The 505,435-nt window shown below is 41.0% G+C and overlaps 1 protein-coding gene across 5 annotated transcripts; it reads right to left on the bottom strand.

Moving 5' to 3' along the window:
- Window positions 1–61,086: 61,086 nt before the first annotated feature.
- Window positions 61,087–434,304, bottom strand: LOC126253204 (inositol polyphosphate-5-phosphatase A). Of its 5 annotated transcripts, XM_049954380.1 has the most exons (16): window positions 433,774–434,304; window positions 361,264–361,305; window positions 354,130–354,230; window positions 344,464–344,551; window positions 344,324–344,387; window positions 324,825–324,928; window positions 305,809–305,925; window positions 287,805–287,860; window positions 287,628–287,712; window positions 238,451–238,540; window positions 221,824–221,901; window positions 200,470–200,646; window positions 190,208–190,273; window positions 150,265–150,302; window positions 131,210–131,246; window positions 65,368–65,450 (listed from the first exon to the last, which is right to left on the bottom strand). In XM_049954380.1, the coding sequence occupies exons 1-14, from the start codon at window positions 433,834–433,836 to the stop codon at window positions 150,273–150,275; spliced, it is 1,161 nt and encodes a 386-aa protein (XP_049810337.1). In that variant the 5' UTR covers window positions 433,837–434,304; the 3' UTR covers window positions 65,368–65,450; window positions 131,210–131,246; window positions 150,265–150,272. The 5 variants fall into 5 exon arrangements, with proteins under 5 accessions (XP_049810336.1, XP_049810337.1, XP_049810335.1 ...); XM_049954379.1 differs by lacking the exon at window positions 150,265–150,302 and having other exon boundaries at window positions 61,087–65,450; XM_049954378.1 differs by lacking the exons at window positions 65,368–65,450; window positions 150,265–150,302 and adding an exon at window positions 128,979–130,495 and having other exon boundaries at window positions 130,616–131,246.
- Window positions 434,305–505,435: the final 71,131 nt, after the last annotated feature.

The following is a 505,435-nucleotide window of genomic DNA, read 5'->3' as shown; positions in this document are numbered from 1 at the left end:
ACAATCTTTGGAAGGGTCCAGGCCAGAGGAGAGAGCGTTACAGTCTCAGGAATGTTTTCATGGAATTCCATGCTGATCTCGTCATTCTGGAAGGCACAGTGGATGAATAAAAGTTTGCATCTATCACTGAGGACCATCTCCACCCCTACATGCAATTTGTTGCATGTTGGCACGATGGCATCTACCGGCAGGACAGTGCAATGTGTCATCCAGCTTGCAGTGTATGTGCGCAGTTCGAAGAGCACCAAGTTGAGTTTACTATACTCCCAGGCCACAAGACTCAACAGATTTAAACCCAACAGAGTATCTGTAGCACCATGTCGGTTGGGCTTTATGCATCATGGATCCTCAAACCGAGAAACCTAGTGCAGCTGGTCATGGCACTGAAGTTGTCATGGCTCCACATCCCTGTTGGTACTTTCCAGAACCTCAATGGCTGTTGTCTTGCATATCTTACTGTGGTTCACGCTGCGAAAGGCGGTTATTCAGACTTTTGACAGGTGGTGTCTTTAATGTGACTGGACAATTTACTTGCAACTGATAGCAAGTAAGCCAGAGAATAGTTCCTCCTGGCTTTGTGATACATCTCTCAGGTTTGTATCAATTGTAATGTAATTTAAATATCTTGTGTCTGACATTTTAGCAAGGAAAGTGCTAGGGTGTGGCTGCCAGCTAATAATACTCCTTTCACAAGCACTCAAATGTTCGTTGTGTTTGTCACCTGTTTTGTAGGTACATGCATAGCCTTGTCAAGCAATTCTGGCTGCCTACGAACAGTACTGTTCCCCACAACTGCAGTCTGTCTATTACAAAGCACCTTTATTCCATAGGAACATTCATTAAATCCTTCAGTTTTATCCTTTGTGAATGATTTAAGAGTAAAAAAACTGGAAATGACAATCACCTCAGTTTGCATGAAGTACCAGAGTCCTGCATTTTCTGATGCCATTCCTGGCCCCAATGTCTTCCTTGAGTGTTAAATTTTTCCACAGAGTTTAACTGCACAGTTTTGGCCACAGAAAACCAAACAGTACTTTCAAGCACGTATGTCAGTTGCCAGCTCCTGACAGGACTGAACAGAGCTCCTAACATGTTGGCGCTTGAGGGAAATGTGAAGGCTGCAAACAGTTATTTGCTCAGGTTCTGAACATATCTGCAGCCCCAGTTATTTACCAGTTGTTTCAGATGTTACCATTGTTTTCCCGATTCATTGAACAGCCACACATCACTTAAGTTGTCTTGCAGTGAGGTTAACAGAATTGTTGAGAGTCTCATTGAGGTTCACTTGTGACTGACTGAACGAACAGTGATGACTGGTGAAGCATGAGAGGTTAACTTCATTTAAAAAAGTAAGCTTATCTGTAATTGTCAGTTTCAAAATTGCTTAAGGTGCTGGACATATTTAACTAAACATGTAGTGCTTTTAGTGAATTGATCAAGACCTGGAAGATGTTGTTAAAAAGTGGTGTTACTGCCAAAACTGGAAATTCCTGGAGCAAAACTGCCCTGGCCAAGTGTCTGTGCGTTTGTGTAGCTGTGTGAGTGAATGTGTGTACTACTGCATGAAACCGAGGGAGGCGGCGCAGTGGTTAAACACTGGACTCACATTCGGGAGGACGATGGTTCAATCCCGTGTCCGGCCATCGTGATTTAGGTTTTCCATGATTTCCCTAAATCTCTCCAGGCAAATGCCGGGATGGTTCCTTTCAAAGGGCATGGCCGACTTCCCTGTCCTTCCCTAATCCGATGAGACCGATGACCTCACTGTCTGGTCTCCTTCCCCAAAAACAACCAACCAACTACTGCATGAAAAAGAGCTAGTGCTCGAAAGCTAATGTGAATGCTGTTTTCTGTTGTATCATACTGGTTGCATTTCAACCTCTGCATTACATTCATAAGAAAAAAATTGTTGCCATCTCAATACTGCTGGGATGTTGAGAGCTTAATGTGTCATACAGGTGTATGGTAAAAATCTGCTGATTGAGCTTCTGTGATGACCACTGTTTGCTATAAATACTACTATTTCTGAGAAAAAGATTATGAGCCTTCTGTTAAAGGTGCTACCCACTATTTTACAATTCATGTGCTATCACTTGTGTTACGTATTTTTACTACACTGAAAACATGCTGTGCAAAGTAATTCACACCTGTACTAATTTAGAAGTTCTTTGTGAGAACTACACACAATAGAAAAATGTTAAAAAATTATCATCCATGCATTATCACTTGTTTTGAAGTGCTTGGGAAAACAGGACAAGCATACGATCAAAAAAAGAAAAGAAAAAAGCAGTTGGTCACTGTCAGAGTAACAAGATGCAAGGCAATTAAAGGAAGTATTTTTAAATACTAATAAGTGTACTTCTAACCTTAACACATTTTAACCCTTTGCTCCCAAGGTACCATCGACAAGTTTAAGCACGACCTCAGGGTTTTCCTTCACTGCAGTTGAAAAGTTATTAATATATTATTATATTAATAGAGGGAAACATTCCACGTAGGAAAAATATATCTAAAAACAAAGATGATGTGACTTACCAAATGAAAGTGCTGGCAGGTCGACAGACACACAAACAAAAACACACACACAAAATTCAAGCTTCCGCAACAAACCGCCGCCCCACCAGGAAAGAGGGAAGGAGAGGGAAAGACGAAAGGATGCGGGCCCCAAGGGAGAGGGCAAGGAGTCACTTCAATCCCGGGAGCGGAAAGACCCACTCTAGGGGGAAAAAAGGACGGGCACAAACACTCTCTCGCACGCACACACACACACACCTACACAGACACAAGCAGACATATTTAAAGACAAAGAGTTGGGCAGAGATGTCAGTCGAGGCAGAAGTGCAGAGGCAAAGATGTTGTTGAATGACAGGTGAGGTATGAGTGGCGGCAACTTGAAATTAGCGGAGATTGAGGCCTGGTGGATAACGGGAAGAGAGGATATGTTGAAGAGCAAGTTCCCATCTCCAGAGTTCGGATAGGTTGGTGTTAGTGGGAAGTATCCAGACAACCCGGACGGTGTAAACTGTGCCAAGATGTGCTGGCCGTGCACCAAGACATGTTTAGCCACAGGGTGATCCTCATTACCAACAAACACTGTCTGCCTGTGTCCATTCATGCAAATGGACAGTTTGTTGCTGGTCATTCCCACATAGAATGCGTCACAGTGTAGGCAGGTCAGTTGGTAGATCACGTGGGTGCTTGCACACGTGGCTCTGCCTTTGATCGTGTACACCTTCCGGGTTACAGGACTGGAGTAGGTGGTGGTGGGAGGGTGCATGGGACAGGTTTTACAGCGGGGGTGGTTACAAGGGTAGGAGCCAGAGGGTAGGGAATGTGGTTTGGGGATTTCATAGGGATGAACTAAGAGGTTACGAAGGTTAGGTGGACGGCAGAAAGACACTCTTGGTGGAGTGGGGAGGATTTCATGAAGGATGGATCTCATTTCAGGGCAGGATTTGAGGAAGTCGTATCCCTGCTTGAGAGCCACATTCAGAATCTGATCCAGTCCCGGAAAGTATCCTGTAACAAGTGGGGCACTTTCGTGGTTCTTCTGTGGGAGGTTCTGGGTTTGAGAGGATGAGGAAGTGGCTCTGGTTATTTGCTTCTGTACCAGGTCGGGAGGGTAGCTGCGGGATGCAAAAGCTGTTGTCAGGTTGTTGGTGTAATGCTTCAGGGATTCCGGACTGGAGCAGATTCGTTTGCCACGAAGACCTAGGCTGTAGGGAAGGGACCGTTTGATGTGGAATGGGTGGCAGCTGTCGTAATGGAGGTACTGTTGCTTGTTTGTGGGTTTGATGTGGACGGACGTGTGAAGCTGGCCATTGGACAGGTGGAGGTCAACATCAAGGAAAGTGGCATGGGATTTGGAGTAGGACCAGGTGAATCTGATGGAACCAAAGGAGTTGAGGTTGGAGAGGAAATTCTGGAGTTCTTCTTCACTGTGAGTCCAGATCATGAAGATGTCATCAATAAATCTGTACCAAACTTTGGGTTGGCAGGCCTGGGTAACCAAGAAGGCTTCCTCTAAGCGACCCATGAATAGGTTGGCGTACGAAGGGGCCATCCTGGTACCCATGGCTGTTCCCTTTAATTGTTGGTATGTCTGGTCTTCAAAAGTGAAGAAGTTGTGGGTCAGGATGAAGCTGGCTAAGGTAATGAGGAAAGAGGTTTTAGGTAGGGTGGCAGGTGATCAGCGTGAAAGGAAGTGCTCCATCGCAGCGAGGCCCTGGACGTGTGGGATATTTGTGTATAAGGAAGTGGCACCAATGGTTACAAGGATGGTTTCTGGGGGTAACGGATTGGGTAAGGATTCCAGGCGTTCGAGAAAGTGGTTGGTGTCTTTGATGAAGGATGGGAGACTGCATGTAATGGGTTGAAGGTGTTGATCTACGTAGGCAGAGATACGTTTGTTTGTGTGTCTGTCGACCTGCCAGCACTTTCATTTGGTAAGCATTCCACGTGGGAAAAATATATGCAAGTTTTTTTTATTTCTAATGACATATCACACACAGAGTTGCAATTTCGGGTGTAACAGTGAAAGCGTTAAAATGCATTGATTAGTTAGCTTTACATTTCATAAAAGGTATCATAAAAATCAATAGATATACATGAAAGAGTCAGAAGCAAAGGGGTATAAGTATACTTCTTATAATTTTGATAAGACTAAAGTCACTTGTACCTCTTTCCTTCTGACATCCTCAAATAAGATAGTTGTGTTCAATTTCATTTATTTTGCTAATTTAATATCATCTCCAAGTACATTAAATTTTGAAACAAGTTTAATGGGACAAATGCATCCTATCACAATTTTTTTGAAATCAGGAGTCACTGCTAGTTGGTACTCTCATCACAGCCTGCAAATTACTGTCTGTTAAACAGCTTCGGTATTTGCTCTTGATTTTCAAGCAAGACAAACTTTGTTCACAAATATACACTCCTGGAAATTGAAATAAGAACACCGTGAATTCATTGTCCCAGGAAGGGGAAACTTTATTGACACATTCCTGGGGTCAGATACATCACATGATCACACTGACAGAACCACAGGCACATAGACACAGGCAACAGAGCATGCACAATGTCGGCACTAGTACAGTGTATATCCACCTTTCGCAGCAATGCAGGCTGCTATTCTCCCATGGAGACGATCGTAGAGATGCTGGATGTAGTCCTGTGGAACGGCTTGCCATGCCATTTCCACCTGGCGCCTCAGTTGGACCAGCGTTCGTGCTGGACGTGCAGACCGCGTGAGACGACGCTTCATCCAGTCCCAAACATGCTCAATGGGGGACAGATCCGGAGATCTTTCTGGCCAGGGTAGTTGACTAACACCTTCTAGAGCACGTTGGGTGGCACGGGATACATGCGGACGTGCATTGTCCTGTTGGAACGGCAAGTTCCCTTGCCGGTCTAGGAATGGTAGAACGATGGGTTCGATGACGGTTTGGATGTACCGTGCACTATTCAGTGTCCCCTCGACGATCACCAGTGGTGTAAGGCCAGTGTAGGAGATCGCTCCCCACACCATGATGCCGGGTGTTGGCCCTGTGTGCCTCGGTCGTATGCAGTCCTGATTGTGGCGCTCACCTGCACGGCGCCAAACACGCATACGACCATCATTGGCACCAAGGCAGAAGCGACTCTCATCGCTGAAGACGACACGTCTCCATTCGTCCCTCCATTCACGCCTGTCGCGACACCACTGGAGGCGGGCTGCACGATGTTGGGGCGTGAGCGGAAGACGGCCTAACGGTGTGCGGGACCGTAGCCCAGCTTCATGGAGACGGTTGTGAATGGTCCTCGCCGATACCCCAGGAGCAACAGTGTCCCTAATTTGCTGGGAAGTGGCGGTGCGGTCCCCTACGGCACTGCGTAGGATCCTACGGTCTTGGCGTGCATCCGTGCGTCGCTGCGGTCCGGTCCCAGGTCGACGGGCACGTGCACCTTCCGCCGACCACTGGCGACAACATCGATGTACTGTGGAGACCTCACGCCCCACGTGTTGAGCAATTCGGCGGTACGTCCACCCGGCCTCCCGCATGCCCACTATACGCCCTCGCTCAAAGTCCGTCAACTGCACATACGGTTCACGTCCACGCTGTCGCGGCATGCTACCAGTGTTAAAGACTGCGATGGAGCTCCGTATGCCACGGCAAACTGGCTGACACTGACGGCGGCGGTGCACAAATGCTGCGCAGCTAGTGCCATTCGACGGCCAACACTGCGGTTCCTGGTGTGTCCGCTGTGCCGTGCGTGTGATCATTGCTTGTACAGCCCTCTCGCAGTGTCCGGAGCAAGTATGGTGGGTCTGACAGACCGGTGTCAATGTGTTCTTTTTTCCATTTCCAGGAGTGTACATCGATCCAAATATGGAGAACATTTTGCCTGCAAATTGCTTGATACATGGAAATTTTTCAGCTGACAAAGATTTATAAAAGTCAACTAAGGTTACAGCACTAAATATTTCTTTTACTGGGTGATCTGCCTGCATGTCAACCAGTTCAAGTTGCAGCTCCTGTGGTGCAGTGTCAGTATCAGCAGTGATGGGATACGATAAAACATTAATTTGAGGTTCAATTTTCTTAAAATACTGAAATCTTGTAGTAAACTCTGCAGATAATCCCTAATCTTAGCTGAAACACTTCCAGGTACTTTCTGTTTCCCTAGTAAAGGGAAATGACAAAATTTGCCTTCATTTGCTTGCCTTGCAAACAGACCTAGTTTTGTTTTAAATGCTTTGACACGTGTGCACATTTCAATTTGACACCCGTTATTGATTTTCCTACTCGGGTGGTAAAGGATAGCAGCTCACTGATAGATAACTTCTTTATAGACCAAGATAAGTTTAACCAGATAAATGAGCCTGTTGAGAAAGGTCTTTCTGATCATGGTGCACAGCTAGTTACAATATATGACATAGCTCCATTCAGCAGTACTAAACAGTCCTCCAAAGTAGTACGTTCAGTCAACGATTTAACAATTTCAAATTTCACGGAAAGCCTACAGCAGTTAGACTTGGATGAGGTGTACTGTGAACCTGATGCCAATTTAAAATATAATTTATTTCATGACACTTCTGTAAATGCATTTGAAAACTGCTTCACCAAGAAAATAGTTTAATATACTCGTAAGAAACCATGTAACAAACCATGGCTTACTAAGGGTATAAAAATATCTTGTAACCGGAAAAGGGAAATGTATCTGACAGCAAGAAAGAGTAGTGACCCAGAAACTATCAAACATTATAAAAACTACTGTGCTATATTAAGAAAAGTTATTAAAAAATCCTGAAGTATGTGTATCATGTCTGAAATCTGCAACTATGATAATAAAATTAAAACAATTTGGAATATTATTAAAAGAGAAAAGGTCAACCAAGAGCACAGGAAGACAGTATTACTATCAAATTGAATGAAAACTTTACGAACAAAAAGTCAGAAGTTGAAAGTATTTTTAATAATCATTTTCTAAATGTTGTGGATATAGTAGGATCCATGTGTTCATTAGAAGATGCTAGGCTGTTAATGGAAGAGGCCATACCTATGCAATTTGATACAATTGAAATCTCACCCACTTCCCCTCTGAAATTAGGAAAATAATAAACTTGCTTAAAAGCAAAAACTCACATGGAATTGATGGCATTTCCAGCAAAATACTAAAAGCTTGTTCTCAACAGATAAGTAAGATTCTCAGCCACCTGTGTAATAGCTCTCTGGAACAGGGCATTTTCCCTGATAGACTGAAATATGCTATTGTTATACCTTTGCATAAAAAGGGGGATAGATCTGATGTCAACAATTACCATCCAATCTCCCTTCTAACAGCTTTATCCAAAATTTTTGAGAAAGTAATGTATTCAAGAGTAGCTTCACATATCTGTAAAAATGAAGTACTAACAAAATGTCAGTTTGGTTTCCAGAAAGGTTTTTCAACAGAAAATGCCATATATGCTTTCACCAATCAAATTTTGAATGATCTGAATAACCGAACACCACCCATTGGGATTTTCTGTGATCTCTCAAAGGCTTTTGATTGTGTAAATCATGAAATTCTGCTAGACAATTCTTACATAACTGGAAGAGTGCAGAAAGTTGAAATAACCAGTTCCCATAATATGCATAGATCAGCACATTCCTCAAACTGGGGAACTATCAAGAATGGGGTTCCACAAGGGTCGGTCTTGGGTCCTTTGTTGTTCTTAATATGTATTAATGACTTGCCATTCTATATTCATGAAGAGGCAAAGTTAATTCTCTTTGCTGGTGATACAAGTATAGTAATCACACCTGACAAACAAGAATTAACTGATGAAATTGTCAATAATGTCTTTCAGAAAATTACTAAGTGGTTCCTTGTAAACGGACTCTCACTGAATTTTAATAAGACACAGTACATACAGTTCCGTACAGTAAATGGTATGACGCCATTAATAAATATAGACCTTAATCAGAAGCATATAGCTAAGGTAGAATATTCAAAATTTTTAGGTGCGTCCATTGATGAGAGATTAAATTGGAAGAAACACATTGATGATCTGCTGAAACGTTTGAGTTCAGCTACTTATGCAATATGGGTCATTGCAAATTTTGGTGATAAACATCTTAGTAAATTAGCTTACTACGCCTATTTTCACTCATTGCTTGCATATGGCATCATATTTTAGGGTAATTAATCACTGAGGAATAAAGTATTTATTGCACAAAAGCGTGTAATCAGAATAATAGCTGGAATCCACCCAAGATCTTCCGGCAGACATTTATTTAAGGATCTAGGGATATTCACAGTAGCTTCTCAGTATATACACACTCTTATGAAATTTGTTATTAACAACCAAACCCAATTCAAAAGTAATAGCAGTGAGCATAACTACAATACTAGGAGAAAGGATGATCTTCACTATTCAAGATTAAATCTAATTTTGGCACAGAAAGGGGTGAATTATACTGCCACTAAAGTCTTTGGTCACTTACAAAATAGTATCAAAAGTCTGACAGATAACCAACAAGTATTTAAGAAGAAATTAAAAGAATTTCTGAATGACAACTCCTCCTACTCTGTAGAGGAATTTTTAGATATAAATTAAGAAAAAAAAGAAAAAAAAAACAAAAAATTATAAAAATAAATAAATAAGTTGTTATATTAACTTAATTATGTTGTTAAATTAACTTAATTATGACATGTATTGGAAAATTTGACTCGTTCCACATCATTACGAAATATCGTATTCATGATCCATGGAACTAGTATTAATCTGATCTAATCTAAATAACCCCTTTTCCTGCAATGTCACATTCAGCTCATTCAGTTTTTCAAAAATATCAGCTGCAAATATCATCTCACGTCTCCACTCTTCACATCCTATTTTTGCAACAAAATCATGAGATATCTCCTTAGTGTCCATAAATAAAATAATTTCATCCTGTAATGCCCAGACTCTTTTAAATATTTTGCCCAAGCTCAACCGCCTCACACTGTTATGGTAAATTACATCTTCATGTTCTGCTCCCACCTCCTCAAGAAGAGATTTGAACTGTCTGTTATGGAGTGCCCTTGCTCTGATTGTGTTCACAACACCAACAACAGGATCTACCACATGCTTTAAGTCTAATGCAGCCTTGCAGAGGCTTTCCTGATGTAAAATACAATGAAAATCCAAAATATCACTGTCTGTGTCTTCGGCTTGTAACATGTTTTTTAAAAGTTTCACCATACCTATATTTTTCCCACAGAAAGCTCTGGCCCCATCTGTTGTAATGCTTACCATTTTGTTCCAGGATAAGCCACTTGTTTCCACACAGTTAACAACATATTGTAACAAGTCCTGACCAGTGGTTCTATCTTTCATGGATACCATACCATGTAATTCCTCAGTGATGACAAAATGTTCATTAATTCCATGGATAAACATGAGTACTTGTGCAGTGTCTTCAATATCTGTGCTTTCGTCCATTGCCAGTGAAAACCAAACAAAATCTTCGCTCACAGTCTTTAGCTGGTCTGCAAGTTCGTCACTAATTAAATCAATGCGCTGGGCTATAGTCCTCCTTGACAAGGAAATGCTCTCAAATTTCTTTTTAACCTCAGGACACAATACACTTGCACACTCTACCATGCAATGTTTAATAAACTCGCCATCCGAAAAAGGTTTGTTTTGTTTAGCAAGGTTATAGGCACCCATGAAACTTGCTTCTGTAGCACTATTTCGAAGCGGTGTTTGCTTCGTAAATAACGCTTGTTGCTTCTTCAAGCGTTTCACGAACTCCGCTGCTTTTATTTTTCGTTCTTCGTCTGAAAGTCACTGTGTTTTGTTTCATGATGTTGTTTCAGATTGTACTCCTTGAATACGGCAACTGTATCATGGCATAGTAAGCACGCGGCTTTATTTCCTGCATCAATAAAGAAATATTTGGTCGTCCAGTCTTCATTAAACAGACGGCTCTTATCACCGATTTTACGCTTCTTCTTAGGAGTCATGATTGCACTGAAGTAATATATATATATATATATATATATATATATATATATATATATATATATATATATATATATATATTACGTTGTACTGCTGCACAGACAAAAAACAAGTAAACCACCCAAAACAGAAGAAAATTGCTCTGAACGTCGTACTATTCACTCGGCGCGAGATTGACTCAAGACTTGCCCTCTCAGCTTTACTTCCACCACTACATCCTCTCCTATATCCCCAAGACCACTGAAGTTCTCCTGCATACCTTGTCAGACTAGCACACCTGGAAGGCTAGCCTGCAAGATATGCAGCAGAACTTATGTGAAGTTGGTAAGTATTGTATTGCCTGGGATCCATCCTTACACAATACAAATGTGTAATGTGGGCTGCCACCTCTCCAGGCCACTTGTGACACCACCACAGGAGATGAAGGATAAACATAACGACCACAACATAAGCACACTGTGTTTGTTGTCAACCACAGGTGCCAGTCGCTCAGGCCAAGCACCGGCCACAGTTGCAGGTCCCTCAAATGGAACTCCCTTCTCTCCAGTACAGCCATTCCCTCCGAGCCACTTCTGAATCTTTACTCCGCACCTTATTGATATTCTCCATACCAGTCACTGATGCCTCCACTCCAAGCTGTGTCCCGAGTCCTCACTCTGCATCTTGTCAAAGTCCTCCACACAGAGCCCAATGCCAGCTGCACCAGTGCCTATCAGTGCACGACAATGATTTGGGTCAAAATAAAGAAGAGCATTTAAGTCTTCTTGAAAAAACAGTTTATGGCAGATCTAAAAACTGAAATGAGACATTGACATACAAATAGAGAACAATATAGCCCTAAAATGAATGCGAAGATAGGTGTGAGAGGTGTTAGATTCGAAAAGGCTCTTGCTGAGACAAATTCTCGGACTGTTAATGAAGTAAATGCCAAATTAGATGTGACGAATGCTAAAATAGACCACAAATAAGGAAATCAGATACAATAAAGGCTACCATTGATCAACAAACCAGTGAATTAGATGAATACATTTGTGAAGAACATCAGGGGAACGTAAAAATTTATTAGAATGAGAATCCAAAATATTAACTGTAAAAGGGGAATTACATCCCGACAAACATGAACAGTATGATTTAGTAGAAAATAGCTGACCCAGTTGAAGTTTTCTTTTTATTTCGCTATAAATAAAAAGAAAAGTGCAACTAGTGCAGATATTTTCTTAAAAATCTTACCACAGCTGTGGAATCTTTGCCAAGATAAACAAGGTGGACAAAAAATTAGTCTGAATAAGTTATAAATGAACAAATTAAAAACACATCTGAAACCAGGTTTAGACAATAGTATCAGAATGATATTTCAAGATAACATACAGATTCAGATGAAGTAGAAACTTCATGTTCCATTTCAACAACATCGAGGAATGAGTTACTGATTTAACTGATCCAAATGTTCAGCAGAATATTGAGTCTTTTGTTAATACACCTCTTTCATCAGGCATTGTCTGTGAACGATCAGTTTGGAGGAAAATATTTATATGTAAAACACTGCTACAACTGAACACACACAAATGAAAAACACAAATGAATTTTGTTGACATTTCAGAACTACAGTACATGAAAATATTTGGGATGTTTAATTACAGTATGACTTTACACAAAACATTAGCAACAAGAGATAAAAACTATGAATGAAAAGAAAAGAATAACATTGCTGTCCATTTTAGTCTATATTTTTTTTTTTTAGTTAAATGATATGCCAAAGGGTTATTCCACTCAGAGAGAGAGAGGTATGTGAATTTGCTGGAGCAATGTTTCCTTTACCATCCAACAATTATTGTTCACACTCTGTACCACTAAAGATTCTTTTGCAACATTATATAGATAATTAATAATGTTTCATTGCAAACTATAGTGAATTATGTGTTATGAGGATGTCAGCAAGATGACTAGATGACTGTGATAAGGACTGGTATAGACAAGGTATGTGACTGCAAATCAAATTTATTACATTCTAGTATTAAAAATTGACAATACTTTCATGCCTCCATAACAGCAAAAATATTCTGGCAAAGTAATTGATTTTTTATTTGTAATAAGTAACTTAAGTAGTGGTAACTGAAAGCATATACATGTAAGGTAATTATAAGGATTGTTGGCTAAGGTGGTATAAAAGGATATGTAAGAGATGTAGCTAAGATAGAGCCATGCAACAAAAAGTGTTTTTATTTGTGAAATAGGAGCACATATCAATGTAATAAATATAGAGGGTGGTCAGAAACAGTCTGATGTTGAAGGGTAGGTTTTGCTAAGAAATAATTGTTAAGAAACAATTTCCTTATGTTGCACCAGTTCAGAGTTAATTAGCATTGAAAGCTGACCTGGCCATTGTGCACGCAAATTCAGGCAAGCCCACCAGATACAGTTAGTGTCATTTGTACTCATAGCATAGATGATAGTACCCGAGACTGTTCAACCATTGGCTTGGGTTCAGTCCTTATTACCATTCCATGTTTCCAAAAACAAAACGAGAGCGATACAAAAACTGGACATGGAACATAACGACAATAACAATGACAGTAGTTTCATGTCCGAGGGTCTATGGTGAACAAATAAATGAAAAAAATGGTATAAATCAGTAGTTAACACGTTCAACCTGGAAAATTTATGGTCATGGCACATAAAGGATAGCAAGATATATTGAAAAACACACCACCTAGTGGCCACAGCACTAAGAAAGCATCACATGACTTCACAATGATCACTCTGTCACTGTACTTGGAGTGTCACCTTCACTTAAACGAACTACCAAATTGGAGCTGGAATTGTTGGACATACATACTGCTCAGAGCTCATGAGCACTGTCAAGGATCTCCTCACTATTGTATCTCTAAGTTATTGTTGTTGTTGTTGTTGTTGTTCTTGCGTGCAGTTAATAATTTTTGTATAACAGTCACTTAAATCTAATCTCATTACTAGTCATTGTCATCACTTAGTTCAAATGTTGTATTCTGCTGACACATTTTAGTCACAAACGTTTCTCATATATCTGTTTGTTTGCACTTATTTGTAAGTTCATTTGCTTTTATCCAAACACTGTGATTTATATCTTATGCATTTGCGCCTGCCCACTTAAGACTATTGTTTACACTTGTCACACTCCACATACAATTCCCAGCCGGGTAGGGGATTTTCTGTGCTCAGGGACTGGGTGTTTGTGTTGTCCGCATCACTTCATCCTCATTCGTGAAAACGACGAATCTGGACTGTGTGCATCACTTCATCCTCATTCGTGAAAATGACGAGTCTGGACTGTGTAAAGATTGGGATTTCTAGGGCACTGGTAATCGCATAGTTGAGTGCCCCACAACCAAATACCCCCACTGCACACACAAACCATGGAACTCATCAATTTAATAATATTGTAGAGGACAAGGGGTTATTTTTAGAAAATATGGTGCGAAATGGTGATTTAGTGTGTTTCAGTGCGCGATGCACCAGCCTCACGGCAGACGGCGGACAGGGACTGGCCGGCGTGTTATGCAGGTGACAGTTTTGCAACGAGCGTCGGTATTTGTGTACGTGAGCGGCAGCCATCAATAGCCAGAACACAGCATTAACAGAATTGCGCAGGCATGGGCCGCATGTGGCGCGGTTGCGTCAGCCAACTCATCGAGAACATTCTAACATGGCGCCGCGTAACCGGCACATTCAGCAGCGCTCTGCACTATTTAAAGGCATCAGAGGTGGGCGTCGGCATCGGTTCAACCGATTGGGCGTTTGGTCGCTGTTATCTACATCTACATCCATACTCCGCAAGCCACCTGACGGTGTGTGGCGGAGGGTACCCTGAGTACCTCTATCGGTTCTCCCTTCTATTCCAGTCTCGTATTGTTCGTGGAAAGAAGGATTGTCAGTATGCTTCTGTGTGGGCTCTAATCTCTCTGATTTTATCCTCATGGTCTCTTTGCGAGATATACGTTGGAGGGAGCAATATACTGCTTGACTCTTCGGTGAAGGTATGTTCTCGAAACTTTAACAAAAGCCCATACCGAGCTACTGAGCGTCTCTCCTGCAGAGTCTTCCACTGGAGTTTACCTATCATCTCCATAATGCTTTTGTGATTACTAAATGATCCTGTAAAGAAGCGCGCTGCTCTTCGTTGGATCTTCTCTATCTCTTCTATCAACCCTATCTGGTACGGATCACACACTGCTGAGCAGTATTCAAGCAGTGGGCGAACAAGCGTACTGTAACCTACTTCCTTTGTTTTCGGATTGCATTTCCTTAGGCTTCTTCCAATGAATCTCAGTCTGGCATCTGCTTTACCGACGATCAACTTTATATGATCATTCCATTTTAAATCACTCCTAATGCGAACTCCCAGATTATTTATGGAATTAACTGCTTCCAGTTGCTGACCTGCTATTTTGTAGCTAAATGATAAGGGATCTATCTTTCTATGTATTCGCAGCACATTACACTTGTCTACATTGAGATTCAATTGCCATTCCCTGCACCATGCGTCAATTCGCCGCAGATCCTCCTGCATTTCAGTACAATTTTCCATTGTTACAACCTCTCGATACACCACAGCATAATCTGCAAAAAGCCTCAGTGAACTTCCGATGTCATCCACCTGGTCATTTATGTATATTGTGAATAGCAACGGTCCTATGGCACTCCTGCGGCACACCTGAAATCACTCTTACTTCGGAAGACTTCTCTCCATTGAGAATGACATGCTGCATTCTGTTATCAAGGAACTCCTCAATCCAATCACACAATTGGTCTGATAGTCCATATGCTCTTACTTTGTTCATTAAATGACTGTGGGGAACTGTATCGAACGCCTTGCAGAAGTCAAGAAACACAGCATCTACCTGTGAACCCGTGTCTATGGCCCTCTGAGTCTCGTGGATGAATAGCGCGAGCTGGGTTTCACACGACCATCTTTTTCGAAATCCATGCTGATTCCTACGGAGTAGATTTCTAGTCTCCAGAAAAGTCATTATACTCAAACATAATACGTGTTCCAAACTTCTACAACTGATAGACGTTAGAGATATAGGTCTATAGTTCTGCACATCAGTTCGACGTCCCTTCTTGAAAACGGGGATGACCTGTGCCCTTTTCCAATCCTTTGGAACGTTACACTCTTCTAGAGACCTACAGTACACTGCTGCAAGAAGGGGAGCAAGTTCCTTCGCGTATTCTGTGTAAAATCGAACTGGTATCCCATCGGGTCCAGCGGCCTTTCCTCTTTTGAGCAATTTTAATTGTTTCTCTATCCCTCTGTCGTCTATTTCGATATCTACCATTTTGTCATCTGTGCGACAATCTAGAGAAGGAACTACAGTGCAGTCTTCCTCTGTGAAACAGCTTTGGAAAAAGACATTTAGTATTTCGGCCTTTAGTCTGTCATCCTCTGTTTCAGTACCATTTTGGTCACAGAGTGTCTGGACGTTTTGTTTTGGTCCACCTACCGCTTTGACATAAGACCAAAATTTCTTAGGATTTTCTGCCAAGTCAGTACATAGAATTTTACTTTCGAATTCATTGAACGCCTCTCGCATAGCCCTCCTCACACTACATTTCGCTTCGCATAATTTTTGTTTCTCTGCAAGGCTTTGGCTATGTTTATGTTTGCTGTGAAGTTCCCTTTGCTTCCGCAGCAGTTTTCTAACTTGGTTGTTGTACCACGGTGGCTCTTTTCCATCTCTTACGATCTTGCTTGGCACATACTCATCTAATGCATATTGTACGATGGTTTTGAACTTTGTCCACTGATCCTCAACACTATCTGTACTTGAGACAAAACTTTTGTGTTGAGCCGTCAAGTACTCTGTAATCTGCTTTTTGTCACTTTTGCTAAACAGAAAAATCTTCCTACCTTTTTTAATATTTCTATTTACGGCTGAAATCATCGATGCTGTAACCGCTTTATGATCGCTGATTCCCTGTTCTGCGTTAACTGTTTCAAATAGTTCGGGTCTGTTTGTCACTAGAAGGTCTAATATGTTATCGCCACGAGTCAGTTCTCTGTTTAACTGCTCAAGGTAGTTTTCAGATAAAGCACTTGAAAAAATTTCACTGGATTCTTTGTCCCTGCCACCCGTTATGAACGTTTGAGTCTCCCAGTCTATATCCGGCAAATTAAAATCTCCACCCAGAACTATAACGTGGTGGGGAAATCTACTCGAAATATTTTCCAAATTATCCTTCAGGTGCTCAGCCACAACAGCTGCTGAGCCCGGGGGCCTATAGAGACATCCAATTACCATGTCTGAGCCTGCTTTAACCGTCACCTTCCCCCAAATCATTTCACATTTTGGATCTCCGTCAATTTCCTTCGATACTATTGCACTTCTTATCGCTATAAACACGCCTCCCCCTTCACTGTCCAGCCTGTCTCTGCGGTATACATTCCAATCTGAGTTTAGGATTTCATTACTGTTTACGTCTGGTTTCAGACAACTTTCTGTCCCTAGTACTATATGGGTGTTGTGACCGTTTATTAATGAGAGCAGTTCTGGGACCTTTCTATAGACGGTCCTGCAGTTTACTATTAGCACATTAATATTGTTATTCCCTGTTGCATTTTGCCTACTCCTACCTTGCCGCGTCTCAGGAGGCGTCTTGTCGGGCCTAGGGAGGAAATTCTCTAACCTAAAAAACCCCCATGTGCACTCCACACGTACTCCACTACCCTTGTAGCCACTTCCGGCGTGTAGTGCACGCCTGACCTATTCAGGGGGACCCTACATTTCTCCACCCGATAGCGGAGGTCTAGAAATTTGCACCCCAGATCTCCGCAGAATCGTCTGAGCCTCTGGTTTAAGCCTTCCACTCGGCTCCAAACCAGAGGACCGCGATCAGTTCTGGGAACGATACTACAAATAGTTAGCTCTGATTCCACCCCGCAAGCGAGGCTTTCCGCCTTCACAAATTCCGCCAACCACCTGTACGAACTGAGGATGACCTCTGAACCCAGACGGCAGGAGTCATTGGTGCCGACATGAGCAACAATTTGCAGTCGGGTGCACCCAGTGCTCTCTATCGCCGCCAGTAGGGCCTCCTCCACATCTCGGATGAGACCCCCTGGCAAGCAGACAGAGTGAACACTGGCCTTCTTCCCCGACCTTTCCACTGTTTCCCTAAGGGGCTCCATCACCCGCCTAACGTTGGAGCTCCCAGTAACTAATAAACCCCTCCCCCCATGTGCCTGCTCGGACCTTGCTGAAGGAGCAGCCACATGTCCACTCACAGGCAGAGCCGGCGATGCCACACGGCCAGCCTCCACATTTACGCTCCGCCTCGTGCACCGCAAATGCCGCTGAACCCGCCACTCCCCTTGGGGAGAGGGTGGCCCAACCGCGCCCATTACCCGCAAAGATGTCTCGACAGCAGGGACAGTGGGTGAAGCATGTAACACCTGGGGTGTACCTTGCGACGCACCAGACTCCCCACTGCCGCTACACTCCGAGGCAGCAGCCTGAAGACGGCTGACCGCGGCCATCAACACGTTCAACTGTTCGCGAACAGTGGCCAGCTCCACCTGCATCCGTACACAGCAGTCACACATCCTATCCATCCTAAGGAATCAATTTACTGAAGAGAGTTAATCAACTTTTAACTAGACTGCTAATTCACAAAAGGCAGCTGATTATTGACTAAACTGTGATTGCTAGCCACTTCTTGTAGAATACATTGAAAATAGCACTACCTGTCTCTGGACTGTATTGAAAACAAACACTAGCACTACTGGCACTATGGTTGACTAAAGGGACTCTCTCCGACTGTATTCAAAACAAACATGAAATCTATGGAACACTATTAATAGCACTCGACAATTAAAGCTTCCTAAAAGCAAAAACACACGGAAGAAGAAGTGACAAGTAAGAAAAATACAGTTAATACTTAAATTAAGGTAGTTCGCTGCACAGCAGACGTGAAGCAGACAGCGGTTAGGACGACACTGTTATTCGTGGTCATCTCTCCTACCGCCTGCGCAGCCTCTGACCGAGCACGGTGTCGCGTTCCTCGGGCTGTGCGCATCAGCACGTCTCCACCATGACACGAGTGGTGGAGATGAGCTACCGGAAAATGTATTGGAAGAACCAACAATAAAGAGGAAGGTTGCTAAAAACAGCCACCTCCTTCTACCCAGCCACGCCCTACAACCCCGACCACGTCACCCGCTCCGGTCATCCTATTACAAGTGGTGTCAGTAGGGCAACCTGCGCATCACACACTCCTGTTACAATTGGTGATAGTAGTGGTCTTCTCCCTGGATTTGGAGGAAATTTTGGGTAGTAATCGACGAGGATGTGTGGCACCTGAGAAGGGCAACAATGGATCAGCAACTCCTGCAACATGACGTTACACGGGTAGCAGAGGCTGTGTGGCGTGGACTGGGCGTTTTTTTTAGGTTAGAAGGCCTCGGGAAAGTAGGGGGTGGGCTGCAATCTCAAAGGGTGCATGGCAAATACAGGACGTGCTTGGATCAAGGAACAGTCGGAATTGTAGTTGTAAATTGTTGTAGTTGTGCTGGGAAAGTCCCTGAGCTTCAAGCACTAATAGAAAGCACAGAAGCTGAAATCGTTATAGGTACAGAAAGCTGGCTAAAGCCTGAAATAAGTTATGCGGTGTTCAGGAAAGATAAGATTAGGCAGAACTGGTGGTGGAGTGTTTGTGTTTGTCAGTAGTGGTTTATCTTGTAGTGAAGTCGAAGTAGATACTCCGTGCGAATTGGAATGGGTGGAGGTTATACTCAACAGCCAAACTAAGTTAATAATTGGCTCCTTCTACCGACCCCCAGACTCCGATGATATAGTTGCTGAACAGTTCAGAGAAAATTTGAGTCTCGTAACAAATAAATACTCCACTCATACGGTTATAGTTGGTGTGGACTTCAACCTTCCCTCGATATGTTGGCAAAAAAACTTGTTCAAAACCGGTGGTACGCAGAAAACATCTTCCGAGATTGTCCTAAATGCTTCCTCCGAAAATTATTTTGAGCAGTTAGTCCACGAACCCACGCAAATTCTAAATGGTTGCGAAAACACACTTGACCTCTTGCCACAAACAATCCAGAGCTAATAGAGAGCATCATGACTGATACAGGGATTAGTGATCACAAGGTCATTGTAGCTAGGCTCAATATCATTTGTTCCAAATCCACCAGAAACAAACACAAAATAATTTTATTTAAAAAAGCGGATAAAGTGTCACTAGAAGCCTTCCTAAGAGACAATCTCCATTCCTTCCGAACTGACTATGCAAATGTAGACGAGATGTGGCTTAAATTCAAAGATATAGTAGCAACAGCAATTGAGAGATTTTCATACCTCATAAATTGGTAAGAGATGGAACTGATCCCCCATGGTACATAAAACAGGTCCGAACACTGTTGCAGAGGCAACGGAAAAAGCATGCGAAGTTAAGAAGAACGCGAAATCCCGAAGATTGGCTAAAATTTACAGACGCGCGAAATTTGGCACAGACTTCAATGTGAGATGCCTTTAATAGGTTCCACAATGAAACATTGTCTCAAAATTTGGTAGAAAATCTGAACAAATTCTGGTCGTATGTAAAGTACACAAGCGGCAAGACGCAGTCAATACCTTCGCTGCGCAGTGCCGATTGTACTGTTACCGACGACTGTGCCGCTAAAGCGGAGTTATTGAACGCAGTTTTCCGAAATTCCTTCACCAGGGAAGACGAAAGGAATATTCCAGAATTTGAAACATGAACAGCTGCTAGCATGAGTTTCTTAGAAGTAGATACCTTAGGGGTTGCGAAGCAACTCAAATCACTTGATACGGGCAAGTCTTCAGGTCCAGATTGTATACCGATTAGGTTCCTTTCAGATTACGCTGATACAATAGCTCCCTACTTAGCAATTATATACAACTGCTCGCTCACCGATAGATCTGTACCTACAGATTGGCTATTCAGTAGCTAATTGTGTGAGTGTTGGAATTAGAGATAGAGCTTGCTGGGTCTAAAGAAGCGAGCAAGGAAAAGTTTCCTGTTAATGCAGTAATTCTTGACACTTGGTCACTACTTTCTCAGGAAAAGCTGGGGAGGATGTTATGATTTTTTGAGAACCTTAGCATGGCCACTAAATTGGGAAATTGGGGTGCAGAAACACTATTGCATATGGCTAAGTTGAAAGTAACTGGGGATGCCAGAGCGTACGTTACATGCCATGAAGAATTAAGGAATGCTCGGACATTTGAAGTATTCAAAAAAGGGTTGCTGGAAAGGTATCGGAGGAAAAATACGTCTAGATATTATTGGGAACAATTGAATAGAATGTATCAAAGGAATGGTGAATCAATAGAAGCTTTTGTAGATCGAATTCGAAAAATTAATGTTAATACCTATGAGCTAACGGATTCCGATAGGGTTAATGAAGTCATTCTGCAGGAACCTGAGCAGAGGGCACTAGACACATTTTTGCAGGGAATACAACCCGAAACCTCTCGCAAGATTAGGATGGAATTACCTAAGACTCTCAATGAGGCAGTCAGAATTGCTGTGGCGTTGGAGGAAGTTGAAGCAGTAACAAAGACGTGGGACAGGAAAGCAGTATTTAATGCAGAAATAAAAAGTTTCAGATGTGGTCGGATGGGACACAAATGGTTCAAATGGCTCTGAGCACTATGGGACTCAACTGCTGAGGTCATTAGTCCCCTAGAACTTAGAACTAGTTAAACCTAACTAACCTAAGGACATCACAAACATCCATGCCTGAGGCAGGATTCGAACCTGCGACCGTAGCGGTCTTAGATTAGATTAGATTAATACTAGTTCCATGGATCATGAATACGATATTTTGTAATGATGTGGAACGAGTCGAATTTTCCAATACATGACATAATTAGGTTAATTTAACAACATACTTAAGTTAATATAACAACTTTATTTTATTGTGTTTTTTTTGTTTTTCTTTATTTTTTATTTTAATTTTTTAATTTAATTTTATTTTTTTTAATATTTTTTTGTTTTTTTTTTTCTTAATTTATATCTAAAAATTCCTCTATGGAGTAGAAGGAGTTGTCATTCAGAAATTCTTTTAATTTCTTCTTAAATACTTGTTGGTTATCTGTCAGACTTTTGATACTATTTGGTAAGTGACCAAAGACTTTAGTGCCAGTATAATTCACCCCTTTCTGTGCCAAAGTTAGATTTAATCTTGAATAGTGAAGATCATCCTTTCTCCTAGTATTGTAGTTATGCACACTGCTATTACTTTTGAATTGGGTTTAGTTGTTAATAACAAATTTCATAAGAGAGTATATATACTGAGAAGCTACTGTGAATATCCCTAGATCCTTAAATAAATGTCTGCAGGATGATCATGGGTGGACTCCAGCTATTATTCTGATTTCACGCTTTTGTGCAATAAATACTTTATTCCTCAGTGATGAATTACCCCAAAATATGATGCCATATGAAAGCAATGAGTGAAAATAGGCGTAGTAAGCTAATTTACTAAGATGTTTATCACCAAAATTTGCAATGACCCTTATTGCATAAGTAGCTGAACTCAAACGTTTCAGCAGGTCATCAACGTGTTTCTTCCAATTTAATCTCTCATCAATGGACACACCTAAAAATTTGCAATATTCTACCTTAGCTATATGCTTCTGATTAAGGTCTATATTTATTAATGGCGTCATACCATTCACTGTACGGAACTGTATGTACTGTGTCTTATCAAAATTCAGTGAGAGTCCGTTTACAAGGAACCACTTAGTAATTTTCTGAAAGACAGTATTGACAATTTCATCAGTTAATTCTTGTTTGTCAGGTGTGATTACTATACTTGTATCATCAGCAAAGAGAACTAACTTTGCCTCCTCATGAATATAGAATGGCAAGTCATTAATATATAATAAGAACAACAAAGGACCCAAGACTGACCCTTGTGGAACCCCATTCTTGATAGTTATCCAGTTTGAGGAATGTGCTGATCTTTGCATGTTATGAGAACTACTTATTTCAACTTTCTGCACTCATCCCGTTAGGTACGAATTAAACCATTTGTGCACTGTCCCACTCATGCCACAATACTTGAGCTTGTCTAGCAGAATTTCATGATTTACACAATCAAAAGCCTTTGAGAGATCACAAAAAATCCCAATGGGTGGTGTTCGGTTATTCAGATCATTCAAAATTTGACTGGTGAAAGCATATATGGCATTTTCTGTTGAAAAACCTTTCTGGAAACCAAACTGACATTTTGTTAGTACTTCATTTTTACAGATATGTGAAGCTACTCTTGAATACATTACTTTCTCAAAAATTTTGGATAAAGCTGTTAGAAAGGAGATTGGACGGTAATTGTTGACATCAGATCTATCCCCCCTTTTTATGCAAAGGTATAACAATAGCATATTTCAGTCTATCAGGGAAAATGCCCTGTTCCAGAGAGTTATTACACAGGTGGCTGAGAATCTTACTTATCTGTTGAGAACAAGCTTTTAGTATTTTGCTGGAAATGCCATCAATTCCATGTGAGTTTTTGCTTTTAAGCAAGTTTATTATTTTCCTAATTTCAGAGGGAGAAGTGGGCGAGATTTCAATTGTATCAAATTGCATAGGTATGGCCTCTTCCATTAACAGCCTAGCATCTTCTAATGAACACCTGGATCCTACTATATCCACAACATTTAGAAAATGATTATTAAAAATATTTTCAACTTCTGACTTTTTGTTCGTAAAGTTTTCATTCAATTTGATGGTAATACTGTCTTCCTCTGCTCTTGGTTGACCTGTTTCTCTTTTAATAATATTCCAAATTGTTTTAATTTTATTATCAGAGTTGCTGATTTCAGACATGATACACATACTCCTGGATTTTTTAATAACTTTTCTTAATATAACACAGTAGTTTTTATAATTTTTGATAGTTTCTGGGTCACTACTCTTTCTTGCTGTCAGATACATTTCCCTTTTCCGGTTACAAGATATTTTTATACCCTTAGTAAGCCATGGTTTGTTACAAGGTTTCTTACGAGTATATTTAACTATTTTCTTGGGGAAGCAGTTTTCAAATGCATTTACAAAAATGTCATGAAATAAATTATATTTTAAATTGGCATCAGGTTCACGGTACACCTCATCCAAGTCTAACTGCTGTAGGCTTTCCCTGAAATTTGCAATTGTTAAATCGTTGACTGGACGTACTACTTTGGAGGACTGTTTAGTATTGCTGAATGGAGCTATGTCATATATTGTAACTAGCTGTGCACCATGATCAGAAAGACCATTCTCAACAGGCTGAGCATTTATCTGGTTAAACTTATCTTGGTCTATAAAGAAGTTATCTATCAGTGAGCTGCTATCCTTTACCACCCGAGTAGGAAAATCAATAACAGGTGTCAAATTGAAGGAACCGAGTAATACTTCAAGGTCACTTTTCCTATTACCCTCTTTCAGAGAATCTACGTTAAAGTCCCCACAAATAATTTGCTTCCCCCTGTCTGACAGATAGCACAACAAGGAGTCCAAATTTTTCAGAAATAGATGAAAATTTCCTGATGGGGACCTATATACAGTTACAATTATAAATGTGCCTTTATTTAATTTAAGCTCACAGGCACATGCTTCTATATGTTTCTCTACACAAAACTTTTTTGTTTCTATACTTTTTGCACAATGATAACTTTTGACATATATGGCAACTCCTCCTTTCTCCATATTTTCTCTCATTACATGTGCAGAGAGCTTATATCCACTTACATTTACCTTATCCATATCAGTAACAATGTGATGCTCAGACAGGCATAGTATATCTATTTCATTCTCAGCTTCTAAATCCTCTAAACAAACCAGAAGCTCATCTACTTTATTCTTTAAACTCCCAATATTTTGATGAAATATACTTACATTATTTTTAATTATACTTTTATGAGAACCTTTCCTTATTCTAACATTTGCAGTACTCTCCTGTCTGAGTTTCTCATTGTGCTTAGGCCTAGTTCCTATACCAGTGGTCACACTGTGTTCAGAGAGGCAGATTATGTCAACTGGGTTGGGTGACTTTAATTCATCAATGCAATTACCTAGGACTGAGATACAACTTGGTGGAGATAAAATTTCCGGTGATTGGTGAAAATTTATAATTGATAGCTGTGATTGGTGATCCAATGTGCTAGAATTGTGCTGTTTAATTTCTTTCCTAAACTGAAGATTTGTTTCAATCCTGACCTCTCGTAGAACTTGACATCTTTCTGTCTTACCTATCCTAAAAAAGGTGCTGCTCCAACACCTGTAACCACTGGTATTTTACCATTCATGGCAGTGCCTCCCCCCCTTAAATTTCCTGCTATTACCCCAGCCAGTTTCCCCTTCCCTTTCCTGTTGAGATGTAGACCGTGCCTGGTATAGTCCCACCTACTGAGATAATCAACAGGAACCACACCAATATGAGCCCCCGCACCCGACCCAAGCAGCCGTTCCAACTCCAAATTAACTCTCCCAACAGAAGAGTTCAAATGAGGCCGGTCATGGCGTCTCAGGACAGATACAAATTCAACATTGGTGTGTCTCGATTCCGACGCAATCTTTACCAGGTCACACTCTATACTGTACCCAGGATCTCTGTCGATGCTGTTCCCTGGCCCTCCCACAATAACCATGGTGTCTTCCCTGGTAAATCCTTTACAGAGTGAACCTAAATCATCTGTCACCTGATCCAGACTAGCACTTGGTTTGAAAAAATTTGTGACCTGGTATTCTGGTCCTAATTCCTCCTGCAGAAGTTGGCCTACACCTCTGGCATGAGAACTGCCTAACAACAAAACTTTCTTCCTTTTCGATGACTTTCCTACATTCTTTTTCAATTTCCTATTGAAAGTTTGTTGTGTCCTGTCTACACCTACCTCTGCTTGAGGCTCATCAGTTTCTAACTGAAGCAACAGGTCAAACTTATTTTTGACATTCACCACAAAACTGTCAGACTTAGTTCTAGGCCTGTTACTTCTGCAACCTGTTGCCACTTCCCACCTCTCTTTGCCCTTCTCCCTCCTTAACCTGTCCAGATCTTCCCTAGCCTGATCTAGCTCAGCCTGAAGGGCAGCAATTTTCCCCTCCTGTTCCACTATCTTCCTATCTCTGCTGCAAATCCTACATAACCACTGATGAGCCTGATCCACTTTCCCAACACCCACGCCACTGCAATCCCCCAGTGAAAAAAACTACTACATCCATCACACCAAACCCCGGAACTAACAATTCTACGGCAAGTCAGGCACTTCTCACTCATGGCAAAAATAATACTTTAGCTAGAATAAATCAATTAAATTACCGAAAATCAAAAAAGACGTTACAAGAATTAAGCCTATTCACAAATGTATATAAGCAAGTTTCTGATTTAAAATTCCGCTGTTTTTCTGAGATCTGTATTAAAACAATGAAGGTATACGCTATTTATTATATATTTCACTCGATTGAATGAAAAAAAGGACAATTAAACGAGGTACTTTAACTTTGATTCTCCAAATTAGGCCTATAAACAAATGTATATAGGCAAGTTTCTGATATAAAGTTACGATGTTTTTCTGAAATCTGTATTAAAACAATGAAGTTATACGCTATTTACGGTAGTTTACTTATTTGTTACCGAGAAACTAGTTAAATTACCGTGAAACAATAAACAAACACGTTTACAAAATTTAAGCCTAAGCGCGACTTCGCGAAGTTACGATCTTTTCGTGTTTTCTGAAAAAATACGCAAAGAAAAGTCAAACCTTTAATGGCAAGACTAAACGATACACTAATGCACGTATTTAATTTGTTGTCGGCGTTAAACTAAATTATATTCCTGTCTAAATCACTTAACTTTCTGGAAATGGTTTCTGGCGTCACTTACTCGGCGGCCATCTTGGAACTGGCTGTTCCAGACTTGCGGTTCCAGACTGCAGCGCCTTTAACCGCACGGCCACTTCGGCCGGCGACACATTAGACGCGATTTCAATGAAGTGCAGTGCAGGAAATGCAGACGTTGAGGTCATCTGGAGCGTAATTGCAATGGGTCCTGGCAGAAACATGATAGGAAACCGCAAGGTGGGCCTCACCCCCCTCAGTTAAACTCGGCAGGGGGTGGTGTGTCCACTGTGCAACACCCCCGGTAAGGATTAATGCTAGTGCAGAATCAGTGGCAGACTTTTTTCTGACCGACTTGGTGAGGGGCAGACCGTGCAAATTTGAATTGGATACCGGGTCTCAGGTATCCGTGGCGAGTAGAAATGTACTCGGTAAAGTATAATTAAAAACACCACTGGGCGTTAAGTGGCGTGGGTGGGAGACAGGTGAAGTCACTCGGATCAGCGGTGTTAAACTTCCGAGTGGAAATGAGGAACTTCCAGGTGAAGGTAGAAGTTCTTCCAATTGTTGGCAGCAGCTATAATGTCATACTAGGATTGGATTTCCTGGTTGCATATCACGCAAAAGTTAATCTGGAACGGTGTACCGTAGAACTGGATGGGAATACAATTTCACCTAGGTTCTGCAGCCGAAAAACCATTACTGTCATAAGGAACCGCCCAGATGTCGGGTGGGCCACCTAAACTGCGTACAAGGTCCGTAAGGGTTAACTCGCGCGATACTATACCGAAGGGTACAGGGAAAATAATCTGGACAGATGTTGGAGCTAGCATGCCGGTAAATTCGTTGTGTGTCGTTGAACTTTTGTCTGAGAATGAGCCACTGGATAAAATGAAGTGTTTTACACACCGTAGTGTGTCCTACGTGCAGGAGATAGAAGGAAAAAAGGTTGTGCCTGTCAGTATTTATAATTTTGGCCTTGAAGAGGTGCAGTTATCACAGGGTACCGTAATAGCAAATCTGGAGATAATAGGGGAACATGAACTGGATAAGGATTTCACAGCAGATTACACAATGCCGAGAGAGTCTGTCAGCTGGTCCACACTGAGGGGTAAAGTAGCACATTTAGAATAGCAAGGCAGAGAAGTCATGGAGAACCTTTTGACGGAATATAAAGACTTATTTAATTCTCATGGTCCACTGCCCGCCACACCGTTAGTTCAGTATTACATCCCCACTGGGAATGAAGCACCGGTGTATAAACATCTGTATCATGTTCCAAAAAATTTACAGCCTGTCATGGAAGAATTTATTAATCAACCGCTTAGGGATGGGATAATAGAAACCAGCAGTAGTTCCTGGTCCGCTCCTGTTGTAATAGTGAGTAAAAAATCACCTGATGGGGGCAAGGAATATCGTTTTTGTTGTGATTATCATTTCCTGAATCAAAAAACTGTATTGGATGCATACCCAATGCCTAATATCACAGAAACTCTGGATAATTTGGGTCAGTGTCGGTACTTCACGACCTTGGATCTTCGAAGCTGGTACAACCAGTTGGAGGTCGCCCCGGAAGACCGACCGAAGACAGCTTTCTCAACACCTACAGGTCATTTTCAGTATCGGCGAATGCCTTTCGGAATCAAAAATGCTCCGGCAACCTTTTAACGGTTAGTAGATAGCGTGTTACAAGGGGTTGAAACCTAATCAGTGTATGGTATATTTGGATGACATAATTGTTTTCTCAAAAGATGTCCAAGAACATGTGCGCCATTTGCACGAAGTTTTCGATCGTCTGAAAGCAGCTCAATTAACTCTTCATATGGAAAAATGTCATTTTTTGTTGCAAGAAGTCCGTTATTTAGGTCGTATTATAGGACAGGAGGGTGTCCGCACGGATCCAAAACTTGTAGAGGCGGTAATGAATTTTCCGACACCTACAAAAGTAAAAGAGCTGCAGTCTTATTTAGGTCTCACCAATTTTTACAGGAAGTAATTTCCAAAATTTGCAGAAATTGCAAGGCCCCTCATGCAGTTGTTGAAGAAGGGAGCAAAATTTCACTGGTCATCAGAATGCGAAGAGGCTTTTCAAAAGTTAAAAAATTTGTTAACATCTAGTCTGGTTTTGGCTTTTCCAGATTTTAGTAAACAGTTTATATTATCTTGCGACTCTAGCAATTTTGCTTTGGGTCTTGTATTATCTCAGGAAATAGATGGGTAGGAACACCCGATAGCATACGCTTCCAGACAGCTAAACGATGCAGAAAAAAATTACTCAGCAACCGAGAAGGAGTTATTGGCATTAATTTTCGGAATAACCTATTTCTGGTGTTATTTGTATGGATGACGTTTCAAGGTGATTACTGACCATGCAGCACATAAGTGGTTCTTAGGGCTTAAAGACCCAGTGAGTAAATTAACTAAGTGGGCTTTGCGTCTTAGTGAGCACGATTTTGAAGTGATTCATCGACGGGGTAAATAGCACGGAAACGCGGATGGTATGAGTCATAAAGTATGCGCCATGGAATGCACAGGAATAAATGAGAATGAATGGGAGGAGGCACAAAAGATGGGATATTGTACCGTAAAACTAGGAATGGTCCATGCATAGTTGAGCGAGAAAAATTGCGAAGCGAAATTTTAAGGCAAGCACATGATTCAATGTTTCCTGGTCATTTGGGTAAGATCAATGGAAAGGAGGGTAGACAGAGTTATTGGTGGTCAACGCTTAGGCATGATGTCAATCAGTATGTAAAGAATTGCATTCCGTGTGCTCAACGGGCGAAATTGAGTCATCAGAAAATTGTGTTGCAACGACTAATTACAGATCAAGGGACAAAATTTATGTCCGATTTGATGAAACAATTGTGTAAGTTGTTGCAAGTAAAGAAATTGAGAACAAGCCCGTTACACCCGCAGGCTAATGGTCAGACCGAGAGAGTTCATCGTACAATAGCTAAGATGTTAAGTTATTATGTAAATTCGCAACACAACAATTAGGATACCCTATTGGCATTTGTAACTGCGGCGTATAACTCAAAAGTGTATGAGAGTACAGGATTGTCTCCGTATGAAGTACTGTTCGGTTGGAAGATGCCATCTCCATTTGAATTGCTCAAGACCCCACCAGGAACCGATATTTCGGCTGTTAAGGATTTATCCAAAAAGTTGAAAACAATCTGGCAGCAGGTGAAAAAAATGGACATTAAAGCGTTAGAGAGACAGGACAAAGTTCACAATAGAAAGGCGGCTTTACCCAAATGTCATGTAGGTCAATGGGTGATGATGACTAATCGGTATGTGCCAAAAGGTAAAACGAAAAAATTTGTATCCCATTATCAAGGTCCTTTCCAGGTGATCGAGATGACATCGCCGGTGATTGTAAAATTGCAGCTTCCAGTCCGCCCTACTATTGTGCATGTGAGCCAAATTAGGCCTTTCAAGGGGCATTTTGAGGAACTTCCGTCATTGCCTGCTGTAACTTCTAGTGGAGAGAAAGATGAATCTAAGAAAAAGAATAAGAAAGGAGTAGATAAACAAGAGAACCAAGATAATTGTGGAAGCAATCAGACATGCTATTATGCTCTTAGGCCATGCGTAAAAAGGAAGAGCTAATGTGAGTTGTTTTTCTTTTGTTTCTCAGAAGGCGTGACGTTCTGGTAAGACCAGCAGTTCCAGCATCATGAGTTGCGCTGAAGAGGGAAGAGGAAAGGTGTGCACTATCTCTCAGCATAGTTATTCTGTTTTGCTGTTACAACTTAGCTGAAGCCTTGAAGGTACGGCCTGGACATCAATGGACCATAAGGGTGGACTGTAATATTTGGGTGGTTGAAGACGATATCTGTAAATTAGAGTATACATTTAACGAACTTCATTCCATGGTGGCTAATCAGTCAAGGTTTAATGACGCACAGGGGGAATATCAGCTACTACGATCAGCTTTTGCACGCTTACAAGCTCAGTTGCGGCAAACTGCAGAGTTAATCCCGCACGCCCGTAGGAAAAGAGGATGGTTAGAAGCAGATAGCCATATTCTAAAAACTGTTTTTGGGACCGCTGATGCGGAAGATATTAAAAGTATTAAGAAACGCTACAGCAGGTACAGGATAATGCGAATAGCAACCAGGGAATGCTAGATCTTCACAAAACCCAATTAGAGAGTTTGGAGAAAGATGTAGTTAATAATACGCGCCAATTGCGAGGTTTGACCACGACCTTGATGTCCCACATTAAGCCCACAGCCGACACAACCAAAAACGACTTGGGTATAATCAAGTACTGGTTGGATAACATCAATTCACAGCTGATAATCGCTAAGCTGCCCCGTTTTCTTGCTGATGGTATTACGGAAGCACACATAGAAGCCACGGAACTACAGGAGGCTTTGTTGCACGCAATGCGTGGGCACCTAACCCTGGTAATGCTACCTTCGGAACAATTTCGGGAAGGATTACGGAAAGTTCAATTGGAATTGCCCGCATCCCTGGAGCTACTGACGACATCAACAGTCGAACACTTATCTCTGTACTACAAAATGGCCACTGTTACCAGTATGCAGATGGGTACTCTGCTGAGAATTCATATCATAATACCATTAACATGTAAGGATTGTAAATTTGAATGTTATGCCTTGCATACGTATCCAATGAAGTGGGAAATTTTGCAGAAATTCGTACAGTTAACTGTACGGGAAATACTGTTAGTGGCATGTAACAGACAAGCTCATGCGTTCCTCACTGCACGAGACTTGCTGCGTTGTCGAACAGGTCCAGTTACCATCTGCACGCGAAATTATTACACACTGTTCCCAAATCTTGTGAGTATTCTCTATTCCGCTCTCAAGAAACAGTCGCAGAGTGCCCTAAGGAAATTATAGCAGGCACAGTGCAGTTCTTTCAGCAAGTGGATCCACATTGGGTATTTTCAGTAATGGAAGCCACAGTTGTTATTTGCATTTGTTACGAGCAGGGTAAGAAAGGGAGTACACAAAGAATAGAATTGCAGGGGCAGGGACTGCTAATTAACGGCACACAGTGTGACATTTCAGGGCCAACTTTCCATTTACCAGCCGTGATTACTGGAGCTACAATCATGAACATAACACGCACATTGATCTATGTACCCAACCAACCGGTGCAATTCGTCACGAAAGAAAATCTCACTCTTATGAATAGCACATTAGACCCGACTTTGCTCACCTCTTTGGACCGGATGCTAGCAGCCCAGGATGGACGTATAACTATGGAACATCTTTTTCAACGAGTGCATGAGTACCGTAGTGAGCATAAGCAACGCTTACTAATTATTGGATCGTCAACCACCTCCACCTGTATTTTTATCTTTGTTGTAGGATTAGTGTACTATCGGCTCAAGAAGAAGGTAGCCCAAATCCCGCCCCTTCCAACCTTTAACCGAAGGGTCCGGACAAAATCACTGAACAGTTGTGAGGCACTGCAGCAGGACACTGAGATTAGACTGAGGATAGAAGTGAATGAACACAGTGTAAATAGTGAATCAATCGAATTTTGTGGTGTTTGTGAAGTGAACTGTAGTTGTTTTGACTTTTTGGTTGAATTCAGGGACAAATTCTTTTCATACAAGGGAGGAATTGTAGAGGACAAAGGGTTATTTTTAGGAAATATGGTGTGAAATTGTGATTTAGTGTATTTCAGTGTGCGATGCGCCTGCCTCATGACAGACGGCAGACGGGGGCTGGCCGGCGCGTTATGCAGGTGACACAGTTTTGCAACGAGTGTCGATATGTGTGTATGTGCGCGGCAGCCATCAACAGCCAGAACACAGCATTAGCAGAATTGCGCAGACATGAGCCACGTGTGGCGTGGTTGTGTTAGCCAACTCATTGAGAACATTCTAACATGGCGCCACATAACCGGCGGATTCAGCAGCGTTCTGCACTATTTAAGGGCATCAGAGGTAGGCATCGGCATCGGTTCGACCGATTGGGTGTTCAGTCGCTGTTACATCATCGTCATCAGTGATGCTGTCCCCGAGGATTGGCCAGCGGAGGGCGTTGCCCACTGCTGCACCGGTGACGCCCAGCGTCGTCATGAGCCGCAGCGTCTGCAGGAGGCGGGCTAGGCCGGGCCTCGTGCTGCTAACCTCCTACTGCCTGCGCAGCCGCTGACCGAGCACGGCGTCGCGTTCCCTGGGCTGCGCGCATCAGCATGTCCTCACCACGACACGAGGGGTGGGCCTGAGCTACCAGAAAATGTGTTGGAAGAACCAACAATAAAGAGGAAGGTTGCTAAAAAGAGCCACCTTCTTCTGCCCAGCCACGCTCTACAACCCCGACCACATCACCCGCTCCGGTCATCGTATTGCAATATTGTGGAAAGAAAAGTTGCTACTCACCATATAATAGAGATGCTGAGATGCATATAGGCACAACAAGACTGTCACAAATATATCTTTTGGCCAGTAAGGCCTTCGTCAAAATTGGATGACAAACACACACATATACACTCATGCAAACGTATCTCACACACACGACTGCCATCTCAGGCTACTGAGGCCACACCCAGTTGCCTGAGACTGCAGGTGTGTGTGTGTGTGTGTGTGTGTGTGTGTGTGTGTGTGTGTGTGTGTGTGTGAGAGAGAGAGAGAGAGAGAGAGAGAGAGAGAGAGAGAGAGAGAGAGAGAGAGAGTTGTGGTTGCGTTTTGCGTGCGTGCGTGTGTGGGTGACAGTTTTTTGTTGTTCCTATCTGCGACTAACCGTCTCCGCTATATGGTGAGAAGCAACTTTCCTTTTCACAATATTGTTACATTCCATCCTGGATTTTCCACTGTTTGATTTTAACTCATAAATTTAGACAACATAGACTGTGGAAAACAGCGACCTGATGCTATATTTAAATTAAAATGAACAGTCAAGATTGCAATAATATTTGTTTATTTACCGGTTTTGGCTTATGTAAACGCCATCTTCAGATTTTTTGGCTCCCTATGGTTGTTTGTTGACATTTATTTGCTTGTTCATTTTTGGTCCACATGATTTACAATGTATACGAGGGGCGTTTGAAAAGTCCATTCAAAAATAAAAACTACTTACGTGTTTGGGGTAAACCTTTTTTATTTTTCGACATAGTCTCCTTTTAGATGTATACACTTTGTCCAACGCTTTTCTAATTTGTTGATCCCTTCTGAATAATAGGAATTGTACAAGTCTGTGAAATAGCTATTAGTTGCTGTACTCACCTCCTCATTTGAATAAAATCTTTGTCTCGCCAGCCATTTCTTCAAATTGGGGAACAAATAGTAGTCCAAGGGAGCCAAGTCTGGAGAATATGGGGGATGTGAAATGAGTTGGAATCCTTTTTCCATTAATTTTGCGACCACAACTGCTGAGGTGTGTGCTGGTGCATTGTCGTGATGGAAAAGGACTTTTTTGCGGTCCAATCGCCGGCATTTTTCTTGTAACTCGGTTTTCAAACAGTCCAATAACGATGAATAACAATCCCCTGTAATAGTTTTACCCTTTTCCAGATAGTCAATGAGGACTACCCCTTTCGAATCCCAAAAGTCAGTCGCCATAACCTTTCTGGCCGAAGGAATGGTCTTCGCCTTTTTTAGTGCAGATTCTCCCTTGGTAAGCCATTGTTTAGTGACGGAACAATGCTTAAACTCCTGCAGATTCTTCCTGAACAGCTGCAAACCATCCTTGCAACACTTCACACAATTCCGTTTTTTGTCAAGTGTGAGCAATCGCGGAACCCATCTTGTGGATAGCTTTCTCATATCCAAATGTTTAAGCAAAATATTATGTACCCACTCATTTGAGATGCCCAAAGCACTAACAATCTCATGCACCTTAATTCTTCTGTCATCCATCACCATATCATGGATTTTATCAATGATTTCTGGAGTTGTAACTTCCACAGGGCATCCAGAACATTCAGCATCACTTGCGCCCATATGGTCACTCCGAAAATTTTGAAACCACTTACAAACTGTTCTAATCAAAGGTGCAGAGTCACCGTAATGTTTATCAAGCTTCTCTTTAGTCTCCTGAGGCATTTTGCCTTCCATAAAGTAATGTTTAATCACTACACAAAATTCTTTTTCGTCCATTTTTTGACAATCATTCGATTTCCTTGATTCACACGAATGCCAAACACAAAGAAATAGACCAATATGGCTGAATCTTGGTGTGTGTTCTTTCCAAAGATGCTACTAACTAAACATCACCTCAATACGTGCCGGTGGTGCCATCTCTGGGACTTTGCATGGGCTTTTCAAACGCCCCTCATACTTGCACATTAGTCCACTTTGGTTTATTGTTATACAAGACACATTCCATTGGGCACATGCGTGTTTTATTGCATTTGTCTTGGGTGTATGAGTGTTGGTGAGAGCATGAGTGATGAATGTTTGGACCTTCAGTCAGTTTAAACTCTTCTGAACTACTTCTGTTTGAAATAAGGGAGACCAGATTTTATAGGGGGTAGAGAGGTACCTCAGTGTATTTTTCAGTAGTATTAGAAAATTTTTGCTCTGTCCCCAGTAAAGGAGTGAGGGTGTTAATGTGCTAGATACATTTCACATGTGTTCAAATGCATGTCTGAGGTGGTTGGAGAGACCATCCAATCCTATATATAAAAAATTGGATGGTGATTAATTATGTTTCATTTTTATGTTGGGGTTGGCTGTGTTGATCCCCTTTTTCCATTTTTTATTCAGACCAGTTAACATGACTGTAAATGAAAATTTCAAATTTTAAGTGACTTCCCAATGCAAAAATTTTATTGGAAGTGGAAGGTTGTGAAAAGTGGAGGTGGCAAGTCCTTCAGACTCACCTTTCTTTCACTTTAATTATTCAAACTATACAGACGTATGCGATTAGGATATGCAGTCCTAAAGCATTGACTGCACATTGACCAGTGCAACGCTGTGAAATGGTATCAAGGAGGCGCTGAACCTTGTGCCAGTGGAAAGAGTGGACAGTGTCACACCTCCAGGAAGACAGACTTCAGCAACCCCCGTCAACACTGGTTTAACCAACTGTGCATCACTGGTTGGCCTGAGATTGGTCGCAGACTTTGACAGCATCAGTACTGAGTAATAAGAAGTAGAGACTTAGCGTGCATTCTGCGAGTAGTAATAGTCTGTATAAGTAATTGCACATAGGAGGCACAAAAGCACATACAAGAAGTTAAGTAATGGTTCTCTTCATTGTAGAAATAATGTGTTCAATTAATCCACATCTGCTTTGTATAGATCATTTTGGATTCCTGCTGCCAGCCATCGCAACTTCTGTCCTTCCTTGTTTGTGTCAGTGCTGGCTCCCACTGTAGCCAACACAACATTGGGTACTAGTATCCACTTAGGAAGGTAGTTTGACAGATACAATGTTGATTAAAGAGTGTTGACAGTGGAGGGGTAGCGAGATCATTCGTATCACATTGCACTGAGTAATTTGAGCTGATGGTACTCAGTTTATGTTTGGCAGAATCTTTTGTTGGACAGCTGGACAGCTGTGAGCTGGATGAGGGGAAGCCTACTGGGTGTAGATGGCGAAACAGCTGTTTCATTGATGTCAGTTCAGATCAAAAGGTATATATGCAGGTGCAGGTATTTTGGTCCAGCCTCTTGGGGACTTGGCTGCTGCCTTGTGCCTTCACACAGAGGGAGGCACGCTGGTGGACATGGCGTGAACAGGAAGGGGCCCTCCAGCCGTGTGCAGTGACAGGCTCTTAGTGAGCCACAGTACATTGTCTCAGAGGCTTGCTGTAGAATCTTGTACAACTTCTTTAGCGAAGGTGTGACGGACCGACACCCTAATAATTGATCACTGTTGAGGAGAGTGCATTCTTCAGATTCTGCAGTTATGCACGTGATATTTTCCATGGACACTCTTGTGAGATCCATATCTGTAATGATCATTAAAACGTTTTGCCTTGGTGGCTGAAATGGGCCAGCACAGTAGGATGCCCAGCACACTGTCGCCGGATAGCTGTTGCATTTTCGAGGTGTCATGTAGGCACCTACACCAAATAGTTTCCTGCTTGAGCAGAGAAACAGCCTTGATGGGAAATCTGACGATGATGACAAAAAACATACCAGAGCGTATCTGTTCTGTCACAGAAAGTGGTAGGATTGGCAGAAAGGAATTTGCCCATATTCTGGAGGGAGGTTGTACTGAGAGGTGAGAATTATGTGATTGGCAAAAAAGAATCGCTGTCACAGTTTGATTGGCAGCTTAATTTTTTTCAAGAGCACTGCACATGTAATGTTTTTGGAAACGATAGTGAAGAGATGGAGAAATTTTTAATCAGGCTTTGGCTGTGAGGCAAGCGAGATTGAGAATCGGGTTTGGATCTGGAGACATGGTCGCATATCCTGGGGCAAGAGAAGAAGAGACAAGTCCAATGTTCAAATTGATGCAGAGGTGCACAGGTGGCAGCATTGCAGACTCCTGCAGGTGTATGGTGAGCATTTTGCAGCTGTGGCAGACTAGAAATCTTTAAGGTGTATTGTCACCATCTGCAGTAACTGTTCAATTGATGCATATCATAGTAGCTGGCAGCTTTGCAGTTCATGACCACTGTCAGCTGAAGTGGATTCAAACACATCGCATTATCCATATTTAAAGTGAGAGGTGTAGTTAATTTTCCACCCACTCCCCTAATTTTCAACTGTACACCAGTATGTACTTTATTTTTTTAGACAGGTTGCTTGAATGTAATCACTGTGATTTATTTTTGTTTATGTCAGATGTCATCTTGTTCTTTTGTAATAAATCTGTAGCTATCATCAGTATCATCTTTTCCTCTGGAAGGTGACATCCGTTGATCATTTATTAATTTTGTTCAATAATGTGGGAGATAATAGGTAATTAAATGCATCAGAAAATTTATAAGCAAATGAGTGATTTAAGGCCCTGAGCAGTGAATCTGAAGTTGATAAGATATACACTCTGTGATCAAAAGTATCCTGACGCCTGGGTGAAAATGACTTACAAGTTTGTGGCACCCTCCATTGGTAATGCTGGAATTCAGTATGGTGTTGGCCCACCCTTAGCCTTCATGACAGCTTCCTCTCTCGGAAGGCATACGTTCAATCAGGTGCTGGAAGGTTTCTTGGGGAATGGCAGCTCATTCTTCACGGATTGCTGCACTGAGGAGAGGTATTGATGTCAGTCAGTGAGGCCTGTCACGAAGTCGGCATTCCAAAACATCCCAAAGGTGTTCTGTAGGATTCAGGTCAGGACTCTGTGCAGGTCAGTCCATTACAGGGATGTTATTCTCGTGTAACCACTCCACCATAGGCCGTGCATTATGAACAGGTGCTTGATCGTGTTGAAAGGTGCAATCACCATCCCTGAATTGCTCTTCAACTGTGGGAAGCAAGAAGGTGCTTAAAACATCAATGTAGGCGTGCACTGTGATAGTGCCGCGCAAAACAACAAGGAGTGCAAGCCCCCCCTCCATGAAAAACACAACCACACCATAACACCACCGCCTCTGAATTTTACTTTCACTACTAGACGTGCTGGCAGATGACGTTCACCAGGCATTCGCCATACCCACACCCCGCCCTCAGATCACCACATTGTGTACCGTAATTCGTGACTCCACACGACACTTTTCCACTGTTAAATCGTCCAATGTTTACGCTCCTTACACCAAGCAAGGTGTCGTTTGGCATTTACTGGTGTGATGTGTGGCTCCTGAGGAGCTGCTCGACCATGAAATCCAAGTTTTCTCACCTCCTGCCTCACTGTCATAGTACTTGCAGTGGGCCCTGATGCAGTTTGGAATTCTTGTGTGATGGTCTGGATGGATGTCTGCCTAATACACATTACAACCCTCTTCAACTGTGGGCGGTCTCTGTCAGTCAACAGATGAGGTCGGCCTGTACGCTTTTGTGCTGTATGTGTCCCTTCACTTTTCCACTTCACTATCACATCAGAAACAATGGACATAGGGATGTTTAGGAGTGTAGAAATCTCATGTACAGATGACTGACAGAAATGACACCCAATCACTTGACCACATTAAAAGTCTGTGATTTCCGTGGAGCACCCCATTCTGCTCTCTCATGATGTCTAATGACTACTGAGGTCGCTGATATGGAGTACCTGGCAATAGGTGGCAGCACAATGCACCTAATATGAAAAATGTATGTTTTTTGGTGTGTCCGGATAATTTTGATCACATAGTCTGTGTTGTAACTTCTGTAACATAATCCACAGATAGAAATAAGTTTGTCCATGCCTCATTTTATCTGACACTGACCAATGCCCCACCACCACAACCACCTATTTCTAATTATAAAGTGTCACTTTTGATGGCTTGTAAAATTCCTCTTTTCTGCTCATTTTGGGAACAGTGTTTTCCTTCTGTTGTACAACTATGCTTCTGCTCAAGCTCAAATGGCACACCCAACCTGATTAATGTCAAAACAACACCAGTGAACATCCAAGTCTTTCTGTTCTTCTGTAATTAATTCATGTTAGTATTCTGCAACGGTGACTTATTAAACTGTTGGTCCAGTAATATTCACACCTTTCAAGACCTGCTGTCTTTGGAGTTGGAATTATTACATTGTTTTTGAAGTCTGAATCATGCATACTGGGTGGAACAATTTTGTCATGCCTGACTCTCCAAAGGATGTCAGTAAATCTGAGGGAATAGTGTCTACTCCAGGGGCCTTGTTTCAAGTTAGGTCTTTCAGTGCTCCATCAAATTCTTCTCACGTATTATACACTGAAGCGCCAAAGAATCTGGTATAGGCATGCATATTCAAATACTGAGATATTTAAACAGGCAGAATACGACACTGCGGTCAGCAATGCCTATGTATGACAAGTTTCTGGAGCAGTTGTTAGATCGGTTACTGCTGTTTCAGTGGAAAGTTATCAAGATATAAGTGAATTTGAATGTGGTGTTATAGTCTGTGTATGAGCGATGAGACACAGCATCTCCGAGATAGCGATGAAGTGGGAATTTTCCTGTACGACCATTTCACAAGTATACTGTGAATATCAGGATTCCAGTAAAATATCAAATCACCAACACTGCTGCGGCTGGAAAAAGAGCCTGCAAGAACAGGACCAGTGACAAATAAAGAGAATCGTTCAACATGAGAGAAGTGCAACCCTTCCACTGATTGCTACAGATTTCAATGCTGGGCCATCAACAAGTGTCAGCCTGCAAACCATTCACTGAAATGTCATTAATATGGAATTTTGAAGCCAAAGGCCCACTCGTGCACCCTTGATGACTGCATGTCACAAAGCTTTATGACTTGCTTGGGCCTGTCAACACAAAATTGGACTGTTGATGACTGGGAACATGTTGCGTGGTCGTACGAGTCTTGTTTCAAATTGTATAGAGTGGATAGACGTATACGGCTATGTAGACAACCTCATAAACCCATGGACCCTGCATGTTAGCAAGGGACTGTTCAAGCTGGTGCAGGCTCTGGAATGGTGTGGAGTGTGTGCAGTTGGAGTGATATGGGACCCCTGATACATATAGATACAACTCTGACAGGTGACACGTACTTAAGCGTCCTGTCTTATCTCCTGCAGCCATTCAAGTTCATTGTGCATTCCGATGGACTTGGGCAATTCCATCAGGACAGTGCGACACCCCACATGCCCAGGATTGCTACAGAGTGGCTCCAGGAACCCTCCTCTGAGTTTAAACATTTCCACTGGCCACCAAACTCCTCAGACAACACATCATCGCATGTATTCCTACCATCATTCCTGATAATGCTGAGACTGGTTTCTTCAGAACTGGACTACCAATTAGGTGTGTGCTGTGTGACAAAAGGCGCACACACAGAAACCTTATAAACATTGTAAAAAAACAAAAACACCTTCAATAATTTGTCTTTCACATACTGTATCTATTGTTACGTTATTCTTGGCCATTTATTTGCATCAGTTTTTTTTAAATGTTTCATAGACTTTATAATTTCACTGTTTATTCCTTTCAGCTTCTCTTCTTTTCTTAGTATTGACTTGCCATCTGAGCTCTTGATATTCATACAAATGCTTCTCTTTTCTCCAAATGCCTCTTTAATTTTTCTGTAAGCAACATCAATCTTTTCCATAGTCATTCTATAGCTTTGCATTTATCTTTGCAATTCTTGATTTGTCACTTTGTGCTTTCTTAATCTCATTTTTTAGATTATATATATCCGGAAACCCCAGATTTGTGCCCAAAAGATGATGGAATATCATTATTTTAGATGTCTGCTTTCTGTTTTCTCTGCTGATTTTGCTGCATTTTTATATTTTCTCCTTTCGTTGTTAAAATATGATATCTCCTGTGTTATTCAAGAATTTCTACTGGTCTTTGTTTTTTTTTTTTTTTGCCTATTTAATCTCCAGCCGTTTTTAGTATTTCATCTCTCAAAGCTGCCCATTGCTCTTCTATTGTATTCATGTTCCTATTTCTGTTACTTGCAGCTTAATGCTGTCCTTGAAACTGTGAACAATTAGTGGCGCTTTCAATTTATCTAGTCCTATCTCCTCAATTTTGTACACTTCTAAAATTTTTTTCAGTTTTAATCCTTAGTGCTTAACTAATAAATTTAGTCAGTCCACATCTGTACCAGGAAATGTTTTTTAGTTTAAAACCTGGTTTGTACATTTTCCTTATATGATATATATTTGCCATATTTTGTGTAATTGCATCATTAATTGTAAAGATACATCCTACCCTAAACTAAATTTTACTAGAGATACACAAAGCTCATAATATCCTGCTTGAGCTATAGTTACACACTCAATATTTATTGTAGATAGATTAGTAGATGATAAATAAAAACTATACACAGATCATTAGTATATACTAAGGACATCTCTTTACATTATCAGTATTTTTGATGCCATTTTTTACAACTTCATGATCTAAAATTATTTTTTATTTAGATTTTTATGTTGTTAAATCCAACAAAAAGATGAACAGTCTGTGAAATGAAGATATGAAAGATGTTTTTATTCGTGTATCAGGGTGTCAGATTCAAAATCTGAAAAAGAAAATCATAAGAGCAACTGCAAAATCTTGATGAACATGCAAAAGGAACTAGTCATAATGTGTCATTGGTTATCACTCATCAAAAGCTGAGAAGCAGGAAATAAATGTAAAAACTTTGATGCCATCTACTGCGTGTTTTGGAAACACTTTATTATAGACTTGGGGATGTATTCTTTATGCCAACATAAGAAAACCACTGTAGAGCTGTATAATGAGAAAGTTTAAGATCAGCCCACTCAAGATAAAAATAAAAAACTGTGTTTGGAATCAATAATTAGAACTGATTTTGTGATAATACTGTTGCAAGTAAGTTTACTAATGCATCCACTGCCAGGCACTCAATTGGGAATTGCAGAGTAGCATGGAAATGTACTCATATACTCATTGGCAATACGTTGCTATGGAGAGAAAGTTACCTTTGACACTGGAGTCAGTCTGCCTTGAACATTACCTGTGTATTAGGTCAGTCTGTTGTGAATATTTTATATGTATAATAATACCTGGTAAGTGTTCATTTAACCAAAATTATGTATTCGTTTTGTAAGCAGGCAAATGTGATTTCTAATAAATAAATAAATGGTTTATTTGTCCATAATAACTTAATGTGTTAATGGTAATGAGGGTGCAAGTCTATATTAAAATGCCCTTTAAGACAAGACAGCTGAATAATCCGTTCTTTGGCTGCTGTTTATCATAAAGTTGTTTTACATCCCCATGTTCCATACGAAATATTCACAGCAACTTTCTATGATGTGAAATGAATAAGTAGGTTTAGAAATAAGATATATTTCACTGTGAAAACATGGCTAAATGCTGACCATCTACATAACAGCACTTTTTATCTTAATCTACAACAAAACAACAGTTATCAATCTCTTATGTATTACTTTTTCAAAAATTCATGTATTAAGTAGGAGTAGTTGTCAAGCAGAAATAGTTTCCATTTGTTTTTCAAATTTTCAGTACCCACCAGCACTTTTAATTTAAAAGGAATGTGTTCAGATGTTTTCTGTGCAAGAACAAGGTTAAAATGTGGATACTGGAGTTATCATTGTGAATGCTGCTATTATTTCCAAATTGTGCTGGATTCTTCACAAAAAATTTCAGAAGAACATAAACATATTGTAAAGCTGTTGTTATTATGCTTAAATTATTAACCAATTGCCTACTTAAGGTTCAAGAATAGACACTAGACATTATCCTTAGAGCAAGTTTTTCTGCAACAAATACTTTGTGTCTGTATGGAATGGCTCCAGAAAAGTAATATGACATCAGTGAATGGCAGTATGCAAAGTAAGCTAATTTTCTAATACTTTCATTCCCAAAATCAACAATTACACATAGAGAAATTTCAACACAGCCAGAGATTTCATCAGCAGCATACTCTGGAAAAGTCTTCATTCACCTATAATCTGCGATTTCGAAATGAAGCTTGATTTTGAAATGAAGCTGAGCTCAATACACAACCAGGAATTTGCACAATCAGCTTTACTTATTTCCTTTTTCCTGTGATGTACTGTTACTTGTTGATGATCTATGTTGCCTTGTAAGGAATTAAAGGAACTTTTTTAAAAAACGGTAGACCACTTATCAAGAACCAGTCAACAAAAATAATAATAATAATAATAATAATAATGCCAATGGCGTATCTCCCGCATACACGAGCTTCGACCAATTTTTTGGGGTATAGTTTTAATGTTATTTTAAGTGCATTACATTACTATTATTAATAGCACACACATATATTAGTGTTCCACATAACTTTAGTTACTCTTGTGACATGTAGTTAATAGAATATTACTGTTATTGTCTACATAAATTTTGTCAAAATATTGTAAACAATTAAGTACGAGAACCCCACACAAGTATGAGATCTGTTTGAGCTGTCATAGGAAAGTTAGTTCTGGGGTTCTATGCAGCTGTTGTGACAAATGATTACATTGAGGGGAATGTAGTGGCATGGGAATTGGGAAATAAATGAGTATCTTCCATGGTATTGCAGAGTATATTCATGGGATAGGAAAAGAAGGGAAGATTAGGGCCCTTAAGGCTGAAATGGATAGTGCTAGGGAGGAACTGATAAGGTTAAGGAGGGAGAAGGGTGAAGATGGGTGGGAAGTGGTAGCAAGGAACAGGGGCCACAGAAAGAAAACAGTATCTGACAGTTTCATCATTGGCACATATAATAGATTTGGCTAGCTACCTCAGTTAATTAAGGAAGAGCCTCAGGTAGAGGTACGTGTAGTTAATACTCAACAGACTTTCACCAGGAAACCAAGTGTTTCAAAAAAAGTAGAAAGGAGGAAGAAAGTTCTGTTGTTAGCTATAGCCATGGAAGAAGTGTGGGCCAGATCTTGCAGGAGAAATTAGGTGGCAGGTACCAGGTCACAAGTTTCTTCTAGCCCAGTGCATGTCCTAGCTAAGTGATAAAAGATGTAGAATCTTTGTGCAAGGGTTTTACAAAGCAGGATCATGTTGTGATAATGGTGGGAAACGGTATTGAAGGGATCAGGGCTACAATATTGAGTGTGATGTGGTAAAAATAGAATCTGCAACAAACCACACAAATGTTGGCTTTATTCCTGCTTTCATGCGCTCTTATCAGCCCCAATTGAACCCTCTGTCCAGAGGGTCAATATGGAGCTACGCTGAAGTGCCAAAGAAACTGGTATAGGTATGCATACTCAAATACAGATATATGTAAATAGGCAGAACACAGCTCTGCGGTCGGCAATGCCTATATAAGACAACAAGTATCTGGCACAGTTATTAGCTTGGTTGCTGCTGCTACAATGGCAAGTTATCAAGATATAAGTGAGTTTGAATGTGATGTTGTAGTCAGTGCACAAGCAATGGGACACAGCAATTTCAAGAGTGATGAAGTGGGGATATTCCTGTATGACCTTTTCACAAGTATACTGTGAATATCAGGTATCTGGTAAAACATCAAATCACCGACATTGCTGCGGCTGGAAAAAGAGCCTGCAAGAATATGCCCAGTGACAAATAAAGAGAATCGTTCAACCTAACAGAAGTGCAACCCTTCCACTGATTGCTGCAGATTTCAATGCTGAGCCACCAACAAGTGTCAGCCTGTGAACCATTCACTGAAACGTCATTGATATGGAAGTTGTGTACCCTTGATGGCTGCATGACACAAAGCTTTATGCCTTGCTTGGGCCTGTCAACACCACCGTTGGACTGTTAATGACTGGGAACATGTTGCCTGGTCATACGAGTCTTGTTTCAAATTTTATTGAGTGGATTGACGTGTATGGGTATGGAGACAACCTTATAAACCCATGGACCCTGCATGTCAGGGGGGGGGGGGGGGGGGGACTGTTCAAGCTGGTGCAGGCACTGTAATGGTGGGCAGCGTGTGCAGTTGGAGTGATATGGGACCCCTGATATGTCTAACACAACTCTGACAGGTGACACGTACATAAGCATCCTTTCTTATCAGCTGCATCCATTCAAGTCCATTGTGCATTCTGATGGACTTGGGCAATTACAGCAGGGCAATGTGACACCCCACACACCCAGCATTGCTACATAGTGGCTCCAGAAACACTCTTTTGTGTTTAAACACTTCCACTTGAGCATATCTGGGATGCCTTGCAACTTTCTGTTCAGAAGAGAACTCCAGCCCCTCATACTCTTACAGACCTATGGACAGCCATGCAGGATTCACGGTGTCAATTCCCTCCAGCACTAATTCAGACAATAGTAAAGTCCATGCCATGTCATGTTGCGGCACTTCTGCATGCTCGCAGGGGCCTTACTTACACAATGGGGGGGGGGGGGGGGGGGAGGGCACTGAAACTCATGGGAGTACCTCTTTTTTAGGTGGAGATCAGTGTCCAATGATTAAACATTGAATGAAATTAAGCTTAATGAGAAGCTCAGACAGGCAGTTACAAGAGATGTTAAAATATGACAAGATTCTCATAAAAGTACAGTGAAAAATAATGTTATTATATCACAACATTCTCATAAAAGCACAATGAAGAATGATGTTAATATATTGTATCAGAATATTGGGGATTTGTAAAATAAGGTAGATGAGCTTCTTGTTTGTTTAGAAGATTTAGAAACTGAGGATGGAATAGATGTACTATGCCTGTCTGAACATCATATAGTCACAGATATGGAAAGGTAAATGTAGATGGATATAAGCTTTCAGCACATGTAAGTAGAGACATTGTGGAGAGAGGAGGAGTTGCCATGTTGAAATATATCATAGTCTGAAAAATTTAGAAACTAAAAAAATTTCTGTAGAGCAACATACAGAAGCATGTGTGTGTGAGCTTAAACTAAATAATGGTACTTTTATAACTGTAGCTGTGTGTAGGTCCCCATTGGGAAATTTTGGAGTTCTAGAGTTACCAATTACTGTATTTTATAAAAATATTTTTGTACTTGATTTTTTGTAGATATCTGATGAGAGATAAATTCTGAAATGTGTCATATGAGCAATAAAGTCATTCCTTGCTGATATGACTTTACCTTTGAGAACCAGTCAGCCCTAATGCAGATCTGCTGATTATTGTAATAATTGTCACCTGCCTCCTGCATGAATTTGTCACATTTATATGAAGTCAAGATCTATTTCATACAACCACTAGAACACATAGAATTTACATCCTTGAGTCTAAATATTCTGGTAAATTATAGGAGTAACTGATGAAGCATCCTTTTACTTTCTTTCTGATTTTGAATTTCTGGCCTGATGTGTACTGACAACTTGTTATAGTATTTTCCACCAAAGTGTAAATCACCATTCTGAACCGTAGACAGAGATGCATATGGAAGTTATTTTTACTTTGGAATTCTGGTTGTGAATCCTAATTCCACTCTTGTTATTAATTACAAAGACCATGACATATAAATGTAAGATTCTCTACTTCCCTTAAGGGGCACCTGTAAGGTGTTCATTTATCAACTTTACTCGATATTTTATTGCATACTTTTGCAGGCTTAGCTGCAGTTTCCCAAAATGTTTGTGCCACATGACAATAAATAGTGAAATTATGCAAGCAATAATCTGCAGGTCAACAAAATGAGAAACATTTTGAAGTGCAAAACAGACAGAACTGAGAATTTTTGTTGATATACCCACATGCTGAAGCCACCTCAGTTATCATCAATCTGGACTCCAAGGAAACAGATCACAGATGTCAGGCAGTTAGCTTGGACCTCGGTTAAAATAACCTCATTCAATTTGATTTGTGTCTGCATCATAAAGTTGTTCTTGATTGAAAATGTCAGTTTACTAGCATAATTCTCATCATTTGTGGGATGTGTTACTGTTTTGTTTCAATATGAAGAAAACAGCAGTTGAGTCTCATCAGATACTCTCAAGTATGTATGGTAAAGATACTATTAGTGAGAGAACATGTCGTGTGTGGTTTCAACACTTTCAGAATGGTGATTTTAATGTCATAGACCTGCATAGTGGTGGAAGAGAGAATGTTTTCGAAGATGCAGAATTGGACACATTGCTGAGTGAAGACTCACGTCAAACTTGAGAAGAATTGGCACAATTAGTGGGAGTGACACAGCAAGCCATTTCAAAATGTCTCAAGGCTATGGGTATGATTGAGAAAGAAGGAACTTGGGTCCCGTATGAGCTGAAACCAAGAGTTGTTGACTGGCGTTTGTGTGTTTGCGAACAGTTGCTTCAGAGACAAAAACAGAAGGGATTTCTGCATCACATTGTGACTGGGGACGAAAAATGGGTTCTTTACGACAACCCTAAATGCAAAAAATCATATCCCGGCATGCTTCCACGTCAACGGCCAAACCCAATATTCACAGCTCCAAGATCGTGCTCTGTATTTGGTGGGACCAGCTCGGCGTTGTGTACTATGAAGTGTTAAAACCAAGTGAAACAATCACAGGTACTCATTATCAAATGCAATTAATGTGTTTGAGCAGAGCATTTAAAGACAAATGGCCGCAATACAGCGAGAGGCATTGCTCCCTCTGACTATCACCTGTTTAGATCAATGGTGCATGGCTTGGCTAACCAACACTTCTGATCTCATGAAGAAGTCACAACTTGGATCGCTTCAAAAGATGGACAATTTTTTCAATGTGGGGAATTATGACAAGACCAAAGTGCTGTCGCTCACAAATAACTACTGGGGCTGCTTCTTCAAAGTGGCCATAGAAATTTGTGTAACAAAATTCCTCGTCAATGGGGACACTGATTACCAACTTAGTAAGGTCAGGGAACTGATAGTAAGCTCGATCAAGGAGTAACAGTGCAAGCAGACATCTACATCTACATCTACATGACTACTCTGCAATTCACATTTAAGTGCTTGGCAGAGGGTTCATCGAACCACAATCATACTATCTCTCTACCATTCCACTCCCGAACAGCGCGCGGGAAAAACAAACACCTAAACCTTTCTGTTCAAGCTCTGATTTCTCTTATTTTATTTTGATGATCATTCCTACCTATGTAGGTTGGGCTCAACAAAATATTTTCGCATTCAGAAGAGAAAGTTGGTGACTGAAATTTCGTAAATAGATCTCGCCGCAACGAAAAACGTCTTTGCTTTAATGACTTCCATCCCAACTTGCATATCATATCTGCCACACTCTCTCCCCTATTACGTGATGATACAAAACGAGCTGCCCTTTTTTGCGCCCTTTCGATGTCCTCCGTCAATCCCACCTGGTAAGGATCCCACACCGCACAACAATATTCTAACAGAGGACGAACGAGTGTAGTGTAAGCTGTCTCTTTAGTGGACTTGTTGCATCTTCTAAGTGTCCTGCCAATGAAACGCAACCTTTGGCTCGCCTTCCCCACAATATTATCTATGTGGTCTTTCCAACTGAAGTTGTTCGTAATTTTAACACCCAGGTACTTAGTTGAATTGACAGCCTTGAGAATTGTACTATTTATCGAGTAATTGAATTCCAATGGATTTCTTTTGGAACTCATGTGGATCACCTCACACTTTTCGTTATTTTGCGTCAACTGCCACCTGCCACACCATACAGCAATCTTTTCTAAATCGCTTTGCAACTGATACTGGTCTTCAGTTGACCTTACTAGACGGTAAATTACAGCATCATCTGCGAACAACCTAAGAGAACTGCTCAGATTGTCACCCAGGTCATTTAAACAGGGTGTTACAAAAAGGTACGGCCGAACTTTCAGGAAACATTCCTCACACACAAATAAAGAAAAGATGTTATGTGGACATGCATCCGGAAACGCTTAATTTCCATGTTAGAGCTCATTTTAGTTTCGTCAGTATGTACTGTACTTCCTCGATTCACTGCCAGGTGGCCCTATTGAAGGAAGGTAATGTTGACTTCGGTGCTTGTGTTGACGTGCGACTCATTGCTCTACAGTACTAGCATCAAGCACATCAGTACGTAGCATCAACAGGTTAGTGTTCATCACGAACGTGGTTTTGCAGTCAGTGCAATGTTTACAAATGCGGAGTTGGCAGATGCCCATTTGATGTATGGATTAGCACGGGGCAATAGCCGTGGTGCGGTACGTTTGTATCAAGACAGATTTCCAGAATGAAGGTGTCCCGACAGGAAGACGTTCGAACCAATTGATCGGCATCTTAGGGAGCACGGAAAATTCCAGCCTATGACTTGCGACTGGGGAAGACCTAGAATGACGAGGACACCTGCAATGGACGAGGCAATTCTTCGTACAGTTGGCGATATCCCTAATGCCAGCGTCAGAGAAGTTGCTGCTGCACAAGGTATCAGTGACCACGTCACTGTATGGAGAGTGCTACGGGAGAACCAGTTGTTTCCGTACCATGTACAGCGTGTGCAGGCACTATCAGCAGCTGATTGGCCTCCACGGGTACACTTCTGCCAATGGTTCATTCAACAATGTGTCAATCCTCATTTCAGTGCAAATGTACTCTTTACTGATGAGGCTTCATTCAGACGTAATCAGATTGTAAATTTTCACAATCAACATGTGTGGGCTGGTGAGAATCCGCACGCAATTGTGCAATCACGTCATCAACACAGATTTTCTGTGAACGTTTGGGCAGGCATTGTTCATGATGTCTTGATTGGGCCCCATGTTCTTCCACCTACGCTCAATGGAGCACGTTATCATGATTTCATACAGGGTACTCTACCTGTGCTGCTAGAACATGTGCCTTTACAAGTACGACACATGTGGTTCATGCACGATGGAGCTCCTGCACATTTCAGTCGAAGTGTTCGTACGCTTCTCAACTACAGATTCGGTGACCGATGGATTGGTAGAGGCGGACCAATTCCATGGCCGCCAAGCTCTCCTGACCTCAACCCTATTGACTTTCATTTATGGAGGCATTTGAAAGCTCTTGTCTGCGCAACCCCAGTACCAAATGTAGAGACTCTTCGTGCTCGTATTGTGGACGGCTGTGATACAATACGCCATTCTCCAGGGCTGCATCATCGCATCAGGAATTCGAAGTGACGGAGGGTGGATGCATGTATCCTCACTAACGGAGGACATTTTGAACATTTCCTGTAACAAAGTGTTTGAAGTCATGCTGGTACATTCTGTTGCTGTGTGTTTCCATTCCATGATTAATGTGATTTGAAGATAAGTAATAAAATGAGCTCTAACATGGAACATAATCGTTTCCGGACACATGTCCACATAACATATTTTATTTCTTTGTGTGTGAGGAATGTTTCCTGAAAGTTTGGCCGTACATTTTTGTAACACCCTGTATAGATCAGGAACAGCAGAGGTCCCAGGACGCTTCCCTGGGGAACACCTGATATCACTTCAGTTTTACTCGATGATTTGCCGTCTATTACTATGAACTGCGACCTTCCTAACAGGAAATCACGAATCCAGTCGCACAACTGAGACGATACTCCATAGGCCCGCAGCTTTATTAGAAGTCGCTTGTGAGGAATGGTGTCAAAAGTTTTCCGGAAATCTAGAAATACGGAATCAACCTGAGATCCCCTGTCGATAGCGGCCATTACTTCGTGCGAATAAAGAACTAGCTGCGTTGCACAAAAACAATGTTTTCTGAAACCGTGCTGATTATGTATCAGTAGATCATTCCCCTTGAGGTGACTCATAATGTTTGAATACAGTATATGCTCCAAAACCCTTCTGCAAACTGACGTCAATGATATAGGTCTGTAGTTCGATGGATTACTCCTACTACCCTTCTTAAACACTGGTGCGACCTGCGCAATTTTCCAATCTGTAGGTACAGATCTATCGGTGAGCGAGCGGTTGTATATAATTGCTAAGTAGGGAGCTATTATATCAGCGTAATCTGAAAGGAACCTAATCGGTATACAATCTGGACCTGAAGACTTGCCCGTATCAAGCGATTTGAGTTGCTTCGCAACCCCTAAGGTATCTACTTCTAAGAAACTCATGCTAGCAGCTGTTCGTGTTTCAAATTCTGGAATATTCCATTCATCTTCCCTGGTGAAGGAATTTCAGAAAACTGCATTCAATAACTCCGCTTTAGCTGCACAGTCGTCGGTAACAGTACCATCGGCACTGCGCAGCGAAGGTATTGACTGCGTCTTGCCGCTTGTGTACTTTACATATGACCAGAATTTGTTCAGATTTTCTACCAAATTTTGAGACAATGTTTCGTTGTGAAACCTATTAAAGGCATCTCGCATTGAAGTCCATGCCAAATTTCGCGCGTCTGTAAATTTTAGCCAATCTTCGGGATTTCGCGTTCTTCTTAACTTTGCATGCTTTTTCCGTTGCCTCTGCAACAGTGTTCGGACCTGTTTTATGTACCATGGGGGATCAGTTCCATCTCTTACCAATTTATGAGGTATGAATCTCTCAATTGCTGTTGCTACTATATCTTTGAATTTGAGCCACATCTCGTCTACATTTGCATAGTCAGTTCGGAAGGAATGGAGATTGTCTCTTAGGAAGCCTTCTAGTGACACTTTATATGCTTTTTTAAATAAAATTATTTTGCGTTTGTTTTTGGTGGATTTGGAAGAAACGGTATTGAGCCTAGCTACAACGATCCTGTGATCACTAATCCCTGTATCAATCATGATGCTCTCTATTAGCTCTGGATTGTTTGTGGCTAAGAGGTCAAGTGTGTTTTCACAACCATTTACAATGACATAAGTTCATTCCACCATGGCTGCCAAAGAGGTATTGCGGGCCCCTCTACCATCTACCACAGCCTCCGCTTCCCCCAACATCGTACTTGTTGGGACTGTTGGTGCACGAAGTCACACTTGGACGCATGTGGGATAAATATTAGTGGTAGAAAGTGGACAGAGTATTGCATCAGCACCACCTAATGATAGCAGAATGGTTATTCGCTGAAATATCATGGGCGTTCGATGATCATATCTGGCTGGTCACCCGAGAACCCTTCAAATTAAATCATTCATGTTGATCAAGAAAAGGAGACACCATATTTAACATTTGCCCACTGTAAATTTAATTTTATTCATGTTGTATCATTTGCTAATGTGACACTCTATTTGAAGATATGATTCCAACCATGTAGAAGTATGCCTTTTGTGTTAGCAGAATTTTATGATCTACACAACCAAACTCCTTGACAAGATCACAAATGCCAACAGAGTAATTTGTCTTTTTTTGTCCTACAAGAACTGAATTTGTGAGATCATATATTGTCCTCTCAGTAGAGAGGCGTGAAGCTTCCATGATCTTTGTATTTCAGCTGTAAGCTAATTTTTTTAATCCTACAGCTGTTTGTAAAACTTTTTAATGAGGTTATAGTGATTTTATACCACTTAACAGGATTAATTAATTACAAGTGTATGTACTTGTTTCTAGAGAGCTACAGTAGTACTGTAGAAACTATCTATTTTAGAGAAATATTTGGGTAATAATTGTATTAGAAAACAGAAAATATGAGTAGAATGTATATTTAATTCACAAGCATAGAGCACCACAAGCTAATTAGAAATCATGAATAGTAATTAAACACATTAAGTTCTTTACAGGCAGGTCTAGTGATGCCGAAAATACCACTTAAAAAAACAATCAGTTTCTTAGTGGGTGGCTGTGACATAAAAGTAATAGTGTCAGTTCTGTGCCCACTCGTAGAGTGTGAATGTAATCCTTAAATGGTGCTGTATAGCGCCTAATCAATGCTGCAAATGTTCCATTGTTGATCTGAGAACAGTCAGACTGCAGCTGTAGAAATTCCTAAATAAGACCTCACACTTACCTGTAAGAATTTTGAGCTGGTATTGAACTGCATCCAGCCACTTATTGTGTTGTGAAACTTGATGAGGTAAGCAAACTGAAGAATATGAAATTTAATCCTGATGATAGGAAGTATATCTTTGCTATTTCTCAAAGTATGGCTGTTAAATTACCTTGATACATTTGGTGGAAGTACGACTAAGTGAAATAACTGAATTTCATTTCTGAAGCTTCTGTTAAAGTCTAATATATTGACAGTTACTAATATTTATAGTTTGTTTTGAAATTATCTGAAGATTATTTTCAAATAAATTGTGACTGTACTAGATTTAAGCTGGGTGTTATGGTGTTTACAACTTCATAGTCTACAGATGTGTAATTTTTAGTGCACTTATTGCTATAGCAATATCAGTATTATGGCTTTAGCAATATTAGTGTTGTAGTGAGAAAATATGTTGCAGTATCATTGTTCATCATAGTGAAGTTTTAATATTTAGCTCTATAAAGTTCTTCAGTATTTCACAAAATAATTAGTTGAATACATACTACTTGGCAAATTATTATAATTTTGATGATTTTGTAGTGGCTCTGAACTGTTTATGTGGTAGCTTATCTTACAGTAGGTGCAAATCTAGTTAAAATCTTCACCAGTCAACACTTAAGATGAAATAAACTGCTCTTACAAATCATGTGACCATGACCTTTCATAAATGATTTTAAATATTTTTTGTAAATAAAATTATAAGTATTTTCATTTTCTGTTGTAAGTAAGTTTCATTATAAGTATCTGAGTATTTAAGCGTGGAAGGTACATTTAAAATAAGTAATGGAAATGTTGTGAAATAGTTCTCCATTTTATCAAAAATCATTAGGTGTTATATTTCTTTGAACAAAGCTTTTTAACAGATGACCTTGGCTGTCGTAATGCACAAGTGTGCAAACTGCCACAGAAGCATAGGAATGGGAAACAGTGTGAGGAATTTCAGTGTTATTTTCATGTGGGGTGTTGTAACAAACCTACAAGGGGAATGACACTGGTCACTTCTGGAGATATAATGACTGGCAGTGACCATCAATACTGGTAAAAGGGCAGCTTATCTTGAGACTTCAAGCCACAGTCTGCAGTAGTAATTTTAAGGCTAGACCAGCAAAAAGGATTACAGTCAAGCCTTCCAAAAAAAGATCCACACATTGAAACTCTAATTACTTCAGTCTGTCTTCAGTAGTTTTAATACTTTGGAGACTGAGACCAAAAACATTTAGGAAACCACAGAATTCATAATCAGACAATATAGGGCATAAGGTTCAGGCTAAGTGCAGGAAGAAAAGTTTTAAGAAGACCAAGGAGGTGGTGTTACTGCTGAAGGACTGCTAGAACTGGTACTGAACTCTGTTGGAAGTGATTGTGTGATAACTAGTATTTTTAATCAAAGTGAAGGGCTCAGTGACGTGCCCAGACATGTAGGGTCCTTGGGGAAGGAGTTTGTAAAAGAAGTAATAATAGCAGGGGTGCAAGGAACAGTTTGGACCTCAACCTTGATTATATAGTTGAGGATGACATCAGGCACTTAGTTGAGCCGCACACTAGCATTAAGATCGTGTCACTCACTGAGTGGTATGGCAGACCTGGATGAAGTGTTTTGTAGTACTAGTTAATGCAGAGCATTGATAATTGTGCAGGAGAGAGGGATGTTCAAAAATGGGTGTGAATGATGCATCAACACTAGCTCACTCACATCATACATGGCATCATTTGAAACTCAGTGATTCTAGTAAGGAACTACTTGACAGTTAATTGCCAGAAGTATCTAGTGTTACCAAAGCAGTGTCCATCCTATCCAAGTGATTTCCAATGTGTTCTGCAGGCCATTATTAGAGAAAACTTATTTGAAAGACCAAGCTACAGAGTAAATATACACACAGCAAAAGAAGTTTTGCATCACCCCGATTCCCAGAACTCCTGAAGACAGATGTTGACTGTGGACATTGTACCACAGACACAGTCCCTTTGACTATTCAAAGATATCACTAAACCCACCCAAAGGTGTAAACGACCATGCGTGAGCAGCGCCTATTAGACGGAGGGGGTCTGACAGCCGATCAGTTCCAATCATTCCACCAGGAAGGAGGTAAACGGTTCTCGTTGTCTGTAGTTCAACCATGCCTAGATGGTCAATATTGCAGTTTGATCATTTACACATTGCTACTTTGTGCAAGGAAGGGCTCTCAACAAGGGAAGTGTCCAGACGTCTCGGAGTGAACCGAAGCAATGTTGTTCGGACATGGATGAGATACAGAGAGACAGAAACTGTCGATGACATGCCTGGCTCAGGGCCCCCATGCCATATTACGACTCAAACTGTGCGCAATAGGCTGCACGATGCTCAACTTCACTCCCTACAGCCATGGTGAGGTCCATCTTTGCAACCACGACACCATGCAGTGCGGTAAAGATGGGCCCAACAACGTGCCAAATGGACCGCTCAGGATTGACATCATCTTCTCTACACCGATGAGTGTCGCATATGCCTTCATCCAAACAATTGTTGCCGGCATGTTTGGAGGCAACCAGTCAGGCTGAACACTATAGACACACTGTCTAGCAAAAAATCATATCCCGGCATGCTTCCACATCAATCGCCAAACCGAATATTCATGGCTCCGAGATCATGCTCTGCATTTGGTGGGACCAGCTCGGCGTCATGTACTATGAGGCGTTAAAATCAAGTGAAACAATCACAGGTGCTCAATATCGAATGCAATTAATGTGTTTGAGCAGAGCATTTAAAGACAAATGGCCGCAATACAGCGAGAGGCATTGCTCCCTCTGACTCTCACCTCTTTAGATCAATGGTGCATGGCCTGGCTGACCAACACTTCCGATCTCATGAAGAAGTAACAAATTGGATTGATTCATGGATTGCTTCAAAAGATGGACAATTTTTTCAATGTGGAGAATTATGACAAGACGAAAGTACTGTCCCTCACAAATAACTACTGGTCTTCTTCTTCAAAGAGGCCATAGAAATTTGTGTAACGAACTTCCTCATCAATGGGGACACTGATTACCAACTTAGTAAGGTCAGGGAACCAATAGTAAGCTCGATCAAGGAGCAATGGTGCAAGCAGACATGAGATCATTCCACCGCAGCTGCCAAAGAGGTATTGCGGCCCCCTCCACCATCTACCGCAACCTCTGCTTCCCCCAACATCGTACATGTTGCGACTGTCGGTGCATGAAGTCACACTTGGACCCTCGTGGGATAAATATTACTGGCAGAAAGTGGACAGAGTATTGCATCAGCACCACCTAATAATGGCGGAATGATTATTCGCTGAAATATCATGGGCGTTCGACGATCATATCTGGCTGGTCACCCGAGAACCCTTCAAATTAAATCATTCGTGTTGATCAAGAAATGGAACTGTCTAAGCACTGACCCTTGTGAGACACCGTGAGGTGGCATTACGTTGGGTTGATGTACATCGCTGGTGGTCATGGAAGGCGCCGTAACGGCTGTACGATATTTGAATGCCATCCTCCGACTGATAGTGCAACTATATTGGCAGCATATTGGCAAGGTATTCGTTTCCATGGTTGAAAATTCGCACACCCATCATGAGCATCTTGTGAATGACTTCCTTCAGGACAACAATATCACTCGACAAGAGTGGCCAGTATGTTTTTCCAGACATGAACCCTTTCGAACATGCCTGGGATAGATTGAAAAGGGCTGTTTATGGATGATGTGACCCACCAACCACTCTGAGGGATCTACGCCGATTCGCCATTGAGGAGTGGGACAATTAAGACCAACAGTTCCTTGATGAACTTGCGAGTAGTATGCCACGACGAATACAGGCATGCATCAATGCAAGACGACGTGCTACTGGGTATTAGAGGTACCAGTGTGTACAGCAATCTGGACCACCATCTCTGAAGGTCGCACTGTATGGTGGTACAACATGCAATGTGTGGTTTTAATGAGCAATAAAAAGGGTGGAAATGATGTTTACGTTGATCTCTATTCCAATTTTTTGTACAGGTTCTGGAACTCTTGGATCCGAGGTGATGCAAAACATGTTTGATAAGTGTAGTTGCAGTTGAGACAGCTACTAACACAACAAAGTAATGGAGCTTGGATAATGCTAAGGATATCAAGAAAATGCATTTAGTGTCTTCCATCAAAACACTAGAAGTTTCATATTCATGTAGGAAAATGAAAGGACTGATGTAATTTCAGCGGAATTGTTTTTCATATCAGAATTTCACATGGAAATAACTGAAATTGAAAAGATTCATCTTGATGGATACAAGATAGTATTGCATTACTGTAGAACCAGTAGGAAGAAAGGGGAAAGGACTACACAGGCCAAGCCCTTCAAGGTAACTGAAGGTTACACAGTTTTATGAATGCTGCTTCACAACAGTTGATCAGAAAAACACACAAGCTTGTAGTACTGAAAGCTCACAGACCATCAGCTCGAAATATTTTAAGCTTTATAAAGCAACTAGAAAAAATTTTAGTGAGGGCCTGCAGACTTAACTGGAGAATTGTTGTTTGTGGAGACTAATGTTGATTTTTTGTCAGATAGTATTGACAGAGGGTATGTAGAGTTACTGATAACCAGCTTTGTGTTATTTTCCAGAGTAAAATTCTCTACTAGAGGTGAAGGATAAAGCAAAACGGCTATTGACGGTTTGTTTTCAGACCCAACAACCTGTAGTGATTTAGCAGCAAAACCCATAATCAATGGTTTATCTGATCATGATGGTCAACTGTTAACAATAAAATGCACTGATCATGGTGATGATCAGAGGTGGTGATTGGTGATCAGTGATCAGAGAAGAAAAGTATTTTATCACTGAACTGTTAACAGTGATTCAGTCACAATGCTTACAGAGAAATTGTGGGAAGAATGCTGGAGAGATTGTTATAAAGAAGCCAGTATTGATGGAAAATTTAACTCTTTCTTAAAAATATTTCTGCGGTGCTTTGAGTCTTGTTTTCCTCAAAACAAATAAGTGCAAAATTTAACAGAAGCAATGATAAGTGTTTAAAAAGTGGTTCACAGCTAACAGTTAAAGTCTTAATCTCACACAGACTCGTGTTAGGTGATTTCAAACAAGCAATAATGGCTTGTTAGCACCAGAAGAGTATATTAATAATAATATACTACGTTACGTGTGGTGCAAAATTCCTTGGGGTCTAGTTGAATAGCAGTTTAAAATGAGCAAATCAAGAAGGTAGGTTCAAATTAAACAACGGAAAATCCAGGATGGAATGTAACTATATTAGATAAGGACAGTTGCTACTAACCATATAGTGGAGATGCTGAGTCACAATAGGCACAACAAAAATATTCACACAATTATAGCTTTCGCTCATTACCGCCTTTGTCAGCAAGAGACACACATACACACATGCGCGCACACACACACTCACACAAACACAACTTGCACACACATCTGCAGTCTCAGACAACTGAAACCACACTGTGAGCAGCAGCACCAGTGCATGATGGGAGTGGGGTAAGTAGCAGAAAGGAGAGAAACAAAAAGACTAGGTGTGGCGGTGAAATGACGGCTGTGTAGTGCTGGAATGGGAACAGGGAGGGGGCTGGATGGGTGAGGACAGTGACTAATGAAGGTTGAGGCCAGGAGGTTTACGGGAATGTAGGATGTATTGCAGGGAAAATTCCCAGCTGCACAATTCAGAAAAGCTGGTGTTTGTGGGAAGGATCCATATGGCACAGACTGTAAAGCAGTCATTGAGATGAGGGATATCATGTTTGGCAGCGTGTTCAGCAACAGGGTGGTCCACTTGATTTTTGGCCACAGTTTGTCGGTGGCCGTTCATGTGGATAGTCAGCTTGTTGGTTGTCATGCCTACATTGAATGCAGCACAGTGGTTGCAGCTTAGCTTGTAAATCACATGACTGATTTCACAGGTAGCCCTGCCTTTGATAGAATAGGTGATGTTAGTGACTGGACTGGAGTAGGTGATGGTAGGAGGATGTATGGGACAGGTCTTGCATCTAGGTCTATTACAGGGGTATGAACCAATGAAGTTAGGGATTGGGAGCAGGGATTGTGTAAGGATGGATGAGTATATTGTGTAGGTTTGATGGACGGCGGAATACCACTGTACAAGAGGTGGGAAGGATAGTGGGTGGGACATTTCTCATTTCAGGGCACTACGCGAGATAATCCAAACCCTGGTAGAGAATGTAATTCAGTTGCTCCAGTCCCAGATGGTACTGAGAAATGAGGGGAATGCTCCTCTGTGGCTGGACTGTGGGACTTTGGGAGGCAGTGGAAGACTGGAAAGATAAGGCACGGAAGATTTGTTTTTGTACAAGGTTGGGAGGATAATTATGGTCAATGAAGGCTTCAGTGAGACCCTCAGTATATTTTGAGAGGGACTGCTCATGACTGCAGATGCAATGACCACAGGTGGCTAGGCTGTACAAAAGGGACTTCTTGGTATGGAATGGGTGGCAGCTGTCGAAGTGGAGGTATTGCTGGTGGTTAGTAGGTTTGATATGGATGTAGGTACTGTTGTAGCCATCTCTGAGGTGGAGGTCAACAAATGGTTCAAATGGCTCTAAGCACTATGGGACTTAACATCTGAGGTCATCAGTCCCCTAAACATAGAACTACTTAAACCTGACTAACCTAAGGATATCACACACATCCATGCCCGAGGCAGGATTCGAACCTGCGACCTGTAATGTAACGGACTACTGAAACTAGCGATACCACCGGCTGGCGAGGTGTGCGGTGCCGTCAATCAACTTGAAGAAGTAAGTGAACTTTAACTACGTAAACATAAAGTGAAATATTATTATTTTGTTAATATGATGACAATAATGAGGTATATTGCCACAGAACTATATTATAAACACTTTTCATTTTTCATACTATGTTTTTCATATAGGTATATGTGCAATGTGTAAAATATCAATATACAACCAAGGTTGGCAGTACTGCACAGTTTGTAAGCTCTGTGAACAGGAGCCGGTTGTTGGTGGGTGTAGAGACAATGGGTAGTTGGTGTTGAGATGTCTTGTAATACGCATGCTCTGAGAAGGTCAAGGATAGAGGGAACGAAATAATGTATTGGAAATGCTGTTACATTGAAAATTATTGAATGTCGTCATGATCAGCATTTATAAAACAAAAGTTGGAAGTTTAACTATGTGTCAATTCTTACGCAGCAAAATACACACCCTGAACCTCAAATTGATTTAACAAACAGCGGATGGCAAGATTCACCACTGGACAATGAGCGTGCAACAATGACCAATAAAGGTAAGAAAGTTATATTACTCTAAATTCAAATTGTGATGATACCTATCTTTCTCCATGTCTTCAACCCTGTATGTACTCTGTTGTTAGAGTGAACAGCATGACAGGAACTGGTGGTCGACTAGGCACACCAGGGAGACCACACAGGTTTAAAATGATAATTTGTAGCTTAATATACTACTACTGATAATAATTAATATTTGTCCCCCCGAGAAAGTGGTGCATTACAGACTGTAGCAGCAGCGCAGTTCGGACTGAAGCACCTAGAACTGCTTGGCCACTGGAGGTCAACATTTAGGAAGGTGGCTTGTTGGCTTGAGTAGAACCAGATGAAGCAAATGAGGGAGAGGTTGTTGAGGTTCTGGAGGAATGTGAATAGGGTATCCCCAGCTTCAATCCAGATAACAAAGATGTCATCAATGAATCTGAACCAGGTGAGAGGTTTAGGATTCTGGGTTTTTAGGAAGTGTGGCTTTTTTTCTCTGTGCCAGAGCTTGATGGATATTAGAGCTAATAGCCGGCAAAGTTGACTACATTTTCTGTTAAATCTTCCAGTTGTAACCTGGTAATAAAATTTGTTTCTGCTTTCCTTCAGTTCTGTGGGTAAACATTGTTCCAGACCTCTGGAATCCTTATCTTTACTGTAATTTAGACATCTGGTGCAAGGCATCCCCAGTGCAGGGAAACTTTGCTCCACGTAAACATTAGAAAAGTGGAATAAATGTTGTTTTATGAGATGCAAATACAGATTACTTTGCAAAAGTCTGTATTAACTAATCAGATAATTCTGAAAAACAAAAGAATTAAAGAAATCCTGTATTGAATCTAATTTCTTTAAAAATCTGTAAGAAGTGGAGGAAAGTAACTGCAAATGGTGGTAATCCTTTTCTCCTAACTCCTAACTCTCTCTCTCCTCTCACTCCCCCCCCCCCCCCCCTTTGAAGGAACATTTGGTTTGGTTCTGAAAGCATTTGTGACACTATTTGTTAATCTTCTGTTGGCTGTTAACAAATAAGCAGGAGTCCTTTTTACTTTTATTTGACTATGTGTGTAATGTGTTATCTAGCACAAAGAAAACACAGCAATAAATGAGAAAAAATAACACTAAGTTTTCAAGACTCTGTAGCAAAATTCCATGTTACACGAGAGCTTATACACTTAAAATTTTCCAGGAAACATTGATTTTTGATTAACTAAGCTTGTGATGATTTATTTTATATATTGTTCAATCTTTATTTATTGCTTTGAGCATGTGTTTAATGACAGACAGTAGTAACCAAGAAATCATGTAAGACAATATTAGAAATAAAGAAATTTAAATTATGGTTTCAGACCAGAGTTGCATAAGAGAAAAGACACTAATATCTTGTACAGCTTTATATATATGAATATATGTTTGTTAATAAGAAAGAAAGATTTCTTAAGAAGCATGAATACTAAAATTTAAGATAACATGCACACTTAGCCATAAATGCATATGGAAATGATTTACTGCTAATAACAAAAACAGAAGTTTTCTTGTTTGTCTCCATCCTGAATGACTATTTTTCTGTATTATTGTTAATTTTCCAATGAAACTCATTCACATATAGAAACCACAAGCAAGTACACACTGGTTCACTGTGTACACTGAGATTGCTCACTAACTACACATACAAATGCAGTATAATACACAATGTTTCACTATATGAGTCTGCTATATAACAGTGGACAGCAAAATATTGGTTTGTAGCATATAAATTGAATGCACAGTAGCATTATTTGTATTATTTAGCTCTCAGTGACAAAATGGATTATGAAATGTTACAGTCCAGGGCAGCACATTAAAGATGAAGATTGGAAATAAATGCTTCAGTTAGTCACCACAAACTGTTGAAAAGGCTTTAAGGCAACAAAATATTCACATTTCTCCTTTAACAAAAGTTTTATGCACAAAATCACATGTTACCTATTAGGAATTTGTAAAGGGCCAGCAGACATCAATCCCGCCAGGAAAAAAGGTAGAAATGTGTTAACAAATGCAAGTTATAAGTTATAAATATGAATCATTACATCCTTTGTACCCCCCCCCCCCCCCTCTTTTGACCTCAGGAGGTATTTTACTACTTCTCTGCAGTGCTTGCTTCTGTATCCTCCAACCCTATCTCCTAGTGTGTGATTTCATTAGAGTTTACTATTGTATCCTATAAAATACCAATCAAATAAGTCAGTGACTGAATTTGTACCATGAAAAGAAAAATGGCCATGAAAGACCTTAATTTAACCGAAGTGATGATTATAAACAAATCTTCCTTTGGGATTTAGTTACTGTGTAAAACTACTAACTGCAGCCAGAGAATTTGTTTCTCTCTGTACTGTCTCATCAAAATTAAAATCTTATCTGATAGCTTTGCCATCAAATGATTTCTAAGACTCTATCATGAACACATACAAGCAGTGATTAAAAACTCTTGTGAAAGTTGTAGAACAAAGATAATTTTATAATCAATACAAAAAGTCTTATCACTTGCTTGAACTAGAAAATTAAACTGTTATGTTTTTAAAAAAATGCAGAAACAAAAGCAAAGAATTATTGTTCTGTAACTTAAGCAATATTAAATGCCCAGGCATCTTACAGAAATTTTGTACATAGTTTGAGAATGAAAATACAAAATTTGTCTTGGTATATAAGCCACATAGCTAAACCAAAGACACTAATAACAGGAGATTCTACTCTATTATAGACACTAATAAGATGGACAGTCCCACAACAAAAATGGTACAACAATTTTTTTCCCTGACACAAACATGTAAACATGCTGAAAAGCATTTTGACTATTTGTCTGACTAGATACATTTCCTTTAAGTTACACAAAAAAACTTATTCTACACATAACAAATTAGAAATGATTAACAGCCTATAACAATAATTGCTTACAATACTAGAGACTAGCCTGCTCTTTAATGTCTGAAACCTGAAATATTACGGTTCACGTCTTCAACAATTATATTTTTTTCTTAATCCTGATTTCTTACATATTTTAACTAGTGACATATATGCTAAACACTTTATTTATAACAGAACTAAGTTATTACTTCTGGGTGCAAGGAAGAAAATTATCCTCATACATTGTAAATGCATTGCAAAGAAACAACAAACAACAATTATTTTACAATAAATTTGCTATGGTAATATTACAAGCTTTAATTTTTGGATTTATTATTAAATAGAATGTTCTGATTATGTTTAGTGTTACATACCATTTCCATAATATCTCATTCACATTTCTCACCTGTTTACATCTTCAAAGTATTTTAAAGCTATAAAAAAGACAGTAATAATACAATTTCCATCCTACGGGGACATAGAGTAAGAACAAGTATAAGTAATAAGTACTGCCACAAAAAGCACTGTCTGCTACTATGACTATATTAAGCTTATCATAACCCGAGGAGTAATGTAAACAGATGTTTCATGAATAAATCATTGCAGGAACTAAGGATGTAACAAACTGCTATTGATGTTATAACTGTTATTTACAGATTGTAAGAACTATATATGTCCAAAATTGTTTCAGTGTGTTTAACAAAGAAGAGCAGCAAAATTAAAATAAATAAACAAACACAATAGTGTATAATAACACTTTTTTTAGGGCAAAAGAAGTCCATGGCAGTATCAGAGACGTTTCTCGAAGATATATTTTACATGAAGTGCCATATACGACATTCATGTTTTATAAATACTAGTATTAATGCTGAAGGAAAAACTGAGAAATGAATATGTGCATTGTATCTGAGAGACATCACTGAGGCATAAGGAAACAAAATAATGAGATAAAATAAACTATCATAGGCTAATGAATGAGTAGAAAGCATAACACATTTAGAATTTGGAAAAAATCAGGACACCAATCATCTCAACTAAGTAAATGAACAGATATGAATAAACCAAAGAATGCAAATGAAATAAATGAGGCACCGATAACAGATTCAAGTGTGGTTTACACTAAGGAAGATTTGCAGAAAAAATGTGGGAATAATCAGAAAATGGAACCCCTTGTAATCTCTGCAGGAATGTAAGATACAGAAAAACATCTTAAATTAATATAAAGTGAAATATTGAGAATTTATGAAGAAACAGGCTGTTGAAATCATACAATGCTGGCTCTCATGCTGTTTTTTTGCATCCCTTATGATACCTAAAAAAGAATGTTTATTGCAGATTTCTTAGTTAAAAGAACTGTATACAAAGTGGCACACTGTTGAATATGTTTTCAGTTTCCTGTCAACATATAAACCACTTTTTCCATTAAAAAGTGAATCTTACATTGTGTTAGAAGTGAAATGAATATTTTCAGCACTTCACTCTTCACAGAGCACTGAAGTGCAGGACTGTACAAGAAAGTGCTAGTGTAAAATTATATCTCCCATTTACAGTAATTTCTATATGTTAGTGGTTGGGCATAACGTGTTTGCTATGGATATTGAACATTTGTTTCTGATGTTATTCACAACCTGATTATTTGCATAGGATTTTGTTAAGGGAACACCTGCAACAGGGATGCACGGTGAGATTGAAAATACTTCAGTTGCAACTTTGTTTCAATTTAAACATGACTGATTTCAAGAAAATTATATTCCCATCTTCAGTTGCACAAATTTAGTGGTGGCTGTGAAGTGGTACCACACCACCACATCCACCTGTTCCACAGTTCAGCCTGTTGTCTACAGCACGTGACTACCTTGCAACTGACTACTAAATTTGTACACATGAAAATGTGAATATAATTTTCCCAAAATCAGTCATGTTTATAATAAAACAAAGTTACAACTGAAGCAGATATTTTCAATCACACACTGATTATTTGCAATTTTCCTAACATTTCGTCTTCATCCAGAATTGCACTGAACATCTTCAGAGATGCTTCTCATTCTGGCAAGACTTGCTGACTCAGTGGAATGAGTAGGAATCCTGAAGATGTTCAGCTCAACTCTGGTTGAAATATTAAGAAAAGAAAAGTTTCATGGGCCAGAGCCATATAACCTAGAAGATTTACCAATAGCTGAGACATCCAGTCATGAAAGACTTCATTGTATGATCATAAGTTTAATTACATCACAGAAAATCAAATACTATATGTGCTTTCCAAAAACACTGACACTTAAAGATGAATTCAGGTACTATCTTGTCTTTTCAGTTTTATGGTTTGCACATATGGCATTCATGTATCTAAGATTGCATTATGTCAAGGCAGGGCAGATCCATAATGTAGATCTGTGTTTTCACTTTTTAATTATTGTTGCTGGCATATGACTGACTGGAGCTTTACTTACACTTCAGACTTACCATCCTAATTTGACTAGAATATTTAGTATGTTTCAAATTAAGTATTAACTAACATAGTTGCTCTAAAAGAAAGAAGTATGCTAACATGGGTTTCTTTGGTTTACATCCAGAAGTGATAAGTCAGGAGAAGGATCTGTTGTAAAAGGAATGTAATAGTTGATATGTTCACACTGATGTTTCCTTGAATATTCGAACTGGTAAATCAGAATGCTTGATATAGATGTAACGTGTAACTGTGGTATTTTCTGTGACTTCATCCGACCGTTTGTGATTTGAAAGACTTCCACCATCATTGTCCCAGGACACAAAGCTTGATCCTAAACAAGAAAAAAATTTACAGTGTGGAGTGTAAAGAAGTAAGAACACATTAAATACAAAGGTGCGGTAGAAAAAGAAAAAAACATTGTCGTAAATAAATGTAATTTAAATCTGTGAAATGCACATTTGAAATTAAAAGCTTATTATATAACTAATTTGGAAAGAAACAGAAGTTCCAGATATACACATTTGATAATACCATTACTCACTTATGAATTCAAATTTGGAAGAAAAAAATTCTTAGAGGTCTAAGTGAAATATCAGTCAATTAATGTTCTATGGCATAAACCAGAATATACAACTTATTTCTTTAGTAAAAATTGCTTCTTGTATCATTGTTACTGAAATCAATTTGAAAAATATTTATTTTGTCCTCTACAATATTAAAAAATGAGGAATGCTTGATTTGTGATGGTATGCACTGTTACGCCATGCCAATATATATATATATATATATATATATATATATATATATATATATATATATATATATATATAAACAAAGATGATGTGACTTACCAAACGAAAGCGCTGGCACGTCGATAGACACACAAACAAACACAAACATACACACAAAATTCAAGCTTTCGCAACAAACTGTTGCCTCATCAGGAAAGAGGGAAAGAGAGGGAAAGACAAAAGGATGTGGGTTTTAAGGGAGAGGGTAAGGAGTCATTCCAATCCCGGGAGCGGAAAGACTTACCTTAGGGGGAAAAAAAGGATGGGTTTACACTCGCACACACACACATATCCATCCACACATATACAGACACAAGCAGACATATGGTCTCTGGCTGCAACCCCTCTTTCCATCAGTCCCTATACCAGTTCCAAAACGAACAATCCATTGCCCTCACCCACCTAATCCTTCACCTACACATCAACTCAGCCAATGAACACACCCGTCAACTCCTATCCTTAATAAAAGTCCTTAATCTTTCCTCTCCCACATCCACACCGGCTGTTCTGAGCATCCTCCTACAGGCCAACAGTAAATTAGAACAGCATGCCACCCTCCACCTCAAAAAACTATCCAATCTCCTGGTTTCCCACCTCCGGAAAGGCAACTCACTCACCCTTCACAACCTTTCCAGCAAACCTCAACCTCCTCTCATTGCACACAAACCCAGTCTCTCCCATCTACTCAATCTCCCACTTCCAGCTCCACTCCCTCCAAAACCTCAAAATTCCAATCAACACAATCTGGAACCACAACACCCCAATTCAGTAGTTAACCTTTCCTCCAAACCTCTCTCCCAATCCGAAACCTCTGTCCTATCCAAAGGCCCACTCCCAGATTCAACCAAACAGCCCTCGTCAAAGATTTACTGTCCTACACTCGTACTCTCTGCTGGAAATATCACTTTGCCACGAAGAAAAATGATCCTAATCCTACTCCTAATGATCCAACTCCCCAAGACACCATCCAAATTGAACCCTGCCTGGAACAGTTCCGTCCTCTGTCGCAGCGGGACCCACCTCCTCTTCCTCAAAATCACCCTCTCCAAACCTTCCAGGAATTTCTGACTTCCAGCCTTGCATCTCAATCCTTCTTAAAAAACCTTAATCCTACTCCCAACATCACCACTGCTGAAGCCCATGCTATCCGTGATCTGAAGGCTGACCGATCCATCGTCATTCTTCCGGCGGAAAAGGGTTCCACGACCGTGGTACTTGATCGTCGGGAGTATGTGGCTGAGGGACTGCGTCAGCTTTCAGACAACACCACATACAAAGTTTGCCAAGGTAACCCCATTCCCGATGTCCAGGCGGAGCTTCAAGGAATCCTCAGAACCTAAGGCCCCCTGCAAAACCTTTCACCTGACTCCATCAACCTCCTGACCCCACCGACACCCCGCACCCCTACCTTCTACCTTCTTCCTAAAATCCACAAACCCAATCATCCCGGCCGCCCCATTGTAGCTGGTTACCAAGCCCCCACAGAACGTATCTCTGCCTACGTAGATCAACACCTTCAACCCATTACATGCAGTCTCCCATCCTTCATCAAAGACACCAACCACTTTCTCGAACGCCTGGAATCCTTACCCAATTTGTTACCCCCGGAAACCATCCTTGTAACCATTGATGCCACTTCCTTATACACAAATATTCCGCACGTCCAGGGCCTTGCTGCGATGGAGCATTTCCTTTCACGCCGATCACCTGCCACACTACCTAAAACCTCTTTCCTCATCACCTTAGCCAGCTTCATCCTGACCCACAACTTTTTCACTTTTGAAGGTCAGACATACCAACAATTAAAGGGAACAGCCATGGGTACCAGGATGGCCCCCTCATACGCCAAACTATTCATGGGTCGCTTAGAGGAAGCCTTCTTGGTTACCCAGGCCTGCCAACCCAAAGTTTGGTACAGATTTATTGATGACATCTTCATGATTAGGACTCACAGTGAAGAAGAACTCCAGAATTTCCTCTCCAACCTCAACTCCTTTGGTTCCATCAGATTCACCTGGTCCTACTCCAAATCCCATGCCACTTTCCTTGATGTTGACCTCCACCTGTCCAATGGCCAGCTTCACACGTCCGTCCACATCAAACCCACCAACAAGCAACAGTACCTCCATTACGACAGCTGCCACCCATTCCACATCAAACGGTCCCTTCCCTACAGCCTAGGTCTTCGTGGCAAACGAATCTGCTCCAGTCCGGAATCCCTGAACCATTACACCAACAACCTGACAACAGCTTTCGCATCCCGCAACTACCCTCCCGACCTGGTACAGAAGCAAATAACCAGAGCCACTTCCTCATCCTCTCAAACCCAGAACCTCCCACAGAAGAACCACAAAAGTGCCCCACTTGTGACAGGATACTTTCCGGGACTGGATCAGATTCTGAATGTGACTCTCCAGCAGGGATACGACTTCCTCAAATCCTGCCCTGAAATGAGATCCATCCTTCATGAAATCCTCCCCACTCCACCAAGAGTGTCTTTCTGCCGTCCACCTAACCTTCGTAACCTCTTAGTTCATCCCTATGAAATCCCCAAACCACCTTCCCTACCCTCTGGCTCCTACCCTTGTAACCGCCCCAGGTGTAAAACCTGTCCCATGCACCCTCCCACCACCACCTACTCCAGTCCTGTAACCCGGAAGGTGTACACGATCAAAGGCAGAGCCACGTGTGAAAGCACCCACGTGATCTACCAACTGACCTGCCTACACTGTGATGCATTCTATGTGGGAATGACCAGCAACAAACTGTCCATTCGCATGAATGGACACAGGCAGACAGTGTTTGTTGGTAATGAGGATCACCCTGTGGCTAAACATGCCTTGCTGCACGGCCAGCACATCTTGGCACAGTGTTACACCGTCCGGGTTATCTGGATACTTCCCACTAACACCAACCTATCCGAACTCCGGAGATGGGAACTTGCTCTTCAATATATCCTCTCTTCCCGTTATCCACCAGGCCTCAATCTCCGCTAATTTCAAGTTGCCGCCACTCATACCTCACCTGTCATTCAACAACATCTTTGCCTCTGCACTTCTGCCTCGACTGACATCTCTGCCCAAACTCTTTGTCTTTAAATATGTCTGCTTGTGGCTGTATATGTGTGGATGGATATGTGTGTGTGTGTGCGCGAGTGTATACCCGTCCTTTTTTCCCCCTAAGGTAAGTCTTTCCGCTCCCGGGATTGGAATGACTCCTTACCCTCTCCCTTAAAACCCACATCCTTTCATTTGGTAAGTCACATCATATATATATATATATATATATATATATATATATATATATATATTTTAAAAAGAAACAAAGATGATGTGACTTACCGAACGAAAGCGCTGGCAGGTCGATAGACACACAAACTTTGTTTAAAGACTTTAAAGACTTTAAATATGTCTGCTTGTGTCTGTATATGTGTGGATGGATACGTGTGTGTGTGCGAGAATATACCCGTCCTTTTTTCCCCCTAAGGTAAGTCTTTCCGCTCCCGGGATTGGAATGACTCCTTACCCTCCCCCTTAAAACCCACATCCTTTCGTCTTTCCCTCTCCTTCCCTCTTTCCTGATGAGGCAACAGTTTGTTGCGAAAGCTTGAATTTTGTGTGTATGTTTGTGTTTGTTTGTGTGTCTGTTGACCTGCCAGCACTTTCATTCGGTAAGTCACATCATCTTTGTTTTTAGATATATTTTTCCTACGTGGAATGTTTCCCTCTATTATAACCATATATATATATATATATATATATATATATATATATATATATATATATATATATATATATGATGTGACTTACCAAACGAAAGCGCTAGCAGATATATATGAAACAAATGTTGTATTCACACTTTCTTACAAATCAACCACTGAAAATGAGTGTATGTACTGATGTATAAGTACAAATTCAGAGTTCTCTGACAGAAATCTGATTCCTAATTATGCATATTGTTATCTGTTATCAGTGCTAGGTTCTGAAGTAAAACATTTCTCTATGGTAGTGTCATACAAAAATGAAACTAAATACAACACAATTTTCTTACCTGCCACAAAGGTGAGAAGTAACTCAGATTGAGATAGTGGTCACCAAAGCATAAAGAATTGAGCATAAATACAGCATAATTTTACTCACTTGCCCCAAAGGTGAGAAATAACTCTGATTGAGATATGTTGATCTTCGCTTCCAGAGTATCTGATTATTAATTTTATTTAATCTCAATTAACTGAGTAGTCAAGTGTATTGGAATTTCACACACACACACACACACACACACACACACACACGCACACACACACACACACACCCGCGCGCGAGCGCACACAAACACAACTCGCACACATGACTGCAGTCTCAGGCAACTGAAACCAGTTGCCTGAGTCTGCACTGCAGTTGTGTGTGCATGTTGCATTTACTTTGGTAATCATGCAACTGCCTCGTGTTCACCGACACCAATTTCAATGTGAATTTCTTCAAAGAGCTCAGACTTATTAGACACCTTAAGATTTGATTTATTTCTGAGATAAGTAAGGTTCTGAACTGTCTATTCTAAGCAGGTTTCAGAAAAAGTATTGGGTTTTGCAAGATGTCTTATCATACCCACTACTTACAAAACTTTAATTATCCCACTCTGTTGTTGAATGAATAAGTTTCTTTACAATGATGACATTATGACTGGGGAACATAAATATTAGTGAGCTGAGGTTTTGTCTCAACATTTTGATTATATCCGGGGATGACCCTAGAGGCCAGTAGAAGGACCGAACACTAAGTTTATGCCCAATGGTGATACTGGGTTTTGCCCCAACAATCTCTATCTCAGTGGATTTGAGTTTCTCTTATACTGCTACAAATATACCATGTTCATTTCCCATCAACCTGTCTATCAGCATACACTTAAATTTACATCTGAAACCTCAGTACCATTAACTTCAGGTTTTATCCAGCTTTCTGTACTTAACAATATGTGAGCTTCACTGCTTTTAGACTTACTTCAAACCTGGGACTTTGGTGCTAACACCCTGGCAACTGATTACCAGGATTTTAATAGTCCCATCTGTGTTATGCTAATACTTTGTTGTCTTACACAGCTTCATTATTGGCTCTGAATGAAGAAATGCCTAATCTAAGCAACTCTTGTGTGGGCTGTACACAAAGTCAGTTACCAGGGTAGGGCTTCTGACCTCATCTATTGACATCTGCAACTATGCTCTGCAAACCATTGTGATGTGCTTGACAGAGGTTATATCCCACTGTACCAGTTATTAGAGTTTCTTCCTGTTCCATTTGTGGCGCCGATGAGGCCGACACCAGCATTGATATGTGTTTTCTCTAGACTCCGAGCATCGTCTTTGGATGCTAAGCTAAGATTATCTTTGCTCTCTTCTGCCAAGCTAGTTCTTTGTAAGCCTTGCTTGGTGTAAAGAGGTGAATCAATGAACTACTGTTAATAAGGTGTTGTTTGGTGTAACTGACCCAAGCATCCACATCACTGGTGACCCTGAGTTGTAACGTCTTCCGTTTTCGCCGTTTTACTGTGTCCGCAGCCTCCATGTCAGTTATTTTTGTATGTATTACATCAACACAACATTCGAACAATGACTTCGGCCTAATGCCGGATTTTGTGATCGACATGCATCATGTTGCGGGCGATGTACACATGCCAGGACTGTAACACGATGCTTCTCACTCGACGATTACACCGATTTCGCTGGACGTTTTCGAGCCTGCAACAATATGTGAGGTTAGGAGTGTGCATGACTTCGGCTATCAGATGCCTTTGTTCCCACCACATGTGCCCTTCCTCATCGATGGTGCGGTTACCTCTTGCAGATGCAGTGCGGGACCAATGCCAATTTCTGCAAATGCTTTGTTGAACAACCTACCACCGCCAGGACAACAATTTGCCACGCCATAATCCGTGCAGTACCACGCGGATTCCTGCCACGTGGCCGGAACTGCTTTTTTCACAGGTCAACCTCCTCAGCATCCGATCACGCCTGTGCCTGCCTCGGTTCAGCATCAGCACATGCCTTCCTGCTTCGATACCTCGGCCTGCAATAGGAACAATAGCTTGTTATCTGTGCCTGACCTCCATCTCCGTCCCACTGCTATGCCTCAGTGTTTTGTGCCACGACAGACACCTTATCTGCACACCGTTTTGACTGGAGTGACTATGAACAGTGAACATTCACACATTCTGTCCGACATCATTTTCCGCACTGCGCTTCTGGACAGCCTGCACCTCCGCAGCCACCCTGGAACACAGGTGGCTATGGCTCTGATCGTACATCGAGCTTACCACTGACTAGCACGCGTTTTCGAACTTTGAACTTTTTCTCCCTCATCGCCTGCGTCACCCTGGAACACAGGTGGCTATGGCTCTGATCATACATCGAGCTTTCCACTGACTAGCACGCGTTTTCGAACTTTGAACTTTTTCTCCCTCATCGCCTGCGTCACCCTGTCGATGTTTCTCACGCCCCCCCATCCTGAACGTGCCCTCGCTCGAGGTGTTTGTGCCTGTTCCTCCGGACATTATCCACGACATCTCTATAATACTATGCGATGATATACTGTTCGTCATGTGTTTCCCTTCATCCTATGCTCATGACACAACCTCCGCCATTCCCTGCCAGCTGGTGAAATGTGCTCCCCTCTCGCCCGATGTCGACCTGGACATACTTCGTGTGTTCGCCATGCCCACCAGAGACATCTTTGTCATCACTCCGTTGCACTCGCAAACCGCCGGCCCACCTGTCGCCGCACGACCAGCATGCCCAGTATGACAACCGGCGCACTTCAACGACTTCCAGGTTCGGTGGCCAAAACTTCCTTCACGTTATCTACCAACGCAGCTCCCCGAAGACGCTGTCGAGCTGACCATGGTCTGACTCCCAGGGACCACCCTTGCTGACGCCTTGGTCTCCCCCCCCCCCCCCCCCCCCTTGCATCGGCATCGATATACGTTTTTCTCTAGACTCCGAGCATCGTCTTTGGACGCTAAGCTAAGATTATCTTTGCTTTCTTTCGCCAAGCCAGTTCTTGCTTATGTAAAGAGGTGAATAAATGAACTACTGTTAATAAGGTGTTGTTTGGTGTAACTGACCCGAACATCCACCTCACATTCATGTATGGAGCGCAGGAAGAAAGATTGTTTGAATGCTTTTTTGTGTGCAGTAATTATTCTTATCCTCATGATGTCTATGTGAGTGAGGCATAGGGGGTTGTAGTATATTCCTAGAATAATATTTAAAGCTAGTTCTTGAAGCTTTGTTAGTAGACTTTCTCAGGATAGTTTATGACTATCTTCAAGAGTCTTCCAGTTCAGTTCCTTCAGTATCTCTGTGACACTCTCCCATGGATTAAATAAATCTGTGACCATTTGCGCTGGTCTTCTCTGTATGCTTGCAATATCCCTTGTTAGGCCTATTGGTATGGATCCCTTACACTTGAGCAATAATCTAGGAACTGTTCACACTAGAGATTTGTAAGCAATATCCTTCATAGACTGATTGCACTTTCTGAATAATCTACCAACAAACCAAAGTCTGCCACCTGCTTTACCCAAAACTGAACCTATGTGATCATTCCATTTCATATCCCTACAAAGTGTTACACCCAGGTATTTGCATGAGTTGGCTGATTCCAAAAGTGACTCACTTTATGTTTGACCTCTGCTTAAGACAGTATAACTAATCAGGGTACATATTGGTTGAAAGCACCGATGATGGCAGTTAATCACTTGAAATCGATTTGCAAAAGTTAATAAATAAAACATGATTTTGTGACTGTTTGCTGTATATTTGGTAATTTTAATAAGATACTATGTTTTTTTTTTTCATATTGTGGAGAGCAAAATTTTACATTTTTGAACATTTAGAGCAAGTCATGTGAGAAAAGTGCGAGTTGGGTTTCAAATTGTCAGTGTTTTCATAATCCATGCTGGTTGGCACGGAGGAGGTCATTCTGTTCAAGATACCTCATTATGTTTGAGCTCAGAAAATGTTCTAAGATTCTACAACAAATCAATGTCAAGGACATTGGATGGTAGTTTTGTGGATCACTTCTGCTACCGTTCTTGTAGACCCTGCGCTTTTCCAAGAACTGGGCATGGCTTTTTATTTGAGGGATCTACAATAGATTATAGTTAGAAGAGAGACTAATTCAGTTGCAAATTCATTATAGAATCTGACAGGGATTTCACCTGGGCCTGGAGCTTTGTTCTATTTTAACGATTCCAGTTATTTCTCAACATCACTGACACCTATACTTATTTTACTCATCTTTTCAGTGGTACAAGGATTAAAATTGGGGCAATTCTCCTGGGTTTTCCTTTGCAAGGGGAACATTTGAAAATGGAGTTAAGCATTTCAACTTTTTCTTTGCTACGTTCAGTTTCAGTTCCTGTCTCATTCGCTAGGGCTGGACACTAACTTTGGTGCCACTAACATCCTTTACATACAACCAGAATTTCTTTGTGTTCTGTGACAATATTCTGCTAGTAATTAAAGGCTTCAGACTTTGCTCTCTTGACAGCCAAATGCATTTCATTCAGCCAAATGCATTTCATTCAGCATCTGCCTGTCTACAGCCCTGTGCTTTGTTTTACACTTATTATGCAGTAATCTCTGTTTTGTTACAAGTTTCTTTACAGTGACTGTATACTATGGGGATTCCCTACCATTATGAATTGTTCTACTGGGTACATATCTATCCAATGCATGATCAACTATTCTTTTAAACTTGAGCCAGAGTTCCTCTAGATGCTGCTGCCCTATGCTGAAAGTTTCAACTTCCTCATTGAAATATGACACTACTGATTTTTTATCAAGTTTACTGAACAGACATATATCTCTTCTTGTTTTAGTTGTTCTTTTTTACTTTGGTAATCATTGTTGCCATAACCACATCATCGTCACTGATATCAGTTTCGATGTGGACATCCTCAGAGAGGTCAGGTCTATTTGTTGCCATTAGATTCAATGTATTTCCACCATGAGTGGAGTTCTTAAATATCTATTCTAAGTAAAACCCACTGTGGTTCAACAACAAAGTTAGGAAACTACCGTGAAAGCAAAGAGAGCTTCAATGCAGCCAAAACCTCTCAGACAAACAGAAGCTAAACAATGTCAAAGTTATCATAAGGAGGGCAATGTGTGAAGCATTCAGTGAATTCGAAAGTAAAATTCTATGTACCGACTTGACAGAAAATCCTAGGAAGTTCTGGTCTTCCATTAAATCAGTAAGTGGATCAAAACAGCATTTCCAGACACTCTGCGATGATAATGGCATTGAAACAGAGGATGACACGTGTAAAGCTGAATTCTACATCTACATTTATACTCCGCAAGCCACCCAACGGTGTGTGGCGGAGGGCACTTTACATGCCACTGTCATTACCTCCCTTTTCTGTTCCAGTCGCATATGGTTCGCAGGAAGAACGACTGTCTGAAAGCCTCCGTGCGCGCTCGAATATATCTAATTTTACATTCGTGATCTCCTCGGGAGGTATAAGTAGGGGGAAGCAATATATTCGATACCTCATCCAGAAACGCACCTTCTCGAAACCTGGACAGCAAGCTACACCACGATGCAGAGTGCCTCTCTTGCAGAGTCTGCCACTTGAGTTTGCTAAACATCTCCGTAACGCTATCACGCTTACCAAATAACCCTGTGACGAAACGCGCCGCTCTTCTTTGGATCTTCTCTCTCTCCTCTGTCAACCCGATCTGATACGGATCCCACACTGATGAGCAATACTCAAGTATAGGTCGAACGAGTGTTTTGTAAGCCACCTCCTTTGTTGACAGACTACATTTTCTAAGGACTCTCCCAATGAATCTCAACCTGGTACCTGCCTTACCAACAATTAATTTTATATGATCATTCCACTTCAAATCGTTCCGCACGCATACTCCCAGATATTTTACAGAAGTAACTGCTACCAGTGTTTGTTCTGCTATCATATAATCATACAATAAAGGATCCTTCTTTCTATGTATTCGCAATACATTACATTTGTATATGTTAAGGGTCAGCCCTGCACCAAGTGCCTATCCGCTGCAGATCTTCCAGCATTTCGCAGCAATTTTCTAATGTAGCAACTTCTCTGTATACTACAGCATCATCCACGAAAAGCCACATGGAACTTCCAACACTATCTACTAGGTCATTTATATATATTGTGAAAAGCAATGGTCCCATAACACTCCACTGTGGCACACCAGAGGTTACTTTAAAGTCTGTAGACGTCTCTCCATTGATAACAACATGCTGTGTTCTGTTTGCTATAAACTCTTCAATCCAGCCACACAGCTGGTCTGATATTCTGTAGGCTCTTAACTTTGTTTATCAGGCGACAGTGCGGAACTGTGTCGAACGCCTTCCGGAAGTCAAGGAGAATAGCATCTACCTGGGAGCCAGTATCTAATATTTTCTGGGTCTCATGAACAAATAAAGCGAGTTGGGTCTCACACGATTGCTGTTTCCGGAATCCATGTTGATTCCTAGAGTAGATTCTGGGTTTCCAAAAACGACATGATACTCGAGCAAAAAACATGTTCTAAAATTCTACAACAGATCGACGTCAGAGATATAGGTCTATAGTTTTGCGCATCTGCTCGATGACCCTTCTTGAAGACTGGGACTACCTGTGCTCTTTTCCAATCATTTGGAACCTTCCGTTCCTCTAGAGACTTGTGGTACATGGCTGTTAGAGGGGGGGCAAGTTCTTTCGCGTACTCTGTGTAGAATCGAATTGGTATCCCGTCAGGTCCAGTGGACTTTCCTCTGTTGAGTGATTCCAGTTGCTTTTCTATTCCTTGGACACTTATTTCGATGTCAGCCATTTTTTTGTTTGCGCGAGGATTTAGAGAAGGAACTGCAGTGCGGTCTCCCTCTGTGCAACAGCTTTGGAAAAAGGTGTTTAGTATTTCAGCTTTACGCGTGTCATCCTCTGTTTCAATGCCATCATCATCCTGGAGTGTCTGGATATGCTGTTTCGAGCCACTTACTGATTTAACGTAAGACCAGATCTTCCTATGATTTTCTGTCAAGTCGGTACATAGAATTTTACTTTCGAATTCACTGAACGCTTCACGCATAGCCCTCCATATGCTAACTTTGACATCGTTTAGCTTCTGTTTGTCTGAGAGGTTTTGGCAGCGTTTACACTTGGAGTGAAGCTCTCTTTGCTATCGCAGTAGTTTCCTAACTTTGTTGCTGAACCACGGTGGGTTTTTCCCATCCCTCACATTTTTTCTTGGCACGTACCTGTCTAAAACGCATTTTACAATTGCCTTGAACTTTTGCCATAAACACTCAACATTGTCAGTGTCGGAATAGAAATTTTCATTTTGATCTGTTAGGTAGTCTGAAATCTGCCTTCTATTACTCTTGCTAAACAGATAAACCTTCCTCCCCTTTTTTTTATATTCCTATTAACTTCCACATTCAGGGATGCTGCAATGGCCTTATGATCACTGATTCCCTGTTCTGCACTTACAGAGTCGAAAAGTTTGGGTCTGTTTGTTATCAGTAGGTCCAAGATGTTATCTCCATGAGTCGGTTCTAACACCTTTTTCCAAAGCTGTTTCACAGAGGAAGACTGCGCTGCAGTTCCTTCTCTAAATCCTCGCATGAACGAAAAAATGGCTGACATTGAAATAAGTGTCCAAGGAATAGAAAAGCAACTGAAATCACTCAACAGAGGAAAGTCCACTAGACCTGATGGGATACCAATTCGATTCTACACAGAGTACGCGAAAGAACTTGCCCCCCTTCTAACAGCCGTGTACCGCAAGTCTCTAGAGGAACGGAAGGTTCCAAATGATTGGAAAAGAGCACAGGTAGTTCCAGTTTTCAAGAAGGGTCATCGAGCAGATGCACAAAACTATAGGCCTATATCTTTGAAATCGATCTGTTGTAGAATTTTAGAACATGTTTTTTGCTTGCATATCATGTCATTTCTGGGAACCCAGAATCCACTCTTTAGGAATCAACATGGATTCCGGAAACAGCAATCGTGTGAGACCCAACTCACTTTATTTGTCCATGAGACCCAGAAAATATTAGATACAGGCTCCCAGGTAGATGCCATTTTTCCTTGACTTCTGGAAGGTGTTCGATACAGTTCTGCACTGTCACCTGATAAACAAAGTAAGAGCCTACGGAATATCAGACCAGCTGTGTGGCTGGATTGAAGAGTTTTTAGCAGACAGAACACAGCATGTTGTTATCAATGGAGAGATGTCTACAGACATTAAAGTAACCTCTGACGTGCCACAGGGGAGTGTTATGGGACCATTGCTTTTCACAATATATATAAATGACCTAGTAGATAGTGTCGGAAGTTCCATGCGGCTTTTCGTGGATGATGCTGTAGTATACAGAGAAGTTGCAGCATTAAAAAATTGCTGCGAAATGCTGGAAGATCTGCAGCGGATAGGCACTTGGTGCAGGGCTGACCCTTAACATATACAAATGTAATGTATTGCGAATACATAGAAAGAAGGATCCTTTATTGTATGATTATATGATAGTGGAACAAACACTGGTAGCAGTTACTTCTGTAAAATATCTGGGAGTATGCGTACGGAACAATTTGAAGTGGAATGATCATATAAAATTAATTGTTGGTAAGGGGGTGTCAGGTTGAGATTCACTGGGACAGTCCTTAGAAAATGTAGTCCATCAACAAAGGAGGTGGCTTACAAAACACTTATTCGATCTATACTTGAGTACTGCTCATCAGTGTGGGATCCGTACCAGGTCGGGTTGATAGAGGAGATAGAGAAGATCCAAAGAAGAGCGGCACGTTTCGTCACAGGGTTATTTGGTAAGCGTGATAGCGTTACGGAGATGTTTAGCAAACTCAAGTGGCAGACTCCGCAAGTGAGGCGCTCTGCATCGCGGTGTAGCTTGCTGTCCAGTATTCGAGAGGGTGCATTTCTGGATGAGGTGTCGAATATATTGCTTCCCCCTACTTATATATCCCGAGGAGATCACAAATGTAAAATTAGAGTGATTCGAGCGTGCATGGAGGCTTTCCGGTAGTCATTCTTCCCACGAACTATACTCAACTGGAACAGGAAAGGGAGGTAATGACAGTGGCATGTAAAGTGCCCTCCGCCACACACCATTGGGTGGTTTGCGGAGTATGAATGTAGATGTAGAATTTTCAGAGAAGGTATTTAGTACAGTTTCACACGATGTCTTATCATGCCCACCACTAACAAAACTGTTATTTTCTCAATTAATTGCTGGATGATTAAAGTCTCCATCGATGATTACTTTATGACAGAGTGAACTGAGGTTTTCTCTGAGGTTTTCGGTTACATCAGGAGATGAGTCTGGTGGGCAACAGAAGGGTCCAATAATCATTTTATGGCCATCTCTGATACTGAGTCTTGCCCAAACAATCTCACATGCAGCTTCAGTTTCTACCTTGGTGGATTTAGGGGGAATCTACAGTTCTTAACCCTGTGGCACATGTCAACAAAGTCACAGCCTAGCTTGACACAGAACCTTTGAAGTCATTAGATCAAGCCCTCCATTCGACTCAGAATCAAGGGGCCATGATCCGTTCTGCGGACAGTGCTGTAGATTGTGGGTTTTGTTGACATTTCATGAGCGTGGCTGCTCTTCTCAGCTTTCTCTGTCATTCAGTGTAATGATGCAGTTACGACCTCTGGGGCCACATGATATGCATTGTTTGTTCCAGTCTGCACCTGGTTCACCCTGCTCTCTCATTGTTACCAGAACAGCCTCTTCAAAATGTTGAATAAGGAACACAGGTACACATTCTGCATAAGGTGATTATTATTATGCCATGTGGCCATTTTCCTGAGGGGTTCCAGTCTCACCATATGTTTGAACTGCCAATGACTATGAATAATGTAATGTTAAAAATCATTTCAGTTAATGTTATGAAGAATTGAATGAAATTTAGTAGCCAGTGATTTCAACTGCCTTCTAATTATTATCACAGAATCAAAGAGCATTTGCCTTGCCAAGCTGTATTGGTTTCGTGCCTAATAATGATCCAAATTACATTTTGAATTTTTTGCGTATAGTGGGCAGATTTTAGTATTTTTATAACATGGTGAAGAATATTGTAGTATTTCTTATAGTATTGAGTAAAGCTATTCTGTTACATTAAATAAAGCCCTCTCTTCCCTGCAGTCTTATTAATAATGTCTCTAACAGCCTAATGAAGTTTAAAAGATTTCCTGTGTGTGTGTGTGTGTGTGTGTGTGAGGGGGGGGGGGGTTTGTAGGGGGGGGGGATGGGGTCTTGAATACTGTTAAATATGCTATCTTGTATAAAATTCTTCAGGGTATCAGACCGCATCGTCATAATTTAAAATGCGCCAACATTTCGGCCAGCGTTTTATTGAAGAAGACAACGGCCGCGGAAGCCTACGCTTACATGCTATCTTGTATATTATCAAAACTCTTACTAAATCACAGCACTCTAATAAGAGTTATTCAATGCAGTACTCATTTAGACCTATGGCCTAAAATTTATTCTACATTTTGTGTATATAATCCGTCTCTGTAGCCAGGAGGTCAGTATAGTTGGCTGTCATGTGGGCGATCCGGGTCAATTCCCAGTACTGCCAGGGATTTTTCCTGGGTGAGAGGACTGGGACAGGTTCCACTCAGCCTCATGATGATAATTAAGGAACTACTACCTGGAGCGGTAGTGGCTCCAGGTCTGCTAATCCAACAGTAGCTGGGAGAGTGGTGTTCTGATCACATACCCCTCCATATCACATCCAAATGATGCCAATGGCTGATGGATGACATGGTGGTCAGTTGACTCTGACTGGCCCATCCATGGCCGAAATGGGTGAGCTTTCCTATTTGTATATTGCTACTCAACTTTTCCTTAGATTACACCTATAGTAATGTGAATATACACTGCCTGACAAAAAAAAAACTGAAGCATCCAGAAGATATTTTTGTGTGTCAGGGTAACTTCATACTTGTACATGTTATCCGGTGGTATATAAATGATTAGAGTTGCAATTCTCTGTGACAGGTAGAACAGCTACCAGAGGGCATTAGTGTTGTTATGTATAGTATTGTGACCAGGCCCGATAGGGTATATAAGAGGGGTGAACAGAGTCAGATGTTGAGAGATCGATGTGAAGGACATGGAGGATGCCATGTACTCATGCGAGGAAGCCTCATCACCACCTGACAGAGTTTGAAATGGACATCACTGTGGGTCTTTATTTGGCTGACTTGTCAAATCTTGCAAACTCCAGATGTCTTAGGCATTCAGACATGAGAGTAGCCTCATGTTAAACATGATGGGAATGTGAGGGCAGGCATACTTGTTGTCAAGGTTCTGGTCGACAGTGTCTAACCACAACAAGGGAGATCATCATGTTATGCACCTGGCACATCATAAACCCTTCACATCTGTGCCATTGCCTGAGAACAAGTAATGGACTCCTTACAATATTATGTGTCATTTCGCACCATTAGTCAGAGACTAACAGCAACCGGACAAGGGAACTACTGTCCCACGCGTAAGCAACTGTTAACATTACAACACAAACAGCTGAAATGAAGTGGTGCCATGACCAGGAAGCATGGACTGCTGTAGAATGGTATCACATTATGTTCAACTATGAATCACAGTTCTGCAGTACTCTAGGTGAGCATAGTTGGCAAGTATGGTGATGATCTGGAGAGAGATCCCAATGTTTTGAAGACGCTCAATGGTGTTACTCCTGATATCATGGTGTGGGGAGCCATTGAGTATGGCTTCAGATAACAACTGGCAGTGATTGAGGCAATTCTGATGGCACAATGGTGTGTCACTGATATCCTACATCTTCCTGTATTATCCTGATGCAACAGTATTGTGGTGCCATTTTTCAGCAGCACAATGCTCCTCAAAACATCGCACATGTTGCTGTGAAGTGTCTGCTTGATGTTGACATACTTCTGTGGCCAGTGATATCCCCTACGCTGTTACCAATTGAACTTGTATGGAATCAACTATGACGTCAACTCTATCCAGGATATAAGGGACCAGCTACAACAGCTGTGAGCCAGATTGCACCAGGAGAGGTTACAGTCGCTTTATGACACCCTTTCCAACTGAATCAATGCATGCATCCAGGCCAGCAGGTGTGCAACATCATATTGATAAAATAATGGGCTCCAGCTTTGTAAATTTGACTTGATTTTGTTATCATTGAAATAAAATTGGATATACTCTAACCTGTGAAATTTAGTTTTGTCTTCTCCTCTTCTTCTAAGTGCTTCACATTTTTGGTATGTGGTTTAACTTGTAACCATCTAGTTGCATGTGTCCAATTCTGTGAATTCCAAATACTGTTCTGTTTTGCATAATACATTTGCAGAAATACTTTTTGATTTCTCAATTTTCAAATGTGATATGAGAAGCACACCTTTTTTTAATTACAGTCTTCTGACGTTTTGATGTAAGAGTCCAAATTTATCTTAATTTTTACCCTCAGTGCTAGTCATGATACCTTTTTTGTTTATCCATTAATTTTTTGCAGCTGTGTTTATAGTTACTTGGCAACTCTGTGGTTTGAAAACATTTAACCTGAAAAAACCTAATAAAAATATTGAAAATCATAGGGAATGGACAGACACAACTGTGCTTTGTGGTCTAACATGTCTATTCTATGAAATGGCGTGTTCCACTCCTAACCATTCAGGCCAACAAATGATGATCCTGGAAAGCAGAAACATTATTTAGGTAGTTGTAAGTGTGAAGCATCCCAAAGTGAGAGGTCTGGTTTGCCATATGTGCAGTTAGAGTGTAAAAGACATCAGCTCAGAACATCGACAAGGCACAATGGCAAGTGGGCCTCTCCACCTGTGGGGGAGGGCTGGTTACGCTTTGGCGCCACAGTTTGGCAGTGCCGTGGGAGTCATGGAGCAAAGATCATGGGCGATAACAGTGTCAGAACAATTGAAAAATACATGAAAACTATAATTCAGAACTGTCAAATCAATACATGTTGAGCTACCAGTTAAGAGAGATCTGTTTCTCCCTCAATTGTAAATGGAGCTGTACAGTGAAAACATTACACTAACAATACAGAAGAATTACCGTGAAAGTAACTATGTCATTTTAGTAGCTTGAATAGATTGGAGCTCCCTTTCAGCACCCACCCACTACGAAAGCTGAAGAAGTCTCACTTTATAGTCTAGTGACACTGCATAGCATTGCCATTACAGTGAATAACTTCAAGAATGGTGACTGCAAGACATTTGTAAGGTAAAAGTTGGCACACATAACAACTGGGTGAGAGATTTGAACAAGGAACAGAACATATCATACTAAAACCCCACATGGTCCATTACATTTGGCAACCATGATAGGATGCAAATTAATGGTGCTAAAAGAAGTAAAGCTGTGAGGACAGGGCGTGAGTCGTGCTTGGGTAGCTCAGTTGGTAGAGCACTTGCCCGCGAAAGGCAAAGGTCCCGAGTTCAAGTCTCGGTCCAGCACACAGTTTTAATGTGCCAGGAAGTTTCATATTGGCGCACACTCCGCTGCAGAGTGAAAATCTCATTCTACGAAAGAAACTGCTTTACATACCACAGAGTGCATCACAACAAACATGGTAAGAAAAGATTAGCTGCGAGCATTAACAATGTGCTTGAACAGATATCTCATGATAACGAAAACAAACCTATTACTGCAATGGAAGCTCCTTTACAGGGAAACTAATACGGCAGACCAATTCCTATGGAATTAGGTCCGAAAGAACTAACAAAGCGAGGGACCATAAATTAACAGTAAAGACACATAGGTGTAAACTTTGCCGACAGTTTAATAGATACTGTAAGTTCTTTAGTCAGTAAAAATAGCTTCATAATGCACTTAAACATAGGTGGTGTGTCGGGAGAAATGATGAACTAACTATATGACTTAGAAATACTCTTAGGGCAAATAAACTCTGTAAAAGTCATATGTTTGAATGAACATTGGCTTAAATGGGACCATTTCAAGCTACTAAATTCACTCTCAGGATACAAGTTAGCATTGAGTTTTTGCAGAAAAATGGGGTATGGTGGATCATGTATATTAGTTGAACAGACACAAAACTTCAAAGCCAAAATGACTTTCGATTGTTTAAATGAGGAACAGGTATTCAGAAGTTGTTGCATTGAGCTGTCTGAATATGGTTTACTAATCATAAGCATATATCATGTCCCGGAATATTGGGCTACTGGGGCATTTCTAGAGAAATTTGAAACTCTGCTAAGTACATTGCAGGTAGGGAAACCATATAAAAAGATTGTAATTTGTTATGATTTTAATATAGATATAAGAGACGAAAACAGATTTGTTACCACCCTGAAGGATTTGTTCGCTACAAATGGCTTAACACTAAATTTTACTGAGTGCACCAGGGTAACAGCCACTTCTCCCACAAGCACTGATAATACAGTGAGCAGCAAAAATTATGGGAATACAGAAAAACATGTATTAGAATTAGGAATATCTGATCACTCAGCACTTTTTATGTCATTGCTATACATAGACAAAACATATAGGCCCACAGTGAAATTGGTCAGAAATTTCAGCCAGCCAAATATAAACACATGTATCTTGAAATTAAAGGAAACCCACTGGACCTTCAGCAACCAGTGTTCAGTAAACAATAATTACAACACTTTCATATCTGAATTCAAGAACATTTTCAATGAATGCTTTCCCCTTGTATCAACACATGATAAATACAATAAAAGTAAGACTTGGATTACAGAAGGTATCAGGATCTCTAGTATTAGAAAGAGGGAAATGCATAAGGAAGCGAAAACCAACCATGATGCTGAATTTATTAGGTACAAAATCAAATACAAAAAAATATTTGATTGGGTAGTTAAACAAGCAAACCAAATGGCAAACAGTAAATATATAGCTAATGCCTCAAATAAATCAAAAGCAGTATGGTAGGTTGTCAAGAAAGAAACAGGTACTGAAGAAACAAAACATTTTAATTACAAACTAGAAACCGGTGGGAATATTGTTACTAACACTTGGCACATCTGTGAAGAATTTAATAAGTACTTCATAACCACAACAAAATTCATAACTTCTTGCTTCCACAAATAAGACCTGATGCAGTACTGCAGGAATCAAGAGAGTTTAAATTTACTGCAGTATCATGTCAGGAAGTAGCTAACATCATACAAACCCTAAAAAATCTTAAATCTATGGGCTGGGATGAAATTCCAAGAAATATCATAAAGGTAGGAAGTGACAGCATTGCACCTCAACTTTGTAAAATAATAAACCAATTATTTGATGAGGGCTGCTTTCCAGACAGACTAAAATATGCTGAAGTCTGTCCAATCTACAAAAAGGGAAAACAAGATGATTTAGTAAATTTCCGCCTAGTGTCTATACTCCCAGTTTTCTCTAAAATAGTTGAACGAATAGTATGTAATTAATTAAAAAAGTACAATAAAGAAGGTAATATTATTCACAATAACCAGTATGGGTTTAGGAAGGGATGAAACACTTTACAAGCTGTAAATGAACTAATCTCTAAAGTAAGTAAATGCTTCGACAACAAACAAAGTGTATCTCGTATTTTTTGAGACCTCTCAAAGGTGCTTGACACAGTAAACCATAAGCTACTGCTCCAAAAATTGGGCACCTATGGCTTCCATGGAAAATCTATAAGATGGTTTTCATCTTATCTCGAAAACAGACACCAAAGGGTGGTGATACATCAAAAGGGATAGAAAACTTGCTCTAGCTGGAAACAGATTCAAGCAGGCGTGCCCCAGGGGTTGATATTAGGACCCCTTTTGTTCTTATATTACATAAATGACATGCCTTGCAAAGTAAATACAGATACAATACTTTATGCAGATGACTCAACTGCTGTAGTCTGCTGCAAAAACACTGATGAATTAGTATGGACCATGAAACAAACTCTACAAGAACTTGAACAATGGATAAAAAATAATGCCATGAAATTAAATCTTGAAAAAACCCAAATCATACACTTCAGGACCAAACAAACTTCTGAATGTATATCACAAATAGAATATTCAGGTAAAGAACTGACCACAGTTGATTCTGTAAAATTTCTTGGGATAACTTTAAATAAAAACTTGCAATGGACCGGCCATGTGAACAGTTTACTGAAGAGAGTAAATAGTTTAGTTTATGCAATAAGGGTACTACACAAAGTAATGGATTTAACGGTGAAGAAAACTGTATACCACACGCATTTCATAACAGTTATAAGATATGGAATAATTTTGTGGGGTGCTGAAAAGACAAACCTCCTTCGAATCTTAAAAAAAAATCAGAGAAATGACAGGAATCACAATAGTAGACATCCATGCAGACCACTATTCGAAAGCCTGGACTTCATGACGATCCCTTCCATCTTCATATACGAAATACTTCTCTTTGAACAGAAAAACTTGCATCTGTTTGAAGGAAATACATTCACACAGGCCTATGAAACTAGACATAAATTGAAATACCTGCTACCTTCTCACCGACTCACATTATATGAAAATACTCCATATTACATGGCTCTGAAGATCAGAAATAAGATAAGGTCTATATTTGGGGAATCCACATTGGAGACCATTTACACATACTTAAAAAGCAAATGTTATTATAGTCTAGAAGAATTTCTAAATGAATAAAAAGCAAATGTTATAGTTTAGAAGAATGTATAAACAGGAATAGGGAGTAAGGATACAAGTACAAATGGTATACTTTCGAAGCCATATAGATACAAAGTATACACGTTAACTGTATATTCATGTTTATATATAGAATTATAGTTTGAATAGCAGTTTGTATTCCGTTCAGTACATCCATACTTCATATAGGTGTGTGAAGTCTATGGTAATGATTCGATGAGTTACGAAAAGATTTAAAATATAATGTTGTATTTTCATTATAATAAGCAATGTATGTATTGCGTATTTCCTGTAGTATATAAAATACTGTAACAACTTAGGTTGAAGACTGACGAGTCACCAGTGTTCTCAATCGAATGATTGTATAAAAACATGTTATGTGACAATAAAATATCTTATCTTATCTAGTAGTCACATGAAGTAGTGTTGCTTCAGTTAATTTGAACATCTAAGAATGAAATAAGTTTAATTTGGTTTATACCAAAGAAGTGTTAATTATTAAAAGGAGTTGGACAAAGGATGATAGTTGACTATAGCAATGAGGTCAACAGTGAAAGATATTCGTGTGCTTTAGTAACCTTTAGCATGTAAGTAGAGTACTTCACAGTGCAATGGCCAATGAGCTGGCTATGCAATGACTATGCAGCAGCTCATTGCTACGTAACTTAGCCAACATGTGACACATTGACAGTGCTGCGCAGTTATCTGTACACATGATTAGATGAGCTGTAAACAGCACATACACATTTCCCTGGCTTCAGGAAGTTAGGTCAAAATCTGGTGACATTGTTTAAATATGAACGAGGCTATACCTAATGCCGTTAAAATTACATCCCAGTTAGGACTAGGAAGATGGAGGAATTAGTAGCTCTTACTAAGGCTCAAAGGAAGGAATTAAAAAACTCAAACAAAAATTTCTCAAATATAGAAAGCCAAGGCGAGGAATGAAAAGGATAATGGGAGGAGGTAGCTACAAAAGTAGATAAAATTTCTAATATAGGAGTGACCTTATTAAAGTTACCTAAGGAGTTACAAATGGAGATAATTAAACAGTGTGACTTAGTCAGAGATGAGGTTCAAGAACAGTTCAAAGAGAGAAACAAAAAAGATGCAAGCTTTTAAGAGAGTATTTAGGTGTCTGAGTGTGCTTAATAAAATATATGATGATCATAACCAAGTATGGTAAATATTTAATATGTAATGAATACACGGATGAAGATTTGAAATGGGAGTTCACTGATGGGTACGGGAGTATGCTTGCCAGTAGCGATATTCATATGTGTATTGGATTTAAATTTTGTAATAATCAGAATATAAACAACAATGGGCATTTAAAAGAAGTTTTAAGCACTGGATGTGTATTTTTTAAGTTATTATGTAAACTGCTGTTGGTTAGGAGAATGAAGATGCTGTGTAAGTAAATAAATTCTAAGCTATGTAGGTGAGATGTACCTGTTGTAAGAAGTAAACAGTTTAGTGGAGAAGCAGGAGAAGACTGAGCATGTATCTATTCTCCTTATCCTGGAGGAAGTTATTGTATATTGTGTTGAGGGCACATAAAGATCATTGCAGATGCAATGTGCTTCAAGTTAATCAGTCATCGAACTGGAGAAAGCCATAAGGTTCATTTTAAAGCTACAGGTTGAATTTTTGTGATTTTATTTACTTTTATCACCTACATGAGGCTCTGTGGCCTTATTACCTATTTATTTAAAGGTAGGTTAAATCTAAAGGAGAGGTTTTGAACTAAGTGATGAACAAATTGAGCAGCACCTCCAGTTGTCAGGAATCGGCAGTTAGGTTAAGCATATTAAGGATGATTGCTGGACCTTTGGCCGTGGGACCTGAATGCTTTGTAATCTCTGGAGTGTGATGAATACTATGAAGGCAGTATTAATATGATGAGCTCTAAATGGTTAAAGACTATCATTATAATCCAAATATACAGAAACAGGATAGTAAATTTTTTTCTGAGTTGTTGTGGACCATGAAAAATAGTGGTCATTCTCGCCCAAAAGTGGTAGTCTTAGGAGACCTGGAGACTGTTCAAAAAAAGGGATTATATAATACTGAAATGTTAAAGAAATTCATATTCCCAAGAAAATCTGTGGTCTTTGCATGTTTGGCAGATTGACATCCTTCTGATGACCGTGGTAACTCTTTCAGTATTCCCCATTTCATTTTCCCTGGAGCTGTTTCTTTTGCTCTTTCTATCATGTTGCCTTTAGCCTAAGCCCATCTCCTGCTGCCCTATCCTAGAGGTAAATATGACAGATGAGGGTTCTATGTAGACTTATAACATGTATGGTAACAATAAAAGTATGTTGCCTAAGATCTAAGCATGAAATACATACATTAATCAATGATGATTAAAAGCAACATAGAGATTTAAGATTTCTTTTAAAGCTTGTAAACAGGGGGATGAGGAAGTGAAAGGAAACCATTCCCTAATTGGACTACATCCTACTATGCAAGTGAAAAAGCAACAGTTTTGTGAGTCAATTGTTTTGCCACTGTAGCTATAAAATAAGACTAAAACTATTGTTACCTCTGGTCAGAGGTCACTAATGAATGATTGCTTAACAGCTGATGCATGAAAATAACAAAAAGCAGTCAAGTTATCTCTGATGAGAGAGTCCTTGTGAATACATAACTTTTAAGTATATGAAATAAGAAAGCTATAGTTATTAGTACACTCCATTAAAAATTCTGTCAGAACAGGTCTCAGAAGACCCAATGGTGCCGCCTGACTGCCATGTCATCGTCAAAAGATAGGTGTTACTGGATGCGGATATGGGAGGGGGGGCGTAGCCAGCACACCGCTCTCCCAGTTTTCATGACCAGAGCCACTACTTCTATATCAAGTGGGTCCTCAATTGAGCTTACAAGGGCTGGGTTGACCCCACTTGTGAACAGTGCTCGGCAGACCCAGATGGTCACTCATCCAAGTGCTAGCTGAGCCCAACAGCACTTAAACTTCAGTAATCTGACAGGAACTGGTGTTACCTCTGCATTAAGGCCATAGTCCAGTATATTCTGTTAAGAGGTGCAAAATTGGAGGACTGATGAGTTGTTAAGTAGGTATGTCTTATTTTATAAAAACTGGAAATGTTAAACAGAGATTAAGCAAACTTAGAATTATTCTCAACAGAACTCAGTCACCAACTTTATGTGAAAATATTTTGTTGATGCTGACCTACATATGGAGAAATGATCATCACAATAAAATAAGGGAAATCAGAGCACACACTGAAAGATATAAGTGTTCGTTTTTTCCGTGTGCTGTTTGTGATTGGAATAATAGAGAATTATTGTGAAGGTGGTTCAATGAACCCCATGCCAAGCACTTAATTGTGATTTGCAGAGTATCCATGTAGATGTAGATCAGATCAAGAAGCTGCATTCATTTAAAGAAATGAAGAAAACGTGAGACTTTGAGAACTGCAATTTTGTAATTCTTTTTAATATGAGCAGTGAGTGACGGCTTCAGTAATAAAGAATAAAGATAAACATTGTAATCTTGTAGCAATGAACAGCTCCCTGGTGAACAGTCACTGACAACAAGCATTTATCGGAAGGTAAAGACTTCTTAGAGAAGCTTGTATGAATGCTATTAGTAACTCATGGTAAAAAGAATATAAGAGGAATAACATGAGAGAAGGTTCATTACTGAGTGGTTTCATAAAGCATATTTAACTTACGGTGTTAGAAGGAGTATAGGTAAAAAGGTACAAAAGAATGAGTCAGGAAACATATATTTGGAATAACCGGGAAGAGTGAATATGATATGGAGAAACTTCGTCTTTGGAATGCATACAGGTAAGGGACACAGGCCTGTTAAAGATTTTAAGAGGGTGCATGCCCAATTTTATTTATGTATTGGAGAGCATGACAGGTGAACCCAGAGAAAGAATGGTCCAGTTTTTAGTCAGGTGGCTCCATAGATGGCATGACTTGAATCGTTTTTTGTATGGGGGGATTAATAAAGTGACACAAATCAAAAAGATGAAAAGGTATTTACAAAGCATCTGCCCATAGAAGAGGGTGAAAGTGCAACTTTCACAGAGGCAGAGCTGTACAATAACTGTTAGTCACACTGTAGAAGTGCTCTCCAAAATAATTGAAGGTTAATAGTCTTACCAGTGCAGTGATGATTCTTTGAATTTATGTTTCCATACATGTTTGACTTGTGGAGAGTAGTGTAGAATAAAATGACAGCATCTAACTCATCATAAGGATGAGCTTAAAACATTTTCTGTCCTATTAAATTAAGAAAATTATCTTGTTGGAATCAATGAAATGAAAACAAAGTAAATGCAGTTACCTCTGAGTAATAGTACTATAATAATGAGACAGATTGATTAAACAGGGCAAATATCTCTCATGTTTTTATCTACAAAAATGACATGCTGTATGTGTAAACCAATTGGATGATAGCACAAGAAAAATCTAGTGCACATAGAGCTGTAAAATGCATAATGGAAAAGTCATTCACTAGATTTAAGCATGTAATGAAGAACTGTATGCAGAATGAGATTTTCACTCTGCAGCGGAGTGTGCAAGTACAAGTCTTGGTCCAGCATACAGTTTTAATCTGCCAGGAAGTTTCAAGAACTGTATGGTTGAAGAGGTATACATCAATATTTTGAAAAAAGTATAATGAATGTGAAATGAAGCTATTAAAGAGGCATTCTATCTTTCATCTAAGCAAGCTTAAATATGTAATAGATATTTTTCTAAAGTCAAAATGCAATTGGGGAAAGCTCTCATAAATTCTAAAAAAAGAAAGTTTATGTACGGGATTATGAGTCAAGAAATATACTCATACATGTTTTATTATTTGCAGAAATAAAAATGGATTTGGTATTAAGTGGCCTTATGTGCAAATAATAATAATAATAATAGAATGAAAGTTAAAACTGTGGTTATTTCATTGAGATTTTTCAATATTATGTGATGCTTGTAATTAGTCAAGTAAGTTGGATCACACATCTTTCGTCTCAGTGGGGGAATCTGTGATGTAACATGTCGATTCCATGGAATAACGCATTCTATTTCTAACCACTCAGACTAACAAAAGATGTTCATGGCAAATGGAAATGTTATTTATGTAGTTGTTAAGTATAAACATTGCATTGTGCATGCTCTGGTTTGCCATATGTGCAGATAAAGCATAAAAGGTGTCTGTCTACTCAGAATATCGACAAGGTGCGATGGTGAGTGAGCGTCTCCCCTGGCATTGGGGCTTGGTGCTGCTTTGGAAATTGCAGAGCAAAGGATGTGGGTGATAATGTCAAAACCAGAACAATAAAATAATATATGAAAACTGGTGTTCTGTAATATCAAATCATTACCTGAATACATGTCACAATTTATACTGAGCTACTAGTTAGGAGCAATCTGTTTCACCCTAAATTGTAAATGAAATTGTACAGTGGAAACATCATGCTAATAGTACAGAAGAGTTACTGCAAAAGTGATTACGTCATTTTAGTAGCTTGAATAGATTAGAGCTCTCTTTCAGCACCCACTAGCTGTCACGTAACAGTCCAGTGGCACTGCATAGCAGGTTCACTACAGCAAATAACTTTAGTAACAGCAACTGCAAGATATTTGTAAGGTAAAAGTTGGTGCACATATCAGCCAGGTGACAGATCATACATACTGTGGAACATATCAGACCAAAATCCACTTGTCACACTTAAGCTTTTGGGAATTAGTGATGCAAGCAACTCCTTACTGGAAACATTCAGATGTAGACCGTGTCAAGTGTCATGTCACTATATAAAATTTGACACACCAGTATCATCCATGAGTGAGTTCCCCATCAAGCTGATTGAATTCTGATGCTCTGTGTTTACACACATTTAGTAGAATGTTTCATCCAAGGCTTGTCATATCACTCAAAGTGTGAAGCAGTCTCACATTAATGTGAAGAGCATTCTCAGCTACATGCTTAACATCTTCCTCAACTGAGCTTACAGTTAGGACTGCAATTCTTAGGGTACATTTATGCTGCAGCCTCACTGTTCACATCTCGCTACTCGCTACTGGCACATTACACCTTGCTTCTCACCAGAAGCCATGTTACACTTACACTGAAGCCTCTCTGCTCACTGGGAGTAATTACCCTCCTGCTGTTCAGATAGTTATTAGAATGTTAGCAGAGTCGAACACAACACTGCTGAAGTGGCCTTGAATCAATCACTGCTCAAGTTTCAGGAAATGCAGCTATGGCCATGAATCGAAACACAAATCACTGTAATATCAATGCCTGGTAAGGATCGAAGCGAGCAGTGATCGTACATGTTAATGGGCCAGTAAGACTCAGTGGGCTTGTTTCAGCACCACCAGGTCATGCTGGTGAGTAGTGAGAAGGCACAATAAATATGCCCTTAGGCTGATGTAATCTCTGCAAATAACTGTCTTGGAGACACTGTTATAACTTACTATGCATTTAAAGTCCGGTATCAGTGTAGAAGAATGGCTCTTTTGGTCACCCTTCTACTGGCCTACATCTAACATTTCCTGTTTTTCAGAGCCTCAAACTGACGCTGTATGAGAAATTTATTATTTCTCAGACAGACAACATCATCTGCCCTTCTTCAAGGTGCAGGAGGATTCTATCAACTAAAACAGGATCGAAATGGAACCCCTGTGCTACCATAGTAAACTTCTCTGAGAGAATACTCTCTCCTGATAACAAACATGAAAATGCAGCTGAGACACAAAGATTTAGTGTTTTATTTATTGTTTCACTAAGTGCCTCTTTGAAGTAATCCTTTCCTCTACTGTTGTTGTTGTTGTCGTGGTCTTCAGTCCAAAGACTTGTTTGATGCAGTTCATCATTCTGCTCTATCCTGTACAAGCCTCTTCATTTCCAAATAACTACTGCAACCTGAATCCATTTTAATCTGCTTACTGTACTCATATCTTGGTCTTCTTCCGCAAATTAACCCCCTCCCCCTCCACCATGTAACCCCCTTCCCCCCCAACCATGCAGTTCCTGCCAACACTAAATTGAAGATTTCTTGATGTCTAAGAATGTGTCCTACTAACTGATCCCTTCCCTTAGTCTACTTATGCCTAAAATTTCTACCCCCCCCCCTCTACTCCCCCCCCCCCCTTCAGTTCAAACCAGTACCTCCTCATTAGGTATGTGATCTGCCCATTTTACCTTCAGCACTCCTCTGCAATGTTGCATTTCAAAAGCTCCTGTTCTCTTCTTCTCTGAATTGCTTATCATCCAAGTTTCATTTCTGTACAAGGCTGCTCTCCAGATAAATGCCTTAAAAAATGACTGCAATGTTAACAAATTTCTCTTCATCAGAAGTGCTTTCCTTGCCATTGACGGCCAACATTTTATATCCTCTCTACTTTGGCCATCATCAGTTATTTTACTACCCAAACAGCAAAACTCAACTGCTAGTTTTAGTATCTTATTTTTAACCCTTCTCCCTCATCATTGCCTGATTTAATTCAATTACAATCCAGTATCCTAGTTTTCAGTTTCTTAATGTTCATCTCATATCCTCCTCTCAAGACACTGTCCATTTGGTTGAAAACTCTTCTTTGCTGTCTCTGACACAATTACAATGTCATTGGCAAACCTCAAAGTTTTTATTTCTTCTCTCTGAACTTTAATTCCTTCTCCAAAGTTTTCTTTGGCTTCCTTTATTGCTTGCTCAATGTACAGGTTGAATAACATCAGGGATAGTCAACAGCCCCGTCACTCCCTTCTCAACCACTGCTTCCCTTTCAACTTTTATAATGACCATAGGCTTTCTGTACAACTTGTATACAACCTTCTGCTCCATGTATTTGGGCCTTGTTACCTTCAGAATTTCAAAGATTGTGTCCCAGTCAACATTGTCAAAACTTTTCTCCAAGACTGCAAAAGCTAGAAATGTAGGTTTGTCTTCATTTAATCTATCTTATAATTAATAGGGTCAGTATTGCCTCACATGTTCCAACATTTCTCCAGAACCCAAACTGATCTTCCCTGAGATCAGCTTCTACCAGTTTTTCCATTCTTCTGAAAATAATTTGTGTCAGTAGTTTGGAACTATTAACTTATTAAACTGATAGTTCAGTAGTATTCACACCTATCAGCAACTGCTTTCTTTGGAATTGGAATTCTTGTATTCTTTTTGAAGTCCAAGGTATTTCCCCTGATTCGTATAGCTTCCATATGAGGTGGAATAGTTTTGTCAGGGCTGGCTCTCCCAAGGATATCAGCAGTTTTGAGGGAATGTCATGCAGTCTAGGAGCCTTGTTTCAGCTTAGGTCTTTCAGTTCATTTAACTTGTATAGCTTCTCTTCATATTCCTTCCACCTTTTAGCTTTCTCTTCTTTGTTAGTATCAGTTTTCCAACTGAGCTTTGATATTGATATAGTGCTTCTCTTTTCTCCAAAGGCCTCTTTAATTTTCCTGCAGGTGGAATCTACATTTCCCCTAGTTATACATGCTTCTACAGAATTACATTTGTCCTCTAGCCATTCATGCTTATCCATTACGTAAATTCTGTTGGTTTTCTATTTTCTCTTTTCATCGATGAAATCCAATATTTCCCGTGCATCCAACGATTTTTCTACTAGACCTTGTCTTGTTACAAATTTGATTCTCTGCTGCCTTCGCTATTTCATCTCTCAAAGCCACCTGTTCATCATCAACTGAATTCCTTTCCCATTTCACTCAGTCATTGTCTAATGCTCCGTTTGAAGCTCGAATCAATCGCTGGTTCTTCCAACTTATCCCAGCACCATCTTCTTAATTTCCTACCATTTGTAAATTGGTCACTTTTAACACACTATTTGTAACCATTAAATTATGGTAAGAGTCCACATCTCCCCTGGAAATGTCTTACAGTTTAATACCTGGTTCCAAAATTTCTATCTTGCTATTACATAATCTATCTGAAACCTTCCAGTGTTTCTTGGCATATACAACTGTCTTTCATGATTCTTAAACCATGTGTTAGCAATGCTCTTTTCAAAATTCTACTAGACAGCTTCCTGTGTCATTCCTTTCTCCCACTCCATATTCTCCATTTTCCCTTCCTTTCCTGCTACTAAATTCCAATCACCCATCACAATTAAATGTTCCTCTCACTCAACTACTTGAATATTTTCTTTTATCTTGTTATACATTCCTTCATTCTCTTCATCATCTATGGAGCTGGTTGGCATATAAACTTGTACTACTGTTTTGTTTCATTTTACGTGCCCATGAAAGAACTGTGGAAAGCACAGATGAAAAAAGGAATTAAAAACGACTACACGTTAAGCTCAATCAGTGGATGGAAAGGCAGCTAAAAAGGCGTATTGGAGAAAAGTCCATAAAATACGCTGTAGAGACAACAAAGGTCCTTAACTTAACATTAAATGTCCTTCACCTTTGCCATATTGCTACAACGAATAAAGAGTAAAATCCAGTTGACAGCCCACATGTCGTTTGCTAAAACAGGTGATAACTCAGACAGCAAATACAAATGAGAACTTAAGTGGTTAAAAAAAGGGCATTCCATCAGGAAATGGCGAACCGTCAAAGGTTGAGGGCAATGGTGGGATCACCACTTAATAAATGATGATGGCTAAAAAGACAGTACCCAATATGCAACCTATATAAAATGATCTCCTTGTGGCAAGAAGAGGTCTTCCATGCCACTGGGAGAGGTTTAATTCCCCAGAGCTTGTTCCCATGAAGGGAAGACCAGCAGTTATGTCAAAGTGACACCACCTGCTGACAAACTGCAAAATGGAGATCACTGGAGGGAATCGAAGAACTAGCGGGCCGAGGTAAGAGGACTGAAGCCTTGGCAGCAGTGTCAGTGGCCTCATTTCCCATCAGAACGTCATGACCAGGGACCCACATAAACATCACAGTGGCTCCATCAAGAGTGAGCAAGTGAAAGCTTTCCTGAACCTGTTGCACTGAGGAATGGACAGTGTACAGCACACAGAGACACTGAAGGGCACTGAGAGTCAGAGCAGATGACACAATTAAAAATCCTGTGTCATTGGCTGTACTGCATGGCCTGATACAGGGCGAACAGCTCCGCTATATATACTGAGCAGTGTTCCGGTAGCTGATACCGAAAATCAACACTGCCCATGACGAAGGCTCACCCGACACCATGGTCAGTCTGAGAGCCATTAGTGTACACAAAGGTACTATCGTGAAGAAACTGGAATAGTTTGCCTAGGAAGTGAATGAAGTCCAAGGTGAACATGGGCTGCAGCACGAGGCCAAGATGGTGAAGGGTTCATACCCATTGGGAAAGTAGCGTGTAGCGTGAAGTTAAGCTGCCAAGCAACAGCCGAAAGTGAACTCCATGAGGTAACAGACAAGACGGGCGCACCCCATACTGGCAATCAAAGGAGTCATTGAAGAAGGAGGCACAGGACAGGTGGCCAGGCATGACAGACAAATGACATGCGTATCTGCTGATGAGAAAATTATGGCTTTATGACAGCGGTAGTTCAACAGCTGCTGCATACAGCCTCTCAACAGGGTTAGTGTAAACGACGCCAGTGGCCAAATGGATACCACAATGGTAGATTGTATTGAGATGATGTAAGATGGATATAGGTGCAGATGCATAAACAAAACACCCATAGTCTAGTTTCGAATGGACAAGGGACCAGTACAAAAGGAGGGTGGTCCAATTAGCTCCCCAGGAAGTACCGCTGAAGACAAGTGTGTCACCGAGAGACCACATACAGCGGGCAGCCAGGTAAGACATGGGAGGACCAAGAAAGTTTCCTATTGAGCATGAGGCCCAGGAATTTTGTAGTTTCAATGAATGGAAGAGCAACAGGTCCAAGATGCAAAGATGGTGGAAGAAACCAATTGCACCACTAGAAATCATATAAATGGTTTTGCCAGTGGAAAAGCGAAAGCCACTGTTGATGCTCCATGAGTTAAGATGATCAAGACAATGCTGAAGACGCCATACAAGGAGACAAGTCTGTGGAGAGTTGCAGTATGGCAAATTCATCAATGAAAAGGGAGCTGGAGGTGCCTGGTGGGAGACAGGCCATAATAGGGTTACTGGCAATAGCAAAGATGACAATGCTCAGCACTGAATCCTGAGGCAAACTGTTTTCCTGAATAGAGGTTTCTGACAAGGCAGAACCTACATGTACCTCGAAGGCAAAGATGAAAAAATGAATTTAAAATGACTATACGTTGAGCTCAATCAATGGATGAAAAGACAGCTAAAAAGGGGCCTTGGAGAAAATTGCATAAAATACGCCATAGAAGGAAAGGGGCATGTGGCCTCAGAAGCCCCACATGCAGAGAGTATGGAGGATACCAGCCCTCCGACAGGTGTCGTACATTTTCTCCAGATCGAAAATGTGGCCACAGTCTGATATTTCTGCAGAAAACTGTTCATGACATGGGTTGAAAAAGTGATGAGATGGTCAACTTCAGAATGCATCCTCGAAATCCACGCTGTACAGTGGTTAGTAAATTCAAGACTCGAGACACCATATGAGCTGGGCATGAATCACACATTCAATACCCTACAGACACAGCTAGTGAGAGAAATGGGGCAATAACTAGAAGAAAGGTGTTTGTCCTTACCAGGATTAGGTATGGGTATGACAGTGGCTTCATGACAGTGTTTGCGAAACGTACCCTCTGCCCAGATGTGATCATAGGTATGAAGGAGGAAGTACTTGCCTGCAGGAGAAAGTTTCTGCAACATCTGAATGTGAACATCATCTGGCCCTGGGGCAGAGGATCAGGATGAAGTGACCATGATATAGTTCCCTCATAGTAAATGCGACATTATAGCACTCATGATTCTGCGAAGAGAAGGATATCACCCAAGCCTCCTCCATTCATTTCCGATGGAGGAAAGCAGGATGATATTGGACGGAGCTCCAAATCTCCACAAAATAGTGGCCCAAGGCGTTGGAGATAGCAATAGTGTCCACTATGACATCATCTGGCACAATCAGGCTGGAAACTGGGGAATGGACGTTGGTCCCAGAGAGCCACCGGAGTTTGGTATACACGATGGAAGTGGGAGTGGAACTGTTAAAAAACTATTAAATGATATCCAGCTAGCTTTTTTGCTACCCCAAAGAACGTGACAACACTGTGCATGCAACTGTTTATAACAAATGCAGTTTGCCATAGTAGGATGATGTTAAAAACGCAGAGAGCATGTCTCCACATGCGAATTGCATCTTGGCATGCCTCAGTCCACCAAGAGACCAGGACTCGACATGGTAAAGAGGAAGTGTGAGGAATGGAACATTCTGTCATGATAAGGACAACACTTGTAAGATATTCCACCTGGTCATCACAACTGTTGAAATGTTTCCAGAAAGTTTTGTTGAAATGTTATTTGTCAGAGGTCACTAGTAGAGGGATGTAAACGATACAGAGGGAAAAGATGAAGCGAAGAAGGAAAATGCGGACTGCAACAGCTTCAATCTGAGTAGTCAGGGAGATAGTTTGACTATGAACATAATCCCGGATTATCAACATGACTACCTCACGAGTTGGAATGTCATCCTTGGGGGGAATGGCAAAGTCGACTGGAAAGAAATGTGAGAGGCAGAGAACAAGTGGACGCTGCAGTTCCAAGAGCAACCATAATTCCTCTTTGTTGGATCTTGGCCACGAATGTTCCACTAGAGGAGAGTCTTGACAAGAAAAGGGGAGTAGGGAAAAATGAAGGGGTGTCACATCGGCAGCTGCCGAGTACCAGACTTTGAAGACTCATTGCCACAGGGAAGAATCATTGCCACAGGGTGCAGACTCTGGAGGATCCTACTCCATGCAATCTACAGAGGCATCGGTGTTCTTTCTCCATCAGTCTGCGGAGTTCAGCGCAGAAAAATAGTTGGCGGTGCACACTAGCAACATGGAGGTCGACCAGATGAGGTACCCCGTGGCAACATCATTGCAGAGGATCTCCAAATTGGCAAAGGAGAAGACTGTTTGCCTTTGCTTGATTTCTTGGTGCCTTTGAAGGTGGCCGATGACAATGCAGATGTTTGTTGGCCGGAGGGATGTAAAAAGTCTTCACAGGAGTCTTTTCAGTCTGCCAGTTGTGTAGCAGGTTACTTTGCCCTGTGAGGCGAAAGTTTGGTGGCTTATTGCACAGCTGGAGAAGGAGATGGGGATGCTACCATGACACAGTGATTTTACAACTGCAGTACCGAATTTGAGGTCGCATGTCTGCATGGCCATGTCCTTTGTGGAGCGAGATGCAGCAAGATCAGTACTGTAAGTGCTGGATGATAGAATGCATGTTTTCTGATGAGCCAACAACTTGCGAGCGAGAGGATAAGGTACTTTTTCCTTCACCCGGATCTCCTAAATGGCCCGCTCACTGAGATACATGAGGAAATCTTGGGAAGAGGCTGCATGGTGCCATTAAAATTGATACAACAGGGTGAAGCAGGCAGACAATTGCCATCATGAGTATCTCTGCTACACATATGGCTGGGGTCAACAGGACATCGAAGTGTGGTTGTAATGATGACACTGGTAGCAGTGCATCAGGTTCAGAATGTACAGTCGGATTGTGATAACTTCAATGCCTGCTTTCATTTTGATGGAAGCACCACTCTATCAAAAGTGATAAAAAGAATTCGTGTGGGCACTATGGATGCATCTACCCTGTTCATCACCCAAAGGATTGCAGTGACAACCTGATGAGAGAGATACGTTTGGATTTCTGTCTCCGTCAGACCATCGAGCAGCCTGGTGCAAATAACACCACGGAAAAAATTCAGCAAAGCTGCAAGTAGCTGTTGTGCTTGAGAATCAGAAGTAGTCTCCAAAAGCAAAGTGCCATTACGTAAATGAGAGCAGGACTTCACAGGGCTGGCAAACTGCATTAGCACCTTTCTGAATATAAACGGATTTACTGTAGCAAAGGATTGACTGTCTTCAGTATGTGAAACCACAAGGAACTGTCGTGCAACTGGGAGATCATCATTCCGTTTATGTTTAGTGCATGCTGACTGAGAAGAAGATGATTGACGCACTCCGAGAAAATCCCCCATTATTGCCAGCATCTCCGGTGCCATGCTCCTTCCCAGTGAGGGGGGTCCCCTCAGATGGGAGCGCATACACCTTAGATGATTGTTCACACATTAGGTCATATCTCTAAAAGACCTGATAGAGGGACCAATTGGTAATTTGGGAAGGTAACAGCTCAGGGAATCATCCTTCCCTGGGCCTGGCCCGTACCAGGGGGTTCATGCGAACTCTACCTGTTGACCTGGGGCTGGGGATTATGCCTTACCCAGTCATCTGTTACATGTCACAGGTGTGGGATGTCCTTCAGGAGCACACAGGGAGGAAGAAGAAAAAGAGGAATCTCAAACATTGAAGTGGAGGAAGGTTAGGAGAACGGGAACAAAGAAAGAAAAAAGGGATGACAACAGTGGAGAGACTGTTCCTATGTCGGCTAATGAAAATGCAGAACACATTCCCAAAAACATCCCAGACATGTTCCCCAAGGGAGGGGAAAAAGAACAGTAAGAGGATAGATGTGCAGTACAGAAGGGAAAGGATGCGGCATAGGCTGGGGTCCCGGGGTAACCAAGCACGAACCTGCCAATGATTGTACTACTGTCATTGGGGGATTGGCTCTGCGTCTATCTAAAGCCAGTATTACACGATGAACCACCGCGAACGGTACTGGTCTATCGCGACACCCATCTAGCGGTAGAACAGGTGAAACTACGAAAATTAGCAGACACATTATCTGCACGCAGGAATAGAGAGCAGTTCTAAACTGTCGTCAATCTGCACATGCGCAGTAGGCAGCAATAATTCGCGCATGCGGAAAGGGGTGTACAAGTGTGCTTTCTGCTTGTTGTTTGGTTATTGTTAGGCATCTAGTGGCTAATTTCAGACGTTCATGTTGGGGATTTTTCGCGTTGGGGACCTTCTGCACTTTTTCAGTAAATAGGTTTCACAAATGCAGAAAAGAAACTTTTTTTTTACAGTAGACTCTTATATACTAGCTGTTTGTGAAAGGTTTTTTTCTATGGATAGCTTTGTATTCTAGAAATGAAATGGAGCAGAGACGAATTAAGTGTCTGAAATCAGGCATACAGCGAGGAAAGGTGTATGTATGACCCACTGCACCATAATAAGGTAGTCGGAAATCGTTTCTTTCTGAGGAATATGCATATAACGTTATACGGTGATTTTCGATTTGTGTCATAATGCCTTAGTTTACGAAAGTTCAGGTTTGATTTAATTGCACCTCTTGCTTGATTTCAACATGCCAGAAAAGAGAAACTGGCAGTGAAAGGGAGAAAGTCCTTGCAGTTTGCCCCAGTGCGACAGACGAGGACTGCAAAATTCTGAGTATAGTCCAAACTTGGAAAAATAACACAAGGTCACCTAAGTATTGGTCATTTAATGTGTTGCAAATTGCAGTGCATACATCCACAACAACTTTTGAGATGGTGGGCTGTGCTATTCTGTGGCTAAAAGCCAGTCTCTTAAAAGATTCCCCATTCACAAGGAAACATAATGTTACAACCAGCCAGCTACATAACAGGGCGTTCACCAGTATTTTATTGGTGATCTAGGCTGGTATGATCACAAAACATAACCATATAATTCTTACTCTCTAGAAGGTGAGATAGCCTCCCTCATGACTGTGTCACACTTTCTGTTTCCATCTTCTATCATAGACAGCAGCTTCTCAAAACAGGCTATGTCCATCCTAACAAAGTTCCAAAATTCTTGCGGAACTTTGGGCCTCAGTTCTTTCATTAATAGTGAATATATTTCCCTGCCTTCCACCCTTCTTGTCAGCCAGGGTCAAACCCAACATTTGACATTTTGTTTTCGTCGCCATTCTGCCCTAATCCGAAGATTTACTGTCACTGCCAGGGCAATAGCTCCAAAAACAAGTGGATCCTCCATGTGCAATATGCTGTATAAATGTAAATTTCGATATACATATACCTGTGTAATCAAGTGTCGTAATATCGAACTGTTGTGTCTGTAATTCAGAACAGTACTAACCTACATCAGAGAAAAACTGTTACTTAATACATACTGGTAGAAAACAATTTCTTTATAAATAGGAACCTTGAGTTCACAAATAATTTGAACGTATGATGCTTCAGTATATCATACAGTCGCCCTTGAGTTGTGCACGGTAGAACGAACGACTTTACAAGACATCGGGACATAAGACATCTATTTTCTTTTCGCGCGTACAGTCTGCTGCTGCGCATGCGCGCTAGGTACATCCCGCATGGATGGTGTAATAGGTCAGAAGTGAACCAGTCTTTAGTTTCAGGTATGCACGTTAGGGGCGTTGGTGCATAGGTGTACGGTTTAGGCACATCGTGTAATACGGGCTTTAGTTATTTTAATTCATTAATTATGCTGCTCGCAGTAGCTTACCTGCATTCCTACTTCATTATTTATTATTAGTTTTACCTCAGTGTGATTTTTTATTTATAAACCTGTGCCCACTGACCAGCTGTCCTATTCATCTCACAAACAAACTTCACTATCTCCACATTTAACTTCAACCTATCCATTTCTCTTTCTAAATTTTCTAACCTACCTGCTTGATTAAGGGATCTAACATTCCACACAAGTTCTCTTTCTGCTGGTGACGACATCCTCCTGTGTAGTCCCTGCTTATAGATTTGAATGGGTATTTTACCCAAGAGGATGCCATCATTTAATCACATAGTGGAGCTGCATGTAAGTAACAGTTGCAGTTTTCTCTTGCTTTCAGCCATTTGCAGTACCAGCACAGCAGGCTAAGTCGGCTGATGTTACAAGGCCAGATCAGTCAATCATCCAGACCATTGCCCCTGCAACTACTGAAAAGGCAGCTGCCCCTCTTCAGGAACATGTTTGTCTGACTTCTTCACAGAAGCTCCTCCACTGTGGTTGCACCAATGGTACAGCAGTATCTGTTGTTGAGATACTCAAAACCCCACACTTCGGCAATTTCCAGGTGCATGGGGCCAGCCCTTCATTCAGAGGCAGCTCAATTCCAATTTTCTGGATATATTTTTATGACTATTTAAAGAGACTGCTTACAGTTTTGGCCTCTTTTACTTGTTATTCATAAGTTTCAGACGCTGTTGTATGTTGAACCAGCATTTTATTTCAAATCTCGTAGAAGCTGAATTTCTCCAGTACCAGTGTCAGTGAATCAAAGCTTGTAGTTTGGCTAAACCGCAAGCATGAGGGCATTCCTACTGAAACACACGGATGATTACTTCCAGGTAGCTCTGTGGTCCAACTGAGAGTCAATTACAATTTTAATATATAATTGATATCATCAGTCCAGTAATTTTTAAACTATGATACAGAATTGCTCGTCTGTACTTTTTGTCATGAGGCAAAATACTTAGTGTTACCAATAGATAATGATAATGACCCACCCACAGAGCACTGTGCATGAGTGTATCACTTCCAGGATTTGAGTAAGTGCACCAGCCCTGGATCGAATCAGCCTGGCGGATTAACAGCAAGGGTCAGTGTGCCACATAGCCTGGAGGAATGGCAACCTACATGTGTGATAAATCTTGCATAGTTTTTGTGCTTTGTTTCTTATTTTTGGGTCTTGAGAGGCCTTGCAGACAAACTCTAGTGTTTGCGTGTTGTATTTTTGTCAACTATTACTGTGGTGGAGAAAGTTGAATTTTCTAAACATGTTTTATGTGGGACAGATCAGGATGTTCAAGAATGACTCAGTAATTCTTGGTTGAAGACTTTAATGACAGTGATAACATTCTTGATTTCATGATATTTAGTGATCACAACACTAATTTGGAGAAGGAAATTGAGGTGGTGAAGATGTGACAGCTGATGACAATGAAGAACCTTACTTCTTTGGTAAGAACAGATGTTTTTAATGAAAAGGTGCTGGAATCTGTATGTTTGAGAACCTCTGTATTTTTGGTACCTTCAGTTTTCTCATAAATACATTTATTACAAAGACGATGACATCTTGGGACATGCAGTTCATTGCAAGATGAACAGCACTGACGAAATACAGTAAAACTTCATTTATAAGTTTTTTGCCACTTTTACATTTTTTTTCCATGTCCCAGTAAAATTTCCAAAGTGTGCACAAGTTATGGTGCAGTGTTTCAGAGTGAGTTGCTGGGAAGTGGATTGGAAAGGCCGATATTAGACTATAATAAAATTTGATAGTTAATAAGGAACTTTGTCAAAGTTAGGCACTGGTCAAATTTTCTTTGATCAAATCTAGTGCCTTGCCTTAGATCTGATCAAAGGAAGCGCTTGTCTTACGTTTACTGCATGGAGAAATCAACCACTTGGAGTGCTAGCACTGCTTCAACTGTCTGGCACAAAATGTTTATCAATATGACACCCAAATTTACATGGTGTGTCACATACGAAATTGATGGAAATATTTGACGCAGAGGAAGCATTGTGTAGCTTACGACATCCAGAGTACAAAAACAGAATAAAAAGTGAGAGGTATAAAAAAAATTGCGGATGCTATTAGCCATGAACTATGGCCAGGATATACCCCCGAGAATATGAAGGAGAAAATCTACAACTTCTGTGAAAATAAAAATTTTTCATGACTGCAGTATGTATTAAATTTATTTGCCTTCACATATTCCTCGTTCAGTGTGTTATAAATAGCTTCAAATGTTTCTGGTATTATTTTTGTCAATGTGCACTGTAGCATTAGAATGCTATACCAGTACTGTAAACTAGAGTAGCTAGAAATTGCAGTATCACGGTAAGTCTGTCTTTTGTGGATGTAGCATTTCTGGGGAGAGTATTCAGCTTCATAATATGAAGAGTAACTTTCTTGAGTACATATTGAAATGGACTCTCTTACATTCCCAAAGGGATTTTCATGCGACTTTGATGAAAAGCTTGTCACTACAGAACCCATGACTATTGCTGAGATAGTTCAATGTGCATTGCGGGACCTCGATGAGGAAGAAACAACGATGAAGATGATACAGAAGAGCCTCAGCATTCATCCGTAATGTTCAACAATGCAGCAAATGCATTAGAAATAATTAAACAATTTGTGACATGCCACAAAGTTTCTGATGAAATAATGAGAGTTATCCTGTTTTGAGGGTACAGTGTATGCTATTGCTGCGTCAAAGAAAAAACAAGCAAAAATTATGGACTTTTTTACAAAATGATGTTCTATTCTGTGTAGAGGTTTACATTTTTCTTTATATGTTTGTTAAGTATGGTACCTAGCAAGCCTGTATAATGTTTTGTATGTTGTTGTTGTTGTGGTCTTCAGTCCTGAGACTGGTTTGATGCAGCTCTCCATGCTACTCTATCCTGTGCAAGCTTCTTCATCTCCCAGTACCTACTGCAACTTACATCCTGCTGAATCTGCTTAGTGTATTCATCTCTTGGTCTCCCTCTACGATTTTTACCCTCCAATACTAAACTGGTGATCCCTTGATGCCTCAGAACATGTCCTACCAACCGATCCCTTCTTCTAGTCAAGTTGTGCCACAAACTTCTCTTCTCCCCAATCCTATTCAACACTTCCTCATTAGTTATGTGATCTACCCATCTAATCTTCAGCATTCTTCTGTAGCACCACATTTCGAAAGATTCTATTCTCTTCTTGTCCAAACTATTTATCGTCCATATTTCACTTCCATACATGGCTACACTCCATACAAATACTTTCAGAAACGACTTCCTGACACTTAAATCTATACTCGATGTTAACAAATTTCTCTTCTTCAGAAATGCTTTCCTTGCCATTGCCAGTCTACATTTTATATCCTCTCTACTTCGACCATCATCAGTTATTTTGATTCCCAAATAGCAAAACTCCTTTACTACTTAGGGTGTCTCATTTCCTAATCTAATTCCTTCAGCATCACCAGACTTAATTAGAATACATTCCACGATCCTCGTTTTGCTTTTGTTGATGTTCATCTTATATCCTCCTTTCAAGACACTATCCATTCTGTTCAACTGCTCTTCCAAGTCCTTTGCTGTCTCTGACAGAATTACAATGTCATCGGCGAACCTCAAAGTTTTTATTTCTTCTCCATGGATTTTAATACCCACTCCGAATTTTTCTTTTGTTTCCTTCACTGCTTGCTCAATATACAGATTAAATAACATCGGGGAGAGGCTAAAACCCTGTCTCACTCCCTTCCCAACCACTGCTTCCCTTTGATGTCCCTCAACTCTTATAACTGCCATCTGGTTTCTGTACAAATTGTAAATAGCTTTTTGCTCCCTGTATTTTACCCCTGCCACCTTCAGAATTTGAAAGAGAGTATTCCAGTCAACATTGTCAAAAGATTTCTCTAAGTCTACAAATGCTAGAAATGTAGGTTTGCCTTTCCTTAATCTAGCTTCTAAGATAAGTTGTAGAGTCAGTATTGCCTCACGTGTTCTGATATTTCTACGGAATCCAAACTGATCTTCACCGAGGTCGGCTTCTACTAGTTTTTCCATTCGTCTGTAAAGAATTCGCGTTAGTATTTTGCAGTCGTGACTTATTAAACTGATAGTTCGGTAATTTTCACATCTGTCAACACCTGCTTTCTTTGGGATTGGAATTATTACATTTTTCTTGAAGTCTGAGGGTATTTTGCCTGTCTCATACATCTTGCTCACCAGATGGTAGAGTTTTGTCAGGACTGGCTCTCCCAAGGCTGTCAGTAGTTCTAATGGAATGTTGTCTACTCCCGGGGCTTTGTTTCGACTCAGGTCTTTCAGTACTCTGTCAAACTCTTCACGCAGTATCATATCTCCCATTTCATCTTAATCTACATCCTCTTCCATTCCCAAAATATTGTCCTCAAGTACATCACCCTTGTATAGACCCTCTATATACTCCTTCCACCTTTCTGCCTTCCCTTCTTTGCTTAGAACTGGGTTTCCATCTGAGCTCTTGATATTCATACAAGTGGTTCTCTTTTCTCCAAAGGTCTCTTTAATTTTCCTGTAGGCAGTATCTAACTGATCCCTAGTGAGATAAGCCTCTAAATCCTTACATTTGTCCTCTAGCCATCCCTGCTTAGCCATTTTGCACTTCCTGTCGATCTCATTTTTGAAACGTTTGTATTCCTTTTTGCCTGATTCATTTACAGCATTTTTATATTTTCTCCTTTCATCAATTAAATTCAATATTTCTTCTGTTACTCAAGGATTTCTACTAGCCCTCGTCTTTTTCCCTACTTGATCCTGTGCTGCCTTCACTACTTCATCCCTCAAAGCTACCCATTCTTCTTCTGCTGTATTTCTTCCCCCCATTCTTGTCAATTGTTCCCTTATGCTCTCCCTGAAACACTCTACAACCTCTGGTTCTTTCAGTTTATCCAGGTCCCATCTCCTTAAATTCCCACCTTTTTGCAGTTTCTTCAGTTTTAATCTACAGTTTATAACTAATAGATTGTGGTCAGAGTCCACATCTGCACCTGGAAATGTCTTACAATTTAAAACCTGGTTCCTAAATCTCTCTCTTACCATTATATAATCTATCTTAAACCTGTCAGTATCTCCAGGCTTCTTCCATGTATACAGTCTTCTTTATGACTCTTGAACCAAGTGTTAGCTATGATTATTAAGTCGTGCTCTGCGCAAAATTCTACCAGGCGGATTCCTCTTTCGTTTCTTACTCCCAATCCATATTCACCTACTACATTTCCTTCTCCCCTTTTCCTACTGACGAATTCCAGTCACCCATGACTATTAAATTTTCGTCTCCCTTCACTATCTGAATAATTTTTTTTATTTCATCATACATTTCTTCAATTTCTTCATCATCTGCAGAGCTAGTTGGCATATAAACTTGTACTACTGTGGTAGGCGTGGGCTTCATATCTATCTTGGCCACAATAATGCGTTCACTATGCTGTTTGTAGCAGCTTACCCACATTCCTATTTTTCTATTCATTTTTAAACCTACTCCTGCATTACCCCTATTTGATTTTGTGTTTATAACCCTTGTAGTCACCTGTCCAGAAGTATTGTTCCTCCTGCCATCGAACTTCACTAATTCCCACTATATCTAACTTTAACCTATCCGTTTCCGTTTTTAAATTTTCTAACCTACCTGCCCGATTAAGGGATCTGACATTCCACGCTCCTATCCGTAGAACGCCAGTTTTCTTTCTCCTGATAACGACATCATCTTGAGTAGACCCCGCCCGGAGATCTGAATGGGGGACTATTTTACCTACGGAATATTTTACCCAAGAGGTTGCCATCATCATTTAACCGTACAGTAAAGCTGCATACCCTCGGGAAAAATTACGGCTGTAGTTTCCCCTTGTTTTCAGCCGTTCACAGTACCAGCACAGCAAGGTCGTTTTGGTTAGTGTTACAAGGCCAGATCAGTCAATCATCCAGACTGTTGCCCCTGCAACTACTGAAAAGGCTGCTGCCCCTCTTCAGGAACCACACGTTTGTCTGGCCTCTCAACAGATATCCCTCCGTTGTGGTTGCACCTATGGTACGACTATCTGTATCGCTGAGGCACGCAAGCCTCCCCACCAACGGCAAGGTCCATGGTTCATGGGGGGGGGGGGGGGGGATGTTTTGTATAATGTAACTTTTTGTTTACTGGAATTTTCATTTTTGTTTACCAATTAATTTGATAGTGTGGTGCTTTATTTCATATATACATTTTTCACACTTATACTTTTTTTTTCCTGTAGTCTATTGAAAAACATATAAACAAAGTTTTACTGTAATATCTATGACTACATAATTACTATCACTCATCACAGGTGTTACGCATCATCAAAACTGTGGCACACAGGTCATGTAGTATTGCTGATAAGGCAATCCTGGAAGATGAACCTATATCAAGCTAGAAAGAGTTCTTGAAGCAAATTGTTACCCTTTACAACAGATTCTGAATGCATTAACGTTACAACCAAAAGTGAACTTATGGGATCAGGAAAATGAGGTATGGGTTTCCTACCAGATTTCTTTCCTCACTAAGCATCAGGTGAAAACAATTTTTCACCGTACACTGAATATGGAAGTTGTTCTTAGTTCTGTCAGCCACGAGTATATGCTCCACAAGATGTAGATTTACAAGATCCTCTGTACATTCTGTGGAATATCAGGCAGTGTGTTCACAAGAGACAAACTATAACAGTAATGGAAATTCCTGCATGAAGCAAAACATAAAATACAGGAAAACCAACCAACCACTCATCTATACTGTGTGTATATATATCTAAAAACAAAGATGATCTGACTTACCAAACGAAAGCACTGGCAGGTTGATAGACACACAAACATGAAATTCAAGCTTTCGCAACCAACGGTTGCTTCATCAGGAAAGAGGGAAGGAGAGGGAAAGACGAAAGGATGTGGATTTTAAGGGAGAGGGTAAGGAGTCATTCCAATCCTGGGAGCAGAAAGACTTACCTTAGGGGGAAAAAAGAACAGGTATACACTCGCACACACACACACACATATCCATCCGCACATACACAGACACAAGCAGACATTTGTAAAAACAAATGTCTGCTTGTGTCTGTGTATGTGCGGATGGATATGTGTGTGTGTGCGAGTGTATACCTGTCCTTTTTTCCCCCTAAGGTAAGTCTTTCCTGATGAAGCAACCATTTGTTGTGAAAGCTTGAATTTTGTGTGTATGTTTGTGTTTGTTTGTGTGTCTATCGACCTGCCAGCGCTTTTGTTTGGTAAGTCTCACTGTCTTTGTTTTTAGATATATATACACACACAGTATAGATGAGTGGTTGGTTGCTTTTCCTGTATTTTATTTTTCCCACGTGGAATGTTTCCCTCTATATATATGGACAGACGTGTGAAGCTGGCCACATCAAACACACCAACAAGCAACAGTACCTCCATTATGACAGCTGCCACCCATTCCACATCAAACGGTCCCTTCCCTACAGCCTAGGTCTTCGTGGCAAACGAATCTGCTCCAGTCCGGAATCCCTGAACCATTACACCAACAACCTGACAACAGCTTTCGCATCCCGCAACTACCCTCCCGACCTGGTACAGAAGCAAATAACCAGAGCCACTTCCTCATCCTCTCAAACCCAGAACCTCCCACAGAAAAACCACAAAAGTGCCCCACTTGTGACAGGATACTTTCCGGGACTGGACCAGACTCTGAATGTGGCTCTCCAGCAGGGATACGACTTCCTCAAATCCTGCCCTGAAAAGAGATCCATCCTTCATGAAATCCTCCCCACTCCACCAAGAGTGTCTTTCCACCGTCCACCTAACCTTCGTAACCTGTTAGTTCATCCCTATGAAATCCCCAAACCACCTTCCCTACCCTCTGGCTCCTACCCTTGTAACTGCCCCCGGTGTAAAACCTGTCCCATGCACCCTCCCACCACCACCTACTCCAGTCCTGTAACCCGGAAGGTGTACACAATCAAAGGCAGAGCCACGTGTGAAAGCACCCACGTGATTTACCAACTGACCTGCCTACACTGTGATACATTCTATGTGGGAATGACCAGCAACAAACTGTCCATTCACATGAATGGACACAGGCAGACAGTGTTTGTTGGTAATGAGGATCACCCTGTGGCTAAACATGCCTTGCTGCACGGCCAGCACATCTTGGCACAGTGTTACACCATCCGGGTTATCTGGATACTTCCCACCAACACCAACCTATCCGAACTCCGGAGATGGGAACTTGCTCTTCAATATATCCTCTCTTCCCGTTACCCACCAGGCCTCAATCTCCGCTAATTTCAAGTTGCCGCCGCTCATACCTCACCTGTCATTCAACAACATCTTTGCCTCTGCACTTCCGCCTCGACTGACATCTCTGCCCAAACTCTTTGTCTTTAAATATGTCTGCTTGTGTCTGTATATGTGTGGATGGATATGTGTGTGTGTGTGTGTGTGTGTGTGTGTGTGTGTGTGTGATTGTGTGCGAGTGTATACCCGTCCTTTTTTCCCCCCAAGGTAAGTCTTTCCGCTCCCAGGATTGGAATGACTCCTTACCCTCTCCCTTAAAATCCACATCCTTTCGTCTTTCCCTCTCCTTACCTCTTTCCTGATGAGGCAACAGTTTGTTGCGAAAGCTTGAATTTTGTGTGTATGTTTGTGTGTCTATCGGCGTGCCAGCACTTTCGTTTGGTAAGTCACATCATCTTTGTTTTTAGATATATTTTTTCCCACGTGGAATGTTTCTATATATATATATATATATATATATATATATATATATATATATATATATATATATATATATATATATAACAGAGGGAAACATTCCACGTGGAAAAAATATATCTAAAAAGAGAGATGATGAGACTTACCAAACAAAAGCGCTGGCAGGTCGATAGACACACAAACAAACACAAATATACACACAAAATTCAAGCTTTCGCAACAAACTGTTGCCTCATCAGGAAAGAGGGAAGGAGAGGGAAAGACGAAAGGATGTGGGTTTTAAGGGAGAGGGTAAGGAGTCATTCCAATCCCGGGAGCGGAAAGACTTACCTTAGGGGGAAAAAAGGACAGGTATACACTCGCACACACACACATATCCATCCACACATACAGACACAAGCAGACATATTTAAAGACCAAAACATGTCTGCTTGTTTCTGTATGTGTGGATGGATATGTGTGTGTGTGCGAGTGTATACCTGTCCTTTTTTCCCCCTAAGGTAAGTCTTTCCGCTCCCGGGATTGGAATGACTCCTTACCCTATCCCTTAAAACCCACATCCTTTCGTCTTTCCCTCTCCTTCCCTCTTTCCTGATGAGGCAACAGTTTGTTGCGAAAGCTTGAATTTTGTGTGTATATTTGTGTTTGTTTGTGTGTCTATCGACCTGCCAGCGCTTTTGTTTGGTAAGTCTCATCATCTTTCTTTTTATATATATATATATATATATATATATATATATATATATATATATATATATAGAGAGAGAGAGAGAGAGAGAGAGAGAGAGAGAGAGAGAGAGGGAAACATTCCACGTGGGAAAAATATACCTAAAAACAAAGATGATGTGACTTACTGAACGAAAGCGCTGGCAGGTCGATAGACACACAAACACACACACAAAATTCAAGCTTTCGCAACAAAAAGTTGCCTCATCAGGAAAGAGGGAAGGAGAGGGAAAGACGAAAGGATGTGGGTTTTAAGGGAGAGGGTAAGGAGTCATTCCAATCCCGGGAGCGGAAAGACTTACCTTAGGGGGAAAAAAGGACGGGTATACACTCGCACACACACACATATCCATCCACACATATACAGACACAAGCAGCGTCCTTTTTTCCCCCTAAGGTAAGTCTTTCCGCTCCCGGGATTGGAATGACTCCTTACCCTCTCCCCTAAAACCCACATCCTTTCGTCTTTCCCTCTTTTTTGATGAGGCAACAATTTGTTGCGAAAGCTTGAATTTTGTGTGTGTGTTTGTGTGTCTATTGACCTGCCAGCGCTTTCGTTCGGTAAGTCACATCATCTTTGTTTTTAGAGGGAAACATTCCACACACACACACACACACACACATATATATAATGTGTGTGTGTGTGTGTGTGTGTGTGTGTGTGTGTGTGTGTGTGTGTGTGTGGAACACAGTAATATGTAACACAAAACAGCATTCACACTAGCTCTTTTTCTGGCAGTAATACACATATTCACACACACAACCACACAGACTCCCAAACGCACACTCCCACGGCCATGGCAAACCTAATTATTGATACTCGATTATTGAAAGTAGTTGCCTCAGCTGATAAGAGGTGGGCAGGGGATACAGAAGGAGGCAAGGAGTGTGTAAAAGGGAAGATTCACGTCTTTGGACAGATGACTTCAAGGATGCACATCAAGATGAAAAGGGTACAGGGAGGGAAGGAAGGATTAGAGAAGGGTGAAGTATTGAACAGAGGGAGAGGAGAGGAAAGAGAGAATGTTCACATGAGGAGTGGGGAGGGGGGGGGGGGGGAGGGGAAGACTGGTGGGAAAAGGCAGTGTATGATCTGGACAGAGGAGGAGTTGTGCGGACAGAAGGGAAAAGGCAAGGTAAGGCAGTGGGAACAGGTTAGTAGAGGTTCAGGCCAGGGGGACTGCAAGCATGCAGGATGTGTTGGGGAGACAATTCCCATTTGCATCCAGCATTCTTGCAATCCCCCCCGTCTGAAACAGCTAACTTGTTTCCACTGACTCACCACGCCTTTTCCCTTCTCTCTTCTGTCCATACTACTACTACATCCAGATTATGTACTGCCTTTTGCCACCACTCTTCCTCTCCCTCCCCCCATGTGGACATTGTACTCCTCCCACTTGTAATGGATCTAGTCTCATCAGAACTTCTGCTCAAGTAATGAATTCTTCGATACCACTTAAAGTTTAGCCAAACTGAGTGGATTTATTCCCATAAATTACATAGTTCTTATCTGTGGATGTCCTTAGAGATTTCTCGCTGTTACATGCAATTTTCCATAAATATATCATACATGATTGATCATGACCTTGCGACTGGCCATGACATCTGACAGCTGACATCCCTTACAGCCTACGGTGACCCTTGGGTCCAACCTTTGGTGCCAGCTTAATGTGCACACCCAGATGCAGGTGCCCTGTACTCGCACTGCTGGGTGAGCAGGTCATCTCGCAAGGTTGGTTAAGTGGCAAAGGAGCTGTCTAGCACTTCCTCAGTTGGTGTCACCAGCATGACCTTGGAAATTTGTTTTTTGAATGTCTGGACCATGTAATAAACCTCTGAGTTAGAGGCCGGCTGGAAGGAAGTAGTGGTCAGATGTTCAATGCTATTTCGGCAACAGAAGGCCTCAAATTGTAACAATGTAAACTGCGGACTGTTTTCAGACATCAGTGTGCAGAGTGCTCCCTTAATTGCTAGTATCTTAGAGAGGCTATGGATGTTAGCATGGCTGAGTGATACTAAGACTACGCCTCCCGCTATCAATGGAAACTTGTCCCTGGTTTTTTGCAAGTGCTGCTCAAGTGCAAAACAAACTGTTTCCTGGCAGCCAAACTTGATACCAGGGCCTGTAGGAAGACAGGTCCTACAGGCCGGGCAATACAAATGCAAAGGAGATTATAGAGAATAATGGGTATAGTAATTACACAGAGATGTAAAGATTACCATAAAACAGAAAATGGTGGAGAACAGCACCAAACCAGTTGGCGGAAATATAATATTATGGGAAAAAGTCTGAGATTGTTACTTTTACTACCCGCAACATCATTTAATCTAAAAAAAAATGAACGCTAATGGCACTTAGTCATTTGCCTAGTACAAATTCAGAATTACTTGTAAGCCTGTGGATGATTCTCCATTAAAGGTAATGTACTGAATTCTGCATGTTATCAAGATATCGATCTAGTTTAAAACCTGGTTGGGTAAACTGTGGCATGCAAAATTTAAGAACAAAAGTAGCTTTGTGTGATCTGTCACTGCCAAGTAATGTAGTTTGATGAAACTCGGACCAGACAGGGAAAGAACTGCTACAGTATAGTACAGAAGGCAACGAAAGTAAATGTGTGACGAGACAAACAGAAACGACACTCCTATCCAAGGACAATAATTACATTGAAGTAACAGTGATTTATGATGGTCTCTGGACATTACAAAAGGTGGCACTTGGTCCTTAATCTAATGACATCATATTTAAATACCCTTCTGGTCGCTGTGAAACTAGATATAATGCATATTTGCTAATATGACTGTTTTCCATGTCACTTAATATGATTGTTGGGTATGGTAGACAGACTTATAAATGTAGAGGACCACATCAGTTTCCTCTATGACTACAACTTGTCATCCGATGTGATTGGGTTAATAGGGCGTGTGATCACCAATGACAGCAATGCATGCTTTGCAGTGTGCTTCCATGCTGGCCACAAGGCTGGTAAGAAGGTCTTGCGACAGGGCTTCCATTCTTCCACCAGCACGGTTGACAACTGCTGGATGGTCATTCGTGCATGTGTACATTTTGCAATATGTGTCCCCAATGCATCCCAGATGTGCTCAGTAGGATTAGAGATGGGCAATGATCAGTTCTGTCCATTCACAGAACATCCTCTCATCCCAAGAGTTCCTCCACCTGCACTGTTTGGCTAGTCACTTATTGTCATTCATAAAATAAAGTCAGGGCCAAATGTACTCCTGAAAAGACACACATCCGGAAGAAGTACAGTCAAAATAAAGCAGACCAGAGAGTATACCGAGCTGAAAAATTTGATGGTCAGTGCACCCTTGCAACATTATGCTTCCCCACAGCACAAAACCTGGTCCACCAAAACTATAAGGTTTGACACTGTTCCTGTGTGCACTAAGTGTTCCACACCACTCACCACATGAAGACACATGCAGGATCACTACTCAGAATGAAACTGTTCTTATCTGAAAAGAGGACATGCTCCCACTCCTTGCTGGTCTAGTCTCTTATGTTCTTAGCACCATTGCAAACAGTGTACTGATGTTTGGGAGTCAGCAGAACACAATGTACTGGTCATCAGGCAAAGAGACTGTCCCTGTGCAGTCACGGTGCCACTGTGGGCCTTGCAGTCCTGTTACATATGGTTGCAGTTGTGCCCGCTGTTTGATGTGAATCTCTTCTTGCCTGTTGCACAATGCAGACATCTGTTGCTGTCGTTGACCGCCTCCTCTCCTTCAGGCAGCTGTGCCAGTGGTTTGGAAACACCGGTGTGAGTAACACCAATTACTCAGCTTATTTGCCACACTTCATCCTTCTTCCAGTTTTACACTGATACTTCCCAGGGTGAAGTCATGCAAATGTCTCCAGGCCATGTTGCAATGAAGAACAGCACTCAGTGCACCATAACTGCTCACCGATTGACACACCCCATTCCTTCAACTGCGTTGTGAAGTTGGGCCAGCCACATTTGGGGCTTCAGTCACACTGTGTGACATCCAACTTTCTGTACACAACTGGGTAACATGCCCCCACACTTTCATTCATTTCCACCAAGAAGTTAACTTACTACTTTATCTATCTTGTCCTTTATTTTTTCAGAACAGCATATTTTCTTGAGCACACATCAGTGTGCGTAGTGCTAAATCAAAGGTTTTTCAAGAATATAAAATCCATGGCTAATAGGATTCACATATTGAGAGAATGAGTTGGGTTTCACATGTTCAGTGTGCTCAAAAATGATAACAGTCATGGAGATAAATTTGTTTCAAGTAAGTTACTATGTTTGAACAAAAATTATCTTGTAAAATACCATTACAAATAAAGGTGAGTGACATAGGACGATAGTTCAGTGGCTGAAATTCCACTTCATTCTTCAGCTGTCCAATAGTTTTCTGCTTAAGAGAATGGTAGGAACTTAACTGTGGAGATAATTCACTGAAAAATTCTGAATACAACCTGACAGGTAGTGGCATTGTGATCCTCAGTCCAATGAATGGTCTGATGCACCTCTCCACACTAGTCTATCCTCTACAAGCATAGTTACTGCAAACTACCTCCAGTTAGATCTGTTAATTATTTTCAAGACTTCATCTCTCTACACAGTTTTTACACCCTAAACTTCCATTACCAAACTGACAATTTCTTGATGCCCAGGATGTGTCCTATCAACAGATTCCTTTTTTTAGTCAAGTTGTGCCACAACTTTCTTTTTTCTTATCCGTACAAGGTGGGATTCCACACAAATACCTTCAGAAAAGACTTCCTTCACATACTGTTACATCTGATGTCAACAAATGTCTCTTTTTTCCAGAAACAGTTTTCTTGCTATTGCCAATCTACATTTTACATTTACATCAAACTCTCCAAGCTACTGTATGGTGCATGGCATAGGGTACCTTGTACACTCCTAGTCATTTCCTTACCTGTTACGCCAAGCAATAAAGTGAGGGAAAAGTGACCATCTATACACCTTTCATTTTACCCTAATTTCTCGTATCTTCTTGAACAGTATGTAAAATGTACATTGGCAGCAGTAGAATTATTTTGCAGTCAGCTTGAAATGTCGGTTCTTTAAATTTCCTCAATTGCATCTCACGAAAAAGAACACCATCTTCCATCCAGGGATTCCCATTTGAGTTCACAAAGCATCACCATAACACTCACATTTTGGTTGAACCTACCAGTAACAAATCTAACAGAACGCCTTTGAATTGTGTCGTCGTCATCCTTTAATATGAGCTGGTGGGCAGTACTCAAGAATGGAACGCCCTAGTGTTGTATACATGGTCTCCTTTACAGATGAACCACCCATTCCTAAAATTCTCCCAATGAGCCAAAGTTGATCATTTGCCTTCTCTACTACTTTCCGTATGTGCTCGCTCCACCTCATATCGCTTTGTGATATCACATCTAGATATTTAATCAATGTGACTATGTCAAGCAGTACACTACTATTGCTGTATTAGAACATTACAGGACATTTTCCTTCTGATCTGCATTAACTTACATTTATCTACCTTTAGAGCAAGCTTTCATTCATCACACCAACTAGAAATTGTGACTAAATCATCTTGTATCCTCCTAGAGCCACTCAATGATGACACCCTGTGTCTAGCATCATCAGCAAACAGTCCAGTTTGCTGCTTACCCTGTCCACCACATCATTTATGTATATAAAGAATAAGAGCAGTTCTATTGCACTTCCTGGGGGCAGTCCTGATGATACCCTTGTCTCTGATGAACACTTGCCACCGAGGACAATGTACTTACTTGCTGTTTCTTAGGAAGTCTTTAACACGTTCACTGCCATCGGCGCACCAGCGCGTCCGGCCGATACTAGTGCATATGCCGTCGACGCGCCTGCGCGGCGAGACACTCAGCTGTTTCTCAGCGCCACAGTTTAGTCGGGCACAGCCATTCGGTGTGGTTCATTGCGCAGGCACTCTAAGAACGTATTGTTTTCAATTTTTGCGGGTGCGGTTCGTGTGTTTTCCCTACAGTTTTTCTCTGTTGTGGGACTGAAAATGGAAGACAATCGTGACACGGCGGGCCCTTCAGAACCTAAGAAACGTAAAACACAGGACACAAGAAACGTACAAAAACTAACGGATGCGGAATTATTACGAATATTAGAAGAAAGCGATTCGGAAACGGAACTGGCCAGTGAGGAGGACGGCGTGGAATCCAGTGAAGAGTCTGACGGAGCCGAGTTTGTTTTAGATGAGACTGTAGAAATGGCTGTGAATCCTAGCGACAGGGAAATGGCAGAAGGAGTGGTAACAAGAGATAACGCAGCTGATACAACTGTTGCGTGGGAAAGAGAGCCAGTTGGAATGATAAATTGCCCATTTATAAAAAATGAGGGACTGCTTATTCAACCGACGGAAAACACTCCCTTAGATTATTTTCGTCTTTTGCTGACGGACGAATTTCTATTGACAGTTGTAGAAGAAACAAATCGAAACGCGATTGAATTATTCCTTTCTGCGGGAACCAAAGGACAATCACGAATAAACTGTTGGAAAGATGTGACTGTTGGCGAATTGTTAGTGTTCTTGGGAGTTTTCCTGCACATGGGAAATGTAAAGATGAGGAATTTGCAGGACTATTGGAAAAAGGACGCTTTATTCAACGTGAAAGGAATTGCCGATAGTATTTCACGAAATCGTTTTCTGCTAATACTACGTGCATTACACTTTTCTGAAAATCCAAAACAGGGCAAACCAACACCATCCGACAGGTTGTATAAAATACGTCCCGTTATCAATTTTTTCAATGAAAGGATGTGCCAAGTTTACTACCCTGGACGGGAACTGTCTCTGGACGAATCAATGATCCTTTGGCGTGGACGATTACTTTTCCGCCAATACATCAAAAACAAAAAGCACAAATATGGCATAAAGCTATATATTTTGACAACTCCCACTGGAATGGTCCTAAAATTCGCGGTATACACTGGCATGCTGGACGATTTAGGAGGAAGAGGCCATGCGCAAAAAATTGTTCTTCATTTACTAGATGAAAAGTTGAATGCTGGTCACCATGTGTACATGGACAATTACTATAACAGCTTCGCATTGGCAAAGCTGCTCCTGGATAAGAAGACCCACTGCACGGGAACTCTGAGGGCGAATAGGAAGGATACACCCAAGGAAATACAGGAAGCAAAACTACGAAAAGGTGAAGCCGTTGCCAGATTTGCGGAAGGAGTTATGATAGGTAAGTGGCGTGATAAGAGGGAGGTTTGCTACATTTCTAATGCATTTACAAATGAAATGGTTGAGGTTGAAACCAAAAGAAAGGAGAAGAAATCTAAGCCCTTGGCCATTGTAAACTACAATAAATTTATGGCGGGAGTTGATCGGCACGATCAGATGTTATCATATTACCTCTCGGAACGCAAAACCATACGCTGGTACAAGAAACTTTTTATCCACGTTGTGGAAATGATACTGACAAACGCACATGCCCTACACAATAAATATTGTGGCACAAAAATGCCCCTCCAAGAATTTAGACTCAGTATTATAAGAGCACTATTGCCACGAAAGCAGGTAGAACGGCCAGTCAGAAATCCCCAACATGTTGTGGTAAAACGAGAATCAAATGGAAAATCAAAAACACCGCGAAAAAAGTGCAGATCATGCGCCAGCCGTGGACAACGAACAGACACGATTTACGAGTGCCTAGATTGCCCAAATAAAGCAGGATATTGTTTGAATTGTTGTGTTATTCACCACCTCTAAAGGCAGATAGCACTTTCGTTGCTCATTTATTTTTCGACAGTTATGTGTCGGTACTATTCTTAAACTTTGTATTTATTTTATTTGTTTGAGAGTAATGGATAAAGCTCTAGATTGTATTTTTCTTAGATTTGACATACATTTTATTTCAGAAGTTTCTTCGAGATCTTGTGTTTGTATTTGAATGTTTCTACTATATTTTTTGTCCAATAAATATGTCGTTTGTCAGTAGGATGTTTCGTTTCATTTATGAATATAAAATGAAATTGTAGTAACCTAAACTGTCACACTAACCAGGAACAATACACTAGACGCATTGGCGCGTCCACGGCCACCCGCTACAGAATATGGCCTGATATGCCACTGACGCCTTAGTGCGCCCCAAAACAACTTTGATTCACGAGAGTAAATTTGATTGTGTACTTATAAAATAAATACATGTTATATTACTTTTAGCAATATATTTTCAGATTCTATTAAGAAAAATATTGGTTACGTGGCAAAGCAAGGCCAATTACAGTGGCAGTGAACGTGTTAAAGCACTCGCACATCTGGGAACCTATTCCCTACATTTTACAAAGGGGCACAGCATCAAATGTTTTCCAGAAATCTGGGGATATGGAATGCACCTGTTGCATGGTTCATAAGTTATCACACGAGAAAAGATCACAAGTGATGCTTCCTAAATCTGTGCTGATTTATGGACAGAAGCTCTTCTGTCTCAAGGAAATTTAGTATTTTTGAAATGAGTATGTCTTCAAGAATACTGCTGCAAATCGATGTTAAGTATTTTGGTCTGTAATTTTGCAGGTCAATTCTTTTACCCTTCTTATACCTATGTGTCACATGTGCTTTTTTCCAGTTGCTTGGGAAATTGCACTGGGCGACAGACTTGCAATAAATACAAGCTAAGTAAGGAGACAATGCCATGTAAAACTGAACTAGGATTCAATCTGGACCTGGTGACTTTTGTTTCTAACTTTTTCAGTTACTTCCCTATGCCAGGTATGCCTATTACTATATCCATCATACCGGAGTCTGTATGACAGTCAAATGGTGGGATGTTCATACGATTCACCTGCATGAATGATTTCTGAAACATGAGACTGAAAACTTTGGTTTTAATTTTGCTTGCAGAATTACTGCTGTATGTTGTGAAGCCACAGCTGACTGGTAACAGATGATAAGACATGGAAACCCCCAGGAGCTAGGTGAAGGCAACATCTAGCCTCTTACTGATGATGATACCATGTAATGGTTTTCTTTGAAAAGTGCTGGAAACTATGAGACTTCTTATGAAGCCTCAGTTAAAAAAAAAAAACAAAAAAAAAAAACCACCTGGCTTTATGGTACAATCCTGTTGAGCTATCTGTCTGGTGGAGACACTTTTGTGATAATTGCTACCCTGCCTAGCTCTCACTCGCATCCACATACAAATGAAACACAGAATTTATGCCTGCCACACTTACTCTGTTATTAACAGGATTTTTTATTAAATGGAAACAGCCATTTATGGAGACATTGAAGTCTCCTTACATGTTGACTGCCGTAAGATTGCTGGCAGACACAGTAGAGGTCCACAAGTAACACCGTGTGCCTGCCGGCAGCTACATGCACCACTCTCTTTAGTACATTTTATAGTGCAGTACTGTGAATTAATTTGTATTTCTTGACTGAGTTGATGTCTGTGAACAAAAAGTCAGGTTCACTGTTTTGAACTTCATTTTTTGCTACTTTATCCATCATTTACAGACATACTGTACTAACCAGAGTGGAGCATGTGGCTGCTGTGGAATAAGTTGTTAGGTGTGAACCTCTATTGTGTCTGGGGTGGCCTCGTGGCAGTTAGTATGTTAGTGCACTAACTTTCACTTCATGTATTATGTGGAATATTTTGCAGATAGAGAATGAAACAATGAATTTTAATAAAATTGGCAGTCAAGTGTACACTGCAAATTCATTCACTGAAATGTAGAAAGTAAGTCTCTCGCCCTTACTGAATAAACATCTCTGTAAGGGATGTTAATAAGAATCTGAGGCCAGGAAGGAGGCTGCACTGAGGCTAGATAAGAATCACTAAGTTCTTGCATGTAATAGACTTCCCCAGGTCCCCTGAGATCTGTAACTGCATGCTGAGAAGAGAACTGGTTTAAGTGAAGCATCTATGCAATAGCTGCTGAACTCCAGTTAGTTAGTGATTGTTGCAACATCTTAAAACTGTAATAACAGCTGCAAACTTTGAGAAGACACACATTATGTTATTCCAATTACAACAGTATGAAATAGCTGATGCCACATACATATCAAATGACTAAGTAAAACTATGTGGGGTAGTCCTGGTAGAATGTAAATGTTTTAGAAGTAAAAGAGACCACACACTGAATAGCAGAAGCATTGTGGCATCAACATGTAAATATTTCTAGAAGTAAGAGAGACTAATCACTGAATACCAGAAGCACTGAGGCATCGGGCACACGCAAATGTGAAGGAAAACTTGCTAGCTTTTTTACTGTTCGGTGAGTGGTCCTCCACTCCTAAATTATATACAAACCAAAACACACATCAAAAAAAGTTTTGCATCACCCCAGTTCCCAGAACTCCTGAAGACAGATGTTGACTGTGGATATTGTATCACAGACACAGTCCCTTTGACTGTTCAAAGATGTCACCAAACCCGCACAAATGTGTAAACGACCATACATGAGCAGTGCCTATTAGACGGAGGGGGTCAGACAGCCGATCAGTTTCAGTCATTCTACCAGGAAGGAGGTACACGACTGCTGTTGTCGTGTGTTCAACCATGCCTAGACGGTCAATACCGCGGTTTGATTGCATCTGCATTGTTACTTTGTGCCAGGATGGGTTCTCAACAAGGGAAGAGTCCAGGCATCTCGGAGTGAACCAAAGCGATGTTATTCGGACATGAAGGAGATACAGAGAGACAGGAACTGTTGATGACATGCCTCGCTCAGGCTGCCCAAGGACTACTAATGCAGTGGATGACCACTACCTGCGGATTATGGCTCGGAGGAACCCTGACAGCAACGCCACCATGTTGAAAAATGCTTTTCATGCAGTCACTGGACGTCGTGTTACGTCTCAAACTGTGCGCAAGAGGCTGCATAATGCTCAATTACACTCCAGACGTCCATGCCGAGGTCCAGCTTTGCAACCACATCATCATGCAGCACAGTACAGATGGGCCCAACAACATGCCAAATGGACCACTCAGGATTGGCATCACGTTCTCTTCACTGATGAGTGTTGCATATGCCTTCAATCAGACAATTGTTGGAGACATGTTTGGAGGCAACCCGGTCAGGCTGGATGCCTTAGACACACTGTCCAGCGAGTGCAGCAAGGTGGAGGTTCCCTGCTGTTTTGGGGTGGCATTATGTGAGGCCGACGTACGCTGCTGGTGATCATGGAGGGCGCCGTAATGGCTGTCTGATACGTGAATGCCATCCTCAGACCAGTAGTGCAACCATATCGGCAGCACATTGTCGAGGCATTTGTCTTCATGGAAGACAATTCGTGCCCCAATTGTGCACGTCTTGTGAATGACTTCCTTCAGGATAATGACACCACTCGACTAGAGTGGCCAGCATGTTTACCAGACATGATACCTATCGAGCATGCCTGGGATAGATAGACAAGGGCTGTTTATGGACGGTGTGGCCCACCAACTACTCTGAGGGATCTACGCTGAATTGCCGTTGAGGAGCAGGACAATCTGAACCAACAGTGCCTTGATGAACTTGTAGAGAGTATGGCACGATGAATACAGGCATGCATCAATGTAAGAGGACGTGCTACGGGGAATTAGAGGTACCGGTGTGTACAGCAATCTGGACCACCACCTCTGAAGATCTCACTGTATGGTGGTACAACATGCAACGTGTGGTTTTCATGAGCAATAAAAAGGGCAGAAATTATGTTTATGTTGATCTCTGTTCCAATTTTCTGTACAGGTTTCGGAACTCTCGGAACCGAGCTGATGCACAACTTTTTTCGATGTATGTATGTAAGGTATATTTTGTAGGGAGAATTAACTAAGAGAAATCTTTGGATAAGATGGGTGCACTACTTGTTAAATTCAGACCAAAATCAAAGAAAAAACTACAATTTTCTGCATGTTTGTCAGTGATTTGTAACTGTGAATTATACATGCCCACCATTTTATACCAGGAATGAAGGAGGAGTCCTGAAGTCGATGTTGTCACAACAAAAAAGACAAAGTTAATTTTATTTGAAACTTCCTTGTAGATTAAAAGTGAGTGCCCGACTAAGATTCAAATTCGGGACCTTTGCCTTTGGTAAGTAAGAGCTCCACTGACTCGAGCTATCCAAGCATGACTCACGAACTGTTCCCTTAGCTTTACTTCTGCCAGTACTTCACTTCCTAGCTTCCAAACTTAATTTTATTTGCCAAAAAGATTATGGCCATTTTTTGGGATAAAAAGTTATTCTTTTTACTCATTACTCTGCAAACATTTATTGTAAAATCACTTATGAATACATGTGTGTCTTCATGACAACTGGATGAAAGAAATACATGGGGAGAAGTCTGGAGAAAAGAACAATATCATCATTCATTGTGAAAATTATACCTGCCCTAATGCTTTGAAATTGAAAAAACTAAGGGACATTAATTTTGAACTTTCCATAAAGTCTCCCGATGTGCCAGTTTGGCACCCCCCAACTTCCACATGTAAGATTATAGCAGAAAAGGATGAACTTTCCATAAAGTCTCCCGATGTGCCAGTTTGGCACCCCAACTTCCACATGTAAGATTATAGCAGAAAAGGATGAACTTGAATGGTTTTGTTTCATTAATATTCTTCCTGAAACAAAACCATTCAAGTTTGTTTCATTAATATTCTTCCTTTAGATGGGTAGATCACATAACTAATCAGGAGGTATTGGATAGAATTAGGAATAAGAGAAATTTGTGGCACAACTTGACTAGGAGAAGGGATCACTTGGTAGGACATATTCTGAGGCATCAAGGGATCACCAATTTTGTACTGGAGGGCAGAGTAGAGGGTAAAAATCGTAGAGGGAGACCAAGAGATGAAGACACTAAACAGATTAAGAAGGATGTAGGTTGCAGTGGGTACTGGGAGATGAAGCAACTTGCACAGGATAGAGTAGCATGGAGAGCTGCATCAAACCAGTCTCTGGACTGAAGACCACAACAGCAACAACAACAACAACAATATTCTTCCTATTGCAATACTTCACAAAGGTGCTAGTTTGATAAAACTGCTCAAGACATGGAGATAAGTGAAGTACAGCCACTCGGTGACGGTCATGTCTTTTCAATTGTGACAAAAGAGTGCACTGCATTTGATATGACATACATATTGCTTCTAGACACAAACAGAAAAGTATGATCAGTTAGTTGAATATGAAGATCAATACTGACCAGATAGAGAGACAAAATTTCTCTTGGCACAAAATACAGCCAAATCTAATTCCCCTTCAGTCACCCAAAGAGAAGTAATAAGCTGTGGTGAAGGATGTGATTGAGGTTTTCAAGCCCTGTGTGATAAGGGTAATGTTGGCCTGTGGATGGTTTCCCAGTGACAACTAGTTTGACGGAAAAATGTTGTTGGGAGTTTGTATCTGGGGTAACTGGGCAGGATGTTGTCTGCCTGTAAAGGTTCTAGCACGGTTATCAGTGTATCTGGATAATTCCCATTTAACATTAGAGAAACAGACCTATGGGTACCAAAGACATATGGTAACAGATGACAATCATCACAATTGAGTTACTACTGGAGATTGGTGCATTACTTATGCACAGAGGAGTTTTTGGTGATATCAGAGAGATGGAGGCAGTATCCAGGAAGGTTGCCCATTACATTTTGAAGGTTCAGATGAAGCAGATTTAATTTTGATATTCTAGAGAAAAGAGCAGATGTTGGTTCGTGCCAATGTGTGAATCAGTCTCTAACAAATTTTGAGTTATTTTTTTTGTAACTATTCCCAAGTTTTTTTTCAGCTCTTCATCCTACTCTTTTTAACTGTCCCACTGCTCACATCTCTCAAGAGTAATGTTTTCTTCTTAACTTCCGGCTCCCAGAGCCCAAAGACTTTCACAAAACATTATGGCTGAGTCATTGATTATGGTTTTGTTTAACCCAGTGTTTCTTTTATGGTAGGAACCTTAGTGCTAAGCATTTGACCACCATAGTCACATAAGCCATTTACCATTCTCTTTCTCGCTCTTTTTATTTTATTCCATTATATGAGTCTTTGCGAGAGTAAGTCTGAAACTGTTAGCAGTGAACCAGTAGTATGTTTGTCCAGTCATTTTTGTCAAGTATTGTTGGATTGGGATTTGTATGTGTCCCTTGATTTAAAGATAATATGTTTTCTCTGTGAACGTAAAGCTAAGTGTTGGCCTTTTACATGTGTGATTCATATGTATGTTAAACATAACACACTAGAAGTCTTAATCAGTGTTAATAAGAATAAAACAATCATATTTTAATCAGCATATATTGAAAAAATTACTAATACTTATTATCCACAAAAAAATAAAACACTCCTTTAAGGATAAATAATCTCAAGCATTATTAAACTAAGAATGACAGTCAAATGAAATTTATTTCCCATTAAGGATGGACAATTTTAACATAACTATGAAAATAAAATTTACAGAATCATGCCTATTAACCAAATATGTTCCATACTGGACTCCCATAAATTTTTAACAGAGCAGTGTCACCACCAAGTCTTCCTACTCACCTTGTTTTAGGATAGCAATGAGAGCCACTCAGCTGTAATTACAATACTTTTCTTCTCACTGCTAAAATTTCGGCAAGTTTGCTTGTGTAAATGTATGTGTGGGGTTTTCTTTGCTCAAGAAGGCCTTGGTGTAAAGCTAATAACATGTTAATAGTCTGTCTCCAACTCAATGGGTCATCTTTACAGTGAGTAGCAATCTATCTAAACAATGTTGATATCTCAAACAGGAGTTTCCATTGTTTAATGAAGTTTCATCAGATATAAACCAAGAAAATTTGAAACCTACTATCCATAATAATATTTAGCAGTAAAAGTCATCTTTTGATACTCTTCTTAAATTACACGCTTGCAAAGGAAAACTGAGGAGAATTTCTGTCTATACGAGACACAATTAGTGTATTTTTCTTCCACCCATACAGGGTTCAGAATTTTATGTGCTCTCTTCTTCAGTGTTATCACCATCATTATGATGTCTCAAACCACCAGGAAGCTATGACAAGCATATAACATATATAATATCACTAGCACTAAATAAATGATATCATTATGTGATGCAGAATAATTCTTCTTCTTACCTACCTATCTATACTTATATAAACTGAAGACCTCCATTGCGATTTGGCCTAATCGCAGGGGCTACTGTAGGGATTCTGATACAGTTTCACTACCTGATTCATGAGGGACATTTGTCTAATAAACCTGGGCTCTAAAATGCAAAACTTGTTCAGTAGAAGAGATGTGTTTCACAAGCAATTGTTCATAGCTCTTACGGTGTACATTTTAGAGTCCATGTTTACTAGACTTCTTTGCTTCAAATGATTGTTCCTGTCATTCCTCTCAGGCATCCTCCGCCATGTTTTTCTGTTTGCATGTGAATGCTAATCTCAAGCTCTACTGTAGGGATTTTGATACAGTTGTCACTAATAGATAAGACTGATTCACGAGGAAGGTTTGTGGGCAGCCGTAAGGCTACCCAACTGCAGCACCAGGTCACCACAAGCTATCGCTTTTGTAAGGCTGGCACAAGCTACTGCTGACTTCTTAAACAATTTGTGTTGCAGGACATATCAGATATTGAGCTGCAGGACCTATCAGATATCAAGCTGATAAAAACACATTTTTTGGTATGGAGTTAATGTTTAAGGCTATGGGAAAAGATCACACAGAAAATTGCACAGGGCTGGCACTGGAGTCATATGGACCGCAAGTGGCTGTAGCTTGTGGCAACTCTGTTGCAAGTGAGCTGACTGCACCATGCTGGCACTGCAGTCACATCCCCACAAGTGACTTATGATATTCTTTGAATTTCAATCATAACTCTGTGCAGTGGTCCATAAACAAAATTACCACTAGTTATCCAGTTGTAGATACTCAGTGGTACTTGCTACGCATGTGAAGCCAAAGTGGGTCACTAGTTATAAAATAAAATAAACACCTGAAGATAATACATTAAGTGCTGAAATATGTATGAATGAAAGAAAAATAAATTAATTGTGTCTTGCATGATGTAGAAACTCTCTTCACTTTAATAGCAACTACTACTAAAAATTAGCGAGTTTTCTAGACTCTTGAATTAAAGAGTTCTGTAGCTGCATTATGAGTAATAATGCTGAGTGCAAATAGGTTTTTACTGTTACACAAGGAAATAACTGACATTATTTGAAAAATATGAATGTCATCATAACTATTAAATTAGCAATAGGAGATAAATTTAGTAACTTTCTGCTGATTTTACTAATTTAAATGTAGCTTCTATAACTTCAAACAGTACATAACAGTGTAGTGATAGTTTACTGTTAACATGTTTAGTTAATAACAACTACTTCTCTGTTGTTCATGTATATCTAAGCAAGTCTAGATCATTAAAATTCTCTATCATGATGGGATCTAGAGATTACACTGAATTGGTGACTGAATAAATGAGTTTCATATTATAATGAGCTACTGGAAGCTTGATTCATTGAATATACAAATAACTAACTGAAGACCTGAGACCACTTGGATTTCTCCATTATTGTAGTACTCACCCGAACACAAGTCAACTTCTTTACAAGCATAAACTTATGCTGATGTTTCAAGTTCATCCAATACTGAAGAAAAGCTAGGAAGGCAGGGAATATTTTAACAAATAATTACACACAGTGGTTTGTTTGGGCACTGATTCATGCATCAGCACAGCATGCACATAGGAGTGAGATATTTATAAAAGATCAAGCTTGTGACTGACTCTCATGGTGCATCACTAATGATTCACTACATTGCTGATTAATTCTTTCAATAATCATCATCGTGTCTTCACATCTCATTTATTTCCTGAATCTGTTTTGCACCCTGTTCAATAAGGATTATGTTTTATTTTTCTTTATTTTAGATGAATCACTAGTTATACATAATTCACAGTTTCAACGCAACAGACATTCTGTATTTGGTCACAAATACTGCAGTAAATATAATCAGTCTCAGAGAATATTAACACAGCTGTGCAGTGTCATGTCTTAATGAAAATATATACATATAATATAAAGTATAAAAAATAAATACACCATGGACAACAGCATGCACAAAGAGTTACATTTTGCATACTTTGCCAGTACATAACATATACAAGCAACAACTGGTTTTAACTACTGCTAGCTTTTACTTACAAGAAAATTCAACAAACTACTTTCAATCTGTTTCATTCCTTTTTGGCATAGTCAGAGATTCAGTTCATCCACAGTTAAGAAGAAAACCAGTTTAGAGTAAACAACAACATCCTTCCTGTTTTCTTTCCTCCCTTTCACTTTGACTTCTATCACTTTTGCTACCCCTAATACAACAGTTCATTGAAAAAAACTGAAATGGATTAGTGCTTGTTGTGCTTGCATCAGTTTCTATTAACTGAGGATCACCAACCAATGGCTGCCTACTAAAAGAAGGCACATCAAGAGATTCAAGAGGAGTACTAATACTCCTTCCACTCTCCTCAGAGTTATATTTATCAGGAAACCCTTTGTCTAATAATCTAAGTGTAGCTGAACTTGTCTGCGCCTCTACTGGCAAATCTGGTTCTTTCTGTAAACTGAGGACAGAACCACAAATCTCTGATTTTGGATTATTCACAGCAACTGCATCACAAGCAACAGAAGAAAGCAGGGTTGATGGAGTACTACTCATATGCAATGCAACAGGTACTGAGACTCTGGTGCCAACAAATGAACATTTATTTCCAGTTTCTGTCTGATCAGCATAATTTTGTTTCCTATTGACAGTTTCCTTGGGAAGGTTTACTGCTTCAGAAGAAAGAATGCAATCAACATTCATAATATGTTCATGAGAATAACTAGTTTCATCATCACTAGCAACTTCCTCAAACCAGTCTTCATCAGAGGAACTATGATGACTTTGAAGGCGTACAGAATGAGAACTTGAATCAGAGATCAATCGAACACGGATTTTTGGTTGAACACTGACTGGAGCACGAGGAGTTCCCTTTCTTGACCATGAATCACTGAAGCATCTGCATTTTCGCAGTCCGTGCTCTGAAATTTGTTGAGATGATGTAGCTATGTTAGTTTCTACAAAACTCTGTCCAACATTTTCCATACTGTTTGTTGAATAACTTCTTTTGACACTATTTTTAATGACTGAAAATAAGTCACCTGTTTGTGTCAATGGTGTATAATCCATTTGCCTTAATTCAGGATGTTTTGCAGTTGCAACATGTGACAAAGCACCCTCTGCTCCTTCTTGTATTATTCTGAAGTTATCTAACTGAGTACAATGATGAACTTCCTCAGGTACAATTGAATTTGTACTTTGTGTGCAATCTGCTACAGGTTCATATATATTAGTATCAGTTTGTGTAGCATCGAATACTTTATCACAGATAAAACTTTCATTTATTTTTTTAACCACATCTAGACACACAGAGGATTCTACATTATCCAGATGTCTTTTATCCAGAGGCTCAAAGGTTTGTTCCATATATGCAGGAACTGGTGATGATGAAGGGGTGTCAACACTTTCTGGTGTATATGGCTCGTGCAAAAGGGCGGATTGAGGTAGTGCAAGAAAATGAGTGTTAGGATTTGGTTCTATCACCACGTATGTATTTGCTCTTTGGACATTGAGGTTGTGCTTGGAAGGCCAGAAATTGGAATTGCTTGAATTGGTCTCAAAAGACAAAACTGGACGTCCGAAGCATGGTGGAGATTCACATTCAGCATCACGATACGTGCAACATGAGATCATACCTGCATTTGCAATTAGATCCAACTTCAGGAAGACAGGCTGAAACAGAAGAAAAATTGTATGATGCTAGAAAGTTTGAGAATTCCACAGAAATTTTCTTGTCTAAAGCAGTAACAAAAAGCTGGATTGTTACAATTTTTTTTTTTTAATAGACACATTGCTGTACATTTTCAAAGAGAACATAATACGTAACCTCCATCAATCTTAAACTTCAGACAGTGTTTACTTTAGTACCCATTCAACAAAATAAACAAGAAATAATACAGGAATAAACCACATCACTACAAAAATTTGCACAGAAATGGAGTTTCACTGAACAGATTATAGCGTCAACAACAGTATATGTAATTGCTTGGCTCACTTGATGTATAATACTTAACCGACTGTCATTAAATTGTAAGCTTCCTTCCAATAGAGGATTGCTGAAGTTTAATATTTAATGCAATATTTAAATAATTTGTGAACTATTCCATCAGTACATGGTGAAACAGACATACTAAAAACTGGAAGACACAGCATGTATTTCACAACAATATTTATTTTATAATTTTTTATAAACTAGCTTTCAGATTTCTAGGCCCTGCTCAACAATTAAAATTAAACAGATAGTCCACAAGTTACTGCAGGAGTTCATAGCTACACGAAGATTGCTTTTTGAAAGTTCTGTGACCTTTTATGGTGGTTGTTGTTGTGGTCTTCAGTTCAAAGACTGGTTTACTGCAGCTCTCCACGCTGCTTCTCTTGTGCAAGCCTCTTCATCTCCAAGTAACTACTGCAACCTACATCCTTCTGAATCTGCTTACTGTACTCATCTCTTTGTCTCCCTCTACAAATTTTACCACCAACACTTCCCTCCAGTACTAAATTGGTGATTCCTTGATGCCTAAGTATGTGCCCTACCAACTGGTCCCTTCTTCTAGTAAGGTTGTACCACAAATTTCTCTTCTCCCCAATTCTATTCAATACCTCCTCATTAGTTACATGATCTACCCATCTAATGTTCAGCATTCTTCTGTAGCACCACATTTCAAAAGTTTCAATTCTCTTCTTGCCTACACTGTTTATCATCCATGTTTCACTTCCATGCATGGCTACACTTCATACAAATACTTTCAGAAAGACTTCCTAACACTTAAATCTATACTTGATGTTAACAAATTTCTCTTCTGCAGAAGTGCTTTGCTTGCCACAGCCAGTCTACATTTTATGTACTCTCTAATTTGACCATTGTCAGTTATTTTGCTTCCCAAATAGCATCACTTGTTTACTACTTTAAGTGTCTCATTTCCTAATCTACGAGGGCCGTTCAGAAAGTAACCTCCGGTTGATTTAAAAAAATACACCAAGTTAAATAAAAATATTTTAATATATACATCTTTGCACTATTTTTCTACATAGTCTCCATAGCGATTGAGGCACTTATCGTATCTCTTCACAAGCTTTGAAATTCCTTCTGCATAAAAATCACCCGCTTGTGCCTGGAGTCAGCCTGTGACCACATCTTTGAGCTCTTCGTCGTCATCAAACCGCTGTGACCCGAGCCATTTCTTCAAATGCATGAAGAGGTGATAATCACTTGGCGCCAGGTCTGGGCTGTAAGGTGGATGGTTGATAACGTCCCACTTGAAGGACTCAAGAAGGGCCGTTGTTCTGCAAGCAGAGTGAGGACGGGCGTTATCGTGCAACGTTTTCTCGTCCACTTTTAAATAAACGTACCCATTCACGGACAACTCCTCCACTCATAACTCTTGGTCCGTACACGGCACAAAGCTCACGATGAATAGCTGCTGCAGAATATCCTTTGGCTGTAAAAAACCTTATGACAGCACGCACTTCACATTTGGCGGGGTTTTCTATTGCAGCACACATTTCAAACTGCCACAAAAACTAAACTAGCGCAGGTACGACGTTCACTCGACCACGGCTTGATGCCGACTGACCTGTTGAGTGCGTGAACGCACAAATGGCGTCGCTACTCCCCCCACAACCCGCACTGTGACCAATCGGAAGTTACTTTCTGAACCGCCCTCGTAATACTCTCAGCACCACCTGATTTAGTTAGACTACATTCCATTATCTTTGTTGTGCTTTTGTTGATGTTCATCTTATTTCCTTCTTTCAAGACACTGTCCATTCCGTTCAATTGCTCTTCCAGGTCCTTTGCTGCCTCTGACAGAATTACAATGTCTTCAGCAAACCTCAAAGTTTTTATTTCTTCTCCATGGACTTTAATTCCCACTCTAAATTTTTCTTTTGTTTCCTTTACTGCTTGCTCAATATACAGATTGAATAACATCAGGAATAAACTACAACACTGTCTCATTCCCTTCTCAACCACTGCTTCCCTTTCATGCTCCTCGACTCTTGTAACTGCCATCTGGTTTCTGTACAAATTGTAAATAACCTTTCGCTCCCTGTATTTTACACCTGCCACCTTCAGAATTTGGAAGGAGTATTCCAGTCAGCACTGTCAAAACCTTTCCTACGTCTACAAATGCTAAAAATGTAGGTTTGCCTTTCCTTAACTTGTCTTCCAAGATAAGTGGTAGGGTCAGTATTGCTTCGCATGTTCCTACATTTCTATGGAATCCAAACTGATCTTCCTCGAGGTCAGCTTCTACCAGTTTTTCCATTCTTCTGTAAAGGATTCATGGCAGTATTCTGCAACTGTGGCTTATTAAACTGATAGTTCAGTAATTTTCACATCTGCAGCACCTGCTTTCTTTGGAATTGGAATTATTATATTCTTCTTGAAATCTGAGGGTATTTCTGTCTCACACATCTTGCTCACCAGACGGTAGAGTTTTGTCATGGCTGGCTCTGTCAAGGCCATCAATAGCTCTAATGGAATGTTGTCTACTCCGCAGGCCTTTTTTTGACTTAAGTCATTCAGTGCTTTGTCAAATTACTCACACAGTATCATATATCCCTTCTCATCTTCATCTATGTCCTCTTTTATGTCCCTAATATTGCCCTCATCTCCCGTGTATAGACCCGCTTTATACTCCTTCCACCTTTCTGATCTCTCTTCTTTGCTTCTTTGCCATCTGATCTCTTGACTTTTTCCAGAAGTCTCTTTAATTTTCCTGTAGGCACCATCTGTCTTATCCCTAGTGATATATGCTCCTACATCCTTACATTTGTCCTCTAACCATTCCTGCTTAGCCATTTTGCAATTCCTGTCGATCTCATTTTTTTAAACGTTTGTATTCCTTTTTGCCTGCTTCATTTATTGCATTTTTACATTTTCTACTTTCATCGATTAAATTCAATATATCTTGTGTTACCCAAGGATTTCTACTAGCCCTCGTCTTTTTACCAACTTGATCCTCTGCTGCCTTCACTATTTCACCTCTCAAAGCTACCCATTTTTCTTCTACTGTATTCCTTTCCCCTGTTCTTGTCAATCGTTTCCTAATGCTCCCTCTGAAACTTCCTACGACCTCTGGTTCTTTCACTTTATCCAGGTCCTATCGCCTTAAATTCCTGCCTTTTTGCAGTTTCTGCAGTTCATAACCAATAAATTGTAGTCAGAGTCCACATCTGTTCCTAAAAATGTCTTACAATTTAAAACCTGGTTCCTAAATCTCTGTCCTAGCATTAACAATCAATCTGAAACCTTCTGGTGTCTCCAGGTCTATTCCACTACACAACCTTCTTTCATGATTCTTAAGACAAGTGTTAGCTATGATTACATTATGCTCTGTGTAAAATTCTACAAGGCAGCTTCCTCTTTCATTTCTTTCCCCCAGACCACACTTACCTACTACTTTTCCTTTTCCTACTACTGAATTCTAGTCCCCCATGACTATTAAATTTTTGTCTCCCTGAACTATCTGAATAATTTCCTTTACCTCATATATTTCCTCAAACTCCTCCTCATCTGCCGAGTTAGTTAGCATATAAACTTTTACTACTGTGGTGGGTGTGGGCTTCGTGTCTGTCCTGGCTACAATAATGTGTTCACTATGCTGTCCATGTTCCAATTTCTTTAGTCATTATTAAACCTATTCCTGCATTACCCCTATTTGATTTTGTATTTTTAACCCTTTATTCACCTGACCAGACATCCTCTTCCTCCTGCCACCGAACTTCACTAATTCCCACTATATCTAACTTTAACCTTTCTATTTCCCTTTTTAAATTTTCTAACCTGCCTACCCGATTATAGGATCTGACATTCCACGCTCTAATCTGTGGAACGCCAATTTTGGTTCTCTTGATAACGACGTCCTCCTGAGTAGTCCCCACCCGAAGATCAGAATGCAGAACTATTTTACTTCCGGAATATGCCCTTGGAAAAAATTTATGGCTGTAGTTTCCCCTTGTTTTCAGCTGTCCGCAATATCCAAGGCTGTTTTGATTGGTATTACACAGTCAGATCAGTTAATCATCCAGACTGTTGCCCCTGCAACTACTGAAAGTCTGTTGCTTATCTTCAAGAACCATGTGTTTGTCTGGCCTCTCAACAGATACCCCTCTATTGCAGTTGCACCTATGGTATGACTATATACCTATACGAAAAACACAAGAATATTAAAATATACAAATAAGCTATGAGAAAATAAGCCTTGCATTACATTATTCTTAAAGAATGAAAGTATAAAAATGCACAGGTCAAAGCAGTACGCATGTGAGCACTGGTATAGACTACCGTATTATATGGATAAAATAACTGGTGAATGTGATGAACAGATAAAACACCGACGAGGCAAGGAAGGAGGCACAGAGGAGGTAGCAGACAGTGGAAGGTGGGTAGGGAACAATTATACTATTTACAACAAGTGTATTATCTAATTGTGAGAAAAAACTGGCTACAGCTACTTTAACATGAGTGAGTAATGAAACTCTATTTGATCATTAAGAATTAAGGCAGGATTCTGTGTTTACTGATACCCAGAATTTCAATTAATGTTGGTTTACTACCTTTATTTGCTCTTTGAAGAAAAGGTCACACATCTTGCAAAACAATATTTGCACAACTATAAACTCTCACAGATGTTGTGTGGACTGTTAGTTTCCTTTAAGTTATTTGAAGATGGCACAGAAAGCCAAGAGCTGGTTCGCAACAAACTATACAATAATCATTATTGTGAAACATCAATACTGTGTGTTCCAGTTTTTAAATAAAAGAACTATCTGCATCATTATATCCTATTCATATGTGAATGTTATAGCAGTGGGATGGTTACTCTGTAACTTAGATTTCCAGTAAACTAATTCAAAAACTGCATAAATTTATAGCAGAAAGTTAACAATGAATACCTTCATTAATGATATTATTAGAAAGAAAGGGAAATTTTGTACTGTTAATTAAATGCTAAATGCCAGATATAAAAGTTCTCAGGGTTTCAAGAACTTAAAGATTCTGCTTCCAAAGTATGATGATGCTATACCAGGAATAACAAGCAGCACCTTCGCATTCATTCTAAAGATTTTCATCAAAATATGGAAAAGATTGTGTTTTGGAATATGGCACATTTGTGAGCAGGCAAATGTTGACTGATTTGTTATTGCTATGAATGAAGTTTGTCTCCAGAAGAATACGTAATTTGATAAACTCCTCCATGCGGTTTGTCCACTGTTCATGAAGTAAAATCTGAAATCTTTCCAAGTTCTAATTATGGCAGACTATTCAAGCAAGAGTAGTTGAGCAAGTGTATTGTAGATTTCCAGCATGTTATGTTTGCTAAGGCAAACAGTGTCCAAGCTGATAAGTGAAAACTAATGGTATATGAAATCAATCTCGTGATCGATGTCACTGAATAATAAAGACCAACAGTGTTGATACAATGCATGTGATTTCGGAATATAGCATTTGAAACAACCTGTTTTAGCACAGCTTCACAAATATAATTTTTGTAAGGAGAATTTCTGATTTTTCATCATGAGTACACACACACTTACATGTTACAAGTGTAATAATTAAACAGTGGCAGAAATTACACAATTTGAAAGTGAACATGGTTCTCCAGGGCTGCAGACTGTGTGAAAAGGAGATGGATATTTTTATATATAGATTTTTTACAAAAAGAGAATTAGTTATCAATTAACCCATCATGTTTAAATCCTTTAACTTCTTCCTTCACAGAATCTAATATTTGGACACACTTATTTCTATTGCTATGAGTAGTTATGATGATATGGCTTTTCTTCTCTGAGATGCTTTATCAGAGAGCCACATTCACCAAATGTCTCTTTCATCACACTGTTACTTTCCTCTGTGTCAGCGAGTGAGTTCCTTTTTACTCTGTAGCATACTCTACATAACCTTCACTATAGTGCAGCCATAACTCCCAATCACAAATACAGTGCCACTGCAGTAGATGTTGAATGGGCTATACACATAGCAATGCTTTATGTAGCTCATTTAAGAAACACAATGGAATCCTAGATGCAATTGAAACACACTTCGATTCTGTTGATGTCATATTTTTCTCATCTGCTATACTGGTATACAAATGCAAACAACTAATCTTCATTACTATTTATTGCTATAGTTCATTATATGCACAGCTTCTTACAGAACTGAAGCATATCTTAATACTCTAGGTTCACAGCGAATGGTTGAAATTCCACCATAAAATATATTTCTCTATTTTACTGACATGGTGAACTACATTCATAAAAGTAAATGACAGCTTAGACAAAATATGGATCTCTCTTTATAATCTTGGTGAGAGGTAAGCCACTTATTCTGCTGTGAGACATTCATTCCACCTGAAATGAGACACTAAAAGAGAAAGGGGTGGGGAGTTAATTTAGAAACAGGTATTTTACTTAATAAGACTGTGTGAGAGAACTATAGTTCTATACTGCTGTTCACAATTCAATACCTTAAATGTGACAAATAAATCTGAATTGCGTCTATTACTGTGTGCACATTTCAAAGACTGTCAGTAAGGTAACTGGTGGGAGTTACAGGATCAAGGGAAGTCTAATGAAATGGACTGCTTTCTGATCACTGCCAACTTTATCTGGCAGACGAAAAAGTGTTTATTGTGTTTACAGCTGCGATAGCTAAAGTGAGATGCGTAATTAAAGATTAATGAAATACTGTATATAACTGAGTCCAAAAAATCTTATTAAGTGACTTTCCTTCTCATCCCATCCATTAAGTCTATCCTGGCCTGCGGTTCTGGGTGACTTTTCCTAACTCTACCCCTCTTCCTAAACCCTTACAGTCCTTTTCCTTCAACTCTCTTCCTTCCCCTTCAATCTTCTGCCAGAAGGAGAAGCCACTGGCTATGAAAGCCTGCATATTTAAAATCTTTTTTTATTTGTGTGTTCACCTGCTGCCACTTGGCGAGTACATTTTTTTATCTATCCAATTATATTATTTAATGACTTACCGGATGTGTTAACAACATTGACTCATTAAGAAGAAATTGCAACATTCATTCAGTGAACACAAGATAGAAGAAATTGCAACATTCATTCAGTGAACACAAGATAGAAGAAAGGATGTGCACTTGCATGACAATTCTTTAAGCATTGTACATGTGTGCACTATTCAGCAGGTTTCATTTTCAATAAGCTTCCAGCAGAACCAGAAATAATAATAAACTAGTGCCTGTATGATAAACCCCACATAATCAAATCCAAATTGAAAGGTTTCCTTCGGCACACTACTTTTACTCTGTACAGGAGTTCCCCACAGTAGTTGAAAACTTTTCTATGTGATCATATATTCTGTTTTTGGTGTTTTCTTTAATTCTTTGTTTATAAACTTTCTAATCGGCATTCTGTAAACTACGTACTGACTCTTTCCATGACCAAGAAGCTGTGACTCCCACAGAGACTGATAAGTAAACAGATAATAAACAAATACAAAAATATAGTATTGTCTGACAGCTCAACTTGGTAATGGTTTGAAAGAAGTCTATTCTGATCAACATCATTCAATTTCTACCGATTCAGTTATTTCCTATGGCCATCTTTTTGAGTCTTCTTAAGGCATGTATACAGTAGATTGAACATATGTTGTTCATTAATTCATAATTAATTTTCATTATATCTCATTACAATTGTACACTGGACATTTCAACATAATTCTTGAAAATTAAAAAAACTACACTAGTTTATCACTACCAGATGCAGGTATATAAAATATGGATCTCTGTTCTGTTCTGATATGAGAATGACTGTTTTATTGTTTTATGTGGGGATTACACTATGAAATAATTTTTTGTTAAATGTGAAGTTCTATTAATATCTGAAGACAAAGAGACATTGCACAGAATAAAATACACATCTGTAGTCTTTTTATTAATACAGTAACTCAACAACACAAAAATAGGAACCTAGTGCATGACACTGTAATTGTGAATACCTGAAGATTCTCTATAGTCCACAAATGTTGGAAGTGCAGATAACAAACACTGGAATTTCCTGCACATAACAGCAACTTAGGGAATCTTTCATTTCAAGACAAATTGTATTTTTTACATAATATGATTTGCTAAACAACTCATTAGCTTCCAAAATGAAGTTAAATGATGTTTTACCACACACACACACACACACACACACACACACACACACACACACACACACACACACACACACCTCCTGGAGTTTTACACCTTCTCCACTTTTTATGATTCCTCCCATGTGTAAATGTGGGTGAAGTAAGACTTAACGAAAATAAAGGAATGGGGAAACACTTCTTGATTGAAAGACAGTCACTTCTAGGAAGCCAGAGGTCCACCGAGTGAACATTTTATTCAACAAATTATAGTGGAAGAAATGAGCATGACTGAACAGCATGATAGGCCTAATTCAGTTATCCCAATATTCCCATCAATCTATAACTTCCATCTACCCGGAAATGCAAATTTAATGTAAATATAGGCTGGTAATATAAGTACACTACACTCAGAACAGTGTCACATTGCAAAGTAATTACACAGGAGAGAGAGAGAGAGAGAGAGAGAGAGAGAGAGAGAGAATAATTACTGTTACTCTACTTTTATTAATAAACAGTCACACTAATAACTGTTAAGTTGTTCACTGTGAAAATGCAGAAACACATGTAAAAGTTGTGGTGTATTAGCAGCAAATCAAAAAGCAGCATGCATGCAGCTAACTGAAGTAGTCTGAGACAGCTACACAACAGGCTGATGCTTGAATAATAGTGTAGATGGCTTTTTTTTTGCACATTTACAGATGAACCAGTTACTGGTACTCTACAGAATGTGATTTTTCATTAAGTTAACACGATTTTCATAAGTTAAGCCACGCGGTGTAGCCATGCCATATGAGGCACCTTGCCACAGATGAAATCTTCTCAGGTTATCAGCCGAGTAGTGGCGTCGTCTTGTCGCAACGTTTCAATGAGTTTCGTACCCATCATCTTCTCTGGTGAAGTGTCGGGATGCTGTGTTCTGCATATTTATATAGCTGCTGTCTGTCGTCTGCTTCTGTAGGCCGGCCAATCAAGTTCCTCCGGAAGGGGGTACTGCGTCGGTGGTGGTGGTGGTGGTGGTGGTGGTGGTGGGGGAGGGGGGCGGGGGAGGGGGGCGGGGGAGGGCAGACCGGCGTCGAGACCCGTGGGCTATCCAATTTGTCAGCGGACGCCGCTGCCTTCAGATTGGAGCATTCCTGACATATTTTATCAATTGTGGGTTCCACGCTGCACTGAGCTGAAAACCGCTATGCCTGTTTACTAAATTGTAGCGGACAGCAGCTATACAGATATGCAGAACACAGCATCCCGACACTTAAGATGATGGGTACATTGCAACAAGATGACACCACAACTCTGCTGATAACCCGAGAAGAAGTCATCAGTGGAATACGCCAAGAAAGACTGCAATCGCATATGCCTTGCCACAGTTCGTGCGGCTCCTCTCATTGGAGGTTCCAGTCCTCCCTCGTGTGTGTGTGTGTGTGTGTGTGTGTGTGTGTGTGTGTGTGTGTGTGTCGTCATTAGTGTTGATTAGTTTAAGTTAGATTAAGCAATGTGTAAGCCTAGGGACCAATGACTTCAGCAGTTTGGTCCCATACAAACTTACCACAAATTTCCAAAAAATTAAGTTCATCTAGCCGACTCAATTAAGGTTTTAAGGTAATCATTTTATTAAGCCACGTACTCACTACTGCAAAACTGTGTTCCTATTGATCATTGTTGCTGCCAAACTTACTTTAATAAAGGCTACAATGTATTATAATATTTAACAGAACTGTACATTTTAACGATGTCAGATTACATTAATTCTCCTTTTATTTACTGTTTTCTCACAAAGAATCAAAGAGTGAGGGAATCCCCAACAATTCTACAAATAAAATTTGATTAATATTTATATTTTAGTGGAAGTTATAATTATGAAACACTGTTACCTTGTAACACATTCCATGTTCCCTGAAACTGATTTTTATAATGACAAACACACAGGAATGTAAGTGAACGAATGCAATGAGTGTGCTGAGAGCTTCTTTAACTTAAGAACTAAAAGATGCCTTAAAAAAATTAAAATAAAAAAAATAAATAAAAAATAAAAAAAACTGGCTGGGCAGATAACTTTATGCACATGTATAGTGCGAACTACTGTAATGTCATACTCATTACCACAAAGATGTTTTACTTTGATGGGGATAGAGTCAGAGTATGCAAGTCACAGGACTGGGGTATTGTTTAGTTGTTTTGGTAGTAGAAAGAAAGAAAACAGCATCAAAGATGACTATAATCGCAGGGTTATATAATAAAAATCAACTATTTGAGATAAAATGAAGCAACACTAATAATCATTTTTCATCTCACGTGGATTAAAATGAGGCATACAGTGTGAAACTAAAGTTCTATTCCATGAAGCTTACTTCTGTACTTAAGATTAGAGTTACAATGCATTACATTTGTCACAGAGCTGCAGACCTACTCCATTGTTAATTAGATCTCATTCAAGAATAGCAATGCTTATGGCAGTGCAGGTGGAACTACAGCAGACATACAATTGAAGGCAAGGTTGTGACAAAATGAGAGAAACAACACACGGAATAAAGAAATAACAGCAACAAAAACATGGCAAAAAAACCATCCAAGCAACTGTAACTTGAGGTACAAGACAAGAACAGTATGTATTACTGTGCAGCAGAAAAATGGGTGAGTGGAGAATATTTGAAAATGTTTGTGACGAAGATACAAGCCTATTAGGTAACAAGGGTGTCAACTATTAAAATGATACTGGAAAATGCAGGATGAAATACAAACAACAGAATGCAGAATGAAAAAAAAGAGAGGTTCTCCTGTGTAATGGAGGCATTAAACAGTGGAAACTTACAGAAACATGAACTTTAACTATGTTTTATTTGTGTGTGTGTGTGTGTGTGTGTGTGTGAGAGAGAGAGAGAGAGAGAGAGAGAGAGAGAGAGAGAAAGAGAGAGAGAGAGAGGGGGGGGGGGGGGAGGTAGGGCGATTTTTAGGTCGTGTGTATCTGATCAAATCCCTGGCAGAGCATGTGGCAGCACTGTTGTTGTTGTTGTTGTTGTTGTGGTCGTCTTCAGTCCTGAGACTGGTTTGATGCAGCTCTCCATGCTACTCTATCCTGTGAAAGCTGCTTCATCTCCCAGTACGTACTGCAGCCTACATCCTTCTGAATCTGCTTAGTGTATTCATCTCTTGGTCTCCCTCTACGATTTTTACCCTCCACGCGGCCCTCCAATACTAAATTGGTGATCCCTTGATGCCTCAGGACATGTCCTACCAACTGATCCCTTCTTCTAGTCAAGTTGTGCCACAAATGTCTCTTCTCCCCAATTCTATTCAATACCTTCTCATTAGTTATGTGATCTACCCATCTAATCTTCAGCATTCTTCTGTAGCACCACATTTCGAAAGTTTCTATTCTCTTCTTGTCCACACTAGTTACCGTCCATGTTTCACTTCCATACATGGCTACACTCCATACAAATACTTTCAGAAACGAATTCCTGACACTTAAATCTATACTCGATGTTAACAAATTTCTCTTCTTCAGAAACACTTTCCTTGCCATTGCCAGTCTACATTTTATATCTCCTCTACTCCGACCATCCTCAGTTATTTTTCTCCCCATATAGCAAAACTCCTTTATTACTTTAAGTGTCTCATTTCCTAATCTAATTCCCTCAGCATCACCCGAGTTAACTCGACTACATTCCATTATCCTTGTTTTGCTTTTGTTGATGTTCATCTTATATCCTCCTTTCAAGACACTGTCCATTCCGTTCAACTGCTCTTCCAAGTCCCTTGCTGCCTCTGCAGAATTACAATGTCATTGGCGAATCTCAAAGTTTTTATTTCTTCTCCATAGATTTTAATACCTACTCCGGATTTTTCTTTTGTTTCCATTACTGCTTGCTCAATATACGTATTGAATAACATTGGGGAGAGGCTACAACCCTGTCTCACTCCCTTTCCAACCACTGCTTCCCTTTCGTGCCCCTCGACTCATATAACTGCCAGCTGGTTTCTGTACAAATTGTAAATAGCCTTTCACTCCCTGTATTTTACCCCTGTCACCTTCAGAATTTGAAAGAGAGTATTCCAGTCAACATTGTCAAAAGCTTTCTCTAAGTCTACAAATGCTAAAAACGTAGGTTTGCCTTTCCTTAATCTTTCTTCTAAGATAAGTTGTAGGGTCAGTATTGCCTCAAGTGTTCCAACATTTCTACGGAATCCAAACTCATCTTCCCCGAGATCGGCTTCTACCAGTTTTTCCATTTGTCTGTAAAGAATTCGTGTTAGTATTTTGCAGCCGTGATTTATTAAACTGATAGTTCGGTAATTTTCACATCTGTCAACACCTGCTTTCTTTGGGATTGGAATTATTATATTCTTCTTGAAGTCTGAAGGTATTTCGCCTGTCTCATATTTTGCTCACCAGATGGTAGAGTTTTGTCAAGACTGGCTCTCCCAAAGCTGTCAGTAGTACTAATGGAATGTTGTCTACTCCTTGTTTCGACTTAGGTCTTTCAGTGCTCTGTCGTTCCTAAATCTCTGTCTTACCATTATATAATCTATCTGAAACCTGTCAGTATCCTCAGGCTTCTTCCAAGTGTACAACCTTCTTTTATGATTCTTGAACCAAGTGTTAGCTATGATTAAGTTATGCTCTGTGAAAAATTTCTACCAGGCTGCTTCCTCTTTCATTTCTTCCCCCCAATCCATATTCACCTACAACGTTTCCTTCTCTTCCTTTTCCTACTATCGAATTCCAGTCACCCATGACTATTAAATTTTCGTCTCCCTTCACTATCTGAATAATTTCTTTCGTCTCATCATACATTTCTTCAATTTATATGTCATCTGCAGAGCTAGTTGGCATATAAACATGTAGTACTGTAGTAGGCGTGGGCTTCGTGTCTATCTTGGCCACAATAAGTCATTCACTATGCTGTTTGTAGTAGCTTACCCGCACTCCTATTTTTTTATTCACTATGCTGTTTGTAGTAGCTTACCCACACTCCTATTTTTTTATTCATTATTAAACCTAGTCCTGCATTACCCCTATTTGATTTTGTATTTACAATCCTGTATTCGCCTGACCAAAAGTCTTGTTCCTCCTGCCACCGAACTTCGCTAATTCCCACTATATCTAACTTTAACCTACCCATTTCCCTTTTTAAATTTTCTAACCTACCTGCCCAATTAAGGGATCTGACATTCCACGCTCCGATTCCTAGAACACCAGTTTTCTTTCTCCTGATAACGACATCCTCTTGGGTAGTCCCTGCCCGGAGTTCTGAATGGGGGACTATTTTACCTCTGGAATATTTTACCCAAGAGGACACCATCATCATTTAACCATACAGTAAAGCTGCATGCCCCAGGGAAAAATTACAGCTGTAGTTTCCCCTTGCTTTCAGCCGTACGCAGTACCAGCACAGCAAGGCCGTTTTGGTTAGTGTTACAAGGCCAGATCAGTCAATCATCCAGACTGTTGCCCCCTGCAACTACTGAAAAGGCTACTGCCCCTCTTCAGGAATCACACGTTTTTCTGGCCTCTCAACAGATACCCCTCCTTTGTGGTTGCACCTACGGTACGGCTATCTGTATCGCTGCGGCATGCAAGCCTCCCCACCAACGGCAAGATCCATGGTTTATGGAAGGGGGGGCAGCACTGTTATGAGTCAAGTAATATTGGATGAGACGGTACTGTTATCTGGAACCTTCTGGAATAAATGTGAAATCGAATGAAAAGTTTGGAATAAAAAGAAGATAGAGTATTTGCCCACAGACCACGCTGTTAGATATTTATATCTATAATGCTCCTAATGAGAGATTAACAGCATCCAAGTCGGTAAAATAGTTAAGTGGAGAAGATTCCATTCACCGACAGTGTTTTATCTTTCCATATTGCTATGGAAACAAACATAAGTGATCATTGATAACAAGATATGAAATGTTTTGACTGTAGGAGGAGATGATAAAAACATTTTGGTGTAGTTTATTTATGAACTTACTGGTGAAAAAGGAAAGAATGGAATGAGCTAAGGACTACACCCTGTGACGTACATTGCATAATTGAATCAAATTGGAAATATAACATTTTGGGAGAAGATGATGCATTCTTCCACATGGAAACATTTAGACTAGCATGTGTGAATGTCATGAAGATAATTGTTCCAATTTTCATGATATATCATTGCTCTTGGCATGCCATTAGCATTTTCCTCTTTCTTCACTAGAAAAATATTCCATATGTCTTCTTTTACACCTTCAGTTCTTTTCTTTTTATTTCTTAAAATATTAAATCATATTTTCTCCAAAATTATTACTATATTTTACAGACTATAAGACACAATTTTCTCTTCGAAAAATTGCCTCAAAAATTCAGGAGCATCTTATACTCAAAATTAATATAAAAATATCCATTGTTTGATTTAAAATGGCCATATATTCGATGCCACGGGAAACCTATAGCTATCTGGCAGTAATGGATTCAACTGGCCGCAGCAGTCACCAGTGCAATGTGCACGAGTTGTCTGGATTCACAAGCTTGCTAACACTGTCTCCCTCCTGCCCTGCCATCACAAACCCAGAACACTGTTGAGCCTATGATGCCTCACTGCAGTCTACAGTGCCAGTGAACTTCAATTGAAAGTGATCAGTGTTATCGGCAACAGTTTGTATTTTTTTGTTAGTAGCTAGTTTCATAATGGAAAGAAAATAAAATGTAGCAGCTGAGCAGCATTTTGAACCTCCACCAACAATAAATAAATAAATTTGCAATAGACGAGCTAGTACAGAAGAACTGAAAAAATGAGGAAGGCTAAATGTGCAAATAGAGGACTGAAAACAAAATGGTCAAAATTAGAAGATGACATCCTGAAATAGATTCCATGACACCATCAAAATGGCGTTGGAATTAATACAAAAATGATTCAGATAAGCTAGCACTACAGTGGAACTTAACAGACTAAGGGTGGAGTTGGTTGGTGTTACAGTTTATGAAATCTCATCTACTTAGCGTGTGAACCAAAACAAAAATATTCAGAAAATGTCACAAGAGTAAGAAAATATTATCTTTCCATCACTTTATTATTCAACATCGAAAGTAAAACAGTGTGGAACTAAGCCAAATAGTGAATATGTACAAAACTCCTCTGACATTTGATGTGCTGAGTAACAGAACTGTTGCCATGAAAGGTGCTAAAACTGTAACTACAAAAACAAGTGGACATGAAAAAAATGCACTACACTGTTGTCCTTTCATGTTGTGCTGACTGTACTAAACTTAATCCAATGATCATTTTCAAGTGCATAACAGTGCCAAAACCTTCTGAAATACCGCCAAGTGGTGGTGTTCATGTACGTGACAAGGTTTGGATGGATGAGGTTGGTACAAAATTATGAACTAACAGAGTGCGGGTGAGAAGGTAAGGTGCTTTATTGAAGAAGAGTTCTCTTCTTGTGCTAGATAAGTTTAGTTGTCATTGAAAAATTTTGCAAAAGAGAAATTGAGACGGGGGAAATACAGAGCTTGCTGTTATTCTGGGAGGACTTACTTCACAATTGCAACCTCTAGCCGTGTCGATAAATAAACTATTTGAAGTGTGTATGAGAGAGGAATGGAGCAAATGGATGATGGATTTCGCACTGAAGGGAGCTTTACAATAACCTACAATGAAACAGGTGTGTCAGTGGATAAAAAAATCATTGTCTACAGTGAGAGAAGACATTATTATTAAATCTTTCAAGAAGTGCAAGCTCTCGGTGGCAGTGAAGACCATCATAGAGATGAAGAGGATAACAATGACAAATGAACAGGAGACGAAAAAAGAAGAGGAAAAGTTCAGATGACTATTTTCAGGGATTTTAAAGGTCACTTTGGTTTTATAAACCAAGATTTTTTTAGTCTGGCTTTGCAATCCAATAATATCAATGGTAAAAATGTTATTTTTTAAAAATGTTTAAAAATTACGGTGCATCTTATAGTCTGTAAAATACGATATCTCTCAATGCACATTATCTCCCCCATTTCTATTCTTTTCCCTTGTTTCTGTTCTACTTCTTATCACATACACTTTATTGCCACAAACTTTTCCCTAAATTGTCATAATTTCTACTACTGTAGATCACCACTTTAGGTAGTGCAGTAACATGTAAAAATGACTATATGTCTACCACACCACATGAGAAACAAAATAAATAAATTAGTTAAGTAAATGTTCAACTCTATCCATTGCATTCTTTGCATCACTTACATTTTCATCTGTGGATGGGGTTAGTATTTCTTAACATTGTGTAGCATTGATGATTTACAAGTTTTTGGGTTTTCAGCTAAGTTGTTATGTTTACACAATATTTCAATAACTTTGCTAGTTGTCTTGAACAGTGTGTTCATGATTTGTTCATTCTTTTCTTTCAAGTTGCACAGAATATATACAGCAGTAGTTAAATGGAAAAAAAAATCATTTGTATTACTAAAAAAAGTCAAAGTAAACACACATTAAAAATTTCTGCTATGGTGTTGATGTGCCACATGATACACTGCTAAATACAAGTATTATTAAATTATGCTGTGAAACTGTGATGTGATATTACTACATACATGCTCCACATCTGTTGCATGCATAATAAAATACAAAAAGCAAATAGGACAATGGTAATATGTTTGTGGCAGACATCATTCAAATTGATGATTTACAAGTTTTTGAGTTCTCAGCCCAGTAGTTATGTTATGTTTACACATATTTCAATAACTCTGCTAGCTGTCTTGATCAGGTGCCAAGAGGAGGTTTTGCTGCTCATCGTTCACACTCTGAACTATACACTCCCCTCTCATCACCTTAGTGGTTGCTGCCCAGTGGTGTTAGATGATACAGGTCGTCTTATGCTCAAAGCCAACAGAAATGTTGTGCCGAAACATAAAAAAGTTATAAGCAAAGATAGTGTGGTAAGATAATACTCTGAACCAAAAAAGAAAAAATGTCTTAACTGGCACTTGTCTATGAGCAGACAGATATGGTGTGACTTAAACAAACTGAGAGTTGGATCCCATTCTTTACGTAGGCTATAGCATCTGTCCCTGCTAATTAAATTAGCTACCTCTTTAATTTCAATCCTTTCATTGATTAAATCATGCCAGAAATTTGTCACCTGATACACAACACCGATATCTTTTTACTTCATTTCATACTAACAGGTGAGGCAGTGTTCAGCGACAGCTGATTTAGTTGGGTGCTTAACTCAGGTGCAATATTTATGTTCTTTACATGTTTGTCTCACAGTTCTTTCAGTTTAAAAACATCTGACATCTCACTTTCACAACGTATGTGTCAGACATGTTTTTTTGAGGGGGGGGGGGAGTAGTTCTAGCTTATTTTTCACACAACACCATAGACTTTTTAATTCTGTTGGAAGGATTGATATGCATAAGAATATACATCAGAATAAAAATAAAAGTGTGTCATCTGTTGGCATGAAATGAAATATGAAGATACCAGAATTGTAGCACAGGCAAAAAATTTCTATGGTAGAACCACAAGTGAGCCAACTGAAATTAGAGAGGCAGATAATTTAAACAGCTTTTGCTTAACTAAGTATCAGATGTGACATTCATTTTGCTTGAATCGCGTCAGAAAACAGTTCAATGCATTCACTATCTTTGTTCTTGTATAATGTATTTTGGTAAAGGATGTGGCCTTATAGCACTCTCCTTCTTTTAGCTTTTTATGTTTTAGCATAGCCTTTCTGTTGGTTTTGCCTGGCAACAATCACCAGAGCAGTGCACAGTGTGTACCATTCCAAGTTTGGCTAGAGACTGAACAGCGAGTAACAAAATGTGTTCAACACCTGACAAAGGCAGCTAGGGAAGTTGTTGAAATATCATTTGCTGATAAAATGATAACTTGGCTGCAAAACTACAACTTAGAAAACACCAATTTTGACAAGAAATCCTGATGGATCATGTAATTCAAATTACTCTTTTTTTCATGTTATGATACAGAGGGAATATGATGAGACTATTCAGATCTATGCACTACGTACTAATACACAATTGTCTGCAATTCTCGAAATTTCATCACTCTATTTCATAATTAATGTTCCTGTCAGCTACTTTTAGGGAAGTAGTCACACATTTTAGTAAGAGATAATTGTAAAAAATTTGTAGAATCACTGTTCCAAATTTTTTGCTTTTGTGCCACTCTCTGAGAAATGACTCCTTTCATAATCTAGAAAGAGTTTATCTCTCAATTCTCAGTGGTTCTCTGTATAGTTGACATATTCTGCAGGAATAGACAGTACCCAACTTGAGATGTGATGATGAGATTACATCTCAAAAATTAAACAAAAGATGTCAATACCTTACAGCAGAAATACTTCATTATTAAGATCATGGTAAGTAAAGCCAAAGACTTTCAAATAACTATCTGCAAAATGAATACAGCAGAAGCTCCTAAAAAGATGAAAATCAAGCGAGTAGTAGTAGTAATACTAATAAATAATACAACTTGGACAGGATCGTTGGGATTTCTAACTGTACCGTCTATATCACACACGCCATGCAGCTGTGTGGAGAAACCTAGATAAAAACTAAAAGCCAGTGCTAATGAAATCCAATTTATTTGATACCTGTTTCCTTATATTAAGACAAATGACAGGTATACTGGCTGCGTGTCACAATAAAAAAAATAAGAAAATGAGACAAATAATAATTAAAAAACACAATTTTATTAACAGTGCACACTGGTGTTGCTCTCAGGGATAATTTTATAAAATGGAACAATGATGACAGGTTTCTCTAGCAAAAAGGTAATTTTTTAGATTATATTTCTGCAGCAAGATCTAATTGCAAATCACCTGCAAGGCTATTCTCCAGCTCAGCTTCCAACATTATTGGCAAATTAAAAGAGTAAATAGTACAATATATAGATTACTTCAAATTACACAAATATATATACATATCAAACATTTTTCTGAAGCGTATTTTTATTCTTAATATCGTAAGTTCTAAAAACAAATCAAATGGCTGTTAAAAATCAAAGACTTCAATGATATCAATAGAAAAATGGTAACACTGCATCTTGGGCTCAGTACAAGACTTTTCTTCCTTGGGAAGTACGGAGAAACCACTAACATATGCCACAGACAAAGAATAATATTCTGAAATTTGGACTTTGAAGAAAACACAAGGAGTAGAATAGGATTTAAACCACGAAATTTAAATTATGCATATTGTGGATTCATCTTATCAACAATTACGTGCAGTGACATTCCGTTTTCCATTTTTATGTCTTTTTGAATCTTTTTTGTTAAGTTGGAACTCTAATGCAAAAGCTACAAACTCAGAATGACCTCGTATCACTCCGTGACCTGTCAAGATTCGTAATGTTTTCAAGCATAATTTCAGGAATTTTAAATGAAATTGTCAATTATTTTTGACTCAATTATCTTTTATAAATAAAAGCAAATTTGGTCAATGCATATAAATCCAGATCATGAGTTATGGACTGTGCGAAAGCCAATTGCGGTTTTTCCAAATAATTCCAGGCAAATACCAGAATGATTTGTACAAGCAAGAACAGATTCTGTCCACTACCAACAACTCCAGTATAATATTTTTATATCTAAAAGAAATTACTCAAAAAAAGTTTTGAAACAGCTTCACAATTTACACAGTTCTTCTTTCTCAATATTCTTCTGTCTACAGGGGACAGTTACATACAACCATTTGTGTAATGGGAGTAAAAGTAAACCTCTACTGTAAATAAAGTTTGGTAGAGTGGGTTGTGTTTCCAACTTTGATGGAAATTTGGCTTGTAAATACATTAGAAACCTGCAAGCACCTGGCCCATTCATGTGGCCTGCACACACAAGCATTGTGTTTATGAGAGCATGAATGCACTTTGCAAACATTGGTGGAAGTTGCCGAAGATGTCTGATGCTGGCTTGCCTATTAACGGAAATGAGTAAGCTCATGCTAATGGCTACGAGGATGTAACGTGCTTGTGCACACAGCCAAATTGACACACCACGTACTCACTTGTATAAAGGCTGTGAATATGCAATGTGCTTCCCTTACAATGAATAACAAAAATATTTTTTTAAATATTATTTGTTTACACAAATATAAAAAATTGTCATTTTGTGAATAAAAAGCAGTATGAATAATATATAAATATGAAATCCAATGACATTTACTGCTTCAGTTCTTTGTCATTTATTAAACAAAGTATGTTCTGTTGCTCTTAAATTAACTTTCACAACAAGTATTTTTTCAAACACCTCATCAGGAAGTTATTTAATTTTTGAAAATGTGCCACTGTGAAACATTAATAAAACATATTCCATATTTTTAAAGAGAAGATTGATGTATTATATCTCCTGAAATCATCTGTTTCACTATAACATTACAAGACTTTCAAATAACAATCTTCTTTGTCAAAAATTGAGGAATCATCAAGTCCACTGTAGTGCAAATAACTTTATTATGATTTCACTTTAACTTCAACTTCTAGATTACATTAAAAAAAAAAATTCTTTTTATAATTTCATTGACATTTCTTTGGGTATTGTATGTCTACATTCAAATTGTGTGTAAGATGTTGCTGCAATAATTGCATTATTGTAGAAAGGCGAGAAAGATCTTCCAATCATCTCAACACTTTCACGATAATAAAGTTGTCAGTGTGCTGCAATATAATGAACTTTTTTTTTTTGTGCTCAGTGGCTTTCCAAAACTTTTCAATTTCAAAACTCTATGTAATTGGATTGATGCACGTCTATAAGAAAAACTAATCCATCAGAACTAATGGAGAGCTTACTCAGAATTAGCCCTAAACATTTTCGGGTAACTTTGGACACCCAGCAGCCAAGAAATGTTTCACTAGACTTTAGATTTAAAGCGTGGTGATGTTAGTCATTAGAAACCACTGAGTTCTTACTTTGTTCACTCAAGTGCCGAGTCAGTTAAATTGGGTCATTTCAGAAATGTAATTGCTAAGGCTGTCCACCAGAGGAGTATTTATATGTTGCATTCATTGCACTGTAAGACGTGTACAACTGTGCTCAACCCATAGGTTGGTCTGAACACCGGATTTGCTTTAATAGGCACCATGGTGTGCCCTTGATTTCCTCCCACCTCTGAACCCACTAGTGCAGTCAGTTAAGAGCAGGGCATACAGTTCAACATGCACTTCAAAATGTGGTGCAACTTGACTTGGTACTTTACTTACTGTTACAGATGAGAGAACGAATAAGTTGCACAAAAAAAGACTAAAGGACCAACAGGGAATGGAACCATTTCAACTTCCTACTATGGAACTTAACCTACTGGGCCACTGAGGCACACTTGTGAACAAACCATTAACAAGTTATTTATAAGGTATACACACACACACACACACACACACACACACACACACACACACACACACACACATATCCATCCGCACATATACCATATGGGTGTGTGTGTGTGTGTGTGTGTGTGTGTGTGTGTGTGTGTGTGTGTGTGTGTGTGCGCGCGCGCGCGCGCGAGTTTATAACTGTCCTTTTTTCCCCCTACGGTAAGTCTTTCCGCTCCCGGGACTGAAATGACTCCTTACTCTCTCCCTTAAAACCCACATCCTTTCGTCTTTCCCTCTCCTTCCCTCTTTTCTGATGAAGCAACCGTGGGTTGCGAAAGCTTGAATTTTGTGTGTCTGTGTCTTTGTTTTTAGATATATTTTTCCCAAGTGGAATGTTTCCCTCTATACACACACACACACACACACACACACACACCATCTTCACAGGTACACTTGATAATGGTAAAACGCCGAAACGAGGTTGTTGTGTATCTTGCATCACTACAAGTACTAAATAAATAAACAGAGTAGCAAAAAAAAAAAAAAAAAAAAAAAAAAAAAAAAAAAAAAAAATGTTGTTCTTTGACCTCGTGCACACTGGGCACATCGGTGAGGAAAATGGGAGCGCTGAGTGCTTTGTTGACCCACATGGTATACAATGGTCTCCACATGATCAATCTGGCCTCTAGATAACCATTATGCATTACAGTACAAACCCCCTCCCCACAACTATAGTGTATGAAGATGGCAGGCAAGGGAACACCTGGAATGGAACTTAGATACATGTTGTCAGGTTCTCTGCACTGACGAATACACAATTTGTCTGATACCTGTGCACAGAATATGGAGGTGGTCAGGAGGCGATGCATGTCTCAGACCCATAGAAGCAGCAGGGATTATGTTTTGGCCTGTATCATGTATAGATGTCTGACACCTCTCACTGCTATCGAAGGTAATTTGAAGGCTAGTCAGTTGCGGGACAGGATCCTCTAATCTATTGTCCGACCCTAAAGTCAACATTTCAGTGATGGTTTCATCTTTTAAGGTGACAACGCACAACCACAGCATGCCCATCCGCTTAACATTTTATCCCAGGCTGCAGGAATTAACTGAAAGGAATTGCTTACATCTACAGCTGCACATATATGATTAATCTGCAATTCACACTTACATGTGTGGCACAGAGTTCACAGGCTCATTCTCACAATATTTCTCGACCATTCCACTCTCAAATAGCAAGTTGGAGAAATTAATATCTTTCCGTGCAGTCTCTGGTTTTTCTATTTTAAGTACAATGGTCATTTCTCCCATAGTAAATGGAAATCAACAAAATATTTTGGCATTCGAAAGAGAAAGTTGGTGACTGAAATTTCATGGAAATATCTCAACACAACAAAAAACGCTTTGTTTTAATGGCTGCCACCGTAACACAGTTACCACATCCATGACACTCAATGCTCTCTGTCACTCCAGTGAGGTTAAGGATCCAATAACGTATAAAAACACTCCAGAAGGGGCAGAACAAATGTAGTTTAGGCAGTCTCATTAGTAGATTTGTTGGATCTTCGAAGTGCTTCTGCTAGTAAAATGAAGCCTTTTGTCCAAAAGACCTACAATATTTTCTATGAGATGTTTTCAATTTAAGTTGTCCATAATTGTAATACCAAGGTATGTAGTTGAACCGACAACCATAAAACTTCGTGTGGTTTAATGTATAGCCGAAATTTAATGGATTTATTTAGTACTCTTATGGCAGACGTCACACTTTTTATTTTTAGTAGCAGTTTACTTTGATCTTCTGATGATGTAATTTGCAAACAATCTTGGAGGCCAGCTCAGACTCTTCTGAATCATTTATACAGGGTGTTACAAAAAGGTACGGCCAAACTTTCAGGAAACATTCCTCACACACAAAGAAAGAAAATATGTTATGTGGACATGTGTCCGGAAACGCTTACTTTCCACGTTAGAGCTGATTTTATTACTTCTCTTCAAATCACATTAATCACGGAATGGAAACACACAGCAACAGAACGTACCAGCGGGACTTCAAACACTTTGTTACAGGAAATGTTCAAAATGTCCTCCGTTAGCGAGGATACATGCATCCACCCTCCGTCGCACGGAATCCCTGATGCGATGATGCAGCCCTGGAGAATGGCATATTGTATCACAGCCATCCACAATATGAGCACGAGGAGTCTCTACATTTGGTACCGGGGTTGTGTAGACAAGAGCTTTCAAATGCCCCCATAAATGAAAGTCAACAGGGTTGAGGTCAGGAGACTGTGGAGACCATGGAATTTGTCCACCTCTACCAATCCATCGGTCACCGAATCTGATGTTGAGAAGCGTAAGAACACTTCAACTGAAATGTGCAGGAGCTCCATCGTGCATGAACCACATGTTGTGTCGTACTCGTAAAGGCACATGTTCTAGCAGCACAGGTAGAGTACCCTGTATGAAATCATGATAACGTGCTCCATTGAGTGTAGGTGGAAGAACATGGGGCCCAATCAAGACATCACCAACAATGCCTGCCCAAACGTTCACAGAAAATCTGTGTTGATCACGTGATTGCACAATTGCGTGCGGATTCTCGTCAGCCCACACATGTTGATTGTGAAAATTTACAATTTGATCACGTTGGAATGAAGCCTCATCCGTAAAGAGAACATTTGCACTGAAATGAGGATTGACACATTGTTGGATGAACCATTTGCAGAAGTGTACCCGTGGAGGCCAATCAGTTGCTGATAGTGCGTGCACACGCTGTACGTGGCACGGAAACAACTGGTTCTCCCGTAGCACTCTCCGTACAGTGACGTGGTCAACTTTACCTTGTACAGCAGCAACTTCACTGATGCTGACATTAGGGTTATCGTCAACTGCACGAAGAATTGCCTCGTCCATTGCAGGTGTCCTCGTCGTTCTAGGTCTTCCCCAGTCGCGAGTCATAGGCTGGAATGTTCCGTGCTCCCTAAGACGCCGATCAATTACTTCAAACGTCTTCCTGTCGGGACACCTTCGTTCTGGAAATCTGTCTCGATACAAACGTACCGCGCCACGGCTATTGCCCCATGCTAATCCAAACATCAAATGGGCATCTGCCAACTCCACATTTGTAAACATTGCACTGACTGCAAAACCACGTTCGTGATGAACACTAATCTGTTGATGCTACATACTGATGTGCTTGATGCTAGTACTGTAGAGCAATGAGTCGGATGTCAACACAAGCACCGAAGTCAACATTACCTTCCTTCAATTGGGCCAACTGGCGGTGAATCGAGGAAGTACAGTACATACTGACGAAACTAAAATGAGCTCTAACATGGAAATTAAGCATTTACGGACACATGTCCACATAACGTCTTTCCTTTATTTGTTTGTGAGGAATGTTTCCTGAAAGTTTGGCCGTACCTTTTTGTAACACCCTGTATAGATGAACAACAGCAGAGTGCCCACAACATTTCATTGTGGAACCCCAGGTATTACTTTGGTCTCACTAAATGACATCCTGTTAGTTACTATAAACAGTTACCTTTCTTATAGGAAGTTACAAAACCAGTTACACAATGAAGCCAATGTTTAACACACATGCAATCTGATCAGGAGCTGCTTGCAAGTAACAGTGTCAAAAGCTTTCAGTGAATGTACAAAGATGGAATCCCTATGAATACCACTCATTATTTCATGTGAATAAAGAGCCAGTTGTGTTTCACAGGAACTTTAACTGTGTTTTAATTTGTGTTAGCCATCTTGTGCAGATTTGCATTTGTTATACTCCACATTTCATGTCGTTTCTGTGAGATATACTCAAACTGCAGTGTCCAACTTCATCTTCGGGTAAGATAACATGCATCACATAAAATTATTTCAAAAACTTAGGTACAAATATCTGATGTAAAATTTAAATGTGTTTCCTGTGCTGATTTTATCAAAACTCATTTGAGTGTCATGATATGCTGTATAGTACTAAATTGCTGATTGTAAACATAACCTGTGGTTTTCATGAACAGAAAATAAGGGGCATTCAAAAAGAAACGAATCGCAGGCATAATTACAGAAACCAGTACCTGTAGGTTAGAAGTATTGACCCTGGCTGTTGAGACACTTGTCCCACTGTGGCACAAGGCGGTGAAGGCTGTCTCATAAAATTCCTGGGGCTGCGATATTAACCAGTTCCGCACATACAGCTGGACGTCGTCATCTAAGGTGAATCGGAAAGGTTATGCTGGTGTTCTTCTTTGACCAAGATGGCCCCCTTTTGATTCACTTCCTGCAGCACGGGATAACAGTGAATGCCAAGCGTTACTCGCAAACCTTGACCACCCTTCGTCAAGCGATCAAAGCAAAGCCTCATACAACCAACACAGTCATGGAACTCCTGCAGAAATTGAAATGGGAAGTTCTCAGACACCCTCATACAATCCGGACCTCTCTCCCTGGTCCCATTAAAAAGGCTCTGAGGGGCAAACTAATCACCTCGGACAACGACGTTCAGCTGTACAAGTGGAACTGGTTAACATCGCAGCCCCAGGAATTTTATGAGACAGCCATTCACTGCCTTGTGTCACAGTGGGACAAGTGTCTCAACAGCCAGGGTCAATACTTCTAACCTACAGGTACTGGTTCCTGTAATTATGCCTCCGGCTCATTTATTTTTGAATGTCCTTTATATATTACATGGCATTTCTTCAACTGTGAACTTAATCTGTGCTTCTCAGAAACTCAATCACGGTATTCTTGTTCACAACCAACAGTTCCACAATTTCACTATTTATTTACATTATTTACATGGGGGTGGGGGGGGCGGTGAGTGGGGGGGTGAGGGGGGGGGTGAGGGGGGGGGCAGCTGGACGAGGAGGAATATTTTCAGAAGTTTCAGATGCTTGCAAAGACTTTCATACATTACAAGTGTTTATCATAACATATTTTGTAGTAAATTGGTGTTTGTGATATAAAATTACTGTAAATAAATATCATATCACATTAGTTTTCTCTTTTAATAGGAGTGCCTATGTCTGCTTTTATCATAAATTAACACCACAGTAAGATTTTCTTACCGTAACCTACAAAATGTTTCACAGAAACAGCAAAATTTGTACTGGTACCAAATTTTCTGTTGTCGTAATAGATACCTTGTTTATGGCTGTAAATCACTTTAGTTCTAAAAGGCTACTGGTAATATTTGTAGCATACCAGATTCATAAACTAAAGAAGAATCAGCAAGCTTACTATAAAGCTTTTTGATTGCTATTTGTTTACTATTTTTAATGCATTGTACCAGACATAAATTATTTGTTTACTGTTCTGTAAAAGATTGGATCAGGAATAATGCAGTCACACTGTAATTGCTGTTCTTGGGCAGGGATGAGTTCATTGGTATTTTTAAGCAGCTGGAAATTGCCCTGACTACAAACGATTGTGTCCAGAGGGCTGCCAAGAGTTGTGTACCAGATATACCAAAGGTATCTTGAGTACTACCCTATACCACAGATTGTCTCTCTCCTGCAGGAAATACAGGACCCATATAACTACTTCATCACTTTACTGTGAGTGGCGTGTCAATGGTAAGTCAAGATGTCCTGTACAGGGGAGACAGGGATCAGGGAGGACTCAGGATACTACAGCCATCCACCTAACCAACAAGTGCTGTCTTTCACTTAACCTGAAAATGAACCAGTGAGACTGACTTCGCCTGTTGGGAAACCAGCTATGTCTCTTGTCAAGGGGAAGTGACTGCAAAGGGGTAGGGGGCTATTAATTGTCGCAGTTCAAACGTATGGTGAATAATGGTATCCCAAAAGGAGATGGCAGCAAGGGATGGGAAGGAACACCAGATGCCCTCAGTGTGTATGCCTGGATGCCTCACTCAGCCTATTGAGGAGACTCTCCATGGTATACAGTCTCTGTAAAGAAAATTCTAATGACAGAGACTACTGAATAATAGGTATAAAACAAAGCACAGAGCTACAGGTAGAAAGATGCTGAATGAAATACATATTGATGTCAAGATAGCAATACAAGAAGCCAGCAGTGACTACTGTAGCAGAATACTATCAATAGATCTTTCAAAAAATTCAAAGAAATTCTCACTGTATGAAAAGGCTGCTAGTGGCATCAAAGCTAATGACCAGTCACTCATGGACAAGACAGGACCTGAAACTGGGACTAGCAAAGCAAATGCAGAAATGCTCAACTCCATTTTGTAATGGTACTTTACAAAGGAAAACCAAGGAGTATTTCCTCAATTTAATCCTCATACCACTGAAGAGATGAGTGAAGTCAGTGCTATTGAGGAACAGCTGAAATCATTAAAACTGAACAAAACTCACCGACTGCTGAAACAACTATCAGATTCAAAATTGTTGAGGCTTTCGTGGCCACTTGTTGACAAACTGCCTATTGGCTTCTGTCTCGGGTTCTTCGGCCGACGTTCATCTAATGATTTTTCTGACGTTTCGCCAGCACAAGTGGCTGGCATTGTCAAAGCTTCACCCTCCATTGCCGGTGGTGAACTGGAGCCGAGCTCGCGGGCGCAGACTATATGTACCTGGCGCGCCAACGTCCGAGGGCTTCTCCGCGGTCATTTCCGGTGCGGTTCTCCTCTTGCTACCTGCGACGGTCGTTCGCTGCAGTACGGGAAGCCAGGATCCGTTGACCTTTAGGCTTTCCTCTTTCTTGTTCAAACTGTTCGCGTGTTTTTGTATTTCTACAGCTTCTCTGAACAAGCGCGTGTGATAGTGGTTCTCTACAGCCAGAACTTCCGTGTCGGCGAATTTTATTACGTGGTCGGTCTCATTCAGTGCGTGTTCTGCCACGGCCGATTTCTCCACCTGCCCCAACCTGCAATGTCGCTTATGCTCCTTGATCCTGGTGTTAATGGATCGTCCAGTCATCCCGACATAAACTTTTCCGCATGTGCATGGTATGCGGTATATTCCCGACATTGAAAGTGGGTCTCTTTTCTCCTTCGCCGATCTAAGACACTCTTTGATCTTCCTTGTCGGTTTGAAGATCGTCTTTACGCCATGTTTGCGCAATATACGGCCGATTCTGTCCGTCACTCTGGGAATGTATGGCAGAAAGGCCGTACCCGACATTTCTTTTTCTGGTTCCTTACTTCGCCGAGTGTTTGGCTCAGTTGCACTTCTAATATAATTTGTGGAGTACCCATTGCTACTCAGGACTGTTTCCAGGTGTTGCATTTCTCGTTTGAGGTGTTGCGGCTCACATATTCGTCCTGCAACTTCTTCATGGAACAATTCGAAACACAGGCACTGGACTCGGCCACTTGCAAACCTAAGGTGTGGTACAGGTACGTCGATGATACTTTCGTGGTGTGGAGCCATGGTGAAGAACAGCTCGGTGACTTCCTAAGACACTTGAACAGCCTCCATGCCAACATAACATTTACCATGGAAGTAGAAAAGGACAAGAAACTGCCATTTCTAGATGTGCTGGTCACAAGGGACGGCGAAAACCTGGGACACAGCGTGTATCGAAAACCGACTCACACGGACCGATACCTGCACAAACTGTCAAACCACCACCCGAGCCAGAAAAGGGGCATGATTAGTACGCTCGTAACGAGAGCAGGACGAATATGTGAGCCGCAACACCTCAAACGAGAAATGCAACACCTGGAAACAGTCCTGAGGAGCAATGGGTACTCCACAAATTATATTAGAAGTGTAACTGAGCCAAACACTCGGCGAAGTAAGGAACCAGAAAAAGAAATGTCGGGTACGGCCTTTCTGCCATACATTCCCAGAGTGACGGACAGAATCGGCCGTATATTGCGCAAACATGGTGTAAAGACGATCTTCAAACCGACAAGGAAGATCAAAGAGTGTCTTAGATCGGCGAAGGAGAAAAGAGACCCACTTTCAATGTCGGGAATATACCGCATACCATGCACATGTGGAAAAGTTTATGTCGGGATGACTGGACGATCCATTAACACCAGGATCAAGGAGCATAAGCGACATTGCAGGTTGGGGCAGGTGGAGAAATCGGCCGTGGCAGAACACGCACTGAATGAGACCGACCACGTAATAAAGTTCGCCGACACGGAAGTTCTGGCTGTAGAGAACCACTATCACACGCGCTTGTTCAGAGAAGCTGTAGAAATACAAAAACACGCGAACAGTTTGAACAAGAAAGAGGAAAGCCTTAAGGTCAACGGATCCTGGCTTCCCGTACTGCAGCGAACGACCGTCGCAGGTAGCAAGAGGAGAACCGCACCGGAAATGACCGCGGAGAAGCCCTCGGACGTTGGCGCGCCAGGTACATATAGTCTGCGCCCGCGAGCTCGGCTCCAGTTCACCACCGGCAATGGAGGGTGAAGCTTTGACAATGCCAGCCACTCGTGCTGGCGAAACGTCAGAAAAATCATTAGATGAACGTCGGCCGAAGAACCCGAGACAGAAGCCAATAGGCAGTTTGTCAACTATCAGATTCTATACACAATATGCAGGTGAGTTAGCCCCTCTGATAACTATAAGCTAGTGTATATCCTTCAACCAAAAAACTGTGCCCAGTGATTGAAAGAAAATCATTCATGCACATCACATCCCTCTACAAGAAGGGTAGCAGAACAAATCCACAAAACTACTGTCCAATATCCTCGACATCCATCTGTTGTAGAATCTTAAAACATTTTCTGAGCTCAAACATATGGAGGTATCTCTAACAGGATGACCTCCCACCATGCCAACCAGCATGGATTTCAAAAACAAAGATCATGTGGAGCCAAATTGGTCATGCATAGATGGCAGTAACCGCACCCACATAGTTCTGAGAACTGAGACTGGGTTCTGCCTGAAGCAACTAGAAATTGCTGACTCTGCAATTCCAGCACGAATGAGAATATTCCGGTAATTGTCATTGTGTTATATACATAGTGGGACAGCAAGTGGGCTCAAGAGTGTTGTGTTGACACCTGCATTGAGTTAGCAAGTGAATTCGTACTAGCTCTTTGTTACACTACTAAAAGAGTGTACTCCTGGATTTTACCTCGCAAAAGGTGTCCAGTGCCCAATTTACTGCTCTGGCTCAGGAATTCAAACAAGATTTCATAGACATTGATGGAACTGCAAGTCAATGTACTATATGCAATTCAGAAATTTTGTCAGATGAAAAACACCAGTGAGATTGCATCAAATAATGAATTTCCAACTCTAAGCAAAAATGAACAAGGTTGTTCAGGCAAACAAATTGCGGCAACCTCATTATGAAATGTGATGTTTCATCAAATTTCTTCAAAAAGCCAAAATTTTAAGACGTTAAACATCGACTCGGGTGCACCTCCCACACAAGCAGAAATTCTGCTCAATAAGGTGAACCATCCTGCCTTCAAGGGATTTCTTGAAAAATATACAAAGATGCCAATGCCTAATGAGAGAAACTACATGGAGCCTGTTTACCAAGAAACCATACAAAGAATCAAGGAGAAAGTGTCTGATTGCGATGTGGGAATCATTGTGGATGAAACCCCATAGATTCAATGGAACAATATGTTTTGAACATTTTAGTTTTTCCCTTAGAAGAGGAGAAAGTTAGGCCTATGTTGTTAAAAATGTATGAACTGCAGGAAGCCAATCAATTATGGAGTTTGCCAAAAACTCTGGGCTACTGGTGTCGAGTTTGAAAAACTTGATCCTGTGGTTACAGACCAGGCTCCCCCAATACACGGTTTCAGCTGGTAACTGAGTGAAACATTTATTTCCTCAGTTGAAGGATGCAACATGCTTGGGTCATGCCCTTCACAGGGTTTGTGAACCCATAATGAATGAATATGACATCACAAATCAATTCATCTCTGCCCTGAAGGAGATTCTACTGAAAGCTCTAAATTGTGTTGTTGCCTAGAGAGAAACCATTGGCCTGTCCCTTCCAGACTTCCCAGTCATTACTCATAGGGGATTTTGTATTGCGTGTGCAGCTATCTTGTGTGAAAATTTTGAAAAAATGAGAGAGTTTGTGCTTTCATTGATCCAACCAACACAGGTGCAATTTTCAAGGCACAGCAACTTCTGTTACCAGAGAAAATACATAATTTGCAGATAGAACTATATTGTGTTCATAGTTACAAGTAGCTGACTGCAGCTATTAAACGATTGGAACAACAAGGTCTGGAAAAGGAAAAACAATGGTGTATTTTTACTTCCATGAGGGAGCAGTTAGATGGCTTGCCAAAGACAAACTTGAGTCTGGTTTTCAGAAGAATCCAGACAGAAAGGAATTTGCCACATCTGCAGAATTATCATTCCAAGTGAATACAAGATTTGCCCTAGTGATTTCTGTAGATGTCAAAAGAAGCTTTAGCATCTACAAAGACATTCTATCTCCTAATAGAAACAGACCTACTTTTAAAAATGTGGAGATGCTTAATGTCTTGAAGTACAACATGTTTTTTCCTTCTTTTGATAAGTGATAATTTGATGTAACTGTTTGTAATTCAATAAACAACTCTAGAGGAAAGAGAAATCGTTAAGTTAGTTGACTAAACCAGCACTTTTTTAACCTTACTTGAGCACCTTTTCCGTTCTTTTTTTCATGTGAAATTTGCACCCAAGAATCCTGACCCTTGTTATTACCAAATGCTTCCAAGCAGTAGCAACTTATTGTTATTCTTTCCTTGGCTGCTCAACGATAAACACCCATAGACATCCAATGGAGAATGAAAAATGTGTATGGGGCAATGTGTCTCTCAAAACCCACTGGTGTGAAAGCTGCACTAAGTTCCAAAGTTAAAATTATAAATACCATTTCAAACACTTTTGAATTTTTTTATGCTTTTAACTGTTATCTTACTTTATGTATTGTGTCCTTTTATCATGTGTCAAGTGAGCTGATCTACAGCTTCTACATATATTAAATTTATTATCTGTTATTAAATAGACTAATTATTGCATATTTTAGAAATGTATAAATGGTATTCCACTTTACATCTTCACCAGTGCCATTAGCATCAACCATACCAAACTTCACTTAATCTACAACAATGCACTCCATGCTCTCATTCTTCCATGTACTGACCAAGAACCTACATGTCGTTGCTATAATTTTTAGGCAACTTTTTCAGTTTACTAGTATATTTACTCATTTTATATATCTACTGATACGTTTTTGCTTATATTTTCTCTGTTTTAGATCTGATGATGCCTGCAAAGCCAAAATCAGTTATCAATTTTAACAAAGCAGGCTGAAATAAGACATCATGTTGTTGTTATTATTGTTATTGTTATTATTATTATTATTATTATTATTATTACTACCAGGGCTATTATTGTTATTCACTAATGTTGTGACATGCTCCATGATTTTGTGACAATTTAATGGTGGAAAATGTATAAAGAATAAAATAATATAACGATAATACTAAAAAAAAATAAACAAATAAAACTATTGAACCAGCCCACGAAACCTTCAGCTGTTCACTATGACATTTGCTGTACAATTGTACCACAACTCAGCCAAAAATAACAATTTTCACTGTATGAACACTTATTCTTACAGCCGTATTCTTTATTGATGCATTAATTTTATACGGCTATCAATCTCATGGATTTATGAATCCGCCTTCAGATACCTGGTAGAGACGCTTGTTGTAATCGACTTTGAACAAAAAAAATATTTACCCTACATGCAAACATTCATTGGCTTCCACTCCATAAAGCTCTATCAACAAGTCTACTAAAACATCATTAGCCTGATCTGTTCCCTCAGCAGATAAAAGGACACAAACGCTATCTCATTTGGGTGGGCCCAGTGTGAATGAGCTTACTTATCTACAGTTTTTGTAGGCTTGTTAGTAAAGAACTGTCGGTTTGGAGCTCATGAATTTTTACCACAAATTTCTGGGAAGCTGAGTAAATATATTTGCAGAAGTTGATTTCACCAAGTTTTATGTAGCATATGCCTCAAAATGGAGTCTTTCTAAAAGTTTCCAACTGCTGCCACTAGGGAAATTTATTTTTATTTTGCCCTATGCAGTCTTCTCCTATAACTTGCATAAAACTACGCACTGTAAACAAGGTTTTTATTTTAGTATTCTACAGTGTAACAAGTACACACCATGAAGTCGGCTGCTGCTGGGGATTTCACTGCATAAACAGTTATCCTCACATATGTATCCTTATTGTTCTGTTCATTTCTCAGTGATATCAGTAATCATTTGTTTGTCTGTACACGTACATCACACCTATTAGTTTCCGACCCAATTGTTTGTTTTGTCTTGGGGTGTATGTACAGCTGGTGAACCAATTCACTTCCTGTATGTAGGAACAGATTATTAGTGACACCTGAACTGTGGCATCATATGGAATAAGACGACTCGACATCAAACAATGAATTCAAGAGTCTCTTTGAACAGCCATCATCAGAGGTTACATGCATGTCAATAATCATGCAACTGCAGTTCTTAGGAGGGCATTACAGTCAATTTCATACCCAGTTCTAAACATGCACCTGTCACAGATGGTATCAGCACAGTAGAACAAGTAGCTGTGTGACATCCACCTGAAGTAGTATGTAATGAAATCTGCTTTTCTCTTATGTGAAAGAAACCTATGAAACTAAATATTTGCAAGATAAAGGGAGCTGCCATCTGCGAACAAAGAGGATATCCAGATATCAAGGTCCTACTTTTCAACAAAGTCAATCCGATGCTGGCCCTATCCCAAAAGGATTACATTTCACCTAGATGACAGTATGTACTGGAAGATCAACTCAGATCCCTCCAAGAAACTGTAGAAGACTATGGCACTTTTTAAAGATTTTAGACACTTGCCTTAAAAAAAAAAAAATAAAAAAAAAAAATAAAAAAAGGTTGATAAGCTAAAACCAGAGTACTGATTTCACTGAGATTTTATGGGCTTCCCAAGGTTCTTTACGGGCTCCCCAACTTCATAACCCATTTTCAGCCCATTTTTAGAGACACTGGAGTGCCAACATAATTACTCATTAAGTATCTGAAGAACATGCTTAGTCCTTGCGTTTGAAAAATCATGTTCGCAGCTCCACAGATTTTGTGCACTGCATGAAGAACTTTAGGCTAAAGAATTCTGACATTACTGTTAGTTGCAGGGTCATCTATCTTCATACCAAAGTTGCTTTACAGGAATCTTTGGAACTTACTGTTCAAAAATTTGACTTGGAGGTCTCTAACCCCCACAGGTGTCTTGACTTACCTTCTTTTCGATGATATTTACTATGAGAAGCAAGAAAAAGTGGCCATAGGCAGTCAACTTTCACTAGTTGCCTTCAATATGTACAAGAAGCACTTTGCGGAAGAAGCCCTGGAATAATTTCAGTGGAAACAAACTCGGTTTTTCCACTTTGTTCATGACAGATTCATAATACAGTCACATGGACAACAAAGATTGATTAAATTCCTTATACAACCTAACTCCATACATATTATAAGCAATTACAGCATCGAAGTCTAAGTGGGTGAAGTGCTTTATTTTTTAGATGTCCTGGTAAAGAGGACAGACAGCATGTACCACAAGAAGATACACACTGACTTGTACTTGCACACATTCAGCTGTCATCAGCTGGTGGGTTGGAAGAAAAAAAAAATAACCTAACAACAACAACAACAGGTACATGTGGCTTATAACTCTAGTATATGGATAGTTTCACCCAAGAACTAAAACACTGAGGACGGTTTTTCTTAAGAATGGCTACATAAAGTGGCAGAATCAGAGAGCCTTCATCCAGTACTGACAATGCAACTGGCAAAAAGGGAAGAGGATCTTGAGAAAAATTACCTGCTGCATTTATTCCATACAGTGCTACATTATCTGGGAATCAAGGGCAAAATTCTCAGGAAAAAACTGGTAAAGACTGTCGTCTTTCCAGCAGCTAGAACCTGATAGTGTCGAGAATGACCTTGCACTACTGAACTCTGGCGCCTATCCAATACCCACTCAACATAGCCTGACATACATAGGGCAGATAGCATTTATTGTTTGGACTGCTGCTGTGAACATCTGCACACTCAATTACTGGTCTAACAAGGCAGCAATCACAGAGCACTATCTACAGGAAAATTCTGCTATGGGTGTCACAATACTCCGACTATGCAGTTAAATAATCCATAACAGCATTACAGCAAGTAAAAGACCAACTGATCAACCCTGACAGCAGCTAAAACCTTAATAAGGTATGGGAACCCACACTGTTTTATTAAGAGAAAGCAGACATTCTGAAACCACAATGAACTGATGTTGGGAGACCACTAGCAGACACCTCTCCAGTGTGCATTTCCAGATGGAAACTGGGGATGGAGCAGAGTATCATAGGGGTAGGGGGAGGAGTGACATACTATGTGGAAGGAGAAAAGAGAAATACTATTTGAAGGGTTATGGCAGTCAGTTCAGAACATGCTATATAGATTAATGTAGTCACATCCTGAAATAGTGCATTCACTGGACATAGAGATATGGCTCCACACCTATGAATTATTTTGTGATCAATTATGCTGGGCGAAACTGCACAGTCAAACTTCATCAACAGATTTCAAAGGACTATCTTAGGTATCTCTTTTGCTGATTGTTCTCAAAATAACTAAATACACCTCTTTTTGCCTAGTACTGTACTGGTCTGGAAGCAATAGTGAACCTCTTTGGCACTGCCATGATTTTAGGTTGGTTGGTTGGTTTGGGGGATGAAAGGGACCAGACTGCTACGGTCATCGGTCCCTTTTTCCAAAGACAAAGAGCACCCACAGAGAATAAAAACGAGGAACAGAATACATCACAGACGATACAGAACAAGAGAAACTGAGACAAAGACAAGACAAAACGAACTAAAACCACACAGAGTGTGACGGTGGTTGGCCGACCATAGAAATAAAAAAAGGAAAAGCCAACCACTGAGAAACACATTAAAAAATCAGTTTAAAAACATAGGCCGAAGGCCAGAATCAACACAAAACAATAAAATAAAACAGAAACACTTAGATTAAATGATAAAAACCCCCTGCCCGAATAAAACGTAAAACTAAGTCAGCCATAGTGGAGTCGTCTGTTAAGAGGGCAGGGAGCGTATCAGGCAGCGCAAATGTCTGCCTGATCACAGCTAAAAGGGGGCAGGCCATCAAAATGTGGGCCACTGTCAAAGCAGCCACACATCGACATAGAGGAGGGTCCTCCCAGCGCAGTAAATAACCGTGTGTCAGCCGGGAGTGGCCAATGCGGAGCCGGCAAAGAACTACTGAGTCCCTGCGAGTGGCTCGCAGGGAGGACCGCCACACAGCCGTCGTCTCCTTAATGGCACGGAGTTTATTGGGCGTGATCCGATCGCGCCATTCAGCGTCCCAAAGCGCAAAAACTTTTCGGCGGAGGACTGCACGCAAATCAGTCTCTGGGAGGCCAACATCCAGAGATGGTTTACTCGTGGCCTCTTTCGCCAGACGATCAACATTCTCATTCCCAGGGATCCCAACATGGCCTGGGGTCCAAACAAAGACCACAGAGCGGCCGCAACGGTCAAGAGTAGACAGGGACTCCTGGATAGCCACCACCAGACGGGAACGAGGAAAACACTGGTCGAGAGCTCGTAAACTGCTCAGGGAATCGCTACAGATAACGAAGGACTCACCTGAGCAGGAGCGGATATACTCTAGGGCACGAAAGATGGCGACCAGCTCAGCAGTGTAAACGCTGCAGCCATCCGGCAAGGAACGTTGTTCGGAATGGTCCCCTAGAGTTAGCGCATACCCGACACGACCAGCAACCATCGAACCGTCGGTGTAAACAATTCCAGAGCCCTGATACGTGGCCAGGATGGAAGAAAAGCGGCGGCGGAAGGCCTCTGGAGGGACCGAGTCCTTCGAGCCCTGTGCCAAGTCGAGCCGAAGGCAAGGGCGAGGACAACACCATGGGGGTGTACGCGAAGTGGCCCGGAAAGGAGGTGGAACAGGGAAAAATCCAAGCCCGGAGAGAAGCTCCTTAACGCGTACGGCGATCGGACAACCCGACCGGGGCCGACGCTCTGGCAGATGGACGACCGACTGTGGGAACAGCACACGGTAATTTGGATGCCCGGGCAAGCTAAAAACATGGGCAGCATAAGCAGCCAGTAATTGTTGGCGTCGGAACCGCAGTGGAGGGACACCTGCCTCCACTAGTAAGCTGTCCACAGGGCTGGTGCAGAAAGCACCAGTGGCAAGGCGTATCCCGCTGTGGAGAATTGGGTCCAGCACCCGCAACGCAGACGGGGATGCTGAGCCATAAGCCAGGCACCCATAATCCAGGCGGAACTGGATTAACGCCTGGTAGAGCCGTAACAGGGTAGAGCGGTCGGCGCCCCAGCGGGTGTGGCTCAAACATCGCAGTGCATTGAGATGCCGCCAACACGCCTGTTTGAGCTGCCGAATATGAGGCAGCCAAGTCAACCGGGCATCAAAAACGACCCCCAAAAAGCTGTGGGTCTCAACCACTGCAAGGAGTTCGTCGGCAAGATAAAGCTGCGGCTCAGGATGGACTGTCCGGCGCCGGCAGAAATGCATAACGCAGGTCTTGGCCGCCGAAAACTGAAACCCATGTGCTACAGCCCAAGACTGCGCCTTACGGATAGCGCCCTGTAGCTGACGTTCAACAGCTGCAATGCCTGTAGAGCTGTAGTAAAGGCAAAAGTCGTCAGCATACAGGGAAACGGAGACAGAAGTTCCCACGGCCGCAGCAAGCCCGTTAATGGCTATTAAAAACAGACAGACACTTAAAACAGAACCCTGTGGCACACCGTTCTCCTGGACGTGGGAGGAACTATACGAGGCCGCGACTTGCACGCAGAAGGTACGACACGACAGAAAATTGCGGATAAAAATCGGCAGAGGACCCCGAAGACCCCATCCATGAAGCGTAGAAAGGATGTGATGACGCCATGTCGTATCGTACGCCTTCCTCATGTCGAAAAGACAGCGACCAGGTGCTGACGGCGGGCAAAGGCAGTACGGATGGCCGAATCCAGGCTCACCAGATTGTCGGTGGCGGAGCGGCCTTGACGGAACCCACCCTGAGACGGGGCCAGAAGGCCCCGAGACTCCAGTACCCAATTCAAGCGCCGGCTCACCATCCGTTCAAGCAACTTGCATAGAACGTTGGTGAGGCTAATGGGACGGTAGCTGTCCACCTCCAGAGGGTTCTTTCCAGGTTTCAAAACGGGGATGACAATGCCTTCCCGCCATTGCGACGGAAACTCCCCCTCGACGCAAAGACGGATGTAAAGATCGAGAAGGCGCCGCTGGCAGTCCACTGAAAGGTGTTTCAGCATCTGACAGTGGATGCCATCTGGCCCAGGAGCGGTATCAGGGCAAGCAGCTAGGGCACTGCGAAATTCCCACTCACTAAATGGAGCATTGTAAGATTCTAGGTGGTTGGTGCGAAACGAAAGGCTCCGACGTTCCATCCGCTCTCTAATGGAGCGGAAGGCCTGGGGGTAATTCGCAGAAGCGGAACTCATAGCAAAATGCTCTGCTAGGCGATTTGCAATGACGTCGGAGTCAGTACAAACTGCTCCATTCAGTGAGAGCGCAGGGACGCTGACAGGTGGCCGATAGCCGTAGACGCGTCGAATCTTGGCCCAGACCTGCGATGGAGTGACATGGAGGCCAATGGAGGACACATACCGCTCCCAGCACTCCTTCTTGCCTTGGCAGATAAGGAGGCGGGCCCGCGCACGCAGCCGTTTGAAGGCGATAAGGTGGTCTATGGAGGGATGTCGCTTGTGACGCTGGAGCGCCCGCCGGCGATCTTTAATCGCTTCAGCGATCTCAGGCGACCACCAAGGCACAGCCTTCCGCCGAGGGGACCCAGAAGAACGGGGAATGGCAGATTCGGTGGCAGTAACGATGCCGGTGGTGACCGATTGAGCCACCACATCAATGTCATCAGTAGAGAGAGGCTCAAAAGCGGCAGTGGAGGAGAACAAGTCCCAATCAGCCTTATTCATAGCCCATCAGCTAGGGCGCCCAGAAGAGTGGTGCTGTGGTAGTGACAAAAAGATCGGAAAGTGGTCACTACCACACAGGTCGTCATGCACACTCCATTGGACAGACGGTAAGAGGCTATGGCTACAGATTGAAAGGTCAATGGCGGAGTAGGTGCCATGCGCTACACTGAAGTGTGTGAAGGCACCATCATTTAACAGTGAGAGATCGAGCTGCGACAATAAATTCTCAACGATGGCGCCTCGACCTGTTGCCACTGACCCACCCCACAGAGGGTTATGGGCGTTGAAGTCGCCCAATAGCAAGAAAGGTGGCGGCAATTGGGCGACCAGTGCAGCCAGCACATGCTGCGAGACATCACCATTCGGTGGAATGTAAAGACTGCAGACGGTAACAGCCTGTGGTGTCCACACGCGTACAGCGACAGCCTCCAAAGGCGTCTGGAGAGGGACAGACTCGCTGTGCAGAGTGTGAAGGACATATATGCAGACACCACCAGACACCCTTTCATAAGCTGCTCGGTTCTTATAATAACCCCGATAGCCACGGAGGGCGGGGGTTCGCATTGCTGGAAACCAAGTTTCCTGGAGAGCAATGCAGAAGAAAGGGTGAAGGCTGAGAAGTTGGCGCAGCTCAGCTAGATGGTGGAAGAAACCGCTGCAGTTCCACTGGAGGATGGTATTGGCCATGGCTGGGAAAGGCGTGACGGGACTGGGAAGGCAGATTACGCCGCCGGGTCACCTGCTGCCTCCGATTGAGCACCCGCACTAGTGCTATTCATGGCGTCTGAGGGACCGCCGAGATCGAGGTCCTCAGCGGACGCCAGAATCTCCACCTCGTCTTCAGACGCAGAGCTGGAAGGTGGCGGTGGGGTGGCTGCCACCGCGAGTGCCTTGGGCTTAGAGCTCTTCTTCTTTGGTTTCTCACGCTGCTCCTTGGGTTTAACTGGCTGGCAGGGCTTCACCGATTCAGTCTCTGGGACTGAGGAGGATCGTGAAGCCCTTCGACCAGCTGATTGTGGGCACTTACGCCACTGTCTGTCGTCAGCCTTCCCGCTGGTGGAAACCTGGGAAGGGAGGGACCCAAGGGACCCCTTGCGAGCGTGAGAAGCCGAAGAAGGGGGACACTTCTCCGGCTTAGAAGCAGGGACGGACGTCCCTGAAGGGGGGGGATGGTGTTGCCCCTGAGGTAGGTGGCGCAGGAGCAACCGGGTGGGTAGAGCCCCCCACTGGCAAGGGGGCAGGAGGAGTTGTACCACTCAGCGATCCGGCCGGAAATCGCGAAACTGATGGGGCGACCACAGGTGTTGTAGCAGCGGCATAGGAAGATGTCAGTCTCACTGGATGTAATCAGTTGTATTTCCTTTTGGCCTCAGTATAAGTCAGTCTGTCCAGGGTCTTATATTCCATGATTTTGCGCTCTTTCTGGTAAATTCTGCAGTCTGCAGTTGACGCAGATGGGAGGCGGGGCACATGGAGTATCGGGATGAGATGGGCGTCCGCAACCTCGACATGTGAGGCTGGAAGTGCAGCGGGAAGACATATGGCCGAACTTCCAGCACTTGAAGCACCGCATCGGGGGAGGGATATAGGGCTTGACGTCACATCGGTAGACCATCACCTTGACCTTTTCCGGTAACGTATCACCCTCGAAGGCCAAGATGAAGGCACCGGTAGCAACCTGATTGTCCCTCGGACCCCGATGAACGCGCCGGACGAAATGAACACCTCTACGTTCTAAGTTGGCGCGCAGCTCGTCATCAGACTGCAAAAGGAGGTCCCTATGGAAAATAACACCCTGGACCATATTCAAATTCTTATGTGGTGTAATAGTAACGTTAACATCCCCCAACTTGTCACAAGCGAGTAACCTGCGTGACTGGGCGGAGGATGCCGTTTGTATCAGTACTGACCCAGAGCGCATTTTAGACAAGCCCTCCACCTCCCCAAACTTGTCCTCTAAATGCTCGACGAAGAACTGAGGCTTCGTGGAGAGAAAAGACTCCCCATCAGCTCTCGTGCAAACTAAGAATCGGGGCGAATAACTGTTACCTCCAGCCTGAGACTTACGCTCTTCCCACGGCGTGGCCAGGGAGGGGAACGTTTTTGGGTCGTACTTCTGAGCATTAAATTGAGCCCGAGAACGCTTAGAGACTGCTGGCGGCTGGCCGCCAGCGAGAGATGATGTACCACGCTTCATTGCGGGTCATCCGCCCTGATGCCACCTACTCCGACCAAGGGCCCTCCCCACGGGCGCCACCGCCACCCAGCCGCAGCAATAGCCACCTGGCAGGACGGCCATTGCCGGGAGTCCTGATGCCCCAAGGAGATGGGCATCTACTCCTTGGCATACGTGGGGAGTTAACGGCGCAGGCATCAGTAGAGCGATCCCTGTGTTGTCAGGGGGCTACAACCAAGAGGGTACATGGCGGCCCCACCACAACGGACTGGCTACCGTGCTGGATCTTAGGTGCAAAACTGACCAAGGTCGTCGTCGCAGATAAAAGAAACACTGCAGAGTGCAGCGTGGTAATCGCTCAAGAGATCGAAAACGAGCGGGACACCATTGCAACGACGAGAAAGCCGGCTAAAGGTCTAATTGCATGACGGATACAGTGCACCATGTAAGGCGCCCTTCCCCAATTGGCTCGCTCTTCGGAATAATTTAGAAAGATGGAGGTCAAACCCGAGAGGGGACCATCACATAAGGCCGAAACATTTGAGACTCCTTTTAGTCGCCTCTTACGACAGGCAGGAATACCGCGGGCCTATTCTAACCCCCGAACCCGCAGGGGGGGCCATGATTTTATTGAATTGTGCTCTGAAAAGAGGCCCACTGTATCTAATATTGTCTCTCATTCCCTCCTTTTCAAATCTCTGCAACATCTGGTCACACTTTAAGGTCTTTCAAAATGAAGTTCCTAGCCTAGTGACTAACTGCACTGTAAAATTTGTCCTATGGCCCCATCTACCACTACCTACACCAGCCCCGTTACTCGCAAGACTTGCAACATCCCAGAGAACAGCTAGCATCTCACATCAGATTATGTGAAGCTACTGTTTAGCCTTCAATATTTTTATGACAATTAAGAAATTGTCAATAATCGTGAATGGACACAAATATAAAGAACACAGAGGCGAACACACAATAACTTGTTTCAAATTACCTGCTGAAACTGTGGTGCCCATATTACTACAGGTGCCAGTTGGGTTCTCTCCCTTAATGCTAGTTCCTCAGAGCTTTACAGATGGGAACTTATCCCAAACATACAAACCTACTCTGTTACAAACAGTTGCTTCCCTTCATCCCCATGACCTTATGTTCCTTTTTCTAGTCTTTCGTTAACATTTTGTGTATTATTATTATTATTATTATTATTATTCGTTACAGTCAACTTTGGACTACGCTAAGCATCAGTCATTTCTTGTGCTTTTTCTTGCGTTCTTCCCAGTACTACTTCATTTTTTCTGAGTGGGCTTCTTTACGTTCTTGCGACCAGGTTGTTCCCGTCTTCTTTGATTGCGTTCGGTCTTTGAATCCCTGTATTTTGTTGATGGCATTCCTATATTCCATTCTGTTGTAAACTGTCTCTGGTATAATGTTCATTTCTGCAATGTCTTCTTTTACTTCTTTCAGCTTTGTGTATATTATTATCCTCTTCCTCATTTTTCCTACGTTATTTACAAGCACTTCATGATGTATTTACACTCATCTCTGATTTGTCTACTACTGTCTCCATGTCCAGATCTTACGACTTGCAAACCTGTATGAAGACCGTAATCCAATTTTCCCTCTCATCCAGCCTACCAGTGTTCCTTGGGTTGGCACACACATTATTTCTTCCTCTGACTTCCCCCTATACTCAAGTTTTATTAGTTTATTTTCCCCCAGTTGTTCCCTCTATTCTCCTAGAAGGAAAGTTTGATTCTACAAGCTAGCAATTTTATGTCTTTGTACTTGCTTACTTCTGAACAGATTTTCACTACTTATATTACTATACAAATATTTTTAGTTTGAGTGACAATTTACACTAAAATATAGATATATTTAACTTGGTTATAAAATAACTTATAAAAATATTTTTAAAATCATGGCTCTGAATTGTGTTCAGATGATAAAGATTCCTAGGTGAAATTTCCAGTAAATTCAAGCACTTGTTATCCATTAAGATACTATGAATTGGCATCATTAAGGAGCAGTATGGTTGCTTATAGCTGAAGCCTGTAAGACATGGAGAAGTCTAGACATACATTCTTCCTGTGAAGCATTCACAATTGGATAATGAAGGGAGGGAGGGAAATGGTAGTGGTATTCAAAGTATCCTCTACTACACACCACGAGGCAGCTTGTCGCATATTAATGTACATATAGGAGAATGAAAATGTTTTCTACTCCTTTTGCTCCACTTTTACTGTTTGGTTAACTAGGTAGAGTTTTCAGAAACAAGCTACTGATGTGTCCAACATACAAAGTTAACAATCAATGTGTATTACAAGTTTCGATTCATGGCAATGAGACAAGCATTGGTGAAAACCATTCAAACTGTGGCTTTTTCAGTGAACAATCGAGAGATGTATGATGCGCATTACTAGAAGAGGCAGGAAAACAAATAAATGGGCCAGGATGCAAAATGGAGCTGAAGACATAATTATGATTGTAATGGAAATAAAATGGAAATGAATTGTGAACTGTGGTTTATTCATCTCATGACGTACATCTGCAAACCATTTGGTTAGAGTACAGGAAACATGTCAGAAGTTTACATTATAGTTAACAATAATTTTTACAGTAATAAAGAATGGCGGTTAAATAATTTTCTTTGAAACAACTATATACACTTATTAAAATGTGTAACATGTTTTACCCTGCTCAAATTACCAATTTGTCCTGTTGAAATCATCAACTGAATAATAACACTTCTGTATCACTGTCTTGTATAGTTTTCTTTTCAGGGGACACAACTTCACATGCATTAACCTGTTTTATTCTAATTTACTATAAATTTTCATTCCCAAATGTGAGGAGTATATGCATACAATTTGAGTCAGGAGGGTTGGAAACACACTGTTTTCTTTGTTTCTTGCATTATTTGTATGAACAAAATGTTTTTTGGTAAATAATTTCCATCAGGTGTATGAGAAGATCCAATAGTAGTCATATAGTCAGACAAATGCATAATCACTGGGCACAGGAAGTACTTTGCTGGATTCTAAGAGAAACAAAAAAATCGAGGTTGGCAGATTACGTTATAAAACATGCATGGAAGTGTATAGCTGAAGACCGGTGTCTGGAGAAGTCTGCAGGTGGTTTTTACTCACAAGGGACCTCCCCATCGCACCCACCTCAGATTTAGTTATAAGTTGGCACAGTGGATAGGCCTTTAAGAACAGAACACAGATCAATTGAGGAAACAGGAAGAAGTTGTGTGGAACTATGAAAAAATAAGCAAAATATACAAACTGAGTAGTCCATGCGCAAGATAGGCAAGATCAAGGACAGTGTGAGCTAAGGAGCGCCGTGGTCCCGTGGTTAGTGTGAGCGGCTGCGGAACGAGAGGTCCTTGGTTCAAGTCTTCCCTCGAGTGAAAAGTTTAATTTTTTATTTTCAGACAATTATTATCTGTCCGTCCGTTATGTTTTCATCACTTTTTAGGGAGTGATTATCACATCCACAAGAAAACCTAAATCGGGCAAAGTAGATGAATCTTTTTACCCATTCGCCAAGTATACAAGTTAGGTGGGTCAACAACATATTCCTGTCATGTGACGCACATGCCATCACCAGTGTCGTATAGAATATATCAGACGTGGAGAGATCGGTTGACCTATGACCTTGCGATCAAATGTTTTCATTTCCCATTGGAGAGGCACGTCCTTTCGTCTACTAATCACACGGTTTTGTGGTGCGGTCGCAAAACACAGACACTAAACTTATTACAGTGGATAGAGACGTCAATGAACGAACGGACAGACAGATCATAACTTTGCGAAGATAAAAAAAGTAAACTTTTCACTCAAGGGAGGACTTGAACCAAGGACCTCTCGTACCGCAGCCGCTCATGCTAACCACGGGACCACTGTCCTTGATCTTTCCTATCTTGCACATGAACTACTCAGTTTGTATATTTTGCTTTTTTTTTTTCATAGTTCCACACAACTTCCTCCTGTTTTCTCGATTGATCTGTGTTCCGTTTTTCAAGGCCTATCCACTATGCCAACTTATAACTAAATCTGAGGGGGGTGCGATGGGGAGGTTCCCTTGTCAGCAGTGGAAGTCGCCTTCTAGCAGTGGTGGTAATGGCCTGGATAGGACAAGTCATCAGTAAACCATCTGGTGCAAGCAGAGGAAAATAGACTCTCACCCTTACTACAGATGATCTCTCTCACCCTAGGGAGTGACCTATCATTCTCTCTTTCTCAAGGATGTAAATATTAGTTCTGAAGACTAGGATGTGTTACAGCTACTTGTGTGTGTGTGTGTGTGTGTGTGTGTGTGTGTGTGTGTGTTGGCAGTACTAAGAGAGTGCTGACCAGCAATGCTGACTCAGAGAGCAGTAGCACAGAAACAATATTGTCTCTGTACTGTTATGCATGTGTTTGTGCCATGCATCAATTTGTGATAAGTGATATACCAGGCATATCACTGGCATCAGCAACCACCAAAAATGTAATGGAACAAACCACTCACTTAACATGCAGATGTCATAAATTATCCCAACAGCACAATGTTCTATTTGTATAGCTGACCAGCTTCCATGTTGCCAGTGTCAAAGGTGGTGAGCCTAACACACACAGGTTTGAGAATTCAATAACGTCACTGCAGCACCTGTGTCGACCTGTAGGCAGAGCACTTGGTGAAAACAGTTAACTGAGTAAACAACTTGGGAGGGGTCGTGAGCATTGGAATCACAAAGTTTATGTCCATGTCCATATCCATATCCATATCCTGGGTAACCTTTGGCAAATGACACATGGGAGGTGATGTGGCCTTTCTTCTGGCAAGAATTACAAGTAGCCCAGCACTTAGGGCACATCAAATGTTCATGCTGGACAAAACAAAGGACGAGACAGAAACAGAGAACACAGACACTGGCACTGTGGCAGTCTTGGCTACTTGGGCTGGCCTCTGTCTGCTCAGTGCTAGGTCCACATATTTACTACTGCCACTGCAGCTTCCTTGTGCAAGCTATCTGTCATCCTAGTGGGTACATCTTGTGACACTACTCCCACATCGACTCTCACTTCAATTTGGTCATCTGCGGACCAAGAAACTTCTACCAATGGGCAGTTTTCACAGAGTAAAGGCTTCTGGCAAGCTTCCTTGTCCACAGCTAAACAGATAATTGCATCACACACCTTAGAGTCTGCATAGGAGTCGTTATGGGCATCAGTAATGAACTGACACTTATGGTGAAGGCTGTGAACTTTGGCTGCCCAGGCCCTGTATAACTGGTTTGGCCCCTTGTGACATTGGTAGAATTCAACAATTCAACTTGTGCTGCTATGACATGTGTTCATTTGTGATGGTAGTTGGACAATAAACTGCATATGTGATCAGATGTAAGAGCTGCTGTTTCTTGTAAAGGGTCAAGCTGACACAGTACCTGATACACCTTAGGTGGAGTCCACAAGAGGAATAAGGCTTTGCACAAATTCGAGTCTGTCACACTGAAAGCCAAAAAATGCTGTCAGAGTCTCTCTCATAAGCTTCCTGATCCCCAGTTGAATTATCATATGGAGGAAAAAGGGTGAATAGACCAGAGGAATGGTACCCAACCTGTTAATGGAAGCTAACACAGTTGCCACTGCCAAAGTAAGCTGTTCAATCAGGGCCGGTAGAGAGGTGTCCATAAATGGCTAAACTTGATGAAACCACACTTAAAGACTGCAAACCATTCCAAACTCGTTGTCAACATGTAGTAACCAAGTAGTATACGAAACCGATCCAAGTAACACAAATATGTCTTTATTCATAAAATTCTGAACAGCAACGGAAATAAGCCTCTTGTGGCTCCACATGTACAAAGACAAATGAATCATACAGAAGGTGCAACATAGGCAATTCACAGAACAACTCATGTGAGCAGTATAAACTGAAAGAACATAATGAGAGTGAGTCAGCACTGTTTTGTGCATATATAGGTGTGAGCTGTCTGTAGAAAGTGTGGCGGAGACTGTGCCGAGTGCATGCCTCCTACAGGTGGCTTCTAGTGGCTGGACCGCACTGATACAGTTGGCGATTGATTTAAGTACACAGGTGTAGTGACACTACACTTGGTGCACATGCAATCACGTGCGCTCCCCTCACCCCAGACACACACTCGAAGTAGTAGGATAGATCTCCTTGAAAGTATTATTTTCAATGAAAAACGATTAGGAATGCACCATGACCAGGTAAAATTGACTGAATGTGGGGAAGGTGTTGCAGCAGAACTGAGAATAAACAACAAATATTCTGCACAGACATGCAACTGCCTGCCCATTCTCCACTGTAGCGAGCAGTGCCAGGGCCAATTGTCAACACTGTACACTTGCTCGCCCCCCCCCCCCCCCAGCCTTCCCCCCCCCCCCCCCCCCCACTTATGGCACCACCGTGCACAGTATGTGACTCTGCACATTTCACATTTGGGGCAAGACTGCCCCACCAGCAGCCATGCCATCATGTTGACTGACATTTGTAGCAGCACTGACCTCTGTCCATTTGTGGCGAGTCAGGTGGCAATGTTGATCAATAAACATGATGCTACTGTAGCACAGACCATTAATGCAGATCTGTCTTGCCCCAATGAATAACGACACATGCCGTCATGTAAATAAACGAAAAGTGATTCTCCTGTGTATGTGAAAGTGAAACAGCGTTTTTCCCGATTTTTGTTTTGTTGATTTAATATTTCTTTTTAATTTTCAGCAGGCTATTAAAAATAACAATGTTAATAAACAGTACGTAAAAATAATAATGTAATGATGAATCAGATTCAGTATGATGCTTTTCTAAAGATATAGTAGTAGTACCTTCAGTATCATGAGTAAGATGTTCGTACAATTTATGTACTGACAAAGTAATATTCAAAAATCAATTTCTTTTGCTTTAATAATTAACCCTGGTGTTATTAGTTGCTAAAATTTCTTGATGAAGGGACCTTGTTTTTTGTGTATATTATGTTGATCTGTTTGATGCCTTTATACATATGTATATAACGTTCATGAGGCATTACATGATCAATGGGAATGTGTTTACTGTAGATAGATGTTATATGATAGTGCAATAGTGGCACAAGTTTGTAATGCAAGTCATTAATATCATGTTAATTTATAGAAATTATATTTTTTTGACCTAAGGGCTTTTCTTGTTCTTTTTGTTTTTCAAAATTTTGGAAAAAGATTTAGAGGGACAATGTAGGATTACAATAGCAAGACGAATGTGCTTTTACAGCTCTTTGGATTATGCTTAGGAAATGTAGTTGAGGCTAGCAAGCCAAATGGAGTAAAGGATGATTGTTGGAAGTTAGACTCACACCAGAGTGCTGAGTGAATGAGAAGAGGAAAAGCATGTGTGTGTATTTGACATTTGGCATTAAAAGTAAATGTTCAATGAAACAAAAGGATTTGTTTTAACTGTTGTTTTCTAAAAGTTTTACAGTTTGAATTTTCAAAGTAGCAGTGAGTGGCATGGCACAATGGTTCAGTTCTTGCTCAGTCACACTGATACCTTACTTACACACACACACACACACACACACACACACACACACACACACACACACACACTTACAGAGAGAGAGAGAGAGAGAGAGAGAGAGAGAGGACGCATTTGTGGTTGGGTGCAAAGACATGTGCTTGCACAGGCGGCACATGTGCAGATGGATAAGTGTGTGAGCGTGCATACACATGCTAATACTCTACTTATGAAGTTACTGCCCCATGTAACTCAGAAAATATTTATTTAACAGTGATATAATCCAGGAGGTTACACCCCTGCTTTCTTTGCTAGATTAAATCAAAACATAACTTAAGAATAATCAACAAAATGTAACAAAACCAGATACTTTTCAACAGGAAAATTCTGTGCATATAGTTCTGAGTAAATCATCATGTAAGGCTAACACAAAAAAACTGTCTGCACGTTTTGATAAGATTAGGTTGGATTAGATTAGATTAGGTAGTACTTGTTCCATAGATCATGAATACGACACTTCGTAATGATGTGGAATGTGTCAGGTTAATGAAAAGTGTCTATACCAGATATTACATTACACAAAATATTACACGACACTTAAAATTTTTAATTTTTTTGTGGGGTTGGGGAAATTACCCACTTACTATATCCAAAGATTCATCTAATGTATAGAAGGAGTTGCCATTCAGAAATTCTTTTTATTTCCTTTTAAATGCTGTGGGTATCTGTCAGACTTTGATGCTATTAGGTATGTGACCAAAGACTTTTGTGGCAGCATAATTTACCCATTCTGAGCCAAAGAGTTAGATTTAACCTTGAGTAGTGAAGATCATCCTTTCTCCTAGTGTTGTAGCCATGAACACTGCTATTACTTTTGAATTCGTTCGGATTGTTAATAACAAATTTCATAATTGAATATATAGGGAAACATTCCACGTAGGAAAAATATATCTAAAAACAAAGATGATGTGACTTACCAAATGAAAGTGCTGGCAGGTCGACAGACACACAAACGAACACAAACATACACACAAAATTCAAGCTTTCGCAACACACTGTTGCCTCATCAGGAAAGAGGGAAGGAGAGGGAAAGACGAAAGGATGTGGGTTTTAAGGGAGAGGGTAAGGAGTCATTCCAATCCCAGGAGCGGAAAGACTTACCTTAGGGGGAAAAAAGGACAGGTATACACTCGCACACACACACATATCCATCCACACATATACAGACACACTGGAATGCGAATGGACAGTTTGTTGCTGGTCTTTCCCACATAGAATGTGTCTGTATATGTGTGTGGATGGATATGTGTGTGTGTGCGAGTGTATACCTGTCCTTTTTTCCCTCTAAGGTAAGTCTTTCCGCTCCCGGGATTGGAATGACTCCTTACCCTCTCCCTTAAAACCCACATCCTTTCGTCTTTCCCTCTCCTTCCCTCTTTCCTGATGAGGCAACAGTGCGTTGCGAAAGCTTGAATTTTGTGTGTATGTTTGTGTTCGTTTGTGTGTCTGTCGACCTGCCAGCACTTTCATTTGGTAAGTCACATCATGGAAACATTCCACGTGGGAAAAATATATCTAAAAACAAAGATGATGCGACTCACCAAACGAAAGCGCTGGCAGGTCGACAGACGCACAAACAAACACAAACACACACACAAAACTCAAGCCCCCGCAACAAACCACTGCCCCACCAGGAAAGAGGGGAAGGAGAGGGAAAGACGAAAGGATGCGGGTTCTAAGGGAGAGGGCAAGTAGTCACCCCAATCCCGGGAGCGGAAAGACCCACCTTAGGGGGAAAAAAGGACAGGTATACACTCGCGCGCACACACACACACACACATATCCATCCACACATATACAGACACAAGCAGACATATTTAAAGACAAAGAGTTTGGGCAGAGATGTCAGTCGAGGCGGAAGTGAAGAGGCAAAGATGATGTTGAATGACAGGTGAGGTATGAGTGGCGGCAACTTGAAATTAGCGGAGATTGAGGCCTGGTGGGTAACGGGAAGAGAGGATATATTGAAGAGCAAGTTCCCATCTCCGGAGTTCGGATAGGTTGGTGTTGGTGGGAAGTATCCAGATAACCCGGACGGTGTAACACTGTGCCAAGATGTGCTGGCCGTGCACCAAGGCATGTTTAGCCACAGGGTGATCCTCATTACCAACAAACACTGTCTGCCTGTGTCCATTCATGCGAATGGACAGTTTGTTGCTGGTCTTTCCCACATAGAATGCATCACAGTGTAGGCAGGTCAGTTGGTAAATCACGTGGGTGCTTTCACATGTGGCTCTGCCTTTGATCGTGTACACCTTCCGGGTTACAGGACTGGAGGTGTACACGATCAAAGGCAGAGCCACATGTGAAAGCACCCACGTGATTTACCAACTGACCTGCCTACACTGTGATGCATTCTATTTGGGAATGACCAGCAACAAACAGTCCATTCGCATGAATGGACACAGGCAGACAGTGTTTGTTGGTAATGAGGATCACCCTGTGGCTAAACATGCCTTGGTGCATGGCCAGCACATCTTGGCACAGTGTTACACCGTCCGGGTTATCTGGATACTTCCCACCAACACCAACCTATCCGAACTCCGGAGATGGGAACTTGCTCTTCAATATATCCTCTCTTCCCGTTACCCACCAGGCCTCAATCTCCGCTAATTTCAAGTTGCCGCCGCTCATACCTCACCTGTCATTCAACAACATCTTTGCCTCTGCACTTCCGCCTCGACTGACATCTCTGCCCAAACTCTGTCTTTAAATATGTCTGCTTGTGTCTGTATATGTGTGGATGGATATGTGTGTGTGTGTGTGTGTGTGTGTGTGTGTGTGTGTGTGTGTGTGTGTGTGTGTGTGTGTGCGCGCGCGAGTGTATACCCGTGCTTTTTCCCCTCTAAGGTAAGTCTTTCCGCTCCCGGGATTGGAATGACTCCTTACCCTCTCCCTTAAAACTCACATCCTTTCGTCTTTCCCTCTCCTTCCCTCTTTCCTGATGAGGTAACAGTTTGTTGCGAAAGCTTGAATTTTGTGTGTGTGTTTGTGTGTCTGTTGACCTGCCAGCACTTTCGTTCGGTGGGTCACATCATCTTTGTTTTTAGATGTATTTTTCCCACGTGGAATGTTTCCCTCTATATATATAGCGCTTTCATTTGGTAAGTCACATCATATATAGTGAGGCTACAGTGAAGATCTCTAGTTCTTTAAATAAGTGTCTGCGGGATGATTTTGGATGTGCTCCAGCAATTATTCTGATTACATGCTTTTGTGCAATGAACACTCTTTTACTCAATGATGAGTTACCCCAGAATATACCATACGAAAGCAGAGAATAAAAATAGGTGTGATAAGCTAATTTACTGAGATGAATATCGCCAAAATTTGCAATGACCCTAATAGCATAAGTAGCTGAACTCAAACGTTTCAGCAAATCTTCAGTGTGTTTTTTCCAGTTCAACCCCCTCATCAATGCATACACCTGGAAATTTTGAATATTCTACCTTAGCTACCTATTTCTGATCGAAGTCTATATTTATTAACAATGTCATTCCATTTACTGTGTGGAACTGTATGTACTGCGTTTTGCCAAAGTTTAATGAGAGCCCATTTGCAGAGAACCACTTAATGAGTTTCTGAAAAACATCGTTTACAATTTCACCAGTTAATTCATGTCTGTTGGGTGTGATAGCTATACTTTTATCACAAGCAAAAAGTACCAGCTTTGCATCTTCCTGAATATAGAATGGCAAGTCGTTAATATGTATTAAGAACAGCAGACGACCCAAGACCAAACCTTACGGCACCCGATTCTTGACTGTTCCCCAGTTTGAGAAATCACCAGTTTTTTGCATATTATGTGAACAGCTTATTTCAACTTTCTGCACTCTTCCAGTTAGGTATGATTTAAACTATTTGAGCACTGTCCCGCTCATCCACAGTATTTGAGCGTATCTAGAAGTATTCCATGATTTACGCAATCAAAAGCCTTTGAGAAATCACAAAAAATCCCAATGGGTGACTTCCAGTTACTCAGAGCATTTAATATTTCATTAGTGAAAGTATATATTGCATTTTCCATTGAAAAACCTCTCTGGAAACCAAACTGACATTTTGTTAAAACTTTATTTTTACAAAGGTTTGAAGCTACTCTACAATACATTACTTTTTCAAGAATTTTGGATAAGGCAGTCAGAAGAGAGATTGGGCAGTAGTTGTTGACATCAGACGTATCCCCTTTTTTATGCAGTGGTTTAACAATGCCATACTTCAGTCCACCTGGGCTTGGGTACCTTCAGTCATGCACAGCCTACACTAGTGGTAACACAACACACATTGGCAAAGGTAGCAGCACGATATGTAACACACTTTCGGCTTTGTATTTTACTTGCAGACCTTTTTGATTTTTTGTCATTGTGTAAGTACCACATACTGTTTTATATATACATTGTAACATTTACTTTCAACCAAAATGCTTCTGCCTCAAATACATAAACAGGAGAAATGGCAAGTCATTAATATGTATTAAGAACAGCAGGCTACATGGTAGCCAGGTGGAAGTGTTTGATGGTCTGGAATTCCAACTGAAATAATTATGGTTTGTGTCCCAGTGATATCATTTTTTTTTCAATTACTGTTTGCTGATATGCTGCAAGCATAACATGAATATAACTGAGCTATGATGAACATAACACACTGCCCCACAGATGGTTATATGCCGAACAGTCATTTATTGCCAAAGTGTCTCAGCATATGCAGGTCAAGAGAGATGTCATACTGGCACTCATCCAGTACAATGGTTTCAGCATGTGTGAACTGGCAGCAATGTGCAGTGTTCAATCTCGGTGTGCCCAGAAGTGTATAAAGTGGTGGCATTAGACAGGAGTAATTGGCCAGCTTTGAAGGCCAGGCTAAGAAAGGTGTTGACATCTTGGCAAGACAAAGTGTTAATTGACAACCGTACAGAATGTCCAGTTTTAGATGCTGTGCAACTGATGAATGAGACCAGCTGACTGGATGTTTGGAAGCCATTTGCAACTATTTATGGGATGGTGGCGTTTGATCCCAAAGGGCTGCTAATAAAGAGGGCCCCTCTGCTGATCACAGAATTCACAGGCTTGCCTTCACTGAACTGAATGTAGACTGTGACTGGCAGCATGTCATATGAATGAGGGTCTGGTGATGGTCTACAGGCCACAGGGAGCACATTACAATCCACAATATGTGGCACAACATTCGGAGTTGGTTGCATCACAGTCTTAAGCTGCAGGTGGATGCCATCAAACGAGGTATGGATGCTTCATCAAATTTATGATCACTTCACCATGGATCAGTATGTGCACATCATGAAACATACCACGGTGCCAAGTGTAACGATACACTATCCCAAGGGAGTGATTCAGTTCCAGCAGGACCTCTCACTGGTTCACATAAGTAGAATGGTTCAGCAATGGTTTATGCAACAGGTTGACATTTACCTGATCAACAGGCCTGTTCATGCACCAGACTTGAATGCCACTGAAAATTTGTGGCACAAAATGAAGTGTCAGATGAACTTACACCAGCTGACACAATCTCCACACACAGCTGACTAAATGTGCGACCTAGTGCTGGATAAATGGGAGAGTCACACAGATGACAAGAGATATTTCCAGATGCTGACTGCCTCCATGTCTCTTCAGATGAAGTGGGTAATTGGTGTCAGTGGTGTGTGGACCTCTTACTAGCCTCATCCCTGATGTGAAACTTAACTCGTTTCACCCTTTACTCGACTTTGTATTAACATATTTGATTCAACCGTATGTTAACTGGAAATCTATGTGAAATCTTTGTACTACAGATTTTATTCATTGAATTCATGCTACCTAACACTTAATAATGTACATTTGAAAAAAACAAACAACTCAATTTGAACAGAAACAGAAACTGTCTCCTAACGTGAGACAGTCATAGGAATCACTTAATACTGAATAATATAAGAACAGGCAAACCCTAAAATAATAATCTTTTCTTCTTTACTGTCTCTCCAACATTTTCTGCATTTATTGTGCAAAAGTAGTGCAGTCATTGCATAGATAAGCTCTTTTTCAAGTTCACATTCTTCAAAATAAGAAGGATCGCATTCCATGCACTGTGCCCATTTCTCTACGTTAGTCTTCAGAGAAATGGCCAGTAGAGAATGTGCATTAAGAGTCTTGTTCTTCTTCTTCTTCTTCTTCTTCTTCTTCTTCTTCCACGAATTGCACATCTGAAGCACTGTCCCCAATTAAATTTGTATCAGACTTCGAATGACTGAAAGGTTTGTTTCCTGTGTTTTTGTATTTTTCCTTTTCAAGAATAAAAATTTTCACTTCTGTCTCCTTTGATTCTGCTGCAGCTTGCTTCTCTTTGAATTGCTTCAAATGTTCCCTGCATGGAGATGATGTTAACTACTTCACAGATTCATAACATGCTGATTTTACTAAAGCTGATGGCTCTTGACCTAACTTTGATTTTGGGAGCTGGCTGAAGACCATCTGGACTCTCGTTCATTCCGCTGTTTGCATCTTGTAAGTGAAACTCCTGGTAAACTTTAAAATAATTTTTTTCTAAATATAAGGTGTGCCCAACTGAAAAGGAGATATGTGCTGTAGAAGTGGTGTACATAATCCCAGTGGGTGAATGTGGTTACTGAGAGGCAGTGTGGAAGCATATGCGGTTGCACAAGGAGAGTTAAAGGTTCTGTAGCAAATTCCTCACTTCTGGAGAGTTGTTTCCCAATTCGTTGCATGATTGATTCCTCATTAACAGCACAAAAAGCAGTAATCCAATTTCTTTGCACAGAAGGGGAGCATGCGTCACAAATTTAATGCAAAATGAAAGAAACGTACAGAGAGCAGTGTCACACATGATGCACAATTTTCTAGGGTGTTACCATTGCAAGGTGGAATGTGTGACCAAGAAGACCCTCGAGCTCCTTCAAAAATTTTGATGAGAGGTCCTGAAATATGTTCCTCACAGCCCCAAATCTACCCATGTGATCTGCACATCTTTGGCCCCTTAAAACAACCCCTGAAATGCCAGAGGTTCACCTCTGTCAGCAACCGAGGAGTTTCTACACTGAAGCCACCTACTCCCTTCCTACATGATGGGATCGGTGAATGAATGTCAGTGATCATTATGTATAGTTGTACTGTTCCACATGAATAGTAATTAAAATACTGTTATTAAAATTTATTTACATATATCTGTAATAGCCTTTTGATTTGGGCACACATTTTTGGCTATTACATGGGAGAGTCCCATTTTACAGGGGCCATTTGCAGAATTTTCGATTGTTACTGCTCTCAATAACTTCACAATCAAACAAGAGGCTATTATGTAACCTGGGTTATTTGCCCATCAGGTTTCTATTTCTCAGAGATAATGCATTTTAAACAGCACCATGGATTTCACACAAGAGGTTGCTTTTTTTGCATGGAATAGTGTAAAAGCAGATGATGTGGGAAGAGTTTTCTCTTGCTTTGTCTGTTACACAACTGTGATACAATGACCATGAAGTATTAGCACAACAGGATCAACACCAAATGGCTTCACAAAGTTCACAAAATTGAGAAACCACATAGTAAAAATATGAGTCTGAATCCGGGTATTAGGGTAGCAAGCTGAAGTTATCCTAAATTGAGATAGTGTGTCCTACAGCATATTAGGATACCTATGGTGTTTCATATTAGAAAGAAGTCATCTTGATAAAAGTCTAGTCTCATAGTTATGGTGTTTAGTTTGGAGGAGAATTCATTATAGCAAATGAAATAATACTTTCCAAAGAATATAATTATATGAATATTGTTGCAACAGCTCCTCAAAGTTTTCTAAAATTAAATTCACATTACAATAAGGCAAAGCACGGTGCATTCCATCATCTGGTGTCTGCAGTTTCATACCCACAGACCAACAAAATTATTAAGTTCTATTTTTGTTGAAAATTAGTGAGAAATAAACAAATATTTCCATTAGAAAACCATATTCTACACTTGTCCTGTCAATAGGAAGGTTGTACAATTTCATACCTGCTTCTCTCTTTAGGATCATTAGACAAGTCCCACTGGATTTAATAAATATTGTCTGACAGTATTTGAAGGTCATTCAGACCCATTATGCTGAATGGCATATTTATAATTTTACTCCAAGACTAATTTACGCACTCATTGTTATCTTCTTTCCTGTTCTGTTTGCTACTTCTGTGGATAGTTTTATCTCCAACAACTTAATTTGAACCAGATTTTTTTCAAAAATGAGAGTGATAGTGAATTTTAATGTTCAAAACCAAAGGGAAAAATGATTTCTGTTGAACTAAGCGATTAAATTTCAGTGAGTAATTTGAGAAAAAAAAAAGGAGTATGTCATTACCCATTTCAGTTTTACCAAAGAATTTAATAATTATTCAATTAATTACTCTTTCCTACATTTCACGTAAACCTTAGTGAGAGAGAACATTTTCCTGTAAGTCTGAATGATTTAAAATCACTTACTCCTCAAAATAATAATCTCCTATAAATGAATGTCATCAAATTAACTTAGATGAATTTGGCAAATTTTGTGATACATATTTGTTAGTTTGTACTAAAATGATACTTTTAAAGATAATATGCACAAGTGTTGCACACATCGAGACAAGAGAAGCTAAAGGCCATTGGCACCTACCATGAAGTGGACATAAAAAATATTGGAGGGGGACATAAAAAATATTGGCTGGATGATGGAACCAACCTGCAATTCAGTGAGTAATGTTCAATCGGTATTAATTTTCAATGTTGTGTATAGTATGTCTTACTGGTGTGATAGTATGTTGTTGCTGTAAACCAACATTGACCTTAACAAGGTGAAGGTGTTGCCACTATTTGTAATGTAGCTGTACTTGCCAACAATGCTCAATGTAGGACTTTGCCAATTTTGTTTTGACAACAGTTCTTTCCTGCTGTAGCACAGAAAGAAGACAATCAAAACTTTGTTTTGACTCCCTGAAAATTTACCTTAAAATTACTAGCACAGAGCTGCTAGCTTATAACAATCATACACAATGAGTATCACAAGTGTAATGTCATGCAAGACAAAGAGAAAAATTCTTTCCTATTTACAATATTCAAATAAATATTGAGCATTACTTTAAAAAAAGTGGTGGATCACCAGTACTAAATGAAATTCTGCCAAAGATAATCACTTTATGAGTTTAAAGAAAAATGAAATTCGGTCAAAGACCATCACTTTATCAGTTTGTAGAAATATCGGAAATGTTCTCTTTTACATATAACTGCCCTGATTATTATACCCTTTTCTATTCCACACGTCAAACCACCATTCTTCTGATACAGAACTGGTTTTTCTTTTACATTTAATTATCATAAAGAGACATGAAAATGCAAAGATTGTGTTACATACTAAATTTCATATTGTACTAAGAATTTTCAGTCAATATAAATAAATGTGAGATTAGTGAACAAAGCTAAAAGGTAATATTGTACTGATTTACAGTAATGTAAGAGGAGCATCACAAGTATTTTGTGTGTGTGTGTGTGTGTATTTTATTTAATATTTATACCTTGTGGTCTCCCATACAGGTGTTTATGCCCATCAGTCCATATTCTACAGTATTGGGATTACATATCTGTAACAGAGAAATATGAAACTAATTCTTCAAACATTCAAGGAGGTATACAAATGTAACAAGAACTTATAAATGTACTTTGTTTATATCAACAATCTGCTGAAACAACAAATAAATCTGACATACATACTTATCATTCTTTTTTATTAAAATTTTTATAAGGTCCTAATTTCCATTAATTGCTCGTCTACTAGATGGCAATGGTTTGGCTGGACATGGATATGGAAAGCAAGAGATTCAGGTGGATCCCTTTCTATATGGAGTCTGAGTGACCTTCTCCCCCTTTCCGTTTTCTCCAACTCATCACACTTTTATTCCTATGCAAGATACTAACAGTACTATTCCAGTATAGCATAACAGCTCACAGCATTCACAGTCTTTCCATAGCTGAGGAAATCAACCAGCATGCCCTAAAATACTGTGTTCATAACTTTCTTCATGGACAATGCTTTTTAGAGCTTTTGGTGTGAGGGAGAAATGGGATGTATACATGATTTCTCTTCTCAGGTGTCACATGATGCACTCACACTTTGTTCCCTTTGATGATACAGTGCAGGAATAGAGCACCCTCCACCACATACCACATTAAGAGTTGGAGAGACAATCCTATCTGCTTGGATTTATTCTCATCCAAGTATTGCCATGGTACCCAATGGTAGTGCAGTGTGATGTGCATGATATCCACTGCACAGCCAATGCAAATTTTGAGTTTAGTGTCAATTTGCCTTGCATGAATGAATCAATTGGCTTGAATCAATAATTCAACGAAGCATTCTCGATCAGTTGAGGTGGATGTGTTTGATCATGCTGACCTTTGCACATCTTTTACATCTAATCTACCTTTCTCAAATTCCTTGCACCGAAACCACCTCTGTTTCTGTGACGTTGCAGTTACTCCATAACCTTTCACTAGCTGGTGATCATGTGCTGTTGGAGTGAGCAAGGGAGGAAGGGAGGAAGGAAGGAAGGAAGGAAGGAAGGAAGGAAGGAAGCGTATTACACTTTACATTTCCATTGCCACCATATATCCATCATGTCTCAATTTTTAAGCTGTATTTCAAAACAAAATAGCAGTTACCTCTGCTCACAGGCTATTCATGTACACATTACAGACATTGCTACCTTTCTTACTGAATCACCCTCATAATTGCTGAAAAAGGCTCTATGAAAGTGTAGGACATAGTTCTAATGGTTCTAATGCTACTCTACAAGAATAAGTTTTGAGAGTTAATTTTGTGAATTTTCTAGGCGAACAATCCACACTGACAGCTTTTTTCAGGTGTGGTTTGACAAACAAGTTGATGAACTTCAACTTTTAGCATGGCCAGACCATTGCCTAACATGGTTTTATGATAGAAAATAAGATTAAGATTCTTCACCCACCATATATTTTAAACAATTTTTAAAATGGCACAACTGAGTGACCAAAAAGTGTAAAATTCACAGTCCACATGTCATACAGCTCCAGGATGTAAAAGCTGTATGACATGCTGAAGGTGGTTTGGTGTTACTATTTTGATAGCAATGTGCAAGGGAGGATAATTCAGGCTTGTTTCACCTTTGATATGCAGTTAACACTCTTGTTTCTGCAACTACAACAAACATGTTAGTCACATTCCAAGAAGAAACCAATGACATAGTCGTGAGATCAGCTTGTTATTAAGAGACTTACAGAGTATATTATACATACGTACAGAGACTGCTACTTGAGCTTTTGAAAACATCTACTGATAAACTAATTGTAATATATTTCTGCTGTGGGAAACAAACTTTATTTCTGATCAATATAACATTCTTGTCAACAGGAAATAACTACACATTTCTTTTCATTTGAGACATTATCACGTGATATGATTACAATCATAAACGGTTTCTGAACTGCCACACTGCATGTCATGAGCGCTTTGTTTGCCTATGACATGAACACAAAATTTGCTGCCAAAATCAATTATGATTTTAATCACAGTCAGTAACTGTGCCTAAAATAAAAATACTTCACTCACTCTTCTGCACAGACAAAATGTCACTGTTTTCCAGGGCACAACTGTCTTTATGAAGCGAGGAGGAGATAACAGCTTAAATAAAATACATTATTGCTTTCTTCAGAAACCACACAGCACACATTTGCAGACAACTGGTTATTTAGTTATAATTTAAAATAAAGCTTCAGTAAATATTTTTGACTAAGTCATTATTATTATTATTATTATTATTATTATTATTATTATTATAAAAATATCAGAGGACTGCTTTCAACATGTGAATGCTGAAACTGGTAACAGGAATATTTAATAATAAGAACACTAAACAAAATATTAGCCAAACCCATTAGACACACAGAAACTGTGTAATACTGCCTCTAGCATTGATAATGGCCTCAATGCAGAAGGAAAGACAGTCACAACTTCCTTCAGGTACGTCGTACCTAGCTGAGCACTTTAAACATAATAAAGTGGATTTGATACACCTGCTACCAATTTACTCTTTTAAATATTTTTTTCTTTCAAGTAATTGATTGTATGCACATAATGTACAATGTGTGGTAGTTAGGCCGCGGTGGTCTAGCGGTTCTAGGCGCTCAGTCCGGAGCCGCGCGACTGCTACGGTCGCAGGTTCGAATCCTGCCTCGGGCATGGATGTGTGTGATGTCCTTAGGTTAGTTAGGTTTAAGTAGTTCTAAGTTCTAGGGGACTGATGACCATAGATGTTAAGTCCCATAGTGCTCAGAGCCATTTGAACCATTTTTGTGGTAGTTAAATAATAAGACGGTTCACCATCTATTGTATGCCATATGGGAGGAGGCTGGTTCTGAACTGCAGTTGGCCTTGAACCTTCAAGAGGAGCTACCATTCATTTTGCCTTTCTGTCTGCTTTAGTTTGCTTTTGGGCTTTCGTTGAAGAACACGTTGTTCTGCAGTAGTGCTGTGAGCATGGTGAACTTAAAAATCGAGCAGGGTGTTAAGTTAAAATTCCTCATGAAGTTAAAAAGCCACCAACAGAACCCTTTAATACGTTTGGCAGATGTTTGGTGATAATACTGTATCATGTGCACAAGTTACTGAATGACACAAATGATTTTCAGGAGGTCAGGAAGTGGTTGAAGATGAAGAACACCTCGGTCTATCTGCGAGTTCAAGATCCGAAGCAAACATTCACAATGTTAATGAGTTGTGCGATACGACCAACGTCTGAGCATTTGATTGATAGCAGACATGGGGAACATGAACAAAGAGACACTAAGGCTTCCAAAAAACCTCTCTCAGGATCAAATGGACTATCAGAAGAAAATTTTCTCTGATGTCTTGGAATGACTCAATGAAGAACGGATATGCTAACACGTGTTGTCACATATGATGAGACATGGATCTCCCATTACGGCCCAGAAACAAAGTGTCAGTCAATGGACTGGAAGACTCCCATATCACCAAAGATGAAAAAAAGCATGAATGAGCAAGTCTAAATCGAAGGCAATGCCGATCCCCCCTCCCCCGCCCACAGGTGTGTTGTCATGATTGAACGGGTGTCTTAGGGTCAAATTGCTATTCAGAAATACTACAAAGTAGTCCTAATGAAAAGCTGAGCGAAAGAGAAAGGAAGAAAAGACCATATCTGTGCAAGAATCATGCATGGATTCTGCATCAGGATAACTCATCAGTCCACACTTCTGTACCTGTGAAAAGGTTTTTGGTGGATGGGCATATTCCCGTGTCAAAAATCCCCACCATTCACCAGATCTGGCTACCTGTGACTTACCTCTTCCAAAAAGTGAAAAGTGCATTGAAAGGAACACATTTTCAATTTATCTGAAGAGTTAAAATCGAAAACAGCACAGTTGTTGAAGAGGGTGACAATGGCTGACCTACAGCCAATGGCTGACAGCATTGCTTTGAACAACAGAAGACATGTAAGCAACTGTGTATAGATAGGAGAGGGGAGAATGTTGAAGAGGATAAAAATTAGTTGTAAATTTGTTTGCAATAAATCACTTTCCTGATACCAGGCTCATTATTTACTTGCCGCACCTCATATGTAACATATGGATCTAAAAATGCTAAATTCTTATCATTACAGCACGGAAGTGTTGTAAAAAAGATGTCTGAAAAGGCCATGTGCAGATTTGTGGTTTGGGGATGGGCCTTTCTGCTCAGTTCCTATTTGAGCTAGGAACATAGGGTAAAAAGTTTTTGGTTTAGCCCAGACCAGTCTTACTATAGCTATGTTACAGTACATTAAGCAAGGTATGGATGACAAACCGGAGCTGGCATCCACGCAAATTGTGTGAACTGACTAATTCGTTTTGTATAAGATTTTAATAGGGCTGAAATTAATGCTCAGCTAATAGCATGATTTGTATGTGCACTTTTCAGATTTTACATGCAAAAAACATGTTCTCCTGGCAGATTTTTGAACTGCGTTGATTTTATATTTTAAACATGCATGAATAGGTTCAAACTTTTTCACCACGGTAGATAAATGGATATAGTCAAAACAATTTTTTTATCCAATAATCTTTGTCTGTTGTCAAGGTATGATGGTTTAAAGCTGAGCTAAATGTAGCATGTAAAATTTGTTCTTATGTCAATTGAATGTGCAGAAATAGATTAAAGTGAATCAAATAAAAGTGAAAACTTGCTTTCAAAAATCTAGCTTCTTTCGGATTTTACATGCAAAAACACTTTTCTTTTTATGCGTGCCACTTCTGTGTCAGATTGGTTCAAATTTTGCAAGAAGATAGACAAATACAAGTAATTAATGGTATGTTATTTTGTGAAAGCCGTGATATAATCAAAATGGTTTGAAAGCCAATAAAAGAAACCTTTACCGGATCAGACATTATCCAAGACACCAAAAATCTATATTGGTTGCAAAGCTATGGTGGTTTAAAGGCAAAATTATGGTAGAATAAAAGTTGGGAACCAGCATGAAATATGCTCCTATCATAGCACAAAAAATGTGAATATGTCCAGAGCAGACTTAGGGATGTAAAAGAAGGGAACTAGCTTTTTGACTTATCTGGCAGTTTCAAAGACGTTTAAATCAAAACATCTTGGCATATTTGCACTATTTTACAAGTTAACTCTACTTCCCCAGTGTAGTGAGGTCTCTTAGATGCAAGATATTAGCATACCTGCATCTTTCAATTTATAGGCTGAAGTCACTGATCCTGTGCCCAAAATCTGGTAGAGTCACCAGTCATAGTAAACAATATATAATATCATATGGCTGAAGAGCATGTATGTAATAGCTAAGGAAGTTTTTCTGGGGAGATAAAATTTCTGGGTGTGAATTTGTTCCTGGGGGATGCTAAAAAATTTTTTTAATTTCTGGGAGGGGTTGATTTTTCCCCGAGGGGATCATTTCTCCCCCAAACCCACCCCCTGTTCCACTTGTGGTGAGGGGTGTAAGAGCAAATACAATACAAATTTATGTTCTTCCTCAGAGTGGGATGCTTCTACAACAGAAAGTATCCAGGGGTGTGGGTGCATCTACAACAGAAAGTATCCCAGACACTTTGTGTCATATTGCACGACATGACATCTTGTATCCTGTTACTTTACTTGACACGATGCATTACGTTACAAGTAAAACAAGCATGAATGTCAAGATGTTTTGATTTAAATGTCTTTGAAGCTGCCAGGTAAGTTGAAAAGCTAGCTCCCTTCTTTTAAATTTGTAATTCTAATTAGAACATACTGACTTTCTTTTGTGCTACGATGGGAGCTTTTTCATTCTCGTTATAGTTAATAACTGAGGTGATCTTATTATGTACATCATAATTTACAAATACCAATTCCCCTGGCATAAAACTTGTTTACTTGAAATAAATAATTGAAGTTGTTATACAGCCATGTGACCGGAAAAAAATTCATGAGCTAATCAGCCGTAAATCTGAAGAACCTAACATAGCTTATCGGATACTCATAATTTCATTTTTTACGGCAATCACTTTAACTTTTCCAAAAACAGATTAACTAAAAAAATATCCGTTATTAAAATTATACTGCACCCTAAAATGCTTTTGTCATTGAAGCTCTTCAGTTTGTTTGTTCCAAAGTTCGAGGCTGTACTTCCTTTGTAATAATTTTACTGACACAGATAATGCATTCGTTTTTCCAGTTAACCCATTAATTATGAAATAACCCAGATTAGCAAAATTATAAACATGGAAATTTTACATGAAAGTAAGCAATCCACCATCGCATAGGTATGCGATGTATCATTCAAACGGTACACTGAGCTTTAATACTTTCCTCATCACACATCATACACTTAAACCGAATTATTATTGGAATCAAGAGATCGAAAACAATACTTAATACTCACTTTGCAGTATTATAAACAAAAAATTAATTATAGATACAACAGTCTTTGTATACCCCACGCTGACCACAAATCGGCAGCTGGTGGCTAGAATTCAACAAGTGAACATGTCTGTGTAATAATTCGCTCTTTTATATGCATGGCTAGCAGTCACCAAAGCAACACTTTCTAAGTCACAATATGTTGTAAAAGGTTTATGGCCAGTACCCACCTGAGTAAAATCATCATCATCTGTTATTATGTACACCTAGATTGTGAGTAATTGTACACCTATGTGCAAGAATTGGCATTAGCTCATGAACTGCTACATCTGAATATTTGTGCAGACTTTGTTCCTTGTGATGTCAATAAACATTTAATCACTGTTATGTGAAAGTATAAATTTGTCTCGAAGTTACCACTGAATTACTGTGCTACTGTCAGACATCAACGAGTAGGATCACTTGCTTGGATGACTCAATGATTTGCAACAAACTGGTAATTATATGAGAGGCTGTACACAGAACTGGTATCACACAACGGGTTCTAATCATAATAAATATGCCAATGAGTGAAAATAAAACCCATGGTATTGCGTCAGTTATTTCTCGACATAGTTAAGCAGTCCAAACAGTTTTCAGCAAGATACTATGAGTTTAAGGTGCCACTGCAAAAGAATATTCCTACAATTAAGTATGTAGCCTGACACACTCACTGATGATTAGACCACACAGAGCTACCAAACTGTGGGAATATTCAGTGCTACATTTCACCTGCTGTTCCAAATAGTCCCAAACATTTTTATGGGATTAAATGATTCAGTAGGTCAGTTGAAGTATGATTGGGCACCTGAGTGTTCATCAAACCAGGAATAAATGCCAACACTTAGGTCATTGAGAAAGTTTCAACAAACATTTCGGTCCATGTTGAGGGTAACTTGAATGTGTTGATCCAAGCCATTGAATAATCAAAAAACCAAAATTCTCATAAACTCTTAAATCCACAATCCCATAGATGTAACTGCTTTGTGCAAGGTGGTTGTGCATGTCCATTCACACCCTACATTGATGGCAAGAAGCACTCCAAATCTCCTTGTCTACATATTGACACTGCCTAGCCAGTACTGACTACACAAAGATAAATCATGATAAGTCGTCGTGGACATGGTTAAGGCCGGCCCTACAAAGGACCTTGCTTTCTTTTCTGTAGATATTCTCCTACACTCTTAACTTTATCTTTCTTCTTTATTCCACTTTCCCTGTAAAACAAAATTTTTCTTTATATCTCCAGATAAAATTTCTCAGTAACTATTCACAATTATTTACTCACTAATTAAATTTGAAATAGGAGTGTATAAAACAGACACTGTTGTTTGCTTTATTTCAGTCCTACTAGCAGCAATTCTTACAACACTCTTCAATAATCATGTTCAAAGATTCAAACTGTATGACACTAGACTCAAATCCGGAATCTTGTCATTCATTGGCAATGTTCCTAATCCGACAAACAAATTCTAAGATGTGGTAATGACATTTCTTCATAATATCCTTTCTTCCAGGTGGGCTAGTAAGAAAGATATGATGGAGGTATTCTGTAAAGTTTGGAAAGTGGTAGAGAGATGTGGACAGAATTGAAGCTATGAAGGTAAGTTGGGGGTCATATCTGACTAAATTAGTTGGTAAGGCCAGTGCATGCAAAAGGCGAGGTTCGGGTTAAAGTTCTCTTATTTTCAGTTTCTTTTGCAAATAGAAAAACAGTATGTACACAGATCTCCAAAGCTTGAATGTTTAACTTGCTGTAATAAGTTTACTCCAAGTGACTTCTTGTTTTCCAAGAGTATCAGCTAGAAAATTATGGAAAAGATACATAATTACCAACAGTTAATCTTAACCCTACTTTCACTCCTTCATAGCATCAACACCTTCTCTCCCATCCGCTGTCATCCTGGACGTTGACCACATCCTCTCTGGTGTCTCTCTCCACACCTCTGGCCATATTAAACCCACCAACCACCACACAGGCTGGCCACCTGGGGATGGCATCTGCAGTGACAAGAACTCCCTTGCCTAGTCTGAGTGTCTCATCAAGGCCTTCACAGACAGGCACTATCCCTCTGCCCTAGTCCACAAATGGACTTCCTGTGCCATTTCTCCACACACCTCCAATCCTTCTACCATCCCAAGAACCAGCTACAAAGGAGTAACCCCAACCGCCCAATACAACCCCACACTGGAACAACTGAACCACATCCCCATTCGTCAGGGAATCATTTCCCTGTGGAAGATAAGCCCAATCCATCCACCCAGCACTTCCTATTCCAGTCCTGGCACAGACTTATCCCACTCGGCCATCTGTGAAAGCAGCCATGTTGCAATCATTGCACAGTTTTTTATATTGGCACAACTACCAACCAGCTGTCCATCAGGATGAATGACCACTGCCAAACTGTGGCTGTGGCACAACATGCAGTTGAATGTAACATGCTTTATTTCAATGGCTGCTCCACTATCCGAGCCATGTGGATCCTTGTGCTCCATCTCTAATGACCTCATTGTTGATGGGACATTAAACACTAATCTTCTCCTCCCCCCAATAGTTTTCCCATACCATCTGTCATATCATCACCTGTGTGGTGCCCTCTGCCTTTGTGCCCACCTGTCTTTTTGTAGTGTCGGCAGACTTGCCAACACTACGCACACTAATTGAAGGAGGCGGCCAAGATGCACGCGCTAACTCACGAAGGATGGAGTGAGGTCTGAAACAGGAGACTTAATGAATGTGATAAAGAAAATACGTATCTTTGGAATATACTTAACTTTTAATACATCCTTGTATACATCGTTCTTGATGAGACATCTGGAGATTGTGGCGATACAAGTGACTCTTTATATACAAGCTATTTAAGGCTAATGGCGCCTTGCTAAGTCGTAGCCATTAACTTAGCTGAAGGCTATTCTAACTGTCTCTCGGCAAATGAGAGAAATGGCTTCGTCCGTATAGTCGCTAGCAACGTTGTCGTACAACTGGGCGAGTTCTCGTACGTCTCTCGAGACCTGCCGTGTGGTGGCGCTCGGTCTGCGATCACACAGTGGCGACACGCGGGTCCGACATGTACTAATGGACCGCGGCCGATTTAAGCTACCACCTAGCAAGTGTGGTGTCTGGCAGTAACACCACACTTTTCCCTTCCCCAGCCTTCTCCTTTTCCACTCCTCGTTTCCCAACCTCCCCACCTACATGCCCTACAGTCTCCTGATGCAGTATCTGTTGACAGTTCTAGTCCGTGCATGCTCCGCCAGATAGCACTCTTCTCTCCACCCCTTCGTACCCTGCTACCCTTTCCCCTTCCCTGCCCCCTCCAGTCTGCTGCTTCTGTCTCACTTGACAGTTGCATTCCAGTCCAAACAGCCACATATGGCAGTCATGTGTGAGATGTGCTTGCTTGTGTGAATGAATGTATGTGTATTTCCTCTTCTGATGAAGGCTCTGGCCAAAAGGTAATGTGTAAGTGTATTTTAACTGTGCATGTCTGCAATTCAATGTGTCATCTTTACAGTGAGTAATAAACCATCTTTCCCTTATACTGTTGATATGCCAACCTGGAATCCCATTGTTTAACTTTTAATCTGACACTGAAATGACCAGAAGTCACATAAAGACATGACAAAATAATCAGTCTTGTGGACAAGACAGCTCAACTACAGCTCTAGAAGTTTTAGTGGCTTCACTCACTAAGGTAACTTGTTTTCACTCAAGCAAACAATTAACTCTTGGAAAAATCAGAAGCTTTCTACCTTTTGGCAACAGGTCATTTCAGTTTCTAAATTATTACACAATTTCTATGCATGCAAGCTACAAATATTTCATGTCTACTTTGAATTAGCTAATTTACTTACTAGAGACTTTGCTGTGTAGCTGAGTACCACCCGATCACACCATGATGGACACCTTGTCTGCATATAGCGCTTTGCTCCTTTTTCATTTTCTTCAAATGGATAACTTGGTGGGAACTTTATGACAAATTCAAAAAGCTGGCCACTGAAAGGCTCTAATTCTTTATCAAACTCTCTCAGCTGAAAGAAGACAAAAATGTTTATAAAGAATTCAGCACCACACATTAAACATTCTGAGCTGTTCATTACACACATGTATTTGTACTATGCTATCGGTCAGATAAAAATAAACAGACAGGACTTCGACGATTTCAAGTATTCGGGTGTGAAAGGACAAATAAATTGTGACTGGTTCTTGTAATTTGGTTTAAATAATAAATTCTGAAAATCTTTACTGACCAATAATGGGTTGTACATAAATGTCAATGAAAGCAAACAAAAGTTTATGCTATAGAAAATGCACAGTCTGAATGAATAGGACACTAGTTTAAGATGATAATGAGAAAAATTTGCTGCAAGTGATGAAATACATTTAATCTTTGTGTTACCCTATCTGTTGTTCTTATAATTGAGCTGACAAGCATACTGTCACATTTCTGTTTCCAAACCTAAGCAGGTTTTTCAATAAAGGTCAATGCTTAGTACTGAAAGCATGTTTATTACTGATATCAAGGACATCCAAAACAGAACTGACTTCTTAGACTGTGTGTGCTGCTGTTTACACAATAACTGGATTTCCAAAATACTTATAAAAACATTACAAACATCAGGTGTTTCAAAAACATTACAGAAATGATAGGTACTAGAAAAAGTAATTGGTGGTGGTCGAGTATAAACTGGCAGCCTGCAGCACACCAGAGGTGATGCTCACCCCAACACCACATTGCACGCACCACAGTTTGTGGCATTTCTCTCTCTCTGGGAGAAACAGTGGTCTGTTTCAGAAGATCTCATTAGAGCTGATTACAGTAACCTGGATCTAAACCTCGTTAATGGTCATCAGTATGGCAGCATTGACGGATTCTAGCTTTCTCGTCTTAGTTTCACATCCTCTTCATTATTATAAGCACCAAAGGTATCCCAACCCTCTGAAGCTTCACAATTGTTGAGTGTATCTTCAGTTTCCTTGAACCTCTGAACTCAATCTGTGCCTCTGGACTGTAGTAGGCATTCATATGGAGGACATTAGTGATGTCTCTGCACTTTCGTCCTTTCGATGACTGGTCATAATCCACAACTTCATATGTGAAGTCCACTAAGTGACAGAAGATATGATACAGACTGAAGTAGCACTTTAGCAAATCCCTCTGTTCAGCAGCAATGCCATTTAATGCACCAATGACCGAGATTTCATCTATGCTGCTGTGTTCTGTCTAATAATTTCTTGAAAGCGAATCAGTGTCCTTGTATGTGTCCTTTGTATGCCATTCTGGTGTCTGGAGTGTAACAGGACATTTTATCAAATACCCTTGTCCACTATCAATATTCGTACCAGCTAAAGATGATTATGAAAGCAGCTATTTGTTCCACAGTGTATAAAGAGGAGCAGATACTGATACTGTGTGCGCCCTAGTCTGTGTTCGTACAGAGGGTGCATGCGCAGTAACAATAAGGGCAGTGGCGAGGAGTCGTACGATGCACAACGTTCACTTGCTGTATGAGGCTACGTGTATGCTTTGGCACTCTGAGTTGGCAGTGTCGTGGACAGCTTGGAGTAAGATGGCCGTGGACAATATCAGCAGGCACCCAAAAACAAATGTATCACTTGCATGTTAAAGAGAACTTCGGTGTACAACCTAAGGGTCAGATGTTTTAATGTTTGATGTTTGTTTTAACTACTTTGAGCTCTAATTATTGGGCTCTGTCATTGTGAGACTTGAAGACTCTAAAGAAAGAGAAATGCAAATGAGAGTTTGAAGTTAATTTATTAGCTTAAAGTAGTCGCATGGTCTAACATTTCAGTACTATCCATCAAGGATCAAAGGTCACAAGAAAAGCAAGTCTGAACACAGCAGTGGGACAGAGTAGCGAGACCACCAGAACAATTTCCATCAGCAAGATTTATAACAGGTAACTGGCAGATCCAAAACGGTGAAAATGTACTATGCGCAGACAGCAGCTAAGTACACCACTTAGTAAAAAAACATACTTCTTCGCCCTATGTTGTACTTTTAAAGCCCCTGTGCCCATCTTGCCAGTCTACCTACCAGATCCTTCGGGCTAGTCAGGTTGCACAGAGGATGGTGAACTGTCACAATGGTGTGTGGTTTGCCAAATAAATGTGACCAGAACTTGTTGATAGCTAAAACAGGTTCAAGGTACTCTTTCTTGGTTGTACAGTAGTTCATGTTGGACTTGGAGATTAGTATGGATGCATAAGCATCTGTGACTGCTCTTATTTTCTCTGGTTTGGGACAGACTCCACTGCCATTAACTAGGTGCCCAAGATTTTTATTTCATGGTTGGTGAAGAGGCAATGTCTACGATTCAGGTGGAGACCTGCAGTCTGAACACACTTCAACACAGATTTCAGGGAACTTGGATGTTCTTCAAATGTCTTCGAAAAAATGATTATGTCACCCAGATAGCAAACACACATTGTCCTTTTAAAGTGTCAAAGCAGGTTGTCCATCATATGTTCAAAGACGGCTGGAGCATTACATAGTAACAATGGTATAGCTCTGAATTGAAAGAGGCCTTCATGCAGAGTTTTCCTCCTCAGCATCGTCAACCTCAATTTGGCAGTAGCGCGCTTGCATGAACACAGCTGAGAGTTGAGACCTGTAGTTGACATGGCAATACCATATGCCATTCTTCTTCACAAGGACCACAGGACAAGACCAAAGAATCTCTGAAGGTTCCACGATGTCACCTTACAGCATCTTCTTCATTTCTTTCTGGATTATCAGTCATTCAGATGGAGACAATGAGTGCTGGCTTCTTGGCAGATGATCCCAGTGTTGATATGGTGTTTTACCATGGGCCATCTGGTCTGTCTTTTCTCCATTTCGGATTTGAAGGCATTCAACAATTGGGGTAAAATAGCCATATCTCACTGATGTTTCTCGGTCAGGCTAGGTCCTATTAGCAGTTAAATAGAAGTTTCCTCACTGCGTTTTCTGTAATGTGATGCTAATTTGCTCCTATGAACACAGCTTTAGGGATGAGTTATGGCTGTTTGTGACAATTAGTGATACAATGTCCTCCCTGACCATCTACACTGCTTATCAGCACTGCTGGCTGGGCTGTAGAATTCTTTTGTGAGCCCATGTGGCTTTTTTGCAATCGATAAAAGCTTCACAGTTTATTTGAGCATTTCAAATTGCATATGGAAAACATCTTGTTAATGATGGAGGGATAACGACGTTTTAATGGCAAACAACCACCCACGGCAATGTTGTTATTAGCTACATTAATCTGAAGCTATGATCTTCCACAGTCTATGACTACTTGTTATGCTAGCACAAAGTCCCACGCTAGAATAACATTCTGACTACAGTCTGACAAAACGACAAATTTGAGGGGCTGTGTTCTGTTATTGACACTTAAGTCTTGTGGCACATGTTCCTATTGGCTGGATGCATTTCTCATTTGTGACTTTCTGGACAGTTGTTTTCATACCATAGAACATAATAATCTTTAGCTGACCACTATAAGCATCCAAAATTAGAGAAAAGGAAGCTCCTGAGTTGACTAGCGCCCGCACAGGTTGGGCATTGATGATGGTATCAATGAGCTTTCCTGAGATCTTGGCAACTGCTGACCATGGAGTCTCCACTCCACATATGGTCATCTAGCTTGGTTTTCCTGAAATCAATGGCTAGGCAAATGGATTGTACATCATTGTGGGAAAGGGGATTGGCTGTGGCGTGTCGGGGAGCAACCTTGTCCAGGGTATTATGGTGGAATTTGTCCCACAGTTCTACCATAATCATCTGAAGCTGACTGATATGAATAGAACTGTTGTGAGGTTGAAGTCACCTCCTGTCTCTGCAGTAGTTTACAAAGTGTCCAGGGCATCTACATTGGAAACACTGACATCTTTCCTCTGTCCTCCAAATGCCTGTTCTTCTGTGGGACATTCTGCTTGGTGTAAGGGCTGGCTGTACCTGTATTAGTTGAGTCTTGGGTTGTCATCTGATGGCTGCAGCATAAGTCTGAGATGGGCTAGCTCATTCTTCCTGGTACATTCAGAGATTGATAATCTCTTCTTCAATATGTACTATTATCTCCTGACGAATCAGATCAACTTTCAAGGTTGATATCTCTTGTGTACTTGTCTGACATTGCTGGCTGCCTCACACTGCCATATCTCTTCTCTTACTATCTGGTGTATGAGAGAGGTGAGCACATAGTGGCATTCCACAATTAACATAGGGACCACAGTCGGCAGTCAGTCATACCTCTTTTATCCGAACCTCTTCTGTTACATTTCCTCAAATCACTGGCACCATTTGATGAATTCCTCCATCACTGTGATGTTCTTTACCAGACTAGCTTGGTATATGTCTTCTGTGACTCCTTTCAACAATTGTGAGATTTTATCGACTCCTCTAATGTTAGGATTAACGATGTGGCACAGGGCCAAAATACTCTGTACATACAGCGAGTCAATTATTGACCTATATGGAAAAAACAATAAAAAAATCTTAATTAGCTACAAACTATGTGGTGCACACACTTTATTCACTTATTCAACATATAAACATCACTACAGATATTCGGATTTAGGTTATGACATGTTTGATATGCTTGCCATCATTGGCGATGATGTGATTGAGACGAATAGCGAAATTCTGCAGGATGTGCGGAAGTGGCGGAAAATCAATGCTGTTGATGACGTCCTGAATGGCTGTTTGTAGCTAAGCAATGGTTTTCAGTTATTGCTGTACACTTTGTCTTTAATATAGCCATACCAAAAGGAGTCTTGTGTTCAGATCTGAAGAATATGGTGGCCAATCGAAGCCTATGCCAGTGGCCTCTGGTACCCCAGAGCCTGAGTGTGGTCCCCAAAGTGCTTTTCCAGGACAAGAAACACTCTCCTGCTTCGATGGGGTCGAGCTCCATCTTGCGTGAATCACATCTTGTTGAAATCAGGGTCACTTTGGATAATGGGGGTGAAATCATCTTCCAAAACCTTCATGTACCATTTGGTAGTCAAAGTGCCATCAAGGAATGTCGTACCGATTATTTCATGACTGGACATTGCGCATCACACAGTCACCAGTTGAGGGTGAAGAGATTTCTTGATCGCGAAATTCGGTTTCTCGGTCGCCGAAATGCACCAATTTTGCTTATTGACAAACCCATCCAAATAAAATTGGGCTTTGTCGCTAAACCAACATACTAATTCCCATCATGCTGTGCAGCCAACCATGCAGTTTGAAAGTCCTAATGCAAACTGTTCAAAAGTTATGACGAATTTATTTCATACAGTTCAATAATTGTTACCCTGTATGTGTCATTTCCTCTGACGTTGGGCCCTGTTCTTCCATTGTTGTTCCATAAGTGGACTTACTACTAATTGTAGCCAAACATTTTTCTTCGATTTGGCCTGGAATTTATCCCATCTATTGAGCTTCTCTTCATTGTTCTCGAACCATTGCTGGGCTGAGCTGTCCGAGTAAAGGTATACATTTGCCAAACACAACATGTCATCCCACCTGTTATATTTGGCGACTTGCTCAAACCACTTCAGCTATTTTGTTAGATTCTGACCATCATCTTCATAAAACATTGAGGGATTCCTGATGTGCAGCTGACTTTCTGCTGTTTTGGCATCCTTTTACCTAGGATATACAGATTTTAGGAACAATGTACTGTTTGTATACCATTTCCTGTCTGTATAGGTGACAGTTTTTATATTGCCTAATTAGGGCCATGGTGATGTAGATGTTTTGAAGTACCTGGCATCTCCACCAAACAATGTCACGTTTAATCCATAATCAATTCCAAATCTGGTGGCAGAATTGTCAATGAAGTTTAACACACAGACTGAAAACAAATCTAAAGCTAACACAGAACTGACCTCCTGGAAGAAGAGTGCAGCTATTTATACAAACATTGAATATTTCAGAATATACAAACATAAGGTATTTCAAGAACCTTTTACAAATGATAGACACTAAATAACAAATAACTGCTGGCGAGGAAGTGCAAAATGGCTAAGCAGGCATGGCTAGAGCACAAATGTAAGGATGTAGAGGCTTATCTCTCTAGGGGTAAGATAGATACTGCCTACAGGAAAATTAAAGAGACCTTTGGAGAAAAGAGAACGACTTGTATGAATATCAAGAGCTCAGATGGGAACCCAGTTCTAAGCAAAGAAGGGAAAGCAGAAAGGTGGAAGGAGTATATAGAGGGTCTATACAAGGGCGATGTACTTGAGGGCAATGTTATAGAAATGGAAGAGGATGTAGATGAAGATGAAATGGAAGATATGATACTGTGTGAAGAGTTTGATAGAGCACTGAAAGACCTAAGTCGAAACAAGGCCCCGGGAGTAGACAACATTCCATTGGAACTACTGGCAGCCTCGGGAGAGCCAGTCCTGACAAAACTCTACCATCTGGTGAGCAAAATGTATGAAACAGGCGAAATACCGTCAGACTTCAAGAAGAATATAATAATTCCAATCCCAAAGAAAGCAGGCGCTGACAGATGTGAAAATTACCGAACTATCAGTCTAATAAGTCACGGCTGCAAAATACTAACGTGAATTCTTTAGAGACGAATGGAAAAACTAGTAGAAGCCAACCTCAGTGAAGATCAGTTTGGATTCCGTAGAAATATCAGAACACGTGAGGCAATACTGACCTTATGACTTATTTTAGAAGCTAGATTCAGAAAAGGCAAACCTACGTTTCTAGCCTTTGTAGACTTGGAGAAAGCTTTTGACAACGTTGACTGGAATACTCTCTTTCAAATTCTGAAGGAGGCAGGGGTAAAATACAGGGAGCGAAAGGCTATTTACAATTTGTACAGAAAGCAGATGGCAGTTATAAGAGTCGAGGGGCATGAAAGGGAAGCAGTGGTTGGGAAGGGAGTGAGACAGGGTTGTAGCCTCTCCCTGATGTTGTTCAATCTGTATATTGAGCAAGCAGTAAAGGAAACAAAAGAAAAATTCGGAGTAGGTATTAAAATCCATGGAGATGAAATAAAAACTTTGAGGTTCGCCGATGACATTGTAATTCTGTCAGAGACAGCAAAGGACTTGGAAGAGCAGTTGAATGGAATGGACAGTGTCTTGAAAGGAGGATATAAGATGAACATCAACAAAAGCAAAATGAGGATAATGGAATGTAGTCGAATTAAGTCGGTTGATGCTGAGGGAATTAGGTTAGAAAATGAGACACTTAAAGAAGTAAAGGAGTTTTGCTATATGGGGAGAAAAATAACTGACGATGGTCAAAGTAGAGAGGATATAAAATGTAGGCTGGCAATGGCAAGGAAAGTGTTTCTGAAGAAGAGAAATTTGTAAACATTGAGTATAAATTTGAGTGTCAGGAAGTCTTTTCTGAAAGTATTTGTATGGAGTGTAGCCATGTATGGAAGTTAAACATGGACGATAACTAGTTTGGATAAGAAGAGAATAGAAGCTTTCGAAATGTAGAAGCTTTCGAAATGTGGTGCTACAGAAGAATGCTGAAGATTAGATGGGTAGATCACATAACTAATGAGGAGGTACTGAATAGGATTGGGGAGAAGAGGAGTTTGTGGCACAACTTGACTAGAAGAAGGGATCGGTTGGTAGGACATGTTCTGAGGCATCAAGGGATCACCAATTTAGTACTGGAGGGCAGCGTGGAGGGTAAAAATCGTAGAGGAAGACCAAGAGATGAATACACTAAGCAGATTCAGAGGGATGTAGGCTGCAGTACGTACTGGGAGATGAAGAAGCTTGCACAGGATAGAGAAGCATGGAGAGCTGCATCAAACCAGTCTCAGGACTGAAGACCACAACAACAACAACAACAAACTGCTGGTGGTTGGTTTGAACTGGTGACACGCTGCACAACAACCAGCAATGCTAAACCCTACTCCAGACTACATGCACCACAGCTTGCAGCAGTATCAGTGTAAGGCACACAGTCAAGACAAGAACACACCCTGTTACCAAAGAGAACAAAGTGAAATGTCTGCAGCACTTTAGTGATGAACAGCCATCGACAACATTACATACAAGATGACAATCTTTTGTATCATGAATTATATGGATACATCATACTGTTTGTGCTGCACACGCTCAAGGAAAAATACCATCATGTATTTGATTCACTTCTGAACGTACATTTTTAATAGCAGATACTATGTATCTAAAACAGAATCCTATTAAAACTTCAAATTTTACTTAATTTCTAATTCCAACATACCCAACGTGGGAGATTAATTAAATTTGAATTAAGATCAACAGCTACTGAAGTTGAGATATAATTAACATTGAAATGAATCTGAAATCTCGGCATAAGCTCAGCTGAAATTTAAACAAGAAACTATTCAGTTAGGTCCCAGATGCATTTCAAATTAGGAGAGCTTTCAAAGAAATTAGAGCACTCTTAGTTTAATATATGGCACCCCAAGTTGAATCCAAAGTTTGTTTAAAATCAAATAATCCCAGATATCCTTCATATTTTCTCTGACTTTTTCAAATGTGATTTTAAATGTCCTTTTCTAAACAGTTCCAGTCTGAAATCTACGACACTGGCTTGCATTGCACACTCAGTTTATTCAGAGGCAGAGCTTCATTCAGGATATAATGTAGGCATTCACACAAGATTCTTATTATGTGACCAAACTTATGAATATCAATGTCAATCTTCTATCATAACATCATAAATATTTTAACTACTATTTTTGAAGAAATCTCAATTTGGCATATGTAACAATTAATTTCCATTTCTTGTACGGTTACATTTAAGTATGTTTATCTGCTAATAATCTGTCTCCCATGTGGTACAAAGCTCGATGAACTTCCATCAATCCAGCTTGTAAGGGCTAAAGTTCCCTTTCTCAAATACAAATATTTTATCATTGGCAACTATATTTACCTAATTCAACAACAGAAAGAGGGAAACAGTTCTTACCTTGTCAACACAGTATTCCACTGTGGAATTTTTTCAGACTTATGCATCTACTGTTCCAATACCAGTGCCTCAAAATCTCACCCACTGTCTTTATGGGAATGGATGAAGGAATTGGAACAGCTGTTCATCCTTGCCTAGGATCTCTTGAGTCTATGTTGTGGCACTGGAATAGCAACCCACCTCCCCCAAGTAACTAGAGACTATATTCTGTTGAAAACTTAACATTGTTTCAACGTATGTGCTGTGCTGTTACTATTTGTGGTGCTTTTCACACCCTGAATGCACCATTCCACTCCTTAAAGTGGATAGAGCATCAATTGATGATTAATGGAACAGGTATTGCAGTTAACTTTGGGTTTCATAGACTGACATTTCACATTTTGTAGCAGATAGGGTAAACTTTGCACATAACAGTAATGCACCCAAACTTGCAATATTTGAAACATTTCACTGGATATGGCATGAGTGGGCAGACATTAAATGTATATTCAGCTTTCAAGTAGACAGGTAAAATCAACAAACACTACGATGTATATTAAGAAATAGTTTAAAACAGGAAGATGGTAAATATGACAGGTGGTACCTAAAAAAATTTGGTGCAACAGTTGTAATGTGAAATACTTCAGTCAGACTGCTAGATCATTAAAGCTGAGGTACAAGGAACTCTGGCATGCTTTTCAGCTTAATAATTTCCACAAGTTGGCCATAGCCAGGCATATACATGGAGCTGTCCACCCTTTGTTGGAAATTGAAGAAAGCCTCTCAGTTTTGCACATAAGAGGATAAGGGTAGGAACTGGATGTACTGGAAAAGTTTAAGATTATGACACAGTGGGAAAAATGAAAAATACAGTAGATGAACAGATTACAGGAGAGACAAAAATTCTGTCTTAATATCAGTCTTTTTAGCTGTTTTAATAATAGTAATACTGTCGACGTTCTGTGCATGGTGAGATTCAAACTCCTGAGCATCTCTCTAGGGCTGTGCATTATCTTTCATCATTGGTATCTCTTTGATATCTTGTGCTCAGTCACACTATTTACATGTCTGTATCTGTGTGTATCACCTTGGAGGCATATGGACCGTGCCTGCAAATAACAGATGCTGTGATACTGCCTACACTAATGGACTGCATATGCTGATCCATTTAAATTTATTCTACCAACTGACAAACTATGCTGAGCCACATTTCAGGAAAAGCAACCTAGAATTTTTAACATTTTCATCTTTATCAAATTTTTAAAATATTCTTGCAGAATCACCCTTGCACAGTCTGGTCACTTATGGACAGTATATCTGCAGTGACGAGAATACTATTGCCCAGTACATTTGAGGTTTCACTAATGCCTTCAAAGATGGGCAGCAATCTCCCCCCCCCCCCCCCCCAAAAAAAAAAAAACAAACTCAGGCCACAGATTTCCTGTGCCCTATCATCACACACCCCAACCCTCCAACCACCGCAATTTTCAGCTATAAAAGGAGCAGCCCCACCCTATTATCACCCAATAACATGTCAGACTGGAACAATGGAATGAACCCTTTGCCAGGGCTTTAACTATTTATCATTGTGCCTGCAAATGAGGAACATCCTTCCCCACAACTTCTCTCACCCCTACTGAAGTAATATTCTGCCATCCATGCAATTTATGTAATATTCTCGTCCACCCACAAGCCACACCCACTCTCAACCCCTTGCCCCATGGGGGCAATGTAACGGTGGAAGATCCAGGTGCTAGACCTGTCCAATACACCCACACAGCACATCCTTCTCACGTCCAGTCACAAGCTTATCCTATCCCATCACCGGCAGGGCCACCTGTGAAAGTAGTCATGTCATATATCAGATCTGTTGCAATTTCTGCACAGCATTTTATGTTGGAATGACCACCAACCAACTATCCACCCGAATGAAAAGCCACAGCCAAACTGCGGTCAAGAACAGAATTGACCTCAGCACAATGATTCATCACCACTTTTATTTGGTATATTATTACATTTCCCATAGTAATATCCATCATATACCAGCATGTTACGATACTCTAAGAAACAATAGAGTATTCCATCAATGTCTTTGCATCAAAAGATTTGTTAGTAGTTGTAATGTAGCAGTGTTTATCGAGTGTGGCATTATACTGACCCTCTATACTTTTCAGGGTACCTGTTAATAATCCTAATCCATTTTGGATATAAATGGGAGAAGATACCACCTTCTCTTTCAACAATGATGAAAGATGCTTTTAATAGTTTTCACAATGAAACACTGTTTCAAAATCTAGCAGAGAATCCAAAGAGTTTCTGGTTGTATGCAAAGTACAACAGTTGCAAGACACAATCGATATCTTCACAATACAAATAAAGCAGAGTTAGTAAACACGGTTTTCTGAAATTTCTTCACTAAAGATGATGAAGTATATATTCCAGAATTAGAATCAAGAATGGCTGCCAACAAGAGTAACTCACAAGTACATAGCCTCAGAGTAGCGAAGCAACTTAAATCACTTAATAAAGGCTAATTTCCAGTCCAGGCTGTATACCAGTTACATTCCTTTCGAAGTATGCTGATGTAACTGCTCCATAAGCAACATATCTACCACTTGCTTGACTAGAAAGTTTCACAGGTTATATCAATACACAAGAAATGAAATAAAAGTAATTGCTGCTGCTGAATTGAAGACCCATATCACTGATGTCAATTTGCAATAGGATGAAGGCTTTTGACACTGTTTTCACAGACAGCTTCTGATTGGCCTGTGGAGAACTGCCCAGTTATGTGACTGGATTTGTGATTTCCTGTCAAAAAAGGTCACAGTCCATAGTAACTGATGGAAAGTCCTCAAGTAGAACAGAAGTTATATCTGACACTCCCCAAGGAAGTTTATGGGTCCTCTGCTGTCCCTACTCTATGTAAATGATCTAAGAGATAATCTGAGCAGCTCTCTTAGATTGTCTGCAGATGATGCTGTTGTTTATAGTCTAGTAAAGTCATCAAAACATCAAAACGAATTGTAAAATGATTGAAACAAAATATCTGTATGGTGTAACAAGTGGCAATTGACTCTAAACAATGAAAAGTGTGAGGTCATCCACTTGAGTAGTGAAATACCCATAAATTTTTGGTTACATGATAAATCAAACAAATTTAATGACTGTCAATTCAACTAAATACCTAGGGGCTACATTTATGAACACTTTAAATTGGAATGATCACATAGAAAGTATTGTGGGTAGATGAACCAAAGATGGCATTTTATTGGCAGACCAGTTAGAAGATGCAATAAATCTACTAAAGAGATTGCCAACATTACACTTGTCCATCCTCTTCTGAAATATACTGTGCAGAACAGGATCCTTATGCGAGAGGACCGACAAATGACATGGAAAAAGTTCAAAGAAGGGTAGCTTGTTTTGTATTACTGCGAAAAAGAGATTAGTGTGTCATGGATACAATATGTGATTCGCGATCATTAAAACAAAGGCTTTTCTCAATTTGCTGAAATAGTTTCACAAAATATTTTAATCACCAGCTTTCTCATCCAAAGGAGAAAATATTTTGTTGACTCCCACTTACACTGGGAGAAATGACCTTCCCAATAAATTAAGCGAACTCAGAGCTCTCACAGAAAGACTGAAGTGTTTGTCTTTTCCATATGCTATTTAAGAGTGCAACAGCAGAGATAAAATCTGAAAGTGATTAAATGAACCCTCTGTCAAGCACTTAAGTGTGAATAGCAGATAAGGAATGTAGAAATCATGGTACAAACAAAATTACTCTTCAAGAGTTCTTCAGTTTAAACTCATTGCATATTCGTACTATACTAAGACAGTAGTACTCATAAAGCAACATATCCAGAAAAAATACACCATTTAGTATTTGAAGACCATGGAATATCAAGCTACTACAAACCCAAAGAGGTAATAATACATATCACTGAACATAAATACTTCAAACACTGTGTGCTGTTATCACTGCAATGCCCAATCACTACAATCTTTCTGAAAGTGTGAGCAGTGGGCACCCTCCCAGGCTCTGTTTATTGAATCGTTGTTGATGAACACTGGCAGTAAACCCAAGCAGCCAGGAATGTCGACTGAAAGGTCCTACAGGTTTGGTGGCTGGTTTAAAAGAGGGGGGAAGGGACCAAACTATGGAGTAATCGGTCCCTTGTTCCAAAGGAAATAATGCCACAAGGGTGAGAATAAGGCAATGAGACTTACAACACAAAACAGAATGAAAGGAAAAACGACAGCAACGACTGAAGGGCAACAAACACTTAAATGGACAAAAGAGGACAAGAAAACCACAAAGACGCAAGAAACAGGTAGAAGAGGTTAAAACAAGAAAGTAGGTTATCATGGCTGGCTGACCACAAGGATAAAAAGGAAAAGCCAGCCACTCTGCAACACATTAAAACCTCCACCCTGAAAGTACTAGGGTGTAGGACACACAGGGACAAAGGACATATGTTAAAACTTAGAGCAAATGATAAAACTCACCCCCACGAATAAAACTTAAAACTAAGGCTGCCAGTGAGGCGCTGTTGCCCAACACTTAAGGTAGGGTGCTGGGAAACTTAAAAGTCCACTGCACAGCGGCTAAAAGTGGGCAGTCCAGCAAGAGATGGACAACCGTTATTCGTGAGCCACAGCGACACCGAGGTGGGTCCTTGTGATGGAGGAGGTAACCATGCACCAGCCAAGTATGGCCAATGCGGAACCGACAGAGAACCACAAAGTCCCTGCAAGAGGCACACACGGAAGTCTTCACCACATTCGTAGTTTCCTTAATGGCATGCAGCATGTTGTGCATGCTGAGGTTATGCCATTCTGTCCCCCAAAGCCACAAAACCTTGTGGCGTAATACTGAATGCAGTTCAGTTTCAGAGAAGCCGATCTCCGTAAGCTGTTTCCATGTAGCCTGTCTGTCCAGCCTGTCGGCAAGTTCATTGCCTGGCAGTCCGAGGTGACCTGGGGTCCAGACAAACACCACTGAACGACTGGACCATTCTAGGGCATAGATGGATTCCTGGATGGTCACTACCAAAGGATGACAAGGGTAGCACTGGTCGATAGTTTGTAGGCTGCTCAAGGAGTCAGTACACAGGAGAAATGACTCGCCTGGGCACGAACAGATGTGCTCAAGAGCACGAGATATGGCTGCCAGCTCTGCTGTGAAAACACTGCAGCCATCTGGTAAGAAGTGCTGTTCTATATGTCCTCCATGAACATAGGCAAAGCCAACGTGAGTATCAGCCATCGAGCCATTGGTGTAAACCATTTCATGGTCCCAGTGCATGTCAAGAATCGAGAGGAAGTGACAGTGGAGAGTCTCAGGGTTAACTGAGTCCTTCGGGCCATGTGAAAGGTCCACGTGAAGCCACAGCCTAGATGTATACCATGGAAGTGTTCATGAATGAACCTTAAGTATAGGTGGCAAAGGCAAGGACTCCAGTTTGGAGAGAAGGGATCGCACAATAACTGGAATTGTAAGCCCTTACCTGGGCCGCCAATCAGAAAGACGAACTGCCGTGGGTGGGAAAAGGAGACGGTAATGCGGATGCGCAGGAGAACTACTAACATGTGCAACATAGCTGTAGAGCAATTGTGCACGCCTAACCTGCAATGGAGGGACCCCGGCCTCCACCAGGACCTTGATAACCGGACTCATCCTAAAAGCTCCTGTCGCTTGGGGAATGCCACAGTGGTGCACTGGGTCGAGTAAATCCAATGCTGAGATTGCCGCCGAACCATAAACCACACTCCCACAGTCAAGGTGGGATCAAACAAGGGCTCTGTAGAGCTGCAGCAGCGTAGAGAGATTGCACCCCAGTTGGTGTTGCTCAGGCAGCGGAGGGCATTGAGGTGCTGCCAACACTTCCGTTTAAGCTGACGGAGGTGAGGAAGCCAAGTCAACTCGGCATCGAAAACCAGTCCTAAGAATCGATATGTCTCTACTACGGTGAGTAGATCATCATTAAGGTAAAATTCTGGTTCCAGATTAACAGTATCACGCCAACAGAAGTGCATAACACACAACTTTGTGGCCGAAAACTGGAAACCATGGGATAGAGCCCATGACTACGTCTTGTGGATGGATCTGTGTAGGTTCCGCTCCACAACACCAGCACTGGTGGAGCAGTACGCAATGCAGAAGTCGTCTGCATACAGAGAAGGTGAGACGGAAGGCCTTACAGCTGCTGATAGACTATTAATGACCACTAAAAATAGAGATACACTCAATACGGAGCACTGCAGGACCCCATTCTTCTGGATATGGGGGGAACTTTGGAGACACCAATTTGCACACGGAAAGTACAAAGCGACAGGAAATTGTGGTTAAAAATCAGAAGCGGGCCTTGGAGACCCCACTCGTATAATATGGCAAGAATATGATGTCGCCAGGTCATGTCACACGCTTTTCGTAAATAATAAAAGATGGCAACCAGGTGTTGGCATCTGGAAAAGGATGTTCGGATGGCAGACTCGAAGAACACAAGATTATCAGTGGTACAGCGACCCTGGTTGAAGCCGCCCTGACATGGAGCCAGTAGGCCATGTGACTCCAAGACCCACACAACCACTGACACACTATACGTTCCAGCAGTTTACAAAGAATGTTGGTGAGGCTGATGGGCTAATCATCTGACTGTGGATCTGATCTGGCCCAGGAGCTGTGTTGGGGCAATGTGCAAGGGCACTGAGCAACTCCTACTCTGTAAATGGGGCGTTATATGGTTCACTGTGGTGTGTCGTGAACAAGAGGACTTTCCTTTCCATCCGCCATTTGAGGGTGCGAAAGGCTCGGGGGTAGTTCTCCGATGCAGAGGCTTGAGCATAGTGCTCAGCAACGTGCCCATCAATTGCGTTTGTGTAGGTAGATAACACGCCATTGATGTTAATGCCACGGACACCTGTTGGTGTTTGGTACCCAAAAAGACATGTGATCTTCGTCCAGACTTGGGAAAGTGACGTATGGCACCCAATGGTTGAGACATATCTGTCTCGACACTCCTGCTTCCATCTTTTGATAAGCTCGCGAACACGAGCACGAGCACAGAGCCGCTTAAAGGCTATGAGGTGCTCCAGGGAAGGGTGCCACTTATGCTGTTGTAGAGAGCTCACTGACGCTCCACCCCACAAGGGGTTACGGGTGTTAAAATCTCCCAAAAGTAGGAAAGGTTTAGGGAGTTCATCAATCAGTGCAGCTAATACATTCAAGGGTACTGCACCATCTGGAGGAAGATATACATTGCAGACAGTTATTTCCTGTGTCATCCTTATTCTTACAGCCACAGTCTCAAGAGGGGTTTGAAGGGTCACAGTTTCACTACTGACTGAGTTTAGGACATAAACGCAAACTCCACCTGACACTCGATTATAGGGCCTACAGTTCCTGTAATATCCTTATAGTGGCAGAGGGCAAGCGTCCGCATTTCCGGGAATCAGGTTTCCTGGAGGGCAATACAAAAAGCAGGTGTAAAGCTTAACAGTTGCTGTGGCTCAGTCAGGCAGTGGAAAAAACAGCCACAATTCCACTGGAGGATGATGTCATAGTGAGACTGGGAAGGTGTGGAACATTCAATGAGGCAGTTTACGCCTCAGGGTTACCTGCTGCCATCGACTTATTGCCTGAGCAGTCTATATCCATTGTGTCTGAGGATCCGGCGAGATCTAGGTCCTCAGCGGACACCAGAATCTCCACCTTATCCCCAGACACATAGCTTGTAGGCGGCGGTGTTGTGGATGCCACCGCAATTTCCTTGGTCTTAGGGGTCTTCTTTTTGGACTTTTCTCGCTGCTCCTTGGGTTTCTCTGGCTGGGAGGACTTCACTGACTCAGTCTCCGGGACTGAGGATGATCGTGAAGCCCTACGACCAGCTGCTTTTGGGCACTTCAGCCACTGGCGGGAGCCATCTCTCCCATTAGCAGAAACCTGGGAAGGGAGTGACCCAAGGGACCCCTTCCTGGTGAGAGGAACTGAAGAAGACTTACGCTTCTCCGGCTGAGAAGTGAGGACTGGACGGGTGGGGGAGGGGCTGGGGGTAGGGGTGGGGGCAGTGCTCCCGAGGTCAGAGGTGTGGCAGCAACAGGCGGGGGAAGTGCCCCCCACCATCAAGGGGGTAGGTGTAGCCTTCTGGCTCTGAGTGCCAACTGGAATTCGCGGAAATGATGGGACTACAACTGTTCTCATAGCGGTGGCGTATGAGGTGGTCATAGACAGAGGATGTAGGCACTCATATTTTCTCCTAGCCTCGGTGTACGTCAGTTGGTCCAGGGTCTTGTATTCCACGATTTTCCTCTCTTTCTGTAGAATCCTGCAGTCTGGCGAGCAAGGTGAATGATGCTTTCCGCAATTAACACCGATGGGAGGCGGGGCACATGGATTACTGGGATTTTATGGACGTCCACACACAATCTCAACATGTGACACTGGAAGTACAGCAGTAAGACATATGGCCAAACTTCCAGCACTTAAAGCACCACATCAGGGGAGGGATATAGGGCTTGACGTCACAGCGATAGACCATCACCTTGACCTTCTCGGGTAAGGTGTCACCCTCGAAGACCAAGATGAAGGCACCATTGACAACCCGATTATCCCTCGGACCCCGATGGACACGCCGTACGAAACGAACACCTCGCTGCTCTAAATTGGCGTGCAGCTTGTCATCAGAATGTAAAAGGTCCCTGTGGAATATAATGCCCTGGACCATATTTAAGCTCTTATGGGGTGTGATGGTAACAGAAACATCCCCCAACTGGTTACAAACGAGTAAAGTCCGTGACTGGGCAGAGGATGCTGTTTTTATTAAGACTGACCCAGATTGCATTTTGGACAAGCCCTCCACCTCTCCAAACTTGTCCTCTAAATGCTCTCCAAAAAACTGTGGCTTCATCGAAACAAAAGAGTCCCCATCAGTTCTCATACATATGAGGTACCGGGGTGAATAAGGTTCGCTGCCATCCTTAGCCTGGCATTCGTCCCATGGTGTGGCCAGGGAGGGTAATGATTTAGGGTCGTACTTTCTTGCATTGTACTGAGACCTGCAACGCTTAGAGGGTGCTGGTGTTTGATAACCAGCAAGTGATGACATGATACACTTCATCGCGTGTCATCCACCCTGATGCCACCCACTCTGACCAGGTGCGCTCCCCACAGGCACCACCCAGCCGCAGCAAAGGCAACCTGGCAGGATGGCCATTGCTGGGAGTCCCGATGCCCCAGGACGACAGGCATCTACCCATCGGCATACATGGGGAGTAAATGGTGCAGGCATCAGCAGAGCGGTCCCTGTATTGTCAGGGAGTTACAACCAACAGGGTACATGGCGGCCCCAACACAACGGACTGGCTACCGTGCTGGATAGGAGGTGCAAATAAGTCCATGGTCATTGTCAGCACAAAAAGCGACACTGCATAGTGCATGGTGGAAAATGCACCCAGGAAGGCATCCTTGCTCAAAAGATGGAGAATGAGCTGGACTGCAGTGCGACGATGAGAAAGTGGGCTAAAGATCTCAAGGCACAATGGACAAAATGCACCATGTAAGGCACCCTTCCCCAATTGGCTTGCTCTTTGGGAAAATGTTGAAAAATGGAGGTCAAACCCTACAGGGGACCTTCATATAAAGGCCGAAACATATGAGACTCCTTTTAGTCACCTCTTACGACAGGCAGGAATACCTCGGGCGTATTCTAATCCCCGGACCCACGAGGGGGGGGGGGGGGTGTCTAAAAGTCCCACAAAAAGTCAATTAAGATTGAGAACGTCATTCCTGAGTAAACTTGATACAAATGAGATGTTATGAGTGCCCCCATCCATTCCCTCTACTGACCATTTAATCTCAGTATCAATTTACTTACACAGTTTCCATCTTTTCCTATTGTTACAATTTTAGTTATTTAAATACATTTCCACCATCTTTGTAAATCAGGTGTTTAAGCAAAACCCCATATTCCCGGAGGAACAAATTATGTGCCTAATGGACACTGCTGAAACAGCTCATGGTAACTGATTGTTGGGGTCACTGACCATTCTCCAACGTCATAATTCTGGTTTGTTGAAACGAAAACACTGAACCTGCGAAACCATCAATCTGCTTTCATCCATGATGTCATCTGAATGATGTCCATAAACCACTTGCTGAAAACCATTACACACAAAATATCTGCACCAGAAGAATTACAGTTATTCTTACGACAGCACATGTTGGCTAAACTCAAGGTAACCAAGGCAACACTACAAATCAGATATTTGCCATGAGTAATATTTTGTACTCAAATACATCGACTTGCCAACTTAATTATTAACTATCACCTTCCAACCATCCTAAACCTCAGGCTACACTGTAGATCAATCTGTCACCACAGGCTCCATTTCGCACAGGAGTACAGAGGCAGATAATGTTACTGGTATTCTTTTCTCTTCCTTTTTGTGTAGAAAATATTTCACATAGCACAACATTATTACATCATGGGTCAAAGTCAATATATGGTATCAGTAAGTTCAACATCTGATGGAATTCACACTCACAGAACTGTTTACCATTTAGGAACACTTAGGGGTATTATGGGGTATATGTAACTAAGGAACACAGTGCATGCCAAGAACATTGCCTCTCATTTTAAATTATACATCAGTTTTTAAAGGTAAAGGTACGGCTCTCATTGGTTTGAACACTGCAGTGTTTTACTAGGGATGGTCCTATGGAAGTGGTATGCTTTTGCCTTTCTCTGACCTTTAAACTGTCTTACCAAGTCAGGGCCTACAATTAAACACGGACTTCAAACCACAGGGAAACTTGGTATTTTTTGCATTAACAAACATTGCCAGAGGTGAAAGAAGTGTTAAGTGGCAGACAAGAATCCTAGGACCAACTGAGAATTAAATCCCAGACTTTCAGATTCACTTAACCAGTGAGCAACATATCTTCATTGACTCTTATTTTTTATTTGCTAACATTTGCCCAACATGTCCTCTCTTAAAAATAAAGTAAAGCAGTCATCAATACAAAGATTAAGTGCATTAATAGGTATGGTCATGTTGGAGGTGGCATGCCATTGCCTTCCTCAGACCTCTGAACTGACTTACACAGCCAGTTATAAGGAGACATACAGTTTAAAATGGATTCTGAACCACGCTGTAACTCGTCTTCACCCCCCCCCCCCCCCCCCCTCCATCAACAAACATTGCCACAGATGGAAAAAGTTATAAGTGACAGATACGAATCCTAGGACTGACCTTTGTATTTGTAGTCTGGCACTTTCCCATCGATCCGTACCGTGTCTTCACTTACATTTTTTAAACTGTACACATAACGTATTGTCTAACAAAACTGGGAATTTAAAAATTGAAGGATTAAATGAAGAAAGTGAAGGACTCACAATTTTAACAGAAATAAAAGAAATATATACACAAATGCAGTACAATACACACACACAGAAAAACATTGACTGTCAATACTCATTTGTCTGTCAGTACTAATCTATAGTTGTGCAATTTGAACACGAATGTCACGTAATAACCCATTTATTTTTGAAAGTTTAAGTGATTGCAAATAATACTTACTGCAAAATTAAAAATGTAAAGTATAAAGTAATGATAGCAAAAGAATATGACAAAAGACCAAAATTAACTGATCACACAATGATATCTTAAACGTTAATGTGTTTTAACAGGTTTTGGACCCAGAAGAGATGTTTTTTCACTGCTGCACTGAGGTTTTGCAGATTACCAAGAAACATCATGTGAGATCAATCATCTCAGTATGTTTTGTTTCATTTACAGTGCACTACACTGACGATCACTCTTTCCACTCATTTCCCCCATTAAAATTTAATGTAACTTCACATTCTCTTTCCGCTACAATAATGGAGTACCTGGATTCTGACTTGTGTTGAGACAATTTTCAGTTACTTAAACATTTGAGGTGCTTATTCATTTATTATTCTCTGCTTTCTGACAACAACACTTCTACTGTGGCATAGGATTAGCCCATGAGCTCTCCTGAACAAACTTTGTCGGAAGAATTATTCAGAAATAAAAACATAGAATATTATTTTATGCAGACACATATGGTAGTTCAACATCAGAAGCAATACGTTAATAACAATGTAAAAATGACATCTGTCAGTGAGTAACAAATTAGGAAACACAACTGATGTCATAACTAGCTTCATAACAGTAACAGGAATATACAGAAAGACAACAGAACATGGTCATGCAAATGGGAAGGAACGTTCCTTTTTAAATTAAAAAAAGGAATATGTGCACTCACCCATTCGGCATTGTCATCAACAAAAACTTTCTGATGCTCCTGATGACTAAATTCTTTCTTGCCGAGTGACAAAATTACCTGAAAATGTGTTTCACGTAAGTGACTCATTATGCAGAGTAATAAAATTTACTGTGAATATTTCACAACACAAAAGAATTTGATTGTGTAGGTCAGAATTCAAAGCCACATATACTTAGAAACATTTATCTTACTTAGATTAACGTCGAACGTACAGCTCTACACAAAAAAACGAAAAACAAAGAATAAACATCAAACCAGAGAAACCAGCCACTTGTAGAAAGAAAAAAACAATGCAATTCACTGGTCGGTCTCTTGCCGCCCGCCCCCCCCCCCCTCCCCAAAAAAGCATGTTGGGGTACTTGAATTTGATTTGACTTGTCGTCTAGCTCTTTTCCAGATAACCGGATGATGTGTCAGTGTGAGCACAGGTGTGACTGGTTTTTCTACAGTCTTCTGGCATCTTGGCATTGTCTTTTCAGTTCCACTAGGTGTAGGCTCACCTGACCCTCCATCATCCTGAACTGGAGGAGCGCTTTTGTGCTTCGGCACTGGTAAGGTCCATGATGGTTTCACTCTTTCAATGGACACCTGGACAATTTTTCCATTTTGCGAGATGTCTATAGTATGGGAATTACATCGCAGTATTTGGTAGGGCCTAGTATAAGGAGGTTGTAGGGTCAGTCGAGCCTAGACCCAGTTGAACAGAAGAGACAATGCCAAGATGACAGAACTGACGCATCAACCGGTCGTCCGTAAAAGAGCTGGGAGGCTGTGTGGGAACAAGAAACCGACCAATTAGGTGCCTTGTTTGTTCTTTGGATGAGTAGCTGATTTCTCTGGTTTGATGTTCATTCTTTATTTTTTGGGGTTACCAATTATGTAGGTCAAAAATCAAACCCACATATACTTAGAGACATTATTTTACTTAGATTAATGTCAGAAGCACAGTTCTAAAAACAAAACAAAACAAAAAAAAAATAAAATAAATGAACAGAAAACCAGAGAAACCAGCTATTCGTCCAAAGAACAAACAATGCACTTCACTGGTTGGGTTCTTGTTCCCACAATTGTATGTTGTTATTTTTATCTATTGTGTTACTGCTTATCTGGCACAAACTCAAGACAAGACAACTGAGATAATGTTCTGCTTTGTTGTCCTGCACCACAGAATCCCGTGTGTGTGTGTGTGTGTGTGTGTGTGTGTGTGTGTGTGTGTGTGTGTGTGTGTGTGTGTGTGTGTGTGTGTGTGTGTGTGTGTGTGTGTCCATGGCGGTGCTTTCCTAGTACTTCAGAGTTTTATGCGGTAGAGCAGGAAAGAAATATCTGTGCCTTTTAGATGTAGCAAGAAGATGTCAGAAAATAAACAAACAACATTAAGAGGGAGGACGTGGATTACAATTGGCACCTGGAAAGAAATTTGGAACAAAGACAACACTTTTTGTGATGTTATTTCAGACACACTGATAGACATTCCTACATAAAACTTCATCCATGATCAAGGGGGATGACAAGATATGGAGAAATGTTAGGATAAAGAGAGAGCTGCTGCTAGGTAGCCTTTAGTATCTGCAAGTGACATGAAAAGAATACGAAGTTAATAGTATTTGCATAAATAGTGTACAGTTTAACCAAATGGCACAGGAACTGCAGAAGTTGGACAGTGCTTGTGACACAGGTGTTGGCCTGATGTGGCAGACTTCTTCACTCACATAATAAATGTGTGCTTTGATGGTCTGCATCTAGATGGCACAGTTTCCTTGAAATCTTATTGATAAACAAAAAGTAAATGTAACAGAAATGAATGGAATGACAGCTATAAAGAGATTTAATGAATTCGAAAGCGCAATCTTAATTGATGGATAGTCACGGTCCTATGTACAGTCAATAAAAAATCAAACTCATTCTGTCACTTGCTTATTGACCCTACTGCCCATGAAATGTATTGTTTCTTTTTAATCCTGTGACATAACATGTAAAGTTTGCTCATAAGCTGGATGCGTTACTCTTGTAACCAATACAATAAGATCTAAGGATGGTTCATGTTGAGCCAAAACTGGCCTTTTAAAATAATTAAAGCAATATAGATGGACAGTAAAAATATGTTTTATAAGTCACTGTGGATCTTCTCTGGGGACTTTATGTCAATTACTGACAAGAAATGTAGGAAGTAAAGAGACAGAGAGCAGAAATACTACATTTCTTCTCCAAAGAAAAAATAAATGAAGGATAACACAAATAAAAGAGAGAAATATTGAAATGTTGTCATAGAACTGAAACAACTAAAGTTGATCAACACAATTGAGTGTACTAAACGTGTCAGGTACCTGTTAGATTTTACACCTGTTATGCTAAAGAATGGAACCTATCCTAGAGAAGGTTTTCATAGAGCACTGGAATGTCCTACATATGCAAAAAGAAGGCCCAGCTGAATACAGTTTTCAAGAATCTTTGGAGAACTGCTGTGCAGTACTACAGATTTATATTACTGATGTAAATTACTTGTAGCTTTATGGAACGAGTGTCTGCTTGTAGCTTTATGGAACTTGTTATGTTTGCATACAAATACTTTCTTTTCCTTTCTTTCTTTTGAGGTCAGAAAAACTCCTCTTTAAGAACTGACATGGATTCCACGAGCACAGATTGCACGAAGTTCAGATTGATCTTTTGTTTATGACATCCATAAGACAACTGGTAGTAATGTCACTGTCAATTCAGTGTTTTTTAGCTTTCAGAATGCTAACTGTTACCTGGTAAATTAAATAAATGTGAACGATAAGACGGTAGATTTTGTTGTTGTGCGAGGGTCAGTCATACGGTAATTCTTCCCATTCTTTTTTATTTTTATTTTACAAGAAACGTAAATGCCATATATATAGGATAACAGCTACAACATTCATGATTAATATGTCACTTGTCAATATGATCATCTTTGTATACAGTTTTCACCCACCATGAAACAAAAGCATGTGTACCTGTGCAGTAAAAATCATGGTCCTGCTTCCTCAGTCACTGCCACACAGAATTTAAAAGGTCTCATCTTCAAATTATGCCCTCATGAGCTTCTCCATGTCAGCTGGACAGATGGAAGTCTGATAGTGTTGCAGATTGGATGCAATTGCTTCCCTTGCCACTTTACTCTAATCGGTCAACAATTTTGATACTCTGCTGTACAAATCTCTGAGTAACCCAGTTTTTCAATAAGGCCATCACACAGCTTTCACATGGTGACACATTTCATATGTTGTTACCAGGTGGTCAACATGGATGACTGGATGATCTGGTCGTCGCAATGGATGTTGTGTGAAGTTAGTGCAGCTGCTCACTTGCCACTCCACAATGCACCAGCCAACTGTGTTTCCCTTCAGCTTCTTTACAGCGAAGAACTCATCAGCTAATGGTGTTTAAATTCACAGTAGCACCTCCATACACCTGCTTCAGGCTGTCATGAATATAATTAGGCATTTCACCTTCTGCAGTAAGGAAGTCAATCACAGAATAATGTCTTATGCATATATTAATGTTGGCCATTTTCTAAATTTGTACAGAGCTGTCATCTGTTAATGTAGGATGCAGTTACTGGAGTAGGTTCTAGAAGAAGGTTTGTGGAAGTGTGCCAAATTCACACTTACTACATTATCAACTTAATGAAGGAGGAAGAAATAAGCGGCTCTACTTTCTGACTGTCCCTTGTAAGACGGTGGTTTGAAAAGTGCTCGGAATCACCATGAGAGGTCAGTGCTAGCGCAATGAGTTCTTCACGTGATATTCATTGACTGTTGCCTGTCAACACATGCTATGGCAGTGCTCTTGGAAGTAAGCTGTGGCAGTGACATGGCTCTGTTGTTGCTCCCACATAGTGATTTGCAAAGATGGGGGGGGGGGGGGGGGGGGGAATAATTTCGAGATTCGAGCAGTGATTAGGTACTTCATAAAGAAAGGTATGAAAGCAAAGGACATTCATGCCGATTTCCAGAATACACTGGGGGACTCTGCTCCTTCATATTCAACTGTTGCCAAGTGGACAAATGACTTTAAATTTCGTCAGGAGAGCTTAGATGATGATCCGCACAGTGGTCGGCCAAGATGTGTCACTACTCCAGAAATCATTGCAAAAGTGAACAAAATGGGCACGAAGGATCGCCAACTGAAAGTGTGTGAAATTGCTCATGCTTTCCAGACGTCATCTTAAATGGTATATCACATTTTAACTGAAGAAACAGAAATGAAAAAATTATCTGCAAGATGGGTGCCGCGACAAAACAAAGCACGTGCTGTCGTCATGTCAAAATTACATGAACTAAGGTAACAATTGTTGCCACATCCACCTTATTCACCTGATATGGCTGTCAGACTTCCATCTCTTCACAAAACTGAAAATTTTTCTTGGAGGATGAAGACTCATTTCAAATGAAGAATTGATAGCCGGAGTCACAACTATTTTGCAGGCCTGGAGGAAACTCATTTTCGAGAGGGGATCAAGGCACTGGAAAATCATTAGATCAAGTGCATTAATCTACAAGGAGACTACACAGAAAATAAAAAAAGTTTCAGTGATGTAAGTACTTTTTCTCTATTCTGTTCCGAGAACTTTTCAAACCACCCTCATACTATACATCAGTCTAAATGGGAAGACATCGGCAAAATCTAAAGAAACCTTACATCTACCGCTAAGAAGTGAGGCTGTTCTTGGACCACATCGTTTTACACATGTATGAGTAGTCAAATATACAAGGGCACGCTTTCAGAGAAATTTAGGGTAGAACAGTCAAAAATTTAGTTGTGTGGAAGGCAGATGCCAAATGGAGAGTCACTAGAAAAATTTTAATTTATCTATGAAGGAAGTGAATGCTGTTCCTCAGTCTTAGATCTTTATCAAGTTTGATTAACAAAAGATATAAAGAATATTCAAAGACAAGTCACACACACAATTCATCATATGTTTCTTTAACCAGTGTGAAAGTGTCAAACCTCAACCATTTTCAGTTCGCGATACTGCAGGAGGGACAAAATGAACCACATAGAGAACTATTCTGAAAAATATGAGAGCATACAAATGAAAGAACTTAAATCATGAGTATACTGATAAAATGAGAATAGTAGAAAGAAGATGATTTGGTTATGATCAAAAATGGGTTGCATAATAAAAGAAGTGAACAAGTGTGTTGCCTTGGTAGGAAAATGGCCAATGTGAGGAAAACATCACAAATGTGGAGGGGCAATCAAAAAGTTTCTGTTCGAAGACTGTACACTCCAGAATCGATATGCCAATCAGGCAAAATTACAGTGAGCACTAAGGTAATCATCCTACTAATGCACCGGGTTTAAAATACGCAATCAGTAAAACAATGTCCTGCTGCCTGAATAAGTCCGTAACTGCTTACTAAGCATCCTCATCCAACAGGAATTGTTAGCCCTTCGAGGCCTTTTTTAAGGGAGCAATGGCATAGTAATCACACGGGGAGACATCAGAACCATAGGCGGGTGCTTGGGTATCGCCCACGTGAGTCAGTATAACTTTTGCGTAACAACATTTGCAATATGAGGATGTACGTTATACTGAAGCAGCAGCGTTCCACAACTGGTTTTCAGCAGACATGCTGCCCCATGCGCAGTCTTCATTCTACAATGAATGTCTACTGGTGTTTCTCCTTTGGCAGGCAAGAAAAGAATAACACCTCGCTGGTTCTGTTTGGATACAAGATCACCATAGTTCACATTTCTGCATTTAGCACATGCATGTCAGGAAGACATGAAGGCCACACTGTTTTCATCAACCCTTAAATAAGGTATGGCCTAGACAGGATTACCAGTGTAGGAGCTCTAATGATGTGCAATACTATATGGACGGAGTAAGATGTTTCAAAGATAACATATGTGGAGTCCAACATTGCACTCTGCTGTAGGATATTGAAAAATAAGTGGATATTAAGTGGCCTGAGAAAAATAATAAATTAAGAAGTACTAAAAAAAGTAGATGAGAAAGAAATATAGGGCTATCCCTTCCCAATAGATGGAACTGGTTAGCAGAACAAGTTCTAAGACATCCTGGATTCATTATCTTGTATATTAAGGCTTTTCCTCATTTGTCCCTTGTGGAGTATGGAAAGAATGTTCACCAGTATGCTTTTGTGTAAGCTATCACTGGTCTGATTTTATCTCCACTGCCACTAAAAGAGGACTACATAGTAGATTGAATAATATTCATAAAATCCACTTACAGCTATCCAATACATTTAACTAATATAGAGGCTGAATAAGTATTTTGTAAGCAATACCTTCTGTAGACAAACTGCAATTTCCAGTATCTTATGAATGAATCAAAATGTGACATTAAATTTCCTTACAACTGATCCTATTTTATCATTCCACAAGTATCTTTGACACTGCAACTTCTCTGTATTTCTATGATATGACTGATTTGTAATGAATCACTAATGCTGGAAGTCAAAGACTATTTCATTTTCATAAGCATATTACTTTAAATATCTTTCAGGAACAGTTACTTGCTAGCCTCTGCATCAGTCAACTATTTCGTGGAATCATACCTGGATATTACTACAATGTTTACCAGGTAACACTTTCCCATAGGTTATCACACCATCTATGAAAGAGCTGAGATTACAACAGAGCAGGCTGCTACATCATTAATGTACAGCAAACAGTAATGGCTCTATTACACTACCCTAGTGTGTAGCAGACATTATTTCTGTACTAATCGCATATCTTAATTTTGATGGCCCTTGATTGGTAAAAGTCGACCAACTCCATGTCAGTCTGGAATGTTTACTATCTTTGCCAACCTTAGCTATGTAACAGTAATATGCATCATAAAAATAAGTAGCCATTAAGGATACAGTGAGAGTTCACATGCAATGTTGTGCATAGTGATTGTTCACATAATTTACAAAACTTCATTATTTCATAGCAATAAAATTTCATTTTTGATTACTTAAGTATTAAAGCAACACTTGCTTTCATGTCACTTCTACAATGAATTACTCCATTACATGTTCATTTCTTTTATAAATTTAAGATGGCCAGCCTAGTAGGAAAAGGCTGGGCTGGTCCCATGACCCAATCCATTACTAACCGATCACGAGCTTTCATTCCCAGCATATTCCCCAATGGGACCAAGTTATAAAGTGTAGGATTAGTATCTGCGCCTAAGTCTCACACAAGGGTAATGTGCTCCAATCTGAAAGTTTTCAGTCCTGCTGTAAATTTTATCATATACCTCACATTAACCTATTTTTTGCAGCAGCCTTTCAAACTGAAAACTTAATATGTAGCCAGAAGCCACTGAAAACTGTGTAAAGTCATATAAGGTGGCTTACCAAATGCAGCAATGGGAAGGGAGGGAAAGACAATAAATTATAAACTACTATGTGTACATTTGTTAATGTGATGTAAATGTAACTTTAGAAGCTGGATTTCAAATGAGCATATTTAATATAGTAAAATATGTTTCAGTATTTATAACTATGACATATGTGTCAAATGCTGGGTAAATGTGTTTTTTGTATCCCTGAATGCGCTTGCTGAGATGAGCACAACAATAGGAGGAAAAGCAGGAACTGTTTACGTTTGTTGCCTTACCTACTTCTGGCACTACTTCTTTTACAGAACAATCAAGTTTCAAAAAACAGTCTATATAAGGGGAATGTCACTGTCCACTCCTCCTTGCTTTTGGTTTAACTTCCTGCCAACACTGTAGTTATTATAGATGGAATATCAGCCACATTCTTGGCTAGAGGAAAAACTCGTGACACTCATGTGATAGGATTCCACTTTTTTACATCTAGGGCTACAAGGTTGATCAATGCAAATGGATAGTTTTACTGAAGTTCAACATGTAAACATGTGTAATTCTTATATATGGGCAAGTTGGTTGTAAACCTGTGTCTGTCATTGCTGGATACCAGTTGTATCATAAATTCAATATACCCCAAATATCAGTAAGCTGATACACTTTCTAAAATGCATATTTTTCATATTTAGTTTTTTGCATATGTCTGTTTCCTTCTCATCTAGCAGAACCTTCGTTTTTCTAATGGAGCCATGCAACTTATCTACAATACCCACATTGGTTGTCATTGATGTTAGAGGAGTAAAATGCCTTTCAGATATAAATTAAGCTGGGAGACATGAGAAGTTTTCCTTAAATGGGAGGAAAATGTAATATCATAACATGTGTCCTCACAGTTGCTTAGAAACTATGTGAATTAGTACAGCATCATGTCGTCTTTTGTTAATAGCTGATAATTATTAATTACTGCACTACAGGTAGGTATGTACAAGATTCATTTTCCGAGAAGTATAGGAAGACTTATGAACTAATATTTTCGAAACAGCTTTCAAATAATCTATAGAAGATTACTTCACTGATATAGCTGCAGCTATAAATGTGTAATACCCATCATGCGTAACGAATGGGTAAAATGGGAAGTTGTATCAACTAATATCAAACATCCCCTACAAGTTGCTTGCAAAAGGCGACTACTGAATACATAGTGCAGAGAGGATTAAGGGAACTAACCTGGGTCTATTACAATGTCCAATCTAGACATTCATACTATGACTTACAAAGAACAAATGTGGGTTGCTTGCTTACCAAGCTGCAACACAGACAGAGCCATGAATCAAAGTCGCTAACCTGTGGCTTGAATGTATTACTGGTTCAGAAAAACTGATCAACAAATGACAATACTGATGAGAGACCTGAAGTCCCTACCAGAATGTGATCAGGATGCAAACTTCAGACGCATTTAGATTTGAGCTGAGCCTGTTGTGTGCATAGTTCTGCTGAGGTCTAGCACTGTTTGCACGTTTCATCAAAATCTTTTGGGTCCTGGAAGACCAGGGTATCATGAGTATTGGTGTCCTGATCTGGGAGAAAGAATCTGTATGGACTGGAGAGAGGAATGGGGGAAGTTCCTTTCTACATTCCAAGAGCTAAAAGAAGAGTGTGATGATTACCTAATGGAAAATAGGTGGATGACATCAGAAAATATGCAGCAGCCACATGTGTGTGTACAGCTGAACACTAATGCTTGTAAAAGTCTTGAGGAGGCCTTTATCCAATAGCGGGTGTCAAATGTCTTTTGATGAGAATGATCTGTAAGGTGTTTTGCATTTTCATAATGCACAGAATGACTGTAACATTCCACGAAATTTAAAGTGATGATAGTTGTGAGAATTTTCTACTACGGAGATTCCTCCTAAGATAATGTGTCCCAGATAAGAAAACTGTGAGATCTGTCCAGCGCCAACCAAACTACTGTACACTATGTTACCACTGCATCACAACAGGAGTTTAATTAGCTACTAAAATAAATCAGGAAAAAGGAATGACAGTAATGTGAAATGAAAGCAAGTAGCCATACAATAAAATATGTATTCCATTATCCTTATGGCATAACACACAGCAGTCATTACATGCAGTTCAAGATATGTGGTTGTCATTGTTACAACAAAATACAGGAAATAAATGAGATCAGGCATTACAATCCAGTTGATGATGAGGTGTAAATTAAGCTCAAAACTGGACACAGAAGGAGGGAAAAAACCAGCTGTGTACACTTCTAAGGAACCATCTTCCCATTTGCCTCAAATTATTTAGGGAAACTACAGGAAACTTAATCTGGATTTGAACCTTGGCCCTTCTGAATACAAGTCCAGTGCCTAAACCACTGTGTCAACTTCTCACTAATGACAGAAAATAAAGCCATGACAGATGAGTAAAAATTCATGGACATGTTCTCAATGCATAACCCTACGTTATGAAGAGCTGATATAAATCCATTTTTGCTATACTAAGAAAGGAAAGATCGCTAAATGAACTATTCCACTGAAGTTCACAATGGAAAGAACTTTTATGGCAAAACAGAGCTGTTCAATGATAAGGATCAGAAATGAGATATCTGACACAATGGCAGAGCATGTAGCAATTTAATCTATTATTACTTCTTTTGAACTATTCCAGACTCATCAGATGTTTTCCAAAAACATATTCATACAAGATTGCAAATGACATGAGAAGAATGGCTTGGTAACTGGTTCCTGAACTGAAGCATATAGAGGAGGCACTGAATCATAGACAGGCACAATAAAAAAAAGACTTCTAAAATTTGGACAAAGGCTTCCTTCTGCAGCAGGAAACACATGGCCACTGACTCAGGACACAAGATCCTAACTGTGTCTGGTAGAGCAGCAATCAGGGGTGGGTAGTAGGGGTAAGGAAGAGACATGAAGCAGCAAGGGGGAGGGATGGAGGGATAGATGAGTATGGGTGGGGACTTGGTGGGAACAGGATAAGGTTGTTAGGTGTAGGTGGAGTGTTTGGAAGCTATGCTGTGTTGGGGTGGGGACTTCTCATGCCCACATAGAAAGCGACAGAGCAGCTGCAGCTTAATTGGTAGATCACATGGTTGCTTTCATGGGTGGCCCTGCCTTTGATGAGATATGGGATGTCTGTGACATGACTGGAGTATGTGGTATTGGGAGGATGTATGGGGGCAGGTCTTGCATCTAGGTCTATTGCAATGGATATGAAGCAAGGGGTTGGGAGCATGGGAAGAGTATAGAGAGACAAGCGAATCGCATGGGTTTGGTGGGCATAGGAGTACTGCTGTGGGAGGGGCGAGGAGGATATTCCTCATTTTAGGGAATGATGACAGGTAGTTGACACCCCACCTACCCCATCAAAGGCAGGGCCACCTGAGAAAGAGGCCATGTGCTCTTCCAACTAAGCAGCAACCACTGTACTACTTTCTATGTTGTCATGATATCTAACAGGCTGTCCATCCACATGAATGGCCACCATGAAACTGTGGCCAAGACAGCTGGACCACCCTGTTGCTGAAAATAATGCTCAACACAATGTGCTTCACTTTACCAATTGATTCATGGCGTGCACCATCTGGATGCTTCCTACTGACACCAGATTTTCTGAAATGTGCAAGTGGGAACTCACCTTGCAATATATCCTATGTTCCTGTAACCCTTCAATCTTCACTAGTTGCTGTCTTTTACCTACCTATCCCCTTCCCTGCTCTCACACCAATATTACATACTGTTATCCTGTCAATGACCCTACGAATCCTTTACCCCCCCCCCCCCCCCCAGCTTCTTGACACTGCAACAACATTATCCCATCTACACCAAGTCATTGCACACTCTCTCACGTAGCACTACATCTTCTGCCTCCCATTCCCTGCTATCCCTCCCCCTTCCTGTCTCATGTCGCCTTCTTAACCCTACCACCAGCCCGTCTGCGGCACTGTCAGCCACAGTCGGGCGCTAGTGCCCTGAAGCAGTAGTTATGACTGTGTGAGTTATGCTTGTTTGAATGTGTGTGTGTGTGTGTGTGTGTGTGTGTGTGTGTGTGTGTGTGTATTTCCTACTGCAGAAGGAGGTCTTTGAAAGTTTTAATATTTTAGAAGTATTTTTCAGTGTGTCTGTCTGCGACTCAGTGCCTCCTCTATATAAGAGTAGCTGTTTATCCTTTCTATGTTATTGTTATTCCATCTCAACTTTCCATTTGTTGGTTTCTGCATTGGATATTTTCTGAGAAAAGTATTTCTCAGTGAAATGGTTCTTCACAATAGAAATACACAATTATCATCCCATAAGTGAAACCCTGATATGAGGAAGTATTTAATCATAGAAGTATCTTAACACACTTCACAGCTAATCATACAGCTTCAATCTACAACTTATTGCTTTTTAGTCTTGTAAATGTCATAGAGGCTTTCTTCTGATAGTCATAGAGTTTTAGCATCAACACATCATAAGCCATTTGACATCCACTGTTGGACACAGGCCTCCTCTAGAGGTTTACAGGCATTACAGCATTAGAGTTTTCAGCCATTCATATGTATGTTGCTCCTGCATATTCTCTTAACAGGAAAAGGGGGAGGGGGTCATCAAACACAGCTTAACACTGGTGCATCTTTTGTTTTTATCAGTTTTCAGAAGATATAAAATAAACACCGAAGCAAAACATTCATTTTCTTTCTCTCCCAAGTGGCTGACATTTTTGTTCAAAAATGTTCAAAATTTCAGAATTTATTTTCTATTATTACACTTGCATTCACACAATGTTTTTTTCATCCATAGCATCCCAATTTCAGGAATTTATTCTCATTTTTAAGCGCTGTGGGAGTTTACATTAATACTGCATATAATAACTGCATGCCTGTTATTCTTTTTCTCTCAGCCTGCAGTCATCTTTTTATGATTTTACTACAATATGAAAATATATATCTTGAAATTTTTAGATGTTAATGTTAGGAAAATAGTTTTTTGTGACATATTATGCCTCCTTATTTTATGCAGAATTCAAACACATAAACCATTACTCATACTGTTTGCTTCATGTAAAATCATAATACAGTACAAAACTATCATGATAGTATTGCTTCCCAAAGAGTTTGGATACAGTCAGAGGTATTCCTATTTATGATGAATTAAATTTGTGTGTACTATGACTGTGTGTGATGAACTTCAGATCAGAGTTTAAGTACTGTGTAGCTGCGAAAAGTCAACAACAATATACTATCTCCACACAATGTCAGGATGGCCATGAATTCAGAAGCTTAGATTCCTTATATGGCCAGTAATAAATTTTTATCCTTTTATATGAGTCCATGCTTCAAATCTGAGGAGGAACTTCCAAAATATCTTTCAGCAATAATTTGGCTCTCAGCTTACAGTCAAACCTTGGGTAAGAGCTTTAAGGCAACACAGTAATGGTTTTAATACACATCACTCACATGCTTCTGGCTAAGCTATTACTTGCCTTATGTTAGGATTCTAGCTTTTTGGGCCATTATGGGTATTTGGATAGAATTAATGATCAAGTTCAAAAGTCACATGAGCACAGGGCAATGTATTTTTCTTAAAATTTCTTGAATAATTCTGTAATATATGTTTCAACATTTTTTGCAGCTATCCTCTTACCAGAAACTTCACAATCTACCCACATCTCTGGATATTAATATGTCTCATATACAGGCATTCGTACCAATGAATGCCTCCTTCCCAAGGCCTTGTCGAAGCCAAGCCAATACAAATCTGATCAGCTGACATTATTTCCCGTAATAAAAGAGTCTCTTGGGCATCAAGGAAGGTTGAAAGTGTTGAGAGACACTCTCAAACTTTGTTCCATCCAACACATGAATATTTTGATTTCTTATTTAGTCATACATGAGAACAAATACTTCTTTTGAACTATCTTTGCACAACTTACTCTTAGAACACAGCAATGAAGTATTTGAGAAGCAACTGTCTTTCACTAAAATCCTATGATGAACTGCAACATAAGAACATTCACCGGTAAACTTGGGAAGGCAGGGGAACCAGATCTGTCATTGACTATATAATAACATATCAGGAATTCAGGAAGGCTGTGAGGGACACACGTGTATTCAGGGGATTCTTTGACGACACTGATCATTATTTAATCTGCAGTGAAATTGGGATTGTGAGGCCGAAAGTGCAGGAGGTCAGGTCCATATGTAGGAGGATAAGAGTGGAGAAACTTCAGGATAAGGAAATCAGGCACAAGTACATAACAGCGATCTCAGAAAGGTACCAGTTAGTTGAATGTAGTCAATTACAGTCATTGGAAAAGGAATGGACAAGGTACAGGGACACAGTACTAGAAGTGGCTAAAAAATGCCTTGGAACAGTAGTGTGTAAAAGTAGGATGAAGCAAACAGCTTGGTGTAATGACACAGTCAAGGCAGCCTGTAAAAGGAAAAAGAAGGTGTATCAAAAATGGCTACATACTAGAACTCAGGTAGACAGAGAAGTTATGTTGAAGAAAGAAACAAAGCCAAACAGATAATTGCAGCATCCAAGAAGAAATCTTGGGAAGATTTTGGAAACAGGCTGGAGACTATGAGTCAAGCTGCTGGAAAACCATTCTGGAGTGTAAATAGTAGTCTTCGAAAGGGGGGTAAGAAGGAAATGACAAGTAATTTGGACAGGTCAGGAAAACTGCTGGTGAATCCTGTGGATGCCTTGGGCAGATGGAGGGAATATTTTCAAGAGTTGCTCAATGTAGGTGAAAATACGATCAGTAATGTTTCAGATTTCGAGGTAGAATGGATGATGATGGAAATAGGATCACATTTGAGGAAGTGGAGAAAATGGTCAATAAATTGCAGTGCAATAAAGCAGCTGGGGTTGATGAAATTAAGTCAGAACTCATCAAATACAGTGGAATGTCAGGTCTTAAATGGCTACACAGGATAATTGAAATGGCCTGGGAGTCGGGACAGGTTCCACCTCAGACTGGACAAAAGCAGTAATCACACCAATCTTTAAACATGGAAACAGAAAAGATAGTAACAACTACAGAGGTATCTCTTTAATCAGCGTTGTTGGTAAAATCTTCTCAGGTATTGTTGAAAGGAAAGTGCGAGTATTACTAGTGGACCAACTGGATGAAAATCAGTGTGGGTTTAGGCATCTTAGAGGTTGTCAGGACCAGATCTTTAGCTTACGGCAAATAATGGAGAAATGTTATGAGTGGAACAGGGAATTGTATCTATGCTTTATAGATCTAGAAAAGGCATATGACCGGGTTCCTAGGAGGAAGTTATTGTCTGTTCTACGAGATTATGGAATAGGAGGCAAACTTTTGCAAGCAATTAAAGGTCTTTACATGGATAGTCAGGCAGCAGTTAGAGTTGACGGTAAATTGAGTTCATGGTTCAGAGTAGTTTCAGGGGTAAGACAAGGCTGCAACCTGTCTCCACTGTTGTTCATATTATTTATGGATCATATGTTGAAAACAATAGACTGGCTGGGTGAGATTAAGATATGTGAACATAAAATAAGCAGTCTTGCATATGCGGATGACTTAGTTGTGATGGCAGATTTGATTGAAAGTTTGCAAAGTAATATTTCAGAGCTAGATCAGAAATGAAAGGACTATGGCATGAAGATTAGCATCTCCAGAACGAAAGTAATGTCAGTGGGAAAGAAATATAAACGGATTGAGTGCCAAATAGGAGGAACAAAGTTAGAACAGGTGGACGGTTTCAAGTACTTAGGATGCATATTCTCACAGGATGGCAACATAGTGAAAGAACTGGAAGCGAGGTGTAGCAAAGCTAATGCAGTGAGCGCTCAGCTACGATCTACTCTCTTCTGCAAGAAGTAAGTCAGTACCAAGACTAAGTTATCTGTGCACCGTTCCATCTTTCGACCAACTTTGTTGTATGGGAGCGAAAGCTGGGTGGATTCACGTTACCTTATCAACAAGGTTGAGGTTACGGATATGAAAGTAGCTAGGATGATTGCAGGTACTAGTAGATGGGAACAATGGCAGGAGGGTGTCCACAATGAGGAAATCAACGAAAAACTGGGAATGAACTCTATAGATGTAGCAGTCAGGGCGAACAGGCTTAGATGGTGGGGTCATGTTACACGCATGGGAGAAGCAAGGTAACCCAAGAGACTCATGGGTTCAGCAGTAGAGGGTAGGAGGAGTCGGGGCAGACCAAGGAGAAGGTACCTGGATTCGGTTAAGAATGATTTTGAAGTAATAGGTTTAACATCAGAAGAGGCACCAATGTTAGCACTGAATAGGGGATCATGGAGGAATTTTATAAGGGGGCTATGCTCCAGACTGAATGCAGAAAGGCATAATCAGTCTTAAATGATGATGATGATGAACTGCAACTGATTTATCAACTTATATGGTGTAACTACAACTCTTGCCTTCCAGTGAAAGCCTACCATTTGAAGCAGTTTCCGACACCTGCTTCTACACCTTGTCAATCTCTGTAATATACCTACTATGCTTTAAAACTGATTCCCTACTCTCAGTTCATAAATGTGTGTTTCAGTTGGATTTTATATTCAGTACTAATACTGACCTATCTGTTCACTTCCACTTGTCAAGCCTACAGGAGCAAGGTGACAGCCAAGACTGCAAACACTTTTTCTATAATATTTGTCAAATATCCTATGAGAATAGATGATCACAGACTAATAACCTTGTATGGTAATGATTAGTATCTTATGAATATCACTCTATATATAACAGCATTCTCTCCCACACAAACCTTCTTAAATCATTTGCTTTCACTTAATTTTGTCCTACTTTTTCGCTTGAGCAGCGATTTCGGTCAGCTTTTCCCTCCTGGTCTCATCTGAGTTTTTGTCTCTTAGTGTTTTCAAACTACCATTCTTCTCCTAATTAAGAGTTGTCTGTTGAGAAATCAGAAGATTTTATAAGTATTTCTCCAGTTGCTTCCATCTTGTAAATTGAAAAGGGCATAGACTTCTTCAATGCCATGTAGTGGATAGTCAAATGACTGATTATTTTAGTAAGAAAAAAATGTACAGAGTTTTGGGAAGAAGAGGAATTTTAGAAAAAGTGATCCATTTCAAACAACAGCCACATTTCAGTAAAATTGCTAAATGAACCAAACGAAACTTGTCCTCTTACCAGGAGCTACTTCCTGCAGTACTCCCCCTCCACCAAATCCTGGTGTCCTTCCGAAACACAGCGTGGGATAGGGAGGAAGGAAAGTCGTAAATGAGCAAAAACCTAAAAACCAGTAGCATACACTCATGTCTTCCAACTAACCTGACTTGCACCATCCCGGTACTGCAGTTTAGTGAGATCAGCATTCTTATTGCTTTGAAGACGAACTGGACTCAAACCCTCTGCTAGTTTCTGCAAACAACATAAAATAAGTTTTAGTCACACTAAAGATAATATGTCAAACATGTGACAGATTTCATTTGAAGCACATCAAAAGAAAAGAAATATTTTCAATTACATACTAAAAATTTGGTTAACTGTTTATTAAAAATAACTTAAGATTTAATTGGTAGAATTTATAAAGCAAAGCTGTGAAGGCACTGTGCACCATGAACATCCAAAAACAGCTGTGGCTTCTTTAGTCATTTACAATTTGTGAACACGGCTACTGTTTACGGCCTACTCCGTTTACATCTCATTCGTAGTTTACTGAATCATTTACAAAGTAATACAACTAATTTTTATGCACTGCTAATTACTATGTAAATGAAGCATAAATTTATTATTGCACATCACTATCTGAACAGTGTTTAAAAAGCAATGGAAGCACTGCAATTTACTACCACCAAAAAAGATAAAGACAATGTCCTCAATACAACACCCTGATATAGCAAATATCTGGATTTCATTTATGAAATATTTCATCCTCTCTACATTCTTGATAAAAACTATTACTCTGGAGTCTTTTTGTGTCAATTTTATCAAAAGGTTCTTGCAAATGTCTTGGTCCTTAAAAAGAGAGAAGGATCCTTTCAGACTATGGGAATATGCATGAATAGACAACCATTCTTTCCAGGATAATAATGTCAGACTCGAAAGAAAAGAAAGTGCTTACGACTTATTCCCTATTGATTTCCACATCTGGACACAAATGTTCTTCATACAAAACAGAGAAAAAAAGTTTCCAGCAACTGACTTCAGGTACAGGACAGAAACATTAATGCACCAGTCAACAAAATGGTTTGTGACCGTAGAATGGTTATCTACTTTAAAAGTTTGCTGAGAATAGTTGCATCAACATGACTTAAGTACGATGTAAGCATATTTTTGTCTACTGGTGAAATTCCAGCAAGCTGAGGTTTTTACTAACCCTGCCATGTTCCCCATGTTGTTATAGCTTTGCTTAGTCTTTTTTCTTGACCATTAAGAAAGACTACTGAAAGTCATCTGACAGTATGGTTTGGAATCAGACACCTGCTAGATAGCTGTCTTCCAATGCTGCCAAAAACAATCATTACGGAAATTCAGCAGCAGATATGAGAATGCCATTTTAAAATGCAATGTGTAGAAAGTACTTGCTAAGAGATTGTGTATTCTTTTACACCAAGATCGTGTTACACATCATTCAAAACAGAGTTAGAGCATGGACAAAGATAAGAGTATTTAATGACATTAATAGGTCACTACAGTGACTGGAGATGATATGATATTATTAAATACCTTAACCTAACAGTGACAATACACCTTCATGCAAAAACACCAGTTGATAAGGTAAGAACAAACTCATGAAAAGTAGCAATAAAACCAAAGTTTCAATTTTACAACAATTTTTGGATATATAGCAGACTTATGAGCCAATCACTAGCCACAGCAGATATGTGCAGGGATGAAAATTCATGTACCACCACCAGTATTTCAGCTTAGGTGTCTACGAAACGTAGTGACTGTTCAGTTGTGAACAACACAAATTTTGAAAATCTCACCAAAATGAGCTCTGCCGGATGAAAGTCAGTACTTCTCAACATGAATTGCTTGTAATCAACAACATGCATGCACCTGTAACATATGAAACTGTAGCTACATGTAATATTCACTCACAATTCGATTGTATCATAATGTCTTGCTCAGTACCATTTTTTGCATTACTTCTGATACCATGAAATCTTACCAGCTTTTATTTCAGTACTTAAAACAGGTGATTCAATCTCCAATATGAAAATACGTCCAAATAACAATAAAAAAGATTCTACTTACCTGGAGGCAGTGGATACACAAACCATTGTATACTAAATATGTAGGCCGTAGGAAATGAAGTATATAGGGATTACGTATGGAAGTCACAAAGCCTTAGAGTTGAGGTATAAGCAGTAGCTGTCAAAATCTGAATTCTTTGGTTTGACCAGGAAATAAAAATTTTAGAATTTTTGAAGGTGTAGCAGAAGCTCCCGAGACAAAACTATTGTCCTTTGAGAAGAAAAATCAATAATTAACTGCCAACAACAAAGGAGGTTTGAAAATCTGAGTCAGAAGGCGGTTTGGTTGGGTTGGGTTGGGTTTGGAGGGGGGGGGGGGAACACGACGACCATACAGCAAGGTCATCGGTCTCATCGGATTAGGGAAGGATGGGGAAGGAAGTTGGCCATGCCCTTTCAAAGGAACCATCCCAGCACTTGCCTGGAGCAATTTAGGGAAATCACAGAGAACCTAAATCAGGATGGCCGGATGTAGATTTAACCATCTCCTACCGAATGCGAGTCCAGTGTGCTAACCACTGCGCCACCTCGCTCAGTCAGGAGGCAGTTAACAGGCCACACTGAACTATTAAAATACTGCAGATGATACCAAGATAAGCAGCAACAGAGAAAAAAGTAAAACAAAGGCAAAAAATGTTTGTGTATGTGGGGGCAGAGGGAGGGAGGCGGACGGACGGAGGGAGGTAGGGGGTAGCGTGGCGGGGGGGTGGGAGGTAGGGAGGCGGGGAGGGGAGGTAGGGGGGCGAGGGGGGTAGGGGGGTCGGGGGGAGGTAGGGGGTCGGGGGAGGTAGGCGGGGGGCGGGAGGGAGGTAGGCGGGGGGAGGGAGGGAGGTAGGCGGGGGAGGGAGGGAGGTAGGCGGGGGGAGGGAGGGAGGTAGGCGGGGGGAGGGAGGGAGGTAGGCGGGGGGAGGGAGGGAGGTAGGCGGGGGGAGGGAGGGAGGTAGGCGGGGGGAGGGAGGGAGGTAGGCGGGGGGAGGGAGGGAGGTAGGCGGGGGGAGGGAGGGAGGTAGGCGGGGGCGCGGGGGGAGGTAGGGGGAGGGAGGGAGGGAGGCAGGCGGGGGGAGGGAGGGAGGCAGGCGGGGGGAGGGAGGGAGGGAGGCAGGCGGGGGGAGGGAGGGAGGGAGGCAGGCGGGGGGAGGGAGGGAGGGAGGCAGGCGGGGGGAGGGAGGGAGGGAGGCAGGCGGGGGGAGGGAGGGAGGGAGGCAGGCGGGGGGAGGGAGGGAGGGAGGCAGGCGGGGGGAGGGAGGGAGGGAGGCAGGCGGGGGGAGGGAGGGAGGGAGGGAGGCAGGCGGGGGGAGGGAGGGAGGGAGGGAGGCAGGCGGGGGGAGGGAGGGAGGGAGGCAGGCGGGGGGAGGTAGGGAGGCAGGCGGGGGGAGGTAGGGAGGCAGGCGGGGGGAGGTAGGGAGGCAGGCGGGGGGAGGGAGGGAGGCAGGCGGGGGGAGGGAGGGAGGCAGGCGGGGGGAGGGAGGGAGGGAGGGAGGCGGGGGGAGGGAGGGAGGCAGGCGGGGGGAGGGAGGGAGGGAGGGAGGCAGGCGGGGGGAGGGAGGGAGGCAGGCGGGGGGAGGGAGGGAGGCAGGCGGGGGGAGGGAGGGAGGCAGGCGGGGGGAGGGAGGGAGGCAGGTGGGGGGAGGCGGAGGGAGGGAGGCAGGCGGGGGGAGGGAGGCAGGCGGGGGGAGGCGGAGGGAGGGAGGCAGGCGGAGGGAGGCAGAGGGAGGGAGGGAGGCAGAGGGAGGCAGAGGGAGGGAGGGAGGCAGGCGGAGGGAGGCAGAGGGAGGGAGGGAGGCAGGCGGAGGGAGGCAGAGGGAGGGAGGGAGGCAGAGGGAGGGAGGGAGGCAGAGGGAGGGAGGGAGGCAGAGGGAGGGAGGGAGGCAGGCGGAGGGAGGCAGAGGGAGGGAGGGAGGCAGGCGGAGGGAGGCAGAGGGAGGGAGGGAGGCAGGCGGAGGGAGGCAGAGGGAGGGAGGGAGGCAGGCGGAGGGAGGCAGAGGGAGGGAGGGAGGCAGAGGGAGGGAGGGAGGCAGAGGGAGGGAGGGAGGCAGAGGGAGGGAGGGAGGCAGAGGGAGGGAGGGAGGCAGAGGGAGGGAGGGAGGCAGAGGGAGGGAGGGAGGCAGAGGGAGGGAGGGAGGCAGAGGGAGGGAGGGAGGCAGGCGGAGGGAGGCAGAGGGAGGGAGGGAGGCAGGCGGAGGGAGGCAGAGGGAGGGAGGGAGGCAGGCAGAGGGAGGCAGAGGGAGGGAGGGAGGCAGGCGGAGGGAGGCAGAGGGAGGGAGGGAGGCGGAGGGAGGGAGGGAGGGAGGCAGAGGGAGGGAGGGAGGCAGAGGGAGGGAGGCAGAGGGAGGGAGGGAGGCGGAGGGAGGGAGGGAGGCAGAGGGAGAGAGGGAGGCAGAGGGAGGGAGGGAGGCAGGCGGAGGGAGGGAGGCGGAGGGAGGGAGGGAGGCGGAGGGAGGCAGGCGGAGGGAGGCGGAGGGAGGCAGGCGGAGGGAGGCGGAGGGAGGCAGGCGGAGGGAGGCGGAGGGAGGCAGGCGGAGGGTGGCGGAGGGAGGGAGGCGGAGGGAGGGAGGGAGGCGGAGGGAGGGAGGGAGGGAGGCGGAGGGAGGGAGGGAGGGAGGCGGAGGGAGGGAGGGAGGCGGAGGGAGGGAGGGAGGCGGAGGGAGGGAGGGAGGCGGAGGGAGGGAGGCGGAGGGAGGGAGGCGGAGGGAGGGAGGGAGGCGGAGGGAGGGAGGGAGGGAGGCGGAGGGAGGGAGGGAGGGAGGCGGAGGGAGGGAGGGAGGCGGAGGGAGGGAGGGAGGCGGAGGGAGGGAGGGAGGCGGAGGGAGGCGGAGGGAGGGAGGGAGGGAGGCGGAGGGAGGCGGAGGGAGGGAGGGAGGGAGGCGGAGGGAGGGAGGGAGGGAGGCGGAGGGAGGGAGGCGGAGGGAGGGAGGCGGAGGGAGGGAGGGAGGGAGGCGGAGGGAGGGAGGGAGGGAGGGAGGGAGGGAGGGAGGGAGGGAGGGAGGCGGAGGGACGGAGGGAGGGAGGGAGGCGGAGGGACGGAGGGAGGGAGGGAGGCGGAGGGACGGAGGGAGGGAGGGAGGCGGAGGGACGGAGGGAGGGAGGGAGGCGGAGTGAGGGAGGGAGGCAGGCGGAGTGAGGGAGGGAGGCAGGCGGAGTGAGGGAGGGAGGCAGGCGGAGTGAGGGAGGGAGGCAGGCGGAGTGAGGGAGGGAGGCAGGCGGAGTGAGGGAGGGAGGCAGGCGGAGTGAGGGAGGGAGGCAGGCGGAGTGAGGGAGGGAGGCAGGCGGAGTGAGGGAGGGAGGCAGGCGGAGTGAGGGAGGGAGGCAGGCGGAGTGAGGGAGGGAGGCAGGCGGAGTGAGGGAGGGAGGCAGGCGGAGTGAGGGAGGGAGGCAGGCGGAGTGAGGGAGGGAGGCAGGCGGAGTGAGGGAGGGAGGCAGGCGGAGTGAGGGAGGGAGGCAGGCGGAGTGAGGGAGGGAGGCAGGCGGAGTGAGGGAGGGAGGCAGGCGGAGTGAGGGAGGGAGGCAGGCGGAGTGAGGGAGGGAGGCAGGCGGAGTGAGGGAGGGAGGCAGGCGGAGTGAGGGAGGGAGGCAGGCGGAGTGAGGGAGGGAGGCAGGCGGAGTGAGGGAGGGAGGCAGGCGGAGTGAGGGAGGGAGGCAGGCGGAGTGAGGGAGGGAGGCAGGCGGAGTGAGGGAGGGAGGCAGGCGGAGTGAGGGAGGGAGGCAGGCGGAGTGAGGGAGGGAGGCAGGCGGAGTGAGGGAGGGAGGCAGGCGGAGTGAGGGAGGGAGGCAGGCGGAGTGAGGGAGGGAGGCAGGCGGAGTGAGGGAGGGAGGCAGGCGGAGTGAGGGAGGGAGGCAGGCGGAGTGAGGGAGGGAGGCAGGCGGAGTGAGGGAGGGAGGCAGGCGGAGTGAGGGAGGGAGGCAGGCGGAGTGAGGGAGGGAGGCAGGCGGAGTGAGGGAGGGAGGCAGGCGGAGTGAGGGAGGGAGGCAGGCGGAGTGAGGGAGGGAGGCAGGCGGAGTGAGGGAGGGAGGCAGGCGGAGTGAGGGAGGGAGGCAGGCGGAGTGAGGGAGGGAGGCAGGCGGAGTGAGGGAGGGAGGCAGGCGGAGTGAGGGAGGGAGGCAGGCGGAGTGAGGGAGGGAGGCAGGCGGAGTGAGGGAGGGAGGCAGGCGGAGTGAGGGAGGGAGGCAGGCGGAGTGAGGGAGGGAGGCAGGCGGAGTGAGGGAGGGAGGCAGGCGGAGTGAGGGAGGGAGGCAGGCGGAGTGAGGGAGGGAGGCAGGCGGAGTGAGGGAGGCAGGCGGAGTGAGGGAGGCAGGCGGAGTGAGGGAGGTAGGCGGAGTGAGGGAGGTAGGCGGAGTGAGGGAGGTAGGCGGAGTGAGGGAGGTAGGTGGAGTGAGGGAGGTAGGTGGAGTGAGGGAGGTAGGTGGAGTGAGGGAGGTAGGTGGAGTGAGGGAGGTAGGTGGAGTGAGGGAGGTAGGTGGAGTGAGGGAGGTAGGTGGAGTGAGGGAGGTAGGTGGAGTGAGGGAGGTAGGTGGAGTGTGGGAGGTAGGTGGAGTGAGGGAGGTAGGTGGAGTGAGGGAGGTAGGTGGAGTTAGGGAGGGAGGTAGGTGGAGTGGAGGGAGGGAGGGAAGTGGCAGGAGGGAGGGAGAGAAGTGGCAGTAGGGAGGGAGGGAAGTGGCAGTAGGGAGGGAGGGTGGGAAGTGGCAGGAGGGAGGGAGGGAGAATACATCAAATTTAAGAGAGAGGGAAGAGGGTTTGTGAAGGATAGGGAAAAGACATGGAAATGAGTACTGCCAATCGAAAAAGGAAGATAAGGGTTTAACATCACTTTGATAACGAAGTCATTAGAGATGGCATAAAGGCTGGAATTGGAGAACCATGGGAAGGAATCCTGCTATGCCCTATCAAGGGAACCATCCTGGCAGTTGCCTTAAGTAATTTAGAGAAAATATGGAAAAAAGTCAATCTGGATGACTGTATGGAGTTAGGCTACCATCCACATGAATAAAAGTGCAGTTTATTAACACTGCAACATCTTGTTGCGTGTACTGGGGGTGGAAATAACGCAGACAACAAAAAAGAGTAGTCAGTGTAAAGTGAAGCAATGTGAGCACCAGGAACTATTCACATACTGTAGAGAAAGCTCAAACTTGTGGAGTTCTGACCCAATGGGTGTAGGTAGAAAGAACCTAAATCAAATATACAAGGAAGCAAGCAAAGTATGAGAGTTGATCCAGAAGTAAGGATCCATTTCTTTTTTACAAATAGACAACATTGCTTATTTCCACAGAAGTTTACAATGTTGGAAAGACAAAACTTAGCTCTGTTTTTCCACATAAGTGCCATCTTTTTCTATGCATTTTTGCAGATGGTGCTCCAGTTTCTGGATCCTCATGTTGCTGAACTCTGCTGCCAACCCGTTGAAGAAGCATTTCACGTCTTTTTTTTAATTCACCATTGGTACAGAAGCATTGGCCACCTAAGTGTTCCTTTAACTTGGGGAACAAGTGACAATCACTAGGAATGAGGTCCGGACTGTAAGGCAGGTGAGGCGCAACTGTCCAACCACAGTTTGTCAAAAGTTCATGGGTTTGGCAGGAAACGTGAGGTCAGTCGTTATCGTAAAGCAGCGTTATAAATTGTACTCTTCAGCAGTTCTGAATAGCTTGCCCGAGTTTTTGTAGTGTTTCACAATAACCGTCCGAGCTGATTATTGTCCCAGGTTCCATGAAATCTAGCACCAGTGTCCCCTTATAACCCCAAAACACAGTTGCCATGACTTTGCAGAAGGAGTTTGTTTGAACTTCTTTGCAACTGGTGACCTGAGTGATGCCATTGTTTGGATGTTTGTTTCATTCTGGGAGTGAAATGAAGCACCTACGTTTCAACTTCCATAACAATGGAGTACAGCAATCCTTCCTTACCTTCTTGACACTTTTGAAGAAATAGGCGAGCACAGTGAAGGCACGTCTCCTTGTGTTTTGCTGCCAACATACTTGGTACCCATTGAGCACAACACTTATGATTCCCAGTTTTTCCATCAAAGCTCTTTCAACTGTATGGTAAGTACTTCCAGGAATCTGAGCAATGGATGGTGATCCCTGTATTTTGAAGCACTTTGCGTTGGACCATCTCAATAACTGTGTCCGAAACTGAAAGTCTTCCACTCCGTTCTTCATCATGGAGGGGTAATGGGAAGGGCAGGCGATACGTATGAATGCACTGTGCAGTTGCTGCACATTATGCAAATATGGACTTCATTCCAACTGGCACTAATGTCCCTGCACCAATTTGGGACGTGTTGAACTGAAAGTCTTCCACTCCGTTCATCATCATGGAGGGGTAATGGGAAGGGCAGGCGATACGTATGAATGCACTGTGCAGTTGCTGCACATTATGCAAATATGGACTTCATTCCAACTGGCACTAATGTCCCTGCACCAATTTGGGACGTGTTGAACTGACATACACTTGTCGCTTTACACTTGTGTAACTCACGATGAATAACCATGGGTGGAGCCCCTTTCATGTGCAAAAACTGGATCACAGAATGAATCTCGCTCTTGACGGGATCAGCAATGGGCACCTCCATTGCAAATGGCTGCTAAGACAATACAGAATTGTGCAGCGAAGCGAGGCTGAGTGGAATCAAGAGTGGGGGAACCGAAGAGCACAGAAGTGTTGACAGATTTCACTTAGCACCTTCCCATGCAGCTGGAGCCCTTTGGGAACCTTACTGCTGGAGCACCCTCATATTATGTACTACCAGTAACCTGTATGCTCCAAGCTACCATATGAAGTTTAGCAGAGAGTATTTTTTGTTACCATTATCACTTCCCCTCCGCTTTTCTAGAACAATTTTCGAATGGCACACATAAGAATGACATTCGATAAAGGTCTATTATGAGCTCTGATTTATCTGATATTCCCTTTATGCCCATTTTGTGAGATGTATACAGAATGAAGTAATATACGAGACTGAATTCTTCTCAGAAAATAGACTCTGAATACAATAAGTAAATATCTCTGTAATGTACTGAGTCTCTCTTATGATCTACACCATGAGAGTTTCCTGAGCACCTCCATGATGCTCAATAACAGAATAAATCTTTGATGAAAGATCCCATTCTTCTTTGAATATTTTCAATTGCATCATTTCAATTTCTTCCAATTGATCACACATTGTAAACACCCCAGACTGATAAGCAACAATCGACAATTAGTCGAAGAAGTGTTTTGTGAACCACTGCTTTTCTGGATGAATTAGATTTTTCTAGGATTCTTCCAATAAATCTCAATCAGGTAGCTGCATTCCTGTAAGAAATATTATGTGCTTATTCCACATCAGTTCACTCTGGATGCATACTCCTAGATATTTATGGTTGTTACATTTCCCAGTGATTGATCACCAATTGTGCAATTGAACAATAACAAGTCTGTCTCTATCTTAATAATGCTCTTCCGAGTGTTATGTCGAGTTTCTGCCTCCATTATATGCAAAATATTCCAACAACCAATCCTGCCATCTTCTTTAGCTGCTGCGTGTTTTACTGTTATGTGTACTCTCTGTCTGGATTCCAGCCACTCCGAACTACTGTCTGTCTCACGCTGCCATTGTATTTTTAATCCCGAATCCACTGCACTCTTTGATGCTCTTGTTTTTCACAGCTTGCACTAATTTTTTGTGTAACATAATTCTCTCTCTGATGTATGGGATAATAATTAATAATCAATAAATTAAGGGCCGGACCACAAACATTTTGTAAACTGAAACCTCTGTATCTGTTTATTAGATTTTCTGACAACTTTATTTCGATCAACTCCTTAATTATGCCAATCCAGAACCTTCATATTTGCACCATGGTGCTGGTTTCATCATATTTCATTTCACAGTTATATTCAAAGCAGTGCCCGGCAACAGCTGATTGGCTTGGTTGCTTTAGTTGGGTTTGTTTCTGTTGTTCCTTGTGTCTCTCCTCAACTGTTCTGACAGTCTGCCCCCATGTGATATGTGCCACAATCACATGGACTGTCATACAAATCTAGATTGTCCTTAACCTCACAAAGCACACTCTGAAATGAAGGAACTAGAATCCACCAAGTTGAAACCAACATGTTTCTATCAGCACATGGACAATGTGTGTGGCGTGGTCACTTGGAGTGGAAAAGTGTGAAGAGTTCCTGGAACATTTAACCTCTACCCATCATAATACCAAATTCATGACAGAACTTGAGAAAGAGCGCCAGCTATCTTTCTTCACCGTGTTAGTTAAGAGAAGAAGGGAAAGATCCCGGGATCTCAGAGTATATAGAAAACATATGCACACTTATTTCTATGTCCATGTCTTGAGCCATCATCATTTATTACAAAGAAATTTGGTGCTGAAGACATTGGTCCATAGAGCTCCAACACTTTCAGACAAGGAGAGCCTCAATGAAGAACTGTGACACCTATGAATTCTGAAGGAATGGGTACTCAAACCATCAAATTGAAGAGGTGATGCAGTCACAATCGACAACAGCTAAGAAAGAGGAGTCAAAAATTGCTTATCTCCCTTATGACAGCTTAGTATCTAGAAAGAGCAGTAGACTCTACAGACTCTTGGCATCCAGTGTATTTTGCTCCCTTCAACTAAAATAAAATGTGTTCTTTGTAATGTTAAAGAGCATCTACGTCTCCGAAATTCAGGTGTGTATTGCATTCAAGCATGTGTAACATAGGGCAGACTATCAGAACAGCTATGGATAGATGCAAGGAACATGAGCAACACATGACTAAAACAACCAAGCAAATCAGCTGTAGCCAAGCTCTGCCTCGGAAAATATTGTGAAATGAATAGATGAGACGAGCATCGTGGTCCAAACACGATGTTTCTGGGAGAATATAGTTAAGGAGTCAATAGAAACAAAGACATAATTTGTAAGAAAATTTAATGAACAAGGACAGAGGGTTCAATTTAAACAATGCCTGTGGTCCAGCATTCAGTATATCAAAATCCTGCTGGCCATCACATCCGTTAGAGTTTGAAAATGTTGAGAGAATTATTTTACACAGAATACCAGTGAGAGCTCTGAAAAAGGTATCGAAGGGTATAATGGACACTGGGAATCAAACTTGGCTAAAGAAAGCAATGTAAGACCAACAACATTTCACATTCTGGATGGGGTGCAGGCAACGGGTACAAATAACAGAAAAATTTGCAGCAATTGAAGGTGATGGCTGAGCCAGTTGTCAAAATATTGTGCAGAAAATAAAAACAACTCACAACAACAACAACCAATAGCTTACTATTAATCAGTCATAATGAGAAAACCTGATAGATCACCGTCTCTATATCTAACTACAAATTACATTTATTTCTGCTGAGGGTCAACTGCAGGTATTTATGTCTAGTGTTGATCTCCCCCATGTATTCCTGCCTTTTTCTTTAATTATCTGGCATGCAGCTTTCCTTGCACACAACAGTTCCATCCATAAACTGCATCACAGGTCTTCAAACACTGTACACCATATCATTTATATGGGAATATTTTAGGCACCAGGGAGAAAAAGTAGCGAGGTGGTGAGGATGAAGGTTAGTGGATCCCACCACTTACGCAGCTTACTGTACCATTCCAATGGATTGTTAATCAAGTGAAAACGTGCTACCCAGTACAAACATATTTTCACAGTTTTGAAAGTCTGGTGAAAACACAATCTGTCTTTCAATGCCATTTTAACACAGTGTGAAACCAAACTGATCCATCAGATAATGTTTGTCAAATATGGAAAAGCAACCTTGACTGAACTGAACTGATTAAAAAATGATGTTGGGGTATTTGAACTGTTTGGAGCCCTGAAAATATTGCAGCTGTTCAATAGGTAATTGTTAGAATAATAAATAAACAAACACCATTTCAATGACAATTTTTTATTTACCAACAACCAATTTCAATCTGTGCTGCAGCTCATCTTCAGGCCTGGCTCTGAAACAGCACTTAGCAGTACCAGGAACTTCAATTTCTCTAGTTTTGTTAATACACAAAGGTTCAGGTACTGAATAGGTAAAAATCCTCATTTACTTCAGGAGGAGCCTCTACATGTTCAGAAAGCTATAGTGTGTTCCACAAACGATATAACGGACTGCCATTCCTCCCCCCCCACCCCTCCCCACCCACCCACCCTAACATACGCGCGCACACGCGCACACACACGCACACACACGCACACACACACACACACACACACACACACACACACACAAAAATGAGGATGGTAATACAGCATATACAGCATTTGTTAATGGTAAGCAATACCTTGAATTGATTCATAATTTTCTCACATCACAACCTGCCCTTTTTGCAATGAATTATCTCATATTTTCCAACAAGTTGGGGCTATAAGGAACAATACAAGATTCTCAATGAGAGCCTTTTTCTCACAACATGGTTATACCTTGGTCCCATGCTCATTTTTATGTAACTATCTACAACCTTTTTTAATGGGAGTGCCTAACGAAAAGTGTGTTCCCATCTGATGCACCAGCAACAATCCAAGCTCTCAAACAACATACTGTGAACAACCTGCAATATCACCTTGCTGCGAAAGGTCATGCTACATTTCCCGATCAGACTTAAACAATCCCTTAACATGGTGGCAGATATTTGGGTTAAGGAAAATAATTTTCTTTTATTGTGTGTATTTTTTTTTGTCGAATGTGTTGCACAACCTTTAAAAAATTGTAAAAATGACATCTTATACTACCAAAAGCTGCTGTTTGATTCATTCTTCATTGTGTGACTGGTTTTTGTCAAAGACCATTATCCATCACAATAAAGAATGAATTGAAGAGCAGCTTAAGGGGTTACAGGATGTAATTTCTACAATATCTCATAATTATTATTGTGCATTAAATTTGTATGTTATAACCTATTAAAATAATTTTTCAACAACTAATTACTTTTTGTAATCTTCCCATTTCTTTCGCAGATCTTATAATACAGCACACAAAAATATCTTATAACACTTCCTCTGAATATGGCTGATGATTTTTCCCCATCAAGAATAAAGTGTTAAGCTCTATCTGCTGGGGAAAAACTGTCTATGGCTATGCAGCTTTACTAACAATTTAGTTATCAACCTGATGTAGAGTAGTGGAAAGTACATCAGATGGTAACGAAGTTGGTCCTCTCAGTATTATCTTGTTCTCTGGTGAACATCTTACAAATAGTAGGAAATAAACAGAAGTTTACAGTGAGATCAGTGACATGGATATAAATCATATGGCAAAGAAATTGGTTGTAGTTGGAAAAAGCTTGTGACTACATTGTGCAGGCTGCCACACACACACACACACACACACACACACACACACACACACACACACACACACACACACCAAGGGACGACTTGAACCTCTGATGCAGAGACCCGCGCGAACAATGGCGAGGCGCCTCAGACAGCACGGCTACCCCAAGTGGCACAGAATTTGAAAAACCTGCTTTCTTTGATGTGATCGCGTGCATGTTTGATCAGTTAAAGAATAAGGAAAGGTTAGACCATCAACATAAGTACAAGTAAAATGACAATGGTGAGTGCATGTAAAAAGTTCATGCTACTTAATGGTTATTTTCCTGCCATCCTTGCATGGTGCACCTCTGTCACCCCCCCCCCCTCCCCCAACTCAGCAACCTAAGTGACTTTGCTACTTAATTATTAAACAGTCCCATGTTTTAATGCCAGTGCTTCACTTTCAGCAAATAATAAGAAACTACTAATTTAAAAAACTATGAGTTTTGGTCAATTTTTGCTGAGGTGTGGCTTGCTGTTACCTGGTAAACATAAAGAGTTTTCTGTCAATATTCAATTTTTGTTTTTTCACTTCACATTACATTAAAAATTAAATTAGCAAAGAGTGTATTAGCAACCTGCAGCTGCTACTTATCTTCTACATTACACCAGTATGATATTCACACATCTGCACCTTTTGATTAACTAGTGGCTGTGAGAGTTTTGAACACGAAGGAAAAATGCATTTCTGTATTTACAATGGCCAGTCAGAACATCATGAACAGCACTGTGTTAGTGTATGGATCCCTCCTGACACACAAAGCATGCTACATTCATTTTGTGCTGCCCAAGTCCTTAGTATATGGTACAACCTGCCAACACAGAGGTCAGACAATGATTGTAGATTACAAGAACAGAAAATGGCTTGTGAAGTCTGAGCTAGTACTTGGCAACATCTCACACCATACAACAGGCTTAATAGTTACCAAATGTGGATGCCAACAAGTCAATTGGAATTCATTAACATGCTCATCAAACTGCTGAAGCAATGTTCTTGCTATCTTGTATAGACAAGAGCCATACTGAATAGGAAAGACATCAGCCTTACACAGAAGTAAATTTTTAGTAATAATTTTGGCACAGTCAATGGGACTTTCTAAAACAACATTTCTCAGGAAACCTCACACAAAATTTCTCCTTACAATAATATTCTTATTAGTAGAATATGTGTGTCCTGTGGTACAGATGTCAAAAAGGCATTCTGTTGGTGGCTGGTATAGCAGCACGATTATCAATGTGCTGTAACATGAAGCATGATTCATTTAATAAAACAAGTCATTTCCACTGTTCCCAGTCAAGTTACGATGTTCCACACGCCCACTACAGCTTCGACTAATTAGGGTGCTGGGGTCAACAAGGGTACATGTGTCAGTTGCTAGGGATCCTCAAATTGTAGAATTATTTTGCCTTCCTCTGGCATCTTACTCCATTTTTAGAAGTGTTACAGACTGACAGTGACTACTCTGCTTTACAGAGCAGATAAGCCTCCGACTTCCACTATCTTGGAGGATGTTATGGATGCCTAATGTCTTGTGGTTCGACAATCATTCACCTATTTGTAACAAACACCATAAATGGCAGCAAGTGTATATTTGACAAGGCTCACGTACTCTGTAATTATTATCTGCAGATGGCATGCTTACACCATTTGGCACTGTTGCAAAGTCAAGAAAATTACACATTTTTTCCAATATCTCCACATGGAGATACATTTTGGTACGTCAAGTCTTTCCGCTCCCGGTATTGGAATGACTCCCTACCATCTCCCTTAAAACCCACATCCTTTCGTCTTTCCCTCTCCTTCCCTCTTTCCTGATGAAGCAACCGTTGGTTGCGAAAGCTTGAATTTTGTGTGTATGTTTGTGTGTCTATCTACATGCCAGCGCTCTCGTTTGGTAAGTCACATCATCTTTGTTTTTAGATATATTTTTCCCACATGGAATGTTTCCCTCTATTATAATCACATATCCTCTGTTAGACACACATAAACTGATTCACATGATAGAGGAACAATGATCTGAAATCATAGTTTTGCTTTTTGTAAGTTACCCCCGGGCACTGCACTACGAATTACGCTATGTGTACAGACCTCACAGACAGAGTCACAGTTTTAACTTCATGCTATATTCCTGGACTAGAACCTATGGGCAAAATAGAACAGCAAAGAATACCTGATAGCATACCGTGCACAAAAAGAAGGCTCCTGGATTTGGATACTGCTCTATCACAGAGATTTGCAAAAACATTATGTTAGCAACAATCTTGAGGCTGTGGTTAAGTCTCTCAGCAATTTCCTTTTTCCATGAGATGCTAGTCCAGCAGCTTAATGGAAGAGTATCTGTGCAGTGTTGAACCAACAAGAGAAACATGGGACAAGTCGAAACTGAATAGCTCTTGATGTGAGGAGAGACAGCGTAAGTGGTCATACTTTGCACCTGAAAATCAAGGCTTCTGGGTTAAAGTCCTAGCTCAGCACATTGTCTTGACTTGTCACAAAATGTAGAATGATCACACTGTTCTGGCTGTCCAATGTATGTGGAACATCATGAACCTGAGTGCATCAGAATTGAGGTATCATCATGGATTCAAACAATAGCATGCTTCAAAAGACCTAAAGTAAATTCAAAAGGCAATACAGGTTATGCAATTGTAATTAAGCTTAACCAGTTCCTCATTAGGGAGAAGTAAATGAGATGTGGCATAGGCTGCTCACTGCATACGAAAGGCATGGTTCACTAATACGCAAGGCATGGTTTCCAAGTTTGAGACCAAGTCCTGCACAAAGTTTCAACTTCTTACAAATATGAGGAATGATCACAGTTTTGATAATCAACGTACTTGCAGTGCCTTGATCCTGAGAGCACGAAGGCCTTGGTCGCAAGCTGAGTTCATAAAGTAGAAATTGTATGGGTATAACACCAATTACAATTAATGTTAAGTTACAAGTATTTAACATTTTACAATATGACATACAGGCAAAATAAAGATCTTGTAGTGATATGAAGCACAGCAAGCAAAGTAACTAGTGCACAGCCCTCCATGAATAACAGTATTTACTCCAAGATGAATGTTGGTGCCAATTTACTTCTGGAAGTTGACAAGAAAATTTATGACACTATTGCTAACAAAGTCAGTAAGACAAACAAAAACATTCTATTTACTGCAGAGCATGAAAGTGAAACAAGCATTAGACTGTTGAGCTTGAAGAGGACAAATAAATAAATAAATAAAATAAATATCAACAACTACATAAACAGCCATTTGCAACACCTCCTGACATTCATCACCACATGATTACATAAATAGCAACTGCTAATGATTACTGGGAGAAATACACAAGTCAGCTTCATAAGAAAACACTGTAATAATACTATAAAAAAACAACTGCCGTATCTTATGTAGGAAAACACCATCAGTAGACTGTAAATACATGCAACAACCATAACATAACAACCTCTCCACATTAAAAGGCTACACAAAGGAAGACACAAAGAGGACACAGAAACAGACATGTGCATCATACATTACTCTCAAAACCTGGTAAATAGGTTACACGGGGAGAACGTTTTCACACAATGTACACAGCATCTTCATGTGTATCAACTGAACAGCCATGCAGTCAGTAATTGCCACAAACATCAAACAAACATGCTATCCACTGACAAGCACAGATAGTGATATAAAGCTCCTACCTAAAATTAGCAAAAACCATAACATTAGTTTGATGATATGAAAACTCCAATTAATACTTCTATAAATAATGGTGGGATGCAAACTGAGAAACAGAGCATCATTCAAAAAATTCTGTAAGTCACAGATTCAGTGTTAAAATGCTGTGCAGTGCACCGAGTTTGAAAGACAATAAACACAGCATTAAACAGAAACATTTGTAGAATGCTTTTTACTTTTGCTTGTAGTTGTGTGTCCAGTATGTGTAAATAATAGATGTATTACTAAGTAAAGTTTGTTAACTTATGTACAGAATGCTACAATTATCATCCAGAATAAAAACATTATGCTCTCAAACAGTAACCAAAATTAACTGTAAATGAGCAACAGCGACAAGTTGAAACCATGCTCAGTCGGGACTTGAACTTGCATCTTCAGAGCATGTCTTTTAAATTTTCAGCTTGCCACTAGTGCTTCTCCGTACTTCCCATAATTGGTGGCAAGATGAAGCTTTGAAATGGTAAATGAGTCATACTTTGATACACAGAACATCTTACTGTGTACCACCTTCGTAATGGGGGAAGAATCCCAGTTCAAGTGCAGCTCACAACTTTAACTTGTGACATATGTTCATCACAGCATACACTCTGCTAAATATTAGAAATATGTACTTTTAATGACCTCTGATATTGTGATGTGGAAATGCCATCACAACGCAAAATAAGAATAGGACAAATGACAGTACACTGCCAAAATTTGTCATGTGAAGCAGTCAGTAAATAATAAATGCTAAAGCAAACTGTATCTATATATCACGAGCTACAAAAAAAAAAAAAAAGTACTGCAAATAATGTCCATTCTCACAATTAATAAAATAAAATAAACTTGGACATGCTGAAGTAACATTTACAGTTATATTCATCTGCACATATTCCTTCCATGATAATTATATTGTTTTCTGCACTTCTTACAGATAATGTACGACAACACTACCCTACCAAATGTATATTGTTTCATTTCTTTTATATCCTCAACTGGTGAAACACATTTATTCTGTTCATTCACCTATGCAACTTCTTTTGGTCCTCTTGTTATCATCATCAAATTTTCCAGTAAAACAAATGTGTTAATAAATGTCTGCTCACATACAAGTTCAAAAAATGGAAAGTCCAGGAAGGAATAACAATAATATGAAAAGGATAGACTGTTGTCAAGTGAAAAACAATGCTAGAAGAAGACCTACGCCTCAGTGTCCGGAAACAGTGGTGATGATGTGTGAGTTGCATGAATGTGTGAGAGGTTTTTACTTCTGAATAAAGACTGACTGAAATACTTCTACCATTCCTTTTTGCTGAACCTGTCTGCAACTCAACACCACCTGTGTGGTCAGTAGCAATCTATTATTTCCGCATTGTTGTGCACAATTTCATTCATTTATGTTTTGTCCATCCCATTATGAAAGAGAACCTTTAGGGATGTGGTACAAATCAAAGCATTCATTTATTGGGCCCACAACTGGTGACACAGACATGATATCAGACAGTCACTGACAACTACTATCGTGACACATCATGCTAAGTAAGCACCATCCACATCAATCACGTCATACATGTTTTGAGTCCTTATCACCACAACTCCATGATGTCAAACAATGCTACCAACTGCACATGTGCCTAAAGGCACAATACTCAATCGTGTGATGGTAAAACCGCTATTGTTTTGGCAACACAATCCTGTCCAGTGTTTTGCACAGCTAGAAAGCCAATTTGTGCTAGTGCACGAAACTGCAGGTTATACGAAGTATCATTACATTGTTGCAGTGCTCAACAATCATATGGCCACAGAAGTGCAAGACATTTTGGTGTCACCACCCAGCACTTTTCTCTACACAACTATCAAGAACACCCTGATTACTCGTCTCCTGCAATCCAGGACAAGGAAATCTGAGAAGCTACTCCGCACAAAAGAGCTAAGAAACTGCATGCCATTGAAGCTTCTACGCCGCCTGTGAATTTTAGCAAGCAACGCTGTTAATGAAGAAATCCTGTAGAGTAACTGATTACTGTGCCTGCCACTTTTAACACACAGAAATAATTAACAGCATGACCAGGTTATATTTACGTGCTTGTGCAAACTGTGGACCACACAGCGAAAATGTATCCATCTGCATGCGTTGACACAGTTTGCTCACAGCCTCAGGCAAATATCACCACCGCTTTGCAAGTGCAGATCACAGAGCTCACAGCTCAAGTTGCTGCCTTGTGAACTCAAGAGTACCAGTCAGTAATCCTGTAGCCACCACCCCTCCCCTGGGAAAATGGAGCCACTCACCCTCATCAGAAAGTCTTCTGGTACCACTGACAGTTTGGCTCCGAGATGCAAAACTCCAGTCCACCATGCAAGAAGGCAAACTCGACAGGGACTCAATTGATGCTGGCCACTGGCTCTTCAGATGGCAGTTGTTGACTGTTCACAAGACAGTATACAACGAAGCTACAGTTCCTGGCAGAAACGGGTGCTGATTTATCAGTTTATCATCTGCCCATATGGTGCACTGCAACTGTGATGACTGCCACGTTTTCTCTGCCAGTGGTTTCACAATCTTAACACATAGTTGATATGTGTTAACACTAAACTTAGGCCTGCAAAGTAAATTTGAGTGGCAGTTCATTGCAGTGGACACAACATGCCCCATACTCAGAGCTGATATCTTATCATCTGTGGACTCCTGCGTGGCATCTGCCATAGGTGCCTCCTTGATACCACTACCAACTCAGTAATTGAAGGGCAAGTACATCACATGGATGACATTGCAGTGCGGGTGACAACCAGTGACTCTCCATTCACAGAGCTCCTCATGCAAGACATGATACCACACAACAGAAGCCTGCACTAGCACGTGTGCAGCACTTGATAGTACACCACATCATATTTGACAATGCTGCCTGCTGCCTGACACCAGAGAAACTAAAAGCAGCAAAGCACTAATTCTCGTTGACACACACACAGGGAACCTACCACCCTTCGAGCAATAGTCTGTCATCTCCACTACATGTGCTCCCAAAGAAAGACGGATTGCGCCCATGAGGAGATTACAGACAGCTCAATGCCAGAACCATCCCTGACTGGTACCTGATACTGCGTATTGAATATTTTGTATTCAACATCCATGACAAGTGCATTTTTACTACATTGGATTATGTACATGTGTTTTACCAAACACCTGCAACACCAGACAATATTGCTAAGACCACCATCTGGACTCTATGAATTCACTAGAATGTCTTTTGTATTTTTTAATGGTGCCCAAACATCTCAATGGTTCATGGATGAGATTACACATGACCTACATTTTTATTATGTGTACATTGACGACATTTTGGTCATGTCAAGCTCTGAGGCAGAACACATGTTGCACTTGTGGCAGATTTTCAGTTGTCTTTATGCACACAACCCACCAAAGCGCATTTTCAGAGAAGCTGAAGTTCAATTCCTACACTACACTATCAATGCTCAAGATATATGGCCACCACCAGCCTATGACAGTTACAGAATTATGACAATTTCTTGGTGTCACCAATTTCTATCATCATTCCGTTCACAGCCGTGCCCTCCTGGCTCTATCACTGAATGAATTTGAGCATGGTGTACCGAGACCAAAGGGCAAACTGCTATGGAACACAGAAGCTATGTTATCACTTCCAGAATCACCCATCACCCTAATGGTCAATTTTATTTATTTATTTATTTATTTCGAATAACCCATTTGGAGGGCACGATGAATCAACTTTGGCTACTCTTCATTGTATTAGATTTCTTCAGTTTCCAAATTTCCTTTATCCTTTTAGAGTGTTGTTCCCTTTCTTCTTGAGTCCACTTTCGTCTAGTTATTTTCTTTCTCTCCTGAAATTCTGCCTTTTGAACTGCCTTTCTGAAATGTGTTCTGTTTTCTATTGTGTCTATTGTAACTCCAGCATTTTCAATGTCCTTTTCAGTCTCTATGAACCATGCTGGCTTGGATTTGTAGCTATTGAGTAATGTGAATATCCGCTTGGTTAGTCTGTTGTTATCCATTCTGAATATATGTCCAAAAAACTGTAGTCTCCTCTTCCTCATTACATCAGTTAGTTTCTCCATTTTCAGATATAGCTCTCTGTTTGGTCTTAACCTGTATTCAGCATTATCGTTTCTTTTAGCTCCCAGTATTTTCCTTAAAATTCTTCTTTCGACCTTCTCTAGTTTCTCAAGATCTCCATTTCTTGTTAGTTTAAGTGTTTCTGCCGCATAGAGCGCTTCAGGTCTGGCCACTGTTTGGTAGTGTCTTAATTTCGTGTTCCAGGACAAGGATTTTTTATTATAAACGTTTTTGGTCATATGAAACAATCTTTCCATTTTGTGCACTCTAGTTTCTATAGCTATCTTTTCTTTGGCATTGTATGTAATCCACTCTCCTAGGTATTTAAAGGAATCTGTTTTGTTTATTGTGTTGTTGTCAACTGCAATATTTTGAGGAGCATCACAGATGTTTGTCATAAACTTTGTTTTTTCATAGGATATTTGTAGTCCTACTTTGGCTGCTTGTTTTTGTAGTTCTCTTATTTGTTCTTGGGCATTGTCTAGTGAATCTGTAATCAATGCCATGTCATCTGCGAAGGCTAAACAGTCGACAGTGATCTTGTTTGGATTTCACCTATTTATTTATTATTTTTAATTTCATTTCATGTTCCATAGATCCTGGTAGCGAGTGAATCTCAAGGATATGGAATGTGTCAGATTCTACATAGTTCAAATATAACAAATATATAATAAATACAATAAAAAGATACAATGTAAATAAAAATCAACTTAATGACAGCACAATCAATTAACAGAAGATTGTGTTTCACATGTTAAGGATGAGTAATATATTTATGATATGGAATGTGTCAGATTGTACACAGTTGAAATATATCTTACATAAATGCAATAAAAGATACAATGTAAATATGATAGCAGCTAAACAACAGCACATTCAGTTAACAGAACATTTTTGTTTCACATATTAAGGATAAGCTTGTGTGTTGTGTGAAATGTTTTTGATGCTGGAGTCTTCTTTGACCTTAGTCAGTGGGCAGTGAACACTCAGTGTGTGACGGTGGAACAATGTACAGGCCCCGTTATAATAATTTGCAAGTGACCAGAAAAAAATGAATTATTCTACTACTTTTTTATATAAACATCAAGAAGGAATCACATTCGGAAAAATGGTATTTGAAGCACCAAAAATGAGGCAAACGCATTGAACCAGGACATTTCCGCAGCTGACGAAACAGCATTATGGAATCATACTTTCACTAGATGATTGAAGCCAACACAAAAAAGTCAAATATCATCTTATAAACATCCACAGAAAAGTGAGTACTGTCACGAAATATGCTAAAGTCAAGTATATAAAAATAGTGAGCATATTTCAAGGTACACCTTGAGAGTTTGTTTGAATGCTGGCAATCTTTTGTGAAGGCATTTGATGTGTGGTGGGAAAGCATTAAACAGGATAACGCTGGAGTAATAAGCTGCTTTTTGAACCACGGTGAGGCTTTTCAGTTCAATGTGCAGACTGTTATTGGTTCTTGTGTTATAGTCATGAAATTGGCTGTTATCTTTGTAAATAGGATTTTTACAGACAAAGGTCAACAAGGAAAAGATATATTGTGAGGAGGTGGTAAGGATCTCCATCTTTCGAAACAAGCACCTGCAGGAGCGCCTGTGGCGGACACCACTCATTATTCTAATTTTTTTTTTTTTTTTGTGCAGTGAAAATTTTCTTTGTGAGAAGTTGGTTCCCCCAGAATAAAATAGCATATGACATTAATGAATGAAAATAACTGAAGTACGAAGTCTTAATGGTGTCTGCTTCAGCCATTGAAGCAATAACCTGTAGTGCAAATATTGCTGAGCTAAGTGTTTTATAAGACGAAGACTGTGTGCTGACCAGTTACATTTGCTGTCTATACAAGCACCCAGGAATTTTGTAACCTCAGATTTTTGTATTTCTTGATCTCTACACTTAATGCTAATTTCTCCCAGATTTCTTTGTGGAGTATGGAATCTCATATAAAGGGTTTTATCTGTATTGAGTGAGAGACCATTTGAAGAAAACCGGTTTACTACGTCATTGAAACTTTATTCATAGTTTGTTCAAGATTGTTGTCTGTAAAATCATCAATTTGAATTGTAGTGTCATCTGCAAAAATAGTAAATTTACTGTTTGTATCAGAACAAAGTGGGAGATCATTAATGAAGATGAGAAATAGCAGTGGATCCAAAACAGAGCCTTGTGGCACACCACAACTTACTTAGCCCCAATCAGATGAAGCAGGTTCTCTGGATGAGCCATTCAGCATTACAATCTGCTTTCGGTCCTTTAGCTATGATTGGAGCCACAAACCAATGGTTCCACCCAAACCATAATATCTGCCTTTTTCAAAAGGATTAGGTGGTTTACACAATCAAAGGCTTTTGAGAGGTCACAAAAGTACCTACTGGAGACATTTTTATGTTCATGGCTTCCAGAACTTGGTTGGTGAAACACAATACTGCTTGTTCTGTAGAAAGACCAGGACGAAATCCAAACTGACTTTTGTTTAGGATATTGTGGAAGCTAAGATGGATGAGCTCCAGCAATTATTCTGATTACACACTTTCGTGCAATGAACACTCTTTTACTCAATGATGAGTTACCCCAGAATATGATGCCATATGAAAGAAGAGAATGAAAATAGGTATGGTAAGCTAATTTACTCAGATGTATATCGCCAAAATTTGCAACGACCCTAATAGCGTAAGTAGCTGAACTCAAATGTATCAGCAGATCCTCAGTGTGTTTTTTCCAGTTCAACCCCTCATCAATGCATACACCTAGAAATTTTGAATATTCTACCTTAGCTACCGATTTCTGATCGAAGTCTATATTTATTAATGGTGTCATTCCATTTACTGTGTGGAACTGTATATACTGTGTTTTGTCAAAGTTTAACGAGAGCCCATTTGCAGAGAACCACTTAATGATTTTCTGAAAAACATCATTTACAATTTCACCAGTTAATTCTTGTCTGTTGGGTGTGATAGCTATATTAGTATAATCAGAAATAGTACCAGCTTTGCATCTTCATGAATATAGAATGGCAAGTCATTAATATATATTGACAACAGCAGAGGACCCAAGACCGAACCTTGCGGCACCCCATTCTTGATTGTTCCCCAGTTTGAGAAATCACCAGTTTATGTGAACTGCTTATTTCAACTTTCTGCACTCTTCCAGTTAGGTATGATTTAAACCATTGGAGCACTGTCCCATTCATACCACAGTACTTGAGCTTATCAAGTCAGGTTGGTGACTATTCCTTTTTGCAGAGATGTACTGAATATGTTGCATAAGACAGGACTTATATATTTATATCAATAGTTTATCTAAAAACAAAGATGATGTGACTTACCAAATGAAAGTGCTGGCAGGTCGACAGACACACAAACAAACACAAACATACACACAAAATTCAAGCTTTCGCAACAAACAGTTGCCTCATCAGGAAAGAGGGAAGGAGAGGGAAAGACGAAAGGATGTGGGTTTTAAGGGAGAGGGTAAGGAGTCATTCCAATCCCGGGAGCGGAAAGACTTACCTTAGGGGGAAAAAAGGACGGGTATACACTCGCACACACACATATCCATCCACACATATACAGACACAAGCAGACATATTTAAAGACTTTAAATATGTCTGCTTGTGTCTGTATATGTGTGGATGGATATGTGTGTGTGTGCGCGCGAGTGTATACCCGTCCTTTTTTCCCCCTAAGGTAAGTCTTTCCGCTCCCGGGATTGGAATGACTCCTTACCCTCTCCCTTAAAACCCACATACTTTCGTCTTTCCCTCTCCTTCCCTCTTTCCTGATGAGGCAACTGTTTGTTGCGAAAGCTTGAATTTTGTGTGTATGTTTGTGTTTGTTTGTGTGTCTGTCGACCTGCCAGCACTTTCATTTGGTAAGTCACATCATCTTTGTTTTTAGATATATTTTTCCTACGTGGAATGTTTCCCTCTATTATAACTATATCAACAGTTTGCTATTTTACAGGAAATATTGTCCACACCAACAGACTTTTTATATTTTAATGAGGTAATAATTCTTTCAATCTCTTTTACTGTAACATGACGTAAGGATAATTGTGGGGGTCTATTACTAATAGCTTTCTGTAGAAAAGCCAATGACTTGTCCACAGAACCTTTGCAGCCTGTCTTCTTTGCTGCTGACAAAAAGTGCCTGTTGAAGATTTCTGCAATCATTTCAAGTTTCTTTACATTATTGGTACCTTGTTTAATTTCAATGGGTGTCCCGTTCCCCGTTTCTCCACCCAGTCACAGATCACAAACCACTGATGTCTGCTTTCTGCCAGTGTCCAGAGAAAGGATCAACACATCAGCTGTGCCATATAGACAGTTCACTACTTGCATAGTCCAAGTTGAGGGAGACCTGAACGTGCCAGCGGACACACTCTCTTGGATTGAAACAATCACTGACACTGTTGATTTCAAAGCTCTTGCTGTAGTGCAACAAGCAGACAGTCAGCTGCGAGACTTTGAAGCAACCATCAGACCTACATCTCCAGCATGTTACAATACTATCATTAAATGCACTGCTGTACTGTGATGTCACAACTACCAAACTGCAACCATTTGTGATCTGTTGCATCCTGTGACGACATTCTTCACCTTGATAAATGCCAACTCAGCTCACTACTCCATGGCAGCTTGTCCTTTAGCCTCAGTGCACCACGTAAGAAATTCAATGGTGCAACCAGGAGGGCATGGTTGTGAATGAAACGACAACAGTAATTGGTGAAGCCAAGAAATTGTCATGTGCTCAAAGACGAATCAAAATCTGCCATAAGAGTGACAGGTGGTGTCTCGTCTCAGATTGACATGACCAAAACAACATTGATGCACACATAACAAAAATCTCATCCATGAATCGTTGAAACATGAGTGCAGCATTACAAAGTTCAAAAGGCATTCTAGTGAATTCAAACAGCCCGAATAGTGTGTAGATGGCAGTCTTAACAATGTTGTCTGGTGCCGCAGGTATTTGGTAAAATACATGCACTAAATCCTATGTGGTAAAAATGCATTTATCATTGATGTTGAAAATGATGGTTCTTGGCTCAAGCTGTCTGTAACCTCCACAGGGGCACAATCCATTGTTCTCCTTTGGGACCACATACAGTGGAGACACCCAACTGCTAGTCAGTTGGAGGCACCTCCCCATTTGAGTATGAACTAGAATTCGTGCTTTGCCACTTTCAGTTTAACTAGTGCCAGGTGGCAGGTGGTGCAGCTGAGCATGAAGTGGTGTGGTTAATATACTGTGTACTGTTGGATGCTGCACAGGTGCTGATGGTGGGCGTCTAGCATGTGATCTCCAGTAAATGCTTCAGAAGCTCTATGAATGGCGAGTCACTGGTTATCATCTGCACTGCAGTGTCATCCACATAATTTACTTGACCTTGGTTACCAGGTTAATAGTGGTATCAAGTTGGTGCTGATGATGGAGATCAGGGAGGAGTCCAAAGAAAGATAAGAAGTGTGCTCCGAATACGGGGCACTTTATGTCTGCTACGATGAATTGCCATCCAAATTTGCATCGCAGGCTAAGTTTAGCGTTAAGGTGATTTGACCATATGTTGACATCGTGGAATCATTGGCAGTGAAAAGGTGGCCAATCTCACACTTGTGGTGTGGTAGACAGGCGGACGGACAGATAATCTGATATGTATCTACCAGTAACTGTAGTTCTGTCATGAACAGTCATCTGCAGTTCTGCACCTCATGGCCAAACTGTCAGTGGTACTAGCACACTCTTGCTGATGGAGGTGAGCAGCTGGTACTCTTGAGTTCATAAGGTAGCAACTTGTACGGCAAGCTCAGAGCTCTGTGCTTGTAATGGAGTGAGGGTATTACCTGCCCGAGGCTGTGGATAAACTGTGGTGATGCACCCAGATGGTTACATCCCTGCTATGCGATCTGCAGTTTGCGCAAGTTTGTAGATATCACCGGCACACACTTAATATCTTCTGTGTATCAAATGGCAGGTGTGATAACTAAATATTCTGCAGGATGTCTTCATTAACAACATTGCTTGCTAACATACACAGGTAGTGCAGTAGCTGCGACAGAGTATGAGCCCCTAGCATTTTGCTGCAGAGTAGCTTCTCCAGTTTCACCTTGGAATGCGAGAGGTGGGTAATCAGGGCATTCTTGATAGCTGAGTAGAGATAAGTGCATGATGGCAACGCCACAATATCTCGCACCTCAGAGACCATATCTTTGTTGAGCCCTTTGTGTCGTCTGCAGTTACAAATTGGCTTTATAACTTCATGAACCATAGGATAGGATTCTGTTGCCAAAATGGTGGCGGTTTGTGTGGTTGGTTACTGCCCCTGTAGGCACATGTGCAGTTGGTAGCGGGTCTGACATCACGGAGTTATGCGAACAAGGAAGCAAAAGACATGAGACACAGTTGATGCTCATTCGATGCATTTTTAAAAAGGGAATCAAACAACAGAATAATTACAAAGCACATAGCAAATGTAAATCAAAGAGAGACTGTGATAAAGATAATCATGCAAGGAGTACTCACTTGGGTGTGTAGCACTACACTTCCAAGTGATGATGCACTTCAGCATAGATCTCTAGAATGTTCTCCTGCTAAGAAACAGGTTTCCGGTGGCGCAAGAGCTGCAGTGCACAGCTTCCACTAATGTGTATACTATCACAGTTGCTTTTATGTGCAGGCTATCTAGGCTGTAGGCCAGGGGGCCACACCACAACAATTTAAAATGAAAACAGTCTAGGTTGTAATACTGTGTTTTGGGTCCTCTTATAATTACAAAAGATGCAGATGTGATTATTTTGTATGGGATTATTCAGTTAAATTTTTCAGCTGGGAGCTGATGTGAATTAAGTCAACATTCACCTCTCAAACTTCTGGTTTGTTTCTGACAAATTCCCAGTAGTAGTCAGGGGAAAAAAAAAAAAATCAGATTTATGCATGAAAATGGCGTTCAACTTATTTGTTGTTTTTTATAAAAATATAATTGTTCATAGCAATATTAGACTATTGTGTTCTCTCTCTTAATAATTTCAATTCTTTTAATTTTTTAAAAATTTTATCATATCCTTAAATCATAAGATTTGTAGTAAATTGTTATGAAACTAAATAATAAACCAGAAATTCTGCATTATAAGCTTTTAATTTGAAAATGGCTCTAAAAAAAAGTGTTTATGAGTTAATTACCCCAGGTAACCTGTTCCCCACATACTGAGTCTGTATGTCCTAAATATGGCACTGCATATTACATAGGAATGCTATGACAAAGTTGTGTTTATGGATGTTTATGGATTAATAGTGAATAGGAAAAGATGTAAGTACATGCCAAGCAGTGCAGACAGATATGCAATTTAGTCTTTGTAATGTTAAGATACTAAAAAACAATCACAATGTCATTTAGATTCACTACCAGTGTAGTATGCTGGCACAGTAATGAAACTCTCAAAAGAGTTACATTTATTTCCATTTCACATATGGATTTCACCTGAGATAATTGTGCCTGTACCTACTATGCTGTGCAAAAACTTTATTAGGGACGCCATCACATGTTTCCTCCATGTAGATACGTGGAATATATCCTGATACATGAATTACAGTTTTTTTTTACTGTAACATAACCTGATAATACCCAATGGGGTGAAATTAGATAATCGCTAAGTTATGAACTAAAGTGGTTATTTCGAAACAAAACAGCCTGCACTGGAAAATAACTTTCCTCAAGATATTAATAGAGCACTCACAAAAACAGTGATTCCATCTAATTAACAATGAGGAGTGGTCACAATGATTATTTTTTCCAAACACTTTTTCATAGCTGTCTACCATTTGCCTAGTGCCACATAACAAAGAAAAAATTCTTGACAATTTTCTTAGTGTTCTTCATACTTTATTAGTTTGTTTACTTCTTTCCAAACATAGAACAGTGCTCAGAACAACATGCAATTCTTGAAAAACTTAAAACTGTCCCAGATTATTGAATCATTTGTATTTTTTATGTAACATTTCCCTTCACACAATTGAGCAGAAAATAAAGAAGCCAGGCTACCCTACATAAGGCAGTCTGACAAACACTGATTTTCAGTCAAGTACTAGGGAAACAGTCCCAAGCATTCACGTAAGGGCACAATGTTGTTGAGTTAGCTTCCTGGTGGAATCTTTAAACCAAAGAATTGGTGCTATGACTAAAAACCAGACTTTGTTTTGTCATAAATGAATACATAAATTCTTTAAATCACTGGGTAAGTGAGGAACAATTTTTGTGGCTGAATCACGCACTCACTTCTGTGCCTCGATAAGGCCCAGTGATGGGCAGTGTACTGTAAATCATTTCTCCTCCTAGAATTACATTTATGAATGTAACTGTTGTTTCCAAATTGTGACTGACTGCTGATGAGAAACTTCATAATGGTTTAAATGTACTACGAGGCTGCTTGTTGACAGTATGCCTGACTGTTTAACAAGCTGTCCAGAAGTAGCTCTAAAATGGACACCACATATTATCCTCATTACTCACTTTGGTGCAATGCACACTTTTTTCCTCAACAATCAGTCCACACACCCCTAAATATGATACCATAAGACAAAAGTAAATGAAAATAGGAAAATGAAGTCAAACATCCTTCGGCTAACTGGCATCATCTGATCCATCATGAGACAAGAAGTGTAAACATGGGATACACAATTTTTGCACAGCTTAAAAAAATATTTTTCGTCAAGAAAGGAAAACAAAGATGGAATGCAAATTATTTCATCAGATCACAAACGGAGAAGTATTTGCAATTAATAGGGTATTAATACAATGACATAAATGAGTAATACGTTTCAAATACTTTAAAACATCAATACAATGTATATCATCAAATAGTAATACTCATATGAGGTAAAGATGTATCCTGGCGGTGACACAGTCACCAGTAAGAAAGTAATCTATTCAAAGGCTGTCAGGTGGTGCTCGGCGTACCATAACAGCACGCACCAACAGATGACACATAAGCACAAACATAAATAAAATGTCAATTAGATAACAAATATACTAACCACTTTTGGTAAAGCATTAAGAAAACATTAAAATGACAAATCCATATAGATTTATACTTGCACATATTTATAGTCTCATGAGCTTTTAACGAACTTGACGTAACATAAGAGATGTTGTACAACATAATACAGCTACAGTTAAATATTTCAGCGCCAAGTGCAAAGCTGCAGACTGAAATAAGAATAAATAAAGTGTGACCAAGACTGAAAAAAATCTGTTTGTTTGTGCTAATATTATCTGTGATGCAAAAGGTAGTTAGAAGAATGTTTCCAGAGAGCAAACACAGATCAGTCAGCCTGTAGAGTGATGTTTCTTCGTCCTTACCTCCACTGTTTCCACAGCAAACCAAGCAACAAAGTGGACACAATCCTCACTAAATTTTAAATAATTGTATTAAATTAATCACTGTTGTCAGCATCATGTATCAGATATTAGTTGGACTTGTGAATATGGCATTTATACAGCACAAAGAGCTATAGTAAACAGGACATCTTATCTGGGGAGAACACTGTGGTTCTAAATTTAATGAATGCCTAGAAATTAAAAACCACAGAGGAAGAGAGCAAATGCTATATATCAAAGATGAGCCATGAATTAAAGAGTGGTGTAAACAGAAGACATCTCCATCTTTGGTCTGAAAGTCTTTCGACTTTGCATCATGATTTTTCTCAAGTATTTAAACTTAAGTACTTTGTTAATATTCTGATCATTTATGGATACTTTATTTATACATAGAGGTTTCATGGGCACAATCTCAGTTTTCTTGACTAATTCTTGTAATCCTAATTTTTAGGCGATTTTTTGTGGACTCTTAATGTATGGATGAATGTTTCCACATTGAGGACTAGGAGAGCAGGGTCATCAGAAACACCCAGCAGTTTGTTCTTATTGGGAATTTTGCTCAAAATCTGGTTTCAGGTGGATTTTCACATCTTCATATAACATATGGCCACATTGAAAAATTGTGGGGATAATCAGCCACTTTGTCTGAGGCAGATCTTTAGTGTGAAAGCTTCTGACTCTTCTCCCCATAACTACTTTGGAATTTGTGGTGGTTATAGTTAGTTCAATAACTCTTATTAATGTGGGATGATAACTGTATGCTCTGTGGATGTTTAGAATTGTGGGTCAACAAATAATATTGCATGCTTTTATTGTAATCGATGAATGAGATATAGAGCTGTTCAGTTTCCGTACTTTTAATAGTCCATTATTGTAGTGATGTGCACATAAGAAAGCGCGTGTCCGATGCATCCTGCCAGACAAACACTTCACGACATCACTATTGTGGTTTCTGTATTGTCCAACACCACATACTTCAGCTACTGCCTACCCTGGTAACAGACAATGGTGGGGCATGCAGCATAGTGGGCCACTGTTTCTGCTTCTGACTCTCCCTATGAAACTCTGTGTGCTCAGACAATTATCACAGTTCCTTACTAGTGTTTTACTTGGTCTAGGAGTAGCATGTTTGATTCATAATCAAAATGCCTTCTGTCCCAGGTTTGAATCCTGTCACTACTTAAATTCTGATTAGTAATCAGCATTGGCAGCCAAAGACTTCTGCCATAAGAAGTCCCCCTCATTCTGCCAACAGCCTTCTCAAAGAGGGTGGAGGAGCGGACAGAGGTTCAGGGCACTCTCTTGTCCTAGGGGTGGGAAACTGCCCCTCAAGGTGGAAGAATCAGCAATGATCAAAAGCATGAGGATGCAGAAAGCAATGGAAACCATTGCATTGAAGACAGGTAACGTGTATCCACAGGACATGTGGTCTGTAACCGAAGAAGTGTCATGCCATTGGCAAAAGATTCTGGAATAGTCTCCCATTCGGATCTCTGGGAGGTGACTGCCAAGGGGGAGGTTACGATGAGAAAAAGATTGAATAATCAATGGAAGGATAACGTTCTACGAGTCGGGGCATGGAATGTCAGAAACTTGAACATTATAGGGAAACTAGAAAATCTGAAAAGGGAATTGCAAGGGCTCAATCTAAATATAGCAGGGGTCAGTGAAGTGAAGTGGAAGGAAGACTAGGATTTCTGGTCAGATGAGTATATGATAATATCAACAGCAGCAGAAAATGGTATAGCAGGTGTAGGATTCGTTATGAATAGGAAGGTAGGGCAGAGGGTGTCTTTCTGTGAACAGTTCAGTGACTGGGTTGTTCTAATCAGAATCGACAGCAGACCAACACCGACAACGATAGTTCAGGTATACATGCCAACGTCGCAAGCTGAAGATGAACAGATAGAGAAAGTGTATGAGGATATTGAAAGGGTAATGCAGTTGTAGGGGAAGGAGTAGAAGAAAAGGTTACAGGAGAATATGGGCTTGGGACAAGGAATGGAAGAGGAGAAAGACTAATTGAGTTCTGTAACAAGTTTCAGCTAGTAATAGCAAATACCCTGTTCGAAAATCACAAGAGGAGGAGGTATACTTGGAAAAGGCCGGATGATACAGGAAGATTTCAGCTAGATTACATCATGTTCAGACAGAGATTCTGAAATCAGATACAGGATTGTACGGTGTATCCAGGAGCAGGTATAGACTCAGATCACAATATAGTAGTGATGAAGAGTAGGCAGAAGTTTAAGACATTAGTTAGGAAGAATCAATATGCAAACAAGTGGGATATGGAAGTACTAAGGAATGACGAGATCAGCTTTAAGTTCTCTAAGGCTATAGGTATAGCAATAAGGAATAGCTCAGTAGGCAGTACAGCTGAAGAGGAATGGACATCTCTAAAAAGGGCCATCACAGAAGTTGGGAAGGAAAAGATAGGTACAAAGAAGGTAACTGCAAAGAAACCATGGGTAACAGAAGAAATACTTCAGTTGATTGATGAAAGGAGGAAGTACAAAAATGTTCCAGGAAACTCAGGAATACACTAATACAAGTCACTGTGGAATGAAATAAATAGGAAGTGCAGGGAAGCTAAGACAAAATGGACGCAGGAGAAATGTGAAGACATCGAAAAAGAAATGATTGTCGGAAGGACAGACTCAGCATACAAGAAAGTCAAAACAACTTTCGGTGACATTAAAAAGCAAGGGTGGTAACATTAAGAGTGCAATGGGAATTCCCCTGTTAAATGCAGAGGAGACAGCAGATATGTGGAAATAATACATTGAAAGCCTATATTAGGGGGAAGATTTGTCTGATGTGATAGAAGAAGAAACAGGAGTCGATTTAGAAGCGAGAGGGGATCCAGTATTAGAATCAGAATTTAAAAGAACTTTGAGGACTTAAGGTCAAATAAGGTACATTGGTGTGTAGAGTGAATGAGTCTAGTGACATACCACCTGACTTACGGAAAAGCAGCATCCATACAATTCTGAAGATGGCAAGAGCTGACAAGTGCGAGAATTATCGCACAATCAGCCTAACAGCTCATGCATCCAAGTTTCTTACAAGAATAATATACAGAAGAATGGATAATAAAACTGAGGATATGCTAGATGACGATCAGTTTGGCTTTAGGAAAGGTAAAGGCACGAGAGAGAGAATTCTGACGTTGCGGTTAATAATGGAAGCAAGACTAAAGCAAAATCAAGACACATTCATAGGATCTATCGACCTGGAAAAAGCATTCGACAATTTAAAATGGTGCAAGATGTTCAAAATGTTGAAAAAAGTAGGGGTAAGCTATAGGGAGAGACAGGTCATGTACAACATCCAAGAGGGAATAATAAAAGTGGATGACCAAGAACGAAGTGCTCATAGTAGAAAGAGTAAGACAAAGATGTAGCATTTCATCGCTACTGTTCAATCTGTATATCGAGGAAGCAATGATGGAAATAAAAGAAAGTGTCAGGAGTTGAATTAAAATTCAAAGCCAAAGGATATCAATGATACGAATCACTTATTACATTGATATCCAGAGTGAAAGTCAAGAAGAATTACATGACCTGCTGAACGGAATGAACAGTCTAATTAGTACACAGTATGGATTGAGAGTAAATCGAAGAAAGACGAAGTAATGAGGAGTAGTAGAAATGAGAACAGCGAGAAATTTAACATCAAGATTGATGGTCACAAAGTAGATGAAGTTAAGGAATTCTGCTACCTAGGCAGTAAAATAACCAATGACGGACGGAGCAAGGAGGACATCAAAAGCAGACTAGCTATGGTAAAGAATATGTTGAAAACACTGATAAGGAGAAGGGACAGGATGACAGGACATCTGTTAAAGACATGAGGGAATGACTTCCATGGTACTAGAGGGAGCTGTAGAGGGCAAAACCTGTAGAGGAAGACAAAGGCTGGAATACATCCAGCAAACAATTGAGGACATAGGTTGCAAGTGAGATGAAGAGGTTAGCACAAGAGAGGAATTTGTGGCAGGCCGCATCAAACCAGTCAGACTACTGATGACCAAAAAAATGCTTTATGCCACCCACAATAAACTCTACAGGGGTTAAGTATCTTTGCCATAGCCAAATTAACATTAAAATAAACGCTAACTATAACTCAATCACACTGAAGTGCATGCTACAGTTGCACACTGTCAACAGCTGGTATGTCACGTGGTACACTGCCCCTTGCCGCTACAAATTGCATCACCGCCTGCTTTATTTCATGTATGTCACTATAGTTTCACAGTGAGAATTTGCTCTGGCTAGTCTATGTGCGGGGAAAAATCATCTTTGGTATTCTTTTAGTTGTGGTTCTAGATTGTTTTTGATCCTGCTGTTGATAACACATAAGAAAATTCTGTATGAGCAGCCCAGAAAAAAGGGAAGAGCCTTTAATTAGGAAAATTTAATTCTGAGTCACAGATAGGCACAACAAAAAGAATGTCACAATATAAGCTTTTGGCCAACAAGGCCTCTGTCGAAAATAGATGACACGCACACAAATGCAACTCATATACACATGACTGCAGCCTCTGGCAGTTGAAGCCACACTCACTGGAGTAGCAACTTTCCTTTTCCTAGTATTTTTACATTCCATCTTGCATTTTCCATTGTTTGAAAATTTAATTCTGTTTTATGACAAACTAAATGAGAGAGAATAACACTATGGCCATTAAATTTCAAGTAACACAATTTTTTTAACTTATGTAATTTTCTAGATATGTTCAACTAAAACTTCCCATCTAAAATCCTGTTACAATAAAATGACTAGTAAATTATATTGGATCACTATAATTTTAAAAATCTTAGTTGTACACTGAACTAAATATTTCAAAGATACTCCCATTACTGAATATGGTAAGCATCGTTAACATCGTATCTAACAATGTTATAAGGTCTACAAAACAAATGTTAAACAGCAGGTCAATTTTCTGACTTAAAAATATAATAATGGTAGTGTGATCCATGTAATCCATTGTTAAATCTAAATTAGATGTTAAATGAAGTAGCTATGAGATTGTGCTGCAATTAAGCTGGAAGATGACACTACTGGATATCATAATTTAAAAAATCAGAGCACTTCACTTCAAGGATTTATTCAAAATTAATGCAGCAATGTCAGGTGTCATTGAGCAGATTACCAGAAAAAGGTAATACCTTTGGGTTGATTAAAACTTACAGAATTTCCACACACTGTATTAGGAAAAATTGCATTGCCATTAAAAAAAGTGCTATTTTCACAGGTTGGGAAGGGATAGTCACTAAAATTGTTAGATCAGTATTTAAAATAACTGGACACCCACTGTCTATTATGATTAATCAATTAATCAAGCTTTTAAACAAGGATACTTCCTAAATGTATTTAAACAAGCAACCCAAATGGAGAACAATAAAATAAGGCATTCCTCATTCTGCAGACCAAATGTTTTACCGTTCTTAAGCATTTGTTCATCAATCAATCTCCACTAGTTTTGTTTGTAGATGACACCTCCGGATTAAATGAAAATTATTAGCATAAAAGAAACCTTGACAATGGAAGAAAAAGAGAGGGGGGTGGGGGTTGAGAGTGGGTTAACCCATGTCAAGTTCAGGAGGGTAGCAAGGTGCAAGAATAAGTTGTGGGAGTATCCCAATGGCTTCAGCGGTCCAGAAGCCACTCAGATCCAGAGTCTTGTTTTTTGTTTACACTGACAGATATAATTTATAATTCCATCAAGAGAAAAATAAATTTCCTTGCTTATTAGAATAATTTTCTAAAAATCATAAAATCCACACCCAAATTACATAGCAGATTTTGTCTTTCAATGATGAGGCAGAATTCATTAGATCCAGGATGGAGAAGATATTAGTTTTACATGACAGTTTTATATCAACATATATGTTCCAAACAATAATACCATTTTTCATTACATCATCCCCAAACTTGATTCAGTCTAAAGTAACATATGAATTCATTCTTTTTTCAATTTCTCATTACTCTAGTCTTCAATTACACAATTTTACCACCATTTTACGTAAAAATTAATCCATTATGTATATGTATGAAATGAGGCACAGATTCACTGATAACATCAAGAAAAAATGATTAGTATGAGCAGAGAAAAATACAGCCTACATCAAGTTTCAACACCAAGAGCAAGAAAATGCAATGTGTATTTGAAAAGTTCAAAGAATGGTCTCAGAAAACAAGGGTTACAAACAAAACTCCTTTACTGGCCTTCACAGTAATCTTCATTGGCTACAACACGCTTCTGACACTGGTTGTAAAGTTGTTGGGAACTTTCAGCAAATGCTTCTTGAGAAACTGCTTTAAGCACCGTAATTATGTCTTGTATATACCCATGTCCATGAAGCATGAGGTTTCAAGGCTAATTTAAAGTGGGGAAACAAAAAGAAGCATGCTGGTACCAAAACTGGACAATAAGGAGTGTGTTCATGAACAACTACTTCGTGTTTAGTAAGAAAGCTGAGAATGCAGACTGCAGTGTGCTGACAGGCATTGTCATAGAGGACATTCTACTGTCCACTCCAGTACAGTTCTGGCCAAACCTGGTGGCTGCACTGCAACAGCCGTTTCAAAACTCCCTGTAAACTTCGGTGTCAGTTTGACCCTGGAGTAGAAATTCATGACAGATCAAGCCCTTACTGTCAAAAAAGGTGAGCATCATCATCTTAATCTTTGATTTTGTCAGCTGACCTTTTTTGGGAAATGGGGAAAACAATGAAAACCACACCACTGGCTGTTCCCTGGTCTCTGGTTCGCATTGGTAGACCGCATCTCACCTCCTGTAATGATGGTTTCCAAAACTGTAGATTCCAGTCACATCTCAATGAAATCTCCTGATGCTTCCATCCTAATTTGCTTCTGTTCATCTGTCAGTGTGTGCAGTAAAAACAGGTACAAACTGTCCATCTTTTCACATGTTTATGAACAATAGTGCTTACACTACCCTTGCTTATCTTCAACTCTTCTCCTATCATTCTCAAAAGACAGCCACCAATCACCTGCAAACATTCATTGCCCTTTTTCAACCTTGTCTGAGACTGTGCTTTTTGATGGTCACCTGAAGGCAGCTAATCCTCAACACCTCCCTTTCCACTTCTAAAACATCTAAACCATTCAAATACAAACTTTTAACGCACTGCTTCAACCCCATACACTTGTTCTAACACTCCGTGAGTCACCATTGCCATTTTCCATAGTTTGAAGAAAAACTTCTCATTAACACATTGCACCATTTTGCAATGACACGAGTTCTCACAAACACTCTTAATCTGGTCCGACTGAACACTATTGCCTCATTCCGGCAATTTGCATGGTTGGGGATACTTTGTGACAACTCTCAATGCATATGGGTGGGCCCTTATCCTAACCAGCAAATATTTTAACATAAGGGACTATTCACAGTTCTCAGTTGCACTTTATATGTTTAAAAAAGTCACATTACCAAAACTAGATTCAATTTAGAGCTTGTTAACTACAATGAGATTACATATAGATTCTCGCAAATGCCTTGGATGAATTTCTCTAGCTCATTAAATACAATGGTTTAGTTGGTGCTGCGAACGTAACTGATAAGAAACACACATGAGGACACAATTAGTACTATGGATGGGGGATGATCATAGCGATGTTTACACTGAAATTTGTTGATGCCATAAACTTGATGAACTGTTACTCATAATGCAACCAAAAAACTAATACAGGTAAAAATCTACATCCTGCAGCACAGAATGTGACCATCTTCCCACTATTTATTCAAAATTTCTGAACAGATTGCTCTTACACAAATTTACTCCAATTACCTGTTTTGGCATATGAACACCACTATATACAGAATGGAAACACACTTTAAAACATCTACATCTACATCCACACTCCGCAAGCCACCATACATTGCGTTGCTGAGGATACCTCTTAATACTATTAGTCATTTCCTTCCCTGTTCCACTCACAAATAAAACGAGGGAAACACGACTGTCTATGTGTTTTTGTATGAGTCCTAATTTCTCTTATCTTCGTGATCCTTAATTGAAATGTATGTCGGTGGCCTATGTCAGTTATCTATGTTTTCTCAACGGTGTTCCTCAAAAAGAATGTTGCCTTCCCTCCAAGGATTCCCATTTGGGTCCCTGAAGTATCTCCATAATACTTGTGTGTTGCTCGAACCTACTGATAACAAATCTAGCAGACTGCCTCTGAATTGATTTGGTGTCTTCCTTTAATCCAACCTGGTCCAGATGCAAAACACTCAAGCAGTACTCACCAAATGAGTTGCACTAGTGTCCTATATGCAGTCTCCTTTACAGATGAACCACACTTTCCTAAAAATTCTCCCAAAAAACCAAGATCAATCAATCATCTTCCCTACTACAATCCTTACTTGCTTGTTCCATTTCATGTTGCTTTGCAATGTTAGGCCCAGATATTTAAATAAACTGGCTGTATCAGGCAGGACATTAGTAATACTGTATCTAGACATTACAGGTTTGTTCTTCCTGATCACCTGCATTAACTTACATTTTTTCACATTTAGAGCTAGCTGCCATTCATCACAAAAGCTGGATTTTTGTCTAAGTCATCTTGCATCTTCCCACAGTCACTCAACGTTGACATCTTACTGTACACCACAGCATAATCAGCAAATAGCCACAGATTGCTGCTCAACTTGTCTACTAGATCAGTTATGTATTCAGAAAATAATAGTGGTCATATCATCCTTCCCTGAAACCCTCCTGACAATACCCTTGTCTCTGAAGAACACTCAGCATCAGGGACAATGTACTTGTTTCTGTTACTTAAGAAGTCTTTGAGCCATTTAATATATCTGGGAACCTCTTACGTATGCTTGTACCATCAGTGAGGCACCATGTCAGATGATTTTCGAAAATCTAGCAATACGGAATCCTGCTGTCGCCCCTCATCCACCATTGGCAGTATATCATGTGAGAAAGGGGCAAGCCGAGTTTCACATGAGAGATGCTTTCTAAATTCATACTGATTCAAGGACAGAAGCTTTTCTGTTTCAAGGAAATTTACTATATTCGAACTGAGAATTGTTCATGATTTCTGCAGCAAACTAATGTTAAATATATTGGTCTTATTTTGCAGGTCTATTGTTTTACCCTTTTTATTACAGGAGTCACCTGTGCTTTCTCCTGTCACTTAGGACTTAGCACTGGGTGAGAGTTTCGTGGTAAATGCAAGCTAAGTAATGGGCCAATGGCACAAAGTACTCCTCATAAAATCAAACTGGGATTCCACCAGGACCTGATAAACTTATTTGTTTTAAACTCTTCAATTGTTTCTCTCTGTCAAGGATGCCTATTATATGTTCTTCAAACAGGAGTCAGTGCTAAGATCCAATAACGGCATGTTTGTACGATTCTCTTGCATGAATGTTTTCTTAATGTGAAATTTAAAATATCAACTTTCATTTTACTATTTCTACTGCTGCACCAGACTGACCAACTTCTTACCACAGAGTTGTATTAGCTAACAGATGGATGTGAAACTATGTTTTGAGCTTTGATGATGGCCAACAGCTAAAAGTGTGACATGAATAAATTTTTGTGTAATTCAGGCAAAACTAGTGTGTCCTACACCACAATATTGAATATCCACTTAGACAGTAGCATAAATAATTTCACACATGAAAATACTAGGCATATGTAGTGAAATGCACAGGCAAATGCTAAGAATAGGACATCTTGGACTGGGTTGGGCAACCAAATATTGCTTAACTGCATTGTATATGTGAAGAGAGGGCTACAAGAAATTACCACTTAGGATACGAAAATAAAAGAGGCAAAATGCATATGGAAACTGAACAAAAAGCCTTGTATTTAGTCAAATAGTTGAAACTTCTATGCTAAGAAGATACTAACAATTAATTTCTCGACTAAAGAACAATGGAAAATAAATAAAATGATTAAGTTTTCTGCTTCAACTAATACGCTTAACAACCTGGTAGCAGCCTTTCTATAAGCTGCACAACATGTCGTGAGACTTTTCTCATGCAGACTAACAGTTTCATCTGCCACCATTATCTTGCAAGGTATCGGTAACATCAAGTAGGCCTCATACTGTATGGAGATGATAAACATACTTAATTTTTCTTGTGACTTTCCATTAATGGTAGCTATCTCTTGTCTACATAAATGTGAACCATATTGTAAGACCGAGCGAGGTGGCGCAGTGGTTCGACACTGGACTCTCATTCGGGAGGACATCCTGATTTAGGTTTTCCGTGATTTCCCTAAATCGCTCCAGGCAAATGCCGGGATGGTTCCTTTCAAAGGGCACGGCCAACTTCCTTCCACGTCCTTCCCTAATCCGATGAGACCTATGGCCTCGCTGTCTGGTCTCCTTCCCCAAACCAACCAACCATATTGTAAGACTGGGCTCTACAATTTATATGACCTAGTAACTTACTTACAGACACTCGTGGCCCCGGGTCACTGTAAGTCAAATTTAAGAATAACATTTTCAAAATGTACAGAAACCATGTTGATAAACAAGATGTATGATAAAAGATTCATGGTTGTTTCATCTAAGCACTGTTCTCTATTTTCTTTATAGTTCTTTGTAACTACATCCATGTAATGGTTAGCTCCCAGTAGATCAAGGAAACTGCATAATTTTAAGATGAAAGTTATGGTAGAATGTCGATACTTTAAGAATAAAGGTGACCACTCGTAGAAATGCTTTTCAGTGAGTGGTCTCCTTTACTCTTAAAGTATTTATATACAGCATTTTTATCCATAACTTTATCACATATTCCCTACATCTGTAGTTTCTTCCAGCTTTCTAGATACAGAACATTTGATTCAAATCCATTATAGTAGTACAATGATAAATTCCTTTAATTGGCAACAACTAAGTGTAAATTTACACTGAATAATTAGTTCTCTATCATACAGCAGATTTGGAAACTTTACAAGTTTGCTTTTCATAATATAGTCTGTTTGTAACCTCAAGAGCGAGCAGTGCTTTTGGTGGGGAAGTGGGCTTTGCCAGAAGAACCCTGCCACTGGCCTACAGAGGCACCCAAAATCAGTTGCCTGTTACCTGTCTAGCGGTGTAGATCGGTGTGCAGTGATATATGTTGTTCCTGTTCGTTGGATCTTAGTTGCCAGTGTCAGTCAGTTAACTTTGTATACTCACTGATACACTTTGGTATCCGGATGTAATGGATAATGGCCCTGCATTGCAAAATAAATGTGCAGAATACAAAGAAGAGGACGTATTTGCAGAGTAACGAGTGTTTGATCACCTCTAATGTTATTATAGCTTGTGTTGAAGAGGCGACACAAAAAGATCTGTTGGCTAATATTACCAGTCCCAATCAAAGGGCTGCAATTTATGCTAATAGCCTCGTCACAATAGGACGCATAAGGAAGGAATGCGAAAATAAGCCACATAGTTTACTGGAATCGCCACAAAGGAAAACTAATAATTTTGGGAGGAAACCCATCGATATAGACAGTTTCACAATCATGTAAAACCTTTGATGCTTATGGAACAGCAGCATTTGAATGTCTATCTCAATTACTATTCATCCGATTCTAAGACATATTGATCAAAATATGTGCACAACAGTTATCCTAAACACTGCTGAAACTTCCTTCGAAACATGTACACTGATTCTGGACTTCTAAGTTAAAAGCTTGACATATGAGGTGTGCTCACACATTAATTTTTATTTTTTGGTAAGAACTTCATTTGTTAATCTACAGCAATGTCATCCTCTTCGAAATATTCCCCATTACTTACTAACACTTATGCCAGTGCTTTTCCAGAAACACTTTAGGAACTGTTTCCTCGGGGTAGTTTATAGGTCTCTTAACTGTGCATTTTTAATCTCATCCATGCTTGTAAAACTGCTGTCCTTTAAGGTCTGCTTTAAAATGTTTATACCAGTTGTATGTCCTTGGCTTACGCATAACAGACTCACCAAAAGCAATATTTAACATTTATAAAAGTTTCATACACTTTATTTCATTCTTACAACAAAATTTAATACAGATTCTCTAATCTATTTTTATACAAAATAAATAATCATTGATGCTACCAAAACACATGTAACCTTTTTGACAGCTGACAACAGACTAAATACGCAATATGCATAACACGGTACACATACTTTTCAGATATGTTTACGGAGACAGCAACAAAAAAGTAGTGCAAATCAGACTAATACAACACAAAAAATTATAAATTTCTGGTTAGTTTTTAAACACTGTTCATGTTGCAAGAATTGTTAAGTTTCAATGCAGCGCTTCAAAGAAAACTTCTACCTTTTAGTAGAAACACAAAGTAAGAATAAGCTTTAAATTATACAGATCGACTGCATTATATGGGGTTCATTTGACAAATAGCAATAGAGAAACATATATATATTTACATGAACAGGCATTCAGTTCTATGTTTGCAGTAGGATCCTGACTTCCGTTCTTATGTTAATATTATTTACTCTATCAGGGTAAATACGCGGACAAGGAAAAAAATTTCCGGCTTTTTCACGGTTAAAAATACCTTTTTCCTGGGTAGAAATAAACTTTTTCCATGTGAAGTGACAGTATACTCTTCCTCGGAACTATATACACCAGCATAGAATTTCCCAGAACTTTAGAAAACGAAACTCAGGGGAAAAAACACGTTTTGGAAAGGTGTCTGATGTGCAGCAACATGTACACTGTAGATTTTCATATTATGAAAGTATAAATTCGAATTCCACCAAACACCGAATGTTACTTTCCGAAGCACTGAAATCGAGATTGCAATTCGCTTTTTTAAACCAGTCATAGCTCATGTCACGTGATCTTTCCAGCCAATGACAGCAGATACAGTGATGTAGTCAGCCAATAGCGACATCACTGTTAAGTAGCGCGAACACGCAAATAGGAAAAGTTGTTGGTTCAAATTAATATACATAGTGTTGTTACAAGAAACCAAAAGCTTTCACATATAATATTGGTATCAAAGATTAATAAGCTGCAAGAGAAGCTAAGCGCGTTCACATATAATGTTTATCTGTTTTGCGTTTGCTACACTTTAAGGAACATCAGACAAATGTGCCTGTAAAATTTTTAATGCAGACATAAATGTCTGATCTTCTTGGCTCGACATTATTCTAAATGGTCATCCTCAAACAGTTGATTTTTAAATGAGAGTCAAACGCTCTGTGGTTTAAGAAATTTGTCGTACATTCTCACACATAATTTGTCTTGTGTAAAAGGAAATTTACTTTGAAAGTAATGCTTTTCAAACAAGCATTCGCAATATCTTCCCATGACCTGTTAGAAATAGGATCGTTTCAGCAGTTGCCACCGAACGCCAGATAACAGGCATCACCGTGGCTGCGCAACTAAGATGACGCAGGAAGCCCATACATTCATACGTGTAAAACATTAAAAGTTCTTACATTATACCATAAAAGAAACAAGACATTACGAGGATACTCCAAGACCATCAGAATTTTGTGAACCATACTAAAATGCATAATTCGGATAAAAGTGCATATCTGTATGTAAATTTTCTTGGAGTACCAGTACTGTATTATCTCATGATGTGCTCTTTATTATGACATAATGTCATTCGTGCTAGAAGATGAAAACATGCACTTGAAATGTAGCAAATAGTTGACACAAACCAATAGTGTGGAATTGAACACTTTGTTTCAAATAAACTGACTGCCTTAGCAGAAAAGATTAATGAAAGCACACCGACAAAAATAACGTCATTGTTCAGCTAGGCGATTAATGCTTTACTGTCAGAAAGGTGGAAACAAAATAAAATCTGAAACTAGTAACATATTTTAGCCTTTCATAATTATGTGAATGTATTTTAATTCAGTTGGTAGCTCCAGGTCATAGAAATCCTTTTTGTTTTCGTTTGAAGAGGAAACAGCAAAATCGCTAAACATAACCATGGGTCACGTAGAGACTACCAACCTCCCAACTAAAACTCAGGCTGCACTGTGCATCAGCCCCGGATCTACGATATCTCCAAACCAGGGTAATACTAGGTAGCACCCCCCCCCCTCCCCCCCCCCCCCCCCCTCCATGAGCATTTCGAGCATTTGAGGTACGATGCCACAAATTTTTAAAAAAGACTTTTCAAAATATGTTCATTTTGTAGTGCACATCTTTCTGTAGAGTCTGATGCATAAAAGATGCATAAAAGGAAATGTAAGACACGTTATTTGGTCTCAAGTGCGCCAAAGTGCAGTGCCTGTAATTCACCCTGTGGAATTCAAACATGTAATATTTTGTAATAGGTGCCATCAAACTAAACCCAGGACAGTGGAAATTAATATGCCCCGTGGTGCCTCTCCTGCTCCCAGTTAGCCGATTTGACAACCTGCCCATTTAAAAAAAATAATAAATAAATAAAATAATTGCAATTAAATCTGGATGGGATTATTTGTAACCAGGAGAATAAGAACTCTTCAGAAAATTAGCAGTCTTTATTGCTTATTAGCTTATAACTTGCTGTTCTATGTGACGTAAAATTAAGTATAGGATATATAAAACCAGTAAAGACAAGAGACAAGCAATTCAATTTCTTCAATCCTTAAGTCTTAGCATTTTTTTCTCTCTAATTTTGATACAGCTTTACATGGTGTGCTTTCCATTCTGGGAAAGAATCTATTACCTCATCAAAGTTCATCAAACATTTTGCTACATGAAAAAACGAAATGTTGTTGTCTAATACTGAAAAAGCTTTTAATACAGATAATACCCAAGACTGTTGTGGTTTCTCAACCTTATAATACGTCTTTTGTAACTGTCTGCTAGGTAATACGAAACAGGCCTGCCTAATATTGCAGCAATTTCAACACACACCAAATAAACAAGGCAGTTTTGGCACAAATGGTCATTTTTATAACACGACAGGATATAATTCACGAAGTACCAATATTAAATGCCTATAAGGCCTACTACAGCAAAAAGTTTTAGGTTAGGAAATAGTTTCACATTTCATTCATACGCTCCAGCTTCTGAAGCACGAGATCGAAAAGTAGTAGTACCAAATTTTTATATAAATTTGGAACTGTCATAGTCTTCTATAATTTGTGTGATATCCCCCCTACTTCTCCTTCCTCATTCTAAGAAACAATCTTGTCACCACTAATTTTGTAACTATTTCTATCAGTGTCAAAAGTTATTCTCCGGTTATCTTCACTAACCCAGCCACAATCATCAGTTTAGTTATCTCGCGTTTATTCTCCGGTTGGGCGTTAATACGTGATCATACAACACGTTTTCCGTGCTACTTCCAGAACATAACTTTAGCAGCTGCTAGCTAAAGTTCTGTATACAGCTCTGTATGCAGAGCATTAGCTGCTAGCCGGGGACTGTACAACTGGCCCTTACAAGTGTAGTAGTCTGTCAAAAAATTTTTGATCAAAATTTAATTTTTTTCGATACACAGAGAAGATTATATATTATCTTTCTTACCTGTTATTCCTGTTAGTCGTTATTTCTACTCTGGTAGTCTGAATCTATGGATTTTGCTAGGAATTATAACAATGCCGGTCAACCACATAAACAGCGATTGGCATTAACCCATTTGGCTTTATTCCACTCCGCTCTTACAGCGCCGTCCCCTTTTTTCTGCAGGAACGTTTATTTCTAGATGCAATGGGGATTCCCCTAACAGAGGCATCATGTACACTATGCATGCATTCAAAAAAGTCATCTTATGATTCATTCAGAAATAAACTTAGAATTTGTTCAGAAACCAGCAGGTATGTGTTTAAAAATCATATGAATAATCGATAGACCATCGTGCGCTGGATGCTGGCACTTTGTTAAACAAGGTCTTTTTCCTCAAGAATATGAATTTGGCACCCCCCCCCCCCCCCGGAGTAGATACCCCAGTTTGCCCCCACCCCCACCCCTAGATCCGGGCCTGTTGCGCATGAGTGAATCTGGGAGCTTAGGCATCCCAGTAAAATTTTTCCAGGTAGCATTTGACTGCTTGCAGCTATTGCTTATGCAGCTAACTGCCACACTTCTGTAGCCAGAAGCGGGAGAAGGTACTGCTCATACACGACTCGACTGCGCATGCACATGAATTCACTCGCAACTGCTGAAACAAATCTAATGCGAGATGCTCATGAAAAAGACAGGCCATGGCGTATACGTCACGAGGGTTGGCCTGAGCTCGGTCGCTCACTTAGCTCAGCAGACAAAATGTCTTTCTAAACCTGTTAACTCACAGCTGGGCGTGTACGTGCCAACAAGAATTGATCTTCAACTGGAATCTGCTGTTATGAAGTCCTACTGATTTCTAATTGTACAACAAAATTTAAGATCCATTCTCAACATACATGGTATAACGGCTCGTTTGTAACATTAGTCTCTTCTGGTTAACAGTACACATTTCATTTCATACAAGACGTGGCACCTTATGCAAGTGATAATCATTTTGACATTATTCTAATTTTATTGTACCCCAGTAACAAATTATTATTAGGCATATGCATTTTCTATCATTGTATGACCAACAACAGTAAGATTCCATAATAATGGATTCCAGTAGAAGATCCAATTCTTGTTTGTACATAAACACCCAGTTACGAGTTAACAGGTGTAGAAATGCAGTTTTTCTGCTGAGCTGAGCGAGTGAGCAAGCCAGCGAGCAAGCTCGGCATACCATCGTGACGTATGTGCCATGGCCTATTTTTCTCGTAGGCCTCAATGTAAGCAGTTGTGATGTCACGCTCATCATAGGCAATTTGTTATTATGAAGCACTGCATAGTCTTCCTAAATCGTTTTACATATTTTGCTGTTGCCAGATGCTTGTATAAGCACTGTGTCTTCTTGTTGTATATGGTGCATTTCCTTTGCAAACTTAGTTTGATTTTCGTCTTTTTCCCCTCTCGTTCATATTTTATTGCTGCAGTATTATTCTGCAGTAGTGAGATACAATAATATCCTTTGTTAGAGTATTGCTTCTCACCAGTCAAGTTACAAAAATTTAACCAAAAACTGAAACAATGAAAAATTCCCGGGTTTTTCCCAGTTTTCTAATGGATGAAAAAATTCCCGGGTTTTTCCCAGTTTTCTCACGGATGAAAAAATTCCTGGGATTTACCCAGTTTTCTCACGGATGAAAAAATTCCCGGTTTTTTCCTGGATGTCCCGGGTCGTATACACCCTGTCTATAAAGTTGTGCTTCGGTAGAAGCTATTGTATTTCTTATGGTCTTAACACATTTGTCTAAAAACAAATTCAGCCGGGATGTGTCTGTACATGGCGTTGCCACAAATTTAAAGCGCACGCCGCCAGAGGGCTGGTACAATGTTGTGAAAGACCCTGTAGAAGCTCCTTGTGATGTAGCTGGGTAGGCAGAGTGGGGACTCACTCACTCGCTCTCTCTTCAGTTTACTGACAGACTGTACCAGCTACCCAAAAAAGTAGCATGCAGTCTCTAGAATTATGAAAAGTACTACAATATGGCACCATGTAATTTACATATTTACTGGGCAGCACAGCAAAAAGAGGCATTTTCAATAGAGAAAGTATGTGAGCACTTAGAGCTACTGAGAGGCTGAGTATTTTAAAGTTTGTGAGAGCCATCAACTGCACTCCAAGGCAGATTTGAGATTGTAGCTTGGAGTTCTGTTCCAGTCGTAATTCCTATAATTTGGATTGATCCAAATATTTTATATATTAGTACACATTTGTTACGTTTTTTTAGAAAAATAAACAACAATTCAATAACATAACACTTCAGTTGTTATTGTGCACCTGAAAAACACACACCCTTTTGTAGCCAGGGTCATTAATTTATGCTTCTGTGGTGGGGCTCCTTTTGGGATGGCTAGTTTCAATTCTGATGGTGAACTTAACATCAGTATTAGTTGGCTGGTAAGGGAAGAGCAAATAGTGAAATTAAATAAATTTACTTAGAGCTACTGCCCTGGGTCGATTACAAATCTTTCCACAGTGTCTTGCATAGTGGGGGCTTGTGACATTGTTTTTGTTCAATCTTCCATCAGATGGGGACACTAATCTCAGCAGCCTTACTACCACTATTCAAGAGGAGTAGGATATGTGCTATCACTAAGTTTCATTTTCTATCTTCTGCCATTTTCATCAACAATAAAACCACAAACAAGCCACTACACTACCCTTGCACCTATTACATTCATCTACAGATGGGAGTCACACCTGGAATGCAAACTGACTTACTGAATAAACAAGAAAGCAGAGGTAACATCCATCTACCTCCATGACTTGGTGAAATATCCTTGGTAAGCCATAATCACACGAAACACAGAAAATAATCATGGTTCAAAAACTTGACGATATTGTACATTTCATCTCTGGAAAGGAGTTCATCAAATGTCTACAAAAGGAAAGTTATATGCCAACCAGATGTAATGCTAAGCATAACCTTAGGTGTAATTTCACATTAGGGTAATAATACGTCAATACTTCACAGCTTGCTATCAATACAGCATTCTATTAAAAATTGCTTAAGAGACCACAATACAACAGAGGTAAAAATATACAAATTTAAAGTACAAAATAAAAATTATCTTATTATTTATGGAAGTCAGAAACTACAAACACAGTGGAGCCAAGAAAAGGTACACAAAATAAATAAAAATCTGATAATAAAATTGTGAGCAAAATACACAAAAATGCAAACCTATGGATGCTGTGGGGTGACTGTTTATACTCTAAGAATTGTTCATATACAAATGGAAACTAACTTTCACAACACCTTGAGTGTCAATTCGGAAGTTAAAATCACCAAAGAGAAAGAATGGTGCATTTCCATTGTCATCATTATGAAACCTGAAGAAAAAAAATCAAGTGTATTAATGAACATGTACAAAAAAAGATTTACATAAATACCAACTTTCAAATAAAATGCAAATGGCACACACCTGTCCAGTGTATGTTCCAAAGCACGGCGTCGATTTTTGCAGTAAACGGATGGAAACTAAGAAGAAATAAGAAAATACAATAAATAAATATTCTATACCAAGATTACTGCACCACTTAATATTTTTAGAAATGTGTAGTTCATTATTGACTTTATGTGTAAATGCTAACTCCAATAGCACCTAAAAAAAAGCGAGATAATACAAACAAAAACAAGTTTTGGTTACAGTACTTACTTTCAGTTCTAAAAAGTGATAGTTCTGCCAGGTTTTGTTCAAGTGTATTTTGGCTGTCACCTAATATGGTCTGCTTATATCTTTCTTTGACTAAATGCAGACAGTGACTAGGCATATTGGCCAAGTGTGGTGGACCATTACCAATTTGAACTAATAGACAATGAGGGCATACAAAGAAGTGGTACATGAATGGCAAAGTCTCATTTAATTTCAATGTATGCCAAAAATGTTGAAAAGCCAGGGATAGGAACAAATGAAGAAAGAAGCCAAATATGTAACAAAAACAGAAAATTCCACAACCAACGTTCCATGGTGCAATTTGTAAAAAAAAAAAAAAAAAAAAAAAAAAAAAAAAAAAAAAAAAAAAAAAAAAAATTCAGCCTTCCATATACTACTCCTGTGTGAGTAATGAAGCTCAAATTAGACCGTAAGCAGCACCCATGTGAACAATCCATCATGTTGCTGAAGTGAATGGAATGATAAGATATGCCGTAAGTAAAAAGTTATGCTTTATATGCTTCAGTCTTAAGTGGGATAGGAGAAGCATCAATATATGGTATCTCAAAAAAGTACGAGGCTTGTGAATTGTGGACCACTGTCATTTTGTGAGACTGGTAATAATAACTTTGCAAAATCTTACTCCCCTTTCTCTGCAGTTAGTATACAACAGAGGGGCAAGGGTATTATTTATAATTATTACAAATTTATGTAGCACTGTCAGTATAGATCCCAAATGAGTAATTTTAAAGTAGAAAATTTTTGTGGCAACCTCACACTCAGGGGTGGACCTACTGACGATAACAGAAGTATTGCCTGTATTCACATGAATGGACACTGAGAAACAACAAGTTGCCAATTCTTAGAGATCACAAATTACTATTTGTCTATAAGCTCAAGCTTAGGAGAAATTAAATAAACTGCAATCTTTAATAATGAGGTAAGTTTCTTTTTAAAAATGATTTTTGCAAAAAACAATTACAAAGTTTGGGTGTAGAGATCTGTGTGAAGCTGTTGCAATCACAAGTTACTTTCCTTTTATGTTGATATTGGTATAGCAGTAACAGTGAAAAATATACAATATTTTTACTACAGCAAGTTGTTTATCTGCATTTGGGCAGACTAATTAATTAAAATATTTTGATTCAGTAAGGTGGAGCAACACGTCACATAGGAAGGGAAACAATGATATGGTTTCCTGCCAGCCTGACTTCTCATAATGGTAGTGTCAATTGACCATCTAGAACTTTAGATTTCACACTGGGTGGCTTCTTCCATAGAAGTAACATTTATTTACACCCACAAACCACAACCAGTTCTAAACATTAAGGCAAATCTAACACATCATTTCTACAATTTAGATATAATTAAGTGGAAACATCAAACAAAATTTAGTTAAGTAAATGAGTGTGGGCACCACAGTCCTACAGCATGTATGTCAGTAGTCATTGAGGAGAGTTGACCAAAGCTGCTTAAAATAATAATAATAATAATAATAATAATAATAATAATAGTAATAATTTGTGCAATAAATTCTAACATTACTATAAAATTCAAAAACAATACTCCTTTCACATCAATCGGTCTACAGTACAATAAATGTACCCTCTGCTGCGCACCTATCACCCATCTCCAGGGAATTTTTATTTGTCATTATTTGAGAATTAGTCTTCAATAATTGCATTCTAGAATGCTTCAGCTTGCTGTCGAATCAAACTTGTTAACAAGAGACAATGATCATCACTCAGAGTGCATTATACCCCCTTCTCTGTGTCACTCTCATATTCTTTGTCAGGCATTCTATATCTCAACTGCAACACCCACTCAATTTGATGATCATCTGAGAACATGTTCCTTTGGAACACTGTTCATAGGTATCATAATTCTTTGGCACGGCTCTCCTTATCTGAAGCAGTTCAAACTATATTGACCAGAGTCAATAACACCAAATTTCTTTGTGACGCCTGGTAATGGTTTGAGGCTAGGCGGTAGAGGTCAGTATGCGTGGGGGCACACAATGCACATTTTCTATACACACTATGACCCAGCGATCATCTTACTACTAGCACATTGAGAAAAAGTAGCTGGCCCATTTTTATAGTGAATTATATGTTAGGATGTATAGAGTTTAAATGTTCCAGGAAATCTTGAAGTTTTTTCATTCTATGTGGCCACACCACAAACATGTCATCCACGAATAGACTGGAACATGTTGGTTTGAACTAGGTGGATTCTAATGCCTTTGCTGTAAAGTATTCCATGTATAGGTTTGTCACAACAGATGATAATGTACTACCCATCACCACACCATTGGTTTGTTCATAATGTGTTGACAATATAACATGGTCAGAAGCACAATCAATGCAGCTTAAAATGTCCGCAAAGCCATAAAGCAAAATTCAGTCACTTGTACAAGAAGACAAGATGAAGGAAGTTGTACAGTAATTATTCTGATAATCATCTGGACTGGGGTACAGTGAAGGGCTATGCTAAACGGCTAAATTTTGTGCCCACTCCAAAAATGTTACCAACTGCAGTTTACATGAGCTTCATGAAGCATGCTGCAGCTTCACTCCCACCAGAAGGGATGAAAGAGGTTATATCAAAACCTGTAGAGTGCTTACCAAGGAATCACTGCTTGGATCCAATATCTATAAGAAAGGACAGGTAGTACTTAGCAATCTGTGGGAGATCAAAGAAACTGCAAGTTTTCCGGCCAGCAATGGCAACACTGCAATCCTTATGTCACATGTACACTAAAATAAGATTTTTCTATCTTTTGAACAATATTGTCTATAGACAAGACCGATGTCAACCTTATAAATAAAAATCAATATGAAGATGACAACTCTCCTCAAGGAGTCAGGCTTCCCATATAACGTCATTAAGTGTATTATAAACCAGCAGCTGGGCCACCACTACAATGGGGACTTCCTGCAGTACAGAAGGAATGTATTCCCTTAACACCCACAGTTGTAATATTGATGCACCATACACTGATGTGACAAAAGTCATGAGATAGTGATACACACACGCACAAATAGTGGCAGCATCATGTACACAACATACGAAAAGGCAATGCATTAGCAGAGTTGTAATTTATTCTTAGATGATTCATGTGAAAAGGTTTGCAACATGATTAAGGCCGCACAGTGGAAATTAACAGACTTTGAACACTGAACAGTAGTTGGAACTACACAAAATGGGATAGCTATCCACATGATGGACCGATAGCTATCCACATCAAGCAGGTTTTTACCAAGTTTCAGCACCGGAATGATGGTGCTCTCCCGCCATTGCGATGGAAAGACACCATCGCACCAGATCTGGTTGAAGATGATAAGGAGGTGTTGCTTGTATTGAGATGAGACATGTTTAATCATCTGACTGTGGATCCAATCTAGTCCAGGAGCTGTGTCAGAGCAATGTGCTAGGGCACTGGGGGGCTCTCACTCTGTAAATGGGGCGTTATAGGATTCACTGTGGCATGGTGTGAACGAGAGGACTTTCCCTTCCAGCCGCCGTTTGAGAGTGCGAAAGGCTGGGGGATAGTTATCCGATGGAGAGGCTCGAGCATAGTGCTCAGCAACCACATTTGCATTGTTAGATAACACACCATTGATGTTAATACCAGGGACCCCTGTTGGCATCTGTTACCCAAAAAGACCTTTTATCTTCATCCAGACTTGGGGAAAGTGAAGTATGGCACCCAATGGTTGAGACATATCTCTCCCAACACTCCTGCTTCCGCCTTTTGGTAAGCAGGTGAATGCGGGTGCGGAGCCATTTGAAGTCTATGAGGTGCTCCAGGGTGCGGCTTATGCCGGTGTAGAGCTTGCCAACGCTCCTTAATTGCTTCAGCGACTTCTAGCGACCACCAAGGGACTACCTATCGCCGGGGACACCCTACAGAACAAGATGTCATGTTTTCTGCTGCAGGAACGATTGTTGTAGTCACCCGCTCAACAATCACATCGATGTTACCATGTGGGGGAGATTCAACGGTGACAGTAGAGGTGAAAGTTTCCCAGTCTGCCGTGTTTAAAGCCCAACTGGGCAGGTATCCATGGGCCTGATGCCGGGGCAGTGACAGGAAGATGGGGGAAGTGGTCACTACCACACAGGTCATCATGTGCTCTCCAGTGGATACATGGGAGAAGTCCTGGGCTGCCAATTGATAAATCAATGGCCGAGTAACTACCATAAGCCACGCTGAAATGTGTGGCGGCCCCAGTATTTAAGAAGCAGAGGTCGAACTGAGACATTAAAGTTTCGACATCACTGCCTCAGCCACTAAGCTCGGTGCAACCCCACAAGGGGTTATGAGCATTAAAATCTCCCAAAAGTAGAAAAGGCTAAGGGAGTTGATCAAGTAGTGCAGCTAATACATTCAGGGGTACTGCACCATCTGGAGGAAGATATACACTGCAAACAGTTATTTCCTGTGTCGTCCTTATCCTGACAGCCACAGCTTCAAGAGGGGTTTGAAGGGGCACAGGTTCACTGATTACTGAGTTCAGGGCATAGACGCAAACTCCACCTGACACTCTATTATAGTTGCTACGGTTCCTGTAATATCCCTTATAGCCACGGAGGGCAAGGGTCGGCACTGCCAGGAACCAGGTTTCCTGGAGGGCTATGCAGAAAGCAGGTGTAAAGCTTAACCATTGCCAAATCTCAGCCATTTGGTGGAAAAAACAGCCGCAATTCCGCTGGAGGATGACGTCATCGTGAGACTGGGAAGGCATGGAGCATTCAACGAGGCACTTTACACCTCAGGGTCACCTGCTGCCACCGACTTATTGCCTGAGCAGTCTATATCCATTGTGTCTGAGGGTCCAGCAAGATCTAGGTCCTCAGTGGATGCCAGAATCTCCACCTCATCCGCAGACGCAGGACTTGTAGGTAGCGGTGGTGTGGGTGCCACCGCAATTCACTTGGTCTTGGAGATGATCTTTGAGGACCTTCACTGATTCAGTCTCCGGGACTGAGGATGAGCGTGAAGGCCTATGACTAGCTGCTTTTGGGCTCTTCAGCCACTGGCGGGTGTCAGCTTTCCCACTAGCAGAAACCTGGGAAAGGAGTGACGCAAGGGACCCCTTAAAAGTGAGAGGAGCCAAAGAAGTTGTACGCTTCTCTGGCTTAGAAGTAGGGACGGACATCCCTGATGGTTGGGGAGGGAGGGGTGTTTGCTCCTGAAGTAGGTGTTGCACGAGCAACAGGGAGGGAAGTGCGCCGCCCCCCCCCCCCCTTCACCATCAAGGGGGCAGGAGGCAGGTGTAGTCTTCCGGCTCCGAGAGGGGACCGGGGTCAGTGGAGCTGATGGGGCTAGAACTGTTGTACTGGCAGTGTAAGATGATGTCTTACATACTGGATGTAAGCATTCAAATTTCCTCTTAGCCTCATTGTAGGTCAGTTGGTCCAGGGTCTTGTACTCCATGATTTTCCTTTCTTTCTGGAGAATCCTGCAGTCTGGCGAGCAAGGCGACAGATGGGAGGCAGGGCACATGGAGTATTTGGATGTGATGGGTGTTCACAATCTCGACATTTGACGCTGGAAGCACAGTGGGAACTTCCAGCATTTGAAGCACCACATTGGGGGAGGGCTATAGGGCTTTACACAATACTGGTAGACCATCACCCTAACCTTCTCGGGTAATGTATCGCCCTCGAAGACCAAGATGAGGGCACCGCTGGCAACCTGATTATCCCCTGGATCCCAGTGGACACGCTGAATGAAATGTACACCTCGTCGCTCTAAATCGGCGTGCAGCTCATCGTCATACTGCAAAAGAAGGTCCCTGTGAAATATGATATCCTGGACCATATTTAAGCTCTTACGGGGCGTGATGGTTACAGAAACATCCCCCAGCCGTTAACAAGTGAGTAACGGCCGTGACTGGGCATAGGATGCTGTGTTGATCAAGACTGACCCAGATCTCATTTTGGACAATCCCTCCATCTCCTCAAACTTGTCTTCTAAATGCTCAAGAAAAAACTGAGGCTTCATCATCATGTAAGATTCCCCATCAGCTCTCGAATGTACAAGGTACCAGGGCGAATAAGAGCCGCTGCCATCCTTAGCCTGACGTTCCTCCCATGGTGTAGCCAGGGAGGGGAATAATTTGGGGTTGTACTTCTGTGAACTGAATTGAGCCCGTGGACGCTTGGAGACTGCTGATATTTGACCACCAGCAAGAGATGATGTCCTACGCTTCATCGCTGCTGCCACCCACTCCGACCAGGGGCCCTCCCCAAGGGCTACGGTGTAAAGCTTAACCATTGCCAAATCTCAGCCATTTGGTGGAAAAAACAGCCGCAATTCCGCTGGAGGATGACGTCATCGTGAGACTGGGAAGGCATGGAGCATTCAACGAGGCACTTTACACCTCAGGGTCACCTGCTGCCACCGACTTATTGCCTGAGCAGTCTATATCCATTGTGTCTGAGGGTCCAGCAAGATCTAGGTCCTCAGGCACCCAGCCACAGCAAAGGCCACCAAGCAGGATTGACATAATGAGGACTTCCGATGCCCCAGGGTGATGGGCATTTACTCTTCGGCATACATGGGGAGTTAACAGCGCAGTAATAAGCAGAGAGATCCCTGTGTGGTCAGGGGCCTACAACCAACAGGGTACATGGCGGCCCCCCCACAACGGACCGGCTGCCGTGTTGGATATCAGGTGCAAAGAAGTCTATTACCATCGTCAGCGCAAAAAATGACACTGCACAGTGGCTGGAGGGTGACCTCACCCAACAGCTGGAACAGGAGCGGAAGTGCAGATACATGTCGACATAGGATGCGAAAGGTCTCAGTGCGTGACGGACATGATGCACCATGTGTAGCGCCCTTCCCCCAGTACCTTGCTCTCTGGGAAAATTTTGAAATATGGAGGTCAAACCCCCACAGGGGACCATCACATAGAGGCCGAAATGTGAGAGACTCCTTTTAGTTGCCTCTTACAACAGGTAGGAATACCTGGGGCCTATTCTAACTGCTGGACCTGCAGGGGGCGAATAGCTTATAAACATGAGCCGTGCGCAACTCGTGTTCGTACAGTTTACTACTTAACATCTTGTCTTTGCGGCACCGCCATCCCGTTTCTTATTCGATTTACTGGCGTCACTAAGTCGCTGGCATGCCTGCCCGTGAGTGGCAGGAGCAGCGCTATTGATAAGAGCACTGTCGTACTATCTTTCGAGCGACCGCTAGTATTTCCGGGTCGTGGTGTGCAGTGAGTTCAGTCGGGGATGGAGTAGCAGTGTGGTCCGCACAGCCAGTACTCGCCCGACCGCTGGCAAAACACGTGCACTGTCCGATGCAAGGAGTCTCAAGCGGGGATGACCGTTAGTTGGTTGACTCGCCAGGCGACGTGTATTTGGTCTTCTGACCACTTCTGGGCCCCTTCGATTGGTCACCTTACAGGACTTTGGTCAGTTCCTCCCTTGTGCAGAGATGTCGGGTGGCCAATGGGCCGGTGTTCCCTCTGCATGGTTGGATCCGAGCCAGTGTCACCAGGACGTCATCTGTCCGAAGGGAGTCGGGATGGAGCAGGAGTGAGGTGCAGACAGCCATGACTCGCCCGACTGTTGCCGGCACACGACTTGAGTGGGAACGACCTCGGTTGGTCGTCTCATTGGACGACGTGTATTTGGTCGCCGACTACGTCTTGGTTATCTGTGTGTGTCGACTTGTGATTCATGCTTGTTATTCCACAGTGACTGGTTTTAGTATTGTTCGAGTTGTTTGCGGAAGTGTTTTCGCGGAACCGTATGTGGCTTGTGTGGTTTGACTGAGCAGTTATTTTAATGCTGTCTGCAGGCTGGATTGAGTGGGTCTGTTGGGACGGAGCAGCAAGCAAGTCTCCACGGCGCAAGCCCAGGCCGGGGCTACTGGTGGTGTGCACGCGCTATCGGATCATGAGGTGCTGGCTGCGAGAGCGACAAGTTCGTTGCCCACCGAACCTGGACGCTGAAGTTGAGTGATCAGTTAATCTGTTATGTAACCTCAACTATTGTGACATCTCTTTGTTCATTCGCTGGTTGTTGCCTCTTGACCGTTCAGGCTCGCAGCATCATATGATGTGTTGGAATTGGCGAAATCTTGCAGCCGTCTTCCTGTGTTGTGACTAATTATTAATTAGACTGTTACTTATCAGTGGCTGACCCTTGGAACACTTCTGAGCACCACTTGTTCTGTTGGTTTTAAATTGGGATTTTCATTTTTGTTGAAGTATTGTGCGAGGCCTTTGGCTATGTATTAATTCAGTTTTTTTTTAAATTTTACATAAAGACCTTCAGCCATGTTAAATTAAAATTTTGAGCATTGATTGTTTTTTTAAACAAAAAATTTATTCTTAGAAATTGTTCTATCTCAAACTGACTGTAATCCAGGCCCTAAACCGTTAGCTGTTACATGTGTTATGTGGCCTTCAGCCGAGGATTTGCGTGAACCCCTTAATAAGGCCTTCAGCCATGTGTATTCTCTAAAGGAAAATTTTTAATAAGTATCAAGGGTGTATTCTAAATTATTTATTTGACTTCTTGTTCAGGCCTTCAGCCGTTGTTTCAAATTTGTTTGTGGCCTTCAGCCATGCAATAACTTTAATCAGGCTTCAGCCATTCTGTTGTAAGTCTAAAAGGAAATTTTCTTGCTTAGAATTTTTTTTTATTAATGTGCCTTAATTATAGTTGTCTTTCAGACATGTAGTGTAGGCTATCAGCTGTTAATTGTTTTTCATTGCATGTTTTGTTAAGAAAAAATTTTACCTTCTACTTTTAATTGCTTTTGATTTCCGAGCCAGGCCTTCAGCTGTTCTTGTATTTGCTGTGGGTTTGGGGTCTTCAGCCTGGAAAGCATCTCAAGTTTTCTGTAACTAGGCCTTCTGCTGTATTGTTTAGTTGTGATCTTTTAAGCCAACATGTAAATAAGTGGTTTTTAGAAAATAAAGCTGTGAGTTTGATTGTGCAACCCACAGTAACTGTTTATGAACCCATCCACAACCTTAAACTTATCCTGTGCGCTCTCTGGTTTACCTACCAAGTGGGTTTCTGAACACTGTTCTTACAAAAGTAATTTTTTTGTTGTTCTTAAAATTCAAACCATGAACAAATAGCGACAACCCTAAATACTGAGAGTTGTTTTGTGGTCGATGTACACTTGACCTTATTATTTTTTTTTTTAAAGAAAGTTGAAGACACTTTGCCTGATCACATCACAACTAATGTTTTTCTCCTCCACTAAGAAAGAGGTTACCTTAGTTGGGCAGAGTCTTTCAAAGTGAATGTGCCACTCATTGTGGGTGAACTTAGCAATGTTACCCAATGCTTATGGATACAGTGTCAGTGTTGAAATATAGCTATCTTACACAACAGTGTCCAGCTGCCTTTGTAAAATACATACTCCAAACCTGATCATACTGGAGATCTAACCTCCCTTTTTACACCTTCCCAAAACTATCCCTATCTTTCTTGAGGAAAAATAATTAGATCTGAAAGAAAGATAGTGTCTCACTTTTACTTTTATATGTCTCCATAGCCAGTGCTACACATTTTGCCAGATACTGGCAAACATTTCTGTTTCAAAATTTATTACTTTTCTTGATGGACTTTTCCTCTGGTACAGAATAATTAACATGTAAGGAAGCATGTTCTGTAAATTAGTAATTATTGTATGTTCTTAACATCTAATATCCTTCATTTACCCTGTTTTGCATAATTTGTTGGTCTACATAGGCTATATCAAGTTGTGTCAGTTCCAGGAAACTTGTCAATGATTATTGTACACTGCTTCGTCGGAGTAAAATATTCAAAAATGATTTCTCTTTCTGTGAATGTAAGGGGACATATTGTAATGGCAATAGTAGTCAGCATCTTACTTCCATTATCCTGTCAATAATGTGTACCAACACATTCCGCTAATGTGAGGAACACTGAAAACAATTTCAAGTCACATTAAACAGTTTAAGAATAACAACAGGAAGGGTTCACTGAACAGACATGTTTAAGAATTGGGAATCTTAGCTAGACCACGTTAATACACCCAACTTAACGTAATGCACACATACTACTCATTATTTCACAAGCCATTCCACTTACAATCATGGAGGAAGATTAAGACAAAATACACAGGTACAAGAAAAATCTAATAACACACAACAGTATAATGGTTCAAGTGGCTCTGAGCACTATGGGACTTAACTTCTGTGGTCATCAGTCCCCTAGAACTTAGAACTACTTAAACCTAACTAACCTAAGGACATCACACACATCCATGCCCGAGGTAGGGTTCAAACCTGCGACCGTAGCGGTCGCGCGGTTCCCGACTGTAGTGCCTAGAACCACTCGGCCTCCAGTCGGCTAACAGTATATCCTATTAGGTAATAAAATTGGGGAAGTAGTTTTGAAGGGAGATTAGAGATGTGCCTCAAGCCTGGGTGAATCTGGTCAAAACCAGCAGTTTTTTAAAACTATCATCCATTTATAATAGTGATACTGCAATACAAATTTAAAGCATTAACTGTACAATTCTCATAATGGCATATTCAGAAATTAATTTATTCTTAATTTGTAACTGCACTTATTATTTTAATTTAATTGTTGATCGGTTTCACCTTGCAAGGTGGGGTGAAACCAATCACTAATTTATTTTGTACACAGAAACAATCAGACTTCCAGTTTCGACAATCTGACCACTATTTTGAATTTTAAAAACTATATCAGTATATTTACAACAATAAATCACATTTTCTAGCCTAAACAAGTTTTCTAAGGCACATTAAATTCCAACAAATTGCTATAAAAACTCTTGTAATTTCAGGAAAGTTGACAAACGCATTTCAATTACAATAAATCTATGACACTATCAACATGAAAGATATTTAATCAATATCATCATCATCTATCCCTTCAAATATATATTTATATCATCTTCTATGTTCTGGCACAACTTTTTTAATAATTCGTGTTCTTTCTACCTCGGTTGCATCTTCTGTTCCCAAAAAGACAAAATAAGTATCATCATCAAGAACTTTCTTTCTCAAAAATTGTCATTGGAGACCTTATCAATTTTATTAATAATAAAACTGAATCTTCTTTTCAATGGAAATTTCACTATGGCGAAATCATTTTTATGGAATTCTTTACCATTACCACATAACAGTTTGTATAGACACACATTGTGTTCATGCGAAATAAGTGAAAATTTTACTGGTAAAAGCAGTATTTGCACAAACTGTAGTGATGAAACCAAAAAGTTAAATGATCATATAAGTAGTCTTCAACTAACAATTTTCTAATGAGTGATATGAAAAAACTTACATCTGAAAAGTGTGAGCTATTGTGAAGATTGTGTACACTTTCACGTGATAACCAAACTGTTCCAAATATGAACATGCAAAATTTATGTCTAAAAAGTGTTGGAAACCATTATTGCTACAAAAATTGGGTACATTTCCAGATGATTGTGAAACTCTTCCAAGTAAGTGGACTGCAATTACTACTGAAACAGTGTTAGTGATAAACATGAATGTGCGAAGTGTGATGGCAACGAAGTTTGTAAACAACACAGTGGTAGAACAAACAGAACAACAGTTAGGCACAATGATGACACAATCAAGAATCTGCCACAAAAAAGGTACAGTGTTCTTTTCTTAACGGACAGCTATGGCAGAAAGTAAGCGAATATTTTACAAGACAAATGGACAAATGCCTATGCATCAAACATGGGATGCATCAGAATTTCGAAGGCAAGAAACTTTTGCATGAGGAAATAAGCAAAATTATCACGGAGGAAGATGAGTTACACAAAATAATCACAAAGGTAATAGGGATGCTTTTTTAGAGAAAAATGTAGCAAATTAACCACTACATACCAGAATTTTCAATATATAATGAATAAAACAGAGCACTTCAACATATACCTAAATGAATCAAAACCACATTTCTTCATAGTGAGTGAATTAGGTTGCAAGGAAGATGAAGCATATGGATACAGACTAAGAAATTATGAACTCAAACTTGTACATATAAAGGCACAATGGGGGAGACATAGGCATTTATAGCAGAAATTATACAGCATGCGAAAAAGTCAAGTGGATTGAAACGGTACTTGAGGTTGCAGCAATAACTTTAGAACTAGGGAACAACAGCATGTTTATAGCAGATCTGTATAGGTCACCTGGAAGCAGTATTGAAGAATTTTTCAACTGTCCAGGGGACCTGCTGGCGAATGAATACATCATTGTATAAAAGCCATGTCCTGTTTGTTGGAGACATCAACACAGACTCTCTAAATAATAGCAATAATTATTTGAGTTATGTTGACTTACTTCAATGTTTAATTGTTATCACAAACTCAACACCTACAAGAATTACAGTAGAAACACAGACATGCAATGATCACATTCTCACAAACATAACAATGAGAACATAAGCATAACCACTGTAGAAAACTATATATATCTGCCCACAGAGCCCTTACCATGGAAATAAACTTAAGAGGGCATTACACACTGAAAAACGGGAACCAGTTTACAATGATAATAAATAAGAAAATTTCTATAAACTATTCAATATAAATAGGAAAATTTCTATAAACTATTCAATAAAATTTTAAATGTAACATGTCCTTTAGTAAAACAAGTAAACAAAGCTATTAATTACAAAGCTGAATTTCTCTCCTCAAATCACTGAACTGAGAGAGAACATGAAAGACTGTTGTATACTCTTCGGAGATACTACATTACAGCACTATTTCACAAAATATAAACTGATCAGCAAAAAAATACAGGATTCCTTGACCACCTTAAAGCTCATAAATATGCCTATCAAATAAGCAACTCAACTTGTATTAGTAAAACATCCTGGAAAATGATGTATAAAGAATATGGGAAACAGCAATCACATGAACACATCGGCATGACACTAAAAGACAACAAAGATATAACAAATGACCCAAAAATAGTGTGAGAGAGATTCATACAGATGTTTAGTACAACTGGCACAAATGAAACACATGACTGGGCAACCAATTTAAACATTACAAATACTAGTCAATCTTTTTCCATTCATTTCAAGACTTCAAGCTGAAATGTCTTGTGGCTGTGATGAAATTTCACCTAAGCTGCTGAAGGAAAGTTGAGGAGAATAAGTGAAGCCTCTGACACATCTAATAAATATCTCCCCCCCTCTGCCATGGAGAATTCCCTATCTTTTGAAAATCACTGAAAGAAGGGAATAAAAACTGACACGAAAAACTATAGGCAAATATCATTAAATACAGAGCTTTTGAAATCACTAGAGAAAGTAATATTAAATCAATTTGAGGCATGTTTCATCAAACAATCTATTCAACAAACTACGACCTGGCTTTAGAAAAGGAAGAGCTACTGTAACAGCTGTATTAACTTTTATACATGAAATATTAAACAAGCTGAATGAAGGTAAAAGGCATGTTCCTGGATATGTGTAAGGCTTTTGACACTGTGAATCACACAATTTTACTACAGAAATTTGTCAGGTTAACATATAAAATGACTGAACAGTTGGTAACAACCAAATCAACCCACAAGGTACTTCACTGTAGTGTGTCCCAAGGAAGTTTATAGGTGCCTTATTCTGTTTCTTGTATATGTTAATGATTTAACTGAACCTCAAAACTGCAAGATTGTAATCTATGCTTATCTCACATCTTTTGTCCGCTGGATCCATGATGTGCAAACTACTGCAAACAGTAGTGAAATCAATTACAATTTTCTGTCAAGTTGTCTTACTACAAATAAGCTACTTGTAAATAAAGAGAAGACAGTGACAATTCAATTTATGCTTGGTTATCAGAACATAAATAGTATCAATTTACATCTCCACTGGCCCTTAGCTACATAAACACACACAAATTTTTGGGTATAACTGTTGACAAACACATGGCATGGAAAGAACATGTAGACCATATTTGTAAGGTAACCAGTACAAATGTGTATCTAGTGAAATGGGTCTCAGCCTTCTTGGACCATGATAATTTGAGACAAATACACTTTACAGTGATACATCCGCATCTTCACTATGGTATTGAGATATGGAGTGGAGCATCAGCTGTCTACACAGACAGGTTCATCAGACTACGAAAAAAAGGCAGTGAGAGTGGTAGCTGAGGTAAACAGAAGAGAGCCTTGTACAGATATCTTCATAAAATACAAAATACTAACCAATTACTCTATGTACATCCTTCAGGCAACAATGTTTGTGAAGCCACCAAATCCTGAATATAATGTAACAAACAGTAATATACGTTTGTACAGTGCATGGGGATGGGAAAAATGTTCACAGAATTGCAAAGGGGGGGGGGGGGGGGAGTAAGTCTGCAGACTGTAGTCCATATACCTTTTACAACAGACTACCATCCGACATCAAGACAGCTAATTTAAACCCCTTAAATAATAAACTCAAGCATTTATTAATAGAGAAAAGCTGTTTTTCAGTAGAAGATTTCAAGCCTTAATATCCCTTTTTAAAACAGTGTATGTATCATAAATTTGTTTTCGCAACAAAAAATGATAATTTCTGATCTTCACTATTTATACCAATGTGAGCACCTATGCATGTTAACTAAACCTTCGTATTCATGAATTAAAATCTACAACAATGTCCGAAAACTGATTCTTACGTGGACCGCAAACAAACATATAAATCAATCTTCACCTTTCTGCTTGTCCATTCCTTCATTTTCTTTCGACTCAAGCTGTTCTACATTGCTGTTAGATATTCTGGAGATAGAATCAGAATCAAAAACTGGAGACACCCTGCTTTCACCACTGTCACTGAAATCCCTAACAGAAATACCTTTCCCTGAAATTAACAGTAGCACTTTGCACGACATGGTACTCCTTTTCTTTTATTAGAGTGAACCTGTTTAAACTGTATTTGAAAGGCTGCTGTCCCAGAAACTTCTGGCGAGTCAGTGTCACGTGTATCTGTTTCTTCTGGAATCTGTTAAATGTCTTTATAGGGACAGAAAGGAAAAATTCCTGCTTTTCAAAATCCAGATATAACATAAGATTTAGAAGTGAAAGCTATCTTTTCAAACGCTCCTTTCAACAACATAAGAAAATTGGATTTTGCTACCACACCTCTGTTCTTCCTTTTCCAGTCATCTAGCAGATTACTCCGGAGAAGTTTTACAGGCCTAAGAAGGCCACATCAGATGGCTGGCACAAATGAGTAGAGTTAGGTGGTAGAAGTAAAAACTGAATGTTGTGTTCCTGGCATAGTTTAATCGTGTCACCTGTAATCACTTTTGATCTCTCTGAATGCCAGACATACCAAGAAGGTAATCTGTATAAAATAATGATTCATCATTGTTAGGTCAACCCAACCACTTCAAATCCTGCACCGCTTAAACCTCCTCCAGTCAAAGTATCATACAGATGTTTTGCATATAAACTGTCTATTGTGGGAGGACTGTGCCATGATGATTTGGGTTGAGGGGGCACTCGACATCATGGTCATCAGCACCCTGACAAAAAGTCAGCATGCAAATCTCATGGATGGGGACGAAGGCAGTCCCCACATGTGGAGCAGTTTATAACGTATTAGTCAGCCGCCCTTCCTCATCAATTTAGGGACAGGGCCCGACAGCTCACAAAATTTCACCACTCTTATAACACTGGTGTCGGTATCAGCGAGGATGGTGGGCAGATCTCCGGCGAGACTGAGAGCTGCTCTTATATCAGCATACAGGACACATGTAGGACTGTGCCATCTGCAGTCACTGTTATAACTGCACTGTTACAAGTGCTTGACAAAGAACTATCCACAATCCTTTCATGAAGTCTTGTACCTCACTTCACTACTACTTTAATTTGACCAAGAGCATCACAAAAGTTGATCTCATCGTAGTTTATAATGTTGAAGGGAGAAACATCACTCAATGCCACTGAAGGGAGAAACATCACTCAATGCCACTTCAGGGTTCTTAAGATAATCACTCGCTGTTTCTAGGGTAACTGTTCCCTTTGCTTTCTCTACATTTCACTTACTCTAACAGTCAGGTCCTCAATTCTTTTCAGAAAACATTTTTTCCGCTGGTGATCAAGATGATTGTTATGAAATCATTATTCAAACCATCCTGCTCGCTCAATAACGAGATGCCTGTATGATGTCTCTAAAATCATTCTTTCTCATAGGAAACCTCCATTTCTACAACACAATATTCCTTTGACCAGATTTTTTCCTCACTATTGGTTAACATTGATTAGCCAACTTTTTTTATATTTGTATCTGTTCCTGAGTTTATCATTTAATGTTGTATAAAGAATTGCATATTGTTCTGAAACTCTGAGAATGGTTAATTTTCCTGATTTGAGAGCCTCCACAGAATTTAGAAGAAATTCTGGTTCTAAAATCTTGTTGTATACTCCTATGATCGGATTCAACCTACAAAAACACAAATTTGTAATCACGCATGCATAGTGTCTAGGCAGTAAAAAAGAAGAAGAAGAAGAAGAAGAAGAGCCACCCGAGATATACACACAAAAGTAAAAAATATTACAACTTTCCAATTACACACCGGAAATACCTGATGACAGCGGAAGTTTTCACACTGATGTATTCACTCACGAGTGCAGCACTTTAATTACATATCTACTGACAATGCCATTTGTTGGTACTGCACACTCCAAAATAATGTTGTTACAGACAAACCACTCAAACATTCACAATAATGGTCAGCTGCAGTGTTCTTGTTAAGATGCCGTACTCTGATATCAACATGTTGAAAAACAGGTAAATGATCAGATTCACACCACCAGATCGGAACACCTCATTTTATGGTATTACAAAGATACTTCTTGAGACAAATAGTTAAAGCATCCTATTGAATTATACCTATTACACAGTACAAACAAAATACACAATTATTTTGTTTTTACTTAAGTTTCCTATGATGGCTCATTATGAGTCCTGTTGTATGAGTGACTGGTGAAATCCACTGGAGACATCTCCCATAAAATAACATTCTAGTGAATTATTATGCAATGTGAATCTCATCTTACCCCACTTATTTTTATCTTTTAATTACCAGAAAATCTATGATGATAATGAAAACTCTGAATTCTGTTATTCAGTTAGTTACGCTGCAAAAAGCATTCAATTTAATAAATGACCACACACAACATTAACTTACCTCCAGACTTTGCAACATACCTTGTATGCTAGAACTGCTTGAATATTAAACAGAATACACAATTCAGTTGCAAGAAAAGCTGCAGAGCAACAGACCATTAGGCTTGAGTTCTGTCAAACAGCTATGTTTCAGAAAGGAAAACGAAGAAACAAACAGAAAGAAAGAAAAATTGTCCTGTGTTTACAGTCAGAATTATTAGCTGCTGTATTACAATGCACAGAAATGGAATGACAAGCAATAAATGCGTTACTGCAACTCTTTTGAGCACTACTTCTAAGCCATACTATATTGCAGCGTCAGTGACATACCTTTACCTTCACAAAAACTCACTGAAACAAGGTATCTTACCACAAATAAATCAATTAATGTTATTTAAGCTTGCAAAAAAATAAAAATAAATAAATAAAATTTAAAAAAATCAGTGATTTGCAAAAAATCAAGAAAGTTATACTTCACATAAAGCAATCATTACAGAAGTAGAAATGCAGAATTTTTACATTATCTTGCTCAGAATTATACCAACATCTCTTATGAACTGAATAGTCACAGTCTCTAACATGGACAAGACAAATGACAAGAAAAATAAATACTTACTGATTCCATTGCAATAAAATTTGACGCATCATGAAACAAATGTATATTTATGAGATCAAATACTGTCCCGTTTATATTCCATCTTGTCCTCAAGAATCCTTTACGGGACCATTTGCACTGAAACAGAACAATTTCTGCAACAAAGTTCATACACAATATTAAGACGAAATACATTTGGCTCTGAAAAAAATATTAACACTTGGTGTCCAGAAATTAAGTATCGATTTTGTAGAAAAAGGTGGCGTAGGGGTAAGATGTATTTGGTAGTGCATTGCAGGTATACCTGTAGATGTAAAAGCTGTAGCTGTTTTTGAAAATGATGAATTTACTTTATGGCATCACTAAACAGTGTTCTGTTGTTACAGGTACCTAAATAAGGAATATGTTAAGTGTGCATGAGAGGGCAGCCATCATGACGTGGATGTTGCAGAAGCTTCCATTGATTCCAGAAACCTGGACCTACTAATAACCCAATTCAGTAATTAGAAACAAGTGCACTGGTACCTTTGACAATGAGCATGGACAAGACCGTTCATCAACTTCTTCTGACCGAACTGACGACAGTAGAACATCCATTGAATGCAATCCAAAATTTGTGCTGTAATTATCGGTGGAAATGTACATTCCATGCTCAACCTTACATAAAGTGTTGCAACACATACTGAAAAAATGTTTTACCATCTGCAAGTTCTCCACCAGTTACATGACAAAAATTTGGCTGAGTGTGGGTCCATGTGTCAAGGATTTGCCTGAAGCAGATGAAAATTACAACATCCTCAATGAGATTATGTTCAGCAATGAGGCAACTTCCATCACTTATGGAAAGGTTAACTGACAAACTGCATCACCTGGGCCGACGCACCACCAGTGTAGCACATGGAATTATAGCAAGACCTCCCATAGTTAATATGTGCATGGGAATATCCATTGACAAAGTCTACAGCCCATTTTCCTTCACCCCAAAAACTCCAACAGAGCAATGTACCAGGATATGCTTCAGCAGTTTCTTTTACCACAGCTTGTGCAGCATGAACATGTGCATAATGTTTACTTCCAACACGTCAAGGGTACAGCCATTATGCTGTAGATGTGCGTATGTTTTTGAATGACATTTCCTGGAAGATGGATTGGGAATGCAGGACCTTTGCGGTGTGTGGTGCTTTCTCCCAACCTTATACTCATGGACTTTCTCATCTGCAGATTTACAACAGGACATGTGTTTGTCTGACACCATATCAGTTCACTGGCAGAGCTCCAAGACTGACTAAAATAAGCTTCTGCAGCTCTAGCACTACAAATACTCCAGAATGTCATTTGTGCCACAGCTGGCAGATGGAAGTTGTGTTGGAGCACGCATGGTGCACATGGTGAATGTAATGTGTGATAGGCTTGCACCACTATGAGTAATAAGAATACAATAAATATATCAACAAAATCAATACTCAAGTTTGGACACCTGCATATTTTTGCCCATTTATTCAAAAGCTTCATAGGAATTCCAAACATGTTATCCATCCACAATTAATTAAAATGGTGTGAGAGATTGTACATGTTGCTATGTCTATGTAAAGCACTAAGATAAGGCAACAATGAGATATCTAAATATATGTGACTTCAGTTCTTTCAGACAATTAAGGCAAGACGGCAAATGATCTCTCCAGTGCAGATGCACACCAGGCTTGAAATCTTACTGGAATTGGCAAAAATGAGGATAATGAGCAAGGGCCACTACATCAGTAGTGAGTTGATAAGTTGAGAACTTGGATGTGACAGGAGGCATGTGCTGGTAGTCTATTGAGTTGATGGTTCGGAGGTCAGAGTGTCTGCACAGTAAGCAGGAGACCCCGGTTCAAATACGGTCAGGCACAAGTTTTCGGCTTGTGCCCCGTTGATTCCCATCAATGCCCACTTGCAGCCAATGTCTGTAATCTCTCTGTGACTTAAACAGAAATTCAGTCGGAATTTGGACAGTAGGTAATTGATACATTACATGTTAGGGACAACTCTGTTTACCAAACAATGACAAAAGCCCAGTATGTTTAATTTATGACATGTTAACAATGACATTTTCATTAGAGCACCGGTACAGTGAAAAGACAAAAATCACAACAGTGTAAAAAAGGAAATTATAGGAAAATGGCTAGAAAAACTAAACAAGAAACAAAAGCACAGAATGAGACAGCTAAAAGTGAAACACAAGATACCAACAGGAAGAATATAATGGTAAAGAGATTGTATTACATCATCATCAGTAATGAATACATGACAAAGGGTCAATCAGATACTCATGAGAACATAGTTCAAGTTAAATATTCAGTGAAATAAGAACGAAAATGCACATCTTATTGGGGTGAAAAGCACCAACAGCTCCACAGTGTCACATAGTTTTGTCACGATTGCAAAAGGAAAAATACCTAACTCCAAGAAAAAGCAGATAAAGAAAGACAGAGAGAGAGAGAGAGAGAGAGAGAGAGAGAGAGAGAGAGAGAGAGAGAGAGAGAGAGAGGCAGCACGAAGAAGACATGGTAGCAGAACAGAATGAAGGAAATAAGTCAGTCAGAAGAGAAGCTAAGTTTAAGTGGATGACGGGAACATACATGTTTTAAACTGACTCCACAGAACACCATGACAATTATCTGACAAAACATTTTATCTTTTCTACTGCTGACTATTTCATTTTTATCTATATATCCGCTTGCTTGTCATCACTCTTGGTGACCTTCCCAGCCCCTCTTCCCTTATCTTCATCTTTTCTCTCTTCCCTCTCTTCTGTGCTTGTATTTTGTAAGGGGTCCGCAGGCCCTTACTACTAAGTTTGCATCAGCACAGGTCGACAGGGCAGCTATCAATAGTGTGTTGGGTCGCGAGAGCGAGAGGAGAGTTGAGAGAGTGTGGGTTGTAGGTTCCCGCAAGGCGGGCGGAGAGCTGTGCAGAAGCCAGCAGTTGTTGATACAAATTACCGACAAAGGGAGTGGCCATCGCCGCGGTTTAACCCCTTTGTGTTAGTATTATACGGGAAAGTGAAGAAGTTTAATTGCAAGTGTGATCAGTGATATTTATGTGCCGTTATTGAGATTCCGCGTCTACCGCGCCGGCATTATCTGGATTACAGTGTTGGATTACAGTGATTGGATTTTGCGTGTGACGATTATGAATAACGAGGAAACCTGTGCTGAGATTAGCCGTTATTAACAGTGTATGACGAAGGCAGTGGCTGTCTCCTTATTTTTGTGTTTTTGAGATGAATATAGGTCTTGATTAGTGAAGCTGTGTTGTTGCTCTCTTGCCACCAGACATTTCATTATTACAGCATTTGAGAAGGACAAAATGGAATGTAACAACTCCGTAGCAGTCCAATCCGATTGCCAGCCCCATTAGGTACACGGTCACATTAATTAATTATTTATTTGGGCTGCTATTCAGATTCCGAACGAACGGGCTATAATAGGAATATAACGGAGTGTTACACCCTTGGCTTACCATGAAAGGACAAGTGCAATTTTCGGACGAATCGTAAAGAACAATAGGTAATTTTATCTTGCTTAACGCGATAAAATATTTTTTCAATTTGGAGCGAGACAGAGTAGGAACTTTAAAATCGCGACAAAGAACAGTGTATTTTTGAACAATAAGAATTAATAATATCTTACGATTGTGACTAAACTTTTTTTCTTGCCATATTAGATGAGAATAATAGTATCAATAGACTGTGTTATAATGTGCAAACGCGTAAATCCGCACGAAAAACTGTGAAAAGTGGACACTAAAGAAAGACACGTGTGAACAGTAAGATAGCAAAACGAGCCAAGAATTCGTCACGAAAGTTTTTAAAGAAGTGTTTAGTGATAGTAGTATTTTGACTGAAATTGCTTCTTGAACAGTGAAAATCGGACAGCTTCGTGTGGACCCATAAACTGTTACGCAGACGACAATTTATGGTAGCGACGCAATTGTTGAGTGACGTCACGCAGACCTGTGTAGCAGCCGCGCCAAAGAGTTTCGTTCTGCGAGGTGATTTCACACGACGTCCCACCACGGCGAGCGACGCGACTTCAGGACACCGAGCGCCGACTGGCATCTAGCGGCCGTACTACAAACTACGCCCGCCTGCAACGCCACGGAGCGGCCGACGGAGAACTACGACGACTTGCAAAAGCAGCGCAACCTCACACAGCTCCAGCGGCAGTACAGCGCCACGCCCACCTCAAACGTCAAAACATCGCGACTCGCGGTAACGTCAGCTGGTGAGTGAAGACGACTGGTTGACCTAACATTAAATTGCAGTGTGCAGTCTTCGCGATAAATAAACAGTTTTTGACTGATATTTACATTAGGAAAAGTGCCCAGTTACAGTAATTTCCGAAAAGTTTGCAAAAAATACTCTGTTATATAGCATACTTATTTATGCACACTGCACTGTCTAAATGGTAATTGTTTTTGAGGATTTTACATTTATAGATTTTGTGAGTGTTGTGATTTATCTTATTTAGAACAGTTTACATAAACTGTGTATGTGGAGATTGTTATCTGAAATTATTAGGTTTTGAGGGTTGTTATGTTCAGTACTCATGCATGTTGTATCATGTTGGGGATTAACTGAAAAGACTGCAGGTACTGTTTGATTAGTTTCATGGTAATTAGGAGTGTTTTGGGTTATTAGAGGTTATTTTGTATTACTTGTCTGTGCGTTAAATATAAACCAAACATGTCTACTGAAGATAAGCAGTTTTGTGAGGCAGTAGTTGAAAGGAAAGGGATAGGACAGGAAGACAGAGAGGATTCGGGAATCAGTGATTATGGAGTGTCATTGGATAGCCCATTTGCACATTCCACTAATTATCCCGAGACACCGGGACAAACGACGAGAGCTAGGCCAGTTTCAGAGGATGCCGATAGGTGGTCGATGTTGGTAGACTTGATAAAGAAGAGTTCACAAGAAACAAGAGAATCCCTAAAAAGTTTACAAGAAAATAACGCATCGTTAAAGGAAGATTTACAAGAAACTATAGCACGAGAGATCAAAACATCGCAGATGAAGATGGAATGTAGTCTGAAGAAGGAAATACAGGAATTAGAAGAACGACTGAAGATGGACATCAACGAGAAAGAGAAGAAGCTACAGAAGAGCATAGACCAAGTCCAGGAAGACGTGGAGAAGGTGGAAGGAAAGTTAACAAAAAAGATAGAAGACGATATTGAAGAAACGAAAGCTGATTTGGGAGAAAGAATCAACGAAGTGGAAACAAATTGCAATCATCGAATCGCCGAGGTGACGCAGATGCAGAAACAATGCAATGATGCGGTTAAGGGGATAGGAGATAGGCAAAACCAACTGGCTGTCAATCTGAGAAATGCTATAGCCGTGCAACGAGAAGAGGATAACAAGAGGGTTGAAGTGGAGGTCAGACAATTACAACAGGGAGTGCAGAAATTGGAGAGCAAGACAGAAGAAATTGATAGACGAATTAGCAATGCCACTTTAACCGTTGGGGAAGATAAGGTCGTTACCTTGATGAGCAGTGATAATCGGTACGTCCAAAATAATACAGGGCAAAAATTTAGACCGAAAGGAGGGTTGCACCCAATGATATTTATGAAATGGCTAAAAGGAGTTTTCCCAGCACATCTTAAGGACTCAGACAAGATTCAATTTGCAATAGATAGAATGGAAGGTGAGGCCTTCACTTGGGGAGTCAGGAAGAAGGAGGGGACTACTAGTTATGACCAGTTTGAAGAGGAATTCTTGAAGACATACTGGTCCAAAAGTCATCAGTGTGCAGCAATTGAGGACCTACTCCACCACAAGTCACTTAGTACATGGAGAGGAACGTTGAGAGAGTTTGCCGAACATTTGTGGGAATTGAACGAGACCTTGGAACAACCCCTGAGTGATGACGTAATGATATCAGCGATAAAAAGAAGAATCAGCCAGAGAATGCAAGAAACTGTATCCGGGAGCCTAATTAAAGATAGGGGGGCCTTGATGGAAATACTGGAGCAGTTGGAATCTGTTCGATCACAGGGACACAATCAAGCTAATGATCAAAACCGAGGGGGAGGTAATGACCCAAGGAATCATTTTGGTAATTCGTCTAATTATAGAGGAAGAGGTGGTGGTCATAGGTACAGGAACCATGGTGGTGAACGTCAATGGAGAAATGATTGGAGAAGGAGTGAAGAACCAAGAGATCATGAGAGAAGATGGGATAGGCGAACTAATGACACGGTGCATATAGAAGAGGTGGAGAGACCGGAAAACTGAATGACACTCCAGATGAGGTCCGATCGGGAGTGAGAGCTACGAGGACCAGGGTAAACCTACTAAGACACGACAATGGTGGAGACCTAAGAGAAGATCTACTGGAGGAAAGAAGTGGGATTCCCAAAGAACCCATGCTACCCATGATAGGGATCAAGTTATGTGGACTGAATATCGAGGCATTAGTCGATACAGGAAGTGAAGCATGTGCAATATCCAAAGGGTTATATGAACAGATACTAAAAGCAAATATTAGCTTGCCTAGTTTCCCAGTGAGTGGAGTGAGAATTGTGAACGCGTTGGGTGCAAGGAGTAAACCTATTAAAGAACAAGTGTTGATTACCTTCGAGATAGAGGGAGAAGAATACGAAGCAACATTTTTGGTGGTGGCCGGATTGAACACATCAATTATTTTAGGGATAGATTGGTTGAATGAAGTTGATGCAGTAGTGAGTTTTGATGAAGGTACTATCAAGGTTAAAGGAAGAAAGGGAGAAGAGAAGAGGTTAAAGTTTGCTGAGGGGAGTGCAATCGAAGAAGAGGAGGAATTCAGGAGGGTAAATTTGTGTCATGAAGAGGAACCCACCACGGGATACGGGGAAGAGGAACTAGGAGGAGAGGTGTTGATACACCTTGAGGGATTAGCACGAGAGGATAGACATAAAGAGGATAAGATCAGAAAAAAGTTGGAGGAGATGACACACCTAGATGAGAGGACTAAGAAGAAATTAGCCACCATATTATACAGGCGTTGTAAAGTATTTTCTCAACGGCCAGGTATCATGAAAGGGGTGGAGTGTAAGCTAAAGATAAAGAACCATAAACCGTTCAATATAAAACAGTATTCCATTCCCCAGGCGAAACGAAGAGCAGTAGACGAAGAAATACAGAGGATGATGGACCTTGGTGTTATAGAAAGGGCCAACAGTCAATATAACAACCCCCTATTTGTTGTTGATAAGAAGGATGGAAAGGTGAGGATAGTTTTGGATGCACGAACAGTGAACAAAATCATCGAACCGGAGCGGGACAAACCAGAGACTATAGAAGAACTGATTCAAAAATTCCGAGGAGCAAAGGTGCTTAGTAGTATCGACTTGACTGCTGGTTACTGGCAAATACCATTGGCCACAGAGTCTCGCCAGTATACAGCATTTACTTATGGAGGAAGGTGCTATCAATTTAGAGTGTTGCCATTTGGGCTTAATGTGTCAGTGTCTGAATTTATAAGAGCGATGGATAAGATACTAGGCGAGGAGTTACTTAAGAAGGTCACTGTCTACGTGGATTACCTCTTGATAGCAAGCGAATCATGGGAAGAACATTTGAATAGACTGGATGCAATCTTGGCAGCCTTTGAAACCGCAGGGGTAACTGTAAACCTGGACAAGTCGGAATTTGGCAAATCAAAGATAAAATTCCTGGGCCATATAATATCCGAGGAGGGTATCTACCCTGATCCTAGTAAAATGGAGGCTATTAGAAATTTTCCGACCCCCCATAGTAAGAAGCAGTTGCGAGCATTCTTTGGGGCTTGTGAGTTCTATAGAAAATTTGTCAAAGGATCTGTACTTAATGCCCCGAGTACGAGGGAATTGACCAAGGCGAGGATGCCGTGGCATTGGAGTGCAGAATGCCAAACCGAGTTTGAGAATATCAAGCGAGCACTATATAATGCAGATATATTGTACCACCCGGATTTTTCCAAGGATTTTTATTTAGGGGCAGACAGCTCTGACTATGGACTAGGAATACATTTGTACCAAATAGAGAGGAGCGGAAATGGTGAGAGTGTAAGAACAATAGTATTCGGTAGCAGAAGTTTAAATGCCTGGGAGAGGAAATATTCAATTACTGAAAGGGAAGCATTGGCAATTGTGTGGGGGTTTAAGCGTTTCCGGTATTATTTGGCCGGGAGGCACGTTAAAGTCGTGACTGACCATAAGGCCCTTACATTTCTGACTACAAGCAAATTGAGGCATAGCAGACTAACGCGATGGGCCCTGGCATTACAGGACTATGACTTCGAGATAATTTATGAACCAGGAGCAACACACATAATACCTGACGCTTTGTCAAGATTACCAGCTGACTCAAGAGGAATGTTGGTGGACAGGCCAGAGGGAGAAGGAGTTAGAATTAACCTGATGAAGGGAGTACAATATGAAGAATTCATAAGGAAGTTCCTAAAGAATGTGCGCAGGGAACAGAACGAGGACGAGAAATTAAAGACAAATACAGGTGTGCAGGAGAGGAAAGAATTCGCACATTTTATTATATTCACAATGGGATACTTTATAAAAGAAACAGGGAGAGTGAGGATAACTGGAAACTCTGTGTGCCTGAGCATGTGGTAGAAAAATTAATTTGGTATACGCACTATAGTAATGCGCATTATGGACCGAAGAAGTGTCTGGAAAAGTTGAAGTTGGATTGTGCTTTCAACAACATGGGAAGGCGTATACGTAAAATACTGAGTACGTGTGACACCTGTCAAAAATCTAAAACGACTACAGTACAGCACAAAGGATATATGCATCCAATTGTACCAACAGCAATTAAAGACATAGTTGCAGTGGATCTCTTTGGGCCACTTCCTGCCTCACGAGGGAATTACACACAAATCTTAGTAGTGGAAGAACTGGTTTCCAAGTACATAAAATTTTACCCATTGAAGAAAGCTACTAGTAGAGCCATCATTAACCATTTTGAGAAAGACTATTTTCAAAAGGTGTGTATTCCTAAGCGAATTTTGAGTGATAATGGGTCACAGTTCAGGTCAAAGGAGTGGACAGAGATGCTAAATGAGCACGGAATAGAGCAAATTGCCATTTCTAAGTATAGGCCAGCTTCTAACCCAGCAGAACGAACAATGAAGGAATTGAACCGTTTGTGCCGAACCTACTGTCATAGGAAGCATGGTTCATGGAAAGAATATCTGGAAGAATTTGAACGGGTTAGGAATCACCTCCCACATGATTCTACAGGGTTTGCACCATGTGAAGTATTGCTCAATCAAGAACCCGATAGTATTTTTCGTGAGTTGGTAGTCTATCCACCAGGAAGTTCATTGACCTGGGAAAGGAAATTGGAGCTAGTGGAATTAAGTATGAAGGAGAAGGCTAGGAAAAGACAGGAAAGACACGACAAGCTAGTGAAACCGATAACTTACCGAGTGGGAGACTTGGTATTAGTAAAGGTTCATGCTAAATCAAAGAAAATAAACTCTGAAATACATAAGTTTAACCATGTTTATAAGGGACCGTACAGGATTATAAAAATTGGTCATCCTAACACTGTGGAGGTGGAATATGCACGGACAAAGAGAGTGCATGGTAAGGAGCATGTGGAGAACATAAAAAGGTACTACTCACACGAGAGCAGAGATAACCCAGATGAGGAAGAGGAACTCGATTAGGGCAAATGTCTGAACTAAGAGTGTTCAAGCTCCTTGATGTAGTTGGGCAGGACATGTTTAGAACATTTAGTTGTTAAAAGGACATTTGAAAAAGGAAATGTTTATTTACATTGTGTTTAGTGATGTATTATAATTAGAATTGCATATTTCATATCGAAGATTATCTGAGAAGGAATATAAAATCGGTAACAACTAATTTGTAGTATAGTAATTCACATGTCGTGTTTAGGTAATAATTTTTGAGTGTATGTTGTGTGTTTCATTCAATATTGGACTAGAGAGGACTATTGCTGCTTGATAAAAAATTGTAATTTGGACAATGTCATATTTATGTGATGTAATAACCTTTTGTAAGAATTATTGTGGAGGCAGCCCACTACCGGAGTCGAGGGATTACTTTGATGAATTGTAATTTCTTTCATTATTTACACTGTATGTTTTGTTCAAATGTAGCAATGTTTAATTCCCTTGCTGATTCTTTTTCGCCTGCGGCTCTAAAGAAGTTTTCGAGGGCGGGGATGTAAGGGGTCCGCAGGCCCTTACTACTAAGTTTGCATCAGCACAGGTCGACAGGGCAGCTATCGATAGTGTGTTGGGTCGCGAGAGCGAGAGGAGAGTTGAGAGAGTGTGGGTTGTAGGTTCCCGCAAGGCGGGCGGAGAGCTGTGCAGAAGCCAGCAGTTGTTGATACAAATTACCGACAAAGGGAGTGGCCATCGCCGCGGTTTAACCCCTTTGTGTTAGTATTATACGGGAAAGTGAAGAAGTTTAATTGCAAGTGTGATCAGTGATATTTATGTGCCGTTATTGAGATTCCGCGTCTACCGCGCCGGCATTATCTGGATTACAGTGTTGGATTACAGTGATTGGATTTTGCGTGTGACGATTATGAATAACGAGGAAACCTGTGCTGAGATTAGCCGTTATTAACAGTGTATGACGAAGGCAGTGGCTGTCTCCTTATTTTTGTGTTTTTGAGATGAATATAGGTCTTGATTAGTGAAGCTGTGTTGTTGCTCTCTTGCCACCAGACATTTCATTATTACAGCATTTGAGAAGGACAAAATGGAATGTAACAACTCCGTAGCAGTCCAATCCGATTGCCAGCCCCATTAGGTACACAGTCACATTAATTAATTATTTATTTGGGCTGCTATTCAGATTCCGAACGAACGGGCTATAATAGGAATATAACGGAGTGTTACAATTTCCATAGATTACGCTTCTTCTCATATGTTTTCTTGACCCTTTCCCCACTCTTTGCAATCTCTTTAATACAGTTTTCCTTTTCGCTGTTTTTCTCCCATGCTACTATTCCTACCATACATAATTCATTTTATTTTATTTTTAAGGTCTCTTAACTCCTCTCTGTTTACATTTTCACATATCAACCTATTTCCTTTCATAAATATGTGAGGAAACTTCTGACAAATGTAAATAATTTGAAAGTGAAGGAGATCACTCACAACAGTAAAAGTGTTGAGTCATTGGCAGGCACACAAAAAAGAATGAAAACTTTGACAGTTCATATATGAATCCTTCAGAGGTAGAGGAGACACACACACACACACACACACACACACACACACACACACACACACACACACTTGTGCAGCTACACTGTACAGGTGGAACACACAATGCTAGGATTGCAGTTCGGCATGTGGAGAGGTACAGGGAGAAAGAGGTGGGAAGTGGGAGAAGGGGTTGGGGGAGATAGCTGGCAGCTTGGAAGAAGGCAGCATGTGTGCAGGATAAGAATGCAGGAGGGAGAGGCAGCACGGGCACAGGAGTGGATGCAACACATGGGCACTGAAGCCGGTGAGTTCATACAGCCCCTGACAGGACACAGAAATGGGAGATAGAGGGGGAGAGTGCATGCATGAAGTCGGTTTGCCAAGATTGAGGCCAGGAATATTATGGGAGTGAAGGAAGCACTATGAGGATAACTCCCATCTGCATAGTTAAGAAAAGCTGGTGCTGGGGGGAGGGGATCCAGATGGCACAAGTTGCATAGCAGCCATTCATTATAGTAAACAGCTGGTTTGTCGTAGTCATGTCTACATAACGCAGAAATTGCAGCAGAGCTGGTATATGGCATGGCTGATTTCACAAGTGGTGTTGCTTCTGATGGGATAAGATAAGCATGTGACATGACTAGAGCAGGATGTCCTGGGTGGATGAATTGGGCAGGTCTTGCACCTTCTCTTACCACAAGGATATGACCCCTGCGGCAAGAAGTTGGGAGAGATAGTGGCATAGGGATGGACCAGGTTGTTGTATAGCTGGGTGAGTAACATAATTTCACTTTAGGAGGGATGGGAAGGATCATGGGGAGGATGTCCCTCATTTCTAGGCATGATAATAGATAATCAAAGCCCTGGCAAAGGACATAGTACAGTTGCTCTAGTCTGAGATATTAGGTCATGAGATGAGTGTTCTTTTGCAACTGGTTCTTGGGGATGGTGGAAGGATTAATGGAGTCTGAGGATATGGCACAGGAAATCTGTTTGTTGACTAAGTTTGAGGACCACAGCCTGTCAGTGAAAGCAAGCTGGTGGGTTGGTCGATTTTGGGGAGGGGACCAAACAGCATGCTCATGGGTTCCATCAGATTACGAAAGGATAGGGGAGAAAACTGGCCATTCCCTTTCAAAGGAACCATCCCGGCATTTGCCTGAAATGATTTAGGGAAATCACGGAAAACCTAAATCAGGATGGACACGGGCTCAAACTGTCCACCTCCTGAATGCGAGTCCAGTGTGCTAGCCATTGTTCCACCTCACTCGATGAAAGCATGCTGAGCAATGGAATTATCATTGCAGATATGCCATCCACAGATGGATGGGAGCAAGTTTTTGGTATGGACTAGGTGCCAACTGTCAGAATGCAGGTACTGTTGGTGGCTAGTGGGCTCGATATGTACAGAAGTATGGATGGTACCAACAGAGAGGTCGAGGTCAATGTCCATGTACATAGCTTATTGGGCTAGTAGATGTCATGTGGCTAGAGCCTCCTGTCGGGTAGACCGTTCGCTGGGTGCAGGTCTTTCGAGTTGACAGCACTTCGGCGATCTGCACGTCGATGGTGATGAAATAATGATGATTAGGACAACAGCACAACAGCCAGTCCCTGAGCGGAGAAAATCTCCGACCCAGCCGGGAATCAAACGAGGTTACACTGATGGGAAAGAAGGTGTTGACACTTTGGAGGAATGAGGATACGGTGTCTTGGTGCTGGGTTCAAGTCATGAAGTTATCTTTAATGAAGTTTTGTTTTGTTTTAGGGAACAAGAACAACTAGGGTCATGCACAGCCATGTCTAAATTGTGTAACATGATGACAAAGAGAGGAGTTAAAAATGACTACACGTCAATCCCCATCGACGGAGGAGAAGACAGCTAAAAACAGGGATGTGGAGAAAGGTCAATAAAATATGCCATAGAGGAATGGAGGTCCAGAAATAAAAATTAAATTGTCTTCGCCATATGGCTACTATGGATAAAAAGTAAAACACTGTTGACAGCCCGCACATCGTTCACTAAAATGGCCAATAACTCAGATGGCAAATACTAAGTGGTTAAAAAAGTGCATTCTGTCAGGAAATGGCGGGCAGTCAAAAGTTGTGCACAAACTGGAGGAGGAGCACCACTTGACAAATGACGATGACTAAAGAGACGCGGAACGATTTGAAGTGGAATGATCATATAAAATTAATTGTTGGTAAGGCGGGTACCAGGTTGAGATTTATTGGGAGAGTGCTTAGAAAATGTAGTCCAGCAACAAAGGAGGTGGCTTACAAAACACTCGTTCGACCTATACTTGAGTATTGCTCATCAGTGTGGGATCCGTACCAGATCGGGTTGACGGAGGAGATAGAGAAGATCCAAAGAAGAGCGGCGCGTTTCGTCACAGGGTTATTTGGTAACCGTGATAGCGTTACGGAGATGTTTAATAAACTCAAGTGGCAGACTCTGCAAGAGAGGCGCTCTGCATCGCGGTGTAGCTTGCTCGCCAGGTTTCGAGAGGGTGCGTTTCTGGATGAGGTATCGAGTATATTGCTTCCCCCTACTTATACCTCCCGAGGAGATCACGAATGTAAAATTAGAGAGATTAGAGTGCGCACGGAGGCTTTCAGACAGTCGTTCTTCCCGCGAACCATACGCGACTGGAACAGGAAAGGGAGGTAATGACAGTGGCACGTAAAGTGCCCTCCGCCACACACCGTTGGGTGGCTTGCGGAGTATGAATGTAGATGTAGAATAGGTAACCCAGTGAAAACGATCTCGGGGTGAGAGGGCCGAGAGGTGGTCTTCCAAGCCACTGGGAGAGGCTCAATAACCTGGAGCTTGTTCCCATGAGAGGAGGACCAGTAGCGATGCCAAAGTGGCACCACCTCCTGACGGACAGCAACACAGAGACCATTGGAGGGAATATAACAAGTAGTGGGCTAGGTACAAGGACTGCAGCCTTGGAGGCGATAGTTTGGTGGGGTGTTGCACAGCTGAAGGAGGAGACGGGGATGCTACCATGACACTGGGTGATTTCACAACTGCGGTGTTAAATTTTGAAGCCTAATTTCTGCGTGGTCATGTCCTTCATCAAGCGAGATGTAGCAAGAACAGTACTGTAGGTGCCAGATGGTAGATCACACGGTTTCCAACTAGCCAACAACTCGCGAGCATCCAGGTAAGGCACTTTTTCCTTCACCCAGATCTCCTGGACAGCCTGTTCACTGACATACACAGGACAATCACGGGAGATGGTGACACGGGTCACCATTGCAGATGACGCAGCAGGGAGGAGGCAGACAATCGCCCTCGTGAGCAACCATACCACAGGTTACACATTAGACATGTGTCGACAGACCTCGCGAGTGTGGCTGTAATGATGGCACTGGTAGCAGCATGTTGGGTTCGGAACTGACGGTCTAACTATGATAACTTCATAACCAGCTTTGATCTTTGACAAGTACCACTCTATCAAAAGTGAGAAAGAGTGCATGTGGGCACTAAGGAGGCATCTACTTTCTTCATCCCCTGATGGACAGCAATGACACCCTGATCAGAGAGGTACATTTGGATTTCTGTCTTGGTCAGACCACCGAGCAGCCTAGTGTAAATAACATCACAGGAAGATTTCAGCATTCGATGGACCTCGACATGAACAGGGTATCCATGGAGGAGCAAATCTGCAGGCAGTAGTTGTGCTTGAGATCAGCAAAGTGCCGTAGCGTACACTAGCGCAGGATTTCACAGGGCCAGCAAAAATTGCATCAACACCTTTCTGAATAATAAATGGATTTCACGTAGCGAAGGACTGACAGTCTTCAGTACATGAAACTACGAGGAATATTGGTGCAACTGGGAGAGTCTTTGAATCTTAAGCCTCATACCATTTACATTTTGTAGATGTTGATTGCGAAGATGATTGACTCATTGCGAGAAAATCCCCCATGATTCCCAGCATCTCCGATGGCGCGCTCCTTCCAACTGGGGGACCCCTTTACAAGGGGGTGCACCATCCTCAGGTGATTGTTCACACCTCCCCAACGCCTGACAGAGTCCAATCGGCAATTTGATACGGTAGCAGTCTGTACCAAGGGGTATGTGTGAACCATACCTGTCGACCCGGGCCTGGGAATTACACGTTACCCTGTAACCTGTTGTGTGTCAGGTGCGTGGGCTGGCCTTCAGGAGCACACAGGGGGCAGAACAAGAACCTCAAATGCTGAAGCAGAGGAAGGATATGAGAAGATGAACGAAGAAAGAAAAAAGGAACAGTGGAGAGTATTCTGATACTGACTACCGAAAATGCAGAATACATTTCCAAAAACAGCCCAGACATTTTCCCCGAGGGTAACAAGAGAACAGACATGCAGCATGGGAGGGAAAAATGCTGTGAAGGCTGGGGCCCCATGGTAGCCAGGCAAGAACCCGCCGAAGAGGGGTAAGCCCCCCAGGGGCTGAACGTGAAGTACTCACGGGGTGTGGGGTCTTGGGAGGCTAGGAAGATTTTCTCCAGATAGCCAGAAAAAGATTGGCAAAGGACGGTACGATTCAGGTGGGCAGGTGGGAATGACATAAAAAAATCCGCAGCACAATGTAGGTGCATGTGCATGTGTGGGATGCATGGCGGGGGCTGAAGGAGCGGTGTAGAGGAGGGGAGGGGAGGGGGGGGGACACAGCATGCGCGTATGTATGTTCTCCACCTGAAAGATTTTTGTACGAAAGCTAGCAAAGTTTTCATCCTTTTCCTCTGCCTTTTGATGATTCAACACTTCCACTATTTCACTATTCGGTGAGTGGCCTTCTTTACTCCTAAATTACGTTTTTTTTTTTTTTTTTTTTTGGCCAAAGTGACTACCCCCTCTGCCACATCATTATTTTATATTTTTACTGTTTTAGAAACTATACTACTGTATGTCACAATTACCATTTCATATAACGCTGTTGCGACTACTGATCTAGGACAGAGTGTTTCAAAAAGAATGACTTGATTTCAAAACTCCATACTTATTGATAAGAACTTACTACAAATTAAGGGATGAATTGAGAAATTCTAACAAAACCTTTAAGTTTGAGCTATGCTATTACAAATGCTCTACACATCCACCACCACCAGCAGCACCACGAACAACATCTAGATGATATATAAATTAGTCATTTATTTCATTTTGTGTATGGCAATACAGCGACAATATTTTATACATGTACAACAATATGTAAACAAAATGTATAAAACAAAACAATGTGTAAATAGTACATGTGTAAAAAAACAAGCAATAGCACAAAAGGATAAAGTACAAACACTCAAGACAGACTAACTACACGTTAAAAGTTTGGCAAGCCTGACTAGAAACTCATTCATATATTTAAAGCTCAATATGTAGATTGCACTGCCAATCCAAAACAGAGGGTTTCACATATATAACCTCAGAGATACCGTATTTACTCGAATCTAAGCCTGCGGCTTAGAATCGAGTGCAAAGTAAGCGGAAGTTCTGAAAAATGTTGGTAGGTGCAGCCACAACTAATTTCTGTCGTCGAATATATGTAGCGCTACGCAGGCATGCTTCGCAGGCACAAAGACAAATACTAGCACCAAAACCTCTGCGTCAGTAAATAAATAAAAAAAAAAAGGTGGAAGACGAGCTTTTTTTTCTCCGCCCCGAGTTTTGACCACTGCGTTTTCACACATTATCCAACGAAGTAAATACAAATTCCGTATTGTTCCTCTTCGAACGTAGCAGCATTTCAATGTACTACGAAAATCCGACTGGCAAGACTGTTTGGGATATTTGTCAATATGGCCAGCTCTGCTTTCTGAATTTTTTCCTAACTGTGAGAAGAAATGGTTGCTAATAAGAACTTTTATGAATTGTGAATCACATGCAATATTCTCTTCACCATAAGAATAATACGAATATAAACATTTTGCCATGTATTCTTTCGTGTTTGCTGCTATCTCATTTAAATCCTGTCCGCCTAATAAACTACGAAACTAGAGTGAGACAACAGCAGACGCGGAAGAATATACATACCATGTCATGTTTACATTCATATTATTTTTATGCCTAATAGTGATACAGTCAGAAATGAAGCACGGCAATTGATTAGATTTTTAAATCTAAGATGACTAATTTCTGTGCATAATGTAATGTACTAAAGAGGCGTCTGCAACGATTTTCAAACGGAAAAAATTTTCGCTAAATTCTCGTTCAGAACATCTTCTATCATACACAGTCTATTATTTGGTTCTTGTTGATCATTATCAAAGAAAGCAGCAGTGTACATAGCAACGAATAGCAGTCTCTTGCCATTGTTTCGCTAATGAGACGATTCCTCTCTTTGTTTTTTTTTTAATTGTAAGCGGCGGTAGCGTGCACAAAAGCAAGCCATGCCGCGAGCAGCGACAGGCCGTAAACCCTCATTTTCAGAATGCGACAAACAATGCATGACACAGTACAGTAATGCATTTTCAGCTCTGAGTGACGAAAACACCTATAACAAAGAGAACTGCACTTGTCAGATCAAAGAAAAATAAGCAATCAATTCAAACCAGACGAAGCACGTGAAAAAGGAAGGGTACCCGTATAAATACGGACTGAGCGCCTGACGCATAACAACGGCTACCTGGTAAAGCTTAACTGCTAAGCTTACGACTCGAACCAAACTACTAGAGCTGTATCGTCATTCATTCAACCTAAATTGTGTCTCATATTACAATGGACCAACTTTGTTTCGATTTGGAAGTGCGGCCTAAAACTTTTCTCTCCCCTTGAATTTCGAGTCTCAGATTTCAGGTGCGGCTTAGATTCGGGAAAATTTTTTTTCCTCGATTTCGAGTCTCATTTTTCAGGTGCGGCTTAGATTCGAGTGCGGCTTAAATTCGAGTAAATACGGTAGGTCCGGCGTATCTTCTTAAGGGGCGTTCCTCAATAGTATGGCAGACTTTCTGTTCTGGTGCTCCACAGTCACACATTGGTGAGTCACATAGACCCCACTTGTACTTATATGCATTGCATCTTGCATGGCCCGTTCTGATACGGTTTAATTTAGTCCAGGTACATCTCTTCAGGTCAAAGCCCGGTAATTCCAGAGTAGGAGCTTGGATACCTTGTTTATTAATTCCAGAATCATTCCAAAAGTGCTGACATTGTTCCTTGATGTCAGGTTAATGTTCTTGTGTATTAACCCATATAGGCTTCCGTGACTTTAAGCGGGTTGATGGTATTTCGTTCAAAACATCATGGATTGGTAGATTCTGTGGGTAATCTGAGTCATGAATTTTTGACCACTCTCTTGCTGCTGCTTCTTGCCTTCTCAATTGTGGAGGTGGGATATTGCTTAGAGTATGCAGCCAAGGGACTGGGATGGATTTAATAGTACCCGTTATTATCCTCATACACTCATTCAAATGGATGTTGATTTTCTCAGTATGAGTGCTCGAATGCCAGACAGCCGAGCAATACTCGACAACAGGATATACCAGGACTATTGTGGCAGTACGTAAGGTGGATGCTTGAGCTCCCCAAGTGCTGCTGCTGGTGGATGCACAAGCATTTGTGATCACAGAGTTAAAACTAAGACTTTCTGAGTATATTGTGTTCCATCCCATGTTTGTAGTATGTTTTTATGAATAAATATGGAGTTTTGAAATCAGATCATACTTTTTGAAATGCACTGTATTTTGGAGTTCACATACCTACCATATTTCCCATTTACTATTTTCTTCACACAACAAAATCTCAGTTCTAAGACAGTTTGAAATTCATCTATGACAGGGGATGTTATGATACATTTCATATTCATAATTATTAATTTTTTATAGGATACGTTACCTCAGGGAAAAAATCTTGAGGAAATTTTGATTTTTCTTTTGTGCTAACTGCTTCAATGTTTCCAGAATGAATGTCCTTTCCTTTGACAGTCACAAATGTTAGATCTGAAAAAAGTAGAACAGTTCACCATAAATATAAAAAACAAACAAAACTTTGATAACTACTTCTAGTGAAGATGAATTCTGCATGTAATGAAGCTTATTTACTGTATTATGAAGGAAGAAAGGAAGGTATATGACAAGGTTATCAAAAACAGAACAAGCTTGGTGTGTGTGTGTGGGGGGGGGGGTTCTGCACTTCTGCAATGCCCATATTTTCCATTCTTCACGTAACTCTGCGGGGTCCATCTCTGTTATATTAGAGCAGGTAATCATACTCTTACTGAAATTAAGGGTGTTATGCAAATCAACCTCCTTAAGGCCTTACATCCCAGAAGTTTAGATACTTGGTTTGAATTAGCAGTTTCAACTAGACGTGTTCCATTACGAAGTCGCCTGACACGTTTTAGAGACCCAGCAATACCTTCCAATGCCTTGTGGGTATAGAAAGGGGAGATCTTCTTAAAGGTTCCCCCTGTTCGCTTGATTACAATGAAAGTGTTATGGCATACTAATACCCTGTTACTACGAGTCAGACTTCTTATCGGGAGGACTGACTAACCAAGCTCTCTTTGACGAGTGGGTGTAGGTACTACCTGATGGTACACCCATACTGTCAGTAGTAGTAGTAGTTTGATGAGACCATTCCGTAGCGATCCCATGAGATGCTAGGGAAACAACTATCGACCCAGGCAGAGCCCTGCATGCCTCAGCAAGCCTTCTACAACTGAGGGGCAGCAGGTGCCCCAGAACTTGCCCGTTATAGACTATTTTACCTCAACAGCCATTCATCTCAGCACATAACACGCTTTGAGGTTAAGGTTTTTTTTTTAATAGAGGTTTGTACTTCCTCGCATCCAGCCGGTGAAGCCAAGGTCTCCGTTCTCTGAAACATACAACATTTCACCACTGCGCCGTGTGGCTGTAGCTGAAGTAAGCCCGAAGTTTATGGCAACAGAGGACTGATGCCGCTTACCAGTCCCCAGCTCAGGAACCCGGGGCAACCAGCCCATAGCCAGCAACATACTCAAACACTACTTCAATGAATGGAACTGACTGTGAAGGGCAACATCACTTGTGAAAGAAGGCTGAAGTAACATTTTGTTGATGTTGACGACTGATGGACCAGTAAGGCCTACTTTGATTGGACAAAGGTAGTTGCTTAAACAAGGCCACAGCTGGTTTCTTGCACTATCTCAGAATTTGCCTGAGGAGATTTAAGAAATCCATGGAAAACCTAAGCTGGATGGTTAGACAGGTGTTTGTATTCCAATCTCCTCACCTTTCATTTTAGCAGTGGAGAGTCACTAGTAGCTTAATTAATATTATTTACTGTTACTAAGGTTTATCTATAGGAAAATTTGAGGAAGTGCAACAATAATTAAAAGATCCCATTCTAAATTGGTAGTTGAGAACATGTTCAGTGTTTGCTTTGGGACTCCACTGCTACAATGCATTGGTACATGTACTGTTACAGTTACATACCAGCTACTCGATTCTTGTGTGGGATGTTCTAATTTGGAATACCACACTAATATAAGCTTTTGCTGATTACTAATGTTTTTTGTAGGTGGTACACCAGGTTGTTGTGCATTCTGAGCTGAAACTCATACCACTTTAGGTGAACATTTATTTTAATTATATGGACATGGAACACTGTTTCTTGACCTCAAAATTTTTAGGGTGGTTCAGATTGTTGCCTTGACCCAAATTGTGTGTATTTTTTTGTGTTTACTTTTTTATCAGATAATGCCAAGGCTGAGTTAATTATCGATGATGTGATTATTCAAATGAAATGAACTTAACTCTGATTAACAGTGAGTTCAGTCAATGATTCCATTAAATTATAAAATGTACTTATATTATCCAAGTCTCAAGTTCAAGTTCTCTCTTCTCAATCTCAGCTACTGCGTAATTGCCTATGTTGACAAATTTATATGGCAGTGTTCAATAGTATGCAAAGAGAAGAGAAAGGGGACAGAATCAAACCTCTTTAGGAAGAACTTTGTGATTAATTTTAGTAGAAACAATTTTAAAAAGGCAATAAATTTTCTCAATTCAACACTGAATAATTCATCTTACTGTCACTAAAATTTCAAGTTTACTTGTGTGATTTCATATTCCAGTCCTGTTTGAATGAACAGTATTTGTGATTTTGAGTTGAACTTCCCAGTTACTGCAGCTAGCGAAATCCACATTTTCAGTCACCATTTTCTCCTTTCTTTATGGTCTCCATTAACTATAGTTGGAAGATGAGAAATGAAGGTAGAGATATACTATTCCGTGGTATTCTATAGATAATTTTTGTTCAGTGTAAAGCGGGATACTCTATACAACTTTAGTGTTGAACTTCAAGTAATTGTATCTGCTTCGTTTGGTTGACTCCTAATTTGCTGTATGGATACATCTTGGCTTATGGGCACTCTAGTTACACAAATGAGAAGGATGGACAATGTTTCTGACACAGACAACCAGGACACAAATTCCTTGTATCACGAAAAAGCGTTCGTAAATAAATTATTAACTTCTGACAGATCTGAGTTTCCCTCACATAAAGGTCTAGAGATTTAGCCGTTAGTATTTACATGGAGATCATTCATCCTAACCATATTCCTCTATATATCCAGTTGGCACTCTGACTACTGAAATCTCCCTTTAACAATGTTTAGTGTTAAAAAATTTATTTCTGCATCAAGAAGACAAGCATTTTGTGGAGTATAGATTCAGTTTCACCTCAAATTCTTATTGAGAATGCAACACTTATCCAAAATTGGATCTTGTATCACAGAGTTTATAAATTATACTGAATAAACATAAATCATGTACTTTGGATAATGAAATATACTTATTTTCCATTGCTTTCATGGCCTTCAGTCTGAAGACTAGTTTGATGCAGCTCTAAACTAGTCTATCCTCTGCACGTCTCTGCAGAAGTATTGAAACCTACATGCATTTGAAACTGCTTACTGTATTCATGCCATGAACTCCCACCACAATTTTAAATACCCCTTCTTTCTCACTTGATGCCTCAGGATGTGTCTTGTCAAACAGTCCCTTCATTTGGTCGAATTATATCATAAATTACTTTTATTCCCAATTCAGTTCAGTATCTCTTCATTAGTTATCCCATATAATCTACAGAACTACATTCTTTGATATCACCACTTTTCAAAATCTACTACTCCCTTCTTGTCTGTACTATTTATCCACTACATTTCAGAGAAATACTTTCAGAAAAGACTTCATAATATTCAAATTTATGTTGTATGTTAAAATGTTTCTCTTCTTCAGGAACACTTTTCTTGCTATTGCCAGTGTGCATTTTATATAGTTTTCACTTCTGTCATTTCAGCTAGTTTGCTACCCAAGTAAAAAACTCATCTACTGCTTTTAATGTCTCATATTCTTATCTAGCTCCCCTCTTATCAAAACACTATCCATTCTGTTCAATTGCTATTCCAAGTCCTTCACTGTCTCTGACAGACTAAAAAGTTTTCAGCAAACTGCAAAGCTTTCATTTCTTCTCCCTTAACTTTAATTCCCTTTCCAAATTTCTCTTGATTTCCTTTACTGCTTACTTGATGTTCACATTGAATAACATTGGAGATAGGCTAAAACCCTGTTTCACAACCCTTCTGAATTACTGCTTGCCTTTCATGTCCTTCAACTCTTACAACTCTGGGCTGGTTTCTCTACTAGTTGCAGGTAATCTTTCACTCCCTGCATTTTATCCCTGCTACATATAGAAATGAAGGGGTGTAGTAAGAATTAGTATGATCACATTCTCTTTTTTTCTTTCATTCCTTTCTTTTAACACTCCGCACAGTGTTAACAAGTAGTTCAATATCTAGCACTAAGAAGCAAAGCTTACTCTATAAAAGTTTCGTCTGTTTGTATTTATGTTCTTGTTTTTGAATTTAATCAAACATATAACACAAAGTAATTGAAAAAAAAATGCACTTTCTTCTTACCATCAGGCAAATTTCAAAGAATATAGTACACGCTGAGTCGCACATATGCACAATGAAAAGACTCTCACAATTAAAGCTTTCAGCCATTAAGGCCTTTGTCAACAACAGACGTCAGACACACACACACACACACACACACACACACACACACACACACACACACACGGCTGACAACTGCAGTCTCAGACAACTGAAACCACACTGGCAGTGCGAGTGTGTGCAACTTGCGTGTGCAACTGACGTCTGTTGTAGATGAAGGCCTTATGGCGGAAAGCTTTAATTGTGAGAGTCTTTTCATTGTGCCTATCTGCGACTCAGCATCTCTGCTATATGGTGAGCAGCAACTTTCCTTTTCATAATATTGTTACAAAGAATATGGTCCACTTGACATAATCAAAAGCTTTCTCTGAATCCATAAATGCTATAAACATAAGTTTGTGTTTCTACAATGTATGCTCTAATACATGTCTTAGAGCCAGTATTACCTCGTGTTTTCTTTCATTCCTCTGGAACCCAAACTGATCGTCCCTGACAGTTTTTGCACTTCTTCTATAAATAATCTGTGTCAGTATTTTGCAACCAGAACATATTAAACTGATATTCAGCATCCGCCTTCTTTGGAACTGAAATTATTACGTTCTTCTTTAAGTCTGCTGGTACTTCGCCATCTCTTATCTTGCAAGCCAGGTGGAGCAGATTGGTCATGGCTGGCTCTCTTAAGGATCTCAAAAAGTCTCAGGGACTGTCATCTACTCCATGGTCTTGTTTTGACTGAGGTCTTTTAATGCTCTGCCAAACTTGTCTCCCAATATATCTCCCATTTCATTGTGTACTCTCTCCACTCAATACTGATTTACAAAGTTTGTTTAATAACCCATGTTTGATAGTTCTGGCAGCAAACTGAGAAAGGAAACATCATGAGAGGTGAGTTCTGGATTATGTTCATTTTCATGCTAACATAATAAGCCATGTATAGTCCGTCCAGTGGCACTGAGTTTCTTCAGCTCCAGTCTTTTTGGTCCACTCAGTTATCTTCATAAATTCCATGGTTTAAAAATTCATAGCGCAGCACGAGTGCCTCAATGTGTCGACGGCATCTCATGGCTCATTATTTCTACCTTGCAGTGACTGGAGCGGAAACCACCATCTATAATATTTCCATCAAACTGCACTCATCTTAATGGCAATGAAACTGGGGCAGTTTTCAATGTGAGTCATGAGACAAAATGTGAAGTAAGCGATTTAAAAGTAGAATAATTCGACAATGTGTCAACTGACAATAATTCTTTAGAAAATTGTAGCTTGAGTATTGAAAGACAAAATGGTGGTGACAAACTCAGGATTATTGTAGTTGCACAACACAGTGAGATTGTTACAGCCAAATATTTACAGTTCAAAGAATTTGTATTCATAGCCACAGCACTCCATCACCAGAAATTTCACTAGTTTTTTCCAATTGCTTTACGTAATTAACGTCTACAGAGCCTCGCAGATGAAACACACAAATATGAGACAACATTTCGAAAGAATCCTCTTTGTAATGGCTTTAAAAATGTGACTGTTGGAATTGTAAACATTTCTGGGAGTGATTCAAAACCTAATGATTAATCAAAAGTCCAACATGAAATACTGCTTTTATAACTTTTTTCCAAACAGTTTTATTTGGATGTGATTTCATGTTGTATATTTATAAAAAGCTTTTGGTTGTTTCATGTAGGCCCTCAAGCAAAGTCTTCTCTGCTATGTACAAAATGTTCTATGTCAAGAGGATTTACTTTAAATACTATATTCGAGGCAGTGTTGTTGGCATTGATGAAGTACAGCACTTACAAAGGACACATCAGTTTCAGAATGTAAAATGTACAAGAATCAATGAAAGGGACATGCCTTCTTACATTTTGACTAATTATTTTAGGGTTCAAATGGCTCTGAGCACTATGGGACTTAACATCTTAGGTCATCAGTCCCCTAGAACTTAGAACTACTTAAACCTAACTAACCTAAGGACATCACACACATCCACGCCCGAGGCAGGATTTGAACCTGCGACCGTAGCAGTCACACGGTTCCGGACTGCAGCGCCTCGAACCACAAGACCACCGCGGCCGGCAATTATTTTAGGGGTTTTGCCATTTTATGTCCAACTCTATTACAGCAACCTTACGAGGGTAGTTCAAAATGTAAAGTCACAAATCTTCTATAAGACAGCAGAAATGGAAAACTCTGTGCCCGATACTGCATTAAGTGAAGAGAGGGAACCTCATTAGTTATCATCATAGGGTTGCCACACTACTCAGACAGAACACTTCTCCAGCAATCCAATATGTTGTGCATCGTATCCACCACACAATCAATGAAGATGTTGAGTTTCTATGCAGTCTGCTTTACACTGACGTGGCGATCAACTTTAATCAACCCTCTGACATGGCAAACATTGTCATCTGATGTGACCGTGCCTGGCCACCCTGACAGCTCTTATCTCTTCTGTTCTTGCTATACCAAATTGCACCTGTTTTCATCATGTTACACTTGTTCCATAAACTTCCACTGGTTAGTGCAGAACTGCAGCTACAAATGGTTTTTGTCACAACGTGTCCGTAATGTCTCTATCATGAACTTTTATTTCAAGGAACAATAGCACAGTTTCCTTCATCACTAGACAGCATTTGAAAGTTTTGATCATTTCTTCAATCTAGATATTGAAGTTGATTTCCATAGGATCCATACATATTATAAAATTGGATGTATGTGTGTTGCACATCTCCTCCTAAACCACTGGACTGAATTCAACCAAACTTTGTACATGTATCTCTTACTGCATGGAAAGAGCTGCTGTAAGGGTAAGAACTACCCACCTATCAAAGGGGTGGGGGTGAAAAAGAAGTGAGCCCATGATGCATGAATACTCAGGCTTCATTTGTCCAGTAGTTGAGAAAGAGATGACTTAGTGACTTTCAACAAATTTTAGACATAATTTCAAACCTTTATGAAACTGTCTCTGACAGCCCCCACATAATGATGAAAGGAAGAAAGTTTATCACTCACTACATTTTTGCTGTTCTCGCAGTAAAACTAATGTATCAAGAATGTTGTTTTAATTTATTATTCCTTTACTGCTAACTGCATTTACAACCCATTTTGCAGACAGTATCCACGTATGCCACTTAATGTACCTACAAAATTACATCATTTTACGGCATACTCGTCTGGAGATAATGAGTCCAAACACTGAGATGCGTGAGAAACTGCCACATCATGCATGACATTTAAATTTATTGCTTCTTTGCTACTAACTCTATTCAAAAAATATTTCACCGTCAGTATCCAAGTAAGCCGTTGAATGTAACTACAAAATTACATCATTGTACGACACACAGTTCAGGAGGTATGTCATCATGAACATTGAGATGCATGAAAACGAAACTGCACAGCATAATTCACTACAGATACACGTGAACTACGAATACAAATATGTGCGAAATATGTTAAATATATGCAAAATTATGTGAGATGTGTGGGAGTTGGCAAAGTTACAGGTAAAAAGCATCACCTATACCCCTCAACTGATCTCAACCAAACTTGGCCCATATACTACTTACTTTCTGGAAAGAAATACTGTAGGGTAAGAACCACCAACCTCCTATAGGCGAAAGGTGATAACATTGAGAGTGAAGGGGGTGGGAGGAGATGGACTTATAGAAGGTTGGAATAAATACATATATGGGCAACACAGGGTGCTCATTAGTCTTTATGTATCTTTGAGACATCATTACATTACGTATCAAGTCACCCATGTAGAACAGAGTCTTGCAGCATCAAACTTAGCATACACTAGAACCACCATACACTGATTAGCCAGAACATTATGACCACGTACCTAATAGTCGGTATGTCCAAATCTGGCACGGATAACAGTGGCGATGCAACATGGCATGGAAGCAATGAGGCCTTTGTAGGTTGCTGGAGGAGGCCAGCACCACAGCTGCAAATGCAAGCCACCTAATTCCTGTAAATTCCAGGGAAGGAGGGAGGGAGGGTGGGGTGGTGATTTCTGACACGGTGTTCAATCACATTCTAGATGTGTTTGTTTGGATTCAGATCTGGCTTGTTGGAAGGCCAGCACAGCAATTGGAACCCACCACTGAGTTCCTCGAACTGCTCCATAACACTCCTGGCCTCGTGATATGGTGCATTATCTCATTGAAAAATGCCACTGCCATTGGGAAACATGATTGTCATGAAAGTATTCATGGGGTCTGCAACCAGCGTACGAGACTCCTAGGCCATCATGGCGCCTTGCACGAGCTCCTCTGGAGCCATGGACGCCCACGTGAATGTTCCCCAGAGCACAACGGAGCTGCTGCTAATGGTTCTCCATCGCACAACACAGGTGTCAATGAGTTGTTCCCCTGGAAGACAATGGATTCACACACACCCATCAGCTTGATGAAAAATGTATCAGGATTCATCAGATTATGGAATGTGCTGCCACTGTGCCAGCATCCAATGCTGATGGTCATGTACCCATTTCATTCATAGTTGCCAATGTTGAGGTGCTAACATTTGTAGATGCGTGGGTTATCAGCTGCAGAGGCTCATCATTAGGAGAGTTAGGTACATTGTGTGCTCAGACACACTTGCACTCTGCTCAGCATTAAATTTTTATGTTAGTTCGCCACATGTCCTGTTTCACTAGTCTGACCAGCCTACGATGTCAGATATTTGTGATGAAGGGTGGCAGCCCAATTCCACACTATCCGAACATGGTTTCATCTTGGTTTCGCTCTGTATTTTAGACACTCACCACATCACTCCTGGAACACTCGACGAGTCGTGCAGTTTCTGAAATGCTCATGCCAAGCCTCTGGACCATCACAATCTGCCCTCTGTCAGACTCAGATTGCACACATTCACCATTCATGGACAGCACACTCACTGATACTACATGTACCGTGCATGTATGGCTAGCAGTCATTCCTAGTCAAGTGTCACTGCTAACACCAGGACGAGTTTATATCTGAAGCAGGTTAGTGATCATAATGTTCTAGCTGATCAGTGTATGACACTTCAAAATACTTCTTGCATTCAGTTTTTCACAGTTCTTAAATGATTCAGAAATGTTATCTTAAAACTAATGTAGTACTTCTCTGTGTACATCAGTGTTACTGTTTCATTTTTTCTTTTTTTGCACAAAATTTCATTGACCAACTCAATAACCATCTTCAGTTGCTGTCAGTTATGCTATTCCGTGTACTCACTGTCTGAACTGCAACCAAATTGAAATACTGTTAGTCTCATGCCACTATTTATAGAAGACCATAAGATCAACTCTTGCGGGACAAAATGTCCTTTGATTCTCCTTTGGTTTTCACAGTCCATACTGGCATTCTATGAAATGAACATTTTCTCCAGCAATTTCCAATTCTGGCAGATGTGATGGCCAATGAGATCTTAATAAAATTAGTGCCATATCTCAAAGCCTTTTTTAAAATGAAACCTCAGTCCCCGTTTATCATGTTTTCCAATATCTGTATTTCAATAGGCTGCTTAACTAAGCAGTCCCAGAAACTTGGTATTTATATCACAATACTACTCTTATCATATTTCATTTCTATCTGGCTGGAGTCCAGGCAGTGAGTACACATATCAGTAACTTGCAGCACCACAAGAAGGCTAAGCTGGTTATCGAAATAGTATGTATAAAATGGAAACAACTGCTCAGCTGAATGCCGGGAGCACATAATCATACCGAGAAAATATGAGAGAGAATAACTCAAAATTGCCAAAGTATGCTAGATTTTAATTTATAATATGGTCATATTCTGTTTGATGAATTGTTGCAGAATTCCAGTGGCACAGCTTTCAATGTATTATTCAGCCCTGTGCTATACAGTTAGAAGAAGACAAAGCAGAAGGAGGAGGAAGAGTAAACGACAAATTGGTAGAAATTATGCAAAGCAATAGGTGTCTGATATTGAGGAAATATGAAAAAACAGAGAAAAGTGATTGAAGCATGTTCCTGAAAGACACTACCAGGAAGATATTTGTGTGACAAGGTAGACAGCTACTGATACTGCAGAGACTGTATAGTGGCTATGTAACAATATTGAAAGTATTTGCAACATAAATGAAAAGAGCAAGTGCTGTTGACAGCACACTGCACTGCCAACTCTTTATGCCTGTTGAATAAATAATATCTACAAGAGAACTGTTACTTTATTTCATTAACAGCAAAAGAAATGTGTAATGTACATATGAAGCCACAATTACAATATCTGCTGGGCACCTCCAGTAATAAAACAGTAGATCCACAAAGTATCAATTTAGGAAATCTATATAATGAGATTTCATGAAGTGTTTCTTCAACTATGCCAGTCTGCAGTATACTTTCTCTACCCCTGTGATTCTGAAATCCTTCCTCTTTACTTTGGCCCAAACTATGTAACACATTAAATTGCACTGTTGGATGTGACGTCCGCCAGTTATGCAAAACACCATTTTCTCTCAGTACCCAAACATTTTTTGTTTCTTTTTATTCTGTGATGTGAACATTTTTGCTAAATGATTATGAAATTATGTGGATGTTTAGTTCAAACAATAGATTGTTTCTTTTTGTAAATACCTTTACATTTGGTGAGCATGAATTTTCCAGATCACTTGTGTGTTAATTATTACAGGTAGCTTGTCATCTGCAACCAAACGATGTTGATGAGAAAGTTTTTTGCTGGGAGTTAACCTATCTTCTAGAATGTAATTTAGTTTGCCGCGATGTTTTCATGCCTATATTCATTTTTACTTACATTTCGTGTGGCAAGCACTTTCTCATCAACATCGTTTGGTTGGGGGGGGGGGGGAGGATGCACTATAATCACATTTCTCCATCTGTGTGATTCAACATCCGCTTCAACTGATTTGTAACATGCAGTGATCTTTAAACAGAGTAAAGTGCTGTGCTCAATACTCATTGCATTAATGATGGAGATGTTGAGTTTCTAAGTGATCTGCGTCACAGGAATGTAACTACTGGATTTAATCAACCCTTTGACGTGGTAAATGTCAAGACGGATGTGCTTGGCCTCCCTGACCAATGGTCATCTCTTACAACTGTTCACCCTACAGCAACTATTGGTGCCGAAGCAGCCTTTATCAGAAGTGGCAATGAAGCAGTCCTTACCACAAACCAGCATAAATAACATTATTGTAGCACACGACACACACGTGGTCAATGACGACAATCAACTATAGGAGGAGTATATAGCTACCAATTTTATTTATTTATTTTTCTGGAAGGAGATGTCAAGACAAAAGGGATTATTCTTCTTCTCGGCAAACACCACTAATCTTTAACTTTTCATTTCTGGAATACACCCAACTCTAGTTTTTTCCCTTACATTGTCAATAAGATACACTACTACCATTTCATCTTGTTACAGAATTTTCAGGCACTTGTCACTTTCTTTAACTCTCTTTAGATGACTTGTACATCCCAGGAGAATGCAAACCCATTTGAGAACAGACTTTGATGAATTCCATGGAATAACTTTATTTTTAAAACAAGGCTTCCTATTATGCTAGAGGTTTCATCAGTATTTATAGCACTGTCTTTAATTTCTTGTTTATGATACAGCTGACACCTAAATTTCCACTCTGATTTGCTCCTTTGTATTAAAACATATATTCTGATTTTTAATTCTACTTGGCCTCCATTTTTTCACTGAACCACTGATTACCCTACTATATCCAATTTGATGTTATTTCACTACTATTCCAATTTCACAAACCTTCCTTTAAATTCAATAATTTGCAAAAATTAGTAGCTAAAGAGTAGGATTTCTGAAGAATATGCCCTTGACAAAAGCCAGATACAACTAAAATTGAAACAGACAAAGAAACTGTTAAGCCAATTTTGAATGGCAAGCGAACAGAGAAAACAGAGACAAATTTAGAATTTATTTAAAAAGACAAAAGTATACCATTTTCCAGGTAAGCAACAAGGACAAACAATGGAAAAATCTGGAATGGATTAAAAATAATATGAATTAGTATCAATTGCTACTCATCACATCATAAATGAAGACAGGAAAATTAAAAGTACAATTAAAGCCAGATTATACGATCAGTTACAGACCGCTCCAGATACTGAAAGAACACACACACACACACACACACACACACACACACAAACGAGAGAGAGAGAGAGAGAGAGAGAGAGAGAGAGAGAGAGATATGCCACCCTTGTCTCTGGGCATCTGTCTGCCCCTCAATGCCCATCTCTGTGATGAGTAGCAATCTATCTTAATTTGTCCTCTCTGGGGGACACCACCTTGACAAAGTACTGTCCGTGCGGGTGGAGAGGCTTGCGTATCCGCATCAAGCTGAGGTCTATGCCGAAGGTAGAGGACCTACTGCCAAAAGGCCTCTCGCGATGGATCAGACTAAGAGTGTCGCACAATGTCCCATTGTCCCTATCCACTCCTAGTCCTACCTAACTCCCTGATCACATCCAAGGTGTGATGCGATCCATGCCACGGGGTGTGTGGCACATGGGAAGATGTGTCGTAAATGGAGCCTCAGAGATACCGGGCAACCTCCCTGAGTAAGTAGCCTTACACTGCACGGGGTATTTGTGGTGTGGACCTTGTACATCCCCAAATCTCGTGGGACCAATATGGACAAAACTAAAGAAAACAAAGAAAAACAAACTGAGGGGCAAATTAAGACCTCAGATATCAAAACATCAGGGTCAGTACCGATGGGAGGCATTCCAACTACTGAATCAGGGTCTAGACCTGAGCCAGAAGTGGGAACTGTAACCAAGAAGCTAGATCAGATTAAGATCAAAGGCTTGTCTGGGGCCCAGAGGAGGAAATTACTCAGGGAACAGAGGAAAAAGGAAGGGAAAGAATGGCTTCCTGAAGACAAGTGGAGGGAATTAAAGGGACTTGAACCTAAGACTCCCAGGAAGAAACTGTCTCAAGTTGAAGGGGATACACAGACTCCCCACTATGTCAAAGACAGGTAGCAAGCAGATAAGGGAATAATCAAAGACTCCCTCCTCTCTGGATAAGCGAGTCTAGAAAAAACTGATGCAAGAAATAGTGAAACAGACTTATAGTACTGCAGTCTCGATTTTTAGGATGGCAGATATCCAGGGAGGCTATCCACTGGTGGCCATCACCTCGCAGCAAGAGGAATTGGTACAGATGGCCCTCTTTGGAAAGATTGGGGATGATGCTGGCCCAGGACCCAACTTCAGGAGGGTCTATCTAGATCAAGGTGCCCTCATTTTTGTCTGTGAGGGGGTGCACACGGTGGAATGGCTCAAGGACAAGGTGCCCATGATATCCCCATGGGAAGAGGCGAAGCTGCTGGTTAAGACAGCAGCAGAGCTTCTTAAGACTGCAAAGATATCAATATGGGTACCAAAGATCCTTAAGGAAGTCTCTCCTAAGACTCTGTTCAGGAAAATAGGGGCCCAGAACCCAAAAGTCCCGACAGAAGATTGGAGAGTGATCAACCAGAAGGTTGCAACAGAAGGATGAACCTTGGAAGTGGAAGTCAGAGAGAAGTCCATGAAGGCGATGTGGGAGCAGGACCTCAAATTGCTTTTAGGTTTCTCGCAGTTCACCATCAGGGTTCTCAAAGATCTCAAAAATGTCAGCAAGACAGAGACCAGAGATGCTGCAAAATAATCTGCAGCACAGTAAAGGGGCCTTTGCTGCCCTGAGTCGCTGCCTGGTGAAGTAGGAAGTGGATGTGGCCCTGATACAAGAACCCTATCTATATAAAGGGGGTGTATCAGGCATCAGTGGCACTGGAGGTAAACTGATTTATGCTAGAAATCTAAGAAACTCCAGAACATGCATCTACGTAAGAAATGGAATTTTTTTCACACCAATGATGGATTTCTGCTCTATGGACTTAGTGACCATTACAATGCAGCAATGTGAGGAAGGTTTCACGAGGGAAATTGTTTTGGCCTCAGCATACCTTCCTTACAAAGACAGCTCTCCTCCCCCTTTGCCATTGGCAAGGAGACCAATTGATGGTTGGATGTGATGCTAATGCCCACAACCTAGTGTGGGGCAGCAAGGACACCAACAGTAGAGGTGAGTACATTCTTGAATTTCTCTTGTCTAACAACTTGAAGGGCCTGAATAGGGGTAATGAACCTACATTCAGGAATAGCAGAAGGGAAGAAGTAACTGACAAACTTTAGTTCCATGATGATGGGCAGTTATGTCAAACAATGGCATGTGGTGTTGGAGCCATCCTCATCCGACCACATGTACATTAAATTCAAGGTTGAAATGGGAACCAGACAGACCATGACCTATAGGAATCCCAGAAAACAGACTGGGAGACAAATAGGAGAGACCTTGATTTAGGCTTATAGGAAATTAAAACCTTGATAAGGAATCCAGTAGAATTTGAGGAAGTAGCAGAGGCTATACCTCTGCCAAAGTGGCCTCATATCAGGACAACTGCATAATCACCAAGAAGTGCACAAATAGGAGTGCACCTTAGTGGAACATTAACTTGGAAACTTAAAACAGGTACAAAGACTGTTTAGTAAAGGACAATGGGCTAAATATCGTGAGGTCCTTGTCAACTACAATCTTGCAATAAAACAAGCAAAGAAGGCAGCCTGGAAGGCATTCTCTGAGGAAGTAGAGAGCACGGCTGCACAAGCCAGACTTGAAAGGTTCTCACTAGAGTACCAACCAATCCAGGAGGTATCTTGAGGAAGGAGGATGGGGAATATACAGAGACAGCACATGAGATGCTGAAACTGCTCCTCAAAACTCACTTTCCTCAATATGCTCTGCCAGACAACACAGACCAGAATGTGATCCCAGAGAGACAATGATTCTCAGGCACTCTAAGAGGACTGGGAATTGGCCAAGGAGTGTGTGAACTTTAATAAAATCCAACAGGCGGTGGGAACATTCCAACCATTCAAGTCACCTGGCTCAGATGGAATTTTTCCATCTCTCCTACAACATGCAGGAGAGAAGCTCATAAGAGTTCTATGCAGGCTATTCAGGGTTAGCCTAGGAGTAGGAATCATTCCCAATGTTTGGAGGGCAGTGAAGGTTGTCTTCATTCAAAAGCCATGGAGAACTGATCATACCAAGGCTAAGGATATGAGACCAATCAGTCTGTCCTCTTCCATTCTCAAAACATTGGAAAAACTGGTTAATTTATATGATGGGGTTAATGTATATGATGGGGAGAGGAGGCTAAGTAGGGCCCCTCTACATTCAAACTAACACACATATCAACCAGGTAAATCATGTGAGACAGCTCTCCAACTCATTGGGAAGGTGGAGAAAGCACTTCGCTTACAAGAAATAGTCCTCTGCATCTTTCTGGATATCAAGGGGGCCTTCAGTAACACGACCTTCGATTCCATGGTAAGGGCAACAGAGGTGCATGACCTGGGGACCACTACATGCAGGTGGACCAGGGCCAGGCTTAGTGGAAGGAAGGTAGAGGTTACCATGATGAATGAAAAGATGGCAATTAACACCAATAGAGGCTGCCCACAAGGAGGAGTTTTGTCCCTCTATTGTGAAATCTAGTGGTGAACGAACTCATTGAGGAATTAAATTCTATGCAATGCTTCTGCCAAGGATACGCAGGTGACCTTATCATAGTAATACTTGGCGAATTTACTGACACAGTTAGAAATATGGCACAAAGAGGTTTGGACATTGTGCAAAATTGGTGCATTAAACATGATCTGAGGGTTAATCTTAAGAAGACTGTTGTGGTGCCATTTATGAAGAGAGATATTCAACACTCAAGTTGCAATCTAAAGCTCTTCCATGAAACTCTACCTGTGAAGGAGATGGTGAAATCTCTAGGGGGTAACCTTAGATAAGAAACTAACGTGGACTCCTCATATTAAGAGTATCTGCTCCAAGGCAAAAAGTACTCTAGTGAGTACTAGAAGAGCTTGTGGCAAAAACTGGGGCCTAAGCCCAAGGGGTACACATTGGATATACACCACTGTAGTCAGACCTAGGATTTCTTACAGGGCCGTTGTGTGGTGGAAGAAGGTAGAACAGCGGGTTGCAGCTAAGGAGCTTGTTAAGGTGCAGAGATTGGCCTGCTCAGCCACAGCAGGTGGAATTAGCAGCACATCAACTGCTGGAATGGAAGCCATGCTGGACATGCCTCCACTACACCTTTGGGTCAAGATGGAGGCAGCAGCTGGGGCACACATACTTAAAACTGGCAAAAACTGGGCCTCATTCGGATATCCAGAATCACACACTAACATAGTGAGTAAGGTAAATATAGGAATGGCTGGGGAAATGCATGCTGACTATATAACAACTCCCAACTGCTTCGACAAGCCTTACAATATAATAATTGGAAGCAGGGAGCAGTGGGAAAAAACAGTTTGATACCTTACATAGGACATCGTTTGGTTCACTGATGGGTCAAAAATTGACCAAGGCATTGGGGCAAGGGTGTACGGGGTTCAGTCAAGACTGGAGGACATCATCTCCCTAGGAAAACTGGCCTCAGTATTCCAAGCTGAAATTACTGCAATCAAGGCATGTGTCGAGGAGAATATGCATAGGTGCTACAAAGATCATAGCATCTACATCTATGCAGACAGCCCTGAAATCATTGGCAGCTCCTGCAACAAGATCTAAGATTGTTGCAGAATATGACAGGGTTCTGGTGGAGCTAGGGGGGAAGGAATAGGGTACACCTAGTGTGGGTCCCTGGCCACTCAGGGATCAGTGGCAATGAACAAACCGACAGATTGGCTAGGATGGGGACAACAACTCCATTTATTGGACCGGAACCTGTCCTGACAATCACCAAGGCTATGATCAAATTAGAACTACGGAACTGGCTTCGGAAACAGCACGTAGAATATGGGACCAAGGTCCATAAACAAAAACGTGGTAAGGTAATGATGCCCAAGAAGCTCTGTAATCCTGGGATTGAACAGGAAAGAGATCAAACTCATGACTGGACTGATGACCGGCCATGGGAATTTCAAAAAAACACCTACACACAATGGGCATAACAGAAGAGAACCCTAAATGTAGGATCTGTGATGAGGGTGAAGAAACTGCATCACACCTAATCTTCGAATGCATGGCACTGGAGAGTAAAAAATACAGAATCTTCAGGACAAGTAGACCTGAAGAAATTGTGTCTAACAAAAAACTGGCAGACAGACTCCTTGCACTATTTAAGGGCATTGGTTGGCTTTACTAGATATACAGGGAGTGATACCGCACAATAAACTTAGTGGTGGATTAGACCTAAGCTGTTTTAGCTTCCCTATTAAAATCAAATCAATCCTAATTAATATTATAAGCAACAAGTTTAATATTTTTTGACAATGGTAATTAAACCTGAAAGACAGCAGACACAATTATTTAACAAAGTTATTCAGTCCAAAGCAAAAAATGTTGCAGATACGGGAAAAAAGAAAAAACAGGAAAAACAAAATTCACATGGAAAGAAGTAGCTTTTGAAGAGAATGAGATCCATCCTGTCTGAGATTTTGCCCACCACACCGAGAATAGCTTTTCGTGGCCTTCCTATTCTCTGCACCATCCTTGTCAGACCCTATGCTCCTTCTGGACTCTCCTGCCTACCCTATGGCTCCTATCCCTGTGACCATCCCCGTTGCAAGACTTGCCCTATGCACCCTCTACCACCATCTATTCCAGCCCTGTAACTGACAAAACATATATTATCAAAGGGAGAGCCACCTGTGAAACGACGTGTCATATACCAGCTGTTATGTAAACACCGTTCGGCTTTTTACATTGGTGTGACTACCACCCAGTTATCAGTCAGGATGAATGGGCATAGGCAGAGGGTGTATACAGGCAACACACAATATCCTGTTGCACAGCATTCTGTACAACATGACGGTTGTTACATTGGTGCCTGTTTCATCACATGCACCATCTGGATTCTTCCCCCAGACACCAGTTTCTCAGAACTCCGCAGGTGGGTATTAGCGCTACAACAGGTCCTTGGTTCTCGCCACACACCTGGCCTTAATTTACGTTATTTCCTTCCATCTCAATATTTTTTAACAGTAACTACTACTTTCTTTACTCCATTTTAGTTTTCTACATCTTTCATTTTCCGACTTGTCTATTTTTCACCAGCCCCTCTCCCACCTCTGTTACATACAATGCACTTAGCTTTTCACTCTTTTAATAACTTTCGCACGATGTTTAAGTAGTAATCTCTGTCTTGCATATTACCCTATCTTCCACCTTTAAGCTCTCAGATTTTTAAAAGCTTGCAAATATTTAAATCCTTGTGTGTGTGTGTGTTTCCCTGCTGCTGCTGCTGCTAGGTGAACAGATATTATATTTCAAATGGTGGATAACATAACACAAGTTCCCGGATTCTTAACTTACAGAATCTCAGTGACAGTTTGTTACTGGTTACAGATCAAAATATTACATATTTTTTGTATTAGTTTCACAATGCTGCTCTATTTGCAACAGAACTATGAAATATCCTAGTGATTGTAGAGGGGAAAGAAAGGTTTAACATTTTCCAAGTTTCAAATTCATAAAAGTAGAACATAATGCACAGTGCAAAGCCCTTACAATAAACTGCACAAAACTCTGAAGTTTCTTTTGGGTGAATAAATACACTAATTTTGATAAGCATGGCATCAAACATTTACCTTATTATTTTAAAGAGACCATTTTTATATCAATGACACTGCTCTAGTTGTTTAAATGTTGACATTATTTAGTTTGCAAAATGAAGGAAATGAAGTTTATCATTGTGCAATTCCACATAAAATATGTCCTGGAGGAACTCTTCAACCATTTATTCAATGGTACGAATAGAACAGCAACCAAATAACCTTATTCATTTGACTTATTTATTCATTTAAGCAATATCAATCTAATACATACATTTCACACTTACAAGTACTAATCAGAAATGTGTTGAAATTATGTTCAGGATTTCAGATAAAATCTAATTTACAATTTAATACTGTAACATTAAAGTCAAATGAAAGGTTATTTACTGCAGTCTTCAAACCAATGCCCGAAACATGCTCTCTAATTAGTGGCAATTTTTCCTTTCTTCAGAATCTGTGCATCTTTTATTTTCTAATATTTTACCTTCAGGTGACAATGCTTTGATAGAGTAAGAGTAGAGAAACTTAGTTTTTAGTTTAAGAAACACAACAACCAGCAAAAAAGTGGCTGGTTGCTGTATTTGTTGAAGTAATATAATTCACAGCAATGGAACTCCACCACCAGTTATATGGATAGATTAATTTTATTTTTTTCAACTGGAATAATCCAAAAAATTCAGTACAGTGCTATTAGCATGCTATACCAATTTATAGCTTTATTGCTCAGTTATGGTACAAGACATGAAAATAATGAATCTACTGAAGACATACCTGAAAAATCCCACATCAGAACATCAGATAATGATTCATGTACGAAGTAAAAGTTCCCCAGGGCCTGAAAAACAAGATACTTATAAATAACAAAAAAACATATATTTAACAGCAGTGACAGGTTCATGGTATGTGCTTACTGTGAAATGTTCCGCAGATGAGTAATCTTCATCAAGATAAACTCTCACACGATCAAATAAGCGCAGTTCTTCACTTGACATAAGCAACCTGAAACAATGTAACAAGATGACAAGCCTGTTATGTGCAGAACACCACACAAACTAGGCAAATTACATCACTGGGAACTTCATCTGGAATGCTTTATTGGGGAAAAAAATTTAAAAAGTAGATTAGCATATTTTATAACTAATTAAAATCTTTAAACAAATTCAAGTAATAGCAACAATAATTAGTAGTTGGTTACACAGCAAAAATATGTGTTTATTCTTTAAGTTTCCTGCAGTATAGATAATATACAAAGTTTTATATACTGAGCATGGTTAACAGATTTTTTTTTTTTAATGTTTTGTTTAAGCACATTTTCATTACCTTCATCATATGCTAATGAGCACAGAGATCATGTGTGTACACTTCTTAACTTTAAACCTCAATAAAGAAAATGATATACTCTCATTATTTCAGCTCCAACAAGCTACTTCACTGATTTTGACCTTACACAATACAGGGGATGTGCAAAATAATGTGAACACCTGTACTTACTTGGGAAAGATTTATTAACCCCATCTGCCCACAATACAACTGCGATTCTTCTAGGAATACTGGCATGAAGTGGAATGTTATACCACTCTTCAATCAGAACCTCTTCTAACTCCTATAGTGACGAGGGATGCGGAAATCTGCTCCATAGTTTGCGCTTGAATACCGCACGCAAGGGTTCGATGATGTTCAAATCCGTGAACTGTGCTGGCCAGGGAAGATGCCATAGTTCAGTTGCATGCTCCTCATACTAGGATTGTACTGTCCTGGCTGTGTGAATGGTTGCATTATTGACCTGAAGTATGGCATAATTGGTGGGGAACAACATTTGAATCATGGGGTGCACCTGATCACCTAAAACATTCGCATTATTGTTGGCTTTAAGAAGGCCTCTGACCAGCAGAATACCATGATATGGCTGCCCACACCATCACACTTCTATTTCCAAGCTTAACCGTTGGCATCAAGCAATCAGGATTGTAGGCTTCTTTTGGTGTTCTTCGTACAAAAACCCTGCAGATGTTGGAAATAACGAAAATGTTGACTCGTTGGATCTTATGACATGTTTCCACTGATCAGCCATCCAGGATTTATGCTCCTGACACCACGTTTTACACTTTTTTGCATTGGTTGTCATCACTAATGGTTTCGGTATAGCAGCTCGTCCATGAATAGTCCCTTTATGGAGTTCTCAGTGGACACTGTTGATAGAGACAGGTCCTCTAAGCTGACTACTGAGCTCTTCAGTCACTTCAGCCACCATAGTTTTGTGTTGTTTTGACAGAATTAGTGTTAGCCTACGATGATCTCTCTTATTTAGTTTTGATCTGCACCGACTATTACATGTACACGATGATGTCTTTCCATGATTTGTGTACGCTGTCACAACTGTTGAAACAGTTGCTCTTGGAACATTCATTCAACAAGTTGGCTGTCTTGGTTACTGATGCTCCAGCTAATCGGGCCCACACAATCTGCCTTCTTTGGAACTGTGTTAGGTCTTTCATTGCACACCAGCCTCAGCCTCTGAATGCAAGTGCAAAGTGTGGACTACTCGTAAACAACCTGCACTGATGCCTAGTCTGTACTGAACACACACAGTCCAGCAGGGCACATGCCTTACCTGTGTTGTTGACCATCAAACAACCTTTCAATTACTATCACTGTTCACATTATTTTGCCTACCCCCCCCCCCCCCCCCCCCCCCACACACACACACAGCAAACTGTCTCTGAAGATAATGCATATTATAGCTTGTGCCAGTTTTTTCAATTCTGTGACCCGCTCAGATGGCTGAGCATGCTAGTGCACTGCTTCCAGGATATGAAGTGGCAAGCCTGTCCTGGACTGAATCTGCCTTGCAGATTAAGGATGAGGGCTGGTGAACCAGTCAGCCTGGATGTGGTTGTTAGGCAGCTTCTCACATCCAACTACATTAATCAGGTACCCACAACCCACTTCAGATACACACTATGCAAACATTTTAAAACCATTCTCACACTTGAGTAAGAGATTTACCCTACACACACACACACACACACACACACACACACAGATGGCATACACAATTTCCATTCTGAAAGGGGGGGGGGGGGGGGGCAGGGGGTGTTAAAAGGCATTCAGCCTCCAACTACTACATCAGCAAAACCCATATAACAATGCTGACCCCATAGAGGAATCAGGAAAGGCAAAATAATAATAAGCAACAGCAGCAGGAGGAGGAGGAGGAGGAGGAGGAGGAGAAACATCATTTTCAATTCCATGTAGAACTGAAACCATATGCCACTATTAATTTGTTAAGTAGACATAATTATGAGTATTCCTCTTGCAATTTTCCACCTACTGAGCCTTCTACAATGGTTGGCCTTGCATTCAGCAGTAAACTTCTTTGTAAGTAAACATCCAGCTGCAGCAATATCACATCCCAAAATCATCAACTCGTGTCCCTCCTCTGCTCCAATTGTCCATCTTTCACACCATAACAGGAAAAAATTCCCAATAAAAGCCTTAAGTTGTTTCCTTAAACCCATGGTTTTTTACAGTCTCTGTCACACACAGGTTTATTCTGCTTGTAAGATCTTCCAGGCTGTTTTACAAGAGTCATAATGACAGAGCCACTTCTTTGTGATTGAGACTGTAATACAATAAAATTATTCTTTCAACCTGCATTCATCTCTCAGCTTACTACTGAGATACACAACTCTATGTTCTACAGTTGCTGTCCTCCTAGAACTATGTCTGTCTTGTATTGTGTTTCCTCACAAGAAGTGCCATTGGTTTCTCTTTATTCATTTTCAGGCTATATTCAAGGCTAAGAATAACCTCAATTAACTTTAAGATTCCTGTGGGTCTCCCTTACTTTCAGCAAATCCTGAAATGTAACCGTTCCTACATCTCAGATTTTCTTCTTACTAGGTATTAACTTTTTTATTTGCTGCATACCCTGAACAATGTGAGCGGAAGTAATAACTCTCAGATGAGTCCTCCTCTTACCAGTGTATCTTGCCAGCATTTGCCAAATTTCGCAACTGCTATCTCATCTTTGTGCAGATCCCATATTAACTTTTAGTCTTTATACAACACATCAGTATCTTTCAATACATAAAGCTTCTCTCAATTCATTCTGGCAATTGCTTTCTGAACGTATATAACCATTTTTCTGTGTTTGATGTGAGAGCATCCTTTTTAGGATGCCACTTATCATTGGTATACATACCTTCAACTGCCTCAAATTCTTGTAATTAAGTTATTATTATTATTAAAATTCTTCTTATTAAGATTTTTGAGGCAAGTCTAAGTGCTCAGTACTGCTCACATTTTTGTGCTGACGGCATTTTCAGTTGAGGTATGATTACTTATCTCTTAAAATACTCTGGCAGTACAACACTTTCATAAATTCTACGCCCAAGTTCGTACAGTGTATTCATCACATTAGCATGAAAGTATTTAATCAGTTGTATTGTTAGGTAATAACTGCAGATGCTCTCTTACCTTCCATGATCTTAACTGTCTGGTCAAGTTCTGCTGTCAAAAGATCACCTCTTTGATCTTTCAGATTCACAGACTTATGGTTTCTAACATGTCGTGTCGGATGATGCCACAATATAATTTCTGTAAGTAACTCTTCCATTTCAAGGCCACACCAATACAATTTATTGCTTTCAATCAGGAGTCCACGGAAACAAATTTTTGTATGTCCAAAAATCAGTTTACTAACTTGTAAGCTAGCCATGAATTCTTTCACGACAGATTTGTTGCACAAAACTGTCTGCTGTGCACTTGTTGCATTAATGATGTCCCGAATGCATGAAACAAGCGAATATGATTTTATGGTATGATCGTGTGAGATGGGCCTTAAGTAGGTTCTTCAGAAGTTAAGGAATTTTTTTCTAATTTGGAAGAAGCACTTCATCTCAGCAAGTAACTAGATAAACCGGATCAACCGCTTTTGTTACAATGTATTTACAAGATATTATATAAGAATTTTTCACACATATAATAGGCATTCTTTCTATCACCACACGCTGGCAGTATACGACATACTAATACCACAGTCTACAGGGAATGGCTAAGAGTTTTACTCATACTTTTCACGAAAGGAAGCCTTCCTAGCCTTCCAAAACCCCAAACCCCTTCTCTGGTTCACTTTCAATAAATCTTCATGATCTGGACTTGTGGGTAAGATGGCCTCAGCATGTGTGTGCATCTGTGGATCCGTACTCTAGTTCGAGAAAGGATTTTTCCAAAGCTAGCACGTTTTATTTCTCATTTGTTTGTGCCTGTCAACAACGCGTCACTTCTGCAATTTGGTGAGTGGTCTCCTTTACTCCTAAATTATTTTCAAGAACATTCATAGTCTGACTGATGAAACTTCTGTAAAATGCAACTGCACATAAATATAGGCAGAGTTTCAATAAACTGCTTGTTGCAAAGCCATGTTATGTTCCTCATAAATCAAAAGTTCATATAAAATCATTTCCTTTCACCTAATGAAACAGTGTTTCTAAGAATGTGACAAAACTTGATCAATATTTACAAACAGCAACATAATAAAGAAAAAGTAAGATTCAGGTGTCACATGAAAAGCTCATTAATACATTTGCAACAACTGTAGAATACTTTTGTCGCCCATTTTTAAATTCAATTTGTTTTTCGTCTATTTTGTTGTAATTCACAGTGCAACAATAGCCACATATTTATTTCTCTTCTCTATGGTTCCAAGACAGAAATCTATGACTATAAACCCTGAGACTTTTCTGCGTACTTTAGAATATCACAATTTTATCGGTTTTGACTGTCGAGAGTTCAGTAACATTTTTTTGAAGACGTATTCTGAATACCAGTACAGGTACAATAAGGAAGTTGTATAACTTGCAGGAACTATTAATTACTAAATGGATATATTACTATTCACCATATAGTAGAGCTGCTGAGTCGCAGATAGGAACAACAAAATGATTGTCAAACAAGTAAACTTTTGGCCAAAAAGGCCTTCATCAAAATTAGACTACACACACACACACACACACACACACACACACACACACACACACACACACACACACACGACCACAGTCTCTGACTACTGACGCCAGACTAAGCAGCGGCGCATGTTGAGAGAAGCAATCTGGATGGTGAGGGTAAGGAGAGGCTGGGGTGGGGAGGGGAGGGATAGCGTAGTAGAGGTTAGGGATGGTAAAGTGCTGCTTGTAAGATAATACAGAGACAAAGTGGAGAGATGGTAGAGCAGCTTGGTGCAGTCAGTAGGTTGGACATAGCAGCCAGTGGAAAAGGAGAGAAGTAAAAGCACTGTGGACACAAAGATGGAATAGAGGCTGTGTAGTGCTGCAGTGTGACAGGAGAGAGTATAGGTGGGTGTATAACAATGATAAATGAACATTGAGGCTAGGAGGGCTATGAGAATGTAGTATATATTGCAGGGAGAGTTCCCATGTGCACAGTTCAGAAAAGCTGGTGTTGGTAGGAAGGATACAGATGGCACAGGCTGTGAAGCAATCCTTAAAATGGCGAACACTGTGCTGGGCAGTATGCTCAGTAACTGGATGGTCCAGCTGTTCCTTGGCCACAGTTTGTCAGTATACATTCATGTGGATAGACATCTCATTGATTGTCATGCCCATGTAGAACACAGCACAGTGCTTGCAGCTTAGCTTGTAGATCACAGGACTGATTTCACAGGTAGCCGTGCCTCTGGTGGGACAGGTGATGCTTGTGATCAGACTGAAGCAGGTGATGGTGGAAAGATGTATGGCACAGATTTTGCGTCTAGTTCTATTACAGGGTTTGAGCCATGAACAAGCGGTTGCAAGCAGGGGTTGTGTGGGGATGGACGAGGATATAATAATGTAGGTTTGGTGGGCAGTGGAATACCACTGTGGGAGGGGTGAGAAGAATAGTGGGTAGGACAGTCCTCACGTCAGGGCATGATGACAGGTAGCCAAAATCCTGGTGGAAACTGTGATTCAGTTGCTTCAGTCCTGGGTGGTACTAAGCCACGAGGGGAATGCTCCTCTGTTGCTGGATGGTGGGACTTCGAGATGTGGGGGGTGACTGGAGAGGTACGGCAGGGAGATCTGTTTCTGTACAAAGTTGGGAGGGTAATTACATTCTATGAAGGCCTCAGTGAAACCCTTCGTGTATTTTGAAAGGGACTGCTCTTCACTACAGATGTGACGGCCACAGGTGGGCAGGCCGAATGGAACAATCTTCTTGGAATGGAATGGGTGGCAGCTGCCGAAGTCGGGGTATTGCTGGTGGTTAGTAAGAGTTATACGGACAGAGGTACTGATGTGTCCATTTTTTGAGGTGGAGGTCAACATTGAGGAAGGGGGCTTTTTGGGTTGAGGAGGATCAGATGAAGCGAGTGGGGGAGACGGTGTTGAGGTTCTGGAGAAATGTGGATAGCGTGCCCTCACCCTCAATCCAGATCACGAAAATGTCATCAGTTAATCTGAATCAGGTGAGGAGGTTAGGATTCTGGGGTGGTTAGAAAGGACTCCTCAAAATGGCTCATGAACAGGGTGGCAAAGGGTTATGCCATGTGGGTGCTCATTGCTCATTACCTCAGAACTGTTTGTATGTGATGCCTTCACAGGAGAAGTAATTGTGGGTGAGGATACGGTTGGTCATGACAACTTGGAAGGAAGGGTAGGTTTGGAATCTGTCAGGCTTTGAGAAAGGTAGTGTTCAATAGCAGCAAGGTCATGGGCATTTGGGATGTTAGTGTAAAAGGAGGTGACATCAATAGTGATAAAAAGGGCACCATGGGATAAATGAGCAGGAACTGTTGAGAGTAGGTGGAGGAAATGGTTGTTATCTTTTATATATGAGGGTAGGTCGAGGTGATAGGGTGGTAGAGGTGAGTAGAGAGATGGACTCGCTGCGGTGGGCCTACGGATTTGAGGAGAGACTGCAGATCCTGCTGGATTTCTGGAATGCAGTCATTGTGGCAGGGTTTGTAGGTGGATGAATCAGAAAGGAGGTGGAGCCCTTCCGTCAGGTAATCTTTGCAGTTCAAAACAGTGGTGGATCCTTTGTCAACAGGCAGGATTATAAGGTCAGGATCAATTTTTAGCTGGTGGATTGCAGTTCTTTCTGGAGATGTATGGTTAACGCGCAAGTTGAGCAATCTGGGGAATAAAAGTGAGGCAAGGTTCGAGGTTAAGAAATTCTGGAAAGTTAGCAGGTGGTGATTTGGGGGCAGTGGGGGTGGATCACAGTTGGATAAAGGAGTGAATTCAGTTAGGCAGGGTTCAACACTGGTCTTTGGTTGAGTCTGATTGGCAGAGTTGGTGGCAAAAGAAATGTTTCTGCTTTAAAAAGACCAGAGAAGGAGACAAAGTCCCCGCAAGACTTAATTTGGGAGTGGGGCAAAAGGTGAGGTCTTTTTAAGGGACTGCTAATTATGTCAGGCTAAGGCTTTTGAGTAAAGGTTCATGATTGTGTTTCAGGTACATTGAAAACCTGGATTCTGTTTATTTGTGGTATGGAGTCTGTGTGGGTTGGGTAAATGTAGTATGTCTGTGAAGCAGGGTTTGCCAGGTTTGAGGGAATGTGGGGGAGGCTGTTGTACAAGTAGTGATAGTGTATACCAAGGCGGGAGAAGGAAGTTATCAGGTTGGAGAGTACTTTGAGGTAGCACTGCGCATGCTACTCTAGTTTCTGTAGGGCAAGAGCTTCAATGTGTGATACGGGATCCAGGAATTTGGGATTGCAAAGCAAGAGAATTTTACAGGTGGAGAGGAGGTATTGCAAGGAGGTTTGAGCCTGACTGAATGTTTTACAGGACAATGTCAGTGAAGGTTAAGGACTGGCACAATCTGAACAGGTGGAAGTCATTGTGGAAGGAAAGGTTGCAGCCGGAGGTATGTAGTTTGATGGTAAGCCAGTTTGGAGGATTCCATGAGCCAAGCAACAAACAAATCCAGGGTGTGACAATGGACACCCACATGGCATCATCCTATGCAAACTTATTCAAGGGAGTCCTTTCTAATTGCCCAGAATCCTAAACTGCTCAACTGGTTCAGATTCACTGATATCTTCATGATCTGGATCAAGTGCAAGGGCACCCTATTCACATTCCTCCAGAACCTCAACCCCTTTTCCCTCAATCACTTTACCTGGTCCTCCTCAACCCAACAAGCCACCTTCCTTGCTGTTGACCTCCACCTCAAAGATGACTACATCAGTACCTCTGTACACATCAGACCTACCTACCAACCATCAGCAATACCTACACTTTGATGGCTGCCACCTGTTCCAGACCAGGAAGTCCCTTCCATACAGCCTAGCCACCTGTGCCACCCCAACTGTAGCAGCGAAGAGCCCCCTTCAAATATACCTAGGGTCTCACTGAAGCATTCACAGAATGTAATTACCCTCCCAACCTTGTACAGAAACAGATCTCCAATGCCTTATCTCTTCAGTCACCCTCCCCTCCACCTCCCAAAGTCCCACTGTCCAGCCACAGAGGAGCATTCCCCTCATGACTCAGTACCACCCAGGACTGAAGTAACTGAATAACATTCTCTGCCAGGGTTTCGACTCCCTCTAATCGTGCATTGAAATGGGGAATGTCCTCCCTTCCACAGTGGTATTCTGCCATCCACCAAACCTACATTATATCCTTGACCATCCCTTCACAACACCTGTTCCCAACCCCTTGGCTCATAGCTCACATCCCTGTAACAGGCCTCGATGCAAGATCTGTCCCAAACATCCTGCCACCACCATCTAATCCAGTCTGGTCACATGCATCACCTATCCCATTACAGGTAGGGTTACAAATGAAACCAGTCATGTGATCTACAAGCTAAGCTTCAAGCACAGTGCTGCATTCTATGTGGGCATGACAATCGACAAGCTCTCTGTCCACATGAATAGCCACCAACAAACTCACCAAGAAACAGCTGGACCACCCAGTTGCTGAGCACACTGCCCAAAACTATTTTCTCCATTCTAATGACTGCTTCACAGCCTGTGCCATCTGTATCCTTCGTACCAACATCAGCTTTTTTGAACTGCTCAGATAGGAAGTCTCCCCACAGTATATCCTATGTGCCTGTGACCCTCCTGGTCTCAACCTTCATTAGTCATTGTCCTACACCCACCTATCCCCATCACTGTTCAAACTCCAGCTCTACACAGCCCTCTGTTCCACCTATGCACCCAGAGCCTTTACTTCTCTGTATGTTCCCACAAGCAGCACTTTACCGTCCCCCACCCTTACCATGCTATGCTTCCCCTTCCCATCCCAGCCTCCTCCTTACCTTTACCACCCAGAATCTTCTCCCATCATGCACTGCTGCTTGCAGTCTGGCCTTGGCAGCCAGATAGTGTGTGAGTGTGTGTGTGTGTGTGTGTGTGGTCTAATTCCAATGAAGGCCTTTTTGGGGCGAAAGCTTGATTGTTTTACAGTCTTTTGGTTGTGCCTACCTGCAACTCATCATCTCTACTATATGGGTGTTGTAATCAATCCTTTTCATAATTCTGCATTATTCAGTCCTGGATTTTCCATTGTTTGAACTATTAATTATGATGTATTAATTTTATTCTAAATAGATACCTACCTCACGAAGTATTCAACATGTTTCATGCTACGTTCATAGTTTTTTCCGCCAACTTCCTGACAATGTAATGCAATGAATTTTGGATCTAGTCGACTTACTGTCTGTAAATTGAAGAAAACCAGTACACATGAAATTAACAATCCTTTGAGAGCATCATATCTATCAATGCAATTGAAAAAGTAAATACATTCATGTTTGCACGAAACTGTAATACAGCTGACATTTAAAACAGTGAAAAGCAAATCCATTTAGATAATTAAATGATATTGACAATTAGAACAAATAATTAAAACAGAATAAAGTAGAAAAAGTAAGATTTGAAACTTTATGTGAAATATTCAAGTTACTTAATTTCTAAATTCAATGACAAGTTGTGTCAGGAAGAAAACATGACATATAAATAGATAATAATAAGTATTGGTTTGAGAGCTGTTGATTATACTTAGGATATCCAAGGGACTCGACAGCAGGGTTATCAATTACTTTACCCACATAATCAATGAGCCAACAGAAAATTTTTACCAATACCACAGTCAGGTCAAGAGCTGTGACTGTCGCAAGAACTGTCTTACACAGAAAAATTAACCCACAGCACCAATACAAGTAGATGCAGAATATGCACATGTAAAGGTACAGCATCAAGAGGAAGTGCACAGTTGTATGTCCCACTGGGACAAGAGCTGAGATGGAAGATGTACACCATGACTGGCACAGTAATATCTGATATTCTAGCATCACAAAATAATATAGTTGATCTAAATGATTAATGGAAAATCTCATATAAAGATGTGAAACAAATACTAACAAAGAGATAGAGGGGCTGGCCAGTACTTGCCTCAGCTCAGTACAGCCGATAGATACACAAAAAACAGAACCAAAAATTTACGTTCCTAGCTTTCGGAACAAATGTTCCTTCATCAGGGAGGAGAGAGGGGAAAGAAAGGGAAGAAGGGAAAGTAGATTCAGTTACTCAGAACCCAGGTTATGAAGCAACAGGGAAAGGAAAACAGGGAGGGTAGCAAGGATGGAGGCATGGTTGTCAGAGGGAAGCCAAAGATATTCTACTGTAAGTACTGTGCCAGCTTCAAACCAAAGAGGATGCATACAGAAGTAAAGAGGTATATAGTATAAAGATAAACACAACTATGTAGGATGAAAAGATGCGTGAATAGCTAAAGAGGAAAGGGAAAGAGGAGAAGACTGAAGAGTAAATGGGAGTGAGGTTGTTTAACGTAGGTTCAGTCCAGGGGGATGGCGGGATGAAAGAATGTGTTGGAGTGCAAGTTCCCATCTCCGCAGTTAAGAGGGACTGGTGTTCGGTGGGAGAAGCTAAATGGCACGTACAGTGTAGCAGGTTCCTAGGTCCATAGAATTATGCTGGAGGGCATGCTCCGCTACTGGGTATTGGACATCCCCTAGGCGGACAGTTCGTCTGTGTCCGTTCATGCGCTCAGCCAGTTTAGTTGTTGTCATAATGATGTGAAAGGCTGTGCAGTGCAGGCATGTCAGTTGATAAATGACATGTGTAGTTTCACATGTGGCCCTGCCTTGAATTGTGTCTGTTTTACCAGTAGCGGGGCTGGAGTAGGTGGTTGTGGGGGGATGCATGGGGCAGGTTTTGCAGTGGAGTCGGTTACAGGGGTAGGAACCGCTGGGTAGAGAAGGTAGTTTGGGAATATTGCAGGGTTTAACAAGGATGTTACGGAGGTTAGGGGGGCGACGAAAGGCAACTCTGGGTGGTGTGGGGAGAATTTTGTCAAGAGATGATCTCATTTCAGGGGTTGACTTGAGAAAGTCATATCCCTGGCGGAGTAATTTGTTGATGTTTTCGAGGCCAGGATAATATTGGGTGACAAGGGGGATGCTTCTGTGTGGTCTGGGGATATGAACATTGTTGTGTCCCTCTGAACTGCGGAGATGGGAACTCGCACTCCAACACATCCTTTCATCCCGCCATCCCCCTGGACTGAACCTACGTTAAACAACCTCACTCCCATTTACTCTTCAGTCTTTTCCTCTTTCCCTTTCCTCTTTAGCCATTCACACATCTTTTAATCCTACATAGTTGTGTTTATCTTTATACTATATACCTCTTTACTTCTGTATGCATCCTCTTTGGTTTGAAGCTGGCACAGTACTTACAGTAGAATATCTTTGGCTTCCCTCTGACAACCATGCCTCCATCCTTGCTACCCTCCCTGTTTTCCTTTCCCTGTTGCTTCATAACCTGGGTTCTGAGTAACTGAATCTACTTTCCCTTCTTCCCTTTCTTTCCCCTCTCTCCTCCCTGACGAAGGAACATTTGTTCCGAAAGCTAGGAACGTAAATTTTTGGTTCTGTTTTTTGTGTATCTATCGGCTGTACTGAGCTGAGGTAAGTACTGGCCAGCCCCTCTATCTCTTTGTTAGTATTTGTTTCACAAAATAATATAGTTCCATTTAGAAAATGTTGATGGCTGTCTCTCAATGATAATTAAACTTGCAAGCACAACTGTGTTTCATGAAGCCCAGGTAACTGTCCATCTAGGTAAAAACATATCAAAAATGTCTTTAATGAGTCAAAAGTAATTTAAGGCGAAAAAATTAGGTATCTCACCCAGTAAATTGGATTAAAGGGGATACGTTCATAGATGATAAAAATACAAAGTATGGTCTGTGTATCCTTGGTGCCACAACAGAAGTCCATTTGCACCACAGGTCAAGGAATACACCAAATGGGCAGACTGCGAAATTGGTGGGCAAGAAAATTAGAGGGAAAAAGAGCTCCCAATGCATGTCTTAGTGTAACTGCAGCTGTTCTCAGCGTTTTCAAATTATTAAGAAGGAGATGAATGTTGGGGTTGTAGAAAAAAATGTCCTGTATAGGGATGTTATGGCCTTAAATAAATCTTAAGCACACAATAAAATGGTTTTTGGCTGAATTTGTTTAAGGGTAGAATACCTACTTCTACAAGGAGAGTATCAGGACAACTCAACGCAGAAAGCTACAGTCCCAAGACTGACTCTACTGTGGTGCACAGGGCCTAGTAGTCCTCAAATCATTGCTGCCAACTCATGAACGACACACCCGCGGTCCAACTGGTTAAAATAAGTAACTGGTAAAATTTCACTAGAACTTTCTGATATGGTCCATAAGAGCTATTTTCAAGGAAGCACAGTTTAATTTCTGCATAGGCAAGACTTTATCTGCTTTATGAGGAGTAACCAAGGATTATGGGCCCATACCCACATTTACCAAACAGCTATTTGAAGACGACACACTGTTGATCGTAGAGACATAACTACAATACGTTCAGTCCCACAAAAATGACAATTCTGTTTCCAGCAAATGTGAAGGCAGGAGCACTCAAGATCAAAACCTGTGAAACACTTTTACTGAAAATGTTGATTGCTAAGAGTTGTACCAACTCTACCTCTGAAATGTCTCTGGAATAAGAAATTTTTATTAAAAGTTGATAGATTGCCTCAGAAGAACCATCCATTTAATGTAGCTGAGATACATGTACCTCTCAGGAAAGACTGCTACATCAGGTGTAGAAGTGTGGATGCCTTCCTGAAACCATTCCAGTTTTGAAAGGTGGTTAGTTATGGGTCTAAATTTCAAAAGCCACACAAACACTGAAAGAAAATCTCATTTCCACACAATAACAAAGTCTGTGTCAGACCGTCCACTCTAGATATTTGCATAGGGCAGCAGTTAAACTGATTAGTCTGTAGCTGTCTATACTGTGAGGTTTTTACCATTTGTCAATATGGTATAATGTCAAATCTTGTTAAATATCTTCAGAACTCTGCTAGTCACTAAGGTGGTGCAGTGTTGAATTCCCAGTTTCTGAAAGTGTGTTATAGGTCTATTTCTCAAATATTAAAAGACAGAATTACTTGGTTCTATTAAAATTCAGTGTTGGATAAAAACTGGTGTGAAAATGGTCTGATGCTAATATTTTGGCACATTACATCGCTAGTAATTTCATTATTTCGAAAGGATTAATATGGAGTATTCTTCTGTCTAAAACTCCACGTATTCCAGCTGGAAAATAATGTCCACTGATACAACGCAGTTTTGCCATACCTGGGCATCTGTTGCGTGTGTGTTCATTGAAGCAACACAGTCCTACTTCCACTGTTTGATGGAACTGTACTTATGTTTGTAATCATTTTACATAAAACTAGATTGTAGGCAGAGGGCTATCTCATCTGACACTGTAATGCTCTTGGCCTCAGCTATTCCCATGGTGTAGGCCTGAAAGAAGTCCGGAAGAGCAGTGGTCTGTATTATGGTTTGAGTGGCTAATGGTTCTGTATTATACACTGACTAGGTAATCACATTTGTTGCTTCTTGCACTGACTCACCAACGTCTTTTTCTTGGGTTATCGTGATATAGGCATCGGAGGAGTATTCTTCCCAACCGGCTTTTTGTAGAGGCCATCTCAGTAGAGCATCCAGGGGTCTCTAACGTGGTATTGATAAAATGGTTGGGTAATGATTGCTGTTGCACAAATCACTTTGGATTTGCCGTATGTGACAGGTTGCCATTTGGACACCGAGTAATGTCTGCCCATGAACACACACTATTTCTGACATCTGTGGGAGTGTGGTCGCCAGTGCGCACTGGCAGAGCCAAGCTGTCAGACATCACATGCAAAGAGAGAGTTCACAGCTCAGCTTGCAGATGGCAACATTCATCATGTGCTTGTCAAAAGCATTATGTTGATAGTGGTATTTATTGAGGTAAAAGAATACAAGGTGACTGAGTTTAGGTCAGCATGTGGTCTTCTGTATGTACTATGAAAAGATGCAACTGTCTAATGGCCAATTCAAAATTACCTAACAATTCTGTCAAAATTATGAAAAAAGAAAATAGCAAGTCAAACCCAAAAGAAGGGTCCAGGCTTTAATAAGCCGAAAAGGTGATAGAAGTAAGCAAAGACAGCAATACTGTTCAGAACCTAAGGAAAAGCCAGATTGACTAAGACTTAACAATGGGATCAGTCGAGTCAGAGAAGAGAGGAGGGGGGAAGGGGAGGAACTGCAACAATCAACAGCATGTATCTGTTGAAATTTCCAGTTTGTTGTGATCAAATACTACACAAAATTTTGTGTGTGTGAATTCCTAAGGGAACAAACTGCTGAGGTCATCCATCGGTCCCTAGACTTACATGCTACTAAAACTAGCTTATGCTAAGAACAACACACCCACCCATGCCCAAGGGAGGACTCTAACCTCCAGCAGGATGTGCCGCACAGTCAGTGACATGGCGCCTCTAACTGCACGGCCACTCCACGTGGCTCAATGGTATTCCATAACGTTTGGGCTGCAGCCAGATAGCATCAACTATTGCCATACTATTTTGGCTGAAAACCAACCAGCCATCTTCAAGTGAGTGAATAAGACTGAATGGTTGTCAGCCAAAGTATAATGAGGAGATGTTGACAATAATTAGCAGCAAGCTTGTAACTTACCAAATACTAATTATATTAATACTAAATAAATGTCAAGAATCACATTACTGCAATGATGTTCTTAATAGAAACCTATATACTACACCAATGCCAATGAAAATGTACAGTTCTATACAGAAACACTAGAAAATTATACAGAAGTCTTGACTCTCACAAATGTTAGGTGTTTGTTTTGGAGCTGATACATACAGAAGTTATTAAAGAAGAAAATGAATTGTTTGAATGAATCTGTGACCATAACAAAGTTTTGCAGATACACTATGTGATCAAAAGTATCCGGACACCTGGTTGAAAATGACTTAGAAGTTTGTGGCGCCCTCCACCAGTAATTCTAGAACTCAATATGGTGTTGGCCCACCCTTAGCCTTGACAACAGCTTCCACTCTCCCAGGCATATGTTCAGTCAGGTGCTGGAGGGTTTCTTGGGAAATGGCAGCACATTCTTCACACAGTGCAGCACTGAGAAGAGGTATTGATGTCGGTCGGTGAGACCTGGTACAAAGTCGGCGTTCCAAAACACAAAGGTGTTCTATAGGACTCCGATCAGGACGCTGTGCAGGCCAGTCCATTACAAGGATGTTATTGTCATGTAACCACTCTGCCACAGGTCATGCATTATGAACAGGTGTTCGATCGTGTTGAAAGATGCAAATCGTCATCCCTGAATTGCTTTTCAACAGTGGGAAGCAAGAAGGTGCTTAAAACACCAATGTGGGCCTTTGCTGTGATGGTGCAAGTGCCCTCCATGAAAAACATGACCATACCATAACACTACTGCCTCCAAATTTTACTGTTGGCACTAGACACTTTGGCAGATGACCTTCACCAGGCATTCGCCATACTCACACCCTGCCATCGGATCGCCACATTGTGTACTGTGATTCGTCACTCCACACAACATTTTTCCACTGCTCAATCGTCCAATGTTTACGCTCTTTACACCAAGCGAGGTGTCGTTTGGCATTTACCGGCATGATGTGTGGCTTATGAGCAGCTGCTCAACCATGAAATCCAAGTCCTCTCATCTCCTGCCTAACTGTCATAGTACTTGCAGTGGATTCTGATGCAGTTTGGATTTCCTGTGTGATCGTCTGGATAGATGTCTGCCTATTACACATTACGACCCTCTTCAACTGTTGGTGGTCTCTATCAGTCAACAGAAATGGTGGACCTAGGGATGTTTAGCAGCGTGGCAGTGTGAAAATCTCGTATGATACAAGTGACACCCAATCACCTGACCACATTCTAAGTCTGAGTTCTGTGGAGCGTCCCATTCTGCTCTCTCTCACGATGTCTAATGACTACTAAGGTCGCTGATATGGACTACCTGGCAGTAGGTGGCATCACAATGCACCTAACATGAAAAAGTATGGTTTTGGGGGTGTCCAGATACTTTTTATCATATAGTGTATCTACAGCACCTGATTTATTATTTTTATTTATTACTTTACACATGCTTCAGCTACAACAAGGAGAAGAGATATAGAAGTGATGCAGTTTATTGCACAGGTGCACCCAATAGTTAAACAGAAGTTACACAAAATATAAAAAGAAAAATCAGAAACTATTCTCATCTAAAATATATTCACTAAGGCATCGTGTTTACAATCATAAACTCTTACAAAAATACATCACTTATAATATACTTTCCAAACAAGTCTATCTACTTACTGATAAAAATTCTTCAATCCAAATTTTGAGCATTACTGTTGGCTGAAAGAAAAGAGAAAAGATTCAGTCAATTATAAGCTCACAGTTAATACATAACTAACTGCTGTTTCTTTTCCTTCTTGTTTTGTAATTGACATTACGCATTCTGCTATAGGTTAAATCAACTATCTACCTCCAAACCATATCATGAACAGGCAAGTTGCTTCTTACCATCTAGCAGAGATGCTGAGTCACAGATGGACACAACAAAAAGATTGTCAGCTTTCGGACAGTAAGGCCTTTGTCAAAAATAGAAACGCGCGCGCGCACACACACACACACACACACACACACACACACACACACACACACACACACACACTGTAGTCTCAGCCAACTGAAGCTATAGTGGCTTCAGTTGGCCGAGACTGCAGTTGTGCGTGCGTGGGTGCGTGCGTGTGTGTCTTTATTTGAGACTATCTTTTTGTTGTGACAAAGCATCTCCGCTATATGGTGAGTAGCAACTTTCCTTTTCATAATATTGTTACATTCCACCCTGGATTTTTCATTGTTTGATTTTTACCTCCAAACCGTATTTTACAGAAACTGCCTTCCTTAGACTTAAATAATTATTTAAGTACATTTATCTTACTAAATTAATTTGTATATACTTAAATTGGAAGGAAAAATATTAAATTATAGAAAGACACAAGATTTAAGTCATATAAATATAAAGAGGACTAAGAAATCATTTTCAATGAAGCTTTCCAGTTTCCTAATAGTCAACTACTTACAGCTCCATACTCATCCTTTTAGTTAAATCATCCTCCTGGGGGAAGGGGGGGGGGGGGTGCCAGTGATACTGATAATCTGATAGCTGTGCCATAGTTGCAATCAGAGCAGAGAGGTATCTGTGGATAGGCTAGACTAATATGGTTCTAGAGAAGGGACAGCAGCCTTTTCTGTAGTTGCGGGAGCAACAGTCTGGATGATTTAACTGGCTTAATGGTGATGGCACCTCCTTGGGTGAAGTATTCCATATGTAAAATAATCAGCCATTTGGATCTCCAGGAAAGGACTACCCACAGATATCATCACCAGGAGGAATAAAACTGGTGTGTCAGTGCCAGGAATGTCAGGCCCAGTAATTGGGTGGGTAGATTACGGAACTGAAAAAAGGAAATGGATAAATTCAAGTAAGATATGGAGGGAATTAGTGAAGTATTGTGGCAGTGAGAACAGGACTTCTGGTCAGGTCAGTATAGAGTTACCAACACAAAATGAAATACAAATAATGTAGGAATAGACCTAATCATGAATAAGGAAGTAGGAATGTGAGTAAGCTACTACGAATACCATTGTGAACACATTATCATAGACAAAACAGACACAAAGTCAACACCCACTACAGTAGTGCAAGATCATATGCCAATAGATCTGTAATGACAAAGAGAATGAACAAATTTATGACGAGATAAAGTACTTAGCTAGGAGAAGAAAATCTAATTGTGACTGGAAACCAGTAGGAGGAGAGGGAAGAGAAGGAAAAATAGGAGGAGAATATGGACAGAGGGGGGAAGGAATGAAAGAGGACGCCACCTGGTAGAATTTTGCAGAGAGCCTAAGTTAATCACTGCTTGCACTTGGTTTAAGAATTATGAAAGAAAATTGTATGTGGCAGAGACCTGGGGACACTGTAAGGTTTCAAACTGATCAAAGTAATACAAATTTAGCAACCACATTTTAAAGTGTAATAAATTTCCAGGGGCAGATGCGAACTCTGGCCATAACTGACTGATTATGAGCTACATACTGAAACTAAAGAGGTGGCAAAACGAGGTGGTTGAGAGTTTTAGAGGAAGAGTGAGGCAACACTGCACTAAATTGGGTGAAATGAATAAAATAGAAGATGGACAAGTGTTAGAGATGGAACAGTGAAGGCAGCAGAGAATCAGATAAGTAAATAGACCAGGCCAGGTAGAAATTCATAGATAACACAGGAGGCTCCAAATGTAACTGACAATAGGACAAAATATTAAAATGCAGCAAATGAAGCTAGTAAAAGAGAATACAAATGTCTCAGACAAATTGAACTGACAAAGCACAAATAGTTAAGAAGGAATGGTTAGAGGACACATGCAAGGCTGTGGAAGCATGCATAACTATGAAAAACATAGATGCCGCACGTATGAAAATTAGACATTTGGAAAGAAGAGACACAGCTGTATGAATATCAAGAGCTCAGATCTAAGATCAGTACTAATCAAAGAAGGGAAGGAACATATATAAAGGACCTATATAAAGGAAACAAACTAAAGAAAAATGGTATAAAAAGAGAAGAGGAAGTAGGCGAAGATGCACTGGAAGATACAATACTGTGAGACGGGTTTTTGACACAATAAATTAGTTGGATAGATCAAAAATCTACTCACCAAGTGGTGGCAGAACACACACATCATCAAAGAAGGTTATAATCAGGCAAGCTTTTGAAGCCAGTAGCTCCTTCATGCAGAAAGGTTAAGGGGAAGAAAGAAGGGGGAAGGAAAAGGACTGGAGACGTCTAGGAAAAGGTGTAAATCTCAGGAAAGTCAACCAGAACCGCGGGCCAGGGTTAGACTTAGCAGACTGCTTTGGATGAGATTTTAAATCTAGTCCAATGCAGTCCATAACAATCAGTCTTTCCTTCTCATCCTGTCTGCTGAGTCTCCCCTGACCTGCAGTTCTGTGTAACTTTCCTGAAATCTACCCCTTTTTCTAGACCTCTCCAGTCCATTTCCTTCACACTTCTTCCTTCGCCTTCAAGCCTTCTGCCTGAGGAAGGAGCCACTGGCTCAGGAAACTTGCCTAATTATAACCTTCTTTATATACTAATTCTAATGCCACTTGGTGAATAAGACTTTTTAACCATACAATTAATTTATTGTGTGAGAAGAGTTTGATAGAGCACTGAAAAACCAAAGTGGTGACAAAACACCTGGAATAAAAGATATTCCTTTAGAATTATTATGATCCTTTGACGAACCAACCATGAAAAAATTATTTTGACTGGTGTGCAAGAAATATGAGGCAGGAAAAAATACTCTCAGACTTCAAGAAGAACACAATACTTCGAATTCCAAAGAAGGCAGGTACTGACCAGTGTGAATGTTAATGAGCCATCATTTTAACAAGTCACGGTTGCAAAATACTGACAAGTTATTTACAGAAGAATGAAAAAACTGGTGCCATGAATGGCAATTCTGACCCTATAGTCCAGGAGGGTTAAACCTAAAAATTAGACAAATCGTAAATAATTGCTACAAAAGCTTTTATTGTTTTAATGGCTTCATTTGTGGCCCAATATGACTATCCTAGGTTATCCCCCCTTGGCAGAGTTGTGGAAAAGTGGTGGGGGGCAAAAATGTACCCAAAAAAGGGGTATTTTTTGGTTCTGTGATTATATCTTGAAAATGACTCAATATCGAAAACATAGAAGTAAAAATTGTAGGGCATGAAATTCTGCACTGAATGAGACCATCCGTGGATTTTTTGGATCACCTGTTTCCATACTAGTGCTCTTCAAAACTGGACCAATTTTACACGTTCATGAAAAATTTTAGTTTTAACCTCTGTTTTTTCGTAATATCATTGAAACTAACCCAACTATCATTAATGTCATTCATAAAAAAGATATGGAGAGAGAAATTCTGCATTCGAAGAAACCAAAATTGAATTTATTGGACCACTCATTTGTGTACAGCTCCTCATTAAAGTTGAACCATTTCTCATCATCAATGAAGACAATTTCAAATGTAGATCTTCATTAATTCAGTTATAGTCCATTACCCTTATTTTACTTTCATCGATGTTCATCTTTTCGAGTACAAAACCATTCTATTCAACTATTCTACCCAATACTCTGCACTACAGTACACACAATATGCAGTCTACAACTACTTGCACACTATGATAAGTGGGTCATACTATTCCACACACATTCCTACCTCTTACAACCTATTCACTCCCTATCATCTCTGAAAGAATTACAGTGTCATCGGCAAACCTTTTAGGTTTTATTTATTCTCATTGAATTCTAATTCCCTTTCTGAATTTCTCCTTGGTTTCCTTTACTGCTTGCTTAATGTTCAGCCTCCCTTTCATGTCCTTCAGCTCTTAATTATGTGCAAATTGTAGATGACCTTTTGCTTCTTCTTTTATAATTTCAGAGAGTATAATCCAGTCAGCATTGTCAAAAGCTTTCTCTAAATCTACAAATGCTGTAGACATACACGTGCCTTTCTTGGCTCTTGCTTGTAGGATAAGTTATAGTAGTCCAGCAGAATTAGCATTCAATTGGGAAATAATTGCTACAGAAGGTTTTATTGTTTTAATGGCTTCGTTTGTGTCCCAGTATGACTATCCTAGGTTTTTCCCCCTTGGTGGAGTTGTGGAAAAGTGGTGGTGGTGGTCGGGGGGGGGGGGGGGGGGGCAAAAATGTACCCGAAAAAGGGGTATTTTTTTGGTTCTGTGATTATATCTTGAAAATGACTCAATATCGAAAACATAGTGGAATTAAAAATTGTATGGCATGAAATTCTGCACTGAATGAGACCATCTGCGTATTTTTTGGATTACCTGTTTCCATACTAGTGCTCTTCAAAATTGGACCAATTTTACACGTTCATGAAAAATTTTCGTTTTATCCTTACATTTTGGTAATATCATTAAAACTAATCCATCTATCAATAAAGTGGTTCATACAAACGATATAGAGGAATAGATTCTGCGTTTGATGAGTCCAAAATGAAATGGACCACCCGTTTCTGTACGGCTAAGTTTGTACTTTCATTGCTATGCATGTACAGTACTTCACATTTACAAATCTAGGTCTCTAGATCAGTTTTATGCAGACAACTCAAAAATAACATTATCATGAATAAAAATTGAAAAAAGAAATAAAAATAAATAAAAAACTGTTCAAAGTCAGCGGTAAATTCGGTGACAAGAAATTTAAGGTCAACTTTGGCAATCCCTTATTAATCAGCAAAGCCTTTTTGCACCTTGTTATTCTGCCTTTGTATATATGTTCTGCCTGGCAAGCCAGTGTAATAATGACAAAAGTGTATCTTTTGTAATTCCTAAGGTAATCATCCAGATAGTTACCTTCAAAAAATTAGAACCCTACATTTGACCAAATTTGGAGGCAAATATATTTATACAGGTCACCACTGATTTTAATTTAAAATACACCATTTGTAAGAGCAGCTTTTTCTTTACTAGAATGTTGAGCATAATGTGAGTGTGCAGTTACCAGGTGGCAGCATCCTGCATCCGCCCACTAGGCGACACAGTTTATTGCTCTTTAGCGGTGCCTGGCGCCACCTGTGGACAAAAGGACAGGTGTGGCCCAGGTAAAAGTTTTTTCTGGCCGGGTCTCGCCAGTTCCCACCTTTCTTCTGGGGTGGACGCACGCCAAACGACACAGTTATTTACCCATAGAGAATGACATGCCACGTGGCAATAAGTGCCGGTGTTTCACGCGACCGCACTCTTCGGTCAGGGCAAGGAAAAGGTGGTCAATCTACTGGTCGAAAATAAATGTCTTCTGGAAAATATCAAACCTTTCTCAGAGCATGACACCCAAGCTGAAGCTATTGTCGAAGCTGCCCTCCGATTTTTCACAACCCTCTATGGAGGTACGGCAGGAGATACTTTAGACAAACTGCGATTCGACCTAGGCTTATTTCCCAAAGCGATTGTGAAATACAGATTCACCCTAGCATCCCTACCATCGACGTCAGAAGCAGCTCACCAGCATTGCTTGAGGACCTACTTACAAGTACAAATGCGGATAGGACACCAGACGGATCCGCTCCTCTGGGGATGGCAGGCTTCAGAGTTTGGTCTTGGCCTGTTCCTAACTCCAAAAGAACCAGCTCCACAGTCTCTTCTTTCAACAATTTCTTGCAAATGCAACAAGGGCTGTGCAGGTAGTTGTGGGTGTTGGAAGATTGGTTTTAAGTGCTCATTAATTTGTGTCAACTGCAAGGGGAACTCGTGCACTAACTCCCTCCAACCAGATGAAACTGACGAACCAGATATTGACGAAGACCTGGACTGTAAATACGAGATGACAAAAATTACTGACTTTGAGGAGCTGAGTGACGGGGCATCGGACTCTGAAATTACAGACTTTGAGGAGCCGAGTGGTGCAATGACAGTCAAATGTCAACGTATGTGAAATTTGTGTACATACCTACTTTTACACTTTTCATCTCATACATTGATGTAAAATTTTGTAATTGCAAAATATAATAACAACTACTTAATTTCAAGGAGTGTCTCTTTCTTCCTGCCTCCTCCATATCAGTTGAATTGGTATCACTATATTATATCGAGGGTTAAGAGTGGAGACCACGTATCTGACAAAAGACAAATTTTACAGGGGAGCTAAAAAACATAACTTGTTAATAAAATTTTGATTGCTCTGATTTTTTTATTTAGAGCATAATCATTTATTACTCTCAGGTTGTGCATTGTCTTTTTTGCATCATTTTGTTATAACATATTTTTTCAGCCACAACTTTTTCTGACATCTGTCAGATACGAGGTTTCAGTTCTTAACCCTTGATATGAGAAACTTTTTTTAATATTATTTTTCAAATTTTACAAAATTTTAATATTTTATTCTGTTGTTGTTGTTGTGGTCTTGAGTCCTGAGACTGGTTTGATGCAGCTCTCCATGCTACTCTATCCCATGCAAGCTGCTTCATCTCCCAGTACCTACCGCAACCTACATCCTTCTGAATCTGCTTAGTATATTCATCTCTTGGTCTCCCTCTACGATTTTCACCCTACACACTGCCCTCCAATACTAAATTGGTGATCCCTTGATGCCTCAGAACATGTCCTACCAACTGGTCCCTTCTTCTTGTCAAGTTGTGCCACAAACTTCTCATCCCCCCAATCCTATTCAATACTTCCTCATTAGTTATGTGATCTACCCATCTAACCTTCAGGATTCTTCTGTAGCACCACATTTCAAAAGCTTCTATTCTCTTCTTGTCCAAACTATTTATCGTCCATGTTTCACTTCCATACATGGCTACACTCCATACAAATACTTTCAGAAATGACTTCCTGACACTTAAATCTATACTCGATGTTAACAAATTTCTCTTATTCAGAAACGATTTCCTTGCCATTGCCAGTCTACATTTTATATCCTCTCTACTTCGACCATCATCAGTTGTTTTACTCCCTAAATAGCAAAACTCCTTTACTACTTTAAGTGTCTCATTTCCTAATCTAATTCCCTCAGCATCACCCGATTTAATTTGACTACATTCCATTATCCTCATTTTGCTTTTGTTGATGTTCATCTTATATCCTCCTTTCAAGACACTGTCCATTCCATTCAACTGCTCTTCCAAGTCCTTTGCTGTCTTTGACAGAATTACAATGCCATTGGCGAACCTCAAAGTTTTTATTTCTTCTCCATGGATTTTAATACCTACTCCGAATTTTTCTTTTGTTTCCTTTACTGCTTGCTCAATATACAGATTGAATAACATCGGGGAGAGACTGCAACCCTGTCTCACTCCCTTCCCAACCACTGCTTCCCTTTCATGTCCCTCGACTCTTATAACTGCCATCTGGTTTCTGTACAAATTGTAAATAGCCTTTCGCTCCCTGTATTCAGGGAGAATTTGAAAGAAAGTATTAGAGTCAACATTGTCAAAAGCTTTCTCTAAGTCTACAAATGCTAGAAATGTAGGTTTGCCCTTCCTTAATCTAGCTTCTAAGATAAGTCATAGGGTCAGGATTGCCTCACGTGTTCCAACATTTCTACGGAATCCAAACTGATCTTCCCGGAGGTCAGCTTCTACTAGTTTTTCCATTCGTCTGTAAAGAATTCGCATTAGTATTTTGCAGCTGTGACTTATTAAACTGATTGTTCGGTAATTCTCACATCTGTCAACACCTGCTTTCTTTGGGATTGGAAATATTATATTCTTCTTGAAGTCTGAGGGTATTTCACTTGTTTCATACATCTTGCTCACCACATGGTAGAGTTTTGTCAGGACTGGCTCTCCCAAGGCCGTCAGTAGTTCTAATGGAATGTTTTCTACTCCGGGGGCCTTGTTTCGACTTCCGTCTTTCAGTGCTCTGTCAAACTCTTCACGCAGTATTGTATCTCCCATTTAATCTTCACCTACATCCTCTTCCATTTCCATACTATTGTCCTCAAGTACATTTTCTGGTAGGCAGTATCTATCTTACCCCTAGTGAGATAAGCCTCTACATCCTTACAGTTGTCCTCTAGCCATCCCTGCTTAGCCATTTTGCACCTCCTGTCGATCTCATTTTTGAGACGTTTGTATTCCTTTTCGCCTGCTTCATTTACTGCATTTTTATATTCTCTCCTTTCATCAATTGAATTCAATATTTCTTCTGTTACCCAAGGATTTCTACTAGCCCTTGTCTTTTTACCTACTTGATCCTCTGCTGCCTTCACTACTTCATCCCTCAGAGCAACCCATTCTTCTTCTACTGTATTTCTTTCCCCCATTCCTGTCAATTGTTCCCTTATGCTCTCCCTGAAACTCTGTGCAACCTCTGGTTTAATCAGTCTGTCCAGATACCATCTCCTTAAATTCCCACCTTTTTGCAGTTTCTTCAGTTTTAATCTACAGATCATAACCAATAGATTGTGGTCAGAGTCCACATCTGCTCTTGGAAACGTCTTACAATTTAAAACCTGGTTCCTAAATCTCTGTCTTACCATTATATAATCTATCTGATACCTTTTAGTATCTCCAGGATTCTTCCATGTATACAACCTTCTTTTATGATTCTTAAACCAAGTGTTAGCTATGATTAACTTATGCTCTGTGCAAAATTCTACCAGGCGGCTTCCTCTTTCATTTCTTAGCCCCAATCCATATTCACCTACTACATTTTCTTCTCTCCCTTTTCCTACTACCGAATTCCAGTCACCCATGACTTAAATTTTCGTCACGCTTCACTATCTGAATAATTTATTTTATTTCATCATAGATTTCTTCAATTTCTTCGTCATCTGCAGAGCTATTTGGCATATAAACTTGTACTACAGTAGTAGGCGTGGGCTTCATATCTATCTTTGCCACAATAATGCGTTCACTATGCTGTTTGTAGTAGCTAACCCGCACTCCTATTTTTTTATTCATTATTAAACCTACTCCTGCGTTACCCCTATTTGATTTTGTGTTTATAACCCTGTAGTCACCTGACCAAAAGTCTTGTTCCTCCTGCCACCGAACTTCACTAATTCCCACTATATCTAACTTTAACCTATCCATTTCCCTTTTTAAAATTTCTTACCCACCTGCTCGATTAAGGGATCTGACATTCCACGCTCCGATCCGTAGAACGCCAGTTTTCTTTCTCCTGTTAACGACATGCTCTTGAGTAGTCCCCGCCCGGAGATCCGAATGGGGGACTATTTTACCTCCGGAATATTTTACCCAAGAGGATGCCATCATCATTTAACCATACAGTAAAGCTGCATGTCCTCGGGAAAAATTACGGCCGTAGTTTCCCCTTGCTTTCAGCCGTTCGCAGTACCATCACAGCAAGGCCGTTTTAGTTAGTGTTACAAGGCCAGATCAGTCAATCATCCAGACTGTTGCCCTTGCAACTACTGGAAAGGCTGCTGTCCCTCTTCAGGAACCACACGTTTGTCTGGTCTCTCAACAGATACCCCTCCACTGTGGTTGCACCTACGGTACGGCTATCTGTATCGCTGAGGCACGCAAGCCTCCCCACCAACGGCAAGGTCCATGGTTCATGGGGGGGATTTTATTCTATTACTATATTAAATAAGTACAAGACAATGGGTTGCTATAGTTCTGAATCTAAAAGAGTGTACATAAGAATTAATGAAGATCTACATTTGAAATTGTCTTCATTGATGATGAGAAATGGTTCAACTTTAATGAGGAACTGTACACAAATGAGTGGTCCAATAAATTCAATTTTGGTTTCTTCGAATGCAGAATTTCTCTCTCCATATCTTTTTTATGAATGACATTAATGATAGGTGGGTGTGTTTCAACGATATTACCAAAAAACAGAGGTTAAAATGAAAATTTTTCATGAATGTGTAAAATTGGTCCAATTTTGAAGAGCACTAGTATGGAAACAGGTAATCCAAAAAATATCCGGATGGTCTCATTCAATGCAGAATTTCAAGCCATACAATTTGTAATTGCACTATGTTTTCGATATTGTGAGTCATTTGCGAGATATAATCACAAAACCGAAAAAATACCCCTTTTTTGGGTACATTTTTGCCCCCCCCCACCACTTTTCCAGAACTCCACCAAGGGGGAAAACTTAGGATAGTCATACTGGGACACAAACGAAGCCATTAAAACAATAAAACCTTCTTTAGCAATTATTTCCCATTTGAATGCTAATTCTGCTGGACTACTATAACTTATCCTACAAGCAAGAGCCAAGAAAGGCAAATGTATGTCTACAGCATTTGTAGATTTAGAGAAAGCTTTTGACAATGCTGACTGGATTATACTCTCTGAAATTCTAAAAGAAGAAGCAAAAGGTCATCTACAATTTGCACATAATTAAGAGCTGAAGGACATGAAAGGGAGGCTGAACATTAAGCAAGCAGTAAAGGAAACCAAGGAGAAATTCAGAAAGGGAATTAGAATTCAATGAGAATAAATAAAACCTTAAAGGTTTGCCGATGAAACTGTAATTCTTTCAGAGATGATAGGGAGTGTATAGGGTGTAAGAGGTAGGAATGTGTGTGGAATAGTATGACCCACTTATCAGTGTGCAAGTAGTTGTAGACTGCATATTGTGTGTACTGTAGTGCAGAGTATTGGGAAGAATAGTTGAATAGAATGGTTTTGTACTCTAAAAGATGAATATCAATGAAAGTAAAATAAGGGTAATGGACTATAACTGAGTTGCATCAGATGATGCTGGGACTTTTGACTAGGAAATGAGACATTAAAAGGAATACACGAGTTCTGCTATTTGGTCAGTAAAGTAACTGATAAGGGCTGAAATAGAGAGGATAAAAAACACAGATTGCCAATACAAACAAAATCATTTCTCAAAAGGAGGAATTTCAACATCTAATACCAATTTAAGCATTAAGAATCTTTTATGAAGGTATTTGTCTTGACTGCAGCCTTGTATGGAAGTGAAACACGGATGTTAAGCAGTTCATACAAGAAGAGAATAGAAGCATTTGGAATGTGGTACTACAGAAGTCACTGAAGCGTAGATGGTTAGACTCCGCGACTTATGAGGAGATACTGAATCCAATAGGGGAAAAAAATAAATTTATTGCACAAATTGACAAAAAGAATGGGATCTATTGACAGGACACATTATGAGGCATCAAGGAATTGTTAATTTGGTACTGGAGGGAATTTTCAGGGGTAAAAATTGCTGAGGGATATCAAAGCTTGAATAGATTAAGCAGGTTCAAATGGTTGTAGTGTGCAGTAGATATCAAGATATGATGAGGCTCACACAGGGTACACTAGCATGAAGAGCCATCTCAAACTCAATCAATACCAGTTAGATAACGCAAACATTCCCTAGCACTTCTTGAACTGCAGTTACAAGCAAGGCAGCACACTGATGAAGACATTAAACTACTGCTCGGGACAAGTTGGATCCAAATCCCCACCCAAAAATTCTGCTTTAGTATTTGCGTTGTTTTCCTACATCACTGTAGCTGAATGTCATTTCAGCTAATTCGAAAGACTGTATACACTTCTTTCTCTCATTCTCTTCAACTGACTTCATAATCATCTCTCACATTTTCACTGCCAAGAAAAAATTGTTATCATGTTTACAAAATGGTTGCTGGATGATAGTAGATCTGACAGCACAGTGAATGGACAAACCTCTCACAGTGTGCTGAATGAATCTGGAATAGCATTGTACTCCACTATGGGGCTTCACACCGTACTTAGTTATGTCATGATTAAAGTTGGCTGTTTAGCTCATAATTTGACATGTTTCACGAAGTAAGGTACAACACTTCTCAGAGTTCGTTTTCAATGATGAATAGTCAATACCTCAAGCACCCATTCAGTCATGATTATTTTTTTCATATGAACAACTGATATCAGTATAACACAGTATGAACCTCTATGTAACTATTTCTCCGCAAATATCACTGGTCTTAATACATGTTTAATTTAAACAATTGAAAATCCAGGATGGAATAACAACAGTACTATGAAAACAATAGACTGTTACTCGTCATATAGTGGAAATGCTGATTCACAGACAGGCACAACAAAAAGACTGCTAAACAAGTAAGCTTTTGGCCAAAAGACAGCCAGACACAGTGGTTTTATGTTCAATTTTTATTTTTATTTTAGAGCACAGGAAGATGACTTTCACAGTGAAGTATTATAGGTTGTGTTATTCAGACATTTTGGATTACTAACTGTTCCGAAGTTCTTCGAAGTAGGCCAACTATATGATGTAAGTACACCAATATAAAGAAAAATGTGAATCCTAAGTTCCTTTTGCAAGTGTCAGACTGCACTAGTACAAACTAACTGTCAAAAAGCATAGCCACTTGAACTGGGATGTGTGTGACATCCTTTTGTATGTGTATTGGCAGTACTAAATATATATTTTTCTGGCCAGCAATTCCATTTAATAACTGTATTATTTCCTTGAGACAATTTTCCTGTCGATATGAGTAAACGAATGACTCACTAAATTTTGAAATTACTGGAAGATGCTGAACAAATCTGTGTTTTGAAATGGTTTGCTTATCTTCATATTGAGGATGGCTGTTATTAGTGCATATTCAAGTGTCATGAAATAAATCATCAGCTGGTTACAAGGATAACTTTAAAGAGGTTACATCAAATCTGCACAAACTTTCAATGTTTTGTCAGAATCAGTTTTATTAGAATCCCTACCATTGCAGAAAAAATCATTTTAGTGTCTTGCTTTTTTATGATCTCCTTAGGGGCTGCATTTTTGAAATTAATGACTGGTGGTGGCATAAATACTGCCTGCTACAGTGAACCTAATGCATCTGTATTTAGATGTTCATAGCACGTGTAATATTTGCTCGAATTATGAGGAAGTCATTATTGAATTTGGTGGGCTATGATTTCAGTGTATCAACTGAAGCTTCATTTGGCACACAATTGTTATTTGTTTCTTGTTTAATAATCCCACAACATGCTTTACTTTTTTATGAGAGACTGCAAGATTTTACAACAGTTTTAACTCTTGATTATTTACTTACAAACTCTCTTCCAAATACCTTAACCCCATATTTTATCCACCCCTTTGTTGGTTGGTTAGTGGAGGTATGTGGCATTCGAAATCTATGTGCAGGGCATGTGATTTGTGTAAATAATCGGCCACTGATTTGTTAATGCAATATGGTGCCTGACAGCGACCCAGATAGGTTCCATTGGATTTACATCAGGCAAATTTGGTCACTCAGTGTATATGCCTGGGGGCCTAATTCAACGTGTTGAAGAGCCTATTCTGGCACCCATTGAGGAAACAGCATCTAAGCAACTGCAGATTGTGGTGCACATTGGTACAAATGACGTCTGCTATCTGGGCTCCGAAGTCATTCTTTGGTCATTCCATGACTGGCAGAGAAAGTTGAGAAGATTAGCGTGGTGCACAGAGTTTCAATGAAGTTCACAATTTGCAGCATTGTCCCCAGAACTGATTGTGGCCTCTTGGTTCTGAAGGACTGAATGAGATACTTTGAAAGTTCTGCGACAAGCTAGGCTGCGACTTCCTGGACTTGTGCCGTAGGGTTGAGAACTGTAGGGCCCCCATAAATAAGTCGGGTGTCCACTACACATCAGAGGCTGCTAACCCCACTCATGACAGAAATATATTGGATATAATGGCAATAAACAGACCTGACCTCTTTAATGTCATCCACATCGAAACTGGCATCCGTGATCATGACGTGCTTGTGGCAACCAAGACTACCAAAGTACAAAGGACAACTAAAACAAGCAAAACGATATATATGTTCAACAAACTAGATAAAAAGTCAATAGCGTCATACACCAATGAGGAACTTGGAACTTACAGCACAGTGCAGGAGCATGTAGAAGAACAACAGCTCAAGTTTAAAAGAATAATTGACCACATGCTAGGTAGATATGAACCCAACAGAATACTTCATAATGGGAGGGGCCATCTATGGTATACCACCACTGTAAAAAAAAAAAAAGACTACTATATAATTGGTCTAAAATGAGACAAGAGAGATGCTGGATGAAATGCTGTTTGTTGACACAGACCGTAAGCATAGCAACAGAAATGGTTGTCTCAACATCACACTAGTTGGAAATTGAAGCACTGACTTACTGTCTGCTGACTCCAGCTTTAAAAAATTAATGCTAATTCTAGATCAGTTTAATCTACCCTCCCTAAAAATGAGCTCACCAGAGACGTCAATGGCAAAATGGCTCTGAGCACTATGGGACTCAACTGCTGAGGTCATTAGTCCCCTAGAACTTAGAACTAGTTAAACCTAACTAACCTAAGGACATCACAAACATCCATGCCCGAGGCAGGATTCGAACCTGCGACCGTAGCGGTCTTGCAGTTCCAGACTGCAGCGCCTTTAACCGCACGGCCACTTCGGCCGGCCGTCAATGGCAGCAAATCATTCTTTGTCAACATTGTAACTAACACATCGCACATTACATACAAGGCATCTGTACTGAACAGCCTGTCATTTCTGACCACCATTATGTTCAGGTGATACTGATAGAAGCTGAAAATAATTACTTCAGAAGCAAAAAGAAAAAAAAAATGTCACAAAAGGAATTACTGATGATAATGTACAAAATTTCGATAATATGCTAAAAAAGCTTGTAATAGTATGAAAAGAACTGCATTCCTTTCAGTGAATTTGCATCAGACTTTTCTTACTGCTCAGTCTCTCTCATGCCCTGAAATGACCTCACCAGTAAATGACCAAAAATAAATACATAAATAAATGTGTAACTGAATAAAGCAAGAAGTGAAATCAGCAAGGGAACAACATAGACTTTTCCAATGTGAAATGCTAAAGGACTGCAATAATCACAGAATAAAGGTAGAATATTAAAACTACAAAGATCCACTATTAGAAATTAGAGATAAACATGGAGATACAATGTTATGAAACTAGTGGCATTTGGGAAGTTATAAATAGCTTTGGAATTGTAAGGAGATATCAGCTGTGACCTTACCATCCACCGTAATGGATGTATGATCAAATGGCATTATTGGATTGCAAATGTTTTTAATGACTAATTTTGTTCTGTCACAAAATCCATCAACGGCCATTTCACCCATCTCCAGTACAGATATAGGGCATTCCCATTAAAGCATATAATTGATCCCAACCAACAGTAAGATAAAACAGTCAGGTCACTAGAAAATTCAAAATCAGCAGGCTATGCTGGGTTACATATCAGCATATTAACAAAGGTGCATAGACCATGCCCCATGTCATGGCCACAACTGTAATGATGTAACTGCATCAAGTAGTTTCTCAGGCAGTTTAACAATAGTATAAGTAGAAGGGAAAATATTATGAAAAGAATAGATTGCTACTCACCATATAGTGGAAATGCTGAATTGCAGAAAAGCACAACAAAAAAGACTGCTAAACAAGTAAGTTGACCTGGCCTTGGCAGCCAGAGACAGTGGTCTCGTGTGTGTGTGTGTGTGTGTGTGTGTGTGTGTGTGTGTGTGTGTGTGTGTAGGGGGAGGGGGTGTCAAACTGAGAAGAAGGCTTTTTGGCCAGAAGCTTACTTGTTTAGCAGTCTTTCTGTTGTGCCTGTCTGCTACTCAACAGTTCTACTACATGGTGAGCAGCAATCTATGCTTTCCATACTGTCCTTATTCCATCCTGGTTTTTCCATTGCTTGCTAAGTAGAAGGGAGTTAGACAGTGTTGGAGCCTATCCCTGATGTTATCTAATCTATACACTGTGCAAGCAGTAAAGGAAAACAAAGAAAAATTTGGAGCAGGAATTAAAGTTCAGCGAGAAGAAATAAAAACTTTTGAGGTTTGCTGATGGTATAATTCTGAGAGAGACAGCATAGGACTTGAAAGAGCAGTTGAACAGAATGGACAGCGTCTTGAAATGAGGGCATAAGATGAACATCAACTAAAACAAAACAAGCATAATGGAATGCAGTCAAATCAGGTGATGCTGAGGGAATTGGATTAAGAAACAAGACACTAAAAGTAGACGAGTTCTGCTATTTGGGCAGCAAAATAAAAGGTGACGGCTAAAGTACATAGGATATAAAATGTAGACTGGCAATGTCGAGAAAAGCATTTCTGAATAAAAGCATTTTGTTAATATCAGATGTACTGAGGTGACAAAAGTGATGGGATACCTCCTAATATGTCCTATGTTGCAGCAACTCATAGTAGAGTGGACTCAAGTCACTGGAAATCCCCTGCAGACACATTGAGCCATGCCGCCTCTGCAGGTGTCCGTAATTGCGAAAGTGCTGCTGGGGCAGGATTTTGTGCATGAACTGACCTCTCTATTATGTCCCACAAACATTTGATGTAATTCATGTCAGGCAATCTATGTGGCCAAACCATTCACTCAAATCATCCAGAATGTTCTTCAGACCATTCATGAACAATAGTGGCCCGCTGACATGGTGCATTGTCATCCATAAAAATTCCAGCATATAACGATTTCAACTCAAAGACTACATCAGTCCATTCCATCTAAACACAGCCCACACCATTATGCAGCCACCACCAGCTTTGTTGAAAACTTGGGTCCATGGTTCCATGAGGTCTGTGAGAGAGACAAACCCTACCATCAGCTCTTACCAACTGAAATCAGGACCCATCTGACCAGGTCATGGATTTCAAGTTATCTAGGGTCCAAACGATATGGTCACGAGCCCAGGAGAGGTGCCAAAAGCAATATCATGTTGTTATCAAAGGCACTCGCTTCAGTCATCTACTGTCATAGCCCATTAAACGATCAATTTCGCCACACTGTCCTAGCGGATGTTTGTCATATGTCCCTCATTGATTTCTGTTGTTATTTCATACAGTGTTGCTTGTCTGTTAGCACTGAGAACTCTATGCAAACACCACTGATCTCTGTCATTAACTGAAGGCCAATGACCACTGTGTTGTCCATAGAGGTAATGCCTGAAATTTGGCGTTCTCTGCATGCTCTTGACACTGTGAATCTTGGAATGCTGACTTCCCTAATGATCTCTGAAATGGAATGTCCCATGTGTATCTCCAACTACCAATCCACACTAAAGTCTGTTAATTCCAGTCGCGAAGGCATAATTATGTCAGTAACCATTTCACACGAATCACCTGCCATCTGTACATGTGCATATCACTATCCCATAATGCGCTGAAAAGCTGGCAAACATGGGCACGGAGCCGTTTAAAGGATATGAGGTGCTCCAGGGAAGGGTGCCCCTTACGCTGCCGTAGAGCTCACCGACGCTCCTTAATTGCCTCAGCGACTTCCGGCGACCACCAAGGATCGGTCTTTCGCAGGGGCACCCTAAAGAACAAGGGATCGCGTTTTCCGTCACAGAAACGATGGTTTTAGTCACCTGCTCAAGCACCACATCGATGTTACCATGTGGGGGAGATTCAACAGTGACAGCAGAAGTGAAAGTTTCCCATCTGGGCAAGTGCCCTTGGGCCTGACGCCGGGGCAGTGACAGGAAGATGGTCACTACCACACAGGTCATCATGTGCTCTTCAGAGGATAGATGGGAGAAGTCCTGGTCTGCAAATTTATAAATCAATGGCTGAGTAACTACCATGAGCCACACTGAAATGTGTGGCGGCCCCAGTACTTAAGAGGCAGAGGTCCAACTAAGACAGTAAAGTTTCGAGATCTCTGCCACGGCCAGTAAGCACGGTGCCACCTCACAAGGGGTTATGGGCATTAAAATCTCCCAAAAGTAGGAAAGGTTTGGGGAGTTCATCAACCAGTGCAGCCAATACATTCAGGGGTACTGCACAATCTGGAGGAAGATATACATTGCAGACAGTTATTTCCAGTGCCGTCCTTATCCTGACAGCCACAGCTTCAAGAGGGGTTTGAAGGGGCACAGGTTCACTGATTACTGAGTTCAGGACATAGACGCAAACTCCACCTGACACTCTATTATAGTTGCTACGGTTCCTGTAATATCCCTTATAGCCACGGAGGGCAAGGGTCGGCACTGCCAGGAACCAGGTTTCCTGGAGGGCTACGCAGAAAGCAGGTGTAAAACTTAACAGTTGCCGTAGCTCAGCCAGATGGTGGAAAAAAACTGCAGCAATTTCACTGGAGGATAATGTTATCGTGAGGCTGGGAAGGCATGAAGCACACAAGGAGGCAGGTCACATGCTGCCACCGACTGAGTATTTGTAGCCATTTCTATGTTGGATGAGGCATTAATGAGAACCAGGTCCACAGAGGGACGCTAAGATCTCCACTGCATTCTCAGATGCAGAACTGATAGGGAGTGGTGCTATTGGGGCCACCAGAAGGTCCTGTTTCTTAGCACACTAGGTCTTAGTTTGCTTGATCTCTCTCTTCTCTTTAGGGGATTGCTGCGAAGATTTCTCCAAAGCAGCTTCAGGCACGAAGGAAGACCGTGAAGCTTTTGGCTACTTGAGCCACTGACAAGTGTCCGCCGTGGCATTAGTGGAGACCTTAGAGGGCCCCTAGGGACCCCTTCCACACGAGAGGAGCTGGAGGAGGCTGCTGCTTCTCCGGCAGGGGGGGAGGGGACCAATGTCCCCTGCATTTGGGAGGGCCTTGCTCCTGTAGAAGGTACTTTGGGAGCAGCAGAGGAAGATTTGCCACCAAGGGGCGGATGTAAAATGATGGCCCAGAGGGTCCACTGTTTGTGGCACAAGGTGAGGAACCACTGGCACTTGGGACAGGGATGGTGATGTAGCTGCAGCATATGTTGACGTCAACCGAATGGGATGTAATCTTTCAAATTTACGTTTAGCCTCTGTGTAAATCAACCGTTCCAGGGTCTTGCACACCATAATTTTCCACTCCTTTTGGAGTACTGGGCAGTCTGGCGAGCTGGGGGAGTGGTGGTCTTTACAGTTGCTGCAAGTGGAAGGTGGCGCACATGGAGTATCTGGGTGCAGTGGACGTCCGCAGTCTTGACATGTGGCGCTGGAAGTGCAGCGGGAAGACATGTGTCCAAACTTCCAGCACTTAAACCACTGCATAGCGGGAGGGGCGTATGGTTTAATGTCACAGCAGTAAACCATCACCTTGACCTTTTCAGGCAATGAATCACCCTCAAACACCAAGATGAAGGCACCGGTAGCAAACCTATTGTCTTTGGGTGCCCTATAAACATGCCAGATGAAATGAAAACCCTGATGTTCTAAATTGGCATGGAGCTCATCATCGGACTGCAAGTCCTGGACCATGTTGAGGCTTTTATGGGGAGTGACGGAAACAGGAATATCACCCAGCTTGTCACAGGCGAGTAACACTCGGGATTGGGCTGGGGATGCTGTCTGAATCAAGACTGCGCAGTTTCGAATCTTGCACAGCATTGTCACTTCTCCAAACTTATCCTCAAGGTTTTCAATGAAAAACTGAGGCTTCGTCGGTAGAAAAGAGTCCTCATCGGTTCTGCTACAGACTAAAAACTGAGGTGAATATGGCTCTCTCCATTCTGTAGCTCTACACTCCTCCCACGATGTAGTGAGGGAGGGAAACGATTTAGAGTCATGCCTGTCGACATTTATTCTATCTTGCCCTTCTTAGAGACTGCTGGTGCCATATGGTCAACCGCAAGAAATGACTTAGTTCGCTTCATTGTGGGTCATCTGCCCTGATGCCACCCACTCCCATCAGGGGCCCTCCCCACGAGTGCCACCCAGCCACAGCAAAGGCCACCTGGCATGATGGCCATTGTCAGGAGTCCTGATGCCCCAGGAAAACAGGCATCTACTCCTTGGCATATGTGGGGAGTTTACAGCTCAGGCATCAGCAGTGCAATCCCTGTGTTGTCAGTTGTCTATCACCAAATGGGTACATGACGGCCCCACCACAACAGACTGGCTACCATGCTGGATATTGGGCGCAGCAAAATCCAATATTGTCATGGGGGCGACAGAGGACGGGGGACAACAAAAGAAGATGACTTACCCCGGGAGGGGGGGTTGATCTCTTGTATCTTCTTTTTTTCAAGGAAGACACTGCAGTCCCTACTCCAGACAGAGTAATCACCAGAGTGGTTTACATGCTTTGCATGAGATGAACAACCAACACCTTCACCTTCATGGGTGGCATTACCACATTTGCCCGAAGTGGCTGCTCTCTTACAACCTGAGGAAGTGTGCGCAAGGCATTGACATGTAAAACATCACACTGGGTTAGGAAAATAAAGCTGCACACTGAGGTGGAGGAAACCACAACCTTAACATGCTCCAGACGTTTTGTGCTGCTGAAAGTCAGTACAAATGAGTCCAATTTCACGAGATTATCATCCACCTCTTTTATTATGTTCTGTACATCAATGATGCCACTGAGCTTTCAGTTCTTCTTGGGGATTGTCGACCAGATCCCTGCAAGTCACAACACCTTTGCTATAGTTCAAGGTGTTGTGCAGTGGCTTTCTGTTGCATACTCCCCAAGACACTGAGCTCTCTGGACGTTCTTTATTCGTTGGGAAATAGATGTTTCTACCAACAGGGTCCCATTTTGCAAGTATTTGGCAGATTTTAAACTTCCAGTAATTCCCTCTAAACCTTTTTGTATGTAAAAAACGAAACTTTCTCAAAGCTCCCCTCTTTCCCTTTAATCATAAGAAACACTTTCTGTTACTCTATACTGACAGAGTCTGAGTAATGCCCAAGTCTCAAGGACTAGTTACAGAAGCTCTCTTGTTTGTTTGGGTGTTAGTACTACCAGCAGCTCACCCTTTCCGCGGAGAGGAGGAAGAGATTTCTAAAGCTTCATGCTGATCCTAAGAGCAGCTAGGGAAATAAAAAGTCCACCTATACAGAGCCCCACATGCCTAGGTAAGCCTTATACAACTGAGGTGCAGCAGGTTCCCTGGAGGTTGCCCGTTAATGACTGTTCCAACTCAACAGCCATGAATCTCATCAGCGCACAGCATACCTTGAGATTGAGGTTTTTTATATAGGTTCTTACCATCTTCACACTTCGGAAGGTCAAGCCAAGATCCCCGTTGCGTGTGACACACAATGTTCCACTGCCGTGCCACATGGTTGTTGCTGAAGTGTGCCCAGAGCTCACGGTGACAGAGGACTGGCAACGCTTACCTGTCCCCAGCTCAGGAACCCTAGATCGCCAAGCCTGTACTCAGAAAAACAAATGCTGTGCCCCTGAGGCGCGAAAGAAACAATCAGTCATGAATTGGGATCCACAGACAACTGAGCAGGTCATATGACTGTACTCAGAGAGAAGATTGTGAATAGTAGGTATCACAGGATGGCAAGAGTAACTTCGTTCAAAATAATGGACTGCTTAATTACAAATTAAATAGCAGCTGACTGAGGTTCATTTAATAAAACGAAGGGCTCTGTTAATTACTATCAGCTCAACAATAAAAACATTATATGTTCCTGTCAACGAATGTTGTTCCCAATTGGTAAGCTGTGTAAACACTTATCTTGTCCCATCCATGATCTTTAAGCTGTCAGAGTAAATGATGGTAGCACCATGGTGCTCCTGAAGAACTGAGAGGAACAGATCCTGGAAGGTCATGGGGGGGGGGGGGGGGGGGACGACGACGACAAACTTTACATACTGGAAACAAATCAGTTGTAATTTATGGTCTGGGTACAAACCAAGGAGAAGTGCACAGGGATACAAGGGAAACACACTCTAAAGGGGGCTAGATGCAGTGTGCTGGATACCCAATAAAATTTCTGGGTCAAGATGAACCGTGGTGCGACAGTAAAAATGCAAGGCTCATGTTTTCGTGGAACAAAATTCACAATCATGGGAAAGGCTCCACATAGAGGCTCTTTGAATGGCTCCTTGGAGCTGACATTCAGCCAAGCTACATATTGGATGGTATACCAAATGCAGAAGTTATGAGCAAACAACACAACAGTAACTATTAGTCCAACAGAGGTTACCATCCAGGACTGTTTGAGGACATTTTTCCACACGTCATTTTTCATTTGGTGAGGAACAGAGGGAACAATGCCATGCAACAGTAGTCTCCTAGATTGAGCAGAGTTTATTAGATGGGGCAGTAGCCCACCAGATGTTGTTCCATTTCCGAGTGAGCAGAGATTTCTTGCGTACCCACAAATCCACATCTGATTGGTTGGTTGGACTGTTTGTTGGATGATTAAAGGGGCCAAACTAGTAGGTCATCAGTCCCTTTTTCCTCGAACAGACTGGTTTACACGACTGTAGATCAGATAGCCTCCCATGCAAAACCTAGGGGATGAAGCTGATATAAGGGACAAAAAGAAGAGAGGGAGACGTAGGAAGAAAGGCAGGCAAAGTGCCCCATCTAGGGAGCAACCAGAAGCACCCAAAAGCAGAGTGCAATGAGAGGACATATATCACCCAGCTCCCACCATTACCAGAAGCACTCCAATCAGAATCTGCCTAGGAAAGACTAGCAACATGGACAGGGCAAGAGAAGCACAGGGAGACAAAAGATGATCAAGTCTAACACAGCATGTGAGAGGGAGGAGGAAGAAGAAGAGTAAAAGAGCAGGTAGGATGAGGACCAGGTTGGACCACCATGGCCAGACAGCCGCAAAGTGGTCTGGGAAGAGGAGGCAACAGAGTATTCAGTCAAACCATCAATTGGCCGATATGGTAACGTGGCCCTCCCTTAAAGAGAGTGATAAGAGCTCACCTTCACAAATAAAATGTGAAACTAAGTCAGTCACTGAGCTACATCAGCTCCTAACAGCAGGGATAGTGAGTCAGAGAGATTAACAGTCCACCGCAGGGTGTCTAGGTTGGGACCACCACCAAACGGGAAACACAATGACAGTTAGGTGGGGTCCTGGTGATGGAGGAGATGACCACCAGAGTTGGCAAAGAACAGCAGATACCTTGCAAAAGGCCTGCATGGAGGACCTCCACAGATTCGTAGTCTTGTTTATCACCTGTAGTTGGTTTGGTGAAGACAGAGTGAGACATTTCGTATTCCAAATTCCTGTAATGTGACAGCATAATACCAACTGGAGGTCTGTTCCCGGAATACCAATCTCAAGAGTGGTTTACTGGTGGCTGGTTTGGCCAGACTATCAGAGATTTCATTCCCCAGGACCCTGATGTGGCCCACGGTCCAGACAAAGGTCAATCAGTATCCATATTGTTCGAGAACATACAGGGAATCCTGGACAGCAATGGCACTAGCTGAGAGCTTGCAAACTGTTCAAGGAGTCACTGAAGATGAGAGAGGACCCCTCCTATGCAGGAACAGATACTCTCAAGAGCACGAGAGATGGCTACCAACTCTGTAGCGAAAACACTACAGCCATCCGGCAAGGACCGCAGTTCAGTATGTCCCTTGTAAGTATAAGCAAAGCCCATGTGACAAGCAGCCATCAAACCATAGGTATAGACTATTTCTGAACCTAGGATGTACCAAGGATGGAGAAAAATTGGTGGTGGAGGACCTCAGGAGGGACTGTCTTTCAGACCTTGTGATAGGTCTGAGACAAAGCTGTGGGCGAGGGATGAACCATGGAGGTGTATGTTAGTGGACCTGGAGTAGAGGTGGAAGATGAAACAACTGGAGTTCAGAGAGGAGGGATCAGACATGGATTGCGATCATAATCCCCAAACTGGGTCACCATTGCAGGAGATGGATTTCTGTGTTTGGAAAGAGGAGATGGTAATTTCAATACTTAGGGAAGCTGCAAATGTGGATAGCATAACTGACAAGCTGTTGTTGGCACCTGATTCACAATGTAGGGACCCCAGCCTTCAAAAATAAACTATTCACAGGGCTAGTTCGACAGTCTCCTGTCGCAAGTCGAACCCCGCAGTGGTGTATTAGGTTCACTATCCACAATGCTGAGAGTGATGCTGAACCATATGCCAGACTTCCATAATCAAGACGGGAGTTGCAACCAGCACTTTTGCTTAAGCTGGCAAAGATGGGGAACCTACGTGAACCGAGAATCAAAGACCGGCCCTAAAAAGCAATAAGTCTCCACCACACAGAGCAGTTGGTCCTCAAGGTAATGTTCAGGTTATGGGTGAACGGTACAATGTTGACAGAAGTGCACGGTGAGAGTCTTGGCGGCTGAAAATTGAAAGCCATGGATGACGGGCCATGCCTGTGCCTTTTGTGTGGCACCTTGCAGTCCATGTGTAGCGACACCCACACTAAAGGAGCAATAGTAGAGGAAAAAGTCGTCAGTACATTCATCAGAGGGTGGTATTGAGGACTCCACAGCTGCTACTAGGCCATTGATGGCTATTAGAAAGAGAGGGCCACTCAGTCCAGAGCACTGTGGGACCCCATTCTCTTTGAGATGGGGGGGGGGGGGGGGGGGAGGGGGGGGGGTTTACTGTGGGAAGCACCAACTCAAATCTGGAACCTAGTGTGCAACAGAAAGTTCTGGATAAAAATCAGGAGCGGACACCAGAGACCCCATTCACGCAAGGTACATGGCTGTAAGAAGAAAGCCGTTCAGACTCCAGGTAAACCAGATTATCAGTAGTGGAAAGGCCTTGGCAAAAATCAATCTGGGATGCAGTCAGAAGACCCCAAGACTCAAGGAGCCAACACAGCCACTTGCTCACCATGCATCAAAGCAACTTACAGAGAGCACTGGTGAGACTTAATAGGCAAAACCTGTCCATCTCTAGAGGGGCCAATTCAATTTCAGTGCTGTGATGACGACGCTTTCTCGCCACTGCGATGGGAACTCGCCCTTGCTCCAAATGCAGTTATAGATGGCAAGGATATGACGTTGACAATCCACTGATAAGTGCTTGATCGTTTGGTTATGGATGCAGTCGAGCCCTGGGGCTGTATCAATGCAGTTGGCTAGGACACACAAATTCCCACTCATTGAATGGAGCATTACATGACTCCAGAGGGTGTATAGCAAAAGATAATTGCTTTCACTCCATATGCTGTTTTAGGGCATGAAAGGCTGGTTAATAATTCTCAGACACAGAGGCTCGAGCATAATGCAGAGGAAAATGTTCGGGGACTGTGGGTCAGTGTATACACTGTCATTCAAGATAATACCAGGTACATCTGCAGGAGTCTGGTATCCATAGAGACGTCTGATCTGGCTGGGAAAGTTCCATGTGCCACACTGAAGTGTGTGGAGGTACCAATATTCAAGAGGCAAACGTCAAGTTGTGCCAGTAAGTTTTTGAGGTCTTTACTGCAGCCAGTGATCGTGGTTCTGCCCCACAAAGGGTTATGAGCACTGAAACCAAGATTAGGAAACGTGGGGAGAGCTGAGAAACTAATACAAACAACATGTTCTGAGACACTTCACCATCAGGAGGGAAGTAAACACTGCAGATGGTAAAATCCTGAAATGCCCTTACCCGAACAGCCACAGCCTACAAAGGTGTATTAAGAGGCACAAGTTCACTACAAAGAGTGTCCAATACATACGTGCGAACTCCGCCTGACGCCCTGTATAGGTAGCATGATTCTTATAATATTCCCGATATCCACGAAGGGCTGGGGCTGGGGTCTGCGTTGCTGGACAAAAAAGGATCCTGAAGGGCTATGCAGGAGGCAGGGGAAGTGCTTAAAAGGTGTAGCTCAACCAGATGGTGGAAAAACCAGTACAATTCCACTGGAGAATAATGTTGTCTATGTAATGTGAGGCTATGAGGGGACCAAGGAGGCAGGTTATGGCCTAGGGTCACTTGCTGCGACTGGCTGAGGAGTCGTGGCATCATCAAAATTGTATTTTCTGAGTGCTGCTGTGTGATGTGAACTGGGGCCACAGGGACTGCTGGAATATCCACCTCAGCTACAGGAGTGGAACAGGCAAGATATGATGGCCTCCATGCCACTTGAATGTCCTTTTCTTCGAGAACTTTTTCGTCTTACCTTTCCTTAGAGGATTTCAATGACTGAGGGCTTCTCTGAATCAGCTTCAGGGAAATATGATTATTGCGAAGCCCTGCAATCAGCAGCCTGTGGGTCCTTCACCAATGGCTGGTGTCCAGTTGTAAACCACTGAAAACCTTGGAAGGAAATGTCTCGAGGGAGTCCTTAAAAGCAAGAGAAACTGGAGGACGGTGATTCATCGCCAGATGGGAGGTGGGACCAATGTCCCTTATGGGTCGGAAGTCATCAATCCCAAAATAGGTGTGGAGAAAGCAGCAAGAGCGGAGCCCCCAACCATCAGCAGGGCAGGCATGGTTGAGCAGTGCTCAGCGCCACTACAGAAAGGTGTAATGGGCAGGAGTACCATCACCAAAATGACAATGTTGTCATAGCCAAGCATATGACATTATTTTACATGCTGGGTGCAACTGGTTGTACTTCTTGGCCTCTTTGTTAGTTTGTCTGTAGTCTTGTGTTTTCTTCTCTCTGGAAAACAGTGCAATATGGTGAGCAGGGAGAATGGTGCTTTCCACAGCAGACACAGATGGGGAAGGGGCATAACAAGTGTTTGTATGCAGCACTCATCTACATTCTCTACAGACGGCGTTAGCATTGCAATGTGAAGACGTGCCTGAATTTCAAACATTTGAAGCACCACATGGGGGGCATAAGGTTCCACAGCGCATCAGCATACAATCACCTTGACCTTTTCAGGCAATGAATTGCTCTCAAACGCCAAGGTGAAGGCACTGGGAGCGATCCTATTAGCCTTTTGCTCCTATGTACATGACGGACAAAGTGCGGACCTCGTCGCTCCAAGAGCAGGTCTCGGTAGAAAATGATGCCCTGAACCATATTTAGATTATTATGGGGAGTGAGTCACCAGTATGTCACCCAGGTTGTTACAAGCGAGCAGTGCCTGTGACTTGGCAGTGGGTGCTGTTTTGACCAAAACTGGCCCACTTTTCATTTTACAGATGGTGTCACTTCCCCAAACTTGTGTTCTAAGTTCTCCACAAACAATAACGGCTTTGAGGACAAGAAGGAATCCCCACTGATCCTTGTGCAAACCAAGTATCGGGGGAAGTATTTTTCTGCTTGCCGCTTAGCCCTACGTTCTTCCCACGGCGTAGTCAGGGAAGGGAAAATTTTAGGGCATTATCTCTCTACATTATGAGGATTTTCCTTCCATAACAACTGTTGAGGCTATACGGCCACCAGCAGGAGATAACTTCATCCACTTCATTTGCGGCTCATCTGCACTGGTGCCGCCCACTCCAAATGGGGGTTCTCCCCATGGGTGCCACCCAGCCTCAGCAACGGTTACCTGGCCAGTAATCTATTAAAAATTCATGGCAGATTAAAACTGTGTGCCGGACCGAGACTCTAACTCGGAACATTTGCCTTTTGTGGGCAAGTGCTCTACCAACTGAGCTACCAGAGCACGACTCACGACCTGTCCTCACAGCTCCACATTAGGTGCACTCTCCTGCAGGGTGAAAATTTCATTCTGGAAACATCCCCAGGCTGTGCTAAGCCATGCCTCCACAATATCCTTTCTTGCAGGAGTGCTAGTTCTGCGAGGTATGGAGGAGAGCTTCTGTGAAGTCTGGAAGGTAGGAGATGAGGTACTGGCAGAATTGAAGCTGTGAGCATAGGTTGTGAGTCGTGATTGAGTAGCTCAGTTGCTAGAGCACTTGCCCGTGAAAGGCAAAGGTCCCAAGTTCGAGTCTCAGTCCGGCACACAGTTTTAATCTGCCTGGAAGTTTCACATCAGCGCACACTCCGCGGCAGGGTGAAAATTTCATTCTGGCAGTAATCTATTGCTTGGAGTCCTTGTGCCCCAGTCGCAACGGGCACATACTTCTTGGTCTTCCTGGCATACATGGGGTTTTTTCAACTCAGGCACCAACAGCACGATCCCTGTGTGGTCAGGGGCCTACCATTGTGCAGGTACTTGACAAACCCTCATCCCCATCAGGATGCCTACCTTACTTGACTGAATATATATTACCTTATTAAAGGAAAGGGTACGAAGATGGAAAAGCACAAAGGTGGAGCATACACCACATTGGGCGAACTTCCCTGCAAGATCCACACTTCTGGAGAATTTTGAAAATTGGTGGCACATCAACCCCAACAATGGGGACCTTGCATTTAGTTAATGAAAATTTGTAGAAAATGCTGAAAGAGTAAATTTGAGTCCCAATCGTAAATCAGGTCCATGCAGGGTCTGCACCAAGAAAACCATCCAATGGAGAGGCAGAGGGGAAAGGGATAATAGAAGTATAAGCTTGCAGCATGGAATGGAAGTAACGCTGCATAGGCTGGGGACCCATGGTAGCTAACAAAGCTAACGAGGAATGAGTAAGTGCTCCTCTAGCCAAACAGTTGGCCACTTTATTCCTTGGGATACCCACACAAGTTTGGACCCAGAGAAAGACAACTGAGCACACAGCACAATGACGGTCAGCGGGAAAGTCATGAATAGCGGAGACCAAAGAGTGGCAAGAATATCGTCAATCAATAGCCTGGAGACTGCTCACTGAGTCAGTACATATTAAAACACAGTCAAGGGATGCCCGTTTAATAAAATGGAGGGCTCTGCTAATGGCTATCACCCCTGTCGTAAACACAATACATGTTGCCACAACGAATGGCATTCCCTACCTGCAGGGGATGTAAAAGCATATCACATCTGATCACAGTTTTAGAACCGCTGGTGTAAAATACGATAGCATCCAGAAACTCTTGAAAAACTGGATGTAACAGATGCTGGAAAGACATGGGGGTGACCGAGACTTTAGGAACTAGGAAGAGATCAGTGCTTATCCGTGGCCTGGGCACCATCCAAGGGTGAGTGTACAAGAAAGCATGGGAAGTACAATCCAGGGAGAGGAGCAGGAGATCTTGGCAGAGGGAAGTGTGGTACTTCCAACTGTTAGTTCCACCTGAGAGCAGGCATCAGGATGACGACATCCCTCGAATAAAGAGAATGGGATATGCGGGACGATCAGGAAATTGTCACATGATGATTGCATACAAGACCAAGAGCTGGTACCATCGAATATGAAGGGGGAAGGTCCCCGCTTTGGCAAGGATACTCTTAAATACTCCAATAGACAAAGGCACCCATGGCCAGACACACACCACGAAGTTGGACTGAGTAACAGTTTTAAAGCTGAGGAAGACACCGAACCATAAACCTAGAAACCACATACAGTCGAGACGAAATCAGGGCCCCAGTAAATACTGATAAGAATAGCACAATCTACATTCCCAGATATGTGGGCAAGGAAGCAAAGAGCATTAAGCTTCTGAATACAGCTAGTCTTCAGGTAATGAATATGGGGCAGCCAGGTCACCTTTTCTCCTTTCAAAAAGAAGGTCAAGGACACAGGACTATGCTACAACATCCACATGCTAGGTAACTAGTTGAGTTCTGGTCCTGGATGGACTGTGGTACGATGGCTGATGCACAACTTGCGTTTATGTAGGAGAGAATTGGAGACCATGGGAAAGAGCCTATGCAGAGGCCCACCAGGTGGTACCTTGGTTGCTCGTGTTCAGCGGAGGCTACAAGCGGGAACTGTACCAAATGCAAAAACCATCAACGTACTACACACAGGTGACCAGCGGCCCGACAGGGGGAAAGAGTGACACTCACCACAGAGCCCTGTGGTACATCATTCTCTTGGACCCACAGGAAACTGAGTGACACCAACTAACACAGAATAACCAGTGGGATAAAAACTGATGAATAAAAAGCAGTAGGGAGACTTGGAAGCCCCAGTCATGGAGGGCGAGTAAAATGTGATGACTCCAAGTGGTGTCATATGCCTTATGCAAACAAAAAATGACTGCGACAAGTGTTTACTTTTAGAAAAAGCCTGTCAGGCTGCCGTTTTCAACATAAGCAGATAGTTACTTGTGGATCGCCCCTCCAAGAAACCACAATGATAGAGGGACAGAAGGCCCCAAGATTTGAGAACCCAGTTTAATATGTAAAAAATTATCCTTTAAAGCAGCTTACAGAGTACACTAGTCAGGCTAACTGGCCAGTCAACTATGGAGAGACATTGGATTCTCACCTGTTTAAGTACTGGGACAACTACTGTGCTATCCTGTCATTGCAATGGGAAGGCATCTTGGAGCCATAGACAGTTGAAGACCCTCAAGAGAACTTTCATGTGTTAGATCACCTGATTGTGAACTGAATCAGGGCCTGGGGCAGTGTCATAGACCACATTGAGAGTCTGAAGTAGTTCCCAGTCAGCGAAGGATTCATTACACACTTCAGCTTGGCAGGAAGTGAAACATAAGGGAATATCTACAACTTTTTGCTTCTGCGGTAGGATGATAGAGAGATAGGAAAAGGAAACCAATGCTGTTGCAAAGTGGGTCAGAAGACGTTCTGCAAGAACTGATTAATCTGTACAAAGAGCACCCTGCATAGGACACGACCCGGAACAGCTGGCAGTCCATAAGATAATGGAGCTTCCAGAATGGAGCTTGGCCAACACCTTAGATGAAGAGTTACACATCCCCAGAGATGAAACTTAACAATTACAGCATTCCTTCTTACTGCTTTTGATTGAATAGTGAGCCTTAGCACATAATCACTTAAAAGTGACAAGGCTGGTCTACAAAGGATGTTGTTTGAATTGTTGCAGGGCTTGTCTGCAATCCTGGATAGCTACTGCAATATCTTTGGTCCACCATGGTACCAGCCAATCAATTATTTGGGTATGGAGGGGGGGGGGGGGGTAGCACAGTAGAGAGGTAGTTAAGAATGTAGAGGAGCTACAACATTAGGGGAAGAGATTGTTGGATATATGGCATGGGAAAGGTGGCTGTCAGCGGCACTGAAGTGGTAAGAGAACCATCATTGAGGGAGCACATATCATGCATGACCTTTTAGGAGCTGGTCAATTAGAAGGCACCTGCCAGATGAAGTGGAACACCCTCTCCCAGCAGGAGAAAAAGGGGGGGGGGGATTGTTGGATTAATGTGGTCAGTTCAGTATAAGTGGCCAGCCTGAAGATTGGTATATGTTGGAAATTATAATCACTGACATTGTTTCCACCCGCATCGCTATTGCCTCCAACTAGGTATGAAGGGGAATTCATTCACTGACAACTGTGCAAACCAAAGAACAGACCCCTCCAGAGGCCCTCTCGGGACCAGTGCTGTTCCGACAGAATGCATGACAACCAATGAGGGTTGGAGAATGATCACCAGTGAATCGCATTTCTTGGAAATGCAATGCAAACTGCAGAAGAGGAGGAAATACAATGATGTAGTTCCAGCAGGTAACAGAAGTACCCATTACAGTTCCCCTGAATGATCATGTTACTGGTGACCAGGTTAGGCATGAAGGGGCCAGGAGGGCTAGTCACACCATAGGTTCACTGACACCGGCAGTGATGGAACCATACCCACAAACTTTAACTCTGTATCAGTCTGGATGGCGGTATATGGAACCTGCAGGGCATCTGAGGAGCCTTGTCTCAATTCTTATTTCCCTTCATAACCTTTGGTGGGCAACGTTCATTCAAGTGGCTATCCATACTGAGTATAGGAGCATATGAAGAGCGGACAGCCCTGGGACCCAATGGCAATAGTTCCTTCAGCTACAGTTTGGCATCAGGCCTCTGGCCCAGGGGTAGCCAGGAAGAGGAATCCTGAGAGGGAACCCTGTCACCTGTAGACACAGAAGAAGAAAATGCTTCTCTGGTGGGAAGTCAACAACGGGAGAGGAGGGTGGTGGGAGATTTGGTTAGGGGGAGGTTGAGGTGGGGAGGAGGGGGGGGGGGGGAGAGGCAGTGGTCACACATTGGTGTTGATAGTCATATCCACAGGATAAAGAGCTTCATACTTCTTTCGTGCCTCAATATACAACAGATGGTCAACAGATTTGCATACCCAGGTCTTCTGTTCTTCCTTGACAACTGGGCAAACTGGCGAAAGTAGAGTGTAATGTTCCACACAGTTGACACACAAAGGTTTATGTTCATAAGGAATACCTTCATGGAGTGATCATTCACAGTTGCCGCACTTTGTGTCTGCCATGCAGTGGGATGACATATGCCCACAGCATAAAACATTTGAACCACCTCATAGGTGGTGGAACACAAGGTTTCACCTCACACATGTACACCACAACCTTAGCCTTCCCTGGGAGAATACTCCCTTCAAAGGCTAGGATAAAGGCACCTGTATCTGTACAATTATCCTTAGGCGCTTTCTGTACACATCTGATAAAATGTACACTGTGCCACTGGAGATTAGTCTGGAGTTTCTCATCTGCTTGGAGCACAATATCTCTGAGGAAGATTATTCCTTGAACCATGTTCAAAGTTGTATGTGGGGCAAAGGTCACAGATATGTCGCTTAGATGTTCCAACACCTGAAGAGCTGCAGACTGGGCAGCAGAGGAAGTGTAGAATGAAATTTTCACTCTACAGCGGAGTGCGCACTGATATGAAACTTCCTGGCAGATTAAAATTGTGTGCCGGACCGAGACTCGAACTCGGGACCTTTGCCTTTCGCGGGCAAGTGCTCTACTGACTGAGCTACCCAAGCATGACTCACACCCCATCCTCACAGCTTTAATTCCGCCAGCTTGGGTAGCTCAGTCGGTAGACCACTTGCCCACGAAAGGCAAAGGTCCCGAGTTCAAGTCTCGGTCGGGCACACAGTTTTTATCAGCCAGAAAGTTTCAGAGGAAGTGTAAATTAATAACTGACAAAAAATGATGGTTTTGTTACAGTAAAAGTATCCCCACAAGTACAAGCCTTGCGGTTGCCAGCAGAAGGAACTTTAATTTGTTTCATGTTCCTATCTTCCACCATGGCACTACCCACTCCAAATGGGACACAACAGTTACCTGCCGAGTAAACTGTTGCCCAGAGATCCAGTGACCCAGCCATGGTAGGCACATACTCCTTAGCTTGTGTGGAGAGTTTCCAGCTCGGGTACCTTTTTTTTTTTAAAAAAAAAAAAAATAAAAAAAATAAAAAAAAAGGTGCAAAGAAAGAAGGCACAAGAGATGGAATATACATCACACAGGGTGATCTTCCCTGCACAATATGCACTTCTGCAAAATCTGGAAAAAAGATTAGCAAGTGAGATCCAACAAGGGAACCATATAGTTAAGAATGAAAAGTTGTGGAGTGCCAGAAGAAAAGAAAATGAGAGTCCAAAATCACAAACCAGATCCAAGCATAATCAGTTGCAAGAAGACCATCCAATGGATGGTCATATAGGAAGAAAAAACAGTAGACAGACAGATCTGCAGCATGGAAAGGGAAGTAGCAACTGCAAGGGTTGGGAACCCGTGGTGGCCAAGCATGCACTCACAAAGAGATGAGGTAAAGGATAGGACAACATCTTCAACCTGTCTTACACCTTCAGAAGAAGGTTGGTTGGTTGACTGGGGGTTAAAGGACTAAACAGCAAGGTAATCAGTCCCTCGATCCAGGGGTAGTGAAGCTAAGGGCTGTGCCGAATGTAGAGGACCTACTGCCGGAAAGGCTTTAGCTGATGGATCAGGCTAAGGGTTTCCCACACTGTCCTGTCCTCCTTATCCACTCCTAGTCCTTACCCAATTCCTTTCCCCAACCCAAGGTGTGATGCAATCCGTGCCAAGGGGTGCTTAGCACATGGGAAGATGTGTCACAAACAGAGCCTTTGGGATACCTGGCGACCTCCCTGAGTAAGTAGCCTTACACCATGTGGGGTTTCCATGTTGTGGACTGTGTAGATCCCCAACTCTCGTGGGACCAAGAGGGATAAGACTGATGAAAATAAATCAAAACAAACTGATGGGCAAACTGAGACCTCATACATCCAAACATCGGGGTCAGACCGATGGAATGCACTCCCACTACTGAATCAAGGTCTAGACCTGAGCAAGAAGCGGGAACTGTAGCTGAGAAGTTGGACCACATCAAGATTAAAGCCTTGTCTAAGGCCCAGAGGAGGAAACTTCTCCCAGAAAAGAAACAAAAGGAAGCAAAAGAACGGAGGGAATTAGAAGGGCTTAAGCCCAAGACCCCCAGGAAAAAAACTGTCTCAGGTTGAAGACGACACGCAGACCCCCCACAACGTCGAAGAGGGAAATTGTTTTGGCCTCAGCATACCTTCCTTACGAAGACAGCTCTCCTCCCCCTTTGCCACTGATGGCAACTGATGGATGTGATGCCAATGCCCACAGCTTGTGTGGTGCAGCAAGGACACCAACAGTAGAGGTGAGTACATTCTTGAATCTCTCTTGTCTAACAACATGGAGGTCCTGAATAGGGGCGACAACCCTAGATTCAGGAATAACAGAAGGGAAGAAGTAATTGACATAACCTTTGGTTCCATGATGATGGGCAGCTATGTCAAACAATAGCATATGCTGTTAGAGCCATCCTCATTGGCCCACACGTATATTAAATTCAAGGTTGAAATGGGAATCAGACAGACAACGGCCTATAGCAATCCCAGGAAAACAGACTGGGAAACATATAGGAGGGACCTTAACTTAAGCTTATTGGCAATTAAAACCTCAATAAGGAATCCAGCAGAATCTGAGGAAGTAGCAGAGGCTGTATTCTCTGCCATAGTGACCTCATACCAGGACAACTGCTCAATCACCAAGAAGTGCACAAACAGGAGTGCACCTTGATGGAACATTAACTTGGAAACGCAAAGAAAACAGGCACGAAAACTGTTTAGCCTTGCGAGACATAAAGGACAATAGGCAAAATGTCATGAGGTCCTTGTCAACTAAAACCTTGTAAATAGACAAGCGAAGGAGGCATCCTGGAAGGCATTCTGTGAGGAAGTGGAGGGCACAGTTACTCGAGCCAGACTTCACAAAATCCTCACTAGAGTACTAACTAATCCAAGAGGTACATTGAGAAAGGAGGATGGGGAATATACAAAGACAGCACATGAGACACTGGAACTGCTCCTCAAAACTCACTTTCCTCAATATGCTCTGGCAGATAACATAGACCAGAATGCAATCCCTGAGAGACAATGGTTCTAAGGCACTCTAAGAGAGGACTGGGAACTGGCCAAGGAGTGTGTTGACTTTCCAGCTCTCCTGCAACAGGCAGAAGTGAATCTCACAAGAGTCCTATGCAGGTTATTCAAGGTTAGCCTAGCAGCAGAATCATTCCCAATGCCTGGAGGGCAGTGAAGGTTGTCTTTATTCCAAAGCCAGGGAGAATTGATCTTACCAAGGCCAAGGATATGAGACCAATTTGTCTGTTCTCCTCCATTCTTAAAACATTGGAAAAACTGTTTGATGTACATGTTGGGGAGAGGAGGCTAACTAGGGCTCCTCTACATTCAAACCAACACGCATATCAACCAGGTAAATCAAGTGAGTCAGCTCCCCATCAAATCATTGGGAGGGCGGAGAAAGCACCTCACTTTCAAGAAATAGCCCTCTGCACCTTCCTGGACATTGAGGGGGCTTTAAGTTACACAACCTTCGATTCCATGGTTAGGGCAGCAGATGTGCATGACCTAGGGACCACTACATGTAGGTGGACTAGGGCCCTGCTTAGTGGAAGGAAGGTAGAGTCCACCGTAATGAATGAAAAGATGGTAATTAACACCACTAGAGGTTGTCCACAAGGAGTAGTTTTGTCCCCTTTATTGCAGAATCTAGTGGTGAACGAACTCACTGAGGAACTAAAATCCAGACAATTCTTTTTACCAAGGATCCGCAGACGAAGATGGCAGGGGTAAAATACAGGGAGCGAAAGGCTATTTACAATTTGTACAGAAACCAGATGGCAGTTGTAAGAGTCTAGGGGCATGAAATGGAAGCAGTGGTTGGGAAAGGAGTGAGACAGGATTGTAGCCTCTCCCCGATGTTATTCAATCTGTATATTGAGCAAGCAGTAAAGGAAACAAAAGAAAAGTTCGGAGTAGGTATTAAAATTCATGGAGAGGAAGTAAAAACTTTGAGGTTCACCGATGACATTGTAATTCTGTCTGAGACAGCAAAGGACTTGGAAGAGCAGTTGAACGGAATGGACAATGTCTTGAAAGGAGGATATAAGATGAACATCAACAAAAGCAAAACGAGGATAATGGAATGTAGTCAAATTAAGTCGGGTGATGCTGAGGGGATTAGATTAGGAAATGAGACACTTAAAGTAGTAAAGGAGATTTGCTATTTGGGGAGTAAAATAACTGATGATGGTCGAAGTAGAGAGGATATAAAATGTAGACTGGCAATGGCAAGGAAATCGTTTCTGAATAAGAGAAATTTGTTAACATCGAGTATAGATTTAAGTGTCAGGAAGTCATTTCTGAAAGTATTTGTATGGAGTGTAGCCATGTATGGAAGTGAAACATGGACGATAACTAGTGTGGACAAGAAGAGAATAGAAGCTTTCGAAATGTGGTGCTACAGAAGAATGCTGAAGATAAGGTGGGTAGATCACGTAACTAATGAGGAGGTATTGAATAGGATTGGGGAGAAGAGAAGTTTGTGGCACAACTTGACTAGAAGAAGGGATCGGTTGGTAGGACATGTCCTGAGGCATCAAGGGATCACAAATTTAGCATTGGAGGGCAGCGTGGAGGGTAAAAATCGTAGAAGGAGACAGGGAGATGAATACACTAAGCAGATTCAGTAGGATGTAGGTTGCAGTAGGTACTTGGAGATGAAGAAGCTTGCACAGGACAGAGTAGCATGGAGAGCTGCATCAAACCAGTCTCAGGACTGAAGACCACAACAACAACAACAACGCAGACGACCATGTCATAGTAATAGTTGGCAAATTTACTGACACAGTTAGGAATATGGCACAAGGAGGTTTGGACACCGTGCAAGACTGGTGCATTAAACAGGATCTAAGGGTTAATCCTAAGAAGACTGGTGTGGTACCATTCACAAAGAAGCATATCCAACACTCAAATTGGAATCTAAGGCTTTTCAATGAAACTCTACCAGTGAACAGCGTAGTGTAATATCTAGGGGTAACCTTAGATGAGAAACTAACATGGACCCCTCACATTAAGAGCATCTGCTCCAAGGCGAAAGGTACTCTAGTGAGTACCAGAAGGGCTTGTGGCAAAAACTGGGGCCTAAGCCTCTGAGGTATACACTAGATATACACCACTGTGGTTAGATCTAGGATCTCCTATGGGGCCATAGAGTGGTGGAAGAAGGTAGACAGCGGGTTGCTGCTAAGGAGCTTTCTACAGTGCAGGGACTGGTCTGCTTAGCCATAACAGGCAGAATTAGCAGCACACCAACCGCTGGGATGGAAGCCATGCTGAATGTGCCTTTGGGCCAAGATGAAGGCAGCAGCTGGCGCATGCAGACTCAAAACTGGCAAAAACTGGATCTCACTGGGATATGCAGAATCACACACTAAAATAATGAGATAAATATATGGATGGCTGGGGAAATGCCGGCCAACTATATAACAACTCCCAACTGCTTCAACAAGCCTTACAATATAATAATTGGAAGCAGGGAGCAGCGGAAAAAAACAGTTCTCCATCATATGGGGGACACTGCCTGGTTCACTGATAGGTCAAAAATCAGACCAAGGCACTGGGGCTGGAATTACGGGGTTCAGCCACGACTGGAGGACATCATCTCTCTAGGAAAACTGGCCTCAGTATTCTAAGCTGAAATTACTGCAATCAGGGCATGTGTCGAGGAGAATACGCGTAGGTGTTACAATGACTGTAGCATATACATCTGTTCAGATAGCCAGGCAGCCCTGAAATCATTGGCAGCTCCTGCAACAAGATCTAAGATTGTTGCAGAATATCACAGGTTCTGGTGGAGCTAGGGGTAAGCAATAGGGTAAACCTAGTGTGGGTCCCTGGCCACTCAGGGATCAGTGGCAATGAACAAGCCAACAGATTGGCCAGGATGGGGGCAAAGACTCCATTCATTGGACCGGAAACTGTCCTGACCATCACCAAGGCTATGATCAAACTACAACTATGAAACTGGCTTAGAAGACAGCATTTAGAATACTGGACCAAGGTCTATAAACAAAAACATGGTAACGTAATGATGCCACAGCCATGTTTTAAAAGAAGGTCCATAATGCTGGGCTTGAACAGGAAAGAGATTAAACTCGTGGTTGGACTGATGACCAGCCATGGGAATCTCAAACACCATCTATATGCAATAGGTGTAATGGAAGAAGACCTTAAATGTAGGATCTGTGATGAGAGTGAAGAAACTGCAATACACCTAATCTTCGAATGCACGGCATTGGAGACCAAGAGAGACAGAATTTTCGGGACAACTAGACCTGAAGAAATTGTGTCTAACAAAGAACTGGTAAAGGGGCTCCTTGCATTATTTATTGGCATTGGTTGGCTTTACTAGATATAAAAGGAGCACTATCACACAATACACTCAGGTAGTGCGGGCAGTGGCGGGTTGGATCAAAGATGTTTTAGCTTCCCTGCCAAAAATCAATCAATAGCAATCCATTGCACATTTTTCCTAACAACTCACCTTCTCCAAATTTATCTTCAATACGATCCACAAAAAATTATGGGCTCCGTCGTTGTAAAAGTATCCCCATCAATTTGAGTACATACTAAGTATTATCAGACTGTTTCAGTCCTAGATGTCTGGCTTGATCCTCTTCCCATGAGTACCAATGGAGAGGAAAAGCACTAGAATTATAACTATCTGCACTGAAGTTTTGATACCTGTCAGAAGGGATGTTGGAATCAGAACAGTCATTGTTCTGGTGTAATTTAATACGTTTCATGAGCACTCGCCTCATGGGTGCCACCCATCTGCAGAAATGGCTATCTGGCAAAATGGCCATTGCCCAGAAAGACAGGCATCTACTATTTGACATGGATGAGGACTTAGCAGCTCAGGAATCACCAGTGTTATCCATGTGTTGTCAGGGGGCTCAACTGAAAGGGTACATAATGACCCGTTTGTTTTTGTTAGTGCAGCTCAGTGTCGGATAGACAATCCGAGACGAGCACCTCATGTTCCTGCTGCTAATAAGGTGAGTACACCATTCATTAGTTGTATACTTTTACAAGCTTCCAACAGGAGCAACTTATTTACAGATACCTGTGTAGTTACTAGATTATTTTTGTAATTTATTGCATGTTCAAGTGTTTACTAGGCACAACCTTTTATCTTTTATTTTTATTTTAATAACAGCATAGCGTACAGTACTGCCATTGTTATTGACCTTCATATCATATAGGCTTTTGTTTGTTTTTGTTATTGTAGCCCAGTGTCAGTTGGATCGTCAGTGAGAGAGCACTTCGAATTCCTGTTGCTAGTAAGCCGAGTACACCGTTCGTCATATATTTTTACGAGCATCAAATAGCAGTAATGGATAGGAACTGTGACTGCTGTGTACAGGTGCAAGCTGAGTTGGCGTCCCTTTGCTCACAGCTCCAGGCTGCGTTGGCTTCCATCACACAGACACAGCTTGAGGCTGCTGCTAAAGAGCATCACATCATTCGGGGGAGGGGGGAGGGGGTCGGATGTGGGGATGCGAGTGATGTTGAGCATGTCCCACGTATCCCCCCGATTGGTCCACTGCTGTGGCTGCCCCAGATACTGCCTGCACTGAGGTTGATCCCTCGCCCGTGGTCGAGTGGGAGATCATTCCAAATTCTGGCAGGCAGCGAAAAACTTTTCGAGCAGCCAATTGTAGGGTTTCCCCAGTTCGTTTGCCGAACAGGTTTCAGGCATTATCTGTGGCTGACGATGTCTAAGCCAGATGCAGTTGTCCACCCTGTTCCGGAGGAAGCTTCTCGGCCGGCAAGGTCTGAACATTAACAGTGGGTGGGTCTGCTGGTAGTTGGGAGCTCCAACTTTAGGTGCATAACAGGGCCCCTTAGGAACATAGAGGGGAAGGAGGCCAGTGTGTACTCCGTGTGCATATGGGTGGGGGGGTGGAGGGGTGGGGTCATTCCAGATGTGGAAAGGGTGCTTCCGGATGCCATGAAGAGTACAGAGTGCAGCCAACTGCAGGTAGTGACTCTTGTCGGTACCGATGACGTGTGTCGCTCTGGATCGGAGGAGATTCTCTCTGATTTCAGGTAGCTAGCAGAAATGGTAAAAACTGGCAGTCTTGCTTCCGAGATTAAGGTGGAGCTCACCATCTGCAGCATAGTTGACAGACCTGACTGTGGTCCTTTGGTGCAAAACCAAGTGGAGGGTCTGAATAAGAGGCTCAGGCAGTTTCGTGGCAGTGTACGCTGCAGATTCCTTGACTTGCGCCATTGGGTAGTGGGTTTCTGGGATCAGCTTAATAGGTCAGGAGTCCACTACATGCAGGAGGTGGTTAAATGGGTAGCGGGTGCTGTGTGGAAGGGACTAGGCTGTTTTTTATGTTAGAGGGGCTCAGGGAACCACAGAAAGGGCATCCGTCTAAAAGGGGGCAGGTAAAACATAATAAAGTATTTGTAGGAATGATCAGTACCGTATTGTACTTGTAAATTGTTGAAGCTGTGTTGGGAAGCCCTAAAAGGGAGCACTGAAGCTCAAATAGTTATAGGTACAGAAAGCTGGCTAAAACCAGAAATAAGTTAAGCTGAAATTTTTTCAAATGATCTAACAGTGTTCAGAATGGATAGATTAAACACAGTTGGCAGTGGAGTATTTATTGCTGTCAGAAGTAGTTTGCCTTGTAGTTAAATTGAAGTAAATAGTTCCTGCAAAATAGTATGGGTAAAGGTTGTACCTGACAATCGGACTAAACTATTAATTGGATTGCGAAAGCATACTTGACCTCCTAACAACAAATAATCCTGGCCAAATAGTGAGTATCATGACGAATACAGGGATTAGCGACCACAAGGCAGTTGCTGCTAAGCTGAATACCTTAACACCTACAACCATCAAAAAGAAATGCAAAGTATATCTATTTAAAAATATGTGATAAAAATGCTCTTAACGATGTTTTAAGAGACAGTCTTCACTCCTTCCGATCTGATCATGTAGGTGTAGAAAAGTTGTGGAATGATTTCAGAGAGATAGTATCGACAGCAATTGAGAGATATATACCACGTAAACTAATAAGTGATGGTACTGATCCCCCATGGTACACAAAACGCGTCAGATCGCTGTTGCAGAAGCAGCGAAAAAAGCATCCCCAATTTAAAAGAAGGCAAAATCTCCAAGATTGGCAAAGTTTTGCAGAAGTTCGAAATATAGTGCATACGTCAATGCAAGATGCTTTTAATAATTTCCACAACGAAATTCTGTCTCGAAATCTGTCAGAAAAGCCAAAGAGATTCTGGTCATACATAAAGCACACCAGTGGCAATTTGAAATTAATACCTTCACTGCACAATAACAACGGTGAAGTCACTGATGACAGTGCCACTAAAGCAGAGTTATTACACACGGTTTTCCGAAACTCCTTCACCAAAGACGACGAAGTAAATATAAAGTCCAATCAAGAACAACTGCTAAGATGAGAAGCACAGAAGTAGATATCCTCGGTGTAACAAAGCAGCTTAAATCACTTAATAAAAGCAAGGCTTACGGCCCATATTGTACACCAGTCAGGTTCCTCTCAGAGTATGCTGATACAATAGCTCCATATTTAGCAGTTATATACAACTGCTCTCTCACAGAAAGATCTGTACCTAAAAATTGGAAAATTGCTCAAGTCACACTAATACCCAAAAAGGGAAGTAGGAGTAATCCGTTGAATTACATGCACATATCACTAACAATGATTTGCTGTAGGGTTTTGCAACATATACTATATTCGGACAATATGAAGTACCTTGAAGAAAATGATTTATTGACACGTAGTCAGCACGGATTCAGAAAATATTGTTAAAAAAAAAACACAACTAGCTCTTTATACTCATGAAGGAATGAGTGCTATTGACAAGGGATGTCAAATTGATTCAATATTTTTAGATTTCCAGAAGGCTTTCGACACAGTTCCTCACAAGCCTCTTCTAACCAAACTGCGTGCCTACAGAATATCACCTCAGTTGTGCAACTGGATTCATAATTTCCTGTCAGAAAGATCACAGTTCATAGTAATAGGTGCAAAGTCATCGAGTAAAACAGAAGTAATTTCTGGGATTCCCCAAGGTAGTGTTACAGGCCCTCTATTGTTCCTGATCTATATTGACGACATAGGAGACAATCTGAGTAGCTGTCTTAGATAGTTTTCAGATGATGCTGTCATTTACCACCTTGTAAAGTTATCAGATGACCAAAACAAATTGCAAAATGATTTAGATAAGGTATCTGTATGGTGCAAAAAGTGGCAGTTGACCCTAAATAAAGAAAAGTGTGAAGTTATTCACATGAGTACTGGAAGAAATCCACTAAATTTCGATTATGCCGTAAGTCACTCAAATCTGAAGGCTGTAAATTCAACCAAATACTTAGGAATAACAATTACAAATAACCTAAATTGGAACAATCAGATAGATAATGCTGTGGGTAGAGGAAACCACAAAGACTGCGATTCATTGGCAGAACACTTAGAAGGTTCAACCGGTCTACTAAAAAGACTGCTTACACCATGCTTATCCACCCTATTCTGTAGTATTGCTGTGCGGCATAGGATCCGCATCAGGTGGGACTGATGGATGACATCTAAAAAGTACAAAGAAGGGCAGCTCATTTTGTACTATCGTGGAATAGGGGAGATAGTGTCACAGACATGATACGTGAATCGGAGGGGCAATGCAAGAACCTACACTGGTATTTTGTGCATATGGTCTTTAACACTCCCACCAGTATGGGCTATTTACGTTGTTCTTCCCCAGTCAGTTCACACTACATAAAAAATTGAAAAATGACTGACTGAGTGATTAATTGAGAGGGATTATGAGACCAATTGACGAGGTCATCAGTCCTGTAATTACAAAGTTACTCACAGAAGACAGAGGGTCTGCTAAAAGTGGACAGACCCAGTCAGGGGAGTCAAACTATAAAACAAAGAAGTTAAAACACACACAGTAAAAGGCATAAACAGTGAGGTTTGTGGGGGTTGAATGGACCAGACCACAAAGGCCATCGGTACCTTTTTCCAAGATCATGAAACACCCACAAGGAACAAAAACAAGCAATGGAGATGACAAGGGATGACCCAGAACAAGAAAGACATAGACAAAGATCAGGAAAGAGGAATTATAACACACAGAGTGTTACAATGGTTGGCCGACCATAGAAACAAAAAAAGGAAAAGCCAACCACCAAGAGAGACACTAAAAAGCCCAATCTAAAACCATAGGCCAAAGGTCAGACTCAGCACAAAAGAGAGAGACAAACCCTCAGATTGAGCAATAGAAGTCCCCTGCATGAATAAAACTCAAAACTAAGCCTGCCATGGTAGCGTCATCCATTAAACGTGCAGGGAACATATCAGGCAGTGCAGACGTCTGCCTGAGCACAGTTAAAATAAGACAGTCCAACAAAATGTAGACCACTGTCAATGCTGAACCACAGTGACAGAGAGGTGGGTCCTCGTAACGCAATAAATAACCGTGCATCATCCAGGTGTGGCCAATGCACAGCCAGCAGAGTACAACCGAGTCCTTGTGAGGGGCCCACAAGGAGGAGCGCCACACACTGGTAGTCTCCTTGATGATCCGAAGTTTGTTGGGTGAAGGCATGGTGCGCCATTCATCACCCCAAAAGGCCAATCTCCAAAGCCGGTGCACCAACAGCCTGTTTGGCCAGAGTGTCTACAAGTTCATTATCCGGGATGCCAACATGACCCAGTGGCCACATAAAAACCACGGAGCAGCCGCAACAGGCAAGAGTATGGATGGACCCCTGAATAACCATCACCAGACGAGAGTGAGGAAAACACTGGTAGATAGCTTGTAAACTGCTCAGGGAGTCACTACAGACAATGAAGTGACTCACCTAAGTAGGAGCGGATATACTCTAGGGCATGAGAGATGGTGACCAGCTCAACAGTCAACAGTGAAAACACTGCAGCTAGCTGGCAATGAGCGTTGTTCAGAATGATCACCAAGTGTAAGAGCATAACCAACTCTAACAGCAACCGGTATAGACCCCGTCAGAGCCGTGAAATGCGGCAAGAATGGAAAGAAAGTGGTGGCGGAGGGACTCAGGAGGGACTGTGTCCCTAGGGCCCTGCGCCAAATCCAGCCGAAGGCATGGGCAGGGCACTCACCACAGGTGTATATGTATATGGGTCCAGAAAAGAGGTGGGAGAGGGAATAACTCAAGTCCAGAGAGAATAGCCCGGATGCAAACCACATCGTACACCCTGACTCAGGTGAGTCCTTCATTATCTGTAGTGACTCCCAGGGATGGAGCCAGAAGGCCCCGAGACTCAAGTAGCCAACTCAACCTCCGGCTCACCTTGCGTTCGAGCAACTTTCACATAACGTTGGTGAGGCTAATGGGGCAGTAGCTGTCCATCTACAGGGGGGATTCTTGCCAGGCTTCAACACTGGGATGATAATGCTTTCCCGCCTTTGGGATGGGAACTCGCCCTCAACCCAGATAGGGTTGAAAAGGTCGAGGTGGTGTCGCTGGCAGTCCACCGAGAGGTGTTTGAGCATCTGATAGTGGATGTGATCCGGCCCAGGAGCCATATCAGGGCAAGTGGCTAGGGCACTGTGGAATTCCCACTCACTGAATGGAGCATTGTATGATTAGGGGTGGCACGTATGGAATGAAAGGCTCCGACTTTCCAACCGCTCTTTCAGGGAGTGGAACTCTGGGCATAATGCTCTGCTAAGAGTTCTGAAATATTGTCTGATTCAGTACAGATTGTTCCATTCAGGGAAAGCCCAAGTACACTGACAGGTGTCTGATACCCACAGAGTCGCCTAATCTTGCACCAAACCTGCAATGGAGAGGTATGGGTGCAAATGGTGGAGACATACAGTTCCCAGTACTCTTGCTTCCGTTGGCGAATAAGGTGTCGGGCTCGGGCACAGAACCGTTTAAAGGTGATGAGGTGTTCCAATGATGGGTGCCACTTATGACGCTGGAGGGCCTGCCTGCAATCTCTAATCGCCTCAGCGATCTCCTGTGACCCCCAAATCACATCCTCCACCGACGGGACCCGGAAGAACAAGGAATTGCAAATTCCACAGCAGAAACGATGCCGGTGGTGATCGTGTGAACTACCACATCAATGGCACCATGAGAAAGAGGCTCAAGATTGGCAATGGAGCCAAAGGAGTCCCAGTCAGCCTTATTCAAAGCCCATCTGGGGAGGCGCCCAGGTGAGTGACGCTGGGGCAGTGACCGAAAGATCGCAGAGTTGTTACTACCGCACAAGTCATCATGCACATTCCATTGGACCAATGGTAGAAGGCCAGAGCTGCAGACAGAAAGGTCGATGGCTGAGTATGTGCCATGCGCCACACTGAAATGTGTGGAGGCACCATTATTTAAAAGAGAAAAGGTCAAGCTGTGCCAACACTTGCTCAACAACAGTGCCTTGGCCTGTTGCCACCAACCCACGCCACAAAGGGTTATGTGCATTAAAGTTGCCCAATAACAGAAAAGGTGGCGGCAATTGGGCTATCAGCGCAGCCAATACATGCTGCAGGACATCACCATCTGGTGGAAGATAGAGACTGCAGACAGTAACAGCCCGAGGCGTTCACACCCGAACAGCAACAGCCTGTAAAGGTGTTTGAAGAGGGACACACTCACTGTAAAGAGAGTTAAGGACGTAGACACACACTCCACCAGATACCCCTCTCCTAAGCTGCCCGATTCATATAACAATGCCGATAACCACGGAGGGCAGGGGTTTACATTTTAGTTTCCTGGAGAGCAATGCAGAAGGAAGGGTGAAGGCTGAGAAGCTGTCGGAGCTCAGCAAGGTGGTGGAAAAAACCACTGCAATTTCACTGGAGGATGACATTGTCCGCAGCCGAAAAAGGTGTGAAGAACCGACGAGGCAGATTATGCCGCTGGATCACCTGCTGCCACTGACTGAGTATCCGTGCGATCGACTTCCATGGTGTCTGAGGGTCCAACGAGATCTAGGTCCTCAGCGGATGCCAGAATCTCCACCCCATCCTCAGACGCAGAGCTTGTAGGCTGCAGTGGGGTGGGCACCACCACAATTTCCTGTGTGTTAGAGGTGGTCTTCTTGGACTTTCCTCGTCTGGACCACATTTAAACTCGTATGGGGCGTAATGGTAGCAAACATCCTCCAACTTGTCACAAGCGAGTAATGCCCGTGACTGGGCAGAGGATGCTCTTTTTATCAAAACTGACCCAGAACGCATTTTGGACAAGCCCTCCACCTCCCCAAACTTGTCCTCTAAATGCTCTACAAAGAACTGAGGCTTCATGGACACAAAGGATTCCCCATCAGCTATCGTAAATATAAGGTAGCAGGGCGAATAAGCTTCGCCATCATTCTTAGCCTTTTGTTCCTCCCAAGGTGTGGCCAGAGAGGGAAATGATTTGGGGTCATACGTGTTTGCATTAAATCGAGCCCTGGAACGATTAGAGACTGCTGGAGGCTGGCCACCAGCAAGAGAAGATGTGCCACACTTCATTCGTGTCATCCACCCTGATGCCACCCACTCCAAACAAGGGCTCTCCCCACGGGCACCACCCAGCTGCAGCAAGGGCCACCTGGCAGGATGGCCATTGCCAGGAGTCCCGATGCCCCAGGGAGATAAGCATCTACTCCGTGGCATACGTGGGGAGTTAACGGCGCAGGTATCAGCAGAGTGATCTCTGTGTTGTGAGGGAGCTACAACCAACAGGGTACGTGGCGACCCCACCACAACAGACTGGCTACTGTGCTGGATATCAGGTGCAAAGAAGTCCATGGTCGTCGTCAGTGCAGAAAGTGACACAGCATCATTGATGGCGGAAACTGCACCCAGGAATGTATCCTTGCCCAAGAGATGGAGAGTGAGCAGGAAAGTGGTCACTGTCATAAAGATCATCATGTAGAGAAGCCACGAGAGCAGGGAAGGAGATCGTGAGATTGATAGCAGTACAGGTGCCATGAGCAGCACTGAAATGGGTAGGGGAACCATCACTGAGAAGACACAAACTGATGTATGTAATATGTTGGTCAATTAGGAGACCCCTACCTGTTGAAGTGGCACTCCCCCCCCCCCCCCCCACAGTGGACGATGGGCATTGAAGTCCCGAAGGAGGAGGTATGGGGGCGGGAGTTGCTGTATAAAGGTAGACACTTCAACATAAGGAAGTGGCCTACCTGGAGGGAGGTAGATATTGCAAATGTTGATTGCCGGAGTCGTTTGAGCACTAACCGCTCCAGGTTGGTATGAAGGGGGAGCCAGTCACTAATGACATCACAGCAAACCAGTGCGCGGACCCTGCCAGATGGTACCACGGGGCTGGTGTGTTTCCAACAGAATGCCCGATAACCACGAAATGCTGGAGAGTGGTCACCAAGGAAGTGCATTTCTTGAAGAGCAAGACAGAATGCAGAATAGGAAGAAACAAGACGCATTTCCAGTAGGTGATGATAGATGCTGAAGAAGGGGGCACTTCTTCGGCCGAAGAGAGGGAGCAGCTCCCAGATGGGTGGTCAAGAAAACTGCAGGGGGGGAGGGAGGGAGGGGGGAGAGAGTGACAAGCTGGGGTAAGGAAGAGGTAGGAGGGGGAAAGGATGAAACAGAAGCAAAAGTTAAAGAAAGTGACACTGGATGGAGTCTCTCGTATTTCTGGGGAACCCCAGAATAAGACAGGCAATCCAGGGACTTGTGCTCTTGGATCTTCTTTTCTCTCTTGTAAGCTGGACAATCCAGTGAGCGAGAGGAGTGGTGGTCATGACAACTGACACATACAGATTGCAGAACACAGGGGATTCCTTCGCGGAGTTGGTGTCCACTGTCACCACACAGAGCGTCTGCCATACAGCAGGAAAACTTACACCCAAAATGCAAGCACTGAGAGCACCTCGTGTGTGGGACACACTGCTTCACATGACATCTGTAGCACATAATCTTGACCTCCTGGGAGGGTATCCCCTGAAAAACTAGAAAGAAGGTGCTGGTATAGGTGCGGTTGTGTCTGCAACCCTTCTGCACCAGTCAAACAAAATGAATGCTGTGTCACTCCAGATTAGCTGGGAGTTCCTCACCAGTTTGCGAGATTACGTCCCTAAGAAAAATCACTCCCTGGACCATATTCAGAGATTCGTAAGGGGGTAACAGACACTGCGACATTGCCAAGATGATCATAAGCATGAAAAGCTGCAGATTGGGTGGCAGAAGAAGCTTTGATCAACAGGGAGCCTGGCTGCATCTTACTGAGAGACTCCACCTCACCAAACATGTCCTCGATATTCTCCATAAAAAAACAATGGATTTGTAGCAGTGAATGTCCCCAGATCTGTCCTAGTACAAAGAAGGTAGTGTAGTGTTCCATCCCAAGAGGGCGAGCCTCGTCCTCCTCCCATGGTGTAGCCAGGGAAAGGAAGGCTGCCAGGTCACAAGAAGCACCATCCTATGATCCTTCACCATTTCAAGAGACAGCCATTTGAGAACAGCCAGATTTTTGCAGCTTGATACGATTCATGCACCAAGCAATTGCCCTGATAGCGCCCGCTCTAATCAGGGGCTCTCCCCACGTGCGCCACCCAGCCACAGCAAGGGCCACCTGGCATGGCGGCCATCGCCGGGAGTTCCGATGCTCCAGGAAGATAAGCAACCACTCCTTGGCATACATGGGGAGGGAACAGCTTAGGTTATCAGTAGTGTGATCCCTATGTTGTCAGGGGGCTCAAGCCACATGGGTATACAACAGCCCCACCACATGGACGGGCTACATGTGCTGGTGACCTAGCAGGATGGAGGGGGGGGGGGGGCTACAGTGGGGAATGAAGAGGGGAAGGAAGGGGGACAGGAATTCATACCATAGACACTAGGAAGGGAGTTCTTCCCCAAATGGCTCATACTAAAAACAGAAAATTTGGAAGTGGAGGTCAAACCTCAAGCGGGCACCCAAACACCAAAAACAACAAAAGAACAGACACAAGGATCAAAATTGCAAGCAACATGGGGAACCAGGTGGATAGCCAGGTCAATATAAATCAGCACACCGAGAGAGGGAAAGGAGGGGGCAATGAGGAAGTAGTGAGGATAGGGAGGAAGGGTAGGGTGAAGGAAATGCACCCAGGAAAGTAAGAATGGGCTGCAATAGCTCGGGGCGCATTTGTGCCATGCACGACCTCTTTAAAGAACTGTGAGCCCCTGGGGGCTGGAAAATGAAGGTCAAACTCAGAGGGGGGCCACAATTTACTTCAGCCAAAAAATATGCTGAGTTACAGAATATTCCAAGAAAGGCAGGAAGAACCTAGTAAACTACCAGGTCGACATCACAGACTGCTATCATGAAAATAAGAGAAGGAAGGTTAGTCAGGGATGGGAGAGTGCACCAAAGGAAACGAAGGAGATGCTGTAGCAACTTAGATGCTTGCCAAGCATGTACTCACCCAAGAGTCGTGAGCCACCTGAGGTGGGCCAGGTAAGAAAAATGGGGCATGAGGTGTTACGCAAGAAATGACACATAGGTAGAAACACCACCATGAAGGAAGGGACCTGAAATAGTAGTTGATCTATGGTGGCCCAGTGGACTAGGTAGCTTGTCTCACACATGGAATGAAGGGGCACGTGTTCCCAGAGAATTTCTTCTTGCTCCCTTTAATTAGGCATCAAGCTTTTGCACAGAGCCATTTAAAAGTAGTAAGGGCAGTCTACAAAGGATGTCACTTGCAACATAGCAGTGCCCTTCCGCAGTCCTGAACAGCTGTTCCAATGTCTTTGGTCCATCAGAGTGGTACCTGCTGGTGGAGAGAGTCCACAGAATGATGGATAGGAATTCAACTGGTGGGAGTGGTCGCAGTAGACATGTCTTGTATAATCTTGTTGACATTATAAGATGGAGACAGGATAAAGGTGGTAACAGAAGTATACAACTGCCATTCCAAGAGCCCAACATAGCAAGTGGTTGATTGGGCAGTAACACGGAAGTGACAGTACCATCAGAAAGTAATTGCTATTACAAAGATTGTTGAACAGTGAAAACTGTAGTGAATTCACAAAATTGTGATGAGGTGGGGGGTGGTGAAGGGTGGGGGGAGTTGTAAGGATTGACAGCTGCAAAGGTGCCTCAGGTGGCACTAAATTGATAAGGGGAACTATCATTGATAAGACATAGATCAAGATCAAAAAAAGTGTCAGGCAGAAAGCCTCTATCGGACAATGTGGATTTCCCCATAGAGGCTGCTGTGCATTGAAGCTCTGAAGTTGCACAAAGGAGGAGGAAGCGCCTCATGTTAAAGTGAACATTTCAAAGTAAGTTAGTGCCATTCCAGGGGAAAGGGGGTGGGGGGATAGACACTGCAAATGTTAAACAATGGGTTCACTCATATTTGAGCTGCTACTTGCTATTGATGTTGTACAAAGACTGACATCTATGCGACAATTAACAGACGTTCCACCTTCCACAATATCTTGGAGCCAAAGTGATTCTGACAGAAGGCATGGTAACATCAAAGGATTGGAGAAGGATCACTAGCGAAAGGCATTTCTCAGAGAGCAGCATACACTGTGAAACAGGTGGACATCAGATGTTGCAGTTCTGAAAGGTGACAGTAACATCCATCACAATTCCTTTGAATTATCACATCAGGGTCAGTTTAGGTGTGAAGAATTGGAAGGATTTGGGGGGGGGGGGGGGGGTTGAGGTCAAGTCCCAGGATCACTGACACTTGGGTGGCAATGTTATTTTTCTTTTTCTCCAAGTTTTTTGAGGGCTTTGGGATATCAACTGTGAGAGTAGGAACTGATGAACAGCAGGCAGTCCGGAGAGCTCCACTCTATCTCCTCTTTAGCCACTGGCTGATGTGTCACCGGCTTTTAGATTTCTGTGGAAGAGCATTCCCTAAAGGGGGCCTTGGCTCTGGTACAGGCTGGAGAAAGGTCGTGCTTCTCCGACGATGTGTATGAAATCGAGGTCTCTGTAGACAGTGCTGCAGCAACCACGGGAGAGGGGGTGGGTCGGGGGATGAGGCTTATCTCCCCAAAGGACTAAATTGTGTGTGGCACTACAAGAGGTCAATATTGAGGGAATTGTGGGGGGCAAGTACTCAAGGTACCATCTATGACCTGACCACAGTAGTGGCAAAATTCAATACCACTGGGACAGGATATAAGAAATTATATTTTTCTCAGGTTTCATAATATTGGAGGCACTGTGAGACCTTAAGTTTCTAGACTTAGAGACACCAGGCACACCTATGGGGGACTGGTGTCCACAGAAATGGTAAAACTGAGGATTACGTGATACAATGGTAGTAACATGCTGTTCCGAGCATTCTCATTTCTGTTGTTTTATTAGGTAGCAGACCTGCGCATAAGTCTCTAAAGGATGATGGATGTCACTTATGGTGTTGGAAGGCCTGTCTGCAATCCCTGATGGGCACAGTGATTTCTGAAGTCCACCAAGGTACTGTCTTCTGACAGGGGGACGCCGAGGAACAGGTGAGCGCTACATCTGCTGCTGATAGAATGGTTGTGGTTACCACATCAATACCTCCAAGTAGCAGGATGCTAAGGCTGACAGTAGAAGGAAAGGGATCCCAGTCAGAATTGTTAAGGGCCCATGTGGGAGGACACCCAAGTGAGTGATGCTGAGGGAAGGATAGGACCATTGGAAAATGATCACTGTCATACAGCTCATCAAGGACTCTCCATGGATGGAAGGGATAGGACCAGGGGTGCAAATGGAAAGATTAATGACCACATAAGATCCACATGCCACACTGAACTATGTGGGGGCAGTGGTATTGAAGAGAAAGATTGAGCACTATGAGCAAAGTTTCAGTAGCTTTACTGCAGCAAGTGGTCATAGCTCCACCCCACAAAGGATTGTGAGCATTGAAGTCACTCAAAATGAAGGATGGGGGGGACCTGAGAAATTGGTGTAGGTTCTCCACCATCAGGAAGGAGGCACATATCACAGATGATACAATCCAGAGATGTCCTCAGGTAAACAGCTAAAGCCTCCACAGACATGCCAACTTTCAAAAGTGAAAAATCATGAAAATTTTAGCGGTGTACTATTGTGAATTACATTGCATCCTTGACAATTAAAGTTGCAATAATTCAATACCTGTAACAACTCAATTACATTTGCTTTACTATTTACAAGTAAATACTAAATAATGGACGTACCTGAGCCTTCGGACTTTATAATTTATCATTCAACATGCTGAACAATATGAATGATGAGCTCTGCTTGTTTCTTTGGATTCACCCACATTCAAGTGAAGCACTCTCGAGAGCAGTACAGTTCGAAATTACAATCCGAGAAAACAAATTAACGTCTATTAGATTTCTGTTTTGACATTAGCACTGTTTTTGCATGAATAAATCACTGTTAAATGATCACACGTTTTCGTTTCATAAGGCAACCATATTTTCATGGCATCTTATATCCGTACGACATCTTTCCCAAATTTAAATCAATTTTTTACAGGATGCACATGTTAGGCTTAGCAAATAATCTGAATAATTTATCAGTCTGAATTTGTCTGATTACGGTAGTACCTTATTCAGCACACCCGTACCTAACTTAGCCTTCTTCAAAAACTCTGAACTAAATTTCTGCTCAAAGCACTTGCCTTTTTGAACTGATTTTAAAATTAAAAATTTCTCCAAAGATTTTTCTGAAAGCATGGATCTGAACTGAGTTTTGACTGTACTAAAAATTCTCTCACATTCTGCATCTCTGTGGAATTGACTAAATAGACAGCATCACCTTTGGAAGTTTATCATATTGAAGAACCCCATCAGTCGATTTTGCCCCTTCCTCGATTCACTTAAACACGGAAACTCTTCCTTATACATGTTTCTGAACACTGCATCATATTTCTTCATCATTCTGCATGAAATATAATCTACTACTCCTAGATAGGCAGCCAACAACTACTACAGAGTGCACAAATCGTGCAGCAGAACCGAGAGCACAATGGTCCTACGTGCTAGACAAATGTCTTGAAGCAGTGATGTGTTTCCCCCTATATTGCCATTCAAATTCCCCTAAATAATTTATCACATCATCGGGTAAGCGAGCGGGGCAGGGAGGGGGGAGGCGGGGTGGGGAAGGGAGTCAAGAATGAAATTGTCAAGCGGAGGGGCGGGGAGGGGAGGGTAGTAACCCTAAGTATTTTTTCCCCCTGAAACATTTATCCCTCTAACTTCCCCCGAGACAGCTTAATCCCCTAACTTGGCAGCACTGCCTTGTAGTCACAGCAACGCTAATCACTTCGCTTGGAACGACTATCGACTACTCCTTGTTCACGTCCACGATAACATTATGATTGCGCTGATGCTACCAGGAGAGGAAATTGGCACTAGTTGAAAGATATTCATTTGTCTCTGAATGCTGCCAAAGATAAGTTCCTTACTTCCTTGTAGATACGAAGCGCGAGTTACGCCTACTGCCGCTCCCGACAGCCACCGCACAAATCTTCCAAGTTAACATAGACAAGTAGCAGCCGACCTTGTCATCCATCAATATCTCGAAGACGCAGGATTTTCAAATAGTAAGGAAAGTATTGAAATTGCTCAGAAAATCGGGAGATCGGTCTTCACGGTCGGGAGATCAGGAGGAAGAAGGGAAAATCTAGAGTCTCCCGCTTAAATCGGGAGACTTGGCACGTCTGCCTCCAATATAATACCGAGTGGCACCTGTTTACCTTAGCCAGAGTCCAGAACATACAAATAAACTCCATTAAACACTCTGTCATAGTCAGCTCAATTTTTAAAATAACCAACAGCTGTAGAGGGTAGGCGTTCAAAATGCTGGGAATCAAGTTTTCTCGAGTGCAATGCAGAAAGTATGAGGAATGCATAAGAGACATCATAGCTCAGCCAGGTGGTGGAAAAAACCACTACAGTTCCAATGGTGGATAACATTATCAGTATCCTGTGGTGGCGTTAGCTGACCAAGGATGCATGTCATGCCACAGTGTCACCTCCTGCCACTCGTTGTGAGGATCTGACATCAATACATATCCATTCTGAATAAGGTCATGTGGGGGGTCCACTGCCACAGGGAGACCTGCCTCAGGTACTGAGGTGGAACGTATGGGGGTCTGGTGGCATGGGGACCACCATAAACTTCATCTTGGAAGTCATCTTTCTGTCTCTCTCCTCCTTGCTCCTTGTTTCATTTTGATGTGCATGAGTGCTTCTTTGCCCTGTTTAAGTACCAACACCTTTAAGTGAAACCACTGATACTAGTGCAAGACAGACTCCAAGTGGTACACTGTATGAATGTAGAGCACTGCTGCAGTCAAAGTGCTCAAAATAACAGTCAGCATGGAGTGTTTGCTGCTTGACTGTGTTGTTGCTATGTAACTGTACAAGATTTGTGTCCGCAAATTTTTATCACACAGTTTACATGACATACAGTTTTGCATAGTGATAAAAAAAGGCAGATAAAAATTCACTTGATGCCTTCCTGAGAGACAATCTCCACTCCCTCCAAATTAATTATTTAAGTGTAGACCAGATGTGGCTTGAAATCAGAGAAATAGTATCGGCAGCAACTGAGGGATTTATACCAAATAAATTAACAAACAAGTCAAATTTAAACAGACGCAAAATCCCCAAGATTGGCAATCTTTTACAGAAGCTAGAAGTTTAGAGCACACTTCAATGCGAGATACCTATAACAGTTTCCACGAACCTGTCTTGAAACCTGGCAGAAAACCCAAAGAGATTCTGGTCATATGTGAAGTACGTTAGCAGCAAGAAATAATCAATGCCTTCTCTGCACGATAGCAATGGAGATACTATCGAAGACAGTGCTGCCAAAGAAGAGTTACTAAACATAGCCTTCTGAAATGCCTTCACAAAAGATGAAGTAAATATTTTACTGGTCTAGACTGTATACCAATTAAGTTCTTTTAGAGTATGCTGATGCATTAGCTCCATACTTGACAATCATATACAACCGTTACCTCGACAAAAGATCTGTACCCAAAGATTGGAAAGTTGCACAGATCACACCAATAATTGAGAAAGGTAGTAGGAATAATCCAATTAATTACAGGCCTATATCATTAATGTCGATATGCAGCAGGATTCTGGAACATATATTGTGTTCAAACATTATGAATAACCTCGAGGAAAACGGTCTATTGACACACAGTCAACATGGGTTAAGGAAACGTCGTTCTTGCGGAACACAACTACCTCTTTATTCGCATGAAGTGTTGAGTGCTACTGACGAGAGATTTCAGATCGATTCCATATTTCTGTATTTCCAGAAGGCTTTTGACACTGTACCAAGTTTATATGCCAACTAGCTCTGCAGATGAAGAAACTGAAGAAATGTATGATGAGATAAAAGAAATTATTCAGGTAGTGAAGGGAGACGAAAATTTAATAGTCATGGGTGACTGGAATTCGACAGTAGGAAAAGGGAGAGAAGGAAACATAGTAGGTGAATGTGGATTGGGGGTAAGAAATGAAAGAGGAAGCCGCCTGGTACAATTTTGCACAGAGTATAACTTAATCATAGCTAACACTTTGTTCAAGAACCACGAAAGAACCCTGGAGATACTAAAAGGTATCAGATAGATTATATAACGGTAAGACAGAGATTTAGGAATCAGGTTTTAAATTGTAAGACATTTGCAGGGGCAGATGTGGACTCTGACCACAATCTATTGGTTATGAACTGTAGATTAAAACCGAAGAAACTGCAAAAAGGTGGGAATTTAAGGAGATGGGACCTGGATAAACTGAAAGAACCAGAGGTTGTAGAGAGTTTCAGGGAGAGCATAAGGGAACAATTGACAGGAATGGGGGAAAGAAATACAGTGGAAGAAGAATGGGTTGCTCTGAGGGATGAAGTAGTGAAGGCAGCAGAGGATCAAGTAGGTAAAAAGACGAGGGCTAATAGAAATCCTTGGGTAACAGAGGAAATATTGAATTTAATTGATGAAAGGAGAAAATATAAAAATACAGTAAATGAAGCAGGCAAAAAGGAATACAAACATCTCAAAAATGAGATCGACAGGAAGTGCAAAACTGCTAAGCAAGGATGGCTAGAGGACAAATGTAAGGATGTAGAGGCTTATCTCACTAGGGGTAAGATAGATACTGCCTACAGGAAAATTAAAGAGACCTTTGGGGAAAAGAGAACCACTTGTACGAATATCAAGAGTTCAGATGGAAACCCAGTTCTAAGCAAAGAAGGGAAAGCAGAAAGGTGGAAGGAGTATATAGAGGGTCTATACAAGGGCAATGTACTTGAGGACAATATTATGGAAATGGAAGAGGATGTAGATGAAGATTAAATGGGAGATACAATACTGCGTGAAGAGTTTGACAGAGCACTGGAAGACCTGAGTCGAAACAAGGCTCCCGGAGTAGACAACATTCCATTGGAACTACTGACGGCCTTGGGAGAGCCAGTCCTAACAAAACTCTACCATCTGGTGAGCAACATGTATGAGACAGGCGAAATACCCTCAGACTTCAAGAAGAATATATTAATTCCAATCCCAAAGAAAGCAGGTGTTGACAGATGTGAAAATTACCGGACTATCAGTTTAATAAGCCACAGCTGCAAAATACTAACGCGAAGTCTTTACAGATGAATGGAAAAACCGGTAGAAGTCGACCCTGAGGAAGATCAGTTTGGATTCCATAGAAATTTTGGAACACATGAGGCAATACTGACCTTACGACTTATCTTAGAAGAATGATTAAGGAAAGGCAAACCTACTTTTCTAGCATTTGTGGACTTAGAGAAAGCTTTTGACAATGTTGACGGAATACTCTGTTTCAAATTCTGAAGGTGGCAGGGGTAAAATACAGGGAGCGAAAGGCTATTTACAATTTGTACAGAAACCAGATGGCAGTTATAAGAGTCGAGGGGCATGAAAGGGAAGCAGTGGTTGGGAAGGGAGTGAGACAGGGTTGCAGTCTCTCCCCGATGTTATTCAATCTGTATATTGAGCAAGCACTAAAGGAAACAAAAAAAAATTTGTAGTACATATTAAAATCCATGAAGAAGAAATAAAAACTTTGAGGTTCGCCGATGACATTGTAATTCTGTCAGAGACAGCAAAGGACTTGGAAGAGCAGTTGAACGGAATGGACAGTGTCTTGAAAGGAGGATATAAGATGAACATCAACAAAAGCAAAATGAGGATAATGGAATGTAGTCGAATTAAGTCGAGTGATGCTGAGGGAATTAGATTAGGAAATGAGACACCTAAAGGAGTAAAGGAGTTTTGCTATGTGGGGAGCAAAATAACTGATGATGGTCGAAGTAGAGAGGATATAAAATGTAGACTGGCAATGGCAAGGAAAGCGTTTCTGAAGATGAGAAACTTGTTAATATCAAGTATAGATTTATGTGTCAGGAAGTCGTTTCTGAAAGTATTTGTATGGAGTGCAGCCATGTATGGAAGTGAAACATGGACGATAAATAGTTTGGACAAGAAGAGAATAGAAGCTTTCGAAATGTGGTGCTGCAGAAGAATGTTGAAGATTAAGTGGGTAGATCACGTAACTAATGAGGATGTATTGAATAGAATTGGGGAGAAGAGAAGGTTGTGGAGGTTGTGGCTAAACTTGACTAGAAGAAGGGATCGGTTGGTAGGACATGTCCTGAGGCATCAAGGGATCACAAATTTAGCATTGGAGGGCAGCGTGGAGGGTAAAAATCGTAGAAGGAGACAGAGATATGAATACACTAAGCAGATTCAGAAGGATGTAGGTTGCAGTAGGTACTGGGAAATGAAGGAGCTTGCGCAGGATAGATTAGCATGGAGAGCTGCATCATATTTTCTGATTATGCTCTGAATAATACATTTTCTTTCTCATATTTTTTTTTTTTTTTTTTTTTTTTTTTACTCCATATTGGGTTTTAATATTACGCATCTTATTCACTTGTGACTGTACCTCATTTCCACTATTTTCATGATTTGAACCATATTATTCCTCCACACAGTGCTAAAAAGGCTTCTGTAAAAATGAAAGGAAGAGAAGTGTTTCACATCCTGATGATGACAAGGTCATTAGAGACTGAGCATAAGCCCAGATTAGGGAAGGAATACAACCTTTCAAAGAAACAATTCCAGAACTTGCCTTAGGGTCATTCCATGTCAAGTCACCCAGGCCTTGACACCAACCATGTCAGATTTTGATGAAACTTGGTACAATTACTTCTTTTATCATCCTGAAAGCACTTGCAAAATTTTTTTGCTCTATCTCTTATAGTTTTTTTTATAAATTTTTAAAGTTTTTAGATTTGGCGTTGTTTCAGCAGTCAGAAATCTTAACTTAAACGTGTCCTCACAACTAAAAAAATTTGTATATTAAAGAATACTCAAGATATCAGTATGAAATTTTGGAATAAGTTTATGTATTATATCTAAATGTTAAAAAAAATTACCATAAAGGTATATTAAAATCTTCCAAATGAAAAAAAAAATTAGTTTGTGGTTTTTTTAAGCTAACGGATGTTTAGTTTTACAAAAACTGCAATATCTAGAGTCTCAGACCTGACAGAAAGCTCAAATTTGTTTGAAAATACTCTTAATTGTATAGGCTATTAGATAAAAGAAAAATTATGTTGGCTTTTTAACCTGTTTAATAGTTATCAAATTTTTAAAATAATATTAATTATATTTTAAAAATAAAAACTACCAAGTGACAGACACCGAAAATAAGTTTTTGTCTTCTTGTAGTAACAATGTACGCTTGGATTTTGTTTTGATACTCCTGTGTTTTGAAGTAAAAAATTATTACAGTGTTAAATAGTGCTTGGATAGTATTTTATTAAGTTTATTCGAACTTTCAGTAAGTACTGTTACTTAGTTTAAAGTGATTCTTTTCCAATATCCTATAAAAGTAACAAGAACAATAATCAGACCAAAAGTGAAATCAGCATGTCAGATATTCAAACCTGTAGCGTAGGGTTATTTAAAAAATCTTGCTTTTTCCAAACAACCTACACACCTTCAAAAAAGTTACAACCGGTATCTGAATTGAGTGAGGAAGAAAAAGATTTGATCCACTTACGATCTGGAATTAATCCGTGCGAAGTTAAGAATATATGTTCACACCACAGTAAATACTTTTTAAATGTTTTTGAAAAGTATCAAACAACATGTGTAGACCCACTAAAAAAACACAAAAAGCCCATCAAAAAATCGTTGAGAAGTGTAGGCTTGGATCTTTCTAAACAATTACTGACAAAAAATATTAGCATAAAACCTGGACAAAAGCTTTGCTCAACATGCCATAACTTTTGTGAGGAAAAATTAAAGGTTGAAGTCGATGAAAGTGAAACAGATGATAAAGTCATGTTGGAATTAGAATCATTGGAATCCGTTGTTGTGGTCTTCAGTCCTGAGACTGGTTGGATGCAGCTCTCCATGCTAATCTATCCTGCGCAAGCTCCTTCATTTCCCAGTACCTACTGCAACCTACATCCTTCTGAATCTGCTTAGTGTATTCATCTCTTGGTCTCCCTCTACGATTTTCACCCTACACACTGCCCTCCAATCCTAAATAGGTGATCCCTTGATGCCTCAGAACATGTCCTACCAACTGGTCCCTTCTTCTTGTCAAGTTGTGCCACAAACTTCTCATCCCCCCAATCCTATTCAATACTTCCTCATTAGTTATGTGATCTACCCATCTAACCTTCAGGATTCTTCTGTAGCACCACATTTCGAAAGCTTCTATTCTCTTCTTGTCCAAACTATTTATCGTCCATGTTTCACTTCCATACATGGCTACACTCCATACAAATACTTTCAGAAACGACTTCCTGACACATAAATCTATACTTGATATTAACAAGTTTCTCATCTTCAGAAACGCTTTCCTTGCCATTGCCAGTCTACATTTTATATCCTCTCTACTTCGACCATCATCAGTTATTTTGCTCCCCACATAGCAAAACTCCTTTACTCCTTTAGGTGTCTCATTTCCTAATCTAATTCCCTCAGCATCACTCGACTTAATTCGACTACATTCCATTATCCTCGTTTTGCTTTTGTTGATGTTCATCTTATATCCTCCTTTCAAGACACTGTCCATTCCGTTCAACTGCTCTTCCAAGTCCATTGCTGTCTCTGACAGAATTACAATGTCATCGGCGAACCTCAAAGTTTTTATTTCTTCTTCATGGATTTTAATACCTACTACAAATTTTTCTTTTGTTTCCTTTACTGCTTGCTCAATATACAGATTGAATAACATCGGGGAGAGACTGCAACCCTGTCTCACTCCCTTCCCAACCACTGCTTCCCTTTCATGCCCCTCGACTCTTATAACTGCCATTTGGTTTCTGTACAAATTGTAAATAGCCTTTCACTCCCTGTATTTTACCCCTGCCACCTTTAGACTTTGAAAGAGAGTATTCCGTCAACATTGTCAAAAGCTTTCTCTAAGTCTACGAATGCTAGAAAAGTAGGTTTGCCTTTCCTTAATCATTCTTCTAAGATAAGTCGTAAGGTCAGTATTGCCTCACGTGTTCCAACATCTCTACGGAATCCAAACTGATCTTCCCCGAGGTCGGCTTCTACCAGTTTTTCCATTCGTCTGTAAAGAATTCGCGTTAGTATTTTGCAGCTGTGACTTATTAAACTGATAGTTCGGTAATTTTCACATCTGTCAACACCTGCTTTCTTTGGGATTGGAATTATTATATTCTTCTTGAAGTCTGAGGGTATTTTGCCTGTCTCGTACATCTTGCTCACCAGATGGTAGAGTTTTGTCAGGACTGGCTCTCCCAAGGATGTCAGTAGTTCTAATGGAATGTTGTCTACTACCGGGGCCTTGTTTCGACTCAGGTATTTAAGTGCTCTGTCAAACTCTTCACGCAGTATTGTATCTCCCATTTCATCTTCATCTACATCCTCTTCCATTTCCATAATATTGTCCTCAAGTACATCACCCTTGTATAGACCCTCTATATACTCCTTCCACCTTTCTGCTTTCCCTTCTTTGCTTAGAACTGGGTTTCCATCCGAGCTCTTGATATTCATACAAGTGGTTCTCTTTTCCCCAAAGGTCTCTTTAATTTTCTGGTAGGCAGCATCTATCTTACCCCTAGTGAGATAAGCCTCTACATCCTTACATTCGTCCTCTAGCCATGCCTTCTTAGCCATTTTGCACTTCCTGTCGATCTCATTTTTGAGACGTTTGTATTCCTTTTTGCCTGCTTCATTTACTGCATTTTAATATTTTCTCCTTTCATCAATTAAATTCAATATTTCTTCTGTTACCCAAGGATTTCTACTAGCCCTCGTCTTTTTACCTACTTGATCCTCTGCTGCCTTCACTACTTCATCCCTCAGAGCTACCCATTCTTCTTCCACTGTATTTCTTTCCCCCATTCCTGTCAGTTGTTCCCTTATGCTCTCCCTGAAACTCTGTACAACCTCTGGTTTAGTCAGTTTATCCAGGTCCCATCTCCTTAAATTCCCACCTTTTTGCAATTTCTTCAGTTTTAATCTACAGTTCATAACCAATAGATTGTGGTCAGAGTCCACATCTGCACCTGGAAATGTCCTACAATTTAAAACCTGGTTCCTAAATCTCTGTCTTACCATTATATAATCTATCTGATACCTTTTAACATCTCCAGGATTCTTCCATGTATACAACCTTCTTTTATGATTCTTGAACCAAGTGTTAGCTATGATTGAGTTATGCTGTGTGCAAAATTGTACCAGACGGCTTCCTCTTTCATTTCTTAGTCCCAATCCATATTCACCTACTATGTTTCCTTCTCTCCCTTTTCCTACTGTCGAATTCCAGTCACCCATGACTATTAAATTTTCGTCTCCCTTCACTACCTGAATAATTTCTTTTATCTCATCATACATTTCTTCAATTTCTTCATCATCTGCAGAGCTAGTTGGCATATAAACTTGTACTACTGTGGTAGGCATGGGCTTCGTATCTATCTTTGGCACAATAATGCGTTCACTATGCTGTTTGTAGTAGCTTACCTGCACTCCTATTTTTTTATCCATTATTAAACCTACTCCTGCATTACCCCTATTTGATTTTGTATTTATAACCCTGTATTCACCTGACCAGAAGTCTTGTTCCTCCTGCCACCGAACTTCACTAATTTCCACTATATCTAACTTTAACCTATCCATTTCCCTTTTTAAATTTTCTAACCTACCTGCTCGATTAAGGGATCTGACATTCCACGCTCCGATCCGTAGAATGCCAGTTTTCTTTCTCCTGATAACGACGTCCTCCTGAGTAGTCCCCGCCCGGAGATCCGAGTGGGAGACTATTTTACCTCCGGAATATTTTACCCAAGAGGACGCCATCATCATTTAACCATACAGTAAAGCTGCATGCCCTCGGGAAAATTACGGCTGTAGTTTCCCCTTTCTTTCAGCTGTTTGCAGTACCACAACAGCAAGGCCGTTTTGGTTAATGTTACAAGGCCAGATCAGTTAATCATCCAGACTGTTGCCCCTGCAACTACTGAAAAGGCTGCTGCCCCTCTTCAGGAACCACATGTTTGTCTGGCCTCTCAACAGATACCCCTCCGTTGTGGTTGCACCTCCGGTACGGCCATCTGTATCATTGAGGCACGCAAGCCTCCCCACCAATGGCAATGTCCACGGTTCACGAGGGACGGAAAAAAAAGGAAGGTTAGCAGTACTGAAAAGACTGCAAAAAAGGCAGTTTCAAAAGCATTAAAATATAATGCACCAAGTTCTGATTATGACGAAGAAGATACAAGTGTGGTTGAGAAAACAAAGGATTTTGATGTAATGATTTCTCTTATGAAAGAGAAGATTTCATCTGTTGAGAGGTCTAGAAAAATCCAGATTCTGACCTTGGCTCCAGATTCTTGGAGTCGAAATAAAGTGATGAAAGAATTTAATGTAAGTGAGTACATGGTGCGACAAGCTAGAAAGCTAAAATCTGAAAAGGGTATTTTGGAAACTCCTGGTCCAAAAAAAGGTAAAACTCTTTCTGAAAATACAGTAAGACTTGTAACAGGTTTTTATGAAAAGGATGAAAGTTCCGGAGTGCTACCTAGAACAAAAGACAAAGTAAGTGTTCAAAAAAATGTGTACATGGAAAAAAGACTCATTTTGTGTAACTTGAGAGAACTCTATTATTCTTTCGAATGGGAGAATCCCGAGGTAGAAGTAGGATTTTCAAAATTTTGTTTCTTGAGACCTAAATGGTGTATCATTGCTGGGGCTGCAGGCACACACACTGTATGTGTATGCAGTATCCACCAGAATGTTAAACTATTACTGGATGCTGTGAAAATTGAAGAATCTTATAAAGACCTAATTAAGATGCTTGTGTGCAACACGGAAAACCAAAACTGCATGCTACATCATTGCGACAGCTGTCCTGCAAATACTGCACTAACTGAGTACTTGACTGAGAAACTAAGTGAGGATTATGAGTTAGAAGAAGAAATTGTAATCAGTCAGTGGGTTAACACAGACAGGGCAGAAATGATCAAACAGTCTATCAGTGTTGAAGACTACATTTCTTTATTGGTTAGGTCATTGGAAAAGCTCACCCCCCACTTGTTTATAGCAAAATCCCAATCAGCAGCCTTTAAAAGATTGAAAGTAGACCCACCACCCAAAACAGCAATTATTGTGATGGATTTCAGTGAAAATTATTCCTTTGTTATACAAAATGAGATCCAAAGTTACCACTGAAATAGAGGTGGTTGTACTCTACACCCAGTTGGAGTTTTTCTAAGAAATGAGGATAATGTTTTTGTTTCCAACCACTGTTTTATTAGTGATGACCAAGAACATGACACTGGTTTCGTTAACTTTGTACAAAAAGAAATTACAAAGTGGCTGTCTTTACATCATACTGACATTGACTCAATTCACTACTTTACAGATGGTTGTGGTGGGCAGTACTAAAATAGAAACAGTTTTAAAAATTTGACCGAACACTTCAGAGACTTTAATTTGAAGGCCCAACACTTTTTTTGCAACCAGTCATGGGAAGTCAATTTGTGATGGCCTAGGAGGAACTATTAAAAGAATTTTAAGGAAAGCCAGTCTACAGCTTTCAGACGAAGAACAAATAATGACAGCAATCGATGTGTACAAGTTTTGTGAAAAAAATATTGAAAACATTCATTTTTACTTTATTGACAAAAAAGAAGCTGATTTGCTACGGATAAAACTAGAAAAACGTTTTTCAGCAACCCGAATCATTCCTGGAACAAGAAGTTTTCATAACTTCAAACCACTTCCAACAAACAACCTTGAAATTAGAAGGACTACAGATAGTGTAAAACCCTCCTTAGTCTTTTCTTTCCATTCTTCTTCTGATTGGGTTCGTGTTGAACCATCCATAAATAGCTATGTGGCTGCAAATTATGATGGTAACTGGTACTTTGGACTGGTAAAAACAATATTTAATGATGAAGAAGGTGCAGAAATTCCATTTCTACATCCTTCAGGACCAGCTGCATCATTTTATTGGCCTGAGAGAGAAGATTCTTGCATAGTGCCTTTGGAGCACATAGTCTGTGTAGTAGACACACCTCAATCAAGCGGCACTGGAAGAATGTATTACTTCAAAAAAGACTGTATCAAAACAACTGAAAGCTCTTGGATAAAGTGGAAAGACAGTTTGAATCAGCATTAATGTTTATTAAAAAGACAAAATTACTCAAAAAAATTCATTGTTTCAAGCAATCAGTTGTGTTATGCATAAGTGTCGTAAGTACACTATCTTTGTACATAATTCTAATGTAGTCTACTATAATTAATAAACGTGTTAAAAACCATCATTATTTTTGTTTTATCAAGTAGCCTATATGTTTAAGAGTAAATTAAAACAAATTTGAGCATTCTATCAGGTCTGAGACTCAAGATATTGCAATTATTATACAACAAAACATCCGTAAAAAAAAAAAAAAAAAAAAAAAAAAAAAAAATTTCATAGAAAATATTAATACATTTTAATAGTATCATTTTATCTTCAAATATGTATAATAAATAAACTTGCTGCAAAAATTCATGATGTTATCTAAAAGAGTTTTTAAGATAAGCAATTTTAAATTTTTGAATACGAATTAAATTTACCATTTCCGAAGGTTCGTAAAACGCAAAGTGAGATGGGGGGGGGGGGGAGCGGCAGCGGGAGAGAGAGGGGGGAGCGGGAGCGACAGCGGGAGAGAGAGAGGGGGGGGCGGGAGCGACAGCGGGACAGAGAGAGAGGGGGGGCGGGAGCGACAGCGGGACAGAGAGAGAGGGGGGGCGGGAGCGACAGCGGGACAGAGAGAGAGGGGGGGGTGGGAGCGACAGCGGGAGAGAGGGGGGTGGGAGCGACAGCGGGAGAGAGGTGGGGGGGGGTGGGAGCGAAAGCGGGAGAGGTGGGGGGGAGCGACAGCGGGAGAGAGGGGGGGTGGGAGCGACAGCGGGAGAGAGGGGGGGTGGGAGCGACAGCGGGAGAGAGGGGGGGTGGGAGCGACAGCGGGAGAGAGGGGGGGTGGGAGCGACAGCGGGAGAGAGGGGGGTGGGAGCGACAGCGGGAGAGAGGGGGGGGTGGGAGCGACAGCGGGAGAGAGGGGGGGTGGGAGCGACAGCGGGAGAGAGGGGGGGGTGGGAGCGACAGCGGGAGAGAGGGGGGGGTGGGAGCGACTGCGGCAGAGAGGGGGGGTGGGAGCGACAGCGGGAGAGAGGTGGGGGGGGGGTGGGAGCGACAGCGGCAGAGGGGGGGGGTGGGAGCGACAGCGGCAGAGGGGGGGGGGGAGCGACAGCTGGAGAGAGGGGGGAGCGACAGCTGGAGAGAGGGGGGAGCGACAGCGGGAGAGAGGGGGGAGCGACAGCGGGAGAGGGGGGAGCGACAGCGGGAGAGGGGGGGAGCGACAGAGGGAGAGAGGGGGGGAGCGACAGAGGGAGAGAGGGGGGAGCGACAGAGGGGGAGAGGGGGGGAGCGACAGCGGGAGAGAGGGGGGGAGCGACAGCGGGAGAGAGGGGGGGGAGCGACAGCGGGAGAGAGGGGGGGAGCGACAGCGGGAGAGAGGGGGGGAGCGACAGCGGGAGAGAGGGGGGAGCGACAGCGGGAGAGAGGGGGGAGCGACAGCGGGAGAGAGGGGGGAGCGACAGCGGGAGAGAGGGGGGAGCGACAGCGGGAGAGAGGGGGGAGCGAGGGGGGAGCGACAGCGGGAGAGAGGGGGGAGCGAGGGGGGAGCGACAGCGGGAGAGAGGGGGGGAGCGACAGCGGGAGAGAGGGGGGGAGCGACAGCGGGAGAGAGGGGGGGAGCGACAGCGGGAGAGAGGGGGGGAGCGACAGCGGGAGAGAGGGGGGGAGCGACAGCGGGAGAGAGGGAGGGGAGCGACAGCGGGAGAGAGGGAGGGGAGCGACAGCGGGAGAGAGGGAGGGGAGCGACAGCGGGAGAGAGGGAGGGGAGCGACAGCGGGAGAGAGGGAGGGGAGCGACAGCGGGAGAGAGGGAGGGGAGCGACAGCGGGAGAGAGGGAGGGGAGCGACAGCGGGAGAGAGGGAGGGGAGCGACAGCGGGAGAGAGGGAGGGGAGCTACAGCGGGAGAGAGGGAGGGGAGCGACAGCGGGAGAGAGGGAGGGGAGCGACAGCGGGAGAGAGGGAGGGGAGCGACAGCGGGAGAGAGGGAGGGGAGCGACAGCGGGAGAGAGGGAGGGGAGCGACAGCGGGAGAGAAGGGGGGGTGGGAGCGACAGCGGCAGAGAGGGGGGGTGGGAGCGACAGCGGCAGAGAGGGGGGGGTGGGAGCGACAGCGGCAGAGAGGGGGGGGTGGGAGCGACAGCGGCAGAGAGGGGGGGTGGGAGCGACAGCGGCAGAGAGGGGGGGTGGGAGCGACAGCGGCAGAGAGGGGGGGTGGGAGCGACAGCGGCAGAGAGGGGGGGTGGGAGCGACAGCGGCAGAGAGGGGGGGTGGGAGCGACAGCGGCAGAGAGGGGGGGTGGGAGCGACAGCGGCAGAGAGGGGGGGTGGGAGCGACAGCGGCAGAGAGGGGGGTGGGAGCGACAGCGGCAGAGAGGGGGGTGGGAGCGACAGCGGCAGAGAGGGGGGTGGGAGCGACAGCGGCAGAGAGGGGGGTGGGAGCGACAGCGGCAGAGAGGGGGGTGGGAGCGACAGCGGCAGAGAGGGGGGGAGCGACAGCGGCAGAGAGGGGGGTAGCGACAGCGGCAGAGGGGGGGGAGCGACAGCGGGAGAGGGGGGAGCGACAGCGGGAGAGGGGGGGGAGCGACAGCGGGAGAGGGGGGGAGCGACAGCGGGAGAGGGGGGGAGCGACAGCGGGAGAGGGGGGGAGCGACAGCGGGAGAGAGGGGGGAGGACAGATGAGATTTTACAATAATGTAGCGAAATAGCAGCAAGAATTACACTGTTGAACATGAGCAAGCAGTGGAGAAAGCAGCTGTGAAGCAGACATACCGCTACCACATTGAAGATAGACATCTGGTAGTCATTCCTTTATATGTCAACAAAATTACACTGTTTCAACATAGTTCATTCACAAATGTAAGGGAAGGGTAGGCGTTGTCCTAGTAGGGACAATACAGGAACTTTTTTGTGTGTGGGGGGGGGGGGGGGGCAGGGTAATAATTCACATACCTTTCCCTTTTAATTCTTGAACTAAGTTGTCTTCTTTTTTTCTGATTTAGCATTCCTTTCATGTCTGCACCCTTGGCAGAGTGATATCTATCCACCCGTCTAGTCCAAAGGTTATGGACAATTTTTTGATGCTGTGCAATTTTATATTTTATCTCATTGCGTTCTCAAGAACAGCTTCATCTGATACAGTGTTAGATGCAATCTTATATTCTGTGAAGCAAATAGGTCATATACATACATATTAAATTCCTCACTAACCCAGACTTTCTGATAGTGTTTCAAGCTATGAGAAACTTTGCTATAGCACAAAAGCACACCTCAATCCCTCAGGTTCCTTTCTTCATCTGCATGGTCGAGGAAAGGAATAATAATCTGCTGGATGTCATAACACATCTTTCTTACAGAAAATGAATTACAAAAGATGCAGCAAGAGCTCTGCTGTTTATGTAAGGCACTTGAGAACATAACACTTTGCATTTCAGACCCCCAAATTGGAAATGTTCATCCCAATAACACGCTACAATAAAATACATTAGAATGCAGGCCTAAATATTTGGATTATTAGTTATAAGGGCCTTCCATAAGGCATCTATAGCTGCCATTAAAGAGAGTATATCAGATATCTTGATGTGATGGAGACAGCTGAACTAGTCATGCTGCTTCTGCTGCTGTGTTTATCATGTGATTGGGTAAAGCTCTATGGCAGGAGCAGCAAGTCTTGTTACAGAGCTGTCTTGATAGTGATGCACGGAACTTATGCTCTCCAGTTTTCAAATCATATCCAGTGCAGTCCAACAATTAGTCTTTCCTTCTCATCCTGTCCAGTAAGATTCCCTTCTTTGGAGGAAAGAAAACCAGCTGTATGAATACCAGGAACTGAAATGGCAAGCCAGTACTAATCAAAGAAGAGAAACTGAAAAGTGTAAGGAATACACAAAGGAGCTGTATAAGGAAAATTAACAACACTACTGTCAGAAGAATATGACAGGGCACTGAAAGATTTAACTCGAAATAAGACTTAGACGACACTCCCCCAAGAATTATTGATGTCCTTGGGAGAGTCAGCCATGACACAAAACATTTCAGATTATGTACATGGTATATCAGACAGATGAAATACACTTAGGCTTCAAGAAGAATGTAGTGATTGCTATTCCAGAGGAGGCAGATGCTGACGGGTGTGAATGTTACAGTTTAATATCTCGTACTTTAAAAATACTGACATGAATTATTTGCAGAATAATGACGAAAATGAGCTTGCAGATCAGTTTCTGCTACAGAGAAATACAGGAACATGCAAGGGAATTTTGACTCAATGAGTTATCTTAATACATACGTTAAAGAAAGGCAAACCTATGTTTAAATACACAGAGCAAAAGGTTATCCACAACTTCAGCCAAAACCAGGTTATATACAACTCCTACAGAAACCAGAATGCAGTTACATGGAGTCTAAGGACATGAAAGGGAAGCAGTGGTTGAGAAAGGAGTGTGAGAGGGTTGTAGCCTATTCTCGATGTTATTCAATCTCTACATTGAGGAAGTTATGAAGGAAACAAAGGAAAAATTTGGAAAGTGGATATACTGGTAGATTGACACAGATAGCAACACACATGATGTGATGAGGTATAGGGTGTAGAGCATGTGATTGGTGACCCCATGTGACAAGGGCATGCCTCTTGTTAGACAGCAATTTTAACCTGCCGGCAGAGATCAGTCATTCTACACTTATCCATCTAAATCGTGCCTCCTCCAACAGCAACTGCTATTATCGATACTGACTGTATCATTAATTATGCTTGGATCAACACTACCTGATTCTTTTGTATCCCATACATTGTGATTATAAAGTGAAACAAAGTAGATAAATCCTAGGAACTTATTTATTGACGTAACAAACTCGTGTAGTGTTCAAATATAGCTATTACAATGGTTGAGCAACACATGGCTGATTCACAACTCTTAAGAGTCTCATTCTCCCTTGATTCTATGCTTATAAATGTAAGAATTCGAGCCGGCCGGTGTGGCCGTGCGGTTCTAGGCACTTCAGTCTGGAATCGCATGACTGCTACGGTCACAGGTTCGAATCCTGCCTCGGGCATGGGTGTGTGTGATGTCCTTAGGTTAGTTAGGTTTAAGTAGTTCTGAGTTCTAGCCATTTGAACCATTTTGTAAGAATTGGAAAACAAACTAAAGAAAACCCCATGCATAAAATCTGTAAATGTTCATAGTAGTAACATACTGAAATCAGCAGCAAAATCCTGCAATACCCATTGCTGGATGACAAAAACCTCATTCAGACCCATATGATTTTTGTTTGTCAGCTATAAGCAGTCATGTTGCTCCTGCATGTTTTCGTATGTCACCTACCTATCTTACTTAGGTCAGTTATTTTTATCTTTGAATCCTGCAACCAACTTCCTCAGTCCATCCACAATCCATTCATCTTTTTACATGTTCCACCCTTCTTCATTACCTTATTCCTTCTTTGATTTATCAGATTGTGTACTTTATTTTTGCCTACACAGAACAATTTCGGTGATAAATAATGATCTTGCCGAATTCTCAATTTCTAATCTCCTTGTTAAGTCCAAGGGAAGCTATCACTGGTAGATACCGTTATATTCTCCAGTACACTAAAATAATATTGACATATAGTCAGCACTGAATGAATACTGGTACTAACATTTACATAATTAGAGATTTGTATATTCCTCCAAACTGCATACTATAACACTACTGTTTTTGAGACTGGAAATTTTTGTACATAATAGGAAACATAGACATAGCCTGTCAGGGACACAGTGACAATTGCAAATAATATTCAGGTAAACAGTCATATTTTGCACACAATTTGATTTTCTACATAGTTTCATTTGCCATAGACAAATCATTATTCTGTTAAGGGATTATAAGCACTGTTTGGTACAACAGCCAATGAGGCATTTTACTGTGCTTTGGTGCCGCATATAATTTCACAGCCATTCGACAATTTATGACACACCAAAGTTCATGTTCAGTAGTTTTTTTCTACACTAGCAAGGTCAACATACTAAATCTGACATAGCTCTCTTCCCTTGCATATAAATTGCAAGGAATTGCCATATTTTTCAAAGTTGCTACAGTTATGAAATAAATTCCAGGTACTGGTACCACACAAATGTTAACAAACTTCAAGTGCATTTAATATTTCCATGACTATTTCAAAGTCAATGAGTAGGCTTATGTAAGGTACTATTTGTACAGGTCTCTTTATACAGATAATGCATCAATGTCCTCACTAAATTCTACACATCCCTGCACTATCTAATGCAGTGAGTTCCTACAACATTGCTGATGGTGACATTTACCAGATGATTAGTATGATTGTTAAGCTAGGTAGGCAATCAATTCTATTGAACAGTAGGCCTAATACCATCAGCACTAGGTTTCACCATCTCCCATTGTTTCATTTGTGCAGTTGCACATAAAAATCCATACTTCACAACAGTCAACAATTCACACAATATATTTATACAATTGATCCAATCATCAGTTAACAGTAAGGAAATGGAAAACTACAAGAGACAATCATATCCACTAACTAGGACAGCATAATGTGAAATTTCCCCACATTTCTACTATGCCCACAATCACTCAACATTGTATTAAAGTGTGATATTGAACCTACCCTGACATCTTGGTCAAGGAGACAGACTGATCTGTAGCACACCAACATCTAAGTTAGGCTGGAATACGATAATTTGGTAGTAAGTCAACAAAGCAAATGAACGTGAAAGCAAAAAATGTGGTTGTGGTAACAAATTGACTGGTAGTGAAGTCCACCGATTACACTCACACCATACTGAAAAATGGAAGGGTTGGGGAGGGTCCAATACGTAACTTTTATCCAGTCAGTTTGTATGTATGTATATATCAAACTTTCAGCTTAAATAAAAAATGTGTCCAGTTAAGACTGTTGGATTTTTGAATTGTGCTTGCACCAAGATACCCAAGTGAAAGTTGAAACATAGGGGACAGCTTCAAGTGTTGGCCTTCCTTCAGTTCATTAAATGTGAAGGATTCCGCTCAAAGGAAAAATGTCAGCAGCTCAGTAAACAAGGTGCTACAAAGATTAATTACATTTTGTTGCTATTTAGGTTAGAAAGTGGTTGTTGCTACACCAGAAATTCAAATTAGAAGAAAGCAGCACCTAGCAGGAAAGCAAAGTAAGGATTTCACATTTTGTGACCAGCAGTTTTGGAACATTGGTTCAATTTGAGAAGGTAGGTAAATAAATTAACTTCACCAAAAACCATACTATCAGCATTTATGTGAAGAAATCGATAAAAATATCACATGAATCCTTAATCAGGATAGTTAGGCACGAATTTGAAAATTGCCACAATCTTAGTCCTAGCAGAATGGAAAGTAAATGCTAGGAAAGGGGTGAAAATGATTTTAATCATTTTTCCATTTTAAAATCTAACTGAAACCGAACAAGAAATAAAGCTGTTACATGAAAGATCCAATTCGTGAACATTAATTTTAACGCATATTGCACTTGGAAACAAAGGGTGTTGGGATCTGAAGCAATTGCTGTAACTCACGCATCAAAGCCTTAGACGAATCTAGCCAGATTGGACTAACTACATAATGTAACTTCTGAAATATTATCGAAAAGAAAACAAACTAAGTAGAGGACTCTGTTTACGATCGCGTGTTATTTATACAAGAGGAACTACCAAATGGAAACCTACTACTCGGCTACAACCAATTTCGGGATTGTAGTCATGGATGTGTACTATATAAAGTGATGGCTGTATTATCAGAAAAATGTAAAAATGATGCAAAAAAAACTACTTACATCTTCAAAAATAGATCCAACATTCGCCGTCACTAACAACATTGGTGTTGGTTTCCCCGCCATGTCTTCTGCTAACAGCACCAAAACATTACTCAGCCAAATACAGTAATGGTTATACCCATATTAAATGACATTTCCATCGAATACTCTTAAAAATTCCTTTAGAGACGCTCATCGTCCTTTATTACGCTACTTTTTTCTCTTTAGAACCACTTCACAAAGTGAATGCGTGTTTTAAGCCACGCCTCCTCTTTACAGACGTCAAGCGGAAACTGTAAACATGTAAGTAAAAACGGACAACATGAAATATCGATTACATCACATTGCTCACTAGTTAATGTAAAAATCTAACTTTGCTGTTCTCTTCGGGTTCAAGTCTTATGGTGAGCACGTCGTCATAACTACAATTTCGTAATCGGCTCTGCCACCGGCTCTCCATACAACAATCTAGCATGAAGTACTTTGCATTTTGATTTGCCTGTTTTGAAAATGGCACCGAGCGACGAGTACCGCACAGCTATTCTCACTGTTTCACCGAAGGCAGCCTGAGAGATATTTGGGTCGATATTGCGATGAGCGAACACGTAGTTGCGAGATTCATGTACGCTGTGTGAAACCGGTGAAATTTTTTTAAAATTTTGTTTGTCAATACTTTGAAACACAAATTAACGATCTCATATAATTAACAGTGATACAAATAAGCCTTTTGTGTTCCTCAAGTATAACAAGCGCCTGCATAATAATAGGCGGCGTAGACAACATTCCTTAGTATACAGGGTGCTCAGAAACAGTCCGAAAAGCTTATAAAGGTACTGCAGGGTAGGTTGTGCTGAGAAGTAATCGTTAAGAAAAAAATCCGAGACTTGCACCGTTTCCGATTTAATTGGTGTTGAAGTTAGTCAACTCATTGCGTCCGCAGATTCAAACAGCCTGCCAGAGACAGTGTAGCCAAACGTGTTCTTCGTTTGGTTTCCTCAGACCGAACAGATTTAGCTTTTGCTCACTTAGCTCGACTTTATCACTTTCGAAAAAGCCACATTTCAACTAGTAATAAGTATTTGAACAAGTGGTAGCTCATGAACACGCAAACGTCTGTGAATTACCACATTTCAGTGCGTGCAAATGCTTGAATCTGTATGCTGGCTGACGTGAATGCTAATTAAATCTGAATTGGAGTACCATATCGAATTTTTGCTTAACAATTATTTCTCAGCACAACCTACCATGCAACAGCCTTATAAGCTTTTCAGGCTATTACTGACAACACTGTAGAATCATTTCCAAGTTGCAAACTATGACATGGGATGCAGGATTTAGGCGAAATAATATAATTATACCGCACTCCTCATTCTTGGTCTGTAACAACAAAGGAATCAAATTATTTAGTTTCCGTGTCAAAATATTTATTAACTCATAAATATTTATTATTATTATTATTATTATTATTATTATTATGACTATTCCCAAATACATTTAAAAATTCATTTATAATGTATTTACATTTTCTGCTAACCCAAGATTACAAATCAAATTTAATTTTCATTCTAGATTTGTACCTATCTCTCCACGAATTTTCTTCAATATTTCTTCTTCTAATTAATGTCTGTTTCCTCGTATCTACATTCGTAGTGGTCTCCCTCTTTTCTTCCTTCCTGGTGGTTCCCACTGCATGATACGTTGCGACAAAATATTCTCTGACACCCTTTTCGTGTATCCATAGCACATGAGCAGTTTTTCTTACACAAGACTAATAATCGAACTTGTGCCATCCATTTTCTTCCTAATGAATTCATTTCTGACCTGTTCATACCTTGTATCTCTGCAGACAGCCTCCAAAAGTTCATCTCAGTTGTCATCAATCTTTCATTAATTGGGATTTAACTGTCCATATTCATGACCCATATGTCATAAAGCTTGTAATTTATATTTTCAATATTATTTGGTTTGTTTTCTTCTTAATCTATTTAGTGCACAAAGTGCTCTTCAGTGTTCCAATTTTGTTTTTTGGAGACAGTGAATGAATTGTGGACGATAGAAAATGGAGCGCCCAGTGAAGAAATAGGAACGTTTCCGACATATTCTGTTTGAGTCCAATAATGTGCTGACAGAAGCCGAGACAGCCAGAAACTTTTGCGCCATGTATAGGAATAACGCCATTGGACAGAGCATGGGAAGAAAATTGTTTACTCGCTTTAGGGAGGGTAGTTTTGACATTAGTGACTCCCCATGTTCAGGAAGACCTTCAGGGTTTGATGAAGATCGTTGAAACACATTAATCCACAGTGATCCACGTCAGTGTACGAGAGAGCCAGCAAATGTGATGAACTGTGATCATTCCACCATGGTGAGACATCTACATGCAATAGGGATGTATGAGTACCGCATGCTCTAAGCCGAAATCACAAAAATTGGAGGGTGGCTGTATGTATATCTCTGCTTGCTCATCCTAGTAAACAACACCGAGCATTCTCATCCTGTATCGTTACTGTTGACGAGAAGTGGTGTCTTTATGCTTATATAAGGAAAAGAAAGGAATGGTTGAGCTTAAACAAAGCAGCAAGTCCCTATAAAAAGACCTGCACACATTCATCAAAGATAATGTTAAACATATGGTGGAACAGCATTGGTGTGGTGTACTACAAACTACTTCCCTGAGGTGAGGTATAACCATCAATGCTGGCATTTATTGTCAACAACTGGGAAGCCTTGCAGATGCAATCGGAGAACAGCGAGCAGGAAGACTGCATGAAGAAATGTTATACCATGATAAGCTTACCCATATTCAGCTAGACTGATAAAAAAACATGATACAGGAGTTGGGTTGAGAAGTCATTTCGCACTCACCTTATTCACCTGATCTTGCTCCCTCAGCTTTTCACCTTTCCCACTCTCTATCAAACGACCTTCAGGGAACTTTCTTTCTGAATGAAAATGAGCTCCAAACATGGGTCGACGATTTCTTCGCCTCAAAACCATGTGATTTGAACAGTTGCAGAATCGAAAAATTACCGCAAAACTATCAGATTTTTGTAAATACTGAAGGAAAATATTTCATTGATGACTAAAGTCTCTGTTACATGTATCTGCCGTGTTTATTAAACTTACAGAAAAATGCTTTGAACTTATGAACCAACCCAGTAATAGGCAGACATACAGTTAAGTTCCAAGAGGAATGAAATTTGAGCTTATTAGAGTTGTAAGATACTCCAAGAAATAAAAATAGAGTTTAGAGGAGAATTCAGCTAAAACTCATCAACACACCACACAATTTGAAGCTACTTGATATATTCAAGACATCTATAGACAACATTGAGGCTACATACTGCTGTATGAATATTAAGAAATGGTAATTTCCCTTTAAATAATGGAACTGTCAATGGAGTGATAACTTTTCTAGTAAAATATCAAAAGCTCGTTAATGTAACATCGCTGATACAAACATGCCTATAACCAGTATATTAGATGTATACATTATTTGGTCTGTTGTTAATATATGTAGGCTTTATGGCATAGAAGGCACATGACAGAATTAATTCACTTAGGATTTAACTTACAAGAAGTAAAAGTGGACAAGGAAACATGTCTGCAATAGGGCCAAAAATCTTACATATATTCAACAGGGTTCAGTGCTGCATTCACTGTCAATCTTGTTACATCCTCTGTAAGCCACATATGTTGTGTGGTAAAGGGTGGGCGGCTGTGAGACTTATTTTCTGATCCATTCACAGAGTGTGTGTGAAAATAGAGACATTTGGTACTCCTGTACAGGTCTGTATTTCTCCAACATTACCTTCAAGGTAATTTTTCATACATAAATTTGAGGAAGACATCACAATCTACAGGGCCTTTCGAGAAGAGTCTACCATGGAACTTCCTTCGAGCCTTTTTGTGAGACTAAACCACTGATGAAACAAACTTGACCAAATCTGATAATGCAGTCAGCATCAAACCAGAACTGTTATGTGACTTCAGTACTATGCTGTTTGTTGACATTTTGCACTAAGAAACGAAGTGGATGACTGGTGCTGTTGTTGTTGTTGTTGTTGTTGTGGTCTTCAGTCCAGAGACTGGTTTGATGCAGCTCTCCATGCTACTCTATCCTGTGCAAGCTTCTTCATCTCCCAGCACCTACTGCAACCTACATCCTTCTGAATCTGTTTAGTGTATTCATCTCTTGGTCTCCCTCTGCGATTTTTACCCTCCACGCTGCCCTCCAATACTAAATTGGTGATCCCTTGATGCCTCAGAATAAGCCCTACCAACCGATCCCTTCTTCTAGTCAAGTTGTGCCACAAATTTCTCTTCTCTCCAATTCCATTCAATACCTCCTCATTAGTTATGTGATCTACCCATCTAACCTTCAGCATTCTTCTGTAGCACCACATTTTGAAAGCTTCTATTCTTTTCTTGTCTAAACTATTTATCGTCCATGTTTCACCTCCATACACAGCTACACTCCATACAAATACTTTCAGAAACGACCTCCTGACACTTAAATCTATACTTGATGTTAATAAATTTCTCTTCTTCAGAAATGCTTTCCTTGCCATTGCCAGTCTACATTTGATATCCTCTCTACTTTGACCATCATCAGTTATTTTGATCCCCAAATAGCAATACTCATTTACTACTTTAAGCGCCTCATTTCCTAATCTAATTCCTGCAGCATCACCCGATTTAATTCGACTACATTCCATTATTCTCATTTTGCTTTTGTTGATGTTCATCTTATATCCTCCTTTCAAGACACTGTCCATTCCGTTCAGCTGCTCTTCTAGGTCCTTTGCTGTCTCTGACAGAATTACAATGTCATCGGCGAACCTCAAAGTTTTTATTTCTTCTCCATGGATTTTAATACCTACTCCGAATTTTTCTTTTGTTTCCTTTACTGCTTGCTGGTGCTGTTAGAAAGGCAAATTAAAGGTTTAAGAAGGAAAAGTTACCTATTATAAGTAATTACCACAAAGGTCTGATCATAGTTATGATAATAGTAAAAATGTGCTATCTATTTAAAAGTAATGATACCTGATATAATAAGGTGTTCATATCGTTGGTCTAATGTGTGTAACTGTACCAACAAAGTAACAGTCAAGTGCTAAATATATTTTGTAATAAGTGATATGCTGGCAGTCAGTCTGTGAATGTATAAGCATTTCGAACAATGTTCATCTGCCTGTATCACAGTCTCTGACATTTCTTCCATGCTACTCGTATTTTTCTAAAGCATCATGCATATTTTAAAATAGTTACATTATAAAACTGTATTCTTGTTCACTATGACATGAAGAATAATTATGTATTATTAACAAATCGAAATTCGATGTTCTTTGAGATTCCTTCACTTGCGCTAACTAGAAAGCTATTTCACAATTCATCTGCAGTGTAATTTATGAAAACAGATACTTAGCAGTATGATTAAATGCAGTACTAAAAAAATAGCAGTATCTATATCTTCTTATCTTGTAACAAAGGAAAGCGACATTCAAGCTGTAACACTAGATGCAAAAAAAATTGGCCTTGCGTTTATCTTTTCAAAGCCTTTAGCTAAGTTCATTACAGATATTTGATGTAAATTGATACCTATAAAATGCACGTATACTTTAGAATGGCTTCTGTGTGAATTTGTAATGTAGTGATTTTCAATATCTGCAGAGCATCTAAGGCACATGTTACATGTTACAGAAGTCATGTGACCCTGGAGACAATATGTTGACAACAAAAATCCTGTACTGATCATCTGAATATTCACGTTATACATATTGCTACTCTAAGGATGAAGCCAGTGGTTCTTCTATCTTATACTGATAAAATGGAAATTATCTTCACATCTGCTGATAATATGAACACCATAGTTAAGTTAAGTCTAGCATGGATTCATAAATAGAAGGAAATGATTGAATTAGATTTCTTGTTTATTAGAGTTACCTGCAGGTATGAATAATGTTAAAGCATCACATCCAAGTAGTGTCCAACACTGATTCAACAAGAGCAAGGGATAACTAACTACTATGAAACAAAGAATAAACATGTGTCAACGAGCATAGCACGAAACACAATTACTTTGAGCACTATGTGATGTCACTGTAATCATCACTGTAATGTACAATCACTACATCACTCTTCAATTATTGTCAACAATATTTGCTGTTGAAATGGACGTGGTGTCATGCTCACATGATCACTTCTTCATGGAGTCTGTTGCAGTATTTTGTTGACTACCAATCGTTGCACATTGTGGCTTAGTCATGTTTGCTGTAGTGTCCGTAAGGTTGGTGCATGCTGATTGATGTGATTGGTTGTGATGGACTAGTTGATGGTAGGTGAGGGTGCCACATTTCCTGTAGGTTATGTAACTGTATTGCCTGTGCTGGTGGGAGGCTTGAGATGATACATGGAGACTGTGGTGGGATTACCCATAATATTAATTCTAAACATCCTTCCATCCCTGCCGAGGACTGAGTAAAGACTGTCATCTGGAGGTTGGAGTGGCTTATGTATTGCGTCTTACCAGAGAAAGATTTGACCACACTTTGCTGCATTCTTGAAAATAAAAGGATGATGAGTAAGTTTGTCTCATGGTGCAACAAGGCAGAGTTGTCGGATTTGTTCCTGCAGCTGGAAGACAAATACAGATGCACCGAGACAGTCACTAGATGTTTGCTCAAGGAATTCATGTGCCAGTGATATTGTTTAGTTTTGTACAAGACCAACTACTATAACCTTGAGATTATCCTTGATGGATGCACAGAGGGCTAGAAGAATAATGGGTAATGTTTCTGCCCAAAGTTGTGAACTTTGACATCTTAACTCTACCTCCAGTTGCTGGTGCAGTAGTTCTATTAGTCTGTTAGATTAATCTGTAGTACAGATACGCTTTGTGTCTGGCAGGGTGGCGATTGCTTTAAAGAAAAAACATTCAAATTGTCAGCTTCGATCTGCGGCAACACGAAGAGGCACGCCAAAATGGGCAACCAATCCTCGAAAAAATATATGAAATGTATTCTCAGTTTATATATGAACAACCATCAACTGCAGAAGCAAATGAAGACAGTGAAAATTTGTGCCAGACTAGGACTCGAACCCAGATTTCCCCCTTATCGTGAGTGGTCGCCTTATTATTAGGCTATCTGAGCATGATTCATGGCTAGACCAAAATTCCATATGTCGTAAGACAAATGTCTACAACCTGCGCTTGTACTTCAGTTATATAGATTCCCATACAGAGGAGACATTTTAACTGAAAGTCACTTGCCCAGTGTTGGCAGACAAATACGGTATTGCGATGCCTTTGTTGTTCAGAAGTACAATGCAATGTTCCTTTGGACACACATTGTGTTATCGTGCCTCTGAACAACACAGGGACTGCAATATCGTATCGGAATAATGTGGTGGCCACAAATCCAGCGGCTATATCACTCATTGGGAAGGCCTCTGGTCACCAGAAAAAGTGATCAATGGCTGTAAGGCAGTTAGTGAAACCTTCGTATGATGGTAATGGCCCGACTATGTCTAGATGGATGTGCTCAAATCGTAAATGTGGAAAGTGATGCTTAGACATGTCGAGTAATTTTATTCCTCTGGTAAGCCATGCACTGGTGCACAAACAGTCTGCACTCTTTGTCCATACTCGGCCAAGCGAGAGCATGCTTCGCAAAATTCAGCATGGTTTGGTGTCGAAACTGCAGGGGCAAATGGTCGCTTCTTCACAATTGAAACTTCACAATACATATTTTCGCTGGTAGAACTGAATGTGTTGGAGGTCCAGTAATGTTAGTAGCTTTAGATCAAGGTGTTTTGACTCAGCAAGAGCTTTGTAGTTAATTGCGGATGTTAGTGTTTAGATGTAAGAGAGTGCATCTGCTGGAACATTCGAATCACTCTGAACATGAATAACATTTATTGTAAATTGGCCAATGTAATCTAGGTGGCATGGCTGTTGTGGTGATACCTTTTCTGGGTTTTGACGACATGCAACCGTCAAGGGCTTGTGGTCAGTGACCAAAGTATACTGTTACCCTTCGAGCATGTGGTGAAACTTTTATGGCAGCATATGCCCTGTACTGCTTGCGATCATATGTCGACCAGCCTTGTCATGCAGGTGAAAGTTTCTGGCTGAAAAATACAAGAGGTTGCCGATACTGCTTTATTAGCTGCTGTAGTACGGCATCTGTCACTGTTGCCAATGCATCTACCATCAAAGCGAGAGGGACCTGGGTGATAGTACATGCTAACAGTGTAGCTTCAGGGATGGCGGTTTTCGCTATGAAGAAAGATACCTCTGCTTCACTAGTCCACAAGATTTCATCCTTTAGTATTGGACTATCTCTGAACAAGTCATTCAGTGGAGCTGTCAACAATGCATGGTTGAATGCAAAACGATGATAGAAATTTATTCTGATGATGCACATATGCTAAGTCGACGGTAGAAAAAATCTGTTTGCCACATATGTTGTGTAAAAATCTTCAATGTGTGGCATCAGAGATATGATAGAGATTGTCCTCATGTTGAGTTTTCCACAGTCACCACGTGGATCCCAAACATTGTTCATCTTTGGTATGAGATGTAGTGGTGTGACCCAGCTATTGCTTGAGGGTCGATAAATATATACTGAAAAGTGGTATGTTGTATAAGCTTTAACATGGGCATATGTTTGCTAAGTTCTGGGAACTATTTGAGAAGTTCTAAATACTGATATTCTCCTGTGATCACATGTACTGTAGTACAGACAAGAAATCAGGGCAAAGGATGAGGTGTCCCACGTCTGCCACTATAAACTGCCACTCGAAATTACGTCATAGACCTAGATTGAGAAATAATGTCACACAGCCGTAAATTTGAATTGGTTGGTTGGTTGGTTGGTTTTGGGGAAGGAGACCAGACATCGAGGTCATCGGTCTCATCGGATCAGGGAAGGATGGGGAAGGAAGTCGGCCGTGTCCTTTGAAAGGAACCATCCCGGCATTTGCCTGGAGCGATTTAGGGAAATCACGGAAAACCTAAATCAGGATGGCCGGACGCGGGACTGAACCGTCGTCCTCCCGAATGCGAGTCCAGTGTCTAACCACTGCGCCACCTCGCTCGGTTTTGAATTGGAGATCCATTGGTGACGAAAAGGCGGTGGCTGGCGCAGCAGACGAGTAACTGGATACACCGATACCTCAGCTCCCGTTGCTTCATGTATTGCTCTATGAGAAATAAGCGATGGCTACAGTTGGGATAGCCATTCACTGTCACAACTGACTTCCCACCAAGTTTCCATATTGCATGGAGGGATTGCATTTTAGTGCTTGTGGTTCAAATTTTTTGTTTTATGAATAGACCTTTGCTGCTGATGTCGACTGTGGCATTGTGAGTGCCGATGGGAGTGCGATGTTTGCAAAGTGGTGACTTGTGCTGTAAGGTAGGAAATTTTTTCTTGTAAAGATATGAGGGCAGTTTCAGGTGTGATATCCATCGTTGGGAATACAGTTGCAACGCTTGTGTTAGGATACATTTCTGATTAGCAACAACTTTTGAAGCTCATTTGCCTTCAGCAACACGTTCAGGACTTTTGTCTGCATCGTAGTTATGCACATGATCTTCAGATTTGTACAAAGCTTCAAAGAAAAGCATTTTCCTGGCATGAACATAGCACACACTGCTACTAGTAGCAACCATGCTTTTAGCACATACCACTATTTACAATCGCACATCTTGACGAAGTTTCTGTAGTGAATAAGTGAAATTAGACATAGAGCTGCCATATCGATTTATCGTGTTTTTCCTTATGGCTAAACTCCTTTGTCACACAATCAAAAACCAGTCTTTCATTGCAATTCCTAAATAAAACAAGTATGTCTTTTTCCACCGACAGGAGAACCAAGTTCTTCAGACAAATTTGTCCTTGTGTTATCCAGATATAAAATTTTATTCATTCCCAGGCTTAAAAACTCCGTTCTGCATTCGCAGCAGTTGAAGGAAATGTTAAAATCAGTTCACATAGTTTATAAACTTCACTGAACACATCATAAAATCAATTTGATTTCGTATAATTTGCAATGTTTAGAATAGACATGTTAAAAATTTTTTAAAAAACACAGTATCGAAGTAGGAAACATATGGTTCTCTCAATTCTCATCATACATTTGTTAGAAATTTTTTATTGTAACTCACAATCCAGTAATGACAGTAATTTTAACTATTTCTGAGATTCAGAACTTAAGTTAGTTTGAGTTAATAACGTGTCCAGTACTTTGCAGAAATCCTGAAGTACAAAGAATGCATTTGATCTTCACAACAGTTTGTCATCCTAGGCCACTCTTTGTTCTCTTCATCAGCGACACTCACAGTTGTTGATGACAATCCTTCAGATCCTATGTTTCTAATATTTTGGAGTGTGGTAATAAACTCATTTACTTTTTCTATACAGTAACAGACGTAAATGCTCTTATTTTGTAAAATTTCAAAAAGAATATCTGAAAATGCAAAAACTGTGCTGAACAGAATCAAGAAGGTGATAGTTTGAGTCCTTGAGAGATCTCACGCAAAACATGAAGCCATGTTTACTTCTTTGCTAGACCAGTTCCCAGGTTCCTCTTCGACTGATGTAAAGAAACTGGTAAGATGACATCTACAGTGATTAAGTGAGCTTAAAATCCTGGAAGCAAAATTCTGTTGTGGAGATCCGACACATGGGGTTTTGTTTTCATTAATGCGGATTCTTTACAGACAAATGGAAAAACTACTAGAAGCCGACCTTGGGGAAGATCAGTTTGGATTCTGTAGAAATGTTGGCACACGTGAGGCAATACAGACCCTGCGACTTATCTTAGAAGCTAGATTAAGAAAAGGCAAACCTACGTTTCTAGCATTTGTAGACTTAGAGAAAGCTTTTGACAATGTTGACTGGAATACGCTCTTTCAAATTCTGAAGGTGGCAGGGGTAAAGTACAGGGAGCGAAAGGCTATTTACAATTTGTACAGAAACCATATGGCAGTTATAAGAGTCGAGGGACACGAAAGGGAAGCAGTGGTTGGGAAGGGAGTGAGACAGGGTTGTAGTCTCTCCCCGATGTTATTCAATTTGAATATTGAGCAAGCAGTGAAGGAAATAAAAGAAAAATTCGGGGTAGGTATTAAAATCCATGGAGAAGAAATAAAAACTTTGAGGTTCGCCGATGACATTGTAATTCTGTCAGAGACAGCAAAGGACTTGGGAAGAGCAGCTGAATGGAATGGATAGTGTCTTGAAAGGAGGATATAAGATGAACATCAACAAAAGCAAAACGAGGATAATGGAATGTAGTCGAATTAAATCGGGTGATGCTGAGGGAATTAGATTAGGAAATGAAACACTTCAAGTAGTAAAGGAATTTTGCTATTTGGGGAGCAAAATAACTGATGATGGTCGAAGTCGAGAGGATATAAAATGTAGACTGGCAACGGCAAGGAAAGCGTTTCTGAAGAAGAGAAATTTGTTATCATCGAGTATAGATATAAGTGTCAGGAAGTCATTTCTGAAAGTATTTGTATGGAGTGTAGCCATGTATGGAAGTGAAACATGGACGATAAACAGTTTGGACAAGAAGAGAATAGATGTGGTGCTACAGAAGAATGCTGAAGATTAGATGGGTAGATCACATAACTAATGAGGAAGTATTGAATAGGATTGGGGAGAAGAGAAGTTTGTGGCACAACTTGGCTAGAAGAAGGGATCGGTTGGTAGGACATGTGTTGAGGCATCAAGGGATCACCAATTTAGTATTGGAGGGCAGCATGGAGGGTAAAAATCGTAGAGGGAGACCAAGAGATGAATACACTAAGCAGATTCAGAAGGATGTAGGTTGCAGTAGGTACTGGGAGATGAAGAAGCTTGTACAGGATAGAGTAGCATGGAGAGCTGCATCAAACCAGTCTCAGGACTGAAGACCACAACAACAACAACAATGTTTTAAGAGCATATATATGTGGAGTGAAATGTGAGGAGAAAAATAGATAAACCATTATAAGAAACAATAAAATATCTGGCTTCCTTGATAAAATTTACAAATTGGGAAGTTATGAGATCAAGTCTGTGACTATAACAGTTGTGAAGGTAGCAGCATGATATTTGGCTTTAATTAAAGTCTAAATTCTAGAGACATGTCTGGCAATTTCTGCATCACCATCGAAAGTTTCAGCAACAATTTCTTTTGAACATCCTAACTCATCTGTAGTCTTTTTTACATATTACAATAAACTACTTGATGTTCAGCCAGAACTTACATCAGTGAAATGCAGTAATCATTCTTCGCAGTTGACTTCATTGTCAACATAGTAATAATAGGAGACATTTGACTTTTATCGGTGACATCAGTTGTTTCACTGCGTTTGAGTTTAATAAAAGTAGCCTTATCAGTATCTGATTTAGCATTATCTCTTATAAAAGTGGCCACAGCATCGATTAGGTCATTCCATATAACAGCCAAGGTGCCTTTGAAAACGATGGCTACTTCTAAATGCTGAGATAGTGCCACACCATTTAGCCAGAAACTGTTAGCAGTTCTATGTAACTCATTATCTTTAAAGATTCCTCACTTTCATTGTGGTCTCTAAAAGAACAGTCTTTTTTTGAAAGAAATACTCCAACATCGATCAATCTTTTCAGTACATTTCAATTTTCTTTAATCTTTTCACTGTGCAAACCGTCAGTAATTTCTTTCTGGTAAAGTATCCAAAGTTTCTAATGATATAAAAGAGTTTGTATGAATTGTTGATCTCTCACACTTATCCAAAGTTGCGATTAAATACGGTAAATTTGCAAAACCCGTCGTATTCCACAGTGTTTTCTCAGTTGCAAATACCAAGCAGGGCCAGCAATAAAGTTTATTTAGGTAACATGAACCAGATAACCAGACATATGTATAATCGTTACATTAAAATACATTTTGTAAGTATTATTATTTTTTTCCTTCTCTTCACACTGATAATGTGGAAGAGTTGGAGAAGGCCTTCCATGTTTTACTATCATTAACTTATCCTCGTATTTCGTCTGTGAGAACGATCTTCCCACTAATTGTTTTACTATGCACTGTTCATCCATTTCTAAGAATTAACGCTAGCAGCCGTCTTGATACGACGTACACTACGAAATAAATAATACTAACACAGCTGTTGAGGTTAGTAATAATCACACACCTATGGTTTGTGTTGCTTTTAACTACACGTCTATGCAGAATTCCAAAAGCCAATCATGCCCATTCGACACATTTCGAAGACGCTCTTGTGTGCATGGCGACGTGGGATTCTGAGGCCTTGGTGTGCTGATTCCTTCATTCCACCTTTCTCTGTATCATAGTGAAGGCTGCTGCAGTAAGCATCCGAAGCTCTATCTCCTCTCTGTTCGATGGTAGAGAACGAGACATATTTCACCCTACATTTTAATACTTCTCGCGGGAATCCCGCGTCTGGCCATTCTGATTTAGGTTTTCTGTGATTTCCCTAAATCACTCCAGGCAAATGCTGGGATGATTCCTTTGAAGGGGCACGGCCGACGTCCCTCCCCATCCATACCTAATCCGATGAGACCAATGAACTTGCTGTCTGGTCTCCTCCCCCAAACAACCCAACCCAACCCCCAAGATCTATGTCAATATGTGACCCTGCACTCAACATATTCAGATATTACAATTCCAAATTAACTCATACAATATAAGAGTTAAATAAAGTCGGTCATGGCATCTCATAAAAGATACAAACTTAACAATGATATGTCTTAATGCTGATGCATTTCTTTCTAGATTACATTCTGCCTTTTACCCTGGGTCAACACCAATACTATTATTGCCTTGCTCAACCACTATAACCAGAGTGCCTTCCCTGGCGATGTCTTTCCAATGTGATCCTGTGTCGCCTGGCACAGAGCAGCACTAGGTATGAAACAACTAATGCCCTGGTGTCCTGATACTAGTTCATCCTGAAAAAGTGGGCTTAGACTTCTTTTGTGAGAATTACCTAACAACAAAAGTTACTTTGTCTTTACAGGCTTTCCTACATTCTTACTTTTTAATATGTTGCTGAAAGTCTAATGTGTCATTTCTAGACCTACATCTGTCTAAGGCTTCTCATTTGTAGTGGAAGCAACATGTCAAATTTATTTTGCAAATTGACCAAAAAGCTGTCTGATGAAATTCTAAACTCATTCTTTCTGTTACTGTTGCTGCTTATCATCTATATTTACTCTTCTCCCTCCCTAACTTGTTCATCTCTTTGCTAGTCTTATCTAACACAGCCTGAAGTGCAGCAATTTTTTCCCCCTGTGACAATATCTTCCTGTCTCTATTGCATATTCTACAAAAACTCAGTAGTGCCACATTTATTTTAGTAATTCCTACACCACTGCAGTTACAGCAAAGGAAAAACTACAGCATCCACCACACTATATCCTAAAACCAACAATTATACAGCAAGTCAGGTACTTTTCTCTCAAGATAAAATAATACTGTAGTAAGAATAAGTCAGTTAAATTATTGGTAAACGAGAAAACACGTTTACATAGTTTGACCTACACACAAATACATGCAAAAAAAATGTGGAAAGTTTTTGAATAAAATAACTTAAAATTTACACAACGTTCTGGACAAGTGAACGAAATAGTGAAGAGATAAAGTCTGCTTAAATAGCTAGAAAGTTAAAACAATGAATGACATTCTAAGTTCACTGAGTCAAAAGCATGAACGAAAATACAACGACAACCTGACTTTATGATCGTTTCCTAGAATCATGTGTAAAGAAAGATGAAATCATCAATAGCAAGCTTAAAAACAAACACATATTTTTGTTTTGTACTCTGAGGTAAATTAACTCATATTACAATCCATATGACGTATCTTTACAAGAGCACAAAACTTGCATGTTTCGTCTGAAATTTTCTGTTACCATGTTTATTGGTTCACTGTAAATGAACTATCACTTCGGTTAAAACATTGATTGCTTCTCTGTCAATTAACTTAGAATAAAACCACACACTGTTCTTCAGAAGAAATAATGTAGTTTTCGCGATAAGAGAAAAACACCTGGGGAAAGAAATGTGTAAAACAGAATGGTCAGAATTTATAGGTGGGTGTACTAACTAGCATTGTGTTATACATGTCACAAATATTTCGAAATATATAACTATAACTATTCTTCTGAGTGTAATTGCTGAGTTTAATTCTCAGAATGTTGGAAAATAAGTTTACAATGCACAGTTCCACTCCTTAATGCCGCAAGGAAAAATATTCTGGAGCAGATAAGAAGTTAAATACAAAGTGTTGATTCAAAAAATACACAATACAGATTATAAGCTATAAGTTCATCACATATAGTCATGCTTAGCTGGGGTGGTCAATCTTCCCACTCTGCTAGTAGTTCTCTTTGGACATCAGCACAACTAGATTGAGTCTGGATACAATAGTAGTACAGAACTACAGTATGAGTTTTGGAATGAGTGGTCCATGATCGCATTGATGGGAGAGCTGATGGATTTCAGTCATATATTGTAGTCGATATAGAGGACAAACACATAAAATTGCATTTACTTCCATAAAGATTGACTTATAATGAAGTTTTATAATCTCGATACCACTAATTATCTCAAGAGTTAGAAAGACAGTCAATTAGTAGGGAAATATCGAATTTCGTGGATTTTCGAGACTTTTCATCAAGTTGCACATCTATAAAGGCTGTATAGTGTTTTTTGATTGGTTTTGGGAGGAATATTACACATTTTGCGAGTCTGAACGATATATTCAAGATATTGAACCTATGACAGTGAATTTCAGTGAACTAACAGTTATTATTAATTAATACTTCTGTTTCTTTCAATTTCTTAGTTGCACACTGTGCATTTTGGTGTGTAATTCTTAGTTTAGGAGCACTTATCTCTGTGACTTCATTTACTATTTCAGTTACTTCCCTACACACACACACACACACACACACACACACACACACACACATATATATATATATATATATATATATATATATATATATATATATATATTGTGGTCTTCAGTCCTGAGATTGGTTTGATGCAGCTCTCCATGCTACTCTATCCTGTGCAAGCTTCTTTATCTCCTAGTACTTACTGCCACCTACATCCTTCTGAATCTGCTTAATGCATTCATCTCTTGGTCTCCCTCTACGATTTTTACCCTCGATGCTGTCCTCCAATGCTAAATTTGTGATCCCTTGATGCCTCAGAACATGACCTACCAACTGGTCACTTCTTCTTGTCAAGTCGTGCCACAAACTCCTCTTCTCCCCAATCCTATTCAATACCTCCTCATTAGTTATGTGATCTACCCACCTTATCTTCAGCATTCTTCTGTATCACCACATTTCGAAAGCTTCTATTCCCTTCTTGTCTAAACTATTTATCGTCCATGTTTCACTTCCATACATGGCTACACTCCATACAAATACTTTCAGAAATGACTTCCTGACACTCAAATTTACACTCGATGTTAACAAATTTCTCTTCTTCAGAAACGCTTTCCTTGCCATTGCCAGTCTACATTTTATATCCTCTCTGTTTCCACCATCATCAATTATTTTGCTCCTCAAATAGCAAAACACCTTTACTACTTTAAGTGTCTCATTTCCTAATCTAATTCCCTTGGCATCACCCGACTTAATTCGACTACATTCCATGATCCTCATTTTGCTTTTGTTGATGTTCATCTTATATCCTCCTTTCAAGACACTGTCCATTCCGTTCAACTGCTCTTCCAAGTCCTTTGCTGTCTTTGACAGAACTACAATGCCATTGGCGAACCTCAAAGTTTTTATTTCTTCTCCATGGATTTTAATACTTACTCCGAATTTTTCTTTTGTTTCCTTTACTGCTTGCTCAATATACAGATTGAATAGCATCAGGGAGAGGCTACAACCCTGTCTCACTCCGTTCCCAACCACTGCTTCCCTTTCATACCCCTCAACTCTTATAACTGCCATCTGGTTTCTGTACAAATTGTAAATAGCCTTTCGCTCCCTGTATTTTACCCCTGTCAGCTTTAGAATTTGAAAGAGAGTATTCCAGTCAACATTGTCAAAAGCTTTCTCTAAGTCTACAAATGCTAGAAACGTAGGTTTGCCTTTCCTTAATCTTTCTTCTAAGATGAGTCATAAGCTCAGTATTGTCTCACGTGTTGCAATATTTCCAAGGAATCCAAACTGATCTCCCCCGAGGTTGGCTTCTACCAGTTTTTACATTGGTGTATAAAGAATTCGTGTTAGTATTTTGCAGCTGTGACTTATTAAACTGATAGTTCAGTAATTTTCACGTCTGTCAACGCCTGCTTTCTTTGGGATTGGAATTATTATATTCTTCTTGAAGTCTGAGGGTATTTCGCCTGTCTCCTACATCTTGCTCAGGACTGGCTCTCCCAAGGCCGTGAGTAGTTTCAATGGAATGTTGTCTACTCCGGGGGCCTTGTTTCGACTCAGGTCTTTCAGTGCTCTGTCAAACTCTTCATGCAGTATTGTATCTCCCATGTCATCTTCATCTACATCCTCTTCCATTTCCATAATATTGTCCTCAAGTACATCACCCTTGTATAGACCCTCTATATACTCCTTCCACCTTTCTGCTTTCCCTTCTTTGCTTAGAACTGGGTTTCCATCCGAGCTCTTGATATTCATACAAGTGGTTCTCTTTTCTCCAAAGGTCTCTTTAATTTTCCTGTAGGCAGTATCTATCTAACCCCTAGTGAGATAAGCCTCTACATCCTTACATTTGTCCTCTAGCCATGCCTGCTTAGCCATTTTGCACTTCCTGTCGATCTCATTTTTGAGATGTTTGCATTCTTTTTTGCCTGCTTCATGTACTGCATTTTTATATTTTCTCCTTTCAGCAATTAAATTCAATATTTCTTCTGTTACCCAAGGATTTCTACTAGCCCTCGTCTTTTTACCTACTTGATCGTCAGCTTCCTTCACTACTTCATCCCTCAGAGCTACCCATTCTTCTTCCACTGTATTTCTTTCCCCCATTCCTGTCAGTTGTTCCCTTATGCTCTCCCTGAAACTCTGTACAACCTCTGGTTTAGTCAGTTTATCCAGGTCCCATCTCCTTAAATTCCCACCTTTTTGCAATTTCTTCAGTTTTAATCTACAGTTCATAACCAATAGATTGTGGTCAGAGTCCACATCTGCCCCTGGAAATGTCTTACAGTTTAAAACCTGGTTCCTAAATCTCTGTCTTACCATTATATAATCTATCTGATACCTTTTAGTATCTCCAGGATTCTTCCATGTATACAACCTTCTTTTATGATTCTTGAACCAAGTGTTAGCTATGATTAAGTTATGCTCTGTGCAAAATTCTACCAGACGGCTTCCTCTTTCATTTCTTAGTCCAAATCCATATCCACCTACTATGTTTCCTTCTCTCCCTTTTCCTACTGTCGAATTCCAGTCACCCATGACTATTAAATTTTCGTCTCCCTTCACTACCTGAATAATTTCTTTTATCTCATCATACATTTCTTCAATTTCTTCATCATCTGCAGAGATAGTTGGCATATAAACTTGTACTACTGTGGTGGGCATGGGCTTCGTATCTATCTTTGCCACAATAATGTGTTCACTATGCTGTTTGTAGTAGCTTACCCGCACTCCTATTTTTTTATCCATTATTAAACCTACTCCTGCATTACCCCTATTTGATTTTGTGTTTATAACCCTGTAGTCACCTGACCAAAAGTCTTGTTCCTCCTGCCACCGAACTTCACTAATTCCCACAATATCTAACTTTAACCTGTCCATTTCCCTTTTTAAAGTTTCTAACCTACTTGCCTGATTAAGGGATCTGACATTCCACCCTCCGATCCGTAGAACGCCAGTTCTCTTTCTCCTGCTAACGACGCCATCTTGAGTAGTCCCTGCTTGGAGATCCGAATGGGGGACTATTTTACCTCCGGAATATTTTATCCAAGAGGACGCCATCATCATTTAACCATACAGTAAAGCTCCATGCCCACGGGAAAAAGTACCATTGTAGTTTCCCCTTGCTTTCAGCCATTCACACTACCAGCACAGCAAGGCCATTTTGGTTAATGGTACAAGGCCAGATCAGTCAATCATCCAGACTGTTACCCCTGGAACTACTGAAAAGGCTGCTGCCCCTCTTCAGGAACCACACGTTTGTCTTGCCTCTCAACAGATACCTCTCCATTGTAGTTGCACACACACACACACACACACACACACACACACACACATATATATATATATATATATATATATATATATATCGACAGATGTCCATACGCTCGTGTTCTACTTGGAAGTTGGAATTCCACTCAACGGGCACAGGCAATCACGCTAACGATGACGTCATGGCACCTATCGAACAGGGTAGTGTTTTCCAGATAGACCCACATCCACAATCGCTGTGTACACAGTCAGACAGTGCTGTATGCCACAGAGCAGACGCCTGCCACACTCCCTGCAGGGAGGGGCCACAGGAAGAATGGAAGTCGGACACTCACAAACTCATGTGGCCTGATGACTTAATGTGAATTGTTCTGTTGTTTCTCGAATGTGGGGACAGTTTATAGAAACCGAAACTGTATCCTGAAGACCAGAGCAGGGCCGACCACGCTTGACATTAGAAACAAAGGATCCTTATCTGTCTGTAAGGGGACGATCGCACTCCCTTAGCGCTGCATCTGGCCTCGCAGCATACATTGGACGTGTATCATGGCAAACAGCGTAGAGAAGGCTTTGGCAGAGTGGCCTTTATTGTCGGAAACCTATTATATGTGTAGCTCTGACGCGTCTTCAGATAAGGGAACGACTAGAGTGGAGTCATCAACATGCCCCTGCACGGTCGAACAGTGGGCCGATGTTCTTCTCACAGATGAGTCCCCATTTGGTCTGGAGAGTAATTCTCGGCGGATTCGCATCTGGAGGGAACATGGAACACAATTTCGGGACCCAAACATTGTGGAAAGAGACCGATATCGCGAAGGACCACTAACGGTGTGGGCAGGGGTTATGTTGACCACTCGAACACCTCTTCATGAAACTGTACAGGTGTATTGACAACATTTAACTGCTGTCAGGTGTCGTGACGAGATGTTGGGACCTCACATGCGGTTGTTGCGGAATGCTGTGTGTCCAGACATCGTAATGATGAACGGTGATGCTCCAACTCATAGAGCACAGGTGGTTGTCGTTTTCTCGAAAACAGATGATACTGCACATATGGCGTTGCCTGACCACTCTCCCGATTTGAATCCTGCAAAGCACGTCTAGGATGCCCTATGGAGATGGGTTGCATCACGTCAGCATTCACCAACCACTCTCCAAGACTGTGAGTAGCTCTGCAGGAGGAATGGGCATTACTGCCTCAACACGAGATTGGTGACATCATTCACAGCATGCCCCATCGTTGTCAGGCCTGTATTGGTGCCAGAGGTGGTCACAACCTACTGAGCACATTAACTAGTTGTTGGAATGTTTGTGCAAATCCGAAGAAATTTTTTCCTACCATTTTTCATGGTTGTTTACATTCTATATTCTTTAAGTTGTTTCTACTTTACTATCATCTGTTTATACTGTTTCGAGGCAAAATAAACGCAACTTTGCAAAATTTCCATTTATTCTTTTAATTTTGGAATCCAGTGTATTTGGATTTCTTGGTTATTGTACTTCTACTTGTAACCTCTGTAGCTTCCTTTCCTCTGCTGATGTTGTTGCTTCATCCACTGGTAGTGGAATATCCAGTGCATCCTCAGTAGTCTCTCCAAATGTCCCTGCAGTATATGATGATGTATCTTTAGCTGATTGTTTCATTTCCTCTGCCGATGGTGTTGTTTTTCAACCACTGGTATTGTAGACTCTGGTGTATACTCAGTTGTTTCTCCAGATGTCCCTAATATGGGTGATAATGTATCAGCTGCAGGGTTCTGAACTTGATATTCCTTTGGAGAGAAGAGAACCACTTGTATGAATATCAAGAGCTCAGATGGCAACCCAGTTCTAAGCAAAGAAGGGAAGGCAGAAAGGTGGAAGGAGTATATAGAGGGTTTATACAAGGGCGGTGTACTTGAGGACAATATTATGGAAATGGAAGAGGATGTAGATGAAGATGAAATGGGAGATAAGATACTGCGTGAAGAGTTTGACAGAGCACTGAAATACCTGAGTCGAAAAAAGGCCCCGGGAGTAGACAACATTCCATTAGAACTACTGATGGCCTTGGGAGAGCCAGTCATGATAAAACTCTACCATCTGGTGAGCAAGATGTATGAGACAGGCGAAATACCCACAGACTTCAAGAAGAATATAATAATTCCAATACCAAAGAAAGCAGGTGTTGACAGATGTGAAAATTACCGAACTATCAGTTTAATAAGTCACAGCCGCAAAATACTAACGCGAATTCTTTACAGACGAATTGAAAAACTGGTAGAAGCGGACCTCGGGGAAGATCAGTTTGGATTCCGTAGAAATGTTGGAACACGTGAGGCAATACTAACCTTACGACTTATCTTAGAAGAAAGATTAAGAAAAGGCAAACCTACATTTCTAGCATTTGTAGACTTAGAGAAAGCTTTTGACAACGTTAACTGAAATACTCTCTTTCAAATTCTGAATGTGGCAGGGGTAAAATACAGGGAGCGAAAGGCTAATTACAATTTGTACAGAAACCAGATGGCAGTTATAAGAGTCGAGGGGCGTGAAAGGGAAGCAGTGGTTGGGAAAGGAGTGAGACAGGGTTGTAGCCTCTCCCCGATGTTATTCAATCTGTATATTGAGCAAGCAGTAAAGGAAACAAAAGAAAAATTCGGAGTAAGTATTAAAATCCATGGAGAAGAAATAAAAACTTTGAGGTTCGCCAATGGCATTGTAATTCTGTCAAAGACAGCAAAGGACTTGGAAGAGCAGTTGAACGGAATGGACAGTGTCTTGAAAGGAGGATATAAGATGAACATCAACAAAAGCAAAACGAGGATAATGGAATGTAGTCAAATTAAATTGGGTGATGCTGAGGGGATTAGATTAGGACATGAGACACTTAAAGTAGTAAAGGAGTTTTGCTATTTAGGGAGTAAAATAACTGATGATGGTCGAAGTAGAGAGGATATAAAATGTAGACTGGCAATGGCAAGGAAATCGTTTCTGAATAAGAGAAATTTGTTAACATCGAGTATAGATTTAAGTGTCAGGAAGTCGTTTCTGAAAGTATTTGTATGGAGTGTAGCCATGTATGGAAGTGAAACATGGACGATAACCAGTTTGGACAAGAAGAGAATAGAAGCTTTCGAAATGTGGTGCTACAGAAGAATGCTGAAGATAAGGTGGGTAGATCACGTAACTAATGAGGAGGTATTGAATAGGATTGGGGAGAAGAGAAGTTTGTGGCACAACTTGACTAGGAGAAGGAATCGGTTGGTAGGACATGTTTTGAGGCATCAAGGGATCACAAATTTAGCATTGGAGGGCAGTGTGGAGGGTAAAAATCGTAGAGGGAGACCAAGAGATCAATACACTAAGCAGATTCAGAAGGATGTAGGTTGCAGTAGGTACTGGGAGATGAAGAAGCTTGTACAGGATAGAGTAGCATGGAGAGCTGCATCAAACCAGTCTCAGGACTGAAGACCACAACAACAACAACATTCCTCATTTGAACCCAATGATGAGTCTTTTGGTGTTTCAGGTGTCAGTGATGGTGCTGTTGCCAATACTGTCCTAGGTGTAGCTGCTTTCACTGTTGTAACAATATTGGCAATTTGTATGGCTGTCAATTGCTTCCCCAGTCCATCAAAATGTAAGTTGTTTGCAATATGTATCTGTGACCAATACAGCCAATGTCTACAATGTGGATGGTTCTAAAATGGCTGCAGTGCATGAGAAACGTTTATTACCCATTGCGATATGTTTGTTGTCACATAACCATTGTCATAACCCACACTCATGTAGTATGTTGCCTACTATGACACTTGTGTCACATGAGATGAGTTGGATCAATTATATTTTCAGGCATTATCTGGCCATTTTAGATTCATTTTTAATACATCTTTTTCCCCACTATTAAAACAAACAAATACAAACTCTCACAGCAGATTTTCCTACCTTGTCTACTTCTTGCAAGGGGCATTTGGTTTCACAACATTGGTCGCCTACAGCTGTCTTGACTGATTAGTAACTTCAGCTACTCCACACCCATGAATGTATGATATAAATATTTTACTTACAGACATTATTTGCAATTTAGGCACAGCACTGTTTTTAATGTTTCCCTGTCGATCAACTGATACTTTTTTACCACTGTGCACATGGATTCCGTTGAGATGTGAAACCGAAACACATTTCCTTTTTAATATTATCACTGTATGATACATTGCTGTAATGTCTCTTGAGTTGCTTGCCTTAAGAGTACTTATATTTTGAAGTACGTATCTCGTCTAGAAGCACTATAATAACTTTGTCTTTGTGGTTCTTTTCCTTCGGTTTTGGCAGAGATTGTCACGTTTTGTGCAAAGCCACAATTTTCGTTTTGAGTTTATGTTAACACAGTTGAAGTGGTAGACCATTCTACAATTTAAGCACGTTACACTCTTGATAGCACGTTTAACGCAAAAGCAGGAATTTGTGTTCAGTATTTTCTGTGGTTCGTCATAAAATGATGTATCTCAGTAATGAGAATCTATGTGTTTCTTCTATCGCCTTTTTCAGCTGTAGTGCTACTTGTATCTGCTACTTTTTTGAAAGTGTAATATTTTATGCACTCATTTTCACAGTATATCCCATTATGTTAGCAAGATAGACACTTTCATCTGTTTTTAATACTTTTTTCGGGATTTTTACATTTCTGAACCATATTAGCGCCATCTTACCTTTTGTTGAGCTATTTGTCTAGGCTCCATTTTCTTCTATCTTGTTACATTCCAGAGTACTCCTGGCTTTCTGTAGAGCATTTAATTCCTTTTTTCCATTAGTTCTAATTTTTTCCATTACGCCAATTTCCACTCACCTTTTCCAGGATCTAGCTTGTGCAGCACTTTCTGCAGGTCACTTATTTTGTCACAAAACTGTGCAGCACTTTCTGCAGGTCACTTATTTTGTCACAAAACTTTGCAAGTACGAAATGTCTTAGATGATCTTCATTTCTGTTTCGTAGGTGTACACCATCTGATTTTATCATTGAAACGTCAGTCATATAGGCCCTCGAAGTTACAGCTTCTGAGTGTCAAGGCTTATTTATCTTGTACTTTGCAATTATGCCACAAAGAACACAATACTTCCCTTATTTTACACGAATATTCATATAGCTAAAAATACCTGCTGCCTCCTCACTATGTATGGTAGCCAGTATATATATCTGAATAGGGTTTTGCATTGTGTCTGTAGTGAAATGAGTTACAATTTGGGCAATACTGTTCTGTAATGAAAAGACGCTGGGGTTGGATGGGAATATGGAAACACCAAAAATACAACACATTACTGTGCCTAGTATAGTACAGGAATAGTAGCTGGCAGTCATCTCATAATGGATAAATACATGTCCTGTAAGGTTTTCAAGGGATTCTTATACCTATCTTTTTGAAAAGTAGTGGCAATTTTAGGTAACGATAATGGAGGTGGATAGCATCACATACCCTTCTCTTAAAAGTGGATCACAAATACTGAATAATATTGAGATCCGGTTAATACTAAGAAAAGTTATTAAAAATCAAGGAACATGCACATTATGTCAGAAATCAGTAAATCCAACAACATAAGTAAGGGTATATGTAATGTAGTGAAACAAGAGACAGGACAACCAGCCACAAAACATGATAACATCAGTACTGAACAGAATGAATGGGAAATAAATGATGAGTCACAGATTGGAAATATATGTATTTAGTATCATTTCTATAGTAGAAGACATAAGGACAGATAGTTCAAGGAAAAAATTGCAGCAGTGTATTGGAAAAGTAACTCTCATGAAATTCAATCAAATGTATGTATCAGAAACTTCCTGTTCTAAAATTAAGAAAATTATACATTCTCTCAAAAATAAAAGCTCATCTGGTTTTGATGATGTTTCCAATAGAGTACCAAAATTTGTTCCCATATAATGAGCCCGGTTTTACCTTAAATATATAGTGTATCACTAAGGCAAGGCATTTCTCCAGACAGCCAGCATTGAATAATATTATTTTTCTTGTTCTTTTCTTTTCTATATATAAGCTATATGTAAACTGAATGGGTTACAGACCCCACCAAATGTAAATTAACGAGTTGCTTTGTAGCAAGGATAATGTTTTGATACATCCTTAAATCTCTGTAAGAAACAAAATAAGAAATATGCTCTACAGTTTATTTATTCTTGTATCTTCACCTATATTTATCGATAAGTGGTAGTGTACAGACATATGCTTCTATCCATTGTACCAGCATTGTTAAAAAATGTATATTTCAACTGTACATTAAAAGTGTTATAAAAAGTTCTAGAAAAGCGAAATTTACATGCACATTTAAGAAATCCACTCCTATCTGTTCATCATTTCACTCGCTGCCGAGATTCTGCATCAAGAGGTTCAGAGCAGGCAAGAAGAACTTATGCAATATTGGGAGGAGCGATCCTACACTGACATTGTTGCAATCAGCTCTAAGCACAATGGAATTAACGTGAAGCAGTACATAATGCAAATTACGAACATTGACCTTGAATGTGTTGATATTGAAGGTCTGTTGATAATCGTATCAGTTAAAGTATCACCCAGGATTGCGTACAAATTCATAAATTACCTTCAAATTTCTTTCAACTATTCTTTCCAATCAATTTTTTCCAATTATTCAAGTATTATTAATCAGTTTACATCCCTCTACATATACCTATTCAAGACTAAAATATGCCATTGTCAAACCCCTCATAAAAAGGTACAGGAGAGATCCCAATAACTACTGACCAGTTTAACCACTGACATCATTTTTCAGAATTTTGATAAGATAATGTATTCTAGAACAGAGCAACAATAATATCGTCACCAAATCACAGTTTGATCTACTGAGAATGCAATTTACATGTCCCCTCACCAAATTTTATGAGCATTAAATAATAAAATTGTACCATTAGGTATTTCCTGCAACCTATCTAAGGCATTAGTGAATCATAATGTTCTAAATAAACCGAAGTTTTATGGGATTGATGGTATACTCAAACAGTGGATAATGTCATGCCTACCCAACAGAATGTAGAAAGTTGTACTTTGTAATTCAACCAATATAGTCCAGAGACATTATCCTGAAGGTGGAGGAATCACATATGGGGTTTTCAAATGCTCAATCTTAGGTCCACTATTGTTCGAATATATAAATGATCTTCCATCTAACAAGCAAGAAGCTGAATTAGTTCTTCTTGCAGATAATACTGTTATTGTAATCAATCAAAACATACATACAGAAACAGAAGAAATAGTAAACAATCCCCTTCAAATTATCATTGACTGGTTTTCTGCGAATGCTCTCATCCTCAAGTTTGAAAAGACACACTCTACTCAATTCTGTAAATGTAGGGTACTAGGTAACCCATAGAGAGGGAACAATAAATAGATTAAAACCTTCAAAATTCTTAGGTGTTCGCATTGAAGAGAATTTAAACTGGGAAAAACACATCTTCGAAGTTCTACAATAAATTAGTTCAGCTACATTTGCACTTAGAATAATTGCAAATCTTGGGAGAGACAAATCAGTAAGTTGATATAATTTGCATATTTTCATTCAATAATGTCATATGGAATAATGTTCTGGGGTAACTAATCCTTAAGAAAGAAAGTCTTTATTGCTCAAAAACGTGCTGTAAGAGTAATATGTGGTGCACACTCATGATAATCTTGTAGACATCGCTTTAAAGGTGGGCATTCTCACTACTGCTCCACATTACGTTTATTCCCTCATGAAGTTTGTTGCAAATAATCTACTGCATTTCGAAAGAGACATTAATGTACATAATTACAATACCAGAAGAAAAATGACTTTCATTACTCCACATAAAGGTTGTGTCTAGCCCAAAAAGGGGTGCATAATGCTGCAACAAAGATTTTCGATAACTTAGGGGTGCGCAATGTTGCAACAAAAACTTTTGGATAAGTTACTCAGGGATATAAAATATATGACATATTTTTAAAAAATCTAAAACCAAACTAAAAAAGTTTCTCCACGACAACTGCTGTATTGTGTAAAAGGTGGTGGGTAGGAGTTACTAACCTACATCTGTAGAAATTATTTAAAAAAAAACTTTATAAGTGTTCAGCATGTAGCCATATTTAAAATTTAAGCTGAGAGATGTATGTAAAATGACTTGTTCCACATCATTACGATTTATCGAGCAAATGATCCATGGAACATGAAACTTATCAACTAACTAACTATCAGGTGTTCTGTGGTGACCAGGATGGTTGCGAAACTTCATCCTCATGCTCAATAAACAAGTCCTGAGTGATGCAAGCTGTTTGAGCAGGGGCGCTGTCTTCTTGGAACACAGTGTACCATTGGGGAACAAACATTGTACCATTGGATGAACATGATCAGCCAAAACGGTCACAAAATTCTTGGCAGTAATACCACCTTGCAGAGTACACATGGGGTCCTTGGAATATCATAATATGGCTGCCGAAAACACGGACGAAAGCACGCTGTGTTTCAATCTTGGCACGTAAACTGGTAAAGCAGTTGTAAACAATGTGAGGCAAGACTCATCTGACCAAATGATTTTCTTTCGTTGCTCCACATGCCAGGTTTTATGGCTTCAGCACCACGTTTTCCCGTTACGGGCATTTGCATCACAGATGATTGCTTTTGGAATTGCAGACCTTCCTGTAATTCTCTGCTTATGGAGCTCCCTTCATGTTGTTTTGCTGCTGACAGGAATGGAGAGTGCGACATTCAGATATGCAGTGACTTTTGGTTGTGTCGTACTTTCAGTTTTCGTCACAATCCTCTTCAATGACCGTCTCCCACGTTGTGACCTAGATGAGGATGTTTTCTGCATTGCTCATAGGTGGTAAAAATCTTAGATACGGTACCTCTTGAAATACCAAACACTTTGGCTCCCTTAGTTACAGAAGCACCCACCAAGTAAGCACCAACAATTTGCTCACTTTCGAATTCACTTACCTCCGAAATATGCACTCACAACTACAAGGGACACTGTTATCATCATGAGTAACACTTCCTCCATATTGAGGACATTCCACAGGTGCACATACAACCTGCATTTGCGTTCAAGCAGGCATTTCTCAGGGTGTTTCCATATTTTTGTCCAGCCTATGTTAGTTTGGAACGGCAAGTGGCGATACTCCAAAATATTAATCCATATATTACAAAGCACAGGAAATAGCAAAATTATGTCATCCTGGCGCCTTTGTTGGAGCAAACGTTTGAAATAATTCTTAGAGAAAAACAAAATACTGGTCTTTAAGAATTAAGTTTTCGTCAACATGAATTCGCAAATGCTTTGTATATTGTACTCTTCCTAGAGTTTATCATCTACCATTAGATTTAGGCTTAGACTTATATTTTGACTTATTTTAAAAAATGCGTGTAATTTCTTTTACTTATTTTTAGTGGCAACCTTTTAGTATTGAACTATTGGAACCTACGACTTCCGTCGGTAAGTGTTCAACTGACTGAGCTGTTCAAGCAGTTTTATTTCCTCCACTACCTCTTCTAACTTCCAGCCTTCATAGAAATTCTCCTGCATACATTGCAGGACTAGCACTTCTACAAGAAGAAATATAGTCGAGAAATGTCTTAGCCACAGCCGAGAGGATTCTTTTCAGAATGAATTTTCACGCAACAATGGATTGTGCGCTGTTTTGAAACTTTCTGATAGATTAAAAGGGGACTCTAAACTGGAAGTTTTGTCTTTTGTGGTAAAAAGTACTTTACCGACTGAGCTATCCAAGCACGAATCTCGGCGCATCCCGACAGCTTTGCTTCCGTTAGTACTTCTCCTACCGTCCACATTTCATATAAGTTCTCGTATGACTTGCACCTCACAATGTTGATTCTGTAGAACAGCTGAAAGCAAGGAGCAACTACAACTATTTACTACTGTAAATCCTTTGCCCAAGAACTGTGAGTCTAACCCCCTGACCTTTTCTTAAGCTCAACATCTCATTAATTGTGGTGCGGTATTGACTCAGCTTTTTCAGAGAGTCAAAGTGGGCACCATGATGCACTCTACAGAATGGCGGAAATATTGTCAAGGTTCTGACGCCAGCTGAAAACGTGTGTTTCAGATAAATTGTAAACTTGTCTGCAAATATTTGTGAAAACACTGTACATGACATATCAAACTTTACATCACAGTGTGTTAATCAACTCAAAAATATTCGCTTTCTTTTTCTGTTAAGTATCATGTTCTTGTATAATTTTGTAAATGATGAATGGGTGAATTAACGAATAACTATCTCCTAGTGATGTGCATTTCCTCTGTGTGCTTTAATTCACTTTGGACTAGGAAAGGGGTAAGTGACAGTACATAGTATACAAAGTATCTTCCATCTCACACTGTAAAGAGGCTTGTGGAGTTCAGTTGTAAATGTAGATAGGTATTCACATGATTAAAATATTCTTGTGGTAAAATAGTATTTCATTTGTATCTGGTGCTGTCAACTCAGAGGATGTCAACCTGGCTTTTTATAATTTAGTGAATGGAATGTTAACTCCCTTAATAATTAGGAGTTTTAAAAGGCAAATGGGTTAAATTTAGATGAAATTGTAGCTAGTGAAGTGTGGTGGCAGGAAGAACAAGCAAGATTTCATATCGCTTGAGTACAAGGTTATCAACACACAATTGGATAGGAGAAACGTGGAAATAGGTTTAATAATGAATGGGAAAACGGAAACGTGGGTAAATTTCAATGGCGCTCCTGAAAAAAGGTTGTATGCGTGGAAGAGACCTTGTGACATGAGGCATACAATGCAGATGGCGAAGCCACAATGGCTGTCCAGTCCAGTCTCCATCGCAAAGAAAGAGAGCAGAGAAGAATTAATTTCGTAATTTCAATCACAGATACAAGTTGCTTGCAAAATTTCGGCTTCATTGATAGTAACCGCGTACCTAATTGCTAATTAATTAAAAATTTTCTAAACTAAATCAATTATTTTATGTAATAGAATTAATTGACCAATGGACCCTACAGATGGCTTGACTGCATTGAGCGCCATTTGTTGGTTGGGTGACGTAAATTTCACATTCATCATATAATTAAATTAGAAAATACAGAAGATTACGAAAATCCATGAAGTTCAGGCCTTTTATGTTCGAATTTACGTTGCAGTCACTGTGTTGTGGAGGGAGACGAATTCCTCTTGTGTTAGAGTACTCGTGCTAAGACAGGTCTCCCACCTTGTGCATCAAGAGACCTTGCCACCCCATCAGCCGGAGGCAGCAGCAACTCTTCCACCTCCATTGCGGTTGATCTGCGTATGAACAGCGTTGTTTTGGCTGCTGTTGCCGTTCGTTTTATTGTTGCTCTTTCAGTTATGTTTCTTCCAACCTGTTTGGCTGTGGTAACCTTTTCGTTGTACATGGATGTACACTAAGATGTAGCACCCAAGTTTACAGGAGCACTGAGAGAAGTTGATGCTCTGCCTGCTGATGTCAGAGAACCCTTGCTGTGAGTGCTGTTTGGCTGGAGCTATCTGTGGCCAAGAAAGAAATGAAAAGGTGTCAGCTAGTGTAGAGTCTCAGCAAGTAGTGTGCCTGGAAGTAGAGACGTGAACACACTGTATACCGGAGTGTGGCGGCGAGCATGCAGTCTGTGTACTGCACCCCCAGACGTGTGACTTCTGAACGATAAGGGCACTACCGAATTATATGCAACGAGAGCAGGCTGTCTGTCTGTTTCCCTTTCTCGCTGCCATGTATGGAGTACGGCACTGTGGTGGATGCTATGCATGTTACGCTCCAATAAGGATGGATGCGGAAATAGTAGGGTAATAGTACTATGTTTCTCAGCTGTGCTTACAAGTGAAAAGATAGCCACCACGCCAGTGATTGCTGAAGTTAAAGTTACTGTTGTGGCGTAACAAGACAGCTACGCCACACTGAAGTAGCCGAAAGGCACGCGTTACTGACGCAGGCTAGAGATAGGTCTGAAACAGGATACGTAATGAATGCTATAAAGAAAAATACGTAGCTGCTATAATACTTAACTTTAATCCATTTGTATACAGCATTCTTGATGATACAAGTGAGACTCTTTAGATTCATGAAGTAACTAATGGCGCCTTGCTAGGTCGTAGCCATGGACTTAGCTGAAGGCTATTCTGTCTCTCGGCAAATGAGAGAAAGGCTTCGTCAGTGTAGTCGCTAGCAAAGTCGTCGTACAACTGGGGCGAGTGCTAGTCCGTCTCTCGAGACCTGCCGTGTGGTGGCGCTCGGTCTGCGATTACTGACAGTGGCGACACGCGGGTCCGACATGTACTAATGGACCGCGGCCGATTTAAAGCTACCACCTAGCAAGTGTGGTGTCTGGCGGTGACACCACAGTTACCATCTTAATCATGTGTTCTGTTCTGGCAGAGGCTATTTGGTCTGTTTTGCGCCTTACTACTGTAGCATGGTACAGCAGTGCGACAGGTTTGTTAAGTGTGGTTCATCAGTGTTTGAGCGACATTGTTCGCGAGATATTATTGTTGATCAGTATTTAGGTGACTTTGCTTGGCAGACATTGTGGTTGATCAGTATATGAACATCGCTGTTTTGGCTGCCACTGTCGTTCTTTATGGGGTTGCTCTTTCAGTTGTTTGTGTCGTTCATTGGGTTGAGTAAATGTTGTCTCATCATGTAAGGTTGTGACCTTGTTAAACTGTATATGTTACTGCATTGGTCTTTAGTATAAGCGAGGAGCTTGTTTTGAATGCCAAGATTTTTTCTCCTTCGTCTCTTGTTTTAAAATTAGAGTTTAGTTTGTCCTACTGTTTGGTTCACATCCTTGTAACCATGTGATTGTTAAATGATACAAAGTACTGTGATGGTTTATTGTGAGATTACGTTATGAAGCTTACCGCCATTTGATTGCTTTTAAGCTTTTAGATATTTACTCCTCTGGTGGCGCTACGATTGTGTAATAGATGGTGCGATGTATGTGAAAGCTATTGATCTAAGGTGGCTTAACTGCGTAAGGTTCTATGTGCCAGTTGCGTCAAGGACATGTGAGGTGTGCCAAACAAATTTATCGATATTTGTCATGTATGTTTTTAGAGAGTTTTGTGTCGAAGGTTTATTTTAAAAGAAATTCTTGTAAATGTCTTTCATTATTCACAATAAGAGAACCCAGAGGCTACGAAATTGCTGTTGCTGTAATTTTAAATATCTTTTGCAATATTCTTTGTTTTGAAGCTGGTCATCAGCATTAATTCTTTTTATTACTTTTCTTGAACGATTATGCCTTATATATATATATATATATATATATATATATATATATATATACGAGGCCTGTTCAGAAAGTAAGCTCCGATTGATTGCCAAATTGAAACCACAATGAACATCAGAAATGTTTTACTTGTAACAATTAGCTACACCTTTCAGCTACTTCTCTACGTAGTCGCCGTCATAGCGTTGTACCAACTTTTCAATAGCCTCATCATAGAAGGCAGCCGCCAGTGCATTCCGCCAATTCTCCACGCTGGCCTACACCTCGTTGTCTGTGTCAAAATGTTGTCTTCAAAGACAGCGGTTCATGTGACCAGAGATGAAACTCAGGGGGAGACAATTGCGGACTGTATTGTGGGTAATCTCACATTTCCATTGGAAAACGATGCAGGAGCATCTTCATTGCCCCTGCAGAATGCGGCTGAGAATTGTCTTGAAGAAGAAACAGCACGACAGTTATGTAATGTTAGCTGCATAGCTTCAGGCGAAATTTCTCACCAGGCCCTCGTACTTGGCGGCAGACACTATTTTCTAGACATCTTTACGCACTCACTGCGAGCTCAGAAATGAGAAGAGCGACGTGATGCTAACTGGGGTTATACTAGAGACACTACCCAACACATCTGTGCAAAGCTTTATCGGATTTTCATAGTCGTTTCCATTTCGCGACCGATCGGAGCTTACTTTCTGAACGCCCCTCGTATATATATATATATATATATATATATATATATATATATATATATATATATGTGTGTGTGTGTGTGTGTGTGTGTGTGTGTGTGTGTGTGTGTGTGTGTTACAGCAAAATATTTTTTATTACCAGTGTAATATAAAAGGTTTCCTTTCTCATTGCTAAATGTGATGAAAGATATCTGGAGGTTAAACTGTGTTATGGTCAGCTATGACAAAATCACTCTTACAGTGAAGTGTAATGTTCAGATTCTGTTTTGATTAACATAGGATCAATTGATATTTGTCCAATAAGGCCACCAGTACGTTTCACACCACTACACCTATGCTCCCTACAATGTTCTCCAAGGCCATTCAGTTGCAGATCCTGGATGTCACCTATTGCAGGTAGTAGTAGTGTGGTAATTATCGCTATTTTGACACACAAACATTTTCCTCCGTTTCATTGGGAGCAGCCTTGTGTGAAGGCAGTCTGGTTTGGTTAGCATATTTCACTCTTAGAGTAGCTACATTGGTTGCTATTGTGCAACCACGCTGTTTGCACTGCGAGCATTTGGCAATTCGACTCCACTGATAATAATGTGGTAAGCTTTGTCGTATTATCCCTGTCTTTATGATCATATTTTGGAACTCATGGCTAACATATTTCCTTTCCTTGATTCATCTCGATTAAGCAATTCTCTCTCTCTCTCTCTCTTTAGGGACTGGACACAATGTCGTTTAGTTTTTCTTGTATCTTCATGTAAGTTATATTTCATTACTTGTCCTACAGCAAGGTGGCAGCTTGCCAAGTCACTGAGAATTGTGAATGGAAACTATAAAACACTGTGACAGGACGACCTCACATTTGTATCTTTCTTCCAAGAAAGGGTTACCAGTCTTTCGTTTTCAAAGTTCTGTATTTTCTGAAGCATTACATTATCAGATATGACTGATACATTAAGAGAACCAAAAAAATCACCGAGTTTGCATTGTGTCCAATAGTGGACGTTGCAAGTGCAGCACCCTGACAAAACGGTGACAGAATAGGAAAAGAGACTTTATGTCTTTGAAGATGCGAGATGTTTATCTGTTTCAACAGTGAAGCGTGCGTTCCGAAGGAATTACTGGAAAGGACTGTCATGTGAATAGAGCATTAGTCATTTGGATTGATGATTTGGGGACATTGGTTGGCTGTGTAAACAGAAAAGTATCAGTCTACCAAAGTGTGCCAGATGCAACCATGGAGAGGGCAAGGGAAAATTTCATAAACAGTCCTAAAACATCAACAGTAGCTGCATGCCTCGATCTTGGAATCTGCATGGAAGAGCTTGCAATGGCAGCTTGTGCAACAATTAAACTGGAAAATTATGACTGGCGCCTTCCATTTTGTATCACAGCACAAAATGCGCTAGAGAACGAGCATTTCGTCTCCACACTGAAATTTCTTACATCTTTGTGTGTTCATAAGGAACAATTCCTCATTTTAATAACTGTTTAGAGTATATTTTCCCTGTCTTTACTATGGACAGGGACTGTGATTGCTGTGTTCAGATGTGAGCTGAGTTGGTGATCCTTCGCTCACAGCTCCAGGTGGTACTGGCTTCAGTCACGCAGCTTGAGACTGTCGTTAATGAGGTCACTGTGGGGGAGGGGCGGTAGACGTGGGGATCCAAGGAACGTCCAGCACATCCCAGGTGTCCCTCGATTAGTCCACTACTCTGTCTGCCCCGGATACTGTCCACAACAGGTTGACAACTCAGCTGTGGTTGAGAGGGAGGTTGTTCCAAGGTGTGGCAGGTAGAAAACAACTTTCTGGGGCACTGATCAAAGGTCCTCCCTCGATCGTCTGCCAAACAGGTTTCAGTCTGTGTGTAATAAACATCCTTAGCCAGACGTGGTTGCTTGCCCCGTTTCAGTGGAAGCCTCTTGGCCTACAAGATCTGGGCAGTCACAGAGCATGGGATTACTGGTAGTTGGGAACTCCAAAGGGGGCCCGTTAGGGATATGGCTGTGAAGGGAGGGAAGAACTTAAGTGTGAATTCTGTGTGCACACTGGAAGTCACATTGCCAACCACCTGGCTTTTCCCGGACACATTCGATTTTTCGATGCTTTTTTTAATGTCTGGCCAGAATTTTTGTTTTTTACTCTTTGATAAAGAAGTTGCATTTCATCATATGACGAATTTCAGTGTAGCGTAATTGGATTGGATTGAATTATAAGCTGCACATACTTGGCCCCATATTTTCACATGGTTCGCTACCAATGCTGTAAATGTCAGAGAAATGTTGTATTCATAGCCGACGTGTACGATATCTCGATTCGAGATATTGTGGTTTGTCCGGCTCTGTCTCGATGTTTTCAAACCCAACGTATATGATACCTTGATTCGAGATATTGTACTTTGTCCAGCACTGTCTCGATATTTCCTCGTTCTGAAACAAAAGCCTGTTAGTTAATGTCTGATTTGAAGTACGTCGTCTTCTAACTTAAATAGCGGTGACAGCAGAAAAAGGCAGCTCCAATTCTCAGACAAATTAAAGAAAACATACCAATGCTTTGTATTTTGACGAAACGAAAATGAAGCTAAATGTGAAGGGTATGATAGTTACGTTAATATAGGATATGAGAGTGCTATGGACTTACAAAGACATCTTAACGTAGAGAACGTAAAAGGATAGTACGAACAAGCTCAACATCTGGCTCAGTGCTCAATTTTGTGAGTAATAAAAAAACGCCAGTAGTTAGGAACGTTCAAGTCACAGAACAGCATCTACATCTACATTTATACTCCGCAAGCCACCCAACGGTGTGTGGCGGAGGGCACTTTAAATTAAATAAAAAAACTATTCCCGAAGTTTGAGGTTGCACAGAATTTATCTTGTGGAAGAATTAAAACAAAAGCCATTGTAAATAATGTCATTGCGCCTCACCCTGTAGATGCTTTTGTCAAAACTACTAGCGTACCACTCGGTTTTCCACCATCATTCGTACAAAACGATGGATTGTACAAGCAAATTAAATAAAAAAACTATTCCCGAAGTTTGAGGTTGCACAAAATTTATCTTGTGGAAGAATTAAAACAAAAGCCATTGTAAATAATGTCATTGCACCTCACCCTGTAGATGCTTTTGTCAAAACTCTGAATGACGAAGTTCCAATGCTAACATTAACTTCGGCAGTCTTGCACGCAGAGGATAAGAAATGTGTATTCTGCACTCAAACGACAGTTAAACGAAAGAAAAATAGGAGTTTTGTGCCATGAGAATGTACACACAAGAGTACTGGTGGAAGGAAGACGTCGATTTTAATCCAATGATGGCATCTGTCACATGGGGGACACTAGATATACTGACAATGGTTTCAATGTCATCCATCAACAGATAGAGTAGCGACACAGCTACCAAAGCACCATCTGTGTCTATCCTTTGATAGGGAATGCTCACATCGAGAAGGCTCAGTGTGGTGCAGATGTGTCAAGCAAGCATGCAACCATGCACAGAGATGTATTCGTACTTCCTAAAGCAACTGAACGAGTTTTAAATGAGTCAAAGCGTGGCCTTCCGAGTGTCAGTATGGTCCTTTCGGAGGATTGCCACACAAGCTGGACGTGATGCGTCAGCTGTGCAACTATGCTTGTATCAGTGGTCACGTGAACATTCTCACACCCGCCGACGAGGTTCTGCATATCTACACACACACACACACACACACACACAGACGCCCGTCAGGATCGTCGTGTTGTAAGGGCATCAATGGCCGATCGTATAGCAGCCACAGTACAGATAAGAGGGCTTGTGGTCCCAGACGTGTCAACATGAACAGCTGCAGACCAGTTATTAGCAGTGGGACTATGGGCACACACACCTCTAGTCTGTCTGCCATTCACGCCACAGCATTGACGTCCACGGATCGACTGTTGGCGTCATAGGATCACTTGGAAGGTGGACGATGCGCTGTGGTCTTCATCGAGAAAACCAGATTCCGCCTGCACGCAAGTGATGGTCGTTTCCGTGTATGACGTAGACCTGGTGAGCGCTGTCTCGTGCAGAGTAATCGTCCTTAACACAATGCCCCCCCCCCCCCCCCCCCGCCATGCTTTACGGTGTGAGATACAATACGCTACTACTCTTGTTCAAATTTGGTGTTTCTAGAGGGGACACTAATTTGTGCTTGGTACGTGCAGCGTGTTTTTAGACCCATTCTTTTGCCGTTCTTCTAACAGGGAAGTGATGTGTTGCTCCAACAGGATAATGGTCGCCCACAAGCTGCCCATGAAACTCAACGTGCTGTGTGAGACGTGCAGCAACTTCCATGGCCAGCACAATTTCTGAACTTGTCTCCAATAGGGCACGTGTGGCATATGATGGAATTGGAAACTGACTTGTGCGACTCATCAACAAACAGCTCTTAGAGAACTACGTGAACATGTCGAGCAGATGTGGCATAACGTATCCCAAGAGAGTATTTCCCATCTGTGCAATAGACTGGATGCCAGAGTCTGCGTCTCATTGCTACATGTGGATACTATGCCACGTACAAACGTGGGTGTTTCAGCATGGGTTGATACATTATACCTTAGAACCGCCTGTGTTGTTGATCTATATGATCATTTCAAGTTCTTCATAAGCACTGTTGCAAAAATAAATCTTGAGTGAATGGGAAACTTCTAAGGGCGTTCTATTTTTTTCCGCCACTGTATTACATAAAACCTTGCAACATGGAACTAATTCTCTCTTTTTAGATATAGAATCTTTTGTTACAAAAGTGTTCATTTTTTTCACTTGTATGTAGTATGCACAGAGGAACTGAAGGATTTCTGCAAATTTGCGGACATAAATTACCAACATCTCCTAGACCAATCCAGGAACAGGTAGAAAAAATTCTGTTATCGTACCCAGCACTTACATCTTAGTTCCTATCTCAGGGTAGCAAATCTGTGCCTACAACAATTAGGAATTTTCTACAGAATGACTTTTTGGAACAGATCTTATGCTTCTCTCCTCGTCCATGCACATTTTTCATTCCAAATGATGTTTGTTGGTAAGGAAAACAATTCTATTGTAGAAGTGCATGACTTATTAGAAACTGTATTAATCTTTCTGAAAAACAGACTTGAGAATAAGTTCATGTCTCTCAAAGTCAGACAAGCTCTTGTAGCGGGACTTTGAATTTCGCCGCGCTACACTCGTTCCCTCAGATAAAAAATATCCCGTCGCAGCGGTATGAGCGCTCGACGGCAGAGAAACTACTAAAATTGTAGCTCTTTTTTTGTTTTCTATTCGTTTCTTAATTGTCTCTTGATAGCGGGAGCTTAAGGCAGTGTAAGTAGCGTGAATAAAAGGACGCTATGTGCAAGAAGCATGAAGCGCCCTTTGAATGTATCCTGATAGCTAAAAGAGCCACGCGCACTTTGAATAAGAAAATGCTATTTGACACTGAAATCAATATAAAAGATAGGGTCGCCACCAACTCTAGCCACACGACAAAGAAGAGGTAGCACTGAGTCGGAAAATTACTTAATTTATTAATAAGAAAAACTCACAAAAGAACATTCATTGTAAAGTCATTGATAAAGAATGGGATGTAGTTATTAATATGATCCAGGCATTCTTCCCGTAAATCAAATATTGGGTAAAGTAAAGAGGGCGTGAACACCATGCGTAAGTGCAGCCTGCAGCAAGATTCGTGAAAACACGATCTATTCCAGAGCATTTGTTTCAGATAAAAAAAGGGACACTAATCACTACACCTGTGCACATGGAAACGCTATAGGTGGGCCAACAAGGAAAACTACAAGGTAAATGGCGAAGGTAACGGCGACGTAACATCGGTACACAAGATAAGATTGAAGGCAAAATTATTTATTCCTTAAAACATTGATGTAGTGCATCTATAGACTGCTGTTGCATGCTAACTATGTACAATTGCTTGTGAAATACTACACGTTTCATAACAGACTCGCGTGCCCACTCGGTCTGCGGAGACAATTTCTATGGACCGTGGCCAAATTTTAATCACATGAGACAAAGAAAATTCACAAATACACAAAAATTACCAAGATCCGGAAAAGATTAGCAGCATACACACACAGTTGTAGGCACATAAACATTCACACTGAACCGAGGGCACTTCAACATATGCTACTCCTTTGTGCTGCGTTCCTCTCACGGATCAAAGTCAAGACTGCATTGGGAATCAAACTGAAAGTCTACAAAAGCCTTGCATTCCCTGCTGCAACCCAGCAAATAAATCTTTATAAGACGAAATTCGAGACCAAAAGCTAAAAGCTCCCCTCTCTATGTGACAACGCGCCACGCGGTCAGTCCAACTCACCCTTCTTCGACTGGAGCACAGGTGTGTACGCTTCCCGTACCGGCGGCAGACTGCCTCCCGCTTCTCCAGCCTCTTCCACGCTCCGCGTGGACCGGAAAACCCCAGGATGCCATTTCCGCCACCAACCTAACGCAGGTGGATTTCTCACAAGTAGCGGAAACCTCTTTGCCGACTTGACCACTACGAGAGTTGGCAATGAAAGGTGGCTACAGGACCCTTTCATCACCCCAAACGTCCCGGAGAAGACTGTGCCGCGAATTTTCTCGCCATGCTAGGAGATTCGCCAACAGTCTTCGAAACAAACATACCCTAACGAGTAACAATTGCAACAGTAAACAGCAGCACAAAGGAGTTGATTAATCTCTTATATCCAAGTGAGCTTTATCTGACCTTAGTCAATAATTGTGACCTCATGCGGTCCGCAAAGCAAACAGAACAAATTAAATTAAGCGTGATATACTACGCTAACATCATGTCATCTGACCTACTACGACCACAACCATGAGATATTATTTTAAAATTGCTTTAACCAACTATCAAAAGTTAACATAGAGACATAGGTGAACAGGTACATAATATATATAAATATATAAACAAATACAATGATGCAAAATCATTATCACGAACCAAAGCAGTATCATCTGGTGCTGACATATATAAAAACATGCAAGTGAAAGTGCAAAATACAATATTCACAACAAATACAGTGATACAAAATCATTAATGAACCCAATGGTATGACAGCTGGTAAATAATCACCTATGGAAAATAAGACATGAGTACAAAAACACATCCAGAAATCAACTCGTTGACACGCTGTCATTTTTCAGTTTCGCCACATGGTTGTTTCACTGGGTATTCTCTTTAGGTGCTGGGGTGGGCGTCTCTTCTAAAGGCGACCTTGAGGATAAGCTACTAGGGGACCACAACACTGAACTGGGGAGTTCGCAGCGGCGTTGATTGTAACGTCCGTTGTAACCCAGGTTGTTCATCCTAGACAGCACCCCGCGACGTTGCCTCGTGCCCGTTTCCACCCTCTGCGTCCATACTGTGGGATGGTTCGGCGTTGCAGATTTGCAGGACATCGCCCATTGTGGGCCCTGCCTCATCATCGAGAAGGCGGCTTGGCGGTCGTCGTCCGTGTGTTGTGGAGGAATGTGTTTTACCGACACACGCCCCCGTCTCCTGTCGTGTCAATGGGGAGACACGCGCTCTTCTGCGTCGCATCGAGGTCGACGTAAACTCGTGCGGGTGTCGGGCTTGAGACCCGCTTATCACCTCTTTGCACCGTCTCAGCTGATGCGTCAGTGGTGGGACCCGCGTCCCTCCGGGCAGTGGGCGTTACCTCACCGCAGCAGCCGTCTGGACTAGCGGCGCTCAGGGATCGGCGGCTTCGCCTGGTGTGCGTCATACTTTCCCTTTCGCTTGTCAGATGACTAGCGCATGGGGTGGAGCGCCGGCCATCAGCTGGCGCTGCCGTGGTGACACGCCTGCGGGCTCCGGTGTGAGCCTGCGCCTGGGTGAAGACCAGCATCCCCTCCCCTCTGACGGGGAAACAGCTGCGACCGCTCGCCGCATCACTGCTTCGCCGTTGATACCAGGGGTCGGCAACGCCTGCCGGTGGACCAAGCCCTGTGCTTTCTGATGCGGAGGCTCCCTAGGCGGCCTTGCACCCACTTAAGAACTGCGCTCACAGGGATCGTTACAAAATATCATGTGTACAGATTACCACAAAATCTTGGGAGTTTCTCACTCCTGATCAATACATGGAATAGTGCCCAAAATTAACTTGACAAAAAGGGCCTTCTTAACATTACTAATAAAAAAGACAATGAAGAAAATTAAATAACCAATATTCAAACAAACAAAAAAATCCTTTTTATAAAATATAGTTCCAGCATTACATCTGCTGTCAATCATTCAGGGTAGATCTTGTACAAGGTTTGGTCAGGATTTGGATAGGATTTGGCGCCGCTGCTAGCTACAGACACAAAACTCTACCTGCTCCTAACTACGCTCTCACACACAATCTACACAGCTCGTACTAGTCACCATCACCATATAGCCCGACTACAATTCCCACATATAAACAAAATATTCCTTTCAACACCAATACCCATATCGTTGTTCATTGACTGCTCCTCCAAGGTTTGCAGAACATGTTTGCTGATCTGTGAAAAATTTCCGAGACTTCTTTTCTATGGACATTGCATAATAAAAGTTATGATTAATGAGACACAGAAGGTTCATTCAAGTCACATCTGGAATGGTAAATGTTTCAACATCTATTCATCAGACTAATGCAAAAGGTCAGTGGGCATAAAAATGAAAATAAAAATCATCCTATCCTATTAGCAAACACATAAACACTTCGTCCTATAAGTACATAAAAAAATACTGTCAAAAGAAATCCATTGTCCAGGGCCATGAGTACCCAACTTACTGCTATCATAAGATACTCATAATGATTACACACTTACTCACCACATGTCCCCAGGGGTCCTCACCTACCGTCATGTTATTTTAGCTTGGAGGTAGTCGCATTGATTCTCTATTGAATATCAAGCTGCTTGAGTTTATAAGCTGTTTCCATATACATCTTCTGGGGTTTCACACCCTGGTGTCCTCAACCGTACCTAGTAGTATGTGACGGCAAGTTACACTTTCCAAATATCTTATAAGATGGCAACTCTGAAAATCAAACACTATTAATCTCCCTTCATACACAAGTCCTTCACCTACAAGTCACCAAGTTGCTTCATTAACTTCGCAGTACATTTGAAAAATCTCACTGAATCATGCTCACCTAAGGGGAATAAGAACACTAAAACTGTAATTTATCATCAAGAATTACCTTACGACCATTGACTCGCCACGCCAACACACCTGATACCTTTTTAGTCATCAAAGAACGAAAGCCATCTTACTGTAATAGGAAACGCTTCATATGAGCCTCATAATCATTCACATTCAGATGTTTTGAAACTGCACAACACTACTCCTTTCTGCTGACAAGAAGAAATAACTACACACATATTGGGGAACCCTTTACAATACACAGAAAATATACACTTTAATTTTAATCACACCAGTGTGAATCAAAACATTGGAAAATATGCACTGTAATTTTACTCACAAAAGAATGAGTGCGAAAAAGCATATGGGCAATACGTCATTCCGACCTCCGAGGGGCAAGATCTTCTGCTTCTTATTCAATGTAAGGTTTTACGTTGGAGATGTGGTGCAGGCCCTTCGACTTTCGAAAGCGGAGTGTTTCTACTTCAAGCGCATTCGGATGTGGAATCCGCTTGATTCTGTACGGCCCGTTGAATAAGAAGAAGAACTTCTTTGACAACCCAGCCCGTTTATTAGAGAGCTTGTGCGAGCGTACAAGTACTTTCTGGCCCACGTGAAAAGTTATATTCCGCACCTTCTTTTTGTAGGTTCTTATCCGAGCCTCGGCGGCACTCTTTATATTTTTCAGGGCAAGCTCCACAATTGCAGATCTTCGTAACCTGGGTTCTACTGGCCAGGGAACTACCTCTTTTATTTTACTCGGAGGCTCCTTGTTTTTCAGGACCAGAATCGGTGGCAACGTCGTCGAGGAATTTGGCAACTCATTTAGTATGTTCTGGAAACCGGCTAGTTTCGTGTCCCACGTCCGGTGGTCACGGTGGCAGTATAACCTACACAATTTTCCAATCTCCTTCATCCACCTTTCACAAGGATTTGCTGAAGGGCAGAAAAGGGAGATAAAGATCGGTTTCACTCGCTTTCTCCGAAGCATATGCTCCCAGTGACGTGACCTGAATTGTGGCCCGTTGTCCGAAATCACACGCTTCACAGTGCCAACCTCCTGTAAGAAGTGATTTGCGAACGCGGCAGCTACTGCCTTCCCGGTGGCCCTACGCAGCGGGGTGAGGCAGACGAATTTTGACGTCAGCTCTACTGCCACAAAAATGTACGCAAATCCGTTCCTAGAACGCACTAGCGGACCGAATAGATCTACTGCTGCGAGATCTCTGAGTTTATTGGGAACGATCGGGTGTATTGGTGCGGCAAACGACACAGTGGGCGGCTTGGCTTGCTGACAGGGCTTGCATACCCTAATTACTTTACGTATACGCCGAAGCATATTATTAAAGTAACAGGTTTCCCGCAGCTTCTCCAAGCATTTCCTCGCACCAAAGTGACCGTATCTCAAATGCATGTACCACACGAGCTTGTTCACCAGTTCCTCCGGAATCGCTAACAGCCACCTGGAGTCATCCAGAGCTCGCCTCTTAAATAGGATGCCATTCGGATAATATAATACCGCCTGATGGCCGCGTGGGATTTATCATGCCATTTCTCTTTGATGTCACGCAAGACTTCGTCCTTGTCTTGTTCCGCCCCGATATTGCCTAGTGACGTAGTGACATAATTCTCGAATGCCACATTTTGAAGGTATAACACACTGAAATTGTTTTCTTCAATAGCGTTATCCTCAGCATGGGTGAGCCCGATAGGCATCCGAGATAGAGCATCAGCAATGATGTTCTTGTGCCCCAGAATGTACTCTATCGTGAAGTGGTATTCCTGTAGGAATACCGTCCACCGTCCGAGTCTACCGTGATTGATTTTGGCGCTCATTAGGAATTGTAGTGCTCGGTGGTCACTGTACACCCTGGTCGTGCGCCCGAACAAATAGTAACGGAATTTCTTGAATGCCCAGACAATCGCCAGGGCTTCAAGCTCCGTGACAGAGTAGTTCCGTTCACTCTGCGAGAGCACACGGCTGGCGAACGAGATAGTTTTCCAGGTGGACGGGTCCTTTCCACCATCCGTCTGGAACAACACCGCTCCCAGCCCCGTCAGTGAACTATCTGTCATCAGGCAAAACTCCTGATTCAAATCCGGATGGGCGAGCAATGGAGCGTTAACGAGTGCATTCTTTAATTCGTCAAATTCGCTCTGTGCTTGTTCGTCCCACATCCAAACGGTGTTCTTACCCGTCAGTGCACATAAACGAGGGGTGGACAAAACATTGAGATTTATAAATCTCTTGTAGAAATTGCAAATCCCCAAATAACCCCTGAGCTGACGCTTTGACGTGGGCGTTGCGCACTCCGCAATTGCTGAAGTTTTTTCGGGATCCGGATGAATTCCATCCGCCGACACAATATGACCCAGAAACTTTATGCTTTCACGCCCGAACTGGGATTTGTCCAGATTCACGGTCACCCCCGCTTTCTCGAATACTTCGAGCAATCGATTTAGAACCCGGTTGTGTTCCTCCCATGACTTCTCTGCAATTAGAATGTCGTCCACATACACAGTTACGCGCGCTCTTAGGTCGTCAGGTAGTATGCTATTCAGGCCTCTTATGAAGGCGGCTGAAGAAACATTCAACCCGAAAGGGAGACGTTTAAACTGGTAGCAGCTCCCATAGCAGTGGAAGGCAGTGTATTGCCTGCAAGACGAATCGAGCATAATTTGCCAATAGCTGTTTCGGAGGTCAACGGATGACAAAACTTTCACGCCATGAAACCTTTGCAGCAGTTCCTCCAATCCTTCTGGCCTATCTGTCTCAGACATGATTACCGTATTTATTTGCCGCGAGTCCAACACCAAACGCACGGACTTGTCCCGCTTTGGCACAACGAGTAATGGCGAGTTGTATGAACTCCTAGCTCGCTCTATTATACCCTGCTCCAGCATCCTACTTATTTCGGCTTCCACACTGCTCTTGTGCACCAGTGGGATGGGGTAGGGCTTAACAAAGAAAGGAAGATGCTCGCGCACCGTAAAGCGGTACAGAAATCCATCAATTGCCCCCGGTGAATCCGAAAATACTCGGGAATGGCTTCTCAGAACGCGACACAGTTCCATACGATTCGCTTCCGAGGCTCCCGCACCAGCAATACACCTTTTCACCGCGCTCGTGAAAACATCGTTCCTACCATACTCATTAGGTTGTGAATCTAGGTCACTAATCAGATTGACCAAAACCTCCTGCCCAGGTCGCGACTCAGTCCTAACGTGAAATTTCAGACAGCTCACCCTAGACTCCTTGCGCAAAACACATTCCTCGAAAATTAGACGGACAGGGTTGCTCCCGGCAATGATAGTCATAACACCGCCAGCCACGTCGATTACGGCGCGGTGGGCATTCATGAAGTCAGTCCCCAATATCATCGCCACGCTCATCAGCGGCATCACAAAAAAATTGAATTCAAACTCATGTCCTTGACAGACGAAGTTTACTCGAGTCTGAACTTTAATTTTAACACTTTTTCCGTATATCGCGCCCCTGACTGTAGTTCCTCTCACCTGGAAAGTTGGCCAACTCCCCGTTTCCTCAGACTTCCGAAACGCCGCCTCACTAATCAGCGAAAAGGGGCTGCCTGTATCGAGTACACATCTAAGACTGACTCCCCGAATGTAAACAGACACGACTGGGTTTACCGCGGGCACACCAATACTGTGGTCCTCCCTCAACAAATCTTCCCTAATATCGTCTTCCTCTATCAAATGCACATCAATATCACTGGTCCTCATTAAGTTGTCACCAACCGAGTCAGCCGCTAGTCATTGATCCCTTTGATTAGGGTCATGTGGCGGATTGTGACGCGGGTTTGCGGGACGAATTTCAACACCCAATGGCGGACCACCCGTACTGTTTACAGCACCCCTGTTGTTGCTTGTTCGATAATTATTCTGTGGTCGGTCACGACTACCGTTCCTAGGTCCGCTATAATTACTCCAATATCTCTGCTCATTACCATATCTTCTAAACTCCCGGGGGTGTCTTTGATTTACTCTCGGCGAATGATGACGATTGGCATCGTTCGTTCTGCCCGCGTTCCGTGAGGAATCGCGACGCTGCCAACTCTCGCGCGCCCTGTAACTCTGAGGCCACCCGTTACGTCTGGAGTGCCACCTGTCTCTACGGCTGCGGCTTCGCTCGCGCGGCCGCTGCTCGTAGGCGCTCTGACCGTAATTCTGCGTAGTGCCATTCGCATCGCACTCAAGCTCTAAAAGGAAATTGCGAAACCCCTCTACGTCATCCTTACATCGTCCTGCAAGGATAACGTGCCGCAACTGCATTGGAAACTTTCCCAGGCAAATACGAATAATTTCTGCAGGTCCATAAGGATCGTCAAGATGTTCATTCGCCCTGCAGCATGTGCTCGAACATCTGCACAGGGCTGGAGAATTTTGACCTGTTTAACTCTGGTAGCATAATGAGTCCGTGTTTTACACGACTTTGCGCTGCCACTGACCAATATATCCACAGGAAGTGTTGACGAAACTCCCCAACAGTGTAGCAATTGCGTGCAATTGACCTCATCCGCGCCGCTGGCTCACCTTCGAGGTAGCCGCACATATACTCTATTTTGTGCGCACTGGGCCACGTAGGAGGGAGGGAGAACTCGAACTGCTGTAACCAGGCCCGCGGGTGAATCCCCGTAGCCGAGTTACGGAAGACTTCAAACTTCCTCACGGTCAGAAAATGTTTAAAGTCAAATTCGTGAGTTTCCCTTGGCGAACGTTCCTGAGGGGATCCGCGCCGTTCCCACCTGGTACGAGATCCGTGATCATGACGATGATCAAGTTCGCCATCGTTCCCGGAATCATCGTCGGAATAATGGCCCTTTCGTTCATTTCTTTCAACTTCATGGGCCTTTAACCCTTTTAGGTGAAGTTCTAAACGGGCCATGCGCTCACATATTCCCTCGGTAACCCCTCTTTGTTGTATTTTTATTTCACGCTGTCCACGCGGACATTTCGTTATCGACCGTATTTCGTCTGCATCCGCTGATGACGAGGTAATCGTTTCCTTATTATTGTCAGACTTACGTGCCACTGCGTCTGAGATCCTGGCTATTTCTTCTCGCATCTCTCGGTGGGCCGTGTCTTGTTTTGTTTGCGTAAGCCCTTGCTCTCGCTCGAGAGCTATTATCGCCTGGCTGAGGGTTTCTACCTGCGCGCTAAGGTGGACCGGGCACTTAGCCGCAGTGTCCTCCATTCGGGACACAAGAGCCGCGTGGTCACTCTGGCATTGTTCTGCTAATGCGCGGAGATCCCTGGCGGAATTTCTTCCTACTCGGGACTCAAGAGCCGCTTGTTCACTCTGGCATTGTTCTGCTAGTATACGTATATTCCCAGCGAACCTTTCTTCTTGCTCCATCACCTGCTTGCTATTGACTTGGTGCCCCTCTTCTAAGGCGGAGATGCGTTGGTCAATGATCGCCAGTTTCTCCCCAACACCCTGTACTATTTCACTAGTCAATCTTTTATTCGCTTCCTCGATATGCCTCCTATTTTCGTCTGCTTGTTTTTTATTCACTTCCTCGATATGTCTCCTATTACTGTCTAGTAATTGTCGTAGCATAGCCTGTAATGAATTTGCATCTATCGAATGATTCGAAATCACTACGGCGGGCTCAGGATGGACAACACTTGTACTTGCGTTTTCCGCGTTTCGTTCCTGGTCGGACTCGACGTTTTGACCTCGTCCTTGTTCAGGGTTATTGTCTGGCAGGTTTTTCCGATCGCAGCTCCCTGAACAGCTACGCGTCTCCATCATAAGGATAGTTACTCCGTGCTCCAAAATACAACAAGAATAATGCCAAAGTCTCCTAATGGACTCACAGTCCCCACAAAGTACCCAAGATTTACTATATGCCACAGGACAAGAGTCAACCCATACTTGTAACACAATTGAATACTAAATCACAATATCTATACAGTAATACATATACAAGATAAAACATGTAAGAAAATGCACACCTATATCATAAATTCACGTAAATTCTGTATCACAGAAAGACAATATACCAATTAGCACATCCAACCGAAAATAACTAATCCTCACTGCGCATCAGAAGATCTCTGGTTTACCGAAATCCGTGAGCAGGGTAAGCCATGTGTAAGTAGCGTGAATAAAAGGACGCTATGTGCAAGAAGCATGAAGCGCCCTTTGAATGTATCCTGATAGCTAAAAGAGCCACACGCACTTTGAATAAGAAAATGCTATTTGACACTGAAATCAATATAAAAGATAGGGTCGCCACCAACTCTAGCCACACGACAAAGAAGAGGTAGCACTGAGTCGGAAAATTACTTAATTTATTAATAAGAAAAACTCACAAAAGAACATTCATTGTAAAGTCATTGATAAAGAATGGGATGTAGTTATTAATATGATCCAGGCATTCTTCCCGTAAATCAAATATTGGGTAAAGTAAAGAGGGCGTGAACACCATGCGTAAGTGCAGCCTGCAGCAAGATTCGTGAAAACACGATCTATTCCAGAGCATTTGTTTCAGATAAAAAAAGGGACACTAATCACTACACCTGTGCACATGGAAACGCTATAGGTGGGCCAACAAGGAAAACTACAAGGTAAATGGCGAAGGTAACGGCGACGTAACATCGGTACACAAGATAAGATTGAAGGCAAAATTATTTATTCCTTAAAACATTGATGTAGTGCATCTATAGACTGCTGTTGCATGCTAACTATGTACAATTGCTTGTGAAATACTACACGTTTCATAACAGACTCGCGTGCCCACTCGGTCTGCGGAGACAATTTCTATGGACCGTGGCCAAATTTTAATCACATGAGACAAAGAAAATTCACAAATACACAAAAATTACCAAGATCCGGAAAAGATTAGCAGCATACACACACAGTTGTAGGCACATAAACATTCACACTGAACCGAGGGCACTTCAACATATGCTACTCCTTTGTGCTGCGTTCCTCTCACGGATCAAAGTCAAGATTGCATTGGGAATCAAACTGAAAGTCTACAAAAGCCTTGCATTCCCTGCTGCAACCCAGCAAATAAATCTTTATAAGACGACATTCGAGACCAAAAGCTAAAAGCTCCCCTCTCTATGTGACAACGCGCCACGCGGTCAGTCCAACTCACCCTTCTTCGACTGGAGCACAGGTGTGTACGCTTCCCGTACCGGCGGCAGACTGCCTCCCGCTTCTCCAGCCTCTTCCACGCTCCGCGTGGACCGGAAAACCCCAGGATGCCATTTCCGCCACCAACCTAACGCAGGTGGATTTCTCACAAGTAGCGGAAACCTCTTTGCCGACTTGACCACTACGAGAGTTGGCAATGAAAGGTGGCTACAGGACCCTTTCAGCAGACGTGATCTGATGAAGACGTAAAAGAAAATACTTATTAGCTAGTCTTGATCTGATTTTAATGTGTAGACATATTGTGGAAGTAGTTAAGAAATTCGGAGGATGGAAGTAGCAAAGTAAATTAAATTGCATACAGTATCAAGATGATTTTAATTGGTATAAATTAGTGGTTCCTGGACTATTGCAAGATTTCGGAGCAGACTTTTCACGCAGAAATGAAGGAGATTTTTGAAGACCTGGACGCCGCCCGAAAGAAGACAAGTTAACCTGGTAAAGGATGATCTCTCATCTACGCCACTTCACCCTGTCGGTTACATTCTGTTATTCTCTGTTTCTTTTCAGTAAGTTTTGTAGTGGAAATTGGTTTAACTTTTGCTCAAAAACGCCACAAGGACCACCCCAACTATAGCTTTTCTGTAATACGAAGTCCGATTTGCATTTCATTCTTTCCTTTTTGCACGGTCATTAACGATTTAAAAAAAACCATTTTCACTTACGATTTCTTCCCACATTTTCAACCTTTTTTTCTTTTTCTTTTCTTCTCTTCTTATTTTTTTATTTTTTTATTAAACACTACAACTGGTTCCCGCGACAGGACGCAATTTTCGGATGTGTCGTTTTTGAGCAAATTTGGAACTTTAATTTGTATTTTTTCCCAACAGGGAATATCCAAAATCCTGAACTTTAAAGGGTAACTAAAACACCAACTTTATTGTACCTAAGCAAATGATCATGCAACAACATTGTAAAGAATTTTTGTAACTAATTCAATCTGTTTTTCTTTGCATGGCATATATTGATGCAAAACTGTTGTTTTGAGACCTTTTGGTGATTATCCGATGGAGATGTATTTAGAAAATCCATATTTTGACGAATACGATTTACGCAGAAGTGTTTGACCAGCCGTGGCTGTGCGGGTAAAGGCGCTGCAGTCTGGAACCGCAAGACCGCTACGGTCGCAGGTTCGAATCCTGCCTCGGGCATGGATGTTTGTGATGTCCTTAGGTTAGTTAGGTTTAACTAGTTCTAAGTTCTAGGGGACTAATGACCTCAGCAGTTGAGTCCCATAGTGCTCAGAGCCATTTGAACCATTTTGTTTGACCAGCCGCTGCAGGACGGAAAATTTAATGGTGAGTCACACAATTATGTTTCATTCAAACATTCAATAGCCAACTGCAGAATCCAGTTTTCCCTTTCCACCCATCCCGTAGTTTTCTTCTAGATTTTTCCAAAATTATGTATCTCTATTGTAGTTTGTGATAATTATAGTATTGCTGTAGGATGTGAAGATCGTGAATTTGACCGCCACACAGTCATTTGTTACGAAAAATTTTGTCCGCCCTGCTGCATCTTTCTCAATCATTGTTTGCAATAGAGCAATCATTTACGTTGACGAGAAAATATTTCAACCTAAATTTGAGTCAAATCTTTATTAATCAGACTTATATTATTTCCTTTTTGACTTACTATTATACATCCTATTACAATGGAACGCGGTAAGGTAGAGATAGTTTCGGCAGATGAGTTAAGTGAAGTAGATTCATCTTTCAACCAACAAGAAAGTCCGCGTTTCCCTCCATGGACGAGTTCACAGATCAATGCAATGATTTTGCCTCAAACTCGCAACATTTGTGATAATACACAGATGGCGACTTTAAATGACGAAATGTGGAATGGACGCGAGACGAGACCGTCAGCGCCATTGTTAACATCAAACACATTCTTTATGAAACACATGTTTGCATTGTGTTTTCACAAATTGTCTATCGTCAGCCATTAAACATATAGAACATTCAATATCATCAGAATTTACTATTATTTCATAAGTTGACATTATTGTTTGTATGAATGAGTTAGATAGGTTTTGTCTTTCTAAAATATATTGCCAATGAACTTTATCTTGAAATTCTAATATAAATTCTTCAGAAAAATGTTGATGAAATGATATTCTGTACCAATTTACTTTGTCTTGAAATTCTCTTATTATATCCTCTGATAATGTTTGATACATTGAAATATCATCCCAATTTAATTTATCATGAAATGTTCTTATAGCATCGTCAGATAAATTTTGTCTCATTGATATCAGATACCAATTTAATTTATCTTGAAATGTTTTCATGAAATCTATGGATAAACCATAAATGGTTGAAATTTTATCCCATTCAAATTCATTAAATGGGTTTTTACTTTTAATATATGCAACAACCATATCAGCATATGTTTCATTACATTTATACACTTGATATAATTGTCTAACAGTTAATTTATTAAACAGATGATGAATCATTCTAATTAGTTGTTGTTCTCTATCATTTGGTTCATTCACTTGATTATTATTGTTATTATTATTATTATTAATGTTATTATTATTATTAATGAGATTTATTAATTGTTGTTTTTTCATTTTAGAATAACCTTTTAGTCCTAATTGTTTAGCTTTAGCTTTTTGTTCTTTTAGGTTTAGTAGGTTTAGGTTATCCATTTATGAGATATATTTTTTTAAAGAGAAAATAGATACATCCATTTTTAAGAAATATAGTAATTGAATATTATTATATGCTATGAATAATAAGTAATTAATTGAATAAATATTAAAAGTATTAGAAAAATATTACTACAATGATAAGTAATTAAAATATGATTTTATAATTATAATATTTTGTTCTAAAATATATTAAATGAATAATTAGTATAGTTATTAAAAGGATTATTTCATTAAATTAATAATTAATATATCTCTTAAAATAATACACATATGATAATTGAATAATTAGTATATCTATTAATAATAATAAAACATATAAATTTATAATTATTATTTCTATAAAAATATATAAACCATATTATTTGAATAATTTGTATATCTATTAAAAATAAGTAACACACATCAATTCATAAATATTATTTCTATAAAAATATATAAACCATATTAATTGAATAATTATTGTATCAATAAAAATTAGTAAAGTATATTAATTTAATTCTTATTGTATCTAGTAAAATATATGTATCTGTATCTATTAAAGTGTATTATTAGACTAATTATTATGTCTAGCAAAATAAATTAATTGAATAAAAATATATATCTGTATCTAGTATAATATATTAGTTGTATAATTATTGTATCTAGTTAATTGTCTGAATTGAATAAAAAAATATACAACTGTAGTACTTAAATAGATAAAAAATATATATATGTCCCTAGAAAAAAATTTTTGAATAATAATTATATCTAGTAAAATATATTAATTGATAAATATTATATTGAGTTAAATAAATTAATTGGATCGAAATATATGTAGTATATACTAAAATAAATTAGTTGAACAATTATTATTTCTAAAAATATATTATTTGAATAATCTGTATGTACTAAATTATGTTAGTTGAATAAATCCTATATACAGATAAATAAATTAATTGTATAAAAAATATATTTATTTAAAATTGCATATACTAAAAATTCTTAAAAATTTTTTTCCTTATAAATGGAGTTATCTACAATTAATATTAAACAACTCAAAAGATATGCTAAAAATAAGGGTATTAAAGGTTATAGTAATTTAAAGAAATCAGAATTAATAAATTTAATTACATTACAAGAATTTCCTTTTCAGGATGAATTGTTTCATCAACCTAAATCAAGACCAAAACAGATACCTAATATAAACTACTTTTATAGATTTGATGATGAAATGTTTCAAGATAAAGAATCCAAATCATTGAAAGAAATATTTCCATTTTCCACTAATGTTTTTGGTAAAAAAAGAGAAAGGGAAACAGTTAGATATTATCTAGTCAATACAGCATTTAGAAGAAGATTACAAACCATAAATTTTGTAAATAATATTAATTCAGTTGAACCTAATCATTTTTTAAATGCAGTGAAACCAAAAATTATGAAATTAATTAAAGAAAATTTAAAACTACATAATGGTTTGAAAATAAATTTTAATTTGTTTTGTGAGTACAGAATGCAAACAAATAATAAACTTCAGGAATTTGGACATCAAACACAAACCTATACTGTCATTACAGAAAAGGATTCCATTAAAAAATTTGAATGTGGTAAGAGAGAAATTTTAACAAAAATGTCTAATTTCCAAGCTAGAGGTTCAGGTTGGACACTGAACAGAGTTATTGGTTTACAATTAGGAATTAATAAATATGTTCCATTGAGAGGATCATCTTACATTGAATTACCACAAAAAATAAAACAAAAGCAAGCATGTATTAATGTAAAAAATAATGATCAAAAATGTTTTCTATGGTCTATAGCTTCTGCATTAAATCCAGTAGATAGACAGAAATGTAAGAATCCAGATAGAACAAGTAATTATAAAGAATTTGTGATACAGCTTGAAGAAAAATTACCTAATATTTCGTATCCTGTTGAAATTGATAATATTCCGAAAATTGAACTTAAACTGAATATATCTATTAATGTTTACTCATTTGATGAAAAATACCAAGTGTATCCATTAAAAATTACAAAAAGTAAGAAGGAAAAACATGTAAATTTATTATATTTTAAAAATAATGAAATCTCACATTATTGTTGGATTAAAGATTTATCTCGACTTATTTCAGCACAAATCTCAAAACATAAAGAATCAAAACTTATTTGTGATATGTGTTTACTACATTTCAATACTAAAGAAAAATTAGATAATCATACCAAAAACTGTTTGGTTAACAAACCATTAAAAGTGGAAATGCCACAAAAAGGCTCCTATATCCATTTCAAAAATTATCAACATACACAGACAGTTCCATTTGTTATCTATGCTGATTTTGAAAGTTTACTATTGAAGATGGATAATTGTCAACCTAATCCAGAAAATTCATATACAATGAAATATCAAAAACGTGAACCAAGTGGTTTCTGTTATTATATAAAATATATAAATGGACACTATAAAGATCCTGTTGTTTATAGAGGACCAAATTGTCATGAAAAATTTGTTGAATTTATCAAACAAGAAGTTGAAGAAATTGGAAGTATTTATTCTGAAATTGAAGAAATGGAATCATTAACACCTGAAGAACAATCAAGGCATGATAAATCTAAAGTCTGTACATTGTGTAGGTGTCATTACTCAAAGAAAAATAATAAAGTTCGTCATCATGATCATTTAACAGGAAAATATATAAATCCATTATGTAATAATTGTAATTTACAGCTACAACATTTTGTACCGATTTATTTACATAATTTATCGGGGTATGATTCTCATTTGTTTGTAAAAGAACTGGGTTATGATAATAAAGAAATAGATTTAATACCAAATAATGAAGATAGATATATTAGTTTTGGAAAAAAGACAGAAACATTGAAAATGAGATTTATTGACACATTTAGATTTATGGCTTCTTCACTTGACAAACTTTCATCAAATTTGAAAAAGGGTCAAATGAAAAACATTAGAAAATTTTTCTCAGAAGAGTTATACAATCTAGTGATTAGAAAAGGTGTTTATCCTTATGATTACATGGATTCTTGGAATAAATTTGAAGAAACACAACTTCCACAAAAAGAAGAATTTTACAATAAACTGAATGACTGTGAAATAAGTGATGAAGATTATAAACATGCCAAATTAGTTTGGGAAAAATTCAACATAAAAAATCTTGGTGAATATCATGATCTGTATCTTAAAACTGATGTATTGTTATTGGCTGATGTGTTTGAAAATTTTAGAAAAACTTGTATTAAAGCATACAGTTTAGATCCATCTTGGTATTTTACTGCTCCTGGTTTATCTTGGGATGCAATGTTAAAAATGACTAAACAACCACTTGAATTATTACATGATTATGATATGATTTTGATGGTTGAAAAAGGAATTAGAGGTGGTATATCTCAATGCTGTAAAAGATATGTTAAAGCAAATAATAAATATATGAAAGATTATGATGTTAAAAAGGTATCAAATTATTTGGCATATTTAGATGCAAACAATTTATATGGCTATGCTATGAGTCAATATTTACCATATGGTGAATTTGAATGGGATGAACCAAATAATTTTGATTGTACAAAAATATGTGAAATTTCAGATACTGCTAAAATCGGATATATTTTCGAAGTAGATCTAGAATATCCAAAAGAATTACATGATTTACATAAAGATTTACCTTTAGCTCCTGAGATTAAAATTGTACCTAACACTAAAGAAAGCAAACTGTTGACTACTCTAAATGACAAGAGTAATTATGTAGTTCACTACAGAAATCTCAAACAATATTTATCTCTAGGAATGAAAATAACAAAAATACACAGAGTATTGAAATTTAACCAATCTGATTGGTTGAAAAAATATATAGGTTTAAATACTCAAATGAGAATGCAATCGAAGAACGATTTCGAAAAAGATTTCTACAAACTGATGAATAATTCAGTATTTGGCAAGACAATGGAAAATATAAGAAACAGAGTAGATATAAAGTTAGTTTCAGATGGTGAAAAATGTGATAAATTAATAGCTAAACCAAACTTCAAACAAAGAACTATATTTAATGAAAATCTTGTTGCCATTCATATGAATAAAACAAAAATCGTATTTAATAAACCAATCTATGTTTGAATGAGTATACTCGATTTATCTAAAGAACTGATGTATGATTTTCACTATAGAATAATGAAACCAAAATATGGTGAAAATATTGAGTTGTGTTACCAAGATACAGACAGTTATATCTACAATATAAAAACAGATGATTTCTATGAAGACATGAAATCGATGATTGACTACTTTGATACAAGTGACTATCCAACAAATAATATTTATAATATTCCACAAGTAAACAAGAAAGTTTTAGGAAAAATGAAAGATGAATGCAATGGAAAAATAATTGAAGAATTCTGTGGTTTAAGAGCAAAAATGTATGCTTATAAGGTTGGCGATAAAATAGAAAAAAAATCTAAAGGAGTTAAGAAATGTGTTGTTAAAAATAAAATAAGCTTAGAAGATTATAAAGATTGTTTGTTTAACAACAGAGAACAGTACAGAAGAATTAATATGATTCAAAGTGAAAAACATGAAATCTACACAGTCGAAATAAACAAAAAAGCATTGAGTCCTCACGATGACAAAAGACATGTTCTGGAAAATAAAATAGATACATTACCATACGGACATTACAAATGGTAGACAAATATTTGTGTACTAAATTTCATTATTAGTCGTTTTTTATATACAGTTTTTATAGTAAATACTGGTACTTCATTATTACTTACAGAATATTGCATTTACATCCACTTTCTGTACTAATTTATCGATGTTTTTGAGACAGTGGCATTGAAGTTATCTTTGTACCGTTCGTCTTTATTAGTTGTGTTTTATATGCCGTTTTTATAGTAAATTTACTGTTTTTGTATTGTATTTCATTTTTAGGAACAAAAATATTGCATTTACCTCTATTTTCCGAGTTATTTTATCGATGTTTTTGAGATTGGGGTGGGGTGGGGCGGTGACCCCAAATACTATCTACTCTCTTTGTTCAGCAGTCTCATTTGGTGACCTGCAACCGCCAGAAGAATTATAACGATACTTCACTTGCAGAAGAAGTGTGTTCTGCAATTTTCGGCGCTGTCGGGACTTTATTACACACCTCTGCAGACATTTATGCATCACATGTCTCTTGACTTTTACAAAGGAGAAGAAGCAGAATATATAAGGAAGAGCTTTAACATTCCTTCATCAGTTGAGGTTCAGATGCAGTGTTGTACACTTTGACTTTAAAAGAATGATTGTTGTGGCGTAACAAGACAGCCACGCCACTCGGAAGTAGCCGAAAGGCACGCGTTAACTCACACAGGCTAGTAGATGGGTCTGAAACAGGATACGTAATGAATGCTATAAAGAAAAGTACGTAGCTCCTGGAATACTTAACTTTAATCCATCCTTGTGGTACATCGCTCTTGATGATACAAGTGAGACTCTTTAGATACAAGCTATGTAATGCTAATGGCGCCTTGCTAGGTCGTAGCCATTGACTTAGCTGAAGGCTATTCTATCTGTTCTGCAAATGAGCGAGGCTTCGTCAGTGTGCATCGCTAGCTACGTCGTCCGTACAACTGGGCGAGTGCTAGTAAGTCTCTCAAGACCTGCCGTGTGGTGGCGCTCGGTCTGCGATCACTGACAGTGGCGACACGCGGGTCCGACATGTACTAATGGACCGCGGCCGATTTAAAGCTACCACCTAGCAAGTGCGATGTCTGGCGGTGACACCACAATGATCATCTGTATTACGTGCAAATTACTTCCCACCAGTTGATTTGAGCTTTGGTGAATGGAGTATTGAATTAATTGGACTGGAGACATACAACGACATCCCAAATGTCACCGGGGCTAAGAACAAACTGCATCTATATATCAATGGTGAAAAAGACATTGTGAAGATAGAACCTGGTACATACGATAACGACGTTTTAAACAAAGTCTTATAACAGTCTGGGAAAGGTGTTGAGCTACATGCAAAAAAATTTAAGTCAGCGTATGGCATCTTTGGCTGGGAGACCCCATCCAGGGAAGTTCGGACACCAAGTGCAAGTCTTATTTCAGTCGACGCCACACTGGGCAACTTGCGTGCCGGTGATGAGGATGAAATGATGATGAGGGAAATGAAATGCCCAGTCCCCGAGCAAAGAAAATCTCCAATCTGGCTCAGAATCAAACCAGGGCTTGCTTGCTTGAGAGGCAAGTGTGGTGCCACTCAGCTAAACAGGTGGACTAAATGCAAACATCAATAGACTCAAATCTGAAATAAGGACTGTGAATGCAACGATTCACTTTAACCAGAAAAATTCAATAGGGCACCTACTGGGTTTCACAAAAGGACAGGTTTTGAAGGATCCTAGTAAATTTTACAAGTCAGATCAAACTGTGGACATACTGCCCATCAGCACAATCCAACTTGAGTATAACAGCGCAACGAACTCCTATCTCAACGACAGTCTGATCCATACTATTTACAGATTCTTCCCCTCCTTGTATAAGACTGTTGACTCCCACCAATGTAATATACCTTCCAGTGACATTTCAGACATTGGACTATTTGGAGTTGCATATTGTGGGCCAAGATAATCAACTTGTTGACTTTCATGTCGAGGAAATAATTGTACAATTACATATAAGGCACGATGGATGTACAGTATAAAACCAGTGCATGCAATCCCCAGCACGTCACTTCACTGCTGAACTGCAAACACATGCGAACTACAAAATGAGTTGGTTTGAAATCTTGCAATGACGTCCTCACTCAATATAACCAGTCCAGTAGAGCATGATGCGTGAATACCTTATGCTTCAACGACATTTAACAAGAATGATGAAATTAGGATTGTCATCCAGCACCAAGACACGCTGACACTTCCATATATTTGAAGGGATCATTCAAAAAAACCAACGGCAGTGCTACAATGGGACCCAAGCTTACATGTAACGCTTTAGCATTCCTGTTTCAAGAGATACGCTATGAACTCAGTAGCTCTGATATCGACTGTACAGGAAATGTCAGCATAACATCAACCCATGAAACATACATCTCTGCATCACCCATGGATTTGAATTGTCTAGAAAATGCGGGATGGTTCATAGACGATCCAGGGAATAGAACAGTTGCAGACTACAAACGATTTACTGCAAGCATATCTCTAAAAATGCGGACATGAAGCAGATTATTATGAACGCTAAACAGGAACTCATTTTGGTACGTAGTGTGATGGATAATAACTCATACATTCAAGGAGCTCAAGAGGATAATATGACCACAATCAGAAGATAAAATGGAAAACACCTCACATCAGTGTATCAGACAAGGAGCGTTTGAAGCTTTTAAAAGATCTGAATTCTGGTACATATCTATCACTAACATTCAGCTCTTGGGAGGTTTTCGAGTACCCAGAGCTACCGACTGCAAGCAGACAAACATGGGCTATTAAAACCTCTTCACAGCTGGAGACGCCTAGATTCGTCATACTTGTGTTTCCGACTGACAGAAGAGGGAATAATGCAAATGATTTCACTGTATTCGACAACTGCAAGTTAACTAAACCCAGAGTCTACCTGAATTCAGAATTCTATGCATATGACAATTTATACCTGCAGTGGGATGAAAATGTATACTGTCTAGAATATGACATGTATGCGAGATGTCATGCTTCATACTATGAAACTGCTGAAGAAGAAAGAGGAGGGTGTCTACTATACTTGGATGCTTTGTTGTGCTATCTGTCAGATAGGGGGAAGCAAATTATCATTTGTGGGGATTTCAATGTTGATTCCCTGAAAGAGTGTAATAGGAAGAATGACCTTGTAGTATTACTCAGTTCTTTCAATTTGAGCTCTGTCATTGATTTTCCTACTCGGATAACAAAGAACAGCAATACATTGATACATAACTTTTTTGTAGACCAAGGTAAGTTTAAGGACATAAATGCTTATCCTGTTGAGAATGGTCTTTCAGATCATGGTGCACAGCTAGTTACAGTACATGACATAGCTCCATGCAGTATATCAAATCAGACTTTCAAAGCGGTGCATTCAATTAACAATATAAATATTGCAAACTTTAGGGAGACCCTACAGCAGCTAGACTGGGATGAAGTGTATAAGGAACCCAATGCAAACTTGAAATATAACTTATTTCACGATACATTTTTAAGGGTATTTGAAAATTGTTTTCCCAAGAAAATAGTTAAATATAATTCCAAGAAAACATATAAAAAACCTTGGCTAACTAAAGGAATAAGAATATCTTGCAACGGTAAAAGAGAACTGTATCTAACAGCAAGAGGGAGTACTGACCCCGAAATTGTTCAATATTATAAAAACTATTGTGTGGTACTAAGAAAAGTTATTAAAAAGTCCAGAAGCATGTGTATCATGTCTGAGATCAGTAACTCTGATAATAAAATTAAAGCAATTTGGAATATTTTTGAAAGGGAAACAGGGCAACCCAGAGCACAGGAAGACTTCAGTGCCATAAAACTGAATGACAAGTGTACTAACAAACAATTAGAAATTGAAAATATTTTCAATAATCATTTTTTAAATGTTATGGAGAAAATTGGATCTACATCTTCACTAGAAGAGGCAAGGCTACTAATAGAAGAGGCCATACCTATGCAGTTTGAAACAACTGTAATTCCACCAACCTCTCCCTTTGAAATCAGTAAAATAATAAACTCACTGAAAAGTAAAAGCTCTTACAGAATTGATGGCATTTCCAGCAAGGTACTTAAAGCTTGTTCCCCACGTATGTAATAGCTCTTTGGAGCAGGGTGTTTTCCCCAATAGACTGAAATATGCCCTTGTAAAGCCATTGCATAAAAAGGGGGACACGTCGGATGTCAACAACTACCGCCCAATCTCTCTTCTGAAAGCTCTATCAAAAATTTTTGAGAAAGTAATGTATTCAAGAGTAGCCTCCCATATTTGTAAAAATAAAGTACTAATAAAATGTCACTTTGGTTTTCAGAAAGGCTTTTCAACAGAAAATGCTATATACGCTTTCACTGATCAAATATTAAATGCTCTGAATAACTGGACATCACCCATTGGTATTTTTGTGATCTCTCAAAGGCCTTTGATTGTGTAAATCATGGAATTCTTTTAGATAAGCTAAATCATTATGGTTTGAGGGGGACAGTGCACAAATCGTTTAATTCATACTTAACTGGAAGAATGCAGAAAGTTGAAATAAGTGGTTCATGTAATGTTAAAACAACAGCTGATTCCTCAAACTGGGGAGCTATCAAGTATGGGGTCCCACAGGGTTCGGTCTTAGGTCCTTTACTGTTCTTGATATACATTAATGACTTACCATTCCACACTGATGAAGATGCAAAGTTAGTTCTTTTTGCTGATGATACAAGTATAGTAATAACACCCAAGAACCAAGAACTAAGTGATGTAATTGTAAATGATGGTTTTCACAAAATTATTAAGTGGTTCTCAGCAAACGGACTCTCTTTAAATTTTGATAAAACACAGTATATACACTTCCATACAGTAAATGGCACAACTCCAGTAATAAATATAGACTTTGAACAGGAGTCCGTAGCTAAGGTAGAATCTTCAAAATTTTTAGGTGTGTCCATTGATGAGAGGTTAAACTGGAAGCAACACATTGATGGTCTGCTGAAACGTCTGAGTTCAGCTACATATGCTATTAGGGTTATTGCAAATATTGGTGATAAGAATCTCAGTAAATTCGCTTACTATGCCTACTTTCATTCACTGCTTTCGTATGGCATCATATTCTGGGGTAATTCATCGTTGATCAGAAAATTATTCATTGCTCAAAAACGTGTAATCAGAATAATTGCTGGAGCCCACCCATGGTCATCCTGCAGACATCTATTGAAAGATCTAGGGATCCTCACAGTAACCTCACAGTATATATATTCACTTATGAAATTTGTTGTTAATAATCCAACTCAGTTCAAAAGTAATAGCAGTGTGCATAGCTATAACACCAGGAGAAAGGATGATCTTCACTATGCAGGATTAAATCTGACTTTGGCACAGAAAGGGGTAAATTATGCTGCCACAAAAGTCTTTGGTCACCTACCAAACAGCATCAAAAGCCTGACAGATAGCCAACTAACATTTAAAAATAAATTAAAAGAATTTCTAAATGACAACTCCTTCTACTCATTGGCTGAATTTTTAGATATAAATTAAGGGAAAAAAACTTAAACATTAGTGTCATGCAATATTTTGTGTAATTTAATATCTTGTACAGACATCTTTTATTAACCTGACATGTTCCACATTATTACGAAGTGTCGTATTCATGATCTATGGAACAAGTATTAATCTAATCTAATCTAATCTAATCAGTCCATGGAAATTCAAGGAGCTATCACCGACCATCGTAATAGAATGCTCGGAGCAGAAACGAGATAATTAATCCTGGAAGTACGAATTGAATTTGAATGTACAGCAAGTTTCCCAGAACACATTGCAGCGTGTGCTCTAGTTCTACATGACCGTGTGATTAATTACTACCCGCTCACCAGTGTTATGCAACGAGCTGTATAAGTGAACAGGTGGTGCACCATGTCCGAAGCATTCCACAATGGCATCTCAAGGTGTGAACATCATTGCAGACGCTCAGCCTTTCTACAATGATGAGCATAGACAGTTCATAATTAAAGATGTTTCATTCGTAGTGTACACAGAAGATGCTAGAATAATAAAGACATTCTCAACAAACATTGCCCAAGTTTTTCAAGGATGCAAAGTGTGCTAAAACATGGAGGACAGCAAAGTGATTAACACATTTCTACCATGGAATTCACTGTGATGATCCTGGCATACCTTATAAAGATATAGTGATTCACTTCAGTTATTACAGCATACGGATACCATGATCTATGTGAAGGGGAAGGATAAGATCTCATGGAGGTGTCGAATCTTCAAGTTTGCTGCTATCCAAGACCTGGAATTTTATGAGTGTACTGCTCTCCATCGACTCAAAAAGAAGGTGTGTTAAAGTAGTGTTGCTGTGTCTGCTTATGAAAATGTAAGGTTACATTTAAGGTGGATAAGAAATAAATGAATTTTTACCTCATAATATCTTCACTCTGTTCCATTTTTGACAGGATACAGTTTCGTCCAGACACTATGCCTATGTTTTTTTTTCAAGCACAGTATATATAATTGTAGATATGTTTGCTAGATGTCTTTGGAACTGGAAGCGGTCACTTGTCTCCTGCTCCCATAACCCAATTCGTGCTGCACAGTAGTTGTAATTCGATGCAACCATCCTACACATTTTGTTATTGTCGATCTTAAACTTCACCTCCTTAACAGCACTCATCTTCAGAAAAACTAATGTCATTTGTGACCTGTACAGTCTTCAAATATATATTCACACGTAACGCAATAGGGGATACTTTTTTTGTAAATAACAACAAAGACATATGGTAACGAATGTTTTTCGTTTATTCAGTTCACACAAATACTATTCATTTCTTGAGATCACAATTTAGTTCTTGAAATTACAGTTCAGTCCTTGAGACTCAATATACACTCCTGGAAATGGAAAAAAGAACACATTGACACCGGTGTGTCAGACCCACCATACTTGCTCCAAGACCGTAGGATCCTACGCAGTGCCGTAGGGGACCGCACCGCAACTTCCCAGCAAATTAGGGACACTGTTGCTCCTGGGGTATCGGCGAGGACCATTCGCAACCGTCTCCATGAAGCTGGGCTACGGTCCCACACACCGTTAGGCCGTCTTCCGCTCACGCCTCAACATCGTGCAGCCCGCCTCCAGTGGTGTCGCGACAGGCGTGAATGGAGGGACGAATGGAGACGTGTCGTGTTCAGCGATGAGAGTCGCTTCTGCCTTGGTGCCAATGATGGTCGTATGCGTGTTTGGCGCCGTGCAGGTGAGCGCCACAATCAGGACTGCATACGACCGAGGCACACAGGGCCAACACCCGGCATCATGGTGTGGGGAGCGATCTCCTACACTGGCCGTACACCACTGGTGATCGTCGAGGGGACACTGAATAGTGCACGGTACATCCAAACCGTCATCGAACCCATCGTTCTACCATTCCTAGACCAGCAAGGGAACTTGCTGTTCCAACAGGACAATGCACGTCCGCATGTATCCCGTGCCACCCAACGTGCTCTAGAAGGTGTAAGTCAACTACCCTGGCCAGCAAGATCTCCGGATCTGTCCCCCATTGAGCATGTTTGGGACTGGATGAAGCGTCGTCTCACGCGGTCTGCACGTCCAGCACGAACGCTGGTCCAACTGAGGCGCCAGGTGGAAATGGCATGGCAAGCCGTTCCACAGGACTACATCCAGCATCTCTACGATCGTCTCCATGGGAGAATAGCAGCCTGCATTGCTGCGAAAGGTGGATATACACTGTACTAGTGCCGACATTGTGCATGCTCTGTTGCCTGTGTCTATGTGCCTGTGGTTCTGTCAGTGTGACCATGTGAAGTATCTGACCCCAGGAATGTGTCAATAAAGTTTCCCCTTCCTGGGACAATGAATTCACGGTGTTCTTATTTCAATTTCCAGGAGTGTAGTTCTTGAGATACAACTTGCTATTCCGATGCAGAGGTACCTTTAACTTACATACAACATTAACACTGGTTGAGATTTTAAACATATTTCCGCAGTAGCACTGCATGAGAATGTTCTTTTACAGTTTTTTATAAATCCATGCTAAAAACTAATGTGGAGATACTTTTTACTACAACTAAATTCCTCAGTCTCAGTAGCATAGCCTTCACAATAATTCTGATGGACTATGAGCTATATGGATATAATCTGATGGCTTGGATGGCTAGCGGCAACTGAAACCTTGAAAACTATTCTATTTAAAAGATGCACATGGTGCATAGATACATATTTACAGGCTGCGCATACGTTGCATATGAATGCATAAATACAGAAATATTTTTTCTGTTTATGGTTTTTTTAATTAATATAAATATATAATAAATTTTTTATAAAACATTCATTTTGCAGTGCTTGGATTTCTTTTGCTCAGTATTCTCTGCTGTTTGGGAAGAAGCATGTCGTGTAAAATACATCGAAAAGAAGTAACTGTTCTTAACTATCGATTATATCGTCACAACACTTTCATATCTACTAGACACCAATAAGGGATGCTACCCTTCGCGAGTATCGTGCATCTGGAGAAATATTGTGCTCTTGGAGGGGTGTGGGACAGCAGTTAGAGATTTGGTTCAGTCTGTTCCTTCACGAAATGTTGAATGTAGTGGTCTACTTCTGGTCAGCTGCAGATTGAACCGCTAACAGTGTTGGTCAAAGACAATGCGATGAGGTCTTTCAGTCTCTAGCTTTATTCTAAGAATGCGAGAATGCTCTGTGACTTGCATCCACTTAGGGGAAGACGGCCAATAGTAATTGTAAATTAAGCACTATTATAGAAATATAGAAATATATAGATCGCTGTCTGGTATACTTTGCTGTATATGTTCGAGAATTAACAATGAATGGATGTACTGCACAGACATCTTTCTATATTCGCAATGGTAATCACAAAGTAGAGGAGGGTCGGTTTAGTGATGATACAGAAATTGGGAAGCAAGCAGCTGTGTCACTATTTGACCTTGTAAAAAACTGGTAAAATTGCTAAAATTGACCGCAGTGTCAGTATGATGCTTATTACAGTGCATCAGTGGGGCTTTTCCATCCCATCCATCCACTGGTATGTTGTTGATTACCACATAATGATTCACTGACGTCGCTGGTTTGAGATGGAGAAAGAGTCTTGGTAGAGGGGCAACACCTTCTGCTGAAGGCTAGCACCGAAACGATGATCACGATCACACACATGAGTGCAACATAAGCAATCAGTCGAAACATAACACCGAGCTGTCAACTATCCTGTCACAGTGAAAGATGAGCTTAAATGTAGAGGTCGTCAATCACCTCTGGACAGCAGTTTGGAAACATTCCTAAATGCAGCAAATCTCTTCCAGTTTCCTTATGTTGTGACTGTTTTTTTATTTCAGTCATCCAGTGTGTATGTTGTGGGAGCAGCAGCAGCATGATTTACAACGTGCAAAGTCCAGTTTCCTATGAGAGCCAACAGATCGAAACGTGTTAACGTCAGTTTACAACCTGACACAGATCTCGAAGTCGCGGCAGAAAAAACAAAATATATAGTGGTGTACAAAGCGTGTTACAGTAGAAGAAAACAGTGTATCAAACAATAAAGGAGGACCCTCTCTCGCGACTGATAGTCTGTGGCATATGGTCCTCCTACAGTACAGGCGATGAAACTTTACACTGGTCTGTGCAAGCGACTTCGATCACTGGCTACCTGCTCCAATGGATCAGTACCTGTATATTTAATAGGTTTGCTACATACGTTCGACGCAGGCATTCAGACGATATTCGTTTTCGATATATTGGAAAGGAGAGATGCAGTAAAAATCTTATCAGGTTCTCTGTTGGATAAAGCTAGCGGAGCTTTTATGGTTCATAGTTTTTCTCTGTTGGATGGTACAAAATAACGATGATAGAATGTTTGGGTGACAGACGTGAATGCACCCTGAGGGACGCAGATCTCCTTAGGACTGTAGTACTTGTATGTAGTTTGGAGATGCATGACAATGTGGTAGCAAAATCCTCCTTCTTCTTCCAGTTCCCGTATGATATGGACTCTTCCCAATTTTCCTGATAAGAAACACCACCGTAACTGTTCATACTGTCTTTCGTACTACCTAGTGTTGCAGGAGTGGCCGAGCGGTTCTAGGTGCTTCAGTCTGGAACAGCGCGACCGCTACCGTCGCAGGTTCGAATCCTGCCTCGGGCATGGATGTGTGTGATGTCCTTAGGTTAGTAAGGTTTAAGTAGTTCTAAGTTCTAGGGGACTGATGACCTCAGATGTTAAGTCCCATAGGGCTCAGAGCCATTTCAACCTTTTTTTTTTTTTTTTTTTTTTTTTTTTTTTTTTTTTTTTTTTTTTTTGCAGGAGAAAGCTTCGTTTTGGCGCTGACCTTACACATTGTACACCATTGGTGGAGCTACGACAACATGTTCCCATGTCCACCAAGTGGTCCTGTTGCATTAGCTCAACCTGTTTATAACGGGTTGCGAAAGGTGGTGGCTATAGTGCTCTCTGACTTCTGTTCAGTTCCGTCCTAAATTGGGACGATCACATGGACAAAGTTGCAGTAGGCCGGGACAGAGACTGAGGAACAGTTACAAGATGCAGAGGAATTGTCTAAAACCAAGTTGCAATTTTGGTGTAGCAGATAGGTTAGAAAATGGTGATTCGTTTCGAGATATGAGAGTGGCAAAAATATTATTCACTGGTGGCTGTATTCATTAAAAGACGTCCCTATAGGATCCAACGTATGTATGTAGTTGAATGGAAAGACTTGATTCCAAATAGAAGTCTGCATTTCTACCAGAAAGCGTTACACTATCAGCGACACTTGTGTCTGCCTGTAGAAACAAGACTGCTTTTTATGCTGGGTAACGGTAACATAGTCGTTGTGATCGTTCTTTTAATAGCTCGGTCCTTACGTATAATGTATATAGCCGGCGGTAAAACCTTCTGTGATCAGCTTCAAATGTAGGTTCTCAATAGTGTTCCCCGAAAATAGCATCGTTCTCCCTCCAGGGATTCCCATTTGAATTACCTGATGCGTGTAATCCAACTACTGAAAAAGAAAAATTACTCGCCATGCAAAGTGACTCTCATGATCAACTTAATTAATTGACTTACAAATTTGATATCAGTGACATGCCAACTGGCATGTATAGGCGATGGCTAGATCACCACGGACATGATTCTTCAATGGCGTTTTTTTTTTCGTTGCAGCGATATCTTTTAACGATATTTCAATCGCCCTCCTACACAGGGAGAGACTACCATCGTAATAAAATCAAATGTGTTACCGGACAGTTTCTCTCTGCTGTACCTTAAGGGACTTTGTATGTGGCAAGACATTTGGTTACCTTGAGGGACAGTTCGAAAGTGAGGAGGCGTCCTGTGACAGTGGTATATCTTAGCACTCCGTCATGAGCCAAAAATGAATTTAATTTTCTAGTCCTCTGATGCATGACGTAACAGAGAAGGAAAGATATTTTTCTACCTGAGGGAATATACCCTACGCCATAGTCCCGTCCAGGATTTACACCCCAAGTGACGATACTTCAGCGACGTGAAAACTCGTGTATTGTTCGTTTTGTTCTATCTTCGAAAATAACTCGTATAAACGGGAGGAATCTACATTTCGCTTGAGAAATTCGAGGTGTACGGTCAATAACTTTGCTGCCTCGGATTTTTTAAACTGGTGGGTCTATGTCGGGATGGAATTGTTTAGAACTACTGCATACGTCCAAGCTGCAGCTACTTGTTTCACAGTGCACTGCGGCTGCCTGCAAGGGCAGTCACGAGGAGTTGGCAACCGGAAGTAACGGATTAGCTTAGCCTTTGACGTGTACAAAGAAAGCGCCCACCTATCTGATCTTGCTAAGTGACCAGCGTGCTGGGTGAGTGCGACAGAAGCGGACATGCGTGTGTTGCGTAGAAAAGCTTCAAAATGATGGACGTTTGCGCTGGAGCTATTGATAACATCCAAATCCCTACCACTCCAATCATCCCTGGATGCTCTTCATGGCCGGAGGTCGTGCACTCTGGCATACATGTGCGTCCACGACTGTGGCTGCGGCCGTGGCGGTAATTTTCACTGACCTCTTTACGTCGGCTCTGGCGGTTTACGAGGGGGGCAGGCGCGCTGCGTTTGGACCTCAGACCATGCGCGGGGGATGTGCGAGTGTTTTCAGCTTCTCTGATATCTAGCCATGACAGCTTATTGCTACGGACTGGATTGTGGTTTAAGTGTATCATGTTTAGTACTTCTCAGTACATTGCAGTGGACGCTGTCTTGAAGTGGTATTTGCTTTTGTCTCTATTCCACCACGCAATAGAAACTATCTCCCTCCTTCCGAATGTAGCGGAGAGAACCAGTTTAGGAAGCCTTTGGCACTTTTAAAAAACCAATCGCGACGTCAAATTCCCGATTGATCAGTTTATTGTTTCCGATAGTTGTATTGCAAGCTTGCATGCATTTGGTACAGCGGGTTTGGGTCTCTCTCTCTCAGCCGGCGTGGACGCGGCTACCCTGCAGTCGGCGGATGGCGCGCTTCGTCATCGCGAGTTTGTGTGATCGTCAGAATTTTTTTTCGTCAGGTATGTTTGGTGGAAACATTGTGGTGGAGGAGGGCGCATACAAGAACTCGGGTATATCTAGTGCTACGATCTATTTGCCGCGGAAATTTCATTACTTGATTTGCATAATGTTTGCGCGTGATACTCAAACGTTGAAAATATTTTTTAATATGAATAAGGATGATCGTAAGGTGGAAGTGAGTGTTTTAAGCACTCTATTTCATAGAATGAAATTTTCGCTCTACAGCGGAGTGTGCGCTGATATGAAACTTCCTGGCAGATTAAAACTGTGTGCCGGACCGAGACTCGAACTTGCCCGCGAAAGGCAAAGGTCCGGAGTTCGGGTCTCGGTCCGGCACACAGTTTTAATCTGCCAGGAAGTTTCATATCAGCGCACACTCCGCTGCAGAGTGAAAATTTCATTCTAGAAACAACCCCCAGGCTGTGGCTAAGCCACGTCTCCGCTATATCCTTTCTTTCAGGAGTGCTAGTTCTGCAAGGTTCGCAGAAGAGCTTCTGTTAAGTTTGGAAGGTAGGAGACGAGGTACTGGCAGAAGTGAGGGTGTGGGGACGGGGCGTGAGTCGTGCTTGGGTAGCTCAGTTGGTAGAGCACTTGCCCGCGAAAGGCAAAGGTCCCGAGTTGGAGTCTCGGTCCGGCACACAGTTTTAATCTGCCAGGAAGTTTCAATCTATTTCATTCCTGTAAATTGTTAAACAATTAATTTGACAGCGTAGTGCAAATTGATTATTTCACTCTATTTTTGATATAAAAATTGTGTCAGATTTCCCTTTGTCTCCAGCATTAGTCAACAGATATACAGTATTCCGAGGAGAAATGAAAACCTCCATCTTCGTGTTTGGAGACGTTGATTCACACAGAGAAGCACAGAGTGGCCTCTTGAGAGAGAGAGAGAGAGAGACGCATGAAGTAATGGGGATGAATGATGATGATGAAGACGACACAACAACACCCAGTCATCTCGAGGCAGGAAAAATCCCTGACCCGCCGGGAATCGAACCCGGGACCCAGTGATCGGTAAGCGGGAACACTACCGCGAGACCACGAGCTGCGGACATGAGTACATAACACTGCACTATAATGTTTACTACAAAACTTTATACTGTCTGTTAATCTGATTAAAATCGGGCATAGGTTACCCTAGAAATTCTACTTTCATGCCATACACAAAATGTCAAGTTTGATAAAGATAAAACACTGATAAATTTTGACTTTTATATTTACTTTAACTTTTGCTGGTCAAACCAATTTAGAACACTTCAGAATGCAAATGAATGAGGCGGGGGACCCTGAAACTGTTATGATCGCTGTATTTAAAAAAAATTGATTACTGAATTTATTATTCATTCAAGATTTTCAGTATATAAGTTACTACTCTTTTCATCTTATTTACTGCTCATTTAAATGCTTTTAAATCTGTCTCGAAAAAATAAACTTCATTACCATATCAATACTAAAGTTATCTTTCGACTTCATTAGACCTTCGCTATTAATTTACTGGTTCATTAACAAAACATTTCTTTAAACACCATTCTAATATAGCTAGTTCTGCAAATAATTATTATTAACACAATTTTTAATTTTCATTTCGGGACACTTGGATTGCACAACGTTTGGAAAGGACCCTGTCTAGGTTAGTTGTGAGAATAATTAAATGATGGAAAAATCCTGGTAAAATTTAGGTTATTATTGCACCTAACAAACACAGTTCACTCTCTAATCCATACGAATACAGTACTTACTAAAAGTTTCAACCTGCTAGTATCGGCAGTTGGCGGGCGGTAAGGTGGCGAGGCACAGAGCACACATACAACGACAGCTATGGCTCTTGACGCATCGGCACTTTAATTCTTCTTAGCGTCGCAATACTTTTCCATTTAGTGCCTATGGAATTTTGCCATGCTGTGTGGGCGTTGGAACGGCACACCCGAGGCCCAGTGAAGCTATGTCTTCCAGGAGAGTCTCCTCGCTCCAGAAGGTGTTGCTCAAAACCAGTGCCAAACTCCAACTACAACTGTGCCCGTTGTGCCGTGCAGTGCCCGTGTGCATTTTCCCGCGCTCGCCTGCCATCCACCTTTTACCGCTCCCTGACAGACCGGGTATTCACCCGAGGTTTTGCATTCTACATACCCTAACACATTGCCTACGTATGGACAGACGCACAGTTACAATTTTAAACATCTTACAACAGTTTCAACATTTGTTACATTTCAATTCTATTACAAAATTACTTGACATTTGACATAAACATTAATATCCACATTGAAACGTATTTACAGTTTTCTTAATATGAAGGCATGAAACAAAAAGAAATGAAATTTGAGCATCAATTACACAAGTTTATCGTAAAATGAGATGAAAAGAATTACTTATATGTACAATAGTACAGCGT

This window comes from Schistocerca nitens, chromosome 4 (assembly GCF_023898315.1).
Source record: "Schistocerca nitens isolate TAMUIC-IGC-003100 chromosome 4, iqSchNite1.1, whole genome shotgun sequence".
In the NCBI taxonomy this organism is placed as follows: domain Eukaryota; kingdom Metazoa; phylum Arthropoda; class Insecta; order Orthoptera; family Acrididae; genus Schistocerca; species Schistocerca nitens.
The sequence above is the reverse complement of the archived record's forward strand: the minus strand, read 5'-3'. Positions and strand labels throughout refer to the sequence as shown.

What these genes read in the sequence shown, in the direction of transcription:
- LOC126253204 (XM_049954376.1), bottom strand. Translation starts at nt 433,836, where the DNA reads ATGGCGGGGAAACCAACACCAATGTTGTTAGTGACGGCGAATGTTGGA. An exon ending in CATCTGCGGAACATTTCACA is followed by an intron (nt 344,388 to 344,463) that starts GTAAGCACATAC and finishes CTTGTTTTTCAG; the next exon opens with GCCCTGGGGAACTTTTACTT. An exon ending in TCTGATGTGGGATTTTTCAG is followed by an intron (nt 324,929 to 344,323) that starts GTATGTCTTCAG and finishes TACTTTTTTCAG; the next exon opens with ATCTAACATTTGTGACTGTC.